General features: G+C 28.9%; 148 protein-coding genes across 148 annotated transcripts; 73 read left to right on the plus strand and 75 right to left on the minus strand.

Annotated features, from left to right (window-relative positions):
- Positions 1 to 21778: 21778 nt before the first annotated feature.
- GO595_009688 (uncharacterized protein) lies at positions 21779 to 23392 on the minus strand (the record flags this gene model as incomplete). The annotated part of the gene is made up of 1 exon (XM_067923402.1): positions 21779 to 23392. The coding sequence occupies one exon, from the start codon at positions 23390 to 23392 to the stop codon at positions 21779 to 21781; it is 1614 nt and encodes a 537-aa protein (XP_067769998.1).
- A 27-nt stretch (positions 23393 to 23419) lies between these two features.
- GO595_009689 (uncharacterized protein) lies at positions 23420 to 24967 on the minus strand (the record flags this gene model as incomplete). Its single annotated transcript, XM_067923403.1, has 1 exon — positions 23420 to 24967. The coding sequence occupies one exon, from the start codon at positions 24965 to 24967 to the stop codon at positions 23420 to 23422; it is 1548 nt and encodes a 515-aa protein (XP_067769999.1).
- Positions 24968 to 25163: 196 nt separating this feature from the next.
- GO595_009690 (uncharacterized protein) lies at positions 25164 to 25601 on the minus strand (the record flags this gene model as incomplete). Its single annotated transcript, XM_067923404.1, has 1 exon — positions 25164 to 25601. One exon carries the CDS (start codon positions 25599 to 25601, stop codon positions 25164 to 25166), a length of 438 nt encoding a protein of 145 aa, XP_067770000.1.
- A 10367-nt stretch (positions 25602 to 35968) lies between these two features.
- GO595_009691 (Methyltransferase FkbM family) lies at positions 35969 to 36955 on the minus strand (the record flags this gene model as incomplete). The annotated part of the gene is made up of 1 exon (XM_067923405.1): positions 35969 to 36955. The coding sequence occupies one exon, from the start codon at positions 36953 to 36955 to the stop codon at positions 35969 to 35971; it is 987 nt and encodes a 328-aa protein (XP_067770001.1).
- Positions 36956 to 41089: 4134 nt separating this feature from the next.
- Positions 41090 to 41446, plus strand: GO595_009692 (Thioredoxin family protein; the record flags this gene model as incomplete). The annotated part of the gene is made up of 1 exon (XM_067923406.1): positions 41090 to 41446. One exon carries the CDS (start codon positions 41090 to 41092, stop codon positions 41444 to 41446), a length of 357 nt encoding a protein of 118 aa, XP_067770002.1.
- Positions 41447 to 43205: 1759 nt separating this feature from the next.
- On the plus strand, positions 43206 to 44033 carry GO595_009693 (uncharacterized protein; the record flags this gene model as incomplete). Its single annotated transcript, XM_067923407.1, has 1 exon — positions 43206 to 44033. The coding sequence occupies one exon, from the start codon at positions 43206 to 43208 to the stop codon at positions 44031 to 44033; it is 828 nt and encodes a 275-aa protein (XP_067770003.1).
- Positions 44034 to 44868: 835 nt separating this feature from the next.
- GO595_009694 (exostosin family protein) lies at positions 44869 to 45564 on the minus strand (the record flags this gene model as incomplete). The annotated part of the gene is made up of 1 exon (XM_067923408.1): positions 44869 to 45564. The coding sequence occupies one exon, from the start codon at positions 45562 to 45564 to the stop codon at positions 44869 to 44871; it is 696 nt and encodes a 231-aa protein (XP_067770004.1).
- A 1189-nt stretch (positions 45565 to 46753) lies between these two features.
- GO595_009695 (NlpC/P60 family protein) lies at positions 46754 to 47314 on the minus strand (the record flags this gene model as incomplete). The annotated part of the gene is made up of 1 exon (XM_067923409.1): positions 46754 to 47314. One exon carries the CDS (start codon positions 47312 to 47314, stop codon positions 46754 to 46756), a length of 561 nt encoding a protein of 186 aa, XP_067770005.1.
- Positions 47315 to 47537: 223 nt separating this feature from the next.
- Positions 47538 to 48269, minus strand: GO595_009696 (box C/D snoRNA protein 1; the record flags this gene model as incomplete). The annotated part of the gene is made up of 1 exon (XM_067923410.1): positions 47538 to 48269. One exon carries the CDS (start codon positions 48267 to 48269, stop codon positions 47538 to 47540), a length of 732 nt encoding a protein of 243 aa, XP_067770006.1.
- A 2759-nt stretch (positions 48270 to 51028) lies between these two features.
- Positions 51029 to 52602, minus strand: GO595_009697 (CAMK family protein kinase; the record flags this gene model as incomplete). The annotated part of the gene is made up of 2 exons (XM_067923411.1): positions 51029 to 51928; positions 52024 to 52602. The coding sequence occupies 2 exons, from the start codon at positions 52600 to 52602 to the stop codon at positions 51029 to 51031; spliced, it is 1479 nt and encodes a 492-aa protein (XP_067770007.1).
- An 8027-nt stretch (positions 52603 to 60629) lies between these two features.
- Positions 60630 to 61103, plus strand: GO595_009698 (uncharacterized protein; the record flags this gene model as incomplete). The annotated part of the gene is made up of 1 exon (XM_067923413.1): positions 60630 to 61103. One exon carries the CDS (start codon positions 60630 to 60632, stop codon positions 61101 to 61103), a length of 474 nt encoding a protein of 157 aa, XP_067770008.1.
- A 376-nt stretch (positions 61104 to 61479) lies between these two features.
- On the plus strand, positions 61480 to 62004 carry GO595_009699 (N-alpha-acetyltransferase 20-like; the record flags this gene model as incomplete). The annotated part of the gene is made up of 1 exon (XM_067923414.1): positions 61480 to 62004. The coding sequence occupies one exon, from the start codon at positions 61480 to 61482 to the stop codon at positions 62002 to 62004; it is 525 nt and encodes a 174-aa protein (XP_067770009.1).
- A 214-nt stretch (positions 62005 to 62218) lies between these two features.
- Positions 62219 to 62890, minus strand: GO595_009700 (Myb-like DNA-binding domain containing protein; the record flags this gene model as incomplete). The annotated part of the gene is made up of 1 exon (XM_067923415.1): positions 62219 to 62890. One exon carries the CDS (start codon positions 62888 to 62890, stop codon positions 62219 to 62221), a length of 672 nt encoding a protein of 223 aa, XP_067770010.1.
- A 1190-nt stretch (positions 62891 to 64080) lies between these two features.
- Positions 64081 to 65418, plus strand: GO595_009701 (uncharacterized protein; the record flags this gene model as incomplete). Its single annotated transcript, XM_067923416.1, has 1 exon — positions 64081 to 65418. One exon carries the CDS (start codon positions 64081 to 64083, stop codon positions 65416 to 65418), a length of 1338 nt encoding a protein of 445 aa, XP_067770011.1.
- Positions 65419 to 67090: 1672 nt separating this feature from the next.
- GO595_009702 (phosphoinositide 3-kinase regulatory subunit 4-like) lies at positions 67091 to 69934 on the minus strand (the record flags this gene model as incomplete). Its single annotated transcript, XM_067923417.1, has 1 exon — positions 67091 to 69934. The coding sequence occupies one exon, from the start codon at positions 69932 to 69934 to the stop codon at positions 67091 to 67093; it is 2844 nt and encodes a 947-aa protein (XP_067770012.1).
- A 1031-nt stretch (positions 69935 to 70965) lies between these two features.
- Positions 70966 to 73584, minus strand: GO595_009703 (Coatomer subunit beta; the record flags this gene model as incomplete). Its single annotated transcript, XM_067923418.1, has 1 exon — positions 70966 to 73584. One exon carries the CDS (start codon positions 73582 to 73584, stop codon positions 70966 to 70968), a length of 2619 nt encoding a protein of 872 aa, XP_067770013.1.
- A 758-nt stretch (positions 73585 to 74342) lies between these two features.
- Positions 74343 to 74810, plus strand: GO595_009704 (uncharacterized protein; the record flags this gene model as incomplete). Its single annotated transcript, XM_067923419.1, has 1 exon — positions 74343 to 74810. One exon carries the CDS (start codon positions 74343 to 74345, stop codon positions 74808 to 74810), a length of 468 nt encoding a protein of 155 aa, XP_067770014.1.
- Positions 74811 to 75138: 328 nt separating this feature from the next.
- Positions 75139 to 75576, plus strand: GO595_009705 (uncharacterized protein; the record flags this gene model as incomplete). Its single annotated transcript, XM_067923420.1, has 1 exon — positions 75139 to 75576. The coding sequence occupies one exon, from the start codon at positions 75139 to 75141 to the stop codon at positions 75574 to 75576; it is 438 nt and encodes a 145-aa protein (XP_067770015.1).
- A 353-nt stretch (positions 75577 to 75929) lies between these two features.
- Positions 75930 to 76688, minus strand: GO595_009706 (26S proteasome non-ATPase regulatory subunit 8; the record flags this gene model as incomplete). The annotated part of the gene is made up of 1 exon (XM_067923421.1): positions 75930 to 76688. One exon carries the CDS (start codon positions 76686 to 76688, stop codon positions 75930 to 75932), a length of 759 nt encoding a protein of 252 aa, XP_067770016.1.
- Positions 76689 to 78191: 1503 nt separating this feature from the next.
- GO595_009707 (uncharacterized protein) lies at positions 78192 to 78848 on the plus strand (the record flags this gene model as incomplete). The annotated part of the gene is made up of 1 exon (XM_067923422.1): positions 78192 to 78848. The coding sequence occupies one exon, from the start codon at positions 78192 to 78194 to the stop codon at positions 78846 to 78848; it is 657 nt and encodes a 218-aa protein (XP_067770017.1).
- A 1680-nt stretch (positions 78849 to 80528) lies between these two features.
- Positions 80529 to 81551, plus strand: GO595_009708 (WD40 repeat-like protein; the record flags this gene model as incomplete). The annotated part of the gene is made up of 1 exon (XM_067923424.1): positions 80529 to 81551. One exon carries the CDS (start codon positions 80529 to 80531, stop codon positions 81549 to 81551), a length of 1023 nt encoding a protein of 340 aa, XP_067770018.1.
- Positions 81552 to 81861: 310 nt separating this feature from the next.
- On the plus strand, positions 81862 to 82824 carry GO595_009709 (cell cycle control protein; the record flags this gene model as incomplete). The annotated part of the gene is made up of 1 exon (XM_067923425.1): positions 81862 to 82824. The coding sequence occupies one exon, from the start codon at positions 81862 to 81864 to the stop codon at positions 82822 to 82824; it is 963 nt and encodes a 320-aa protein (XP_067770019.1).
- A 1613-nt stretch (positions 82825 to 84437) lies between these two features.
- Positions 84438 to 85638, minus strand: GO595_009710 (dnaK protein; the record flags this gene model as incomplete). Its single annotated transcript, XM_067923426.1, has 2 exons — positions 84438 to 84451; positions 84549 to 85638. 2 exons carry the CDS (start codon positions 85636 to 85638, stop codon positions 84438 to 84440), a joined length of 1104 nt encoding a protein of 367 aa, XP_067770020.1.
- A 5117-nt stretch (positions 85639 to 90755) lies between these two features.
- GO595_009711 (disulfide-isomerase ER-60) lies at positions 90756 to 92342 on the minus strand (the record flags this gene model as incomplete). Its single annotated transcript, XM_067923427.1, has 1 exon — positions 90756 to 92342. One exon carries the CDS (start codon positions 92340 to 92342, stop codon positions 90756 to 90758), a length of 1587 nt encoding a protein of 528 aa, XP_067770021.1.
- Positions 92343 to 95706: 3364 nt separating this feature from the next.
- On the minus strand, positions 95707 to 96078 carry GO595_009712 (uncharacterized protein; the record flags this gene model as incomplete). The annotated part of the gene is made up of 1 exon (XM_067923428.1): positions 95707 to 96078. One exon carries the CDS (start codon positions 96076 to 96078, stop codon positions 95707 to 95709), a length of 372 nt encoding a protein of 123 aa, XP_067770022.1.
- Positions 96079 to 96506: 428 nt separating this feature from the next.
- Positions 96507 to 96755, plus strand: GO595_009713 (60S ribosomal protein L37-B; the record flags this gene model as incomplete). The annotated part of the gene is made up of 1 exon (XM_067923429.1): positions 96507 to 96755. The coding sequence occupies one exon, from the start codon at positions 96507 to 96509 to the stop codon at positions 96753 to 96755; it is 249 nt and encodes an 82-aa protein (XP_067770023.1).
- Positions 96756 to 96997: 242 nt separating this feature from the next.
- On the minus strand, positions 96998 to 98089 carry GO595_009714 (transcriptional regulator, Sir2 family protein; the record flags this gene model as incomplete). Its single annotated transcript, XM_067923430.1, has 1 exon — positions 96998 to 98089. The coding sequence occupies one exon, from the start codon at positions 98087 to 98089 to the stop codon at positions 96998 to 97000; it is 1092 nt and encodes a 363-aa protein (XP_067770024.1).
- Positions 98090 to 98405: 316 nt separating this feature from the next.
- GO595_009715 (NLI interacting factor-like phosphatase family protein) lies at positions 98406 to 99116 on the minus strand (the record flags this gene model as incomplete). Its single annotated transcript, XM_067923431.1, has 1 exon — positions 98406 to 99116. The coding sequence occupies one exon, from the start codon at positions 99114 to 99116 to the stop codon at positions 98406 to 98408; it is 711 nt and encodes a 236-aa protein (XP_067770025.1).
- Positions 99117 to 100070: 954 nt separating this feature from the next.
- Positions 100071 to 100643, plus strand: GO595_009716 (GTP-binding protein SAR1b-like; the record flags this gene model as incomplete). Its single annotated transcript, XM_067923432.1, has 1 exon — positions 100071 to 100643. One exon carries the CDS (start codon positions 100071 to 100073, stop codon positions 100641 to 100643), a length of 573 nt encoding a protein of 190 aa, XP_067770026.1.
- Positions 100644 to 114820: 14177 nt separating this feature from the next.
- On the minus strand, positions 114821 to 115159 carry GO595_009717 (uncharacterized protein; the record flags this gene model as incomplete). The annotated part of the gene is made up of 1 exon (XM_067923433.1): positions 114821 to 115159. One exon carries the CDS (start codon positions 115157 to 115159, stop codon positions 114821 to 114823), a length of 339 nt encoding a protein of 112 aa, XP_067770027.1.
- A 2108-nt stretch (positions 115160 to 117267) lies between these two features.
- GO595_009718 (uncharacterized protein) lies at positions 117268 to 118737 on the plus strand (the record flags this gene model as incomplete). Its single annotated transcript, XM_067923435.1, has 1 exon — positions 117268 to 118737. The coding sequence occupies one exon, from the start codon at positions 117268 to 117270 to the stop codon at positions 118735 to 118737; it is 1470 nt and encodes a 489-aa protein (XP_067770028.1).
- Positions 118738 to 125396: 6659 nt separating this feature from the next.
- Positions 125397 to 125978, plus strand: GO595_009719 (myb-like DNA-binding domain containing protein; the record flags this gene model as incomplete). The annotated part of the gene is made up of 1 exon (XM_067923436.1): positions 125397 to 125978. One exon carries the CDS (start codon positions 125397 to 125399, stop codon positions 125976 to 125978), a length of 582 nt encoding a protein of 193 aa, XP_067770029.1.
- Positions 125979 to 127992: 2014 nt separating this feature from the next.
- On the plus strand, positions 127993 to 129009 carry GO595_009720 (CMGC family protein kinase; the record flags this gene model as incomplete). Its single annotated transcript, XM_067923437.1, has 1 exon — positions 127993 to 129009. The coding sequence occupies one exon, from the start codon at positions 127993 to 127995 to the stop codon at positions 129007 to 129009; it is 1017 nt and encodes a 338-aa protein (XP_067770030.1).
- An 841-nt stretch (positions 129010 to 129850) lies between these two features.
- GO595_009721 (aspartic peptidase) lies at positions 129851 to 130579 on the minus strand (the record flags this gene model as incomplete). The annotated part of the gene is made up of 1 exon (XM_067923438.1): positions 129851 to 130579. The coding sequence occupies one exon, from the start codon at positions 130577 to 130579 to the stop codon at positions 129851 to 129853; it is 729 nt and encodes a 242-aa protein (XP_067770031.1).
- Positions 130580 to 133076: 2497 nt separating this feature from the next.
- GO595_009722 (actin) lies at positions 133077 to 134207 on the minus strand (the record flags this gene model as incomplete). The annotated part of the gene is made up of 1 exon (XM_067923439.1): positions 133077 to 134207. The coding sequence occupies one exon, from the start codon at positions 134205 to 134207 to the stop codon at positions 133077 to 133079; it is 1131 nt and encodes a 376-aa protein (XP_067770032.1).
- A 525-nt stretch (positions 134208 to 134732) lies between these two features.
- Positions 134733 to 136085, plus strand: GO595_009723 (uncharacterized protein; the record flags this gene model as incomplete). Its single annotated transcript, XM_067923440.1, has 1 exon — positions 134733 to 136085. One exon carries the CDS (start codon positions 134733 to 134735, stop codon positions 136083 to 136085), a length of 1353 nt encoding a protein of 450 aa, XP_067770033.1.
- Positions 136086 to 136336: 251 nt separating this feature from the next.
- On the plus strand, positions 136337 to 137431 carry GO595_009724 (actin-related protein 2/3 complex, subunit 1; the record flags this gene model as incomplete). The annotated part of the gene is made up of 1 exon (XM_067923441.1): positions 136337 to 137431. One exon carries the CDS (start codon positions 136337 to 136339, stop codon positions 137429 to 137431), a length of 1095 nt encoding a protein of 364 aa, XP_067770034.1.
- Positions 137432 to 137567: 136 nt separating this feature from the next.
- Positions 137568 to 140948, plus strand: GO595_009725 (Adhesive plaque matrix protein; the record flags this gene model as incomplete). The annotated part of the gene is made up of 1 exon (XM_067923442.1): positions 137568 to 140948. The coding sequence occupies one exon, from the start codon at positions 137568 to 137570 to the stop codon at positions 140946 to 140948; it is 3381 nt and encodes a 1126-aa protein (XP_067770035.1).
- Positions 140949 to 141036: 88 nt separating this feature from the next.
- On the minus strand, positions 141037 to 142110 carry GO595_009726 (39 kDa initiator binding protein; the record flags this gene model as incomplete). The annotated part of the gene is made up of 1 exon (XM_067923443.1): positions 141037 to 142110. The coding sequence occupies one exon, from the start codon at positions 142108 to 142110 to the stop codon at positions 141037 to 141039; it is 1074 nt and encodes a 357-aa protein (XP_067770036.1).
- A 3115-nt stretch (positions 142111 to 145225) lies between these two features.
- Positions 145226 to 146203, minus strand: GO595_009727 (6-phosphofructokinase; the record flags this gene model as incomplete). The annotated part of the gene is made up of 1 exon (XM_067923444.1): positions 145226 to 146203. One exon carries the CDS (start codon positions 146201 to 146203, stop codon positions 145226 to 145228), a length of 978 nt encoding a protein of 325 aa, XP_067770037.1.
- A 779-nt stretch (positions 146204 to 146982) lies between these two features.
- Positions 146983 to 149793, plus strand: GO595_009728 (Kelch motif family protein; the record flags this gene model as incomplete). Its single annotated transcript, XM_067923446.1, has 1 exon — positions 146983 to 149793. The coding sequence occupies one exon, from the start codon at positions 146983 to 146985 to the stop codon at positions 149791 to 149793; it is 2811 nt and encodes a 936-aa protein (XP_067770038.1).
- Positions 149794 to 151277: 1484 nt separating this feature from the next.
- GO595_009729 (uncharacterized protein) lies at positions 151278 to 156050 on the plus strand (the record flags this gene model as incomplete). Its single annotated transcript, XM_067923447.1, has 1 exon — positions 151278 to 156050. The coding sequence occupies one exon, from the start codon at positions 151278 to 151280 to the stop codon at positions 156048 to 156050; it is 4773 nt and encodes a 1590-aa protein (XP_067770039.1).
- A 1069-nt stretch (positions 156051 to 157119) lies between these two features.
- Positions 157120 to 157746, plus strand: GO595_009730 (uncharacterized protein; the record flags this gene model as incomplete). Its single annotated transcript, XM_067923448.1, has 1 exon — positions 157120 to 157746. The coding sequence occupies one exon, from the start codon at positions 157120 to 157122 to the stop codon at positions 157744 to 157746; it is 627 nt and encodes a 208-aa protein (XP_067770040.1).
- Positions 157747 to 158075: 329 nt separating this feature from the next.
- GO595_009731 (uncharacterized protein) lies at positions 158076 to 158321 on the minus strand (the record flags this gene model as incomplete). Its single annotated transcript, XM_067923449.1, has 1 exon — positions 158076 to 158321. The coding sequence occupies one exon, from the start codon at positions 158319 to 158321 to the stop codon at positions 158076 to 158078; it is 246 nt and encodes an 81-aa protein (XP_067770041.1).
- Positions 158322 to 159493: 1172 nt separating this feature from the next.
- On the plus strand, positions 159494 to 160177 carry GO595_009732 (uncharacterized protein; the record flags this gene model as incomplete). Its single annotated transcript, XM_067923450.1, has 1 exon — positions 159494 to 160177. The coding sequence occupies one exon, from the start codon at positions 159494 to 159496 to the stop codon at positions 160175 to 160177; it is 684 nt and encodes a 227-aa protein (XP_067770042.1).
- A 5656-nt stretch (positions 160178 to 165833) lies between these two features.
- GO595_009733 (uncharacterized protein) lies at positions 165834 to 167561 on the plus strand (the record flags this gene model as incomplete). Its single annotated transcript, XM_067923451.1, has 1 exon — positions 165834 to 167561. One exon carries the CDS (start codon positions 165834 to 165836, stop codon positions 167559 to 167561), a length of 1728 nt encoding a protein of 575 aa, XP_067770043.1.
- Positions 167562 to 167745: 184 nt separating this feature from the next.
- On the plus strand, positions 167746 to 168963 carry GO595_009734 (Adaptor complexes medium subunit family protein; the record flags this gene model as incomplete). The annotated part of the gene is made up of 1 exon (XM_067923452.1): positions 167746 to 168963. One exon carries the CDS (start codon positions 167746 to 167748, stop codon positions 168961 to 168963), a length of 1218 nt encoding a protein of 405 aa, XP_067770044.1.
- Positions 168964 to 174378: 5415 nt separating this feature from the next.
- GO595_009735 (Sec23/Sec24 zinc finger family protein) lies at positions 174379 to 175983 on the plus strand (the record flags this gene model as incomplete). The annotated part of the gene is made up of 1 exon (XM_067923453.1): positions 174379 to 175983. The coding sequence occupies one exon, from the start codon at positions 174379 to 174381 to the stop codon at positions 175981 to 175983; it is 1605 nt and encodes a 534-aa protein (XP_067770045.1).
- A 1107-nt stretch (positions 175984 to 177090) lies between these two features.
- GO595_009736 (protein FAM32A-like) lies at positions 177091 to 177402 on the plus strand (the record flags this gene model as incomplete). The annotated part of the gene is made up of 1 exon (XM_067923454.1): positions 177091 to 177402. The coding sequence occupies one exon, from the start codon at positions 177091 to 177093 to the stop codon at positions 177400 to 177402; it is 312 nt and encodes a 103-aa protein (XP_067770046.1).
- A 2267-nt stretch (positions 177403 to 179669) lies between these two features.
- Positions 179670 to 180680, plus strand: GO595_009737 (Ser/Thr protein phosphatase; the record flags this gene model as incomplete). The annotated part of the gene is made up of 1 exon (XM_067923455.1): positions 179670 to 180680. One exon carries the CDS (start codon positions 179670 to 179672, stop codon positions 180678 to 180680), a length of 1011 nt encoding a protein of 336 aa, XP_067770047.1.
- A 5158-nt stretch (positions 180681 to 185838) lies between these two features.
- Positions 185839 to 186651, minus strand: GO595_009738 (metallophosphoesterase; the record flags this gene model as incomplete). Its single annotated transcript, XM_067923457.1, has 1 exon — positions 185839 to 186651. The coding sequence occupies one exon, from the start codon at positions 186649 to 186651 to the stop codon at positions 185839 to 185841; it is 813 nt and encodes a 270-aa protein (XP_067770048.1).
- Positions 186652 to 187660: 1009 nt separating this feature from the next.
- Positions 187661 to 190150, minus strand: GO595_009739 (Leucine Rich Repeat family protein; the record flags this gene model as incomplete). The annotated part of the gene is made up of 1 exon (XM_067923458.1): positions 187661 to 190150. The coding sequence occupies one exon, from the start codon at positions 190148 to 190150 to the stop codon at positions 187661 to 187663; it is 2490 nt and encodes an 829-aa protein (XP_067770049.1).
- A 285-nt stretch (positions 190151 to 190435) lies between these two features.
- GO595_009740 (small GTP-binding protein) lies at positions 190436 to 191014 on the plus strand (the record flags this gene model as incomplete). Its single annotated transcript, XM_067923459.1, has 1 exon — positions 190436 to 191014. One exon carries the CDS (start codon positions 190436 to 190438, stop codon positions 191012 to 191014), a length of 579 nt encoding a protein of 192 aa, XP_067770050.1.
- A 1071-nt stretch (positions 191015 to 192085) lies between these two features.
- On the minus strand, positions 192086 to 193546 carry GO595_009741 (adenosylhomocysteinase; the record flags this gene model as incomplete). Its single annotated transcript, XM_067923460.1, has 1 exon — positions 192086 to 193546. The coding sequence occupies one exon, from the start codon at positions 193544 to 193546 to the stop codon at positions 192086 to 192088; it is 1461 nt and encodes a 486-aa protein (XP_067770051.1).
- A 944-nt stretch (positions 193547 to 194490) lies between these two features.
- On the plus strand, positions 194491 to 195753 carry GO595_009742 (surfactant B protein; the record flags this gene model as incomplete). Its single annotated transcript, XM_067923461.1, has 1 exon — positions 194491 to 195753. One exon carries the CDS (start codon positions 194491 to 194493, stop codon positions 195751 to 195753), a length of 1263 nt encoding a protein of 420 aa, XP_067770052.1.
- A 1118-nt stretch (positions 195754 to 196871) lies between these two features.
- GO595_009743 (golgin subfamily A member 6-like protein 22) lies at positions 196872 to 200222 on the minus strand (the record flags this gene model as incomplete). Its single annotated transcript, XM_067923462.1, has 1 exon — positions 196872 to 200222. One exon carries the CDS (start codon positions 200220 to 200222, stop codon positions 196872 to 196874), a length of 3351 nt encoding a protein of 1116 aa, XP_067770053.1.
- A 1264-nt stretch (positions 200223 to 201486) lies between these two features.
- GO595_009744 (Bromodomain containing protein) lies at positions 201487 to 201966 on the plus strand (the record flags this gene model as incomplete). The annotated part of the gene is made up of 1 exon (XM_067923463.1): positions 201487 to 201966. One exon carries the CDS (start codon positions 201487 to 201489, stop codon positions 201964 to 201966), a length of 480 nt encoding a protein of 159 aa, XP_067770054.1.
- A 3600-nt stretch (positions 201967 to 205566) lies between these two features.
- On the minus strand, positions 205567 to 205980 carry GO595_009745 (uncharacterized protein; the record flags this gene model as incomplete). Its single annotated transcript, XM_067923464.1, has 1 exon — positions 205567 to 205980. The coding sequence occupies one exon, from the start codon at positions 205978 to 205980 to the stop codon at positions 205567 to 205569; it is 414 nt and encodes a 137-aa protein (XP_067770055.1).
- A 3830-nt stretch (positions 205981 to 209810) lies between these two features.
- Positions 209811 to 211301, minus strand: GO595_009746 (uncharacterized protein; the record flags this gene model as incomplete). Its single annotated transcript, XM_067923465.1, has 1 exon — positions 209811 to 211301. The coding sequence occupies one exon, from the start codon at positions 211299 to 211301 to the stop codon at positions 209811 to 209813; it is 1491 nt and encodes a 496-aa protein (XP_067770056.1).
- Positions 211302 to 211572: 271 nt separating this feature from the next.
- On the minus strand, positions 211573 to 212544 carry GO595_009747 (XYPPX repeat family protein; the record flags this gene model as incomplete). Its single annotated transcript, XM_067923466.1, has 1 exon — positions 211573 to 212544. The coding sequence occupies one exon, from the start codon at positions 212542 to 212544 to the stop codon at positions 211573 to 211575; it is 972 nt and encodes a 323-aa protein (XP_067770057.1).
- Positions 212545 to 218403: 5859 nt separating this feature from the next.
- Positions 218404 to 218673, plus strand: GO595_009748 (uncharacterized protein; the record flags this gene model as incomplete). The annotated part of the gene is made up of 1 exon (XM_067923468.1): positions 218404 to 218673. One exon carries the CDS (start codon positions 218404 to 218406, stop codon positions 218671 to 218673), a length of 270 nt encoding a protein of 89 aa, XP_067770058.1.
- Positions 218674 to 219106: 433 nt separating this feature from the next.
- Positions 219107 to 221137, minus strand: GO595_009749 (uncharacterized protein; the record flags this gene model as incomplete). Its single annotated transcript, XM_067923469.1, has 1 exon — positions 219107 to 221137. The coding sequence occupies one exon, from the start codon at positions 221135 to 221137 to the stop codon at positions 219107 to 219109; it is 2031 nt and encodes a 676-aa protein (XP_067770059.1).
- Positions 221138 to 221328: 191 nt separating this feature from the next.
- GO595_009750 (major facilitator superfamily transporter) lies at positions 221329 to 222606 on the minus strand (the record flags this gene model as incomplete). The annotated part of the gene is made up of 1 exon (XM_067923470.1): positions 221329 to 222606. One exon carries the CDS (start codon positions 222604 to 222606, stop codon positions 221329 to 221331), a length of 1278 nt encoding a protein of 425 aa, XP_067770060.1.
- A 535-nt stretch (positions 222607 to 223141) lies between these two features.
- GO595_009751 (major facilitator superfamily transporter) lies at positions 223142 to 224368 on the minus strand (the record flags this gene model as incomplete). The annotated part of the gene is made up of 1 exon (XM_067923471.1): positions 223142 to 224368. The coding sequence occupies one exon, from the start codon at positions 224366 to 224368 to the stop codon at positions 223142 to 223144; it is 1227 nt and encodes a 408-aa protein (XP_067770061.1).
- Positions 224369 to 224770: 402 nt separating this feature from the next.
- Positions 224771 to 225598, plus strand: GO595_009752 (syntaxin 16/TLG2-like protein; the record flags this gene model as incomplete). The annotated part of the gene is made up of 1 exon (XM_067923472.1): positions 224771 to 225598. One exon carries the CDS (start codon positions 224771 to 224773, stop codon positions 225596 to 225598), a length of 828 nt encoding a protein of 275 aa, XP_067770062.1.
- A 3968-nt stretch (positions 225599 to 229566) lies between these two features.
- Positions 229567 to 230916, plus strand: GO595_009753 (Fidgetin-like protein 1; the record flags this gene model as incomplete). The annotated part of the gene is made up of 1 exon (XM_067923473.1): positions 229567 to 230916. The coding sequence occupies one exon, from the start codon at positions 229567 to 229569 to the stop codon at positions 230914 to 230916; it is 1350 nt and encodes a 449-aa protein (XP_067770063.1).
- Positions 230917 to 233993: 3077 nt separating this feature from the next.
- On the plus strand, positions 233994 to 236903 carry GO595_009754 (Hsp70 family protein; the record flags this gene model as incomplete). The annotated part of the gene is made up of 1 exon (XM_067923474.1): positions 233994 to 236903. One exon carries the CDS (start codon positions 233994 to 233996, stop codon positions 236901 to 236903), a length of 2910 nt encoding a protein of 969 aa, XP_067770064.1.
- Positions 236904 to 237636: 733 nt separating this feature from the next.
- GO595_009755 (Insulin-like growth factor binding protein,N-terminal) lies at positions 237637 to 238992 on the plus strand (the record flags this gene model as incomplete). Its single annotated transcript, XM_067923475.1, has 1 exon — positions 237637 to 238992. One exon carries the CDS (start codon positions 237637 to 237639, stop codon positions 238990 to 238992), a length of 1356 nt encoding a protein of 451 aa, XP_067770065.1.
- A 1213-nt stretch (positions 238993 to 240205) lies between these two features.
- Positions 240206 to 240748, minus strand: GO595_009756 (ADP-ribosylation factor-like protein 8B; the record flags this gene model as incomplete). The annotated part of the gene is made up of 1 exon (XM_067923476.1): positions 240206 to 240748. The coding sequence occupies one exon, from the start codon at positions 240746 to 240748 to the stop codon at positions 240206 to 240208; it is 543 nt and encodes a 180-aa protein (XP_067770066.1).
- A 51-nt stretch (positions 240749 to 240799) lies between these two features.
- GO595_009757 (uncharacterized protein) lies at positions 240800 to 243499 on the plus strand (the record flags this gene model as incomplete). The annotated part of the gene is made up of 1 exon (XM_067923477.1): positions 240800 to 243499. One exon carries the CDS (start codon positions 240800 to 240802, stop codon positions 243497 to 243499), a length of 2700 nt encoding a protein of 899 aa, XP_067770067.1.
- Positions 243500 to 243822: 323 nt separating this feature from the next.
- GO595_009758 (ras small GTPase) lies at positions 243823 to 244233 on the minus strand (the record flags this gene model as incomplete). Its single annotated transcript, XM_067923479.1, has 1 exon — positions 243823 to 244233. One exon carries the CDS (start codon positions 244231 to 244233, stop codon positions 243823 to 243825), a length of 411 nt encoding a protein of 136 aa, XP_067770068.1.
- A 171-nt stretch (positions 244234 to 244404) lies between these two features.
- Positions 244405 to 245866, minus strand: GO595_009759 (haloacid dehalogenase-like hydrolase family protein; the record flags this gene model as incomplete). The annotated part of the gene is made up of 2 exons (XM_067923480.1): positions 244405 to 245261; positions 245584 to 245866. The coding sequence occupies 2 exons, from the start codon at positions 245864 to 245866 to the stop codon at positions 244405 to 244407; spliced, it is 1140 nt and encodes a 379-aa protein (XP_067770069.1).
- A 2743-nt stretch (positions 245867 to 248609) lies between these two features.
- On the plus strand, positions 248610 to 249035 carry GO595_009760 (uncharacterized protein; the record flags this gene model as incomplete). Its single annotated transcript, XM_067923481.1, has 1 exon — positions 248610 to 249035. One exon carries the CDS (start codon positions 248610 to 248612, stop codon positions 249033 to 249035), a length of 426 nt encoding a protein of 141 aa, XP_067770070.1.
- Positions 249036 to 250150: 1115 nt separating this feature from the next.
- GO595_009761 (Mak16 protein) lies at positions 250151 to 250843 on the plus strand (the record flags this gene model as incomplete). The annotated part of the gene is made up of 1 exon (XM_067923482.1): positions 250151 to 250843. The coding sequence occupies one exon, from the start codon at positions 250151 to 250153 to the stop codon at positions 250841 to 250843; it is 693 nt and encodes a 230-aa protein (XP_067770071.1).
- Positions 250844 to 253075: 2232 nt separating this feature from the next.
- GO595_009762 (Uncharacterized protein) lies at positions 253076 to 254761 on the plus strand (the record flags this gene model as incomplete). The annotated part of the gene is made up of 1 exon (XM_067923483.1): positions 253076 to 254761. One exon carries the CDS (start codon positions 253076 to 253078, stop codon positions 254759 to 254761), a length of 1686 nt encoding a protein of 561 aa, XP_067770072.1.
- A 479-nt stretch (positions 254762 to 255240) lies between these two features.
- GO595_009763 (proteasome assembly chaperone 2) lies at positions 255241 to 255936 on the minus strand (the record flags this gene model as incomplete). Its single annotated transcript, XM_067923484.1, has 1 exon — positions 255241 to 255936. One exon carries the CDS (start codon positions 255934 to 255936, stop codon positions 255241 to 255243), a length of 696 nt encoding a protein of 231 aa, XP_067770073.1.
- A 609-nt stretch (positions 255937 to 256545) lies between these two features.
- GO595_009764 (exosome complex component RRP46) lies at positions 256546 to 256950 on the plus strand (the record flags this gene model as incomplete). Its single annotated transcript, XM_067923485.1, has 1 exon — positions 256546 to 256950. The coding sequence occupies one exon, from the start codon at positions 256546 to 256548 to the stop codon at positions 256948 to 256950; it is 405 nt and encodes a 134-aa protein (XP_067770074.1).
- A 401-nt stretch (positions 256951 to 257351) lies between these two features.
- On the plus strand, positions 257352 to 257600 carry GO595_009765 (60S ribosomal protein L37-B; the record flags this gene model as incomplete). Its single annotated transcript, XM_067923486.1, has 1 exon — positions 257352 to 257600. One exon carries the CDS (start codon positions 257352 to 257354, stop codon positions 257598 to 257600), a length of 249 nt encoding a protein of 82 aa, XP_067770075.1.
- A 52-nt stretch (positions 257601 to 257652) lies between these two features.
- Positions 257653 to 260613, minus strand: GO595_009766 (uncharacterized protein; the record flags this gene model as incomplete). Its single annotated transcript, XM_067923487.1, has 1 exon — positions 257653 to 260613. The coding sequence occupies one exon, from the start codon at positions 260611 to 260613 to the stop codon at positions 257653 to 257655; it is 2961 nt and encodes a 986-aa protein (XP_067770076.1).
- A 3665-nt stretch (positions 260614 to 264278) lies between these two features.
- Positions 264279 to 264542, plus strand: GO595_009767 (uncharacterized protein; the record flags this gene model as incomplete). The annotated part of the gene is made up of 1 exon (XM_067923488.1): positions 264279 to 264542. One exon carries the CDS (start codon positions 264279 to 264281, stop codon positions 264540 to 264542), a length of 264 nt encoding a protein of 87 aa, XP_067770077.1.
- A 556-nt stretch (positions 264543 to 265098) lies between these two features.
- Positions 265099 to 266712, minus strand: GO595_009768 (putative Cytadherence high molecular weight protein; the record flags this gene model as incomplete). The annotated part of the gene is made up of 1 exon (XM_067923490.1): positions 265099 to 266712. The coding sequence occupies one exon, from the start codon at positions 266710 to 266712 to the stop codon at positions 265099 to 265101; it is 1614 nt and encodes a 537-aa protein (XP_067770078.1).
- Positions 266713 to 267793: 1081 nt separating this feature from the next.
- Positions 267794 to 268588, plus strand: GO595_009769 (putative 20S proteasome beta2 subunit; the record flags this gene model as incomplete). The annotated part of the gene is made up of 1 exon (XM_067923491.1): positions 267794 to 268588. One exon carries the CDS (start codon positions 267794 to 267796, stop codon positions 268586 to 268588), a length of 795 nt encoding a protein of 264 aa, XP_067770079.1.
- A 438-nt stretch (positions 268589 to 269026) lies between these two features.
- On the plus strand, positions 269027 to 270679 carry GO595_009770 (uncharacterized protein; the record flags this gene model as incomplete). The annotated part of the gene is made up of 1 exon (XM_067923492.1): positions 269027 to 270679. One exon carries the CDS (start codon positions 269027 to 269029, stop codon positions 270677 to 270679), a length of 1653 nt encoding a protein of 550 aa, XP_067770080.1.
- Positions 270680 to 271587: 908 nt separating this feature from the next.
- Positions 271588 to 272481, minus strand: GO595_009771 (UBX domain containing protein; the record flags this gene model as incomplete). The annotated part of the gene is made up of 1 exon (XM_067923493.1): positions 271588 to 272481. One exon carries the CDS (start codon positions 272479 to 272481, stop codon positions 271588 to 271590), a length of 894 nt encoding a protein of 297 aa, XP_067770081.1.
- A 1409-nt stretch (positions 272482 to 273890) lies between these two features.
- GO595_009772 (putative alpha-actinin) lies at positions 273891 to 275729 on the plus strand (the record flags this gene model as incomplete). Its single annotated transcript, XM_067923494.1, has 1 exon — positions 273891 to 275729. The coding sequence occupies one exon, from the start codon at positions 273891 to 273893 to the stop codon at positions 275727 to 275729; it is 1839 nt and encodes a 612-aa protein (XP_067770082.1).
- Positions 275730 to 276188: 459 nt separating this feature from the next.
- GO595_009773 (FAM172 family protein) lies at positions 276189 to 277040 on the minus strand (the record flags this gene model as incomplete). Its single annotated transcript, XM_067923495.1, has 1 exon — positions 276189 to 277040. One exon carries the CDS (start codon positions 277038 to 277040, stop codon positions 276189 to 276191), a length of 852 nt encoding a protein of 283 aa, XP_067770083.1.
- Positions 277041 to 281985: 4945 nt separating this feature from the next.
- GO595_009774 (EKC/KEOPS complex subunit TP53RK) lies at positions 281986 to 282648 on the minus strand (the record flags this gene model as incomplete). The annotated part of the gene is made up of 1 exon (XM_067923496.1): positions 281986 to 282648. One exon carries the CDS (start codon positions 282646 to 282648, stop codon positions 281986 to 281988), a length of 663 nt encoding a protein of 220 aa, XP_067770084.1.
- A 1169-nt stretch (positions 282649 to 283817) lies between these two features.
- On the plus strand, positions 283818 to 284966 carry GO595_009775 (Xaa-Pro aminopeptidase; the record flags this gene model as incomplete). The annotated part of the gene is made up of 1 exon (XM_067923497.1): positions 283818 to 284966. One exon carries the CDS (start codon positions 283818 to 283820, stop codon positions 284964 to 284966), a length of 1149 nt encoding a protein of 382 aa, XP_067770085.1.
- A 187-nt stretch (positions 284967 to 285153) lies between these two features.
- Positions 285154 to 285423, minus strand: GO595_009776 (uncharacterized protein; the record flags this gene model as incomplete). Its single annotated transcript, XM_067923498.1, has 1 exon — positions 285154 to 285423. One exon carries the CDS (start codon positions 285421 to 285423, stop codon positions 285154 to 285156), a length of 270 nt encoding a protein of 89 aa, XP_067770086.1.
- A 347-nt stretch (positions 285424 to 285770) lies between these two features.
- Positions 285771 to 287309, plus strand: GO595_009777 (protein disulfide isomerase; the record flags this gene model as incomplete). Its single annotated transcript, XM_067923499.1, has 1 exon — positions 285771 to 287309. The coding sequence occupies one exon, from the start codon at positions 285771 to 285773 to the stop codon at positions 287307 to 287309; it is 1539 nt and encodes a 512-aa protein (XP_067770087.1).
- A 5580-nt stretch (positions 287310 to 292889) lies between these two features.
- GO595_009778 (actin) lies at positions 292890 to 293663 on the minus strand (the record flags this gene model as incomplete). Its single annotated transcript, XM_067923501.1, has 1 exon — positions 292890 to 293663. One exon carries the CDS (start codon positions 293661 to 293663, stop codon positions 292890 to 292892), a length of 774 nt encoding a protein of 257 aa, XP_067770088.1.
- Positions 293664 to 293718: 55 nt separating this feature from the next.
- On the minus strand, positions 293719 to 294021 carry GO595_009779 (actin; the record flags this gene model as incomplete). Its single annotated transcript, XM_067923502.1, has 1 exon — positions 293719 to 294021. One exon carries the CDS (start codon positions 294019 to 294021, stop codon positions 293719 to 293721), a length of 303 nt encoding a protein of 100 aa, XP_067770089.1.
- An 853-nt stretch (positions 294022 to 294874) lies between these two features.
- GO595_009780 (GTP-binding protein ypt1) lies at positions 294875 to 295405 on the minus strand (the record flags this gene model as incomplete). Its single annotated transcript, XM_067923503.1, has 1 exon — positions 294875 to 295405. The coding sequence occupies one exon, from the start codon at positions 295403 to 295405 to the stop codon at positions 294875 to 294877; it is 531 nt and encodes a 176-aa protein (XP_067770090.1).
- Positions 295406 to 301926: 6521 nt separating this feature from the next.
- GO595_009781 (protein Mo25) lies at positions 301927 to 302916 on the plus strand (the record flags this gene model as incomplete). The annotated part of the gene is made up of 1 exon (XM_067923504.1): positions 301927 to 302916. One exon carries the CDS (start codon positions 301927 to 301929, stop codon positions 302914 to 302916), a length of 990 nt encoding a protein of 329 aa, XP_067770091.1.
- Positions 302917 to 307480: 4564 nt separating this feature from the next.
- Positions 307481 to 308482, minus strand: GO595_009782 (Thioredoxin family protein; the record flags this gene model as incomplete). Its single annotated transcript, XM_067923505.1, has 1 exon — positions 307481 to 308482. The coding sequence occupies one exon, from the start codon at positions 308480 to 308482 to the stop codon at positions 307481 to 307483; it is 1002 nt and encodes a 333-aa protein (XP_067770092.1).
- A 4076-nt stretch (positions 308483 to 312558) lies between these two features.
- GO595_009783 (WD40 repeat-containing protein) lies at positions 312559 to 313866 on the minus strand (the record flags this gene model as incomplete). Its single annotated transcript, XM_067923506.1, has 1 exon — positions 312559 to 313866. One exon carries the CDS (start codon positions 313864 to 313866, stop codon positions 312559 to 312561), a length of 1308 nt encoding a protein of 435 aa, XP_067770093.1.
- A 372-nt stretch (positions 313867 to 314238) lies between these two features.
- On the minus strand, positions 314239 to 315195 carry GO595_009784 (Cyclin, N-terminal domain containing protein; the record flags this gene model as incomplete). The annotated part of the gene is made up of 1 exon (XM_067923507.1): positions 314239 to 315195. One exon carries the CDS (start codon positions 315193 to 315195, stop codon positions 314239 to 314241), a length of 957 nt encoding a protein of 318 aa, XP_067770094.1.
- Positions 315196 to 316203: 1008 nt separating this feature from the next.
- GO595_009785 (uncharacterized protein) lies at positions 316204 to 316569 on the minus strand (the record flags this gene model as incomplete). Its single annotated transcript, XM_067923508.1, has 1 exon — positions 316204 to 316569. The coding sequence occupies one exon, from the start codon at positions 316567 to 316569 to the stop codon at positions 316204 to 316206; it is 366 nt and encodes a 121-aa protein (XP_067770095.1).
- A 2085-nt stretch (positions 316570 to 318654) lies between these two features.
- On the plus strand, positions 318655 to 319953 carry GO595_009786 (tubulin epsilon chain; the record flags this gene model as incomplete). The annotated part of the gene is made up of 1 exon (XM_067923509.1): positions 318655 to 319953. One exon carries the CDS (start codon positions 318655 to 318657, stop codon positions 319951 to 319953), a length of 1299 nt encoding a protein of 432 aa, XP_067770096.1.
- Positions 319954 to 319986: 33 nt separating this feature from the next.
- GO595_009787 (uncharacterized protein) lies at positions 319987 to 320586 on the minus strand (the record flags this gene model as incomplete). Its single annotated transcript, XM_067923510.1, has 1 exon — positions 319987 to 320586. One exon carries the CDS (start codon positions 320584 to 320586, stop codon positions 319987 to 319989), a length of 600 nt encoding a protein of 199 aa, XP_067770097.1.
- Positions 320587 to 320804: 218 nt separating this feature from the next.
- On the minus strand, positions 320805 to 323045 carry GO595_009788 (uncharacterized protein; the record flags this gene model as incomplete). The annotated part of the gene is made up of 1 exon (XM_067923513.1): positions 320805 to 323045. One exon carries the CDS (start codon positions 323043 to 323045, stop codon positions 320805 to 320807), a length of 2241 nt encoding a protein of 746 aa, XP_067770098.1.
- Positions 323046 to 326723: 3678 nt separating this feature from the next.
- Positions 326724 to 327986, plus strand: GO595_009789 (STE family protein kinase; the record flags this gene model as incomplete). Its single annotated transcript, XM_067923514.1, has 1 exon — positions 326724 to 327986. The coding sequence occupies one exon, from the start codon at positions 326724 to 326726 to the stop codon at positions 327984 to 327986; it is 1263 nt and encodes a 420-aa protein (XP_067770099.1).
- Positions 327987 to 330470: 2484 nt separating this feature from the next.
- GO595_009790 (40S ribosomal protein S30) lies at positions 330471 to 332012 on the plus strand (the record flags this gene model as incomplete). Its single annotated transcript, XM_067923515.1, has 2 exons — positions 330471 to 330655; positions 331694 to 332012. The coding sequence occupies 2 exons, from the start codon at positions 330471 to 330473 to the stop codon at positions 332010 to 332012; spliced, it is 504 nt and encodes a 167-aa protein (XP_067770100.1).
- A 700-nt stretch (positions 332013 to 332712) lies between these two features.
- GO595_009791 (XRN 5'-3' exonuclease N-terminus family protein) lies at positions 332713 to 335796 on the minus strand (the record flags this gene model as incomplete). The annotated part of the gene is made up of 1 exon (XM_067923516.1): positions 332713 to 335796. One exon carries the CDS (start codon positions 335794 to 335796, stop codon positions 332713 to 332715), a length of 3084 nt encoding a protein of 1027 aa, XP_067770101.1.
- A 167-nt stretch (positions 335797 to 335963) lies between these two features.
- Positions 335964 to 337268, minus strand: GO595_009792 (Adaptor complexes medium subunit family protein; the record flags this gene model as incomplete). Its single annotated transcript, XM_067923517.1, has 1 exon — positions 335964 to 337268. One exon carries the CDS (start codon positions 337266 to 337268, stop codon positions 335964 to 335966), a length of 1305 nt encoding a protein of 434 aa, XP_067770102.1.
- A 3936-nt stretch (positions 337269 to 341204) lies between these two features.
- GO595_009793 (uncharacterized protein) lies at positions 341205 to 342773 on the plus strand (the record flags this gene model as incomplete). Its single annotated transcript, XM_067923518.1, has 1 exon — positions 341205 to 342773. One exon carries the CDS (start codon positions 341205 to 341207, stop codon positions 342771 to 342773), a length of 1569 nt encoding a protein of 522 aa, XP_067770103.1.
- A 4439-nt stretch (positions 342774 to 347212) lies between these two features.
- Positions 347213 to 348043, minus strand: GO595_009794 (uncharacterized protein; the record flags this gene model as incomplete). The annotated part of the gene is made up of 1 exon (XM_067923519.1): positions 347213 to 348043. One exon carries the CDS (start codon positions 348041 to 348043, stop codon positions 347213 to 347215), a length of 831 nt encoding a protein of 276 aa, XP_067770104.1.
- A 13500-nt stretch (positions 348044 to 361543) lies between these two features.
- On the plus strand, positions 361544 to 363725 carry GO595_009795 (tetratricopeptide repeat protein; the record flags this gene model as incomplete). Its single annotated transcript, XM_067923520.1, has 2 exons — positions 361544 to 362614; positions 363723 to 363725. The coding sequence occupies 2 exons, from the start codon at positions 361544 to 361546 to the stop codon at positions 363723 to 363725; spliced, it is 1074 nt and encodes a 357-aa protein (XP_067770105.1).
- Positions 363726 to 364521: 796 nt separating this feature from the next.
- Positions 364522 to 366954, plus strand: GO595_009796 (uncharacterized protein; the record flags this gene model as incomplete). The annotated part of the gene is made up of 1 exon (XM_067923521.1): positions 364522 to 366954. The coding sequence occupies one exon, from the start codon at positions 364522 to 364524 to the stop codon at positions 366952 to 366954; it is 2433 nt and encodes an 810-aa protein (XP_067770106.1).
- Positions 366955 to 367243: 289 nt separating this feature from the next.
- GO595_009797 (ubiquitin-conjugating enzyme E2 G1) lies at positions 367244 to 367750 on the minus strand (the record flags this gene model as incomplete). The annotated part of the gene is made up of 1 exon (XM_067923522.1): positions 367244 to 367750. The coding sequence occupies one exon, from the start codon at positions 367748 to 367750 to the stop codon at positions 367244 to 367246; it is 507 nt and encodes a 168-aa protein (XP_067770107.1).
- Positions 367751 to 372883: 5133 nt separating this feature from the next.
- GO595_009798 (uncharacterized protein) lies at positions 372884 to 374011 on the plus strand (the record flags this gene model as incomplete). Its single annotated transcript, XM_067923524.1, has 1 exon — positions 372884 to 374011. One exon carries the CDS (start codon positions 372884 to 372886, stop codon positions 374009 to 374011), a length of 1128 nt encoding a protein of 375 aa, XP_067770108.1.
- A 287-nt stretch (positions 374012 to 374298) lies between these two features.
- GO595_009799 (uncharacterized protein) lies at positions 374299 to 375057 on the plus strand (the record flags this gene model as incomplete). Its single annotated transcript, XM_067923525.1, has 1 exon — positions 374299 to 375057. The coding sequence occupies one exon, from the start codon at positions 374299 to 374301 to the stop codon at positions 375055 to 375057; it is 759 nt and encodes a 252-aa protein (XP_067770109.1).
- Positions 375058 to 375097: 40 nt separating this feature from the next.
- Positions 375098 to 376492, minus strand: GO595_009800 (class II fumarate hydratase; the record flags this gene model as incomplete). The annotated part of the gene is made up of 1 exon (XM_067923526.1): positions 375098 to 376492. One exon carries the CDS (start codon positions 376490 to 376492, stop codon positions 375098 to 375100), a length of 1395 nt encoding a protein of 464 aa, XP_067770110.1.
- A 1689-nt stretch (positions 376493 to 378181) lies between these two features.
- Positions 378182 to 378646, minus strand: GO595_009801 (40S ribosomal protein S18; the record flags this gene model as incomplete). Its single annotated transcript, XM_067923527.1, has 1 exon — positions 378182 to 378646. The coding sequence occupies one exon, from the start codon at positions 378644 to 378646 to the stop codon at positions 378182 to 378184; it is 465 nt and encodes a 154-aa protein (XP_067770111.1).
- Positions 378647 to 381329: 2683 nt separating this feature from the next.
- On the minus strand, positions 381330 to 382577 carry GO595_009802 (heat shock protein 70-related protein; the record flags this gene model as incomplete). Its single annotated transcript, XM_067923528.1, has 1 exon — positions 381330 to 382577. One exon carries the CDS (start codon positions 382575 to 382577, stop codon positions 381330 to 381332), a length of 1248 nt encoding a protein of 415 aa, XP_067770112.1.
- Positions 382578 to 390691: 8114 nt separating this feature from the next.
- Positions 390692 to 391198, plus strand: GO595_009803 (ubiquitin-conjugating enzyme E2 G1; the record flags this gene model as incomplete). The annotated part of the gene is made up of 1 exon (XM_067923529.1): positions 390692 to 391198. One exon carries the CDS (start codon positions 390692 to 390694, stop codon positions 391196 to 391198), a length of 507 nt encoding a protein of 168 aa, XP_067770113.1.
- A 321-nt stretch (positions 391199 to 391519) lies between these two features.
- GO595_009804 (PQQ-binding-like beta-propeller repeat protein) lies at positions 391520 to 393028 on the plus strand (the record flags this gene model as incomplete). The annotated part of the gene is made up of 1 exon (XM_067923530.1): positions 391520 to 393028. The coding sequence occupies one exon, from the start codon at positions 391520 to 391522 to the stop codon at positions 393026 to 393028; it is 1509 nt and encodes a 502-aa protein (XP_067770114.1).
- A 12786-nt stretch (positions 393029 to 405814) lies between these two features.
- Positions 405815 to 406801, plus strand: GO595_009805 (putative ribose-phosphate pyrophosphokinase; the record flags this gene model as incomplete). Its single annotated transcript, XM_067923531.1, has 1 exon — positions 405815 to 406801. One exon carries the CDS (start codon positions 405815 to 405817, stop codon positions 406799 to 406801), a length of 987 nt encoding a protein of 328 aa, XP_067770115.1.
- A 2802-nt stretch (positions 406802 to 409603) lies between these two features.
- GO595_009806 (uncharacterized protein) lies at positions 409604 to 410206 on the minus strand (the record flags this gene model as incomplete). The annotated part of the gene is made up of 1 exon (XM_067923532.1): positions 409604 to 410206. One exon carries the CDS (start codon positions 410204 to 410206, stop codon positions 409604 to 409606), a length of 603 nt encoding a protein of 200 aa, XP_067770116.1.
- Positions 410207 to 425844: 15638 nt separating this feature from the next.
- On the plus strand, positions 425845 to 427116 carry GO595_009807 (uncharacterized protein; the record flags this gene model as incomplete). The annotated part of the gene is made up of 1 exon (XM_067923533.1): positions 425845 to 427116. The coding sequence occupies one exon, from the start codon at positions 425845 to 425847 to the stop codon at positions 427114 to 427116; it is 1272 nt and encodes a 423-aa protein (XP_067770117.1).
- An 81-nt stretch (positions 427117 to 427197) lies between these two features.
- On the minus strand, positions 427198 to 428349 carry GO595_009808 (WH1-domain-containing protein; the record flags this gene model as incomplete). The annotated part of the gene is made up of 1 exon (XM_067923535.1): positions 427198 to 428349. One exon carries the CDS (start codon positions 428347 to 428349, stop codon positions 427198 to 427200), a length of 1152 nt encoding a protein of 383 aa, XP_067770118.1.
- A 597-nt stretch (positions 428350 to 428946) lies between these two features.
- GO595_009809 (NAD(P)-dependent oxidoreductase) lies at positions 428947 to 430539 on the minus strand (the record flags this gene model as incomplete). The annotated part of the gene is made up of 1 exon (XM_067923536.1): positions 428947 to 430539. The coding sequence occupies one exon, from the start codon at positions 430537 to 430539 to the stop codon at positions 428947 to 428949; it is 1593 nt and encodes a 530-aa protein (XP_067770119.1).
- Positions 430540 to 438862: 8323 nt separating this feature from the next.
- On the plus strand, positions 438863 to 439279 carry GO595_009810 (histone H3.2; the record flags this gene model as incomplete). Its single annotated transcript, XM_067923537.1, has 1 exon — positions 438863 to 439279. The coding sequence occupies one exon, from the start codon at positions 438863 to 438865 to the stop codon at positions 439277 to 439279; it is 417 nt and encodes a 138-aa protein (XP_067770120.1).
- A 1264-nt stretch (positions 439280 to 440543) lies between these two features.
- GO595_009811 (uncharacterized protein) lies at positions 440544 to 442943 on the plus strand (the record flags this gene model as incomplete). Its single annotated transcript, XM_067923538.1, has 1 exon — positions 440544 to 442943. The coding sequence occupies one exon, from the start codon at positions 440544 to 440546 to the stop codon at positions 442941 to 442943; it is 2400 nt and encodes a 799-aa protein (XP_067770121.1).
- A 653-nt stretch (positions 442944 to 443596) lies between these two features.
- Positions 443597 to 444112, plus strand: GO595_009812 (tudor domain-containing protein 3; the record flags this gene model as incomplete). Its single annotated transcript, XM_067923539.1, has 1 exon — positions 443597 to 444112. One exon carries the CDS (start codon positions 443597 to 443599, stop codon positions 444110 to 444112), a length of 516 nt encoding a protein of 171 aa, XP_067770122.1.
- Positions 444113 to 444461: 349 nt separating this feature from the next.
- GO595_009813 (GHMP kinase) lies at positions 444462 to 445409 on the minus strand (the record flags this gene model as incomplete). The annotated part of the gene is made up of 1 exon (XM_067923540.1): positions 444462 to 445409. One exon carries the CDS (start codon positions 445407 to 445409, stop codon positions 444462 to 444464), a length of 948 nt encoding a protein of 315 aa, XP_067770123.1.
- A 2619-nt stretch (positions 445410 to 448028) lies between these two features.
- Positions 448029 to 448964, plus strand: GO595_009814 (mevalonate kinase; the record flags this gene model as incomplete). Its single annotated transcript, XM_067923541.1, has 1 exon — positions 448029 to 448964. One exon carries the CDS (start codon positions 448029 to 448031, stop codon positions 448962 to 448964), a length of 936 nt encoding a protein of 311 aa, XP_067770124.1.
- Positions 448965 to 450425: 1461 nt separating this feature from the next.
- On the plus strand, positions 450426 to 451604 carry GO595_009815 (Leucine Rich Repeat family protein; the record flags this gene model as incomplete). The annotated part of the gene is made up of 1 exon (XM_067923542.1): positions 450426 to 451604. The coding sequence occupies one exon, from the start codon at positions 450426 to 450428 to the stop codon at positions 451602 to 451604; it is 1179 nt and encodes a 392-aa protein (XP_067770125.1).
- Positions 451605 to 466268: 14664 nt separating this feature from the next.
- GO595_009816 (uncharacterized protein) lies at positions 466269 to 466556 on the plus strand (the record flags this gene model as incomplete). Its single annotated transcript, XM_067923543.1, has 1 exon — positions 466269 to 466556. One exon carries the CDS (start codon positions 466269 to 466271, stop codon positions 466554 to 466556), a length of 288 nt encoding a protein of 95 aa, XP_067770126.1.
- A 304-nt stretch (positions 466557 to 466860) lies between these two features.
- On the minus strand, positions 466861 to 467928 carry GO595_009817 (RNA ligase, Rnl2 family; the record flags this gene model as incomplete). The annotated part of the gene is made up of 1 exon (XM_067923544.1): positions 466861 to 467928. The coding sequence occupies one exon, from the start codon at positions 467926 to 467928 to the stop codon at positions 466861 to 466863; it is 1068 nt and encodes a 355-aa protein (XP_067770127.1).
- Positions 467929 to 468214: 286 nt separating this feature from the next.
- On the minus strand, positions 468215 to 480400 carry GO595_009818 (P-loop containing nucleoside triphosphate hydrolase protein; the record flags this gene model as incomplete). Its single annotated transcript, XM_067923546.1, has 2 exons — positions 468215 to 470265; positions 474163 to 480400. The coding sequence occupies 2 exons, from the start codon at positions 480398 to 480400 to the stop codon at positions 468215 to 468217; spliced, it is 8289 nt and encodes a 2762-aa protein (XP_067770128.1).
- A 1080-nt stretch (positions 480401 to 481480) lies between these two features.
- On the minus strand, positions 481481 to 481945 carry GO595_009819 (uncharacterized protein; the record flags this gene model as incomplete). The annotated part of the gene is made up of 1 exon (XM_067923547.1): positions 481481 to 481945. One exon carries the CDS (start codon positions 481943 to 481945, stop codon positions 481481 to 481483), a length of 465 nt encoding a protein of 154 aa, XP_067770129.1.
- An 8216-nt stretch (positions 481946 to 490161) lies between these two features.
- On the plus strand, positions 490162 to 490632 carry GO595_009820 (40S ribosomal protein S14; the record flags this gene model as incomplete). Its single annotated transcript, XM_067923548.1, has 1 exon — positions 490162 to 490632. The coding sequence occupies one exon, from the start codon at positions 490162 to 490164 to the stop codon at positions 490630 to 490632; it is 471 nt and encodes a 156-aa protein (XP_067770130.1).
- A 235-nt stretch (positions 490633 to 490867) lies between these two features.
- Positions 490868 to 491848, minus strand: GO595_009821 (Phosphofructokinase family protein; the record flags this gene model as incomplete). Its single annotated transcript, XM_067923549.1, has 1 exon — positions 490868 to 491848. One exon carries the CDS (start codon positions 491846 to 491848, stop codon positions 490868 to 490870), a length of 981 nt encoding a protein of 326 aa, XP_067770131.1.
- Positions 491849 to 497036: 5188 nt separating this feature from the next.
- On the minus strand, positions 497037 to 497612 carry GO595_009822 (ribosomal protein L13e; the record flags this gene model as incomplete). Its single annotated transcript, XM_067923550.1, has 1 exon — positions 497037 to 497612. The coding sequence occupies one exon, from the start codon at positions 497610 to 497612 to the stop codon at positions 497037 to 497039; it is 576 nt and encodes a 191-aa protein (XP_067770132.1).
- A 91-nt stretch (positions 497613 to 497703) lies between these two features.
- GO595_009823 (NAD(P)H-hydrate epimerase) lies at positions 497704 to 498354 on the plus strand (the record flags this gene model as incomplete). The annotated part of the gene is made up of 1 exon (XM_067923551.1): positions 497704 to 498354. One exon carries the CDS (start codon positions 497704 to 497706, stop codon positions 498352 to 498354), a length of 651 nt encoding a protein of 216 aa, XP_067770133.1.
- A 355-nt stretch (positions 498355 to 498709) lies between these two features.
- Positions 498710 to 499717, minus strand: GO595_009824 (Ser/Thr protein phosphatase; the record flags this gene model as incomplete). The annotated part of the gene is made up of 1 exon (XM_067923552.1): positions 498710 to 499717. One exon carries the CDS (start codon positions 499715 to 499717, stop codon positions 498710 to 498712), a length of 1008 nt encoding a protein of 335 aa, XP_067770134.1.
- A 493-nt stretch (positions 499718 to 500210) lies between these two features.
- On the plus strand, positions 500211 to 503771 carry GO595_009825 (intraflagellar transport protein; the record flags this gene model as incomplete). The annotated part of the gene is made up of 1 exon (XM_067923553.1): positions 500211 to 503771. The coding sequence occupies one exon, from the start codon at positions 500211 to 500213 to the stop codon at positions 503769 to 503771; it is 3561 nt and encodes a 1186-aa protein (XP_067770135.1).
- Positions 503772 to 504093: 322 nt separating this feature from the next.
- Positions 504094 to 505353, minus strand: GO595_009826 (surfactant B protein; the record flags this gene model as incomplete). The annotated part of the gene is made up of 1 exon (XM_067923554.1): positions 504094 to 505353. One exon carries the CDS (start codon positions 505351 to 505353, stop codon positions 504094 to 504096), a length of 1260 nt encoding a protein of 419 aa, XP_067770136.1.
- Positions 505354 to 505929: 576 nt separating this feature from the next.
- Positions 505930 to 506346, plus strand: GO595_009827 (ribosomal protein L23; the record flags this gene model as incomplete). Its single annotated transcript, XM_067923555.1, has 1 exon — positions 505930 to 506346. One exon carries the CDS (start codon positions 505930 to 505932, stop codon positions 506344 to 506346), a length of 417 nt encoding a protein of 138 aa, XP_067770137.1.
- Positions 506347 to 506373: 27 nt separating this feature from the next.
- GO595_009828 (EH domain-containing protein 3-like protein) lies at positions 506374 to 507600 on the minus strand (the record flags this gene model as incomplete). Its single annotated transcript, XM_067923557.1, has 1 exon — positions 506374 to 507600. The coding sequence occupies one exon, from the start codon at positions 507598 to 507600 to the stop codon at positions 506374 to 506376; it is 1227 nt and encodes a 408-aa protein (XP_067770138.1).
- A 600-nt stretch (positions 507601 to 508200) lies between these two features.
- Positions 508201 to 509196, minus strand: GO595_009829 (CAMK family protein kinase; the record flags this gene model as incomplete). Its single annotated transcript, XM_067923558.1, has 1 exon — positions 508201 to 509196. One exon carries the CDS (start codon positions 509194 to 509196, stop codon positions 508201 to 508203), a length of 996 nt encoding a protein of 331 aa, XP_067770139.1.
- An 896-nt stretch (positions 509197 to 510092) lies between these two features.
- On the minus strand, positions 510093 to 510872 carry GO595_009830 (CAF1 family ribonuclease containing protein; the record flags this gene model as incomplete). The annotated part of the gene is made up of 1 exon (XM_067923559.1): positions 510093 to 510872. The coding sequence occupies one exon, from the start codon at positions 510870 to 510872 to the stop codon at positions 510093 to 510095; it is 780 nt and encodes a 259-aa protein (XP_067770140.1).
- Positions 510873 to 510949: 77 nt separating this feature from the next.
- Positions 510950 to 511198, plus strand: GO595_009831 (centromere protein X-like; the record flags this gene model as incomplete). Its single annotated transcript, XM_067923560.1, has 1 exon — positions 510950 to 511198. The coding sequence occupies one exon, from the start codon at positions 510950 to 510952 to the stop codon at positions 511196 to 511198; it is 249 nt and encodes an 82-aa protein (XP_067770141.1).
- A 634-nt stretch (positions 511199 to 511832) lies between these two features.
- Positions 511833 to 513344, minus strand: GO595_009832 (uncharacterized protein; the record flags this gene model as incomplete). Its single annotated transcript, XM_067923561.1, has 1 exon — positions 511833 to 513344. One exon carries the CDS (start codon positions 513342 to 513344, stop codon positions 511833 to 511835), a length of 1512 nt encoding a protein of 503 aa, XP_067770142.1.
- A 5006-nt stretch (positions 513345 to 518350) lies between these two features.
- On the minus strand, positions 518351 to 521005 carry GO595_009833 (ATPase, AAA family protein; the record flags this gene model as incomplete). The annotated part of the gene is made up of 2 exons (XM_067923562.1): positions 518351 to 519786; positions 520234 to 521005. 2 exons carry the CDS (start codon positions 521003 to 521005, stop codon positions 518351 to 518353), a joined length of 2208 nt encoding a protein of 735 aa, XP_067770143.1.
- Positions 521006 to 521530: 525 nt separating this feature from the next.
- Positions 521531 to 522751, plus strand: GO595_009834 (uncharacterized protein; the record flags this gene model as incomplete). Its single annotated transcript, XM_067923563.1, has 1 exon — positions 521531 to 522751. One exon carries the CDS (start codon positions 521531 to 521533, stop codon positions 522749 to 522751), a length of 1221 nt encoding a protein of 406 aa, XP_067770144.1.
- Positions 522752 to 523007: 256 nt separating this feature from the next.
- Positions 523008 to 523895, plus strand: GO595_009835 (kinase, pfkB family protein; the record flags this gene model as incomplete). The annotated part of the gene is made up of 1 exon (XM_067923564.1): positions 523008 to 523895. One exon carries the CDS (start codon positions 523008 to 523010, stop codon positions 523893 to 523895), a length of 888 nt encoding a protein of 295 aa, XP_067770145.1.
- Between the last annotated feature and the right edge of the window lie 4528 nt (positions 523896 to 528423).

A 528423-nucleotide genomic window follows, 5' to 3' on the forward strand; every position in this document is an offset into this window, starting at 1 on the left:
TTGTGAGTTTTTAAGTGAGAAAAAAATAAACATAAAATTCGTGATAAGTTCGATAAAAATAACGAATAAATAAATGCTATCAACCTGACCTAACTTGACTTAACCTAACAATAGAATTCGAGATAGCATTTCATTTTGCGAATTAAATGAAATATTTTTTGATAGAAGAACTCCACGAATCAATATTTCTCTCTACTTCTTCGAGCCTTTTTTATTATTTCTTCGTATTCTCTGATATTATTTCTCGCTTGCTCCCATCGATCCAAAGTTATGCCGGAGTCTCTATGATCTTAACATGTTCTATTCTTTAGCTCTCTGTAGATTGTTGGTGGTATTGATTTTGCAACTTCAATAAATACTGGTTTTGCATTTTCAACTGTACCAGGTAATTGTTTTTCATTTAATACTTCGTGGACTTTGTCGTTGATGGAATCCATGATTTCTGCAACAGTAAAAGCATATTTAAAAGAGCAATACTCCGCCACAAAATGAACAAGCTTTATATGAATATACTTTTCGAGGAATTTTGGCGCCGTTTGACTCAAATGATATATATAATGATATATAATGACAAATTCCTGCCACCTTCACCGCTGTCCAGAAGCATTTTTGACTGATTTCCACCACATATTAGTAATTTAATTAAATCTCCATGTTTTCTCATTTGAAGGACACATTTGCGATGCATTCACATAACCATTTGAGTTGCAAACGTAATATTTTTATTTATTATGATAATTAAAACATCGTTACAAGTTTTTGTGGTGAACTCCTCAGCTGACATATTTATATAGTAAATAAAAAAATCGAATTTTATATAAATAATAAAGTTTCTTTTTCCTGAGGTTTGAGGCATTTTTGGCTTGTATCATAAGGTGGCAGGATCCTGTCATCTTCGCCACAAGCCTGTTTCTTAACATGTTTCGGGAATATTGAAATCTCATATTCTTCAATTTTGGATCCTTTAAATTTCTCAGATATCTCTTAACTTCTGCGGTGGTATATGGGAATAATAACTGCCGTTTTCATGTTTGCCAATCCAACAAGCAGCAGATTTGGAATATATTTATGTAAATACATGTTCAATGATTTTTGATATAGCGCAGAATCTACTTCATAATAATAGACGTTAACGAAATTCTTTATTATATTCATTTTGTTATTAAAATTTTCTAAAACACTTTTCGAGAATTGAGAATAAGTGAAATTTTCAACATAAAAATTTACAATATCAACAACAAATCCCGAAATTTCGTCTGCGTTATACGTGTATTTTAATACATAAGGCGCGAATTCATCGATATATATATCAACGTTATTTACAAATTTATGTTTCATAACTTTTGGTTTCAGTATTTAAAAACCAAAACATGAATTTAAGTGTGATTGACAATTTATCTGTTCCCGATAATTTGGCTCTCATTCTTGCTACATATGATTTTTTTATTAGCTTTTTTTTATTAGCTCTTATATTATGGTGTTTTCTTCTTTAAAGGTTGCCATTAGAATCAAGCAATCCAGCTGGCTATAGCTGTTATAACAAGTAACCTTAGAAAATTTATTTACTGTTTTATAACTCCAGCATTATTTGTTATATATATTAATATTCATAAATTTTAATAAATTTTGAATGATTTAAATTTGTTCTAGTATTTATAAATGATTTTAACATATTAATTACATTATCTGTAAATATATTACTTGCAATAAATGATTGTATCGAACAAGACTCACTGATAATCACATTATCGAAATCGAGTTATTTGACGATAGATATTCAACAATTATATTTGCACGACCATATTTATATCGATTATATTTTAAGCAGGCATTAGTTATAACTATGTAAATTTAATCAATAAAAAAAATGATATTTAATGAATTTATATCAATATTAATCAAGATTTAACAATGAATGGTAATATAGATATCAATACTATAAATAATATATCTACTGATAATCATAATCATAATATCAGTGATGAATATTTCGGATTTTCATTAAAATCGTTATGATGTTTTTTTTAAAGTTCCATCAGGTACACCTTTTATTGATTACATTCCTGTCAATTATTCACGATCATATAGACCTGGTGAAATGAATTATTTCGAAAAAAAATATTTTGAATGAAAATAAAGATATAAATGATTCGTTTTGTTGACATATTTAGTTGTCGATAAGTAATTGTTGATGATTGATCGTTGTTTGTAATTATTTCTTAATTATTTCGACTTTTGGTACTCTCCAATCAAATAAGATTATTTGAATACCATGATATGCCTTTCAAAGATCTTGAAAAATTTACATTCAAAATATTTTTGTGAGAAATTATTTTATGTCAAATTCGATTTCTATGTTTTACATTTTTCGACATTAAATTTTCTGATAATTTATAAAATGTCAATCAACATCGGGTACATCGCTTGAATAATTAAAACATAATTTTTCATCAAATCTGTTTATAACATACTTACCAGCGTAAATGTGATGCTGATGTTAAATTTACATTGATACATGTCATAACTTATTTCTTTAATGTATTTTCATCAATCAAAATAAAATTCAAAAAAGAGATTACACAATATAACTTTTTTGTCATTGATAAAATAAATAATACAAAAATTCAAAAAAAATCAATTTTTCTAATTTTCAAATTTTTTTATAGGCTTTCGAAATATTTTATTTTTGATTTCGGATTTCTCATTTATTAGCTTGAAAATAGTTACTCGTTATCATAGTTTTGCTTATGCCTATCATTAGTTGTATATTTTATTATTTTCGCCATACCAGAATCTAATTTTTTATGAAGAAATTTGAAAAAAATCATCAACAATTTTTTTTACTGTTATAAAATATTCGATGTACCCAGTATTTGAAAAACAATATAGTTTAATTTGAATAAGTTGTTATTTTCGTAAAAGAAATACGGATGCGCGCGAATTCGGAGCACCATGAAAATGATAGCAAATTTGCATATATATATATGAGCGATATGAAGGTGGTAGAATCATTTCATCTTTTTATATATCATTTCTTAAAACACCTCATAAATCAATATTTTTCTTCGCCTTCTACAACAGTAATATCATTTTTGTTAAGATTGTACATAAGTATGAAACGATTTCCAAATATGTTATATTAATAGGTGGTTTATCATATTATTAACATTATTACTTGTTTTTTTTCCATAGTCAATTCTCGTTGGTTATCCTCCAATGTCCAATCAACATCATGTCTTAGCAGAAATGTATTGGCTTCTTCTATTATCAAATTTGTTGTAAGATCTATTCGTGTTTTATCATATTTAGTCTACTTAGAATCAGTGAATTGATAATGTCTAATTTTTTTTGAAATATTTAGTTTTACAGTGCATTGTAATACATATTCAAATCGAGTGATAATCCCATATTTTTGGGATGAATTTACAATATCGCTTGTAGTTGAGGCCCATTGAATGGCTGATAACAATCTTATTATATCATTTGTTTGAGGGCTTAACCCATCAGTTTTACGTTTGTTTGGCATCACTTTTTTTGTCATAAAATACAAAAGTAAGTCAAGTCATTGCACTTGATCACTCGAATGGGATAAAATTATTGCAAGATCCACGTCAAATGCATTTGCCGGAAGATCTACGATCATTGATGTCAATTCTTCAGAATAGCTGTCAATATCTTCTGGTGACGCATCTAATCTTTTAATTTTCATTGGCTTCCCCCAAATTGGTTTCACCATTTGCGTATAATTGTTCCAAGTGTGTTAGAGGATATGATAATGTTGTATGTCATATAGCCATTCTGAAAGGATGTGGTTCTTATAATCCTCACACAACTTTTGCTTCACTGATTACATTTATTATGAATCTAGGATCTGTGGCCTTTCAATAAGATTTACTCCGCCTTGTGAGATTTCACGTAAAGGTCTTTCGATGTGACTAGCGATGGTTGTGAAAAATATTGGCGATCGCCTGTAAAGATTTGAAATTTATTATCAAGTTATCGATATTATATATCTGTTCCCTCATCTACAGGTTTTTCACCTCAATCTATATCAATTTCATTGTTTGAAGTTGTAAAACAAAGCTTCTTTATTTATATAAGTATCATTTTCATCATATAATGAAATATGTCAGTTCCTCATAATAAAGATTTACTTATACAAGCATCGGTTTTATGATTAGATATCTATGGAAAATCCTGGATAACTTGAAATTCGTTTATGAAGTAGAAAATAATAGGAGTTTGACGACCATTGACCCAGTTTATTCTATAGAAAAAATGAAGTGTGATATCAAATTTTTTTATGCATATAATGAAAAAATGGGGGGAATTTTGACACCTGTTGCAGATCTGATCATAGAAAATATCGATGGAATCAAAAGAATCCACTTGGACGGAAAATATCGCAAAATAAACAATTAGCATAAGATATTTTATTGTTATATATGTTAAAAATGAATGGAAAATTTTACATAATCAATGTTGAGTCTGTTGAATCTATTTAGTTCAGTTAGACAATTTTGTTGGTTTAAAAAATGATAAAATATAAGCTAATAATTTTATTTTGTCAGAAAACGATAAAATTAGTCAATATATGTTTATAATTTATTCTTATAATTTACTCTTATGGTGGTCAATATCTTTGATATTTTAGTCAGTAAATTCTAAATATTTGACGAGATATTTTTGTTGTAATTTTCTATTCAATTTTGAATAGCATTTTATACTATGATTTACATCGATAAATTTTGAAATGGGTTTTGGATGTGCTTTTATTAAAATATAATAAAATATTATACTTATGACAAATTGATTTCGAAATACGCCAATTTGATTTTTGAATTTGACAAATTGATTTTGAAAAACGACAAGATGAAATGAAAAAAGTATATTAATATGTTAAAAATCGTCTGGATATGTATAATTATATTTATTGAACAATTCTATTACTTGTTGTTTGCTTTTTTCGCATTATATTTATTAAATATAAAAAAACGAAAAAAAAAAAAATTAAAAATCATATTTTAGAAATCAATGTTCATTATAGTGATTACTTATATGTCATACCTTCAGTGTATTTTACAAACTTGAGTGATATTTTACGTTTATCTATTAACTTTATTACATCAGGGTAGCTATATTTTATGTTATAAGTTTAACCAATTCTATATCATTAGTATCACATAATAATTGTAATCATTATTTCCATTCAAATGGTGATCATTTACCAAATTTCCATTTTGAATTTTGTCATATAATTCAGGAAATTTGATTCTTAGAGAAGTGTCCATTGCATATTGACTAAATATAGAAATTTTTGAATTTAATAAATATAATCCTGAGGCTCAAAATCCGATTTGAATATTATCAATTGAAGCAGCTTCTGATAATGCAGACCACCAAATAAACTTAGCTCATATTGCAATAACTTTTTCTTATATATTGTCTTCAATGGTGAAGTTATAGCAACATCAAAAGGCTGTAATAAATGAGAAGTATGCCCAGGAAATACTGATATATCAATCCCAAACATCTCAAATAATCTTGCAACATTATAATTGGCCCTACTTTTATGTCCATCAACCAGCAATCAAATCCTCTGTTTTCTCAGTTCTGGTTTAAGCTGAAGTCTATAAATTCGAATTTCAGCTAAGAATGCATATGCCAGTAAGTGAATAGTTTTTTGTTGGTCCAACCTGTTGGTGATGTTGCAAAATGCCCAAGTTCTTTGACTTCTTCAAGTCCACTAAATGTTTTTTTATCCTTTAGGATAAACCATGGTTTCATAACATATCCACTTGCAGATACCTTTATACAAGCGATGATGTGTGGAAATACTGGAGATGATTTCGTAAGTGGGATTTTGCCTTGAGTTACCAATACCTCATATTTCTTTTTTGATGAACCCATAATTTTATCCATGTTAAAAATTGATGCAGGATCCCTCTTTAGTAGGTGAGAATGCTTGGAAAAAAAGTCTTCTATTGCAACTATATCACAAGCAATTCTTCTTAATGTTTCCAATTCAGCAGCAAATTCCACACTTAGATAATTTGCTTTAGCCATTTTTTGAAGCCAAGTTACATCATAATGTATTTCTCTCACTTTCGTTAATATTTTTTTGCTGTTGCATATTTCCAATTATTTTCTGGCTTTTTAAGCTCTCTCTTTTATGAGAGTTGTTGCTATTTTCATTGCCTCACATGTTGACGAACAATTTATATCATTTTCTCTTTTATGAACTATATCTATGAACTTCTTCATATTCAAATCACAGAGGATTGCCTCCCCACCTTCCATTGAGTTTTTGTCCCGATATTTTTCACAAGCTGTTCTCAAAAATATTCGTCCAACAACTTTATCACCACATAATTTATGCTTTTCTCTTATTTGTGCGAAGGTCTTTCCAGTAAGTTTTTGTATGTAAATCATTACCTGTTTCGTAGAAAGGATGGATTCGTTAGTCGATGCATTTATCAATTCTATCAAAAAATCAAATGTAGAGTATACAAAACATAACGTTTTAACTCAATTAACCGTATAATTAAATGTATCAATTCACATTTTCCTATCAATTATTGTATCGTTTCTATCGGCACCCTTTTATTCTACATAACTGTTCACATGATGATGAATTCTATGTGCTATCACGAAATCAGTATACGGCCATTCCGCTCTCTGTATTATATAAATTGATTTGAACTTTTTTTTCTCATAAATTTACGAATTATGACCCATATGGGTCTTATTTCATCTCTTATCCGACTTTTTAATTTTGCTAAATCTTTAAAATTTATTCTCATTCAAAATTCAAAGAACTTTTAAATTATTTAATGATCAATTTATAAATACACTCAATTAGCACACAATTTTCATTACAAATTTTCAATTTTTTGATGATTGGACTGATTTCTAACCAAAAGTTGATTTTCAACTCACTTCACATTCTATTCATATTACTTAAATATGAAACACTATTCGTCGAAGGAAAAGGACATTGATATTCTTATCAATACAATGCTATCAGGAGGTGATCCATACATTGTTGGAAAGGCATTTGGTATGTCGAAGAGAACGATTCAGCGCTACATGAAAACAATTTTATTGCTTGTGAAATTCAAAGAAAGGTGGTGCTTCCAACATAAAAATTAACGATGTAATTGAAGATTGGATGATTCAATTTGTTGAAGAAAACAGCTCAACCACCCTTCAAATCATCGAAGACAACATGTGCGCTGTTTTTCCGCAACAAGGTTTGAATAACATTTCTCTTATGACAATTCACAATCACCTTGATGCCAAATAGATTTCATACAAAAAGCAGCGCTACATTGCTCCAGATGCTAATTCCGATGAAACACTTTGTTTGAGGGCGGAATACGTCAATGAATTCAAGAACTTAAACGTGAATATACACCGAATTTATATCTATGAAACTAATGTCACAATAATGAACAGGAGGAATTATGGTAGATCAAAAGTTGGGACATGACAGTTCAGCCTTTTGTAATCAATGGCTGCAAAAAAGTAAATATAATTGCAGCAGTAAGTTGAAGCTTTAATTGGGTGTATCATGAAAGAACACTTGATATTTATCTGTTTGGAGTTTAAATGATAATATTATTTCAAAGGTACCGTTCCACTTACCAGGAATAGTTGACGCATATCGAAAATTATCAGGCTTATTCTTACCAATCGTATTAATTTAGATCATGATCTAAACCAAGGTTTTGTTATTACCGTTTCGTCTCGAGCAATTGAGACAAATATGTTTTTTTTTCTTTCATCAATTTTATAATATTCACGGCTAATTGGAAATCTTTTCTTTGTGATGCCATCATGACGAGATAATATATCACGTACAGATGAACCCACTTGAATAATTAAATCTTCAATACGTGTTTGTTTTTCAGGAGCTTCTATACGTTAAAATATATATTCTTTCTTTATTATCAAACATTTGTTTTGAAGAACAACCGATGGCTGAATGATTCGTATTATAAATATTCAGAAACTTTATTATTTAATCTGGAGTAATAAACGTATATTTTTCATCATGTTTCATGAACTGCCGAAGCTGATGTTTACATTAACGGTAAACAATAAACATATCTATTAATTGTGCCAATAAATACATGCCAATATCTAAAATTTTTATTTTTATACTTCATCGTATAAGTCATGAAACCAACAAATTGGTATAGATGTGAGTATTTTTGAATTTGGCAAAAAGATTCCTGGAATAATTGATACAGTAAAAAGCGTAAAAATGATATAACAGATAAAATAGATAAGATAGTTGATGCAGTTCTTTAGCAGTCCAGCCATACACCTCGGGAGACTCGAAGTTCGTATCTTCTAAATAAAATGATTTTTCAATTTTTCATTTTATTTCAAATGATTGAGACAGAAACAAAAATCGTTTTGAAAGGAACAGAAGATAAAGTCTTGCCATAGGCTCGAACCTCACGAAAATCTAACAATAAAAACATCAGATGTCGATATAACAAAAAATACTGTTAAAGATCTTATAATAGCTAACGCCAAAAATCATGTTGAAAATGAATTCTCTTACGTCAAATACTTCAATAACAGCAAAAAAATCAAAAACTACAACGGTAAGTCGAAAATTAATTAAAAACAACAACGACGGTGAAGAGTATTATTTATAAGATGACCAATTATTAATGAAGCATATAATTGAATCGAATTCACGATTAGATCAATTAACAGGTTAGCATAAAAAGCGTAAGAAGAAATACAGAAGTTCAAAGAATGATATTCTGAGGAAATTACAACAGTTGAGCAAACAAAGAATGAAAAACAATCAAAAGAAATTATTACGGAACATCAAGAACCAAAACATCACGAACAAGTTTATAATGTGCCGGTCCAACGCGGATGGATAGCAAAAGTTCAATACTTATGAATCAATATTTTTATTTCTAATTAAATGGCAAAAAAAGCAGTTAAAAGAATCATCGAAAATACAAAGAAATATGTCAAACGCGGATAAAGGCATCTATTTATTACTCAAGCTTCAACATTGAATTCTAACGCTTTGGTGAAAACAAATATTTATCCTCTACCGGTAAATTCCGATTCAGCTCGGTCACAACAAATGATTGCAAATTTACTAAATCCATTTCTTTTTGTTGCAATATCACAAACACCACAAAACGTAAATCTTGACGCAATACATAATATGGAAAATTTAAACGATGTTCGTCAACAAATCAATGATACGCGGAGATAAAAAACCAAGATGAATTAGCAAGAAAGAAAAATTTGAATGAACAAGAAAGAAATATGAAAAAAGCGACAAAAGCTGCTGAAGCAAAGTATAATGAAGAAAAGCAAAAACGTGTAATGGCAGGAAGAGAGAGATTGAACGTCAGCATAAATTCGCGAACAAAGCTAATCAAGAAACTGAACGTTATGCAAGAAGTTCCAATAACGCTACCGTTCCATTACATTCAAATCTACCTTTTAAAGAATATTAAATTGGTTATTTACCAATATCACGATATGGTTCAATAATTATTGACTCATTTTTGAGAGAATTCCCATACAAATGTGTCAGATAAAATTACGCTTTTTAAACTGTTTGAGATTTTTTGATTCAGCTTTGAGTAGTTCATTTGATGAACAGAAATCTAATCGTATCGATAACTTTTGATACGAAAAAAAAAATATGTAAATATTCATATCTCTATTTATAATTGATTAGAGAATAAAAATAGATATAAAAAAATGAAATTATTATATGTTATAATTATATGAATAAAATATATAAAATCCATGAAAAAATTAGAATATCATGACAGAATAATGATGTTATTGAAATTTTATCATAAAAAATATTTTCGGGCTAAATCGGTTCCGGCAGATTCAAAAAGTGAAATTTGATTCAAAAAAAAGAGTCATTTCTAAACGGTTATGAATGCCGTTTTCTATTTTGATGTAAAGAATAAAAAGCAAAGTTACAGCTCTTATTAATGAGTGTAATAAAATCAACAAAACAACTCAACCATTCAACGGGTATATTAGTATAACAGAATTTGTATCAAATGTATTAAGATAACTTAAATCACTTTATACTGCAGCTCAAACAAGTTGCTGTAACAGAAGATATGTATTCAAATGTCCATTTCATGGAAGAAGATTAGGAGGTATGATTAAAACCCATTGCTTTTCTTTCCTTGTATTTAGAATTACTTTCATGAACAATGTTCAATATTTTACATTTGATCAGCTCAATTCAGAATTTCATGAACATCATTCAATTTCTGACGATTTTTACGAAGCACACAGAAATATGCCAACTGAAAATATCATCAGGGAGGTTTGTCAACAACAAAAATTAGGTGTTCCTTCTGGAATTAGCAAAACAAATTATATTATAATAAGCTCGAATAATTTTCATAATCTCAGAGAAGATATTATTCAACAAGTAAAATTTGTGAATCTTGATATGTTACTTCAAAAACTACAAAATATTCAGAATTTTCATCTTATATTACATAAAAATGCTAATAATGAATTTTATTTATCAACAGCAATTCATTCAAAAGTAATTAACACAAATTATTGGAAAGATGTAATCAATATCGATGATACACAATGTACAAAAATTTATAATATTCCTCCAATTTCAATAGTTACGATTGATTCTGATGACCATTCTCAGATAGTTACATATGGTTTTTCATCATAAAACAGAAAATTCGTTTGAATTATTTATTAAGGATATAAAACAATTCACACAAAAAACAATTCGTTTAATTGTTATGGATAGATATATGGCCCAATTCAATGCAGCACATAATATTTTCCCTGAAGCAATTATTGGCTCCCACTAATGTAAATGACATATCTATATTCATGATAGATTTCAGATAAAATGGACAATTTATTTTGAATGTAGATACTTCATAAGTACTTCCTCCATATCTACAGCGGTATATCTGATATTTTCGTGATTGACCTGGAGTTAACGCAGAGATTGGGAGGAAATGTTGGCGGCAGATGTCATGGATATATCTAGTCAAACTATTGCAAAAATCGAATACCTTGTTACAGAAAGCAAGAGCTTGAACAAGTGCACTTGTGGTGTTTGATGTAGCATGTGGTAGTTCTTTGATCAATTGTTAAAATTTTCAAACGTCAAAATATGCATTTTGACAAAAAAATGAATTGACTAAGTTTGTATAAAGGGGGAAACCATTCCCCGAATACCATCAGTGGATAAACTCGAAAAAGCGGTTATTTATAATTTTACGAAAATAAAATTTAAAAATTCAATTTTGAAGTGTTTTTCACTCTTCTGCTTATCTTCCTTTAAGCGAATTATAAACATCATCAGATGTTATTATTTTGCTCGCCAAATAAAGACCGTTTGGTTGTTTTCCCGTCCGGGAAAGCAGCAGAAAAATGATTATTGATTTGATTTTGAGTATTGCAAACCGGTCTTATCAAATTTTTAGGTGCTACCCTTGTAATGTCATCCCAGTTGATTCCCATTTAATCCATATTAAAAATTGCATTTTTGGGGAATAAGAACGATATATCTTGTGTAAATATGTTATCAAAGTAAAATAAAATATTTGATGCACAAGATGCTTGTGCACGTGAAATATCCAATGAATCAGGCTTGACAAGCTATAATTCGTGTATTTTTAAAAATTTGTACGCCCAATCCACCTCGGGTTTAATTACTTCTATATTAACTTCGTTTTTGCCTTTTTGTGATTTTATAAGATCAACAAATGCATTGGCAAACTTAATTTGTTCAACTCTGAATGTATATGCTTTGTTTTGTATTTCTTCAACATTTGGTGCTTTGTTGTTGTCATTTCTCTTGATAATCCATTGTTTTAATTCTTCTTGATATCGTGGGTTCAAATAAAGTGTAGTTCCCGACTGTTTTTTATGTTTATTTGAACCCAAATCCGCTATTGTATCTAAACCGAGTGCGTACGATATTAAGACACCATAAAAATAATTTGTGGAAACGAAGAACTCTTTGGCAATTGGTCGTATGACACCTGGATTTTCCTCGGCTGCAGTTACCATTTGATAGTATTCTGACTTGTGTGACCTTACAGCAGCGGATAATTTTAGTATTCTGCTATCTCTTGATGATAACATTAAAAAAAATGAAGTGAAAAACAGTTTTCCAAAGTTTTAAATGAAATTTAATAAATTTGAAAATGACCCTCCTGTTTCGAATTCATCTAGTGTTTCGAGTTTATCCACTGACGGTATATCAATCATTGAAGATAAATTAGTAGATATTATACATAAATTAGATGATGATTTCATTAACAGAACATTCGGAGGAAGAGAAATTCAAGATATTAAATCGTCTATGAATGAAGAAGAAGAATTTAGAAATATTAAATCTAACTAGATTAAGAATACATTAGATTATGAAATTGCTATCAGAAGTGGTATTTTAAGTGAAAAATATAAAAAAAAGATCCAAAATTTATATAGAGAAGATCCTAGAAAATGTATTAATTGGCATATATTCGTAAAAATCCTACACCAGAATGTTCTTTAACTTTAAATCAATTTGAAAAATTTCTTAATAATGTATGAAACTCTAAAATTGATTTTCATTTACCTAATAACGATTCTATAAGGAATTTAGATAATTGTTTTGAAAAAGAAGATAAAGATTTATTCATTATCATGTTATTGAATAAAGATAGAATTACAGAAGTCATTAAATCTGAATCAAATTTAAGTACTCATTATATCGACGGTATTTATGTCTCATTTTGAGTATCAAATATTAATATTACATTTAAAATCATTAAATATATAGTTTCTTATATGATTTAGCTTAGTACACATTCAAAGAAATTATTAATTTCTCCACGACAACGAATTAATAGATTTCTATTCCCGAATGAAAAATAAGGTTATGATGCAAAACGCCCTCCATTTTGCGGTTTTTGAACGATAGGAAATTTAAAAGGAAAAAAAATGGCAATAAAAATATTCGACTTTTGATAAGGAGATCAAAAGTCATTTCAAAAAGTGAATAATGGCAAAATATTTTATTGGGGGGGTCTGATACACTTCGAAATCAATTTTCTAATGAAAATATTTTAAATTATTATTAGTTTACAAAGAAATTTCACCAATTATTGCTCTCCAGCATTTTTTAAATGTATTTCCTATATATCTTCGAAAGCATCATTCATGGATATATGATTTGAGATAATTTTTATTTTTAAATCCATTTTTTATGAGGTATCCTTTTATTAGATTTCGTGTACCTTCTATTTTTTGAGTATTTGCCTCAGTAATTGGATCTACAAAATTTTCTGAGTGATTTACTGTTTTGTGTACATAACCTAAATCACTAAGAGTATTATATGCCTACCATTCATCAGACCAAATTTCTGAATTAGGTCTAACTGTTGAACAAATAATTGGAATGAGAACTTCTTTCGATCTATTTTCGCAAATCTCAGCAACAACTCTCATTGTTTTACTGTCTATTTCGCCAAAAACCCAAATTGTTGTATTTAGCACCGAAAAAATGACTTTCATCAATTTCGACTATTCCATCACCAAGTAAATTCTGAGCTATATCTTTTCGATATTCTTTTTATGCAATAGATCGAAAAGTTTGAAACCATGTTATTACTGATCGTTCACATACACCTGTAATTTTAGATGTAGTTCTTATATCAAAACCTTCTACCCAACATGCTAAAATGTGAACAAACCACCTTAATGAAAGTTTTGATTGTGATACCCATGAATCTAATCTGATTGATTTTGAATTTCTGCATTTACTTGAGCAGCATCTATATGCAGCACCATCAGGGTAACTTGGTGAGAAATAAACTTTCATTAACGATTGACATTTCGAACATATTTGAATTTGGTGGATATCAGGAATGATTCCCTGCTCAGAGGCCCATTTGATAAAGCTTTTGTCATTTAATTTTAACACTTTCTTAATGGTTTCGAATTGCAATTGCATCAATAAAAAAATGATCGACTTTTTGACTACTTTACAAACAAAAAATATGAATAAATTTTTATCGATAACCGTTATAATAAATCTTATATATTTTATTTTATAACTTAAATATTATCGTTATGTCGAATATTTTGTCTGTCAAAATATATATATTAATATGTATCAAATGCGAGCACCGAAGGTGCGAGCGGTTTCGATCGTTATCCATTGAAAAACTTCGTTTTTCGATGGATAACGATCGAAACCGGCCGCCAGGATGATGGATGGGGTGCCCTAATGTGGCATTTCTATTTTTCCTCAAATTTCCTATCGTTCAAAACCGCAAAATGGAGGGCTTTTTGCATCAGAGCCATAAATAATATACAACATTATGAAAGCTCTATAGAATATTTGACAAATAAAATGAATAACATGGAAAATTCATATGGAAAAGAACTTTCAAGTAATTCAAAAAATTTTAGACAACATTGGTTGCCATTGGATATGGCTTTAAAAGGCATTCCTATAACTTATTTGAATACAGTAAGAGTTGAAGGTATTTTTTCAAAATTTAAATCAAATTACTTATTAAATAACATAATAAATTTAACAAAATCAATTAAAAAATTGAATGATTTTTTCAACCTATTATAAATTCGATCAATTTGTTCAAGAAAAAATGTAATAAATAATAAATTTGAAATCAGAATTGATAACAACAATTATAAAGTTGGACTATCATATAAAAAAGTAATAACAGATGGATATTTAAAAAACAGAATATATCCTCAAAATTATAATGACATTTGTTGTTGGTGTATTTGCAGAATACATAATCCTGAATATGCAATACCATGTAGGCATATTCTAAATAATAATTAAATATAATCTGAAGAAGTACCATTAAGATATATTAGAGAAGAATTAGAAAAAATAAAAGGAAACTTAGAAATCATTCAAACAAATGTTAAAAGTAATAATGATCATTAAAAAATCATACACATGAAATAATTAATAATGATTTAGCTATTAATGGTAGTCTTGTCGCAAATTCCATTAACGGATATTATATTTCAAACAGTATTGGAGGAGGTTCTAATTCAACAGTAAATATTCCATCAATCGCGACTATTAAATCAGATGGTGTAATGGAAGTTGGACAGTATATTGACTTTCATGATAATAATGATTTAAATAGTGATTATTCTTGGAGAATAAGAACTGCCGGCAATGTTATGTATTTCGGTAAACTTGATGATAATGATGGTGTTATTAGTTTCAATGGAATTGATGGTAATATAAATTGTATTTCTATTAATGATATACCTGTTAATAATTTTTCTTTAAATACACATACTCATAGTTATAATGATATTACTGATAAACCATCAACATTTACTCCATCATCTCATACTCATCAACCTGCTGATATTGTTCCTTATCAAAATTCTGTATTAAAAACAGGAAGATTTTTTAGATTTCGTTTTTCATAATAATTCAACAGAAGCACCAGGTATTTATACTTGGAGAATAGCATCATATGAAAATGAATTAGGATTTTTGGCATATATCAGATGATACATACAGAAAAAGCTATTATATCAAGTAGTGGTGGAGGTCAGATTAATAAAACTATTGTGCATAATGCGCCGATAGACGAAACATTAACATTAAATGATTTTGATATTGGCTCTCCTGTATTTATAACAGGTAACGTATATAAATTAAATAATAATAATTATACTTCAGTTACTGATTCTACTAATTGTATTCCTAGTGTTAAATCATCAGGAACTTATAAAGAATTTATCGGAATTTGTACAGCAAAACATAACTCTGGTGAAATTTTTCAAATAGGAGACACAATTAAACAAGACATATCGATTAATCAAGATACAATTGATTTTGCAACTCACGGAGATTATTATTTTATAGTTACTGATTCATCAAAATATAATATTGGCGATACAGTGCTTTATGATGAAACTATATTAGATGACGAAACACCATTAACGGCAAAAATAAATAATATGATTATTGGAAAAGTCACCGCTATTATATCTGATTCTCTGTTAGCTGTATTTCGGCAATAAATCGCGAATTCTTTTTAATGATTCATTCACATAAATTAACACTTCATTTATTTTTTTATGTTGTTCTGCAATAATATTTTTATTCTTTTTACTTCTTTTATCCTTCGGTTCGTTAATTTCTAAATATTGTTTACAAATTTCTAATGGTGATTTTTCTATTAAATCATTTTCTACAATAAATGTAGTCATTAAATGAATATATAATTCATTTAAATGAATTTTTGCAGTTTCTATTTCTTCGTTAATATTTTCATTTATTTTCTTTATATCAAAAAATCTTTCCATTTTATATAAAATAAAAAAATAAAAAAAATAAAAATTAACTTTAAAAAATTAATGCTAGTTTTTAAAAAATTTATTTTTTTAATTTCTATAAAAATGTTAATGAAAAATTCTTGTTCTGCTCTTGTTTCGGAAAATCAAACGTCTGCTTTATGCTTAACTAAATTAAATAATATAAAGATTGAAAATAAAATTAATGATTCAGTAAATGATTATTCAAATACTATTAAAGAATATAAAAATAAAATCTTAAATCATCAACTTCCCGTTGAAGTTAAATTAGAAAGAAATCAACAATATTTAGAACAAATTTTAGAATTTGCAAAATCAATTCCTGCTGTAAGCATTCCTGAATTAACACTTGATGTTTCAGTCAAAAGTTTTCCAAAAATTGAAATTGAAAAAAAGTGATTCAACAGAAATAAAAGCGTTAATTAGAAAAATTAACAGAAAAAACTCAAACCTTTTCTTGTAATCACTCAGCGCTCGAACGTAAAGCATTAACATATAATGCTGATGCCTTAAAATTACGTAAAAGGTCTGAATTAAAGATAATTGATGATTTTTATAAATTATTAGCTGAGTATTGCTGGCGAATAAAGAATAAAGATTCACGCGGAAAAGAATTTAATGAGTTTAATATTGAAATGTATGATGTTGATAAAGTTATTGAAGCTTCAATGAATTTTTCGGCTGAAGTTTATAATTTCAACGCTAAGTATCATTCACTGAAATGTGATAAATGTGAAAAATTGATGAAAGAATATGAATATTCATTAGAAGATATAGAAGATAGAAGAAAAGAAGCGGAAGAAAGATTACAAGATGAAATTAAAAGGATTCAAGAAGAAGTTGATGAAATAGAAGATAAAGAGAATATTAATGATTTTGTTAAAGAGTATTTTCCAAATAAAGAAAGAATTCCTGTTATGTCAATCGTTAAAATGTGGAAAGCAGTTAAAAAGCGTATGATTCGGAAAGATGAGATTAAAGGAATGCTTGAGGAAACAGGAAATTGGAAAATAACAAACGTTCATAATACACGAAAAATACGGTTACACTTTACCGAAAAATTTTGTTTATAGAAATACTTCAACTCCACTTGAAGTTTATGACGAACAATATCAAAATCATATAAGATTAAGTGTTAATCAGTTAAGATATAGAATATCAAGAGGAAGAGCAGAATACATCCCAGAGGAAATTAATAATTTAATGAATCTTCCATTAAGTGATAATGAATCGAAAAATAAAGATTCATTCGAACGTTTCAGTAAAAAGAAAGATGGATTTTTCAAAAATGAATCAGAAGATTTTAAACGTGAAGTATTTAATTTAACAAATAAATTGACAAAAAATTTAATGAAACAAAAAGATTTTACGTTTGAAAACAAATCAAGTATTGATACATTTCTTTCTGCCTTGATGTATGCGATTGAAACAGCAGGACCTAAAATTAATAAAGATATTAAAATGACTTTAATTGATGAAGACGGAAGAGAACAATATTTACATGCAAATAAAAATACCGTTGAATTTTTACGTGCTGGATTAAATAATGAAAGAGTGATTGGTGATACGAACGATGTTGTGTTTGAACATATGTTATTTATTAAAACCATTCATTTTGAATTTAAAGATTTCAAAAAAGGAAAGAGAATAAATCCAGGATTCTTTCCTTATATCAACACGTCAGATATTGATTTAAGAAAATTTGGAATATTTACAGACGTTAATGATTCTAATATAAATGAATCATGTTTAATTCAAGCATTTATTGCTTCAGAAGTATTGAAAGAAGATGAGTTAGAATTACTGAAGAGTTTTATTCAAACGCGAACTGTTCCAAGAAGTGAGTTAAAAAGAATTTCTGACTTATTAAAAATCAAAATTGAAGTCAAAATATTTTATTCAGAAACTAAAAAAATACATCAAGAAAGGTATTTGGCGAAAATTACAACAGAGAAATAAAACTAATAATTATTGAAGATCACTATATGCTAAATTCTAAAGTTAATGTATCGAAATGTTATATAAAGAATTATGATAAAATAAATGCTGATTCAAGATTTTAAAAATCATAACAGAAAAATGATGTTATTAAAATTTGATGATAAAAGATATTCGTTCTCTAAAAAATCTCTTGGCATAAGAAGCTTGGTTTATTTAATGATACAACATAAACTTTTAATTCCAATGAATCAACAAACAATAAATAAGCTTTCATGGAGTTATAGAAAATCAAACGAAAAAACATTTAATTCTTATAGAAAAATATTTGTTGCTGATAAAAAACCTTTATCGATTTATTCTAAAAAAGTTAAGTCGCAGACAAGTCTGCTCCAGCAGACGCCTCAAACAAAAAGTTTCTTTGGATACATTCCAGAAGAAAATGAAATCCCGGAGAGATTAAAAGAACTTCAAGAAGTTATTGATTCGTTGAAATTAAGAAAAAGAATTAATGTATCAAGATATTATAAATTTTCTGAATTAATGCAAAAGATAATGTTTGAGTTCGGATGTTTTGATAATGTATATTCATTTTTCTGGAGAGATTGCAGATAAAATAAGATCTGAAATTCATTTTCCAAAAATTATTTGGAATAAGATTTATTTAAAACAAAAACTTTATTATATTGATCAATGCGGTGCGTATATGTCAAGTGTTCAATCAATTCCTGCTGGATTACCTGACGTCAACGGAAAGTTTAAAGAAGAAAACACAAAGGTAAAAGAGTTAATAGAAAAATTATATGATGCAAGAATGAAAGCCAAATTATTGGGAAAAGATAAATTATCAACAACACTTAAATTTTTGATGAATAGCTGCTGGGGATTTTCGATTCAAAAACCAAAAATTATAAAACATAAATTTGTAAATAACGTTAATAAGTATATTGATGAATTCGCACCTTATGTATTAAAATACACTTATAATGCAGATAAAATTTCAGGATTTGTTAATACAGTCAATCCGTTTGTTGAAAATTTCACTTATCCACAATTTGCGAAAAGTGTTTTAGATAATTTTAATAACAAAATGGGTTTGATAAATAATCTTGTGAAAGTCTATTACTCCAAAGTTGATTCTGCGTTAATATCAGAAGAAGATTTTATGTTGTTGAATAATAAAGGATTTATTGGTAATGAACTCGGAAAATTCAAGATTGAACATGTTTTCACCGAGATATATTTTAAATCTCCCGAAAATTTTATTGGTAAGTGTGTCGATGGAAGTTATTATTACCATTGCACACCGAAGATTAAAGAATACTGTGAAAATTCAAGTGATCCGATAAAGAAATTAATGAGTATGAGCTAAAAATAAAATTTATGAAACTTTGTTTCCGAATCTTAAGATTCTTTTTGGTTGTGTTAAATCAACCAAATAATGCTTAGGAGCTTGCTAGCCCGAAAAAGTGCGAGCATAAGAAACAGGCTTGAACCTCAGAAAAAAAAACTTTATTATTTTTTTAAAATTTGATTTTTTATCTTCTATAAAAGAACATGGTTGAACAGTTAAAAATTTCTTGCAACGGTGAAAATTTCATTCGTGGAACTTATAATGGAATTGCGGTATTGATAAGAGAGAAAGATGGTTTTATTAACGCCACAGAAATGTGTAAACAATTTAACAAGAGGTTTAGAAAGATTTTTGAAAATCAATCGTGGCAGGCATATTATGAAGAGTTTAAAGCTGAATATTATGCTAGCCCGAAAAAGGGCGAGCAAGAAAAACAGCCTCTTTATCAATTAAACCGAGGATTTTCAGTAAAAGAAAATTATTTAAGAGGAACATATGTTGATCCTCGTTTAGTGAATTATATTTGCTTCTGGGCATCGCCAAGATATGCAATTTATGTTGGAAAGATAATGGATTCCATCAACGACAAAGTTCACGAAGTATTAAATGAAAAGCAATTAACGGATACTGTTGAAAATGCTAAATGTGTGTTTATTGAAGTTGCAAAATCAATAGCACCAACAATCGACAGAGAGTTAGAGAATAAAACATGTTGGGGATATAGAGACTCAGGCAAAACGTTGGACCAATGGGAGCAAGAAGATTTAGCGAGAGATATTAGAGAATACAAAGAAATCAAAAAAAGACTTGAAGAAGTAGAGAAAAAAGTTGATTCGTGGAGTTCATTTATCAAAAAATATCATCCTGAATTTGAAAAATGAATAGCTTTCTCGAATTTTTTTTGTTAGGTTAGGTTAGGTAGGTTTGTTAGGTAGCATTTATTTATAAGTTATTTTTCCTGAACTTTTCACAAATTTTGTGCTTATTTTTCTTTCGCTTAAGAATTCACAGACGTCAGAGTAATTATATTTCAAATTATAAGTGTTGCCGTCTTTCTTGACATATATTTTTGATACATAATCTAAAGTTGAGCTTTTACAACAACCCGCGTCGGTGTCTGCCTTCACTAACTCAACTTCTTGAGTATCACACAATAATTGCACAAGCTTTATAAGTTCATCTTCTTCAGCAATTACATATTTATTAACTATTAAAGGATTATTTTCTACAATATCCAAACATAATACTAATGCCTGAATCAACATATCTTTGTCGTGAATTATTTGCTCAAGATTAGTTAAAGTTTCATTAGCTGTTTCAATCGAACGTTCTTTGACATCAGGATTATTTTCTGTTGCATTAACATCAGGATAAACCGCGACTCGCTCATAAGGATTGGGAACTCCTTTAACTACAACATTAACGTTTTGACTTTGGCTTTGTTTCGGAGAATTTAAATTTGTTCCGACTCTTGCAAGAAATCCTCGATTGCAAGATAAAACACTACTTTTAGGAACTGACATTTTTTAAGTGATAAAAAATTATTTTTACTGTTATTAAATGGAAGAATCTCTGATTCCATTAAATATTTTCGATTACATCAAACATCTAAAACTTACAAAAAAGATAACAACAAAACAATTACCGTTTATAGAAAATATTTATTTCTACATTAATAATTGCGTAATATATAAATATGTCATTGCTGTACGTCCTGAAATGTTTAAAAGAGCCAAAAGGTTTGGTTTAGAATCATTATTTAATGTCTATTGTGGAATAAATGTTAAGATTTATGAACCAATACCAAATACTGCAAAAGGAAGATTCATACTTTTATGGAATCCCGGCAATTGCGAAATTACAGTTGCTGAAGGAGAGGATTTACCAAATAATTTTGGCGTTAAATGTTAAAAGAGTATCATTTATTTTTTGAGGGTTAAAAAAATAAAAAAATGAACCCTTTTTCTAACCCTTAACGAAACGGATAAAATGAGCATTTTTCGGATGATTTGACATGAATATTGCATGTTTGCTCGAGTTACTGAAAGGTTAACTTTTTTGTGATTTTTTAACCTTCAAAAATAAATGATACATTAAACAATCAAACTAAAAATCTTAGCGAGCCATTCCTGCTACAAGTTGCTCGATGCTTGCGTTGGTAATTTCAATTTGACTTCTACCGTCAGGTTTCATTGCTCTAACTTTCAATAATGCGTCTTCAAAGTATATTCCTGTTGGTGCGATATACGTTACATTTTTCATTGCAGTATTAGCTAATCTATCTCCGAATAATTCAATCTGAACTGTTCCAGTGGTTGATATTCCACCCATGAAGTCCTCACCTTCAGCGAACGGTAATCCTATGAAGAAATTAGAATTATCTTTACCATGCCAAGCTCTTGTTTGAGTATTAACGCCTGAAGCATTATATGTGTTCTTGTAATAATACGGTTGAACTGACGTTTTAATATCTTTTGCTAATGAACTCAAAAGACTTCCATTAAGATTTACAGCATCAAGTAACATATTAAGATTTCTTGGGTCATCAACGGTTTCATATGCTTCTCTCGGATAAATTTTACCGTCAATATTAAAACTATATCTTATTTGTGGATTCAAGAAGCATGTACGTGAATATTGACTTTGTCTGAATACAGTAAACATAGTATCACAATGTTTAAGTCCTATTGTTGCTGCAGTATTAAATGATGTTGGAGCACTTGTTGAATTACTTCCGAGTGGTTGTGTGAAATCTCTTACTTGACAAACGTGAATTGGAAATAGCATCGGAACTTGAATATATTTTGCAGCAAGAGCATTAAACACATCCATTTTCAAAAGATATGTTGCAAGCTTAATTTTAACATCTTTTGTTACTTGGCTATTGCAAACAAATTTTTGAGGTGCATCCATCGTTGCGTAAGTTGTTGAACCGCTTCCTGCTGTTGCTTTAATGTTGCTCTTTACCGATTCATTAACATTTCTAAATCCAAGGTCGCATAAATAATCTCCTTCAACTACAGCTTTTGCAGCAACTAATGATTCATGATCGCATACAGGAGCAATAACAATATTTTGATATGAAGGCATCAGTTCGATTGAAAGCTTGCCGCTCCAGTTAGGATAATATCGCATATTAAATAACATTAAGAAATAACTTATTGGAATTCTTAATGGAATCTTAACTATAACTTCTTTTGCTGAGGTAATAGCGCTAAAGTCACAGTAAACGCCAGGAACCATTGAATCATGAGCTCTGATTTTATCAATAGTTGCGAAACAATCATTACCGGCTTTAGCTTCATCAGATAATGAATTAGAAAGCATGAACCATTCATACCTTGCGTTATGAACGTCTTGAATTTTATCTGTGTTTGAATAAATTCTGTATTGGTCTATAGCATCGCATGAACATTTATAACCGACATAATATTCTTTAAACAAAAGATTTGATTGTGACGGAACGGTAATTGGTACTTCTTGTTCTAAAGTAATATATGAATTATCTAAACCAATAATCTTAAATCTATCCGTGAAAATGTCAACGTATGTTGTGTCTCCCTCGTTTATGTCTCCAACATTGCCGTAAGAAGTAGCTGTCGTGTATTCATAATTTCCCGGAATGATTTCAGAAGCTTTAACTGCTTCATCAACTTCATTATACCAATCTTGAAGGTTTCCAGTCATTGCATCAATAACATTTGGCTGTTGATTTTGTGGTGCAAACATTTTATAGTGATAAAAAAAATCAAAACATCAATTAGAATCTAAGTCTTCAATCGTTACTGTATTTGTTAACGGTAACAATCTTCTATTAGAAAAAGTTCTTAAATCATTATAAAATTGAAGTAGTAAATCAGGTGCTAATTGACTCTTATTTGTTCTAGTAAATCCAGCATATTTATGTTGATTTTCTGCTAAAAATTGATTAAATCTATCATCTCCAATTGAATTAATCAAAGCATCAATATTATATTCAAGTTGTATTCTTTGATTATTTTGATTTACAACTTGTTGTGCAATATCTGATTGTAATTGATTTGTTATTGCTAATTTTCTTGTCGGTGATAGATTACCGCTAAACATTTGTTGTTGTATTTCAATTTGTGCTTGACTTTCCATTGCTTTTTTTGTATACTCATTCGCTAACTCAACATCTTGAGCTCTTCTTTGATTTTGTAACGTTGCTATTTTCAAATTTGTATTTTTCTGTATTTGTGCTTTATGTTCCTCAGAATTTAAATATTCTAATTCAGCATCAAGAGCTATTTTATTTTCTTCGGTTGCTTGTAATTCCTCTCTTCTTTTAATTTCTTTTTCACGTTCCTTCGTTTGAACTTTTTTCTTAGCGTTCTTAACAATCGATTCTTTGTGCGTCTTGCTTATTTCTGGTTTTGGTCCAACGGCTGTTTGATATGCTCCTAATTCTTGAGCTTTAATTTCTTCATCAACTGTTTTTCGTTGTTGCTCAATTTCCGCTTCTTTCAATCTTTCAAATCTTGCTCTTGCTCTTAATCCAGGTCGTTGTTTTTCTTCTTCAGCAAGTTGTTGTTGATATAAACCATTAATGCTTTCCATGTATTGATTATCTAACGCCTGATATTGCTCCGGAGTTAATGCTGTTATTCTTTTAATTCTTTCTTGTTCAAATTTTATTTTAGCTTCATTTTGAGCTTTTAATAGTTCATTTTCATAACGTGCTCTTTCTAATTCATATTGTGTCTGTGCTCGCATTTCATTTGCATTCTTATAATCTTCTGATTTTAAAACTTTCTGTAAAGTTTCATTTTCATTCTTTACTTTTTTTTTTTTTTTTTGCAAGCTATTTTTAATTCGCATTTGTTCATTAGCTTCTATTTCATGTTGGCGTTCAATAGTAAGCATTTTTGCTTCAGCTAATTGAGCTTGAATTGTTGCGTTTTGATCTTTTAATAAATCAATGTCGCCTTTATACTGAGTTTTTTTAAGTTCTGCCAAAGCTCTTGCGTAACGTTCAGTTTCTTGTTGAGCTTTGTTTGCTAATTCATGCTGACGTTCAATCTCTCTTTCTGCCATTTCACGTTTTTGCTTTTCTTCGTTATACTTTGCCTCAGCAGCTTTTGTTGCTTTTTTCATATTTCTTTCTTGTTCATCCAAATTTTTCTTTCTTGCTAATTCATCTTGTTTCTCTCTTCGCGTATCATTAATTTGTTGTTGACGAACATCGTTTTGATTTCTCATATTATGTATTGCGTCAAGATTAATATTTTGTGGAGTTTGTGATAAAGCAACAGGAAGAAATGGATTTTGTAAATTTGCCATCATCTGTGACCTAGCAGAATTGGAATTTTGATTATTCGGTGAAGGAAGAATATTTGCTCTGACCGATGCGTTAGGGTTAGATATTGGAGCTTGAGTAATTAATCGATGCCTTAATCCGCGTTTGACATTTTTCTTTGTTTTTCTAATTCTTCGTTTGACTGCTTTCTTTGTCATTTCATTAAAAATAAAAAATATTGATTTATAAGTATTGAACTCTTGCTCTCCATCCGCGTTGTACCGGCACATTATAAACTTGTTCTTGACGTTCTGACGAAACTTGAGCTTCTGACGAAACTATATCTTCCTTTTGCTCCGAACCTTGTGAGTTTCGAGCATCTAGCGAGACTTGCTCGTCATTTAATGTTTGTTCGACCGAAGGAATTTCCTCAGCATCAATATAAATATCATCCCTCAAACGATGATACTTCTTCTTAAGCTTTTTATGCTTACCTGTTAATTTATCTAATCGTGAATTTAATTCAATTATATGCTCCATTAATAATTGATCGTTTGATAAATAAACTTTACCGTCGTTGTTGTTTTTAATTACTTTTTGACTAACCGTTGGAGTTTTTGATTTCTTTGCTGTAACTCTAGCGTTACCGTTCTTGAAAAAATTTGACGTCAAAAAATTCATTTTCAATTCCTTTTTTAGCATTAGCAATTATAATTTCTTTTTCTTCTTGTGTTAAATCTTTTACCGCTTTCTTTGTTATCTTAACATCCGAAGTTTTTTCTTCATTCACATTTTCGTTTTCATCATCCAAAACAATTTCTGTTTCGCTCCGAAGGAGCTCAGGCTCGTAGAGCCGTTCAGTCTCGTTCTCTGCCATTTATTAAATATAAAAAAAAAAAAAAAATCATTTAATGAATCACATTAATCCAGGAATCATTACTCTTGGTTGAGGTTTCATTACCGCAGGTTTCATTTGATATCTTTGTTGCTTACCTAAATTTTGTTCGTGTTCGATCCATTGTTTAAATTTATCGCCTGCTTGAATCCACGGTTGAGTTTTATCCGAAATCTTTTGACCTGTGTCTAAAACACGTTCGGCTACTTCTTTGCCTTTATCTACGGCTCGTTTAATTTTGTCTTTAATCTTACCGTCAGGAACTGCATCAACTATTTTATCTATTTTATCTGTTATATCTCCTTTACGCTTTCTTACTGTATCAATTATTCCTGGAATCTTTTTACCAAATTCAATTCCTCGACTGATTATTGGCGAGACCTTACCGTAAATTCTCTTTCCTTTATCAATAACATTGGCTGACAAGACGTCCCGCACCTTGAATACATTTCCCCAGTCCACCGAATATACGACCTAATCCCATTTAATATAATTAAAAAAACGTTTTAATAACTCTTAAATGAGTCTAAACGTTAACAAAGAAATTGACAAAACACATTTTAAAACTTAAAAAACGTTAAAAAACACGTGCAAAATAAATTTCCAAATGTTAGTGAAAAGAAAATTAAAAAAGTAATATCAAGGAGATTGAAGGATAAATTTATTAAAACAAAAGATATAAAACCTTATATGATAAAAATATTTTCAACTATTCCAAATTGTTGGTTTCATGATTTATATGATAATGGAAAAAATAAAAATCCTCGTTATTGGCACGTGTTTATTGGCACAAATAATAGATATGTTTATTGTCTGCCGTTAATGTCAAAATCAGCGTCTGCTGTTCATGAAACATTAAAACAATTCATTGTCAAATTCCATCCTGTAAAATTAACGTCAGATGAAGAACCAGCATTTATTGAAAAAAATAATTTAAAACTTCTTTCTAAAAATAAAGTTGCCGTTCATACAATATCAGATAAAAACCATTCGTCTTTAGGCATTATTGATAGATTCATGCGAACAATAAGAGATATGAATACTCCAACGGAAAAATCTAAACATCAATCACATGATGAAAAATACACATTTATTACTCCAAAAAAAAAAAAAAAGTTTCTGAATATTTATAATAATACTTACCATTCAGCCATCGGTTTGTTCTCCAAAAGAAATGTTTGATAATAAAGATTTAGAAAAAGAATATATATTTAAATGTTTAGAATCTTCTGAAAAACAAAAATGTATTAAGAATTTAATTCTTCCTGTTGGCTCTTTTGTACGCTATATATTACCGCGTCATAATGGCATAACTAAAAAAGATTTCAAATAAGTCGTGAATGTTATAAAATTGATGAACGGAAAGGAAATATGTACGTTTTAATTGCTCAAGACGGAACGGTAATTACTAAACCAAGATACAAACTAATACCGATTGGTAAGAATAAACCAAATAATATTAAATGGGCGTCAACTATTCCTGGTAAATGGGTTGGTTCTGTTGAGTCAATTTTATCATTTAATCCTAAAACAAATAAGTATAAAGTACTTTTTACCGTTCCTGGGCAACGTTCATATCAAGATGAAATTCCTGCTTCATTTCTCCGCGGTAATACTCCTCATAAACAGTCAGAAATTGAAAAAGAATTTTTTGAAAAGCAAAACTGATATTACAAAAATTAATATATTCATATCTTACAATAAAATGTGATTCGTTTATTATTTCTAACGGTTGACCTTTTATTAAAATGTTCTTTAACGACTTTCAACAATGAAAAGCTTCTTGTTGTTAAATTTGATCCAAAGTAATTATTATACATATCGCATAGTTCACCAATCTCTAATTCTCCGTCAGGAACTGAATTAAGAAATGAATCGAAACTTAATTCAATACTCTGAACTTTTGTTTTTACTTCTTGTTTCTCTTCTGTATTAATTCCTAATTTATCCATTAACGTTTGAATATAATCGGAAAATCTACTTTCTAATACTTCCGGTAAATCTCTAATTAAAATTTGATTTATATTACTTACGATTGACTGAGCATATACTTTTATTGCAGTTGAATTTTCAAATGTTATTGAACTTTTAGCTATTGAACCGATGGAGTTTTTCATGAAATTATAAATTGTCATAAAATGATCGCAAATGAATTTTTCAGATGATTTCTTTAAATACTGTTCAATTGTTAGATACTCTTCCGTTTCATTAAATTGTATTTTTGCGATCAGAAATTGTAATCTATTAATCAAAGTTTGATTGTGTTCGGTAAACGCTTTAATTACTTTTTGTGATGACTTAGTATCAAATACGTTTCTTATAGTTTTTTCATATTTATTTCGACTTATTTCATCAAAAGCATTTTTATACATATCGTAATACTCGTCCAACAATTCCGTATAATTCTTATTGACACATTCATGTACAAATTCATTAAGATTTCTTATAACATCTTTATTTGAATGAGAAATCGACAAAAACTCAATCAATCTTTTTCTTTCTTCTTCTTGCTCTCTCTGTAAACATTTTTCTTTCCATTCAACCAATGTAAATTTTTGTTCATGAACTAAGCGATCGTAAACGACAATTTGTTCTTGAAGTTCTTGTTCCATTTCTTTGTAAATGTGATTTTCGCGATAATATTTATTTATTAATCTATCTTCAATTATTTCCGGAAGGTTCTTTCTGCATGTTCTTCAAATTTTCAATATCTTCTAAATCATCTTTATCCAATTCATATTTTCCGATGATAGCTTCGTACTGTTTTAATTTCTTTTTCGATTTTATGGTCTAAAGTATCGTACTGTTCATCAAAATTTTCATTAACGTAAGTATCAATTGCTTCTTTATCAAAGAGTTTTAATTTCTCTTCACTGTGTTTAATGACGCTTTCGAAATGCTCTATGTTCCATAAAAGAGAATTATAATAATTTGATTGTGGTTTAAAAACTTCAATCGGACAATCATTCACCGAGCATTTCATTAAACTTTTGCCGTAATTGTAAACGTAATTTTCAAGAGTTGTTGTTGCAGTAAGTGAAACTAACTTATCACTCATTCTCCCGTAAACTTGCAAAATTCACGTCAAATCATCAAGTTAGAATTCAACCTCAAAAATATATAGACTTTTACGAAAAGGCTTTCTCGAATTTTTTTTTGTTAATTAGTTAGTTAGTTAGTTTGTCATTAAGCTCCAAACACTAAAATCCACATAGGATAAACGTCAAATTCTTACCGATATATCAACCGTCAACTTTTGCGTTAAATCCTTCAATAAATGCTCATTTTCTCCGTTTCGTAAAGGGTTAAAAAAATAGTTAGAAAAAGGGTTAAAAAAAAATCTTTGAAAATTAAAAGGTACTTTTTACATTCAAAATCTCAGTTAATAACAACTTTAAGCTCCAAACACTAAAATCTACATAGGATTAACAACAAAACACTAAAATCCACATAGGATTAACAACAACTCAGCCGGATTCATGCCTCACACATTTTAAATATAAATGTCATCATGAATTTAAATATATTTTATTACTTTCAATCAAAACCAACCGATTTATGATAATTCAATCGATTTTAGCCGTTCATCCTTTAGTTTATGTAGCGCGGCTTGAAGCGAGCGTATCACGCGAAGCTTCAATAGCGCTGTGTGTGTGTGTCAAGGATTCCTTCTACAGCAGGAACATCTCCAATAAATGCGCTACCTTTAATTGTATTTGATATCAATGTTAAAGCAGCCTCATCTACGAACATATGATATTCTAAATTGAATTTTTCCGAAATAATGCAATTTACGAAATTTTTTAATTTCGGATTTCGATCACATTTATCATGTACAGTAATATATGCATATTTATTAATATCAATTTTGGCAAACGAAATATATGGTAATCTTGAAAAAAAAATAATATAATTTTTCGAAAAATGATGCTTATTCGACGATTGAATATTAATTCAATATTCATACAGAAAATTCTGCGTCGAAAGCTGTTAATTTCAAACTCATTCATTTAAAAAGTGGACATTTTTATGAACCATTACAAACATTTTTGAGCGATAAGATTATTATTTTGTAAATTTCTCATTTTTGTATGCGTAATTATGAAATAATATATTTCATTTCGATAAAATGTTAGGCTATGCTGAACTATACCCCCTGAAAAAATACGTTATTTACGATAGAGTACGATAGACATTTTATGATAAAAATGATCGTTCGAAAAAATTTCGAACAAATGATTTTTGACAGGCGTTGTAAGATTTTGTAATCAATATAACCGTTTACATTAATATTACGACGACGTAAAATAATCAGAAAGTCAAATAGAGAACTATGTTTGGGGGCGTAAAGCTTCGTTTATAATTCGAGTTTAATGATCTACATATCTTATAGAATTCACCAAGGCATTGAAATAATTCATTCGAAATTTAACAGATTTTTCCAGATAAATGTATCAAATGATTAATTTTCATTCCCATCATGGATATCCCATGGAGTTTTTTATTCATATAACTATATGAATAAGTTAGAGGCTTAAAAATTTATTTTAATTCGTGGATTCTGAATGAAGATAAAATTATACAACCCCTGCCAAAAATCATTTCTCTGAAATTTTTTCGATCGATCATTTTTATCATAAAATGTCTATCGTACTCTATCGTAAATAACGTATTTTTTCAGGGGGTATAGTTCAGTCTACCCAAATGTTAGAATATTTTTTGAAACTTAAATATAATGAAATTTATAATTTTTAATAACAAAGAATTGAAATAATTATGAATTGATAATAATCTTTTGTTAAATCTTACCAAAAACACGGGAATGCAACATATTCATAATCCCATATGTACATGAATTTATATATTAGCATATCCTTAAAATCACCGAAAAACTAGTGTACGAAGTTATTATCAATATGTTAATTGATACGGTAAAAAATTGACGAACATTATTATTTCTCGATCATTTTTTATAATGATTACGATTAGTTAATCTTTATAATCATAGTTAAAAAAATATTTATGGATACACTATTTATTAATAAAAAAAATAGTTCAACATAAATACATTTTCATTTCAGATCTTAAAAGTTATCTTTGTGATTCTTAATCACTTATACATATTTAAATATATGTATATATCCATTTAAATTGAAAATTATCTGAGGATTTGAATGAGTGATTTCATCGAACCTTGATTCAAAAAATAATTGTAATTTGCAATTTTTATAATTGTAGCATAAATATAATATTTGAGAAAAAAGAGCTTTATAGACATTTATTATCATGTTAACATTATTACAAATGATTTAAGGAATTAAATAAGCTAATAAAATTTTAATTTTAGATACAAATGTTCATGATAATTCTTGTTTTTATGGACACAACCATACAATAAATGTTGAAATACCTCCTTCTCTTTATTACAATAAAATAACTTATTTCATAGAATATTATTACATGAAATTATAATTCCAAAATCAGCAATGTCAATTTCTCCGAAATATTATAATATTATAATATCGTATAATGTTCATATATGTTAAAACCATGCGATTTATCGTGTTGTATTACATTCGAATAATAGTAAGGAATTCTGAATATTCATTTTATTTACAATAAAAAGAGAACACTTAGTTTGAATAAACTTTATACAGTATTGAATCAAAAACTTCTTTAAATATATTCAAATAATAATGTTATTTCATTTGATCTATTATATCTTGTTGCTTTTTCACTCATGATTCTTCATGTTTACTTATGTTAATCCAAATTCATTTATGTTTGTATATACCTACTCATGTACATGATTTTTTGATATTAAAATGAATAGAACTCAATATTAACTGAATATAAATCAAAGAGATGTAATGCTAACAATTTACATCTGAAAAAATATCTTTTAATAGGTATCGTAGAGGCCGTTAATAAACTGTTGTTAAAGAAAAACTATTAACACATGTAATGTAATGTTATGTAAAAATAAACTGATATGCGAAGTGAATTTATAATGGAGATAATAATGTATTACTTGTATTACAACGAAACATCATGTATAAAAAAGTAACTATAATAAAGAAGTAATCATTATATAAAGTTAAAATATAATAAAGAAGCAACCATTAGAAAGAAGTTATCATAAAAAAGTCATCATAATGAATTATAACCAAATTTATTTTTGAGATTAGACATTTCACCAGGTCTAATTGCATGTAAATAACTGACAGGAATGTAATCAGTAATAGCTTCTCCGAAAGTAACTCTAAAAATAACTTTATAAAGATTTTTATTTTTATTATGATATAATATTTTTGTGATAACTCCAATTCATTTTTATGTGGGATAGTAGAAGCCCAACATAATGTTAACATTAATATTAATATTAATATTTACATAATGTTATATTTATAATTGTGATAGTAAAAAAACTGTATATATCAAAATTAATAATCTCGATTTAAAAAATGATGAGAATATGTATATATGTGTAATATTTATATTCGTTTTGTTGTAAATTATATATGTTCGATTGACAAAATGCTGAACAAAATATTTCGTTTTAGCAAATGCTTGTGCAACAATGCACAATGAAATGGTGCTACGAATCAGCACAAATGAAATTCCACAACAATTGTGCTGTGTGTAAATCTATTAATAAATAATCAATTTCAATTAATTTTTGAATCTCTCTTTAAATTCTAAATATAATATTTTAATATAAAATCATATAGCTATTTTTATCATGAATGTATTTATAAATTTTGTAAAAATATTGTTTATTGATGAAAATATTTTTGTTTTATTTTGAGGTTCCATCACTTTTTCTTGACAACGGTTATACCCGTTTATATCGTAATCTTTAAATAAATTGTAACATGACGTTTCAAAAACTTTTTAACGTTGACAAAACTATAGGTATTTTTCTAAAACATAAATATCCGAATATGGATAAGTTAAATATAAAATTCCATCAAAAAATATTGAAATTTTTGAATCATCCAATCAAGCATAATTAATTGGATATTCTATTAATTAACAATCAACAATTTATAGATTATCCAAAAAGAAACTTATCTATTTCTCAAAAAATGGGTTTTGGAGGAAATAAATAAAAAAAAAATCAAAATTGTTAACAAAGCATAATTATAAAATACAAAGTATATAGAAAGAAAGATTAGAGGGAACAGGAGCTTTGCTGAATCGGATAAGTTTTTATCTATCAAGGACAAAGCTGCAGGCGAAAAATTATTCTCTTAACGTACAGATTTTTGACCGTTTAAAATCAGACCTTCCTTTTATCTTTTTGTGTATTGTTTACCTGTTTAAATATGATAACATTCATTGCCATGAAGACTAGCAAAGAACTCATGTTTTTCAAATAAGATATCCCAAAATTTTTAAAATTCTTTAGCTTGGTAAATTTACCATATAATTATACAAAAAAAATGAATTTTACATTAAGTACAAACACATAGATTTAATATATATTTTTTTGTTCAATTTTTATCTTGGATTTCGTTTGATTAAAATACAAAATCGATTTTGTATCTTTGCAGAAAATAAAAAAAGAAAAGTAAACGGTTTTTTGAAAACTAATGATTTCTTCGATAAAGGATCTCCCACAGAAAAAAGTTTCGGAGCTCCATTTGTCAGCTTCAAATCCACCCATATATTTGTCAATAGAAAGTAATGAATATGACAAAAATATAAATACATTTATTTATAATATTGAAATTGGAATTCAAAATTCCCCAGATACTGTACAAATGCATACAATCAAAGCAAGATATTCAACGTTGTATCAATTAGATCAGCAACTTCAAGCAACTTACAAGGAAAAACAGATCATCAATCCATTTCCACCAAAAAATTATTTCAGAAGCAACTCAGAAGCGTTTGTTAAAAAGCGTCAAGAAGACTTGCAACATTACTTAGATGTTTTAACTCGAACTCCAGAAGTTATTAAAGAACAACATTTTAGAAACTTTTTTCAAATCAGTGATGCTGTTCAGTAACATTCTCACTTCAGCGGTTTTTAAGTTATTGTAGATATTTAATACTTAAATTTTGTAATAAATCGATTTTAAAATATTAATTTTTTGAAAATGTTTTGATTATATCTCATTCTTGTTACACGAATAAGCTTTTTGTTTATTATAATCCAAAAAAAAATTGTATATTATTCCTCAATCATTTCATATAACAATGTATTTTTTCATATCTTCAATATTGTCATTAAGCTTTTGTACAAAACTGTTTTGTTTCTTTTACCCTAAAACTCTATTGATATTTTAATTTCTTGGGCTTAATGATGAGAACATTTTTTATAATGCTTTTTTGATATTTATCACTTTTTTCGAACGTTAAAAGAACGTTAAGAACCGTTTAGGGTCATTTTTTTTTAAAAAAGGGTACAAACGGAAGACCATTATCTGGAATGACCAAAATGGAACTAAATTATGCCCTATCAGAGTATTCGTCAGAAACAGATTATCGAGCAATTTTATTTTAATTTTCTGAAGAAGATTTCGATAATTTATTGGTTAACCAGGCGATGAAAATCTATCGAATTACCAAAGATTTCGACACAATGGACATTACAATCATTTCATTAGCTAAATTATTTAATATTGACAGGGGTAAATTATATCGGAAGATAAATAAAAAAGTTCAAAATAAACCCGGTAACCCATTATATGTAACACAAGACCAAGAAGAAGGACTAGTTTTATATTTACAATTAAGATGTGAAGTCCACAAACCCATGACACCTAAAGATATAGATGATAATATTTCAAATAATTTCAACATCGATGATAGAAATTCATGGCACAATCATATTGTAAAACGACATAGTGATATGATTTGTATGACAACTGCATACCCACAGGAGAAAGGACGAATTTATCCAATCAAACAATATGGAGAAACTCACATCGATAATTTTAAAAAGTATGTATAAGGGGTTCCAACTGAATTGATTTTCAATATCGATGAGGTGGGATTCCGAAAGTGTTCAGATAAAGAAAATAAAATAGTAATTGCCCCGATTACCATCCTTAAGAATTCTCTGATTGAATATTTTGTTGAATGGACATAAAAACAAATTGGTATTATATTTGCAATATCTATGGCAGGTTACACATTGGCATCAATGTTTATCACCCACAGGAAAACAATTTGCAAAGAAATTCGTAGTACTGGCATAAGAAATGGGTAAAATCTTATTCTTGAATATCAACCAAAATCTTATGTCAATGGCAGTTCATTTTCTAAATACATTGATTAAGTCATACTGAAGTACGTTAAGGAAATCAGAAAAAATGAATTATATGAAAATGAGCCTGCAGTTATACTTCGTGACAATTGTACATCACACCTTGATGACAAGTTACTTCAAAAGCTCTCAGAAAATGATATTAGACTAATTACTATACCTCCGCATTCATCACACATCTTTCAACTGTTAAATGTTGTTACGTTCGGAGTCATTAAAAAAGAGATGCTGATTCGTTCAGCATTTGAAAACGCCGGTTTTCTTCATGATTTCCTTACAGATTTCGTGCGAGCATTGATCAGAGGAGAATTTTTGAAAGAAAAAATGGACAAGTATGGGTTCATTGATAATCCTGAATATGAAAGTTCAGGGGAATTTGGATTTGTCAATCGAGACAAATTTAATTATTTTTGCATTTTAACTATTTTAACTCGAATAATCAGATTTTATTGATAATTTTCATAATTTATAAAAAAAAAATACATTGTTATTTCATATGAAAATAGAAAATAAGAAAATAATTTAATAATTAAAGAGATAAAATCAAATTTTTTCGAAAAAAAACATTAATATATTCACAAAAAGTGATGTAGGTTTATTCAAATGTGTAGATTTATTCAAAAATCTATACAATAATTACATTATGTAAAACAATTTTACTTAAAATGTTGCAAGTGAAATTCATATTCACTTTTCTAATTATAGTGATGATAATGAGTACACATTATGAAAGTGATGATCTATATAAAATTAACATAATCCATATAATCCTATAAAATATTCGCCAAATGTGTTATCTTACTCATCAAATTGCATTGGCAGCGCACGTTATAATTAGTGATAATAAAAAATAATATAAATGTTTTTATTCAATAATTAATATTTAACCTCATCGAATGCATACTCCGCGAGTCCCCAATCGTCGCAGTCATAGTATGGTCCGCAAGCAATGCAATTTCCGATGCAGCAGTAGTCTTTTTTAACTTTTTTCTCTTTCGGGAATCTGTTTTGCTTTGCTTTGCCTTCGTGATTTTGGTGAAAGAACAATGGATGTACGAACATTCGCATGTATCCAGGAATCAATTTCATAATTCGTGCGATGAAAACAGAATCAGTTGCATAGTTTGCAGGTAATTCATTAAACCCTTGCATTGCATGCCACATATCTTTAGATAACATTTGGAAATCGCCTGGCGCACATGAACATTCTTTTTTATAATATTCATCACATGAATCAATGACTGCAAATCGATTCGTAAAGTCTGTACACCATTCACTTAATTCCATATTTTTTAGTCTCCAAGTTTCGGAAATAATTTTGATAAATTCATTCATAGTAATATTATTTCGTTCTAACATCGTATTATTCAAATTCCATCGATTACCTCGATAAATTACAGCAGTATTAAATTGGTGCCCTGCTATTAATTCGAAAAATTCAGTTGGGAATAAACAATCAGCATTTGTGGTTAAGATAATTTTCCCTTGTGATCTTCGAACACCAATGTTCTTTGCAACATATTCAAGAAATCCATATTTCGTTTGGTATCGTTCTTCTAAAGTTCGATGTGCGTTTGGCGGCACAACAATAAACCTTACTTTCCCTGTAAATGTTTTTGAGACGTTTATTACGTCCGATAGCAATGGGTTTTCAATTGGCGTAGCGTAATCAACAAATATAACTTCGACATCAGCTAATGGAACGGTTTTAATTCCATATTCAATAGCGTTAAGGAAGTTTTGTAATCGATTCTCAAAACCAATTCCATATTTATCATTACGTCCTGGAACTACAATTGAACAATAAAATTTCTTTTGTGGATTTTCTTTGATTTGAAAGTTTTTATATGAGTCTTCTAACATTGATATAATGTCGGTGTTTTTGTCACCAAAAACTTCTTCGTGATTATATTTTATTGTGCTTTTTTGGATTTTGTGTGGAAATGTTTGATAATTGATTTGACAATTTTTGATGTTTAACGAATTCAGTGTCACTTTTACGGCTGTCGGTACGTCAATTGTTGAAACGCCTCTTAATGAAAAATAGCCGGTGACATTATTCTCCAATTGTTTTAGTACAAATTCTGTTACATTTTGTGTCGTAATACTTTGATATATATTAAATGGCAAAAATTCGATATTTGTATAACTAACTTTTTTACATTCTCTTATTGCTCTAATGATTGGGTTTTCGAGATCTTTTATTGCTTTTGAATCAACTAAATATGGAATCTCAATTAATAATCCATTGTTATCGATAATTTCTTTGATTACTTCATCAAATATTGGCTGTGTTAAAACAAATACAAATTTTATCTTTTTTCGTTTTAAATATTTGATCAGTCCTGAAACATAACCAATCGTGTTTTCTCGGATATAATCTGACCCATCTGAGAATGTGTGTCGAATTAATGGTGGCTGATATGTTATTATAGCAGTTTTGATGTTAACTGTGTCTAACACTTTGTATGAATCTTCTGAAGAAAAATCAATTTCATTAATTCCATTAACTGATACATATGAAATATTTCTTTCTTTAAAAATTTCTTTAAGTGCATAACCAATCGTTGTCATTCCTCCAACAATTAATATGTGTTGTTTTGTTAATGTACTTTTATCAATATGTTTGTTAAATAAAAGTGAAAGTTCCTTGCTAAATTGAGTTCTGTCTATGCATTTCCCTTTGTTTTGAGAAATATTTCCACTAAATTTAAAGTATGGATTATTGGTATATTTTCCTGTTTGTGGGATTGTTATTGCTTTATATACATTTAAGGCGTCATTTGTTTCGTATGGATTTGTTTTATAGGTTGGAAATAGTTCAATCAAATTTGCACCATCATTTGATTTAAATAAGAAATAGTAAAGACTAAAAAGGATAAGTAAAAATGTTGTGAATAAAAAAGAAATATATGTATTTTTGTGACTTAATTTCAAATTCTTCATATTCTAAGTTCTATTTTTTTAAAAAAAAATGGTCAAACCAACAAAAAAATTTATATGACGATAACTTTTAAAAAGTCAGCATTTCAATTAAAAATGCCACCCCAGAATGCGCTGTAGAAATATTTTCCATTTTACTGTCGTCAAATAAGTTTATAAAAATTTTAAAATCATCAAGAGTATAGTTTGGGAAGAAACAAATTATATGATAAAAAAAAATGGTTCACAATATATTCTTAAGGAGTGTCGCTCGAAGGAAATTTGACAAAAAGTGACAAATAATTTGATGGAAAAAAAAAAGAATCGCGGGATTCAAAAATATTTTTTAAAATTCCCATATTTTTATCACCCCTATAAGATACACTCTTTAAAGCTACATACGCGGAATTGAAAAATAAAATTGATGAAATAAGACATAACATATGTTATGTGTTAGAAAATATAAACTATGATATGGATAACAGAGAATAAAAAGTATGATAATGATATCATTTTGGAAAAAATAAGAATATAACATACATCAAAAATAATTAAGATCGGACTAAGATACCTTGTCTTTTCAATTGAAATTAATTTCACTTCTAAATTATATATATATATATATATATATATATAAAATACATCAGAGATCTATTCCCTTCAAATTCTTCATCATTTGAAAATTTTCAATTCCAAAAAAAAAAATGTTTGATAAATTTTTCTTTTATTCATCAGTCATTTGTAATTCCACATAATCAATGTATTTTTTCACATCTTCTATGTTGTCATTAAGCCATTTATACAAAACTGTTTTGTTCCTTTTACCCAATCTACCAATTTCATTGACCTTTCCGATATGGTGTCCTATCATTTTTGCTATAATTAGAAGATCATTCTTTGTAAGTTTTATCAGATTCTTTTCATAAAGCAGTCGATAGATTTCAGACTGCTTAAAAACAAAATCATTAATCCTGTTTTTGATTTTTTCCTGTTCCGAGATTGCTTCAGTGAAATTCTGTTTTTGAAAGATATCAACATCATTTTTAATTTTGTTTAATTGTTTGATAACTTTTGGAAATTTTTTTTGATTTGTAAGTTGGATTATTCGTTGTTTCAAATCTTGCAACTCTTCTTCGAAATTATTTGGTAAGATTTGTTTGTTTTCTTGAGATGGAAACAATGGAAAAATTAAATCAAACGATTTTTTTTGATATTTTTTAAGACATCCTAATCATATATAATAATATATTTTATTATCCGAGTTCGCTGATAGTGTAGTGGTTATCATGTAGGATTGTCGTTCCTGTGATCCGGGTTCGATTCCCGGTCAGCGAGTTTTTTATTTTTGATGTTTTTTTTTTTTAAATCTAATAAATATTTACAAGTTGTGTTTACATACTTAATAAATTTAGTTTTGGATTTAACAACAATGTTTATTAATAATAAAATTAAATGCATTCATAAAGTTGTTGGGATAGGTTTGCAACATTTTCATCACTAGATGTAGTCAATTCCGAAATCATTTCTTTATCGATAAAATCTGAAATTTCAAATGACATATTCATCAGATTTAGAAAAGAAGAAATTATATTTGCAGAAAGTTGGTAATCGTCAACATTGAACAACTCTTGTAAAAAACCTATTGTCACCTCGTTTACAAGTGGTATAATTTGTTCTCTAGATCCTGAATGAAAAATTGTTGTAATCAAATATCCTGTTTCAACTTTAGTTTGGGTTGGAGAGTTCCCTATGATATAGTTTATTGCTCCATATACATCGTTATCAATAAGCAATTGTACATAGTCGGGTCCATTTGCAGCAAAATTCGAAGACGTTTGAATTGACGCATTTGCGGTTTCGTTATTGAAATCGAAATAAAATAAAACGTTTTGAACGGGAAGATATTCCAAAAGTCGAAATTTGTAATCTTCGTTCTCTGTGTTACAAGCAATCGAACAAATAGAAATTGCAACTTTCGCTGAGGTTTCATCTTTAGAAGCTACTTGGTTCATAATAAAATCGAAGATGAACGTTGAATAAAATAATTCAACAGATTGTGATGAACGACGTAACCAAAAATATATACACCACTCAAGGTTTAGTACCGTTGTTGCTGAGATTTCAGGTTTTGAAAGCCATCGAGGAAAAGCATTATTTATGAATTTAATGAATTCATCTTCGTTTACATTGCAAAATCGGAAGAAATTAATGAGTGTCTTACTTATGCAATTGTCTTTTTTCTCGTCTTCATTAAATCTATTAAGAATTTTAAGGATAAATTGGGGATAAAAAAATATAGGAGAATCAGTTGTTATGTTGTATATAAGTTTGAGGATACCGAGGAAAAGGGAATTTTTTTTAGCAGAAAGGATTTTAATGACTTTGTTCTGACATGCAATATTAGATTGAAACTCTAAAGCAATTTTGGAAGATACAAATGAAACCTCAATAAAAAAATTTAGGATTGATTCAAGAAGATCATCTGGTGTGTCTTCTCGACTAAAAATATCGAATAAAAATGAGTATGCTTGGTGTGAAAGAAATTGAAAAACTATCATTCTTTGAAGTTGGCGTTTTTCAAAGTGGCTTCTAATCGAGTCTAAACGATCAGGAATTAATGTTTGACTTCTTATTATCGAATAATGATTAACATCAGAACATAATTTTTTAAGCATATGTATCTCTTCATTTAGTTCTTGACCGTTATCAGAAAGATCATTAATTTCTGTTACTCTTGCTTCATCCAGAATGGTTTTTTTTAGATCCATTTTAAGACGACCGTTTATTCAGACACTTTTGTCAAAGAAGAAAATCATTTGATATTTTTTAATTGTTGGATTTCCTGTTTCTTTAATTTAATTATGAGCTTAACATCCAGAAATCAACAAATTTAAACTTTCGGAGTTTCATCAAAATTATTTAGAAATTGAGAAATTGTAATTTTGAAATATATTTCAACAATAAACAAAAAAAATGCGCATACGAATCACTGTATTTACTCCTAAAACAACAAAATTTCCACTAAATCGTTTCTTTTGAAATATCCTTTTTTTTTAGACATGTTATGTAAAATTAATGTCAACATCTGCTTCAAACATTCTATCATTTAAGGGAGACCGTGATGCTTTAATACAGCAAGTTGTTAGTGCTGGAGAACTTGTGGCTCTTGTTATTTATGCTCCATGGTGTCCATCATGTCGAAAATTATCTCAAGAGTTACCTTCTATTTCAAACGATTTTCCCAATGTTCTCTTTCTCAAAGCAAATATAGGCGAAGCTAAAGAGTTATGCTCTTCTTTTAATTTAACTGCAATTCCACATATTAAGTTCTTCACAATGAATGGTAATCAATTAACTGAACTTAAATCCATAACAGGTGCCAACTTTGCAAACATTAGAGCAATGCTTACAGAACTATGTCCTCCACAATAAAATATTTTTGTGATTTTTTTTACCATGTATCAAGTTACACTTATCCAAAGAAATTTTTGGCTTTTTTTAGTTTACACTGCAAACAAATATCGTAAATCATTTGAGTCAAGCAAAATTGGGAAATTAAAAAAAAGAAAATTTCCGTTTATTATATTTACTCATTTCTTTTTTTCTCTTCTCAGTATTATTCTCGTTGGAAATTAGAAAAAACAACAGAAGTTTTTAGATATTGTATTTTTGCTTAAATTCATCAACATTGAATGTCGGAAGTAAAACTTTGAAGAACTCAATGACACATTGCTTTGCGAGTTCTATGCTATTTGTTTTCCAGATTTTATAACAGATATATAAAATCAAGAGTAAGATAATAGATATGGTAATTGTAAATGATTTTGATGGCCTTATACTTTCTCGTGAAATATTCATTTGAAGAGGAGAAGATGATGAGTATGCCAACATTACAACTATTGCAATAAGAGCAATTGCCATTATTAATGGTATAAAAACTTTTTTGAGCATTGAAGGAGCTTGCGGAAGGTTAGCTCTAAAGTGAGCTGGATTTCTTAGATTTAGGTGCTCACTTTGTTGGATTGTTTTATGAACTTTTGTTGGTATTCCTGTAGCATACAAAACTATTTGTCCTTCCTTATCCAGAAGGAGTTCGCTTAGTTTTACGTGATCTTGTAATATTACTCCTCTTTGAACAACTCGTATTGATTCAATTCCAACCATGTGATTTATTTTAGCAATCATTTTTTTAACTTTAAGGATGTCACAAGTGAATGGAACATTCTCCATTTTGGAACGACTTCGGTCTGCCGCATAGATGACTGTTACTGTAACATTCATTTGATTTGTATTCATATCACATTTCTATGACCAAATTACGAGCAGATGAAAAAATTGAGTCCAGAGATCAATTTGTAAGTTTAAATTTATAATACATATACTGTATGGTATATGATCATACTTGCCATCCGTTCTTTATGAGCAAAAAATCATCAGCAATCAATGATATATCATTTGCACGATAAAAAATTTTTTTAGCATCATCAAAGTATGATGTAATTAAAATGTTTCTGCTTGAACTCAAAGCTTTGAGTTAAAAAAAATATTTCGTTTTGGTTTCATTTTTATGAAAAATTATCGTACGATAATAATTTTCAGAGGATTTATTTGTAAAACTTTATGAAAAAAATGCACTTTTTTATGTGCAAAAGATGATATAATTGAATCTAATTTGATCTTAATTTACGGTTTTTTCACACCAGTTAAATAACCCCTTTTGGAGACCGTTTATAGAATCTGGATGGATCCTACAGAAGCAGAAAAAAGAGTCAGGATTATTCTTTCCAAGGGACATCCATTCGTTGCTATTGCTAGTGCGTCATATGAGCTTTCGTCAGGGTTAAGGGTTCTCGATTCATGGAATTTTGATAATACAATAACAATAACAAATTTTGAAAATTATTTCCTAACAATTATTGGTAATATATATCGCAAAAGCGAGCAAAATTTTACTGAATTTCAATGTGAAAGAGTTGATTTCCAAAATCAAGGAATTTCTTCTATTTCAACATTATTTTCTATAGTAAGGAATCAGAAAAAAACATTTTATTCGCTTACCTTATTTCAAGACCTCAAAAACACTAAATTTTCACCTTATGTAAATTCATTATTATATCATCAACTTCATACTCTTGGGTTTTCTTATAAAAAATTACTTATTGAAGCTTCCCCTGATGCATCTTCCTTTCCAATGAGTCTCAGTAAAATATTTTCTGAGTGCAAAACAATTGTTAACTGCGATGTTAAACCAGGAAAATTAATCTTACCAAATTCAATTGATGAGATGTTTTATAACAAATGTTTAACATCTCATTTACAGACTCAAATGACCACCATTATTGAAACGCCTAATCTTGAAGCCTCATTATCACTATATTCATTTTTGTCACATTTTCTCCTCCCAGAGCAACAATCTCTTTCCGACCCAACACCACATCACACGGTCATTCCCGGACTGTTTCTTCAGTGTGTCACTCCACAGCCGCTTCCTCACCAAAAGCTTTTCCAGTTCAAAAGGCCTTGGACATGGGTAAACGTCTCCCAAAAGGAAGTTCACCAATATCCGAACATAGATACTCAAAAGCAAATTTTTAACGAATACACGACAAACGTTCTCTTTTCTGATGATAGTGAATCTCCAGAAGCAAAACAACTTATTGCAAAGCTTACACGATTGTATCAAAAATTTGAAGTCTTTCCAACACAATGGTCACGGAAAACAATCGATATGATTTCATCAAGGAGAAGTTTTGCAGAACGAATTTGCGAGGAAAGGATGCTCGAAATGGTTAACATGTCCATTCTTTTGGTGAATATGATTGATGAAACATTGGCTAATGGAAAGCTAAAATATCTTCAAACAAATCAAATTAATTCAATTATGAAATTACTCGAACTTAATGACAAGATGGAGCTGAGAATGGTTTGCGCAGTCGCAGAATTGTTCCAGAACGGTTCATACTCGAAGGTGTTTGCGGGAAGAAATCAGGCAATTAGACAAATGATGAACAGCATTTAATAATGTAAATATTCTTATTTTGATGTTTTTTATTGTTAAATATAATTATATATATAAATATAATAAATTAAAGTTATTGGAAAAATTTATAATAAAATTAAATAATATTTAAAAAAGGAAAAAAAATATCATCTAAGTTGTCATGGAATTGAGTTTGCTTTAATAAAACGTGGGATTCATCATTTTATTCCAAAAGTGTGAATAAAAATAGAAATATCTTGATAAATTATTTATAAATTTCAAAATGTAGTTTGTAAACGTTTAGCGAAAAACATGTTTTTCTGAATAAGTGTAAAGGATAGCCGATGCCCATTTGGAGTATCTAATAATGACCTGCTCACCTCATGTTTTTGATATTTATATATTATTAAAAATGTTTTGAAATTTTAATTTTTACACTCATTTTTTGATATAAAATTTATTTTATTTTCGATTTAGACATCATCTATATGTTGATCAATGTATTTTATACTATATATGATCATGCGTTTCTTTGAACTTATCTCAATAATTAATTTTCTCACTCCCAATATTTTTCTGTTATACTGTGTCTTTTTTATCATTTTATATCAATGAGTCTATTATATATATTTATATATAAATGGTGAAAATACTTTAGAATGAGTAAAAAATAATAATGCATTTTGGTGTTTTGTTTTGTTAAATAGTATTTTTTTACTTTAACATTATTTTTAAATAATTTGTTTGTTTGCGAAGAGTACTACTCTTCGTAGTAGCGTAGCAAACCACGCGAAGCGAATCTTGTTGATTGATCAAAAAGGAATAAAAATCCAAATTAAAAAATGTTTTATTGGTAAAGCAAACTTTATATATATTATCCCTTTAAAACTCTTCTCTCAGCGCACCTCAAATCTGTTCCATGGAATCCGTATTTCAAAAACTTCGCAATTTGTCCCATAGCTCCAGCGACAGTGAAATGTGTGCTTGACAAACTTCGAACTCGATTTCTCATTTCTGTTAATTCTGTGTAGTTCATTTTATCGATTTTCTTTAGGACTTTTGCCAAGTCACCTATCTTTGTCACAAACCCGAATTTTTCCCATTCAATGGAGTCATAATATGGAACCCATGGAATATCATTATACACATAAATTGGTATTAACCCCATTTGAAGTACTTCTGTAAGTCGATATGAGTTTCGTCCATTACCACGTGGACATAAAATTGCTTTGGAATTAGAATATATTTCGGTCCATTTTTTCTCGTTAGAAAACCCAGAGAAGTAACGGTCGCCTAACGTTTCCTTACAGATTTTATCCATTTCTTCTCGAATTTTATGTGTGCCAATTCGACCCATGAACACAGCAGTGTACTTCGGGTTTTCTTTTACTTGGATTGGCTCATAATCGCGAAGAAATAGATTCAATGGAACATTACCTACACCACCTGATGACAAAACAAAAACATTGTCTGGAACATCCATGTCAACACCAGCTTCCATACCTTCATCAGTACCACTAAGTGTTACATATAAAAAATCATCACTTATTAAATTCCATAAACCATTCATAAAATGATAATAATGCTCTCGCTGGTGATAAACAAAGTTGGTGAATTTAATAATAATTGGAACAAAAACTCCAAATTCCTCAATAGTTTTATTATGGAATTCATCATACCAATATTCTTCGATCTGTCGACCACAATATCCAACATAGCATGTGCCATGAACATTTGGGTAATTTTTTCGAATGTAATTTTGTATAATATCAAATTGTTCTTTCCTTGCATTGGTACCTGTTATATAATGAGATTTTGCTGGCTTTCCCATGCATTTAAGAATCTCTTCTAACTGTTTTCGGGATTCTCTTAATCGAAGGAAACTAATTGTCATAAATGTAGATCTCGTGTTTAATATGTATATGAAAAACCCAATAAAAACGAATGTAAAGATTATTGTAAACGTGTAAAAATGGTTTTGTTTGTTTAGAGCTCTTCGTAAACAAAGCGGAGAAAAACAAAGAACCATTTATTGTGGTTTCAACCAAATTGAAAAAGATAAAAAAATTCTGAGGCTCACTTTTTGAAAGAAAAGCTGATAGAAAAGTGCTGCTCATTTTTCCACAGGAACGCACTGCATGATATGGGATAGATCCCACAAAGAGAAAGCAGTAGAGCCTTTAATTGATTAATCAATTAAATGGTGCATCTCCGGCCTTGAATAATCGAGAATTCAAGCTTAAGCTCCTGATGAATTTATGAAAATTTCATTTTTCATTTTTTATCTAAATTTGTTTTCAAACCCACTTTTTTCAGGTTTAAACGAGTCCTATCCGAACCCAATCCATTTCAACCCAAATTTCGGTGATTCGATACAATCGATAATCTATTATATTTACTTATAGAAATGATTTCGATCTTGATCTTCGATGTTGTTTCAAATCTCTTGGGGATATAGTTATTATTTCTCTTTCCTAAAATGTGAAATTTTAAAAAATAATATTTTATTCTTCCTCTCGATTTTACTGTCATTTAATCTTCAACAATAAAAATGCAGCTAAACGTGATTATAAATTTGTTAAAAGATCATTCTGATTCAAATTTTTATATCAGCTAATCAGTAATTCAATGATCCAAATTTTATTCCATTAGATATACCTAAGAGAACATGTTTTTAATCTCACAGTTTTTTTTAAAAAGAACTAATAATTTTATTGCTGCGGTTTTCATATTAATTGGATCAAATGAAGTTTAATCACTTACCAGTAACGACGACCATATTGGAAGCTCATGTATTTGATGCTTGCGGACTTAACTTTATCACCTGAATGTGGTGCATGGATGCAGTTGCCTGAACCACTATAGATACCAACATGTGAAACTGGGTTGTAGAAGCAGCAAACATCTCCTGGTTTAAGATTTGCTTCTGAAACTTTTGTACCGCTTTGGGCTTGAGCACTTGATGTTCTTGGGATTGAGATACCAACTTGCTTATGGCACCATTGTGTGAAACCTGAGCAATCGAAGGTGTTTGGACCTGTAGCGCCTGAAACATAGTCGCATCCGATCTTTGATTTAGCATATGAAACAATTGTATCACCAACTGAGTTTGATTCTTTGATAACTTTAACATCTTTAGCTGCTATGTATGCATCTTTTCCACCATGCTTGAAAATGTAATGATCTTTATAACGACCTTTGATATCAAATTTGAATGGATACATTATGAAACCTCTTGGCTTTCCACCATATTTGTGGGAAATCATAGCCTTCTTTAAGACTTGAGCCTTAAGACAAAGAGAAAGAAGGAGTGTGAACATTATAAATTTATGAAATTGTACAATTAACCGTCTGTCATTTGACAAAAATGTCAGTTTGTCGTCAAAATGCCGTTTTGATCGGTCTTTCAACCACCAGAATACAACCACTTTTCTATATTTTATATTTAAATACAATACTTTACATGTTCGTTTCAAAAGTTTATATGATCATAGTCTCAAAAAAAGGGTTGGAGATTGTGTTTCAAATAAACATTTCTATACTTTATTTCGAATAAGTGGATGGTAAAATAACTTTCTTTTCTTCTTCTTTGACTGTTTTTTTAAGAGCATTCTGTATCATATCTAGCTTCAAAGCTTCTTTGATGGTGTCATAAGAAGGGAGTTCTGACTGAGGTTTTGGAGCTTCAACTTTCGGTTTTTCGATCTGATGAACATCCATTATAGTAACGATTTTCCATTCATCAAGAAATTGATTTGGAACAATGTCAAGCAAAGGATATTCAATTATTGTTTTTGCAAAAAATGATTCTTGAAGAGTAAAATCTGTTTCCAAGAGATAATGACCACCACCTACAGCACCTTCTGCTACAAGCAAAACCGCACAATTTGTGATGTCTAGGGATGCAACATAATCATTCTGTGATGTTTCAATAATACCTTTTAGAATATCTGATATTAAAGTATTTTCGCTAATGTTATTAATAAGCCTCTCATATTCTATTTTTTTATCAGAAGAGTGAAACCTCCACTTCAACGTCCATAAAATTTGTTTCTGAGATCCAACATAGCGTGTTTGATTTTCTTTAGATCTTGAAGACATTTCTGTCATAAATTGTATTGTAATGCCTCTTTCGACACAAGCTTTCCTTAGTGTCTTTTTCCATTTGTTTTTTTTATTTGGTTGTTCTATTGGATATATTGTTTTAATATCAGATGCTTTCATAACAACTTGATCAAGTAATTGACAATCTTTTGCGAGAGTAGTTGCGTTCATTTCCGAAAGTGGGATAAAACGTGTTTTTGGACGAACACCAGTACATCCAGTTTCTTCTTTGTGTCTTCTAACACAATTTATATTGCAAGTATGAATTCCACATGCAGGGCAAGTGTACTTAGCATCATTCTTCCCACAGACTTGGCAGAGCATTATCTGTGGTTGATTTCTTGGGGAAGAGAAGACGTTACCTCAAATTTAACGTCTTTCTTTTTTTCTCATCAAAAAAAACACGTTAAATAATTAAATTTCATCAAATTTTGTTCAACTGACATGGCCGCCACTATACACCTTCCATTTTCTGAATATAAAAAGGCAGAAATTGATATAATTACTCTTGTAATTGGTCTTTCATTATTTATTGCAATTTATTCATATATTATTCCAGATAAAAAACATAAAGGTGGTCGAACACTCAAAGCTGATGTGTTTCAAGGAAATGATACAATTCCAATACAAACTAATGTTTATAAAATAGTTCGAGTACATGCAGGATTTGGAAATCAATTATTTCAATATTCTTATGCATACGCACTTCACAAAGAAACAAACTATCCTGTATATATTGATATCGATTATTTTAAAGAATGTCAAAATAGCGATTGCTTTAATCTTAGTAATAAATATACAGGAAAATATCCTACACGAAAATTTGGTCTACGTTACTATAATATTTCATTAAAGCAACCAACCTCTGAGCAAATCCAAAATACAAATAAGATGGATGAATTTATAAATGTCATTGGACATAACATAACAGAGTTTAAAGTCCCAATTAATCAATATTTTTATGGGTACTATGAAAATCTTTCGTATTATGACTTTGAAAAACATCGAAATGCATTAATTAAAGAATTTACATTAAAAATTGACATGCCCGAAGTCCATAAGAAATATCTTAAAATGATCCAAGCCACGAACTCGATATCTATCCATATTCGGCGTACTGATCGTTCCGGAGAATTTGTGTATGCATCACTTCAATATTACATTGATGCGATAAATTATATGAAAAAAACTGTTAAAAATCCGAATTTTTTTGTGTTTACTGATGACTTAGAATTCTCGAAGAAGTTCCTACAAATGGAAGGAAACTTCACATTCATTGAGGGTACTTCGACTTTAAATCCAATTTTCGATTTCGAGTTAATGAAAAGTTGTAAACATAACATAATCGCAAATAGTACTTTCTCGTGGTGGGCGGCGTTCTTGAATGCTTTTAAGGATAAAATTGTAATAGCACCAAAATATTGGCGAAAAGGTGTTCTCAGTAGTTATTTGGTACCAAAGAATTATATAGTGTTCTAATGAGCGAATATATATATATTTAGCTATTAAATTTATAATTTGTTTTTGTATTATAATATTAATTAGTAAAGTATATACGTACAGTTTTATATTGTGATGAAGATTGATTGAGTGCATAATGCTAATGGAACAATTTATACTATGATAATTTTAGAAGTTTTTCTATTTCATCATTTCGAATTATTTTTGCAATTTCATTCATAGTATGCTCTTTAATTGATTGCCTATGGAGTTCCCAATTATTATACGGATATTTACTTTTGCAACTCAGATATTCAGTTTGCACGCTACTTTTTGGTTATTCTGTTTTTCTAACTGGCTTTGTTTTGAGGGTGATAACTTTTGCGCACATCACTTTTTATGATATTTAGTTTTGCATACTGTATAATTGCGATGAGCTGTAACATAACAAAATTTTGTGCACATGTTAATGTTATATCGCATCGATATAACGAAAATTTCAAAACATTTTTTAGTTACCATAAATTATTTAACTTTTTATTTATTTAACTAATTCCTCGTAATAAGAGTCTGATATGTTTGTGATAATCCTTCTGAATCTTTTCACGGCGATTATTATTATCACCACTATTATGGTGACAACTATTGGCACGCAAATAGCCAAAACATATATAATTATAACGATATTATCATCTTTTATAGGCGTACATTGGGGTAAATTTTGATAAGTCACGCTATAATTAGCGAATGTTTTGCCTTTGTAGATCTCAGTCACCATTATGTACTCTATTTTCGCATTAAATGCATCTATTTCGGGCTCAGTTTTACTGTTGTAGTATATAAATTTTAAATGGTTACAATCAGCGAAAGCGGAATCTTTAATTTGTTTAACAGAAGAAGGCAATGTAATACTTCTTAAATTTGAACAAGAAGAAAATGAATTATCACCAATTACTTATAATTTATCATTAAAATTAAATGTTTCGATAAATAATGCAAGTGTATAAAATACAGGTAATTATGTAGTTGCATCGGCGGAAATGAAGAAATCATTCATTTATGTAAACAAAATCATTCATCTTTTGAAGATGCATATGAAACTTCAAAAAGATTCCAATGAAATGATATCTTTAAATAACTTTATGATAATAAAATTGCTAAAATTAACAACTTAGATGAATTATTAATTTTCGATTTTAGTATTGATTTTTTCTTTGGTTAAAATCTTAAGAAACTCAGATCCATCATTTGACAGCTTTTTAAAAATTATGACCTCGAACTTTAAAAACTATTTGTGGATAAAAAAAATTCAAATGTTCTGAAATAAAATAAATAAAAAGAGATCAAAAACCTTTTAATGAATAAGTATACATAAATAAATTTACACAAAAGCGTTTTAAATCTCATGTGTGAATCTTAAAAGCATTATCAACATTGATGAACATTTCCAAATTTAAAATTCCATTTTACATCCGAAAACACATAAACATTTATTTATAAACACAAACATCTGCAAAATCATCGCATATCAAACCGCCGCAGTCTGTTTCCATCATCAAAAGTACAGCGTTAACCGATTTCACCAAATTCTGGAACTTCTCAAGAACGCCACTTACCATTTGTATGTACAACACAACAGAGTCATCAGATTCATATTCGACGATAAAGTTCACTCGCATTTGTAATACGTCATTTTTTGCGATTATGAATCTTTCATTGGGAAACAAAAATTTATAAGACTCCCCAACTAGGAACTGCTGTATTGTAAGCATCAAGTCAACACAACTAATTTTGATCCCCTGAATAGGATATTCAAAACTAGCTAATGTTTGTGTTGATTGTTCATTATTGAGCCATACGTGGGCATTTTCAAAAGATTCGCAAAGAGATGGAGTAGATGCAATATCAGGCGATAAGAAAAGAAGAGAATCTGGAGATTCAGCTAAATCATGAAATGCAATATCTTCAACACTATCAAGTACTTCTTCATCCCAAAGGGATTCCTGTTGTTGGCTAAGCATGAAAAAGAATACTTTGGCCATATTTGGTTGATCTGATTGAAGAAGTGATTTTAATTTCTCAAGATCAGAGAACCCAATTTGTTGAAGACAATCTAGCTTAGGTTTGTCTTCCTCAGTAGGTTTGATTGGGTTTGTTAACTGTGGTAGAGGAAGAGGTTTAGGAAGTACATACCCTTCGGGCACCCCAATCCGGAATGCGGGGTGCCCCTTTATCTGGTCAATTGTTAAACGTAGCTTTGGGTCAACTACAAGGATTTTCGATATTAAGTCTTGTACAAGAGGATTTGCCTCTGATGGAAAAGCATAGCTTCCTTTTTTAATTTCATGAGCTGTTTGTCTCACTGATTTCCCATTGAATGGAAGTTTACCCTATGAGTTAGATTGTAATAAAAGATTACCTATCAAGCTATATATGCTTGACTGGTAATATAAAAACATACGTAAATCATTGTATACAATATTACACCTGAACTCCAAACATCAGAAAGACGGCCGTCGTAGGGAACACCACGGACAACTTCTGGTGCTGCATAAAAGAGAGATCCACATGATGTTTTTACAATATTTGATGGACCCATCCAACAAGCAAATCCAAAGTCTGCAATCCATATGTTGTTTCCTACATCCAGAAGTAAGTTTTCTGGTTTTAAGTCTCGATGACAAATACAATGTTGATGTAAATACTCTAATCCGTATATAATTTGTCTAAAAATCCTCATTGCTTCTTCTAATGATAAGCTTTGATATATATCAAGAAGTGTTCCATTTTGTGCGTACCCTTCTACAATAAACAAATGATGTTCACTTTCAAGAATATCAAGAAGTGGCAAAATGTTAGGATGATGAAGAAGTCTCATTAGGGCGATCTCCCTGTATACTTTAGTAAGTATATTTGGGTGGCCGTTAAACTTTTCTTTTTTAATGATCTTAATTGCAACAGGTTGATTTGTAACTTTATGTCTTGCTAACTTGACCTTGCCAGAAGAACCTGATCCTAAATTCCTATCAAGGATGTAATCACCAATAGGCTGCTTCTTTTCCATTTGTGTTTTGGTCTGTCCATTCCAATTTTCTGAGAGTAAAAGAAATTTTTCTGAAGTTTAAAAGGACAGTCCTGAAAAATAAACTATTGAAAAGGAACGTTAAATCAGAAAATTGTCAAATATCTCACAAAAGTCTATTTTTTGAACAATTACTGTTCACATTGTTTGCCTTTGTGAACCGTTCTCGTTGTAATTTTACGTGAACTATTTATGGTTTTAAGAAGTATTTTCTTTTTTGGATATATCATGGATAAAAAAAAAATTAAGATATAAAAAAGTTTTATTTAAATTTTATTTCTATTCTATTTTGATAAAATGAACAATTTCTATTTTTATATATATTATTTTAATGTTTTTTTTGAAACACCAAATTTTTTAAATATACCTTTTTAGCCTTTATTTTATTTCTTTTGTATTCATGAAGTAACTGAGTAGCTTCATTATATCCATTATCAGAAGCCAATTTAAGTGCTGTTTTAAATGAATTTCATAAATTCCATATAAAATTATCAAATATAAAATAGATTAAATAAATCATAATATTAATGTATATACATCTTTCGATTTAATGTCAATACTTTCTTGCTTAAGAAGTAATTTAATAATTTGAATATTGCCTTTTCTAGCTGCCTTCATTAGTAATGTTTCAAATATATTTAATCAATTCCAAATATTAAGTTGCAACATAAAATTTTGTATATAAATTATATATAAATTAAATAAATATCTTTAGAATTGATATCAATTTCATTTTGTTCGAGAAGTATTTGAACAATTTCAAGATTTCCTTTGAAAAATGCTTTCACAAGCGCTGTTTGCAATTATTTAATTAAACTTTAAATACTTATTTGAAATAAAAAATCATAAAAATATACTTGATTTTATAAAAATAAATATCTTTAGCATTAACATCAATTCCTTCTTGTTCAAGAAGCAATTGAACTATATCTATATGATTATTTGAAGATGCAATCATTAGTGCTGTTTTAAATACTTTAAACAATTTCCAAATTTTTCTTCAAAACATTAAATTGTTAAAACAAAGTTTAAATAAAACAAATAAATATCTTGAGCATTAATATCAATACCATTTTGCTCAAGAAGTAATTTAACTATTTCTATATTACCATTTGAAGATGCGATCATTAATGCCGTTTTAATAAAGTAAAATATATTCCAATTATTTTATTAAAACTTCAAATTATTTTTACAAACATTAAAATAAATTATTAAACATCTTTAGCATTAAAATCAATTCCTTCTTGTTCAAGAAGTAATTTAACTATTTCAATAGAACCAATTTCAGATGCTATCATAAGAGCTGTTTGAAGTTGTATGAATAAAGTTCAATAATTATATCGAAACATGAATAATTTCAAAAAAACAATAAACAATAAAAAATTTACTTTTTTCTTTTTAGCATTTATATTAATTCCTTTTTGTTTAAGAAGTAATTTAACAATTTCAATTGAATCATTTTTACATGCAATCATAAGCACAGTATCAAATTATTTTAGTAAATTCCAATTATTATTACCAAATATCAAATTATCAAAAGATTAAAATATAAAAAATAAACAACTTTTTTTCGAGCATTAATATCAATTCCTTCCTGTTCTAGAAGTAATTTAACAACTTCAATATTTCCGTTTTTTGAAGCTTTCATAAGTGCTGTTTCAAATAATTTGAATAAATTCCAAATATTATATCATAACATTAAATTATTAAAACAAAAATGAAATAAAAAATATAAAAATCTTTAGCATTTATATCAATTTTCCCTTGTTCGAGAAGTAATTTAATAATATCAATATTACCATAATAAGTTGCTATCATAAAAGCAGTCCAAAACAATATTAAAAAACATTAAATATTCTTTTAAAACATTAAATAACACAAAAAAACATCAAATAAATAATGTTTTACATTTTTAATATTGATATCAATTCCTTCTTTAAGAAGCATTTTAACAATATTAATATGACCATTTCGAACAGCAATCATTAATGCTGTATCAAACACAATAAAAAAATTCCAAATATTATATTAAAATAGTAAAAACAATAAAATCAACTTTAAATTAAACATAAAAATATTTTTTGCTTTAATATCTTTTCTTCTTTGTTCGATAATATATTTTGTAATATTTACATGACCAATTTTAGCTGCAATCATTAATGCAGTATCAAATAATCGAATAAAATTCCAAATATTATATTGATAAATCATGAAATCAAAAAAATAAAATTTATATCAAAAAAATCAACACATTTAGTCTTTAAGTCAATCCATTTCTTCATTAAAGAATATTTAAAAAGTTCTTCGTTTCTAGAAATTATCACAGAGTTTAAAATATTTTTAGGAACATTATATTTTTGAGAAAAATATTTAACAAGAAAAATATTTCCAATTTCAATAGATTTTTTAAAACAGAATTTATCAATTTTCATTCCATTTTCTTCTAAAAACATAAAAATTTCATAATTATCATATAAAACACATTTCTTTCCTAATTCCTCCAAACTATTAATTTTACCAATTTTATTTTCATAAATATATTTAAAGATATCATTTCGATGAAATTCTATAGCTGTTTCATAAGCATCTTCAAATGTCGAATGATTTTGTTCACATAAATGAATAATTTCGGCATTTCCACCTGCAATTGCATATTTTCCTGTATGTAATATTAAAGAGCCATTTAATAATAAATATTTAAAACATTTAACAGCGGAAAAAAAAGCTGCATAATCAATTAATGTAACATCTTCTCCATTAATGAATGAATATCTTTCATATAGCGATTGTTCAATTTTCTGGTTAAAATCAAAATAATTTTGTGATGATATTTCATGAAGTTTTTCTATTTCATCATTTCGAATTATTTTTGAGATTTCATTCGGATTAATTCCTTCTTTAATTAATTGCTTATGAAGTTCCCAATCACTATTTGATAGCTCATAAAAATTTGCAAAAAATTGAGTTTCAAATGGATAATTATTATTTCTTAAATTATAAATTTCTTCTTTCGATTTATAATGACAAAAATACAAAGACTTAATATTCGTTATTGATTCTTGATCAATTAATTTATGTTCTATCATTTTTTCTAGAAGATAATATGACTCTTGTCTATCAAAATATAAAAGAAGTTCTTTAAAAATATCAATAACATTATAAACATTTAATTTTTCTTCTTTTATTTGAAGTGATTTTAAATAATCAAAGCATATTTTAACATTTTGAAGTTGCGAGGTAAAATAAGAATAAACTAAGCGACATATAACAAGGTTAAATGAATAAGGAAATTGTTTATAATAAAGATTTAATGTTGAATCAACTGAAGATTCAATATTATTTTCGCTTAGTCCAAACACAATATCCTCAATGCTTTGTAGTGCTTCTATGAAATCTTCATTGTTTAGGTTTTTTGTCTGACTGCTTCCCATCTTTAAGATTTAGGAAACAGTAAATTGATGACACTTTTTGTATAAACCATGGCTTGTCAGTATAAACCGAATGCTAAACAACAGACAAGCCTCAGTATATAATCATCTTCAATAATTAAATTCTGACCGTTGAAGGATGTTATCCATAAAAAAAACAATGATTTTCAAACATGTTTTTATTGATATCAATAAACTTTTTTTTTCATTAAGAACTGGAAGGTAAAAACATATAAAAATTAATTCCAAGCAGAACTTTTGTGGAATTTATGAAAATTTTCTTCGATGATTATAATTTTACAATTATTAAAATGGAAGTTATCTCTCTTGAAATAGATCCTAGGTATATGATAGTTGAGCATTGGTACGTGCTTTCTTCTTATATATGTTTCAAAAAAAAATATTTAGACAATTGGACAATTTTAAAAGCAAGAGTTTTGGAATCTTGAACTGATGGCATTCAAATTTTGAGCGGTTTAAATCAAAAATTTCTATTTTTGAAAAGAACTTTCATTCATTTGTACGACAATTCACCTTAGACAAAGTTTTATGCAATTCAGACCATGAACAAATCTCTCAAAGTTGAACTATATAACTTTATACAACAAAACCATGTCTTCTAGCTATCAAAAATTTGGGATTTGAGAAATTAATTCAATTTTAACCTTCTCTTGGAACACATGAAACATTCCAATTTTACTCTTTTCTCTTTTACACTAACTCTATTATTTATATTTGGCATATCATTGATACTTTTTATGGGACTTAGCATTCATTCCTCAAATTTTGAAAAAATAAATTATATTTATATTAATCAAACATTTTCAAACAGTAAAAATGGTAAAGACAGAAAGAAAATTGCATTTGTTACTTCCTTTTATTATTTTCCTGAATCAAAACGGCAGCGACATCCAACTGAATATTATAAAACAGGATTTTCAAGTCTTTTAGGCAATATCTCCAAAGAAATTGACTTCTACATGTATACCAATGATTTAGGTCTAAAAATACTTGAACTGAACACAACAAAAAATAATTTTTATATCAACCTTACATATAAAAGTCCTTATGACATTTGTAACATCAGTAAATATAAGGAAAAATACACACATATATCAAACAAATATCATATACCGTCTATTGTACTAAGTGAAAATCTTGGTGCAATATGGAACTCCAAAATCTGCTTACTTGAGGAAGTTAGTAAATTTCCAAATGAATATGAATACATATTTTGGATTGACACAGGAATAATTAAACAGACAAACTATACTCCATTTAAAATTCCATTTCCTCAAAGAGTTGAAAAGATATTTTCAAACCATTCGCAATTTTTGGTTGAGGCAAGACAAATCGCAGCATTTGAAACTGGTAAGAATTATGTGCCAATGCATGAACTAAATCCTGACTTTGGTAATTTGGTTGCATCTGGATTTTTTGGAGGTAAATCCGAATCAATTAAAAAGGCCAAAGAATTATTCTTCGAAGTACATGATATATATCTTCGAAAAGATCTGAATATTGTGAGAGAAGAAAATGTGTTTAATGCATTGCTTATGTATTATCCACAATACTTTATGGGATTTAGTATAAAGTCTAAAAATTGCTGTCAATGGGACTGCGGCCCGACATTTCTTTCGGATAATAATAACTGTGGATTTGATAATCAATTGATTTTCATTGAAATTAAAGAGAATAAATTTGTAATAAAAAGAGATAATTTAGAAGATTGGTTATAAATAAAGATAAATCGATTTTAATATATTTTTATATTTGAATTTTGTTTATAGTAAAAAATTGAATTTATCACATGAATGCTTCAAAATGGGCAAACTTCGTATAATGTTTCTGATAAAATCATAATTCCACGATCTAACAATATTCTGATTGGAATTTTCCAAATGAATTTTTACCAACTTCTAATTATCTTAATAACAGTAACAGTAAAATTTAAAAAATGTGATAAAACTACATTTAATCAAATAGGTACGATCTAATTAAAATGCTAATAACTCTTGCAATAGCACTGTTATGTAGTAATATTACTACACTATAGTTCGATAATAACATATTTTTAGTAGCAAATAATTAAATTATTCAAGTTGGAAATAATATTGAAATGGATATAAATTTTCTCATAAGAAATTTAAAGTTAAAAAATTTCTCATTTGGATGTGATACAGTGTTCATTTACATATGAAAAATTACTTCTGTGTAAAGACAGATCGGAATTTTACTATGAAGAATCAAATGGAAGTTCATATCTGTTATGATGACAAAAAATAAGATGATAATTTATTTATTTAACATGAATTCCAGAGTTAACTCATTGATTCCCACGTAAAGGGAAATTTTGATAAAAAATGTTTAAACATTTTAATAACATCATTCGAAAAAATTTATTTTATTGAACAACAAATTAAATATAATAGATACTACAAGCAAGAGTACAATCTTGCTATATTGTCAATTTCGTATTGCCTTTCCAAATCTTCTTTTTGTATACACTTTTCATTTCTGTACATATTTCTATAGAACGTAAACGGCTCAAACAACTTTTTCTGAGATTTACACTCGCTTTCTTTGGCTTTTTTGATGTTTTCAATCGACGAAATTTTAAATCCGAAAGCGATTTTACGTTCGATCTTTGGGAAATATCTTTTATTTCTCTTCAACACCTTCTTGTTCATCTTCTTAACTTTCCTTACTCTAATGAATAATTCCAATTCATCATTTTCATCGTCTAAAATTGGTTCATCGAAATTCGTGAAAATTCCAAATTTAGCGAACGAAAACAACATAAACTTGGAACAGTATAACAAAGAAAGACTTTGCATTTCTCGAATTTTATCTATATTAAATGGAATGTGGAATTCTTTGGCTGAAAGATATCGCAGTAACAAACTCTTCAGCTGAAGTAATTCGTCTTCAAAGTTAATAAATGTATCAAATATCATCCGTTCGTTGGAGAATATATCTTCCAAAAAATTATGCAAGATATCTGGGTTCAATTTGTTTATTATTTTCCGCTCTTCGTTGTTAGGAGTGTATGTGTTGATCGATGGAATGAAATAATCAATGATTGGTAATGAGGTTTTAGGTTTGATGATTAATATCTTAAGAAATTGTAATAGAATTGTTATGTTTAAGAAGCCAATTGGGATGTATTGAGTCATGTCCAATTGATTTAAAAGGTCATTTTCGATTTTAGGGATTTGTTGAATACGAAAAAAATGTTGAATATCCTTCTTAGTTACGTATCGTAATGAACTTGGTTTCTCAGTCATTGAAAACGGTATAAACTTGAGTAAAATCGTTGGATATTTTTGAGATAAAAAATAATAATTATTAGAAAAAAAATAATTAGTGTAATAGTTAAAAAAATAATAAGGGCTTTGGATTTCTATTGCAGCTTGCATAATCTCTTTCTGTATTCGTATATCGACATTTCGTGTGGCAATGAAATGTGATATGAAACGGAAGCTTTTTGGATCATTTAACATGTGAACGAGATAACAGTGATTAAACTTAAGTTCAATGTAGGACATAATTGCAGGAGAAAAGAAGTAATTGAGATTAGTTGAATAATTAATAATTTGATATGTATCAAAATTTAAAATGTTTGGATCTCGAAACAAATGATATATTAAACCACCACATTGGTCATCAATTAATAAAAGAAATGTTCGGGATTTGGAAATTATTATTAATGAGTCGGATTGAAAAACAGATATATCGTCAATGTTTTCTAATGATAAGGAATGAAGACTAATGGAAACACCTTCTTTTGATGGAAAGTTTAACAGTAGAACTTTTTTGGGTGTTAATGACATAATTATTGAATTTCCATTATTATTCACAAAAAAGTGAGTGGGCAAAAATTCATCATCAGGGCGAATTTGGATAGAATATGGTTCTTGGAATTTTTCGCATTGGAAGCTGTAAAGAAATATTTTTCTTTTATTCGTCATGACAGCTAAATAATTTCTTGCACTGTTAAATTCCCACCATAACACATCACTAATAATCCTAGACCCAAACAAAGTGTAAAGAGATACAGAATTATGAGCTATTTTAAGAAATCCAGTTTTTAATGCATTATCTTTCTCATAAATAAAATATTCTCTTTCATTAGTAGAGGAAGGTATGAACACAAATCTTGTTGAGTTTTGTAGCTCTAAAGGTTTCGAGTTAGGAAAAAGCGGAATAAAGTAAGTACAATTATCATCAAAAACAAACGCAAGAATTTTACCTTGTGCAACCATTGTAGTATTTGTTATCTTCCCGCTTTTTGGGAAAGTATAAATTTTTGTTTTTTTTGAGGAATTAGATACATATTTATAAATTTCTGTTGACTTCTGATTTTTTCGATAAACAAAAACATTTCCTTCGGTGGACATACCACAAAAGTATTGATTTTGTTTATCTCCGATATCATTGATTTTCTCTGTTTCTATCATTAACCCTTTTTTGATAACTTTAGAGACCGTTAAGGAGTAAAAAAGTAGAAAACTGGCAGAATAAACCATTGAAAATTGAATACTGAAAATTGTTGTTTTGAAAAGTTATAATTAGTAACAAATGTCCTCTTTTGCAGAGCGTCGTGCTCTTCTTGCACGTACATTCGGAAACCCAGGTCCTCCTCCACCTTCAAATAGTGGTGGACCTGCACCAAGGCCAGCAATGTTTATACCAGGAATGCCAATGCCTGGATCAGTTACAGCCGATGAAGATGAAAATGAAGATCCAACTCAAATGAGACGTCCACCACCAAAACCAGTGGCACCAACTTATACATTTCCAGAAGCTGTTGGGTCACCACCTGCACTCATTAAGAAAAAGAGAGAATATCCTTCTAAGGCTAGAACAGGTACAGAAGGATGCAGTGATTTTCATTCATTCATTGTAGAAAATGCTCCTCAAAGTTCATCGCCTAAACCAGCGAAAGCACCAAAGGCACCGAAAGCATCTAAAGATGATGGAGGCGGTGCTCCACCCCCACCTCCACCTCCACCACCTCCGCCACCTCCAACTCTACAAAAGTATCGCGAATGAGTTAATTATGAGTCATTCTTAAAAATGAATATTCTCATTTTTTTTACTGATTATTTTTATCAACTAACAACAATATAAATTAATGTATACACATATTGTAGTACTTTAAATACATGTTTTTTTTGACAATTTTTTGAAAAAATTTAGAATGAAATTTCCATTTATAACAAATTTTTTTGTTATTACAATAAAAAAATCATTTTATGATACAAAAATCCAATATTATATAAGGAAATGATTTAATATCTGATAAACACAAAGAAAACAATTTTTGTTTAATAAACAGATATTTTAACGTTCTATAAATTTGTTCAAAAATGAAAAGTGCGTTGACAAAATTATTTTCATTGAAAAATTCTGGCATTTATAAGCCAAGATGGTGAGCATCCAGCCCTGGTCTCTGAACGACATTTGGCACTATGGAAGAGTCAACATTGATGAATACACAGAAACATACAGCGTCCCATTTTACCTTTATTATAGCTTACAATGGCCAAAACTTGCATGGACAGCTAGAAACAACAGCAATGAAATCGTTGGTTACATTCTTGGCTCAGCAACAACAGACAAACCTGAAGCAAAAAGTGGACACGTCACTGCTGTTACTGTATGCGAAGATTATCGACGTCTTGGAATTGCATCAACACTCATGAATATGTTAGAAAAGACTTCTGATTCTTTTTACGAGGCTCAATTTGTTGATCTTTATGTTAGACCTACAAACACAATGGCACATCAAATGTATTATAAGTTAGGATACATTTTGTATAGGCGAATAATTAATTATTATGAAAGTATAAATGAGGATGGATTCGACATGAGAAAGTCACTTTCACGAGATAAAGAAAAGAAGTTCATGATTCCTTTGGATAGACCTATTTCCAAAGATGAATTAGATTAACATATAATTTTCTTTTTGGCTAAAATTTCTTCAAAACAAAAGGAAAACAATAAAAAGATACTCTTAAAACCTTTTATATTTTAGAGTTTAAATTAATGTAAATAGACTTTTTTTGTTTCTCATATGAAAAAGTTCTAAATTGTATTCAAAATAATCGAAAACTTCAATTTTATCCAAAAAACAAATAGACAAAAAACCTGAAAGCAAACTTTTATTAGAATGGGAAAATATCCCAATTTCCAAACTTCAGTTGACTGTCAAACAATCCTTCGTCTGGAAATGAAAAATCATTCAAATCAGGAGGCGACGTAACTGTAGATTGAACATCCGGAACAGGTAGAGTTTGAAGCGAAGGGGTAACATAAGGCAAGATTTCAACTTTTGGATAGTTATTATGATTTAAATCTTGTTTTTGAAGCTTCGAACTCGACTCAATCTCTTTAGACGCAACCTTATGCTCAACAGAATCGTTCTGCATCTTTGACTTCCTTCTGGAAATCAGCATCCAACGATTTCTGAGACTATTATCAGATCGATTATTAAAGAAACGTGCTATTTTATTCCATTTGGCACCGAGTTCATCGTGCTTTTGGCAAAGCAATCGGTCCTCTTCTGGTGTCCATGGATCTCTTCTGAGTTCTGGGTTCAAGTAATTCTTCCACCTTTCACGGCACTGACGTGGATTCCTGGAATCCATCAGCTTAGAGATAGTTATCCAGTCTTTAGGGCCAAATATAGAGACCAATTGAGATAATTTCTGATCTTCAGCTTCTGTGAACTTTACCTTAATGGAAGGAGTCCTTGGTACGCGTTGAGTGGCAAATGCGTTCGTTTCGTTGATGGCTGTTGGGAACATCATCGGGCTGAAACCATTCTCTACCATCATTTCAGCAAAAAGCCATCCCTTATCAAAATTTGAATGATTAGAAAAAGCTCTTTGAAATGGTGGATAAAGAAGGAAAAATAAAACACGATTATCTTGGTAAACAAATTGTATTACTTCATAGTATTAAAATTTTGATTTAACTATATCATATTTTAGAGAAGTTTCAAAATGTTAATTTATTTTATTTTATCAATTTCGATATAATTTTAATTTTAATATAATATTGGTTTATGACATTATATTATCGATGTAAAATCTAATCTTCATAAGAAATTTATATTATATTTGCTGTTTATCAAGATATTATTATTTTTAAATCAAAAAAGTAACAAAGAAAATTTCAGTTAGAAGTAACTTTTTGATAAATTATGACAATTGTCATACTCGCTTTTTGAAATAATGTTCAGCCACGTTTTTCAGAAGCCAGAAGTAAAGTTTTCTTGGGAATTAACTTTTTGAGCTGCTAAAACCTAATCGAAATAACAGTTTACAGTGCAGATCAATTGTGATTTGTTTTAAATTATAATGAACATGTCGTTTTTTCTATACATTTTGAAATTAGCTATTTTGTAGGAAACATTTTTCGGAAAATGTTATACTACTACAATTTTTAAAGTGGTTGCAGAAAGGTTTCCCAACGATAGAATCGAATGAATGAAAAATCATCGGATTTATATTCAAAAACTGAAGTGTTTGGGAAACCTTTCTGCAACCACTTTAATAAACTCATTAATCGAAGATATGAATATTTTAAATTCTGAAGTTTAATATATATATATATATATATATATATTTGATTTTTTAAATTAATTTTATAATCAATTTGTGATCCATAGATAAGAAATGATTTCGGGATTTCACATAAAATATTATCCAATCAAATAACGATTTCAATCATTATGCAACAAATTTTGGTCTTTAACCAAAAACATTTGATTCTTATTTTTTGAATATTGGGACCAACTTTACTTTTGAAAATCATTAATTTGCAAAATTATTACTTTTCACTGGTAAGCTAAAGAAATAGACTGATTAGTGAGACATTACACATGTGATGAAAATATGGAATTTATTTTAAAAATATATATAAAATATAAAGAAATGTTTCAAAAAATGACTTCAGTTTGATATCATTTGACAAATTTTTTTTATCACAATTTATATGACATAAAATCACCGCAACACATCAAATGTGGAGGCGGCTTTTTCATGCATTTATCGGAACACCTCGTAAATATGAATATTCACCAGTAAAGTCACCAAAAACACCAACAAATAGTTCTTTTGGCGAAGAAACAATTTATATAGATTATGGAAATCCATCTGATTTTCAGCCAAAGTCACGACTTCTTGGAGACAATACATTTAATCCTGCTGATGATGCATATGCATCAAATTCATCAGATGATTCTTCAAATGATTTTGAAAATGCCCCTGCTCCCAAAGCACATTTACTTTTTCATAAAAAAGAATCATCTAGTTCAGACAGTGAAGAATATAGACCAAGGAAAATCACATTTCCTGTTTTCCCAGATGATATTTCAAATTCTTCTTCAGATGAAAACATTCCACAACTTCCAGAGTACATCTCAAAGTTTGAGCCAGAGTACACCATCCCTACAATAAATTTCCCTGAAACGCCTGAAACACCAATTATCGAAACAAAAAGACCTTTTAAACCCAAAATCCATTTCCAACAACAGTATAATCCATTTCAAGTTGATACCGAGTTCAAACAATTTGAAGAATCAGATTTTGAAGATTCTTTTAATGACTCAAAAATAGGGAAAAGCGATGAAAACAATACCACAAAGCAAACATTTCCTTCCAATTCTCAAAGTCCCAAAGAAACAAGTTCTTTTATATCAAAAACTAATCCATTTGATATATCAGATTCTTCGTCAGATTCTGATCAGCCAACAAAACCTCAAGCCATCGACGACATTAAACTTAGTGAGCTCTCTCCCAACAAAAAGCAGACAAATTCTTTCGCATCTTCATCATCGGCATCAAGCTCCACATCAAGCGACGAAGAGCTGCTAAACTTTGTGAAAAAGAAACCGTTAATATCGTTTTCACCTCACATTTCGCAGCCAAAATTTGCGACATTTCAACCTATAAAAATTAATTCTACTGATGGAGAAATCGATGAAAAAAACCTAGTGACAGAATACGAAAATGAAAATGAAACTTTTGAAGACTTCCCAAAGCATCCAATTAAATCTAAACCGAAATCTCAACAATTACAGAAAGTAGAATTAAGTTTTGACGATTTTAATGACGAAGATGAAAGAAACCAATTTCGTTCCGCATTGTTAGCGAAAAGTATTAACATGGAAAATAGTTCAAATGAAAATGAAAAAAAAGTTGTTTTAAATCTGAGTAATGCAAAGCCTGTTCAGTCTTCGTTTGCCACAAGAAGTGACTTGCAGAAGTCTGAGTTGAATCTTGACGCGAAACCTGTGCGATCTTCGCTGATGCCGAGAAAGGATTCGAAGTTGAGCGAAAAAAGTCCGTTTAACTTCTGATTGTTATTAATAAATGTTTATATAATGTAAATATTTACAAATGTTTCAGTGAATGATTTAAACCTTATCAAAGCCATTTCCATTGCACATTGATGACGTGAATGTAAACGCTGTTAGACTTCTTATCAACAATTTTTGGTAATTTTTTAAAAATGTAGACATTGAAATGCAGGTTTCTTTATAGTAATTTACATGACATTGTTAATAAAGTTTGTCCAGTTTTCAGGATGCATTAATAAGGAATTTTGATTATTGTCGTGTTGATGTTTACATATACATTGTAACCAATATAACCAAAATTCAAAATCATACTTTATATAACCAAATCCATGTTTCTTCAATTGAATTTTATTCTTGAACCGAACATTCAGTTTCATTACATATAGGGGGTGCAAAAAGTTCTGACCCCTTTTTTTTGATGAATAAAAAAGATATTTATCACTTATTCATATTTATTTAAAGAAGTGGTCTTCGTGATTTTTAATCACCTATTTAGGTCTTTTTATCTTTGATACAAACATAGTTAGAGCTCTCCAAAAGTGGCAATTCCAAATGTGCAAATAATTTCATTTTTTAAATCATTTTATGTATTTTTCTCCATACTTTAATTTTCTTTAACCATTCCAAAGAATTGTACTATCTCAAATCTAATGACTGATAAATATAAGAATTTCTTTTAAGGCTTTTCTCTTTAGATTTTTGAATTATATATTTTTTTTAATATTAACGATACAGTTAAACCAAAATAGTTTTATCTTTTTCATATGAATCCATTTTTTTTAATAATTAGTATTTTCAAAAAATTATATATAATTTGATTCATTAAGTATTTTAGATTAAATTTGTATTTATTTTATGATCCGTATATCCATATCATTTCTGTGTAATTGATAAAATAATTATTTAAACATTATTTTTTACATTGAATTTTCTTATATTTCATCATTGATACTTTATTACCTAATTCTCTCTATATTTTTCTATACTCATAAAAAAAATTCTTTACTAATCTCTAATAAAAATTGTATTAAAAATATTTTAAAACTTTAATAAATTCATCGGAATATTCTTCCCTTTTCCATGTATCGTTTGTTGATAGCATCTGAAGATCTTCCTTCTTCGATATTTTTTTACGACAAAGTATTTATAAAAATTTTCTTTTCTTATATTATATGATACTCCTATTTCTTATTCAATATATTTTATGGATAATAATGACTATTCATTAAAATGCTTCCATGATTTTATTAATTATATTAAATTTATGCATTTTTCCACACAAAAAATCATTGTAAATTAGGCTATCTAAAAAAATTTCTATAATATTATTCAGAGACTATATTAAAGAAAAGAAGTTTTTGTTTTTCTCTAAACTAATTGATACCATATTCTTTGTAGAAAATTATATTTGATGACATTTTTGAGTTCCAACTCTTTCATTCCATTTAAAGATCAAAAAAGTGACTATTTTGAGTGGGGAAAAGATTCAAAAACTTTCATAAAACGCACACAGAGTTCATTCATTATTATTTGTTTTTCTTGATCAAGAGGATGTCGAGAAAGTGGACATGACTTTATGCACCCAAAAAGTTTTTGGTTTGTATTGATCACAAATCATTAACGATGTAAAATTTCGTACAAAAATATTTATTACTTTAACTCACACGCTCGTTCACTTCCCGTTGATCTGCCACACGTTCATTACTCCCAAGTCGTCTCCTGACACGAACACTCCGCCGCACTGCGCAGCGCACGTGACGTTTCCCGAATGCTGATGCAGCGACGGATACTTTGACCTTATGGAGGTATCATAGTTAAACGGATGTACGATTCTTTCCAAATTAGTTTTTTCCGAATCTAATATCATAGTGTTACCCAAATCGGAAAAGTGGAAACATGGCATCTTATCCAAAGGCGATAGATACGAAACACTTTTATCGTCTATAACAAGTGCGCCTCCTTTATATGACAAAACAAAATTTGAAGGCCCATCGTACGTCAAAACCGCTTTTGTTAACGGTTCCCGAATCATTTCAATGCGTTGGCGGTTTTGCACAAAAAGTGAACAACCGCTGTCAGAGTACGCTGGGATAACCATATCAACAGAAGGCGTTTCTAGAATCCAAAATGGCGTAAACATCCTTAGATCTACGAGTGAAACTAAGCCTTCTTTAAACCCAACTCCAGCTAAATAAGAATTGCCTGGCCACGTGCATATATCACTAATACCATTTGATTTAAACCTAAAAGATGCATTACTTCCCTTGTCACGTAAGTCATATAGTGATAGTAGACCACTTTTATGTGAACATAATAATACTGATTCATGGATTTGTCTTATTTGAGTTAATATCTCATTACGTGGCTGTTCAACAATCATTTTACGTCTTGTTTGAAATTCAAATGCTTCAATTGCTCCGTTATCAAATCCTAAAACAAAATGTGTTGCTGACAAAGGTTGTGCAGCTGTAATATTGTTACGTGTAATATGTGAACTTTGCTGAGACGGTTGTTGTAATTGTTGGTCAATTGGATTTAATAAATTAATCCATCTAATTCTATTATTTGCGCCCACAATAATACATTGTGTTCCATGTGCTGAACCAAAGATATGTTTTATAGGAACGACTTCATTACATCTAAAGCTTGTTAAGAATTTTGGATTTGGGTTTTCAATTGATTTTCGCGGGTAAATCGGTTTATTTGAGTTAGTAAACAAAAAGTTGCTTTTGAATACCTTTTTGTGTTGTTTCGGAGTTCTTTCTGAATTTTGTGGGGCGAATAGCAGTTGTTGTAAAAACGAGTCTTGAATTTCTTTCGGCGAATTGTCAATTAACTTTTTCATATAATACAAAAGTAAATTGTTGCCGATCATTTGGTTCTGAATTGTACCGAAGAAACCGTAAATGATGTCAATGCTGATCATTTTCTGCTTGATCATAGAGTCCAATAACGAAAATATGTTAATTAAAAGTTGATTTGAAGGATTGTAAGTAACCATATCATGTAAACAAAGAAGGATCTTTTCTTGGAAGAAATCAGAATACTTTTGACGTTGACTTCTTTTAGCATATTTATAGAATGTCGAAACTATCTTTAGTATTTCAATCTTAAATCTTTCATCAGGCAAATTGACATTTGATAATATAATGAAATAAAATGAAGACAAAATACTAAAGTCAGAATCTTTTGCTATTGACCGTAATGATCGTGATAACGATTGAAAGATCTCAAAGTTATTAATCGTCAAAATTTGTGAAAATGCATGAATGATATCTTTCCTTGATTTCGGGAAAAGTTTTTTGATTAATAAAACAAATGGTGGAATAAATTTGGCAAAGACAACTTTGTCTTGTCCTGTAAACTCAGACCATAATGAACTAAATTCTACTTCCAAATAATCATCGAAGAAGTTCGATAAGTCTTCGGGCACCTCATCGACGGTTTTAAGTACATCAATTATGCCAAAAAGTGCCGAGTGAAGTACTATCGGCGATTCAAATTGAGTGAAGTACATCAGCAATGGGATAACTCGTGTAAGCTTTAAACTATCAGTCATACGAGAAGATATCTCGGAAACAAAATTAAGGCCCATAATAATAGTATTAAAGTTTTTGGTTTGAAGTAAAATATCAGAGATTAAGACAAAGACAATGATAATCGTGTTGCTTTTGGCAAGTAATAATAATGCACGAAGCTCATTCATGATTGATTCTGAATTATCTTTAGATTGCTTACTTAAGAGCAAACGTGCAGCTTCATAAAAGCTATCAAAATGTTCAATGAGCTCATTATCAGTAATTCGTTTGGAAGGATCAATCTCGAGAAGTTTATACAAAAGTGACTTGACGGTTTCATCAGTGATTTTGGAAAGTGACGCTTCGATGTCATATTCCCCATTTTTGTAATTAATAAGATCATCAAGACTAAATAAATGCTTACCATTGAGGTAGAGATATGCAACAGAACAACCTAAGCTAAACATATCAGAAATTTTAAGATCAACTTTTGATTCATTATCTTCATCAATCCTTTCAGGTGCAAGACAACATCCAGTATCATTGGTGGTGAAAAAATGATAAAAGAAATGACGCATTTTTGGATCAATTTTGGTTGGCTTAAATGGTGCTGGATCTGTAATAAAAGTTTCTAAGTTACGATTAATAAAAATATTGTTAGGCTTTAGGTCTCCGTGGAAAAAGCTAGAGTTGTGGAATTGTTGGAGAATTTTTGCAAGTTGATAAAAAATGAACATTTTTTCCGAATCTTCAAGAGGAGGTTGTTGGAAGAAAGAAAAATCAACAAGGTTTCTTTCAAGCTTTTTTCGAATTAGAATGACATAATCTTCTTGAAGAAAAATTTGTGAATAATTTACAATACCTGGAACTGTATTCGATAGAGATCTAAAGAAACTGAGAGAAAATTTTGCTTCTTGAAGCTCCCTCAGTTGATGATATTTATACCCCTTTATTATGTATTCAACTGATGAACCTATTTTTTTCCCATCATATTTCATGAAAAATGTTCCACTGCCCTTGAATGGCTCGATGATGAATTTGTACTTTTTTAAGGGTGCAGAAATCCAATCTTCGTAAGAACTAACTGAAATAGAATTCCCCATTTTTAAAAAGTGTCATAATCATAACCGTCAATTGTATCTATATGAATAAACCGTTATTTCAATACAAAAAAACAAAAAAAAGTTTTACATTCGGTTCATATTGCTTAAAACACAACTAATGACTTACAAAAGCATTGTATTGTGTTGGCAAATAATGAATAGTTTTTGCGAACAAATAGTCAATAAAAAAAATTTTATTAAATTCGCAAAATAGAATATCCAATAATATGAAAGAACCAAAATTATTCGGTTTGTACACTTGAAAAGGCCCATGACACCTGTTCCTTTACATACGATTCTTCTTCTGGAGTTAGATCGTTTTCAATATTTAAAATTTCTCTCATCTGATGTTAGAACTTAAAAATACTTCTTCAACTGTTCTTGATTTTTCAATCATTTTGGTTGTCATCTGGATGATTGCATTAGTGAGATCATCAATTTCAAGGAAAAAAGAAGCTGTTAGCAATTTTCCAAAATCTCCACACTCTTCTAGAAAATCATTAATCCAATATTTTTTGGGTGGATTCATTTTCATTTTCATAAATTTAATTATCATTGACATTATTTCGGGTGTTATTTCTGGAAGCGAAACACTTGAAACTAAAAGGTGATCACCTGCAATACGTGAAAGAAATTTTGAGCATTTTATTTCTTCTGAGTTCACTTGAAAAATCACTTCTCCACAACATATGTCTATTAGAGACATTTCTTTTTCAATTGAATTTTAGGGCGCCCCATTCCAAATTGTCAATAAAATTTTTTTTCACATTTATAATCTCATTATAATCATTGCATTACCTAATAATACATAATTATGTGTCAAAACAAGGCCTTTTAGTGTGTTTTTGTGCATATTCAATTTTGATGATTTAAATGTTAATTAACATGTTATATGAAGAAAAATAAAAAATTATATTAATCAAATTTTATTCGATGTTTTGGATCAGTCGTGAATAAGAAATTGCCATATTTTGAGAATCGGTTCTTAATCTCAAAAATCCGTTAATTGCGTCATTACTTAGTTCTACATTTACATTTGCAAGTACTTCTTCTCCGAAGTATGACTTTGCGTATAGATTTGCTGTTAAGAATGGCAGATCATATTCAAGATCAGTAATTGGCTTAAGTTTTGCAACATTATAAATCTTCTCGATTAATGTCTTGAATGATTGTATTGTACTGTGAATTGGTACTTTCTTTTCCCATTCGAATTCTTCCCATTTCACTCTGAATTCAGATTGGTCGATCTTTATTGGCTCCATATAATCAGCCGTAGACACTGTCAGCACTGCTAATGGTAGTATTCTTTTCTCACTTACCATATAAGAGATTGTACCGAATACTCTTCCAGCTTCTGCTGATGTTACCTTAACGGACACCTTAACGTTCTCGGAGCACCCCGGACCCAACGATAGACCCGCCGGCCTATCGATCAGCTCTAACCGCCCAACGCAATTCAGTTCCACTTTTACATTTGAGAGGGTTACATTCGTTTGATTCAAAAGTCGGAAATCTAATGAAATGTCAAATTTGTTTGCAATTACTCGACATTCACAAAAGATTGGGTCGCTTGTGCCTGTCATTTGATATAATATTCCTTTCTTTTGTTCAATCTTCGTTATAGTTCGTGCAGGAGGATCAAACTTTTTGCCAAGAATTGAACTAAATCCGAGCGGTTGGTCGACGGTTGTGCGGTTTTCGACGGTTTCGAGTTTCGGTTTGATGACAATTGATGAGAACTGACTCGAAATGTATGAGTTAAAGGCTTCTTCAGAAGAGTTGACAAGGATTTTCTTGATGTAATCGTCGTTTCTATTTGATAAAGCCATTAAAGCGAAACTGATTCTTTCGATTTCACTTTCAACATTTGATCTCACAATGATCGATTTGATGAATGCTGTCGCTGATTCAGCATTAGCTTCGGGAATCCTGCAGCAAATACGTGCAAGTGATACACAAATCGCAGAAATAATGAAGGGTTCTTTGAGAATTAAATCTGTGATTTGTTCAACACTTTCAATGGGTTCATTATTGATTCGTTGTGCATAAGTTCCATCTTCCAAAACAACTGTTGTTGTATCAATGACTTCATCGTTTGTTTTATTGCTGGAAAATGTATCAATAATAATATCAACAGATTCTGGAGAGTCGGTATACAATGATATAAGGTAAAGAGCCATTCGAATTGACTGCTGGTTACGAATATTGCCAAGTAAGTTCTCAAGTTGGACAACAATTGCATTTCGCAATTCAGGTGCTGAATTAGCAGTTTCACGGATAATAACCATTGTATCGAAAGACAGTTGTGAATCAGAGTCGACCACGAATGAACTTATACCTTCATAAACTGTTTTAATTGCGGATGGATGTGAAGCAACAATAACTCTTAATGAAGACAATAGAAGTCTCATAAACTTAATTGCATCACTTTTCTCATTCTCGCTTTGTCTTAAAGAACTTGCATTTTGTATTTGACGGATTAATGAATTTGTGATTTCGATAACGTTCGCTGATGTTGTCAGTTTTTGAACGATAGACAGAATTTTGGCTCTGATCGGCTTCGCATTCAAAACGGAGAGGAAGTCAGAAACCATCGATTGGGCGACAGCTGTGTGCGTTGGTATCAGTTTTTCAATTTGGTCAGCAATGCTCAATTGAAGGGTGGTATTTGGAATTGTCGACATAATGTGACATAATGTGGAAATACCAGCTTTGGATGCAGTTTGGGTGGAGGTAAGCTGAAGGAGAGTAAGTGCAGATTCAAGTTGGACACCAGGTGATGGAGATTCAAGTAATTCGGTTAATGCAGGGAGATATGTGGACTTCTTCTGGTCACTACAAAGGCTTTTGATGAGAGCTGTGGCTGTTAGTTGCATTGGTTGAGGTAATGAAAGAAGTGAATGCGATACAATTTCATCAAGAAATTCAGTTGCAAGATTCCTGGATATATCACAAAGTACAAGGAAAGCAACGCGCTTACAGGCAAAGTCTTCTTCCGTGCGAAGTAATTCAGCAATATCCATTGGAGCATCTGGAGCAAGTTCTGGCCACTTCTGATGGATTCGACCAATGGCAACAACAGCATGACGCCTTACATAAGCTGATTTGTGGTGAAGCGATTGGCAAATTGTTGATGTTAATGGGCCTAACAATTCTGGTTCTTGGAATTTTGAAGCAAAACGAAGAGCTGCAGCTCGAAGATATTCGTTGGGATGTGTTAAATCTTTCATGAGGGCATCAGTAATTAAAATATATTCTTGTTTTAGTTTTCCGTTGTTATCTCTTGTTTCAACAGTTTCATAATACAAAAACATAAGTTTCTTAAGTGTATGATCTTGAGATGTAGAAACATTCATGATCACTGTCATAATAACAGAATCAGGTGGTTGATCTCCTGATGATTGAAATCTGATTAAATCACCTAAACCTTTTGCTTGAATTGCTGGATTATTTCTGTTTCTGATATTTTCTTCAATTTCATCCCATCTTGGTGCTGCATCTTTAGGTTGGGTAAAAAATGACGAATAAATTTCCTCTTTCGTCATAATGAAAAGTGACAAATAAATGCAACAGACCAAATAATTAACGGTTTTGTCAGCATCCACACTTTGAGTAAAAAGTTTTAAGAAATTAAATTATTATTTATTTAAGTAACAATAACAATATCATGTGAATGTTCTGGTTCATTGTTCATGTTCCTTTTGAAAAGAATTAAGTATTTCATTAAGTTGAAATCTAATTCATAATCAAGTGCAGGAATTAAAAAGAATAAAATAATTTGAATAAATTTAAGTATATTTCTTATTTTAGTTTTCTCTATTTTTTAAATAAATCTATTTTTATGCTAATAAACAAATTGTCATCATTTGGATTGAATAAAAATAATATAAGAGTCAAGAAATAAGTTATATACTTAACTACCTCAGAAAAAAATGATTTCAAAAAATTGAAAATCTGAATTTTTTCCTCACGTGATAAAAATAAAATTAAATTATAATATGAAATAAAAAACTGCTATTATTATATGTTGTATCAAATTTTCGTATTTTTTGTATTTTGCTTATAATATTGATGAAATAATTTTTTTCAATTATTCTTACTTTTTCTTCATGCATACATAACATCTCCTAAACTCAAAGAATATACCATAGATAACAATATGTCGTGCTGGATCGGAATATGTATCTTAAAATTAGTACCAAAATTTTCAATAATTTTTAGATTTTGACTGCACTATGAAAACCGTTATAATTCAATTAAAACGGTTATGACGATAGGTACAAACAGAATATTAAAAATTCAAATGTTAACAGTCGACCGTTCTCCCAGAGCTAATAGGCAAGTTTGGTGTAAGTACTGCAACACCTTTGTGCACAATGATATTAAAAGCATAAATCACCACAATTCACATATTACTCATATCGTAAATGTTAAAAAATACGAGCAAAAACAAAAGGCAGAACGAATACATGAACAACAAAAAAATGAGCTCATTGATGCAGAGCTTGATATCATAAGAGCCAAAGCACAACAACAATATTTTGTGCAAGATGTTGCGAAACAAAACTTAGATTCTGTTCGAAAAAGTCAAGAAGAAATTCAAGAAAACATAGACATAGCAAAATCTCTTTATGGTGAAGAAGTTTTCAAAGAACTTATGGAACCAAAAAAGAAGATCAACAAAGTCGATGCATATAATTCAATTATGAAATCCCTACCAACAAGAATACCAAAGAAGTTCAGAAGGCCAATAAATGAGTTTAAAGAGTAATGCAATTCCAATTGTAATTATCCTTCTTTTACTTTAAGCATCAATGACTCTAAAGCGAAAAAATAACTTCATGTGAGATATACACATCTTTTTTCTTACACATAAATACTAACGAAATACTGATTTTATCAATAAATTATATTTCTGTTTTTTGCATTAAATGGTAATATTCTTTTTTTAAAGGTATCATGTAGAACAAACTACAAATCATGAGCACATTATTTAAAAGTTCCAAAGATGCTCAGAACAAACTCATTCCGCGTTGGGGTGTCCCTTTTGAAATATTTCGGGTGCCCCAACGATTCAATTGACAACGTTCAAAAAGCAAATGTCTAAGGAGAACATGACATCTGCCCAATTCATGGACAGAGTTCGCCAACAGATGGCTGAAGTTAAGAGGTTGAAAGCTGAGTTTGATCAGCTCAATATTATTTATAAAGAGAAATCAAAAACACCAGAAGAATTAATTGAATTAAGAAAAGAAGTTGATAAACTTAAAAAAAAGCAAAAGAAATTAGACGCCCAAATTGCTGAGCTCCCACCAAAGTATAGGGTTCCTCCTGTTGAAATTGACTGTCATCAAAGACATCCAAATGAAAACCAAAGATTGTTCCCACCAAAGGATGAAGACGCAAAGAAACATGGTAGGGTTGCCTACGTTGGTCCTAAAGATTTCATTTGCCATCCTCCTCCTGATGAAATTCCTCAGAAGTGCAAGGGTCTTCCAGTTGTAATTGCAAGGCTTACGTGCGACTTTCAAGAGTAAAAATGTTTTCCCTACTTTCTTATTCCATTTAATAAACTTCGTCATTCATCAAAGTTAATAAAATCAATTATTGTCATGACAACGTAATTAAATAAGTGCTGAATAGGATACGATATAAAACAATTTTCATTTATTTTTATTGATAAAAAAGATCAACTTTCTCATGACAAATTATTTTTAACGATAGATACGATAACTGATATTTTGAAACCAAAACGATCGTTTTTCAATTCATAATCTCTACGATATATTCTTTATGAGCAATTTCTCATTCGAAATATCAAATTAAAAAATTTTTTATTCAGAACCCGAAATAACTTTGAAAGAGAAAAATCAGTAAAACATTTTTTAGTTTATGCAAGAGCTGAGATTTGAGCAGACAAATCCACAGACCGGGAGAGCATTTCTTCAGCAGATTTAGTCCTAGCTTCAATTTGCGGGTGGAATATAATTGTTTCTTGGTCTTCGTCAATTACCCAATTTCTCATTTGTACAAATTGAACACATTCTTCAAGTGAAGGAAACTCGAGCATATTTAAAAGTTCGGTCAACATTAAGCTTGGATATGCCCTTTCTATGGAATCTGCGTGGTTATTTCGGACGCGATCAAGCAAATCACCAGTGAACTGATGAAATAATTGTGAAGGTGGATGGCTTTCTAATGCAAATAATCGTGCAAATGAGTTGTCTATGATTGATTGATGAAGACATTTTGCATATTCAATATATTCATTTTCATGAATTAATGATTGTGCAATCTGTAATTCTATGTTAAATTCGACAAGTTTTTGATGAGTTAAGCAGTAAACTAAGTGAATAGAAATTAAAAGTGGCATTTTGTCTGAAATAGGTAAATTTGTTTCCCTAAAATAATAGCATGTTAATTGTGACATAGCTCGTTCAAAACCATCTGCGCATTTCATTTGTATATTTAAGAGAGCATCGTATTCAAGGACACTGCGATGAATAACTTTATATACATTTTCATTAATTTTTGGGAAAAGCTCTATTTTGAGTTCATCTATAAGAGATTCTGCAATTTGTGGGTCGAACTCCCCTTCAAAAATACTTTTTAATTTTTCGAATTTTGTGTCTATAGATAGCTCAGACATTACAAGTGGCGAGCTTGTCACTTTTTGTCAGCATGTAAACGGTCTGTGCCTTTACTCAGGAATTTATTTTGAATCAGAAATTATCTTAAATGAATGTAGATTAACTAATACAAATGAAAAGCTTTAAAGAAGTTTCTTAAAAAATCATTAATTTTTTGAGGTCATACATTTCTCATTAATTTTTTATGAAATTCTTAAATTAAGAATCCATATGATAGACTATTTATTTATATTATCCGCATTTTTATTTAGAGCTTTAATCATTTTTGCAAAGTTATGAAAATCACTTGTGCTCTTATGTTTATTCTTAAAGGAATCTTTTCTACAAATTTTCACAATAGTATGGTAATGTTTATTTGATTTGACAAAATGGGTAAATCATAAAGTTTGTAAATTTTGAAAAATGAGTATTTTAAGTTCCAATATTTGTTTAACTTTAAATTCTAGTCAATAGAAGAAGGTGATTATATTTTTATGAGACATTATATAAACACATAAACATTCCACATTTTTAAACTAAAATAAAATGATTATTTCTGAGAAGAAACGCATATAAATAAAACTTTTAATGGAAAATTCAAATTTGTTTAAACAAAATATTTTTATTTATTCGAATTGCTGAAACTAAATTTGTTCTCGAAATTTATATTCTTTTTAAAATGGATCATTTTCAATATTCTTCATTTGCAATTCGGATGAAAACATTGTTTCATTATCTTTTTTTCATCCACAACATTCGATTCGACATCAATTTGTAACTGTGTTATAAGTGTTAGAATATACAAATTTGTTAGAGTATACCGGTATATTCGATTTAGTCAATGTTTCTGTGCTCGAAAGATATAATGGAGTTGTTTCATGTGTAACATTAAATTGCTCAAATGTAGGGTCAGTGTATGATTCTGCTACCATAACAGTATGCGCCGGTGCTGCGAATGCTGTTTAGCTAATGATTAGACATGTTTATCTTTCATGAAATATTTTTGTAGAATAGATGATAATAAATAATGATGCCATAAATGGGACATCACGCTAAAAATATTTTTTTTTGTTTTATTGTGAAAAAGAATCAGCTTCCAAATGATATTTTATATATATATATTTGGAAATGTAAAAAATCCTCAAGAAAAAAAAGAAACCAATCCAAATAATCATTTAAGAAGTATTGATGCCCACATATCTAGAAATAAATTGAAAGATTTTCATTTTATGTTAAAGTTATAAACAAAAAATTCGGACAACAATTTCAACTCTTTGAGTTTGATTTCTGATAATTGTACTTATTAACATCTGTAAATACCTTGAAATTCAAATCGAAACATAACGTGTTAATACAACCGTTTATAAGGTTTTGAAAGGGGTTAAATTTTGATTAATTTATTGATCGTTTCGAACTCAAAATTGTTCTCCGATATTTTTTGTAAGATTTTATCAGGGCACCCCGCGCCCGAAATCATCGGTGCCTATCTCTGAAATAACTGCTTACAAAAACCAGTTTTTCCGATGCCAACATACATACTCGATTTTGTTGTCGAGTGTGCAAAATTCGTTTCGGTACCAAATTTCCCAATTCAGTATGCTTGGATGAAATTTAAGGCTGATGGAATTAATCAAACTATCAGTACAGCTCAAATTCGACCATCAAACTGTATGGAATTTAACAAAAGTGTGAGGTTCATTCTAAACCTTGATAGACTTAATGGTTATCACCTTGCAGCAAGCTTTAATATAATCCCATATAACCAAACAGAAAGTCAAGTATATGCTCTTGCGCAAGTTAGACTCAACGAGCTTCCCTTTGGGAATCCTCGTCGTCTTTCATTTCCACTCATGAGTAATCTTGATACATCTGTTGTTGCAATTCAAGTAACAATATTTGCAACGATATCAGAGCTTCAACCAATTCCTCAACCACAAGTTATACAAATACCAGCCGCACAATTCCAGCCTGTTTATCAAGAACCATTTGCTTATCCTCAATATATACCTGCATTTCAACAACAAATCCCTTGGCCAGGGAATTACCAGCCCCTTCAGCCACAACATTTTCCGCAACTGCAACATCAACAAAATCAAACAAATCCAGTCAATACATATCAAAATCATGCGCCTGCTCAACGCGCTATTACTCGGCGTTTTGGCAAATATCCAAAGAAATGAAAAGAAGTCGGACTTCTCTTTTATATTGTTTGTAATAAATATTTATATTTTCGGTTTTACTTTTTATGAATTCGGAAAATTTCCATTTCACAAAACCATTGAATGCTTCAAGCCAAATGCACTAAATTTCAAATGTAAGAAGAACAGTTATTTCATCTTAATGAAGAATGCAAAAGTATTATTTAAAGATTCATTTTGTGATAATAATATGAATTTTACTACTTCATGTTTATAGAACAAAAGCAGGGGAATGATCAACATTACAATGCATGGAATTTATGGAAAAGGAAATTTTTTCAAAAAGCTTATGAAAAAGGGGCTTCAGATGCGCTTTACAAAATAGGAGCATGCACACTTAGGGAATGGTGTCGAATGAGTCATAACATAATGCATGAAGTAAGAAAGCATTTACTGTTGAAGTCAATCTAAACTTGGCTTCTCTTTATTTCTTTGGTATAAATGAACTTCCAAGGATATTAATGTAAAAAGAAGCTGATTTTGGAAGTCCACAAGCCCATTTTTAAACTTGGTGTTTTTTATAATCGTGAATGTGACTGCAAAGTCAAAGGACATAAACATTTGGTCATTTTATAATTGCATCAAAGGATGGAAATGCTTCTGCTGTAATTCATATTGGTCATTTCTTTCTTACAGTAAACATTGGGTGTTGTTCAGAAAGACACTACTAAACCAAAATGGATGGCTTTAAAAGCTGCTAGAGCAGGTGACTTTAATAAATAATATAATTTTAGTGACTTTTATGAAGCTGCCGATGGTTGTCCGTACTCAAGATAATGTTTTTGGGAAGCAGGTCAAAAAGAACAAATACAAGCTTCAATGAAACCAAGAACGAATTATTCTATTACTAATAGCAGAAAGTGTGTGTTTTCCTGCTAAAACAAATTTAGATATTATTAACAAATCCTTTTCCTCAAATGACATTACATTGTAAACAAATTTTAAAATTGCAGAAAAATCAGGCGATATATCGAAATTTAGGTGATGTATTTGTTTAGTGTAAGTCAAAAATAGTTTCCATTCCTAATGTGAAGAGTCTGTCCGATAGGGGGGTTGACAGGCAATTGAATAGCAAACGATTGTTTTCTATTCAATTTTTGAATTGCTAGTAAATAAATTATAGGGAATAAATTTATAATAAAATTTAAGGTTTTGTTTAAATTCAAAAATTATACATTATAATCTGAAATTAAAAAAAAAAAATGATTTTCGAAAAAAACTTGTTAAATCAAAAATTTAGTCAATGAAACCAATATTAAATATTAGCTAACATCTCTTCATTTTAAAACCAAAAAATGGAAATCATTTCTCTATGAATAATAAGTTTTATTATAAAATTCATTTTCTAAAATCATGAAACACATCTAAAATAATCATTTCATAAAATATTTGGTAAAAATTATTTTGTTTAAATAATATTTTATTTGGTCATGTTACAAATGATTTAAACGGTCATAAGTTTTATCTATTTGGGGCACCCCTTTTGATTTAGTACAAAACTGCTATTTGATGACTAATGATCCTCAAACATTTCAGGCGTGCATTGATAAAATAGTTTCCCAATATAATCAGCTCGTTGCTGAGAACAAAGAACTCAAAAAACAGAACAAGAAATTACAAGCACAACTTAATTCCCTTCAAACAAAACCCTCATCACCACCAATGGGATCATTTCCCGATCTTACCAAGAACAAGAAGAAGGCGAAAATGAAGATTCAAGTCGAATGGACCACAATTCAATACGACTTTTCAGATTCAATTCTTTGCGTTCATCGTTCCAAAGATTTATTAGCCTTTGGTCTCACAGACAGTAGTGTTATATTATTTTCGCAACAATTAATGAGTAAAGTCGGAGTATTCCAAGGACATAAAGGTTGCATTAATGACATTATTACCGATCCTAAGACCGGCTTATTTGCAGCATGTTCTGGAGATGGAACTGTTAGCATATGGGACTTTGGTTATAATGATGCTCCATTCCATTCCCAACGGAAAGGTTCATTTAGCGAAAATATCACTTCTAACATTACCTTATCTTCACAATCTGGGCCTGTTTTATGTGGCGCGTGGCTTCCAGACAACTCACATCTCGTTACAGGCTCTGGTTCCAACATCAATTTTTGGGACATTGGACATTCACAAACGCCGACTCGAATCGAAGCACTTAACAGTAATGTGTTATGTATGGATTCATCCATAGATCCTAGTAATGTAGCTTTTGGGGCAGGTTTATATACTGGCGAAGTTGCATTCTATGATACACGCGTTGAACGAAGTGTATTTAGTGTATCACATTCGAAGGGGCAAATAGTTAGTTGCAAATTCGTACAAGGGAACATCCCACGAATGGTTAGCGCAGGAACAGATAAATCTTTACGTGATTGGGACTTAAGATTTACTGCTGATTCGAAAAGGTCTTATGACATTGATCATGTGCCAACAAAAATTGATGTAGCACAACAATATGTGGCAGTACCAACTGAAACTAGTAGAACAAGGTTCATAAACCTGGAAAGACAGTCCATAATCCCTTTGGCTTCGATGCCATTCTCGTACACAGTTTCAAGTTGCGCATTCATGAATGATGACGCATCAAAGTTGATGTGCGGTTCATGGGACGGAACGGCGGCTTACGCTCAAATCTCATTGAATGTTGGAGAACAGCCACAGAAAAATCGGTCGTAAATAAAACTCTTTTTTGAATTATTTACTTTTTTGACGTTTTTAATGAATTAGATTTGATATTAAAGTTTCTCTTTTTTCTTCATTAATTAATATCTAATTGTGTTTTCTTAGACATATATTGAGTAAAAATTGAGGTTTTCCTATTAGAATGTTGAAATTTTATATGTTGGATATTGGCATTCGTGAAATATCGAGAACGTTTAAATTCACCAATACAACGGTTCTATAAACCACACAAAAACTTACTTTATTCTGTTGAATTCAATTGAATCAGTTATCTCGCCAAGAAAAATTATTCGGCCTCTTGAATATGTCTTCAGATTCAGAAATAGAGGCTCAGAGTACACCAGTAATATACTCACCTTTGCCAAACAATAGATTTTGCCAACAATCGCTTCCGGGGATACGACCATTTTTAACACCATTTCGTGCAATTGTTCTTTATCTTATAGTTGGCATTATAACATTAGCCCTTGGAATATTTTTCTACATTAATCATAATGATAATCGCCCAGTTGAAGTCCGTTATGATAACCTTTGTCCATATACCACTCAAAATTGCACTGTTCCCATTAACATTCCAAAACGCTTATCAGGACACATTCAAATCAAGTACAAACTTACAAACTTTTATCAAAATCATCGTAGATTTGATATGTCTAAATCAGAAGAACAACTTGCAGGATCTTACGTTTCTTTCAGCAGCTTGTCCAACTGTGCTCCTTATCGGTCTATTGGAGATGTTGATAATCAATCATTATATTATCTTCCATGTGGATTATTCCCACTTACTGTCTTTAATGATACGTTTACATGGTTGTCCGATCCTTCTATGTTTAGTGAGTCTGGTATTGCCTTTTCTAGTGAAAAAGAAGATCTATACAAAAATATCAGCTCGGAGTATACCGCTGGAATCAGATGGCTCGATGAATCCCCACTATTTCCCGGGGGCTCAACAGATGAGCACTTCATTGTATGGATGAGAACAGGCGCATTACCAACAATTGTCAAACCTTATTCACATTGCAACGATTGTACAATTGAACCAGGCAATTACTCGATCGAAATAGACTCAAACTATCCGACTGAGCACTTCGGTGGTTATAAGTACATAATGGTTGTAGAAGAAAAAACTTTAAGATCTGATGAAAACTTGCTCGGATACGCATATATGGTATGTGGTGCAGTAACATTGGCATATGCAATTGTGTTGGGAATTGCTGAATTAGTAGCACCGAGACCTCTCGGAGAGAAGAAGAGGAAGAATTATTAAAGTTGGTGGGTAAAATGTGCGATTAATTTCAATTGAAAGTTTTCATATTTCTGTAGGCGCCGATTATTTTTTTGAGTTTTATACATAATTAACGGTTTCTGTGAAGAGATTCGGTACTTTTTTGTTAACCTTTCAAAAAAAAATACAGAAGACTTATTTATATATTTGATTGTATGGAGAATATTCAATCAATTGATCATATATAAATAATTAACTATTAAAGTCACCTGAAAAACCATATCCGGTAGAAAATCCTTAACTATCCTACTTTGTTGGATAAAAGGTGCCAAAATTCTCAAAGTATAAACTTATTTTTTAACTATATGAGTAATCTCAAGATCATAGTCAGTTTATTTATCATTTCATAAATTTTTTAAAAGATCACCAAGCTTAATCTCACTATGAAGTGGTGCTTTGCAAGTTTATTCTGGATATTTTTCTATGGATGGAATCTCTTTTTATCACAAATTTTGAATGAAAAAATATGATGCTTTATAGGGATTATTCGGTGAATGGAAAATAATTTGGAGAACTTTTTAAAAATTGGTTGGATATGTAAAACTTTAGTAAGTTGAATTTCGTATTGCATAACAAGAAAAAACATTTAAAGATTTCTAAAAAAAAAAATTTATTATCGAAATAATTTATAATTTATTCAAATAGTCTGAAAATAATTTTATATTTTTCCAGTGCATATCTTACCAATTTCCTTACATTATATAATCCTCTTAAGAACAAATTATTAATTTTCTTTGTTTTAATTTTATCCGCGAATATTTCTTTTTGCAATGTTTTAAATTTTGTTATTTCTTCTATTTCATTTTCGATGTCTTTAATTTCATTTTTTGCCGATTCTTTAAATTTATTTTTATTGAAATTTTCTTTTTTATTGATTAAAACATTTTTTTTCTTTTGAATGAATTCGAATATTTCCTTATCATTAATTTTTTTATTCACATTTTCTAAGTCATTAATTAATTTATCGAATTCATCCATTTTATTTCTTAATATTTGGGCGTTATTAAATTCGGCCGAAAAACTTAAAACTTTTGGAAGAATATTTTTTAATTCGTTCATATTCATTTCTTTATCCCGATCAATTAATTGATGCTTAATGATTTCGATCTCATTTTTAATTTGCTCATAATATTCATTACCGAAAATTTCCACAATTTCATTTTTCGGTGTTCCATTGTTATTCATTAATAAGAAATAAGCTGATTCCAAATCGTTTTGGATTTCGGAATCAATTTGATATGATGAATATGAATGTGACAAAATGTTAACAAAATTTGTACATTGTTTTTCATATTCATTAACTTTTTTAAATGTGATATTTTTACACAAATTATTTTTACATTTTTTAATATTCCTCAAATTAAAATATGAATCAATAGAAAAACTATACATAAAATCACTTACCTCTTCATCATTATCATCAAATATTTCATAATTATCTATTACATTATTTGTGAGATTCGTTTTGTAATCTTCACTTAACAAAATTTTGGCGGTTTTCGGCTTTTTCTGAAGTGTAAAGTTCCCAAATTCCTTTACAACGTTTCTCTTCCATAACAAATGTTTTTGGTCGAATTTGTCATCGAATACAATTTCTACCATATTAACTCTCCGGTAATTAGGCTTATATCTCAAAACAAATTTGTTATTAGTGCTCATATATAGCGCGCCAAGTGTTAAAACTTCGTCAAAATTTAATGAATGACCAATCTTGATTCCTTGAAACGCTTTCGAAAGAGATTCTTGTATCTTTGGAATACGTGCAGAACCACCAAGTAATTCTATCTGATTAATCGGTATTCTTCCTCTTGAACTTAATGCAATATTCGTCGTGTTCACAACAAAATCGATTATCATTTCTTCGAAGTCATTTCGTGTCACTGTTACTGAGTAATCTTTTCCATTTATATTTGGTATTTGTTGATGAGTTTCTTGAAGTAATGAAAGTTGTTGCTTTATCTTCTCTGAGGCTTGAAATAGTTTCATACGGTCGGACTCTGTAATGTTTTGAAGCTTAAGTTCGCGAATTAGATGTTTAACAAGTGAATTCGTCGCATATGATCCACCAATGGAAAGATCAAAACCATAGGATAACTGTGTGACTACAATACCGTTGGGAGTGTTGCTAAACTCCATTACATAGGATTTGACAGAGGTGGCCCCAACATCAATAAATAATATCGTTTGAGGTATATTTCGAAATAGATCTATTTTCTCATGAACATAAAAAGAAGCAATGGATTCGATGTCACTAATAAGTTTAGGAGAACGAAAACCAGCGCTTTTCAATAAATTTAATAATATGGTTGATTGGGTAACTGAATAAAAAGATGGATAAACAACAGTTACTTCTTGTGGGATGGTACCAAATACAAATTTGGAATAAAAATGAAGATAGGCAGAACTCATGTTGAGAAGGCCAAATGTAGAATTAGCTGAAAACGGAAAACCAAGATTTTGAATAAGGGAATTTGTTGCTGAATTCATTAAGCCAATAAGTGAAGGAAAAAATCCAGTGCCTGTCCATGAATTTTTGGTGATTAAGTTCATTGCATCTTCACCAATTTCACATTGAAAATGACTTAATATCTCTGAGTTTAGTAGCAATGAAGGGTTGTATGTTTTAGGTGTTCGAAATGCAAGAAATGTGGGTGTTAATCTCTTTGTTTGGAGATTAAATAAAATAGATGGATTTCCATCTTCTGATAAATTGCCACTCTTTGTGTAAAATGATCCAAAGTCTATAGCATATGAGTCATTTCGCACTGTGAGTGCCAAAGAAAGCAAAAATAACATTAAATTTTATTTGGCCAAATAAAAATTCTTCAAGGAATATACACTTAAAAAAATATCCTTTTTATGAATAGCTCAATCACACATATTAAAATGGCTTCTGATATTTACAAGATGGTTATTACAAGTTTTTATTAGAAATTTAATTAAAATCTTTAACATCCAAATTTAGATATGACTATAAAATTTTAAAAACGAGACGCTTTTTTAATAGCCGTACATGTACCAAAATGGAATGTTTGTTTAAAAATTGTCCAATTATTAAAATCATTTACCAATGGGTAAATCAATGGATGTTGACTTTTTGAATAAAAGCACGTTAATTTTACTGAAGAAAAACTCAAGATCACCATTGTCTCAGATGAAAAGAACAAAATAGGAAAAACCTTGATAAATCTTGAGTTTTTTTTGACAAAAATTATTCAGGGAATTCAAAAATTATAAAAATAAATTGAATATAAAATTTTATTTTTTTGAGTGAATTTATAATTTTTTTTAGCTCAATGTTCATGATTCCATAGGTTCTTTCGATCTACTTATTTTGTTGATACTTGTATCTGTTTTGATTATAAACGTTAATGTTTTTGTTTCGTTTATGATGTATCTCAATAAAGGTTGTAGACAATATCAAAACCCCTGTAGCACTTATTGCTAGCATATAATCCTTCATAATAAGATGGTTTTTAAAGATTGAAAATTCAGTGATTAATTATTTTTCTTCCTTATCTTCAGTTATTAGATCTAATATGTCTTCGGTTATGATAAGTTGAAACTTTAAGAATCACCTTTACTTCTTAATATGACATATTTTGTCAAAATGATTGTCCAAAATAATTATCTGTTTTTCCTAAATATTCACAGGTTCGATTTACACACTGTCAAGGGTCATCCCATTTTGTGCTAATAACCGCAAACCAGAAAATTTTCAGAAGGAAACGAAGTTAACTGTTCAAAAAGTGAACAGCAGCATAAAACGTTCTGCTAAAAACGATCGAAAAGTGCTGATTTGACTCAACCAGTTACAGTTGAAGTTAAAAAAAATATTCAAAAAGTTGAATTCTTCAATTCAAATTTGACTAGTCAAACTATAGAATAATTGAAGAAGCAAAAAGTACCCAACAAGTCGACAGCCCCATGAAGAACTTCCAGCAACTGTTAATTTCAATCGTTGTTAGTATAATTTTATCTTCTTCTATGTTTTGGAATCAAGAGAAAAAGACCTTAATTTTGAAATTTAATTCTCCTTCTTTGAATTACCAAGTTGATAGAAAAAACTATATGCAATTTACGAGCACTATGGCTTTAATAGAAAATTTTTCCATGAACTTTATACGGTATGATCAATTTACATTTAGGTTCCTTCGATTTTACATGTTGCAATTAAAAGTACAACAAAAAACCTCAACGTTACTCGAATGTTGTAAAAACAGATTTCTGATTAAATTAAATTTGTTTCATGATAACCAAAAAAAAGAAAAACAATTTGTTTTTCCAAATTTTGCTTTATTACTTTTAATTCTCTTTTCTATGATCATTTTTGTTTTACATGTTTTCAAAGAAAAGAATCGCAAAGTAAAAATCAAAAATATTATTGCTCCGACATTATTTACCTTATTTTTTTCTTGTGCATTTCAATATTATGATGGGCGTACTTTGATCATCAATGAACCCAATGATTTCAACGATGTTAATAAATATGAAACAATGATTGTTGTTATTAATCCTGGTATTAGTGAAATTCCAAATAATGCATTCGAAAAATGTTCTCGTTTAGATTCAGTAACAATTGGAAATACAGTTACAATCATTGGTGATTATGCATTTTCTGAATGTATAATGCTGCGTGAAATAGTAATCCCAAATTCAGTTACGATTATTGGAGATTATGCGTTTTATTATTGTAGAATGCTGCGTGAAATATCAATCCCAGATTCTGTTACAATGATTGGAGATTATGCATTTGCCAATATTTTCGAATTATATACAATCACAATCGGAAATTCAGTTACAACCATTAGTGATTTTGCATTTTCTAATTGCTATTATTTAAATTATGTTGAAATTCCTAATTCAGTTACAACAATTGGGAAACAAGTATTTTATCAATGTGATAATCTTCAATTTGTGAATGTCTCAAAAGATAATTTGAAATATTCTAATTATGATAATGATGGTGTTCTTTATAACAAAAATATATCAAATATTATATTTTATCCTCCTCGAAAATCAGATGAATCATTTGAAATTCCAAATTCAATCATAACTATTGAAGATTATGCATTTTCTAATTGACTATTTAAATTATGTTGAAATTCCGAATTCAGTTACAACAATTGGGAAACAAGTATTTTATCAATGTAATAATCTTCAATTTGTGAATGTTTCAAAAGATAATTTGAAATATTCTAATTATGATAATGATGGTGTTCTTTATAACAAAAATATATCAAATATTATATTTTATCCTCCTCGAAAATCAGATGAATCATTTGAAATTCCAAATTCGGTTCGAACTATTGAAGATTATTCATTTTATTATTGTACTAATTTAAATAATATTAATATTCCAAATTCAGTTATAACAATCGGAGATTATGCATTTTATTATTGCAATAATTTGAATAATATTAATATTCCAAATTCAGTTATAACAATTGGAGATTATGCATTTTATTATTGTTCTAAATTAATAACTGTTATTGTAGGCGAAAAAGTAGCAACAATTGGAAATTTTGCATTTTCTAATTGTAATAATTTAAATTATGTTGAAATTCCGAATTCAGTTACAACAATTGGGAAACAAGTATTTTATCAATGTAATAATCTTCAATTTGTGAATGTTTCAAAAGATAATTTGAAATATTCTAATTATGATAATGATGGTGTTCTTTATAACAAAAATATATCAAATATTATATTTTATCCTCCTCGAAAATCAGATGAATCATTTGAAATTCCAAATTCGGTTCGAACTATTGAAGATTATGCATTTTATAATTGCGATAATTTAAATAATATTTATATTCCAAATTCAATTACAACTATTGGGAAATATGTATTTTATTCTTGTAACAAATTAAACATTATTAATATTCCAAATTCAATTGTGACAATTGGAGATTATTCATTTTATTCATGCTCACTATGTTCAACATTTATTAGCAAGAACATTACAAAAATTGGGAAATCTGCTTTTCGTCAATGCACTGGTTTAACTAATGTAACTATTAAAAGCGCTTCTTTAAGTGTTGGTTCATCTGCTTTTTATTCTTGTTCCGACCTATTATATTTTGACGTGGATGTGAAAAATGAATTAATGATTGGCTCATCTGCTATACAAAGTTGCAGCAAACTAAGTTATATTTATTTTAATGTGAAAAATGAATTAATGATTGGTTCATTTGCTATACGAAGTTGCAGCAAACTAAATAATATTTACTTTAATATAGAAAACAAATTAACTGTTGGTTCATTTGCTATACAAAGTTGCAACAGCCTAAGTTATATTTACTTTAATGTTAAAAAGGAATTAATAATTGATTCATTTTCCATACAAGATTGTTCACAACTAAAATCTGTTTATTTTGATGTAGGACAAACACTCTCTATCCAATCATATGTTTTTTCTGATTGCGTAAATTTAACATGTATTTATTATTATGGAAAAACACCTCCAACAGTTGGACATTATGTTTTTGATAATACTAATGTAAATTCAGTTATGGTATATGAGGATTATCAAGGTGATAAATTCGGAACTTTAAGTGTAAGTAAAGGGATTACAGTTGACGAATGCATTCCAATGGCAACAAAATCATTCACAAGCACACCATCAAATACTTATACAGAATCAAACACATTTACAAAGTCAAATGTATTCTCAAGATCAAATACATTTTCTAAATCCAATGCATTCACAGAATCACACACATTTTCAGAATCAAACACGTTTTCTAAATCTAATGCATTCACAGAATCGCATACATTTTCAGAATCAAACACATTTTCAAATACATTTTCAGAATCACAGACATTTACTCATACGAATACTTTTTATGAAAATTCTTTAAATGAATCATTTTTGACATGTTCAATCACTATCACATTAACACATTCATTATCATTTACACAAACAATTTTAATATATAAATCAACGAATTTAAAGACATTTTCTGTTTCATTATTTGAATCATTTTTCACATATATTCAGACAGAATATATTTATTATGAATATACAGTTATTGCATATACACTTTATTATAGTTATTATTTTAATTCATTTACGATTATATATGCTAAAGAAATGATAAGTAATACAAAAAGTAATACAATAATCATAGCTGTGAGTGTTTCAATAGTAATAGTAATCATTATTATCTTTCTTATTATATTTATAATTCATTTTCGAAAACAAAAAGAACTAAATGAAACAGAAGCGAATAGTATTGAAGGAAATGAATATGAGAACACATTTGAAACAGGAATCACTGTTTCTAATATTGATGAGGATCCATTTGCAGCAGATTTCAAAGAAGAAAAATTCATTAATTCAATGTGAATAAATTATGTACTACTTTAAATAATTTTTTTTTTAAATAAAGTCAATCTGTTGAATAAAAATGTTTGTAATCGAACAAACATAGTCAATTCCAGTTCACTAATACTGTTATTTTTTCGCAGACGATATAGACTGCAATGAAAAACCTGTTGACCAACATTTTATTATAACCCATGTCTACACTGTAGCATTATTCATAGAGAACATATTTAGTAATATATATTTAAAAATTTTTTTGGATTTAATTTTGTAATTTTCGCAATATCCCTATTTTTCATTTACTTCACTAAGGAGAACGTTAACACAAAAAAATCTTTTTTCTAGATTTTCTTCACATATTTTAATTAATTTATATTTTTGGGACTGAACATATGTTAAAATTTCTATTTGCTAGCAAATTTTTTTAAAATTGTTGATTTTTTTCGAATTTTGTTGTCTACAGGTTTCTCATGGCAGTCTATGTATAATTTATCTCTAATTAAAACTCATTACAAAGAGTCAGTAGGCAGTGTTAAGTGTTTATTTAAGTGATTCTTTGGAAAAAAGAAAATTTTTGCTTTAATCAAAGCTCAGCCTTTTCTTCCTCTTCATCAATTTCCTTTGACTTTTCCTCGAGCAAAGGTGCCATTTCTTCCATGAATTTCAAGTTCTTCATTTGTTCATCAGGTGGTGCTTGATCTTGACTCATAAGTAATTGCATCATTTCCGCAGCCAAAGTTGCCTTATCCAAAGGAGGCTCTTCGAAAGGTAACTTATGAAGTCCATATCTATTAATCAATCTGATCAATGAACCTCTATCATTACCACCTCTCATTGGTTGATCGTTTGTCTTATTCTTAGCAGGGAATATTCTGACATGGGGCACCCCCATCATGTACGGAAACGGTTTTTTGGCAGAATTTTTGACAACATCAATGAAACCGAATTTGAGGTTCTGAACATTCGCCTTTTCACATTCACGTGCGAAGTCGAGGAACTTGGGGAAGAATTCCTTACAGTGTTCACAGTTTTCACGCTTGTAGATAACAACAACATCATTTTCAGGATCATCAACATATTCACCATATGTAAGACCAACAAGTTTCTGAACGTTGAAATCAGATTTGGGTGGAACATCTTCTGAAACATATGATGGTTGGATTTCTCCTGAGAGAACTTTTCCAATCATTAATGTTGCAGCTGATAACCATTTCTCGGTGAAGAATGGCTTTCCAATCAAGTCATGGAAGAACTCTGTTGTGTTATAGTGGATGTTTTGATCGAGATTAAAGAGAGCAATTCCTGGATGGATATCATCATATCCTTCATTAGTACAACGTTCGATCATACTTTTGACATTTTGACCAGCGAAGCCAACTGTTATGTTAGGGAAACGAGATCCCATTTCGAAGAGGAAATCTCTGTACTTAGATGAGATCTTTTGATCAATTAATGCTAAAACAAGCTTCTTAGGCTTCTGAAGATCTGACGCTTTGAGGATACGATACTTAGGGAATGTAGCGCGGAAGATATCTCTGAGTTTAGGTTCAATTGATACAATATTCATATCATCTTTTCTAAAGAAACCAAGAACTTTGTCATCAATGCCGAATGAGTGAATGAGTTCTGTTGTTACAGGTACAATATGAACTGGACCAAGTCTTCTGCCAGCTTCATTTCGAATGAATTCAGCATCTTGGATATTTTCTTTAGTTGTTAAAATTGTAAACAAATATGGACCCATCAAAGTATTGAGTTCCTTGAGAGACTTAGCTTCTGTGTGGTTATCATCGTTGATAATATAATCAAATAAATAAAGAAGTGCTGATTCTGTTGGTGGGTATATGTACGTAGCCATGTATATTCCATGGTAGTAATATGCTATGAAAGGAAGATGTGTTTTGTGCTTATCAGCAAACCTTTCAGCATATTGGCTTTCAAAGATGGCAAATTTTGCTTGACCTCCAAAAAGCATGGCCATGTCGTGAATGTGCTCGTGATAAACATTTGTTAATTTATCGCCTGCTTCAAGACCAAGAACAAATAGATGTGCTGTTCCATATGTATAATTATCAATTTCAGATTTTTTAATCACCTTCGTAATCGGTTTGGATGTGGAAGAGAATGGAACGTATATGGATGAGACTAATGTTGAGAAAAGGAGAAACATCCGAATGTCAAGACGACAAAACCGCCGTCAGAAACCAAACAAAGTTTTGTAACTTACTGAAAATATTTGTTCAAAGAATTGTGGGAAAAAAATGATGACAATTATTTGTTTTGAATCCTAGAAATTTTGAACGAAGACTGTAATCAATTTGAAACAAAGTAAAGCATTGAAAGAGTCATGTACACTTTTTCATTACCCATGATATAAGTTAAAAGTGACATAACCGGCGCTAAAAATTCAGCTTGATGTAAGCTATGAAGAAGATGAAATAAAAGTTAAAATTTTCTTGTTTTTTTTGCCAAACAGTAGAAACTATGTAAGGAAATGCATATATGAATCATCAATATCATTTAATTTTGATAAAAGTGCAATACATTAGAAATTTTGTTTTTATTTTTCAAATTTATACTTATTGCTAAATTCCCTATTCAAAAAAAAAATATACAAATTTAAATTGATTTTACTTTCTTAAAAGGTTCAATAAGTATAAATTTATTTTATTGACCATGTTTGTTCGACTTGGAAAACATTTACCCATTTTGATTGATGGGAAATAGCTTCAGTAAAAAGGAAACAGATTTAAAGGTTATACAATCATTTCCTTATTTAAAAGATTTAGAATATCTCGAAGAAATTATTTTTGGTTTAAGTGAGGATAACATTTCTGAATCCATCAATGAAGCCATTAACCTGATACAAAAAGATGATATATTATTATCTTATTCAAATCTAATTCTTAGTCGAATTATATATTCATCTATTCTTTCGCAAATGAAAGACTTTTACTTATATATTAATTTCATGAAACAAATTGAATTCAAAGCAAAAGAAATCGGCAAATGTAATTACGAATTGATCAATAGGTTTAAAGATTTTCTTCTTTGTATGAACACATTTGAATCATATTTTATTCTAGAAAGAATGATTGTAATGAATTTATTTTCATCAAAAATAGTTGAGAACAAAAACGCACTTTACTTTGTGCATTACTATCCAAATAAAATTACAAATTCCCCGTTATATGAAATTTTAAAAAAGAACTCTATCTACTATAAATATTACGATGAAAATTGTGAAGAACTTTCAAAGAATGATTTTGAACTTCATAAGAAATATGTTAAAGAAGGTGTTAATCCAAATGAAATTTCAAAAATAATTCGAAACGATGAAGTTGAAAAACTTCAAGAAATATCATCACAAAATGATTTTGATTTTAATCAAACAATTGAAATTTCATATTATGAAAGATATTCATTTATTAATCATAAAAATGTTACATTAATTGATTATGCAGCATTTTTTTCTTCAGTTAAATGTTTTAAATATTTACTTATGAATGGAGCAAATGTTTTTAATACAGGTAAATATGCAGTTGCAGGTGGAAATGAAGAAATCATTCATTTATGTGAACAAAATCATTCAACATTTGAAGGTGCATATGAAGCAGCAATAGAATTTCATCGAAATGATATCTTTTTATATCTTTATGAAAATAAAATTGAAGAAATTAAAAATTCTAATGAATTTATCAAAATATTTTTATCGAATAAATACATGAATTTTAAGATGTTTAACTTTTTAATTGAACAAAAAGCAATTAATGTTGAATCTAAAAGTATTTATTTATATGATTTCAGATATGTTTTAATGATTTGATATTTTTAAATAATATTTGAAAATTATTTAAATTATATGAAACATCACTTATATTGGCATCTAAAAATGGTCATATAGAAATAGTTAAAATGTTTCTTGAACAAGAAGGAATTAATGTTAATACTAAAGATGTTTATTTGTTTTATTTAAAAATTATTTTAATAATTTGATATTTCAAAATAATATTTGGAAATTATTTAAATTATTTAATACAGCACTTCTGTGGGCATCTTTAAATGGTCATACAGAAATAGTTTAATTACTTCTTAAACAAGAAAGAATTGATATTAATACTAAAGATGTTTATTTGTTTTATTTAAAAATTATTTTAATAATTTGATATTTCAAAATAATATTTGGAAATTGTTTAAATTATTTGATACAGCACTTATTAAAGCATCTAAACATGGTTATATAGAAATCGTTAAATTACTTCTTGAACAAGAAGGAATTGATATTAATGCTAAAAACATTTATTTATTTTGTTTATATTTTATTTTAATAATTTTGGATTCCAAAATAATATTTGAAAATTTTTTAAATTATTTAGAACAGCACTTTTGATTGCAACTTTAAATGGTCATACAGAAATCGTTAAATTACTTCTTGAACAAGAAGGAATTGATGTTAATACTAAAGATGTTTATTTGTTTTATTTAAAATTTATTTCAATAATTTTGGATTCCAAAATAATATTTGAAAATTTTTTAAATTATTTAGAACAGCACTTTTGATTGCAACTTTAAATGGTCATACAGAAATCGTTAAATTACTTCTTGAACAAGAAGGAATTGATGTTAATACTAAATATATTTATTTGTTTTATTTAAAATTTATTTGTTTTATTTGATACTTAATTTAATAATTTTGTATTTCAAAATAATATTTGGAAATTATTTAAATTATTTAGAACAGCACTTATGTATGCATCTGAAAATGGTCACACAGAAATAGTTAAATTACTTCTTGAACAAGAAGGAATTGATATTAATTCCAAAGATTTTTATATATTTTATTTAAAATTTATTTTAATAATTTAATATTTCAAAATAATATTTGGAAATTATTTAAATTATTTGAAACAGCACTTATTTATGCATCTGAAAATGATCATACAGAAATAGTTAAATTACTTCTTGAACACGAAAGAATTGATATTGATGCTAAAGATATTTATTTGTTTTGCTTAATATTTATTTGGATAATTTTCTATTTAAAATTAAAATATGGAAATTATTTGAATTTTTTAAAACAGCTCTTATGCTTGCATCTTTAAGATATCATTTAACTATAGTTAAATTACTTAGTGGGAAAACAGAAACTTAAAAAAGTCTAAAAAAATGATCTTTTTATTTTGTTGTCTATAGCTGATGTGCTATTCAACATAGAGTTTGAATATGTTTTATATGGTGTCATCATCAGGAAACTGCTAAAATGTCATTTTACATTAAATTTCCAAAACATTTTAATTAGTTTTAAAAACAAAAAAAAAAAATAATTACCTAAATTTTGCCACAGCTTTCTCATTAATTCCAGCATCGATAAAAAATATAACCTTTTTTAAATAAATTGTAAATTGCATAATTTTCTTCATTATTCGTTACATTAACATCGTAAGAATCAATGAGCAACTTAGCAATTTTAATATTAACTTTGGCTTCTGATGTGTCACTTTTAACTTATACCTTTGGGGGAGTGTAAAATAGTATTACCAGAACTTAAAAAAAAAGAAATATTGTTTAACTTCTTTAATATCTAATTCAAACGACCCTATGAGGTAGCCAGATATTTGTATTGGTATTTTAGCACCTTTTGTATAAAGTTCAATCTTATCGCCATCAGAAAAGTGTAAATCTGTAGTTAAAGATTCAAAAACACCAGCTGTAAATGGAAATAGAGCGGTTTCTTCTTCACCATTTACTTTTGCATAAAGAACAACTCTATCTGAAGAATCTTTATCAGTAACAGCTACAGCTGTTGTAAATACACATTCTGTTTCTAACGGAACCGTTACGTTATAGGTAATATCCGGATTAATTAATACGTTGCAAGAAGATGTGAAATCGTCAGGAACTTCCATTTGCAGCACTTGTGGCACTGACCATTTACGCATTCAATTAAATCAGAGTAAAGTTAAGAAATTGGGAATGTCAGATACCGCTTTTTATGTGGTTTATATATTGGATTTGTGAAGAAAATTTTTGTTTCAAAAATACATTCGCTTCAATTCAAGCACAAGAATCCTGCTCCATTTTTATTAAATAAGAAAGAACCTTTCGTATGCGAAAAAAAAGGATGGAAAAGGAGTCTTTGGAATAGACTCATTGATGAAAGTTTTTTCTTAATATTGTTCAACATATCACAACAATATTAAGCTTTTCAGGTTTCCAACATTCATGCACTCAAGAATCTCCAGAATTCCAATTTATTTGTTTTGCAAAACTTTAAAATAAGCACTTTTTTGGAAAGTGATGGATAAAAAAGTGACAACAGGCCGACCATTTCAAAATGGGTGCAGGAACACCTTCTTTTGGTAAACGCCATAATAAATCACATACAATTTGCCGTCGCTGCGGATCACGTTCTTATCATATTCAGAAGGGAAGATGTGCAAAGTGCGGATATCCAGAAGCTTCAATGCGTCATTATAACTGGGCAAAGAAAGCACATGCTAAGCGTACACAAGGAACAGGAAGAATGTCGCACCTTAAGAAATGCATGAAAAAGCTCCAAGCAATCTATGCTCCAAAGAAATAATTTTTTCACTTTGGTTCTTAAATAAATCAAAACATCTTTTGACTATTCTTTATTATCATTATTATAATAAATGGTATTAAAATTTTTTATGTCTGCAATCTTGTTTTATCTAAAATTTCTTATCATTTTGAAAAATTCTTTAAAGGTAAAGTGAATAATAACAATTACCAAATATAAAGACAATACTTTATATAATTTGAGAGTTTCATCAAAATTTTATAGAGAATTTTATGTTTAAATTTTTAAAAAATAAAATTATCTGAATCTGGAATGGAGGGAGTAACATTAAAAGTTGTTCTTGCGGTTTCGAAGAATCTTAAATGTTCTCCTTCCTTTGTTCTTAGCACAAATTTGTTTGGTCTTGTGAACACAAAATCATCCAATGTACCTCCGTCTGTTGTCTGCTTCCATCCAAGTGCATTTTCCAGCACTCCAACCACAGCGTCACAGTCACCTAGTAACTCTGCGTTGAATTGACAAGTAACTGGCTCTCTGTTGATTAAAATAGATGGAACTCTGTAGAAAACCTCAGGAAGGTAAGAAACAGGTGCAACTCTTAATGAAGTACCAACAACAATTAGCAAATCTGCGTTATGCGAATCAGACCGTATTTCTTCTTCTTTGATACTGACGGGCTGCTTGAAGAAGACAATACCTGGTTTGACTTGGCCGCCGCACTTTTTACATACGGGGACCGTTTGATTGTTGACACTTTCGCGTAAATCTTCAATGGTGTGAAGTTCACCGCATTGCAAGCACCTGGTTTCACGCCAACTACCATGCACACACCGAAGCTTTTCGTCTGGAATGCCGACTTCTAAAGTATCGACATTTTGGGAATAGAGGCGTAATAATTTTCCCCGTTTTTCGAGCTCAGCAAAAAAATATTGTGCTGCTGAATGCTCTGGGTTAGTAGAAGGAAATATGGTATGTGCAAATCGCCAGAATATTGAAGGATCATGACGAAAATAGTCTAAATCAAATACCTGATATGGATCACTTAAAACACCAGCTTTAGCAATAGTATCATAAAGTCCTCCAGGAGATCTGAAATCAGGTCCAACACTTGCGCCAGCTCCAATAATTACAACTATTTTTGATGAATTTGAGATAAGTTCGACTACTTTAGAAATGTTTGATATGTATTGCTTCTGTACAAAGGCAGGTGGATTTTTTTCATAATGGTTTGCGATTTGAACTAGAACTTTCCATAAATCATCTTCATTATCAACATCTGGGGCAACCTCAGCTGGATCAATTTCCAATGCTCTGAAAACAGCCAATGGGCTGTGCCCTTTTGTGAGAGCATCAACAATGAGCTTTTGGATGTCCATTGGGAAGCGGCTGGGCAGTTATAATTGAGGAGTTTACATGATAGAGACCGTTAATAAAGCAAATTATTTTTTTTTCCTTTTTCGAATGATTCTAAAAGAAAATTAGGTTTACTATTTTGCATATTTAACAATGAAAGGTATCAAAAGCACATATTTTTACAAAGTTATGTTTTAGGTGAATTTGAAATGATGATGTTAATAATCTTCATTCCAAAAAAAGCAATAAAATAAAAATAACAGAACTCAAGGTCAAATCAATGCTTAAAAAATTAGATGATAAACATATTTACAGAAAAAGAAACGCGTTTCTTATATATTAAGAAGATAATAATCCTGTTCTAACATTTTTTTTCGTTTTTTGGTTGAGCTCTTTGATGACTGTTCTGACGTCTTCTGCTTTCATACATTTATCAAGAATTGGAGGAAGCCAATCTATTAGAGCAGTGTCGCTTGGACAACCAAACCACTTAGGAATGCGAATAGTGTTCTTTGGATAATAATTCTTGGCTGAACTGTTATCATCAATCAAAATTAAATCTTGTTTTCTGCGGTTGAAAATACTTAAATCCTTTTTGACACCTGCTGACTGTAACTCGCAAGAATCTCTGAATAATCTGTGGTTCGCATCAACGAATGGGCAAATTTTATCAAGAATTGGATTTGCATATTCTTTTTCTCCGAATGTAAAAACAAAAATTTCAAAATTTTCTCTTAGCTTTGCGAGGAAGTTGTCAAGTCCTGGCCTTTTGAAAACATAAAAATCACCTAGTTTGAAAGATTGAACTTTTGGATGTGATTGATAATTACAGCAGTGAATTAGCGTTTCATCTAGGTCAAGCACGACTGTTTTCTTTCCTTCAACTATTGGAGGAGGTTGATAAAATTCGACATTTTCCAGTTTCAAATAATGAATAATATTTGAAAAAGACCATCGCTTCCTAGATCTCACTCTAACGACAGGCGGAGGTGTTCTAAGTGATTCGCTTATATTATCTCTTATTGTTGATTCAAATCCCCATGTGTACATTGCAAAAAATGCGCAGATTTTCAGGCCGATATTCAATTTTGAAAATTTTCAGAATCTTGTCAGAAATTTAGATTTATAAATGGATCAAAATTCAAAGAAGTAGAAAAATTGAATTTGTAGGTTTGGGTTACATAAAATCTGTACGAATGTAAACATGACAAATTTAAAAGGCGCCATCGCAGTTACCTATCGTCTAGTAAAAGACGATACTTTCTTACTAGTAAACTTTTTCTATCCGTTATATAACTTTTGAGTGCTTCAAAACGTTTCTTGGAGGGAAAACAAAAACGCTTTTATTGCCGCTGTTCAAGCCAAGAAAAAAATAAAAATAACGATTGGCTGGAATCTTGCCCAATAGGACTGATCGAGAAAGATAATAATGTCATATTGAATTTTAACATTTTCAAAATCGATTATGAATGAGTTGACTCAAATGAAATTTAATTCATAAAAAACTGCCAACAAAAATAATTATGGTATAAAAGAGGAGTTAAGTTTATCCATTCATTGTAAATTAATATAATAATATTTCATATTAACTTTTGGATAAGGCAAGTAAGCATGGAGTAGTGGTAAGTTATTCATTTATGTGAGGAAACTCCTCACAATGTTGATTAACCTTTGTAAAATATTTTAAAAACAAATTAATCACAAATATTATTCTTAACCATGATTCCAAATAACAACATTTCCAATTATAAAATATTTTTCATGTGTTTGATATCAATTGGTATGTATGATTTAAATTGGTTGCATAAAAATTTCCCAAAAACTTCAGTTTTTAAATATAAATCCGATAACTTTTCATTGGATTCTATCGTTCAGCATGCAGAACGTTTACCGATAGGTTGGGCAGCCCAAAAATAATTTACACTTTTGTATGTATCGTCTTGTTTGTGGTCGGATGATTTCAATTGATTTTACCAAAGGGTAAAATTTGGCCTCACTTCCAAAATGGGTTTGTGGGATTGGCTTATGAGCTTTTTTGAATGGCTTGGTCTTAAGAACAAGTCAGGAAAACTCCTCTTTTTAGGACTTGATGATGCTGGTAAAACTACTTTAATGCAAATGCTCAAAACAGGCAAATTTATGCAATATGACCAAACAAAAACTTATACTGTTGAAAATCTTACAATCGAAAAAATTAGCTTCTCTGCATACGATCTTGGAGGACACGAAATCGCACGTGAAAGCTGGGAACAATATTACATGGATGTTAGTGCCATAGTTTTCATTGTGGATGCAGCTAACCCTGCAAGGTTTGCTGAAGCAAAGGCTGAGTTCGATAAATTACTTTCAAATGAAACAATTCGAAATACACCAATTCTTGTTCTCGGAAATAAAATTGATAAGGATGGTGCTGTTTCTGATATTGAGCTAGCAAATGCTCTCGGAATCTATAACCAAACGCCAGAAAACGTTACATCTGTTCCTCCTGGTGTTAGGCCAATAAGACTATTCATGTGCTCAATCAAGCGCAAATCTGGATTTGCTCCAGGCTTCAAGTGGGTTGCTAAATTCATCTAAAACAACGATTTTTCTTTTTTTGTTTTGTTTTAGAATATTAATTTTTGTCAATTTCTAAAGGACTTAATATTAATATCAAATGGATTCGTTTTATTTGCTTTCATAACATAATTATATCATTAGTGTTCTAAAGTAGGCCTTTGTGTAATGTCGGGACAAGGTGAACTTGGAGGTTCTTGTCTATTTGGGTTTAAGTTTTGGTTGCCTTCATCCTTGTGCTTTTTCTTATTTGGGCTCAGATCGTCAGGCATTATACAGTGTGAAGTAACGAAATCTTGAATGTAGCCTACATTGAATTGTTTAAAATCTTTAAGTGTCCGGTTCTCAATTCAAACATTATTTTTTTAATAACCATTATAATTGCCAAAAAAAATATTTTCCAATTATTCTCACAAAAAAATGGGAAGTAAAGTTAAGAATTTAACTTAACGTTCGTTTTTGTTATTTTTTTATTGACTCTGGAGAGCGATCAGGAAAATATTTCATAAATTTATTGAGACCACCACCAAAGCCGCTGTTTAAATCTTTGAGTTTTTTTCTTCTTTTTTTGTCCAAGCACAATATTTTCCAGATTGATCCATTTCTTGTTTTCCTCGTATATTAGATTGAGAAGATAGATTCAACGTAATGTCTTTTGTGCTGCATATAGTATCATTATTATTTTGTTCTTTTCCAAAAATTACCCTAATTTATCATTCATGAAGGATTCAAAAAGTGGATCCTTCACATTGAAGCACACAAACCTTACAATTGAATATAAATATCCTTCATGAAGGAATTTAAATTTTCGTCATAAAAAGTGACAATATATTTCTTTCTCAACAAAAAACACATTATTTAAATCATTTATAATAAAAAATTCACCCTTTTTTCCCCCTTCATTATTAAATATAATTATAACTATGATTTGATTGAAATGATATCGAAGTTTTATTTATAATTCTTCTGCTGAGTTTTGAGAAAAAGTTGTTAGAATATGCATATGAAACATGTTTTCTTCTACCAACGATTATTTTTTATACAAAAAGTTTATAACCGTAGAATACTTGAATAATAAATTACGGTTTTCAAACCGTCGTGCAAAATACTATGTATTCTCGAAATTTAGCAGAAGATATCTTTAAATATTTCAAATTAATGAGATATATAATATTTCAAATTAATAAAATATGTAAATTCTTATATAAAATATTTAGAAGTAACACAGGGTGAGTTTATAGAGTCTTGATGATCTTGCGGCATGTAAATTTTCATAATATATGTACTTTTTCTCAAAATCAATAATATTTATCTTAGATAAAAATCTAATAGCATACATAGCAACATTATTGTGCATATTAATATGTATAAATCATCAAAAAATTATGAAATAATTTTTCGATCGAATTTCGAAATATTCAATTTATATAAATAGAAGTCATATGCTCAAATAATTCGAATCTAGGCAAATGATTTATACTATATCATTCTTTAATATTTTGAGTGTATATATAGGGTTTTCAAACCTTCAAGTACTTGAAAATATAATTACGAATTTACTGATAGGACATCTCCGAGAATCGGAACCACTCTTCTGCAGTCCATCTTCTCCCTTTCGGACTTCTATATACATTTTCAACAATTTTATTAAAATATGTATATATATATTCATCAAGATAAGGATATATCTTTGGTATGTTTTTACATAAGTTTGTTGTATTGGATCTTGTTCCAATATTTGTTCTTGTATGAATATTTTGATTAACTTGAATGTTTTGTATAATATAAACATTGTTATTAACTAATAAACTTGTTGAATGTATTTTTGCAATGTGGATTCTTTTGATCTGCTTTTTTCTTTTAGCTTATCTTTGTTTTTCCATTTATAACAAGTGACAATATATTTCTTTCTCAGTGTAAACACATTATTAAAATCGAGAATAAAAAAAATTGACCCTTTGTCCTTTTCATTTCCACCCATCGTTTATAGAGATCATCTTACAATCTTGATATTATAAATATATAATATATGAATAGTTGCATCTATGATTAATATAAATCTAAGAATAATATCATAATTAGCACAAGATAAATTTATTTTTTTATTCCAAAAAGTGACAAAAATCGACTTTTGCATGATTTATATCAAACGATAGCAGCAACGATAATTGAACATGTGAATTGATATCAATAACTTATGTTCGTATATAGCTATCATCCTACGATCTTGATATTATTGTTATATAATATATAAATACATAGTTGCATTAATGATTAATAAAAAGCTAAGAATAATATCTTAATCTATTAAGAAATTCAGAAATTATTTGGGAAATGATAAAATATTATTTATTTTATGTGATTATATAAAATCTTGATACTAAATTCTTTTCAAATCTATCGAAAACATTAATAAACTTAAAAAATTCAATTCAAAAAATCATATTGTACTCAGTAATATTTTCGATTTGTTTAAAAATCCCATTGAGGAATTTTTCGCTTATACTATTTTTAATATTAATTTTATCCAAATATATCAAATAAATTTTTTTTTCTTTTCATTATCAAAACGCCATTCACACAAACAGAGGTACTAAAACTCAAAATCCTGCAATATTTTTTCAACGATAATTTTATGTTAAGGATAACATTTAGAGGAGATTACAAAAATACCCTCTTTCCGAAATTTCGACTGTACAATCTTTCGAAATTCGATCTGATTTCGACCATACTTTTTATGGAATTTTGAATTATTTCCTATATAGTAATGTTGCATATTAGATGTGTTTATTTTCTAAACTATTATCCTTTATCATTTTCATTAAAAATTTTGAGAAAAAGTGAAAATATATGAAAAAATCAACTTAGTCGATAATAAATCGAGTGTAACTTTTTATATGAAGTGGCGGTGGTCTTTATTTATTTATGAATAAAAATATATGATTTGTTATTTAAAAAAATGTGATTTTTAAATAAAAATATTTTTTGCATGGATTTTTATGAATGATTGAAATTTTGATGAAGTGAAAGAAATAATGTGAAAAGATTTTTTCTTTATTTATTTTTTTATTTTTTTATTCGAATTTTTAAGTGTTAACTTAAATATTTAAATCTCTTAGATTAACTGATATCACTGCTATTGTTTCTTTAATGTTATCATAATATTTCTGGATTTATTCGAGCATATTTTGCTTTGTTTTTGTATCATATTTGGAAAATGGAATTTGATAGTATTCAGAACAATTTACGATGATATCCTTCAGAGTACTACATAATAACTTATTTCCATATAATTTCTTTAAATCAATTATTATTTCTTTATTAATCGAAGGATATTATTTTCTTATCTTTAATTTTTGAGAATCTTCGATAAAGCATATCTTATTTATTGATACTTTGGATTGTGTAAGATTTCTACCATTTAAACCTGTCTGAACAGACAAGGTAACTGCATTAATACTCAAGGAATTCATTATTTTTTTTGTACTAAAATAAAATGTATCAAATAATATTTGAAAAAATCCTTCCACGATTTTAGAATGATTACTAATAATGATATCAAAATTCTCTAAATTAACAATAGGTTTTTCTACTATGAATCCTGCTTCAATTAATAGTGAATAAGCAATTGTCCTTCCATCATATGGAAATAATGATTTATCGTATTCATTGTTTGAAATTGTAATTCCAAATGATGATGCTCTTTTATAAACCTTTAAAGGTTGTAATTCTTGGTCTGTTATGCTAGCTATTATTTGATCAATTGATATTCAATTTAATGCTGATCTTAGGGTTTTGAACATACCCATTTTTATTCTTAAACATCCAAATTGATGTTCAAGAGGATTTGACGTAAATCTATTTAAGCTTTTTTTGGCATTCATATCTTTTAAAAGTAATGTAACAAATGAATGAATTGTATTACAACAATGAATACATAATTTCTCATCAAAAAGTGTTAAAGCAACAATATTTTTCATTTTTCTTTGCTTAATTTTTGTGTCTAATTTTGTTTTCTTCATAAATTTATAATATATAAACATTAAAAAGAAAATGATTTCAAATAGCGAAATTCTTTCGCTTAAATTTATATTGTCATTAGACATTGCTTCTATAAACAAAGACCATGGTAAGAAATATAATAATGCTGAAAAATTATGTTTCTCATATAGCATTAAAGTATTGTTAATGGAAAATATAGAAATGGGAAGAATATCGTGCATTTTTGTGATTTTAGAGTTATTAATTAAAATCGGTAATAAATTTAAATTTTCCCGTATTTTGGAAATGTCAATGATTGGTGAATTTTGATTAAATCCAATAGTTAATGGTACGTCTTTAAGTAAACGATATCTTGCACGTTTGAGTATATGAAGGGGATCACTAATATATCGAAAAAAAACTCTTTTTGCAATTTCAACAATTGATATCGTGTAATGTTCAGCAACACATTCATATTGACCAAAGAACGAATTATGATAAGAATCATAGCAATTATCACCATCAAAGGCAAATCCGAGAACATATATTTTATGATTCTTTAATTTATTACGTAATGTTTCGAGTGTTTCACATTGAATATTTGTTGCTTTCCCCTGGGGTGAAGGAGAAAAATGAATTATTGAGCACGAATAATCTGGATTTATACAATGAATGTAATAAACAAAAGCATAATTTTCTATTTGATTCCAATTTATCATTAAAGAATTTATCCATTGTTGTGCATTTTCGCAGAAAAATTGATAAGGATTTCCAATATGCTGTAAAACTTCTTTTTTTAAACCAATAATTTCATTATCTTTTGTTATAGTCACATCGGGCGAAAATGCTATTGCGTCAATACTCAAAATACAATCCATTGGAGCTGAACGAAAAATATTAATTTGATCGTCTTTATAATCATTTATGATTCCATCTATTTGATTAATATCAATCAAAGACTTAAAACGTTCATTGATTAAATCTGCTAAATGATTATGTATTGATGTATAAGAAGGTAATGGAATAAAAATTCTAATATAACGTAAAGCTTGTGGCGAAATCGAATTAATATTGGATGCTAATTGATAAATTTTTTCATCATATCTTCTTGCATTTGGGTGAACTCCAAGGTTTCTCAATATTAAATTAATAATTTCATCATATTCTTCATTTTCTGAATTAATATCTTCATTTCTCTCTATGTTTGGCACAAATTTGACACTTTTCGCTTCATAAAGTCTTCTATTTATACGTGCTTGTCTTTCTGCCTTGATCCGCTTTTGTCTTTCTCTCGCTAATTGCAAGGCTTGTCTTGATTTTTCCATGATAAAAAATAAAAATGAACGAAAAATTTCCTCAGAATTTTAATGGCATTAAATGAAAAACAACTAGATGCATTCAAATCAGTAAAAATTTTGATTCAAAAAGCTTCCGGCGACGTTTTGTAAAGTATTCAATTTATTTTTTTGGGAAACACCCCAAAAAGAATTGCACATAAAAAAAAATTCAGCAGTCCAAATCCTTAGATAGGTCTGATTATAAATAAATAAATCCTAAACTTTATAGTTAGTAGGGTCCCATTAAAAAACTATTTAACGATTTTTTTTATCATTATAAAAATGAGAAAAAAGCACCCATTTTTTTAATCAAAAAAATTAAAAAATTATTTTTTTCATCAAAAATGTATATTATAAAAAACCATATATGTGGAAAGAAAGCAAATCGATCATAGATTATTTTACACATTTAAAATTTATGATTTATTTACTTTTGACATCATTTCTAAACTATTAATTCGGAAAATTGAAATTCAATTTCCTTCAAACAATACATTCGCGAAACAAAATAAAACATTTTTAATCAAAAAAATTTTTATTTAAAATCATCACATAACAAAAAAATTTGAAAAAAATCGATTTTCGAGCACTTTTTGATATTCAAAATATAAATATTCTAATAAATAATCAAAATTATCGAAATATATATATATAAATTAATATTCATGATGTATTTTTATTATAGCTAGAAAAAAAAGATCACCACCACTTCATATAATTTTTACTAAGATTTTAAAAAAAAGTGAGAAAAAAATGCAAAAAATTGAATGAAAAAAAATTATGCTTTTAATTTTATGAATTACCATTTATAAAATATAATTTACATCAAAAATAATAAAGATTGGTCACCAAAAATATATATTTGGAAAAAATCGATTTTGAAATTTCGATTTTGATCCGGATATTTTTTTCCCAATTTGAAAGCAGATTTTTATTCATGTGTTGATAGGGATCTAATAAAAATCAAAAAATTCACCAGGATATGTTTATTTCCTCAGTTTGAGGAACTCTACACAAACATCATAATATTATCATATTTTTTTTTATATTTTAACTATTTCTTTCTTATACAATTGATTAAATCCATAAAATAATGTTTATTTATAAACAAATTTAATACCATGGATACCATCCATGATACATATCGCACAAATTCTTTGGGTCAGTTGCAATATGAATTAATTTTTCGACTTGATTTTCCACCGTCAAACATTTTTCCTCGTTAAATTCATTTCCGTTCAGTTTATCCAATATTCTTTTTATATATTTTTTCGCAGTTTGATTTTCTTCTTCATCTTGATCATTATTATTTTTCCAATTTAATAAAGGGTCATAAATGAAAGCCGTTAAAATGCCGATAATTTGGTTTGCGTTTTTTTTCATCAATTTCATTGAATTTACGCAACAACTTTTGAATGTCCCCTCAATTTTGGATACTTCGAGAGCGTTAATTAATAATCTAGTCAATCTGAATGGCACTTTTTCGGGATATAAATTTCTATTTTCTGCGATTTCGAAACAATCTCCGAAGTCGATATGGACTAATCGCGCAGTTTTTGACTTCATCATTATGTTTGACATATGTCTATCACCTAACCCTATTACATATCCAACCATTGAAGTCAAAGCTAATGTCACTGCATAATTTGTTCTTCGATCGATCCAATTTTTCGAATCTGAAGAATTAATAAAAATAATATTTTTAATGTCATCACCTTTAGTAGCTTCACAACCTTTTAAGAACAATTTCTCTTTAATTTTATTTGGTAATTGGTCATAATTTTTAGATATTTTATTAATCGAAATATATTCCGCTTCGAAAGGAATTTGATTTTTTGTTCTAAATTCATGAATTAGATCAGATAAAGTATTACAATTTGGAACCCAACCAATTAATCCGACTTGTGGTGTAATTGGTATTACATTATATGTTGTAATATTTAATTTATCTTTTAATGGTAATATATTATTATTAATCATCGAGTTAACATAAGTAAATAATTGCATAATACGTTCATCTAATCGAGTATCTTCATTCGCCTTTAATAAGAAATGATATTTAATTCCATTGTTCCCTAACATTATAATATGTTTCGGACGTTGTTTCGATTCCATTATTAAAATCGTAGGATATATCGATTCAATTGTAATAGAATCATTAAGAAAATCATAAATTCCTGGAATTGGTATATTCGTGTTTTTTAATTTACTTAAAATTGGTGATACATCTTTAATATCGAATTTCTTAAATTCCTTTAAACATGGTTTAATTGAATAAAAGATTTTCGTATAAAAGTCCCATGCGGATTGTAATGATATTTCATTTTTAGTGTTTTGATAATGTGTTAATTGTTTAAACGCTTGATTTAATAAGAATCCATATTGATTGATAAATGATTGTTCATAATATGAAGTTGGCTGTTGAATAATTCGTTTGTTTAATGTGCATAAAATTTGATACATTTCATCATAATCTTTTCGAATTGCATAAGCACGTGATGCTTCATCTATTTGTGAAAAGACATATTCCCATAATATTAATACTATACGTTGTAACTCAATTGAGATGATTGATATGTTTTGGACTATTTCAGGTTGTAATTTTTGGAATTTATTAATAATTTGTTGTGATATTTTTTGTTTTAATGTGTTCTCTAATGATAATGGTACAAATAATTGATATATTATCGAATATAAATGTTTTGATCCAATTAATAATATTAATTCTTCAATCGATTTACGTAAATTTAAGTTATGAGATGCAGATCGTGATAATATTATAGGTAATACTTCAATCCATGAGAACAATGGAATCGAATTTAAATATTTGGAAAAGATTTTATAAATGTTTTCATGATCATAAAATAATATTTGAATAATTCGTTGTGAATATATTAAATTTTTTGGATTAATAATTAATCCATTAATATAACCTTTAAATGAATCAATTAAATAATTTTCGGATTTAGTACTTTCATATAAAGAGAAATTAATATTCGCCCAATTAACCCAAGTAACTTCATCATTTTTCACAATGTTTTCCATTAATTTTCGTGCTTTAATACTTTTGCCTATTTCAAATAACCAATTGGATAATAAAACTATATCATTTGTATTATTTTTTATAACATTTAATTCTTTTATAGCTTCTTCACGTAATCCTTTATTCCATTTAAGTTTACAATTTAAGACTTTATATTCATTACTATCATCATGTTGTTTACAATAGTTTATTAACATTTCCGATAATTCGATTCGTTTATTTTCTAATGCAGTGTTTATTAATGTTATAAATGAATCTTTTAATTCAGATACATTTAATACTAATGAATAAACACAAATATGATCATGTAAAATCGATGGTATTAAAGATAAATTAGAAAAATTAAATTTCCATTTATTTTTAATCTCATTTAAATTATTTTCGATTAATTTATTTTGTGTATTCTTTAATTTCTTTTGATATTTCATATATTGAATTACATCTTCTAAATCAGATATTAAACAAACATTTGAAAAATCTTGATAATAACGTTCATAATTACAACCTAAATTTGCGTTTAATTTCTTTGATGCGATTTCACGAATTTTTTTACCTAATTTTAATGCTTTTTTAAAGTTCTTTTCCATTACATATTTAACCATTATATAAAACAAATTATTTTCTTCATTTTCATTAAGGTTATTAACAATTTTATAAAATTCATTATGTTCAAATAAATGCCATGTTGCAGATACTAAAAAATATGTATTATTCTTTGCTTGATTTTTTAATTCATTAAAACGTGATAAAGCTTGTAAACATTTTAATCTTCCATTTAAATCATCTTTAACAACAGAATATTCTTTTAATGCATCTTCCCATAAACCTAAACTTTCATAAATTTGATCTTGTGATTTAATTTTAATACAACGTAAAATACCTCTAGCAGCTAAAGGTAAACTTAATTGTTGATTTAGATATATTAAATCTTGTGCATTCTTCTCATTAAATATCCCTTCATTAATCCGTAATGATTGTGCTAAGAATCCGACTTCTTTAGCTTTAAATGCAATAATATGTTCTGAGATAGGAAATGGTATCATTAATACTTCAAATAATTCTAAAACAGATAAAAAACATCGAATTATATATTGTGATGTATGAGAAGAATTAAAGATTAATCGGAATATTTCATTCCAAATAGTTTTATCTTCAACATTAATATACATTAAACTAAACGCAACTGGAAATAATGACGTTTTAATAATGGAATATTTATGTGCGATGTCTTTACAGACTGAAATAGCTCTGGAATCAGAATGAATTAATATATCTAATGAAAACTCATCCCACCATTGATCCCATTGCATTTCTTTCCATTCACTATTAGGTAACGTTGGTTTAAATTGTGTTTGTGATAATTTCGCAGTTGGTAAATTCCGCGTTGTAGATCGATGTCTTTGTTCATTTTCATTTAAATAAGCTAAAATGTTTTCCGGAATTATTGAGTTAGTTTTTATTTGATTTATTACAAATATAAATTCATTTTTATTATTTATATTAAATATTTTTTCGATTTTTGGTAAATACATTAAAAATTTCGATCCAATTAATATTGAAATAGTAAATAATACATTTAAAGCTTTATCATGTAATAACTTATTAATTTCGACAACAGTAATCATTGTACGAATTATTTGATATGAATATGATTCAGCATAACCATTTTTAATGATAGAATCAAACTTTGATATTAATTGATTACATATATCTGTTTGTAATACATAATTCTTTATACATTGTAAAAAAAATGGAAATATGATATAACCTGTTATTTGATTATATATATTTAATGTTACATATGAAGAAAATAATGAATCAATAATCGCAGCTGAATAACTATGATATTCCGAGATAAAAACATTTGTTAATTTTAAAATATAAGGTCTTAATGCTTCTGAAGTATAAATCTTTAACCATTCTGTAATACGTAATAATTGGATTTTATCTAATTTATTCCATTTATCACATATTAAATTTACAATTAATGGTACTAAAGGAGTAAATTTCTCACCAAAAATTCCAATTAATGTCGGAAAACTTGATAATAAAATAGATATAGTTGATTCATTATCATCTAATAAAAATTGTTTTAATCGTTTAATTAAAAATGCTTCAAGTGTATTACCTAATGAACGATTTCTTCTTAAGATAATTAATAACGCTTCTAAAGATGTCGAAAATAATGTCGATAATCGTTTATCTTGCATAATATCTAATAACGTAAATATAACTATACCATTTGATGCATAATATAATGCATCTTTAGGATTATTTGTTTTGGATAAATTTAAAAATGTCATTGATGTAAATTCATGATTTGTAATAACTGAAGTTTTATTATTCTTTTGTAATTGATTTGAGAAATTCTCTAAAATCGTTGGATTAAGTGCACCAATTTTCGTTAAGATATGTAATAACTTTTCTTGATTAAAATATGTTTTACCTAACTTAGGTATTGATTGAAGTTTTAATAATAAAAAATAATTTTCATGAAATATCGAATTAAAAAATTCCGGAATATTTAATGCTTTCGATATTAAATTTAATGTTATATTAATTCTTCGTGGTGAAGAATTTTGTGCTAAAGAATTATTAATGATTTGTACTAATCTTAAAATATCGATTGGCTCATTATTTAATTGTATTAACTTAGTTAATAATTCTAATGATACTATTGTCGGATGAGTATTTTCAGCATTTATTATATAATCAACTAAAAATGAAGAAAATAAAGAAAACAAATTTCGTAACTTTAAATTCTTCCGAAAACTTTCTGATTTAACAAATATATTAAAATAAACTAAATGTTCTTTCGATAATGTATTAATTGTTGTTGTCATTTCAACAACTTTCTCTTTAAGAAATTTAACAATGATTTCATAAACATTAGGTAAATCAATCATATTAGAAAAAGCTTCTTTCCGTATCTCGAAATTAGAATCATATAAAAGAGATGATAATACAGGTATTATATTCTCATCTTTAGGTTCGATTTTTAACTTCTTAAATATCGAGATCCGTAAGTCATCATTTAATTCACTACTAATGACAACTAAAAGTTTTAATAATATTTCATTCGATGGATAATTTTGTTGATATTCTAATACAAACTCAGAAACTGCTTGTCGAACATTGATATCAATCGAATTAAAATGTGTACAATATTGTAAGACTAAATTTGTCGATAATAAATTCTTGGAAATATTAAATTTTTTTAATGCAGTAAAAGCTAAGATTAAATTGGTCGAATCAATATTCGTTTGTGTAGATAAAATAATTTGATTTAAAAAAGGTAATAATTTACTATGAACTAAATTAACTCGATCTGGAAATATTTTTAAGTATTGCCATAGTCCTTCAACTGTACTTTTAGTTATAGACTTATTAAATATTAATGAGATATCATTTTCAAATTTACTAGGATTTCGTATGGTTAATAACGAGATATATGCATAAATAGAATTCTCTGAATCAATAGATTTGGATATAATATCATAACATTTGTTTGCATATTTTAATTCGGCGTCCGTTAACTTACGCTCAAGTGAAAAAATGACTTTTGCCAACGATAGAAAAGCGGCGGTTTTGACGGAGGACGTTTTTTTGATTAATGGAATATATATCTTTAAGATGCGTGAAAGTTGAAGTTGGCTATTCATCTGTATGAGAAAGGGCGTTATCTTGAGACCTGCAAGTTTAGCTTCTGTATCTTTACTTTTTAATAATGTTTCAGGTGCAATTTTCAAGGGAATGTTGGTTAATAATGATTTGTTAACATGTTGTATGATCTCAAGAGAATGAATTAGACTGTCATAAATGGAATATTGATATGTATTAAGCTCAGATATGATTTGTTGACAAAAATGAGAAATATTAAAATCGGGAAAATTGGATTGCTTTTCCATAATGATTTCAGTAGCTTCTAAAGCAGAGTCTGAAACATTTTGTATTGGGTTTTTTAATCCTGTTAAAATTAATGATTGAACTTGTGTATAATAATTACTTAATGACTGTGGAAAATATAACATAAGCATAGAAAGTAACTTAAATCCGGCAATAGAACTTTCTTCATTGTTGATTAAAATCCAATTAAATGATAATTCTCGTAAAGAATATAAAAGAGGTTGCATTGATTCTTTTAATGTTCTGTGTATGGATTTTAGGATAATAACAAGATTTTCACAGACTAATGGATCTGGATCTGGAGGAATCTTTGTAATTGAAGATACAATTCTGTTTGTAATTTTCATATTTTCATCAAGATTTAGATTAATTATTGCTACTAGAAAAGTTGTAAATTCTTTTGGACTTCTTTTGTTCAAAGAAATACTCTGAAAAAGCGTATTTATAAAAGAATCTTCATTTTTGTTGAGCTTTTCTTTTCTGTATTGGTTTGATACATATACTTGGAAAGAATGTATTGCATTTCGAAATAGGTTTGAATCGGGAATATTAATTTGTTGGATAACTTCATCAATATAAAATCCTAATGTACCAGAGTTTCCTCCACTGGGCGCATGTGTATATTTTGCCCTTGATGGAATTGAGGATTTTTCATGAAAAATCCCATGAAAACTCATTTGAAGCCACTTTTTCTTTAGGACTTCTAAAGATGAGAAAGGTGATACATAAAGTATTGAAAATAAAATGTGGATAACGGCTTACCAAAGAAATACTCGTATTTACTAAGTAAATTACTCATTAATCATCAATTATTGTATTTAAAATACCATACTTTCATTATTACGTAATATGTTTACGCTTGTCCTATTTTTTATACATAAAATTAATGCTGACGTTATTTTATAACAGGATGTCTTTCACTCGAGATATTGCGCTTTTATGTAATCAATTCAAAATGGTGCCGGCATAATTTAAAAGCACTTTTTTGTCATTTGACTTCATCTCATCTCAAATCAATCTGGTATTCTGTGAATAAGATTTTATCTGATAGAAATTCCTTTGAAATACATTCAAGAATTTGAATACCAAAACATGTGCATGGCTTTGTTGCGTCGGAGCTTCAATGAAAGAAAAGGAAAAAAATACAAATGAATGAGAAACTTTAAAAATAATTGAACAAATGTTCATTATTCGAATCATATGAAATAGCAATAAGATATCATTGAAATGATATCTTTAAATATATTTATGAAAATGAGATCATTAAACTTAATAATAATTTAGAAGAATATGGAAAGAAATGTGTTTTATATAATAATTATGAAATTTTGTCATATTTGCAACATGAAGGTTTGGAAATTAATGCTTCGATATATAGATGAAATCGTAAGAATCGGAAAGATATTCCTTCTTAAACATTTTCTTATAGAAAATCAAATTCTCAAAAATTATTTGTTTTTGTCTGCTGAATCAGGAAATGTCGATATTATTAAAAATATTTTTGTACAAGAAGGAATCGATATTATAAAAAAGATATTTATTTTTCATTCTTAAAACTTACTAAAATAATTTGATGTTTTTGAATAATATTTGGAATTTATTTATATAATATAATACACTATCTAGAATAGAACATTCAAAAGTGGTAGAAAAAAATCTTTTGATCGAAATGACAGTTACGTAACTGTAACTGATACAGAAAAAGGGTTTTAACATCGATATTTATTTGTTCGAAAATTTATGGAGAATAATGAATTTTTGTTGATATTTAATTATTATAATAATTTAATGGAATCCAAAATTCTTTTCAAATAAAAATTATCTAAATATTTACTCTAAGCAATAAAGTTATTTCTATAAAAATTATGAAAAAGCATACGAAGCGCTTTAAAATTAATAATTGTTTAACTAGAATAATAATTCGTTGTATATTATTTTTCTTGGCGCATTTTCTCATACATTTCTGGATACACTGTATCATCCATTCCTAATAATCTTTTGATAGCAAATGGAATTGGGTTTTTGTAAACATAAGCCCATACGAAAGCAACAATTCCAATAATAATTCCAATAACCAGAATATCATAAACGATTGATGATTTTCTTGTTTCGTATAATGGTTTTGTTCTTTCATATTGTTCATCAACTTTGCTTATTGTTTCATCAGTTTGTATTTCCATCTTATTAGCATGGTTCTCACTAATTACTGGTTTTTCTTCTTGTTGAGCTTTTGGCTCAGATTCTTCTTTGATTGGTGTGTTTGACTTCATTCCAAATTTTTTCATATCACATGTCGGTGTATTTTCATTATCATTACAAATTTGCCTGAAGCAAGAAATTCAAGTGAAAACACAAATCAATTTTTAAGCCAGAATTTTTAGAAAACATGTATTATGATCAATAATATAAATTGTTTTTCAATAACATTCTTGTATGTGATATTAACAAAAGCTTAGCTCCAAACGACTTATAACAAGTGCTTGCAGCTGTAGTGAGCTATTATTTAATATTTGGCAAAATATGTGATTCTACTAAAGATTCTTTCATATTGTGTTCAAACAATATTTATGAAGAATTTCACTGATTGCAGCCACTGAATCAAGATGAACTTCATATTAAAATTATTGAAAAATATTTTTTTTTCTTTTAAAACAAAATACAAAAAAGTTTTTAACAATAAAAAAAATACAAAGAAATGAAATAACTAGATGTCGTCATATGGTGCAAGATCATAAAGCTCAAAAAATTCAACAAATTTATCAAAACCTGAAATTCCAGGCAACTTAACCAAATTTGCAAAATATTTCTGTAGCTGACTAGACCTATCTTCTAAGAATGATGTCTCTTTGCTGTTTATGATTTTTTTTGGTGGAAAAGGAAGAAGATATGGAGATGAATTAAATTTCTCTCTTATTTGTGAATCAATAGAATTTAGTGCTGAATACCTTCTTCTAATTTTTTTGGTGTAAACTAATTGATTTTTTTCGACTCCAATTTCAATAGTATATATTACTGCATTTAACTTCGGATCTAATTCATAATCCTCTATTGATATATACATTGGTGGGAGTGTGTTTGATCCACGTAGCATAGTGCTTTTCTTTGTTGGTATTTTGGAAACAGGAATTCCTTCCATTCCAAAATTGTACACAAATTGGGGTGCCCCGTATTTTCAAAACAACCGCCGGAAATGTGAGGAGATGCATAAAATGTGTCCTTCCGCTAATAAGGAATTATTATATAGTAATTTTATCATAACGCTGAGAAACACTAAGTTATGGTAATGTACATTTTAAAAAATAAAATATTCTTTATATTATTTTAATACAGAATGTTGAATTCGAAATTGATAAAAAGAATAATCATGAAATAATTCCAAAATATAAATGTTGGTAATGCTGCCTAAGTCATTATATTGTGCATATGATAAAATCTTGGTTTTAAGATATTGATTATAAATCCATTAATAAATTCCTAAATCTTTACATATGCTGACAATACAGCTTGACATTTGTATCTGCATGTATTCTTATTGATATCTGAGAAATTTCATTGTTATTGGAATAATCGTTTTTTACTGCCTAAATAACCGTAAAAGGCACAAGGAATGACAGCAGACTTCAGGGAGAATTTTGATGCTTTTTGTCGAATGTTTAATGATGAAAAAAGCTTCATTCTTCCGTATCTTTCTGTTAACTCAAAAGCAGCTTCAGAAATGCAGGAGAATGGTAAACATTTAATAGAAAAATTATGGTTACTTTCTCGACTATATTATCTCACGCAATCAAAAAAATGTTTTACACTTGATCAATTGACTCTTCCTCTTCGTGAGTTTAAGCCATTAACGGTAGCAGCAGCACTCAGATTATTTAATCGCCCAAACTATAAAGATAGGTTTGCTTTATTGATCAACTTCCTTGTCAGTAATCCCGAAATATTTGCTCAAATTACTTATTTTTTAATGATTAAAACAGAGCCAATCAAAAGTATCAAAGATGAAAATACAGTGTATCAAATGACTCAAGAAGATATTCAATTCTTTAGCTTCTCTACCTTTCCATCTATGTTTCTTTATTTCCTTACAGATGATGATCAACTTCATGCAATTCAATACATCACATCTCTCTTCAAATTACACTTCTATATACACACATATAGATTTGGAAAGCCTCACGCATTTCTCAAGGACATAGTCTTCAGTTATTTTGTTTCTACAAATCCCGGAACATTTTTCTTAAATGCAATCAACCCTGTAATTTCAAGATTTTTTACTTATTCTGAAAGCCATACATTAAAATATGTTAAAAGAGATAATCATCTTGAGAGATATAAATATTGGGTTCAAGTATCTCAATTTTGTCAAACAATTATTCAAAGAATGATAAGTGCCATTCCACTACTTCCTATGGCAGCACGTCGTCTTGCCACAGCTCTTATTGAACTTGAACCTTCATACAATGATTTCAAATACATATTTATTATTGAAAGTTTCATTTGTAGGTATATATCATCTTACATAGATGCCCAAGATCCACTTCTTATAAAGGATGCCATGCTTTATCTTCTTTGTTGTTGCCCAATGGAGAATCCAACCAAAGCGCACATCAAAGACGTAATTGAATCGAATCCGATCGACTTCCAGCCGTTATTTGACGCTATCGTACTCAAGAAGACGGTTACAAACGGTCTCACAGATGCTCTCAATATCGCGGGCAGATTTACTTTAGTAACACCACGTGATCTCACATTACTTATACGTGGCGTACAACATTTTCAAGAATATGTTGAGCCTTCTTCTCAAAATGTGTTAGCTAATATGTTAAATGGAATTGAAGAGCCAAAAGATTCGTCTAATGATACTACGCCTTTTTACTTGCGAGTATTACCAAGTGATTCTTCACTTGAAAAGGTTCAACTTAAGTCCATGCAACCATATGAAGAAATTATTGATCTTGTAAATCTTATCGATTTAAGTAAATGTTCATACGATTCTCCAGAAGAACTTCGTCAAATCTTAATCCTTAACTGTTCCTTGTTTATTAAACCGCTTACACTTCATAAGATGTCAATTGAAGCCTTAACAAATTCATCACAAATTCTTCCAAACGCTGTCAACAATCGCAAGACATTATCAGTTCTTTCCGAGCGCCTTTCCACAGCCTTATTTGTTGTTAGTAATGAGACCAATTCATGTCAATTACAATTAAAAAATTTAATTGAAATCATCACCAAGCAAAAAATCATTCCTTCATTAATCGATGAGTATCCCTATGAGTTTATCTACAACTACGACGACATTTTCTCACCATTAGCATCATATACACGATTAATTGAAACCGCCGCCAAACGAATTGAGTCCCTAAATCTTATGGAAGAGAACCAAACAGTTCTCAAGAAAAGCTTTTTCATGGATTTTGTTGACCAAATTGATATTGCATTTTCATTCCAATCGAAAGTCAAAACAGATCGCATCCCGAAAGTACTGTCAGAGTTTTGTCAGAATTATTCCAAGTCAATAAACCAACTGAACCAACATCGGCAGGAAATAATCGGGAAAGCTGCGATCGAATTGCAATACGTCAAAAAAAGTCATCGAATTAGTTATAACTTAAAGACAACTTTAAGGGCGTTGAAGTCGCTGTCGATATTCGATGAGGAGATGATCGAAATAGTAATCGCAATTTCGGGAAATGACCAAATTTTCGCATTCGTTTATTTCCTGAATTCGTATTTGAAGGACAAAAGAATCAAAGACGTGCTGATGAACGAGCAGGAGCAGGAGATGATAGAGAGGCTGAGAAAGGCAACGCAGAAATTGCATGCGCTGGCGGTCGAGAAAAAGAAATGAAAATAAAAATCTGTTTTGGAAAATATTTTGTGTTATAATATGTTTTAATAATTTGAAACAGCACTTCATATAGCAGTTGGAAATAATAATATCGAAATAGTAAAATTACTTTTAGATAATGGAATTGATGTTAATGCAAAAAATATTCATTTGAATAATTTGGAATATGTTTTAATAAATTGGGACAGAGTTTCATATTGCAATACATAATAATATAGAAATAATAAATTACTTTTAGAAAATAATTGTTTGTAATCATATGGGACAAATTCCAAATGAATTCCTTTGAAACCAATTGGATAAAACAAAATATATTAATATGAAACATCGTATAAATAAACACATAACTGTATTTAATATAAAGAAGGCGAAAAGTCAAAAAGGAAACCCACAGATTTCGTAAATATTCTCTAGAAGGTGAGACACTTTACTAGCCCCCAATCAAAGCTTTGAATAATTCTCTGAGTTCCCTGAAGGTTTTTCGTTATAAGCTAAAATCTCGTTTTGCATTATATGCAATGTTTCTCATATATCTATTAGGTTGCAACCAAAGTACAATTAAATGAAAAATATTCATTGCTTCTACGATGCCTCAAAGAGAAAAAAGTAGAATGTTGTTCATTACAAAAGCTTGATATTTTGTTTCCCAGATACATCATTATTGATCTCTGATTCAAAGAAAATTTCACAAAACAATTGTTTAATCCAAAAAATAAAGTTATTCATGAAATAGAATTTAACGTTTTTCTTATCCTTTCTCTTTTTTTGTACATTTCAAGAAAACATCTTTGTAACAAAAAGTTATTATCAATCATGTTCAACAAAAAAATTGATAAGAGAATTATATATCCAATTCGTTTTTTTTTAATATTTATTATTCATTCATGCTAAAGTTTTAGTAGAGTTACTCTTATTTGTTTTCATTGTTTTTTTCTTAATGTGTATAACAAATTATTTAAATAAATTCCAAATTCTTTTATAAGATTTCAAGTTATTTATAAAAAAAAAAATTAAATATAATAAACAATCAGTTATAGCATTACAATCAATATCTGGTTTCTCAAGAAGTAAATTCATTACATCTATATTATTATATTTAGATGCTAAAATAAGCGCTGTTTTAAATATTACATTGAATTTCCATAGATTTATTTGAAATGGTATTTTATTAAAGTAAACTCCTAACAAAATAATACAATATCTTTTACATTAACATCTACCTTTTTTTTTTAAGAATTAGTTTAACAACTTCTCTATGCCCATTTTGAGATGCATACATAAGAGCAGTAAAAAATGAGATAAACAATTTTTAAAATTTGTTTTGAAATATTATAATAAAAATGAAGAAATATTTAAATGCAATATATAAATATCTTGAGCATTAATATCAATTTCTTCTTGTTCAAGAAGTAATTTTACTACTTCTGTAAAGCCTTTTTCAGCTGCTAGAATAAGTGCTGTTGCAAACATATTATTTAATTTCCAAAAAATATCTTCAAATATCAAAATATTTAAATAAATTTCATCCAAAATAAATAAATATCTTTGTAATTAATATCAATTCCTCCATGTTCAAGAAATAATTTTACTAATTCAGTATTGCCATTTAAAGATGCATGTACAAGTGGTGTACGCAATTAAATAAACAAATATTAAATAAGATTTAGAAATATAAAATCTTCAAAACATATAACAAATAAAATAAATAAATATCTTTAAAGCTTACATTAATTTCTTTTTGCTCAAGAAGTAATTTTACGACTTCCATGTGGTTGTATTTAGATGCCAAAATAAGTGGTGTATTAAATATTTAGAACAATTTATAAGTTTTGAATTGATTTTATGAAGTTGTTATTAAAATTTTAAATAGAGCAAGTAATCATTTTTAACATTAATATCAATACCTCCTTGTGCAAGAAGTAATTTAACTATTTCTGTATGACCATTATCAGATGCTAAAATAAGTGCTGTATTAAATAATTTAATATAATGCAAAGTATTATTTTGAATTATCAAGTAATAGAAAAAAATATTAAAAAAAAGTAAATCAAAATCTTGGGCATTAACATCAATTCCCTTTTGTTTAAGAAGTAATTTTACTGTTTCTGTATGAGCATTTTTAGAAGCCAAAATAAGCGCTAATTGAAATATTTTAAATAATTATCAAATATCATTTTAAAACAAAAAATTATTGAAACAAATTTTTAAATAAAAGAAATATTTATCTTTAGAGAAATCAAATTCTTTTTGATCAAGAATTGTTTCTACTATTTCAGCATGACCATTTTGAGATGCCAAGATAAGTGGTGTATAAAATAGTTTAGAAAATTTCCAAGTTTTATTTGAAAACTTTGATTTGTTGAAATTAACATCGAAAACATTTAATAAATATTTTTGATATTGACATCAATATTTTTTTGTTCCAAAAGAAACTTTATTATATCCAAATAACCTTTTTCAGCAGCATTTAAAAATATTTTTTTAAATATTTTTTGAAAATTCCAAATGTTTTGTTGGATTTTCCTATACTATAAACAAATTTTTAATCAATTTAATTAACAGTTTTACTATTATAATTTATATATATATTATTAATAAGGTAAATAAAAAGTTCTTTGTTTCCAGAAAATGTCGTGATATCCGAAAACTTTATTCTGATTGGATTTTTTGCAAGTAAATATTGCATCATAAACATGTTCCCCATTTCTATTGATTCAATGAAAATAGGTTTATCGATTTTCATTCCATTTTCTTGTAAAAATATAAAAATTTCATAATTATTATGTGAAACACATAATTTCCCTAAATTTTCTAAATTCTCAATTATTTTAATTTTATTTTCATAAAAATATTTAAAGATATCATTTCGATGAAATTCAATTGCTGTTTCATATGCACATTCAAATGCCGAATGATTTTGCTCACATAAATGAATGATTTCTTCATTTCCACCCGCAACCGCATATTTACCTGTATCTTCAATGTTTGCTCCATTCATAAGTAAATATTTAAAGCATTTAATTGATCCAAAAAACGCTGCATAATCAATTAATGTAACATTTTCTTTATTAATAAATGAACATCTTTCATAAAGTGATGGTTCAATTTTTTGATTAAAATTAAAATTTGTTTGTGTTGATATTTCTTGAAGTTTTTCTATTTCATCATTTCGAATTATTTTCGCAATATTATTTGGATTATGTCCTTCTTTAATTAATTTCTTATGAAGTTCCCAATCATTCTTTGATAATTCGTTTATGTTTGCAAAAAAGATATTTCCAAATGGAGCTTTATTTTTCAATGAATTTATGTTTTCCTTGGTGAGATAATGTGAAAAATAAAATGTTGTTTTGTTTTGTGTAATTTTCTTATTAATGTTTTGACAAATAATTGGATCAACCATTTCGTTTTCAATCATTACTTCAAAGAGATAATTTGATTCATTTGTATTTTTATATATAAGAAATTGAGTTAACATATTAAAAATATTTTGTTGTTGTTTCTGAATTTGCCTTTCTTTCTGTTCAAGATCTTTTAAAAAATCAAAGAATATCTTATCAAACCCTTTAGATATAAAATACGAATATGCTAATTTGCAGATGATTAAATTAAATGAATACGAGAATTCTTTAGTAAAGTAACCCATTAAAGTTTCAATTGAAACATCTCACCAATATTTTCGTTATTTAATTTAAAAATAATATGTTCAATAGACTTTAATATTTGTAGGTTTTCCAAATATTTAGTAATTTGGCTCTGGTTACCTCCCATAAAAAATGGAAAAATAGAGTGATCAAAATTTACCCATTTTTCCCTTTCAAAAAATTAGTGCTTTGCTTTACCAAAATTGAATAAAAATAAATTTAATACACCACTTTTTTTTTATTATTTGTACCTCAATTTTTATTGCCCTATTATAATAGGTGTGCTTTTGATGAGCGATTATTTTTTGCATTTGTTTTTCCCAAAAATGAAAAATTATTAATTTATTTGAAAAACTCTATCGGAGCGGTTATTACCGTGATCACAAAAAGTTGTTATCATATAAAAGTGGCTTTTGTTTGGAACGATAGAATACTGGGAATTTGTTTGGTTTATTATTTAAAAATAGCACTTTTGTGTTTCTGAAGGAATTGTGATATGAAAAATGATCGTAGCCGTATGGAAAGAAAATTTTGAAAATGGAAATATGGCACGATTGCCCCCGGTTGAAAGAGTCTAATTTAATTTTGTGAAAATTTTATTTCAGGTTTAATCTTGTTAAATTATTTATACAAAAAGACATTTTCATTTTAAGTTTTAGCGTCAAATAAAATTTTTAAGAGTTTATGTATGTAAATTATTCAATATTGTGATAGAATCTGACCAAGTTTTTGATAGGTTTTTCTTTCAAAAAACTTATCACTTCTTCTCTTGTAATTCCTTCTTAAATTTGAAACTTCGCATTATATTATTTTTTATTCATTTTTATTTCTTCTACAAAGGCGAGGATATAATAAATCTGGGAAATAATAATGTACAGTATCATCATTAATTCCAAAAATTTTTTGGCATCTTTCAATAGTCTGGTTAATTCCTCCATCAGCATGATGATGTAAGAAGATAATTTTATTAGCAGGACCATTAAATATACCGCAATGTCTCAAGTTGGTTGGATTTTTTTCTTTTGGACAAGGACTTAAGTCATGAAAGTCGCCTTTATATATTCTATCCAAGTCAGCTTTACCAAAAGAATGACCTAAAAAGTTAAACGACGTCGCATCGACAATCGTTAGATTTAATCCAAAGATAAAATCGTCATGACAGATATCTTCAGCACTTCTACACTTATATATAACGTCTTTATACATCGGAAGCATCAATTCAACAGCTTTCCTTGAATAAAGATAACCTGCACCACCTTGAAGATATCCAGGAGTATAATATTTCTTAATGCAACAACCTAAAATGATAGGTTGAGTAAGTGGATCATATTTGTTTTCTAATGATTGATAAAATGATTCCAAAAGTTTTATATTTATACCATTATCATCGGTGGCCCGATGAAGCCACCGATAATTTGTTTCGTAATAAAAATATGAAAGACCAAAATAGGTCTTTCGAAAAATATCAATACTTTTGAAGTCATACTCCCCATACGGTCTGACATTGGCTACAACTTTATCATAGAAATCGGGCGCTTTGAGGTGTAAAATGTCCTCTCTGTTTTCTTGTGTTGTCTTATTGAAATCTTTCCATTCAAGATATAAAGCTTTGTAACCAGGCATCTGATTTAAATCGTTGACAAAATAACGCGACATGCTTATAGGGTTTTTACTTTTTGGTACTGTAATAATGAGAAACATCATCTTATTTATGATTTTATTGTCATCTGTTGTTTTATTTGGAAGGCCACTTGGAATGTTGTTTGCTAAGACGTTGGTATTAAATCGAATTCCTTGAGATATTGTTTTGAGATTTAAAAAAGCAATCAGATATAAAATTGTAAATCCTACCAATAATACGACCTGAATACAGGAGTGATTTCCACTTTGGTTTTCTTTGACATTTTGTGACATCTATGTGGGGTTGGAAGCAATTTAGTTCTGCCTCGCAAAGGAATTAACGTTCAAATAACGGTCGCGTATGCGTTTCTGTGGCGAATTTACATCAAAATTGAAAAAATTTTATGTGTAAGCATCATAATTGTTGGAACGATTATAAAAGACTTTGATTGGAACTTCCAATCATTGGAAGTTCAAATTAAAGGTAATTTTTATTGAGCATTAATAAAATCGTTATCAGATATATTAGAATGATTTGTTTTCCTCCATAAAGAAAAAAATCAACAATACTTTACACCAAATTTATTGGGATAAATTTTTATTTTCAAGAGTAATCAAAAACAAACAAAAGGTTTTTTCAATATTCTCATAAAAGAAAAAAAGAAAACCTGATAATTAAAAAAGCCACCGGCGGGACTCGAACCCGCAACCCCAAGATTAAGAGTCTTATGCTCTAGCCGATTGAGCTACGATGGCAACATGATGAAATATGATTTATAATAAATTTGATGCAATAATTGTAAGTTAGTCATTTTAGATATGTTTATATTGGTAACAATAATTGAAAGTGTCTTATTTTCATTATGTACTTCTTAAATAAATATTACAATTCCAAGTAGTGTTTGTTGTATACAACAACATAAAACTTATAATGCTAACATAATGAAATAATTATCCAAATAAACCTAAGACTTTTATTTCTTTATTAAATATATTACGAAAAATTAATAATGAATTAAAAAAAATTTTGAAACTATGGTATAACTCAGAACAATCATCACCACTGCATTCAGTTGTTTATGTTTGGGAAGGGTTTGTTTGAGCAGTTTTAATCACTTTTTGATATGAACGAGATTTTGGACTTCAATTTTGATTTTTTCATTTAATACCAAGTATTAAATTTAATTATACATAAATTTATACCAAATGATTTATTATATTTATAACTACCCAAGCAATACACCAATAAATTTTCGATTATGAAAATATTTTGATTTTGATTTTTCAGAGCATTGAAAATTTGAGTGATTAATCACTTAAATAAGATTTTATTTAAATATTCTATATTCATGACGGTTAAATGATTAAAATTCACATCACAAAAATATTTGCGTGATGGAAAGAGATCCTAACCAAACTGAAAGTTGTGCCAACAATGTGCCACAACCAACGGGAACAATAGTCATGAGAAATAATTGGACACCTAATGAAACTAAGCGCTTAAAAGATGCAGTTCAAATCTTCGGAACAATCTGGGATAAGGTAGCACAATACGTCGGAAGTCGAACTCCAAAGCAATGTTATGAACATTGGGAACAAGTTTGTAAACCAGGCATAAATAATGGAGAATGGACGCCAGAAGAAGACAGAATTCTTTTTGAAATGTTTTTATATTATCCAAGACAATGGAAAAAAATTGCAACATTTCTTCCTGGCCGCACAAATCAAGCAGTTAGGAACAGGTACGATAAATCTACTTCATCTGCAAATCGAAGAATCAAGAATGCTATGGACCAAAATCATCCAAATACAGCTCCTGATATGCCAATATTTGTCATGCAGCCAACAATAAGACCCATAAATTTAACGTTTGATCATAATCAACCACAACTCAGTTATTTTGATGAAAATTTCCAAGAAAATGAAGAAGAATACAATTATAATCTTTTCGATCACAATAATGACGAAGATTGGTAATAATTTTGATATTATTGGTTCAAATGCCTAATAATTCAAACATTGGTCTATCTAAGTAAATCAAGACTTTTTATTTGGTATTTTCAGATTTCATCAAACTTCAAATCTTACAATATTTTTTCAACGATAATTTCATGTTAATAATGACATCGGTAGTAAATTACAAAAATGCTCTCGTCATCTAATTTTGATTGTTCAATTATTCCAAATTCGATACGATTTCGACCATATTTTTTCGGGGATTTTGAATGTTTTCCTATATAGCGATATTGTATGTTACATATGTTCATTATCTTGTATCTTTTTTATTAAAATTTTCGATAAAAAGTGGGATTACATCATGAAAAAACGACTTTTCCAATAATTCATTGTTTGAAAAAGTTATAAAAATGCCACAATAAAAACAATGTATACATTTGAAATTTCAGTGCACTATAAAAAGTTGCATTTGAATAATTTTATTTGTTCAAACGTTCTAAGACTCAGAATTATTTCAAATAGTTTGTTCATTATTTTGATGATATTATGATCGTGTTTGTTAATTTGTGATCTGTTTTTATCTGAGCCAAAGTTTGATCAGATATCGATAGCATTGCTTCTTAGAATATATATATTTTGAGTTGATATCTTTATCTACATTATCTGGATTTAATATATAAAAACAAATGATCGATTCATAATATTTTGATTTGAGGATATCGATATAAATCGTCGTGAGACATCTGTCGATATTGATTCTTTTTTATTTTTTTTATTATGAATATAGAGTAATTCTTGAATTTATTTGTTCGATAATATTAGAAAATAAGGTGAAGTTCACTATAGAACAACATAAATTCATATATTTTCATTATGTTTTAATAATGAATTAATGAAGATTAGCAATTTTAAACTCTTTTCTCACAATGCATCTTTAATGTAAGCCTTTAAGGGTTGCGACCAAGTACGATCAAAATCAACTTTTTCAATACTTTCGAAAAAACATGTTTTTGTATATCATATATCTCCATGTATATAATAAATTTTAAAATATCTTGTTGACCCAGAAAATAATATCACATGGACTTTAAGTTTATTATGTTGTTTCCGAAAAAAGGAAGAAAAAATAAATTAATACGAAATTAATCAATATAATATATAAATCAAATTATTGTAATTTTTTGATACAAGCATAATATGGTATTATGTTTTATAGTGCTAGAAATCAAATAAATTAAAACAAAATCAAGAAATTCACAAAACGAAATGAAAAAAATTAAGTAAGTTTGTTCAAAGTCAAAATATCCCGATGATATTGAATGGTTTATAATATCATATTAAAAGATTCTGACAAAATAAACACAAAAAAGTTGATAATTTTCGACTGAAAAAATCAATATTTTAAATATTGAAACATAAGAGAAAAAAAATGAATCTTATTAACCACTAAGGAAAAATTATAAAATATGAAACAATTTCCACATTAATTCATATATGATATTTAAACGTGATGACATTGATTTTCAAAGATATTTAATGTTGGTTAAATTTCATTGGATATTTTGAAGTATCAATAATATTTATTCAGTTTTTTCTGATTTTTTGATTATTTCGATACACATAAAAAAATGTATTTATATTTTAAAATTTTTATATTCATATTTATATATTAATTTGATACAATGTTCATTAGTTTTATATCTATATTATATAAAACTATTTATAGATGAATTTTTTTTATTAGACGATTTTAGTGATTATTGTGTGAAATTAATAAAATATCCACTCTTTTTTGCGCTGTATAATATAATGAAGAATTTCATATATACCATATAATAGTTCTTTATATGAGGATATGGGGAAATTTTTTCAATTTTTTTAAAGCACTATGTGTAATGAGATATACTCGATATAAAAAATTACCGCGCAATAAACTTCAGAAAATTGAGAACCCCTTAACGTACAGGAATTTTACGAATTTATAATAATTGTGTCGATCTGTTTAACGGTCATCTGGGCGCCCTTAAGAAGTAAAATGGAATCTTCTTCTGAAGACAGAAGTGATCTGGATTCAAGTGGTGTCTTAATTCATGAATCTGAATTTTATAAAGATGCCCTTGTTAAGCTAGGTCCAAAATGGACTGATCTCATTCATTTTTACCCAGAATTTGGAACACCAGATCAATATACAATCAGAAAAAAAGTTGGAAGAGGAAGATTCTCAACAGTATATCTTGCTCACAATGAAAAAGGAGAAAAAGTTGCCATTAAAGCACTTGTTCCAATTGACATTCGCAAATACATTAAAGAAATCAAAATCTTAAAAAACCTTTATGGTCATCCCAACATTGTCCGCCTTCTCGATCTAGTTCAAGATCCATGCACAAAGAGTTTTTCCTTTATCTTTGAATGGGTTGAAATTCAAAAATGGCGAGAAACCTATTATTTGTTTACTTTAGATGACATCCGCTATTACATGCGTCAACTCCTTGAAGGTTTAGAGTATGCGCATAGCCATGGAATTATTCATCGTGACATTAAGCCAGCCAATATTGGAATTGATCTTAAGCGCCGAACTCTCAAAATACTTGATTGGGGTCTTGCAGAGTTTTATGTTCCAGGCAAACGTATTAATCCTCATGCTGGAACTCGTGCATATTTATCACCGGAGCAAATGATCGGATATCCATATCTTGATTATGCCGTTGACATATGGGCTGCAGGTTTAGTCTTTTCTATTATGCTTTTTAATCGTATAATTATTGAGCCGAAGAAGAATGCGTATGAGCAGCTGATTAACATGGGCTGTTTTATTGGCGGGAAAAAAGTTGTGAGTTTAGTTGCGGACTTTGAGTTGCCAATCGATAAGAGGCTGTATAAGGCGCTGCTTAAAGTTGAGGGATGCGGCCTCCAAAGATATATAGACACGGCCGATCAGGAGAAATGCACGCCAGAGGCAATAGACTTGGTGTCGAAGATGCTGAAGGCAGACTTCAGATTTAGAATATCAGCTTCTGACGCATTGAAGCATCCGTTCTTTAATAAGAAATGATAAATGTTTGATATGAAGAAATGTAAAAATTAAATAAAAATTGAGATTAAGATCACTTTAATAAAGTAATTTAAATGGTTTGAACCATATAAATTGATATCGTCATTAAAATGTTTTATTTATACATAAGCTTTTGTCAAATAATTTATTGTATCCATAATAAATGAAGTAATACATCATTTAAGTTGTAGAAATGAAAATTTGAATTTGGGATTGTTAAATTTTTAAAGTTTACATCACAAAAAACATAAACAGAAAGAGAAATTGAAAATATTAGCTTAAATGAAGCAGTTAAAATTTAAGGAAGACAATGGAAGCAAAGTGTTACAATACTCACTTCCTCTCCAAATGATGTGAAAAGTTAAAACAAAAATTTTCTCACTTGTTGAATATATATTGTTAACAATAAGCCAAAACAAAATAATGACTTACTTCTAAATTATGTTCAAATAATAACAGAGTTAGAATTAATCAATAACATGTGTCTCATGTGGTTGAGATAGTAAAGAAAGCAAATGGTGGATAATGTTTAATTGGATTTTAGCCTTTTCCAGGAAAAGGATATGTACACCAGAAGTTTCTACAAAACTTATTAAAAGATGAATTGAAGAAACACTAAATTCAAAAAAATATATTTTAATTTGATTAATTTAATTTAATACTACTGATTCTTTAGTAATTAAACTCAAGCTCAAAAACATTAAAGAAAAGAATAAATTTTCTTTCCCTTTTTGCCATCAAAGCGATTAAAAATTATATCTTTAAAGTTTATTAAGTTAATAATCCAAAAACAAATTTTTTCCGTTTTAATTTTATTTCGTAAATATGCAAAACATCAAAATCAGCCATGATTCAAGAATGGAATTCTCTTCTCGCCCATAACCAAACAGTGGTTCTTTAAATCGATTACCGCCTGGTTCTTTGTCATCCAGTCCACTCCGAGGATGCAGTGATCGAGCGGACCTTCCATTACGGTGAACGGATTTGTCCATACCCAGTCATCTACCTGTACCTGAAGAGAGTGGATTCGACCTATTGTTGTTTGAGCACCAACTCCAATGCAAACGGATTGGAAACGGCGATCAATAAGATAATCAACATGACATTGTTGTGCAATGGTAAGAGGGAGAATAGAAACTTGTGCGCCAGTATCAATAAGGGCTCTAACAGGTTCATTGTTAATTTTACATGAAATGAATAATAATGAATATGATACAAAATGTTCTGGATTGTTTTGAATTGCATATTCATAATTGTCATGAATACGTTGTTGTTGAATTTGCTGCATAATACGCCGTTGTTCATCAGCATTAAACATTGATTCAAGAAATTGATCACTTGAATCAGGATTTTCAAGTGTTGCAGTAAAGTATAATATTTTTCCTAAATTGAGACTCGAAATTTGTGTTTCTGGTGGGATTATTTTGTCGTCAACAGTAATGGTGATTTTCTCCGGTGGATGATTTGTAACAGACGAAACCATGGCAATTAATAGTGAGATTGTGGCATCTTCTTCAATTTCTATTTCAAGTGGTTCTTCTTGTCCTTGAACTTTTACAAATAAAATCATTTATAAAAATAGCAAAAACCGTTCGGCCAACTATACGTGTGTAACGTATTGAAAAAACATTTTTTTAATGTTTTACATGTACGATACAACTTTTTGATAATAGAATTTGAACCAAAATTTTGAAATTGAATTACACTTTTTTGTATCACTTCCCAAAAAAGTTAACTTAAATCAAAACAATGGGAAACACTCTTGCCACACAAAATTAAATATAGATAAAGAGAATGTTTCCATAAAGTAAATGTAATAGTTGACAAATTTGATAAAATTAAAATAATGTCAATTAATAATATTGTAATTCAACTGTTATATTTTTGTTTATGATGCAAATAAAAGAAAATGTTTTTAGTTTTTTTTTAAAGAAATTGAAATGTTTGATAAAAACAAAAAAATTAAGAAGAATCAACAAAAGCAAGAACAAAGAATTCATTTTTTACACATTTCTTTTCATATTATGAAATTCAAGAAAAGCAATGATTTTTATGATAGCACCATTAAAAATTGTCATGAGACAAAAAATGAATCGGAAAATCAACTACTAAGAGGCACAATTAATAACAAAAGAAAAAGCCATTCAATATTTCATCAACTTGAAGTAAATATACCAAATTTTTACTATAACATCAAAAAAAAGCAATATTGGTATAAACACAATCTCATTAATAACCAACTTAAAAGATTACAATATAATAAAACATTTATTTTATTTATATCACATTTCAAAATATTTCATCAGTTTCATCTTCATTTTCATCACTCATAATCTCGTTTAACAAATAAGAAGCTTTCCTCATTATTTCACCATTAGTATTTGCACATATTTCGTGAAGGCTATTAATCAATTCATCTTTCTTTAATTTCTCAACAAACTCATCTCCAAGTGATTGCGAAAGCTCAATAAAAAGGCACAAAATCGGCTCAAGAAGTTCTGTGGAACCAGTTTCGCCATTTTCCAAAAAATCAAAAAATGTTAAAATTAATTCATCAGAAATCAATTGCAACTTATTCGAACAGTAGTCCAAAATGTTAATCAAAAACCAACAAGACTCATTTTTAACGTTAAATGTCGAATCATTAACTAAGTTGATAAGAGAGTCAACAAATCTTGCATCAGAACATTCTAAAATTACGTTTTCAAATGTAGATGATGCATTTACTAAAAAACGAGATGTTGCAAATTGAACATCAGGCGGTGAATTAAACAAAATATGATAACTTGAATGAAATACATCACACTTCATCATAAAGTTTTGATATTGTGACCCTGTATAATATGTAATATGTGTCAAAATCGTCATGATTTGAATAATAATTTCTTGATTTTGAATGTGAATCCACTTTTTGATAAAGTCACTGAAATATTTGAACGAGACAATTGAATGGACATTTTCTTCACAAAAAATGGATAATTCTGATATAACCGTAATCGCATATTCGGCGGTTTTTATGTCGTTTGATTCCAAAAAAAATGGTAAAATGTGATAGAGAGCTTTGTTAGAACGGAATTGATTCCCATACTTTAAGAAATGTGAAACTGTTAGAAGTACTTTTGGCGAAAATCCAACTATTTTACATGATTGAATCACTTCCGATCTTTGAGGAAGATCTCCTCCTTTTTGAATATAACCAAAAGCAGAATAAACAGGATCATATCGAACAAATTTTAATATCGTATGTGCTATGTACTTGAAATTAATATCAGGAGAAGGAGGAAATCGAAGCAAATTTAAAATAGTTCCATAAAAATTAGAAGCAAACAAAAAAACGCGTTGTTGAAATCCAGAATATATGATACGCCTAATGAACTTCATTGATACGTGAATCATTTTAGGGTCAGGGGATTGGAGATTGCGCAACAAAATAGGAATTATTCCTTTTGAAATTGTTAATATGGTAACATTTGCAACTGAAGTAGCAATTTTATATAGGTTGTAAAAGAGAAATGAATCGTTTGATTGATCTAAAATTAATAAAATTTGATCATATAAATCTGATTGAATAATGGCATAAAAAATTTGCGGATTGCATCGATTAAAAACATCTTGTAATACCATACATAGTTTTTGTCTATTCTCTAAGTTTTCTTGGATTGCTTGATAAATATCTTCGTTCAATTGAAAATTTTCGTTAATTTGGATATTAGCTTTCATTTGATTTATACCTAACTCTGCGTCGTCATGTTTTACTTCCTTTTGAAATCTGTTTTTCCGAAGTTCTGCAAGCCTTCCGGCTTTGAACTGCAACTTCATGCTCAGACAAATAGAACGTTAAGCAGCAATTTTTTGTAAATAAGTAATATTGCAAAAGCACAATTCAATAACATTTGCTGACTGCTCCTTAAGTCTATTCGTTTCATTTGAATTTTACTAAGATTTAATATGAAATGCAATATAACAAATTCTTTATTTAAATTAAATCGATTCTATTTGCATATAAAGATGATTGGAAATAGAAAAATTATAAAATAAAAAAAGTAAAATTAATGCTATCAAATTGTTTAGAAGCACTTGCGGTGGACAATTCCTGGACCAGCTTCGTTGTATTCGTCACGTGTGATAACCATTTGTGGGAATGTTGCAAGGGAGGCAAGGATGGAACCACCGATCCAAACTGCGTACTTACGTTCTGGTGGAGCGACGACTTTGATCTTCATTGTTGGTGGTGCGAGGCGAACCATTTCCTTCTCCATACGTTCTGGGAGACCTTCGAACATTGTGGTACCACCGGAAAGAACAATGTTAGCGTAGAGATCCTTACGGACATCGATATCGCATGCCATGATGGAGTTGAAGAGGGTTTGGTCAATACCTTCGAATTCGAAGCCATTGAAGTGTGGCTTGAAAAGAAGTTCTGGGCACCTGAAGCGCTCGTTGGCGATGGTGATGACGTTGCCATCTGGAAGTGTGTATGAGATGTCGCATTCGGATGTTGTGACGGCCTTGTTCATTTCTTCATCGAAATCAAGAGCAACATATGCGTGCTTCTCCTTAATATCACGAACAATTTCCTTTTCGGCGGATGTTGTGAAGGTGTAACCACGTTCGTTGAGGATCTTTTGGAGGTAGGCTGTGAGATCACGACCAGCAAGGTTGATACGCATGATGGCGTGTGGAAGGGAGTAACCTTCGTAGATTGGAACTGTGTGGGAAACACCATCACCTGCATCGAAAACAATACCGGTTGTACGACCTGAGGAGTAAAGGGAAAGAACGGCTTGGATACCAACATAGAATGCTGGAACGTTGAATGTTTCGAATTGGAGTTGGATCATCTTTTCACGGTTGGCCTTTGGGTTCATTGGGGCTTCTGTAAGAAGAACTGGATGTTCAGCTGGATCAACACGTAATTCGTTGTAGAATGTGTGGTGCCAGATCTTTTCCATATCGTCCCAGTTGGTAACGATACCGTGTTCAATTGGGTACTTAAGGATGAGGATACCTGCCTTAGCGCATGCTTCATCACCAACATATGTATCCTTGTTTTGACCACCAGCAATTGTTTGGACATACTTTGGACGACCAACAATTGATGGGAAAACTGAGCGTGGTGCTTCATCACCAGCGAAACCAGCCTTGCACATACCAGAACCATTATCGATAACTAATGTTTGGACTTCGTCTTCAGCCATTAGATGAAAGTGAAGTGAACTCGTTTACATTTGATATTTGTCTATATTTTAGCGGACAATGTGATGTGAACTATTGGGGTACCTGACATTATCAAATAAACCATTCATTTTTGAAATAAATTTCGATAAGAAAATTTTTTCAATGGGAAATATGAAGATTGTCAAAAATTGAAAGCAATAAATTTATGGGTTGTTAATATGTCAGTAATGCATAATGTTATTTAATTTAATTTGAAGGAATTAATTAAAAATGTATTTTTTATAACTGTAATCTTTAAAAATTTAATTAGATCTAAAATCACAATTATTAAAATATTTAAAGTTTTTCTCATTTAACAATCTTAACAATTTTTTTATATGTTGGTGATATTTCTATGATGTTTTTGATTAAGTCTTTTTCATCTCGAAGGCTTTGTGCTTGTTCTTTTCCAGACAATTGGCAAAGGGAGATTTTGTTGCAACTGAAATTGGTTCAAAAAGTGAATACTTTACTATCAAATTTTAGGTGGCCTGACTTCGTTTGACATGTTTTGTTTGGTTTACAACCCTCAAAGAAAATTAAAGATGTTGAGTTTCCTCCTCGTATTGGCCAACTCCTACCAAAATTGCACTCATTTCTACGAGGTAAAAAAATCAGCTCAAATATTTACAACAACACTTAAGAGAAATGAAAGAATTTGTCTTAATATTACAAGATCGAGAACAGCAATTCTCTTAAATACATTCGCTTATACTACAATGGAAACATTTACCAAATGTAATCAGTCGTATTGCCTTCAAGGAACCTTTTCAGTCGAAGATAATATTGGAGGCTTTTGGTTTGGCGATGAAGAAGGTATTTTTACTATACAAAGCAACCAAGAAGGATCTAATTTTGTTTCTTTTGGTGCTGCTGTTTTCCCATTTAACTGTGATGACATTTTATTATCCAATTCACTTCAAGATTCTTTATATATAACAGCTGAAAGTCAAAAAACATATTGTTATTTCAACAGCGCTCTTGGAGATAACAGATATGAATTCAATTTCAGCTTTGATCCCATTAATCCAATTCTTGTATTATATGGTGAATCAAAACCTGAACATATTTTTGCATCAACTCAACTCATCATACGTGAAAACAACAGTGCATTCATTATGCGTAAACTTTCGAATTTTTCAGAGATCCATGCATCTGATTTTGGATTAAAATTCAGTTCAGATCATAATTACAACAGTGTTTTCTTCAAAGACCTCATTCACTCCAAAGGTTTCCGTGTTATCTATGGTTACCAACCATCTCCAGAAGAATCAAATACCAAAAAATATATTCTCATCGCATTATCAGTTTTTGTTCCGGTCTCAGTTATTACAGTCCTAACTATTTTTTATTTCAAAAAGAATCGAAAAGTTCGGAACGAAATTTCATGGCCAGCAGATAAAGAAGATAATATGGATGAAGATAACAAAGTTGACTTAGACCCAGAAAATCCAAAAACGTACGCTGAAGTACCAACTGTTACACCTATTGGTGAAGGATTTCCTGAAAGTTCTTCTTGTCCATATCGAAAGAAAATTATTGATGTTGAATCTCCGACAGAATATCCTTCTGTGGGTATAACATTTGAAGACTCAGGTCCACAGATTCCGCATATGCCTGAAAACTGTTCTTCAAGTTTTCCAGATCCGGAAAATATACCAACAGTAAGTATCAAATACGAAACTTCGAGTGAAAAAGCATTCGAATCAGAGTCTAAAAGCGTTTCAGATTCCACATTCCCAGATTCAGAAGAATTCCCTACAGTGAAAATGTTATATGAAGATTCAAGTAGTCGGTTTGAATCAGTTTCTATATCAAAGAGTAATTCTGAGCCAAGTTTATCAAGTTCGGTTGATTGATTTCCTCGAAACCCTTCCAGTTCAGCCGCTAAAGATCATATTTAGATTAATCTTTTTTGGTGAACTTGGATCAAATTGTTTGTAATTCAATAAAAAAGACATTCCTAAAGTTTTTAATCTTGTAAATAGTTGGAAAGAAGATTTTTTACGTGTAATTTTTAGATCGAAGTTTTTGAGTAAAACATTCAAAAAGTTTTGGGGACAAACGATTGTTTGAAAAAGTAAAAATAACCGCACTAGACATTTGAGCGATGGCTTATTCGCTTGATTTCTGCGATGCTCCAATTTCTTGCCATGCATGGAACAAAGATGGAACTATGGTTGCTCTTTGTCCTAATACCTCGGATCTTTTGATTTATAAAGTTAATGGCAAGACAACAGAACTTCTTTATACTCTCAAAGAACACACTCAACTCATTAGCAGCTGTGATTGGAACCCAGTCGATGATTCAATTGTTACATGTTCTCATGATCGTAATGCTTATGTCTGGAAATTATCAGAAGATAAAAAAGAATGGAAGAAACAACTGGTTCTTCTCAAGTTAGATAGGGCTGCTACATTTGTCAGGTGGTCTCCAGATGGCACAAAGTTTGTTTGTGCAACAGGTTCCAAGAAATTACGTGTTTGCTCATATGATCCAAATCAAAATTGGTGGCAATCTTTTACCTATGATCACAAGCACCCAACATCACTAACAGTTGATTTCATGCCAGACAATCTTCATATTATTTGCTCATGTTCTGATCGTCATATGACATATTTCACAATCGATGATAAAGAAGCTAAAGACCATATGAAGAAATCAGGAAGCAAGAGCAAGAAGATTGATTTTGCTCTCCAAACTTACTCATGCCAAGGATGGTGCAATGCAACAGCAAGATCTCCAGATGGCGAATGGATTGCTTTCACTTCCCAAGACTCCTACATCAGATTTGTCAAAACCAGCGAGATAGAACAAGATGATGCCCCAGTTAGACAACATAACATCAATGGCCTTCCATTACTTTCACTTTGCTTCATAAGCAATACTGCCCTTATTGGTGGTGGATTTGATTGCGCACCTCGTCTCTTCGTTTTGGAAGGTGATGATTGGACTGATCTTGGATTAATTGATATTCCAGAAATTCGCGAAAAGGCATCAGGAGCTGCTTCAAGTGGATTTGCTTCAAAGGCTGCAGCATTTGGTGGAAAGGCTGTTACTAAGAGCGAAGGAATTCACAATAATATAATCCTTGGAATTCGTGTAACTAAAGATGCATTCTCAACATGCGCAAACGATGGCAAGCTTGGTATTTGGCCATTTAGCGCACTTAAGAATCATTTCAAGGGAAAGAAGCTCTTCTGAAATTGAGTAAAAATCATTTTCACTTTTTTGTAAAGTAACCGGGTGCCCCAAATATTGAGAATATAACTGTTAATTTTCTGGCATTTTTATTGGATGCAATTAGAAAATTTATCCCACACAGGCAAACAAAACAATAATGTCATCGGTAAAATTAAAATTAGTACTCAACACGAAGCAGATTTATATAATAAAATTAATTGGAACAGATTTGAATTCAAATGATAATTTAAAAGCTATCCCAAGATGTGAAGCATCTTCAAACAATAATTCTAATTGTCTGGTATCATTAAATAATAATTATAATCAATGGAAATATGTTTCTGCATGGGGATCATGTACAAACAATACATCGAATCAAGGGAAATCTGTTTCTTCATACAATATTAATAATCAATGGAAATCTGTTTCTGCATGGGGATCATGCGCAAACAATACATCGAATCAAGGGAAATCTGTTTCTTCATACAATATTAATAATCAATGGAAATCTGTTTCTGCATGGGGATCATGTACAAACAATACATCGAATCAAGGGAAATCTGTTTCTTCATACAATATTAATAATCAAGAGAAATCTGTTTCTTCATACAATATTAATAATCAAGGGAAATCTGTTTCTTCATACAATATTAATAATCAATGGAAATCTGTTTCTTCATACAATATTAATAATCAAGGGAAATCTGTTTCTTCATACAATATTAATAATCAATGGAAATCTGTTTTTTCATACAATATTAATAATCAAGGGAAATCTGTTTCTTCATACAATATTAATAATCAAGAGAAATCTGTTTTTTCATACAATATTAATAATCAAGGGAAATCTGTTTCTTCATACAATATTAATAATCAATGGAAATCTGTTTTTTCATACAATATTAATAATCAATGGAAATCTGTTTCTTCATACAATATTAATAATCAAGGGAAATCTGTTTCTTCATACAATATTAATAATCAATGGAAATCTGTTTCTGCATGGGGATCATGCGCAAACAATACATCGAATCAAGAGAAATCTGTTTCTTCATACAATATTAATAATCAATGGAAATCTGTTTCTTCATACAATATTAATAATCAATGGAAATCTGTTTCTGCATGGGGATCATGTACAAACAATACATCGAATCAAGAGAAATCTGTTTCTTCATACAATATTAATAATCAATGGAAATCTGTTTCTGCATGGGGATCATGCGCAAACAATACATCGAATCAAGGGAAATCTGTTTCTTCATACAATATTAATAATCAAGGGAAATCTGTTTCTTCATACAATATTAATAATCAATGGAAATCTGTTTCTTCATACAATATTAATAATCAAGGGAAATCTGTTTCTTCATACAATATTAATAATCAAGGGAAATCTGTTTCTTCATACAATATTAATAATCAAGAGAAATCTGTTTCTTCATACAATATTAATAATCAAGGGAAATCTGTTTCTGCATGGGGATCATGCGCAAACAATACATCGAATCAAGGGAAATCTGTTTCTTCAAACAATACATCGAATCAAGAGAAATCTGTTTCTTCATACAATATTAATAATCAATGGAAATCTGTTTCTTCATACAATATTAATAATCAATGGAAATCTGTTTCTGCATGGGGATCATGCGCAAACAATACATCGAATCAAGAGAAATCTGTTTCTTCATACAATATTAATAATCAATGGAAATCTGTTTCTGCATGGGGATCATGTACAAACAATACATCGAATCAAGAGAAATCTGTTTCTTCATACAATATTAATAATCAATGGAAATCTGTTTCTGCATGGGGATCATGCGCAAACAATACATCGAATCAAGAGAAATCTGTTTCTTCATACAATATTAATAATCAAGGGAAATCTGTTTCTTCATACAATATTAATAATCAAGGGAAATCTGTTTCTTCATACAATATTAATAATCAAGGGAAATCTGTTTCTGCATGGGGATCATGCGCAAACAATACATCGAATCAAGGGAAATCTGTTTCTTCATACAATATTAATAATCAATGGAAATCTGTTTCTGCATGGGGATCATGCGCAAACAATACATCGAATCAAGGGAAATCTGTTTCTTCATACAATATTAATAATCAAGAGAAATCTGTTTCTTCATACAATATTAATAATCAAGGGAAATCTGTTTCTTCATACAATATTAATAATCAATGGAAATCTGTTTCTTCATACAATATTAATAATCAATGGAAATCTGTTTCTTCATACAATATTAATAATCAAGGGAAATCTGTTTCTTCATACAATATTAATAATCAATGGAAATCTGTTTTTTCATACAATATTAATAATCAATGGAAATCTGTTTCTTCATACAATATTAATAATCAAGGGAAATCTGTTTCTTCATACAATATTAATAATCAATGGAAATCTGTTTCTGCATGGGGATCATGCGCAAACAATACATCGAATCAAGGGAAATCTGTTTCTTCATACAATATTAATAATCAATGGAAATCTGTTTCTTCATACAATATTAATAATCAAGGGAAATCTGTTTCTTCATACAATATTAATAATCAAGGGAAATCTGTTTCTGCATGGGGATCATGCGCAAACAATACATCGAATCAAGGGAAATCTGTTTCTTCAAACAATACATCGAATCAAGAGAAATCTGTTTCTTCATACAATATTAATAATCAATGGAAATCTGTTTCTTCATACAATATTAATAATCAATGGAAATCTGTTTCTGCATGGGGATCATGCGCAAACAATACATCGAATCAAGAGAAATCTGTTTCTTCATACAATATTAATAATCAAGGGAAATCTGTTTCTGCATGGGGATCATGCGCAAACAATACATCGAATCAAGGGAAATCTGTTTCTTCATACAATATTAATAATCAAGGGAAATCTGTTTCTGCATGGGGATCATGCGCAAACAATACATCGAATCAAGGGAAATCTGTTTCTTCAAACAATACATCGAATCAAGAGAAATCTGTTTCTTCATACAATATTAATAATCAAGGGAAATCTGTTTCTGCATGGGGATCATGCGCAAACAATACATCGAATCAAGAGAAATCTGTTTCTTCATACAATATTAATAATCAATGGAAATCTGTTTCTTCATACAATATTAATAATCAAGGGAAATCTGTTTCTTCATACAATATTAATAATCAAGGGAAATCTGTTTCTGCATGGGGATCATGCGCAAACAATACATCGAATCAAGGGAAATCTGTTTCTTCATACAATATTAATAATCAAGGGAAATCTGTTTCTGCATGGGGATCATGTACAAACAATACATCGAATCAAGGGAAATCTGTTTCTTCAAACAATACATCGAATCAAGGGAAATCTGCTTCTTCAAACAATACATCGAATCAAGGGAAATCTGTTTCTTCAAACAATATCTATAATCAATGGAAATCTGTTTCTTCATGGGGATCATGTACAAACAATACATCGAATCAAGGGAAATCTGCTTCTTCAAACAATATCTATAATCAATTGAATTCAATATAGAGAACCACTTCAATTAATAATAATTCATATGATACACACAACGCATTCCACACAATAATATAATTTTGCTATTCATAAAGGCACTTTATTACTCACTATACTTCTCGAACAGCTCTTCCCAAGATTCATACTCGACACCATCTGCGTCTACCAAATATTTTCCATTTGTATCCACGGACACTCTGTTGTATACATTTTTCTCTTTTCCTTCGCCCAAACTTAATGTGAAGCAGTTCATTTCCATATCCTCTATGTTAGTATTCGCAAGTTCGGACATGTCGTTGAACACAATGGAATTCATTATGTTTTGCGGACACTTCAAAAAGTGACCGATCTTTCGCATCGCTGTCGGAGCAGGTCCGAACATAGCCATAAACGCGCAGAATTGCATGAACTCTGTCTCAGGCTGGATCTCCGGGTCAAAGATAAACCTTATCGCATCGCGTGCATTTGATTCGGTTTGATTTGGCAAACGAAGTAGTTCCGAAACTTTCCGAATAAATTGAACTGTGTTCACTACAGCTTCGTTTGGACAAAGGCGCTTCCAAAAAATACTACAATCCTCCCAAAATTGATTTTCAACTGTTGACGATGTTTGCCCACCAAGCTTGAAATATGGATTTTCGGTCACATGAACCATTTTATAGTACTTCTCGTACTCAGACATGGTGTTGTTGAGGTTTTTTTTCAAAAATTTGCGAAATTTCTCGATTTCATGGAAGCCCATGGACCACGCGTTTTTCACTATTTCGCGACTGTCTATGATGGGGCGCTTTGAGCGTAATTTCCCGGATCGTTTTTTCTTTTTATTACTATCTGTATCTAAATCTTTGTCTGCGGTTTTATTTTCGTCATCAAGTTCTTCTTCGTGAGATGGGTTTTCGTTTTCCTCTTCTTCTTCTTTTTCTTTCATTGATTTTTCGAGCTCTTCCCTTTGTTTTAATTGTGCTTCATAAATTTGATTGTTTTTCTCTGTCCTTTCAAGAAGCCTTTCGGTACCTTTTACTTTTTTATCTACTTTATCAACATCTTCAAAATGAATTGCATAATATTTTTCATTACATTTTTTAATTTTTGCTTTCCATAAATCTGTTTTATTTCTATCGATGAAATAAATGTCATCTCCTCTTTGGAATTGATGGTCTGTTCTCTCGAAATCCATTTTGGTGAATACTAACTCCTCAAACGATAGACTATTTGAATACGATATTTGGATATAAATAATTCTGACACGATATTTCAATGAAATCAAAATTGCCTTATTTCTGGAAATGATTATTCATTGTGTTTGTCGGCTAGTAATGCTTTTTTATCCTGAATTCTGGAATCATTACTGTTTCGATAAACACTGTCAGTTCAAACCATGTTTTTTGTTGCTTTATATCATCAGAGTAATTGAAAATTTTTATGTCTTTTCTATGCTTTTTGATCGTATTTTCTTATTATAAACATTTTTATCTCCAAATCAAATAATAATATACTAAAATCATATCGTGCTATCAATTGGAATTATTATGTTGTTTATTATATTTCAAAATAAATTTTCATGATATTTTGATTTTAAAATGAATAGAACTCAATATCAACTGAATATAAATCAAAATTAACAAAAAATTTAAATATATTATATAATTATAAAAAATGTAATAGAGAGAGATTTCAACTTTTTAATTTGAACTGGAATTGGTTATCTATCAAAAAAAAATTAAAATAATTTAGTACTTAACAAAGACCATTGATAATTATAAATATTTTTTGGGTTTACAAATTAAAATTATAAATGTGTATTGATTTATTATGAACAAAACAAAATTTTTTCTGCGGTGACCGTTTACATATCATGGATTTAATCGTTTTTCATTCAATTTCTTCTCAATTAATCAGATTAAAGAATGCTTTACAGAAAAGTGTACGTGTCAGAAAGAACGCCACCAAAATTTTGGAGTTCTGAATAATAAAATTTTGTGCTAGTGGCATTCTTCCATAATTTTAAATGTACAACCAAAGTTACTACTATAATTATGATGGTCAATATATGTTAAATCCAATGCCAAATTATTCATTCCAAAATAATCAAAGTTATTATCAAGAATTTTCTCAAATTCAATCTTTTGAATAAACATAGTAAATAATATGGATGAAAACATATTCAATTAATAAAATTACAGAATTTTTTATCGAAAAACAAAAACAAAAACGAAGATTAAATAAACAAAGAAATAGAAATGCGCCAATAGTATATAAAATTAAAACAAATCGAAGAAATAACGTTTGAATACCTAATAAGAAAGTTTAAATAATTGTTAATAAAAAATTTTTAATATTTTTTTTTTAATCGAAATAAAAAAATTCCGCGTCTATATCCCGTTAGATATTTAGTAGCTCAAATGAAGCATGTGTTGATTTGCTATAAATTAACAATTAAGAGTTTAATTATGTTTTGTTATTTTACTGAATCCATAATTATGGCTGATTAAAACGCTTTCAAAAATTTATACGTTTAGGATTTTTTGGGAAAAGAAATTATGTCTGAAAACATATTCCAACAGGTGTTTGCATGTGCTAATCGTAGCGTTAATTACATTCAATGCAATGAAAATGAAAATCCAAATAATCAAATCTTAGAAAAAATCGTGAAAAAAAATGAAAGTAAAATTAATCAAAAATCTAAATCACAGGAAGAAATACCGATAAACCAAAATAAATCACTAAATGAAACAAAAGAATCTTCTACAGAAATTTTGCAGACTCAAAATATTGAAGATACACAAATAAAAGAAGAAAACACCATAAATGAAGAAGAACAACCCATTTTAGATGAACATGAAGAAGGCCAATCAGAAAGGGATATTCACACTTTATTGTTAACTCCAACCAAAGAACGTCAGGACATCAAATTCTCAACACTTAATCCACCATCACCTATACTCAAAGAAAACAAATTTTACACAACTGATTTACAATTAAATCAAATCAAAAAATCACCAATACATGGTTCAAAAGTTCCTATTAAAGTCAATTCTCCATTTTCTCTAAAAGGAGGAAATAAGAAATCCCCATATACGACAACAACAACTCGACGAAAGAAACCAATCTCGGAAAGAGATGAAGCTTTTCAATTCCTTGATGAATTAGAAGCGAGGTATAAAGAAGTAAACGAATTACTGAATGAAGCTAAAAAGGCGCTTGTAGCGGCAAACAAGAAAAATGAAAAATTACGAAAAAGGAAACTTGAGTTGCAGTTAATGATTGAAAGATTGAGCGCATCTTCTGCATTGTTAGATGAGAGACTTGAAACACAAGAAAATGAATTTAAAGATAAAGAAGCTGAAAGAGAAGAAGAATGGGAATTTAGAGTAAGCGAACTTACTACTGAATATGAAACAATTAAATCTGATCTCTACACACAAATCACCAAGTAATTTGTTGGTTTATTAATAAAAATTTGATGTTTTTATGTATGAAACATTTTTCTAATAAACAAACACTCAAGCCTTTTTATATAGATTACAAAGCATAATGCCAGGCTGGATAATTTCAGATGATAATGTCGATAAAGAACTTTTAATGCAAAGTATTTAACATTTCGAAAAAGATGTGAATAGATTATAAGACGTTGTTCGCTCATCATTCTCAGAATCCATGGATAAAATATTTACCGATTCGCATAACATTACGTTTGATTACTGGTAATTTAAAAGAAAGGAAAAGGAATGAAAACGAATCTTGAATAGGTGCAAATTTTAATATGCCTTAAGATTTCATTTAAATATATGGACATACTGAAAGAGATGGATTAATAAGTCAATTAAAAATGAAAGAAGTATATGAAAAAGAATTGGCAAGTGTCCGAATATAAAGTTTGTAATTTTTACTTTTCATAAATTAATTGTGAAAATATTTTTCTATAATTGTAAATGAATCATTGATTGAGAACCTTAATATTATATTCTCTCAGAATGATAGAGATTTGATTGTGATTTTGGAAAATTTCATGTATTATAAAAATGAAAAATTTGATCAATAACATAAATATTCATTTCTTAAATATTTTAGATAAATCATAATTGCTAAACACAATATTTACGTATTACCCAAAAAGACTTTTTAGTATTAAACAATGTCATTCGTTATTTTATAAAATTAATAATTTTTTCGGACGGAAATATCTATAAAAATAGTTTTTTCTTTATGAATACTATTTTCAGAGAATTATATGCAAAATAATAATGAGATGTAATTACAAAGCGTAAAATCAAAAATATTAATTATAAAATTTAGACGTCAAGTTCGTTATAAAGCTTGAGCAAATCCTTGCTGATTGGTTTCAGCTTTCCTACGAGTTGTTCCAGAGGCACCAATTGGATTTTTCCATCGACGACACCGACCATTTTTCCGGTTTCTCCGTTAAGTAATGCGTCAACAGCAGCAGATCCCATTAATGTTCCATACAATCTATCGCGGTAAGTTGGTGCGCCACCTCTTTGGGTGTATCCGAGAACAGTTGTCCTCACATCGAAGCCGGTTGTATCCTGGTGTTCTTGAAGGAACTTAACAAGTGCTTGTGTGCCTGGTTTCCATCCTTCTGCGACGACAACAATAGCATGAGGCTTGCCTTTAACGTAAGCATTTGTGATTGCATCGGCAATTTTCTCCATTGGTGGGGCTGGGATCTCGGGAACAAGACATACTTCGGCACCAGTGGCTGAAGCAGCCATCAATGCAAGGGCACCGCAATCTCTACCCATGACTTCGACAACAAATGCTCGTTGAATGGAAGATGCACAATCACGGATACGATCAATGGCTTCAATGATGATATTTAAGGCTGTGTCAACGCCAAGACAAACTTCAGTTCCATTAACATCATCATCAATTGATCCTGGAATTCCAATAACAGGGAAGCCATCTTTGTAAAGATTGTATGCACCGGTAAGAGAACCATTGCCACCACAAACTATAAGACCTTCAATGCCCATGCGATTCATATTACGGATGGCTTCACGTCGGACTTTTGGATCAGTCCATTCAGGTAAACGAGCTGTACCAAGCCATGTACCACCAAGACCAAGTGTACCAGAAACTGCTCTTGAATTAAGAGGGAACATTTGACCTTCAATAAGTCCACGATAACCACGACGAACACCATAAACGGTAAGACCTTTATGAGCACCTGTACGTGCAACAGAACGAATGAGAGCATTGAGACCAGCGTTATCACCGCCGCTTGTCAGTACGCCAATCGATTTCAGCATTTATAACTGACCAGCGACCAACTGAATTTTATAGAAAAAGTAAAGTGGTGATAACGAAAATTGAATTAAGTCGGTTTTCATATCGGCCAATTTTTTATGAATGTTTATGCTTTTTGATTTTATAAAATTCAGGACGAATTCCAACGCCTTCAAGAAAAAAACTACATAATTAATAAATAAAATCGAACTACTGAGATATATAATCAAAGAAGGATTATAAAATATGAGAATAGAAAAGATATCTTTTCAGCCATTATTTTGCATTAATGTTTAATGCAAAACTTATTATATTCTATATTTCTTATCCTTCTTATTTAAATATGTTTTTAGTTTATAAGTTTTGGCTGAAATTGAATAAATTTAAATTGCAATATTGCAAGAGAAGATTTAAAACTAAATGATCTACAAAATTTATATGATAATACTGTTAAAGTTTCGATTTCTTACAAATTATCAATAAATATATCTCAAATTATAGTTGGTAGACAAATAGATTGATACATTATCAGCAACGGTTATCTGACCCGCCATTTTCACATAATTGTACGTTAAATAAACGGTTAATCCGTCTGATCTGATTTGTTATTGCTTCATGCACACTAAATATTACATTTTTTTCGTTTACTGAATCTTTTTATCATCATTTTAAAATGTTTTTATAGTTTATTCTTTTTGTTTTTTATAATACTAAGGAGTTTGAGTTATTTATTGGATCGTTCGAACTTTATAACCCATGTGTAAAGTATTTAAATATATTTTGAAAAGAATAGTGTCAAAAAATGGGCGAAGCACAATTCGTCGCTTTCTACCGCCCATGTCAACCAGCTATCATCGAAGATGCTTCTTTTGTCAAAAAAAAGAGTGCGCAAATGATATCAGATAAATTAAACCTTTCTCAAACAGACGAATTTCTTTCAATCACCACTCCACTTAACCGGAAAATGTTAGAAAAAAACATAGTTGTGGTTGATAAGTATCCTCAACTTATCCTTAAGACTAAGCCAGGAAACTATTTAAAACCAGATTACTATTTTTCTATTCTTCCTAATTCTATGGCAAATCTTTCTTGTATATATGTTAAAGTCACAGAGAAAAGTGGTATTGAAATACCACCATTTGAAGTCACATTTAACAAAGAAGATTATACAGATAAAAAGTTTTCAGATTTTTCGAACTTTATTCTTGAACAATTTGATCTTGGCGTATCTGAGTATTCATTTGAAATTGGTTATCAACGTATGTCCCCAGATAGCACTGCTTTATCTGTAATTTCAAATTTAGATAAGTATCAATTAATTCTTGCATGTAAACTCAACGACGAAAGTGTTGCGAAAGTAAACCTACGGCATAACATCATTAATGAGCTTATAACCACAGAAGTCACATTTATTAAAGGACTTCAAGTTCTTATTGATTATTGGAAGCCAAATCTTCTTAAACTTAAAATGATTACCGAAGATGAAGCCAACTTTATTTTCCATGAATTCCCTGTTATCATTAACTTCCATTCTCAATTCCTTGAGAACTTACAAAGTCGAGGCTCATCATATTCGTCATTTTTGTCAGATGTTTTCATTGAATTTTCGTCATTTTTCAAGATTTCACTACTTTACATCACAAGTTATAGTTCTATCTTACAACTTATCTATGAAAAAGCAAAATCGAAAGATTTCAAGTCCAAACTTAAACAATTAGCGAACGATACAGAAGATCAAAATGAACTTGTTCAATATTTAATTACTCCAGTTCAACGTACACCACGTTATATGTTATTTTTGAAGCAATTAATTCATAACACGCCAAAGTCACATCCAGATTTTCCAATGCTAAAATTTGCCCTACAAAAGATTGAAGAAGTTGCAAAACAAATCGATCATTCCGCACAAGTTGCAGAGAACAATTCACAACTATTAGCAATCCAAAACAATTTATTAACACATTTCGATTTAGTAATACCATCACGAACAATTGTTATGACAGTTCCTATAAACTTTAAGAAGCCTAAAGCCGGCATTGGAATGTTTTATCTTTTTAATGACTTAGTAATGATTACAAGAGAAGAAAGAGGTGGACAACAATTGATTCATGACGAAAGTCCATTTACATTTTCATATAAACATAAAAAAGAGTCCGAGTTTTCATTCATCGGCTCTGACTTTAAACGCGGCTTCAATCGCTTCCAATTCTTTGAGTTTGAAATCCCGAATCAAAAGCAAAGAGAAGCATTGATTGAGAAGTTGACGTCTGTTAAAAATGATTTATATTCCAAACAAAAGAATAACATGTTTCAAAAGAAACGAATTGTCCCATATGGTGATATCCAACCATTATCAGGACATGACGCATCATTTATTGGGAATAGTTTATATATATTTGGAGGCATTAGTAATGGCGAATATTCCGATAACATTTATATCTATAAAGCATCGAATTCTTTTATGTCATTTATTCCAACGAATTTAGGTAAAAGAATCGATCATTCAGTCACATGTATTGACACAAATATTTATATTTTTGGCGGAATGAATAACGCCGAAATATTTAATGACATTTGGTGTTTCGATACCATTAAATTACAATTAAATAAGATCGAAATTCCTGAAAATAATAAATTACCAGAGCCGAGATATGCACATTCTGCAGTTTCGTTTTGTAATTGTATTTATATATTTGGAGGAATTAATAAGAAGAAGAAACTATTAAATGATTTATGGGAATTTAACACAATTAATTGTGAATGGAAATTAATAAATTTACCATCACAACCTACGAAACCAATCGCATATCATTCAATGAATGTTATTAATAATATAATGTATATCCATGGAGGCATTAATGAAAATAATGAACCGACAAATGATTTCTACATGTTAAACTTAATCGAAATGAAATGGATTCCACAAAACTCTGATTTCGGTACTGTTTTACCACGCGCAATGCATCGCTCTGTAACACTTGGGTCATTTATAATATACATTGGTGGCACTGATTCTAAAAAGATTGTACCACCTGCGATATTTGATACCAAACTCAAACGTTATCAAATTTCTACATGTACGTCCAAATGTAAGAACTTAATTAACTTCTCATTAAGTTGTTATGAGAAAACTCTTTATACATTTGGTGGTAATGATATATATTCCAAACAAACTTCATTGAAATTGTATAATTTGACAATTCCGCCGTTTTTGGATTCGATGCTTGAAGAAGAAAAAATACATAGGAAACCTTTCGCTAACCCGCGAATGGTTAAACGATTTAGAACAACAGAATTCTTAAATGGAAATAACATTAATAACTCGAATCAAGCTCTGAATAAGGTTAAAAGAGGAAGTCTCTCGACAAAGAAAAGGAAGTTGGTGACAGTAACAAGAGACCATAAAAGAAGCGGAAGCATGTGCGAGTCAAGCGGATTGAAGCAATGCGAAATGTCATCGAGCGAAAAGCAAGAAAGCGACTCAGGCCATATAAAGAAGAGAAGAAGAAGAAAACATTCTCAAATTCTACCGCAGCCAAAAATGGATATTTTGATACAAGCACAAAATGTAAATGAGTTAAATCAAGAGCAAAACGATTCAAATCATATGTAAAAGTACTTTCGATAGGAATTTTTTTTAATATATATTCATTAAATTTGTTATGAAAATTTAATAATAAATCTTTGAATAAAAATTAAAGTAAATTTGATGATTGAACTTAAATTAATGACTTTGCATAATATACATCATTATAACTCAAATCATTATTTGGAAAAATACCAGACATTTCGCATTGAAAATACTGATGAATATCGAGATTTCTATCTTTCATCATTGGATGCAGGTATTGTAACGGTAGCGAAGAATTTTGCTGTCGATATCAGAAGCCTACCCAATATCTTTCATAATAAATTCTTATTTAATCAAATATTTATTAACCTGTTTAAATTATCTTCAAAGATTTTGTATAAATCAATTTTATCCTTTTTCTTCATGAAATTTCATAAGGAATGAATCATTGATAATATTCGACAAAATTGAATTGATTAAAATTTCTTCAGCGAAACTTTTAAGTATATTGTTCTTAAAATCATTCATTATTCAGTTACTTTGAATATTTCTTTCTAATTCTGATTATATAGATTTTTAAAAATTAAAAAGATAAAATTGCGATAAAAAAGCACTATATATCAAATTACTGACTAAAAGATTAAATAAATAAGAAAAATTTTTTATCAAAAAAAATTCATTGCAGATTGAGAAGATAATTTAACATTATCTTCTGTTAATTCAAAAATAATTTTTTCTAGTGACTGGAATGGAGCTTAATTCTTTTTAGTGTTGCTTGGATTTTTCGGGTTTGATGTTTGATTTCTTTTTTACTAATTTTTGAAATCTATTTTTGATCAAGTTCATTGAAAGGTTTCCATTAAGTTGGGGTTTCATGATGAAAAATTACAAAAAGATTTCGTTAATATTAATGCACTCAAAAAGTTTTGACGACCGTTATTATGCGCCGCACACCAAACGATAAATGTGAAGTGAAGTCGATTGAAACTGTAAGGTTTTGAAGGGCGGGTGGTTCTTTTGTGAATGGAGAAAAGATAATTAACCGTTAATCGTTTTCAAATATGTAAAAAACAATAAAATATTTTTTTTTGCGAAACTAGTAAATAATAAAATATTTTAATTTTACAAATATCTAAAATATCAGATATGATAAAAATAATTCAAATATTAAAGTTTTTATAATCAAAATTAAACGATTTTTAAGCATTTCTTTTTTTCAATGCGTAACTTCCCAGAAAATGTTTCAGCGTCGTTAAATGAAATTTTTTAAGGAATATTTATGATCAATAATATATAAGTTTTAGATAATTATTATTTCTGTTAAATTTGATATTTTAGATTAGTACTAATGTTATACAATTTAAACGCTAACTCGAATAAATATTTATTTGACAGTGGGAGATGATTTCACTTTTTGACAGATTTTCATTAAAGGGTAAAAAGGGTAATATTTTAAACAAATGAAACGAGAATTAACACTGCTGTCTCTCTCGAATCAATGGGGAATTACGGCCCTATTTGTCTTTATGAAAGAATCCAAAGTAAGTTATTCAACGTTTAATTCATCTTTGGAAGCTCAACTACAGTATGTTAATGATCCCAATTTTTCCAAATTTTTTTCAAAGTTATCACCTGGTTATGAGAACATTACTCTTTCTGACATTGCTCACTATCGAAGTACAATTGAAAATCTCATTCTTGATTTGTTAGATGATACTTCGTTGATTCATGTTTTAAATTCAACAACGAAAGCTCTTAAGTCTGCTATAATCCTTGGCGCCAGGATTCTTGATCCCAACAAGGAAATAGTTCACCCACGTTCACCCACAAAATCAGGACTTTCAATTCCAGCCAGTTTTTATTCCACATTAAATGTTCTTTTATCATTTATTCAAAAGCTCTTTGAGAAGGTCCCACGACAGTCCATACCAAATCTTTCAACTGACATTTTTGATCTAATGCTTGATATCCTTATGAAGCGTAAACAAACGAATGGTGTTGAAGGTGCGATCCTTAGCATCCTATCATCGATTCCACAATATTCCACCCAACTCTGGACCAACATCATTCAAATTTCACGAATGAAAGATGATAAGAAAATCAAGAGCAAACTCACGAGTCTTACCGAAGGCATCAAAGTTATTCGTCATTATCCTGATGAAAACGATTCCACCTCCACAGAATCCAATCTATTAGAAATATCGAATAATATCAATATTCTCAAAGGTAAATGGTCGATACCAATTATTCTTCCAATCATTTCCTCGTCACTTGTTTTCTTTTATTCCAAGTGTAAACAAGTTAGTTCGTCAGATTCATTATCATCATTCATACAAGCGCAATTCCAATTTACACAACAAAACACCACATTAGAGACATTGTTGTCATTTGTTAACCTATTTCCCTTTTCTAATGAGACCGATTTCAATACATATTTACCTAAACTCATTCAGATGTTAAACAAGAATTATTCCAGTTTATCCGCTACATCATATTTCCAAGTCATTACGCAACTTATTGAAGGTTGTATTGTCCGACCTCATGGCTGTAGTAATTTATTTAATTTATTAATTTCACATTGGTTTAATCAAAACAAACAAATCTCAATTAACTCACCTTATAAAGAAGATAGTTTGTTATTAATTAATGTATTTTCATCATTATTTAAAGTTGCTCCAAAAGAAACAGAGGAATTTTTCTTGAAATTATTAAACTCAAATATTACAACACAAACATTAAACTTTTTATACTCAGTTATTCATGTAATATCAGTCAGTGAACAACAACAAGTTACAAAAATAGCACCAGCAATGGTACCATCAATTAAGAACATTATTAATAAAGATGAACCACCTAATGAAGAGTTACAACTAGTTATTCCATTATTATCATTATTATGGCAAAATGTACCAGACTTCCATAGTGATATTACTAATTTAATGATTCGATGTTCGAAAACTAAAGATATAACAATCTTAGGTAACACTGCATCATTCTTCATAGAGATAATGGAACATTATCCAATTGGTTCAATGCCATCCAAATTATTAGTTACATTTTCAGGACAATTTTTACGTCGTGTCGATGAATGTGTTTCTGAACCAATATTAGCAAAGAACTTTAAGTTATATTCTTCTTATGTGAAAGCATTTATTGATTATGCAGAGAAAGGGAAAGAAGTTGTTGATGAAATGTTATGGAATCAATTTTTATCATTATGTGAAAGTCGATTATTAGTATATGCATTATTCCCAGATATTAATGTAACAAATATAGTTCGACAAACTTGGAAACATTTAAGTAAAGATACTGTTGTCTATAAAGATAAAAATCCTCCATTAGCTACAGTAATTCCAGATATTACACAAAATCCAATATATCAATTATCAAAACATACTAATTTCCATGGGTTTGAAACACGATATTTATCATTAGCTACATATTTTGCTAAGCCTAATGGTAAAATACCAAAAGAATTCCATAATGCTATAGCTAAATTATTATTTGCATTATATAAAACAAAATATTATGAAAATAATGAACCTTTAAATCAACAAGTAGTTACTATACTTGTCGATACATTACAACGATTTTCTCAACAAGAAATCTTTAATTTAGTTTGTTTGTCTGATAATAATTCTTGGTATTATATCATAGATAAAATTAGTAATAATACACAAATTACTTTACCTACAAAACTTAAATATGTTTGGTCACTTTCATCACATATTAAGTTTTGTAAAACTGTTTTAGAATCAGAACAAATTCGTAAGAACTTATGTATAATATTTGAAGCTTTTATCCAATCTCCATTACCGAAGAATGAAAGTGAACAATCAATTGAAGTTATAGGCGCAGAATTTTGTGCTACATTTGTCCGAACTATATCAAATCAATTTAAAGATGAACAAATATTTAATGATTTTAATAACTTAATCATTAAAATCATTTCAAGATTAAATCCGGATTCAATTACATTACCCGATATACCACATGTATTTGCATTATTAGAATTAATTCATGCATTATTAGATACAAAACCTATTGATAATAATACTGTCGAAAATGTATTAGATTGGACATTATATATAGCATTAAAAACTAAAGGTTCAACAATATTACAATTACAATGTCATGATGTAGTATTATCATTAGTTAAAAATAACTCAAATTCATTACCATTAATTATGCAATGTTGTTTTAGAGCTTCTTCTTTAACTACTGCACATGTCGCTTCTGCTATTATTAGTTCTAAAGTTTCAAGTACTGATTTAGCTATATTATCATTAGGTTTAAGTAGTAGACCTTCAATGATATGTAGAGCTATTTCAGCCGAAATTGCAAATACTTCATCAAATGCAAAGTTTTCACCACTTGCTTGTATTGATCCATTATTTGAAGAGAAAATTGTTGAATTTTATGCTTCTTCATTTACACCAGAAAATGTCCGTAAATTAATGTTACAAATTCCTTCATTATTAACAACTGGTGAAAGTGATCCATCATCAGTTCAACATTTCTTACTATTACAAAATCGATTAACTAAAATCACTAAAGTTAAAACAGTATTAACATTATTACATTTAACAGCTATTACTGAATTTAGTGATTTAACACCTATTAAACCTTTAATACCAATTTGGGATCAAGTCTTTGAAAGTCCACCAGATAAATTAGAGAATATATTAGAAATGATATTAAATGAAGTCAAATCTATTACTGATGCTAAAATGCTTACAGCTTGTTGTATATCATTTTCAAGAGCATTCTTTAAATATCCTAAACAAACAGCTACATTTATAATCGAACATTTACGTGTAACTACAGATCCTAATTTATCATTTGATAATTTTAAGCCGACAACAATTGAATTAGTAATATCAGCAGTGTTAAGTTTCATCTTCGATTTAGAAACTGATCGACAACGTTTTGTTGTTTGTTTCTTAGATCATATTCGATTTATATTAGTATGGGCCATTTTCTTACGATTTAATCCATTATATGAACATCATCATTTACCACCATTAGTTACATCTATTATGCATGCAGCTGTACCTGATTCAAGTTTACCATTATTTGTATTAGCACCAAGTGAATGTGTAGCACGTGCAGTTTATTTACCATTTAGACATACAACAGAATTAACATCAGCACAAATCGCTTCATTATTAGATGTATTAAAATCATTTTCTAAATTAACAGCAGAATTATTCTTAGATACAGTTGCAGCTAAAGCAAGTTCATTAGCAAAGTATTCACCTGATTTTTGGATATTGTTTTCGAATTTCTTCCAACCTATACATAGTACGACATTCTTAAATTCATTTATAGCTAATGCACAAAATGTGGACTTAGAAAATATATCAATGATGTTGCCTATATTAACTGGTATGGTGAAACAAAACGCAGATCCTTCACATATAGCTGGTTTCATTGCTGTCATTATATTTATAATATCATCAACTAATGATATGAACTTCCTTAAAGTGATTAACAAACATTTGCCAAAGTTTATCGATACTGTCACTGAAAGTGAAGACGCAGAAATTATATCATCGACTTTGTTGACTATCATTGATGAACATGGAGGTGAAGAATCAATTGTCGAAGGTATAATATACTTATTACAATTACCTGAGAAGATTAACTCAAGCGATATGAATAATGTATTGATATATCTATATGAAATATCAAAGTTATTATCGATTTCAAACGCAATTTATTCTTATACTTCATTGATCTTGTTCATCTTCGATTCATTTAGATGGTTGGAAAGTAATGGAACTGAGTTCATGACGTCATTAGCATTCTTAAGCTTAAATCCTCCAAATTCATATGAAGAACTTTCAGATATAATTGTCGATAAATGGGTTCCAAAAATTGTATCTTTCTCGATCAAATGTATAGCGAATTTCGTTGGGAAAACTTCAATTATTACTTTCTCATTTAAGAAGAATATCATTAAAATGATAATGAGGGTGACAAATCAATGGAAGAACATGGAAATAATGCCCGACGCTGAAAAGTTAAGGAAGTTGATTTTGATGTTGTTGATCGGCTCCGATAGCGAGAACTTAACGGATTTGGCAAAGATGTTTTCTGAGCTGATCGAAACGATAGGTGACTCAGGTGAAATTTCACTGGTGGAATCAATACAGCCGTTAAGAGTGGCTAAAACTGATAATAACCAGATCAAAAGAGCTATCGCACAAGAAGCAACACCAGTGTTCGTCCCACATGAAATCAAACACCCACTGTCTGAGGTTTGCCAGTACATTCAAAATAACATTCTCAATTAAAAATTTATTCTCGTGAAAACTGTTTTTTGAAGTTGAGATTTACTTACAAAAAGTGGCACTTGTAATTCAATATTTTAATTGCATCACAATATCTGTTCTCAGAAACATATTTTGCATATGAAAATTATGTTTACAAATTTTTAAATTTAACAATTAGAAGGGAAATGGTTATTTTTTTGAACAATGAAGTTAAAGCTTCATTCAGGCGGTTGGGACACTTTTGAATGCTTTTGAGTTCAATTTGAAAAAGTTCGGCCCAAAGGGTTTTGAACTGAGCTTTATAACAACGATAACTTTTTCAAATAAAAATAACAATTAATCACAGAAAATATTTTCTGAGGGTTTTAATTTTAAAATTTGATTATTTAGATAAGCAATATTTAAAAATTGTTTGATTTTATATATTTATAATTGATCTCAATGTTTATTTATATTTTAATATTAATTTAAATAGATAACTAATAAATCATAAGATATTATTATATTTTTTAAGAATTAATTTATTTTTGGTGCTCTCAAACTTCAATACAAAAGCTATTTAACCGTTGTTATAAAATGTGACTCAACGGTTTTTCGTTGGACAAATAAAAAAACTTCTTCAATCGTATTTTGCTTTATTTTTGAGTATTTGAAGACAACAGGTTTAGTTTTCATATACTGGCTTGATGCATGGTAGGAAGTTTTTCACTTCTTCACAATGGATTGTGAACCATTTGTACATGAGTACCTTACTTCTTTTGAAATTACGTGGTAGAGGTAATTGAAACCTTTTAGAGATTAAGAGTGCTAAAGAAATCATTCGGTTAACTGTTACTTGTTTGTTAAAGTATTCATTGATTATGTTATATCCAATACTTCCTTTCGCAACATAATCGCCAACAAGAGCTTCAGTGACTCCACCTTCTCCAAGATTTTTTCGGCTCACATAATTTGGCTTGAGTTCCATGTTCCAATTATTTTTTGGTTTTTGATTGACAGAAAAAACTAATTGAAAGGAAACGGTAACCGTTCAAATAAGCGTTTCAATGTTTTACAAAATTTTATCCTCAAACAACGTTTATTCAGCTCTATGAAATATATCCTCAATATTAAGGTTGTGGCTCTAAATGTTGATACAAATTTTGTTACCTACCAAAGGAAGGCAAGAAAGGATTCTGGATGGCTTGTTGTTAAGGTTGATGGAGGAAAATCTGCTGTCTCAACTCCACTTGTTTCAATTCAGCAAAGAATGAGTTTTAACTTCCAAACTTCAATCCCTTATGAATCAAATGATAACATGCAATCTTACGTATACTTCACTTTATGCGTCTTTGGAAAATCACAAAGAGAAAATATTCCAATTGCAAAGTGTCGTTCTAGAATTGGGAGATTACCATTAAATGGTGCTGTCCAATTTGACCTTCCACTCATAAGCGGTAATCAACAAGTTGCAGTAATCAATTTATCTGGCGTTCTCCAGTCTGTTGGAGCAGCAAATCCTCAAGTGCCACCACCAATGCAAGTACAACCACCTCCATATCAATATGCTCAACCAAATGCACCTCCTCCATATGGTGCACCACAATTACCACCTAATCCTAAACAACAACCAGCGCCACCACAAAACAAACCATCACAGGGTTATATCCCTTCACAACCACAATATGCACCAACGAATGATTATACTAATCCATCCAATAATCCATACTTTTACTAAATAAAAAATGCAAAGTTGAAAGATTTTTGTTTGCCAAAAATATGAAATAACCTTTTAGCATAATCATATTTTACAATTTCAAACATTCTTCTAATACGACGCTTATCTCTCCCAAGACTCAAACCTTTTAAATGTATCATTGGGCAAGCATTAATTACAAAATTATCATAGCAATCATGGAGGAAATAGTTATACAAAGGTTCAAAAAAATGATTTTATGAACAAGAATATAAGTGATTTGATTTTGGATCCATTTATGAAGGATCTTAAATGTGTGATGAATGAATGAGTAAAAAAAATAAATAATAATGTTTATAGAATATGAAGAATCACTTTGATTTGGTATCTTTCTTGTTTTTCTTTGTATTAATAGCACTCACCTTCTTTGCTACTTTCTTTGTAAAGTATGGGAGTAGAACATCTTCTTCAGTATCTCGAGGATCTGGAATAACATCCACAAGAAGTGATGGAAGTGGAACTGTCTTCTTGTCATCCTCTTCATCTTCAGTTTGTTCGGTATTAGCTTCTTCTCCTTCCTGCTCTTTGTCAGATGAATCGTAGCTCGAATCGCTCATTTACTGTTGAATAGTATTCAAAAAGTCTGTTGTTTTTGAATTGAACCCGTTTACATCATCAAAACGGTTAGGGAAAAGTGCATATGGTTAATGATAATGTTCAAAACTCTTTTTGGTATGTGCGTCTTTGTGGTTTTGTAGCATTGAGCCCATATTTAGTAATACATTTAAATAGTAACATAGGTGCATAATGCGATTTTTTATTAAATTTATATTTATTCAATTGAATGATAATTATTTTCAGAAATTTAGATTACTGTAGTAATTAATATAAATTGTCAACAATATATTGTGTTTTCGACATAAGGGTAGCCCAATATAATTATTTTTATAAAGAAATCGGCTTCGAGATACCCTCAAAAATCATCATAATTTGAATAATGTTTGTTCTTCCAAGCTCTTCGTTGAATAAAAAATAACGAGAGAAAAATATATCTAATCAAGAAAATTTAAATGAATGGGAAATACTTTCATTAATTAAAAAATTAGTATTTGGTTTGAACAATATATACATTTTACCACACGCAAAATTAATCAAACAATTGAAGCATCACTTTATGAAAGATATTCATTTGATAATTATCATCGAAGTAATATTTTTAAATATATATTGAAGAGAAATTTGTGAAAATCAATGATTTGGAAAAATTATAAAACTAGTTTAATAATTTAGTATATTAAGATAATATTTGGAAATTATTTAAATTATTTTGAACGGCAACACATATGAAATAGTTAAATTACTTCTTACACAATATAATGATTAATTCGATTAATTTTTATTTTTTCATGAAGTTTGTTTTAAAAATTTGATCAAATTTGTAAGCAACATTTAAAAATCATTTAAATCATTAAAATTTTTGATTACGATTACTTATAAAAATGGAAACAAAACTCCACATATTTCTAGATCGATAACATATATATTTTATAATAAAATATATATTATTTATTTTTATTTAATTTTTGTAATATTTGATAATAAAATACAATATTAAATCCTAAATAAATTTAGTTATATTAATATGTTTTAAGTATTTAAAGGAGGATTTCCATTTTTGTAAAATGAAGGGAAAATATGTCAAATTACTAGTAGTAGTAACCGCAAATATTGTTTCTGGGCTAAAAACGGTTATTTGAACAATAGGTGTCAAATTTGCCAGGCCAATTATATGAACTTTAAAAAATTGTTTAGAGCTCCTAAGTGCTATTTAACAGTACCATTAATAGTTCCTCTTGCATTGCTTATATGCGTTCCCATTGGTTACTATAATGACCAATATGATTTTGAATATTATCCTCCTATTCCATCTTCTGTCATAATTTATACACCACAAAATATCATTTTTGGTATTTCTGTTGCTGTTGCATGTGTTTTCATGGCCATTGGATTATATAAAATGTTCAGATATCTCAATTCAAATCATCGTGTAGGTCTCCAATCCACACTAGCAAAGGTACTTGTTTATGTTTTTACAATTTGTGGAGCTGCTGCAATTATTTGCTTAGCAATAACAAGCTTTTTCTCACTTGGTGATGGATTATGGGTTCATTTAGGATTCCATCTTGCTTTCTTCACAACATTTATGATCCAACTCGGCGTTTCTGATTATTTACTCAATCGCCTTAAACACAAAACACCAACGTCTGCATACATATTAGATGGTGTTATTTGCGCCTTTTATATTTTCTACTTTGCTGTCGGCTACGCTCTCTTCTTCCGTCCACCAACTTCCTTCTTCTCCTTAATATCAATTTCTGGATACGTACTTTTCGCTCTTGTGTTCATTAAGAACTTCATCAATGGAACACAAATTTTGGAGCACGCACTCATTCCAGCAGGAAAGCGAAACTAAACACACACACACACAATTTTTTTTATAATTTATGTTATGTGATTGAAAATTTGCATAATTATATTACAAAAAACATTTATTTGAATTCTTGAATATTTTAAGAAAATATATACTTTATTGAATTTTTAAAGAAAAGTAAATAACTACATAGCTATGAAGTTTTTTTTTCACTATAAATAATTTATAAACAAATGCTTAGAGTATGTTATATATATATGATATAAATTATTAGTCATTTTTAAACATATTTAACAATAAGAAATTGGTTGTGCATTGTTTAACTAAACCCAAACTAAAAATTTTTATAATTTTACAGGTTGAAAAGTTAAAAAGATTTCGTTATTGTCCCAATATTTAATATCATTTTTCAAATTAGATGATGTGAAATTGGAAGAAATTTTTTTTGATATTTCTTTGATGGCATTGCTTTTTGGATCAAATTCAAGTTGCGTTTGCTCTTCAATTTCATTTCTAGTTTCTATTGTTGAAAATATTGATGATATAGTATACTTGAATTCAGGTTTTTCTATTGGCGGTGCTGTTGGTGGAATTGCACCGCATTTCCCACTTGTTTCAACATATTCAGCAACCATATTTGCTATTGGATGCACAGTTAAATCTATTGTAGCTAATGAACTTAGATCTAATAATGATAAAATCGGATTTCTAAATCCCGAATTTATAAATTGTGAAGCATCAGATCCATCTCCAGCATTCTCATTCATATTAAATGAATTCTCTGGTGAAACATTAACAGCAAACTCACCAATCATTGACAAGTAAAGCCCACACCTTTGTGTGGTCGAAGAAAAAAATCTTTTCTTCGAAAATCTATCTTTTAATCTTTTGATTTCATTGATTTCTTTATTATATTCCATAAATTTTGAAGGATATCCAAATGATATTATTTTTGAATTACTTAAAACTGTATCATAAAAATTTAACTCCTTCTCATTATTTTGAAATGAAAGTTCATTAATTCCTAATTCACTTAAATAAGGAGCTCTTTCAATAATCTGATATATTGTTTTTATGTCATCATCATAAATTGTATTTTGTCCAATATTAAGTGAATAAAGACCTGGAATTTCTGTATATTTTATGCTTGGTTTTATCCCACAAACGTCTAAGCCCCAAAGATTTCTTCCTTTCTTAAAAAATTTTACAATTTTATTAATACAATATTGTGATAATGCAGGAGAAAAACAATTTGATAAATTGAGATAATTTAATGTATTTAAATTTTTGTTTGATATTAGTGGCGATTGTGTTTCTAAAAATTTTAAAAACAATTTTATAGCAGATTCATCAAATGTGTTATTACTGAAATTAATTTCAGTAAGCGCTGGATAAAGTGAATCAAATTTAAATTGAGAAAATACTTCATCCCAATTTGTATTAATTTGAGCTCTTTCAACAGATAATATCAAAGGATATTTTCGAGGATTTGAACAAAGGATTGATATAAAAGAAACAAATGATTCTGGACTCCATTCACAATAACCAACATCAATAAATAAAAGAGTAGGAGGAAGAATCATTGTATCTTTTACTATAATTGTATTACCTGTATTATTTCTCATACATAATTTTTGGATTATTGTTTCACATCTTGATATACCTAAAAGAGCATCACAAACATCAATATAACACCATTCAACTTGAAAGTTTTCAAGCTTTTTGCAAAAAGCAACACAAATTAAAGCAAAATCAAGAAAAGAAGAATCTGAACACATACATCTTACAAATCCTAATGACGTGATTGCATTACAAAAATATGATTTCATAATACATTGAGAAATTATTTCTATTCCAGATGTTTCAAAAGTAATATCCCAAAAAATCAATGTCGAAATTTGAAGACTTCCATTTTGAATTGCCATAAAAAATTCTACAATAAACTTATTTGAACAATTATTAATCTTAATAGTTGTAAGGGTAGAAGACATTTTCTTTAAAATTATTCCTTTTAATTTTGCATGCGTATAATTCTTTAGTTCTAAAGATACTAAGTTTTTAGAAGATAAAATAACATTCAAAAAATTATCAAGATGAATTTCATCAAATTTATCAAGAATTAATGATTTTAAGTTTGATTCAACAGATAAAGACATTGCAACTTCTTTTGACGTTTTACTTTTCCAAATGTTTGGTAAATTAATTTCTTTTTCACCCATATAATGACCTAATACATTGATCACTTTCTTTTCTGGTCGTTTTGAACTAACAAGACAAAATGCAATATAACGGTATAAAAGTAAAAAAGGTGGTCTTGAATTGGGTATTTTTATCAACTCAAAGAAAGGTGATTTTTCAATGTTTCTTGAAATTTTAATTTGATTTGTAAAAACATTCCAAAATAATTTCTTAATTTGTTGACAAATTGTTACATAAAGTAATTTTGAATCAGGAACAGTAAACAAGTAATTTTTTGATTTGAAACTAATTTTAAATTCATTTCCATTAATCTCTATAGCTTCTAATAAAAACAAAGAATGGCAATGATGAATTTTAAACTCATTACTTTTTTCAAAAATATAAAATCCACATTCAGTAATCATTATATAATAAATCTTCTTTTTCTTTTCATCATTTTCTTCAATACCTGAAACATGAACACAATATTGCGATGTTTCCTTATCAGAATAACATAATTTTAATAAGTTATTGATAGTATCACTTCTAATTTGTTGATTTATCATAAAAATAAAATGTAAATGAGTTTTTCATTTATGGTTTTATAAAATGAAGTTTTTTTTTAAATCATAATATTTTTACAATTATATAGAAAGAATCAATCCTATATAATAGTTGTAATAATAATATATGTCAAGCAAAGCTTAAACCATAGAAGAAGTTTATTTTTATTTTCTTTTGGCTGAATTATCAATAAACCGTTTTACATGCAAACAATTTTCAATGCACACAAAAAGCTTGTGAAATTCAAATGAAACCGTTCACATAGGCACCAAAAATTACAGATGTTTGAATTTACTGTTGTTTTTCATGCAGAGGATAATATATGGAACTCAATAAAAAATTCACTGATTAAAAACACCCCAAAACAAGCAAGTTTCACAATTAATGATTATGCCCAAATCGTAGATATAAATCCAAAATTAATTCATGCTTCAGTTCCACCAGACATTTCTAAAATAGTATATGCACCTACGGTAATAATTGTATGTTTCACATGTGATTATAAATCAGATTATACGAACAAAAAAAGCGCTGAATTAAAAACATTTTTTAAACAATATTCTAAACCATATATCCAAAGTTTTCCACTTTTAGTCAATGATGCTAGTCACGAAAAAGGATTTTTTAACACTACTTCAAGTATTTTTTCACTTGTACAAGAAGAATTTCCTTTAGCTCAAACCTTTCAAATTGAAAAGACAGGTCGTGTTTCAAAGTCAGAAGCGAATAAGTTGTGGACCTCTATTATTTCTGGTACACAATTTGCTCTTGAAACCAGAGTTAATTTATTAAATAATTTATTCAAACGACCACTATCAATTTCTACCATTTACCATTACTTACGTTTAAGCGTACTTTACAGTAGCGCTGCCTTTTATGAGCTTCAAGAGATGAATATCCAAAAAGCATTAGCATTAATTGAATCCAATTCAGACGCGTTATTTAAAACTTTTATTCATCACAAAGATATGGAGACCAAAATCGATGTCTTTGATAACAAAATTCTTCAAGAGAAACGAACAGATATATTCAAAGTTCAAAATCCCTCAGAATTTGAAGTTCGAAGTCATTTTATCTCACAACAAATTTATTGTTTTTTATCATCCAAAAGGCCTGAATTTGCGATTGAAATTGGATTTAATTTTTATCATTTTCTTGAAAACAAAATAACCGAAAAGGACATGTTATATAAAATCTGGATTACTCAGTATTTACATGATTTATGTAATATCTCATTTCAATATGAATCCAAGAACATAATTTCAGTTAAAATAATTGAAACATATCAAAAGCTCATTCAAGAATTAATAGGAAATGATTCCGATGAAATAAAACATTATTCACAATTTGATATTATCGAAATTATTACAAATGAAAATAAATTTATTGAAGAGAACAATAAAATGAATTTTGAGATATTTCATATCTATAAATATTTAAATCTAATCAACAAAGCGTTTTTAATGTTTTTCAAGTTAAGTAAAATTGATCAAAAGACTATAAACATTACGAAGTTATTAAACAATCGAAAAGGTATCATTAGTAGTGACATAACACCAGTTTTACCAACGCAAATAATTAACAGCTTAACAATAAATGAAAGGTTACCAATAATATGTGAAATGTTAACATCGAACAACAAAGAAAAAACAGAAATTGCGTCGAATCTTTTATCAAAGATATTATTAACGAAACAAAAGAATTCATTCACATGTGTAATTGATTTACCAATACATTTCACGTTATATGATAAAGAAACATTTCGATCACATGCGAAATCAACTATAAAACTTAAATGTATTACATCATTTCCAAATGTGATCAAATTTTCCAAATTAACATTTTCATTTGTTAATAAAAACTCTAAAACATCTCTTTTCAACGTTCTAGAGAAAGAGATTTCTAATAACTCTATCATAACATTAACAGGAATGCCTCATAAAGTCGGTCCTTATTGGGGCGCATATTTCCGTTTTCATATAGGAAAATCTATTATCCAATGTATATTATCTAATAGAAAGCCTATAATTTTTAATGTGATGAGATCTCCTCCGAAATTTGATTTCCATTTAGAAACTCCAAAATGTTTTTTACCGAATAAAGAACAATTAATTATTGTTCATTTTAATGTAACGCGTGATATGGATTCATTAAAGTTTAATATTAATGATAATGATATTAATATAATTTATGATAAAATTTCCGTTTCGCCCGAAAATTATAAAAATAAAAACGTGTTAGAATTTAATGATATTAAAAAAGGTTCTTATTTAATGAAGATTCCTTTAATACCGATAAAATCATTCGAAATGAGAATAATTGGTTCCGCTTCTTCGCAAAACATTGATAATATGAAAGTTACTTTAAAGCATAAAATTCAAGTTCTCGACTTTTTACAATTAAATATATTATATAGAGAGAAAACTAATGTGATACAATTTAAAGCAAACTCTTTGATATCAAATTGCGACTTCGATATTTTGGAAATTATTTTCTTCGATAAAGATTTCAACGAAATAAACGCAAAAAGTTTCGGAATGCCAATACATTTGGAAACATTCGAAAACTCTGTTTTGTTCGTTTTGGAAAAGAAACCAGAGAAAATGAAATTGGTGTGCAAACAAAGCGAAATTCCGTTGTGTTTGTTATATGAAAAGAATTGGCTGATAGATGAAAATGCGTTGTTGGAAAGCGTTGGTAAAATTAAGCCAATGACGCCAATAACAATTCTGACAAAAATGGCGCCGCAATTAAATAGCGAAAATATAGAAAGTGTTACTATTGAATAAAATTATTACTATCACTCATGTTTTTACTGTAATTTAAAGTTGTTCTTAAATATTTTGTTTTGTTTCTAATGAAACGTTTCATTTCAACAATTTTCTCCACAAATAAATCAGCGGTTGATTCTTTCAACTTTTTGTGAATCAAAAAGTGGAAAGACACTTTTTAAATAATGGTTTTGTTGGTCCCATTGCTTATTTTGGGAATAGAATTAAACTATAATAATACAACTCAGGAAATGTTATCAATAACAAACGATGAAGAAAATATTACAGTTAATAAGGAAAATTCAACAGATACAAATTTTTATGAAAATAGCCAAAACTTAAATAATAATAGCACATTTACAGAAAATACTTTAAACGATACAGATAATTTATTAAATTCATCAGAAGAAAATTCTGATTTAGCAAATAGAACAATTTTGCAGCAAGATGAAAATATAACAATTATCAACGAAACGTCTTCATTCAGTGAAATCACAGTAAGTTCAAGTTCGTTAAATGAAACACAAACACAAAACATACATATTGAAAATGATAATCAAACACAAACAGAGAGTACAAAAGAGGCTGTCGAATCAATAAACGAACAAAATCACACAGATTTACAAGAGAATGAAACACTAAATGAACAACAAACTACTGAAAACATAACCATCATTGACAATTACACACAAAATACAGAAGCAGAAAACATTACCCAAATCAATGAACATTCTGATGTTAACGTTACACAAATAGAGAGCATAGAAAGCAATCAAACAGAACATAATGACACTTCAGTAATGACTGAACAAAACAATACAACTTTAAATATAGAAAACCAAACAATAATTAATGCAAACACAACTTTGGACGAACAGAATGAAACACTCACTGACATCAATGGAAATGCAACACAAAACACAGAAAATGAAACAATCATTGATTTAAATGTCAATGCAACTTCGCTACAAGCAATCGCTGATGCACACAATTACACAGAAAGCGAAACAGTTAAATCAAATAATGAAACAAATTTAGTTACAAAAAGCGAAACAACCACAACACAAAGCGCAGAAAACGAAACCATAGACATCCAAAGCAATACTACTGTTAGCGCAGCAGAAAGTATAACAACGTCCAACGCTTCTGACGCATCTTCAGAACCAATAAATATTCAAACTCCAGACAACAACAAAGAGCACACAATAACAATTAAATCACATAACACGCCACGAGAAAACAGGCGCATTGCACCAAACATTACGCGCAAACAATGTCCACCGCATATGGAACTTGACACTAACAACAAATGCAAATGTGTTTCTGATTATCTTTATGATGGCAACATATGTTTTAAGTGCGCGCCGCCATGTCATCCGCGTGCGACATGCGTATCACCAGGTAAATGTGTCTGCAAAGAAGGCTATGCAGGCGACGGCATCAGAAGCTGCAGCTCTACAACGCCAAAGATATCGAAGATATCGCCTAATTCAGCATCAGCAAATGGTGGCACTATAATAAATATTGTACTCGATGATGAAATACCTATGGAAGTGCATGCTGCATATTGTCGATTCGGCGCTACAATTGTTAGCGCATTTTCCGTTGGAGGAAAAGAAGCGAAATGCAGAGCGCCAACACACATTCCAGAAAAAGTTATATTTGCATTTTCATATGATCACGTAAAATGGTCAAAAGATGAAATAGAATTCACATTCATCGAAAAGAATTCTTCGTTTGAATTTCCTTTCGATCGAAAATTTGTTTTTGTTATTGTCGTTTGTGTTATTTTGGGTGTTATATATATTTTGTTCTTAAGGAAAAAAGATAAAAACGATGATTTATTACCACTGTTACAAAATAATGATGAAATGGTTCCATTCATACAAAAGAAAAGAGAACATCTCGATTAGAGATTTGTGTTTACAGAAAAAATCGGAATAAAAATCATAAAATTTTGTCAATAACGATAATAATATTGTGCGAATTTTGATCGGAAAACTTTCAAAATATGAATTGAATTTTATAAAGGAAATAAATCATACAAAATTTAATAGATATCGTGTCTATCGTTTTAATAACAATTCAATTTGCCAGATGCTTTCGGCTGTTTTCATTTTAAATAAGGATGCAACAATTTTAATAGAAAAACAATATAGAGAAAAAGTCGAGAGATCAGTAATAGATGAAGCTTGTTTAGCAATTAGAGATCAATCTCAAACTCCTCCTGGCATTATTCCAAATGGTGAATTAACCATAATAACTCACCATGAAAATGAAATTTGGGTTGTGGGAGTTTGCGAAGGTGATGAATTTGCACTATTTTCAATCAGTCTTCTTCAACATATAGGAAAGCTTCTTGCAACATTATTAAAAGAAGGAGCTACAGAAAACTCAATCAAATCAGAATATCCTTCCGTATATCAGATCCTTGATTATGCAATCGATTATGGTTTTCCTTTTTTGGATGAAAGCAATACTATTTTTACATTACTTACTCGTCCGCCAACAGATTATACTAAAGGAAATAGGCTTCAACTAGATTTAGTGAGACCTTGGAGAAGCGTAGGTATTCAAAGATCACAAAATGAAATTTTAATTGATATAATTGAAAAAATTGATGTATCTGTATCAGACCAAGGGAGGACAGAGTTTTGTTACATTCGTGGGTCTGTTGAATGTTATTCTCTTTTGTCAGAAAATCCTTTTTGCAAAATCATTCTCCTCCCTTCTGTTCATATAGAAGACGTCACATTTCATCGGTGTGCCCAGGTTGAATCAAATGAAGCTAAAGTAATTCCATTTGTACCGCCTGATGGACCATTTACCTTAATGAAATACAAAATTAACAACCCTCAAACAAACGTCCCCCTCTGGGTCACCCCAAGATTTGTGTGGGGAAAAGGAGTTGTCACTTTTGAAATCATTGTGAAAGTTGACGGTTCTATTCAAAAGAACCTTGAAAAAGTGGAAATCAGATTTGGGCTCCCAGAAGGAGTTTTATCACCAGCTCTTTCTGTGCCAGTTGGAAGAGCAGTGTTCGAAGGATCAACCAGAGAAGTAATATGGGTAATTGGACAGATGAATAGCCAAAATCCTCCTCTGATTTTCAAAGGAAGTGCATCATTAGAACAAGGATTTGAACCTCGAGGAAGACTTCCTGTTATTAGAGCTTCGTTTGTGACAATTGGTTTTGTTGCTTCTGGATTCAAAATTGATCGATTGGAAATTGAAAATGTAAATTATAAGTCATTTAAAGGTGTGAAGTATGTAACAGAAGCCGGTGATTATGAATTTAGAACAGGACTTAATTAAACATTTTAGTGGGAAATTACCAAAAACATCAAAAATAATTTTGAATTCTATGAATTAATTTTTAGTTTCTTTTAAATTTCGAAGTTTCAAATAAACTTTGTAAATGAGGCCACTAATAATTTTATACATATGATTATTTTGTATCTGTATTTTAATAACAAATCATTAGTTTAGGTTTCATGTTAAATGTTTGTTACTCTCGTTATATCAAATTTTTAACATCTTTAGTGGAGTTTGCTTTCAACAAATTTTATATAAAACGAATAAACATCTTTAACAATAATATCAATTCCTTTTTGCTCAAGAAGTAAATTAACAATTTCTGTATGGCCATTTTGAGATGCACAAATAAGTGCTGTTTCAAACAATTTGAAAAAAATTCAAATTTTATATTGAAATATTAAATTATTAAAATAAATTATACCCTTAGCATTAATATCAATTTCTTTTTGCTCAAGAAGTAATTTAACAATTTCTGTATGGCCATTTTGAGATGCTAAAATTAGTGCTGTTTCAAATAATTTAAATAATTTCCAAATATTATATCAAAACATTAAATTGATTAATGAAATATTAAATGCAGTAAATAAATATCTTTAGCGTTGATATCAATGCCTTTTTGTTCTAGAAGTAATTTAACAATTTCAGTATAACCATTTTTAGATGCTAAAATTAGTGCTGTTTCATATAATTTAAATAATTTCCATATATTATTTTGAAATAAAAAGTTATTAAAGAAAACTATAATTAAAACAAAAAAGCATTCTGTGAAATAGTATCAATTCCTTTAAAGTTAAGAAGTAGTTTAACAATTTCAATATGATTATAAGACGATGCGAAAATAAGTGCTGTATATAATAGTTTAAATAATTTCCATATATTATATTGAATTATCAAATTATCAAAATAAGTTCTAAATAATCTAGATAAATATCTTTAGTATTAATATCAATTCCTTCTTGTTCAAGAAGAAATTTCACTATTCTTATGTGATTTTTTTTAGATGCTAAAATAAGTGGTGTACAAAATACTTTGAATCATTTCCAAATATTATTTTACAATTTCGAATTATTAGGATAAATTTCAAACAAAACAAATAAATATTTTTAGCGTTAACATCAATTCCTTTTTGGACAATAAGTAATTTTGCTATATCTATTTCATCATAAAATGATGCTATATAAAGAGCTTCTTCAAATATGCAAATTTTCTACAAATTATATTGAAACTCCATATAAAAAAAATAATTTTTTTTAACATTTAATTGATGTCCTTCATACATAAGGAATAATTTTATTATTTCGACATTATTTAAAAAATACTTCAAAGCATACTGAAAAGCTGTTAAAAATATATTTAATTAACTCCAAATATTATTTTGGATTACAAAATTTTACTAAAAAATAATATCTTTAGCATTAATATCAATTCCTTTTTGTTCAAGAAGTAATTTAACTATTTCTTTATGACCATTTAAAGATGCAAGCATAAGTGCTGTTTGAAATAATTTAAATAATTTCCAAATATTATTTCTAAATATAAAATTATAAAAATAAATTACAAGTAAAACAAACAAATATCTTTAGCATTAATATCTATATCTTTTTGTGAAAGAAGTAATTTCACTAATTGAATAATGCCTCTTTTTGATGCAAATATTAACATTATATTAATTATTTATAATAAATTTTAAATGTTACTTTGAAATATTAAATCAATGAAATAAACTAAATAAAATAAAATGTAATATTTCTACAATATACATCATCAATATTTTCTCCAAAAAGAAATTTTACTGTATCCTTGTAATCATTACCAACAAGAGAAATTTTAAAAATAATAAATAATTATAAATAATTATTTTGAATCATTATATTATTGATATAAATATCAATTAAAAGGGTAAAACAATTTCATCATTCCTAAAATAAATTAATTGTTTTTCAAGAAGTAATTTAACTATTTCAGTGTAACCTCTTTCAAATGCTGTCCAAATTGCTATTCCAAATAAAATAAATGAATAATAAATATTATTTTGAAATCCAAAATTATTAGAAAAAATATCAAATAAAACATATTAATGGCTTCAGCATTTTCATCTATTCCTCCTTTTTCAAGAAGTAATTTTACTATTTCAATATGACCATTTTTAGTTGCAATTATAAGCGCTGTATCAAATAATAAGAATAATTTTCAAATATTTTATCAAAATATTAAATTATTTAATTGGATTTCATATGAAAAATTTGAATATCTCGGGCATTAACATTAATTCCTTTTTGTTCTAAAAGTAATTTTACTATATCTGTGTAACCATTTTTCGTTGCAAATATAAGAGGTAAATTAAAAATATTAAAGAATTTCCAAATACTCTATTTAAATATTAAATTAATGAAGCAAGTTTCATAAAATATTAAAAAATATCTACAGCATTTATGTCAATGTATTTTATTTCAAGAATTATTTTAAATATATCAACAATTCCTTTGTTATATCCATAATCAAGTTCTGTAATAAATAAATTAAACAATTTTCAAATATTTTTTTTAAACCCAAAAATATTAAAATAAAGATTAAGTTAAATATATAAATCTTTTTGTTATTGATTTTATTTTTTTTGAATTCTAGTATCATTTTTGCTATTTCCATTTGATTATTTTCATATGCATTAATCAGTGGTGTCCAAAATAATTTAGATAATTTCCAAAAATACTTTCAAAACATCAAATTCTTCAAACAAAATTTATACAATTAATATTTACTGTTTTATAATTTGTATCAATATCTTTGTGTTCAAGAAGTAATTTGACGATTTCAGTGCTACTATTGATAGATGCTAAAATAAGTGATGTATAAAATATTTTGTTTTAATACCAAAAGCAAATTTCAATCACGCGAATCGTGTATATTAATATCAGTTCTTTTATAATTAAGAAGTAATTTAACTATTTTAACATTATTCTTTTTAACTGCAATCATCAATGCTGTATAAAACATACCATAAAAATTCCTAATATTATCATCAAATTTTAAAATTTTTAATTAAAAATTATGATCAAAAAAGGAAAATTTGTAGCATTTACATTGATTCGTTTTTGTCTAAGAAGCAATTTAACAATTTCATTATACCTATTTTGTGATGCATCCATAAGAGCTGTCCAAAATAATTTGAATAAATTCCAAATGTTATCAATAATTACCAAATACCACAATTTTAACATTAAGTTTAAAAAAGAAAAATTTGCAGCATTCATATTGGTTCTTTTTTGTCGAAGAAGTAATTTCACAATTTCAATGTGATTATTTTTAGCTGCCATTAAAAATGCAGTATAAAATAAATTAAATAAATTCCAAATAAATATTTAAAATTTTATAAGATAAAAACAAATTTTCTTATTTACAATGAAATATTTTTATGATTTATTTTTATATCTTTTTGTTCAAGAAGTATTTTAACTATATCAATATGACCTTCACTACATGCAACAATTAATGGTGTATAAAATTATTTATTTAAAATTTATTTTACATCAGAAAACACCAAATCAATGAAATATTTTTTGAAAAATATTATTAATCATATTTAATGTTTATATCAATTTCATTTGTCTCAAGTAGTAATTTAACAATTTCAATATTACCTGATCTTGCTGCTGATATTAAAATCTCTTTTGGCATTTGATTTCCTAATGAAAAATGTTTGAAAAGAAATAAATTACCATTTTCTACTGCTTCGATAATCAATTCTTTAATATTTAAACATTTTCCTTCTAAAAAAGTTAAAACTTCAAAATTATTATATAAAATACATTTCTTTCCTAATTCAGTTAAATTTACATCTTTGGTATTCATGTTATTAAAAAAATAATAAAAAATTTCATTTCTATGAAATTCAATTGCTATTTCTATTGCATCATTAAAGTTTGAATGATTTTGTTCACAATAATGAACAATTTCAAGATTTCCACCAGCAACAGCATAAATTCCTGTGTTTTTTAAATCAACATTATTTAATATTAAAAATTTAAAACATTTTATTGATCCAAAGAATGCGGCATAATCAACAAGTGAAACTTTTTCTTTATTAATGAAAGAATATCTTTCATATAGCGATGGTTCTATAAACTGATTAAAATCAAAGTTTTGTTGTGATGAAATTTCTTGAAGTTTTTCAATATCATCATTTCGAATCGCTTTAACAATATTTGACGGATTATATCCTTCTTGTATAAATTGCTTATGAAGTTTCCATTTATCTTTTTTTAGTTCTTCAATATTTTCATAAAATTGTTGATAAAATGGAATGGTACTCTTTATATCTTCGAACGAATTTATTTCTGCTTTTGTTTTGTAATGAATGAAATATAAAGTTTTAATATCCTTTAATATGTTAGGATTAATTAAATTATGTTCAATAAGCTTTCCTAGAAGATAATTAGATTCTTGAGTATTTAAATGAATTAATAATTTAGCAAAGATATCAATAATGGAATATTTTGTTGATAATGTTTTAAGAAATTTCAAATATATATCAAAATTCTTCATATTATAAATAAAAGATGAATATATCATTCGACTTAAAATTAAAATGGAAGAATACGGATATTTAGAATCAATTATTTTTTTTGTTAATTCAATTGATTCAGAAATATTTTTTTCATTTACATTAGAAATGGTATATTGTATATTTTTTAGATATCGAATATATTTAGTTTCCCTTGTTCCATTTGATCCTTTCATTAAGCCAAGTCAATAGAGAATCTTCAAACCAAACAATTTTGGGGTAAAAACCGTCATTTTTGAGAGCAAAATTTCGCCTTTCAAAAGTCTGATATGAAATGAAATAGTGTGTAAAAAAATGCTTATCAACAATAATATGCAATTTGCATTGGAAATTGATTTAAATGCAATTTTTTTGTATAATATTGAAAGTTATTTTAATGTGTTTGTTTATTCTGAATACTAAAAAATTGTATTCAAATATTAATTTCAATAAATAATGAGTTTTTTCTCAAATTTAATAACAAAATCTGCAAGTTTAAAAGAAACACAATATAAATCAAATATTTTCGATTATAAGCGGAAAAGCAGTATCAAAATATGTTTCCAAAAATTTATTTATGATAAATTAATAGTAACGTTTGAAAAAGTAAATGAAGAGCTTCACTAGTCTAACGGTTAGAACAGTAGCTTTACACGCTATTGATCCAGGTTCGACTCCTGGGTGAAGCAAAATTTTTTTTTGTTTATTTTTTCATCACATGTTTGTTAGATAATTTCATGTTAAATTAACCATTTTCTTAGCAAATTAAGCTTAAAGATCATTTAAACATTTCTTTATTTTTTGATAAAAACAACAAACAACTCAATAACTTGAAAGAGAATGAAATTTTTCACATAACATTTCTCAAGCAAATGGAAGTTACACTTCCATTGTTTCCTAAAACAGATGATTTATGCAAAAGGATTAAATTACCAATACTATCTACAGTATCACCTGTGACATCTTTTGGTGTTCAAAAAATTAATTGTAAAAATGATGATCTTTCTTTTTGCCATGTTTGTCATGCATTTCTTTCATCCAATTGCAAGCATGATAATGAAAAATGGGAATGTTCAATATGCGGGAATAAGAATAAATTCATTAATTCAAGTGTATCACAAGAACAAATCAAAAATCAAAATTATGAAATCATATTAAAGTCACAAAACGATGGAGGAATTATTTTTGGTATTTATCTTTCACTAGGTTTTTCACAACAAGACTTTGTCCGTGCCAAACTTTCATGCATTTCCATTCTTAGACATCTTCCAGAATCTAGTCGAGTCATCATTTTCCTTGGAACTGATCAGTGTCCATATGTACTTCTTGTTCCTCCTAAAGATCAAAGTGAGCTTGATGAAAACTTCGTTAAAAGTGATACATCCCATTTTCCACATATCCACATTGAAACATCCAAAGTTGCCTCAATTGCTCGGTTTGCTAGCATTGAAACTATGATTGGTATTGATTTATCAAATCTTTTTTTCACAAATAAAACAATTTCTGCAGCAGAAAGAACGATAGAGAAATTGACACTTTTAAGTAACAAAATGGAGTGCCCCAGTACGATAGAAATTGTTGGCACTCTTTCACGAGTTCTTTCTGGAACTCCGCTTCATTTTATTTCTATAGTTGATCAAATTAATCAAAGTCCTTCATTCGTTGATATGATTCATTCATTTCCAGTTCGACTTGATTTTCTTGTAGCTCATTACACAAAAACAATTCATCAATTATACCCAAACCATCAAGGTACAATCCAAGTTATCTCAATGGAGAACCCCATTGAGCAATCATCACAGCTTCTTCTTCAAAAGACCACCTTCCAAGTCATGACTAAAGTTCGCTCAAGCCGATCAGCGGTTGAATGGCATAAACCATTGAAACATGCAACGATAGAAGGCTCAATTATATTTTCACCTGTTTGTATTTGTTCTGAGCAGCCATTTACACTTGAAATTCGTACACTTCCAAATCAAGATTTTTATAATTTTCAAATTGTTACCAAATATGTAATTTGTGAAGATACAAAAACAAATTTTTATCTTCGTGTTATGAATTATTCTTTTGCTAGTTCCACAAATTTTGATGATATTGTTCAAAGAATTAATTGGAATTGTGTTTTATGGCATTGGTCTAAAAGTATTTTGACTAAAGTTCATAACGAAGCAATTAATTCGATAAATAAAATGTCAGAAGTAATGCAAAGTGTTTATAAAAGCGAAACACTTCTAAATGCTATTTCATTGTTTCCTGACTTATGGATCACAAGCAATGATATAATGAAACGATTCATTGGAACTGAACTTTTGTTGTATTCGAAGCCATCTGAAATTGGATTTATAAAAGAAGAAGAAAGCAAAAGATATGTAAGAACGCCAAACGGAACACTTGAGAATAATGAGAAAAAAGATGTGGAAGAAGAGATGCCATTGCTCCCAATATATGTTCCAATTCGTACGTGTGATGGTAAATAGAATTGTTGTGTTATAAAATATTTGTTATAATTATTTTTTATTTAAATTAAATATTTTAATTTTTGTGGAATATAATATAATTTTTATAGTTATATTAAATTTATCGTTCAAAATTCTTTTTCTATATATTTTAAAATCAAAACTATTTTATCTAAAGATAAATTTAGATTGTAATATGGTAACAAGTTTATTCTAATGTTGTAAGCAGAAAAACTTGCAAAAAGATCTAGACAATACATCAGTTAACGAAAGTATTAAATGGTTAAGATATATTATTAATCATATTTTTCAATAAAAAAAAAAAATACATAAATTCAAATTTTAAATGCTCTATAACACATACATATTTGACTAAAAACATCGAATTATAAACATTTACTAAAAGTATTTACAAATAAAAAATATTTGATTGATTATTTTTGAAATTTTGATTTAACATTGAACGATGGTAAAGGAGAGGTCACCATCTCATTCAAAGAAAGAGGGCGATTTTGCTTGAAGAGCTGTGGCTCTCCAAAATAAGAATTTTCAATCTGCTTTCTCATGTTTGATATGATTTCTTTTGAGTCTTGAATTTTGATTTTAAGTTCATCGATGTTCCCAACTACATCATAATCGAAGTAAGGTATTTGAGTCTTTAATAATGACTGTGAATTTTCGATTTTATTTTTGGCTGCCAGAATTCGTTGGTCTACTGCTTCGATTTCTTTCTTGATTTCATTTCTTTTTTTATTCTGTTCCTTTGTAAGTGAATAAATTCTTTGGTTATATTCTTCTTGATGTCGTATTATTGTATCCATACACTTACTTTCCCATTGAGTTGGCGACATTGAAGGCAGTGAATCTTGCTCTGAAAGAGTTACTTGACCAACTAAATAATGTCTTTGTAACTTTTGAAGTTGCATTTTTTGTTTTGCAATAGTAAGAGTAGCACCAATACATAAAGTATTAAGAGACGCACCAGTCATGGCTGTATTCCATTGTACAATTTCTTTGTTATTATCGTAAGTGTTCATTTTTTATTTTAAACGTTTATAAAAAACGTTAATTTTTTTATGCGAAAAAATTGACGAACACTGTGAAAATTATTGCTTCGATATGTCTGGGATGGCTTTTACCCCTGGGCCACTTAGGCTAAAAGGCAGAAAGAAAAAATCAGCAGCTTCTAGGGCTACTCCAAAAAAACCTCAAAAGAACAATGATTCCAAAGATCAAGAATTGGAAACAAAACAAGAAGAAAACCCTGATGATGTTTTGAACACGCTCACCGATGCAGAAATTCGTTTCATGGAAATAAATAATCAGTGTAGAAAAAGAACAATCGAAAAGAATGCATCTCTTTCTTATAAAGAACAGATCGAAAAATATAATGAACACTTACTCAAAGCTCCAATGCACTTTGATCTTGAAGGTGATTAATTTTTTCCTTTTCCTTTCTTTTTGCTAAAAAATTAGATCTCGATATCATTGTTTATAATGCCCAAAATATCCATAATCAATAAAGAATAATTCGAACTATATGTTAAGATCATCTATATTGTGCATACTATTTTAATTCAAAATCAGAAAAATTAAAATATTTTATATCGTATTTTATTTGTTTGTAAGTAAATAATTTTATTTTATCAATTGTTTTTATATAAGTTAATAGTTGCCATAATGATTAGTAGACTTAGAAAGAGATATTACATCTCAAGACCTAAAAATGTGACTCGAGACATTTATATTGATCACGATTTAAATTGGGTTTTTGGAGAATCATTTGATCCTAAGAAAATTTTTATTAAGCTTAATGTTATAGGTAAAGGATGTCTTGGAACAGTTAACAAAGTTATTCATTTACCCTCTATGAAACAACTTGCAGGAAAGTTTATTCACCCAGCTTTAATAAATGAAGACATGCTCAAAGAAATTAAACATGAAGTCCAAATCATGAAAGAAATCGATTCGCCATATACAGTTCATTATTATGGTTGTGTTCCTTATGATAATACATTAATGATTTTAATGGAGTATTGTAGTTGTGGATCAATACGTGATATACTTGATAAACGTCAAATAGTTTTAAGTGAAGACATAATTTCAATTATAATGAATGAAGTATTAAATGGTTTGCAAGTTTTACATAATGAATACCATATTATTCATTGTGATATAAAGGCATCAAATATTTTATTAACATCTACAGGTGAAATTAAGATTGCTGATTATGGAGTATCAAGAAAGCATGGATCAGTATCATTATCACATGGATTTGGAATAATTAGTACACCATATTGGATGGCACCAGAAGTAATATCTAAAGCTTCATATGATTATAAATCTGATGTATGGAGTATAGGAATGACAGCAATTGAGCTAGCAGAAGGCGCCCCTCCATATTCAGAATATATTCAAACAAAAGCTATTTTGGAAATCGTTACAAATGGTTTTCAGGGCTTTCGATATCCAAAGATGCATTCAGAAGATTTTTGTGATTTTGTAAATAAATGTCTACAAAAGAACCCAAAAGATAGATGGGAAATAAGTAAGTTACTTGAACATTCATTTATTCAACGAGCTAGAAGATTAGCAAAAGAAAAAATTCTTAAAACATTGGGAAATACATTTCGAAACTCTTTTTCATTTAATACTGGAATCAAAACTGTTCCTGAATATCACAAAGGAGATTTATCTGCACAAATGATGAGCAGTGAAAGTTATTCCCAATCTTCACCAATTTACCTTGGATCTGATATTCAACTATCAAATAGTGGCTTTAATTCTTCTTCATTTCAAAATAATATTCTTCAAAATACTCAAGGTATTGATAAAAAATTAGGTGAATCAATTGATAAAATAATAAATGAAATTGATACATTTAATGAAACAGTTTCACGATTAGCAAGTTTATTCTCTGAATATATTCGTTCTCATTCATCTAATTCATTAAATAGCTTTGAGTTACAAAAGAAAAATATTGAATCATTAGAAAACATGATTGAAGAATTAATATCATCAAATGTTCTCACCAATTTGTTGAAATTCAAGAAAATAAATCAATTTCCAAATAAAAATTATCCTTGCTTTAAATATCATTCATTAAATGTTGATAAGAAAAAAGATTTTCTTTCATCTCATAAAATAAGGGAATATCCTAATTCAGTCAATCTTAAGATTGTTCAAAGAAAAGCTCCAAATATCATTAGACAAACATTAAGAGCAAATCATAAACAAAAAGAGAGAAATTTTGATTTAACATATATTTCTAAAATTTCCCAAACAGATAACATTTCAAATATATCAGATGAAATATTTGTTATTGGTTCAAGGATAATGAGCATGAAAATTCCATTTGTACAATTGAGAGCGATTACAAACCAAAATATTTCACCACATGCTATTTATGAACATAGGGATTGCTTGAACATTAAAAAACAAAAGGTAAAACATCAATCAAATGAAAAACATGATTTTTATGATAAGAAAATGGTAACTCATTCCTCCATTTTTCTTGTTTTTCTTGTTTATTTCTTTTTTGGATTTGAAGGATTTCTTTTCTTAATATGCTGTTCATTTGAAACAAATGTATTAATAAAATTTCAAAAAAGAAAAAACAAGAAGATTTAATAACCGTCATAACCGCTTTCACTAGTCACTTTTCAAATAGCTTAAAGTCACTTTTCAAATAGCTTAAAAAAGATTTTATGTGGAGAAAGCAAATTTGTGGTCTATGGAAACCACAAATGATATCCCTCTTATACCCTGATGGAGAAGCTGTTGAGGAACCAGATTCTCTTGATAAAGTCATTGAAAATCTTCTCAATTCTGTTCTTCCAACACCTCAAGAACTTCAATCCATAATTAGTAAAGCAACAGAAATATTCCGAGAGGAACCAAACATTCTTGAGATCAAACCTCCCATAGTTATTTGTGGAGATGTACATGGGCAATTTGATGACATGCTTCAAATTTTTCAAATTTCTGGAACTCCTCCGTATACACAATTTCTTTTTCTTGGTGATTATGTTGATAGAGGCACCAAAAGCATCGAAATTATGATTCTTCTATGCATCTTCAAAATAAAATATCCGAACAAATTCTTTATGATACGTGGGAATCACGAAAGCATGAACATTTCCCAAGTGTACGGGTTTTATCAAGAAGTTCTCACCAAGTACAGATCGGATTCACTTTATCAATCGTTTAAACCACTTTTTGAATCCATGCCGATAGCAGCGGTTATAAACGGCGAATATTTTTGTGTGCATGGCGGTATTAGTGAAAACGCAATGACTCTATCAGAAATCTCGAACATTAATCGATTTACAGAAATACCTAGCACTGGTGCACTCTGTGAATTAGTATGGAATGATCCAGCAAAAGATAATTCTGGATTTACTGAATCTGGAGGACGTAATGTTGGCGCACTCTTTGGAATGAAGTCTACTGATTTATTCTTTTCAAAGAACAATGGAATAAATCTTATAATTCGAGCACATCAATTGAAGAAACAAGGATTCGAATACTGTCAAAACAATAAAGTTTTAACATTGTTTAGTGCTCCGAACTATGAATCGATGTCAGGAAATGATGGCGCAATACTTTGCGTAGACGAAAAAATGACAAGAAACATAATTAGGTTCAAGAAACTGCCGCCAAACGAGAAAATATGGGAGCGATTGAGTAGTGTCGTATACAATCGAATTGGGGAGTAATGTGTTTATTTGTTGTAGTAAAGTTTATTTTTCATAATTAAATTAAACCTATAAAAATGTAATGCTAATTCATATTTTATAGTTATTTTTAAATGTGCATTTTTGAAATTGCATAAAGCTTCATGAAATTTTCACCCAGGCGGTTGGGACACTTTTGAATGCTTTTGAGTTCAATTTGAAAAAGTTTGTTCAAAGGGTATTGAACTGAGCTTTTGGTACTATATGTTAAACTCGACTAGCGATTTCCGCCCATCGTATATAGCGATCATCCTACAATCTTGATATTATGGATATATAATATATATACATAGTTGTATCTATGATTAATATAAATCTAAGAATTATATTATGATTAGCACGAGATAAATTTATTCTTTTATTCCAAAAAGTGACAGAAATCGACTTTTGCATGGTTTATATCGAATGATAAGGGCAACGATAAGTGACGATAGGAGCGAATTTGAATGACGGTAAATATTATCAAAATTTTACCCTTTATTCGAAAAGATACGTTGTTTGTTTGTTTCTTGTATATAAATAAAGTTGTTACTAATTATTGGAATGTTTTTGTATAGTTTACTTTATTATTATTAGGGTGCTCCAATGTTAATAGTTTTTTACTTCTAGAAACTTCCATTATAAACATACCTTGATGTAATATATTGAAAAAACTATTTGTTTTTTCATGGTATTAGTTTTTCATCAATAAAATCAAATAAATATTAAGTTGATTGATTTGTGTCAGTCGCGATAAAACTGACAAACGAACGTTTAAATGTCAAATCTTACACAAAATTCCAAAGTACAGAAACGTTTCGTCTAAAAAAAATGTTGGTGCTTTTATTTCTTCAAAAAAGCTTCCAACTTGATGTTACAATATTCATGGATCAGACAAAAAAACAAATTTCAGGCGAAAACCTAACCAACATAATTGCAGACTTTTCAGGAATTACTTCAATTGAAATTTCAAATGGTTATCTTTCAAATTATGACATAATAAATTGCAACAGATCTCTTACTAATGTTGTTACATACAAAGCAACCAACGTTCAATTTGAAAATAAAAAAATTCCTTCATACTCATTTACTGCAATGAAGAAACTTAAGGAAATATCTATTCAAGGAGACCTTGAGGTTGTTGGCCAGAGTTCATTTGCTAGGCTTTGGTTACTCGAAAAAGTTTATTTTTCTAATGTTGTAACAATTGAAACAGCTACCTTTTTATTATGCACTTCACTGACAACATTTGAGGCACCTACTCTAAAAAGCTTTGGTCAAGGAAGTTTTCGTCAATGTCAATCATTAATTAAAGTTTCATTTCCAGATGTTGAATCCATTCCAATTTCTGCTTTTTTCAATTGTGTCAAATTAAATTATGCATATTTACCCAAGGCAATAAATATTAGTGAAGAATCTTTTTGTTATTGTATTTCATTAGCTGACATTACATTGCATCCTGACATTTCTACACTTCCATCGTCTTTATTCCAATATTGCTCAAGTTTAACTTGCTTAAGTTTCCCGAAAGCAATAAATATAAATTCATTTGTTTTTTGTGGTTGTACCTCATTAGTTAACATTACGTTACATCCTGATATTTCGATTCTTCCACAAAGTTTATTCCAAGATTGCTCAAGTTTAACATGCTTAAGTTTCCCGAATGTTAAAAATTTAAGTATAGAGGTTTTTTATGGTTGTACATCATTAGTTAACATTACGTTACATCCTGATATCGATGAAATATCACAAAATGCATTTAGGGATTGTCTTAGTTTAGCTAATGTAAGTTTTACAAACGTCAAATTTCTTAATGATTATGCTTTTTATCGATGCAATTCATTTACAATTATTAGTCTGCCAAATGTTCAAGTCTTGATGAAATCTGTATTTTATTTCTGTACGAATTTAATGGAAATATATTTACCAAAAGCTACAAACTTTGGCGATCTTGTATTTCACAATTGTCATAATTTAGCTATTATTCATTATGGAGAAATAAAATCTATTGGAATAGGATGCTTTCAAAATTGTTATTTATTAACAAATGTTTCAGACATTACCAAAAATTTAGTAACAATTAATGAATCTTTATTTTCTAGGTGTATAAATATTCAATCATTTGAATCAAATGTCGCTGAATCTATTGGCTTGCGAACATTTTATGAATGTGTCCGATTAGAAACATTAACTTTACCCAACTTAATACAAATTGGTAATGAATCCTTTGCATATTGCATTAAACTTAAAGAATTTATGGGTAGTAATATAGATAAAATTCCCAGGGAAGCATTTACATATTGTACTTCATTAAGAAGTTGTAATTTTATAATAGCTACATTTTGTGGTACAAAAGCATTTTATCATTGTACTTCATTAACGGATACAACATTTTTATCAAACCTTCAAATAATTAATGAGAGTGCATTTGAAGATTGTTGGTCATTATACATTGCAGGCTTTATAAATGTGTATTATATAGGTGATTATGCGTTTAAGAATTGCGTTAAATTAACAGTTTTCTTTTCTTATAATATAACTAGGTTCGGTAAATCCATATTTGAAAATTGTACCACTTTGCAAAGTATCTCTATGCGTGGATTAAAAAAGATTAATTCAGAAGATACATTACCATTATATGAGAACCAACAACTAATTTACATCGATTTCCCAGATCTGATAGAAATACCATCAAATTTCTTAAGTAATTGTCATTCTTTAACTGATGTAACCTTACCAGCAATTGAAAGAATTGGAGATAATTTTTGTTTTAATTCATCTTCTTTGTTTGAAATGACTTTACCTTCATTAGTATCAATCGGTAATGATTGTTTTAAGAATTGTATAAACTTAAGATATCTAAATGTTCCTAAGTTAAAATACATTGGCGATAGTTTCATGCAAGGTTGTATTAATTTTAGGCCAACAAATTTCTCGACATTATTATCAATTGGTAAAAATCCTTTTATTGACAGTAAAGAAAGGTTTTTAAGTACATTTAATTTCAATAGTTTACAATATGCATATGATTGTTTTACTTATAATATTAATTTCATTGGGGATATTGAAGAATTTCAAATTTCTACACCTAAACTTTTGAAACTTGGTAATAATCCATTTCCTAAGGGAAATATTGGTGGTAAATTTGTTCATAATACAGTTACTAATTTAAGTAATAATACATTTTCTAATTTCGATCAATTAAATGAAGTTGAGATGACAAATTTAACTTATTGTGAAGATAATACATTTGCAAATTGTACTAATTTAACAATCGTTAAATTACCATCATTAAAAGAATGTGGTGATTCTACATTTGAAAATTGTTCTTCATTAAAAAGTGTTAAATTGAATTCATTATTAAAATGTAAAGCAAAAACATTTTATAATTGTTATAAAATAGTAGAAATTTTAATGCCAAATGTTATAGATATTGGCCCTTTATCATTTGCTAATTGTTTTGATTTATATGAAATTGATTTCCCATGTGTTGAAAGAATTGATGCTCGTGCATTTGTAAATTGTTCTCATTTAGTAAGTGTTTCAGTTCCTCAATTAAATTTTGCAGGTGAATTCATGTTTTCTGGATGTACTTTACTTCAACATTTAAATTTCCAATATTTGGAAGATACAAGTAATGGAATGTTTCAATATTGTTGCTCTTTGAATGAAATTCTATCATCTTCTTCATATGTTAATGATTATTTCTTACAAGGTTGTACTCGTTTATCAACGGCTCAATTTAATAGTGCTATTTATATTGGAAAATATGCATTTGATGGTTGTGTTTTACTTAGAAATATCTCATTAGCAGCTGTCGAAACAATTAATGAACATGCTTTTTCTGGATGCATTAATATATATAGTGTACATTTCCCTGTATTAAGTTATGTATATGATGGAGCTTTCCAAAATTGTATTAGCTTGATTAATATTTCTTTCCCTAATACAACATTAATATCAGAAAAAGGATTTTATAATTGTTCTTCTTTAAGTTCAGTTTATTTACCAAATGTAACATCAATTGGTGAAAAAGCTTTTTATAAATGTTCTTCTTTAAGATCAATTTCTTTGCCACATTTATACTCAATGTCTAATGAAGCTTTCTCCGAATGTACTTCACTTGAAATTGCCGATTTTCAAAACCTGACAGATATCGATGGTGATAAACATTTCTCAAATTGCTATAATCTAAAATCAGTTTTGTTCCCAATACTTCAACGTATAATGTCAACTGCATCGAACATATTTGCAAACTGTAGTAATATCACTAAGTTGTCATTACCAAGTGAACCTCCAAAAGAATTTTGTGATGACTTCATTCTACGTGCAAATGTAAAAACAGTAAATGATTCAGGAAATGTTTACGCATCAGAAATTACTGTGTGCTTGCCTTACAAGGAGAATTACGAGAACTATCAAAAAAATAATACTTACACTAATTTCTGGAAACATTTACAAGTGCGTGCGCCAGATATGAGCGAAACATTCAAGAGAATATGTCCTGAAACAAAACAAAATGATAATAAAATTAGTAATGCCGAAATTGCAGCATGTTCCGTGGGCGCAGTTGCATTAGTAATTGTTTTGGTCGCTCTTGTTGTAATGCTTGTGATGAGAACAAAAACAAAACAAACTATAAAAAGAGAAGAAACAATGGTACACGAACTATCAGAAGCGGTTTTAGATGATTTCGGGTGACGGTTAATTTGGATGTTGTATTCTATAAATCATTTTAATAGTTTTCTTTTATTAAATCCTTAATCAAAATCGCTTCCTTAAAACTTTTTAAACATAATTTTTGGAATTTTGAATTTGTTGTACAGGTTCAGAAAATTGAAATAAAAGTGCACTTTTGGTACGATTAAAAAGCACATAAAAAGTCCCATTTTCACGGTTATTTCGGTGAAAAACTCATGAGTTTGTTCTTCAAAATGAACTATATAAACTTATCAATTTTTATTTCTGATATTTAAAAGTGCTTGATCGGATGTACGTTTATCTTTATCATACTGTTTTTCTGAGTTTATTTGGCCGAAGTCTACTTTTTCTTTGCTGTTTTGTAAAAAACCGATAAATGATTTTCTGAAATTCAAATATCTGACGGCGGTTAAATTTGATGCATCCGCTTATCTTTTCTTTATTACAAGATTTTGTATTTTTATTCAGGAACAATGTGTAAAATCGATACTTCTGGTCTTGTATTGAATCTTACAAGTGGCTTTGGTAACGGTGAAATCCCAATTCCTTTTGTTACATATAACAACATGTCTTTGACTTTATATAATCCAACAGGAAACATTTTGCCCATTGATGGAAGTAACACAGGCCCTAATCCAAAAGGCACAGTACACTGTCCTCCATGCGTATGTCCACTAAGTTGTAAATGAAATCCTTTATCAAATGAAACAAGTGCTACATCTGGTTGATGTGATAGAAGAATTCTAAGGCCTTTATTAGTTGTATCGATTGGTGGAAGTTTGTGAAGATTTGTGTCAGCCATGCTAATGTTTTTTGAGGGGTCAATGCCAGATATAATGAGATCTCCAATTGTTATTGTTTCTTGTCGAAGAAGATGCACACCTGATCGTAAAAGCGCTTGGATGACTAAGTCTTTTGCGTGGAGATCAGTGTTACCTAAAACAGCATATATTCCATTTCGAGATTTAATTTGCGATAATATACGTGAAATGGAATTTGTTCCTTTAAGTGATATATTGTAAGTGCGGAAGCGTGAAATAAGATCACCAGTAATGAAGACAATATCGGGATTTAATTTGTTGATATTTTCAACCACTTTCATCATGGATTTCTCAGTGACATATGGATATGGCCACTGTAAGTGAACATCACCTATATGTACAGCAGTAAATGGAGAAAATGTTGCATTTGGAATTCGAATTTCATTATATGAATAAGTAAGAAGAAATGGCTCTATCATAGCATAGATAAGGAGTACAATGAAAATAGCCATAGAATATTTAAAAAAACTGGTACTAAAAAAAGATTTTCCATAAGATTTGAGAGCAAAAAATAAAAATATTACACATGAGCAAAAAAATACTGTTACGACCATAGATAAGTTTTTTTGTCGACTTGCTTCTTGAATCTCTGTTGTAGGTATCAGGACTTTCCAGTTTACTTTGGACATTACTTTGTGATTTTAAACGTTCGCCGAGACGTGGATGTGAATTACCAAAGTACAAAAAGACAGAAACTTAACATATATTTTATTTTTCTAATGTGGATTTATATTCCAAAAGTTTCAAAGTTTTTTATTTTGTATTTATAAACAAGATATGAAAACTTTTGTCTGTATTCCAAATTCGAAAACTTATGCATTACGCATGATTCATCTTACAATTCTTAAATTTAAGCATTAACAAATTGTTTAAGGATTTCCCAAAATTGATATTGAATTTTTTTTGATTTCAAATGATTTTAATTTGGAAACGGATTAATTTCTTCCTGAAATCCTTATGGAAATCCACTTACAAATATAACAATTCTCTCTCCAATTATGTCAATTAGTGATTTTTGTAGTTGAACATAGTTCAACATTAGTTATATATAACTCTTGGCAATAAAGTTTGATCTGTACTTAATACAGTTAAAAAGTGTTTTATGGCTGCTCATCATTAACAAGTCTTTTGAAACCACTTCTTATATTTGAAGATTCTGCATTTAAATATTGCACAAGGAAGAAGAAACAACAGAAACATCGCAATCAGGATTGGAAATGATGCAAAAGGATTCGATAAGGGCGAAGGCATATCTAGCGCTGTCGAATGAAATTGGTGCTGTTGAAGCGGAATAACAAATGATGTGTGAAAAAAGAATCATATTATATTAGAAATAAAGTGCGTTCAAAGAATATTTCAACATTTACTTGCATAAATAAAAAAAAATCGCCTTTTTATTTAATAAATCAAAATTTATTAAGTAATCGGACAGATTTCAAACAACACAACAACACATTGAACTCACCTTCTTCTTCTTCTATTTGTTGGCGGTGGGGAGAAGAACAATTCTTCTGTTTGTTCCTCCTTATAATCTGGCACTTCCTCCACAGTATTTATATATTTGAAAGCGTTCATTCCTTCTTTCGGCTCGAACATCACTGTTATCACTGTAATATTATCCTGACTTCCATTTGCGTATGCCAAATTCTTCAAAGTTATTGCAGCGTCTGCGGCTGATTTTGCCTTTCTCATTACGTCACCAGCGACTTCATTTGAAATCACATCCCATAACCCGTCGCAAGCAATGATAACTCCGACGTCTTCATCACTTATATCATAATAATCGATTTCAGGCTCAACAAATAGTTCTCCTTCCTTACACCAAAAGTCACCTAAAGCACGTGAGACAGCAAGTTTCCGACTAATTCGTCCATCGGAAGATAAATAGAAGCCTTCGTTTTGAAGTCTTTCCATTTCGGATAACACCGAAGTTTTATGATCTTCAGTAATTTGTTCGATAGAATTCTTTAGCACTCGAACAACGCGACTATCGCCAATTCCAGTTACATAACATTTATCATCTTTAATGATTACTCCTGCGCATGTAGTACCATCCATTACTTGATTTTCGAAGATATAATTATTCGCTTCATTTAATACATTCGATATTGATGCTACAATGTCTTCGGAATGATCAATTAAACTAATTAATGACATTACACGTTCAGATGCTAATTCAGATGCATTTGGTCCTGCATGCCCATCAAATACCATAAAAATCGATGTGTCATTCGAATATGTTATTGTATATGAATCTTCCATAGTTTGTCGATTACCTAATGTTGAACCAATTCCAACTCCGAATCTTTCTTTAGTATATACTTCGACTATATGAGATTTTTTAGGCTTATCGATTTGAGTTATTTCATTGCCAAATAATTCGATTGAAGCTGATATCATATCAGGGCATATGAATTCGTCGATTTTAAGTTCATTACTTCCAATCGAAAAAAACTTTAATAATGGGAAATATTCAATATCGGGTAATGCCGAAAGTTTATTATATTGTAATGATAAATTACATAACGAAGGAATTGCTATATCAGGGAATGTTTGAATATTATTAAATGATAAATCTAATGTTTGAAGTTTGGGCGATAATTCACTAATTGTGATCTCATTAATTCGATTATGTGATAATGATAAATAACGTAACTCTTTAAAGTGTTCAACAATTTTAGGGAATTCATGTATGTGATTGTTCGATAAGTCTAATGTCTTTAAATGAAATAAAGCGCCTAATGAATCGGGTAATGTCGTGATAATGTTATCACAGACAATTAATGTACGTAACGTCGCAAATGATAACGTAGGATTTGGTATATGTTTGAGTTTGTTGGATGATAAATATAAATCAGTTAATCGTCGACAATAGACCATCGATCGTGGTAAGTCACTAAGCTCATTAAAGCTGGCATTTAACGTAGTGAGGAATGTGGAGTTGTCAAACGAATTTGGTAATTCTTTAAGATGATTAAACGATACATTGAAATCACGAATTTGATTGAATTTAAACTCAGGTAAGACTGTTATTTGGTTATGAGAGATGTTGAAGTATTCTAAAGTGCGTGAAACAAGTAACGTTGGCGGAATTTCTGTTAACAAATTATCTGACAAATTGATACGTGTGATAGAATGAGGTGATGGGAAAGAATTGGGTAAGGATTTGATACAGTTATGTGAAAGATTGATCAAAGACATCGCTTTGACAGTTGAAAAAAAGTTGTCAGAAAATGAATCAATTCGATTATATGAAAGATCTAAAGAAGAAAGTCCACTAGGTATAGAGCCCTCAATTTTCCCTTCAAGTTGACATTTGGACATGGATAGCGATTTTAAGGTTAAAATATTGGTTCCTTTGATTTCTTTAAGACGAGTTTGATTTAAATTTAATATTTGCACTTGGAAATTGGGATCAGCGTTAAAGGTAGTTAATGGGTTAAAGCCAAGGTTTATAAGCCTAATTACTCTTTCTGTGGCAGGGAAATTAATCTCTTTAAATTTGTTGCCAAAAAGAACAAGCTCCTTAAGCTCGGGCATTTCATAGATCCAGTTGGGTAATGTTGATAATTCGTTTCCATCAAGTGAAAATAAAAGTAATGAACTTGAAAATTTTGGCTTATGTTGTGGTAACTCCTTTATCCAACAATGACTAATTCTTAATGTTTGTAAAGAAGGAAGTTCGAATTCCCACAAATAATCAATTGGAATGTTAAGGTTATTGGAAAGATCAAGAACTTGAATAGTACTATTCAATTGAAACTGTGTTGGGTTTAGTCTTCCAGAAAGATCAAGGATCAAAGGATCAGGTGTTGGAAGAGGATTATCTACTGTATGTCGAAACAAACTTACAGATTTTCTTGCATTTAATTTTTGATCAGCAGCTGTTTTTCTAGGCCCCTTGCCTGGTACAGAGACTCTAGTTTTTGCATTTGGAATCCTCAAAGACATTGAGACTTGAGGCAATGTAATTTTGGATGGTTTACCGAGATTTCAATGGATAAGACGTTAAATAATCTTTGTTCGTTTTTCTTTCAATTCGTTCTGAATTTATAAGTTCGTTTTTTCTTTCAAAGCAATAACGATCATAAAAATATTTTTTACCGCCAAATCAACACAAAAATAAATGGACACTTTTGATAAACGACAAAAACCGCCTTGATTAACAATATATCAAACAGACCTTCTTAAAAACATTTTGAGAAATTATTTGGTCGGAATATTGATATTCAAATAATGTCTAGTACAAAATATCGAGTAGTTCTAATTGGGAATTCATTTGTTGGAAAAACAGCTCTAGCCAATCGCCATACAAAGAAAGAGAAACCTGTAAATTATAGTGAAACAGTTGGTTCTGCTTTTGTGGAATATACTGAGAAAATTGATAACGAACAAGTGTCAATTCAACTATGGGATACTGCAGGACAAGATAAATATCGGTCTCTTTGTCCAGTTTACTTCCGTAATGTTAACGCAGCAATATTAGTTTATGATGTTACAGACCAAGCTTCATTTGACGCACTTCAATATTGGATGAATTTTTTCCATGAGACAGCAGGTGCAGAGGTACCTGTTTTTATTGTTGGAAATAAGATTGATCTTGAAGATGATATTGTTGTTGATGTTCCTATGGGACAAAAATTTGCTCAGGAACACGGATGCCTTTTCTTTTCTACATCTGCTGAAACTGGGCTCAATGTTGAGTTCTTATTCCAAAAAGTCGCAGAAACAGTGTATCATAATACTGATCAATCTGTTCAAAAGAAAAATGTTATTCAAGAAACTGAACCAGGTAGCTCTAGTGGTTGCTGTTAACATTTTTTTTCTTCTAATTCTTTTAAATAGATTTCAAATTATATATAAAGCGCATTCTCCAGAAAGATCTCATAAAGAAATAAAATATAGTTTATATTAATTCAAATAACTTTTCTGGATCTAAAGGAGAAAACCATCTTTCCTAATAAAAACACTCTTTAAAATGTTTTCAACGTTAACCGTTCGTAATCGCCAGAATTTTATCGGCAATTTCCACTTTTTAAAAGCAAAACTTTTCTTTTCTCCATTTTATGTATTCATAAAGGATGGATTGCAATTTCCCTTAAAATTCTCTTATTCTGATAATTTAATCATTTTTCGAATATCTTTTTTTATTTTTCGAAAATTAACCTATATTATCTCTTCGGATAGAATTAATTTTGAAGAGGAAAATTCTTCTTAAACAAGAATTGAGAATACTGAAAATATTTTTATAGATGTTTTTGAGCTTTAAATATTGGCTTAAAACTGATCATGTTTGCACTTGCTCTTATTTTTTTAAATCTAAACAAAACATAATTGCAAAATTGTTTTTCAAATGTTTTTATGTTTTATTTCCTTGTTTTTTCTCTAATATACATATCACTCCTTGGAAAAAGACACTGGAAACCTTGAAAATGTTTATTTGATACTTGATCAAGAAGGTTTTAATAATTTAAATGGCTTACAAATTCCATAAATTATTATATCAAAGCCATGATAAAAGATAGTCAGTATTTCATAACCTCATTATGCAAAAGCGTTCGAGTACGCCTTCTAGAATAGATAATTACTGTGTTCATTGCATCGTTGCAACAAAAAACTAATCCCGCTCCAACTGCATTCCAAGGACAACTTTTCGAAAAGCACAGAAATTTTGCATTTTTAAATATTTTATAACTGTTTTAGGCGATAATACGTATTTTAATTTCATTCCTTCTTTAATCAAATATGAAACGTTATCGAAATTCAAGAATTAATTATAAACAATTTTCAATATATTTATAGAAACACAACAATACTTTAAAGTAGATTCAATATGAAACTAATGACGAATAACCTAAAAATAAATTAGGGATATAGCCTATTTATTTAGTAGCGGTAGGCGTCACTCTTGTATGGCCCATTGATTGGTACATTGATATAGTCGGCTTGTTTCTGAGTGAGTGTTGTCAAATGGACGTCCAATGCGCCGAGGTGTAACCTTGCGACTTCTTCGTCGAGTTCCTTTGAAAGTGTATAAACCTTCTTTCCGAGTTCGTCCTTCTTTTGTGTCAGTTCGAGTTGTGCGAGTGTTTGGTTTGTGAATGACATTGACATAACGAATGATGGATGTCCGGTAGCGCAGCCGAGGTTCAAAAGGCGTCCTTCGGCAAGCATAAGGATGGAATGGCCGTCGGGGAAAGTCCACATGTCATACTGTGGCTTAATGTTTGTACGGACTATGCCTGGATACTTGGCAAGGTTTGTGGTGTCGATTTCATTATCGAAGTGACCAATGTTACCAACAATTGCCTTATCCTTCATCTTAGCCATATGATCAACTGTAATAACATCACAGTTACCTGTTGTTGTTACGAAAATATCAACTTGATCAACAACTTCTTCGACACGACGAACTTGATATCCTTCCATGGCAGCTTGAAGTGCGCAAATTGGATCGATTTCGGATATAATAACACGTGCGCCTTGGCCACGTAATGATTGGGCACATCCTTTGCCAACATCGCCATAGCCGCAAACCATGGCGGTTTTGCCACCGATCATAACGTCTGTCGCGCGGTTAATGCCATCAAGCAATGAGTGGCGGCAGCCGTAGAGGTTGTCGAACTTGGACTTGGTGACAGAGTCATTGACGTTGATGGCTGGGAAGAGGAGCTTGCCTTCTTTTTCGAGTTGGTAAAGACGGTGGACACCAGTTGTTGTTTCTTCAGATGCACCACGGCATTCTTCAAGAACCTTGTGCCAATGCCTGTTATCTTTGGCCATAACTGAACGAAGAACACGAAGAACTTCGACAAATTCAGCAGAGTCGGTTGTGGAATCATCTGGAACGGCTCCAGCTTCTTCATATTCATAACCCTTGTGGATAAGAAGAGTGGCATCACCGCCATCATCAACAATTTGATGTGGGCCTTTGCCATCTGGCCATGTTAAAGCACGATTTGTGCATTCCCAATATTCGGCAAGAGATTCGCCTTTCCATGCAAAAACTGAAACACCAGCTGGCTTTTCAATGGTTCCGTTTGGACCAACAACAACTGCAGCTGCAGCAGTATCTTGTGTTGAGAAGATGTTGCATGAAGCCCAACGAACATCAGCTCCAAGGATAACGAGGGTTTCGATTAAGACAGCTGTTTGAACTGTCATGTGAAGGGAACCGGAGATACGAACACCTTTAAGTGGCTTATCCTTGCCATAACGTTCACGGAGAACCATAAGTCCTGGCATTTCCTTTTCAGCAAGGTTTAATTCCTTGCGTCCTAATTCGTTGAGCTTGATATCTTGAATGCGATATTCAAATGGTGAATCAGCGGGCGATTTGCAGGCCATTATTCAAAGTGGTCCTTCAATATCAAAAAGTGGAAAATTTCATTTGAAAGGATATTTGGTTGCCACCCGACAAAAACCGTGATTATTGATTATAACCGTTATATGTTTGCGTGGTTATTTGGTCAATGAAATGGTCGTGTGAAATGACTTAACGGTCGGAAATATTCGGGATATTCAAAATGAAAAAAGGAAATCATTAAATATATTTTTAATTTATTAACATTGTTATATTTAATTGGTCGTATTTTACTGAATCAACCTTAGTTAGCTTTTGTATTTATCTTTTTTTTTTTAATTTAGCTTCGAAATGGATACATTTTATTTATTTGATTTTTGATTGCTAATAGCAATTTACTATGACCATAACGCAGTCCTTATATGAGCAATTAATTTTTTCAAAAAGCCATACAAAATAGAATTCTAATTAAATTAGTTTTTCAAAAGAAAGATACTTTTTCCATTATTGTTATATAACAAACATATTGACACTAATGGACACCTATAAATTCATAAAATTATGATATAATGATAAACTATCTGATCTAGAAGAGGGTGACATTTTTACGTTAACAAATAATTAACATATGAGAATAACTTTATAATATTGATATTAGGGAATATGTTATATAAAAAAATAAAATAAAAAAAAAACAATTGAAATTCTTTGGGTATGTATTCCAATATTTTCCGTTAAAAAAAAGATATAAAGTTATATTTCAACATAAATAGTTTTTCGTGAATTAAAAAACTACTAAATTTGGGATCCCAAATTATGGGATGATCAGCAGAAGGATGTTACAGTCAAATAAAGTTTAAATTTCAAAAATTTCCTGACAGTTTGCCAAAAATTCAATGTGTTATTTCAAACCTTGTAATTTGTTGTAATGAGTCAAATGACATGCATTGAACGAATTGACTGACAGCTTGACTTCATTATCATTATAATGTTTGCTCTTCTCTTGATCAATACATTATCTTACATCGACGCAGTCGAAATTCCAGAAGGTCTTTCTAACGCTGATGCATGCTCAATCTGCAAGACAGTTGTTGGTGGAATTGCCGGATTCATCGGTGCTTCACCAGTTCAATCAGTCATCAAACAATTAGCTCTTGGTCTTTGCGGCAAATTCTCTGGCTCAGGCAACACACTTTGCAAGAACATTGTTAACAAGCTCCCAACAATTTTATCATACCTTTCCAAGGGTCTCTCAAAGGCTAACGTTTGCAGCAGAATCAATGTTTGCAAGTCCAATGACGAAGAAGAAGACGACGAAATCGAATACATCGAAATCCCAGAAGGTCTTGAAAACGGAATTGCCTGCTCCATCTGCAAGCACCTTGTTAACGCAGTTGCCAAGGTTCTTTCCAGCTCATCCGTCCAATCCAAGGCTACAGAAGCCGCACAAAAGCTTTGCCAAAAATTACCAAAGATCGGTCGTAACTTCTGCGACAAACTTGTCTCCAAGTATCTCAGCAAGATCATGACATGGCTCGGTCAAAAGGTTGGTGCTTCCACAATCTGCAACAAACTCAAGTCATGCAGCGGCAACGATGTTGACAGCGATGATGCATATCTCGAACTTTACCTCGAAATGGACGATGATGACTATGTTACCGAAATCGAACTTCCATTAGGTCTTTCCAACGCCGACAACTGCGCCATCTGCAAGAAGGCTGTTGGCTTCGTCTCAGCTGCCATGGGTAACAGCATTGTTCAAGCCGTCGTTAAGGCTGCTGCTACAGCTGCATGCGGTTTAATCAGCGGTGGTGTTGGTGCTGCTCTCTGCAAGACAATCGTCAAGGTTTCCGTCGGCCCAATCATGAGCTGGCTCAGCCAAAAGCTTTCACAATCCAAGATCTGCTCCAAGCTCGGCTACTGCAAGGGTAACGACATCGAAGAACTCGACTTCGAAGTTGAAGAAGAAGACGATGACGAAATCATCTTCATCCCAATCCCAGAAGGTCTCGACAACGGTGTTGCATGCGATGTTTGCAAGACAGTCGTTGGCGGCATCGTCACAATCTTAAAGGACACATCCATCACATCCCAAGTTGCCGCCCAAGCTGCCAAGCTCTGCAACAAGGTCCCAGCTGCTGCACAAGGCATCTGCTCAACAATCGTCAACAACTACCTTCCAAAGGTTATCAGCTGGCTCGCAAGCGGTCTCTCCAAGCTTAACGTTTGCGGCAAGTTAAACCTTTGCTAAGTGAATAAAAGGGTTCTCTTTTTCTGAAATCAATTTTCTTATATCAATGGTATTTATGTGAAATAAGTAAATTCGTAACAGGTCATATTAATTGTGTAAATGGTAAATTACATCATACTAATGGTATTCCAACATTTATATGTAATCTTTTAAGTCTTGCTGAAATGTACTATCATCTTCAAGAGGAAATAAAATAATTGTTAAATTCCTTATTGAACAAAAAAAAATTGAGGCAAATGAAAAAAAAATTTATTTTTCTTGTTTAATATTTGTATACATTTATTAACAAATACATTAACTAAATCAAATACATATACACAGTCAAATACGTTCACTAAATCAAATACATATACAGACTCACTTCAAAGTGATTTAACTTTAACTTTTTATTATGCATTAACTATTTCATTATCATTTACGCAATCATTTGCATTTTTTATATATGATTTCGTAATTCTTTTGTAATCAATGGATGCTACAAAATGCGCATGCAAAAAAGATATAAAAAGATCGGATTCTGATAATACTTTTATATCACCATCTCTGCTCTCATTATTTATTATTATGGTTTACAGATCATTTACCGAAAGGAACCTCACGGGCATACGTTACAAACTGTTTTAATAATTGTGTACAATCCTCGAACCAAGGTTAATAATGTTACCAAATCAATGTTTTAAATTCATTTGATGGTTGTCCAGAGCATAATTAAAGCAACGCCTGGACTAAGTTGAATAATATGTTTTGTTAATAACCGTGATTCATACTTCGCTAATCTAATTAAAGCAGCAGAGGATTGAACTATGAAATATATGGGGAAAAGAATATGCAACTTTGTGGTACTCATCAAGCTAATATTCATGATTATTAAAATGCTGAAGACTGATGAATTTACACGTTTTGCTCTATACACTTCACATCATTAAAGCGCACGTTGCAAAAAGATGTGAAATTTCCTTCTTCTGAAGCTGATAATGGCATAAGAATAATGAAAACAGATCATTTGCCACTTCGTAAATCGAAAACGAATCATAAATAATTCCATTTATTTACAATGACAACGTCAGTGGAATTTTGCATGTTAAAAACAAGAGCACTTTTGTGTGAATAATTTGTGTTTAGTTTTGGAAAATTATTTGAAGGTTTGGCGGCACTGTCTTCTTATCGAACACTATGACGTCTTTCTTCTGGAACTCTGGCTGCTCACCCATCCACTGCAGTGCCGAGTTCAAGCATTCCTGGATTGGCCCCTCGTGCACCTCTACGTTTGACACGTACAAATATATGTTGTTATCACTTGTATCGATAACAGAAGCGCCTTCGTCTGGTAATATGTCCAAAGTTGGCTTCTTTACGTGTACTTCTTCTATACCTTTACCCACTTCGAAGTTAAATATATGTAACATTGTTGCGAAGAATTGTAATTCGAAGAAGAATTGATCACCGGCCTTTTCTGCGTCTTGCATCATTATGATATTACCACCAATTGCATGTATCATATCTTTAAATTCCTCTGATTCTAATGATCTATCGACTCTATATACAGTTGGGTTATTCGCTTTCTCGACAATCAAATTAAGTAATTTCTCACCTAACGGTACTAAGTTATTAGGTGCTTTAGGTCCGATGAATAAATATATAGTATTATCTCTATTATGTGTACGGTCATATATGAAGACACCGCCAGTAGACAAATTGGAAGATTTAGGTGGTACGTAATATGCTATTGGCCGATTCTTACCACGTACATCGATTAATCGATCAGTATATACAAAGTTAACTGCTCGTAAATTAGATGTAACTGCTAAAGCACGTGTGATCTTACGTACATTTAAGTTCCATTCATGTTTCTCTTTAACTTCTTTGGAAGCATTTTCTTCAATCTCACTCTCCTTATATTCATTAAAGACAAAGCCACGTGCTGCTAAGATTTTGTCTTCTTCTTCTTCCTTACGTTTACGTTCTTCTTCTTCACGTCGAAGACGTTCGGCTTCATTACGTAATCGCTCTTCTTCTTCTTTAAGTTTGGCTTCTTTGTTACGGAGCATTTCATCAGCTTCTTTACGACGACGTTCATCTTCTTCATCTTTACGTTTACGTTCTTCTGCTTCTTCTTCATTACGTAAGCGATCTTCTTCTGCTTTACGTAATCGTTCTTCTTCTTCGTGCTTAAGACGTTCGCCTTCTTTAAGTAGGCGCTCTTCTTCATTCTTAAGACGCTCGCCTTCTTTTTGTAAATGTTCTTCATGCTCACGCTTCATACGTTCAAGTTCTTCATTACGGAGGCGATCATCTTCTTCTGCTTTACGTTTGATTTCTTCTTCGGATTTAAGTAAATCACCATGAGCTGCACGAAGACGATCTTCTTCTGCTCGAAGTCGAGCTTCAAGTTCTTTAAGTCGTTCGGCTTCTTTCTTGAGACGTTCTTCTTCTTCTTTATTCTTTTCTTCATCTTCCTTGTTCTTCTTCTTCTTTTCCTTATTCTTCTTCTTATTTTCTTTGTTCTTTTCGTCTTCTTCTTTAAGTTTATCTTCAAGTTCTTTAAGTCTTTCTGCTTCTTTCTTAAGGCGTTCTTCTTCTTCTTTGTTCTTTTGTTCGTCTTCTTCTTTCTTCTTTTGAAGTTCTTCTTCGTCCTTCTTCTTTTGTTCCTCGACTTGACCGCGAAGGAGTTCAAGTTCGCTTCTAAACTTAGCTTCGTCGTCTTTGATTCTCTCTTCTTCTTGCTTAAGGCGATCTTGTTCTTGCTGAAGGTCATTTCTGAATTTCATTTCATAATCTTTAAGACGTTCTTCTTCATCTTTGTTCTTTTGCTCATCTTCCTTAAGTTTATCTTCAAGTTCTTTAAGTCTTTCTGCTTCTTTCTTAAGACGTTCTTCTTCTTCTTTATTCTTTTCTTCATCTTCTTTGTTCTTCTTCTTCTTTTCCTTGTTCTTTTCCTTCTTTTCTTTGTTCTTTTTGTCTTCTTCCTTCAATTTATCTTCTAGCTCTTTAAGTCGTTCTGCTTCTTGTTTAAGACGTTCTTCTTCTTCTTTGTTCTTCCTTTCATCCTCATCATTCTTTTCTTTGTTCTTTTCATCATCTTCTTTAAGTTTATCTTCAAGTTCTTTGAGTCTTTCGGCTTCTTCTTTATTCTTTTCTTCTTGTTCTTTAAGTTTACCTTCGAGTTCCTTAAGTCTTTCTGCTTCTTTCTTAAGGCGTTCTTCTTCTTCTTTGTTCTTTTGTTCGTCTTCCTCTTGTTTCTTTTGCCTTTCTTCTTCTCCTTTATTCTTTTGTTCCTCGACTTGACCACGAAGGAGTTCGAGTTCGCTTCTAAACTTAGCTTCTTCATCTTTGATTCTCTCTTCTTCTTGCTTAAGGCGATCTTGTTCTTGCTGAAGGTCATTTCTGAATTTCATTTCATAATCTTTAAGACGTTCTTTTTCATCTTTGTTCTTTTGCTCATCTTCCTTAAGTTTATCTTCAAGTTCTTTAAGTCTTTCTGCTTCTTTCTTATTCTTTTCATCATCTTCTTTAAGTTTATCTTCAAGTTCTTTTAGTCGTTCTTCTTCTTCCTTATTCTTTTCATCATGTTCTTTGTTCTTTTCATCATCTTCTTTAAGTTTATCTTCAAGTTCTTTAAGTCGTTCTGCTTCTTGTTTAAGACGTTCTTCTTCTTCTTTGTTCTTCCTTTCATCCTCATCATTCTTTTCTTTGTTCTTTTCATCATCTTCTTTAAGTTTATCTTCTAGTTCTTTAAGTCTTTCTTCTTCTTTCTTAAGGCGTTCCTCTTCTTCTTTGTTCTTCTCATCCTTTTCTTTGAGCTTATCTTCAAGTTCTTTAAGTCGTTCTGCTTCCTGCTTAAGACGGTCTTCTTCGTCTTTGTTCTTTTGGTCGTCATCGTCTTTCTTCTTTTGGCGTTCTTCTTCGTCTTTCTTTTGCTTCTCTTCAAGTTCACCACGAAGGAGTTCAAGTTCGCTTCTTAACTTAGCTTCATCGTCTTTGAGTTTTTGTTCTTCTTCTTTAAGACGTTCCTCCTCTTTTTTATTCTTTTCGCCTTCTTCCTTGAGTTTGGTTTCGAGTTCTTTGAGGCGTTCAGCTTCTTGTTTAAGGCGTTCTTCTTCATCTTTGTTCTTTTGTTCATCTTCTTCTTGTTTCTTTTGGCGTTCTTCTTCATCTTTCTTATTCTTTTCTTCGAGCTCCAGACGAAGTTGTTCAAGTTCTTTTTTGAGTTTATCTTCATCATCTTTGATTCTTTGTTCTTCTTCTTTTAATCTTTCCTTTTCCTGTTCAATCCATTCCTTCTCTTTTTCTCTTTTCTCTTTTTCTTCATCATCAGAAGAGGAGGAAATAGATTCCTCATTTTCAGAAAGTTCAATACCTCTTTCAACAACCTCCTCTTCCTCTTCTTCTTCCTTGTGTTTCTTCTCATCTTCAAGAAGTAAGTAGAGAATTACAGCGAGGATGATGCCATAGAGCAGTATCTCCTGCATTCTTTTTTAGGTCAAAAAACCGGTTTCAATTTTTGAGAAATATCGATTGAATTTTTTACAACAAAGAAACGTTCAAATGATTTTTTTAGAAAACTTTCTGCTTTTTGAATGTTTCCTTATTAAAAGCAAATTTGACGGCCTATCGTCAGCGCTTACCTTGACAAATTTTCATCAGCGGTTAACTGTTAAATGAATTCTTCAATCTGCTGATTCACTTGAGACATAATGTGCATTCTGTGCAATAACATGGTTAATCAATTAGATGATATCATGTAGTCAACATTATCTTGGTTCTTCCAGGAGAAGTAATATGAATAAATCAAAAATTTTATTTCGCTTTCATAATAACTTTTCAATGGGACGCATAGAATTCTTTTGAATACAGTAAAAAGATTGAAAAGCTATAAGACCTTATCAGCTTTTTTAACCACTCAAAAAGTTTATATTTATTTGAATTCGATTTAAACGTCATTTTAGAGCACCCTTGAAAGATAACCGTATAACCAATTATAACATAGTGAATGGAAACAAATCTTAACCAACCAGGAATTTATGATATCGAAAATGGACCATCAGTTTTTGTGCTCTTCAAAGAAATGCTTCTTAGTGTTAATTATACTGATCCACCTATTATTATTCTTTTTTTATTTATGATTGTTTGGATTTTCATACTTTTAAAGTTTAGAAATAAAACGCTGGTTTCTACAATTTTGTTTGCCATTACAAGCCTTTTTATCTGCATTACTCCGCAATTGAATTCATTTTTAAGCGATCATTGGAATCAATTGTACTTCTCAGTCAAATACTTTGATCCAACCTGCTTGTTCATATTTGCTTTTTGGGCACTTCCATTGATGGTTGGCGCATGCATTTTTTTATTACTTTTAGGATTAGATGTTATCAAACTTTTCTGTAATGAATCGTTAACATCAATGATCAGAAAGTACAGGAAAAAAGTTGGCAGCAAAAAAAAAGAGAAATGAAGTGAGAATGATTTAATACGATTTTTGAAGATTAAATCCATTTGACAGTTTATAATGCTCAAGGTCACTGAGTACCTCCACTTATTTGTATTTGTTTTCTTGATTACTAAACAATTAAAATAATACATTAAATTTCTTTTCAAGCTCGCTGACTTATGCTTAGGGAGGATGATTACTGTCCTTTACATGTTAGTATAGTATGGCAACGTATAAAAAAAAAAAAAACTTTTTTGCGTCTTCAATTTGAAACGGCCGTTACCGTTAAAACCGCCATAAACCAAATGTCCAAACTCTCAAAATTCCAGCACGCCAAATGCTTAGAAATTACTGAAAAGCTTATAAACTGGCCTATCTGTTCTCCTTTTATCGAGATGGTTGACCCTGAGCGTGATGGAGCTCCAGACTATTTTGAATTTATTAAAAAGCCAATGGCTTTAAATGAAGTTAAGAGAAAGATTATAGCCAACGAGTACGAAACAATTACAGAATGGGAAGATGATGTAAACCTCATTTGGTCCAATGCTATAACATATAACGGAGAAGACACTTTGTTTACACATATGGCAAAGGAAGCATCGCTCTGGTTTTCAAACAAAATGAAGAGATTTCCTTCCACTCAAGAAGAAGATTGGACTGGAAAAATCCAAAGAACAACAAAGAAGTTACTCGATGTTTTGTCTCACCCACCAACAGATCTCGATCCAAGTGGTAAGTTATCTGCAGAAGGAGAAGGGCGTGCAAATGGAAAGGATAAAGAGTAAGCCAAGTAAAAATTTCTAATAACATATTTTTCAAAATTGAATTCAGTATCCTAGATATCTCTAAATAATGTTCTTAATACATTACAAAAACATATAATTTTTAAATTATATAATTTTAACTTAGGAGAAAATAAAGTTCAGTCGATGCATTAAAAAAATCATTGTCAACCCTGAGAAAATTGATGATTTTAGGCTTTAATTATTCCTGAAGTGGTTAAAACCTTTCCATCTGATTGCATTTAGTATTTATTTTAAATGAGATATTTTAATATACCAATGCTTAAACTTGGAAAGAACTGTTCTTTCGAGAAACAAAATTAATGAATTAAAAAATTAAAACTTTTGAAAAATGACCATATTCATTCACATTTTTTTAATATAGATTTGCTATCTTTTTTAATTATTAAAAGCTTATTTTTAGCAGAAGATTTTCATTCAGTCTCACGTTTTTCTTGAATTAATTTGACAATTTTCGCGATCATCTCTGGCATTTAGAGAGGTTGCATGAAAAATGATCGGCGTCATTTAAATATGGCAACAGACTTAGTCAAAATGGTCGGCTTATAAGACTGGAAATTGTTTGGTTTATTCTTTAAAAAGTAGCACTTTTGTGTTTTGAATGATATGAAAAATGATATCATTTTTTTGCCATATGGCAAGAGATTATGAAAATGCAATATGTCACGATTGCACCCTGTTAAAAGAATTTAAATAAAACAAATAAATATCACATTTAGCATTAATATTAATTTCTTTCTGTTAAAGAAGTAATTTCACAATTTCTATATTTCCAATTTCGAATCCAGTCATGAGTGATGTATAAAACGATATAAATAATTTCCAAATGTTGTTTTTAAATAGCAAGTTCTTCAAACATATGTACAACAACGTAAAAAGAAATGAAATTCAAATTGTATGCATATACGGCCAAACAAAGCCTTGTCAATTCAAACATAATGGACCATTTATATATTCAATTGGATTTTTTGAATACTTCAAAAAATTAAAAACAATTTTTCAAAAAAAAATTTTTTTTATTTCCCTAAAATATTCAAACATAATCATATACATAACATGGTGTTTAAATAAATTTATCTACAAGAATGAAAAGAATTGCATTTGATCATTTTAGCTTAAAACACAATCATTGGTTTTCGAAAATATTTTGAATAAATTTCAAATTATTAATATAAATTTTAAACAAACTAAATAAAATTTGTTAGTATTACTATTGTTTTGAAATTCAGAAGCAAATTGGCAATTGTAGTATTTCCTTTATTATTCGCATACATTACTGCTGTCATAAATAGAATAAATAATTTCCAAATATTATTTTGAGATAGAAAATGATTAAAATAAATTTTAAATAAAACAAATAAATATTTTTAGCATTAATATCAATTCCTTCTTGTTCAAGAAGTAATTTAACTATTTCTGTATGACCTTTATCAGATGCTAAAATAAGTGCTGTATTAAATAATTTAAATAATTTCCAAATATTATTTTGAAATATAAAATTATTAAAATAAAAACCAAATGAAATAAATATATATCTTTAGCATTAATATCAATTCCTTCTTGTTCGAGAAGTAATTTAACGATTTCTGTATAATTTTTGGAAGAAGCTAAAATAAGTGCTGTGTCAAATAATTTAAATAATTTAAATATTATTTTGAGATATAAAATTATTAAAATAAATTTTAAATAAAACAAATATATATCTTTAGCATTAATATCAATTCCTTTTCTTTCAAGAAGTAATTTTACTATTTCTGTATAATTTTTGGAAGAAGCTAAAATAAGTGCTGTCCAAAATAATTTAAATAATTTCCAAATATTATTTTGAAATATCAAATTATTAAAATAAATTCTAAATAAAACAAATAAATATCTTTAGCATTAACATCAATTCCTTTTTGTTTAAGCAAAAATCGAACAGTTTCAACTTGATTTCCAGAACATGCATAATAAAGAGGTGTATAACACTTATAAAAGAAACGCCTTAAAAATATTTAAAACATTAAAAAATTATTTTGGATTTGAAATATTTTTTAAAAACATTTTTGATATTAACACTCATTCTTTTTTCTCTAATAAAAAATTTAACAATATTAATGTAACCTTTAGAACATGCGATTTGAAAAGCTGTTTGAAATAATATTATGGAAATCTCAATTTAAATTTAAAACATAAAATTCAAAAGTTTAAACTTTAAATAGAAAAAATAAAAATCTTCGAAATTAATATCAATACCATTTTGTTCAGATATATATTTAACAAGATCAATGTTTCCTGAAGAAGTTGATTCAATTAGGAGATTATTTGGAATATAATTATTTTTATTGATGAAATATTTGACAAAGAAAAGATTTCCAAGTTTTGCAACCTCTAAAATGTTTTCCCTATCGATTTTTATACCACTTTCTTCCAAAAATGAAAAAACTTCATAATTAAAAGATGTAATACATAACATTACAGCTTCTTCTGGTTTAGTAAAATTAAGAATTTTATTCTCATAAAGATATTTAAAGATATCATTTTGATGAAACATAATTGCTGTTTCATATGCACCTTCAAACGATGAATGATTTTGTTCACATAAATGAATAATTTCTTCATTTCCACCTGCAATTGCATATTTACCTGTATTTGATAAATTTGCACCATTCATAAGTAAATATTTAAAACATTTAACTGCAGAAAAAAATGCTGCATAATCAATTAACGTAACATTTTCTTGATTAATAAAATCACATCTTTCATAAAGCGATGGTTCAATTGTTTGATTAAAATCAAATTTTGTTTGTGATGATATTTCTTGAAGCTTTTCTATATCATCATTTCGAATTATTTTCGCAATTTCATTTGGATTATGTCCTTCTTCAATTAGTTTTTTATGAAGTTCCCAATTATTCTTTGAAAGTTCACTCAAGTTTTCATTAAAGAATTTCTGAAATTGTTCTTCTTCTTTCAATACATGGAAATCTTTTTCTGAAAGATAACGAATAAACAAAAATGTTGACTTAGCTTTTGCAATTTCTTTACTAATAATATTTTGTTCAATTAATTTTTCTAGAAAATAGTAAGATTCATTAATCAAATTCATAAACCATTCAAATATTCATGGATAACGATTGTTACATCCTATTCAGTGAAATGAATAAAGACGCATTATAAAAAGGCAAGGAAATCGAAAAATTAGTTTTGATCATTGAAAATGCATATCGGACAAAAGAAAAATATGAAGTAATAATGAATTGGAGTACAAAAATTGGGAAATAAGTGGGATTTGTTTGCACAACATATCTCAAATAAAAGGAAAGACGAGTGGAAATCAAGATGTCTGACATATCTAAAAAATTGGAATTTTTAGAAAGAGAATTCAATATTTAATTTTTTTTTTTTCACAAGTCTTGTAATGAGTAAAGTATTGAAAAACACGCATAACTGCTACGATAAGGTATTTTTTGAACTTTTTTCGTCTATCTGATTGAACTTTTGAACATTAATTAATCAAATCTAAAAATCAGATGTTTTCCAAAAAAATTTAATTAACAAAAATATTTCAAATACTTATCAATACTTTCTATGGTTTACAAATTATACGAAACGGAACATTGTCTGCATGAAGTCCATGAAGTCTCCGATCACAGCTGAAGTCGGCAGATCCACCCAAGCGCTTGACAACAACATATCGATCAACTTCTCGATCCATTCTTGTGACAACTTCAAAGTCAAATCTCCTTTTTCGAATCCTACGTCGATATCACCGAACTCGTCTCTATAGAACACGTTCAACTTTGTTTTTATGTTTTTCATTATTATTGCTGGCATTGTTGCGTCATTCCCATTTAAATCCATTATCAACAAAAATGTGTTATTAAAATATTCCCTTAGATAATCCATTACGTATTGATATTTCCCATTTTTCGACATACTTAATATGTTACCAGTCAACAGACATATGACCAAATCTTCTTCGCTATTTAAGTCGACGTTATAAGGAGGCAACATGAAGTATAATGGGTTATCAGGTAATTTAGTTAAAGAGAATTGTTTCAATTGTGTTAATGTTAATTCTTTTCCTAAATATCGTTTGCTTAGTTCAATGTCACTAAGTATTTCATCCCATTCATAAAAGTTTTCATTATTTGATACTAAATCATTAAATACAAAATGATGTAATATCGAAACGCGTCGAAGGAATTCATATAAATATTCATTATCAGTATCATTTGCGATTCTTTGTATTTCTTTCATGTTAACATTAATATCATATTCTGTTTGTTGGAGACAAAACTTTAAATATTGTTGAAATGGATCATTCTTTGATATTTCATAATCAATAACTTTCATCCCATGATATATTATATAAAAAAGACTTGGAAACAATATTTTATATTTGTTCTCATCTAAACAATTAGGATTAATTCGATATCGATTTTCTAATAATATAATTTCGGATGATAATGATATAACTGCTTCTTCGAAATTATCATGAAATATTTCTTTGATGAAATCTTTTATATATATTATCATATGTTGAATTTGTTCATTGTTCTTATCATATGTAAATGGGATTTTAGGTAATAAACTATTACGATTACATCGATCAATTGGACATCGTTTAGTTCGTGAGACAAAACAATTCTTATGCATTGTATGTGTACATATACAAAATGATTTAGAAATATAGATAAATGTATCTTTATGATTTTGTGATTGAACTATCGATGGTAATAATGAATCATAATAAAATAATGGATAATATAATGGCTGATCTGAATTTTCATGACAGACTATACATTCATCTTCTTCTTGTTCAATTTCATTATTATTTTTATCATTTTCATTGCCATTATACATTGTGATCTTCTCTTTAAATGATTTCATGATTTGTTCTTTAAGATGATTAGCTTTAGCTTTGTTTTTAATGTTTTCTTCTTTTTGTGGTGCTACATAATTAATTGGCATACGTGTTAATGTATATATACCAAGTTGAAATTCTTCCATTAATTCGAAGATTGATTTAGGCGTTGAATTCTCATATGAAATTCTTTGATAAAAGAATTGATAAAATTCGAAATTTTGTAATTTCTCAGAAAGTTCTTCAATAGAATTCGCAACAATTATTTCATCACTTTGATATAGTTCATATGTATTGATTAATAATGAAGTTTGTAATATTAGATTTAATATATAATTCATATGTGTTGTATGACATTTTAATTTTTTATATATAAATTCATTAATACAATAATATTCAATTGAGTATATCATCGAACAAAATAAAACACTTTTCAAATCCAAATTATAAAATTCTTTTGTAAATTTCGGAAATGGTATTAATACATTTGGCTTCTTCGAATATGTATTAGAAATAGCTTCGTTTAACTTATTACAATCTTCCCATGGCATTATTACATGCCATTCAGAATCATCTGATAAACGAAATGATACACCATTCGCATTAGTAACACGTGTAGAATAACTCATTAAATCATCAGCAAAGTTATTTTTATTAGATTTATTTGTTGCCCATGTCGGGAAATCTTTTAATGTAATTTGTTTCGATTTCATTAATGTCATACAACATAATCTTCGCATTGTATTATAATCATTAATTATACAACATCGATCAAAGATTAAACAACATAAATCATTAAGAAATGTTAATAAAATCGAATTTTGATCTTTTTCATTTTCTTCAATAATATCATATGTAGATAACATTACTTTTATAAATAAGTTTTTATCATTAATTAAGCCTAACATTGCTTGAACCATTGAAAATAATGGTATAAATGTATCGACTTTATTTCGATAATATTTTACTGATAAACAAATTGTTAAAAAAGAACTTTCATTTCGTGCAAAATAATTATAAGTAGAAAGTGATGAAATAGCTATTAATCGTAATGGCATTGTAATATATTTGATTAAAAGTTGATCATATTCAATGTCATTAGTTACAAATTGTTGGAAAAACTCTTTTAAGTTCTTCTTATGTTTAATTGTTTCCCATGATAATGCATGTAAAGGTAAAAACAATGAAAGTGATGTAGTCGGAGATAACACTGATTGAAATGGATTAATCGAATTAAATGCATCGGAATTAATTAATATTTTAAATGGTTCTTCACAGATTATATTCGTTTTTGATATAACTCTAATACTTCGCATTAATTGGAAATTAATTCGATGTAATCCAATTATATAATTCTCTAAATCATCACGTTTATTACCCATTTCTCGATATTGTAAGAAATGGAAATCAATTGTTTCGTTTAAAAACATCGAAAAATTAATAATAAATTCTTCAAAATCTTTAAATTGTTTTCCTGCTTTAATTAAGACAATTAAATATGATAAAAATACATTCGCTTTTGAATATGAAAGTATTTTTACATTTTTCCATGCGCCATAGAAATCAAAGATAGTTTTTAAGCATTCAATAATACATGGACTCCATTTAAAGCCTTGATTAATTAAATCTAATACATGTTCTTTATGAAATGCATGAAAAAGTGGTTGAATGACTTTCTTCATGGAAGATAATGGTGGCCTCTTTGGATTAGCACCAGGAAGTGATGCAAGCCTTATAAGAAATAATAAAAATTTATGAACATTTGGTATAACATTATTAGAAAAATAGATTTTGAAGACAGTATCATTTGTGATGTGACCAATGAACGATAGAAATAGGGTAACGTTCTCCGCCGATAGGGAAAAACAATGTAAAAACATTTCGGATAAATCATAATGTTGTAATGTTAATGTACAACAACGTCGTAAAGAGTCACCTGTGGATAATATTGTGATAAGCCATTGAACAACTAATGGAAAACCTTCTTTGTTATGAACCGCTAAAAATTCAAATTCTTCAAAAAAAACTGAAAATATACACTGACAAAGTAATATTGCGTTGGGTTCGAGTTCTTTTTCGATGTCAAGTGAATCACCTTGATGATCCTTACAAAAACCTTCTTTATGCCATAAATCAAAATCCCCACAATCACAATTGCCACTAAGTGAACGAGATATCCGAACGTGATGTCCTTTGTGATTGCTTTTAATAAAACAGTCTAAGCAAATACAACTATTCGTTTTGATACCACATTCATCACAATGAATTGCATAAGATCTTTTTGTCCATGAGTTTTGGCATGCGGATTTTTTAAAATTTAAAGCACAAAAATCATCCATTGAACCAACATTAAAAACATCAAATAATTTTTGTTCGGAATATGTGATAAACTTCCTTGTGTCGAGTAGAAAAATATGTCGTAAACTTTCTCGTAAAGGATCTTCTAAAAAATTTTGATATCGAGGTTGGTCCATTTTACAAAAAAATTGTAGACTTGGATTTTTAAACGGTCGCACATTTTCTCATTTCGAAAACTTTAGTTCTTTGATATACCAGATAAATTTGAGGTTCATTAACAAAGCGATATTAAATTTCTAATGGCTAAGTGGTTTGTTCACTGTTTCAATGTTAAAAAAATAAGTAAATCAAATTAATGATACAAAATCCAAGCAAGAAATCAAAAAAAAAGTATAATTAAAGAAGAACCAAGTATCTTTGAGTATTATATTTACATTCATATATCAAATATTACAAAAAAAAATAGTTAAAAAGCTATAAAAAAATTCTTTCCGATACGGGGAGTCGAACCCCGCTCCCGTGGATGAAAACCACATATCCTAACCGATGAACGATATCGGAAGACATTTATCATTTTAGAATTTAATATATAATTATATTTCATCAATGAAATTGTTTTTAGAAAATCCAATTGTTGAAAAATAATAATATTGAAACAAAAGGTTTTTTTATTTTGGCTCTATTTATTTATTGGGATAATATTTAAGTATTTCTTCAGAATTTCAGATTCTGGAAACTCGATTATTCCTGCTTGAAGAAGAGATTCTTTGTTTGGATGATCGCATAGCACTGCTAATGCGACAGACCTTTCTACAATCGAACGATTCTTTGGATACATCTTTAGAGCGTTCATTACTGTTGGGAGTACAGGACGAGTATTTTTAATTGTTTGCAGCATTCCATTTACTGAACATTCATATAAGAAAGAAATAATATTTTGGGCGACAATTTGATTGTTTGTATGAACTTGAAGTAATGCTGATGCAACATTAATAATGTTTTGTTCTTCAATTTTAGCTTTAACTTTTTCAGCACACATTGACAAAACCGCAAAACCGTTGGAAACGATAGAACCGTCTTTTGAGGCACCCTTAATTTTAGGCCAAACAGCATCAAATATTGCTGTGTATTTCTCATCTGGTGGTTCTACAACACTGAGCATGTTGGCTAAAAGTATAAATGAAGATACAATAATCATATTTTCTTTTGTAGTTTGAAGATATTCAAGTGCCCAATCAATTGCACCTTGATTATAGCTTTGTTTAGCAACATCTTCCATCTGAACAAGCTTAGATAAAAGCATGAAGCCGGATTCATTCTTCTTTTCAAATAGATTGTCAAGAACACCTTCTGAAACAATTTGTGTCATTTGAGGAACAGTATTTCCAAGATGGAAAAGAAGGAAGTAAACTGCTTCAAACTCATCGTCTGTTATCGGAAGTTGCATTGCTGCACAAACAGGTGGAATAAAATCAGAACGTGCAAGATATGGAATAAGTTCAGCTGGAGAAAGTCTTAAAAATCGTAGTGCATCACCTATAACGTTTGCGTTGTTCTTCCAGTGCTCCATTGCTATTCTAATAATCATGAAACCATTAAATACATCTCCAATACCTTTTTCTGCGCATATTCTGGCAGCTGAAATGCATCCAACAACTATCATTTCGTTGTCCATATGTAATTGCATTGCTCCAAATAAAACTCTTGATGCACCAGTATCATTAATTTTCTTAATAAGATCATCACTGAGTTCATTTTCAGTTAGATAAGTCATAAGGGCTGTGAGGCTAGCCATGAGATTCATTTCACTGATAATATGTAGTACGATCATGCCGAATGGTTTTAACTGGGCATCTGTTTGTTCAAAATTCTCAGGTATTCCAACTACCTTAAGAACGCGTTTCATTGCAGCTTGTCCTTCATCGCTTATTTTCAATGCGTTTGATAATGAATATTCTTGAAGTGCGTCAAGTAATTGGGTTTTAGCTTCAAGAACTTGACCTTTACGAAGGTAAGCCAATGAAAGTACTTGAATTAATGGATCTTTGTTTAATACATCTTCCTTTACAACTTTACTTTCGTCGTCTGGTCTTTTTTCTTTGTACAAAGTAATAACAGCATTAGCGTCTGATAGTGCGTCATCTTTTTTATCCAAGAATAGATTACACATTGATCTATTCAATAAGCATGTAGATTTTAGTACAACTTTTTCATCCGTATCTGTTTCTATCTTATCTATTACTTTATTAAAATGTTCAATAGCCTTTTGCCAATGTTTCTTGTTCATACATTGGATCCCATAATCCTTCAGCTTGATGAAATCGTCCATTTCAAGCAAAGAGTTTATGGCCATTTACTTAAATTCAAAATTTGAATTGAAGACGTTCAAAAATTTTCAAAAGAAAAAAGTGACTGTTTATTGATGAAACCGCTATAGGCATTTAATAAGAGTATGGATTTGTTGGTGCATTTTGATTGATGCCAAGATAGCCGCCGGTTGGTGGAACTGGTTGTGTGTTTGCAGGATAGTTATTAACTGGTGGTAAATATTGATTTTGAGGAACTTGATATCCACCTTGTGGAGGTGGAGCTTGTTTAGGAGGTGGTTGGTAATATGTTGGTGGGATTGATGGATTAGGATTTGTTGAATATGGAATTACAGGTTTGGGTGGTTGCTTCTCAATTTCAGATGGTTGTGGATAATGTGGATATGCTTGTTGAATTGGTGGAGTTGTTGGTGGATAAGCCTTTGGTTGTTGTGGTGGATATCCTTGTTGTGGTGGATATCCTTGTTGTGGTGGATATCCTTGTTGTGGTGGATATCCTTGTTGTGGAGGATAACCTTGTTGTTGAGGTGGATAGCCTTGAGCTGGTGGATATTCAGTTGGTGGAGCTGGGTAGAAGCATTGTTGTGGTCCTGAAGTATTTTCTGTTGGTTGTGGTTGTATAGGTGCTTGTGGTTGAACAGCTTGTCCTGGTGTAGTTCCTGCCTTAGCTAATGTTACTGGTGAAGGTGGTGCCCTGAATGGATGTGCAGATGTTGAAGCAAGATGGATACGTAAATGAATACGAACCAATCCATACTTAGAGCTCTTGCACTTTAAGTCAAACCATTGTTCAAGAACAGTATTAGCAACAAACAAGTTAATTGGCAATTGAAGGGTACCAACTGTGTCATCGCTACCCATAATGTTTTCTAGTTTTAAGGTGAGCAAGAACATTTGTGTTTTTGGATTTGTTACCATTAAGGTAAAAGTTTGGTTCCATCTTGGTTGTGTATCATTAGGGATAATGTTTGTTCTTCTTTGAAGGCTGTTTCCTATGACCTGTAAATAACAGTATGTTGATGGAAGGCCCTTCTTCTTGATGTTCGTAAGCCCTTCAGCTTCGATTACACATACGTGGAGATTCATTCTAAAAATGATAAGATGACTTTTCTGAGGAAAACGATAGTTTTATCGGAACTTTTTTTATTCAAAGTAATCGTAAAAATCTGAATTTGAATGGGGTTACGGTGATATAAACCGTTGCATTTACTCGGTTTGACCAAATTACAATTGAAAAAAATGTTGTGATACTGGTGATCAATTGGAGAAGAAATCAGATTTCCTATAACTTTGATTACTTAAAATATTACAATAAATTTAATGACATATTTATTTCTAAAAAATCATAATAAATTTTTATTTCTAACAAAAGAAAAATTTGGTTAAAAGTTAGCGGTCATTGAACAATAGAACTCTCAAATTTGAATGAAACCGAGAAAATTTTCTTTCTGACGTTGATAACTTTTCAATTAAAAAAAATCTGACATTTGATAATAACTTATTATTTGCACATAAAATTTCGTTAAACAAAAGTAAAAAAAATACAAAAGTTTAATAATATGATTAAAACAATTTCCTATGCAAAATCCGACACGCACCAAAAATGAGCGAAACCATTTTCATCTCCTGTCATAAAAATTTCATTTATATGATTTGCGCATTTTATAGGATAAATATGTTTATGTAATGATTCGATATTTAAATTTATCTCATCGTTGTCATTATCATCATTATTAATCATTAAATTCTTTTTTAATTCTCCGTCGAAAAGTAATAAACTATTTTGGAAATCCATACAATCGACATAAACGACATTTAAATCGTTTATAATTACACCATTACCATCATAAGGCAACACGAACGAATTTTTCATATTAAAAACAAATTCAGGATGATTCGCCTCAGTATCATAACATATGACATTATCCGGAGTAGCGACAATGAAATTACATTGATTTCTATTCACAAGTGCTAAACTTAACACAGATGGAGTATATATATTCGAAATAGGTAACATTATTCGCGTATCGAATATTGTCACAAGTCCCTCATTAAATCCGACTCCTAATAAAACGTTATTCCTCCATGTACAAAAAGAAGAAGTTGAAAAAAGATTATTACCAAATGTTATAGTGTTTTGTATATTATAATCTCTCTTATCAAAGATAATCATTTTCCCTTTTTTCGATATTCCATATAATATATTCGGATCAGTTGAAATAATATTTGTTACTGGTGACTCGAAATTTATATTCGTTTCTGTTCTTTGTTTAGTGTTTAAATCTATTAATGAAAGTTTTCCTATTTCATTAGCAATTGCAATTGAATTTGTATTACGAATTTGTGTAATTGCTGAAACGCCATTTTCTTCTTCAATAAATAAATATGAGCGTTTGTTTCGTGGCGCTAAATAAACATTTCCTTTAGTGTCTGACATTATTCCGAATAAATTTTCTTCATAAATCGGACTCATTATTGAAATTGGATAATCTGAAATTTTATAACTTGAGATAAAACGTGGAGAAATTGTTATGCCGATATGTGTCATTAATGATTCAGTTTCAAATTTCTTTTTTTCAATTGATTTTATTATGTTCTTATGATATTGTTGTGGCTCTAATAAATCATGAATAAATAAACTTAAGTTTTCATATTCGAAAAAATTAGGAAGTAATCGAAATATTTTTGTTGTATAATATTTGAAGTTTGGTGAATTTATTGTTTCTTTAAATTCTAATATTAAGAAATATAATTCGGGTGTTAATGTTTTAGGAAATAAATTTTGTTCTAAAAGCCATAAAATATTTGATAAATATGAAATTATATTTTTTTCTATTTTTTCTTCTTTTATTAATGTTAAAATTATTGTTGGAATATCTTTATAAAGTTGTCTTAATAAATGTTTTTCATTCGAATTTTCATAATATATTCGATAAATTCGGAATATTCCTATTTTAAGTTTAACATTATTTTCGGATGTTAAACATGAAAACATTAACTTATGGAAATATATAAATGATTCATAATTTAATTTATCAATAATCAAATACATAGAATGAATAAATCCTTTAATAACAATAACTTCTGTTTCATTCTTAATGAAATTTAACATTTCAAATGCATATTGTATTATATCTGATTGAAGTTTATACATACTAATTGTCATTAAAGGACAAACATTTGCTGTTGTTGTTCGAAATCCAATTGATTGATTATTTACTGCTTTACATATAATTGGTATTACATATTTTTGGAATATAATTTGAAATCCATCAGGAATATTTTTTAAAGAACAAATTATTTTATAAATACATGTTAATGAATTGGATTTAACAATGTCAGAAGGTGTTTTAAGTAATGAACAAAAATGTGGTAAAACTCTATTTAGTTTAAAAATATCATTTAATGGTAATGAATAATCGTAAATAAAATTCATAAAATAAACGGTTTCTTGTACCTTTGAAGAATTCGAAAGATAACGCAAAAATATCCCTAAAAACAAAAGTCTTGATTCAGTTGGGAGATTTTCAAATAGTAATTCAAACGATGGTATTAATGATATAATATGTTTTAATTCTACTTCACCAGAAAAAAATTGTGACGATTGTTCTGATAATTGTGAGAAAGAAGGTGGGAAATATTCATGATATTTCTTGAAAACTGTGATTCTTTCATCAGGATCTAATGACAATAAAGATTTTATAAACGGTCGTATTTCGGTTGGAACTTTTTCAAGCTTTTCAGTGATGTCAATTTGCGACTTACGATATTGAATTAATTGGGAAAATGTAAAAAGATGGGATTCTGTGAAAAGATAGTAAAGAACAAGACCGGTAGAAAAAAGATCCATAGGGAATGTGCCTAACCCAAAGATAGCACTTTCAATTTGTTTGTTGGAATCAATGATTTGATCAGGGGAAAGATAACAATACCCTTCAGAGGCAGTTGTGAAGTAGTGATGAAATAATTGTGGTTTGTCTTCTTTAATGTGAGATGGCTTAAATGGAGATAAATCACTGATTTTAACTTCTAAATCTAATGAAACAAATACATTGTGTGGGTTTATAGATCCATGAATGAGATTGATCTCATGGAGTGAATTAACTGCTGATATGATTTTGAAAGAAATCCATAATTTTTCGATTGATTCAAGTGGTGGATATTCTTCAATTCTTTGAGAAAGTGTAAATTCGTACTTTGGCCGGATTAGGAAAGCGCAATTATCGACTACATGAATTGCATTATATACTCCAATATTATCAATCTTATTCATTGAATCTTTTAATATGTTAAAATAAATTTCGCAGCTCCCTATTAAACTCATTTGTTTTAGTGGTGCATTTGACTGAAATGCTTTTACAATAACTGGGTTTCTTTTTTTATCAATACAATCAAGGTTAAGAGCAAATGTTCCTGATTCATTAAATTTTTTGACTGTAATTCCAAAGTAGTGGAGATAATCAGAATACCAATTTCCCATAGAAGGAATTACTACTTCATTTCCCATTTTTTAAGTTCGTTTAGGGCGCCCAAATGTTTTGAATCCATAAAACGGTTATTCGTTTTAGTAAAATTTTTGGAATTAAAAGAAATTTGAAGCATTTCCTTTTTTATTAAAACCCAAAATCATCTTTCACCATGATGACGAATGCGATTTTTGTAGGTATAAATGAGTGAGTATATAAAAGATCGAAACAGATATAATTAAAACTAATGTAATTCCACTTAACAACAATAGATAAAAAATCCCTGGTGGCATTTTATATTTTGGGGAAGATGGTTCAAATGTTGTTTCTTTATATGTTTTTTCGAAGTTTATTTTATTTTCGCTTTGTTCTTTCCAATCAAATACTTTTTTGGGTTCATCAGGTTTATTTTTAGCAAAAAATTCTTCCAAAGTTATATGTTTTGTTTCACTTATTATTGTCTTTGTTCCAATAGATGCAAATGCTGCAACATGTACATAAGAAAAATGATAATATTTATCAACTGGAATAGTTCCATGAGAAATTTTAGCATCTGCTTGTTTTACTGATGTAATATTTGTGTTATCATAAATATCATTTATATATAGATATTTAATTTTCAATGTAGAATAATCAAATTTAGTCATATCTGATAAATATTGCTTCTTACCACTGGGTGTAAATCCAATAATTTTATAATAATATTCTTTTCTCTTTATACTTAATTTTAATGTTTTGGTATATAAATCTTTTATTACTGTAGGTTTATTAAGTTTTAATGCGTATTGAAATGAATTATCATAAGTATATTGAAGTGACGTTTTTTGATATAAATAACATAAAACGTTAACAAGAGTTTTCCTTTCGTTTTCTGTTATTAAATGTTTACTATGACCAATTTGAATCATTGCTGTATTTTTAAATGTTGTTAAATAATATCTTGGATCTACGTATGTATATTCTGATAATAATGAATTTGGAATTTCATATTTAAAGCTTTCTGCTTGTAATAATGGTGTAAAATACCCAGAATTTTCTAAATAATATTTGTCATCATATAAATTCATCCATACATCACCAAATGCTGCATTGTTATTTGTATGTGTTAATGCAATTGGAAATTGTGAATCTTCTATTTTATATGGATAATTCGTTACTAATCCTCTTTTTGAGATTTTAACTTTTGAAGCATAATATTTAAATTCATTCAAGATGCTTCCAATACAGAGTTGGTATGGTTGACATTTCTTAATAAACGGATTGACTGCAGTTAATATTCCAAATTGATCAGCAAGATTACCAAATCCTTCAGTATAGCCATAAATATATCCAACTACATCATGTGTGAATAAAATACCATAGCCTAAATTAAGGTAATTAGTTACTTTTTCTACCACACGATATTTCGGAAAGTTTTTACCAAATTTATCCCAAGAACCAAAAACGATTACATCATACTTTTTCATTTCGTCCAAATTTAAAAAATTAAAATCAAGAAATGAAATAGGTGTTACATGAATAAATTGTTGATTATTAACAGGATTCTTACCAGATGCATTAAATGAATATGTTTTGTTTTCGAATTCAAAACTACCACCTTCCATCCATACTTTTAAAGAAGCTGATAAATGCATCTCACCAGAATTAGTATGATCGTCATACATGAAAGTAACCTTAGGAATTACATAATTTTCATCACCATCAGGATAAACATTTAAAACTTTTATTTTTTTAGTTGTTCTAAAATCAAAAGAACTAATAGGGTTCCAATCAAAACCACCATTATCTGATCGATATGCCACATATGTTAAGTTTTGAGATGTATCACTAAAAGACCATTTTAATAAAACATCTTGTTGATTTAAGGAAATATCGAGTTTAATCTTTTCTTCCGATTTAATAAAACCAATCAAGATAAGAAACATTTGGTGGAATATAAATTAGTGTTTTAGAAAACTTTATCTTATTTCATTAAAAGCTTTCATTTTCACTTCGTTTTTTTTGTTTTAAAAGGTAATTGTTAAAAACTATTTTATTTTTGAACTGAATTAAACAGGCATCTTGTTACAAGTAATAAAAAAATTAAAGATACGTTTTGCGTAGAAAAACTATGTTCTCATAAACTTAATGAAAATAAAAAATAATATATTTGTCACTCAAATTGATTAAACTTAAACACATTAAAGTTTAAGACAAAACGCAATTTTTTCCAATTTCAACAATAAATTAAAAAATGTAATTTTAACATCAATTTATTGGAGTCCTTATTGTGATATTTTTTGTTGTTGTTTAAAAAGTATTTCATGAAATAGCTTCCTTAAAATATAGGTAGAAAAATATTAAAAGAAGGAGAATAAGAATTTTGGATAAATAAGTCAAATCTTTACACTCATTGTTTCTTAAATTAACCTAAAAAAATTTTGAAGGTTTTGTTCTTTTTTAATGCTTCAGCTAAAATTTCACATAACATTTCAGCCAGATGAAAGCGAGCGATCCACAAACCCAAAGCCATCTCACAGCTCAAGAAGCAATAAAAAATTCACAACAATGGGCTAACGCAGTTAGAAGAGACGCAATTGCAGCTACTCTTCTAGATCCAAATTTAATGTGCTTTCATTCAGTCGCTACAGATGAACCAGAATCTGTCGTTCGTTCGAAACTTATGGAACAAATGGCCAGTGGATATAAACCTAGCCCAATTAGGGAACTACAAAGTTTTCTCCCAACTTTAATTACAAATGTGAAATAAAAATTAAATTGTTTTCGTTATATTCATCTTAAAATTTGTTCCTCATCAAAACATCAATATTATTAATGCAATCATCCTGATATAAGCGTACATTTGTTTCAAGGCATTGCCATTATTTGTTCCTTATTAATCCTTATATTTTTAAAAAATGATGATCAAATAACATGTTTACGAGTTAGAATTTTTTATCATTATGAGCACCTTCCAAAACTCAAGTAACTTGATTCAAGAATTAGACAATTATTAAGGCTTATTAATTCCATGACTAAATCATTTCAAAATTTTGTATTTTTTCTTCATCTAATTTTATATAAAAGAAAAAAATGTACATATGTAACAAGGTGAAATAGCTTTAATCAACAGTTTACTAAGTTCAACGATAGATAATTCTGAGTATTTCGTATCAAAAAGCATTCAAACATGTATCGTTTTGTCACTCTTTTGTTTCTTTTGTCTCCTTATTTTCTTCATCTTTTTCTTCTTCTTCGCTTTCATCTATTGCATATCCATTATCCTGTGCATCTTTTTGCACCAAATATTTCACTTCTTCCTTGAAGCTAGCAGCGTTATAAATTTCTTGCTCGAACAATTCCTTCATGAAGTAGTCGCCCCACTTTTGCCACTGAATTCCCGTTTCGAAATCGCATGAAACTCTTTCGAATTTTGTTTTCTTTGGAAATATTTCATCAACATCGACACCGTCGATTACTTCACCGAATTCATCACTTCCAACTTTAGAATATTTCTTAAATTTTGATATTACAGTTTTATTAAATTTCAAAATTAGATTTAATTCATTTGAATTTTCTTCTTTTTCTTCCAATAATTTCTTGAAATATTTTGTTTCCTTAACAATAACAATTAGAAATCCATTTTCTTTGTTACATTCATTTTGTATCATTTTTACAAAACCTTTTAATAACATATCAATGCAATAACTATTGTTATCTTTAACACATTGTTTAAATAACTGAATGACTTTTGTTGCTGTCGAAACTAAATATTTATAAACAAACTCAGAAACAATATAAAACAAAAACGCAAATTTCGTTAATATATATTTCGATGTTGGTACTAAATTTAATAAAAACTCAAATAAGACATCAGCATAAGAACCATTGTGCGGCTTAAAGTTACAACTAAATCCATCTAAACATGGATTGTTTAATTCTTTTGCGGCGCCTTCATTCATTAAAATATTAATTAATGAAGATATGATGATGTTATGTATATACGTAACACCTGTTTTCTCATGTGAATATTGTGATGAATCTAAAAGTTGATGAATAAAATCATTCGACTTATTCTCTTTTGATAAAAATTCACCAAACGTCGGATGATAATAACTTAACATAAAGAAAAATGTTATCAGTTCTGATGCATATGGATATAATGGACCAAAAGTTGGCTTTATCGGATTATTCGTATCATAAAATGCAATTAAAATTTTTTCGGAATCCATATTTGATATAGAACTTTGAAATACACAATTCTCAAAGAGACGGATAGATAAAATAATACAATTTCGTAATGGTTTGGAAAGTTGTTCATTGCGTCGTTCAAGAAATGTAAGTGAATTGTACCTCGACGATAACTGACAAACGGATTCAATGAACTTTTTGTGCGGAAAGTCAAAAAATGGAATTGAAAGAGTTTTGATCGTTATCGTTGAAGGAAGAAAGAAATTTGGTGATGCGAAGAAAAGAAGAGCATGAACAATGTCAAAGCGAGCTTGGCTGAAAAGACTATTGCCAAATGATGACTGAGTCCAAATTTCTTGGTCAGCTTCAATTGTGAGACCTTTCTTAAATAAAAGTTGTGAAATTGTTCGAATGTATGAAGTAATGATTTTGCCATTACACTGGGAAGCTACAAAGTTAATAGCATTTAGCTTATCTTGATCAATGTTTGATTGTTCATTTTGAGGATTATGTTGTTCTACTTGGGGTGAAGCTTGTTGAGGAGATTGAAGAGCAGGTTTCGAATTTTCATTTTGATTTGAATCTTCATTACTTGGTTTAGAATTTTCTTCATGCTTTGTTGCTTCATATGCTATTTTTTTCATTTCATTTTTTATTACTATGTATTGATCACCAAGGCCGTTTTCAATATATTTTAATAATGAAGTCAGAAAACTATTATAAATAAGAACCTCAGTACAACATCTAAATATATTCAAGTTTAAATGAAGTTGGTTAACGATATCTATAGGAAATTCTGTTTTTGATTCAGCGGCATTCAACATTGTTAAGTGTTGATAACTATAAGTCATAAGGTTGATTAAATTTTGGGGATATTTTAATGCTACTTCATTCAATAAACGAGGATAAGGTAAAACAAATTCTGATTGATTTGTTGTTGATGCAAGAATACTTGTCCACAAAGGATCATTGATGTCATAACTTTTCATAGAAAGCCTTGCGAGAAGTGTCATGTATTGATCTTTAGATTCGGACACTCCCATTTTATGAGATGAAAAAAATTGAGTTTATTATGATCGACATCAAACTTTTTGAAAGTTGTCAAATTGTACAAATTGAAAATTAACAAACGGATTTTTTTATATAAAAAAGATTTTTTTGTTTAATAAAAAAAATTATCCAAATTTAAACAGAAAGAATGAATTTGTTTACAAAAACATATATAAAAAATACATTAATCACTTTGAGATTCAATTTTCAAATCATCAAAATGTTCATAGATATTTTCTTCATATTTAAAATCATCATTTTCATCAGCACCAACAACATTTTCCTCATTCATTGTTGGCTTTATATTCTTAACTCCATAAAATCCTCCTTGAACAAGAATAAGAGCGAACAGACAAAATGTTACAGATGTTCCGAATTGAGAAGATAAAATGGAATACGCAAAAATAGTCAAAAACGAAAAAATCCAGTTCAAAGACGAAAGCAATGAAAGTCCCGTTTGGCGAACATTGCTTGGGAACAGCTCAGGCACAACAAGCCATGTTATAGGGCCTAATCCAAAACAGAAAAAGAACAAAAACGCAAAAGCAGCAAAAATTTCTATATATGCACTAAGATGAAGAAATTCGCAAAGAGCTAAAAGAAAAACAGAAGTAGCAGAGCCAAATAAAGATAGGGCCCACGCTTTAACTCGGCCAATCTTATCTATGAGAAAGATACAAATAATGCATGAAAAGCATTGTGCTGATGCAGCAATTGTGGAACCTGATTTACTTGTGATAATAGATCCTAGATTGGTAAGAACAGCATTAATGCCACTGAACTGTTGGAAAAACATAAGTAAAATACCTATTATAAGATTTTTGCGATATTTGACATCGAATAATGAATTGCTAATATTATTTGATACAAGTTCTTGATCGTCTTGCAAGGAAGAATAACTAACATCTGGGATTTTGAGCGAGAAAATAAGAAGAAGATCTGTAATAACCATGGAAAATATTGCAAGTGGTTTCCATTTAAGATACATTCCAACAAAGTTCGCTAAAAAGATTCCAATGGTTATACCTAGCTGGTGCATAGAACCATAAATATTGCGAAATTCATCTGGAGTGATATCAGATATATAACCAGGAAATACTGCTGATATTCCACCAAGTGCAATGCCTAATAAACCACGGTGAAGTATAACAATTCCTGGATAATCAGCTGCTGTGATAATGAGAATAAGCCAGGAAAGAATACAAAGAACTGATATTGCTTGAACAATTCTTCGTTTTCCTCGTTTAGCGAAAATACCCGTATAAAGTGGTCCTAAAACTGCTGTGAGTGATGATATTGAGTTGAAAAAATTAACTTCAAATGGTTTCATATGAAAGTAAAGTATAATATCTTTTAATGTTGGCGATGGATAAGCAATCCCAATCCCAAGAGAAATAGATCCAAGTGTAAGAATTAAAACAGGAATAAATGCTCTTGACAAAATCGCAGCCTTCAGTGACATTTCTTTCGTTTAGAATTTTGAATTAACTCACAAAAAACGGATCAAATTTCTTGCAAAATATACAATGCTTATTTGGTCAAAGCGAAAATGATCCTATTTTTAATCACATGAATGGAACGCTTAACTAATGCAAAAATTAATGTTACCATGAAACTCTCAAAATTAGAATGTAATTTTTTGTTTTCAGCAAAAAAAATTAAATTATTGATATAGTAAAATTAATTGCTAGTGAGCTCAAATCCACTAATGATTGCTAAAGTAATTTTGTATTCCTTTTCACATTATATTACAAAAATACTAAAAATTATAACAATATTTCTTGCAATATGATTAAAATCTTTTCCCTAAAAAAGAGGAAATATTTTAAAAACCATTATTGGGAAATTGGGAAATACACAAAAAATAGAATTTCTGTTTTTTTTTTTAAATTTTTATACTTCAGAAAAAAGTCAATATTCATTCATTACAAGAAGATAGAAATGCGTGTAAAAAAAAATAAAATCAAAAATAAACTATTTTTAGTTTAGATCATTCATTAAACTGAATTCAGCCGATCATCGTTATAATTTTTAGCGTCTTCACCCATTTCTTTTCCTTTTGTTTCTGGCATGAAGAAAAATCCGTATATTGCTGCGCAAGTACAAAAACAGCCAAAAAGAAAGAAACTCCAGCTCGGAGTCAACTTTTCCGTGATGAAAGGCCAAACAAAGACAGTGGCTGATGAAATCAACCAATTTAATCCTGTCATTATTGAAACAGCAAGTGTTCTTACTGAATCAGGGAACAATTCAGGAACAATCATCCAAGGAACAGGACCAAATGCAATACCGAAGAAGAACACGTCGGTGAACAAAGAAACCAAAGATAAGAATGGATTAATTTTCCATAATTCTTGTGCCCATATTAAGAACAAGGCAAGCATTTGTCCTGCAGATGAAACTATCCATGATGGTCTCCTTCCAAGCTTATGAATTACGAAGGACGCAATCAATGTTGCAATAACTTGTGCAATTCCTGTAATGAGAGAACAAACAGCTGGTGATATCTGAATGTTTGCATCTTTAAATATTTTTTCTAAGTTGGTTAAAATTGGATTGATACCAGAAAACTGTTGAAAGACAATTAAAAGAAAAGAAGAAAATAATGGCGGAAAGAATTTCTTTTGTAACAAACTTTCTTTTTCTACATCAGTTTCTTCTTGATTTGCTGGACTTTCTGGAACAAACCAAATTAAAATACATAAAAGTAATGGTGATATCATACACACAAATGCTAATGTTCTCCATATACAAAAAATACCTAAGAAATAAACCCATACAATTCCTAATGTAATCATAAGTTGATGAATTACACCATATGAACCACGATATTTAGAAGGTGCTGTTTCAACAATATACATAGAACAAACACCCGAAAATCCACCAGTACAAATACCCATGAGAGACCTTGCAAGAAAAGCAAGCCAATAATAATTAAGTTTCGTAACTCCAAGCAATATCCATGAAATAAATGATACAACAGAAATTGTAAATGTCATCTTCTTTCTTCCTAAAAGTGGAATAAGAAAATTATTGATTGGACCACCAAGAATACCAAATAAAGGATGCAATGTATTAAAGATATTTGCTTGTGTTGGGTTAAGGTTCAATTCTTTTTGTAATGGTTCACCAGCTGGAGAATAATATGCAATACCAAGACCACATATAGAGGAACCAATACCAATTATTAATACATATAATAGATGTCTACTAAAGAAGCTCATTATAAATATGTTTTTGTCTAATCCAAAACTTTACAAAGGAGAGGATTTTGATACAAATAAAAAAATTCAATTTAATAAATTTTATTTGAATGAAAAAGCATGAGTTTTTTGATTACGAATTCTTTGGAAAATGTATTTGATAACATTTAACGAACAAAAAAATTATTAGAAACATAATAAATGAGACAATATTTGTGAATTTTCAATTTTTCATTTGGAAAATTATTAAATACTATTGAGATTAAGTTTTTTTATTTAATATAAATCAAATAATATAAATAGATTTCAAAACATGTCCAATTTGAGAGAAATCTTTCTGTGAATTCAGCGTTCAGAATCCTGTCACTTTTAATTACAAATTTCGTCACTTTCTTAAATCTTAAGGAGCCGTTTATTCAAGAAATGTATGAAACAAAGACTGCAGGCTTCAAAAGAAATAAGACAAATATGTTCAATGAAATTCGTGGACCAAGAAAATCTGTACCACCTTCAGGTGTACAAGATGCTAATTCAAATAATCTTGTAATTGCATTATCAGATAATATGAATATTAAATTATCAATTCTTGAAAGAAAAATCACAGAACTTGATGACACATATACTCGTAGGATGCAACCAACTTTTGATAATGCCGAACTTGAGTTTTGTGATCATCAAATACGCCAAATTTCAAAAGAAATCAGTCAAAAAATTCAAAATCTTTATAATGAAACTAAGCGCCCTATTAAGACTGATGATCCTGATGTTGCTCAACTTCTTCTTAATCTTCAACAATGTCATCGAATACGTTTATCTTATCAAGTACAAAGATTCCGAAACATTCAAGCAACAAAAAGACCCGAAATACAAATGAAAGAGGAAACTAACGATCCTATTTCAGAAATGTATGCTGATTTTAATGTTCAATCTAATGATCAAGAACATGCATCTCTTTTACAAAGAAATGCAGAGCAACAACAACAGAACGAAGAGATATCGCAACTTATCTCTATGATGAACGAATTAAATGCACTATTTCGCGATACATCATTACTCATTTTTGAACAAGGAACAGTTTTGGATCGAATTGACACTAAAATAGAAATGTCTATTCAAAGTGTAAACCATGGGAATGAAGAGCTTGAAATTGCTAATCAGTATCAATCATCGAAATGTTTTTATGTTTACATTTTTGTGCTAGTTGTATTAATTGGAATTTGTTTGTTGATTATGATTTTTAGGAAAAGTTAAAAAAATTGTGTTCAAACTATCATAAAATCATTAAATGATCATATGTTGAATAAAAATAAAAATTATATAATAATTTGCTCTTAACGAAATTAAATTTACTGTAAAGACATTTTTATGCCGGCTTTAATGAATAAATATTTTACACAAAATTTTCTTTTAATGTTTTATTATTTAAATTTTATTATATTTTATGTAAATTTTATACATAAAATTTGTTATTTTCTTTTTACGTTGTGAACTTTGGTTCTGTTTGAAGGAATTCAGCATTGTGTCCTGTCTTAAGGGTTCCTTGTTTTCAGTTGTTTGGATGCGTATTACAACAAGTGGTTCAGTGTCTGCGTTCTTGTAACTAAGGATGGCTCCAGTGCAACACAGAAAAACAGATCCTTCTTCAATTGGAAAGACTGTGCCATTGACTTGGTATTCAACTTTACAATTGATAACAATGTGAACTTCTTCATTTTCTTTATGAGAATGATAGAAAGGTGCTTGTTTAGTTGGCAGATATCATATGATCCATATGAATTTACAGATCCTGTTAAATGAAGAGCATTTGTGGTGAAAACTTTTCCTTCGACTTTTTTGCCAAAAGCTTCTAATGCGTAGTTACTAATTTCTGATGCTTTACCAACATTGATAGCGGTGTAATTAGATCCTTCAGAGATTGTTTAAGATGGAGACATAAAAATAAAGCGAACTAAATTGTTCTGTAGTTCAATTAATTGAAAAGATTTTTCTTTTACTACTATTCATAACCTTCATTAATATTTAGAAATGATGTTTTATTATCATTATCATTTTTTTTAAGAAGAAAAGCATAAATATTAAAAACAAAAAAGATAAAATATTACAATATTTATTCAGCAAACATTATTTTGAAGTAAATAACTTTTCGAAAGAAATTTCAAAACGATTTTTTCTATTGTAAAAACACGAGAGATCGTCATTTAACCATGTTTTTCACCAAGTACTGATGACATATAGTAGTTTTTAAAACAATTAAAAATATGAAACATTTTTACAAACATTTTGTTTTCCAAAATTATCGAAATATATGCCTAGAATGCTTTGCCTGATTTGGAAAATTTCCCTGTAAGGCTTAGCAACATCAGTATGTCTACAGGAGCAATCAGATTTCCGCCAAAATTAATTGAATTTTTACCAGCTAAAATATTTTCAAATTTAACATTATCAAAAATCACAATTGTTTCTGTTGCACTACTCGCTTTTCTTTTAAGCATTTCCAATGAAACCGGACTTATGAGTTTCAAAACCTTGAAATAAAAAGCAATTCTGTTATTTTCCAAAATCGGGACGATTTCGTATCGTTCATTTTTTGAATCGAAAAATAAACGGTACACATTGAAAAATCCTTTGATGAAGTTTGATGCGCTGAAGAATTGGAGGAAAATGTCCAATGAATAAGAAATTCCGATTTCGTTAGTAAAGCTCATTTCGAATTTTGGTACAACAGTACATTCTCGTATGAAATCTTTTGGTGTGACTAATTCTGGTATTTTTTCAAATGCTGAAAGAATGTGAAAATTTGTAAATCTGTATGAAAGATCTGACTTGGGTGAATCTCTGGATCTTAAACCATTTCTGTTTGTTGCAGGAAAATTTGGTGGTGATTCACATATCAAAATTGAAACAATGATTCCTTTAATACGGATATCTTTTGGAATCTCATAGATTATAGCACGCTTGTGATACTCTGTTTCAGAACAACACATCGTTTCGAATATATTTGTAGTTGTACACATAATTCGATGTGAAGAATCTTTACACTTTGGATCTAGAAAAAATATTCCTGAATGCATAACGGCAGCTGCTAAATCACTTTCTAATGTGTAATGAACATTTCCATAAAAGTTACGATCTACAATTGGAGGATGTCGAAATGAGAAAAAATGATTATCAATAAAAAATGTAAAAACATTTCCAATAGATGGGCTTAATTCTCTTATATCGAAGTAAGGGAAATACTCAATAATTTTTGATTGTATAATAGGCTCACATAATAATATTGGCTCCTTATTTTTTGGAATTTTCGGCGGCCTAATCATTTTGAAATGTTATGTGAAATTCATAATGAAGCACTTTTTATGTAAAGTTGAAATTTACTTGTTATTATAATTTTATACTAAGTTCGAAGATTTAAAAATATTTTTCTAGAAGTATTTAAAAACCTCTAAAATTATTTTTATTTGAAAATATCACTCATCGTAAAAATCAATCAAATATAAACAGAAAAAGAGAAACAACATTTATTATCTTTAACTTTTTTGAAAGAATAGTACAGAAGCATTTTTTTGGTGTACATCTTGTTCCGAAATTTCATTACATTTTTCATTACTAAATTCGATCCATTTTCCTATATCATTATCCAACACAGCTGCATTAAAACACTTATTTTCATCCATATAAATCACACCAAACAATTGATATATACCGACGCCAATTGAAGAAAATGACGACAAATCAATTTCATCCGGGAAAGAAACTTTTTTCGTGATAACATTTTCGTTACCGAAATTTCTTTCCAAATGTATTATAAGAACTTCCGCCGCATTTTCGACAGTTTCAACTTGAAATGGACAACAAGAGATTCCACAGCTTGGACACTTAAATCGTAATGATTGATCGGGTTGTACACTTGCAGCTGAATGCGCTATACAATCAGAAAGAAGTGTTTCTTCATTATCTATTTCCGGAATTTTTAATGTTAAAACAAAAAAATGTTTTTTCGAACTAAAAAAATTATTACAAATGCTGCACTCGATGATCACATGCAAAGTACCGCAAAATATGGAGCTAATGGGCGAATCATTTTCATTGTTATTAGTGTCGTCGGAGAGGCTTTCAATGATGGAATTTATGTATGGAAATGGATCTGTGGTCTTGCGAAAAATTAATGGATATTTGTTGGAAAGTATTTGCTTAAAGGTGTCAACAGAGATAAGAGCAGTGTCATCCGAAAGGAGATCTTGTGAAAGGGCAATAAATTGTTTGATTAGAATTGGATTTGTAATTATGTGATTATTATGATTTTCGGATTTGATAAAATCAGAAAGTGGTGGAATACGAACAAGAACTTGAAGTGAAGAATTGAGAGCGGTGTCATTGCTTTTGATTCCACGATAATTTTTGGTCATTTTCGGTGGATTAATTGGATTCAATTCAGTGGGTTGAGATTCATTAACATGAAGAGAAAATGTGGTAGAATAAAGATGCGTTGCTTCTTCAATGGTAAGTGATTTATCTATTACTTTGGAATTATCTGTGGATGTAAAATTTGAAATAGAATTGTTAACTTTGATTGCGGAACAAAAGTAGTTCAAGACAGAAGCAACAGACCATTTGGGATCAACAACTTTTTTGTAAACATGGTCATTGTAATTAATTAAAAGGGTAATGGGTGATTTTATGAAAGTAGGTTTACCTGTTTCAGCTGACCTAGTAAAAGGTCTTACAATTTTTGGACCACCTTTGAAAATCTCTGATAATTGGTCATATAATTCAACAGATATTCCTGAAAAATCATGACCTGCTCTTTTGTTTGGATCAAACTTCCTATTGTTACAAAGAAGATGGTTTGGGATTTTACCGGGCATTTCTGCTTCATCTGATTTAATCCATGAAATCAATTTCTTTAACCAATTAATTTCAACAAGAGCCAAATACTGAGCTTTATTAGTTGCTTCTGGGAGAACAAAATCTCTTTTTCTTTTTTTTAGTTCTGCTTTTAATTCCTGAATGTTTTCTTTTTTCATTTTTGAATCGTTAATCACCTTTTTTACAATAGAAGATATCGGTTTATCAGAAAATTGAAATGTTTACGGCATTTTTGAATAGTGCGATAGAAAAAACCAAAGCTTCTTGTTTTTCTGGCAAGTTAAGTTTTCATGTAAACAACAGAAATTTTTGGTGAACTTCACCAGCGCAATTGATATCCCTCTCCATTTCTAATGAAAAATTTATGTACGGCAATACAGAAGGGAGAGAAAGGAGATAAAGTTGATGCAATTGCTGAGTGCTTATTAGGAATTGCAACTTTATCAGAAAATGACAAAGTATCTCCGTTAATTTTTACTTCAATTATCGATTCCTTTGGTTCTTGTTGTAAAAATATTCGAGAAATGGAGAACTGTGATTTTCGTGAAGTACCACCTCTTCCTTCATTAGCTGAACAAGTCAAACATGAAAGCATACATCAATATGCGATTGCACCAAAAGCTTTACCCAAAGAAGAAAAAATACCAGACAGCAGGCTATCATCTGGCGCTAACAGATTTGTATCCAAAAACATTGAAAGGACAGCAGCTCCATCATTTCAAACAGCTGCCTCAGCAATGGGTATTGTTTCCAAAAAGAAAGACAACGAAAACAAACAAAATGAAGCCCAACCACCCGAAGAAGATGAAAGACTTCGTGGTGTTGACAAACGGCTTATTGAAATTATTGAACAAGAAATTCTCATATCCACGCCCAATGTTAAATGGGATGACGTTGCTGGGCTTGAAGAAGCCAAATCTGCAGTCAATGAAGCCATTATACTTCCAATGCATCATCCACAATACTTCACAGGATTACGAAAGCCACCACGAGGCGTCCTCTTTTTTGGCCCTCCTGGCACAGGCAAGACCATGATAGCGAAGGCTTTAGCCACCGAAGCCGGCTGCACATTTTTCAACATTAGTGCCTCATCTCTCACATCTAAATGGATAGGCGAAGGCGAGAAGCTCACTCGTGCCTTATTTTGCGTTGCTCGAGTCAAAGCTCCTTCGATCATATTTATTGATGAAATTGATTCGCTCTTAACGAAACGCACGGACACTGATTTTGAAGCCTCCCGACGTGTTAAGACGGAATTTCTTCTTCAATTTGAAGGAGTTTCATCCGGCTCAGAACGCATTTTGGTTTTGGGCGCCACGAATCGTCCACAGGACTTAGACGATGCAGCGCGGCGGCGCTTCACTAAGCGGATTTACATACCATTACCCGACGAGGACACGCGGAAAGCGCTGATACACCTTCTGTTGAAGCAGGCGCCGAACACGATCACTGATGACGAAGTCGCAAAGATCATCGAAATCACTGACGGGTACTCGTGCGCAGACATATCGACGCTGTGCCACGAGGCGGCGATGATACCGTTCAGAGGGCTGAAGTTCAACCAGATAAAGTCAGAAAGCGACGTGCCGCCAATGACGTTCGACGACATCGTGAAGGCGGCAAAGTCAATACACCCGTCGGTGTCGGCGGACTCGATAAGGCAATACGTGGAGTGGAACAAGGAGTTCGGCTACACGGCATAGAATGTTCTGTAATAAATGTTATGTAATTAACTGTTTTAGGAGCAGTGCAATTAATTAATTAAATTCATGCGGCAAATTCAAATTGATATATTTGTTGAATAATAATAAAAAAACATTTTTGATAATGTGAAGTGCTTCTAATGAATTTGAATGATATAAAATCGCTTGTGGCTCAATCACCAGTCAATTTCTCTATCGGTGAGACATGCGAAGCGTTTGTACACAAATGTTCGTGTTTTGTGCTGATGGAATTAGCAAAAAAAATTTTTTTATATGCACGTGAAACAATGTTGAGCTCTGTCATTGCAAAAAGTTCTTCTTTTAGGTGAAGATTATATCAAACAATAATTACATGTATAAAGTATGTTTAATTAGATCTCAATAATTATGTTATCATTGTAGTAATCGAAATTATAAAAAACAATTTGAATGTTTAAAATAAGTTTTATTAAATATATATTTACATAACATTTAAAACTTAAGCGCACATGAAATACTGGTGATAAAGTGGGTTATTTTTCATCATTTTTATTAACAATTGTATCTTTTTGTGGTTTTTCATCAGTTTCATTTTCATTTTTATCATTAATTTCATTTTCCTTTTCGTTCTTCTTCACGTTGCTAATGTATCCGTCGCTTGTCATATACAATTTCGGGAATTCCTGGAAAACATTCACGACCACATTTGCGTTCATTATTCCATTTTCGCATGTAATCAATGACATTCTGCAATCGCTTTTGTCTCCGCAAATGTCGATCATAAACGAATCGCTTTCCAATTTACCGAAGTTATGTTGATGGCCACAGACAATGATATCATTTTCGCATTGTTTCCATTCAGTACATTGCTCTATATAGCGATTGACATCGTAATATTTGTTACGAAATCCAGCGCGCGCATGACGAAAGAGAACTGAACCTTTTTTTATTTTATATAAAATCGATCCGAAACATGACAAAAAGTAATCATAAAGAAGTTGTAATTGGGAATATGTAAAACGCTTTTGATATTTACCTTTGCCAAATACATATTCGTTGTCAATGACATGAAATTCGCCAGTAGAAATATCATGAAGACAATCAACTTCCGAATTCCCAGCTATAAAATAGACCCTTCGAGTGGATACTTGTTGAAACGAGGTGGAGCCAAAGAAAATACTGCAAAATGAATCCTGTGGTGAAGTGAGTGGATGATGAACGAAAAATTCTTGCAATGATTCAAGTGTATGAAGACTGTCTTGAAAGGACTTGGAGGAATAGGAAATGTCATCAAAAAGATCTCCAAGGAAGATAAAAGGAATATGAGGATTGCTATCAATAAGTGATTTAATATATTGAATTTTATGATGTTGTCCTTCAATATCCCCAATGGCTATACAAATAACATTGTTTGGAAGAGGATTATGAAAGAAATTTTGAAGAAAATGCTTATCCGTTTTATTTTGATTTTTATTAAATTGTTTATTGTCTTCCTTATTTAGTGGATTGAGCTGTTCTTTATTACTATGGAAATTTGATTTTTTTGTTATTGAATTATTATCTTCGATAATTTTTTTCATCTGAAAAAGATATTTGTCAATTGAACGAATGTAATTATCAAATGTGCTTTCTGTGCGGATTTTTGATTTTTTGTGCTTCGGATAAAATCCATAATAAGATTCCATTTGATGATTCGAACTTAACGTTCGCCAAGGATTGGTGGACGTTAATTTAAAATACGTTAATCCCTTTTCAATTTCCATAATGTTTTTAAAATCTTCTCGTTCCCAGTAAAATCTTCAATCATTCTGATTTATTCTCTATGTCTGTTTCGGTTATTTCATTTCCACTCAGTAAATTAAATAATTTTAAGTGATCATAAAGTTTTATTAAATGTTCTATAGAAGGAGCAAGCGTTTTACACTTCCATTTCTTGGCATTGATATTAATAATTTTGGAATCAATTAATCAGTTTTAGCACAGAAAATAAGAAAAATCATTTTTTATATTTATATTTGGATATTTTCTTATTTATACGAATTTTACTTATTGACCATGCAATCGCTATTTATAGATAAACGAAAATTAAATAAATACAACACATTTATTTTTTTATATGTAATTACATTCACTGAAAACTGTTCCAAATGATGCTTATACCTTACTATTTATAAATATAAACAATAATAACATAATTTTATACGATTCTCTCTTTAAATTTAAAAACACAATGTTGTCATATTTCTTGCAAGGGACGAATTTCTGATGTGGATACCTAACCAAAAAGAAAAAAATTGTATCTGAAAAATGGTTTTAATATAGATTACATTGTTTATTTTTTAATAGTTAAACAATTTTGTATTTATTCAATAAATTTTTCTTCAAGATTTTAAAATCTTCTGCAAATGTATCTTCTTCGACTCTTCTCAGAAATTCCTGTTACAAATACATTCGTGGTTTCCTTTTCCTTTTGTTTCTATTTTCATTTTCTTCCGAATTTTCATTGCCATTAATCTCTTTCACTTATTTCAAATTCGAATTAGTAAAACAATTAGAAATGTTATGATAATAATAAATAGTTATTGCATTATTATCATCAATTTGAGATTCATTTACATTATTTAATATTAATAATTATTAATAACTCATTAAGATCATATATACGGTAAATCTTCTGATTCACTGTTTGTAAACTTATGTATTCTCGTAATACCGATGAAAAAACAAAAAGTCAAGTGGTTTAGCAGATAATTATTTTTGTAACGCTGGAAAGAATTCTAAGCTTTATTAATACAAAATAATTTAAAACTGTAAATAACCAACAAAAAAATGTCAGTTCACCAATTCTAAAGAAACTCAACTTCTCTGATATTTATTTAAATAAACAATCATAAATATATTTAAAAAAAATCTTTATATCTAAATATTCTAAATATTTTTTATAAAAAAATCTTTTGCTCTTTGTCCAGAAGACATTTTGAATGTTTTTTTGGCTGAACACAAACATTTGTCAATTAATTTTTGAACGGTTTACTCTCGGTTTGATTCAATTTGACAGAAAAGCGATTATGTTCCAACCGCTGATATAACTTTCATAGATGTCCGACATTAATGCCTTACTAGCTCAGCTTCAGGCAAGCACATCTCGCTCATCGTATCAACAACCACAAAATGGTGTTGCCGTACAACCACAACAAAGTTCTTTACCTCAACAAGCTCCTCAACCTGCTCCAGCTGCAACTAATCCTTTACAACAACTTTTAATGAATACACAAGGAGGAGCAGCACAACAAAGCGGTGGTACCTTTTTCCTTCCACCACCAACTGCACCACCTCCACCACCATCAATTGGTCCAGGATCATTTGTTGAGCCACCACCACCTTCAGCAAGTCTTTTACCAGGAACATTCTTGCCACCACCAACTTCTGCCCCACCTCCACCACCACCAAGTCAATCATCGCCATTAGCAGGATTGCTGAATACTCAGCAATCTGCTCCACCTCCTCAAGCTCAATCAACATCACCATTAGCAGGCTTACTTAATACACAACAAACAGCTCCTCCACCACCTCAACCACAACCACAAAGTGCATCTCCATTAGCAAGTTTACTCAACAAACAACAAACAGCACCTCCTCCACCTCAGCCACAACAACAGAGTGCATCTCCATTAGCTGGCTTACTTAATTCTCAACAATCAGCACCTCCACCACAACCACAAACAACATCACCATTATCCAATTTACTGTCAACGCCATCACCAACAATAGCAGCACCACCACAACCACAGTCGACCATGAAAACCAAAGATTTATCACGCACCAATATTTCATTCCAAGAATTTTCAAAGAAGGCCGACTTTACCTCTGCTGGCACAGTCAAGTTCAATCCAGCCACCGATGGCACCATTCAAAGTGTTCTTAATAAGTCACCAGCATATTCACTTATTGAAATTCCAGAAGGTGAATATAACGAAGAATTAACAATTCTTAAGCCATTCTATGTTCGTGGTAATGGCAAAGTCAAAATCTTAGGTAAAGGTGCTGGCGATGTCATTGCAATTAATGGCGATTATGTTGTCTTAGAAAACCTTCACATCAAACAAATCGACACACGCGAGGGCGGAGGCATTAGTATCCAAGGTGGCTATGGCAAAGTTATCAACTGTGAAGTTGAAAGTGAAGTACTCTCAACGATAGCAGTTAATGGCAAAGCTAATGTCGAAATTATCAATAGCAAATTATCCGGTTCATTTAATCCATGTTTACATTGTTCAGATGAATGTATTGTTTATTGTGAACATACCAAATTTAAGAAATCCAAGACTTATGGTGTTTATACATGTAACAACACCACATTATATTTAGATAATTGTAAAGTTTCAAAGAATGCAGAAGGTGCATATATCATAGATCATTCTAACTTATATGCAAAGAAGAGTGAGTTTAAGAAGAATGAAAATAGTGGCATTGGAATCTTAACAGATGGAAAAGCATTAGTCCAAGATTGTGATGTTCATGATCATAAAGGTAGCGCAGGTATTTTTGGTGCAAATGGATCCGCATTTCATATTGACAAATGTAATTTCACTAACAATGACATTGCAGCAGTTAAAGTTTCTGAAGGATCAATATTACGTTCTACAAACAATGTTTATAAGGATTCTGAACAAAATTGTATTGTCTTAGTTAATGATAATGGATTTGCATATTGTGAAAATGATTCATTCTCTGGTAAATGTATTGCAGCACTTGTAGCATTTGAAAATGGTAGTGTTGAAGCTAAAGGTATATCAATACGAGATGTTGATGGCGCAGGTTTATTATGTTATGACTCAGGAAATCTTAAAGTTAGTGATTCAATGATAGATAAGACAACAGGTGTTGCAATGCAAATACGTAATCAATCACATATCGAATTTGAAAATGTATCCATAACTAATACACAAAAAGTTGGCGCGTTAATTGTTAGTGAAGTTTCAGGTTATATTAAGAATTGTAAGTTTATGTATGTTAATGGAGCAGGAGCTGAGATTGCAGAGATCACTGATTTACTTATCGAGGATTGTGAATTTAATAATAACACTACAGGTGGATTAGCTATTCATGACAAGAATAGTTTCACGATAATGAATTGTAAGTTCTGTAATAATGTCATTGGATGTGATATCTCTGGAGAAAATGATTCTGTTAAATTTGACAAATGTGAATTTAATAACAACACACAAATTGGTATTCATACCTCCGCGAATTCATCTCCAAACTTTAGTGATTGTGTAGTATCAGGTAATGGACAAATTGGGTTAGCGAGTACTACATCTAAAGTTCATTTACAAGGCTGTGACTTCAACGCTAATCAAATGGCCGGCTTAAGCTTTTCAGATTCATGTAAAGCTGTATTAGAGAATTGTGTCATTCATGACAACAAAAACTTTGGGTTACAAGTCCACACGAGTAATACACATGTTAAATTAATCGATTGTAAGATCTTGAACCATATTAACACTTCATCATTAATCTGTTTGAATGATGCTGTAGTTCGTTGTATTAATTGTAAGTTCGAATCGTCATTACATCCTCATTGTGAAATTAGAGAAGGAGGAAAAGTTTCAATGAAGAAATGTGACTTAAGTAACACATCAAAAGGTATCGGAATACAAGTGCATGATGACGGAGTATTTAAGATTAATGAAACTGTTATTCATAATGAACAAAAGTTCGGAATAATGATAGGTGGTAAAGGGAAAGTGAAGGCAAAGAAGTCAAAGATTTTGGACTGCGGTTCTTCTGGTGTATATTCGCAGCCAGGATCTTTCGCACAGTTCGAAGAGTGCGAATTCATTAATAATGGACAAACTGCTTTCCAGGTGCTCGGTGAAGTTGTGCTAAAGGACTGTAAAATAGCTGACCACTCAGCTTATGGAGTGACAATAGCGGATAGCGGATCACTAAAGGAAGAAAATACACAGTTCGGTAATAATGGACAAGCAAATATCCATCACCAATAAACAAAACTAATTGAATCTTTGGATAATCAAAAAATGTTAATGTGCGCGATGGGAAATAATTCGAATTTATGTGTTTGGTGAAAAAGAAATATTCGAATTTATGTGTTTGGTGATAAAGAAATATTCGAATTTATGTGTTTGGTGATAAAGAAATATTCGAATTTATGTGTTTGGTGAGAAAGAAATATTCGAATTTATGTGTTTGGTGATAAAGAAATATTCGAATTTATGTGTTTGGTGATAAAGAAATATTCGAATTTATGTGTTTGGTGATAAAGAAATATTCGAATTTATGTGTTTGATGAAAAAGAAATATTCGAATTTATGTGTTTGGTGAGAAAGAAATATTCGAATTTATGTGTTTGGTGATAAAGAAATATTCGAATTTATGTGTTTGGTATTTAATGAAAAATAATTCAAAGAATTTCTGAATTAATTGTAGAACGAATGGAAACATGCTGTGAATTGTATTATCGATTTTTTAATAATAAATTTGTTATTAAATGTAATGTTTGTTAAGGTCTTTATATCACATGGGAATAAATTTGTTTGGTTTAAATGAAATGTTCATTTTTGGGATTTTCTCTTGCACCATTCAATGAAAATTAATCGTTGAGCCAAAGACATTTTCAATTGTATTTGATTGTAAAATCACTTTTTCTATATATGTGATTAAATAGTTTATGTGATTGTAAATCATATAAATTATTGAAAACGAATGTCAGCCTGCCAAATGCTCGTTTTTGCCTTTTTCCTCTGTTCTGTTGTTTCACAGAAAACGAATGATCCTAATTATTGCGAAGACTGTGACCCATGCAAGTATGGAGAATATTGGCCACAAGGAACAACACATCACTGTGTAAAATGCCCAAAGGGTACATACAATAATATTCGAGAAGCCCGCCAATGCACACAATGCCCATCAGGTTACTATGCCGATAAAGAAGGAACAAAGAATTGCAAGCCATGTCCCGTCGGTTATTATTCTAATGTTGATGAACCTTCAACTCTCGAAACCTGCAAGAAATGTCCAGAGGGAACTGTCGCTTCTACTGAAGGTTCATCTCAATGCGTTCCAATTGAGACATGTAAAGCTGGATATTATATCGATGAAATCACCTCCAAATGCAAGCGATGTCCCGCAGGAACATACTCTGAGGTACCTGGCCTCTCCAAGTCCTCTTGTATAAAATGTCCACCAGGAACATTCAGTGATATCGATGGAGCCAAATATTGTCTTCGTTGCACAGATGGTCGTTACAGCAGTGAGGAAGGTGCCACGTTTTGTGATAAATGCCCAGATGGCACATTTTCCAACAATACATATCCAGAGTCTTTAATCAATTGCAATGAATGTCCACCAGGAACAGAGAGTTTCTATGACGAAGCCTCACCATATTGCAAGACATGTGAAGCCGGCTATTATTCTGAGGATGGATATCGATGCATTGAATGTCCAAAAGGATATGCGTCAGAAGAAGGGTCCTCCAAATGCACACGTTGTCCCGCAGGTTACTACAGCAAGAAAGGATCATCCAAATGCCGACGATGTCCCGATGGAACATATGCCGAATATTCCGGATCTGGCGAATGTCAAGAATGTCCCTCTGGATACTTCTCGAACAGCACATATCCCGACTCGTATGAGAAATGCTTTGCATGTCCACCAGGTTCACGAGGCGGGTACCCACGATATGAATGTCATCGTTGTTCCGAAGGATTTTATAATCCATTATATGGACAAATACAATGTAACCAATGTCCGCCAGGTACATACAGTGATCATTTAGGTGGCACAGAATGTAAGAAATGTCCGAAAGGAACATCTGCACAATTTAGTTCAAGTCCATCATGCGGTAAATGCCCCAAAGGTTCATACGCTGACGAAGAAGGATCACAGTATTGCAAGGCATGTATGCCTGGAACTTATGGCGATGTGATCGGAGCAACTTCCCAGGAAGCTGCTTGTAAGAATTGCCCTTGTGGCTTGTATAACCCTAAGAGTGGCTCTGACAAATGCTATGAATGTCCTGCAGGTTATTTCCCTGATAAATATCAAATTAAATGTGTAAAAGTTGAAGATGAATAAAGTAATGATAATTTAACGGTCTCTTATCGTTGTGAAATATGATGTGAAATGACAACGATGTGATGAAAAAACAAATTATTGAATTGATGAATATACATTAAGGGATGTTTTAATCGAAAATAAAATAAATTTTCAATAAAAAATGAGTGTAAAAATTATAATTTTAAAAGATAAAAGAAAAAGAGGTACTCAAATCTTGCAATATTTTTACAACGATAATTTTATGTTAATAATGGCATCGGTAAAATATTACAAAAATACCCTAGTTATGAAATTTTGACTATTCAATCTTTCCAAATTCGATATGATTTCGACCATACTTTTTTCGGGAAATTTGGGATATTTCCTATATAGACATTGATTTTTTTATTCAAAAAAGAGGTCCAAGTGAAGTGAAAAACTGACACTCTGAACAAAAAATTTAATTTTCTCAGCATCTGTTGCATGAAATTCTAAATAAATATAAACACAAGAATATACATTGTAAGTTAATATTAAATATTATGTGTCATAAAAATATATCAATTTTTTGAAAAAAATGATTATTTATATTCCTTTATTGTATTAAGATTTTTTCGCATTAACAATGAAGGAAATAATATGAATTATCAATTTTCAATAACAAAAATGGAATTAATTTTCGAGACATTGCTAAAATAAAGTAATTCAAAAAAATATTACAAAAATTATTTGGTATATATCACAAGATTAAATTTTTCTTGAAACTCAAGAATTAATATATCTATTATATATTTAGTTTAATATATGAGAAAGAAGCGAAATCTAACGCAGAATTTTGAGAGATTTATGTTTTTATATAATAGATCAAGAAAAAAATTCAAAGAAAATCAATGGTTTATTTGATCTCTCAGCCAGGACGAACGTTATGTTTACACAGCCAAAACCCTCTTGAGACAACAGAAAAAAGGGTAAATTTTGCTTTGTAAAGCAGTGAAATCTCAATTTTTTGATGTCAAAAATCGAAAAACAATAATATCTTTTTTTTGTGCGTTAAAATTTTGGAAAACAGAATTTTATATGCTTAACAGACGCTATTAATAATTAAAAAAGAATCCTAACGCTAGATAGGTCAGTTGGACTACCTCTGTTCTTCAAAAAAATAATTTAAACAATGAGACGAAGAAAATTATTCAAATAATTGAATAAACACCTAAAACATCATATCATACCATTTATTCATTCATTCATTTGTTTATAAATTGTCAACCATCCAACTTATAATTGGATCAACATTAGTCCGTTTTTTAGCTGAAGCACAAAAAAGTTGAACTTGACGACTTTCAACTTCTTGAAGTCGAAGGCGTGAAATAATTTCATGTGATTTCATAGATTCTGGTAAATCTTCTTTGTTGGCTATAACAAGAATAGGAATATCAATGATTTCTTGATCATTAAGAAGTGATTCAAGTTGAACTTCACTTCGTTCAACTGCTTCTTGATCTGCAGAATCTAAAACATAAAGAATAACATCTGACGTCTTACAATATAAACTCCACAAATATTGATAAGATTGATCTCCTCCAATATCATAAACTACAAGATCAACATTACCAATACTAGTAGTAGATGAACGTGCTCCAATAGTAGGTGTAATTGGTGCTTCTGTATCTTCTTTAGAAATGGCTCGAACTAACGTAGATTTCCCTGCATTTGGAAGTCCAACAATAGTAACTGTTAATTCTTTAGAAAAGAAAAGGCTTAAAAGCCAACGCCAAAATCTTTTAAAAATGTTCATGTGTACAATGACAGGGCACCCCAACGTATTATTGTAATTGGTCAAGTCAAAATGGATTCGATTCCTCCTATTCCTTTTCTTCTGGAGCGTATCGCATTTCCTGATAAATATGGAAGAGAAGATTTTCAACGTGCCCATCAAGCGTTAAACGATTATTTGCAGAATAATAGAGTCGATGCGATTATGAATTTTTGTGCAATACTTGAAAATATGGAAGGAAAAATCGAATTAAGACGACAAGCAGTAATACAAATTGCTTCTTTATTAAATCCTCGAACGCCTGAAATCAGAGATAAGATCCTTCAAAATTTATGGAGCGTTGGTGATTTTTCTGTCCGCCTCAAAGATTTAATACACAGATCAGTTACTGAAAGTGACTTAGTTATTCGAAATTTTTCATGTCAAATTTTTGCATTTATTTTTGGAATTGAAAGTGGACAATGGATGGAACCATTAAAAGAAATTTCTGGTTTACTTTTGGGTGAACTCAACAACGAAAATCTTCTAATTGCCTTTTTTACGATCTATAAAGAGATTCTCAACTTATCTAATTTCTCACAAGAGCTCAAAAAGGTAGAACTTGTCGGAATATATCGTAATTTTTTTGCATCTGCTTTGAAAATCCTTAGCATTCCATATAATAGCCAAACTTGTCTCACATTCCCAGTTCGCGAGGCAGCAGCAGAAGCTGTCCTTTATACTATACAACGCCTGAGCGAGTTAATTGAAGATGGAGTTGAAACAAAGATTCCATTAATTCTTCAAAACATTGAGAATTCATTTCGAGATGCAACACCAAAACTCTTTCAATTACTTCATGTTATTATGCTTTATCTTATTAAGAAATTCTATCCTTTATCTCCTCATTTTATGCCGACTATAGCTACTTATGTAATGAATGGATTTAATGTTTATGATCCCAAACTTAGAAGTATACCCATATATTTTTGGCAAGAACTTGCACAATTTGAAAATGCATATCGAAAAAAGCCGACTTTCAAATGCGAAATGTTACATTTATCACGAACAGCTGTTCAAGGATATTTCGAAAACTTCTTTAACATTATGATTAATATTGATCCAAATGATGTCGAGATTGAATCCACACTTGATCCCTTACCACATATGTTTGCTGCATCTTCTTTACAAGCCATATATAAAGTCGAGCCAGATATTGTATTTAATCTATGTACTAATCGAGCAAAGGAATTAATTAATAATGGAAAAGTTTGGGTACATTTTCATACAGCATTATTACTTGTATATTCGATATTAGAACGTCCGACAAATCCTAATGCATTTATACCATTTTTAGCAAGTGTACTTGATAATTTTGTTGCATGTTGTTCACCACAAAACCCCCCACATTTAAGAGAAACAGCATTATTTGTTATGTCATTAGTATTAAAATATTATCCAGATTTAGTTACTAATGCATCTGATCCACACCATGCAATTAAGGTCATATTAGACATTATACAACCACCACCACAAGAACTAATAATCATAGAACGATATTCCACGATATTATATTATTTATCAGCTGTATATACTGTCAAGAATTCATTTGAATCAATCATACCACAATATTTTGAACAAATTTATAATATGTTCCAATGTATGTTAGATTTTGTTCTCAAATCAGAAAGTAGTGATGAAAGTAGTAAAATTAGTGCTATCACATCAATTACAGAAGGAGTTTGTAATTTAATTTCGAATATGAAATCTGAGAACATTCCAATGTTATCAGTCTTATATGGACAAACATGTCAAACTTTAGCGACATCAGCAAATGGTTTTATGTCTGGAGGTATTTTATATTCTTATCAAGCAGGACTTTGTTCGATAATCACCACATTCATATTAAAAATTAAAACAGCTGTTACACCAGATCAATTCCAAGCTACTGTCCAATTACTATTTGGTTTATTACAAAAACAATATTATCTTCTCTATGAAGAAGGATTAATGACATTATCATCATTAGTTAAATGTTTCCCACCTGCACTTAATGAACAACAAATTATTCAATGTTTAGGGTTCATTCAAAAAGGTTTAGGCTCACGAAATGAAGGAGTTATTAATGCAAGTGTTATATTGTTAAGAGAATTATTTGAAAAATATAATCGTAATATGTTAATGATGAACATTTTTGATGATGCATTTACATCATTACGCAATTTAGTTATGAATAACCCTTCTAAAAAAGATATTCATCCATTCGTTATACAAACAATTGCGACAATGTTCGAAGTTTTACGTGATGTACCTGAAGCTGCTGGTATTCTCCAACAACATCATCGCAATTTAGAACAATTCTTATCAACAATTCGTATGAAAGTAACTACGTTAAACTTTGAACATGAATCGGATATAGAATATGCAAATCAATTGTATATATCAATCGCTAATTGTTATAGAGCTTATGCAAAGAACTTTTATGCAATGCTTTTTGAAGGTGATGGCTCTCCTGAGCAATTACAAGAAGAAAGAACACAACTATTGGAATTGGATAATTTGGCTCAAAACATATTACAAATTGGTAGGGATAATATCGAGGACGATTTAATTTTGGCTTTTATGAAGACGGCAAGACAATTTGGTGAACATTGCTCAAGGAGAAATAACGTGATATTAAATAGAAGAAAAATTCATGACGTAATAAGTATTGGAATTAAAAGAACTCAGAGTAAATATCCAAAGTTACACCAAGAGGCAAAGGAAACTGCAGCATTCCTTAAATCAAAATAAAAATTAATTGACTATTGTAGTTTTGATGTAAAACACTGAAATTTGTTCAACTTTGACAAAGTTTTGAGTTTTGTTGTTGGCGGACGTTAATGTGGATAATTAATTCGAAATGAATATAAAATTAACTTTAATTTAAAAAGAGTTATCTTACTTCTCGAAAAGGAGTTGATAACAATGATAAAGATATTGAGTTTTTATGTGAAATTGAATTTAAAGAATGATTGGTGATTCAATCAAATAATTTAAACAGAAAATTGTAAAGGAATACAAATACCGAATATTTAAAGTATCATATCATACCATTTATTCATTCATTCATTTGTTTATAAATTGTCAACCATCCAACTTATAATTGGATCAACATTAGTCCGTTTTTTAGCTGAAGCACAAAAAAGTTGAACTTGACGACTTTCAACTTCTTGAAGTCGAAGGCGTGAAATAATTTCATGTGATTTCATAGATTCTGGTAAATCTTCTTTGTTGGCTATACTCCACAAATATTGATAAGATTGATCTCCTCCAATATCATAAACTACAAGATCAACATTACCAATACTCGTAGTAGATGAACGTGCTCCAATAGTAGGTGTAATTGGTGCTTCTGTATCTTCTTTAGAAATGGCTCGAACTAACGTAGATTTCCCTGCATTTGGAAGTCCAACAATTGTAACTGTTAATTCTTTAGAAAAGAAAAGGCTTAAAAGCCAACGCCAAAATCTTTTAAAAATGTTCATGTTTCCTTTTACTTAGTTCCAATGTCAAATCAAGTAAAAAATAAACAATTCAATTTCCCAGAAAACACAAAAGTGACAAAAGATGGCATTTGGTCTCTTTCGATTTGAAATCCATTTTAGACAATGAATTTCGATCAACTTCTTAAAAAAAATATTCATTTAAAAAAACATTTATTTGTATTTCCTCCATTGATGTAATATGCGACTTAATCTTCCAACATGAATATTTTCTTGTAAGACCCCATTTGTGTTATTTTTTTCAGGGCAATATTCAGGTACTGTTAGTTTTCCATTAATTACCAGATGTGCTGAATATTGGGGAAAAAGGATTGGATCGTTGAGAAGATCGATTAATGGAGTGCCTTCCTTAGAGTGAAGTCTGCGAATTTCTTTGTTCTTCGGAAGAAGCCTTTCAAAAGCTTCATCGTCGAAAACCATCTGATCTGAATTTTGATCAGGAAGTGTCTGTGTGAAGTAAATTCGCCGCTTCGGAGCTGGCTGTGTTTGTTCCTGTTCTGGGTCTTCTTTAGATTCTTCAGATTTAATATTAGTTTTTTTCTCATTTTGTTCTTCTGTGTGTTCTTTGATTGAGGTTTCTTGTTGTGAGTGCTGGCGTTGAGGTTGTAATTGTGTTTGTTGGTTTTCTTCAGTTTTAATTTCAAAATGATCAGGATAACGAGCAAGTTTAGATTCCTCAATTTGAACTGTTGTTGGCAATCCATTAAATTGGATTAGTACTTGATTGTTTGAAATTGTTTCAATAACGACAGCATCATAAAACATTGTGGACCATTCTTTTTCTTCATCATCATACCAAAGAGCTAAAACCTTCTCTCCTGGGTTATATTTACCTAATGTTGATGGTGATTGAGTAACATGATCCTTGGATACTGTATATTTTTTATTTTCTTGTGATTCATCGTATTCATCACATACAACAAATTCTCCAGTTGGAAGAATTGATTCAATGCGTGTTAATATCCAAGCGTTTCCATCTTGATATGGAACATATGCAGCACAGAGTTGCCCTGGTTCAAGATTCAACGTAAATAAAGAGAATATTACCCTTTAACCGTCGTTTTTACCCCTTTGAAACATGAAATTCTAAAACAAATTTTTTCCAATTATATCAAGATATAATGTGCTTAAAAGATTGAGCTAGCTCATCTGCAAATGATTTTAGAGATGGCATTTTTTTCAAAAATAGATATATAAAAGATACATTTTAGTATAATGAGTTTTATTGGTTTCTATCAACAAAAAACAATAGGATTCAATCATTTGTAATAATTTTCATAATCCTTTTATCTTCAAGAGAATCAAAAACATATGTGTGACTTGGAAATCCACGCATATGTACACCTGTCCGAACAACGATTGCTTCAAATCCAAGCTCTATTGCTGATTTAGCGTCGTCTATTGTATCCCCTATGTGAACCATCTTCGAAAATTGTTTGATATTTTTTTCTTTCAAAGCTTTTTCGAGGGAAGATTCTATCGCAGACTTCTTACCAGTGAATGAAAATCCACAAATTTTGCTATCGAAGTATTTGGATAGTCCAACTCTTCGAAGTTTTTCCCATGCAACCAATTCATTATTTCCGGTTGAAATTCCTAATGTAATATTTTCCATGGAAGAAAGCTCTCTAAGTAATTTTTCTGCCCCTGGTAGTTGTTTTAGTTCACTTTTGACCTCAAAAAAGCATTTTTCGAAATTTTTTGAAAAAACATCAAAAAATTCTTTTGATGGTTCAATTCCATGAGATTTTACAATTTCGTCAACTGTGTCTTTTTTCACAAATTTGTTTGTGTTATTTTTAATTTGATTTATTGATGTTTCGCCAATTGTACGTTTCATTGCTTGAATAAAGAGACTTGGGTTTGGACCTGATTTTGCGTATTTTAGGAGTGTTCCATCTACATCAAATGAAACAAAAGTTTGTTTTTTCATGAAAGTTTGTTGTCACTTTTATATTTTCTTCGAAATTCTTTTTTCTTCATTTCTCATTTATATAAATTGCATATAAAAAAATTATAGTAAATAATTGTTCGTAGAATTTAAGAGGGCACAAAAAATCTGGTTTTTGTTTTAATCACAATATTTTTTAGTTAAAAAATTTGATATCCATCCTTAAGATGTTGACCGTTTACAATTTCAAACAGTTATGGAGGACGTTTATTTTTATTTTTGACGTTTATAAATGATCATGAAACTTTTTTATTCATTTTCTTCTAAATGAAAAGAAATAATGAATTATATACATTAAAATCTCTTCAAAACACTATTTCGAGCATGATCAAAAACAGTGTTATGCATGGTGATCAAAAAATAATATGTCTTTTCCATATTCTTTTAAGATTACTCTTTGCAAGTTTGTGCATTACTCTTTTGTTTCTAAAATGAAAGACTTTGATTTTTTTTTTAGTTTCTGAAAGCTGTTGAAATTAAGGAATTAAAAAAATGTGAATGCAAATTTTTGATGTTTTTTCTTGGTTCTCTTAAAACTAAAGAATCAGATTATCTTCTTGAAAAGCTCTATAAACAAAATATCATTAGCTCTGAGTTGCTTAAGCAAAAAGAATCATTGTACTTTGTCCATTTTAAATCTTTAGACTGAATAAAAAATTAGGGAGGTAATAATATATTTCGTTTTAATGATAAATATCAATTTCTTTAGGATGTTTTTATGATCCAAACAAAAAATACTGTTAAAGAACTTTCAAAAAATGATTGGGTGCTTCATAAGAACTTAATTATTGAAGGAATTATTCCAAATGATTTTGCAAAAATAATTCAAAATGATGAAATAGTAAAACTTCACGAAATTTCATCACTCGAAGATTTTGATTTTATCCATTTTATTCATTCTCCACTTTATGAGAGATGTGATTTTATTAACCCATATCATGTTAAACTTATTAAATATGCTGCATTTTTTGGATCAATTAAATGTTTTGAATATTTACTTGTTAATGGTTCGGATATAAAAAATATAGGCAAATATGCAATTGCAAGTTCATTTATGTAAACAAAATTATTCATCATTTTTAGGTGATCTTGAGGCTGAGATTGAATTTCATTGGAATGATATTTTTTGTTATTATCTTTGATAGTAAAATAATAAAAATTTATGGTTTAGAAGAATTAAGAAAAAAATGTGCTCTATATATAATTATGAAATTTTATTATTCTTGATTGAAGAAGGCACGAAAATATATGATAATATAATTAAATTAGCAGAATTTTTTTTTTTGAATTAAAATCTTGATGATCATCAATTTGTTGTCTTCTTTGAAATCTGGTGTAAATGGATCATCATCAATGTTCCCAATATTCATTACTGCTCCATTTGTATCTTATGTTTTAGCAATATATGTTTCTTCTTTATATACATATTCATTAGTTTTTTGTTTTTGTTTTGATTAAAAACAATTACAATAATGGTCTAAAATTTGGAAAAAATACTAATGCAAAATGAATTAGTAATAATTTTATTAGCATTGTATTTCATCAACAAAATGAAGAATATTTATTTGCAAAATTTACCCATCTTTGATATATCAAAGTCTTATTGGGAATGAAAATTATTATTCAGATGAATATATTAATGTCATTTTATAGTGTACTGTTCAAGCACATTTGTTATCCAAAATGAAATGGAAATAAAACAATTGAAATATCAAATTTATTTCAAGTATAAGATCATGACAGTTTTATTAATGTATTTTTATAATTTATATAAAAGTATTGGAAATTTGATTTTGGGGTTATATATAGGAATTTTATGATGACACGAAATGAATCAAATTTTTAACACTTTTGATAATAGTCATTTTATTACATTACAATATGTATTGTTATTAATATACCGAATATCTGGTTTTAATGTTCCAATTGTTTTGTAATTTTTATCTATTACTTTTGTATTTCTGTTAAATACTATGTTATTATTTTTATAATTATTCTCTGTATTACAAATTCATGAATAAAAAATGATGAATTTCTCAATTTTTCAGTAAAAAAAATAAACAAAATTTGGTCCATCAAATTCTTTCACTAACACAAACATCAACTCAATAAAATTCATTTTTATTTAATAAATAAATAATCATCCCCATTTACTTCTCCAACGTAAACACAATAAAAAACTGATGGAGACTACTTTTGATCGTTTTTAACAGAAATACCATTCAAAAAGTTGAATTTGGTGTTACGTTATTTTGCTGTAAATAATTCAAACATTCTTAAAGAATAGAAAATTTCTGAGACGTTTCTCTCTTTATATAACGTCAAGTTCAAACCGACGGTTGTTGGCTGGCAAACTTTGTTGAACCAGTTTTTCTGATAAACCTCAGGTTCATTTCACTACTTATATATGCAGCCTTCGCGTATTAAAACAGGCCGTCCGAAGTTTCACATTCGTGCTCGGTATATCAAGTATGACAATGAGATATATGAACTTGATCCTAAAGGAAAGTTAATCAAAACTGACCAAATTCAACCTCAGCATATTTGTTCTAATCCGCCAAACAATGATATTAAACAAAACCTTCCAGTATCTGATACTTTAGAAGAACAACCCAAACTTAATCCAGAAGTATTTATTGAAAATAATTTTTCTTATTATAATGAATTCTATCAGAAACCTTCAGAAGAATTTAACTACTATAATTCTTTTGGACTTAATCCGTCAGAAATAATTATTGACACTTCTAATGATTGTAATTATGAATTAGACCCATTTTTTGATCCGCTAAATGATATCGATTATTCACACTTAACATTTGGTGAAGACCTCTAATTTTATTCAATTATCTTATGATAATTTTTATTTAACCACTTAATTATGTGGTGTATTTTTTAACCCATTAATGTATGGGGAAAAATAACTAAAATAATTTAAAAATTATACCCATTAATATATGGGAAAAAAATAAAATATACCCTTTGGTATAAAGGTGTATGAAAGTATTCAAGTCCATAACATGGACTTAATATAAAAATATAAACATCAGCAAAACATTCAATCTTTGAGTAAAAACTGATTTACTTAAATCTAATATTTTTTTTATAAAGAAATGAGAACCAGGAAGATAATAACATCAGTTTTCTTAAAGAAGATAATAATTTACATTTCATTCTGTTATCAAGAAATTATGAATTTCCTGTGAACAAATTATTTTTAATTAAGCGAAAGAAAATCTTTGATCACCAATTCATCAAACAATGAATTTATTATATATAAATTTTCCAATTTCATTATTATAATTTGGTATATCAAACATTTTATTCACAAAATGAAACTAATGATATTATATATTTAATATCTAAAGATAATTCATAGTAAAGTAGAAGAAACCAACTTTTGATGAATTTTAATGTTTATATAAAAATATATTTAAACTAGACTGGCCCAAAATGACCGATTTAAATTCTTTTAATATGATATACTTCATGTTAAAATGTAATACCAAATGAAATTAAAAAAAAATGCTTACAACGAAGAAGTAATTTAAAAACATGAACTACAGTTGTAAATAATAGAAACGATACCCCAAAATGGTCTTATTATAGAAACACTTTTTTTAAATCTTTCATAATGCAATAATTTAAAGTAATTACATCTGTTCCATGCACATTTTTTGATATCAGCAAAAGAAATATTTTTCCGGAGATTTTTGTCTCATCCTTTATGTACGTCGTTTCCTATAACTTACCACAATAACATAAATATACTAAAAATATATTATAGTTAATACATAAGACAGATTTTATATTATGTGATTTTTATTTTGGCTTATCGCTTCGACCAAAGGAACATAAAAGAACTGAAATTCCAAATTTCGACGATCATAATGAATACAAAACGGAGTAAATTATTCAAAAAATTGAAAGACCATATTTTGGTCGTGCAAAATGACTGGAAGCTGTGGAACTGCAGATGTTTTAATTTGGAATTTAATTAAAGACAATAATTGTAGGTATAGTGCTAAAACAGAGTTTCAAATATTTTGTAGAAACCCTGAAAACGTTACTGGTTTATGTGACAGAAAATCATGCCCATTAGCAAACTCACAATATGCAACAACACGTCTAGAAGGTGGTAAAATTTACCTTACAATTAAAACACCTGAAAGAGTTCATATGCCAAACAGAACATGGCAAAAAATTGAACTTCCTGAAGATAAACTTAAGGCATTTGACATAATCAATGACCACCTCCAGTATTGGGATAAGTGGTTGATTGAAAAGGTACAACAGAGATATATTCGTATTGTTGAAACTCTCGAGAGAATGCGTGAAATGAGAAAAGCTCCAAAAGTTAAAGCACTGCCAATCAAAAAACGTGTTGAAAAGCGTAATGCATCTCGTGAAAAGAGGGCTTTAAGCGTTGCTCATATTGAATACAGAGTGAAAGAAGAATTATTACAAAGACTTCGTGAAGGTGTCTATGGTGAGATTTACAACCTCGAAGAAGATGCATTCAATGAAGCTCTTGATGAGTACGAGGAACCTCCTGTTGAATTTGTTGATGAGTCTGACTTCGACATCGAAGAATACGATGATGAAGAAGACGAAAAAGAAGATGCTCAATTAGAAATGGCATAGGTTGCATATTTGAATATAAAAAATTAAAGATTAATGTAAGCTCCAATTTGTTCCATTTTGCATTTTTTTATATTGTAAACTATTCAATGCAAAGAACGTTTATTTTTGCAATGAGCGAAGATAAAACTGAAATAGCTCTCGATATACTTCGTCATGTTCCTCCAAATGAAACTCGTACAAATCTACTAAATATTATTTCTTTGTCACCACAACTTGCTGATACATTATTATCAACCGTTGATACTCCATTTTCAGTTGAATATGATCCAATTGCTAAAAAACAATTTATCAAATGCGAATATAATCGAGATTTTGATTCTTATAGATCACCATATACAAATAAATATTTCCCAGAATTATCAGATGGTTATATTCCAAATCAAAGGCTTCTAGAAATTGAATCTCGTTCAAACCATGGTTTCCAAAAATACAAAGAAATGTATTATGGGAAAGATAGCGTTTTATCTGTTTATTGTTGGGAAAATGAATCAAATGAAATTTGCATAGGAATATTTATACACAAAGGATTAGAAGGTGAACTTGATGATTATTCTGAAGTTAATGGATTTATTGACAATTCCGATATAATTACAATTCGAAATTTCAGTGATGGATTATTCATTTATTCAACTAATTCTTCTTCAATTCTTTCACTTGAAGTTGAAATCGATAGGGAATCCGAACCATTTAATATATCAGGAACATTTTCTGATCATTACGAAGAAAGAAAATATGCGCAAGATGACATATCACATCTTGTAAATATTGGGGAAATCCTCGAAAGAAGATCTCCAGTGTACTATGAGAGAATAAGAGATGTATGTAAAACAAAAATGAAATCAATTCTTCAGAGAACAAAAACAAAAAAAGATCCGTATTTGTAAAATAATTTTAAAAATGATTTTAGAAATAAACAATGTCATAAGTTCCACTTTATTTTCAAGTATTTAAATTGTTGAATTAATGTTTTATATTCATTATGCCATAGTTCTACTAAAACATATTTTAAAAATCCAAATTTTTATATATGATCATGTCATAAAGTTTTCTTTCATAATGCGTCAACAAAACCGAATTTATGTCCAATGAAGATGAAACTTGGAAAGAATAATATTATCTTGATGCATCAAGGTGACAAATGTAAAGAATTAGATAATTTATCAGTAGCAATAATGCTTGCTGAGAATGGTGTATGTAAATCTTAAAATAGAATACATATTGTTTTTGATTCAAGCTTGGCAGCGTTGATCTACATAAGCGTCAAGCATAAACACCCTCAGCATAATTCGGGTATTCTTCCCTCAGTACGTAGAAAATATGGTAGCTAAAGATCACATTTTGTTTGATGTTGTACTGAATAAATTCTCCAGCTGTAATATCACATTTGCTTCAAGAACTTTAATATGAATCTTGTTAAGAAGTTATGTGCTAAGTCGTCTATAAAGATTACAGTCTTCATTTGAAAAGAATGTAATATGTTGTTCATTGGTTTATAAACACAAGCGTGTACTATCTTCTTATTAATGATTATTTTCAGACATTTCTTAATATAAGAAATTTCTTCAGCAAATGAGCATCTTAAACAATTTTATTGGTATATTCATGTAAGCCATATGGTAAAAAAATAAAGAAAAAAAGTTTATTAATGTAAAACATTGTATAACTTACAGTATCATAAGTTAATAATATTTATTACGTTTGTTTATATATAACCTACAAAAAAATTCCTCTGGGAAAGTCACTAAGTAAATTGATTCTTGATTTCTTTTTAAGATATGTCTAAAAATCTAAAATGTTTAAAAAATAGTCACAGTGACTAGCCGATAGTAAAATTGACTTGTAATTGTACATCGAGCGATTGTTTTCTATTCAATTTTTGAATTGATAGAAGCTTCTATTGTTGAGCTGACGTTAGCAGAACTGTAATGCACAAGTGATTATTAAATTCAAATTATAATCAAACAATAAGATTCGTTGTTTAACAGATTGGGTCTGGTTAAAATCAAGAAATTTTTTAAAAAAAATCATTTTCAAAATGGAGATGTTTTAATAATGCAATTCAATGTGAACTTGGCCGAAAAATTTGAATGATCACCGATTTTTCTTTTACGGTGCCGATGTGTGGCTTGAAATGAATGGACGATAGATTTTTCAAAATATGACTAAGAAAAAATTGTAAAGAGAATTGAATTTTACCCAAACGTTTGGGTAAATATCACCTCATTATCAAAGATGCCGAAAGATTCAGCAATGGGCATTGATTTAATCAATGAAGACCCACAAGCTAAGAACAAACAGAGAAAAACTCGAATTCTTATTGCTTGTATTTTAATTGCTATTGTTTTAATTATTATAATCGCTGTTGTTCTTGTATTTGTTCTTAAGGATAAACAAGAACTATCTGCCAAAGTTGAAACTCTTGAATTTACTTTACCCACCAATGGTGGTATTGAGTCTGCAACTTATCTATATTCAGGAAGAATACTTGTACATTATCACATAAATGGTACTTCTGAAAATTACCTTGCTGTAATGGATGACGATGGAAAGAACTGGCAAGAAATATGGCATGGCTCAGGAATTCATTATAAAGCAAATGGATTTAGAATTATGCCTTTTACAGACAACAAACGTATTTTACTTGGTGATTACATTCTTGAATGTAGTCCTAGCATTGATAATTGTACGAAATCTGAAGCAATCCTTGTTGTATATCCTGAATTAATTGTTAACGATCCTCGAGTTTTTCTTGTATGGTCTGAGTGTATTATTTCTCAAGATGGTAATTACATTGCATGGTCAACTCTTGGTACACCATTCGGATCAATTAATTTCCTTGGCAAAATAACTCGTGGAGAAAATAACTACACATTCTCTAACGTCAAAATCATTAGCAACTCCGAGTTCTTCAAAGTAGAGGGAGAACAACTAGTTCCAATTGTAATCCGTGGAGGCGAAATTAAACAATTTTGCAAAGGTGGAACCGGCGTAACGGTCGCCGGATCAACAAACACTGGAATTGCGAAGTCAATATTCCAAGATCTCGCTTCTGAGCGTGTTACGCCATTATCCCATGAGATTGGCTATGATGAAACCACCATTTTGTCACCTGATGAAAATCTTGGAATTACAATGAGCACACGAAATTCACCTAACACCAACTTTGCAATCCTTGGATTAGTTCCAGTTCCTAATGACGTCATTGTTACATCCACCATGAATCGATATGTATATACATTTGCGATCACAAATGTTCGCAATGGTAAACATCGCGGAAATGTTGGACCAGTGTTAACAAAAATCATGCACTCCATTGAAGATGAAAACTATCATGGCATAGCACTTCATGATCCATCTAATAATTGGACATTTTGTTCACCAATTTCATGGCATCCAAGTAGTACTAAAGCGCTTTGGCTTGAAATTGGTAATTGTGGCGAAACTAAAGGAATTCGACGAATCCGTAAAGCACAAATTATTGGTCATACAGCACAAGAACCAGTTGCAACAAAGCCAACACCAGAGAACATATCATATGCACTCGATTTACAAGAGTTCACTAACATGTCAAATATGACATTTTCAGGAAAAGTCATCGGAAAGAACAGCGGAAGTATTTACATACAAAGAAACGCAACATATGCATATGCCAATTATGATAATTATAGCGATGATGGAAATGTGTTTTATAATGGCGAAATGTACTTCACGCAAACAAGTGATTATGGAGGAAAACTAGTGTCAAAAGTTAATGGAACGAAGACTGATGGCTCGACTGAAAGCGTAATGGACTTCAGGCTGACGTTCTCTTCCGGAAGCGACTTACTGTTTGATGCAGATGTGGACGGCAAGCCGAAAAGTTATGGATACGCGACATATAAAGACAGAACAATTAACGTGGATACATATAAGGATTAAATAAAATTTATAATCTTTTCACCTTTATGTTAATTGTCCATTTGTGAAGTATCTGGTTTAATATAATTCTAATTAGAATAATTATTAATGGAAAAACGACACAAATGTCCATATGGATTCAACATCATAAATACATATAGTTAAACTAAAAAATATTAGAATTAAATGAATACTTATGTTTGTCTCTTTGAATGTATCACTTATTCATTCAATTTAGCAAAAATTTAATATTTTAGTCAGTTTCATTTAAATATTTGTACATAAATAAAATATTAAAGATTTTTTTGAAGTGTTATCAAATAGCACAATTTTTTTTATTTCTTAATGGTCTTACCCATCCACAGTTAAGATTTTTTAAATCCTAATTAACTTCAGTAAACCATTAAATTTAAATTTTTTGTACAAAAATAAACTAAAATTAATACGAAGCAAAAATACACAATTTTATACTTAAGTCCCAAAGTATAATAAAAATTGCTTTACTCAGAACCAAACAACTTTGCATATGACGGAGGGAGCTTCAGTTCTTCAGCGCCGCAGACAGCTTTAGCGATTTGAAGCGCACATCCGACAATATCTTCGTCACGGAAGAAAATGAAAACAGCTGTAAGCGGAACGTTTGACGCCCTTTTCAAGCACTCAAAGAGTTCGCCGCGAACTGCATTCGAAAGCGCTTCTTGTGTTTCATCGTAATCTTCAAGTTGCTTAATGTTTAGTTTTGTAGCAAGAGGCCCAATTGCACGAACTGGATTTGGCCAGTCTTTGATTTGTGCATCAACACAAAAAATAGATGGGACAGATCGAAGAAATAGAATATCTTTGATATTAGTAAGTTTCGAAAAATCAATTAATTCTTTTGAATAATTCAAAATCTTACGCTTCTGGCCTGGAAGAAGAGAAGCAACACGGAGAAGAATTGCTTTGCCAAGACTTGGAAGTGAACATTCATAAACATCAATGGTTGACGCAATATGATTACTATTAGCATCAAATGGATCGGGTGACGCAACAAAGTCAAGGTTATCTGATAAAATTCGCCCAACAAATTTACCAAAAGTAAAACAAAGAATATCAATTGCAATCTGATCACAATTTGAATTGCTGCATGAAGGTACAATAAGAGTATGATCTGAAAAGTCGGAAGGTTTCGAAGACTCAGTTGGAATCCATTTCATTTTGTAAATTGGTTGGAGAAAAGTTCAGAAATGACCGTTAATTTTGAAATGGCATTTTTATTTCAATTTAAATATTTTTGCTTTCTGAGATTTTAATTTGACACGAACAAAATAGGAAATTTCCTTTTAAAGACCCAATAAAACAAACACATAAATAAATTTTTTTATTTTTTTAAAACCAAGTAGTATCCCTCAGTGCTTTAATATATTAATGTGTATAAAAATGATTATATTGATGATTATCAGATTTTGAAAAAAAGTCTAAACACAACTTTTTAATATACACTGGTTGAAAGTTTGCAAACACTCATAAAGGATCAGCAATGTGAATTTGAAATGTTTTAATCCATTAATGAACAAGCAAAGCAATAAACGTCTTTCGTTATTGTGAAGGTTTGTTTGATATCAATGAGTCGTTCCGATCGAAGACTTCCCCAAGAAGCCAGAGAAATATTTTTTCAGAATGGAATTTGCCTAAGCTCACAGGGATCGTCTCGCTTAAAATTTGGGAATACAGAAGTTATAGCAAATATTGTTGGTCCAAAAGAATGTAGATATCATGAAATTGAAACCAGAAAAGCAAAAATTCATGTTAAGACATTTCCAGAAATGCATGAAATTAATGACATAATCACAACTTCAGTTGAAAATTCGCTTGATTGTGCTGCATATCCAGATTCTAACATTGAAATCAGTATCACTGTTGTTTGTGACAATGGGTCTCTTGCATGCTGTGCAATTAATGCTACAATTTTAGCTCTTTTTGATGCAGGTTTAAAATTAAAGCAAAGAGTATCATCTTCATGTTTTGCAATCAAGGATGATGCAATCCTTATTGACCCCTTAAAGCGTGAGGAAGAAATTTCAGATGGTGTTGTCACATTTGCATATTCACATCATGATCACAATGTTTTTTCGACATACTTCCAAGGTTCAATTAAGCCATCTTTGATGATAGCTGCTCTCTCTAATGCTACTTGTAATCAAGAAATGTTCGAAAAATATTTTCAATAAAAATAAATTACCATACAATCATCCATTTCTCAAGTTCATTTTAAAAGAGATATTATAATTTTTCTGTTTATCATGACAAAATAAGAAAAAAAAAAATTAATTTTAAATTGCATAAAAATTAGACCAACCTCCGGATGAAAAGCATCAAAAAATATATTCGGTTTGTACATTTTTTCTAAGAAAATACATTTAAATCATACATATATAGATACCAATAACAAATACCAAATTAATTTTTTTGCTTGAATTTAAACAATACACATGATGTTAATCAAGGAATAAGAAAATATGTGAATATACAGAAATGCTTTATTCCCATAAATTATTTTATTGTTTCAGTAGAAATCTGATCTATATGCCGACCGTTTATTTATTAACGGTTTGGCCTTACCTTTTTAGACATGGGTGCAGGAACTCCATCATTCGGTAAACGACATAACAAGAGTCACACAATCTGCCGTCGCTGCGGATCACGTTCATACCACATTCAAAAGGGAAGGTGCGCAAAATGTGGTTATCCAGAGGCCTCAATGCGTCATTATAACTGGGCCAAGAAAGCTCATGCCAAGCGCACACAAGGAACCGGTCGCATGTCACATCTCAAGAAATGCATGAAGAAACTTCAAGCAATTTATGCACCAAAGAAATAAATCGATAATTCTTATTAATTCTTTATTTATAATTACATTCTAATAACACCTATTACGACAATCTTATTTGCAGTCTGTTCATTTCCAAGTTTGTCAAATTTGATTGGACTACATTTGCAAATTCTTGATTGTTTAAAGCTCCGATCAAAAACTGTTTAACATTTAAAACTGTTTGATCTTGTAAACAAAGTTTTCTCCATTTTCTTTGCTTATAAGAGAATAACTTTGCGAATATTAAAGTGAGTTGAGTTTGGAATCCTTCGACGTTAAATTGTGGAATTCCATTAAAGAAAATCAACGACGAAATAATATTATCACTTTCAGCCTTTGATAAACATTGTGGAATTAGATTTAAAGCCGAAGGGAAAAATCGACCGAAACCTTCCAAATTTCCACTTATTCTTAAAACAGAGAACAATAATGAAACAATACTTGAAATTGTTTCCCAATAATATTGTTGACCTTCGAATTGTATAGCGAATACTGATTCGAAAAGTTTTGCCAAAATTTCTTGTTGATCATTTGGTATTGTACCATTCGTTTCTATTAGACAACGTACTCCAGCTATCGGATATGGAGGATTATTCATATCGCATAGTTGTAATGTTTCGAAGAAATTACGTTGTATAGTTTTTATAAATATTGAACCAATTGCTTGATTTGCTACTGCGTAATATTCAACAATTACTCCAATACATTCGATAATTCGATTTATGTTCTTTTCTTGCATTACAGCTTGGAAATAGTTCCAAAATTGTTCGAAAGGAAATATGTTTGGAAGATATTGTGCAACAGCTGCAAAGAATCCGAAGATTTCATTTGTTAATTCAAGTTCAATGTTTTGCTCGATTTGACAATTTAATTCCATTTCAAGTCCTTGGAAACTTGTTTCAAATACTTGTTTAATAACTTCTTGTGGAATCGGGATTCCATATTTAATAAGTTTCGAAAACCCTCGAAAAGCTAATGATACAATTGATTCATTTTGATCATCGAATTTCTCTAACATTTTTACGAGTAATGCATTATGTACTTGTCCTACAACTTTCGATATAGCAATTGATGTCTTTAATGCGGATTCTTGAACTTGAATATTCTTTGAATCATAAAGATTGATTGATGCTGTATGTAATACTTGGATATATGGGGAAATTAAATTTTGTTGATAACGCACAAGTTCTTTAATTAAATCTAATGACGTTTGTTTACATTCAAGAAAAGAATCAGCAATTGGATTGTTTTCGCCAAGTGTAGTAATATCAAATTGAAGAATTTTAACAATGGAATTAAATAAAAGATTTGGATCAACAGTAAACATATCTGTAGATGAAAGGTTTCTTAATGATATCATACAACTTGTAAATAAAGATGTGTCTTCCATTTGAAGACATTGATGTATAGTTTCGAAAAATGTACCACGTAAATTTGATGTTTCATTTGGCGCATATTTTATTAAATATGAAATAGCTTCAATTCCACTTGCTTTAATTAATGGTTGTTCATTAGGATTACATGAAATCGCATTTATAAGTATTGGTAATGCTGGTTGAATAAAAATTGGAATACTTTCACCAGCTGAAACAGAAATAGCTGAAAATCCAGTAACGATTAAATATTGTAAAGGAAGTGAAACTCTTTGAGAAAGAGCTATGAATGCTTGTATTATTTGTTCAATATATTTATCATCTATTTCGATTAAATAAAATAATTCAATGATGACTGATAAAACTGAACTAATTAATGGCTCATGATCACATTGAAGTGAAATAAAGACTGCATTAAAGAATTTGTCAAACACTTCTAAAAATGAAGTAGAATTGCGACTGATTAATTGATAAAGAATAGCAAATCCGGCTTCTTTAATACAATGGTCATTATTTCCAATACAATCAATTGCAAAATCAAAAAAATCAAAAAAGTTTTGTGATACTAAATCAGGAATATGTTCAATAAAACTAGTAATTGCTGTAGCTGCTGCAATTATTGCACCATTTGAATCAGTTTTCACATTGTTCCAAAATACAGAATAAAAATCATTATCAGGAACACATTGGCAAATATATTCGATAGGACGAATTGTAAACATTACATCGTTCTCTTGGTCAAAGCAGTCGCCCGTTATGGATTGAGAAGCCAAAAGTAATGAAATCGCAACGACTTCGGAAAGAACACTCGAAATTGCTTGAGGATATCTTTCAATGATGTTACAAATAAGCTCAGATAAAAGAATTTTGTTGTTCATGGAAATGGCTTGATCTAAGATAATACCAAAAATTTCCTTAAATAAGATTGTAGGATCTTCAATAAATTGATCTGTCTTAAGGATAATTTTGGAAATCTCACTGACAAGATCAGTGGAATAAGGTTGGTTGGATTTCATTGCTTGATATAATGCATTAACCATTTCATGATAAAGAGTATTTACTATTTGTGGTAATGTGGAAATGGATGAAAGAAGTTCACTTACCATTCGAGCTCCGGATTGTATGATAGGCATTGATGTAGATTTTAAGGCTAATTGTCCTTGCGTGCATAGAAATTCAAAAATTGGTGCAACAATTTCTAATGGTAGATAGGGGATTATGGAAGGGATAATAGTAAAGAATAATTCGTACTTTGATTCTGTTGGATCAATTGTTAAAGATTTGATAAACTCAATTAATTCTCCCCACCTATCACAACAAGATCGAAACACAGGATCAAGTGCATTAATAATAAGATGTCTAACTGTGTATTCTTGTTCGTTTGATAATAAAATAATGAATTGATTAAGAAATTGTTGAAAATGCTCTGATTGTAAAATAATTTCCCAGCAATTTATAAGTGTATATTTTAATCCAATGGCAGCTGCATTCCGAATTGATGGATGCGTTGATGGAACCAATAAAGAAATTAATAGAACAACAGTTTCTGGGTTTTGATAAATTACAACTAGTTCTTGCGCAGCAGCATTAACAATATTTTGATCTGGAATTAATGTTTGTTCATATAAAGTTTTTAGATGTTCTACCATTAGATCTTAAAATCTTGGTCGAGCATAATAAACGGTCATTTAATAAACGGTTTCACTTATACTTTTAACGTACAAAATATATGCAAGAAAATGATATTGATTTACAAAGAATTTGTGATGAATACCAAAAAGATAATGAAAAATTACACTTAAGAGTAAAAGAACTCGAAAAACAAATTTCAACAGGAACTAATGAAATCAAAATTCAAAACAGAAATCTAAGACAAAGAATTTCAGAATTAGAGGGAAGTCAGAAATCTTTAGAAGATTATCAACGTTTACAGGAAGAATATGTTAGTTATGTCAATAAGGCTAAACAAAATGAAAAAGAATTATTAGAACAAATTGATTTTCTTCAAAACGAAAATGAAATACTAAAAAATAGAAATCACAATGCTCTTTTATGGGATAATAACGAAAGAAGAAATGCATCAATTAACTCTGTATTAAGATCTCTATGTTTTGCCTATAAACAAGGGAAAGGCGTTGAAGAAGCATTTAACAATTTTGCTGCTATCATTGCACCTGAAATTCTTGTTAAACATGATGTTCAATCTAAACCAACAAATATATCCCAAAATAATGAAATTGAAGAATTAAAAAAAGAATTAAAAGAATTAAAGTCCAAAGTTAATACACACCGAAAATCAAATATTCCAACATCAAGACTTGGAATTCCATCAACACAACCAAAAATAAGAGAACTTGAACAACAAATATCACAACAACAAACAAAAATTACAGAAATTCAAAAAGAAAACACAAACTTAAGAAATCGATCTAAAGAAAGAAGTACCAAAATTAAAGAATTAAAAGAGCAGCTTGTTAAATCCCAAGATACAATATCAGAAGAAAGAAGAAAACATCAAATTGAAATAGCCAACATAACAATTGAAAGAGATGAATTATCATTAAAAGTGAAATCTTTGCAAGAAACAAACACAGAAAACGAAAACATTAAAAGCGAATATGAAAAGATTAAAGCAAAAGCTGAAAAATTAGAAAAAGAAAATAAAGAACTTAAAAAACCTAAAAAAACTGGAATCGACGCATTTGATGATGTCTTAAATGCAATATCAATGATGGAAGTAGATATACAACAAAGAAAATTGGCTCTTAACAGAATGGCAATGGAATTACAAGATAAATTTGAAGAAGAAAAAAGATTAATGGAAAATCAGCATAAAATCGAAATTGAAGATAAGAATCAAAAGTTAAAAAGGCTTAAAAAAGAATTTGAAGCAATTCTTTCTGATTTAGAAAGAAGTAAAAAGAATAAGCGAAAATAATCTTAATAAAATATTTGTATTGTTTTATAAATATTTACAAAATTATAATTAAATATACTTGAATAGTTGAAATTAATATCTTGTTATTGATAATGATTCGTATCTTTACTTTTAATATTTCATTATAAGAAGATCATTTGTGTATATTTTTTTTCCTCAAATACTTAAATTTGATTCATATATCCAATAAATTTATGTATATGTAAATGTGATTTTTTAATTAAATAGATATCATCTCATATGTTAATTTTAAATATATATAAAAGCAAAATTTTGAGACTGACTAAAAATTTATTTTTGAAGTTAATGTAATTAACATGTACATACAATGTTATATATAATTTCACAGTTCATTCCAAGTAAATATATTTTAAGTTATTAACATGTTTATTAAATAATTTTGGATACTTTTTAAAAAAATTGCACATGAGTTTTCATTTTTTTTGGAAATCTCAATTTTTTTTTTTTGGATTTGCCAATATAGTGAGAATTGCAGAATATATAACATTCATCAGTTTAACCTTTTCTAATACTGAGCATTCTATAGAATCTATTTTACTTCTATGAAAAAAATTTTAGCTGCCATTTTTAAGCTTGGCATATCTTGTTGAATGAAAGTGTAATTTAAAAAAAAATATTTTTGGCTTAGAGAATCAGCTGATTAATTTTTTCAATTTTTCATAAGAAATCATTTTTTATGGACACTATTTTGTTTCTTTAATATAATACATACTGTAATCATATGTTCTGAATATAGACTCTATTAACCCATTTTAAATAAAGATAAATTCGTCTGAAAAAAATAAAAACGTTAAGTCACTTCACATTAACTGCCTCTTTTGCAACAAATACTTCCAAATCATCATTCTAAAACAAAGGAAGTTCCGCCTGCTTTAACCATTAATCCAAAATGGAAGCCTCTGAAAAATGACCTTATTTCTCATATTTATTTTTTAATGACTCGATTTGAATTCGAAGCACTTCATCAATTATTTCTAAGCAATAGTTCCATAAATTTTTCTCTATCTACATATTCATTTCCGTATTTTTTCTTTCTAATTTCATAGATCTCAATTATTAGGAAAACCATTTTCCAATTTTTGCAATTCTCCTTTATCTCCACTTTTACTTCCATTAGACAACATTACTCTTTTACATGTAGCCTCTATTCTTGGCTCACTTGAACTTTTTTATTTCATTCAATCCGAACTTCACATATCAATTGACTGTTTATCAGCCGATTCATATACACCCCTTCATTATGCGTGTATAACAGGTTCGATTGAAATTGTTTCTTATATTCTTTCAAATAATCCCGAACTTTCAAATTCTGTTTCCAACAATAACATAACATTCACGCCGTTATATTTAGCAACCAAATCAAAATCAGCCGAAATTGTTCGGATTCTTTTGGAAAATGGCGCAACAACTTCCAATGATGTTAATTTCGAGAAAACGCCAATTTACCAAACGATTTTACTTAACGACTTCGAAAGTTTCGAACTATTAATAAATTTTTATCCGAAATATAAAAACGAAATGTTGAAAGTGGCAATCATTAATAATAACATAAAAACACTGAAATATTTACTCGAAATGAACAAACCGACAAAAAACGAAAATGATTTACTATACTATGCGTGTTTCTTGTCGAATGTGGAAGCTGTTAGAGTGTTATGTAATTATAACTGTTTGGACGAAAACGAATTCGATGAACTTTTTCCTGTTCATTTGATGTGCCTGTCGAAAAATTTGGAAATCGCAAAATTGATTTTGAAAAAAAATATCGACGTTAATAAAGTAGATAAAAATGGTTTCACTGGACCTCACTATATGATTAACGCAGGTTCTGATGTGTTTATAGGGATAATGATGTTGTTATTGTCAAATGGATTTGATGTAAATAATATTAATGCCGTTTCAGTCCTGAGCGAATGTTGTTTGTGTTACCCATGTGATTCGAAAAAGATCATTTGGTTGGTAAATAATGGGTTTTCGACAGATGAAAAATTGAAAATTAATAATGATGAAATGACCATTCTTCAGTTCTTGGAAAAATCCAACCCTGAAGTATATACAAAAATTGTACATGAAAATGACAGTAAGCATGATATTTTGGAAACAAACTTTGAATGATCTTTAGTTAAAACTTGTATTGTATATTAAATCAAACTGTGACCAAAAAAATTACTTTGTGTTTATTCTGAGTTCACAATCAGTAATGAGCTGTATATTCTGAAAGCAAAAATCGAATTCGATGATTTGAAACAGGCTCAGTCAAACGTGAAAAATAAATTAAACGTCTGTAACACTCTCAGAAAAATTGTGATAAAAGTGTATAAACCGCCTTTACGTTTAGAATTTTCATTTTTATAAATGTCAACACCACAAAAGGGAGCTTCAGCAGCACAAACACCTATCAAGACACCAGTTACTCCCAAATATCCTAAAAAGGAACAGAGTTCCCCAATCAAAAAATATCTTCCATTGGCCATTATCTTAGTCATAGCAATTCTTGGCGCTCTTATTCTCAAAAAGAAGACTGACGATAAGAAGTTCTTGATAATTTATGCAGCAGTAGCTTTGGTTATCTTTGTTTTGGCATCATTCAAACTTTTAAAGAAACAAAAGACAGATTAAATGATAATATATCTTATTTTCTTTTCTTTTTGATAATTGTGATTAAGTGTTTTCTGTAAAATTAAAATATTAATGAATTGATTAAATCAATTAATTTCATATTCTTTATTGCACCAACATGCTTTATTAAACCTAATGACTATTTCAAAGTAAGACAGCTTCATTTTGTAAATGACTCTATCATTTGAAAAAATTTAATCAAATAATCTACAAAATTCACATATGATCCTAATATACCACAATAACCTCATGATTGCAATCTGTCTTTGTGGGCACGTCAAAAAACTATGATAGAAATCTCATTTACATGCAATATCTTTTCTGATAAATTTTTGCTTTTTCATGTCATAATGCAAAAACAAGATTTCCTTATCATAAGTTAATCCATGTTGAATCCAAAAAAGAAGTTTTGTCATAACAAATGTTAATCAATTTTTTCAATTTTTATTGAATCGATTAATTTTTCTTTTCTAAATGGTTTTAAACAAAACATTATAAACGAATAAAAGAAAAGTTTTACTAAATGCAAATTCTATAATTTTCTGTCATTTTTCACTCATGCAATTTCAAGATGAGAGAACTCAAATGCGTCATCTCCGAGTATCTCACGCGTATACTCTGGATTCTCCTCTTCGTTAACTGTGGAACAATATATGTACACGCCGAATGCAATGCCGAGTGAAACAAACACGATAGCAATGAACGCAAACACACCCGAGTGGTCGTGGCGCGCGGCAGAGGAAGAAGCTTCGGAACGTGGACTTTCGCTTGGTTCTGATGAGCTTTGACTTGTGAGCTCTGACTGAGCGCTTTGACTTTCTGACTGAGGACTTTCGTTTGTTGACTCTGATACTGAACTTTGGTGTGTTGATTCTGACTGAGGACTTTCGTTTGTTGATTCAGCAATTGAACTTTGGTGTGTTGATTCTGACTGAGGACTTTCGTTTGTTGACTCTGATACTGAACTTTGGTGTATTGATTCTGACTGAGGACTTTCATTTGTCGTTTCTGCAACTGAACTTTGGTGTGTTGATTCTGACTGAGAACTTTCGTTTGTTGACTCTGATACTGAACTTTGGTGTGTTGATTCTGATTGAGGACTTTCGTTTGTTGACTCTGATACTGAACTTTGGTGTGTTGATTCTGATTGAGGACTTTCGTTTGTTGATTCAGCAATTGAACTTTGGTGTGTTGATTCTGACTGAGGACTTTCGTTTGTTGACTCTGATACTGAACTTTGGTGTATTGATTCTGACTGAGGACTTTCATTTGTCGTTTCTGCAACTGAACTTTGGTGTGTTGATTCTGATTGAGGACTTTCGTTTGTTGACTCTGATACTGAACTTTGGTGTATTGATTCTGACTGAGGACTTTCATTTGTCGTTTCTGCAACTGAACTTTGGTGTGTTGATTCTGACTGAGGACTTTCGTTTGTTGACTCTGATACTGAACTTTGGTGTATTGATTCTGACTGAGGACTTTCATTTGTCGTTTCTGCAACTGAACTTTGGTGTGTTGATTCTGACTGAGGACTTTCGTTTGTTGATTCAGCAATTGAACTTTGGTGTGTTGATTCTGATTGAGGACTTTCGTTTGTTGACTCTGATACTGAACTTTGGTGTATTGATTCTGACTGAGGACTTTCATTTGTCGTTTCTGCAACTGAACTTTGGTGTGTTGATTCTGACTGAGGACTTTCGTTTGTTGATTCAGCAATTGAACTTTGGTGTGTTGATTCTGACTGAGGACTTTGGTGTGTTGATTCAGCAATTGAACTTTGGTGTGTTGATTCTGACTGAGGACTTTGGTGTGTTGATTCTGATTGAGGACTTTCGTTTGTTGACTCTGATACTGAACTTTGGTGTATTGATTCTGACTGAGGACTTTCATTTGTCGTTTCTGCAACTGAACTTTGATGTGTTGGTTCTGGCTGAGGACTTTCATTTGTTGATTCAGCAATTGAACTTTGGTGTGTTGATTCTGATTGAGTGTTTTGGATTTCTGATTCTGATTGAGGACTTTCGTTTGTTGATTCAGCAACTGAACTTTGGTGTGTTGATTCTGACTGAGGGCTTTCATTTGTTGACTCTGAAACTGAAATTTGACTTGTTGATTTTGATTGTGAACTATGGTTATTTGATTGAGAATTTTGATTTGTTGGTTTAGACATACTTTTATCAACCATTCTCATTTGTGTGGTAATTAATTTAGCGGTAGTATCAATAAATACTGTTGAGTGAAATTTATCATTTATTGTAAATTTTTGAGAGGGGACATCATCCACGTTATGATCAAAAAAATGTTTTTGTTTTTTGGTGAATATATTTTGCTTTTGGTTCTGTGTTAATATAAAGAAGAAGAAAAACATCGTAATTCACAAATTTTAGGGCACCCCATCATCATATCACTTTTGAAAATGGATTAATGATAATATGTTTTTAGTCAAATACATAATTTCAATCACGCCATTAGAAAAAAAAGAAAATGTACTGTCTAAAAAAAATATGAAGAAAAAAATGACAATGTTTATGCTTTTCCAAAAAGTCTACTAAAGAGTCCAACTTCAAGTTTAGTTGTGAGCATTGTTTGCAGTTCTGGTTGAATTTCTATTTTTTCTATTTTTTGTTCTTCATCTGATTCAAATGATTTCATCATATAAACAGAATCTTCTCTCCTATCTCCTTTTACAGCGTAAAAATTAGGGTATATTTTTTGACCAAAGAATCCGTTTTTCATTAGAAATTGAAATCCTTTTTGATTTGATTTTTGAACATCGCACATAACTCTGATACAAGAAAAATGTTTCTTTAAAATTGTAAATGTAACATTAAGTAGTGCTTTGCCAAATCCACGATGTTGATATTTTTGTGCAATTCCAAATATATAAATATAACCATCTCTTGTTCCTGACATTCTACTAGCCCAAGCACAACCAGCAATAGAAACGCCAATAATCTTTTCATTATCTTTTTTCTTTGAAACAAGAACTAATGATAAGAAGTTTGGTCTTGCAAGTTGCTGATATATCGCTGAAGAGTAAGATATATTAGTAATAGAACTATATAATTTTTCAATTTCTTTAGTTTCATCTGGTCTTAATAAACGAACAGAAAATTCTTCTTCGCTCATTTCCTTTTTTTTATATCACATTTCATGGTCGTATTACTCATGAAGCCGTTTATTTCTTTTTTGACCATCTTTGTCCGAACAATTTTCGAGGAGGTTTTGGAGGTTATTTATAAACCACAAAAATGAGCAAAGAGTTAGGGTTTGATTTTAGCTTATATTCCAGAAATACGAAGTTACTCTCCAAGACAGGCGAAATACCACATCTTAAAACAGGTACTACAATTGCCGCTATAACTTATAATGGTGGCGTTGTTTTAGGCGCTGATACACGTGCTACAGCTGGTCCTGTTGTTGCCGTAAAAGACGAATTCAAAATTCACTATATTTCTGATAATATTTGGTGTTGTGGTGCTGGAACTGCAGCTGATACTCAACAAATTACTGATTTAATTTCTTCAAAGCTTAGATTATTCCAAATGAACACTGGAATGCAACCACAAGTTGCTCAAGCAGCAAACTTATTGTCTAGCCGCTTATTTAAATATGGTGGATATATCCAAGCTGCCCTAATTCTTGGTGGATATGACTACAAAGGACCCTCAGTATATACAATTTATCCAGATGGTGCTTGCTCCAAGGCTCCATTTACAACAATGGGAAGTGGAAGTTATGCAGCTGTATCTGTTCTTGAAAACGGCTGGAGACCAAACATGACCGAAGACGAAGCCAAGGAATTGGTTGCAAATGCTATTTTGGCTGGTATTACAAACGATCTTGGAAGTGGTTCAAATGTTAATTTATGTGTAATCAATGAAAAAGGATCTCAGTACATCAGCGGCTACAAGGTAACCAACCAAAGACAATTCAGAATGGCTCAACCAATTATTGCTTGTGAAATCGAAGTAATGAAGGAATCTGTTCGTCCAATTTCAGTTCCAGAAGTTCACTTGGAAATTCTTGATGGAGTTGCTGAGTAATGAATAAACAAAGCACTTTTAAAACTCAGTTTTTTTTTTTTTTATGATTGACAAAATACAAATTACTCATTAAATATTCTATAAACTCATCTCATTCTTTGACTTAAAACTTAAAATGGCTAAGCGAGTTTAGAATTTAAAATAAGATTTGATTTCAATGTGAGAAATAATGAAATATACGGAGGGTTTGGGGACGAAAACGGAATGATCCGAATCGAACTATGTTCTCCTATTTGTCTGATGGTTTCAGAATACGGAGCAACCATGCTCCGACCCTGTGTCCAACAATTTGAAATTGAGAAGCTTTGTTCGGTCCGACTTGGAAATGTTATGCGAAATCAAAAATTTTTGTTCAATACTTTACAAAGTTTATTTTCAGTGGTTTATGACGTGCTGTATTGAATAGGTTCGTCAGGTTCTTGCTTCATTTGGTCGAGTATGAGCAATATCCATTTTGATTCACCAATCACAGGAATTTCGTCGTTTTCAAACCATTTTGTTGCAGGAACAGAAGAAGGAATTTATTACATTATGAATTCTAATAATTGTCAAATTGAAATGCAATTTTCATTACCTTCACTTACAGGAATTCCATCTCCACCAATGTGGTCAAGTGATGGTGATTTCATTTGGTGTTTTTTAGATAATACAACATATTTCTTTAAACCAGTTCCAACAGCAAAAATTGAATCATTCACATTACCAGCACCAATTGTAAGATTGTTTCCACATACAGATGGAATTTCAGCTGTTGCTCTTTTAGCGAATAATACAATTTGCCAAATCAAACCAACAACAGAACAGAGTCTTTCATTCTATGGTCCTTTTTCTGATGAAGAAAGGGTTATTTCAATTGTCAGATATGATCGCAAATTAGCTGTTATTATTGAAAGCGAAAATCCACAAATTCAATTCATTGATACAACAACTCTTGAAATGACAAATACAATTTATCTTGAAAAGCGTACGTCCAATATGTTTTTTGCTGTATCAAGTAGCTTTGGTATTGTTGTTTTTTGGGCTGATGGCCATTGGGAGAAATTCCTTGATTCACTTTCTTCAGTTGGTACATGTGCATCTGCAATTGATATCAGCATTAATGGCTCGCATCTTTGCACATCATCACCAGATGGTATCCATATTTACGATCTTAAGTTTGATGCCGAGCTCCAACATCTTAACGTTCACTCAAACGGTTCCATCCTATTTAACAACACAATTGCTTCTTTCTATGAGAATGAAGTCCGTGTTACTCCATGGAAAGGATTAAAAGTTACCACATCACGTGCATTAATTGGATCTGCCACACCTACAACATGTGAAGAAGTTAACATCGAACTTGAATATGATCCAACACTTGCACAGCCTACTACAAATGAAGTTACACAAAGTGAGCCACGATTTTCTTATAAATCCATCGCTAATGTTATTAATAGTATTATGGAAAATAAATTTGTTCCACAACATATTATTGATCAAGCAATTGAACAATTAAAAGATCCGATTTATGATGACATTCGATCATTAGCAATGTTTCATTTATCACCATCTATACCAATTGAAGAGATTGCAAAAGCTATAAACGAAAAGCGATTATCCGATGCATTAATTCTGATGAAGAAGATACAAATTTCAACTCCTGAAGAAGTTTCGGGATTTATTCGATTAATGATGAGTATATTAGAAGAAAACGAAATAATTTTAGCGCATTTCATAATGAAACCAATTGATCCAACAATATTACGTAATTCATTAAAGTTACTTAATTCTGATGAAGTTGATATGTTATTACATTTCTTAGCAAAGTTAATGTCATCACGAAGAAGATGGAAAGATTTGAACGCTTCTTTAGCTGCAATTGATTCCATTACAAAATGGTCATCAATTCTGATAACAGAACATTTAGTTAACTTAAAACTAAATAATAAAACAGAAGGATTACAAAACTTGCAAATGGAAATGAAAGAAGAAGCAGAAAGAATTGAAGCCGCTGGTAATTGTTGGTCAATATTCGAAACACTCACAGAGAAAAAACATAATTTCCCGCCATCGTTTTTGTATCTTGTTGAAAAACTACAAATTCCTGAATAAAGAATAATAAATGTATCTATGAAAATGAATTGTAAATAAGTTTTTTTGTTATTGTTAAATTGTGAAAAACAAAAATCGTTTTAACAGAGAAAATGTTGTTTCACGAACTTAAGAAATAATCTAAATACAAAAGAAGTTGTAATAAATATTGGAATAATAAAGGTAAACTTTTGTTTACTCATTAATAGGCTTTGGCCCCACAGAAATCGCAGCGATTAATTCATGCTTGCTCTTGCATTTGTTCTTGCATGGCGTGTCTCACCACAAACTGGACATTTCATTCCTAAATCCATTGACTTCTTGCAATTCTTGCATGCCAAAACGCACGATGTGTTGCTCCTGAAGAACCGCATACAGCGCATTTTGATTTACACCCAACGCAAACTGAAATAGACATTTTGTTTGTGATGTGAAATCGAAAATGCCACATGTGACAAAAAATTGCTCCCCTAGGCACTTTTTATTTTTATTTTTATTTTTTTTGGTGACGATATGATTTTTTGAGTGAAGTGTTGAACACCGGTGTTGCTTGATTTTTTTTTATTAAATACAATTCGAACCATTAAATACTTATACCACTAATTAAAACAAAAATGCATGCCTAGGTTAATTAGCCAATAAAAATATTGTTAACATAAAAATGTTAAATCAATAAATTAAATTGTATTTTATAAAAATAAGGATATCCGAAAAAAGTTAAGTCAAAAAAGAATGTTTGATTTTCGGATCAATCTCAATTAAAACTTAAGCAAAAATTCTCATTCAAATTTTAAATAATTAAATTTATTTTATAATATTTCCAAATGAATAATATTTACTTATACAAACATTATATTGATACTTGTACATATGTAAAATCTATTGACTTGTTAAAAACAATAAAAACACAATAAAATCAAAAGTCACATTTAATAACGTGGCATTCCCATTCTTAGCGCATTAATAATATCTGAAGCTAATTGTGGGTTTGGCTTATATTGCCAAAACTGTTCTTCTTCATCATCTGCATCCGACGCCCATGGATTTACAAACGAAAACACAAGTTTTACATATTTCCATATGCGACAATGGAAGTTACATCTTCGTTCAGTTGTTGCATTTGGAATCTGATCTTCAATGAGAGGTGTTTCTAAGTTGTTTTCATATGAATGAGGGAGCTCTGCGATGTCAGCAATCACTTGGAGAACGGCTGATGGCGTTAGCGCTGATTCTTCAAGAGATTGATTATCATTATCTGGTAAAGGTAAATGCGTGGAAGTGATTATAACCTGAGCGTTTGGACCGAACTGAGAACGGATCCATTGTTTAAGAGTGCCAATTGTGTCTGTATTTTTGAAGATTCGAGATTTGGTGGAATTTTGTCCTTGGATAAGAATCCGTGTAGAATCTGAGCTGCTTGGAGGAGGCTGAGGATTGTTATTGGTCTGAGGTTTGGGTTTCGGCTTTTTAATTGGTCTGAAGTCTTCATCATCTATAACAATATTTGGTTGTGGAATATTAAGGTCTATTGTTGAAAAAAATGAAGAAAGTATTTCTGGTGTTGGGTAGTCAGTCCAAACATGTGCAATAGCTGGATTATTTGGTGCAAAATAGACAAGTGAAGGAATTGATTTAATATTAAAAATCAGCTGAAACTGATTAAGTTCGTTTTCGTTGTGGTCCTTTGAAAGACGAAGAACAACAAAATTATATTGTAATGTAGATAAAACAGATTCATTTTTCCAAAATTGATCATGTTCTGCAGAACTGTTTTCCAATGACACTAAAAGAGATACATTTGGGTGCACTCCTTTGTAGTTCATTGCGGTATTTAAATCATTTTGAAATAGCACCATTTTCCTCTTTTTTAACGCTTTTGACCAGATTTTATTTTATATAAACTATTCAAATAATGTAGAAAAAATTGATTTTCATTTTGATTCATTCCAAGCGAGAAAAAAAATTCAACATATAATGGTTTTGATCATTTATCTAAATCTTCAAAATTTAATTGCTAATGATAATCTATCCGAACTTTATTTCACTTTCAATTTATTAACACAATTAAAAATATGAATTCTTTACTAAAATCTTTTTTATTTATTTATTATAAAATCAATAAATTGTTTAAACTTGATATCATTAATCGTAATTCTTGTTGATAAAAAGGTTAATAATTTTTACCAAATTCTTAATCAAAAATAATTTAGGTATTTCAAACTTAGTAAATGTGAAAACCCAATCAAGAGATATGCGTACTTACTAAAATTCAATATACAAAAATGGTATATTAAAATTAAAAAAAAAAGTAAATATTTGTATATGGAAATATATAAAGATAAAGTGCTACTTAATTATTGTTAATAATTCCAATTATAATTTAGCTAAATATGGTTAAAATGATCATGTTTCACTATTCAGTGGGGATAACACTTACAACATAATGTAATCTATATTTAACTTTCATTTAACAGAGGTCATTGCTGAAAAAAGATGGTTTTCTATCTAATCAATGTTTCCCATTGTTAGAAAGCTAAATATTATTTTTAAGAAATTATAATTTCTTTTTAGTAATTTATTCAATTATTTAATTTTAGATTTTTTCTTTCTGAAATTGATGGCATTCTAGCGATTTTTTTAATTACACATGTAACAATTTACAACAAAATTTATTTTTATTTAACTATGAATTTTTTAGTGTTTAATTTTTAGTTGAGGGGATGATATATTAACGTGCTCCGCTCTCCCAGAAGATGATCGCAAACGAACACTTTTGAACAGAAATATTGCTTCTCTAGTAAACTTTTTGATATAAATACAACGAATTTGAAAGTATAAAAATTTTTGGTGCAATGTTTTGAGACGATCAAAATCCATGCCAAGAAAATTCATATTTAAGAATCAGAGTTCTAATTTTATAATAAAAATTAATATGCATGCTTTTTATAAACATTTACACCATTATGTTCGAAATCAATATGTCACTAAATAAAATAATTTGAATCATTTTCTTATTTCCTGAAATATTACACAACATTTATTGATAGGCACAAGCCAATAAATCCAAACACATATTTTTCCACATAAAAAAGAGACTATACTACTGTTGAACGCCTGTTTTTAGAGATCATTTTTGTTTTCCATTTGAAAAAGTTTATCGTTTTTGATGTGACGGTTACTCAGAAACACAGGACAATTAACATTGGACAAAAATGTCATCTCACTTCTTATCATGACTATTCTTGATAAAGGATGGGAAAGAACCCAAATCAAAGTTTTCTCACGTTGGTGCGCAAAACACCTTGCCACTAAGGGAATCAAGTTCGAAAGCGTTCTTGACGAATTCGCTGATGGTGTCAAGCTTATCCAACTTCTCGAAATCATTGGCAAGGAACCAATCACTGGCAAATGGCACCAAGAATGCAAGAACAGGTACCACATGATCGAAAATGTTGGTATGGCCATTGATTACATCACCAACAAGAAGGGTATCAAGCTCGTTAACATCAGCCCAGATGATATCGTTGACAAGAACACAAAGCTTACATTAGGTCTTACATGGTCTTGCATCAACAAGTTCGCCATCGAAGATATCTCTGTTGAAGAAGCTACTGCACGTGCAGCCCTTCTTATCTGGTGCCAAAAGAACACACAAGGTTATGAAGGTGTTAACGTTACAAACTTCACAACATCATGGTCATCAGGTCTTGCCTTCTGTGCATTAATCAATCGTTTCCGTCCAAACCTTTTAGATTACAATGCACTCGACAAATCCGATCACACAAACAATTGCGCAACAGCTTTCAAGGCATGCGAAGAAATCGGACTTACAGTCTACCTCGATCCAGAAGATCTTGTTGACATCACACCAGATGAAAAGTCTGTTGTTACACAAGTTGCCGAATTCTTCCACTTCTTTGCCTCAGAATCAAAGGTTGAACAACAAGCCGAAAAGCTTAAGAATGTTATTGCCATCCAAAAGGAAATCAGCGCTCTTAAGGACGAATACGTTGCAAAGGCCAACGAATTCATCGCTGCTGTTGATTCAACAAAGGCCCAAGTTACATCAGAAGAATATGGTTGTACAGTCCCAGAAGTTAAGGACAAGCTTATCGAAGTTATTAACTATTCCCGTGGTGTCCGCCCAGGACTTGTCGACCAAAAGGCAGAAGCACTTCGTGTTTGGTCACAACTCCTTACCAAGTGCAACTCTAACAATCGTCCAGCACCATCATATCCAGAAGGTCTTGAAGCAGAAACACTCAACGACAAGCTCGTCGACATGGATAACACAGCTGCACAATATGTCAAGTCAATCCGTGATGAACTCCGTAAGGTTCAACAAGCACTCCTTGATGCATATGATGCAAAATGCAAGGAATTCTCAGAATGGACACAAAAGGTTATGGAAGAATCATCCAACCTTCAAGGCGAACTTGAAGAGAAGCGTGCAAGACTCGTTGAAATCAACAACGAAATCGAAGAAAAGAAGCAAACAGTTTCAGAACTTAATGAGCCATATGCTGAACTCGAGAAATATGACCTTCAACTCGATGCAGAACAAACACCAGACTCAGTCGAATCAATGTTCACAACACTTTCTTCACACGTTGCTAACATACTTGCTTCAATCGACGCCGCCATCGCTGCTGCTAAGGGTCTCGAAATCACAGAAGAACAACTCGCTGAATTCCGTGAAACATTCCAAACATTCGATAAGGATAACTCTGGTACACTTCAATACTACGAATTGAACGCTTGCTTAACAGCTCTCGGTGAAACTGCTACTGATGATGAATGCAAAGAAATCATCAACAAGTACACTGGAGGTGCTGAAACACTTGACTTCGATAACTATGTCAAGTTCATGCTCGAACGCTTCTCTAAGGCTGAAAACAAGGACACAACAATTGAAGCATTCCGCGCTATCGCACAAAATAACCCAGTCGTTACTGAGGCACAACTTCAACGCTTCTTCAGTGATGAGGAAGTTGAATACCTTAAGTCACAACTCCAAGAAGTCGATGGAGGTTATGACTTTGCTTCATGGGTCGAAAGCATTTACGCTTAAACAATTTTCCATTGACACTATTTTATTTTTCAATTTAATTTTGTTTCAATTTAAATATAAAATGTATACAATTTTGTTTAACGTTAATTCACGTTATCTTTTTCTTTTTATTGACAACTGGAGCGAACAGGAAAATATTTTATCAATTTATTTATCTTCGCCAAAGTCATGACTTTTTCCTTATTTGTATATGGGTAACGTTTTCTTTTAAATTGATCCACGTATTGTCTTCTTCGTCTTTGAGATTGAGAAGATGGTAATATTATATGTGCTTCATATGAATGATATCATAATTTTTGCCAAAGTCAACTGTTTTATTGAAAGTTCTATCGTTTGTTCGAAGGTTTCACATTTTGTTTAGATTTAATTCCAAACGAAATGCTTCACACGAGAGTTATAAAGCAAAGCGAACTGAAACTTTTCATATTAAATAATCAGCAAAAAAATCATTAAATTTGTTTACCACCAATCAGATTTAACTTCTTCCTTTCCAACGAAATCATCTTTGTTGACTGGTCCAGCAGCTTCTTTCTGATCAAATAATTCCCATATGTAAGGGAATGCTTTCCATGTTGTTAATGGGTGATCATTTGTAGCAGCTGATCTATGCATTGTCGATGGACCACTTCCTAATTCTTGATTTATCTCTTTGTCAGATCTGATCCAATTGATTCCGATTTCATGACACCACTTGTTAACTTTGAATCCACTTGCTTTTGCATATCCTTCGCAGCCATCAGTCATTGCGATCGCGCGTACGTGGTCGATGCACCATTCTGGGTTTTGTGAGATTATATCAGTCGTACTTGCCCCACCCATAGAATGGCATATTATGTATACATTTTCTGGATTGCCTGGGATGATGAGTTCTTCGAATACTTTGTTACAATGGTTAAATCTTGATCTTGCATAATTTGGATTTAAAATGATGGCTTCCATACCACGTTTTTGTCCTTCTTTAAGTGCTTCAAGAACTGAACCTGCGGCAAGACCATGGTATGCGCAAACGCCTACAGACCATAACCCAGCCATAATTCTTCCTGCACCACAAATTAAAACAAGAAGTTTTTGTGGGGAATTAAGAGCATCTTTTGTCCTGTAGATTGGAACCTCATGAAACATTTCCATAACTAAACCCATTTCAAGCATTTTGTTATGAACATAATCATGGATCCAATCACAAAAATGATTGTCATTCTTAAAACCTTTTTGAGGACCTTTTCCTTCGTCATCAACAAACATGCCCTCTTCATTAAAATGTAATGTTTTGCCTGTTCCAGGGTCTTTCCAGCTTTCGGAAACTTGCTTCATTAAAATTTTGAAGTAAAATTGGTCATGTTCAAATAACCGCTGGCAACTTCTTCTCGAATGAATTCGTCAAACTTTATTTTGTAAGTAATTGGATTGAGGTGATATCTCTGACAGCCTTTTCCTTTTATATTCATAATGTTTTTAATGTGACAATCTATAAGATGAACTTCATTCATTAAAATATTTCATGCCTTCATTCGCAACTGAGTTTTTCGAAAAATAAGCTTTTATTTTATGAGTAACATGAGGAAGTGCTTTGTGTTTTTATGTGTTTGAATATTCATACTTTCATCAAAAATTAAAAAATAGAAAAACTAACTCTGATTATTAATGTTCAGAATTAAATCGTGCGTTTAACCGGAACCGACTTAAATGGACACATTCATACAAGACTAATATATTAAAAATACAGCTGTATAAATGTTGATATTATAATTCTACAAAATTTTTTGTTAATTTCTATCAGATTAAATTTTTAAAAACGAGTCTAAGTCCTATTGAACTTCTGGTATTTTTTTTTTAAAATGGATGCCAATAAATATAAGCTAAGATTATATTGCTCCACTTGATAATGAAATTATTTATAAGTGAGGAAACAACATCAAATGGATACATGTTCTCTCCATGTAGAAGAAAAACATTTAGGACCAGGAACCAAAACAACGTTAGAAATGAGTCAAATATCATTAAATTTCTGAAGAAATAAAGAAAGATATGTTAGAGGCTGTGGTTGATAAGTGAAAAACAAGATGAACTTCAAGAACAAAAGAACAAAAAACACAAAAATCCATTTGTTTTCTCAAACATTAAGGTTCCCATAACGCATCAAAGAGTTTATTTATCCTTTAAAAGATATGGCATATTTCCTTTGTAGATGGCTCTTTTGGTAGATGTGGCATTTTTATTTCATCTTTTAGATAGTATTTTGCTATAACATCTTTCAGAATTTGATCAACACCTTCACCTGTTTTTGCGGATACTTCCAAAAATATAGCTCCAAATTTATTTGCTAATGCTCTCGCTTCTTCTTTTGGGACCTCTCTTTGTTCATTTAAGTCACACTTATTTCCACAAATGATACATTGAAATTGAATATGATCAATATCTTTGATCTCTTTTAAATCATAACATAATTTGTCAATCATATCAAATGAAAAATGATTATCAATTGCATAAAGAAGAACGAAACAATCAGTTTTTTTTATAATACTCCAATATTCTTTATAATCCCAACAACTACAAGTGTCTGTAATATTAAACCTATATTTTTGATGATAAAAATCTATGTTTTTTACGAAAACATCATGAATGGTAGGTTCATATTCATCAATATACTTACCTAAAACAATACGTTTTACCACTGCAGTTTTGCCAACGACATCTTTACTCATGAAAGTGAGATTGATTACTGTAGGAGGAGTTTCCATTTAACCAAGTTAAATGACATTTTTTCTGTTCTAACGGTTTCTGTTTTTCAGAGCATTTATCGGCCGGCCAAGGAATTGAATACTTATCGTATTTTTGTAACGATGGGTTGTGGGATGGGATTTTATAATCGCAGGAAGAGCGCCTTCCATGTGCGAACCCATCTAAATTGCACATAAGGTACTCACCATCCTGGAACAAAAAAATATTTTTATTTAAATCGCATACTCTGAAAAAAGGTATTTCATATAATAATATGAGCATTAATAACATTCATTCTTGTTTAATAAGCATTTTCACTATTTTATTACGTACTATTTCAGGTGCAAGCATAAGCGCTGTTTTAAATAATTTGAATAATTCCCACATATTATTTTAAAATATCAAATGTTTGATATAAATTTTGGTTAAAATAAATAAATATTTTTAGCGTTAATATCAATTCCTTTATGTTCAAGAAGTGATTCAATTATTTCTGTATGACCATTTTTAGATGCTTTCATAAATGCTGTTTCAAATATTTTATATCAATTCCGATTATAATGTTGGTACATGAAATTATTAAAACAAATTTCAAATTATTCATTTATATGTCTTTAGCATTAACATCAATTCCTTCTTGTTCAAGAAGCAGTTTAACTATTTCTGTATGATCATATTCAGATGCTTTCATAAGTGCTGTTTGGAATAGTTTAAATAATTTCCAAATATTATTTTGGATTTTTATTTTAATAAATTAATTATTCCATTGAATAAAAAAACATTTTTCACATTGAGATCAATTCCTTTTTTCTCAAGAAGTAGGTTAACGCTTTCTATCTGATCATTTAAGATTGCAGAAATAAGTGCTGTATCGAATAATTTATGTGAATTCCAAAAATTATATTGAAATATCGAAACATTAAAATAAACATTAAATAAGCTAAAATCAATATTTTGACAATTGACATCAATTCTTTCATGTTCCAGAAGTAAAACGATAATTTCTATGTAACCATTTTTAGATACATAAATTAGTGCTGTATCAAATTATTTAAGTGATTTCCAAATATCTTTTTGAAACATGGAATCACTAAAATGAATATTAAATAAAATATGTAAATATCTTTAGCATTAATATCAATTCCTTTTTGTTTTAGCAACATTTTAACTATTTTTGGGTAAATATTAAAAGATGCTATTATAAGAGCTGTTTTAAATAATTTGAATAATTCCCACATATTATTTTAAAATATCAAATGTTTGATATAAATTTTGGTTAAAATAAATAAATATTTTTAGCGTTAATATCAATTCCTTTATGTTCAAGAAACAATTTAACTATTTTTTTATCACTACTATAAGTTGCATACATTAATGCTGTTTTAAATAATTTTAATGGATTCCAAATATAATTTTAAAATTTCAAATTATTAAATTAATCACAATATAAATAATATAAAAATCTTTAGTATCAACATTAATTCCTTTATAATCAAGAAGCAATTTTGTGGTTTCAAAACAACCACATTTAGCTGCTGCCATTAATGCAGTCAAAAATCACTCAAAAAAATTCCAATGTTTCTAAACAAATTTTGAAAAATTTAAATGGATTTTATATTTTTGAAAGAAAAGCTAGTGGAATTAACATTAATTCTTTTCTTCTCAAGAAGCATTTTAACAATTTCTTTATGCCCATTATAAGAAGCATTCATAAGTGCTGTCCAAAACAATGATAATAAACACCAAATTATATATATATAAGTTCCAAATAATAAAAAGGAATATTCAATAAATTATACGAATGTTTGTAGAATTGATATTAATACTTTTGTATTCAAGAAGTAATTTAACAACTTCAATATGACCATTTTTTGCTGCTAATAAAAATGCTGAATATAATTGATTAAATATATTCCAAATATATATTTAAAATTGCAAATAATAAAAACAAATTTTATTTTCAAAAATAAAATATTTTTTTCACTTATTTTAATGCCTTTCTGAGTAAGAAGTAATTTAATGATATCTAAATATCCTTCATTACATGAAATAATAAAAGGCGTATCAAACCAATGTTATAAATTTTAACATATTTTTTAAAGCATTAAATCATAGAAAAAAATTTTATTAAAGAAAAATATACATTTCTAATATTAACATTAAATCTTTTTTGTTCAAGAAGTAACTTAACTATTTCAATATTACCTGATTTTATAGACGATATTAAAACATCATTTGGAATTTGATTTCCTTTAGAAACATACAAAAAAAGAAAAACATTTCCATTTTCTGCTGCTTCATTAATCAATTCATTTAATTTTAATCCTTTTCCTTCCAAAAAAGAAAGGATTTCATAGTTATTATATAATATACATTTCCTTCCTAATTCAATTAACTCTTTATCCTTAATTTTTTTCTTTTCATAAAAATAATAAAAAATATCATTCCTATGAAATTCAATTGCTATTTCATACACATTCTCAAATTCTGATTGGTTTTGTTCGCACAAATGAATGATTTCAAGATTCCCACTTGCAATTGCATATTTACCTGAATGATAAACATTTGCACCATTCATAAGCAAATATTTAAAACATTTAACTGAAGAAAAAAATGCTGCATAATCAATTAATGAAACATTTTCATCATTAATAAGTGAATATCTTTCATAAAGTGATGGCGTGATTATTTGATTAAAATCAAAATCATTTTGAGATGATATTTCTTGAAGTTTTTCTATATCATCATTTCGAATAATTTGTGCAATTTCATTTGGGTTAACTCCTTCTTTAACTAATTTCTTATGAAGCTCCCAATCATTCATTGAAATTTCATCATAATTATCATAAAATTCATTTATAAATATTCCTGTAATATTATTAATAAAAAAAGTATAATAATTTTCAAAAACGCTAAATTCATCATTTGTTTTATACTGTACAAAATAAAAGGATTTTATATTCCTTACAACATCAGGACTGATAAAATTTTGTTCAATTAATTTTGCTAAAATATAATATGATTCTTGGGAGTTTAAATAAACAAGAAAATTTGAAAAAATATCAATTATCTTATTAGAAAATTTGGTGGAAAATATGCGAATAAATTGAATATATACATCAATGTCTTTTCTTTGGGAAATAAAAGACGAAAATACAATTTGGCTTAAGGTTAACATAAAAGAATTAGGAAAATTTGTGTCAATTAATTCTTTTGTTGACTCAAATAATTCAAATATATTTTCTACATTTATTTTCCAAATTATGGATTGTATGTTTTTGAGATATTGGATATATTTTTTTTCCACTATTATCAAAGAAGAAATTAAAAATGTTGTTAATCTTTACAAAAAAGTGACTGATTTCAAGCGCAAATCAGAACAAAAGCTAAAAAGTCCAAAGAAGCAAATTTATTCTATGCATGGATCTAAAACTTAGGGAAGCTCTTTGTTCAGAGGAGAGAATTAGAAAATTAGTTTAGGAGAAATCTGATTTAAAGCCATGAAATAAACAATAATCAGCATTTACTTTTTGATTTTTCATCCAACCATTGAGCGTTTCCTTCCTCTTGAACGAACTTTCTTTAATCTTTTCATTACCATTTGTGATTTTCCTGTCGATTGACAATATGCATCTAGTATTATGTCTACGAGGTGCTGCTTTCCAGGATGTGACGATGTGAAAGCCCTTTCGAGAACATAAAGATCAACTGCCATATCTTCGAACATAGTGGAAATAAAGGAAAGGCCAAAGTCAATAACACGAACCCTACCATCATGAAGCATAAAATTAGATGTGGTTAAGTCAGAATGGATTATATTATTTTCATGTAATTTGGCAATAATTTGACCCATTTCTACCATCGCTTGGATTACATTAGGGTCTTCTTCTGTATCTGTTGCATGATCAAAAAGGAGTTGTTTGACTGTTCCGCCATTAAGTTCTTCAAGTACAAGAGTTGTTGTAGCTCTATCAACATATAAGATTGGTGCAACTGGAATACCAAGTCTCATACATTTAAGGTTGGTTCTGGCTTCATTTTGAATACGTTCTGATCTTAATCTTTCATCAAGTTCTTTTACACGCCATAGTTTTGGCTCTGCAACTTTGGCAACACAGTCCTTACCAAATAGCGTCATTTTCCAGATTGAGGCCTCGGCACCTCTCTTGATTTGTATCCATCCTTCCTTGTTTTCGAGCATTCGATCTATTAACGGCCTCTTTGAACTTTTTGGATCGGCACTTTTTCCTTTTTGGACCTTATGTGGAACTTGGAGGGGTTCGGCCGCAAAAAATAACTAATAACCATCTTTGTGAGTTTGTTGAAAATAGCAAAAAAAATTTTTTTGTAAAAGTACAGGAAGTATTTTACAATCGGACGCGATCCTTAAAATTTTGAAATAAGTATCAAATAAAACAAATAAATATCTTTAACATTATAATGATTATAATCATTAATAAATGATCTTCTTTTATTAAGTGATGGTTCAATTGTTTGAATAAGATCAAAATTTTTATGCGTTGATTTTTCTTGAAGTTTTTCTATTTCAACATTTCGAATTATTTTTGCAATCTCAGATGGATTAACTCATTCTTTAATTAATTGCCTTTGAAAGTTCTTCAAATTATTAACATTAGAAATTGAATTTATGAAGTCATTATTTAAATCTCAAAAAATTTCTCTCAAAGGCATTTAAAAAATTTCAAATTAAAAAAAGGATTATCTTTTAATAATCATTGATTGTTTGCTCATTGATTAAAACCAGATGTTTAATTTTGAGTCAAACATAAAACATGTGTTTCAAAAAAAATTAAAAATGGTGATAATCGATGATCAAAATTAAAATCTATATTTTGTTTCATCTGTTGAACCACACATGATATTACCGGTACAGGCCAAAAATGAACAACGACAAGTGGTTCATTGTGAAAAGATCTTAATCTTAATCTTTGTTAAAGTTGATTAAGTATAAGATTCTTGGAGTTGCTTTAGAAGTCGTCCATTATTTGGCTCTCCTTCCATAACACATTTCTTCAGAATTCTCACTGCTTTAATTTTTTCTTGATTTTTTGAAATTGTTGCTAACATGCTATTTATATCATCAAGCGAATATTTGTAGTGGGTCATTGCTCTAATAATTGAAATTCTTTCTTGATCAGAATTTGCTGTTTTTAAACGACTAACAAGTGTTTCAAAATCATCTGGAGAAATTCTTAAAGGAGCATTTGCAGTTGGTGGGTAAATATCGCTTCTTGATATTGTGGGAATTTCATCATATTTATCTCCTGATGAACAGCAATTCCCCATTTTTTTTGTTTTTTTTGGGGGTTTTATGTAAACTATTCAAACTTGAATATAACTGTAAACAAAATGAAGAAAGAATTAGTGGCAAGGAGAAATAAGTTATATGAACTACTCCCAAAAGGTTCAATGGCACTAATTTTTGGACGTGAAGTTCTTCATTTAATTCCATCAATCCCAATTCCTTTTGATCAACATTCAGATTATTTTTACTTGACTGGGCAAAAACGTCCAGGTGGAGCGCTTGCAATTTATAACGAAGGTGGCAAAGCTAAGTCAGCTTTATTCTTATCAAAAGAAAATTCCGAAACGATGTTTTATGGTCCAACATTATCACTTGAAGAAGTAAAGTCTACTTCAGGTGTTGACAGCATATTTTTTTCAGATGAATTAAGCAGCTGGGCTTCCAAACACAATCTTAATCATGAAAATGTTTATTGTTCTTATCCTAAATCAGATCGCCTTTTTCACATCGGCTCAATGTTTAAATCCCTATCACCGTACGTAGATTCTCTTCGAGTCATTAAGTCAAAGTATGAAATTAATTTAATGAAAAAAGCGTCTCAAATAACTATTGATTCATTTCCTCATGTTATTCAAACCATAAAGCCAGGTGATACTGAGAAAATGGTTGTTGCTCGTTTTGAGAACGCAGTAATTGAAAGAGGAGCTTCAGGAACAGCATATCCGACTTTAGCTCTTTTTGGGAAGAACGCCACTTATCTCCATTCTATTAACAGCAATGATACAATCACAGAAGGTCAATCATTATTACTCGATGGTGGTGCTGAAGTTGATCATTACGCATCAGATTTCACAAGAACCGTTTGTATCGGGAAAGTTAGTGAAATTCACTCCGATACAATCAAATGTGTTGAATCAGTGAAAAATGACTTAGTGAAAATTGTAAAAAATGGAGAAGTAGAAACACTAAACCAACTAAAGGAGATAGCTAAAGGGAAATTGTTATCTGGACTTAATGAAATCGGTTTGAAAATGGATATGAATTCTCTTTCATATTACTTTTTGCATCATACATCGCATTGGGTTGGATTAGATGTACATGATGCAAGATCAATAAACTTTGATCGGAAGCTGGAAAAGGGAATGGCGTTCTCCGTTGAGCCAGGCTTATACTTTAATCCTCGTTTCGCTGATTGTCCTAAAGAACTACGAAATGTTGGAATACGGTTTGAAGACACAGTTATACTTGAATAATTGTAAATAGTTTTAATGTACATCTTTTTAAGTATTTGAATGATTTAACATAAATTAAATCTTGATTTGAAAGAATATTCAAAATGTGAAATTTGTTATCTGCTTTTAAAAAAAATCATTGATTGTATAACTTAATGTTCGTGCATTTTTTTAAATCTTCAACATACTTAATGGTGGTAAGCATCCATTAAGGTGGTAAGCATGCCGGTGGCAATCTCAAGTTACAAAAATTCATGGCCTCACCAGCCGCAGGAATTTCATACCCAGACCAACTTTGTATACAAAACAAAATGCCATCCTTGTTAATGAAAAGGGCGTCTCTGCAAAGCTTGGTGATGAGGGAGGTTTCTCGCCATGTCTTGAAACACCAGAAGAAGCTATCACATTCATCGAACGCGCTATCAAGACCACCGGTGGCTAGGAAAGGATATCCGCATTGGTCTTGGTGCTGCTGCATCCGAATTCTATGATGAAAAGACCTAACTTTATTCCAGGTTACACTCGGAAGCAAGGTTCAACTCATCGGTGATGACCTTTACACAACAAATTCAAAGGCAACCCGTAAGGTTATTGAAGGAAAGTGGTGCAACACTTTATTACTTAAGGTTAACCAAATCGTTTTACAATCTCCGAAGCTATGGAAGTTGCAACTCATCCTTGACGCAGGCTTAAACATTATGATTTCACATAGATCAGGTGAAACATACAACTCAAGTTAGAGGAGTCTTCAAATTGCCAATTACGCACAACCTGTGGATGTAGAATGGGGTACCCCGTGTAAAACGGTAATTTTACCCTTTAGATATGTTTGGTGCATTTGTGGTTTGTGCACTATCTATATACGTTCCATTTAAAAAAACACGATTTTCACCATTACCTTATAAGTCACCAATAGGAAAGTATATTAAAGAGCATTCAAATGTTGTTGTTTTAATTCCAAAACCATCATATGAATTAGCAAAAGAATTTTTAGCGGCTCAACCACTCTTCCCAGAAGCAAGTTTTTACACTGCAGTTGATGAAATAATGGAAGAATACCTAAATCAGAAAATTGAAACTCCATGTCTCGCATTTTTCAAAGATGGTGAACTTATTGGTATGTCAGACCCAGTTTCTAATGAGATGTCTATGCTTTACACAATTGATTTATTCTTAAAAGGAAAACGTCCAATTTTGAATGAGCAATTTGAATTTGTAGCTGCTCTTGGAGGAGCTCCAATCACCATAGGCAGTAGGGCAAACCTCACGGACCATCTTGTTCATCTTGCTAAGGATATTGGACATGAAATCGGATCGATCAATGTCATTAACTTAAGTGATTCTCTTGCTGAAAGTATTGACCTCAAGCCCAACAATTGCATCATTTATCGTAAAACAGACAAAACGCTCAAATCCTTCAATTGCACAATGGAAGGATTAAAGCAATTCTCATATCCATATGTCTCCAGAGTCGACAAGTCAGTTCTTATGCGCAACGACAAGACGTCAGTTATTTTAATCACCCCATCATTTAATCAACATCAATATGATTTTCTATATGAATTCGGCAAAAAGTATCCCGATTTCTCGTTCATCTACGTCAGAAGTTCGGACAGAGACATCATCAAGGAATTCACCAGCGATTATTATGACACAACTTCTTATTACTTAGAAATTTTGAATTACAAAAACGGTTACCGATACGATTATTCAGAAATTCTTGACAAGGAATTAATTCGCAATGATTTCAATGACACATTACTTAATGAAAGTCTCACACAAATTCTAAACAAGATCCGTAATTCAGAGCTGAAGAAAACTTATCGAAGTGAACGATTTTCATCTTATCAAAATTTCAATCGACCAATTAAAAAAGTGGTCGGATTAACTTACCATGACTTCATTGATGATACTGAGAAGGACACTGTATTATTCTTTGTTAGTTTATCAACAAAATCAAAGGAATACTTTTCAAAGGTTTACAAAACCGCCGACAATTTGAAATCGGAAAACAAAACAGAACACATTAAATTCGGCATGATTATCCCCGAATTAAATTTTGTTGAAGGTGGATTTCCTTCATTACCAAAATTACCATTTGCATATTTGTATCCTGCAAATAGTAGTGCGGTTATCCCTGTGTTAGGGGATTCTAGCGAAGATGTCCTTTTGAGTTTGGAGGTGTACGGAACATATCAACATGAACTCGGCGCAACTTTGCCTTCGGATGAGGAATTCCATGAAATTGAAGAAGAAACAAAGAAATTCATTCCGAAAATGAAACCTGAAGAAGCAAAAACAATGAACGAAGTTCTCGAAAACTTAAGGAAAATGATCACATCAAAGACAAATGATGAGCTTTAGGATTTTTTATTTAATAAATAAATTTTCTATACGATTAAATTTGTGATAATTCGAATCTTATGAAGTAGCGCAACTTCCGTCTGAAAATTTAACGAAATCAGATTTTTGCTTAAGTCAAAATAAATTTCATGGAAAGAAGAAATGATGAATCATCAATATCAACATTTAATTTTGAGTAAAACCCAAAGCCACAAACAGATTAATTGTGGTTCATCATGAAGAATTTCAAAAAAATAATACGATAAATTTCGCTTAACGTCATATGATGTGAAATATCGGCTTTTTGTGGGGTATTACATTGAAATCGGCTTTGATAGGAACGGTTTATTTGAAAATAATTTGACAACATTTCTCCGTGTAAATAATTCAAATACAGCGGTTACAACCTTCTTGAATCATGTAACATGATTATTTTTCAATATTTTATCTTAATACTACTTAAAACATGCGCAAACTGTCGTATCTTAGATATGAATCATTCGATTTCGCTATGTTTTGATCATTATGAAGAAAATGAATTAATTTATGAATATCCCTCCCCAGAATTTTGTGTATATGTATATTTTAATGCTTCAAAGGTTCAATTCTCTCTTGTCGATTTACACATAAATTCTTATGATCTCTCTTTAACACAAAAAAATTTTTCCATCATAAATCGAAAAAAGATATGTTGTTCATTATTTCATTTTTTAAATCCCACTTATTTTGTGTTGTATAAAAGAGAATTGAATCTATTTAATATTTCATTTAAAATTTTATTTTACTTTTTTGTATCTATATTATTTATCACGAAAACGAATTCTTTTTCATCAAATTTATTCAATGAAATAATAATAGGATCAGGAAAATGAAAAATAAATTCCTTCCTTTAATATTTATTATGTTTTGTATACCTTCAAGAGAAACATTTTCTGATGATACACTTACAATTACTAATTCTAATGAATTTGATGAAATATCGCAATACTCTACAGCTGTTATTATAGATGAAAATGTTGATACAATTCCATCAAGTACTTTTTCGGAATGGAGTTCTTTGCTTTCAGCTATCATTGGTGATTCTGTTACGACAATTGAATCTTATGCATTTTCATCTTGTTATAATTTAGAATCAATTGTTATTGGAAAAAGTGTTCAAATATTTGGAGATCGTTCATTTCAAAATAGTAATTTCTTGCAGAACATAACATTTCCTGATTCAGTAATTTCATTTGGTGAATGTGTTATTATACTATGTGAGAAAATTAAGTTTTTTAAGATATCTGAGAATAATCCATATTTTTGTAATTTGAATGATGATGGAGTTCTTTATGATAAAACTATTCAAACCATCTACTTTTATCCAGCATGTAAAGAAAGTATAACATATGAAATTCCATCAACAGTTACTGCTACTAGAGAATCTTCATTTTATTCTTCTGGTAATTTAGAAGAAATTATTAATTGTAAAAATATTATAGATTTTGGTAATTTTACATTTTGTCTTTGTACTAATCTAAAAGCATTTACAATTTCCAATAAAATATCAATTATTTCATATGGATTATTTTCATATTGTATTTCTTTGTCTACTGTTTGCATTGGAGAAAATGTAAAAATAATTAATGATTACGCATTTAATTGGTGCAATGAACTTAAATGTGTTTACTTTTATGGGGAAACAGAACCTACAATTAGTGATATTGCTTTTTATATAGTTACAGATAAAATTGAAATTATGGTGTTAAAAACATATCTAAGTAACGCATTTAAAATATTTAGTATTACCTTTGGAACTGTATCAGGATGTTCTACAGCATATACGAATTCAAATACATTTTCTAAATCGAACATTTTTACAAAATCAAATACATTTCCTGAATCAAATTCTTTTACTAATTCTAATACATTCTCTAAATCAAATTCTTTTACTAATTCTAATACATTCTCTAAATCAAATACTTTTACAAAATCTAATACATTCTCTAAATCAAATACTTTTACAAAATCTAATACATTCTCTAAATCAAATACTTTTACAAATTCTAATACATTTTCTAAATCAAATGCTTTGATTAATTCAAATACGTTTATGAAATCATTTCCATTTACTTCATCCAATGCATTTACAAAATCGAATTCATTTGTATTAGAGAATTCATATGAATTTAGACAACATTTTCATATTCATTAACTTTTCTGTATCATTTACTTTTCATTTATTTCCAATACATATATAGTTTCAATAAGGTGTTATCTTCTTCTTTTACTTATTTATTTACTGGATTTTTATGTTATCATTATACAGTTATTCAGTATTCAACATATTTTTTGTTTTATTCGGATTATTTCACATTTTTTATGATAATAATGAAAATCAAACAAATATGGTTATCATTATTGTTTGTGTTATAATTGTTGCGATTGTATTTATAATAATTCTTATAATTTTTATTGTTCGTTTTCGTAACAATGTTAATTTTTTATTCATATATATTCATTGTTTGATTACAAATGAATCAAAATTATTTTTACTTTTAGTAAAATGCCAAATCTCCATTTAATATTTAAGGTTAAAGACATCATCACAAAAAATATATGATGAAATTTATTAATCGCGCACATTAGATAAAATATACAAAATTTAATTTTTTAAATACATAATATTTATATAATACAAATTTTTATATAATTTATGTCTGATTTACAATTTTTTCTTTTTCTAGTATTAAATTAACAATATCTTCGTAACCAAATTTGCTTGCCCACATTAAAGCTGTACGAATAACTTTTATAATATTCCAAATTATATTTTCAAACATCAGAAACATAAAAATAACATTAAATAATTTAAATATATTCCTCTTATATTTGTATCAATTCCTTTTTGTTCAAGAAGTAATTCTACCACTTGAGTGTTACCTATTGAACAAGCATATATTAAAGCTGTCCAAAAACAATTCAACAAATACCAAAAATTAAATTTAAGCAGTTAATCAACGAAAAGAACATTAAGAATCATTTTAAAACATTAAATCTCATTAAAAAACATCAGTTGCATTAATATCAATACCTTTTTGACTTAAAAGTAATTTTATAATTGGAATATTTTCTTTTGTACATGCATACATTAAAGCTGTTTTAAATAATATAAAAATACACCAAATATAATTTTGAAACATAAAAAAATATAATGAAACATTAAATAAATATAAATAAATATCTTTAACATTAACACTAACTTTTCGTTCAATTAAAAGTTGAACAATTTCAAGTTGATCATTTGAACATGCCCACATTAGTGCCATTGAAAATTTGTTGAAAAAATTCCAAATTTTGGTTATATACACCAAAAATCATTTGTAAATATTAATTTAATTAAATAAATATTTTTTGTACTGAGGTCTATTCCTTTCTTTTCGAGTAGTAATTTTATCATATCAGGATTTGAGTTATTACATGCATACATTAATGCTGTCCAAAGAAAATGAAATAAATATTAAATGTATTTTGTTAACATTAAATATTTTGAATAAACAAAAAATTATATTAAAAAATGTTTTTCAAATTAACATCTATACCTTTTTTAAGAACTAACATTTTTACAATTTCAATATGGTTATATCGACATGCAAGCATTATACTTGTCCAAAATAGTAAAAATAAACACCGAAAATTAATATTTAACATTATTTCAGTAAAATAAACTTTAATTGAAATAAAAAAATGTTTTTTAAGTTAACATCAATTCCTTTTTGATCAAGAAGTAATCGAACAATATCATTTGCTCCTGAGATGCATGACAACATAAGCGGTGTTGTGAATTAATTAGTAAAACACCATTTATACATTTGAAATTTCTTATTTTAATGATAAACTTTATAATTAACAAAAAAATATTCTTCAAATTAATATCAGTTTTCTTATGTTGAAGAAGTAATTTGATTGTCTCAATATTCCCTTTTGAAGAAGCAATAATAAGTGCTGTTTCATCAGATATATTTAAATTCCAAATATTGTATTGAAATTTCAAATATATAAAACAAAAATTTAATCAAACCAGAAAACATCTTTAGCATTGACATCTATTCCTTTTAATTCTAGCAATAATTTCACAATTTCAGTATCATTTTTTTCAGATGCCATCATAAGTGCAGTTCTAAAAAAACAATATAAAATCCATATATGATTAATTAACATGAAATTAAAGAAATAAAATTTATATTCATTAAAAAAACATTTTTAACATTTATATCAATTCCTTCTTGTTCAAGAATATATTTAAAAAGTTCAATGTTTCCTGATTCAGCAGAAGAAACGAGAATATTATCAGGTAATTTATTTTCCTCAAGAAAACATAATGTAAGGAATATATTACCATTTCTTGCTGCTTCATTAATTAAGGAATCATTGATTTTCATTCCTTCTTTTTCCAGAAATGAAAAAAGTTCATAGTTATTATATTTAATACATTTTTTCCCAAGTTTTATCTTATCTTTGATTTCGATAATGTTATTTTCATACAAATAATGAAAGATATCATTCCGATGAAATTCAATTGCTATCTCATAAGCATCTTCAAATGATGAATGATTTTGTTCGCATAAATGAATAATTTCAGAATTTCCACCTGCAATTGCATATTTACCTGCATTTGCTATATTGGAATTATTTAATAATAAATATTTAAAACATTTGATTGACCCAAAAAATGCTGCATAATCAATTAATGAAACATTTTCTTTATTTACATATGTGCATTTTTCGTAATGTGATGGCTCAATTATTTGGTTAAAATTGAAATTTGTTTCTGTTGAAATTTCTTGAAGTTTTTCTATTTCATCATTTCGAATTGCTTTAGCGACAATAGACTGATTAACTCCTTCATGCGTTTGTTTTTTATTTAGTTCTGATTCATCTTTTGAAGATTTTTGAGTGTTTTTACTTTTATTGGTTTGATCAGATAAATTTTGATGAGAAAAAGAATTATCATTTTTCTTTTCGATTTCATCTATCATATTCTGTTCTAGCATTTTTTCAAGCAGAAACTTTGATTCTTGTGATTGCAATCGGAGAAGATACCAATAAAATATATTTATAATTTTTTTCTTTTCTTTTTCTTTTTCATTAATTCCTATTAAATATAAAAAACATCTACTTTCATTATTTACAAAAGAAACAAAGGAAGAATAAACTAATTGGGATACAATAAGATTATATGAAAATGAAAAACGGACATCATATAAATTTAATGTTGATTGAATTGCTGCTCCGATATTTTCATCACTTAAAGAAAATATAATATTTTCAAGTTGCTCCATGAATTGATATGATGTTTTTTTATAGCATTCCCTATTTGATTTTTTCTGCATACTTTTATTTTTTGAATTCGTCAAGAAAACGTTAAATTCGGGGTGGCCAAACGATATGATAAATTTAGTATAAAGAAGATTTTTTAAATATTTGAATATATAGTGCATTATTTTGCATAATATTAAGTTTTCATGATTTTGTTTGATAAAATAATTAAAAAAAATTGAGATTCTGTTTCATTAAATCACACGGTATCGAGTATTCAAACAAAAAATAAGGTGCGATTGTTTAGAAGCACTTGCGGTGGACAATTCCTGGACCAGCTTCGTTGTATTCGTCACGTGTGATAACCATTTGTGGGAATGTAGCGAGTGATGCGAGGATGGAGCCACCGATCCAAACTGCGTACTTACGTTCTGGTGGGGCGACGACTTTGATCTTCATTGTTGGTGGTGCGAGGCGGACCATTTCCTTCTCCATACGTTCTGGGAGACCTTCGAACATTGTGGTACCACCAGAAAGAACAATGTTAGCGTAGAGATCCTTACGGACATCGATATCGCATGCCATGATGGAGTTGAAGAGGGTTTGGTCAATACCTTCGAATTCGAAGCCATTGAAGTGTGGCTTGAAAAGAAGTTCTGGGCACCTGAAGCGCTCGTTGGCGATGGTGATGACGTTGCCATCTGGAAGTGTGTATGAGATGTCGCATTCGGATGTTGTGGCGGCCTTGTTCATTTCTTCGTCGAAATCAAGAGCAACATATGCGTGCTTCTCCTTGATATCACGAACAATTTCCTTTTCGGCGGATGTTGTGAAGGTGTAACCACGTTCGTTAAGGATCTTTTGGAGGTAGGCTGTGAGATCACGACCGGCGAGGTTGATACGCATGATGGCGTGTGGAAGGGAGTAGCCTTCGTAGATTGGAACTGTGTGGGAAACACCATCACCTGCATCGAAAACGATACCGGTTGTACGACCTGATGAGTAAAGGGAAAGAACGGCTTGGATACCAACATAGAATGCTGGAACGTTGAATGTTTCGAATTGGAGTTGGATCATCTTTTCACGGTTGGCCTTTGGGTTCATTGGGGCTTCTGTAAGAAGAACTGGATGTTCAGCTGGGATCAACACGTAATTCGTTGTAGAATGTGTGGTGCCAGATCTTTTCCATATCGTCCCAGTTGGTAACGATACCGTGTTCAATTGGGTACTTGAGGATAAGGATACCTGCCTTAGCGCATGCTTCATCACCAACATATGTATCCTTGTTTTGTCCTCCTGCGATTGTTTGGACATACTTTGGACGACCAACTATGGATGGGAAAACTGAGCGTGGTGCTTCATCACCAGCGAAACCAGCCTTGCACATACCAGAACCATTATCAATAACTAATGTTTGAACTTCGTCTTCAGCCATGATAAATAAAAAATGAAGTGAAAATTAGATGATATGAATTCCTTTGAATTAAAGGACATTATCACGTGATGGTAATTATATTGTGTCTAAACCGAATTCTTCAGAAATTGAATTGAAATTTTGGACAATTTGATGTGACCTTGTGAAGTCTTTCGTTTTTTTTAAATTTTGTCATAATATAATAATTCATTATGTAGGAAAATTTATACCCTTAGACATGAATATAGTTGTAATTTTCAGCGTAATGTTGTTGACTTCAAATATTAATTTTCATCATTTCATGACAATCATAACAAATAATAAATTTAAGAATAATGTAAGCAAGCAGCTGCAGTTTTGATGCAAAAAATTCTATTTTTACAGTAAGCATTGAATTTAATTTTTATCATTTTTCGACAATATAGAAAAAATTGTAAATTAATTAAACTAAGTAAACTTATTTATGTCAGGTATTACACTTAAATATTCCTAAAAAAATGTTTTCAAAACGTTAAAGAATGAAATAAATTGCTCAATAAATCTTTTTCATGCTATACAAATTGAAACTTATGCATGGCCATTATTTTTGGTCTTAAATGGATTTTACTTTTTTATAAATAATGTTTTCACAAAAGTCAATGGATCGAACCAAAGAATGTTAAAATTATGAATTGCAAGCATGCAAGATAGTTTCAGTGAATCTGTAGTCATATTCTTCTGATGTGTTCGTAAATTTTTCAACAAATTGAATCATAATACAATAATTTTTTTTTTTACACAACCAGTTTTATTCTAAAAATATTTAACTCAAAAATGTCGTCTTCACATATACAATTAAATAAAATTTGATTTTTTGTCCTTATTTGCATCAAATTTAGCAACCACAGAAGCGATATCTGCATATTGACTTACCTTCACCAAGTTCTTTCTTTTTATCAGGGTTAATTTCCCTAAACAAGTCATTTCTATCATCAATTGCAATGCATAAATTATTAAACATTTCTCTTACATTAAATGAAGTTTTTGCCGATGTTTCAATAAATGGCACGCCAAGTGTTTCTGCGAAATCTTTTCCTTCTTGTTCAGACACCTCTCTTTTATCACCGATATCTACTTTATTCCCAACGATTACTTTGCATATTTTTAAGCTTCCTATTTTTTCAACTTCATCAACCCATTTTTTTGTGTGTTCGAAACTTTCACGATTAGTAATATCGTATACGACTGCAACTCCATGTGCACCATGATAATAATTAGAAGTAATCGAATGAAACCTTTCTTGTCCAGCAGTGTCCCATATTTGAAGTTTCACTTGTTTTCCATTTACTGTTGCCGATCTAATTTTAAAGTCAACGCCAATGGTCGAAATATAACTTTCAGAAAACGTGCCATCTGAAAATTGCATAAGAAGACAACTCTTACCAACTGATGAATCACCTATAATAAGAATTTCTGGAGTTATTATATAAGGAAACTATATAAAATATCAAAGTCATTCATCATTTTGTTTTATGTTGGACATTTTTCCATAAAATTTAACCTTATTATGATTGAAATAAACTTTTTACTTTAGATAAAAAATTGTTTTAAGCAAATCATTTCTAAATAATTGATTAAACAAATGTTATATTACATATATTAAATAGAAAATATATAAAATTATTTTACCATATACAAACAAGATTAAATTATGTTCAATAAAATTATTCCTTTGATTTCTCGTTAAATTGCAATGCTAACTCAATATCACATATAACTAAAATTGCTGTATATATTAACAAAGTTTTGCCCATTTTAAAATATCTACAACTATAATGTCAACTTATTGCAAAAAATATCATATAGGGTGTTCAAAAAGTCATGACCCCCCCTCCTATCTCAATGAATAAACAATTTTAGATATTCTTGTTTATTTATGTGATATAGTATTCTCCATTGTTTTCTATTATCCACTTCAATCTTTTGATCCATTCCAAGAACACGCTTTGAAGCTATTCAAAATTGACGTGTTCCCATGCCGTTAAAATTTGAGTTTTTAATTGATGTTTCGATTTTATCTCTTTATCTTCCAAATATTTTTTTAAATAACCAAATAACCAAAAGTCGCATGGGCTGATGTCAGGAGAATAAGGTGGGTGCGGAATGGATTTAAGCTTTATTTGATTTAATTTTTGTTGAACTAAATTTCCTTTGTGAACTTTACAATTGTCCATATGAATCATCATTTGATCTAAGTCCAATTGATCCTCATCCTCATTTGTATTTTTAATTATTTCTTCAATAATATTATCGATGAAATAGCGTTGATTATATTTTTTTTTTTTTTTTAGAAAATCAATGCATAATAGGGAATTTCCATTGAAGAACATTGTCAGCATGATTTTTTCACTGTCAATTTTCTTTTGGGTACGGGTTGGCACTTCATCTCGTGATGCTGCATACATATAAGAACTTTGATAATTAACATAAAACCATTCCTCCTCCCCAGTCATTATATTAATGAAATTTTTTCTTTTCCGCTTTTTTTCTAATATTTTTTAAAATTGATTTTGACATATCGACTCTTTCCAATTTTTGTTCTTCCGTCAAATCATGGGGGGACCCATTTCCTAGTGAAGCGCCTCAGCCCCATGTCCTCATAAAGAACTTTTAATACAGTATTTGGAGTCACTGATAATTGCTTTGGGATTAAGCGGGCTGAAATAAATGGTTGCTTTTGAAGAATTTTTTGAAATTGGATGAACAAGATCAGATGGGGGTCTCCCCTGTACGTTCCTCATCAAGGCATGAAAAGTCACCATTTTTTGAATTTTCTACACCACCTTTTGACTGTACTTATATGAACTGTATTATTTCCCAAGACAGTGAACATTTCTCTGTATATGGCTTTTGTATCTTTTTTCCTGAGAGGAAGAGAAATTTAATAATGAATCTTTGTTCGACGGCATCCATGAAAAAAAGTGACGGTTCTTCTCAAATTTTTTGCGTCACCAAAATTTAAATTAAATTTTTCTCGATATGCAATTAATCAAAAATCACATATTTCACATATATAAGATCTTCATTAACTATATTTTAATATTATATGAATATTTTATTTATAAACTAATCACAGCCCATAATAGGAGGGGGGGTCAGGACTTTTTGAACACCCTATATAATTAAAACGACATCATTGTAAATTTTTTTGATATTTTTTTTTCTATACACAGATATAACTAAAATTTCTGTATATATTAACAATGTTTTGCCCATTTAAAATATCTGCAATCATAATATCAACTTAAAGTGAAAAGCAAATAATTAAAACAACATCTTTCAGTATATTTTATTTATATCACAACCTTTGAATTTTTTTCAGTAATTTTTCGCTTTGTTCCACTATCGGGTCGCTAAGTGTCAATCCATGACTCATTAAATATCTCAATTCCTTAGATTGCAACTGGATATTATATTTACTGTTAGTTGCATCTATTAGCGCGTCAACCATTTTATATATTTCGGATATATTTTCTTCATCGTACGCCTCCGAATACCAAATTTTTTTAATGAACACGATGAAGCATCTTATGAACTCATTATCATCTCTTTTTATTATATCATTTGCCATGAACAATGAAGTAAATCCAACAGCAATTGCGCTGAACAAATTCTTTACCTCATCAGTTCTATTATCCATAGTATATATTTTAGTTAATTCCATTAACTTATTCAAGTAACGAATTTTTAATTCTTCAGGGATAACATTATAATGTTTTCGTAATATTAACCCAATCGATCGTACAACATTTGCATAATAATCTCTTTTGTTGTCGACGTTTGGATCTTCCAATAAGTTATACAGTTGTTCAAGTGGTTGATTAAGAATATCAAAATTAATTGGCGCATTAATTTGAAAGAAAAAGTCACCAATAGCTATAGCTGATAATCCCATAATTAATGGGTTACCACAATGAATTGTCATTTTAAATGCGTCGAATATTTCTTCTCGAAAGTCAAAAAAATCTTGATCAGAATAGAACATACGTGAAAGATTTTGAAGTGCGTTTTCGATTAATTCGAATTTTTGGTTACGTATTATATTAACAAATAACTCATATAACCTTGGTAATATATAATGTATTCCTTTTTTTAATTTTAATATTATGTCTCCAAGTAATTTCATTATTCCTATTTCTTTTAATGTCACATATGATATAGTAAAAGGATTTTGTAATATTTCATATAATTGTTGTAAATTAAGTTCAAGTAATTGCTTAAGTTTTACTTCTGTGATATGTATTCCATTTTTATTGATTAAATGTGTTAAAATATCATATGGTTTATCAACTATTTCACTTTGTTGAATTAGTTCACTATTGTTCATCATTTCAAATAGTTTTATATAGTTATCATAATTGCCTTCGTTAATTTCATTAGTAAAACTTTCGATAATTGTAATTAATAAATCAATGATTTCGATCGTAACGATAATGTTTCGTGACATGTTTTCAGCAATGGTCGCAAATATTTGCGGTAAAATATTCGGATTAGAAATAATGATTGGATGTGATGATGAGATTCGTTTTAATGTATAAAATGCTATTTGACTAATGCGTGGATTAGCATTTGAACATTTTATTAATATGTATGAAGAAATAGATTGCGTAATGAAATCATTTAATTCGTTATTAGAAATTGGATAACATAAAGCTGATATCCCATAAAGTGCAGAGATTTCGCCAGAAATTGGTATATCCTTTTGATTCATTACAAAATTAACAACGCATCGGAAAGTAAGTTCTGGATTGGCACGAAATAGATCACATATTACTTCATAAGCATAATAATAGACGGAATTTTCAAAATCTTTATCGTCGATAACACTTTCACTATTAGCAACAAGAGTATCCAACAATGGATTGATAAGACCTTTGGTTGCTTCAAACATAAAGTTATTAGGATAAACTTGTTGTTCATTGTCGGATTGACCGTTAACATTGTTGCACTTTTTTTTTAAGTCAAACTCAAAAAGTGCAAAGCGATGCCAAAAGTTGATGGAAACATATTTATAGATACTGCTAAAGCCTTTCATTACAGTTTCAAATACGTACTGCATGAACATACTGGCATGGCTATAAAATTCACAAAGAAATTGATACATTATAAAATGAAAGATTCGATATAATTCAAGATTTGCCCTGGGAAAACAAATGTTAAGGGAATGAAGAACTTGCATTACCCTGTCATTGGAATCAAAAACTTTTGGCATACATTTAATGAATGAAAGAAGACATTGACCACAAACAACATAATTTTCTATATGAAGATCTGGAGCTTCAAGATTTCTTAGTAAAAAAGGCATAAGGACTTGGGTGATTTTTGGATCCCATCTATCAACAACAAATTTTAGCTTCATGTCAAAAATTTCGGTAAAAACCTTAATTACACCGGTCCATGACTTTATGTAAGCATTCGTGCTTAAGCATCTGAGTAAAATTGGAAATAAATTAAAATTCTCCTCTAATTTAAATACTAAAGCAATAACAAAGGCAGACATATTTTTGACTGCAGGCCATGGAGCAGAAAGATGAAGGATAGTCGAATTCTCGATTCTGCATCTAATTGATTCCATATCACTTGAATTCCAATTTTGTTGAATGACTTTAAATGGTAAATTTGGTTGTTCTGAAATTGCACGACGAATCAAAATGAGTGCTTGCATGTAAATTCTTTCGTTTCCTTGTGGAAATTCTAGAGCACTTGCACATAGATCCATTAAAACTATTATTTTGGTAGTGAACAATTTATGAAGAACTTCAAATGAATTTTTCCTTTCTTCTTCATTTTCACTATTTATTTGCATCAAAAACACTAAGAAATCTTCAAATGAAGGAATATACTCCTCCATTTCTGGTTTGGAAAATTATGACCTTTTACTGGCACTTTTATCAAATACACCAATCCTAAAAGGAAAAATATTTACTTATCACCACTCTCATCAGCTGAGAGTTCATTAATGAATCGCTGTTTAGTGATGTTGAAATTCATACAAGTATTTTTTTGAAAATTATTAATAGATGTTTTTTTAAAATGTTTAAAAAGATTCAAACTTTTGATTGAAGACATTACTTCAAATTAAAGCAATTGAACTTGTTATTTATTACATAAGATTATTTATTCCAAAATAATGCATTAAAAATTTCATATTAAAACTAGATGAATAATTTTCATGATATCACATTAAAAAATATCTTACAAAAACTTGCGATAAATAGCAGGAGAAGTAGAAAGAAAAAGTGATAAATCTAACATATGTTATTACAAAAAGCCCAAAATTCATAACAAGGCTATAAGTTTTTACATTCTTAGAAACAAGATTGTAACTTATCAAAACATACTAAGAATTTACAAAGATGATCACAAAAAGATATTTTCAACAAATTATTTTTTAAAGTGATTTTTAAAGTAGTACAACCACTTGTAATCACTGGCTACTGATGTTTCTTCTAACTTTGATTGGTAAAATCAAATTCAAGCTGATCCCAATCAAATTCAAGCTGATCCCAATCAAATTCATCTGACCCAAAGTATGAAAATGGGAACAGATCTGTTTCTTTGCTTACTTGTTGCATCATTTTTTCTTTGGTAACGTTATCTTGTTGTTGTATAAATTCAGAATTATTTCTGATGTCTGTTTGCTGTACAATTTCTTCCTCTGCAACATTGTGTACTTGCTGCAGAAAATTACTTCGAATATTGTTGCCTATTTGTTCAAGTCTCTGTAAGTCATTAGAATTGGCGTTGATCTTTTGATTCACTAGAGGAATCGTTACAACCATCCCATTCGGCGCCGTAACTGTTATTGATTTAATTTTTCTCGAGCCCGAACTCTTTTGTCTCATTACGAAAATGAAGTGATGGAGTGTTCAGCACTCAGAACCAAAATCTTTGTGACACTTTCAATTCAATTTATAGTAAACTATTAAAAAATTCAATGCAAGCGCGTTTGTTGTAAGGCCTTACACTCATCACTTCACCTTGTTAAATTTAGGAAAGAATCATTAAAAAAATTATTTATCAATAAAAGCCAATAGCTAAAAAAAATATAGGATGCTTTAGCATCCAATTTAAGAGAAATTGGTAATAAATAGTGCGAATTTTTATGAACAAAATTATTAAAAAATAAATATATATAAAACATGCAACACAGACAAAAAAAAATCCTAAAAGTATTAAAGGAATTGATTTGTTGATTAAAATATTATTAAATTAAATTTATAAATTTTATTGATAATCAACAGATCTGTTCATTAATTTAAAAGGAAAACTGACACCACAAAAATTATTTCATATTTTGATATAAATTTAAAAATTCAGTATACTAATTTATTTTTTTTTCCTAATTAATTTTTTTTTTTAATGAAAAGATATATATTCATACACTAGATAAATCAAAAAAAATGTCTCCGGGCAGGATCGAACTGCCGTCAAGAGCGTGTTAAACTCCTATTCTAACCATTAGACTACGGAGACTTCTGATATTTATGTTCAAAAACATCACTTATATTTATAATAAAACAGAATGAAGTAATCAGATGATATTTTATTCATATCATTTTTTCAATTCGAATTTATAATCCAATTATATTTTAATTTATCTCACAATAATGCGTTATAATGTTAAGCAGGATGAATTTTACATAAATATTTCAAAATATTATTCTGTAATTCATTAAAAAAATATTCCAATCCGTCAAAAATAAATATTACTCTATATAGTTGTCTATTGTATTTCAACAGGTAGAGATAAAGAACTGATAATTTGTTATATTCAACCGCTTATTATATGACGCTTTTTATATACACCGTTTTGAAAACCATTTTTGAATATACAATTGAAATTTAAGGCGGTTATTTTTTTGAGTCAAAAAAGTGACCATATAAATGAGCTCTTCCTCAAACGCGAAACCTCTGAAGGTTGTTAACAAAACAGTAATAGCATTAACTGCTTATCCACAATTCTTAGGTGACCCAACAAATTTAGAAGAATTACAAAAAAAGATAAATCGTTATTTTGCCCAAATGGTAGAAATCTTATTTAAAAAGAAGGATGGCGATGAAAGTGATTCAACTGCGTTCCAATTAGCAAACGAAATCGGACATTCGAATTTAATAATGCTTGGATTAGATAATTTATTAAATTTATCTTCTGAACAAAGAAAGCAATTTGCAATTATCTTTACGGGATCCATTGCACAGCAATCTCAAAGTGAACATCCAGTTGCTACTTGGATTCAAAATAACCCAACAGTTATAGATAAAATCCTTTCTTTTTATGACCATCCAGAACTTGCTGTTTGCACCGGAGAAATGCTTAGGCAATGTGCTCGATATGAAGGCCCTGCAAAAGAGCTCTTAACCGACCAAAGGCTTGATAAATTATTCACATATTTCTTTGCTCCTAATTTCGATGTTTCAGCAGATTCATTTGCAACGTTTCGAGAGTTGCTTCTTAACGCACCACAAGCCGAAGAATTTTTAAAGGCGAACAATGAATCAATAATCAAACGTCTTCACAGCACATTGATTGAAGAGAATTATGCTATGTGCCGCCAAACTTTGAAGCTGATAGGAGAGATCATAATTACTTATCAAAGCTTCCAAGAAACGTATTTGGCAGATCCGCGAAATTTGATGGTCATCATGGACTTGATGGCGTCTTCGTACCATAACATATCGATGGAAGCCTTCCACGTGTTCAAATTGTTTGTTGTTAATGAGCATAAGCCGGAGTCGATTGTGAAGATTCTCCGTGCAAATGCAGAAAAATTGATTCCTTACATCAACGACTTGCTCGGAGAGGTTGAGGACGAAGATTTGAAGATAGAAAAGGATTATTTATTGATGCAGCTTGGAATGCTTATTCCTAAATAAACATACACACACCAAATTAAAATGAAACTCGAAATAAAAAACTAAAAAAGAAATATTTTTATGTTAAAAGTTTTGATTTTTTGTTGTTTTAAAATTTTTGAAAAATTATTGAGTCACTTTAAATAAACTTTTCAAATTGCATTTCATTGATCATAATCAAAAAAATGAAAATGAAATTATAGGAATAGAAACTTTTACATATATTTTAAAGAATGAATTTGTAATAAGACTTAAGGTTATGTTTCAAAAACTATAATTTTTTATAATATGAAATTAAAAAATTTTCCAAAAAATTAGGATCTAGTCAATACCAATTGTAAAAATCATTGAAAATTGGTAAAATGAATATAAATGCATATGGATTTGCCTAAAACACTTAAAATGTCCGTAAAAATTGGAACCAAAGAAAGTAAAAATCAATCCTTTTGATCTTCCATTAATTGAATAGATAATAGGTTGGATGATGTGTTCATGATTATCGAATATTTGATCTGATTTTCATTCAGGACATTAGCTTAGAGTTTCTCTTTCCATACAATGCGGATTATTTATTTGCAATAAGTTCTAAAGACCAGATAAATCATAGAAGATGTCGTGTTCTTGTGAAACTATTACATTCATTGACATAAAAAAAAATATCTGAATTTGATAACAAATAATGATATATATATTATCTTTAATCAAAAATTTAAAATTTTTTGTCTTATAATAGATGTAGATTTCTATATTCCATTTTAATCTGTTCGTGGGATAATTTATCTATTTTCCATTCATTATCAGTCGAACAGAAAAAACTCTGTTATATATTAAAGGCATAGTGACTGTCTATTATGAACTCACCTTTGATAAAAGTTAGTTCATTCTTTATTAAATATGCCAAGCAGATAAAATCATATCAAAAAGTTGAATTTGAATGGATATTGCCCAATTTTTAAATGGTCAGTGAGGGGTTTTTTTGAGGGGGTTATTCCTTTGTGTCAAACATCCCCCAACAAACATTTGTTTAATTGAAATTTTCAATGAAGTGAATCGTTTTTACATGCAGCCTTTCTTCTTCATTTTTCATTATGCAAAGCAATCTTAATCCGACACCAGCAACAAACGAGATTGAGAATGAAGCTGAATATGTTACAAATCAATCTATGCATTTGCAAATCCCTAACTCACTCATGCAAATAATTATTGATCTTAACCAAGAAAACCTCAAGTTATCGATTGAAAATACAATGAAATTATATGACACACAGAATCCTTAAATCCTGATAATTAAATCAACACTTATGAAATCATTGGAAAGTCGTCATAATGAAATCCTTAAGTTACTTCTTGAACAAGAAAATCTAACAAATAATTTTGATAAGATATATTTATAATGTTTAAAGTATAATTTCAACATTTCGAATTTCTTTATTATATTTGAAATTTATTTATACGATTTCAAGAATCACTTATTAATGAATTGAAAAGATGTAATCAACAAATGCTCGATTTACTTGAGAAAAAAGGAATTAACATAAACTTACAAAATCATAAAATTTGATTATATAATTTAATGTTTATATAAATCATTTGAAACATCATTAATGAAAGCATCTAAAAAAGGTTATTTGGAAACAGTAAAATTACTTCTTGCACAAGAAGGAATTGATATAAATCAAACAAATGTTTATAAGTTATATTTAGAGTTAATTTTAATGATATAAAATTTCAATGTTAAATTTGGAATTTGTTTCTATTATTTGAATCAGCACTTATTATGGCAATCAAAAAGAATGAAATAGAAATTGCAAAATTATTACTTGAACAAGAAAGAATTAATGTTAATGGAGTAAGTGTTTATTTGTTATATGTAGAATTTGTTTTAATTACATAAAGTTTTTGAATTATTTTTGGAATTTATTTTAGAAATATGATACAGCACTTATTTTAGCATTAAGAAATGGTTACGAAGAAATCGCTAAGTTAATTCTTCAGAATAAAAATGTTGATGTTAATGTGAGAGGTGATGTTTTTTAGGTATTTTTCGTGTTTCTAAAAAATGTTTGATGTTTATTATAAATGTTTTTCACACCATTACTTTTTGCTGCTCGTTATGGTTATACTGATGTAGTTAAGTTACTTCTTGAACATGGAGAACTTAATATTAATGTAACAAATGATATTTATATGTAATATTTTATGTTTGTTATAATGATTTAATATTTGTTTGAAAGATTTGGAGTTTTTTTGTTAGTTTTGATACAGCTCTTTCTGTGGCTATTAAATGTTGTAATAATGATATCGCGAAAATGTTACTTGAACGAAATGGAATTGATGTTAACAACAAAGATAAAATCGATTTTGTTGATTTCAAATATCAAAATAATATTTGGAATTCATTTCGTTGATTTTATACAGCTTTAATGTCTGCAGCGTATAATGGAAGTGTAGAAATTACTAAATTACTTTTAGAAAAAGAAAGAATTGATGTTAATGCTAAAAATATTTATTTGTTTTACTTAATATTAGTTTTGTCAATATAATGTTATTAAAAAATATTTAAAATTTATTCATTTTATTTCAAACAGCATTAATTTATGCAGCACAATTCGGCCGTACAGAAATAGTTAAATTATTACTTGAACACGAAGGAATTGATATTAACATTAAAAATGTTTATTTGTTATATTTAGAATTTGTTTTTATCAAATGAAAATTCAAAATTTAATTTGGAAATTATTTAATGTATTTAAGACAGCACTTATTTTAGCATTGAAAAATGATAAACCGGATATAGTTAAGTTACTTCTTGAACAAGATAATGTTGATATTAATATCAAAGATAATATCTATTTGAATAATATAGAAATTGTTTATAATATTTGGTGTTTCTTTATGTGATTTTTAACAATTTTAATGATTGTAGCATTAAATGGTCATACTGATCTTGTTAAATTACTTCTTGACCAAAATAATGTTGATATTAATGCAAGAGATAATATATAACTTCATTATTTGAAGTTTAACTCAAATATTTGGTGTTCATTTATTATATATAAAACAGCATTAATGCATGCAGCTTCAAAGAGTCATATCGATATCATTAAATTAATACTTGAAAAAGAAGGAATCGAAATCAATACAAGTGATGTTCATTTATATGACTTTTCGAAGTTTTTCCGAATTATTTAAAACTGTTTTTACATTATGTTTATTAAATGGACAAGCAGAAATCATTGACTTATTCATCAAACAAAAAGGTATTAATAGCTTAAGTGTAAATATTTATTTAAATGTTCTGAAGTTTTATTATAATACTTCGAAATACAGCATTTGTATTAGCGGTATTAAATTGTTATGTTGTTATAGTTAAAATACTTATTACACAAGAAGGAATTGATGTTAATGTTAAAACTATTTATTCGATTGATTTAATATATCAAAATATCATTTGGAATTTATTATATTCATTTAAAACACCTTTAATGATTGTGTCTGAATTAGGTTACAGCGAAATCGCTAATTTACTTCTTGAACAAAATGGTATCGATATTAATGCAAGAGATACTAATGTTAATATATATGATTTACTGTTTCATATTAATATTTGGAATTTATTTTGTTAATTCGATACTGCTTTATTAAAGGCTTCTCGTAATTGTCATAATGATATTGTGAAATTGTTACTCGAACAAAAGGAAATTGATGTCAACATTAAAGATAACAATGAGAAAACAATTCTTAATGAAACTGGTTTAATGAACAAGAAAGAAATTATTGATTTGATCGCAAGAAGAAAACAAAATAGTGAAATGATGATGAATTCCGGTAATCGCAGAGACATTTTCATACCTGGACATTGCACATTCGAGCAAACTGGTTACACAATGGTAAACCACAATAGATATTATAGGTGCAGAACTTGCATGAATAACTCAGGAATTAATTTCTGTTTTTGCGAGGAATGCGCTAAGGTATGTCACAAGGGCCACGACGTAACGCAGTCAGGTAGTGGTCCGGCATTTTGTGACTGCGGCGCTGGGCATTTCCTTTTCCCTTGCATGTTAATGCATAGACATAACGAAGAGAAAGAGAAAAAGGATGAAACCGAAAAAGCGTAGAAAAAATATTAATATATTTTAGCATTACAATAAATATTCTAAAAAACGCTTTAATTTAAACTGATTTATATTTTTTTATTGATCAGTTACGTAGCAAAGTGTCACAGCGTTTGGCAATAACAGGTGTGTGTTGCTTTATATTTGTGTTTCATTTTGTTTTAGATTAATATGTTATTTTACAAAACCATTGGTTATACTAAAACTAATACAAAACTTTATCGGAAAGTGTCTTTATGATTTAGGAATTTTCCAAAGCAATGCAAAGTTAATCTATTTGATATACATTTTATCTGATTTTTTTTATAACATTTGATTTAGCCAAAATTTGTTCGAAAAGATTTTAATGTCACGGATTTTATTCATTGATATCTCAAATTTTTCCTCATTACTTCACAGATAAATGGATTCATTATTTTGTTGTAAAAACTCAATATAAAAAAATTATTTACAAAACAATTTACAAATCAAAGTTCTTCATTATGCAATTCCTCAGCCTTTATCCACTTTGCACCGCCGTCAACCACTCTATCCAATGCCGCACTTAGCTCGTCAATGTCCTCCACTATGACAAATCCCTTTTTTCTTGGGTTCCATATGTAATACATATTTTCTTTCATTTGCTTAAACGGAAGGTTTCCTTCTCCATAAAAGAATTTCATTTGCTGCCGCTTGCACAGTGTTCGTATTTGTCGATATTCGTTGCATATGTCATTTCCAGTGTGCAATACGCAGAAATCACGACCATGACATTGGGCAGCAAACTCATCCATCCGATAAAAGCCTTCGTCATCAAATGTGTCGTTTATCTCTAAAGTTCCGTTCAAGAATTTTGAAATTGAATCTGATAATTCTTCTTCAGTAAAACTTCCACGATAACGAATTTGATTGGTACTGTTGAAGAAAACAATCGTTGGAAGTTTGGCTATCGAAAATTCTCGATGAATATGGAATTCGTTACATATCCCAAATCGGACATATTGATCTTTGAACTTTATGGAAAGTGTAGCCCATAGAACAGAAACTTTGATTTGCTCAGTGAAAAGAACAACTGATGGAATAGATTCTTCAAGCCATTTCCGATCAAAGGTTCTTACAAAATTTGGAATTTTTTCACTGATAAATGACACAATATGGCTTGCTTTTTGCTTCCCTCTGTATTCTTCGGCGCCTCCAGAGTAATATATTTTAATGCAAGGAACATAATTTATCGATAATTTCCGTTGTAAAAATGGTTCTTTTGTAATATTTACAATGCCAAATTTAACAACTCCATGGATTATTTCTGACGCTTTATAAAACTCTTTATGTGCTTTGATGCAACTTTCATGGTTCATTCCAATAAAAAGAATAACCCACGTTGTTAATTCATCTTTCTTAATAACATTATCCCGAAACCCAGGTGAATCTAAATATACAACGTTTGTATCATTAATCGAACAAACAAGCGAAAATAACAACGAAATCATTAAAAATTTTATTTGGTCAGGTTTTAACGTTCGAACGTTTAACGATACTTTGACCGAATAACCATTTAAAAAATCATTGATAAACCAATCAAAATCTTTTTGAACACACAAAGATTTTGGGTTTGAGTCTGGGAAATTTAGCTCCGTTAGACAAACGCTTTCCATTCAATTTTCTTATATCAAAATTGTTTATTTATTGATAAAGTATTCAAAAAGCAATTTATGACATGTTAGGAATTCGTTGTGAACAATCATTCTATGAAAAAGCTTCTTTATATTAATAATTGAATACCAATTTAATTTTCAATTGATTCATAAAAAAAACCTTTGCGGCAGTGCCTCAATCCAAATTTTCTTCGATGCTAGTCTGTATTCTGTTAATGACTATTCATGTTCAAATACCATCTCAAATCCAAAAAATGTCACAAAATTTAATAATGTTTGGAAAATTATTTTTACAACATTTTCAAAATTTGTTGATTCTTAAAAATTTTTCAAATATCAAATTTAATGGTTTTATGAAGATCGTGTACGTTAAAAATAATCATTTTTCATTCCTTTCTAATTTTTATATTTCTTTTATTCAAAATTTTAAGAATTATCAAGTCTTTAAATTTTTATTCAATTTGTCATCAATATTAACATATTATAAGACATCATTATTATTAAATAAAATAAGTTTAACAAAAGTTTTACTAAAAATTTCTTTGATTCATGAATTTTTACGAATTTTTTATCAAAATATTATTAATATTTATTTCTATTATCATTTTATAATTTTATTATCTTTATTTATTACTGCCGTTATTATGATTAAATATTTAAAAACATTTAATAATAAATATAAAAAAGAGAAAATTAAATATCAAATCATTCCAATATTATTTATAATTTTTTTTATTCGATCGAAAGAAATATTTAATGAAACGAATAAAACTCTTATTATAACTAATTCAAGTGAATATGAATCAAGAGGTGAATATAAAGAAGAAACAGAACATATTATTATTCAATATAATATTGAAAATATGGAAGCAAATGAATTTTCAAAATGGACTTCTTTATACTCAGCTGAATTTTATAATATAAATACGATTGGAAATAATTCATTTCAATCATGTTCTAAATTAAAAACAGTTATCATTGGGAACAATGTTATAACAATTGGAGATTTTGCATTTTGTTTATGTTCTCAATTGAACACAGTTGTTATTGGAAACAATGTTATGACAATTGGAGATTCTGCATTTAATGGGTGTAGTACATTAATGAATATTACAATACCAAATTCAGTAACAACAATTGGACCACGTGTTTTTTCTGAATGTACATCACTTAACAATATTCACGTTTTAGAAGGGAATGAATATTTTAAAGATAAAAAAGGTATTCTTTATAATAAAGGAATTACTACGATCATTTGTTATCCATTAGGAAAACAAAATGAAACATTTTACATTCCAAAATCGATTAAAACTATTGGAAGTTATTCATTTTATAAATGTTCATTAATGAATATTACAATAACAAATTTTGTTACATCAATTGAAACCAGTGCATTTGAATTTAGTTCTAAATTATATACAATTATAATTGGAGAAAATGTAACATTTATTGGTGATTATGCATTTGGTGGTTGCACAAATCTCAAATGTATTTATTTTTTGGGTTATGAGTCACCAGACAACATCGCTGAGAATATTTTCTATGAATCATCAACAACAATTGTTATGACATCTGATTTATATAAAGGAGATACGTTTGGATCATATAATGTAATCAAAGGTACACCAATTGATGGATGTAATCCGTATCACTGGCCAACGCACACATTTACAAATTCAGAATCATTTTCGCAAAGTAATACATATTCGAAGTCAAATACATTCACTAAATCGAATACATTTACACGAAGTAATACAATTTCTAAATCAAATTCATTCTCGCTATCAAATGCACTCACACAAGGTACTGTATATTCATATTCTTTAACAAATTATATATCTATTACCCAGACATTACTCGTCAACAACACATTTTTGTCTCACACAATATTTGTTACTGTGACCAATTCCACATACACTTACTATTACACCCAATCTATTTATTACGAATACACAATATGTTTTTATACCACATATTATTACGACTTTACTTATTTCGTTCTGACAGATATTCAGTCTTCTGAAAAAAACGAAGCGCTTTCATCGAAAGTCATCGTTGGCATTGTCTGCGGTGCAGTGGCATTTGTTCTTATCCTCATTGGACTTGTTATCTTCATAATACGAAACAACAAAAGTGAAATTTCACCCACAAAATCGCAAATACGTTCGCAGTCATCAGAATGTATAAAAGTTGAACAAGTTAACACTGAATTTAACACATTAATTGCTAATGAAGAAGACGACCAATGGATATAAATGATATCTTCGAGACGATTTTGTGGAACTTATTTTATATTTAAAAAAGGAATTTTACCAGTTCAATTAGAATACGATTTTACAATAAATTATACTGGTGTTGGTATTTGTTTTCTATGTTTTGTGTATACAAATGATAATTTAATTTGTATAAAATAATTCAAAAGTTTTTTTGAGGATTTGTTTTAGGATTGATTTTGGATTTGTTGGTAATATATTTTAAATTATTGCATTTTGTGTTCATAGAGATTAGAAATGTAATGTTAAGCTTCAATGATAAATATCTCAGAACGAGTAAGATGTTAGATCATTTTAAAAAGTTTATAACAAAAATTTATAAACATTGAAATTACTCCTTGAATAAGTATAAATTGATATTAATGCAAAAAATTTTTATTTATTATAATTAATATTTATTTTGATAATTTGAAAAAAATTAAATTACTTCTCGAACAAAAAAAAATTGGTATTAACACTAAAAAAATATTTGTTTTATTGAAAAAATTATTACAAATATCAAAATAATATTTTACATTTTTACATTGACTTTTTTTATTTTATTTTGAGAAGATGCCAACTTATCAAATATCTTTTTATTCTAAAAATATGATAAATAATATTACTTCCTTAAAGGCCAACAGATAAATTAAAATAGTCAGGAATAATTATCTAAAAATAAGAAGGTAGTTTATAACAAGTTAATGAATTCTTCAATCTTTTGATACTTCAAATTTGTATTGTAAATATCCTTCATGTATATACATGTATATTGCATGTGTTATTTAGCAAAAGCACCACCTTAACATTTTCTTTTTGCATTTATTTTTCTAATAACTCTTACAGTTTTATATTATTAATCTAATAAAATAATGTATTTATAATAACATTTATAAGAATACTTGTAAATTGATCTTTACCTTGTTTTCCCTCATAAAAAATATTTCAAATATTAAGTTTAATCAAATAAACAATTTATGTTAATTAATAGCACATTCCCATGGGAACTTACGTGTAAGTTCGTTTCATCAAAAGTTTACAGATAAAAATTTACGTTCTTCATCTTTTGGCAAGCTTGCCATATATCGAAGAATTGAAAGCCAACACTCTTCACTCAATGCTCCAATTATCTTGTTTGTAAGGTCCCATCCTGGACGACGAATTTCTAAAGGATTTCCTTTCCATATGATTACAACGGCTGGTGTTGGAATAACACCAAAGCTAGCAGCAAATTTTGGGTTTTTGGCAGCATCTATGATGAATAATTTCCCGACTGTGTCTGAACTATAGTTTATGCGAAATTTGTTAAATAACATCGCTGTAAAAAAAGAAGGTGTTATTTCTGTATGATAAAAACATATTGCAATAAAAGCATCTGTAGAACTAGTTTTTGATATTTCGATTGCTTCATTTACTTTTTTCACGTCATCACTTTCTATTTCCATTAAGTTGGAATTGGGACGCCCCGAAATGACCGTTTAATTCTTTTTCCTATTTGCAAAATTAACACTTTGAAACTTGCAATGAAAAACTTTTTTCATTATTCATATCTTTATTCAAATAACATCATTTGAGGAAGGTACAACTTGTATCTTACTTACTAAAAAAACATAAAATAATTTGGAAAATAAAACTTTATTTTTTATCACAAATCAATTTTTAACACGGGACTTCAACAGGTATATCACTACCCATTAGTTCATCAAAAGGTTTTAATCCCGGAATATCATTTGAAACCACATTTGCAGAAACAGCGGTTTCTTCAACTCTTTCTTCATTTGAAGATTTTGTCACGTCATCACCACATCTGTTTCTCACCCAAAACTTTACAATTCCTTCCTGCCCAGACGAGGCTAATATATGTCCGAGTGGATGGAACCTTAATTGGTTAATAGAATGCTGGTGTGCTTTGGGGAGGGAGTACAACGGTCGCTCATTGCCAACACACCACCAGTGAAGTTCACCAGTGAAACCGCCGCTTGCGAACAAATGCTCGTGAATCGGATGCCATTCGACAGTGAATGCTTCTTTCTCGTGACCTTGGAATACCATCCATTCATTCATAATGCGAATATCAACAAGACGAATTTTGGAATCTCGACCACATGAAAGTACCCAATTTCCATTGCGATTCCAGCTAACTTTGGTGACAACGTTCTTATGGAGTGCGATGGATGTGAGACAAACAGGATTATCGGCTCGTGGATCCATAAGATAAATATGTCCATCTTTTCCTCCACTGGCAATGAGGGATCGAGATGGATGCCAATCAACTGTACGAACACTACAACCATTGTCATTTAATGTACATTCCATTTTGCATGTTGCAAGATCCCAAATTTTAATTGTTGTATCATCAGAACAAGATGCAAATTTGCGATCACCGGGTGCAAAGGAAAGTTGTCGGACTTTGTCTTCATGAAGTTTCCATTGTTCAATGACATCGTAATTTGTTTGCCATACTTTGAGAAGATTGCTTTCATCAACTGTTAGCATGTAATCGCCACTACGAGACCAAACTAAATCAAATATGGCACATTCTGGTTCATGACGTTGCATCATAATTTCGAAATTAAAACCTAGACCATTCCAAAGAGTAACCATTCCATTTGCATAACCTGCAACAAGACGTTTGCCATCGGGTTGCCAAGCCATTGCATTGATGCTAGACCTCTTCTTATTTGTTGATGCACGAATAAATTTTGATGTTATTGAAGTACTGAGACTTTTATATGCAAACGGAGGATATAAATTCCGAAGTTGATCTGGTATGTTTTGCGGGTATTGATCATATGATTGATATGGCCGATCTTGGCGGAAAAGAGTAAACGCTTGTTGATGATCAATCCATCGACGTGTAATTACCTTTCTTTGACGCCTACCATCATATACTTGTTCTTGCTTTGGGTAATTTTCAGAATTACCGAGCATTAAGTTGTCTTCATCATCATTTCCGTAGGTCTGCATTTTGGTCACTTTTCTGACACTTTTTATTTTTTGGACTTTTGACACTTTTCAAATAAACAATCGAACGTTAACTCATTTTAGTGGTTGACTTCTTTGGAAATCATGTAAAAAGTATAAGAAAAATTCTCTTTGAATGATAAAATCGTACCACACTATTTCCTTCTGGGTATAATGAACATAATATTTTTATCCAAGATAAATATCATATTTTGCACATTATCAAACACTAAAATATGATCAATAAGCCCAAAAAATTACAAATTAGTAAACCAAAAATTCATTTTAAAATATCATCGAAAGACAAATCAATTTCTCAGATCAATATTTAAGATTCGTTTAGATCAGTCCAAATAATATTTAGTTTCAAATTTGTTAGTTCAACTTTGAGACATCGACGTCAGCAACGTTTAAGAACAAATCTGATCCGTATTTCCTTCTCATGAATCTAGTTTCCTCTCTATCCTTTTGAGAGAGCATCTCTTTCACTACTTTAATGTGTGGCATTAAATCTTCTTCAGTGTACATAGTATATTGTCTCAATTCAGTTGTCCATTTTTCTTCTCCACATAATAATCTGCATGCCATCACTGCGACAGATGCCATCAAAGAAGCCTTAGAACCAAAGAAATGTTCCGAGCTTTGGCATATTTCCAAAATATACCGTGCAAGGAGAATGGATTTCTTTGTTTGACCACTAATTCTCATGAATTGCGTAAGGAAGAAAAGTGGTGTCGGGAAGGTTGTGTCGAAAACAATGGAGTTAATTACATAGTTTTCGGCTTCAAAGAGTTCGTTTCGTGTAAATTCATGTCGGCTCAATTCAATAAGATCATCAGATTGAGCTGGTTGAACATCTTCAATCTTGGAGGCTATGAATAAACAAGCGCATCCATAAAGAATGAGTTTGCGTCGTGGAATATGTGCTGTGGTTATAAATCTATCTAATATACCTAAGAATCTGTAAAAACCATTGGTTGTAAGACATAACTTAAAATGAAAGCGACACATGGCATCAACAAGAAGATTTCGATCTTTCATGGTTATTTCTTTCTGATTGAAGGTAAGTGGTATTGCAGAAATTTCATTTTGACGCATGGTACGATATATGATATGTTCGAATTCAACAACGTCCTGTGGATCTTCAATGGAACCAATTGGGATTTCGGTGTGTTTAAATGGCTCTCTCGGAATCACACGTGTTATCTGTGAAACTTTTTGGACTGGTTGACGTGCAACTGTATGATTTGCTAATTGCCCTAAGGGCGTCCTCCTGCTAAGCTTGGCATCAGTTAATCCATTGGTTCTGCGTGCGACAGAGATCTTGCTCATATGTAAAATAAACCTAAACGTACGAATATGGTCTCAGAAAATTTTAAACGTAAATATTTCCGTACGTTAAGGTGTCAGAAATTGATTTCATTAAACCTGAATTTTTCTGATTAATAAAAAGAATTTTAAAGAAAATAATATAAAAAAGTTTATATTATATCGTAGCTATTCTATAAATAAAAAAATCTCGAAAATTGAGCTGATTAATAAATCAATTAAAAAAAATTATCAGGTTCAAATGACTTGAATATTATAATTTAAAAAATGCATGGCTAATGTTGTTTCCATATTTCAGTGATAATTAATGTAATATTCTAAGGAATTTTTTTTTGGTCGGGAACATTGCCGTTTAATAATTATTGGAAGAGGCAAATGGAAAATATTGTTCAAAAAATCAATTTTCTAGGAGATTCAGCAATAAACGAAATAGACCGCATCTTCCATTCAAACAAGTCTTGGCTATACAGAGAACTGCAAATTCATCAATATAAAATTGAAAATCCATTCATACCACCACCAGAAATTGATGACCCACCGATTATGCCTAATATACCAGCAGACCATGATGATCAAAATTATAGCAATGGTCCAAAATATATCAAAAATTTTAAATTTCGTTTTGATTTACAACCAGAAAATCCAAAATACGAAGAACGGCCTCTTTTTACACTTACATGTAGTCATGAAAATCCAAGAGATTCATATGAAATGAGTGATTGGGAAGATGAAGAACCAATGAAGTCTTTTGATTTAGACTTAAACTCGGAATTTTTTAATGGAAAACCAGTGCCAAAATGGGCATGCGGACAGCAACTAGCAAGGGCTGTTAATAGGCAAGATACTTCAGACGGTGACAAAATTTTCTGGAATCTTCCAAAAAGATGTAATCTAATTGAAGTTTTCAATACTACTGTTTTTAAGTATTATTGTCAGAAGAAATCTAGAAGTTAAAAATTGTAAGTAAAATATTAGTATATCAAACATTTATTCAAAAAAAATAATACAATATTATCCATGCGTATTTTGGTCTTGAGCGTAGAGTGCTTTAAGAGCCTTGAGCTTTTCTTCTTCCATTTTCATGTATGACTTTGCAACTTGATTTTGCTGATAAGCCTGTGAATTTTGAATGATCTGTTGTTGATTTTTTGGCGGAGCTGTAATGGCATCATTTTCAATTACATCATTGATTACTTTTATTTCAAATTGAGCTTCATCTATTTGTTGACTTAAACTTTGATTTCTAAATGCTTTGAGAGTAGAATAATTTATTGGTGTATCAAATGCTTGTCTTATAAGTCTAGCTTCAGAAATCCTTTGCTGTTCACAATAATTACGAATGATTTGAGAAAATTCAGGAGAAGTTATATCGAACATCTACATTTTGATTGACTAGGTTTGTTCGAAATCGCGGACGTTTTTTTCAATGCAATATCTTGTTTAAACCGCCTGAAAAAATGTCCATGTGAAGTGACAATTTTGCTTTGCTCAAAAAATGGAAAATCAGAGACTCAAAGATGCTATTAGCAGGATATCCACGATCGTAAGAATGAACATCCAGACTTCAACTTTCGTGATTGATAGACTAAAAAGCTTGAATCAATGTTTAAGAAATCCCCCATCTGAATCAAATTTTACAAGAAATGCATTCGATGGCGGAATTGAACAGGCAAGAAATCAAAATGAAATAGAACGGAAAAGAGTAGATGAAAGACTTCGAGGTTTTTCTGTAAAAACCAGTGAAGGATGGAAAACAATTTGTGATTTTTATGGTCCAAGTCTTAACCAAGCTGAGCTCTTGAGCTTGGCTGAGGTTATAGCATTACAGTTAAATTTAAAAGTAGACAGAGAGGCAAAAAGAAGAAAAGAGGTTTTAATTAAATGGTTTGATGAAAACATAGAAACAATTAAACCAATACTTCCTCTGGTAAAGCTAGAGGATAGTGAAGGGAGACCTGTAACCGGAAATCTTGCATTAGCACATGTTTGAAATAAATTATTATTGAAATGAATATATTCAAATTTTTGCAAAATGAAATGAAAACGAAAATCGTACACAACAAAACAAGTTTATATAATTGGAGATATAATTAAAGAGGTTTGTATTTGTTTTCGTGGCAGCCGATTAAAACATAAAGACAAATGATCAAACATGACCCATTTCAAGTCTGTATTATTTCTTTTGTGTTCTTCTGATTGTTGATGCTCTCTTCCATTTACAAATCTTTTATTGCAAATTTCACAATATCCTCCGTTTGTAAGTTGTTGTTCTCCTTCTCGTGGGAGGGCCTCCAGTACGCTCATGTAAAAGTCAGTTTCTGTTGAGTTTTGATTTTTGTTGGTAAAAAATGGTGATATTAATTGATCATAAGGAATTGATGCTAATATAAGTTGTGGCATATGAGAAATATCTTTATAGTTTGGACGCAACCTTCCAAAAGCATCGCAAATTACTAGCCTCCCCTTGAAATCAGAAAAATTAATATTTTCCAAAAGAAAAGGTACTTGTTTTACCAAAATAATTTTAATATTCTTATTTGAATTCTTGAGTGAATCTATTTCTTCTTTTTTATAATCTGTTAAAATATAATCTGCATTATCTGCAACTTTTACACCTGAGTTTTGGAGTGATTTGATTAAAATCTGTGTTATCAATTTAGATTTAACCAAAACTTTAATAGTAATTCCTCTAAGAAGCTCAATTGTTAAAATTTGTGAATTTCTATTTGGCAATAATGATTCCATTTTTTGCTTTAATATTAAAGCGTCTCTTTGTGCAGTATAAAGCCTTTTCGAAATTGAACGATTTGACATTTGTCGATTTCGAAAAGGCAAAGACATCTTAATTTTAAACAGACACAACCGGCAGAAAAAAATCAATTCAAATTTTTTTGGCAGTTTTAAGGAAGAAACGAACAATTGGCAAAAATGGAAAGTTGCCGCGAATTAATTGACTCTTGGGAAAATGGATGGATGGTGTCATTAACTGAACCATATAAAGACGAAAAAGATCAAACATGGGTAAATGTTAAGTTTTCAAAGCCAACAAAAACAAAACCAATTCCAGCACATTATATATCTGTTAGATTTAAAATAGAAGATGATAAACCTGTTACATATCTAATAGAATGTGATCGCACTGAGAAGAAAATTTCAATACCAATTACAGATAGTACTTTACAGATGCATTTACGAATCAAGGCTAAATGTGGATCACGAGCAAAAGACATAGGCCTTCTTGAATGATGAAAAATCACTTGTTTAAAGCAAAATATGATTTCAAATAAACATGTATTTAGATTGTTATAGTCATGAACAGCTTTACTTTTTGTTTACATTAGCGCAATTTTTTTGTAAAAGCTGACACCAAGTTGAGGGAATACAAATGCCGTATTTGTAATAACATTTTTTTATGCTGATATTACTGTCACTTTTTATTGTTTTTTATATTTAAACGTTTTTATGTCTGAAATCATCTTTCTCCAAATTGGACAAGCAGGCAATCAAATTGGCTGGAAGTTTTGGGAGAAAGCACTTCAAGAACATGTAAATTATCACAAGCAATCACCATATGATCTTTCTTATCAATCCTTTTTTGAAGTTGGGGATGGCGGCTCATTTTCAACTTTAAACAAAGTCCGTGCTCGTGCTGTTTTAATTGATACTGAACTTAATGTTACTAAAAAACTTCAAGAATCAAAAATAGGTCGAATATTTCAAGGCTGTAATATTTCTTTTGATGCCACTAGCTCAGCTAATAGTTGGTCTTTTGGTTATCATGGCCATGGTGTTGATCTTGGTCCTATAGTTTTTGAGAAAATCCGACGTCTTGCTGAAAATACAGATCATTTAGATTCATTTTTCATGCTTCATTCTCTAGGAGGTGGCACAGGCTCTGGCTTTGGCTCATATATTCTTGAGAATCTTGCTGATGAATATCCAAAACAATGGAAAATGGCCACTGTAGTTACTCCATCTACATCATCTGATGTTGTTATTTCACCATATAACTGTGTAATGTCATGTTCACATCTTTGTCAATATGCTGATTGTGTTTTTCCAATTGATAATTCCGCATTACAAAATTATGTATATGGTTATGAACAACAGACGCAAGGTGCATATGATCAAATGAACACTGTTGTTGCCAATTTTCTTCTCGATCTTACAGCCGGCTCACGATTTTCTGGCAAAATGAATGTTGATCTTCGTGAAATCGAAACGAACATGATTCCATTTCCTAATCATAAGTTTCTTGTATCCGGAATATCACCTATCATTCCTAAGAATGCACCACGAAGTGTTAGTGGGTTCTTTACGGAAGCAATGAGTTCTAAGGCGTCATTATGTGATGTTGATCCACATTCAGGAACATATTTATCTAATGCATTACTTATTCGAGGCGATGTAACATTGAACTCAATAAGACAAAGCATCGATAAAATGTCATCCGGAATGCATTTTCCGCCATGGAATAGCGATGGATGGAAAATTGGTATTTGTAATAATCCGCCGCTTTATTCGAAGTTATCTGTGCTCTGCTTAACAAATACTTCGGCTATACATAATATGTTTGATACAATGGTCGAAAGGTTTAATAAATTATTTAGAGCGAAAGCGTATCTAAAACATTATACAGATTATGGAGCGGAAGAAGATGACCTCGTAAATGCTAAGGAAATGTTACAATTTGTGTCTGCAGAATATTGCGATATGGCGCAAGAACAAATGATACCAAAAAGACCAAATATTATTGTGTGATTTTGTAAAATAATAATAAAATATTCGAAATATTTATTTGAGATTGTTATAAATATGTTTCTCTATCATGGGTGCCCATTCAGTATATGGGTTTTCGTCGAGTTTAAGAGTTCCAATTAACTCAAATAGATTGATTTTCTTTGGTTTTCGATGGTACTTTTCTTCAAATTCAGCAGAAAGTCTTTTGAAAGTTATTTGGCTGAACATTTCGACGAAATTGTCCTCCATGGCATCAAACATTGCATTCATAAAATCAATTTCTTCATCAAGTTGGTAAGATTCTTGAAGAAGTTGTGCATATTCACTTTTCCTTTGTATTTCACCAAGGCTGTACCTTTCTTCATGGTCAAAATTGAGTGAACGAACGAGTTCATTTTCATTTTCCAAAATATCATCAATATTTTCTTTCCATACCATTTCATCATTTTGATTTTTTTCAATCCGCTTTTTAACTTCTTCGAATTCTAAGTCTGTTGAGTCACTTATTGGACTATTATCAAGTAAATTTTCTGTAAGTAATGAATTTCTTGCTTTCCGAGAAAGTGAAGGACTTGCACGGAATGGAGTATGATTTCGACGTTTTCCTTCGGGCTGTATATTTGGCGATAAATTTTCTTTTGGGGAATAATACATTTTTTAATTTTTTTGTACGTTTACCATTTTTATAAACGTACATAAACGGTATTCTAAAACCTTTGGGAAATTGGTTCAAATATATAATATATATTTTATTAAAAAATTTTTGAGATTTCTATTTCCTCTTAATGATACACATTATTTTATTTGAAGTTTATATTATTTTTAAATATTTAAATCAGAAATAAAAACCTTATAACACGAATTATTATAAGTTAATTCTCTTTATTCATATTTATAATATTTTTCAACATTGAAGCTGCGGCTCTTGAACCAGTTTTTTCTATGACATCGCCCAATTTCTCGAACATTTCGCATGGTATTTTCCTCTCAGTTGCTTTTAATGTTTTCAGTGCCCAACTCATTGCAGCTTCTGCCTTTTTCTTTCCTGATGCCGATGTTTGGTATTCGACGTTTACCAATGTAAACACAGCGTTTTCTATATCATTAACATCAATTTCATCATATTTCACGCATTCTGCCATCCACAATCTCAAGTTTTTCATTGCGGATTGTTTTGTTATATATTTTGGTACAATTTCCAAAATATATTTCATTACACTATTTGCAAGATTAAATGATTGTTTAATTTTCATTAATATAATATATGTACCGCCAATTGCGTTATTTTCATCCGAAACAATTTTATCAATTTGTTGTATGATAACTTCAATAATTTGTTCTTCATTTAATAATGAAAACAAACTTTCGATAATTTTAATTTGTGATTCGTTTTTAATTTCGCCTTTAAACTCATTCATAACAATTGGTATAACTTCATATGAATCTTCTTGCGTTAATGGAAATGTAAACATATCATCAGAAGTTGGAATTTCGTTAATTTTTTGGATGTAATACGGAATTACATATTTACATAAATCTTCTCGCTTAATTGCGATTTGTAATAACTCGGGAATATCCGAAATTATATTGACAGAAGAAGAAGAAAGAGCAAAAATTCCGCATTTTAATAGTTCGATTCCAATGTTTTTATAATGCGGATATGAACTTTTAATAAGTTTCGATACAAATTCGATAAAAGATGTTTTATTCGGTTTAATAACATCAAAGTTTTCGTTGATTCCAATGATATTATTTATGGAATTAATCATCGAAATTACTTCATTAGAAATTTGTGAAATTTCTTTTCGTGAATTTGTTTCTTTGATTATTGGCATCTCGATACCTAATGATTCTGTTAGAAGTGGTTTACCATCATTAGTAGTTCGACGCATAATATTATTAATAAATTCCGAAAGTTTAATTCGATCTTTTTCATTAGAAACTTTCGAAGTAGCCTTTTGAAGTATTTCCTTAATAATACCAAAATTGTTGATACGTTCGCGATGGATTTGTGCCGAAAGTAATTTATATGCAACATTAAATGATAATTCTTTGGTTTCATTAATGATTTCTAATGTTTGTTCATCATTAAAAAGTGTAAAACAGTTTCGAATGTAATTAAATAAAAATTTATGTAAATGATCGCGTGGATATGTAAGAATAATATTTAACACTTTATGCATTAGTGGATCTGAATTATTTATCATGGCAGTAAGTTTGCGTTTGATGGATTGAACAAGCCAAGCGTTGTGTGGTATGGAAATTGAAGAGTTAAATAATTTGCGATTTTTAAGAAATGTTATAAATTCGTTGGAATCAAGATATGGAATTGAAGACGCAATAAGAGCTGACATAATAGGATGATTGAATTGATCCTCCATATATAGAGACGATGATAAACTTATTAAATCAGATGAGTGATTTTCAGAAAGTAAACAGAGAAGAGGATGTATTGAAACGGAATTTGTGACTGTTTCACTTAATATTGGTTGGAATTTTTCAAAGGATTTTGGAGATAGATTGATCTGAAATTCTTTATTAAGTTTGATTTTTGGATAATGACGCGACAGAACTAACCAAAGGTATAATCTGTCTGCTGATGATGGTGCATCTTCTTTTTGGTTTTTGAAAATATTAAGGACTTGCTTATAATCAGTTGGAAAGAATTGCAATACTATGTCAATGGCGGTTTGGTAGCAAAGAGTACGAAAACATTTATTATTTTCTCCAATTGATAAAATTTCATTTATAAATTCAATTGCTAATTGGGTATCATCTTTTAATAAACCTGACTTAGATATACACAAAAGACACAATGCGTAAGTGAGACGACGGACACGTTTTACAACATGATGTCCAACTTGTGGAAGACAATTTTGAAAACGTTCTCGAAGTTCAGATGCATCTAATTCATTCACATGTTGTTCAATTATTGAAGACATTAAGGTGAGATATTTTCCTCGAAATTCTGGTTTGTCATCAGATATTTGGATTGCAATTAATTCGAGAATTTGTAAAAGATTATCATGGTCTTTTGTTAATTCTATAATTTTTTCAAAGCAAACATTTATATTTTCCTTTCGAATAAGAGTTTGTAGATTTTCGGCTTCCATTTAAATTTTGGTCGAGCAAAACAAAAATTTAATAGCGCCTCAGGTTCGATTCCCCACACACCTTATTTTTTACGGATAAAAAGTGCCACAGTTTCCACAAATGTAATAAAAGGAAAAAATTACTCAAAGTCTAAGTTCTGCATAAACGGACATATATGTTATAAATTAAGGAAAGTTTATAATAAATAAAAATTGCACCAAAATGCAATCAAGCAATTCTTTCATGTTAAAACTTTAATTAACAATTGAATAGAAAAAAATTGGAAATAAGAGGAATTGTACATACCCCCGAAAAATAATACAGTAAATTGATATGATAGCGATCGCAATTTAAATTCGAATACAAGCTGTTGTGCTATCTAAAAATATGTTAGAATAAAAATTAAAATCACTTAATATTTGGAATAAATAGTATTTTTATGAAAAATGTTGAGTCTAAACTATTTTGGTATAACCAAACATGCTCTTGTAAAATTTGACGTTTTTTCATTTCCTTCATTTCTTTTTATAAGTAATCCCAAAATAAACAGAGCAGATTTTGAAGCTGCAATAGAAAACGCTGTGTCGAATGATTTAAATATATTCCAAATAATATTTTGAAATATTATAATAATAAAATCAACACAAGATACAGTGAAACAACTGCCACAATATTTGAATCAATTCCTTTTTGATCAAGAAGTAACTCCACAATTTCTTTGTTACCAATTGAAACTGCTTTCATAAGTGCTGTTTTAAATGTTTAAAATAATTCCCAAATAATTTTTTGTAACATGAAATATGTTAATGTTAACATTAAACGAAACAAATAAACATTTGTCTTATTAATATCTTTATAATTTTTCAAAAGAATTAATTTAACAAAATCAGTAGTACCTTTTTTGACTGCTATCATAAGTAATGTATTAAAATATTTGGAGAAACTCCAAATTTTATTTTGAGATTTTAAATTATTATAAAATACTTTAAATAATACAAAAAAATATCTGTAGAATTAATATCAATTCCTTTATGATCAAGAAGTACTTTAAATATATTTAAATTTTTCTGTTCAATTGCTATAGTTATGGCTGATTTAAATAATTTAGATAATTAGCAAATTTTATTTTGAAATTTTATATAGGTTAAATAAATAACAAATAAAACAATAAAAATATTTTTAATATTAACATCAATTCCATTTTTCTCAAGAAGTAACTTAACTATATTAAGACAACCTCTTTCAACTGCTAAAATAAGTGCTGTTGAAAATAATTTGATTGATTTCCATATAAAACTAAAAAATATTAAACAAATAAACAAATTTTATATATAACAAAAAAATATTTTTAACATTAACATCAATTCCTTCGACTTGAAGAAGTAATTTTATTATTTTTACATAACTTCCATTAATTGCATGCATAAGTGCTGTATAATATAATTTGAAGAATTTCCAAATATATTTATGAAATATCAAAATGTTATATTTAAATTTAATAAAAATTAATTAACATCTCTTGCATTTACGTTTATATCGGTTTCTTTTCGTTCAAGAAGTAATTTAACCATTTCTTCACGAGATTTTCTACATGCTTCTATAAGAACTGTTCTAAAAAGATGAAATAAATTCTAAATATTATTCTAAAACATTAAATAGTTTAAACAAACTTCAAAAAAATTAATATAATACCGGTTATATTTAAATCAATTTTGTTGTGATTCAGAAGTAAATTAAAAATTTCTGGATAATTATGTTGGATTGCAAAAAATAATGGAGTTTTAAAGCATTTAAAAAAACATTATACAAATTGATGAAATCATAAATAATTGAGATTAATATGTTTTTTATTAACATCTATATCTTTATGATTTAAAAGTAATTTAGTAATTTCAATATTGTTATTCAATGTTGCAAAAATAAGTGCTGCTTTAATATATTAAAATAAACACCAAGTAGAAATATAAAATATTAAATTATCTAAAAAAATCTTACCTCTAGTATTTACATTAATATCAGGTAAATTCAATAAAATTTTCACGATTTCTATATTACCAACTTCAGTTGCATAAACAAGTGAAACATCAAATAATAAAAAATAACATCAAAATATATATTAAAACATTAAAAACATATAAATAAATATCAAAATAAATGAAGAAAAACTTTTAGCATTAACAAGGATTCCATCTTGTTTAAGAATATAATTAATAATTTCTATATTTTCTGATTGTGTAGCATCAGCTAAGATATTTTTTGGAACATGATATTTCTCAAAAAAGTATTTAGTCAGGAATAAATTCCCTACTTTTGCAGCTTTATTAATAACATAAGCAGTAACTTTCATTCCTTCTTTTTCTAAAAATGAAAGAATTTCATAGTTATTACTTTTAATACAAAGTTTACCTAAAAAATTTAATATTTTATCATTTAAAGAAAATTTTAATCGATTTAATATCTTATGAACTTTTATTGGAACAAATTCATCACTAATTTTATTAAACATATTTTCATATAGATAATGAAATATATCATTTTTATGGAATTTAATTGCTGTTTTAAATGCACCACTAAATGAAATATCCTTTTGTTCACAAAGTTTAATTATTTCTAAATTTCCACCTGCAACTGCATATTTACTTGTATTATAAAGATTACAATTATTTAACATTAAATATTTAAAACATTTTATTGAGACAAAAAAAGCTGCATAATCAATTAATGATATACCTTCTTTGTTAATAAAAGAAAATTTTTCATATAGTGATGGTTTAATCTTTTGATCAAAATCAAAGTTTTCTTGTGATGATATTTCTTGTAATTTTCCAATATCATCATTACGAATTACTTTTGTTATTTCTAACAGATTACCTCCTTCATTTATATATTTTAAATGTAGTTCCCAATTATTTTCAGAAAGTTTCTCAATGTTATATAAAAAGTCACTACAAAATGGATCGCCATAATACATTTTACTCCCAATTTTTTTAGTTTTGTAATGTGCAAAATATTTAGAAGTAAAATTTTCAGTTACACTTGAATCAACCATATGTTGTTTTATCATCTTTTCTAATAAATAAAATGATTCTTGTTTTTTCTTTTTACATATAAATTCACAAAATAAATCAATGATATTATTTTTGGGATTAATTTCTTTTTCTTTGTTATTTAATAATTGTAAATAATTTAGATATATATCTGCTTCTTGTTTTCGTGAAGAAAATAATGAAAAAATTAATAAACATATAATGTTATTAAAAGATGAAGGATAATTTTTATCAAATAAAAGAATGGTTTTTTCAATTGAAGATTCTATATTTTCTTTATTTATATTTAACAATATATTCTCAAGCATATACAGCATTTGCATATTGCTTGATTTTTCCATAGAACTTTTAATCAAATATAATAAAAAAGTCCAACAAAAAAGTGATAACTCATTCTCATTAGGGGCACCCTAATTCCTAAAGACAATTATTTTAAGAGACATACTCAATTTATTTTATGAATTTCATCTTTAAAATATTAACGATCCTTTTAAACTTTACTAATAATTTTTTTGTTTAAACTTATTCATCATAGCGAATTTTTATGCTTCAATCAAAGTGAGGCAAATTCTTATCAACCATCGGTTTATTTTAACATCATAAACCGTTTTGTTTTTCTATAAGCGGAGACCGTTTATGACATTTTCTCTGATGACCGAGGAAGAATTACACATTTCAGGGCCAACTGAGGTTAAACATCTCGTTCATATTGGAAGAGACCTCAACTGGACTTTTGATGAATCAGTTAATCCAACAGATGTTTTCCAAAAAGAAAAAGTTATTGGTGAAGGTGGTTTTGGAACAGTATGCACTCTTAAACATATCCCATCAGGCACAATTCTTGCCGCAAAGATGATTAATCCAAAACTTCTTAATAGGTCATCACTTGATTCACTTAAACAAGAAATTGACCTTATGAGACAAATTTCAACACCATATACAGTTAAGTACTTTGGTTCATTCATTTTCGAGAAGTCATTAACCATTTTAATGGAGTATTGTGATGCAGGCAGTCTTCGAGATATTATCGATAAAAAGAAAAAGCCATTAACAGAACCCCAAATTTCAGTTGTCCTCCATGATTCACTCATGGCTCTTATGTTCTTACACGAAAAATACCACATTGTTCATCGAGATATCAAAGCCGGTAATATTTTACTTACTTCTAAAGGTGAAGTTCGTATTGCTGACTTTGGTGTTTCCAGACAATTTGATATTGAAAAGACCTTCCAAACATGTTCAATTGTTGGTACTCCATATTGGATGGCCCCCGAAGTTATCAACGGAATGAAATATTCATACCCCGCCGATGTGTGGAGCATTGGCGCTACTGCTATTGAGCTTATTGAAGGCGCTCCACCATATTGTGAATTTCCTGCAATGCGAGCAATGGTCGAAATTGCAACAAAAGGTTTCCCAGGCTTCCGCCAAGGTCATAAAATATCTAAAGAGTTCCAAGACTTCATCCGCCAATGCATGATTATTGATCCACAAGCTCGAGCAAAAATTCCCGAGCTGCTTCAGCACCCGTTTATTTTAAAGGCCGATAAGTACGATAGAGAGGCCGTTTTCGAGTCACTTTTCAAGACTGAGGGCACCCCAGAGGCCGATACATCCAATGTATCAACCGATAACTTAAAGAACGATACAACTAAAGGGTATCAATCATTTGTTATAACATTACAACCAGGAATGACAGTAGGTGACTTATATCAAAAAGAAGTTGAAGCACCTGATGTAATCGATGAGCCAATTAAGAAACAAAAATTCGAAAGTATGGTCAATGTGGAAGCAATTAAAAATATGGTTAATGTTGAAAATATTAAACATATTGTTCAAGACGACCCTAAGCAAGGACTGATGGTATTGGGTGTGATTCTGTTACTGGTTGTGATGATAGTTCATTTCATTTAATAAAATCGACTTTTAATGAATATATGCTCTAAAAAAACATATTATTGTTGAAATTAATGTAATCGCATATTGTAAAAAATGCATCTTAAATAAAAATTCTCAATGTGCACATGAAAATGATTCCTTTATTTGTTAGGTTATCATTGTATATAACCATATGAAGGATTCAACAAAGCTATTTTTGCTTAATTAAAATGTTTTTTTTCCAAGAGATTTCAAATCTTTGTCTTTGGTTTTTTCAGATCGTTAATAAACGTTCTCGTTAACACTTTTTTCTCAAAAATGGAGAAAGAAGAATCCATCCAAAAAATATCAGACAATCTAACAATTGTAATTAATTATTACCAAAAAAATACAGCACTAATTCCCAATGGCGTCCAAATTTTAGGAATGCTACAAGAACTGAGAAAAGCATTGAATCCAATTAGTTTTGAACTTTCTTTATTTGTAATACAATGGAATAAAATTATGTCTACAGTTCAAAGCTGTGTGGTAACTCATCCAAAAATTTTGCAAAACAAACCTCTTCCTACTAATTCTTTAGAACAAATTAGAATTTTTCTCAAAGATTTCTTAAGATGTGCACCAAATTCCATTCCTACACAAAGAAAAATGAATGCGAGTGCTGAAAAATTAATGTCATTAATTGATTCCATTGAAATTAAAATTCAGCAAAAATCATATGAAATAGCAAAAAAGAAATTACAATCTCTTAAAACAAGAATATCACTTCAATCTGATGATCTTTTTAAACTTTCACAAATGGAACGACAACAAAAAACAAACAAAATTACTTCAATCACACGTAACATTGAAAGTATACTTCGAGGACTTCCTAGCAGCTATCAAAGTCCCATCAAAGTTACAATTCCTGATGTAGTTGTTAACTTTGATATATTTCTTAAAAGAATTCAAAAAAAGTTTAGCATGTCAAATTACAATGATGCAAAAAGCCAACCACCATCTCCACGTAGTGTTCATGAGTTATTTCTTGGCAGTATTCCTAAAATGCCCATCGTTAACAGCCCAAAGTCATCATTTATTTCACATAACAAGTCAAAGGAGCACCCCAAAACCGTTAATAAATCAGTACTTCCAACAGATTCACCAAAAAGTAAAACTACATCTCTATCAAAGGTCGATATGACCACTCCAAAAAAAGTTAGACAAATTAAAAAGGCAGGAACCACAAAGCTTACAACATCTAAAACATCTGAAAATAATCAAATTCTTTCTGAAATTGAATTGCGTTTACAAAGATTGCATCAATTATTTGAAGATGTTAGCTCCATATCATTGTTTTTAGATGAGTTACATAACTTAAAAAAGAACAACAAAGAACATTTGACCAAATTTTATAATGATATGAAAAAGGATATCGAAAACATAAATTTCATCGAACTGATAAACAAAAGTTCGAACGACTTAAGCACGCCAATATCTTCAAGTTATTTATTGCAACACGAAATTAAACTTCTTAAAAGTTTCGAACAAAAAATGTTTTCAAATGAAGAAAACAAAAAAGAAAAAACTTCAGCTATCGAGGAAAACAAGAAATTAAGAAAACAATTAACAAAATTACGTAAAGAATTTCTTGGAATTGGCGAAGTGAATGATTCCATTGACGAACTGAAGAATTGCAACAAAAAAATCGAAAAATTGTTCGAATTAAGAAATAAATTTTGTGAAAATTCTTCACAAAATTTTGACCTTGATGGAGTTAATTATACACAAAAAATTGTAAGTGATGAAATAGAGTTTTTACTGAAGAGAAAGTTGGAGATCATCGAAAAAATGAAAAATGAGAAAAAGTAAACTGTTTGTATCGTACTTTTATTTGAATGCATTTTACCGGTTATGTGTCGTTAATGTTCAATTTTGAACAATTGTACGTTAATTTTATATGAAGAAAAAAATTCTTAATTTGCTTATCCTTATGCAGATTTGATTAATTTTAATGCAAAAAAATAATTTTTATGATTCAACTATCAGAAAATATTGTTATTGTTTTAGAACAAAGAAGGAAATATTTACTAAAATTGTTAGAAACACGTGAAGAAAATAACATTTACATATTTTGGCTTAAGTACTCATTCATTGCAGCTTCGAAAATATTTTCTGTATTATTACACCAAGTTGAAAAATCGTTTAAAGCCCCATCTAAAATATCTATGATATTTTCTCCTTCTTTTGCTTGTATTCTAAGACGCATTTTGCTTTCGGCTGGGTGTGGAACAGAATATGAGCAAAAATCAACACTTTCATTTGGAATCAAGGTTTGACGAATTGCATTTCCCATTGTGTGTGTTTCACTGGTGAAAAAGAATGATCCACTTGATGGATCATTTTCATTATCAAAAGTAATTGTGCAAGTACTTGGCTCTACCATATTAAAGAAAACGTTTACTGACACTTTTTTGTTTATGAGTAAGAAATGTGATTTGAAATATATGAAAACCGTTTAAATGTTTGGCCTTTTTAAAAATGGGAAAGGTTCACGGTTCTCTCGCTCAAGCAGGTAAGGTTCGTTCTAACACACCAAAGGTTCCAAAGATGGAAAAGCCAAAGCCACTTCGCGGTCGTGCAGCAACTCGCAAACATTATAATAAGTATTTCCTTTCAGCTAACCCAGATGCTAAGCGTAAGGTTGGTCCAAACTCACAAAGCCAGTAAATAAATTAAAACTTTAATGGGAAATTCTTTTTTAATCTTTTATGGAATCTTTATGAATTTGTATTACAAATTACAAAACAACTATGTGCTAATGTCTTCCAAAAATCATCCAGATTTCTGGTTAAATAAAAGTTGAATCAAGTTTCGGATTTTTTTCGAAATTTGGTCAAACCGTTTAAAAATTTGTAAAGGATTGAAACAAAAACTGCTGACCAAATGTTGTTAAGGAAATACTACGAAATTTACACCATACTTACAATATCAATAATGATGTTTTCGGCATCTAAATTATGGATCTCTACAAAATCTTTTTATGACATGTTCATTTCATTTTTTGAAGATAATTTTCATCATTTGATTTTCAGTAATTTTCTTTTTTGGATATTACTTTCGATATCCTTGTGCCTACTTAAGTTCTCTGTCGGAGATGTCTCAAGTTTAGCAATCAAGGTTGCATCTGAAAGAGTATCCAACATTTTATTCTATTTCTTTTACCTAATTGATGGTAACAATTATCTAGCGGAACATCTTTTTGCTTTCTATTTTCTTTTTATTCATATGATAATACAGAAAAAAGTTGAAGATTTATATTCATCAATTTCTCTTCCTTCACCTAAGCAACACATACGAATTATGTATGGACAACTAACCATGTCCCTTCTTTCTATTTATTTCTTTTTCAAGTACAATTCTACGTTTTTCCATATGCATTATTCAACTATTTTTGTTGAAACACTTCAAGGGATTTTTTCTCATTTTATTGTACTTTACGACCGTGAGAATGTTGGTAACTCACAAAGTTCTTATCGACTAATATTTGTATCACAAATTATATCAGAATCTACCAATTGTATACTTCGAGTTATTTTCCTTGCCCTTGAAGCTAGAAGAGCCATTTCATTAGGGCTTGGCTCTTTCACATTTTTTGTTCTTTCCAAAAACATTTTGGACAACGTTAACAAATTGAGAGAGTCATTCAAAAAGTTCAACGATTGGAAGAGGATGCAATCGTTGTTTAACGACTATCTTCCTAGTGCAAATTCTGCTGATATTGAGCATGATAACACATGCATTATTTGTAGGCTTGAAATGACTGAAAATGACTCTAAAAAGTTACCTTGCGGACATTGCTTACATACTGATTGTCTCGAAAGATGGACAATGCAACAAATGAAATGTCCAATATGTAGATATGATCTCGATGAAATGTTAAAGGAAGCAGAACGCAAAAAGAATGAAGAAGAAAAAAGAGAAATAATTGTTGATAATAACGAACAAGAGGAAAATGTAAATGTTAATAACGAACAGACATTTACTTATGACGAGCTAAACGATGATGACAACGGAGAATGATTTGCTGGAATGTTTTTAAAGTCGGAATTTTGTAAATAGAATTATATTAAGTTTTTTATATTTTTTGAAATCAAACATAAATTGTAAAATTCATATAATCCAAATATTTTAAATATGCCATTCACTTGTTTATAACATATGAAAGTCATCATCGCGTGAAATCACCTTACGCTGTCTGATTAAAGATAATTTTTGTAACAAATAAATTTATTTTTTAATATGAAATTTGATATCAGATGAAAAAACTGAATAAAAAAGTTGGTAGTGCTGATAAAGCAAATTGTTTTTTTAATGAAACAATAAAAATATTTCTCATTCATCACAATTGATAATAAACAATATCAATAAAAATTTACCTCATATTTAGTGAAATGATTTGTACATTTTTTGTTGTTTGAAATAAAAAAATTAATAACAATAACTTCTTATTCAGCAAAGCACGCAAGAGTCAATGCAAATGCATCTTCTTTAAAATTTTATTAATCAATGAAAATATTCCATAATTACACGTCAAGTGAAAAATTCATAATTTAAAACATTAAAATCAAGATAAAATCATCAGCAATTATGATGAACTTTCAAAGAATGAAAACCAAAACATTTTAAATATTAAACAATGATAAATCACATAAAAAATTATTTTTAAATTGTTTTAATATATACAAATAACGTAATTTGTACCATAAAAAAACAACGCATACTAATTCAGCATCATCAGTTCGCCGGCCATCATCACCATTCCCCTCATCGTTTGTATTGTTCCTTCCAAATTCGTTCCGCACTCCAACATATCATCGAACAGCACTTCGACCCTTTCATCCTTACAGATCCCGACCACGACGCCCTTCGAGCCAAACGGAACTGATCCAGAAGAAGCGATTGCTATGACTCTGCTTCCGATTGGAGGTATTGTCACTGTTCTGTTTTCGTTCGATTGTTTCCCAGGCCATAACATTTTACTTTCGTTTACATCATTTAGTTCAATTTCTTTTATGATTTTCGGTGAGTTAATAATTGTCTTTTCGATGTTTAATAAAGTCGAATATGAAAAATGTTTTTCTTTGACAGAACATAATATACTTTTTGATGCAGGTGCATTATCATTTAGAAATTGCTTCAAGTCATTAAGTTTGGCAAGTTGATACGTTTTACTGGTCGTACCAAATATTTCTCCAAGTTTAAATGAAACTCCTTTAAGATTCTGAGGTTTCGACTTTTCCTCAGGTTTACACAAAAGTTCCTTCAATTTGCCACTTAACTTAAAGTATTGTTTAAGAAGCTCGATGATTGATTTATGATAATAAAATGTGTTATCTTCGAACTTACAATATCCTTTGATAACATTTTTCTTATTACGTGTATAAAGTTGGATTGCGATATTTACATGTTCATCAGATATATAAATTGATGTAAATATAGAACGTAATGCATGGAATGGTATTGATAACAATTTCGTTATGATGTCATCACTAACCCATTCTTTCGAATCATTAGTTATAATATTTCTAATTTTAATTGGTAAAACTTTGTTGATTTTAACATCATATGTATTCTCATTATTAACTTTGGTAATTATACCTTTAGATCCATCATTAGTACCACCCAAAATTATTATTTCTGTTCCAACTTTCGGCTTCAAATTTTCTGAATTCGTATCTTCCGTAAACCTCTGAATTGCATTTGTTTGGTTTACTTCTAACGTTAATTGAAATGGAATGAAAACTGACCTCGATGAATAAGTAAACAAAGATTCGTCGTTAGTTGATGAATGATACACCAAAACCTCGAGTAATACATTAACTTCATTAATATCCAAAGCATATTTTGTCAGGAATTGTTTTTGTAGTTCTTCGAAATTTGGCAAAAATTTATGTTTTTCTTTTCCTTCGATTAGAATTTGATTTCCTTTGTTATCGATTACGCCAATTATTAAGCCCAACTTCAAATAAGGCCAATCGAATAATATCTTTTGATTTAATAGTGTCTGAAGATCTGTTGGCGGTTTCCTATTTATTAATGGTTTTATTACAATCGAATCGCGTTTAGAAGGAAACTCGAAACAGATAACAGGAACAACTTCGGTACGCGTTTCGAACTTTATGTTATTTAATGTTGGTACACATGGCGGCGTTTGTTTAGTGTATATTATTGGCTGAATGATTTTCGATATGACATCAATTTCTTTTGGCTCTGTTTCATCATGAAAGAACTCTAATGCTTTCATGAATTTGTTTCGCTCTAATTCTTCTGGTGATAATGCGTCATAAAGTTTATTATATTCTTCTTCAACTTCATCTTCGTTAATTTCAGGTAATAATACAACGGCTTGATATTCATATTTCTTACCATTATAATCTAAATCAAAATCTTTCGGATAATAACATGAGATTTTGGAGGGCGGAAACATTAATGATTGAAGTGGACTCGGTAATAATGATGCAAAATGTGGTGGAATGATTAAAAGCTCTTGAAGAAATGGTGAAAGTGGTTGACCGATTTCAAAATGTGGCTCAAATGAATCAATGTATGGTATAATCATAGGTAATGGTGGTGTATAAAGATATGGATATTTCCATCGCCATGACGGGCACCCCGAATTATAATATTGAAGAACCCAATAAAATGCTTCGAGCGTTTTATATGACATGTCGCCGATCAAACTTTTGATGTCATTTTTTCGTTTGGGATATTTAGAAAGAAGATACTTCTCATTGGTTTGTGAAAATAATGAATGACGTTCAGCTTCATTTAACTTGGTGGCTTTATGTGCTTCAATAAAACAATCTTCCAGATGTTGGGATACAGCTATGATCAGATTTTTAAGAAAACTCTTATTAAAGGTTCCTTCAACAACTAAATGCTCAGTCGGTGATTCTTCTTTAAGCTTTTTATAACAATCAGCAATAATATTAAATCCACCTTTCTGAATTTCAATGCTATGAAACTCAGGAATGAAATCATTACCAATAAGAAAAGAAAGAGCAACAAAATCGTCAATTGTCTTTTCAAGTTCTTCTCCAGTGACTTTGAAATCAATTGATAAATAATCACGAATCATTGAAATATGAAGTAAGTCAAAGTATTCAAGGCCATATTTCATCTTTGCCGATTTCATCTGATATTTTTCTGTTTCTTTTTGAACAAAAGGTGCATCTGATTCTCGAATAAGACTAAAATTAGGTTCATGTGATTGAAGTCCTAAGAAGATAAGATCTGCATCTGTTGAGTATAAGACGTGCGTTTGATCTGGTTTCCAATCAGGTTGAGATCTTCTCATTCTAATAAAATCAAGAATCTTATGTTCACCTTCACCTGGAACAAAACAACTGCTATAAATAACCTTTGGGCGCATCCACGCACTATCTGTTCTTGTCTTTGTTTTGATGAAATCAACAAGAGCAAGATGTATTTGATACATAAATTCTGTACCTGGTGTGAAATTTGGTGATTTAAATGAGTGGCCTGTATACTTTTTAGTTGCAAGATATCTTCTATGTCTTTGTTGTGTTGCTTTTGCAATTGGAGCAGGTCCATCTACAGCAATAAATAAAGTATCAGTTGGCCTTGTTATTTGAACAAGCATGTCTAAATATCTAAGCACTTCTCCAATAAATTCTTTAGACATTGTATCATCAATTTGATGCGAAGCTTCTAAACTTTTATAGAATATACCATTCATATCAATATATGAATTATTAAATCTAGGACGCGATGGATCAGACATTTTCCTAAATACTAATGGGTATCTTTGAACAAGCCATCGATAAAAACCTGGAACGCCCATATGTGAAGTGAGGGAGCAACGATTCAGAAGTTTCCGGCGGTTTATCACAAAATGCATTTTGAATTGAAATCCCGACAAAATGAAAGCAAAACGATAGAAAACCATCAAATCAAAGAGAACGTTAACTCAGCAACAAAAAAAAATTTTTTTTTCATGCAGTTGATATTTTAGACCATACGAACCTCATACTTACCTGCTTTGGTTGTGTATCTTAACCATTTTTGTGGTGTGTAGCCAGATCTTTCTACAACTGTTAAATACCTTAATGCTAAACCTGAAGCAGAAAACATCGCAAGGTTAAAGTTGGCAGAAATTGGCAATTGAATCTTTGTCGCAGGAGATGACTTAGAAGTAGCAGCAAGACAAGATACAATAATACTTATATCTGCTTGTGTTCCACCAGGGAAGTTAGTGATCTTCCAAGCAACAGCATTCTGACTAGAAACATATTTACCGCGTCCTGTTGTTGATGAGATTTTGACATTTGATGTATTATCTGGTAATGGAATTGAAAGTATGAGTGGTGTTGCGCTAAGTTTCATATCATATGTTGCACGGACATTGACACGGATTTCAATCTTGTTTCCTGGAAGGTCATGAATCATAGGAGTTATTGTGAATGGAATTCCGATGTTTTCAGTCTTACGATATCTCATAAGTTCGAACTCTCCGTCAGGTGGAGTGAAGGAAATTGCTCGATCATTAGCAAAGTTGGTAAGTTTGACACATTGATGAAATACCATATCATCAACTTCGATTGTGTTACCAACTCTGTTTGTTTCTTGGCCACGTCTTCCTTCTGATTCAATTGTTACTTTGTCATTAAATCCTATCTTACATTCTGGCATACCGGATAAGTATACGCGCATAACAATGTTGCCATTAACTGAAGCATCAAGAATCTTTCCAGATGGAGAAACAAGGACAGATACTTTTTCGATGATATCGACGAAAACTTCGTTATGCTTATATTTGATATTTTGTGCACGCCATGAAATGGCACCCGTGGTCATGATTGTGACCTGGCTATCAAGTTTAGATGAGGCTTTGCTAGCTGGGGATCGTTGTGTGAGAAGTCTAAGGGCTTCTGGATCAGTACTTTGTGGATATCCGGAGTCAACCATTTCATCAAGAAGCTCAATAATTTCAGGAGAATGTTTCTTGCATAAGCCGATATCCAAAGGTTCTTTTATGCCAAGAACAGATTGGAAAATTGATGGGAGTTTTGAAAGAAATTCGAAAATAACGCCTGCATTAGCATTCTTTCTTGTGGCACCAACGTAGTAAATTTCGTTTTCTAAATAATGAAGAAATGAAGTTCCGTCAACAAGAATTGCTGGTGATGTAATTTCTTTTGCTGCAATGACTCCAATGCGGTAATTATCGAATGCTGTCACATCAAAGTCCTTCCTGTACACACGCATTGCAATAACTTCTCCTGTGCGACTGACAACTGCAACAGCGCTCAACATATTAAAACTGCTTTTTTTGAATCAAATGATAGCTCTCAAATTTACCCTTGATTTACCCTTAAAAAAGCCAGATTTGTAGTAAAAAGAAACGTTACTTTAGTCAAAGTCAGGATGATAAAGGAGGTTTTACTGTGAATTTTAGAGGTTTAATTTATCTTTTCTATGTGTTCATTTAAAAAACTATAAAAATAAAATGCCGATAATTGACATGTAACACATTTCTTCTGTAATATATTTAATTAATATAAGGATATATAAAACGGAAAAGTTTGTCTAGTTCATTCATTTTTTTTATAAAATTTGAAAAAAGAAATATATTCAAGTTTGATTTAAATTTCAAATTGAAACTCATTATAATAAAATTTAATATTACTGAACTAACTTACCTTTGGTTAAACAATTTTTTGGATGTTTTTGTTTGAGACTTTTAAAGCTGAAATATTTCAAAATAATCTCTAAAAAAAGCAATTGACGATAGAGCAAAATTAAATTTTTTCTTTACTTATTTATGCCTGGATATTTGCATTAAATGCAAAGATTTTCATTCCTAATCTGGTTACTTGCTTTGTATTTTTCTTGGTGACTCGGAAATTTAAGTAAACCGATTATAATCAAAAAAGTGGCTTCCGGTGGCATAAAGATTTTAAATCAGATTATATCACTATTTATTTTTCATGGTGTTATTCTATCAATCACTTGCTGTCATATTCATGATAAATATGTCTTAAATATCAATTTCTTTTTATTTGTGCTCAAGAAATAATTGAATTATTTCCTCATGACCATTTTTAGATGCGAATGTAAATGCTGTGTCAAATAATTTAAATAATTTCCAAATATTATTTTGAAAAATAAATTTTATATAAAACAAATAAATATTTTTAGCATTAATATCAATTCCTTCATGTTCAAGAAGTAATTTAACTATTTCTGTGTAACCTTTTTCAGATGCTATCATAAGTGCTGTTTTATATTATTCAAATCATTTCCAAATAATATTTTGAAATTTCAAATTATTAAAATAAATATTAAATAAAACAAATAAAAATTTTTAATATTAACATCAATTCCTTTCTGCTTGAGAAGTAATTTGACTATTTTTGCATTATTATTTTCAGTTGCAAGAAATAATGGTGCAAGGATATAATGACGATGTGGTCTTCTATATGTTAAAATTAGATTAAATCATACAATTTTTTAAATAAAATTCAATAGCATTTATATAAATTCCTTCTTTGAGTAATATTTTTATAACTTTTATATGACCATAAAATATTGCAATCATAAGAGGTGAAAAAAACATGAAAAATAATCATGAAAAATAAAATATGAATATCAAAAAATAAAAATTATCTTTGAAAAGATTATATAGAAATTAAGTGCAATTTCAATTTTATGCCTAAGAAGGAATTTAATCATTTTAATATGACCATATTTTGATGCTAAATAAAGTCCATTAGCAAATAATATATATTTTAAACACGAAAAATTAAAAATTTATATTAAATTCATTCTAGAAATATTTTTCTCACCTATTTTACTATACTTTTTTTTAAGAAGCAATTTTGCAATTTCAACGGAACCTTGTTTACAAGCAATTAAAAATGGCGTATTAAATAATAATATTAAATTCCATTTAAAAAATTGAAAAATTAATTATTTAAAACAAATCTTAAATATAATAAAAAATATATATTTATCTCCATTATAAAACCCATTTAGATCAATAACATATTGAACAATTTCAATATTTCTTGATTTTATAGCTGAAACTAAAATTTCTTTTGGCAATTCATTTTTTTCAAGTAAATGCTTTAAAAGATATAAATTACCACTTTCTATTACTTCAATGATTAATTCATCTTCAACATTTAAACCTTTTTCTTCTAAAAACAGAAAAATTTCATAATTATTATATAAAATACAATTCTTTGCTAAATCTTCTAAATTTATATATTTAATAATATCAATTTCATAAAGATAATAAAATATATCATTTCGATGGAATTCAATTGCAACTTCATATGCACCTTCAAATGATGAATGATTATGTTCGCATAAATGAATTATCTCTAAATTTCCGCCTGCAACTGCATATTTACCTGTTAAAATTATATAAGCTCCATTCATAAGTAAATATTTAAAACACTTAATTGATCCAAAGAATGCTGCATAATCAATTAATCTAACATTATATTGATTAACAAATGAACATCTTTCATAAAGTGATGGTTCGATTGTCTGATTAAAATTAAAATTTGTTTGCGATGATATTTCTAAAAGATTTCCTATTTCATCATTTCGAATTATTTTTGATATTTCATCTGAGTTAATTCCTTCTTTAATTAATCGTTTGTGAAGTTCCCAATCATTTTTTGAAAGTTTTTTAATATTGTCTTTAAATGTTTCAACAAATGGAATATTCTGGTTATGCATTAGCCTATCAATATCAACATTCGTTTTATAATGTGCGAAATAAAGGGACTTTTTAGTTTGAACAAGATCAATGTCAGCAAGATTTAAATTAATCATCATTTCAATTAAATATTTAGATTCTTGAGAATCTAAATGAAGAAGATATTGAATAAAAATATCATTAAAATGATCATTTATATTTTGGATTTCATTCAGAAATTGAAAATATAAATCAATGTTATTTATATGTGATATTATCACTGAAAAAATTGTTTGAGCTAAAATTATATAAAAAGAATTTGGGAAATTTGAATCATATAATGCTTTGACTATTTCAATCGATTCATCAATATTTTCTTCTTTTAACTCCCTAATTGTTTTTTGTATATTGCTTAAAAATTGGAAACACATTTATAAATGTTTAAAGTAATTTTTCGTATTCTGAGGTTTATTACAGCTGTAATTTTTAACAAAGCAAGTCAAAATAATTTGTGCTGGGGAGAGAAAGGTGGCATTTTTTACCACCCAAAACGAGGAAACGAAAACAAATCGATTTTTCGAAACTTGCTCTTGGAATAGATCTTGGCACAACATTTACATGTGGTGCTGTTTATATCCAAGGAGAAATTGATTATCTTTTGAACTTTATTGGCAAAGAGTAAATACCATCCATCGTTAGATTTGATGGTGATAATATAATTGTTGGCGAAGAGGCAGCCAATGGGATTTCTGAAGATGCAGCCAATACTATTTATGATTCCAAACGTATGCTAGGCCGTAGTTTTGAAGAGATAAAAAAAGATATTCCAAAGTGGCCTTTCAAAGTAGTCAAAGATAAAACAGGTTTACCATTGATTCAAGTTCAAGTTAATGATGAAATCAAACAATTATATCCTGAACAAATCTCATCCAAGATTTTAGACGTATTCAGGAAATTTCGGAAGGTCAGATTGAGTTCAAGATAAAAGATGCTGTTGTTACAGTTCCAGCATATTTTAATGATGGCTAACGACAAGCCACCAAAGATGCTGCAACTATTGCAGGTCTAAATGTTTTACGTATTATTAATGAACCAACAGCCGCAGCTATGCATATGGTTATAAGAAGAGATTTAGTGAAAGACGTTATATCTTAATATATGATCTTGGAGGTGGTACATTCGATGTTTCATTACTTGAAGTAGAAGGTGGGAAATTCAAAGTTCTTGTCACAGCCTGTAATACTCATTTAGGTGGACAAGATTTTGATAATCGACTTGTTGATTATTTTTCGAAGAAAATCATAAAATTCTATGGAATTGATCCACGAAATTCACCTCGCACATTAAGTACATTAAAAAACAAATGTGAGGTAGTAAAAACAACATTATCATCTAAAATTACAGCTACATTAAATACCTCCGGATTATTTCCAGGGCATGGAATTCTTAAAGAAATCAAGCGAACAAAATTTGTGGAGATATGTCGAGATCTTTTTGATTCGACATTTGATAGAGTTAATAAAGTTTTAATTGATGCTCAAATGCCAAAATCGCAAGTTACTGATGTTGTACTTATTGGTGGTTCTTCATCGATTAAATATATTCAAGAAAAACTTGAAGAAATGTTTCCTGGAAAAATCCGGAAAAACATTGACCCAAGAACAGCAGTAGCAACTGGCGCAGCGATCCAAGCTGCTATTATTAAAGGGGAACAAAGTTTAAAAGATATTTCTGTTGATGATGTTATACCTCTTACACTTGTAGTAAATGTGAATGGTAAATTTAGTGAAATTCTTAAAAAAAATACAAAAATCCCAACAGAAAATAAGAAGCAGTATGAGCCGCAAAATGATTATGACCAAGAAGTTAGAATCGAAGTTTATGAAGGTGAAAGTGAGAATTTAAATGAGAATCATTACCTCGGAGATATTATTTTACCAGTAGCACTCGCGAAAAAAGACGAAAAGAGATTCATTGACGTAAAGTTTTCGATCAATGAAAACGGAATATTATATGTATCTGCGTTAGACATAAGATCAGGTTGTATGAGAAGTATTAAAATTAACAATAACTCTGGAAGATTGTCCGAAAATGAAAGAGAAAGGTTACGAAAAATTGAAATAGAATATCAACAAAAAAAGGAAATGGATAAACAAAGACTCAAAGCAATGGATGAATTTAATGGGTTTTGTAATGAATGTTTAATTGAATTAAGGAATAAGAATTTATCAAATAATAAAAAAGATAAAATTAAAATGAAAATTAGTGAAATGAAAGATTGGATTAAAAACAATCAAAATAAGGAACCATACGAATATGTAAATAAAAAGAAACATTTAGAAAATGAAATAAAACGTTTGGAAGAAGAAAAAGAAGAAGAATACGGATCAGATGATGAAGATGCTATCAATGAGGAGGAAGAAAGAAGAAGACAACAAGAAAATGAAGAAAGAACAAGACAACAAGAGGAAGAAAGAACAAGACAACAAGAGGAAGAAAGAACAAGACAACAAGAAAATGAAGAAAGAACAAGACAACAAGAAAATGAAGAAAGAACAAGACAACAAGAAAATGAAGAAAGAACAAGACAACAAGAAAAAGAAGAAAGAACAAGACAACAAGAGGAAGAAAGAACAAGACAACAAGAGGAAGAAAGAACAAGACAACAAGAAAATGAAGAAAGAAGAAGACAACAAGAAAATGAAGAAAGAACAAGACAACAAGAAAATGAAGAAAGAACAAGACAACAAGAAAATGAAGAAAGAACAAGACAACAAGAGGAAGAAAGAACAAGACAACAAGAGGAAGAAAGAACAAGACAACAAGAAAATGAAGAAAGAAGAAGACAACAAGAAAATGAAGAAAGAACAAGACAACAAGAAAATGAAGAAAGAACAAGACAACAAGAGGAAGAAAGAACAAGACAACAAGAGGAAGAAAGAACAAGACAACAAGAGGAAGAAAGAACAAGACAACAAGAAAATGAAGAAAGAACAAGACAACAAGAAAATGAAGAAAGAACAAGACAACAAGAGGAAGAAAAAAAGGGAGAAAAAATAAACCCAAATGTGATTCCTCCTGAACCGAATGTGTCATGTTCAATTTCATAATGATTCATTGCTCAAAATAAATGCATGTCTTCTAGCATTATTTTGTTGCTATTTTTACAAAAATTAATTTTTTCGAAATATAAAATAATTTTAATTCACTTTATGAGCGATTTTTTAAAAAAAAGTGATGAATATACTTCATTTAGTCGTACAATCTGAATACGGACCATGGAGATTTTCATTATAAACATTTTCTTCTTTCAGCATTAACAGATACTTATTGTTTTAGGTGCTTTTCTTTCGATTGTTTTCTGTAAACATTTGCTATTCGAGTTGATTTTAATTATTATTAAAACATGCTTCATTTCCATTTCTTATTGAAAATGAAGATTTGATGTATATAGAAGAAGACTCTGAATTATAATTTTTCACGAAGTAAATTTACTATTTCTGTGTAACCTTCTTGTCGTGCAATTTGAATTGCAGTCAAATATTATTAATGTATATTCTAAAATATTAAAACATATTCCAAATTATTCAAATGAATATATTTTGCATTAACATCAATTCCTTCTTTATCTAAAAGTAATTTTACGATTTCGATATTATTATTTTTAACTGCTATATGAAGTGCTGTTTCAAATTATTATAACATATTCTAAATTATCAAAATATATATTAAATTATTAAAACATATATAAAATTATTAAAACATATATAAAATTATTAAAACATATATAAAATTATTAAAACATATTCCAAATTATTCAAATGAATATTTTTTGCATTAACATCAATTCCTTCTTTATCTAAAAGTAATTTTACGATTTCGATATTATTATTTTTAACTGCTATATGAAGTGCTGTTTCAAATTATTAAAACATATATAAAATTATTAAAACATATTCCAAATTATTAAAACATATCCAAAATTATTCAAATGAATATTTTTTGCATTAACATCAATTCCTTCTTTATATAAAAGTAATTTTACTATTTCTATATTATTATTTCTAACTGCTATATGAAGTGCTGTTTCAAATTATTAAAACATGTTCCAAATTATTAAAACATATCCAAAATTATTCAAATGAATATTTTTTGCATTAACATCAATTCCTTCTTTATCTAAAAGTAATTTTACGATTTCGATATTATTATTTTTAACTGCTATATGAAGTGCTGTTTCAAATTATTAAAACATGTTCCAAATTATTAAAACATATTTCAAATTATTAAAACATATTCTAAATTATTCAAATAAATAGTTTCTGCATTAACATCAATTCCTTCTTTATCTAAAAGTAATTTTACGATTTCGATATTATTATTTCTAACTGCTATATGAAGTGCTGTTTCAAATTATTAAAACATATTCTAAATTATCAAAATATATATTAAATTATTAAAACATATTTTAAATTATTAAAATATATTCCAAATTATTAAAACATATAAAAAATTATTCAAACAAATATTTTCTGCATTTACATCAATTCCTTTATCTAAAAGTAATTTTACTATTTCGATATTATTATTTCTAACTGCTATATGAAGTGCTGTTTCAAATTATTATAACATATTTCAAATTATTAAAACATATTCTAAATTATTCAAATAAATAGTTTTTGCATTAACATCAATTCCTTTATCTAAAAGTAATTTTACTATTTCTATATTATTATTTCTAACTGCTATATGAAGTGCTGTTTCAAATTATTAAAACATATTATAAATTATTCAAATGAATAGTTTTTGTATTAACATCTATTCCTTTTTGTTCCACAACATATTTCACAAGTTCAACATTTCCTGATTCTGAAGCAAAATGCAAAATGTTTTTTGGTATTTGATTATTTTGAAGGAAATATTTAACGAGATATAAATTTCCATTCATTGCTGTTTCATTTATATTATCAACATTAAAATTCATTCCTTTTTCTTCCAAAAATGTTAAAATTTCATAATTATCTTTTTTAATACAAAGACTTAACAAATCATTTGTTTTATCTTCATCCATTTTCGGCATTGATTGTATTTTTTCTAATTTATTTTCATAAATATAATAAAAAATATCATTTTGATGAAATTCAATTGCTGTTTCATATGCACCTTCAAATGATGAATGATATTGTTCACATAAATGAATGATTTCTTCATTTCTACCTGCAACTGCATATTTACCTGTGTTTTCTACTTTTGCATTATTCACAAGTAAATATTTAAAACATTTAACTGATCCAAAGAATGCGGCATAATCAATTAATGTAACATTTTCTTGATTAATAAATGAACACCTTTCATAAAGTGATGGTTCGATTGTTTGGTTAAAATCAAAATTTGTTTGCGATGATATTTCTTGAAGGTTTTCTATGTCATCATATCGAATTACTTTTGCTATTTCGTTCGGATTAACTCCTTCTTTAACATACTTCTTATGAAGTTCCCAATTGTTCTTTGAAAGTTTTTTGTAATTATCCAAAAAGTATTTTTCTATTTGATCATTTCTATCATACTCAAATTCTGAATGATTTTTGTTTTGGTTTTCTTCTTCTGTTTTATAATGAGCAAAATATTTTGAATGAATATTTTTGGTAATACTTTTATCAACCAAATTTTGTTCAATTAATTTCTCGATTAAATAATATGATTCTTGTGTGTTAATTTTGGATATACGTTTGATAAAAATTGACATTAATTTAACTATATTTTGATTAATTTCTTCTTCTTTCGTTTGAAGTGTTTTTAAAAAATTTATGGAAATATCAAATGCTTGTTTTTGTGATGAAAATGCATTAAAAACGATGTTACTTATAATAGTATTAAATGTACAAGGATAGTTTGAATCGAATAATTCCAATACTTTTTTAGAGGACGCCTTGAAGTTTTCTTCTGTTAAACTGAATATATTTTTCTCAAGCTCAATTAGGAATTTCAAGCAGGATGAACAAGGCTCAGTCATATCAATGTAAACGCCTAAGGGTGTCCCAAAACCCGAAATTGAGAGTATTGAAAATCTTGGGATTCAAAAAGTCGATAACTATGAGATACTGTCACTTTTCAAAATTGAGAAGTTGAATATTTTTTATTAATGATCTTTGAGCTTTCACTTACGCATTATCGAACAAAACTGGTTGAGGTGAGCTTCGTATTGTTACTAAAAACAAGACATAATAGCTTAAATTTCCTGTAAAGATTGAACAAATATAATTTTTTCGATAGTTGAATTTTTATGTTTTTGATCAACATATTATATATAACTCTTCCACAATGGATTAATGCTGCTGATATATCAGAAAGTTGAACAAAATAAATTTCTTTTTGATTACATTTGATGATTAAAAATGCATTTTTTAAAACCACCAAACCGTTGTCAGATCGATTTGAATGGAGATATTCTCAAATTTTCTGAGTGCCCAGAATATTTGTATAAATTACAAAAAGTGTAAAAAGTATTTATCACTTTTTTGTAAAAAAGTGACCAGTCTCATAAGTTATTAACGATTTCTTCTCGCACAAAGGAATTTTCCTAATGATTTTATCCAAGATATCTTTTCGAGCTTCCATATCTGCATTTGGATTTGTATCTTCTTATCAAGTCGACCCGGTCTTAGCATCGCCTCATGAGGATTACGAAAACTCGTCCTCGATCTTCAACGCCATCCATTTCTGTCAACAATTGAATTACAACTCGAGAAGCAGCTTTTAATCGCCGGAAACTTCGGTTCTTTCTCTCGAAAGCGAACACTATCATTAACAGCATTGGACGAAGTCAATTATGTCATCGATCGCGCAGCAGTTAATTAATGTAATAACGACACCGATTGAAGTTAAGTCATTTTATATACCGAATAACGATGAAATTATTATTGTGTTGTATGTGTTGTCGTATAAAGTAAAGGGAATGTTTAGGAAGTGGAGACGAAGTTGCCAATGACAATGATATGTGTTATGCGTGTTGACTTTGATGATGCCTAAGAATGCCGAGAAGAAACAAATTTTGGAATTTATGAAACTGAAAATGAAACAAATCCGAATGGAAATTAACCATTTTTATCAATAAATTTGTTTGTAGTTATTATGTATTTGTTTTAGTTATATTACAAATGTAATTAAATTTGTTTGTAGTTATTTGTTTTTGTTATTAAAAAATGTTTTTAAATTTGTTTGAGTTATTTAATCGTCAATAATTTTTACACATTATATTAATATATAACAAATATATATTAAATAATTAGAAAAAACGATGACACGATGGCCGAGTGGTTAAGGCGTGGGATTAGAGTCCCCATGGGCTTGTCCCGCATCAGTTCGAATCTGGTTCGTGTCGTTTTTTATTTTTTGAAAATATCCAAATTTTTTTTGACAATATTAAAAAAATTAAAAAATTGATTTTTAAAATGTTATTCGTATTTAGTATAACACCAAATCCGACATTCCATGTTCTTTAAAAACACTGTAATTATCAAAAATCAAATTTGTTAACATATCTAAAGATTTATTTTAGTCCATCGAGTACAGAGCGTATTGATGGTCTCGCCAGGCCAAGCTGGTCAAAGAGAGAATAATTTACTGTATAATCTACTTTCAATGGCATCGTGACTAATCCTCCTTTATAATCAAGCTTGTTAAGAAAGTTATTATCTGTGTTTGGCTGTTCTTCAATTTCTTCCTCTTCTTCTTCGATTTCATCTTCGTAATCTTCAAGTTTTTCATCCAAATTTCTTCGGGGTGGAAACATTGTTGGCTTGCTGTCGAAGAACGCATAGTCTTCGTAATCGTCTGGTCGTGAAGGGCGTGTCATTTCCAAGAAACGTTGTGAATTCTTCTGAATTTCTTCTGTTGAGAATGAATCTTCAGGGGCGCCAATATAATGAAGGTACATACAATCTGCTTTGGTACACTTTTGACCGCACAGGAAAGATGAACAATACTTTGATGTACCAAATGAAGCTTTAATTTGATGTCCGTCAATAACAAAGGATTCCAGTGCATACAAACATTCCCATGCATCCTCTACATTGACAAACGTAATATAAGCTGAAACTGTTGGTTTTTGATAGCTATTATTATGAAGTGTTTGATTCACAACAATTTTTTTGATCGGACCATATTGACCAAAATACTCATATCTATTAAGCGTTTCTTCTTGCGCAATTGAAACTGGAATACCAATTACGTATATAAGATCTCTTTGGATAACTCTGAATTTGGAAAGTCCAGCCCTTTCTGGCAGTGGATTTACTCTACCACGAACGGATCCACCTTTTCCCATTGATCCTGTTTTTGATGATAAATCAGAATGTCCTTTTCCGAATGATCTACTCATAATTATAAAGATTATAACCGTTAGTATGTAAATCATAGAATACTAAATTTCAATGCCAATAAAAGCAGAGAAGAAAAAAGTCAATAAATTTAATAATATTTCACAAATTATCAGACAATACATACAAAATCATACTAAATAAGAACAGTTATAAAGAAATATTTTTTAAAAAAACAAAGAAATAACATAGATATTATTAGTTTTAATCATATTCATCACGAATGATATCTGGCCGGCCATTTAACACATAAATCAATGATTTACATAACGGGGCACCCAAACAAAAAGTTTGAAAATTTAAAGCAAATCGTTTTTATTATTTTTACTTTCTTTGAATACACTTGTTTCTGCCTCTATATCTTTTTCGCCAGCTTTTGCTCTGTATATATTTTCGAAGTCTGCCTTTTTTGAACATTTTACTTTAATTTCTCTACAAGTTGAGAAAAATATGATATCAAGTAAGTTTGTGAACGGGAGGATCGTGAAGATCCAAAAGATGACTTTCATGAAAGGTTTTGTCATAATTCTTACAATTGATGGAATTTGATTTCCGACAATTAAAGGTTGTGCGTCAACGTTAACATATCTTTGACTTGATATTCCGGAATTTTTGGCTTTTATTGAGTAATATTCATTTTTCATGTCTTCGCTCCAAATTGGTAAAATCTCAAAACTTACACATAATGGAGAATTCCTTGGGATGACAACAGTCTTTTCTGTTTCTTCCCAGGACTTATATTCGATGTACTTATAAAGGCTTGTTGGTCCATTGTAAATTCTTTGATTGATTTGAAATATTGGTGGAGATGTTCGAACTTCAGCAATTTTTTCCGTGAGTTCGGACAGTGAATAAAACTTAGCACCGATAAAATGATAGTATGGAAGCCACCCGGAAAGATCGACTGAAAGTGTTGTAACAAGATTAAATATTAAACATAAAACATAAGCTACTCCAAACATATATATCAATAATTCGTATGTGCCTTTAGTTGTATGGAAATGTTTTACGAGGCAATATATTGAACTAATCACAACAGCAAGTGAAACTGGTCCAATAATAGAAACAAAGGTTTGGAAAATAAAATAACATTTGGATTGGGTTTTAAGTACCCTAAGTTTTTTAACACAAACATATATGTAAGTAATTATGAAAGGAATTAAAAATACTGCAACTGTTAATGAATAAACAAAAGCGACGTCTTTCTCTTCAGTATCAAATATAGTCGTGTTGGTTTCAGAAGATACAAGTTCCAAAAAAATTAAACCAAACATATTTGTTGGCGCAGTGATTGATCAAGCAGGTAACAAAAGGAGAATAACGTTTTGAAAAAATTTGTAACTTTTGAATCGCTCATATTCAAAAGTTTTATCCGGATTCAACCTGCCCCAGGGGGTGCCCTTGCAGAGTGAAGTGAAGAATGATTTTGTAACTATTTAAAAATTGAATTAAATTAAGTATAATTTTTTTTTAAAAAGTAATCTTATATGATATTACCATCTTGAATGATCTTATACAATTAAAAATGATGAAGATAAAAAATTTACAGATTAAAAATGGGTGAAATATGCATATGTTGATATAAAGACATTTGGGAATGATTTTGCAAAATTTATCATATTCGAAAATTTATAGAGCGTAAGCTTTACTTATTCTTGAAATTTGGGGCAGAAGCGTTTTAGATATCTAATTTTTGATGACAAAAAATATATTTCACTAATTCAGCTATTGATATGATTAAGAAAGTTATTTATAATGAATACCCTGGTGTCGCTCCAATTCGCCTTATTCAAATTTTTGCCACTGGGATTTGAAAATAAAACCGTTTTCAGTCAGACACAAGGAATTTAATTTCCATGATGCCCATGATATACAAAAGCTTTGGTCAATGCAAATGAAATACTTCATGCTCTAGTTCTCTCTACATGAATCTTATCTCTTTATCTTATAATTTTGATTATCAATTTAAAATTTCTCTACATATAATTAAATTAAAGTAAAAAAGTAGCATCATTTAAAATACTCATTACAAGTAAGGTACAAAAAGATGTCGAAACATACTAATTTAATTATTCGTATAAATAAATATTTTGATTATTTCGAAATTTCTTTACCGAATAATAAACTCAAAAGCATTAAGTTAATAGGTTATTAGGATTACTGATTTAAGCGTTAGCAATACATTACAATTTTTAATATAAAAAATTAAATATATAAACAAAAATTTTTAAATATGTTTATTGTTATTGAGTCATATATTTAGCTCTATTCAGGTCTAAACATCTGACGTTTTATGTAATTAAAAAAATTAATGAAATAATTATATATTCATAAATTTCCCATGATTCAGTAATTGTGTTCTCACTTATATGTTCCCAAGCGGCTAGTAAATATTGAACTGCTGTTTCTTTGTTGAATTTAGTATTGAACTCATTTTGATATGATTTTTTGAAAAGTCTATCTGCTGTTGCCTCTGAGCTCCCAAACACCAATCGATTTAATGACTGTAACTCATCTGTTAAGCCTGCAGGGATGAATAATAATTCAATATTCAAATTGTCAGCACACTCATGGATCTTTCGAGTTTGATGAGCCTTAAATTGATCAACAATCAAATATATCTTTTCGTCGTCATTAAAATTGTTTCGAAGAAACTCTGAATATTGCTCAGATGTTGATTCTGTTGTCCAACCATTGCTTGATCTAGATGTGGAATTGTGATATGAGATATCTTGTAAATTTTTTTCACTTCGCTCAGTGGTACCTATAGCAATAATGAAAAGAGTAAGCTTTGTTCCATCAGCCTTTATACTTGCCATTACACTAATACTTTGTTCGGAGTTAGCATTGACATTAGCTTTAACATTGTCTGATCCTGTTTCAGACCAAATCAAAATTCCTCCTGGAAAACTTTTCCAACATGTTTCATCGGAATTAATAACTTTAGATCTATCAACTGTTGATAAAAGCTTCTGAATTTTTTGATTGAATTCATTTTTTTCTTCATCAGATATTGTTGGTCTTTTTTTCGCGTGAGGTTTCCTCGATGAAATTCTATTTCGTTTCTTGAAGTCATTATTGATAAATCCTATGCTAATTAAAAAATCTTCTTTGATCATTTCTTCAATAGTATATTTTTCGAGATAAGCTTGGTATGCAATGTCAATAAAATTTTCGTCATTAAAATATAAACCTTGAGATATGAAATTAGCAACGATATAATTTTTAATTGCAGTTTCTTATTCATTGGTGAATATCCGATGACTGATGCCATGGTTGTCGTCTCATGGTCTTTATTTGTTGTTTAACTCCATTTTCTTTCTCCAATATTTTAACGTTGATTCTGGAATTTCTGTTTTTTGAGATAATTTGTAAATTGATTCTGAACCACTTAGAATTTTGTCAATAACTATTTGTATTTTCTTTCTGACGTCTCGACGCGTGTAATCATTGTGTGGTTTCCCACTGAATACAGGTCTAACTTAAATTTTTCAGATGTCGGTTCAATGCCGTTTATTAATTATTTTGACTAGCATTTAAAATTTGAATACGGCGAATTGGAGCGACACCAGGGTATTCCAAGAGAACAGGTCCTATTCTAATTTTCTTATAGATTTTAAATATTTTATTTATAATTAAATAACATATGATGTATTTTATTACATATATCTTTTTTTATCCAATAACAAACTATAAATATAGATATTTATATTTATATTTTCGTGTATTGATAATGATCGGTTCGATTAGGTTTCAGTTTTTGGATCAAATAAACTATTCAAAAATGAATACATGTAGTAACTGGGACCCAAAGCAATTCACGCTAGATTGGAAGATCATAAAAACCGAACCAATTTATATGGAACCTTCTGTATTTATCTGATCAGATTTGACAAACTTTGTTTCAAAAGCAAACCTCGAATTAGGATCCAAACAATATGATGATTGTGTTAAAAATTTCTGAATAAAAGAATTTATTTTTGGAAAAAAAAGTTATCAATATCATTAAAATCTTTTATAAGGCCTTATAATATCAACAATTTATAAATGGCTTAGAGAAAATTAGATTTTTTCTAAATTTGATTTTTATAGAAATATTCAAAATTTACCTTCTATAATGAACTTTTGGAAGGATTTATATAATTTTGATACAATTTTATGTTCATTATCAGTAGATGCAATGAAAGTTGATGAGGATTTGGTTATCGATCATAATGGAAATGTTTATGGAACTATAAAAAAAAATGCGAATTAAAAACCCTTCAAGTTATTATCAGAACCAAATAAAATATTTTCCTTTTTATCATAAATATCTGACAAAAAATGACTTAATTTCAAATTTATTTATTGTAATTGTTTGTTTTTTGTCTACTATTCATGCTTTTCCTGTTTTTGTTTATGAATCGAATAAAGGAACAGCAGATGATAATCTTATAAAAATTATAGATAATATTATAAATATGCTCAATGCATATTTGATAAAAACAGGTTACATTGGATCTGATGCAGACCAAAATTATAGAGAAAAAATAAAAAAAACATTTTTAAGCTTAGCAAGAAATATTACAAATAAAAATATAATTATAACTGATATTGATAGAAATCAGCCAATGTGGACAAATGATTCTGCACACTTATTAAAACGTGCTCACTCAAGGCTGGTTTCCAAAAAAGTTCTATACGCTTCAAAATGTGATCAGTTTGAAAACTCTAAACATAAAATATCAACTCGAAAATCACAAGAAATTAATAATGATCTTCTATCAAGTTGGTTTAGACTTAATACATTAGATGGAATGGATGATTTCTATCCATATTATATTTTCTGTGGAAAAACATTATGTAATGCATTTCAATCTGATCATAGACCTTTAATTTTATTATTAGTACCACTAACATGCATAAACAATGTATTAAGAAATAAATATTCATCGAAAAGAAAAATTAATATTATGCTATTTAGGTTATTTTATTTTGCTTTTTTATTATGGATGGTTAAAGGTACAATGCGATAATACAGATAAAGAAAAGAAGAAGGAAAATTATTTGTCAATATTTACAATGGACTTTTGCATTGATTGTTGTAATTATTTAAGTTCTGTAATACATTCTTTCCAATTAATTGAAAACGTGTTTTGTTTGTCAAGGATAGATTCCATCCTATCTGAACATAATTTTTCACAATTAAGATACTATGGTGGTAAAGATCAAACAATTGTATCAATTGAAAGATCTATCAATAAATTATTAATTTTTAGAAAAATTGGAGGGATTGAACCCAAAATAAAAAAAAGATTATTTGATGCTAGTAATATTGAAAGTGGTAAAATAATGCTTGAAAATGAGCTGATTTTCAAAGTAAGAATATTCGCAATTAAAATATTAGCAAGAACTGAGGGAAAATTCCCAAAAAAAGGACCTTATTATGAAATACAATGTGAAAATGTTGATTATGAGATATTTGATACTTGGGAAAATGAATTAATTAATTTTCTTTGTGTGAATTTCCTTATAAGATAAAATTAGTGCAAACAGATGGTCAATGCATTTATCTAGGTATAAAATCATCCAAAAAGTAGGAAGAAATATTGTAGCGAGATACGTAACATCATTAATAAGTACCGATTTCCACGAATATCAGAAGATGAAATCGAGGAAATATGTGATAATGATGTTGAGATTATATAGTAAACACCATCCAAATAAACTACTTATTATTGAGAAGAATTAATGTATAAAAATGAGAATTAATTAATGATTTCAATTTATATTTAGTTTAATAAAGCATAAATTATATTACTCATAATGGATAAATTATTAAATAATTATAATGTACATATAAATATATAGCATATATATTATATATTGATAAAGATATTTTCATTTTATGTCGAGTTTATAAATGATAAATTGAATACTAGGTGAAGTGATCTTTCAACGTATAATTATAGTGAAAAAGTCAACCCTGTCTCAGAAATCAGAAAAAAATTTCCTGATTGGCTACAGGTCTCATTTTTTTAGATATCAAATAAATAAACATATTTATAGAAATGCCATAAAAAAACTAATTTTCTAGAAAACAGAATTTTGATATCTACTATCATTATCGAAATAATTCCAAAATAATTTTCCGACTTTCCAATTTTAACTAGAAAGTCAATAATTCTCTTATAAATATTTGATTATTTTTAATATGCAAAATGATATATAATGGAATATATAAAACACCTAAAATTATGTGCGTAAACCAATTTTATATGAAGATATATTTATTTTATTTCTAAATGTCAAATCTTTAAATAAAAGTTTTTGTCTTATAAAGATATAAGAATATTATATACTGTTATTATTAATTTTTGCTATATATTTTTTAAGGATTAATATAATGAAAACAACGAGATGATTATATTCTATTTGGTGTCGAACGACCGTTTAGAGAATAGGACCCGTTATATTTCAAGGGAAATGATCATTCTATTCGAGAGCGTCAAACCCGATGATTTGTATAGTTTATTTTGGAACGATAATGATCAATTTCCATAAATGGTACAACAAGATCAAGACTATGAAAACTTATTACTCTATCTTAAGGAAATTATTTTCAGCTTGGACCTTGATAACGTTAATGATGTAGTTACAAAAATCATGAGAATTTTTGATGATGAACATCCATATTCTTTCTGTTATTATATTACACACTTAATATATAGGTCTTATTTCATTCAAATGAAAAATATATATACTTATTTTCAATTCCTAAAAGTATTTAATAAACAGGAAAAAATCATTCAAACGAATATAAACATATTAAAAATCTTAATAAAATATCTTTCTAAAAGTGATGAAATTGAAGCAAAGTTTTTTTTTATGATGATGATTAAAGAAAATATCATTGATGAGGCATTTTTAGCAGGGGAAAATAATAAAACTCAACAGGATTTCTTAAAAGAATTGCTTAAATCTGAGGGTGAAATGTCAGATGATGATTTAGATCATATATTGGAATTATATTGTGAAGGGCATAATCCAATTGAAATTGCAAAAATAATTCGAAATGATGAAATAGATGAACTTCAAGAAATTACATCGCAAACAAATTTTGATTTTGATCAAACAATTGAACCATCACTTTATGAAAGATGTTCATTTGTTAATCACGAAAATGTTTCATTAGTTGATTATGCCGCATTTTTTGGATCAGTTAAATGTTTTAGATATTTACTTGTGAATGGATCAAATATAGATAACACAGGTAAATATGCAGTTGCAGGTGGAAACTTAGAAATCATTCATTTATGTGAACAATATCATTCATCATTTGAAGATGCTTATAAAACAGCAATTCAATTTCATCGAAATGATATTTTTAAATATATGAAGCAAAATTCCCAATCCCCTCTAACAACAGAAATGTTGAATGAACTTGGAGAGGAATGCATTAAATATGAAAATTATGAGATTTTTTTTGTTTTAGTAGAAGAAAATATGTTAATTAATAATGATATGGTAAATATCGCTGCAGAAAATGGTGATTTATATCTTATCCAATATTTTATCAGAAGATGTGCGATTGGAGAAAATACATTAATTTTTGCGATGTTTTCAGACAATATGGAAGTAGTAAAAGAAATTCTTCAAAAAAATACCATATCAATCGATGTTAATGTTAGAAGTCTTTATTTGTTTTATTTGATATTTATTTTAATAATTTGAAATTTGAAAATAATTTTTGGAAATTAATTATATTATTTAAAACAACACTTATGCTTGCATCTGAAGAAGGTTATACGGAAATAGTTACATTACTTCTTGAAAAAGAAGAAATTGATATTAATGCAAAAGATATATGTTTTATATGTTTAAATTTTATTTTAATGATATAATGTTATTAAATGATATTTGAAAATTATTTGAAATATTTAATTCAGCACTTATTTTTGCAGCTTTGCATGAAAATTTAGATATAGTAAAATTACTTATCAATCATAAAAATACTAATGTTAACATAAAAGATATTTATTTGTTTTATTTAAAATTTGATATAATTTTCTAATATTTCATAATAATATTAGGAAAAAAATTTAAGTATTTAAAACTGCACTTATAATTGCATGTAAGAAAAATAATGTAAAAATGGTACAACTACTTCTTGAAAATAATAAAATTAAAGTTAATGAAAAAGATACTCATATATTTTATTTAAAATTTGTTTTGATAATATCATATTTTGTAAAGATATTTGGGGATTGTTTAAAATGTTTAAAACTGCTCTAATATGTGCATCTAAAAAAGGTTATTTTGAAATCATCAAATTACTTTTAAAAAATAATGAAATTGATCTATGTATAAAAGATATTTCATTCAATAATTTAAAATTTGTATATATATCTTGATGTTTCTAAATAGAACATGGAAATTATTATTATTATTATTACCAGCATTTAATTATGCATGTTTTAATGGTAATGTTGAAATAATTAGAAAACTTCTTGAAAATAAAAACATTGATATTAATGTTAAAGGCATTTTTTTATTCATTATTCTGTTTATTTTAATAATTTGATATTTCAAAATAATATTTGGAAATTATTTTAATCATTTTATACTCCACTTATAATGGCATCTTCTGAAGGTAATACAGAAATAGTTAAATTACTTATTGAACAAAAAGGTATTGACGTTAATGCATCAGGTTATGTTAATATTACTGATTTTATGTTTTAAAAAAATATATGATAATTATATTAATTATTTTGTACAGCTCTTATAAAAGCATCCACTGGTGATTCAAAAATAGTTGAAATGCTTCTCAGTCATGAAGGAATTGATGTTAATGCTCAAGAGATTTATTAATTTTAATTCAAGCTTATTTTGATTATTTGATATTTCTAAATGATATTTGGAAATTATTCAAATTTTTTAAAACAGCACTTATGAATGCAACACAAGGTGATTATATAGAAAATGTTAAGTTACTACTTAAACATAAAGATATTAATGTTAATATTCGAGATGTGTCTTTGTAAGTATTCAAATTTGTTTTAATGATTTTGGATTCGAATATAAGATTTGGAAATCATTTAAATTATTTTATACGGCTCTTGTAATCGCAGCTGAAGATAATCACATAGAAATAACTAAATTACTTCTTGAGCAAAAAGGAATTGATATCAATATCAGAACTGTTGATATAATTTAAATAAAATTTGTTTAACTAAAAGGATATTTCAAAATTAATATTGGAAATTATTTATGTTTTTTTCAACACCACTTATGAAAGCACTTCTAAAAGGTAGTGATGAATCTGTATTATTGTTTTTTGAATATGGAAAATTTGATGCTATTGAGAAAAATCTTTATATGTTTTGTTTTGTTTTTGTTTTAATAATTTGATATTTTAATTTTTTTAGAATTTATTGAAAATATATGAAATAGCTCTTATTTTTGCAGCAAAACAGAATAACATTGATATTATGAAACTTATTGTAAAGAATAAAGATATTGATATAAATTGTAAAGATCTTTATTTTTTATATTTAATGAGATCTCAAAATAATACTTGGAAATCATTTAAGGTATTTAAAACAGCTCTTATATGTGCTGCTGAAATTGGTAATACAGAAATAGTGAAATTTCTTCTTGAACAAAATGGAACAAATATTAATGCTAAAGATGTTTATATTATTGTTTTTATGTTTATTCAAATAATTTAATATTACTAATAAACATTTGGAATTTATATAAATTATATAAAACAGCATTAATGTTAGCTTCAGCAAATTTCCATCCAGAAATTGTAAGCTTACTTATGAAAAAAGAAGGAATTGATATCAATGCTCAAGATGTTAATAAATTATATTTAATATATTCAAAAAATATTTTTAGTTTCAAAATCATTATTGGGAATTATTAAAATTATTTGAAACTGCATTAATGGCTTCAATTAATAATGGTAAAGTGGATATTGTTAAAAAACTTCTTGATTTCAAAGAAATTGATACCAATGCTAAAAATGGTTCACAATTTTATTTAATTTTTATATTATAAATTTATTATTTCAACATAATAATTGGAATTTAATTCTTTTTCTTATGACAGCTTTTATGTTAGCAGTAGCAAATCATAAAAATGAAGTTATTAATGAATTTATCAAGCAAAAAAGAATGGATATCAATGATAAAAAAAGAATTCATTAACTTTTTTTGAATTTTATTAAGATTATTCATAGTTTTATCATGATATTTTTTACTAAAATTGAAACTATTTTAATGCAAAAAAGTGAATCTGAAATTATCCAATTAATTCATAACGAAAAAGATATTATACACAATTTCATAAATATATATTATAATAATTTCAAGTCTTTTAAAAATTTTCAAAATTTTAATAATATATTTGGAATTTATTTACTTTATATAGAACTTTTCTTATGATTATAACTGAAAAAGGTTATACCGAAGCTGTTAAATTACTTCTTGAGCAAGATCAACTTAATATTAATATTAATGATAAAGATTTAAATTTATTTAGTTTTATGTTTCTTGTGATAATTATATGTTTTAAAATAGTATTTGGAATTTATTAATATATATTAAAACAGTTCTTATGATTGCATCTGATAAAGGTTATAGCGAAACAGTTAAATTACTTCTTGCTAATGACCAAATTAATATTAATGATAAAGATGTAAATTTATTTTTATTCATATTTATTATAATAATTATGTGTTTATAAATAATATATGGGAATTATTTAAATTGTTTCGAACAGCTTTAATGATTGCAGCTCAAAGTGGTCATACATCAATTATTGAATTACTTCTTGATCGAAAAGAAATCAATATAAATGAAGAAAATTTTTATTTTCTTTAATTAATGTATATTTCAAATATTTGTTTATTAAAAATTAAATTTGGCATTTATATAAATCAATTGAAACAGCGTTGATTATTGCAACCAAATATAATTATACAGAAATTGTTGAAATCCTTCTTAATCGGAAAGAAATCAATGTCAATTCAAAAGATATTTATTTAAATATTATAGAATTCCTTTAAATAAATTCAAGCTTATTTAAAATATATAGAATTTATTCAAATCAATTAGAACAGCTCTTATTTCTGCAATTTATAAAGGTTATACTGAAATAGCCCTATTATTACTTAAACAAGAAACTATTGATGTTAATGTTAAATGTGTTTATATTTATTATTTAATTTTTGTTTTAGCAATTTTCTATTTCAATATAATATTTGAGAATTCATCAACTTTTTTGAAACAGCACTTATGTATGCATCAAATAAAAATAATATAGAAGTAGTAGAAATGATCTTGAAAAATCCTATGATTGAAGTCAATGCTAAAAATACTTAATTAATTTATTTAAAATATATTTTACTAATTTTGGATTACAAAATAATATTTGGAAATTATTTAAATTGTTTAATACAGCACTTCATATGGTATCTAAAGAAGGTTATATAGAAATAGTTAGATTACTTCTTGAACATAAAGGAATTGATATTAATGATAGTACTTATTTAAATATTTTGGAATTTGTTTTTTAAAACATAATATTTCGAAATAAATTTCGGTGTTTTTTAGACCATTTGTCAACACCTCTTATGATTGCATCTTTTTATGGTCACACAAACATTGTTAAATTACTTCTTGAACAAGAAGGAATTGAAATCAATTCCAATAATAGTTATATTATTTTAATATTATATGGTATTTATTCCAATTATTTGATACAGCACTTATTTCAGCAATCAAATATGAACATTTTCAAATAGCTAAATTACTTATTTCACATGAAAAAATTGATATCAATATTAGAAATATTTATTCCTTTATAATAAAATTTATCTTAATGTTATAATATATCTAAATAATATTTGGTGTTTTTTTATATTATTTGATACAGCACTATTTTTAGCAATCGAACATAAACATTTTCAAACAGCTAAATTGCTTATTTCACATGAAAAAATTGATATCAATATTAGAAATATTTATTCCTTTATAATAAAATTTATCTTAATGTTATAATATATCTAAATAATATTTGGTGTTTTTTTATATTATTTGATACAGCGTTATTTTTAGCTTTGATAAACCATGAATTTGAAATGGTTGATTTACTTCTTAAGAAAGAAGAAAGAATTATCAATGATAAGAATATTTTTTTGCTTTTGATAAATTTTGTTTATATAACATAAAATTATAATAATAAATTTGGAAGTCATTCAAAATATGTAAAACATTACTTATGATTGCAGCTCGAAGGAACTATGAAGATTTATTAAAATATCTTTTATCATTCAAAGGAATTGATATTAATTCTAAAAGTATTTCTGAGTTTTATTTAATATTTACATATATTATTTCATGTTATAAAAAAATATTTGGAATTTTTACAAATTATTTGTAACAGCACTTATGTATGCATCTGAAAGAGGAAATATAAATATTGTAAAAATACTTCTTGAACAAGAAGGAATTGATATTAATGCTGAAGACATCTGATTATTTTGTTTGAAATTTATTTTAATAATTTGATATTTTAAAATAATATTTGGTAATTATTTATATTATTTAAAACAGCACTGATTTATTCAGTATGTCATGGTCATTATTATATTACCAAATTACTTTTAAATCAAAATGGAATTCATGTAAAAGCTAAAGGAGTTTATTTAATTTATAGTATATTTATTTTAAAATTTTTTCATTTGAATATAATATTTGGAAATTATTTTTATTATATGAATTAATATACTTTTTTGCAGCTAAAGAAGGTTATGTTCATGCTATTGAAGAACTCATTAATCAAGAAGATTTTAATATCAATGCTCGTGATGAAATTTTATTTAATTTTTCTATCTTTCAATTTAAAATTTGGATTTTATTTAAATAATTTAGAACTGCACTTATGTATGCATGTAAAAATGGACATATAAAAATAGTAGAATTACTTTTGAAACAAAAAGGATTTCAAGTAAATGTAAAAGATATTAAATTGTTTTATTTTATATTTGTTTTGATTATTTGAAGTTTTAATATAATATTTGGAAATTATTCAAATTATTTAAAACAGCACTTATATGGGCTCAATATACAAAAGTAAATGGAATTATTAAATTACTTTGTGAAAATAAGAAAGTTAACAAAGAAATTGCTGATATCTTATTCACAGTTTTAATGTATGCTTTGACTTCTTAGTTTTTACATATCTTATTTGGAATTATTATGAATCATTTAATAGTGCTGTTTATTATTCATATGTGTTAAATAATATAGAAGGTCAAGAATTATTACTATATTAAATAAAGGAATTAAATTAATGAATTATTGAAATACCTAATGTGATGAGAATGATAATATTAATAGAAATATTAATAAAAAATGCCTAAATGAAAAAAATAATTTAGAAATATTTTATAAAAAGGAAACGTTTAACACGACGGTTTTTGGTTTTGATTATAAACGTATCCAAATTAAATGGAATTTTTCTTATTTCTTGAAGATGATCCTACAGATTGTTGCTTATTTCGAATAACGCCAACAGAACCTGAGCCAACGTTTCAAAATGTAATTGAGAAATTTTTAGAATTATATCAAAAGAATCATGAAATCAGCATTGAAGCTAATAAATATTCCTTATTCTATGACGACCTCACTTACCCACTTCTTAATCATAAAATTAACAAAGTTGAAGATTTATCTAAATCAGTTTTTTCATTAAAAAGTAATCATTTTGATCTTATTCTTTCTACAACTGAACCCGACACATTTTATTACGAGGAAGAAGATGCGTATGAAGAAAACAATTCCACACTTCAAGAATTTGATGAAATCATATCTCAAGGTAAAACAGCTCTTGCCAACCTTGATGTTTCAGCTGTTAATCGCTGTATACTTAATGCCAAAACCCTTATACCCAATTCACCCATTCCATGGCATTTACAAATTCGATTATTATTAAAGCTCCACCAATATAAATTAGCTATTGATGCTGCCACTACTGCCTGTCACGTGTATCCCTCTGATTCTGAGTGTTTACGTCTTTTAGCCAAATCTCATCAAGTTGCAGGTTTACATCAAGAAGCAATTGAGTATTATAACCGTCTGATATTGCTATCGTCGCGCACGTTATTTGATTATGATAAAATTAATTGCAGTATTGCTAAATCTCTTTTAGCTATTGGCGCATATGACCAAGCGTTAACATTAATCCAACCTATTGCGAGTTCTAATCCACGTAATTTAAAAGTTACGATTGTGTTAGGAGAAATTCTTGCTAAACAAGGAAAACTTTCTGAAGCGTTACATTTAGTTTTACGTAATTTTTCTGTTGAACCTGACCATAAACGCACACGAAGATTCATTAGTGAACATGTTGTTAATGACTTACAAATCCAAATATTACAATCAGAACTTGGCGATGGTGTCATTGATTCGAATATATTATTTTATGTTGGCGATATGTTAAATGAATTCGGCTCTAAATATGCCGCATTTCATTTTTTAAAATTAGCTTTTTTGATATCTCCTAACTCGCCTGCTATAGCAGTAGGTTGTTTTAAGTCCGCAATTGAGAACTGTATAACGAGAAATGAGATTTTTGAGTTATTTGATGTTTTTTTATCATCTATAGATAAACGAGAAGATGAGTTAAAGAACTTAACTAAAAACTTAGACTTGAAAAACATTAAAAATGATTTTGAGCTTGAGAATGTTAATGAAAATGATAATGTGAAGAAATTCGAAATAATTAAACAAGGTGAAATTGATTGTCAATATAAATTTGAGCAATATGATACTATTTGGATATTTATTTTACTTGAGAGTTATTTGTTTAATCATTATTATATTACTGCATCGAATATCATAGTGAATAATATAAATGAGATCATTAAACAATATAAATTTAATAAAACAATTCTAGCAAAAGAAATTCAATATCATTATTTAATAAGTTCATTAATACCTTCGATAAGTTATCCATTTAAAAAGGAAATAATAAATAGTAAAAATTTGATTTATTTAATTGGCGATGAAAATTATACATTTCTTTCTTATAGAAACGTAACTATAAATAATGAAAATTATTTTATTTATCCGAAAATTTTGGATAAGTTAACATTTAATGAATTAATTAATAATAATTATAATAAATGTTTTATGAAAATTATTAATGAAATCCCTGAAAACTCATTAATAATTATAGCGTTTAGTAATTATAATAATAATATCGAAAATAATTTTAATAATTTGTTAAACGATTTTGTGTTTTTACTAAAAAATATTTGGAATGAAAAACATTTTAATGTTTGGATCGCACCAGTGTTATATATACGTAATAAAGTTTGCTATAACACAAAGTTCCAATTTAAATATGCGAAAAGAATTTGGGAATTAAATAATGAAATCCCTCAAATTAGATACATAGAATTGTTAAAGAAATTGCAGCCCAACGATGCTGGAAGAATTGCAAACGATTGGACGTTGGAAGGGTATTATTTGACGCCCGATGTGTTACATATTGTACAAGAAAGTTTAAATGATAAAGAAAATCATTTGGAAGAATATAAAGCAAAGAAAAAGTAAGAAAAATAATTAAAATTTTTTTTTGTGGTGGATTATTAATAAATATATAAATTTTAAATGATTTTATTAGTGATGAATTAAAAATCGTTTTTGTTGACGTTTTTGTAAAATGAAATCAGTATAAAGTTTAAAACGGTTTCTCATAAGAGGCAAAGCATAACAAAGGGTTTTTGATTTGTAGGAATTTTCATTATATCATTGAGCATGTTCTAACAGTAATTTATACTTTAATACCTATATATTTAATATATTTACATGTTGGTCATTTTCTTTTCCAAAAATTTGGTGTGAATTTCTGTTCTTCCCATTTAGAAAAATTATAATTAGTTGTGCCAAATCCTCTTTTTGTTCGATTAAATAATTTAGATTTGTACTTGTTCAAAGATGAATGTGTCAACAAAGTAATACTTGCATGTGTGTTCATATTGTGTTATACCTTTTTTTCATGAAAATAATGAATATATAATTCATGTTTAAATTTCATCATCTGATTTTTATTTCCATGGAAAGATAATGCTTAAAAAAAGGATGGCTATATAACTATCACTTAAGATAAATGAAGTAAAACACATTCCAGTAAGTGTGTAAAATCATGTGAATCAAAAAATTTTATTTGATTCTTTGTTGTTAAATATTATTGGAAGAAAATAATTTTCTTTTCTATGTAAATATTATTAATAATAAATTTCACATTGATGAAAACATACTCATTTATTAATCAATTCTTGTGCAAATAAGCACACAGCATATAGATTTAAAGGAGAACATTTATCCTGAGTTAATTCAGTGTTTAATTTATTCTAAACAAGAAAATTTCTTTTTTCTTTCATACAAAGTATATAACGTCTTTTTGTTGGTCGTGCTAAAATATGGAATTAAAAAAGAGATTCCTACAAATCAATGAATTTTGCAATCCAACCACTGGCGAGAAGCCAGAACTGAATCCAATTGATGTCTGGAATTTCATGTTTGAACAAGCAAAATCACACATTAATTGTTTTAGTTTTCTTTTTGAGCTATTTTATGAATATAGCAAAGAAGTTGAAGCTTTTCGTCAGGTGCCACAAGATATCATTGACCAAATTAAAAGCCTCAAAAACAGTAATGAATCTCTTGAAAGTAAGATGAAAATTTGTGAACCTCTCATAGCAATTTCAACCTTTCTTCCAATTGAACCGCTTTTAATAGTTTTTGATATTGCAGTTGAAATTGTTCAAGAATATTTTTCTAAAAACGGTGACTTTCCATATGAGTTTATATCAACTTATGACAACTTAGATGTCAATTATCTTGAAGAGGAAACATTCAGGGAACTTCTCTCTCATATACAAGAATTAGCGACTACTGAAAAAAGTTCATCAGCAATTGTAATATTCTCAACATTTGCCCATGATCTTATTGATATTGAACCTAAAGCCTTAAACTTTATTATTACCACCTTTATGAATGGTATTGAGTCTGACCGTAGCTTACAAATTTCCTCATGCTACATTATGGAATACATTTCACCTCACTTTTCACATGAACCCGAAAGTTCACCTGATGCATTATCACTTCTTTCATCTCTTAAGCCACTTCTTATATCCAATGATCCTGTTATCCAATATCGTTCACATAAATGTGTTCGCGAGCTCATCAAAAGCAAAGTTTTTCTTCGTTTTGACATATTAAAGGAAATTGTTTCTCAATTTCCAAATTATTCTCCAGCAGGACATCGATATTTCTTTAAACTTTTAAAGACATATATTGTAGATGCTCGAGATAATGATGATGAATGTGATAGTTCATCATGTGATTCAGAATGCGATTCACATTTAAGTATGGAAATTATTCAATATTTTTATGACATTGCAATTTCTGGAAGTAAAACTTCTGGAGATGATCTCTTAGCATCTCGTTATATTGATCTTTTAGCAGATCTTTCTATTCTCGAACCCGAATATTTTGAAGATTTATATAAAGAAACACTTGAAATCACAAAACGAATTGTAAATGATTCATCATATGAATCATTTCGTTTTCTTACACCGTTTTTAATAGCTATTTATTCTAATTATCAAGAAGAAAGTTTTATCGATTTGTTACCAAAACTTTCTGAAGGATTTTTAGATGAAACTAAAATCGCAAATAAAAAACATCGAATTCTTTTATCTATTGATATCGCACAACTTATTGGTGACTTAAAATATGAACCATTAGTTCCATCAATAACAAATTTCATTATTCAAAATCTAGAATCTGAATGTTTATATGATTCATTACGTACTTGTGGAACTATTATTGGAATGTATAATTTATTAACATTAGAAAATGCGATCAAAATCTTTGAGAAACTTCCTGTAAATAAACTAACTAAAACAGATGCATTTGATATGGTTATTCATGTGATGATTAAACTTGCAAAGAAATTCGATGTTTCCGATGTTGCACAATCATTTGTTACTTCATTCATTAATGGAACATTACCAATATTTGAAGGTTATCTTCCATATAAACAACTTCCACAAATTGACAGTGCGTTTGATTTTATCGAAGTATATGTTAAACGATTTCCATTAAAATCAAATCAAATTATTACGACGTTTATTGAATGGGTTAAAGATGGACCCGAACTTGCACTTCATCAAATTTTAAGCATATTAACTATTGGTATTAATAATAAAATTATTAATTTGAATCAATGTATCGAATTATCTAAACTTGTCCTTAATCAAGTCGAAAAACTTGATAAAAATGATTCTCCTGAATTAATTTCTTCTGCTGATTTCTTTTCTTCGATATATAAAACGTTTCCAAAAGTTTTGGACCCAATTTCAAACTTCACGAAACCATTTGAAAATATTATTAATTCGATTAATTTACCAAATTTCGAAAACGACGATTTCGAAGAAGAAGAAAAAGAAAATATTGAAGGAAATACTGATTGTACTTCTTCAATAATCAAATTCCTTCTGAATGTATATACAACAGATAAAAATTATGAAATTAATGAAAAAACAATTTTACATTTCTTCGATTTTGTGCCATTTCCTAAAGATGAAGGAATTGAAGAAGTGTTTTCATTAATAAACGAAGTGATTTTACAAGATGAAAGATTCGATTGCATAAAGGAATTTGTTGCAATATTATACGCACAGTTATTAATTGAAGAAGATGACGAATTGGAACTTGATGAAAAGACAATGGATGAAATGAAGGATGTTTTAAAGAACTTACTAAAGGGAAACTTACAATTAAAGACGCAGGTGGCATCGAATTTTAGGGGTGCAAAGGCAAGAATGTTTAGGAATTTGATAAAGTGAAATTTCATGAATAAATGATTTCGTTGTTCAACAATTGTTATAATTATAAATACAAAATAAATGTTAATTTTGAGTTGAAATGTAATTGAAGACCTTTACAAAATACAAATCGGTCATCACAAAGTTCAAAGAAAAAAAATATTTAAAATAAATTATTAAAAAAAAAACTCAAAAATAAAATTAAAGCGAGCAACAAAGCTCAAATTTTTAGGTTATTACGTTTGATAATGGGATTTTTTGGAAACAACGATGCTCAAAGGGAAAAGCAAAAAGAGCAGCGGTGTTTAGTTCAGCAGTAATTAATGGCTTCAGAGGCCATACGACGAACTTTGCGGATATACTGTTGTTTGTTGAACATGAAGTCACGATTAGCTTCAACGTTCAATGGTGATTCTGGATTTGGATCAGTAAGCATAGAAATAACAGAAATAACAATTGAATCAACAGTATGAATCGGAAGCCAGCGTTCTGAACTCTTTTCATACTCATTAGGGTCATCACCTGGGTCATGAAGAATACTAATACAAACTTTACCTGTTTTAGCGTCAATGTTTGGATGCCACATTGGACAAAGGAATCGCATCTTGGGTGGCTTTAATGGGAAGTCATCTGGAAATTCAAGTTCTGCTGGAAGAATAGAACCTTCATAAGGTGAACTTGAAGGGCCGATAATAGTAACACGCCACTTAAAAAGATCATCATTAATAAGACCAGCACTAAAGTATTGACATGGGTTTTCTTTGATGTCATGATACATCTTAGAAAGAATTCTTGCTGCTGCGTTTCTGTTCGCCATCAGAATGGTTATGGGCTTGCTCTTTCTAAAAAGTGGAAATATTTTTTCAAATTTTGTATGAAGTGATAAACATGTAAAAAAAAAAAAAAAACAACACAAATTGGTCGGAAAGAAACTTTATAAAATGTGGACGACGCATTTAATGTTAATTATTATTCAGTTATCACCAAATTATTAGAAATGATGGAAAATATAATAAATAGTTTCGCCGTTGTAAATGAAAATCCAATAATTATAATCGATGAAGAAATGGATCTTAAATAAAAAGATAATGAGTATGATGTTTTTACGTAGAAAAGATTCAAGATATATACTGAGAGTAAAATTTATAAATTGATTCCAAAAAATGGAAAACACAATTGAGAAAGATAGAATAAAACCAAACAGCAAATCCGTTCCTTCGCAGCTAACAACTTAAGGTTGGCGTTTCTGGCACCCTCTCATGTCACCAAAGTTTAAACTCGATGAATTAATAAGATATTAAATTTGTCTTAATACCATTTTGTAATAATAAAAATATTCATATTAATGTCTTTCGTCAAATTTTTCTTTACTTAAAAAACTTTTTATATATTTAATATTTTTAAGGATCCTTCTGCAAAAATATTTTTATTTTTTCAAAGATTATGTAGATACTTTTGGATTAAATTAATTAAGTTAATGATTGTTTAACTTTTTCATAGATAAATGTTCTGAAAATCAAATAAAGCTTACAAAAAATAAGATGGCAGAATCTAATTATCCATCCTGATTAACATTATATTTATTATATGACATAGAATACACCTAATGACATGAACAAAATTTTATAAATTTATTTTTATAAGAATGCTTTCAAATATAATATCAATATAACTTTAAATATTCATCATATTTTAATAAACCCTTCTGTAAAAAGTTTCAAATTATTAATCTATAATAAGATTATCCTATCAAAATCAGACAAATTTATTCTGTTGCTGTAATTTTCTTCATTCGCTGAAATAAAAATATAATCTGAGATTTCAAAAATTGAATGAAAAAAAGTAACAAATCCTCTGACAATGTGGCTATTAGGACGTAGGTTCAAAAATTAATTTTTCTAAATTTGCCTATGTTAGTTAAGAAACAAGTTCTATCTAATTCGAAATTTTTAATTTTTTCAAGATTTCGAAATTATTGTTAAAATATAACGAAATTTAGATACAAGCTTCATCATATTAAAAAAATTTAATAAATATATTATAAATGAAATTACCTGATTTTTAATGAAAAATTTTATTCCTTCTGAAAATGCAAAAATAAGCGGCTTTTCCTTGCTTCGATTGGTTTTGTTTGAACAGCAAATCCGTTCCTTCGCAACTAACAACTTAAACTATAACTTTAAAAAGTTTAATCCAAATATATCGATCTCATTTGGTTGCTCAATCAGTTGTTCATATACGTATATTGTGATTTTTATTAAATATTCACTAAATTCGAATTTAGCTTGTGCGACATTAAAGTATGCACTTGTCCAGAATCGACCAATGATGTTCATGCTATGTAAAATTAATGCACGGATGAAAATGTTTTTTGTCCCATTTTTAATAAACCTTAACACCCAATTTTCCCAAAAAAATAAAGCAATTGACTAGTTTACGGATAAAAAAATTGTGAGGTACGATTATACTCAACTGTAAAAGTAAATGTTTGAGCCGTATCGTTTGATTTATGCTGCGAATATCTCTAGGATTTGCACAAAAATTAGAACTGAATAATGAAACATGATTCTTTTCACTTACAATAATATTAAATGTAAAATTTAAAAAGATTTGAGAAAATATTTCAAATATCTTGAAATTAATTTGATATTTATTTTATATTGGAACATAAACTATGTAACAACAATACAATGGTAAATGTAATGCATTCATTTCGGATTCATATAAAAGTATAAATTATTGCAATATTTAATCTCTTTTATTTTTTTTTCTACATGAATGAAAATGAAACACCATGCAAAAAATTCTTATGTTTGTTTGATTTCACAAAAAAATTAAAAAAAATCTATCTCAAAATTATTATCGCATTAACCTTGGTTTCATTTTTTCTGCGATTTATCAATATAATTTCTTATGGAACAGAATATCACAGAGGTAGTTGTTAATCAAAAAATCTATTAAATTATTATCAAAAAATTCTTCTTTATTTTGGTAAATTTTATTATCAAAACATGCTTCATTTCCAAAAAAAAAATTTTTTTATTGAAAATGAAGATTTGATGTTTGTAGAAGAAGACGCTGAATTATAATTTTTTAAGAAGTAAATTTACTATTTCTGTATAACCTTTTTGCTGTGAAATTTGTATTGCAGTCAAATATTGTTAAAATATATTCCAAATTATTAAAATATATATTAAATTATTAAAACATATTCTAAATTATTCAAATGAATATTTTTTTCATTAACATCAATTCCCTCTTTATCTAAAAGTGATTTTACTATTTCTATATTATTATTTCTAACTGCTATATGAAGTGCTGTTTCAAATTATTAAAACATATTTCAAATTATTAAAACATATTTCAAAATATTAAAAACATATTCTAAATTATTCAAATGAATATTTTTTTCATTAACATCAATTCCTTTATCTAAAAGTAATTTTATTATTTCTATATTATTATTTCTAACTGCTGTATGAAGTGCTGTTTCAAATTATTAAAACATATATAAAATTATTAAAACATATTCTAAATTATCAAAATGAATATTTTTTTGCATTAACATCAATTCCTTCTTTATCTAAAAGTAATTTTATTATTTCTATATTATTATTTCTAACTGCTATATGAAGTGCTGTTTCAAATTATGAAAAACATATATAAAATTATTAAAACATATATAAAATTGTTAAAACATATTTTAAATTATCAAAATGAATATTTTTTGCATTAACATCAATTCCTTTATCTAAAAGTAATTTTACTATTTCTATATTATTATTTTTAACTGCTATATGAAGTGCTGTTTCAAATTATTAAAACATATTTCAAATTATTAAAACATATTACAAATTATTAAAACATATATAAAATTATTAAAAACATATTTCAAATTATTTAAAACATATTCCAAATTATTAAAACATATTTCAAATTATTCAAATGAATATATTTTGCATTAACATCAATTCCTTTATCTAAAAGTGATTTTACTATTTCTATATTATTATTTCTAACTGCTATATGAAGTGATGTTTCAAATTATTAAAACATATTCCAAATTATTAAAATATATATTAAATTATTAAAACATATCCAAAATTATTCATATAAATATATTTTGAATTAACATCAATTCCTTCTTTATATAAAAGTAATTTTACTATTTCTATATTATTATTTCTAACTGCTATATGAAGTGCTGTTTCAAATTATGAAAACATATATAAAATTATTAAAACATATCCAAAATTATTAAAACATATTTTAAATTATCAAAATGAATATTTTTTGCATTAACATCAATTCCTTCTTTATCTGAAAGTAATTTTACTATTTCGATATTATTATTTCTAACTGCTATATGAAGTGCTGTTGCAAATTATTAAAACATGTTCCAAATTATTAAAACATATTACAAATTATTAAAACATATATAAAATTATTAAAACATATCCAAAATTATTCATATAAATATATTTTGAATTAACATCAATTCCTTCTTTATCTAAAAGAAATTTTACTATTTCTATATTATTATTTCTAACTGCTATATGAAGTGCTGTTTCAAATTATTAAAACATATTATAAATTATTCAAATGAATAGTTTTTGTATTAACATCTATTCCTTTTTGTTCCACAACATATTTCACAAGTTCAATATTTCCTGATTCTGAAGCAAATAACAAAATGTTTTTTGGAATTTGATTATTTTGAAGGAAATATTTAACGAGATATAAATTTCCATTCATTGCTGTTTCATTTATATTATCTGCATTAATATTAATTCCTTTATCTACCAAAAATGTTAAAATTTCATAATTATCATATAAAATACATTTTCTACCGAATTTTTCAAATGTTTTAATTTCAGCCATTTTATTTTCATAAATATAATAAAAAATATCATTTTGATGAAATTCAATTGCTGTTTCATATGCACCTTCAAATGATGAATGATATTGTTCACATAAATGAATGATTTCTTCATTTCCACCTGCAACTGCATATTTACCTGTGTTTTCTACTTTTGCTTCATTCATAAGTAAATATTTAAAACATTTAATTGATCAAAAAAATGCGGCATAATCAATTAATGTAACATTTTCTTGATTAATAAATGAACATCTTTCATAAAGTGATGGTTCGATTGTTTGGTTAAAATCAAAATTTGTTTGCGATGATATTTCTTGAAGGTTTTCTATTTCATCATTTCGAATTATTTTCGCAATTTCATTCGGATTATTTCCTTCTTTAATTAATTGCTTATGAAGTTCCCAATCATTCTTTGAAAGTTTTTTGTAATTATCCAAAAAGTATTTTTCTATTGGATCATTTCTATTATACTCAAATTCTGAATGATTTTTGTTTTAGTTTTGTTCTCCTTTTTTATAATGAGCAAAATATTTTGAATGAATATTTTTGGTAATACTTTTATCAACCAAATTTTGTTCAATTAATTTCTCGATTAAATAATATGATTCTTGTGTGCTGAATGTAGATATACGTTTGATAAAAATTGACATTAATTTCACTATATTTTGATTAATTTCTTCTTCTTTCGTTTGAAAAAAAAAAAAAAAATTTATGGAAATATCAAATGCTTGTTTTTGTGATGAAAATGCATTATAAACGATGTTACTTATAATAGTATTAAATGTACAAGGATAGTTTGAATCGAATAATTCCAATACTTTTTTAGAGGACGCCTTGAAGTTTTCTTCTGTTAAACTGAATATATTTTTCTCAAGCTCAATTAGGAATTTCAAGCAGGATGAACCAGGCTCAGTCATATCAATGTAAATGTTCCCGCTTGAATAAACCGATCGGTTGAAAATTTTCACAACTTTTTCAAATATTTATTACAATAACGATAAATTTTTTTCAAACCTATGCAATTTTGACTTGACACTTTTCCGCCACTTTGTTCAGAATTTCAAGTTTCAAATGGGAGCTGATTTCTTCGAAGATACATATAGCATCTTTTTCCTTATCGGAATATTAATGCTTCCAAATGTACTTCTTCAGTGCATTCAACAATGGCGTGGAAGGAACCCTGCTCCATATTGGGCTTTTTTTTTTAGCATTCTTATGAACGTTGGGTATGGGATTGCTATCTATTCCCCTGAAATTGGTATTCCAATTGCAGCATTTGGCTTATTTTTTGTTCTTATTCCATTCGATCTTTGTTGCAGAACGAATTCATTTCAATCGCCACATCGTACCACAGAAGATATATTCTCAAAGAAGCTCAACAGAACAGAATTTTGTTCGAAGGTGTCTCAGAGTAGAGCCTATTCTCCCTCAATAACTGTTCATTCAGAAGCTTATCACATCCGTCACTACACTACGACAACTGTTGATAGTAAAGGGCGTGTTCACGTTCACCACCACACCCAAAAAGTTGTTACTTTCAGAAATGCCAGAGAACTTAAATACACATCATGGGAAGAAGAAGGAAATTCCATTCGTATTACCAACAACACCACAATGTTTCATGCCATTATTATTCCTAGCTATAAACTTGATGATGATACCAAAGAATCGTTAGGAAATCTCCGTGAATACATGCGCTACGAAGCTTTACAACACGATGTCCATGCTAGTGTCTCCACGTCATTTTCAATTGATGGCTTAGAACGTAGTTTTTGTGGATCAGCCACCCAAGATAGTGTACCAATTATGAACTTTTACCAATCATGGTATGGCCGTACGCTATGGGTCTTTTTCGCTCTTTTGGGCTACCAGTCCGCTTACGAATCGTTTTATTCAGCTTCGGGCGAAAGATTACAGTTAACGGTCGTCAAACGTATTTCGATGACAGATAAATTGAGGTGCCACTATAAGGAACTGGACCAAACAGCTGCAGAGACGACGTTTAGGGCTGCTGATGGTGTGCAAACATTCCAACAACCTTTGTTCGTACCAATGGCACAACCATTCCAACAAATTGAGAATCCATATGTGATGGCAGGATATGCACCAGAGAACCCATACCAAGAACAACTAACACCAGAGCTACAAAAATTTGCCCAAGAACAAAATATTCAAACAAATGATTATTATCAGAATTGATCTACCTCTTTTGAATAAACAAGTCTAATCGAATTTGACTTTTTTTTAAGATGTAACTAAACATTAATTTTTAGAGAAGAATATAATAATTTGTAATGAAAAATTTCAATTACTTTTGATTTAATCTTTTTTTGACTATTTTATGTCTTTTAGATTAATGCCATTATTTGTTGTGTTATATATTATTATTTTTAATTTCTTATACTGATACAACAGAAATATTTAAAGATGTCACTTTCACATAAACAATTTAATTCGGATAATTGAATTTTTCTAGAAAAGGAAAAATGAGGAGCGAGTCTCTCCAAGAAGCCCTCAGAAGGCAAAGAAGTTCGTTATCATCTTCTGGAGTACTTGATCTTTCTGGAGTTCCAATCCAAAGTTTAGAATCTCTTGGATGTCAGAAAACTTTAAGTGAGCTTCGATTAAATCATTCTTCAATTGATTCATTTCATTCACTTCCACCACAACCCAACCTAAAAACAATTATAGCCGACAGTTCAAAAATAGAGTCACTTGCAGGACTTGAAAATCAGCCGCGTCTTTCCAAAATCTCTTTTCTCAAAACGCCAATTTCCAAAACAGAAAACTTCAGAATCTCTGCGTTACTTGTCATTGGTCCAAGGCTTTCATCAATTAATGGTAAACCAGTCAGTAAAAGCGAACGACAAATGGCTGAATCATATCCACCAATAGCTAAACATCTTGTTATTTCCGGGTGGGTTACTCAATATCCCCCTCCGTCAGCTTTAGATTTCCATTACTTAGCAGAACATTTTGACATATCAGCCGATGATGATCAATTTATCTCAACATTAGCACCAATAGCGGTTGAAACCACCACCACTAAGCCAACAGAATCGCCACAATCATTTGCTGAAGAGTTGGCTTCGATTCTACGACCAATTGGATTTCCAATCAGATGCGGCAAGGAAATGCCAAACGACATCATCGACGCCGTCAGCCAAATCTGCGACGTTGTTACGAAAGTCGAAGATCATTACAACGAAAGTCGTTCGCATCGGGTCAAATCTGTATTACAATAAACAAAAAATAAATTCAAATTAACTTTTAAAAGTGATCACTTCAAGTGTTTCCAATCATCTTGGATGGAACGACCCATTCGTCGAATTGTTCGTTTGTCAAACCGCCGAATGTTGTTGCAGATTCTCTCAATGACAAATTGTTCTTTTCGGCGTGGATTGCAATCTTAGATGCCTTGTCATAGCCAATGTGTGGCGCTAATGCTGTTGCAAGCATCAGTGACCTTTCCATTAACTTGGCAATATTCTCTTTGTTAGCCTGGATACCTTGCACGCAATGTAGTCTAAATGATACACAGCTATCAGTGAGCAAACGAACGGATTGCATGAACGCATCGATGATAACTGGCTTGTAGACATTTAATTCGAAATTACCAGATGCGCCGGCAAATGAAATAGTGGTGTCGTTGCCGAATACACGTGTGGCGGCCATTGTTACGGCTTCGCATTGCGTGGGATTAACTTTGCCAGGCATGATTGAGCTTCCGGGCTCATTGGCTGGTAATGTGATTTCACCTAAGCCTGAGCGTGGGCCAGAGGCAAGCCAACGGATATCGTTCGCGATCTTGAATAAGGCGGCGGCTAATGTCTTCATCGCGGAATGAACACCGATGATGGCTTCGTGACCTGCAAGTGCTGCAAACTTGTTGGGGGCGGAACGGAATGGGATTTCGGTGTGCTTGGCAAGCTCATCGGCCATTCTCGTGGCAAATTCTGGATGTGCATTAAGACCTGTACCAACAGCTGTGCCACCAATGGCTAAGTCATAGATGCCGTTGAGTGAGTGCTTGATCATTTCCATGGAAATGTTGAGTTGTTCTGTATAGCCGGAAAATTCTTGGCCAAGTGTCATTGGTGTGGCATCTTGAAGATGTGTACGGCCGATCTTGATGATGTCCTTGAACTCAATTGACTTGGCTTTGAAGGCATCACGAAGATCAAGAATTGCTGGAAGAAGTTTGTTTTCAAGGGCAATGGCAGCTGCAATGTGCATGGCTGTTGGGAAGGTATCGTTGGATGATTGTCCTTTGTTGACATCATCGTTTGGATGAACTAATCTATTTGGTCCAATTTCGCCACCAAGACGTTCTGAAGCAATGTTAGCAATAACTTCGTTGACATTCATGTTTGTTTGGGTTCCGGAACCTGTTTGCCAAACACTAAGTGGGAATTCTTTATCGTGTAAACCATTGAGAATTTCATCAGCTGCTGTTACGATGGCATTGCATTTATCACCATCAAGTCTTCCAAGCTTGTTGTTAACGATGGCAGCAGCACGCTTAACTCTGGCGAGAGCATAAATGATTTCGAGTGGCATCTTTTCGGTAGAAATCTTGAAGTTTTGGAATGACCTTTGTGTTTGCGCTCCCCAAAGATGTTTGCTTGGAACATTGATTGGGCCGAAGCTATCATACTCAACTCTGAATTCGGAATCCATAAAAGCAAGTGAACTGTTTTGTCAATTTTCCATTGTTCAATCAATTTACAAAAACGTGAATATCTCATTGTAATAATTATGAAACTATATTATTTTGGAATAATTATTTTAAATAATAAATAGTATATAAAAATAATTTATAATATATTAGAAAATTTAGCTTGAATTCGAGAAAAATGTGGTTTCTATTTTGCGGTTTACCGACCAAACATTCTGAAAATGAGGTGATTTTGTGCCTGGTAATTGAATACAGCTCAAATAATTAACTGAATAAAAACGGTTTTGTTAAACGATTTATACAAATTAATGCCGAACATATAAATGAATGAGTTTTAAGATAGTAAGTTCATCAAATAATTATATCATTCAGAAAAAACGAAAATGGCTATTGATATCATCAGAAATTGATTTTATAAAGAAAATATTCAAAGGTTTGTTGATTGCATATAAACTGTAAAGTATTCTAAAAAGAAAATTTCATGTCGTTTACGTTATTATAGCTAGGAAAATAAATAATATTGTTTCATTTTTAATCACATGATTTTCAAGATCTTGAACATATTGATTCAGCATTTTATGCATACTTCTTTCAAGTAACTATATAAGTGAAGTACACAACGTATTCGGCGAATTCCATATATTATTTAGAAATAAAAAAAAAATAAACATTTTTGACCTTTATGTTGGTAATTAAGTCATAAAGTTTGTAGTGCACCATTTCTGTCCATCACTGATAACACATTGACTCTTTAGAATTTTTTTTTTGATTTTTTATCATATATATAAAATAAATTCATACATGAATATTTATATTAAAATAAATTTTGTTTAACTTGAAGTTTGTTAAAAATTTGAAAATTGATTTAAAATTTTTTACACAAGAAATTGAACTTTTCTTACACTTTTCCATGTCAATGTTATAGATAAATATAGTATAATAAAAACATAAGATTCCAAGAAACTTATTTTTAGTAGCATGATTTGATTTTAATGAATATTCATAGTATTATTTAAAAGTGTCATTGAATCCATGTGTGTTTTTCAATAGTTTACGTAAATATCACATGAGGTGAAATGTTGCTTTGATTAGTTTATTCAACGGTTTCTAATTCAAATTATTGGTATAGGCATAAATTTATTCACTTTTATGTTTTTCTCTCATTATTGTCAAAAAATATTTGTATTGATTTATTGAAGGAAATACACATGCTTTTTGGATATTAGATGATGGCATTGAATATACTTGTTTATTAGATAGTATTATCATTTGCACAGTGTAATATGCATATTATTATAATTATTATAATTATTATTCAAATTATTATACATAAATAGATGTTAATAAAATTCAAATTAATGATAAGAATACAATAACAATTATTATTGTTTGTGTTGTTATTAAATTTTTTTATCATCAAAACACGTCTAATAGTTTTATTTAATTATAATCGAAATAAAGTAACAGAGATTAATGATAATGAAAATTCAATAGGGAATGAAAAAGAAACAAAGAATTTCTATGAGAAGCATCAAAGAAGATCCATTTGCAGAAGATTTTAAAGATATATTGCTGAATGTAAATAAAAAGATCAAATCGTAAAGTGGAAAGAAAGGTTTTGCGCCGCTATTTAATTTAATATGTATTATTGCAAAAGTAAAGGATTTGGATAATGTTCAATATAAAGAAGTTTACTTCTTACGTTCAACACCAACTGCAACACCACGGCGACCAGTTGATTTTGTGCATTGACCACGAACTTTGAGACCAAGGCTGTGGCGGATACCACGCTTCATTCTCATCTTCTTCATGCGTTCTATTTCATTACGATGATTAGAAGAAAGATCAGTTGAAGCCCATTGAAGGTTCTTGCCTGATGCGCGGTCATTTCTACGGTTGAGCATCCAAACTGGAATTCCGTTTTCAACTGGGTTTTGGATAATTGCAACAATGCGCTCTTCCTCTTGTGACGTGAGTGTACCGGCGCGCTTGAGTGGATCAAGACCAGCACGGCGAGCGACTGCATGGGCAAATCTGCGGCCAAGACCAGCTATAGCTGTAAGGGCTAAATAAAGTGGCTTACGTCCGTCGACGTTTGTTGATAACATACGTACCATGTCGCGAAATGCTGATGGATCTGTTACTTCGAGAGGCATTTTTCCAAAGGTCGGCCAAACCGCTAGATGAACGAAAAGTGACAGTGCACTTTGTACTGATAATTCAATTTAGGTCGAAACAGTTTCAGCGGTTATTTATTTATAAAAATTTCTGATAGGTTTGTCTTCATTCAAATTTTAAAGGACTAAAATGTCATCAAAATGGCGTCAAACCGTTCTTCTAAGAAGAAATTAATCAAAACACTCCTAAAATAGTTCAAATATTCTGTAATTATATAAATAATATTGATACACAAGAATCATATTATTTGATTGGTAAAATGATTGAACGAAATTTAATTGATTCAAATATTACTAAAAACATTTCTACAAAATATTTTGCACATTATAAAATAGAAAGTGAAAACAGAGTAAAATATCATGATGATCCTTTTGAAGTTACTTTTAGAAAATGCCACGAAGAAAATATTGCCCATGAAGAACTATTAAAGGATAATATAGAACTTCATAAACAATATATTAAAGAAGGAGTTAATCGGAAAGAAATTGCACAAATAATTCGGAATGATGAAATCGAAAAACTTCAAGAAATATCATCACAAAACGATTTCAATTTTAACCAGAAAATTGAACCATCACTTTATGAAAGATGTTCATTTATTAATGATTATAATGTTTCATTAATTGATTATGCAGCATTTTTTTCTTCTATTAAATGTTTTAAATATTTACTTATGAATGGTGCTAATGTAGAAAACACAGGTAAATATGCTGTAGCAGGTGGGAATGAAGAAATCATTCATTTATGTGAACAAAATTCTTCATTTTTTGAAGATGCATATGAAACAGCAATTATGTTCCATAAAAATAATATTTTTAAATACATTTATGAGAATAAAATTAAAGGAAATCAAGATCAATATTCATCTAGCTATGATTCATATGCTGTTGATTAAGATGATTCTGAAGACTCTTTCTTCGAAAATACTGATAGTTTAGAAGATTTGGGAGTGAAATGCATTTTATACCATAATTATGAAATTTTATTATTTTTACAAAGAGAAGGAATGCGTATTAATAATGCAATAGTTAATAAAACCGTAGAAATTGGAAATATATATCTTTTCAAACATTTTCTCAAAGACATTCAAATTCCAAATGATATTTTATCTTTCTCTGCAGTTTCAGGAAATGTTGAACTAATTAAATTTATTTTGGGACAAAAAGGAATTAATGTAAATACAGGAGATATCTCTTTGCTTTATTTAAGATTTATTTTAGTAATTTAATATTTCAAAATAATATTTGGAAATTATTTAAAATATTTAATACAGCACTAATGAACGCATCTGAAAATGGTAAATTAGAAATAGTTAAATTACTTCTTGAACAAGAAGGAATTGATATTAATGCTAAAAATATTTATTTGTTTTATTTAAGAATCATTTTAATAATTTATTGTTTCTAAATAATATTTGGAAATTATTTAAAATATTTAAAACAGCACTTATATTAGCATCTCCAAAAGGTCATACAGAAATAGTTAAATTACTTCTAGAACAAAAAGGAATTGATATTAATGCTAAAAATATTTATTTTAATAATTTCAAATTTCAAAATAATATTTGGAAATTATTTAAATTGTTTAATAGAGCACTCATTTGGGCATCTTATAATGGTCATACAGAAATAGTTAAATTACTTCTTGAACAAAAAGGAATTGATATTAATGCTAAAGATATTTGTTTGTTTTATTTGATATTACAAAATAATATTTGGAAATTATTTAAATTATTTAAAACAGCACTTATTAGAGCATCTGATAAAGGTTATGCAAAAATAGTTCAATTACTTCTTGAACAAGAAGGAATTGATATTAATACTAAAGATATAATATCCCATTAGTTGTTGCTGAATCTCCAATTTTAAGTTTGTGTAATATTGTTGTTTTTCCCGCATTAGACCATCGAAGTACACTGTAAAAGTATTTTTGTTTCTTATAACTCTTGTTCAAAACAAAAAAATCTGGTTTTCGGTTATAAGAGTGCCCTGTAAGATTTGATTACTTTTGTTAGGATTTTTGGGTCAAGTAAACTCGTTAAAAAGTCACGAATAAAGCATTGATTTATTGTGTTTTCTTTTATAAATTTAGAGCTAGGTATGTTGTATTAATGGCTTAATGCTTTGGAATGAGACTCCTAACAAGAACTTCCAGCAAACCACAAATTTTGGAGGTGTATGATTGACAAAAAAAAATTGATATTTTGATAAAGTATTTTTTGATCTGAAAATAAAGTGTCTTTACCATGTACTCTCATTCCTTGTTTCAAGGCTATGTAAATATGATACAATCAGTGCAATGCATCATGTGCAGCGACCCCCTTGTTTCGTTTAAGTGATTTTTGAATTGATATTTGGTCTTACGAATTTTTGTATAATAAACTTTTTAAATACATATTTGGCCTCCGATACTACGTTAACATTCTCCCGTTTTTTGATAGATCTCATATAATATTTTCTATATTCAACCAATGGTATTCAAATAGTTTACTATATGTAAAATATACAAAACGTGGACATTTGATGTGAAAAAAGTACCACCAGTTACTTTGCTCAAAAAGTGCATCTCATGAAAATCAATTAAAAAAATATTTTTTTCCTTTTTTTTTATGATCCTTTTGGACCAAATTACTTAGAAAACTTGTCCGAATATAAAATCCATCTATGATTTTCCTATATTGACACCAATTAAATGTTTCACATGGTTCGTTGGCTCTTTGATACATGGTACATCATCATCTTCATCATCACAATTTTGTTTAGAGAGATCTTTTGCTCGCATTGCTGCACCAAAAACAATTGCTTTTTCAGGATCTATACCGTTCGAAATAACTTTTCCATTGAAGATTTTTCCTAATATTTCACTTACCTTTGGAATCTTCGAAGTGCCGCCAGCTAGAAGAACGACATCAACATTTTCTGGCTTGATGTTTGCTTCTATAAGAGCATCATTTACAGGCTCCAATATTTTATCAAAAAGCGATGAGTTCATCTCTTCGAATTCTCTCCTTCGTATTTTCTGATTCAAATCCTTATTATTGAATATTTGAGCTTGAAGTAGTAGGGCTTCTTTACTATTTGATAGGTCCTTTTTAGCTTTTTCGCAAACGGATTTTAACAAGAACATTGAACGATGATTTTGATGAAGATCTATTTTAAATCTATCTTCGAAAATTTTTGCAATGTATTCAGATAGATTGATATCAAAATCTTCACCTCCAATATCCTTACGTGCTGAAGATAAAATTTCGAGATCACCGTCTTTAATTTTTAAAAGAGAAGCTTTAAGATAATTTCCACCAAAGTCAAAGACAAGTGCAATTTTTCCTGTATTATATTTTTCTTTAATTTTGTATGCAATTGCTACAGCAATTGGATCATACACAAAATTCACGACATTAAACCCTGCTTTTTCTGCTGCTCTTCTGATTATTTCTATTCTACGATTATCATAACGCCAATCTGCTGGTACAGCGATCACAACATTTTTGATATTTATGCTGAGATAACTATCAACCATTTCTTTTAAGTGTTTTAGGATAAGGGAAGTAATATCTTCTGGTGAGAAATGCTGAATATCATTTTGGTCATTAACCTCGATTAAAGGTTCGCCATTCTGAGAACTGATCACTTCGAATGGCCATTTCTTCATTCTTTCTTGAAAGACAGGATCATCAAACTTATGTCCAAGCATAAATTTGGAATCATAAATGGCGTTTTCTGGATTATTTTGTGATATGTCTTTTGCTGTTTCTCCTACGACTATTTCATTATTCGTAAAAGAGACATATGAAGGAATCGCATACCCATTACAGTTTCCGTGTAATATTTCAGGTGCATAACCTTTATATATTGCAACAGAAGAGTGTGTGCCACCAAAATCAATTCCAACAAAATAGTTGGTTTCCATAATTTCCAATTTTTCTTTTTGAAAATTCAAAAAATGCCAAACTTTGAACAGTATTCAAATAACCGATTTTTACTTTTATTCAAATAAACGGGCGAAAGAAAACATGTCACAAAAATAAAAATGACGATTAAAGTTTAGTGAATTTTGTGTGCGCGCAACGGTTATTTTTGCTTTTCATTTTGGTCATACTTTGAGCAAACGGTCTCTCATTCAATGCGCTCAAAACTTGAAAAAGAACTTTCAAGTAGAGATGGGATGTGTAAACGATATGTTTTATGTAAATATGTTGTTATTGCTTCACCTGCAAAATGGATATCCATATATGCATTTAAACTACAGAGAAAAGTTCGAAATGTGTTTATCTTTTTGAATTTTCGATAAAATTTAAATATCTATTAATTAAAAAATGATATTCTTACAAAATAAATACATAAGCTTATACTATATATACTTAAATTATTTTTATATATTAAATCTATTTTTTTTTCCTGAAATTATTGAGTTGATGCCCAATAATTATTCTGAGATAAAGGTTTTGTGTATACGTATCGTCATTGAAATCATTGTTTTTGCATTTTTTTAAAAAATTGCCTCGAGGATTCGATTAATAGTAAAATCAAATGGATAAAATACAAACTCGAATGAATCCATTAGGGGGCCAATAAAAATCTATCACTGAATTTTGTGAAATTTGATTTTTTTTCTATGAAATATTAATTCACAGGCTCCATTCGAACAAGCTTCCTTGATTAAAATAATCAACAGATGAAAAAATAAAGAAAATTCTTTTATAAAAAATAGCAAATTGATTGAGTCCATTTTTTAATATTTTTTTTTAATTCATATATTTAAAAGTAAAAATGTCTAATTTTTTTTTTTATTTTGTTTAATTGTGGTTTTGGGTTTTTAATTCTCTTTTGAGAATTGCTATTTCGCTGTTTCATTATTTCTGATTCAAAATTAAAATAAATTATTCAAACACAATATTATAAACCACATTAAAATAAAAACTAAAATATCAAAAAACGCAGAGATGGTTTTTGATTTATATGAATTATACATGGTATGTAAAGAGGTACTAAAACTCAAAATCCTGCAATATTTTTTCGACGATAATTTTAGGTTAAGGATAACATTGATAGGAGATTACAAAAATACCCTCGTTTCTAAATTTCGACTGTACAATCTTTCGAAATTCGATCTGATTTCGACCATACTTATCTGGAATTTTGGATTATTTCCTATATAGTAATGTTGCATATTAGATGTGTTTGTTTTCTAAACTATTATCCTTTATCATTTTTATTAAAAATTTTGAGAAAAAGTGAAAATATATGAAAAAAGCAACTTAGTCAATAATAAATCGAATGCAACTTTTTATATGAAGTGGCGGTGGTCTTTATTTATTTATAAATAAAAATATATGATTTGTTATTTAAAAAAATGTGATTGTTTAATAAAAATATTTTATGCATAAATTGTTATGAATGATTGAAATTTTGGGGAAGTGAAAAAAATAATGTGAAGTAATTTTTTCTTCGTTCATTTTTATATTTTTTCATTTGAATTTTTGGGTGTCTACTTAATTATTGAAATCTCTTAAGTTACTGATATCACTGATATTGTTTCTTTAATGTTATCATAATATTTCTGGATCCGTTCGAGCATATTTTGCTTTGTTTTTGTATCACTTTTGGAAAATGGAATTTGATAATATTCAGAATAATATCCCTCAGAGTCCTAAATAATAACTTATTTCCAAATAATTTCTTTGAATCAATTATTGCTTCTTCATTAATTGAGGGATATTTTTTGACGTAAATATATTTGAGCTTTTTTTGGCATTCATATTTTTTAAAAGTAATGTAACAAATGAATGAATTGTATTACAACAATGAATATATAATTTCTCATCATAAAGTGTTAGAGCAACAATATTTTTCATTTTTCTTTGTTTTATTCCTGTGTCTAATTTTGTTTTCTTCAAAAATTCATAATATATAAACATTAAGAAGAAAATGATTTCAAATAGTAAAATTCTTTCGCTGAAATTTATATTGCAATTAAACATTGCTTCTACAAATTAAGATCATAATTTCAATTGAATAAGAAACAACTAAGTTGAATGCATTCAAATAAGTAAAATTTTGTTTCAAAAAGCTTTCGGTGACGTTTTGTAAAGTATACAATTTATCTTTATGGGAAACACCCCAAAAAGAATTCACATAAAAAAAAATTCAGCAGTTCAAATCCTTAGACAGGTATGATTATAAATAAATCCTAAACTTTATAGTTAGTCGGGTCTTATTAAAAAACTATTGCACAATTTTTTTTTTATCATCAAAAAAATGAGAAAAAGCACCCATTTTTCTATTAAAAAAATTAAAAATTTATTTTTTTTAATCAAAAAACTATATTACAAAAAAACCATATATGTGAAAAGGAAGCAAATTGATCATAGATTATTTTACACATTTAAAATTTATGATTTATTTACTTTTGAAATCATTTCTGAATTATTAATTCAAAAAATTGAAATTTAATTCAAGCAATATATTCGTGAAACAAAATGAAACATCTTTAATTAAAAAAATTTTTATTTAAAATCATCACACAAGAAAAAAATCGGAAAAACTGATTTTTGAGCACTTTTTGATATTTAAAATATAAATATTTTGATAAATAATTAAAATTATCGATATATATATGTATATATAATTTGATATTCATTATGTATTAATATTATAGCTAGAAAAAAAAGACCACCGTCACTTCATAGAATTTTTTACTAAGATTTTTGAAAAAAGTGAGAAAAATATGCAAAAAATTGAATGAAAAAAAAATTATGCTTTTAATTTTATGAATTACCATTTATAAAATATAATTTACATCAAAAATAATCAAGATTGGTCACCAAAAATATATATTTGGAAAAAATCGATATCGAAATTTCGATTATCCGGATATTTTTTTCCCCAATTTGAAAGCAGATTTTTATTCATGTGTTGATAAGGATCTAATAAAAACAAAAAATTCACCAGGATATGTTTATTTCCTCAGTTTGAGTACCTCTGTATGTATATTATAGATTTAAATTTTCTAAGGGATCAATGGGGATATTTTTTTTGTCACCTGTTCTCTATTTTTCTGTTCTTATCGTTTGGAGCACCCTTCCCATTTTGTTCAATTTCCAATGATGAACAATGTGACTAATATCATAAACACAGGAAATAAAAATTTAAATTATTTATCAATCTGCTTGAAATTTCTAATTGAGCTTGAGAAAAATATATTCAGTTTAACAGAAGAAAACTTCAAGGCGTCCTCTAAAAAAGTATTGGAATTATTCGATTCAAACTATCCTTGTACATTTAATACTATTATAAGTAACATCGTTTATAATGCATTTTCATCACAAAAACAAGCATTTGATATTTCCATAAATTTTTTAAAAACACTTCAAACGAAAGAAGAAGAAATTAATCAAAATATAGTGAAATTAATGTCAATTTTTATCAAACGTATATCTACATTCAGCACACAAGAATCATATTATTTAATCGAGAAATTAATTGAACAAAATTTGGTTGATAAAAGTATTACCAAAAATATTCATTCAAAATATTTTGCTCATTATAAAACAGAAGAAGAAAACCAAAACAAAAATCATTCAGAATTTGAGTATAATAGAAATGATCCAATAGAAAAATACTTTTTGGATAATTACAAAAAACTTTCAAAGAATGATTGGGAACTTCATAAGCAATTAATTAAAGAAGGAAATAATCCGAATGAAATTGCGAAAATAATTCGAAATGATGAAATAGAAAACCTTCAAGAAATATCATCGCAAACAAATTTTGATTTTAATCAGATAATTGAACCATCACTTTATGAAAGGTGTTCATTTATTAATCAAGAAAATGTTACATTAATTGATTATGCAGCATTCTTTGGATCAGTTAAATGTTTTAAATATTTACTTGTGAATAATGCTAAAGTAGAAAACACAGGTAAATATGCAGTTGCAGGTGGAAATGAAGAAATCATTCATTTATGTGAACAATATCATTCATCATTTGAAGGTGCATATGAAACAGCAATTGAATTTCATCAAAATGATATTTTTTATTATATTTATGAAAATAAATTAGAAAAAATACAATCAATGCCGAAAATGGATGAAGATAAAACAAATTATTTGTTGAGTCTTTGTGTTAAAAAAGATAATTATGAAATTTTAACATTTTTGGTAGAAAAAGGAATGAATTTTAATGTTGATAATATAAATGAAACAGCAATGAATGGAAATTTATATCTCGTTAAATATTTCCTTCAAAATAATCAAATTCCAAAAAACATTTTGTTATTTGCTTCAAAATCAGGAAATGTTGAACTTGTGAAATATGTTTTGGAACAAAAAGGAATTGATGTTAATGCAAAAACTATTCATTTGAATAATTTGGAATATGTTTTAATAATTTTGGATATGTTTTAATAATTTTATATATGTTTTAATAATTTTATATATGTTTTAATAATTTGAAACAGCACTTCATATAGCAGTTAAAAATAATAATATCGAAATAGTAAAATTACTTTTAGATAAAGAAGGAATTGATGTTAATGCAAAAAATATTCATTTTGATAATTTAAAATATGTTTTAATAATTTTGGATATGTTTTAATAATTTTATATATGTTTTCATAATTTGAAACAGCACTTCATATAGCAGTTAGAAATAATAATATAGAAATAGTAAAATTACTTTTATATAAAGAAGGAATTGATGTTAATTCAAAATATATTTATATGAATAATTTTGGATATGTTTTAATAATTTAATATATATTTTAATAATTTGGAATATGTTTTAATAATTTGAAACATCACTTCATATAGCAGTTAAAAATAATAATATAGAAATAGTAAAATCACTTTTAGATAAAGGAATTGATGTTAATGCAAAATATATTCATTTGAATAATTTGAAATATGTTTTAATAATTTGGAATATGTTTTAATAATTTGAAATATGTTTTAATAATTTTATATATGTTTTAATAATTTGTAATATGTTTTAATAATTTGAAATATGTTTTAATAATTTGAAACAGCACTTCATATAGCAGTTAAAAATAATAATATAGAAATAGTAAAATTACTTTTAGATAAAGGAATTGATGTTAATGCAAAAAATATTCATTTTGATAATTTAAAATATGTTTTAACAATTTTATATATGTTTTAATAATTTTATATATGTTTTCATAATTTGAAACAGCACTTCATATAGCAGTTAGAAATAATAATATAGAAATAATAAAATTACTTTTAGATAAAGAAGGAATTGATGTTAATGCAAAAAATATTCATTTTGATAATTTAGAATATGTTTTAATAATTTTATATATGTTTTAATAATTTGAAACAGCACTTCATACAGCAGTTAGAAATAATAATATAGAAATAATAAAATTACTTTTAGATAAAGGAATTGATGTTAATGAAAAAAATATTCATTTGAATAATTTAGAATATGTTTTAATATTTTGAAATATGTTTTAATAATTTGAAATATGTTTTAATAATTTGAAACAGCACTTCATATAGCAGTTAGAAATAATAATATAGAAATAGTAAAATCACTTTTAGATAAAGAGGGAATTGATGTTAATGAAAAAAAATATTCATTTGAATAATTTAGAATATGTTTTAATAATTTAATATATATTTTAATAATTTGGAATATATTTTAACAATATTTGACTGCAATACAAATTTCACAGCAAAAAGGTTATACAGAAATAGTAAATTTACTTCTTAAAAAATTATAATTCAGCGTCTTCTTCTACAAACATCAAATCTTCATTTTCAATAAAAAATGGAAATGAAGCATGTTTTGATAATAAAATTTACCAAAATAAAGAAGAATTTTTTGATAATAATTTAATAGATTTTTTGATTAACAACTACCTCTGTGATATTCTGTTCCATAAGAAATTATATTGATAAATCGCAGAAAAAATGAAACCAAGGTTAATGCGATAATAATTTTGAGATAGATTTTTTTTAATTTTTTTGTGAAATCAAACAAACATAAGAATTTTTTGCATGGTGTTTCATTTTCATTCATGTAGAAAAAAAAAAAATAAAAGAAATTAAATATTGCAATAATTTATACTTTTATATGAATCCGAAATGAATGCATTACATTTACCATTGTGTTGTTGTTACATAGTTTATGTTCCAATATAAAATAAATATCAAATTAATTTCAAGATATTTGAAATATTTTCTCAAATCTTTTTAAATTTTACATTTAATATTATTGTAAGTGAAAAGAATCATGTTTCATTATTCAGTTCTAATTTTTGTGCAAATCCTAGAGACATCCGCAGCATAAATCAAACGATACGGCTCAAACATTTACTTTTACAGTTGAGTATAATCGTACCTCACAATTTTTTTATCCGTAAACTAGTCAATTGCTTTATTTTTTTGGGAAAATTGGGTGTTAAGGTTTATTAAAAATGGGACAAAAAACATTTTCATCCGTGCATTAATTTTACATAGCATGAACATCATTGGTCGATTCTGGACAAGTGCATACTTTAATGTCGCACAAGCTAAATTCGAATTTAGTGAATATTTAATAAAAATCACAATATACGTATATGAACAACTGATTGAGCAACCAAATGAGATCGATATATTTGGATTAAACTTTTTAAAGTTATAGTTTAAGTTGTTAGTTGCGAAGGAACGGATTTGCTGTTCAAACAAAACCAATCGAAGCAAGGAAAAGCCGCTTGTTTTTGCATTTTCAGAAGGAATAAAATTTTTCATTAAAAAATCAGGTAATTTCATTTATAATATATTTATTAAATTTTTTTAATATGATGAAGCTTGTATCTAAATTTCGTTATATTTTAACAATAATTTCGAAATCTTGAAAAAATTAAAAATTTCGAATTAGATAGAACTTGTTTCTTAACTAACATAGGCAAATTTAGAAAAATTAATTTTTGAACCTACGTCCTAATAGCCACATTGTCAGAGGATTTGTTACTTTTTCATTCAATTTTTGAAATCTCAGATTATATTTTTATTTCAGCGAATGAAGAAAATTACAGCAACAGAATAAATTTGTCTGATTTTGATAGGATAATCTTACTATAGATTAATAATTTGAAACTTTTTACAGAAGGGTTTATTAAAATATGATGAATATTTAAAGTTATATTGATATTATATTTGAAAGCATTCTTATAAAAATAAATTTATAAAATTTTGTTCATGTCATTAGGTGTATTCTATGTCATATAATAAATATAATGTTAATCAGGATGGATAATTAGATTCTGCCATCTTATTTTTTGTAAGCTTTATTTGATTTTCAGAACATTTATCTATGAAAAAGTTAAACAATCATCATTTAAGAAGATTTATGTCAATATATTAAGTTAATCCAAAAGTATCTACATAATCTTTGAAAAAATAAAAATATTTTTGCAGAAGGATCCTTAAAAATATTAAATATATAAAAAGTTTTTTAAGTAAAGAAAAATTTGACGAAAGACATTAATATGAATATTTTTATTATTACAAAATGGTATTAAGACAAATTTAATATCTTATTAATTCATCGAGTTTAAACTTTGGTGACATGAGAGGGTGCCAGAAACGCCAACCTTAAGTTGTTAGCTGCGAAGGAACGGATTTGCTGTTTGGTTTTATTCTATCTTTCTCAATTGTGTTTTCCATTTTTTGGAATCAATTTATAAATTTTACTCTCAGTATATATCTTGAATCTTTTCTACGTAAAAACATCATACTCATTATCTTTTTATTTAAGATCCATTTCTTCATCGATTATAATTATTGGATTTTCATTTACAACGGCGAAACTATTTATTATATTTTCCATCATTTCTAATAATTTGGTGATAACTGAATAATAATTAACATTAAATGCGTCGTCCACATTTTATAAAGTTTCTTTCCGACCAATTTGTGTTGTTTTTTTGAATTGTTTACATGTTTATCACTTCATACAAAATTTGAAAAAATATTTCCACTTTTTAGAAAGAGCAAGCCCATAACCATTCTGATGGCGAACAGAAACGCAGCAGCAAGAATTCTTTCTAAGATGTATCATGACATCAAAGAAAACCCATGTCAATACTTTAGTGCTGGTCTTATTAATGATGATCTTTTTAAGTGGCGTGTTACTATTATCGGCCCTTCAAGTTCACCTTATGAAGGTTCTATTCTTCCAGCAGAACTTGAATTTCCAGATGACTTCCCATTAAAGCCACCCAAGATGCGATTCCTTTGTCCAATGTGGCATCCAAACATTGACGCTAAAACAGGTAAAGTTTGTATTAGTATTCTTCATGACCCAGGTGATGACCCTAATGAGTATGAAAAGAGTTCAGAACGCTGGCTTCCGATTCATACTGTTGATTCAATTGTTATTTCTGTTATTTCTATGCTTACTGATCCAAATCCAGAATCACCATTGAACGTTGAAGCTAATCGTGACTTCATGTTCAACAAACAACAGTATATCCGCAAAGTTCGTCGTATGGCCTCTGAAGCCATTAATTACTGCTGAACTAAACACCGCTGCTCTTTTTTGTTTGTTCTTTCAACGTAATAAATATTTATATTGAATTTAATTTTATGGATGAATTTCCGACTTTTTGTGGATTACATAAATGTTAAATTGTCTCCTCTTTATTTCACCATGAATGACATCATTCATACTTAGTAAACATATCTTGTTGGCTTGGATCCAAAACGAGATAGGAATACCTAATTCAAGAAAATCTAAAATTATTATGGAAATAATCTCACGTTTATAATTTTTTATAAAGACGTTAAATCACTTCACGAACAACGAACGTTTATTATTGTTCGTTTAAAAATTTACTCGATGCTCATTTCAGGTGATTCAACAATTAATATATGGGAACCACCATCTTATACATTAACACATTCTATAGGGGTTCCCCTCAAACAAATTAATGATGTTAAATTTACAAATGATGGTAAATCTATTTTAATTGGCGGAAATTCATCAAATTTATTTATTTCAAATTTATACAAGGACGAGCTTAAATTTGTTAAAACTAAAGGTTCCGATGTAACATCTGTTAATTGTAGTTCAGATGGATCAATGTTTGCATGCGGAAATAAAATAGGAACAATTTCTGTTTACTCAATGGAATCACATGAAGAAATTTCTGGGCACAGTGCTCATAAATTTCCAATTTCGTCTGTTATATTTTCACCTGATTGTCAATCAATTCTTGGAGGAGATTTAAAAGGAAAAATTAGTATTGCATCTTTTGGCAAACCAACGTTACTTCCAAAATGGACCTCAAGATATGGAGCTATTCATCATTTATCAGTTTCACTTAATTCTAACATAATGGGAATTGCATGTGGTGAAACTGTTCGTTTGTATGACTTCAAAGCTCAATGTCCATCGAATCCAATCAGAGTAGGGAAAACAAACAAAATATGCTTTTCTCCTACATCTTCAAAGTTGATGATTATTGGAACTGAATCAGGAGATATCAAATTTATAGACACGACAACAATGAAAACCATAAGTGAGCTTAATTATAAGTATCCAATTACAGCTTTAGACATGAAGTATGATGGTATTATTCTTGCTGTTGGAACTAAATCACCAGAACTTTTCGCGTTTGATTGCAGGAACATGGAGAAAATATTCACTGTTCATCCCAAATCGTTTGTCAGAGCAGCTGTCTTCCAGCCCCATGAAATCGATGATGTTCCATTTTTTAAGAAGAACTCAATTGAAAGAGACGATACGGACGATACTCTATCGTTCGATCGACTTGAAAAAGAAGTTTTCGCGAACTTAGAAGAAGAATCTCCTGAACAAAATATAATATCCAAACCTGCTTCTCCACAAACATCACCTTCAAAGTCTAAAAATATTTATGTTCGCAGTGTTTTTTCTGAAAATGAAAAAATCATCAAAAATGATCAAATTGAAATATTCCAACAAAAAGAAGAAACAAAAATCACAAAAAATGAGTCTTCTGATATAAAAGAAGCAAGTAAAAATAAAATAATTAAAAGAAAAGAACCAGAAAATGAATATTCAGCAATTTCTAATAGCAAAATAGAAAAAACATCAAAAGATGAAAACATACAAAAAATAAACAGAAACGAAGAATACACAGAAAAAGAAGATTCTTCACTTGAAGAGCCTGATTTATCCAAACTTTCACCACAAAACAGAGAATTGTTTTCTTTAATTATGAATCATATTGATATGCAGATCGAGAATACAAAAGAAGAATTTCATAGTCATTTAAATTCAATTCATTTGGATATGATTTGTAGAATTAGAGAGTTAAACGATAAAATTGATAAGCTAAAAAATGGAGATCTAAGTAAAAAATAATATTTGTTTTTAATATGATCATTTTCAAAATGAATCATTGTGTAAAATTGTAATGAAACGAATAATCAAAATTTTGATTTGTTTTCGAAAATTATTTTTGTTTATAAAGAAAATAAAAGAGATATTTTTGTTTGTTTATTTACAAACAACTCAAATAAATTATTTATATCAATTTTGGTATAAAAATTGTTCCCATGTTATTTTGAGATTTTTTCATATGTGAAGCTTCAAATAATTTATATAATTTTCATATAATAAAATAAAACATCTTTACTGTTGCTGTCAATTCCCCCTTTTTCACGAAGCAACTCAGCAATTTCGTCATGTCCATGTTCAACTGCACATGTAAGTGCTGTTTTAAATATTTTATATAATTTCCAAATGTAATTTTGAAAATTCATATTATTAAAACATATCATAAATAAGATATAAACATATCTTTGGCATTAATATCAATTCCCTTTTGATCAATAAGTAATTTAACTATTTCTATATATCCAAAAGAAGATGCAAATATGAGCGGTGTTTTAAATATTTCTAAAAATTTCCAAATATCATTTTATAATATCATAACATAAAATAAATGAACATATCTAGTATTAATATCAATTCTATTTTGTTCAAGAAGTAATTTAACAATTTCTGTGTAACCTCGTATAGATGCATTTATAAGCGGTGTGTTAAATAAATTAAATAATTTCCAAATATTATATTTTAAAGCCAAATTATTATAATAAATATATAATAAAAGAAATAAATATAAGCTTTAACATTGATGTTAATTTCTTTTTGATCAATGAGTAATTTAACTATTTCTGTATATCCTTGCTTTGATGCATAAAGAAGTGCTGTTTCAAATATTTTATATAATTACCAAATATTATTTTGAAATTCTAAATTATTAAAACAAATATTAAATAAAACAAATAAATATCTTTAGCATTAACATCAATTCCTTCTTGTTTAAGTAGGAATTTAACAATTTCTGTATAACCATTTATAGATGAAAATATAAGTGCTGTTACAAATAATTTAGTTAATTTCCAAATATTGATTTAAAATATCCAATCATTAAGATAAACATCGAATAAAATAAATAAATGTTTTTACAATTAACATTAATTCCTTTTTCCTCAATAAAATATTTAACGAGTTCATCATTTTCTGATCCTAAAGCTAAAAACAAAATATTTTTCGGAGTTTGGATTTTTTGGAGAAATCGTTTTATTAGATATAAATTTCCAACTTTTGCTGCTTCATTAATAATTGCATCATTAATTTCAATTCCTTCTTCCTTATTTAAAAATGAAAAAATTTCAAAATTTGTTTTGGAGATACAAAAGCGTGCCAAATTATTAAAATCTTTTTTATTTTCATCCAATTTTTCTAATTTATTTTCATGGATATATTTAAAGATATCATTTTGATGAAATTCAATTGCTATTTTATATCCATTTTCAAATGTTACATGATTTTGTTGGCATAAATGAACAATTTCAAGATTTCCACCTGCAATTGCATATTTGCCTGTATTTACGATATTAGATTTATTTAAAAGTAAAAATTTAAAGCATTTAATTGATCCAAAAAATGCTGCATAATCAATTAATGAAACATTTTCTTGATTAACAAATGAACATCTTTCATAAAGTGATGGTTCAATAGTTTGATTGAAATCAAAATTTGGTTGTGATGATATTTCTTGAAGTTTTTCGATTTCATCATTTCGAATTATTTTTGCAATTTCATTTGGATTATGTCCTTCTTTAATATATTTCTTATGAAGTTCCCAATTGTTCTTTGAAAGTTCTTTGTAATCATTAAAAAAAGATAAATCCAATGGGCTGTTTACTATTTGATCTTTTCTATTTTCTAATTCTGTTCGATAATGTGAAAAATATTTTGAGTTGATATTTGATATTATATTTGAATTAATTAAATTTCGTTCAATCATTTTATCAATTAAATAATATGATTCTTGTGTATTCATTTTTGTCATATGGTTTCCGAATATTTTAACAATATTCGAATTATTTTTATTAATTTCTTCTTCTTTTTGTTGAATCACTTCCAAGTAATCTAAATATAAATCATCCGAATTTTTTCTTGAGCAAAATGCTGAATAAACTAAATAACATATTATTAAATTATATGTATATGGGAAATTTGAATCGAACAAATCTAAAATTTGTTCAATCGAAGAATCAAAATTTTCTTGAGTTAATTTAAATATGGTTTGTTCAAGTTTTATACCTGTTTCAATGCAGGTTGGATGATCATTATTTTCGATTATTGTTGACATCCAATTCTTTCACTTTAAAAAATTCAAACTTCAAACATTAAACGGCCTCCGCAATAATCAGAAAATTCAAACGAAAAATTTTGTTCACTTTAAAACAAAATTAAAAACAAAATAAAACAAATATATAAAATTTATTCAATTCAATTCGCGTCTTCTATTTTCAAGAAAATTTCTCGAATAATTTTTTTAATTTCTGTATTCGGGTGCAAAATCAAATCGGCGAAATATTGGCACAAAAACAACACGTGACAATAATTTCCTTCTTTTCTCTCACCGAAAGCTTTCGGATATGTTTTAATATCTCTTAAAAACGTCAGTTCTTTAGCTAACTCATCATCAGTTAAAGATTCCGACAATTTCTTACCGACAGATTTGACGATTTCTTTCGTGCAAATCATTGCGGAGTTTTCGTCGAATTTATCTGAAGTTGGATCCAAATAAATTCTCCAAAGTTCAGTTTCAGTTTCATAAGAATTTTTAAATTTCTCAACAAATATTAATTTTTGTTGATCATTTAAATGTGGAAACAATTTCAAAACTTTTTTTCCAGCTTTTAATGTTAAATTTGGTTTAACTTCAGTTAATTCGATTAATAAATCGAAAACATTTTCAATTTCAGAGTTTAATATATCGAAATCATTATCCAAGAAGAAAATTAATAAATTTTCCGCTTCGTTTATATTAAATAATTTATTACTTAATATAAATAACTTGGAATATAATTCGGAATTAACTTTGTTACATATCTCTGTAAGTCTATCAATAGCAACTTCGATTAAACGAACATTTTTCGATTTAATTACAAGTGAAACTATAAACGAATAAATATCAAATGTTAATTCATTAGATAATGGTAACAATTGTAATAATGCGTCAAGTGTTTTATGTGTTGTTGGTGGTAAAAAGTTATCACATTTAATTTCTAATATTAATTTACCAATTATATGAATCCATTTATCTAATATATCTTTATTAATAATTGGCTTTTGGATTGGTAAAACTACTAATATTAATCTCCCAAAAGTACTAAATAATACTGAACGAGGATTTTCATTTTCTAATAAATAATCTGAAAGATCTTCGAGTGATTTGAATAGTTTATCGTAAAAGTGGTCCTTGAGTTCAAAACATTGAAATAATTCTTCATAAAATAAAAACGAATTAACTTTTATCTCACGTATTTTACAAGAGCGTATAAAAACAGAATGTAACTCAATTAATTTAGACCATAAATCATTAGTAAACTCTTTATAATTCGAAAAATAATTCCATAAAGTACAACCACAATGAGAAATTTCATTAAAAGTTAATTGTAATATTAAATCATTTGGTGTTTCATAAAGTTTATCGAATATTTTAAAAAAGAATTCTTTACCTAAGTATTCAACGATATCATTTGGTAACGAAGAAATATTACTCATAATCAACGCAAAAAATGTTTTTATACTACAAGTTGAGACGTCAACTCTTTGGTCGATAAATGAATTCAAGAAACAATTAAAAATTAATAACCAAAGATCCGACGTTTTAATAATTGTCACAATATTCCAAATTAATTCGAAAGAAGATAATGAAATATTTGTTTCTACATTTTGTTTTGAGAATTCGAAAACTAATTTAATACATTCACATTGTATTGATTTATCCAAAGTGAACAAAAGGTTATTACAAATGTTTTGGAAACAAGAAAATGATTGATTCATATTTTCGATATCATCATTAAAGTTAATTGGAGATAATATTTTACATATTGAATCCCAACCATTCACAAAATCGGTACTGTTTTGGATCAATAATAATCGAATTGTCTCAAGTAAAGTGTTTCGTGATTCTTTAAATTGGATAATTAATTCGTTAATGATCGAACATATTAATTCTTCGTTCTCTTTACAAAAGCCTTTAATAGCAAAATGATTAAATGAATTTAATGCAATGTCAAAATCATAATCAAATATTTTATAATATTTCTCTTTGATCGACCCCCAAATATCATTAAATCGTTCTTTATTAGAGATTAATAAATCAGATAATAATGTTAATGACCAACTTAATGTGGACTTATCACCATCTTGTGATGAGATTAATGCAATGGACATCTCAATGATGTTTTCAGTAGATGTGTTCGAAACAAATTCAAATGAAGTTGGAGTCCATTGGAATTCAGCTAACGATGAAAAGATTCGATACCAAAAACCAATGAATTGCTCTGGTGATGATTGTATAGCATATGATATTGTATCATATGATAATCGTTTGATTTCTTCTTGTTCTGATAATAAAGTGGTACAAAAGGCACTAATCGATGCACCACGAACTTCATCAATTTTAAGTTCATATGATAAATTAATTAATAAATGTAAGTTTTGTAAAAGAACATAACAACTATTTATATGAACTGTACACATTGAGGTGGAAATAATTGATAATATATCAGACCAAATAGAATTAACTAATATTTTGATGTTAGGACAGCTTATGGAATTATAACATTCACGTATAAAACACACAGATATTTCGATGGGGGCTGAATAAAGTAAATCAAAACTTTTTTCATCTGGGATTTTAGGTTTTAACGATAGAGTGATGTTGTTTTTCTTTGAATGCTTATCGTTTATTTTTCTGAGGATTTGAATAAGGCTCTCAAAAAGTCGTGAGTCGGAATCACAATTCTTGAAAAATCTGTAAATAAAGGAACTCCTTTTTAGAAGTAAAGTCCGAAAGAAAAGAAGTGAGTCTAAATTTGATTCCCCTTTGATTGTTTTAAGTTGGGATAAAAAATAAGAAAAATGCGATTTACAATTATCTGGAATCGTTTCAAGAAAAGTATCCATACATAAAATGGAAAAGGAAATGGGTGAACTATAATTACGTGATGCAGATAAAGAGTCTGATATAAGTTGCATAAAATTATCTGATTCTTTGAAAAATGATGGAAATTGTTGAATAATATTTTCCATAATCCCAAATGCATGATATGGCTTAATGTCATGGTTGTTAATCCACAAAGGTGGGTTATTATTACACATTCTTGAGATATCTCTGAGAATTAAATATGTGATTTTATAAAAACTGTTCTTAAATTCAAGAGGCTTGGCACCATTTTGAACAATGCACTTGTCTGTATCATTCGTTTGTGTTGGAGATTCAAGTGTAAATTTGATAAAAGAAGATATTATTTGACTAATAGCAGCAAGTGAAGCTGTTTGTAATGATTCAACAGGAGAAGGAATTAGAGAGAAAGTTAATGAAAGAATACACTTTAAAGTTGGGAAATCAAAAAATTTATCCCCTACATAAGTTGATGCAAATTGGATTATTATAATACCAGAATCGTAGTCAACATATGGGGATAATGATTCAAAAGTTTTGATGATCTCTTGAAGTGAATCCCCAGTAAAAACTTCGCTTCTTAGACATAAACACATTGCTGAAATAAGAGGCATCAAGTGCCTAGATGCCTTTTTGTTTTTAGAAACTTTTGCAAATGCTTTTACTACTGGACAATTTTTTTCTTCAATAGGTAAACAAATGCTATCATTTGATAAATATGCAACGGCCTTTGATGAAGGATTCTTTATTTTATCTTGGATAGTAAAACCTGTGAATCGTTTGAACTCATTTTTTAATTTATCGAGGTACTTGAATTGCATTTTAAAACAGCTTTTTCTTAGGTATACATTATACAAAAAGATAGAACCCACACAAAGTTACTTTTTCACCTCAAAAATTGCACTTTTCATATAATTATATCAAAAAGTCATTCTCAAAAACAAAAATCCTTAAAAATCAAAAGCTCTTGTTTAACATTTTAAAATGTGTTTTGTTATTTTTCAAAGCAAAGTTCAGCCCAAAACATCTTGGGTCAACTTACGCACAGGAAAACCTTCAAAATTACTTGATTGTAGTCAACGTATTTTATTGATTTTTCAAATAAACTATTAAATTGTATTCAATCCCCATACATAAAGACGGCGGTTGTCAGAAAAAAAATTGAATACATACATTTTGTCAGGGGTAAAATTTTAAGAAATTAACATTAAATTCGTCACATAAAAATGCAATGCTTAAGATTTCTCAAACGTAATCTCACAATTTCCATATAAATTTTTAGACACATGACTAATTGCAGTATATTTGAGTTGAAAAAATTCAAAAATAACGATGAAATCCGAATTTTAATAAACGAATTGTAAATAAAAGATTTAAATATTTTTAACGTTAATATCAATTCCTTTTTGATCAAGAAGTAATTTATAGATATCACCGTTTTTAGATAAATTAAGTGCAGTTTCAAATAATTTAAATTAAATCCAAATATTATAGTTTAATGCTAAATTAATAAATCAAAGGTTAAATAAAACAAATAAATATTTTTAACATTAACATCAATTCCTTTTTGTTCAAGAAGTAATTTAACTATTTCTGTATGACCATATTTAGATGCTAAAATAAGTGCTGTATTAAATAATTCATATAATTTCCAAATATTATTTTGAAATATAAAATTATTGAAATAAATTTTAAATAATACAAATAAATATCTTTAGCATTAATATCAATTCCTTTTTGTTCAAGAAGTAATTGAACTATTTCTGTATGACCTTTTTTAGATGCCCAAATAAGTGCTGTTTCAGATAATTTAAATAAATTCCATATATTATTTCAAAATATAAAATTATTTAAATAAATATTAAATAAAATATATAAACATTTTTTGCATTAATATCAATTCCTTTTTGTTCAAGAAGTAATTTAACTATTTCTAATTTACCATTTTCAGTTGCTTTCATTAGTGTTGTATTAAATATTTTAAATAATTTCCAATTATTATTTTGAAATATTAAATTAAAGTAATTAAAGCATGAAATTATTGGAATTAATATAAAATAAAACGAATTATTATCTTTAGCATTGATATCAATTCCTTCTTGCTCAAGGAGTAACTTAACTATATTTATATGACAAGATTCAACAGCAAACATTAATGCAGTTTCAAATAATTTGAATAATTTCCAGATATAACATTGAAACATCATATCTGCTAAATGAATTACAAATTGATGTAGTAAATTACTACATCATTTATACCAATTCCTTTTTGTTCAAGAAGTAATTTAACTATTTCAGTATGTCCATTTTTAGATGCAAACATAAGTGCTGTTTCAAATAATTTAAATAATTTCCAAATATTATTTTGAAATAATAAATTATTAAAATAAATATCAAATAAAATAAATAAATATTCCAATTATTGAAATTAATACCTTTTTGTTCCAGAAGTAATTTAACAATTTCAGTATGCCCATTAAAAGATGAAAACATAAGTGAAGAATTAAATAATCCAAATAATTTGAAAATATTGTTTTAAAATTTTATATTGATGTAAAAATACATGATGTAAATAAAATGAATATCTACAGCATTAATATTAATTCCTTTTTGTCAAGAAGGAATTTTACTATTTCTTTTTGGCCATCTTCAGATGCATTCATAAGTGCTGTTTTAAAAGAAATAAACAATTAAAAAATATAACATTGAAAATTTATATTATTAGAATAAACCCAAAATAAAACAAATAGATATCTTCAGCATTGATATCAATTCCATTTTGTTTAATTATATATTCAACAAGTTCGATATTACCAGATTTTGCAGAATAAGACAAAATATCATTTGGAATTTGGCTATTTTGGAGAAAATATTCCACAAGATATAAATTTCCATTTTCTGCTGCTGCATCAATATGTTCATTTTTAATTTCCAATCCTTTTTCTATCAAGAACAACAAAATTTCATAATTATTATAAAAAATACATATAACTCCTAAATAATTTAAATTTTTAATTTTAAGCATTTTATTTTCATAAAGATATTTAAAGATGTCATTTCGATGAAACATGACTGCTGCTTTGTCTGCATCTTCAAATGATGAATGATTTTGTTCACATAAATGTATTATTTCATTATTTCCACCTGCTACTGCATATTTACCTGTTTTTTCAATGTTTGCACCCTCAATTAACAAATATTTAAAACATTTAACTGAAGAAAAATATGCTGCATAATCAATTAATGTAACTTTGTTATCATTAACCAATGAACATCTTTCATAAAGTGATGGTTCAATTTTCTGGTTAAAATCAAATTTATTTTGTGATGCTATTTCTTGAAGTTTTTCGATTTCATCATTTCGAATTACTTTTGCAATTTCATTATGATTATATCCTTCTTTAACATAATTCTTGTGAAGTTCCCAATCATTTTTTGAAAGTTCTTTATATCTTTTATAAAAGTATTTAGAAAATATATCCGTAAATTCAATATTACTTAAACATGATCTCGGGACTTGATCATCATAATAAATTCCTTGGACTTTATTTTTATAATGTGCAAAATATTTCGTGCTGATATTTGCTATTATATTTGAATCAACTAAATTTTGTTCAATCATTTTTTCAAGAAGATAATATGCTTCCTGTGATTTAATTATTGATATTTGTCTTGCAAAAATTTTTATAATTTTTCGTCTACCCCTTCTTCTCCATCTTGAATTAAATTTAAAAAATTGAGATATATATCAGATGTTTTATTTTGTGAGTAAAATGCTAAATAAGTTAAATTGCTTATAACAGCATTATACATGTATGGTAAATTTTTATCAAATAAATTTAATATTTGTTGAACTGACAAATAAAGATTTTCCTCGTTTAAGTCAAAAACAATTTGCTTAAGTTGCATAAGCTTCTGCATGAACCCCAAATACTTTTCTTGGAAAGATTGTGATTTTTGAAACGGTCTTTTTGATATGATATTGAAAACATACCGATCAATTCGAATGCCGATTAAATTGAACTGAAACTTTGATTTTTGATTTTTCTCAAATTCGACTCAGTATGCTACCAGCGTATGTGATTTATACAGTATAGCATATAATGCACTTGCTTTCTTATGGTTATTTCTCAATTTTAACAAAATATTTTTCAAAAATTTTAAAATTTAATTAAAAATTTTTAAATTAACTATATATATATTTTTTTATTTATATTTATATTTGATTAATGAATTTTTCTTCTTTAAAATCATCTGCAAAAGGATCTTCTTCAATATTTGAATTTGTGATTACAGATACAAATGAGTTTTGAGTATCATTTTGATTTTCCTCAAAACTAATTACATTTTCTTCATTTATTCTCTTTTTTCGACCTCTGATTAAAAAAATAGAAAGTAAAGCAACAATGATTACAACAACAATTACAACACAAACAACTACAATAATTATTATTTTATTATCATCTGAAGATTCATTTGAAGATATATCAGCTAAATTATATACGAAATAATTGGAATAAAAACTAAAGTAATCTGAGTATACAATAACTGTATATTCATAATGAATAAAATCTGTGAAAATATATTTCTCTTCTGAATCAATAATTGTAAGTGAAATAGTGTTTATAATTGTAGAATAATAAAATGACATCGTTTGGACTAATGTTATTGAAAAGGTTAATGATAAAGTGTTAGTTAAAGATATACTGTTCCAATGTGATTTATCATATGTTAATGACTCGATATTTTTTGTTTCAGTAAATAATACTGGCTTTGTAAAAGTATGTACGCTTGATGACAAATATGAATTAGATACAGAAACTATGTTTGATTTAGCAAAAGTATTGGATTCAGTCAAAGTGTTTGATCTCGTAAAAGTACTTAATTTAGATAAAATATCTGACATAGCAAAAGTATTTGATTTTGTAAGTGTATTAGATTTAGTAAATGTATTTGATTTAGTAAATGTATTGGATTTAGTAAGTGTATTGGATTCAGTAAAAGTATTTGATTTCGTAAGTGTATTTGACTTTGTGAATGTATTGCTTTGGCTAAATGTATTTGACTTTGTGTATGTATTGCTTTGGCTAAATGTATTTGACTTTGTGAATGTATTGCTTTGACTAAATGTATTTGACTTTGTGAATGTATTGCTTTGACTAAATGTATTTGACTTTGTGAATGTATTGCTTTGGCTAAATGTATTTGTACGTAAGTACACCAACACAGAGTTGCATTCAGTAGGAATTTGCCCAGCTGTAATTTGTTTGTCTCCAAATAATCCACCTTTAAATTCTTCACTTACCATAACATAATCAGCAGGAACACCACTAAATGCACTACTTTCAATATCTGGAGGTAATTCTCCTTTAAAATATATACATTTAAGAGAGGAGCATGAATTAAATGAATCGGTACCAATTTTACTAACACTTTTTCCAATGATAATTGTTTGTAACCTGGAACAATAATAAAATGCTGTTTGCTCAATCGAAACGACTGTATCTGGAATAGTATATCCAATTAATGAGCTTCCTGCTGGGTAACTAATGATTTTTGTAAATTTTATATCATATAGAGTTCCATCATTATTGTAATTCGAAAAATACGAATTTTCTGTAGAAACTTTGATAGATTGAAGTTGTGTACACCCTATAAATGGATTTGATGATATTGTTTTAACAGAACTTGGAATATTAACACTTTTAAGACTGCAACTATGGAATACTAAATTTCCAAATGTTGTTAAACCTTCATTGAAAGTTACAGTGCTCAGAAACATACAAAGACTAAATGCAGCATCTCCTATATTCCTTAAAGAATTTGGAAATGTGATACTTCTTAATGAAGTACATCCTGAAAAAGCATATTCAGATATTGTTTCTAAATCATCACCAAATTGCACATCTGTTAATTGAGGACATGAATTAAATGCACTTGCTGAAATTCGAATGACTGAACTTCCGATTTGAACAGTTGTCAAATAAGGCCATTGAGCAAATGCATTTTGAATTATTTCTTCAACACTTGATATTATAACTTTCTTCGTGCTAGACATATAATCATTATTAAATTCATCTAATTTTGTTATTGTAAGTGTACCAGAACTGTAAGTTTGTAATGCATTTACAAAAAATAAAATGATTATTAAAGAAATAAAATGTTTATTTTTGTTAAAAACATTAAAAGAAGATATAAAGTGATTTCTTATTGTAAAAAAGAATAATACAATTAATGATATAACTATGTTTGAAGATAATATATCAATCATTGTATGAAAACTATTGAATATTCCTCTTGAAGATGTAAAAATTAATTTCGGATTAATTAAGGTATAACGCAAAAACTTGGGATACGCAATTGAACTTATACTAAGCAAATCAGCTGGTTGGCAATATAAGTCTGAATTTATGAAATTTGATGTAATGTTTGGATTAATTTTTATTTTACATGTATTACACAAACCAAGAGAACGAAGGCATTGGAACAAACAAAGTTTTCTATTTAAAACATGGGTTTGTCTGGATTGTAGAAATGATATCACGTGGTATTTTTGCTTGTGGCTTGTATTGTTATATACATGTAATGGCTTGCATATTTTAACACTAATCAAAAATAGTGCTTGAAGAACAGTAATACTTAACATTGATTTGTGACCGGATTGGTCGTATCTAATTTGAACACAAATAATTTCGATTTTCTATATTCGCCTCAAAATTTACACAGAACCTCCGATTTTGTGAACATGCGCCCTCAAAAAGTGCTTTTTTTCTTTCACAAATGTTTGTAGCGAATTGACTTTTCGATCGTATGTGCAAAACGTCAGAAAAAAACGGTCCCCGAAAAAGCGTAATGAGCCTTGGTGTTGTAAAAGTAACGTCAAGAATTCATTTTCAAAAAATACCAGAAGAAATGATTCAAGAATTTCCGTCATCCCCACCAGAAGATACGACTGAATATCAAACCTGTCCAATTTGTGGATTGAATGTTCCAAAGGATAGTTTTCAAGAGCATATTACTCAGTGCTGTTCAGATGATGACTCAGATTTCGATATTTAACCATCTCATCATATCGAATTTTTGTTATAAATCTCCATTGAATAATTTGTTAATCAAAATAATGAATGAATTCGTGATTATGAGTTTGCTAAACTCGTGTAAAATTTTACCTCTCCTTAAACATATAACTGCGGAACGAGTTCATGTGTGTGGATCTACACTTATTTGATCAATCATTTTAGTGACCCCCAAGAAGCTTCAATTAAAGGTTTGATTTTTAAATTAAGGGTGTAACTTTGGTCAGCATTTTTTTAAATCATGATCTTTTAAAATTTTAATTTGGTAAATTAAATCAATCTTATTTTAAACGAATTAACTAGATAAGCTTAGATAATTAATCATATAAAAAATAATGTAAATAACTATTTTTATCACATATTTATTTAATTCATTTTAATAAAGTGCTTCTCCAAGACGAAACTTAAAAAGTTAAGTTGATTGTTTCATAAAATATTATTTTTGCATTTCGCTTATGATTTTTATTTCTTTTCCAGATAAATTTGAAAGCAAAAAATGATAAAAAGTGACAAGAAACATTTTATTGCTTACAAAAAGTGGATGGTGACCAATCATTCAAAAGATTTCTGTCATTGAGCATGAACGATATCTTATTCCTCTCCACGCCTAAATCGGAATATTTCCAAAACTTGATCTACGACCACCTTATAAAGAAGAATTTCCAAGTCAGTAAGCTTGCAATCAAAAGATCTTCATTTCCAGATGGTGAACAATACTATCGATTAGATGTTCAATCCAACTTCCAACTTCTCGGAAAGACAGCTATCTATGTATGCGCTCTCATTAATGATGCTGATATTCTTGAAGTTGTACGTGTTGGCTCTACATTAGCACAATATGGCGTTCGTAGGAGAATTTTTGTCATTCCATTCCTTGCTTATTCCACCATGGAACGTGCTGTTATGCCTGGCGAAGTTGTTACAGCCAAATGCACCATTCAAATGCTTAGTTCAATTGGATCCATGGGTAATGGCAATGTTTTTCTTTTATTCGATCTTCACACAGCTGGTCTTCTTCATTATTTTGAAGGTTCATGTATTCGACTTGAAGTCTATGGGCAAAAATGTCTTCAAAAATCACTTCCACAATTAGGGTTTGATCCTAAAACGTATATGTTTGCTTCAGCTGATCTCGGTAGGACTGCTTGGGTTAATGCCTTCGCACGCGACAACGGAACCGGAGTCGCATTCATCAGAAAAGTGCGCACTCACAAAGACGGGAAAGTGTCAACAAGCGTTTGTGAAATCATCGGGAACGTTAAGGGCTATCACCTGATAATTTACGACGATATGACAAGAACAGGCGGAACACTAATACACGCAGCCGAAGCATATTTGGCAAATGGCGCACTTACTGTTGATGTAATGGTTTCGCATTTAGCACTTATTGGTGAAAAAGAAATTAATGATTTGATTAACTCTCCAATTAGGAAAATTATTGCAACAAATTCACACCCACAAACACAACATCCGTTGATAAAGAGCTCGGATAAGTTTATTATCATCGACGCATCATTAGAATTCGAAATATTTTTGGAAGAAATACTTCCAAACGCGAAGAATTAAATATAAATTTTTTTTTAATTTTTTTGTACTAATGTTTTTCATGATTTAGAGAACAAACACTCTGTTGGGAGTTAAATGATTGATATTATCCTTGGAAATCTTAATAATCTTCACTAAATCCATTGCGAACCGAATGTTTTAATATCAAGAAATTTTAATAATTCTAATATAGTTAGTGCAAACTCATGGTTTAAATTTTAATCATTTACAAGTATTCAGCTGAATCTTTTAATGTGAATAAATCGATTTTATTAGTGATCGAATATTATCGCATTTGACTTTATTTGAATCACAATTGATATAATACAAACAGTTTATTAATAACAAGATATCGCTTTTCTTCTTGATAGATACACGTCGACCAATTTTTGTTGCGACAAAGTGAGCGATTGCTTAAAGTTTTTCATTTCTTTTCCGCACACAAAAAACAGTTCCACGAAACACAACAAAACAGATTTCCTCAAATCACAGTTTTGGCTATCGAACAAAGGGAACATTTGCTGAGTTATCACTGGTATTATCTTTGCGATTTCCTTTGTTGATGCTTTCGATATTATTTCTGTTTGAAAGACGACTGCGTTTTTAGCAATTAAAACATTTTTATTATTTATATGCGTTTGTAAGTTCAATAGTAAATCTTTTGTATCCACTGAGTAAAGTATCATTTCAACGATATTTTTTATGTTTTTACGATGTGAATCACAGTTTATATGATAAAGTAAACCAGACAACAAATGATTATAATCATTTGCACCGAATTTATGTATCAACGATTGAATAAAGTAAAGTAATGTTTCGATTTGTTCAGTTTTTGTTATTTTATTATTAATTTCTTGATATAATTGTGGACGAAATGATTTGAATTCCGTTTCAGACATTTCTTTTATCATTGCTTTAATATTATTTATCCATTCATCAATACAATGTAATTGCATTTGAGGAATATTAATATTTGTACTTATTATAACATCGGAATTTATGTTTAAACTTTCAATTAATCTCGAAAATATTTTATGTTCATCTTCATTAAGTGAATTACTAAATGAGAAAATTGATTCTTTATTAACATCGGAAATCTTTTCGATAATTTCCAATGCGATTTTCTTCATTTTTTGTTTCCCAATTAAATAATGTTGGAAAGCTAAATGAAGAACATTCAAACAAATCGATTCATCATTTAAATCAATTTTTTCATTGTTTATTAATTTCAAACAAAAAGAAATAAGTGAATTTGATGGATTTATTCCAATGATATTTGATATTAATTTATTATTATCAAATACATTTGGAAGTTCATCCAAAATGATTTGCGAATTAGAGACAACTCGCGGCGTTCCTTTCTCAATCGAAAGAAATAACACATCTAAAAGTGTTTCTAAATGTGTTTCAAATGTCTTCGGATAAAATGGTATTAAATCATTTATGAGCATTAATGATGATACAGAAACATTTGGATTTAAACAACATTCCATTAAATCAATTATAATCGATTCGATGTTTGCATAAAGTTGTTTCACTTTGCCATTATCAATATAATTTCGGACGTTTTGGATGAATTGTTTCTCATGTCCATATATTAATTGAAGATTTTCAACTTTCGTTGTGTCAATAGTTTTTAGTTTTGTTCTACGAATTGGAATTTGCGTTTTATTATTCACATTTTTAATTACTTCTGTTTTTTTGGTTTCATTAGTTCCTTTTGCTTCTGATGTGATTCCACACTCTTCAGCTGTAAGTTTTGTGATATTTAATGTTTGTGATTGATCAATTGCAATTCGAATTCGAACATCCAATTTGCTGAAAAACTCTTTAACCCTTTTTTTTGAGATGCACTTCATGCCTTTTGCTGCAATTCGTGCAATTTCGCGACATTCGGGTGATGATGAAGTGATGGATTGCTGAAGGCACATCAAAAGACGTGCCCATTTTGTCCCAATAATTTCTGTTGGCCATCGATATATAATTATTGCTATTGCTTCCGTGGCAACAAGTTTAGGTTTAGGACCTCGCATTCCAAATAAATCTAGAATTGACGATAAAATTTTAGATGTAGCACAATTCATTACAATTTCATGAATTGCATACCTGCAACTATCAGCTATTATTTTCGTACCGCAGGATAAATGAACTGATAAAGGAGAAATGTAATTTCCAAATTGATCAAAGGAATATTTTAATTCTTGTGCTAGCTTGGAAATAAGAAGGCAAGCAGATTTTACAAGAGTACTTCTAAGATTTACAACTGCAGCTGAAAGTCCAAAATAAAGTTTTTTGATTCCGTTGACAAATTCATCATACTCTAATGCACCACCATTTATCAAACCAAACACTCGATTAATTGCATTTACTTGTTCATTCCATTCGTTATCTTTCGAAATTTTATTTGATAATTTATTTATTTCTAACTCGGCTTCTTTCCCTGATTTAATTTCAATAGATGGAATATTTTCCCCTGGGTTTTGAAATTCATAGAACAATTCATTGTCGTATTCCATCATATGAAAATTTTGTAATAATAAACGTTCTCATAAAAGTGCCAATAACAATTTCTCCGAACTTAACAAAGGAAACTCTCTTTGTTGCAACGATTTATTTATTTTTTTTGACTTAACACCTCCTGTACTGAATAAACATATCATTCCATTAAGCATTTTTAGCTTACTATTCAAAAATTAAAATTAATTCGATTGAATGATTCAATCACTAAAAAAAATTAAATCTATTCAATAATACATTCAGTTAAATTTATTTTTCACAATTAAAAATGCATTAGACAACTTAAAAAACACTAAAAAATTCCCATTAGCAGCATTCCTTTTTCTCGTCGTTTAGCTCTAGTTTCTGCGGCTGTGGTTTTTCTTCATTTACCAACGTGCACGTGTGCTTTGATCTCACGACCATTGAAGCTATTTCCATAAACGCTTTTTCTATGTTAATGTTATCTTTAGCTGATGTTTCTATGTATGGAATTTGATAATTTGCAGCTTCCTCTTTTGCCTCTTCTTCCGAAATGAGGCGTTCCAAATCGCATTTATTCCCAACAAGGATAACGTTGCAAAAATTTTCGCAGTTATTCCGAATGGAATTCATCCAATATCCGACTTGTTCAAATGAATCCCGACTACTTAGATCGAAAACAAGAAGAATTCCGTCAGCATTTCGATAGTAGCAACTTGTAATGGATCTGAATTTTTCTTGTCCAGATGTGTCCCATATTTGAAGTTTTATTTTTTCTCCTTCAATATCAACATATTTAACGTAGAATTCAACTCCAATTGTCGGTCCAGTTCCTAAAAATTCTTTTCCAAAAAAACTCCTGACGATGCAAGTTTTCCCAGAGAAATGTGCCCCAATCATAATGATTTTTGCAGTGAAAGAATAATCTTTGGATATAATTTCTGTCATTCCAAAAAAAATGAAAAATGAAGTATTTCAGAAAATTTTCTGAAATGGTCAGAAATTACAGGCGGTTAACGAGGTGGTCAGAAATAAACTTGTTAAATTTATTTGCATGGTGAAAATAGCCAAAAAATGGAAAACTTTAGCAACACAGAAACAGTATTGAAAAGCGTTTGGTTTTGAATTAAAAATAATCGTCTACAGCACAATTTTAAATGGTTTACTTGATATTGAAATTATCCTATAAAATCTCGTTTCTGGTTCTTTGTTTTCTTCTCTTAAACTAATCCAGATGGTGAATATGAGTTGAGTGGAATGAAAGAATAAATTTGGCCATCAATTATTGTGCAATTGAATAATAATATATTTTTTTGAATATCGCATAAAAAATTGTTGTAATGATATACCACTTTACATAAAGCTTTACCCATAGGAGTAATTGTTCCTTTTTTCGATAGAAGGCATATTTTAAGAGTTAGAGTGAATGAGCCCCGCCTTTCTGGTATTCAAATTTTGATAGCTTTCAGTTGAGTCATGGTTGTTTTTATGTTTACTTTGTCTTTCTGCATTTCTCCGATCTTTTTTGTTATTGAAATTATAAAAAATGTAATTTAAGGAATAAAAATATCCGTTGAATTTAGAATTAAACTAAAAGATGTTTTTGATGTTTCGATTTTTGTATTTTATTTCAAACAAGAACATAAGAACAACAAAGTATTTGAATGGTTTGCTCGTATGGATTGAAAGGGCCCTATTCAAAACTGATTGATGAATCACATTTCAATTCGAAAACCATTCAAACAGATGCAAACGTATACTCACATCACAAATGACCATGACTTCCCTCGCTCAATGTGACGATATGATCCTACCAATTCCAGACTTAAACTTCCAATACACAGACGAATGTGAGGCTTTTGGTCATGAAACAAAAGATTTAGAAGACTTAGAATTTCCAAGTCTATCACCAAAATCATTCCATGATATGATAGTCACAGGTGAAGATATCGTGCAGCCAGTAGATTCAAGGTACAATTATGAATTTAATGGTGGCCATATAATAAATGCTGCAAATATTTGCAAAAAGATGGATATTGTCGATTTTTTTAAATACCACTTAAAGAGCCATAGGGTTTTGGTGTTTTATTGCGAGTCAACTTTGGATAACAGAGCTTTAACAATAATGCGCGCATTCAGAAATTTTGACCGAAAAATCAATGCAGGCCATTACCCACAGTTACACTTCCCTAAAATGTATCTCTTGGAGGGAGGGTATAAAAGTTTTTATACTAATTTTCCAGAATTTTGCGTAAATGGCTTTATTCCAATGCGTGACCAAAAATTCAGGAAAAATGGAGAGATTAAGAGGTGTCATTCACTCCATCGTAGTGATTTCAATTTAAACACATTTGATGATTTAAATTTAGAATCATTGTGTCAAATAGTCATTAAAGATATTTGATACTCTGAAGCCATAGGAGAGCTTCTACTATGCGAAAAAAAATGTTTAAAATAAATTTTCATACTTTCAAAAATTTTTACAAAACTAAAAAGAGATAAATCAGCGAAAAACTAAATTGAATGCAATTCAATAATAATTCGGTTTGATTCAAATACAGGCTTTTGTTCAACGCAATATATATTCAATTTTACAATTGTAGTTCAGCCAGGATTTCGTTTAAAAAGTTGTGTTTTCCAAGCTCTCAAAGTTGTTGTAAAAAAACATCGTTTCTGGATATCCTCTTTTTTGCAGTTCAAAAGTCTTATTGCAGCAAATGCCAAAGTGCATCGAGGTTTGAAAGCAATAGAATGTGCATAACATGACCTTATATAAAAAGAAACATCATCTAATAAATACCAAATATAAATTATTCCGAAATTCTATATATTCACAATCAGGACACTTATTATCTTAAAAGTTACTGTTACCTTTAATAATGACAAATTATCACAAATATATTTGAATAGTAATATTATTAACAAATATGTTAATATGGATGTTTATCGATTCACATGGTCATATGGTGTTAGGTGTTTATGCTTTTTTCAATAAAATATGATGACATGCTTCTAACTAAGATGAAGTTGCATTTTTTTCTTGGATTTTTTAGGGTGCCCTTTAAAAATGCTTCTTTTTACAACACTCTGCTTAATATATCCAAACTACACTTGTAACCACAAAACAGTGTTTGAGAATAACTTGGTTACAGTAAATCAAACTTCACAATCAATTCTTAATTTTTACAATCTTACTGGCGATCCATCAAACTTTCGACTGTTAAAATCGAAACAAAATGTACTTTCTTTTGTCACACCATGGAATCCCCAAGGCTATGATCTTGCACTTAAATTTGGTAATAAATTTAACATTATTGTTCCAATTTGGTTCAGAATTGTAAATGATCAAGGAAAATTCAAACTAGAAGGCACTGATGCTATTAATCAAGAATGGCTTCATGAAATGCGGAAACAACACCCAAAAGTTAATATTGTTCCCAGAATAATTTTCGAAAATACATCACCAAGACAATTTATTGATTCACTCAATCCAATTACAAAGTTAATTCAAACTGAATACCGTTCGTTAAATCAAAAATATCATTTCGATGGAATCTTTTTTGAAATTCCACAGTATATAAGTAATTCACAATCCATGAAATATATACCGAAATTTATTAAATCTGTTCGAAAAGTCTCATCCAAACTTAAAATTTTACTTGATATTCCATCAAAAGAGAAAGTTAATTATCATCCGTCATTTTCTTATACCCTCAAAGACATTATTAATTCTGTTGATTTTGCATTTGTTTCAGCTTATGAGTTACCATGTTATGCTATTTCTCCTATTTCTGCATATAGGAACATTTATAATTGGATATTTAATGAAATTTCATCGAAATTTGTCAATAAAATAATAATTGGAATTCCATTTTTCGGATTTAATTATAGCCCAACTAAACGCGAATATATATTTGGCGATGATTTAATTCGTATTTTAAGTAATAACAAAGTTTTAATAAAATATAATAATCAAGATGAAGAACATATAATGTTTTACCATAGCGAAAACGAATCAAAATCTCTTTACTATCCAACACTATACTTCTTAGAAAAGAGATTTGAAGTTGTTGCTAAATACGGATTTGCGGGCGTTGGATTCTGGGAAATGGCACAAGGATTACCATACTTTTTTGATTTGTTATAAATAAAACAAATTATAATAAACATTTTTTATAAATAAAAAAAATATTTAATATTTATTTTTACCGCAACAAACAAATATAAACAATAGTTTTATGTGTTATTTCGCCAAACGATTTCATTTAACTTTGATTTGTCATTTTTAATATTATGAAGCATTTGAACAAGTCTTTTATTTGTTGTATTCTCATCGACATTCAAAAATTCGATAATAGCTTTTTTAAGCAAATGTGGATTGTTTTCATTTGGACTTTTAATGTTTTGTGATTTAATTTCATTAAATTCATCTGAATTTTCAATTAAAGAGATTGCAACATCATTAACCATTTCATAATATGCATCTTGCGTTGATTGAGAAAGTGATTTTTTCTTTTTGGTAGTTTCTGTTTTAGGTTTTGATTCTTTTGCTTCTTTGAGTTCTTGAACTTGTTTCATTAAGAATGTAATAAGTGTTTGTTGTCTTGAAAGTTTTTCTTCCATTAAAGAATTTGAAGATTTCTTTTTTATTCTTTTTATTTCTGTTGTAAAAATTCTTTTTATAAGTAAAGCTGTTTCATTTTGATCTTTGTGTAAAAGCAACATAAGTTTTGACGCTTGAACTGAAACAGGATAACTTTGATATTGTTCTGCTTCATTTTCAATTGTTGATAAATTTCTTGGAAAGACAGAACAAATATATCCTTTACGAAAAGATAATGATAAAATTTCTTTAATTCTTGAATGTGTATTTTGATTGATTGTAGCTGAACTTTTAGGAAAAAATTTACCAATTTCAGAAACAATTCGAATTTCATTAGATGTTACATCAGACCCATTAATCATTTTAAGATTAGATCCAATTGTTATTAATGAAAATAATCTAAACATTGGAAGTTCTGATATTGGAGTATTTATTGCAGAAAAAAATTGAATATTTTGTTCTCTTGGAAATGATTTAAAAGATAGAATAGGATTGTTATCAATATTAAGAGAAATTAAATTTTCATTTGGAATAAAACCATCAAAATCTGTAATCAAATTTGAGCTTAATTGTAAATCAGTTGTACCATTTGGAATTTCTATTTGCTTAAATGATTTAATGAATTTATTTTGCAAATTTAGTGTAATTAAATTGTTGTTATCTTTCTTCATTGTTCTTTTTAGTAAACGTACTATTTGGGGTGACCCATTTTCTTGGCAAGCAGTTCCATAATTGGGGCACCCCAAACTACCAAAATTTTTGAGGTCAAATGAATCTAATTATACAGTTCCAAGATGATCCAATAACAAATATTTACTATCTCCACTTGAAAAACCAGAACACCTCATCTTCGAATTCCGATATTGAATACAGTGAATTATATTCAACAATACCAAAAATAGAAAAAATGCAACTTGTTAACCTATACAAGCTCTTAAAATCAAAGGAAACTATACCTAATGCATTAGAACAATCCAATTTGAAATTTTTTGTTAATTATGATTTCACAAATCTCAAAAATTCAAATGAAAAGCATGAACCTTCATTATATTTAAATATAGTTATTCTTTATCAAGCTGTGTGGTATACATTTTTTTCAGATGATTATTCTGAAAATGAAATAATCAATCTTGTTGATACGTTTGAATATGTTTATCAACTTCCAGATACTCGATTGACCTCCACTTTTATATTTGAAAAGCTAACAGATAAAGTTATTCAAGAAAAGAAGATTCAAATTAATTCAAATATATTTATGTCATTAATTTATTATGTTAAAATTGACTCTAATCTTTCCACAGCCACATACTTCAACTTAGTAAAAGTTTGTTCTAATGGGCTTATTTCCAAAGAACTAATTTTTGAATATTTTGATTTCTTATTTACTTTTCGCAAAGATTCAGTAAATTTAATATTATCAGCAAATTTCACCGAAGCAATTTCCAGTTACTTTTTACTTAGTGAACCACAAGCTTTAAAATTATTGTCAACGTTATCAGTTATTAAAGGTGAAAAAGATCCACCTGAAGATGCATATACTGTATTTGTTACTGAAATCTTGAAACAAATTGATGCAAACAACAATAACTTTCCAGCATTAAATGTTCATGATTCACATGAAATCTTAGGTGAAAACACATCAAAAATGAACGTTTGTGCCGAAATAACCGCCGATCAATTGAATTCATTTCCAAACGGTCTCTTATCGTTACCCAAAGCGATACAAAATTTGAGACCTTTATCCGAAAAGTTCGGCAAATTTCAAGTTAACATTCTATCCAATTTTTTAAAGAGTTCTTCATATTTTTGTAAGAATGTCTTTATGTATAATTTTTCAAAATATTTAGATGCACAAGAAGAACGAACTTTATTATTTGCGATGACATTATTTTTATATTTAATTGATTGTGATTCTGAACAAAAAGTATCACAAACAGATTTTCAATTAATATTAAAGAAGAAAATATTTTTAGCTAATGAAAATATATTTATTCCGAATAGTTTAAGTGAATCCACAAATCAATTTCGAAATGATTTTTTAACAGTTATTATAAACAAAAGAGAGAAAAGTTTATTAATTAACTTATTTGAATATGTTAAAACATCTCCTTTATTATTTGCGGAGATATTATCACGTTTAATCATAATATATCCTAAAATCATTAATATATTTGATCATACCACTTTAAAATCTATATGTGAATTAGCGATACAATTACAACGAATTAACTTAAATGAGAAAACATATGAAATATCACTTGCACGAAGTTCTGTATTTCATTTTATCTTTGGTTTTAATAATAGTAATATCATTGAAACGAATACGATATTACCATTGTTATTTAATATGGTATATGAAGAATCATTATCGAAAATTATAATAACATTTTTTGAGAAATTTTATTCCGAACATATAAAAGATCGAAATTATTCGACATTCATTGAACGTATAATGTTTTTTTTAGATAAACCTAAAGCACATTTAAGGATATCTTATGAAATATCTGAAATGGTTATTAACATTATCGAATCGAATATTAATTCGATAAATATTTTTCAATCTGTTTATCCTTATATATATAATTTATTTCATGAAGACCCAACTAAAAAGTCATTAAATATCATTTTAACATTAATAAAATTATGTTCAATTGTAATTCCAAATTATTTACCAAACATTGATATTATTAATGAATTAATACAATATATAAAAGAAAATGAATTAAATTCTAAAATGTATGTTCATATTATTAATTTAATTACGAACTTTAGTTTGAATTCATGCGAATTTAATGAAAATGATTATAAATATTATTTCATATTACGACCTCAATATATATATTTAATATTTGGAATTTTTGGTGAAAGTATTTACATAAACCACTTTTTGAATAATTTATACCAAAACTGCCTATTGTCAGATAATAACTTTATACAATGTCAAAATATAAATTTCGATATCTTTTTATTAAAAATATTAAATGAGAAAAAAGAGAAAATGAATTTTATTTATAATGGAATTGATTATCATTTAAACATTAGTTATGATATACAAGAAAAAGTTATAATTAAATTAATACATTTTATTACAAACTTAAAAACTTCATTTTCATTTTTATATCAATTGATTTCATATTGTAAAACTAATGATTCATTTATGATTGATTTATTTGATTCATTAATAGCAAATGCGAAAAAGAATTCGATTTGTTTTACATCATATCCTTCAACAATACAATTAAAAGGATTAACATCGAATATCTTTAATGATAATTCATTTTCGATATCATTTTGGATTCGAATTGATTATGATTTAATCTTTAATAAGAATGTAAAACTTAATATTTTAAAGATATTTAATGAAGAACATAATAATTCATTAATAATTAATATCGAAAACAATTATTTACAACTTAAATATCAACATCAAAGTTTAATTACATATGTAAATTTATATGAATTAAATATATTACAAACATTTCAATCAAGAAAAGAGAAAAATGAAACATTCGAACGTTGGCATTTTATAGTTATTAATTTCATTAAAAATAATTCTAATAATTCATGTTTCATTAAAACGATTTATGATAATTCTAAAGAAACATGTTCTGAGATATGTAATATTATATTTGATGTAAATAATTCGACGAATTTAAATTGTATTTTAGGTACAAATGATTATTTAAATAATGATAACAATGATTATTACTTTGGTTATATTAATGACATTAAATTTTATCAACGAATTCTTAATGAAAAAGAAATCAAAGATATGTATTACTTAAAGAAATATAATGAAACAATTAAATTAAAATATGAATTCTCAGAACAACAAAAGTTAATACAAAAGAATTTAATTTTAAATTACTTTAAGAACAAGAAATTATTATTATATTATATTGATTCGATTAATTCGAATACTAAATATTTATATATATTAAAATATATATTAAATAATAAGAAAACTCAAATTATGTTCTATCAAAACATTTCACGTTTTAAACAAAAGATTAATAGTATTGAGATTAATAGTGATTTATATTTTACTTTATATGAGATCTTTGACTTTATTAATAATAATGACTTAAAATCATATTTTTTTTATAACTTTATTATGAATTTGGATTTATGGAAGAAATGTAATGATGATAAAAACTTTAGTTCAATATTAAATCATTGGAATTCAATTGTGTTATTTTCATATAAGGAAATGTTTAATAATTGTGAAACTATTTTAAGTAAATTATTAGAAAAGTTTGATCCGAAATTTGAAAATTTGTTTTATTCGATTATAAATAGAATTTGTTTGATTCATATTGATGAGAATAATTTGTTATTAATCTTAAAGAATTGTGAGAAACAAAATGTGAATCATAACTTTTATTTAAAGGTATTAAGTTCTATTTCGCCATTTTTAAACAATGATTTTAAGGAAATTACATTAAAGACAATATATAAATTAATAAATACTAATTTATCGATATTAACTTTATCAACATTTCATGAATTAACGAAAGGTAATTTCCATTCCGAATTATTTAATTTGTTATTCATGTTAAATCCGAACGAAGATTTCTCGAATATATTTGATGAGTTATTATTAAATTTATTAGATTATCCAAACTTTTATTCATTATGTTGTTATTTAGCATTATTTTTAATGCCTTTTTACGCCGAGAAATTGTCCGCTTATATCATAATATTACAAGATGGAATCGACTTAAATGGTTATTGGTATTTGTGGCCTTTAATATTTGCGTTCCATACTACAAAAGAATTAAAGAAAAGTATTTATGATTTCTTATCATTATTTTCTATTAAATCTTCAAACCCAATTAAAACAATACAAATAATATCGTTTTTAATTGAATACATTTCGGTTTATTTGGAAAATTCAAATCAATATGAATTAGATATTTATTTGGATTCGTTATTATGTAACATTCAAATTATCAAAAACGATAGTATCGTCACTGAAATTTTGAATATAGCGGTTATGACACACTTTTATCACTTAACATTTCAGACTCATAACGAACTTTTATTATATGAATTTAAAAATTCTGTTTTTTCTACAGAGTTTACCCCTATGATACATAGCTCTAAAATGAGAAAAGTTTTAAATATTGAGGATTTGTCAAATTATATATTGGAAGATAAGAAATTGAATTATTTATATGGTATTAAATTAATACCGAATCAACCATATAATTGTAATCGCTTAAAAATCGCAAAGAAAATTATCAAAATTAAAAAGATTAAAAATTATATTTATGAAGATTTAATCGAACGATTTATAAACCCAATTGGATATTCAATGATTGACATATTTGAGAAAATACAAAGGATTCGTGAGGAATATGGTAATTATGTTCTTCAAGCTATTGCCGTCTTACAAGAAATGAAAGAAGAATTAAACACTTCGAAAACGTTTTACAAAAATTTAATTGAAAACCACAGCATTTCACATAACATTTCATCCAAAAACGGTCAACTCCCCTCAAAAAGTTTGACATCAATTAACAACAATATCATCAATACAAACAAAAAAGAAAAAGACAAAAAACCAAAAGCTCCAACGAATTGGAACAACAATTATCAATATTTAATGGAAATCAACAAATATTTTGGGAAGACGATTAATAATAAAGATAATTATCCAATCTTTCCAATGGTCATTTCATACAAATATGACAAATTTATAATCAATGACAACATCGAAATCATTAAACATAACAAAATTAACTCACCAATCACAATATTAGATAAAGAACAAAGTTTAGAAGCATTATTCTCAACATCGAATGTCTTAACTCCGGAATTCTTTGATTCTCCCGAAACATTTAAGTCGATGACATTACCGAAATGGTGTAAGACCGAATATGAATTTGTTTATATGATGCGGAAAGCGTTAGAATCCGAAAACATAACGAAATCATTATCGAAATGGATCGAAAACATGTTTAGCAAACAAAACAATTATAAAAAGATCGAAAAGATTCAGCCAATGATTAAGAATGATATTATTATTAATACACATGAACAATTATTACAAGAACAAAAACTTTTGTTTGGATTTTGTGTCTCGAATTTAATATGTAATGTAACTATTAATGGGAAAATAATATTTTATCAGATACAAATATTAAATAATAATTTCGATATCATTAAAATTAAAGAATATTCAATTAAAAACATTTTAAACAAAACATTTTATCAGGTTAAATTCGAATTGTTTTGTTACGATTATAAAAAACAAATTTTATCAATTTATAATATTAATAATTATAACGAATATCAAATTTTTTTACATTCATTTCTATTCCAACATATTGATAAATATATATATTATTATGATAATTTATCAATATATAAAATAAAAGATCAAAATAAAAATAAATGTATATATTCATCACAAGATGAAATTAATTGTTATACTATTAACGACAAATTAAAACTTTTCGCTTGTTGTTGTAAAAATGGTATAATAAAAATTATGAAATATCCGAACTTCCAAATGATACAAAAGTTAAATTTGGATGTGATCGGAGATAAAATATTAATAACAAATGGTTGGGGTTTCATTATTATATGTGCAAAAAATATGATTTTCGTGTTCAGTAAGTTGGGAAACTTAATCAAAAAAGTAGAATCAGAAACAGGTTTCTTGTTTTGCGAGGCTTTCACAGACGAAAAAGGTTTCGATTACGTGTTCTTCATTGATAATATGCATCGGCTCGGCTTCTTTGAAGTGTTCTTCCCAGAAGAAATAATTCACTTTTATGGAGCACAAAATATGGTGTCAATATCATACTCATTAGAGAACCAATGCTTCATGTTCCTGTCTGAAGACGCGGTGATTAATGTGATACCATTAAAGATATCAAAAACTTTGGTACAAAAAATTTGAACTGTTTGCAAACTTATCCGAATTTAATAAAACGATTTATATCTTTCTTTTGTTGTTTTAAAGAAATTTTCATTAAAAAAATTATTTCCACATCAAAGGTTTTGATGGGAAATTCAACGTTTTTATCAGAAAAAGTGTTATCGTTGTATAGAAAGTTGTATCGTATAAATTTATACTTTCGTTTTCCAAAAAAAGAATTAAAAATGTATCTACACAAACATTTATTCATCATTTTGACCCGACTCATTTCCATGAGGATATTCAACAAAGTCTTGGAACATTATCGATTCCCTTTGACTAAATTGATTCAACTCATATATGTTAGGTGGCTCTGTATTCATACTCTGTGAGAATGGTACTTCATCAACTATTATCTCTTGACATAATTCTCTGATAAAATCAGGATTATTTGGTATCGGAGAATATAATATTTCTGAATTATTCTGTGAACCCATTGGTGAATCACCTGTTTTAGCTGGGAAAAAGTTGTTAATGTTTTTTATGGTATTATCTGTTTGATTCATCTTTTTAGCTAGTTTGGGTGTTAACGGTCGTTTTGTTTTGGAATTTTGACTAAGTTTGTTCTGTTTCATCGGCAGCAACGATATATTGAAAAAGTTGTCTATCGTTTTGCTATCGTTTTGATGAGATTTTGGAGATTGTGAAAGTGATTGTATAATTCTTGAAGTACTGGTTCTTGGTGAATGATCTTGTTGTAATAAAGAACTATTACGTTGGGCTGATTGAGAAAGTGTAAGACTTTGTGAATTCTTTGAATTTTTGGAAGTAATAACGAGTTCTTTCCGCTTTTTCATTTGCTCTTCTGTCTGTCTTGTTTGAGGTTGTGATGATTTACTCTCTTGACTTGATGAAGAAAGAAAATCAAATGAATCATCATAATGAGATTTATCTGTAGATATTGAATAATTTGTAATCGACGGTTGCCTTGGGTCTTCTTTTGGGATTTTCTTCTGTTTGCGAAGCTCTTTTTCACTTTTTGATGATATTATTTGTAAAGTCGCATTAACTGTAGGTTGTTTAATTTTCCAATTTGTTTGATTGGTTTTGCTTTTGCTGTTTCTTTTTAATGAATCTAAAGATTCCTTTTGTATTTGAAAATTTTTATAATCAAGATAATTTGATGATGTTACAAGTAATTCTAACCAATTTGGTTTTACTTGTGGGGCAAGGCATTTACATGGTATATATGTATTAGTAATAATAAAATCTATAATATCATCTAAATGATTTGAAACAGTGCCTGCACACCTCATTGTAATTTTTTTAGTTCTTTTTTCATCTTTGATATCACCAATATAAATTTTCTTTGTGTATAAGAATAAATTATATAATTCTACCTCAATTGGAAATATTTGGATTGAAATTTTTTTATCAACAATGGATTTAAGTGCTATAGGTGTGATTTTTAAGCATTTTTTTGAATGAAAAATTCCCATTCTTGATTTTTTTGCTACTATTAGTGATAAATTCGTCTCGTCAAAATCTTCTGTAAAATTGGTAATCCCTAGCTTTTCTAAATACAATTTGAATATACTGCGCTTTTCGATGTTAAAATCGCCATCAATATACGCAGACATTCTTTTAAAATGTAACGAAATTCTCTTTGGCATTTCTATTTTGAAAGAAAATATGATGACATTAGTTCCCATTGTGATTTTAGAAAAACTATCAATACCAAAATCTCTTATGGCTTAATAATAATGTCTAAACATGGTCAAATGTATTAAAAATGCATGAGAAAATATTTTCAGAAAGTCAAAAAAATTGAAAAACTAATTTGCAAATTTCAAATGATCTCTTTTAAAATTTAAATTTTAACATACTTACACCAAGAAAATTTGGATTCATTGGTTTTTAGACATTTAATTTTGTTTTTGTCTTTGATGAATAATTGTTGAGTGAGATTTTTTTTTTAACTTTGTTTTCCCCATTTTTTTTAACTTTTTGAATATTCAGGATGAACGAGTCTGAGCTTGAATTGTTTTTAAGCTCAGCAACTTCAAATAATCCTGAATTACTTAACCAATCATATGAAATCCTTAATAATATCATAGCAAACAAGCCATTTGAATTTATTTTCTTATTATTAAATTACATTTTCAAATCCAAGAAAAACATTGAAATCTCATTAATTATGATATCCAATGTATATAAATCCGTAAACATTGATGTTAGCACTGAGGATCATTCTTCAATTCAAACTTTATTATTCAATTTGTTTTCATTTTTTGAAAATTCACCTAATATATTAAGACATGTTTCAAAAGTCATTTCTGATTCTTTTGCCTTTTATTCCCGATTTAAAATGTGGGATTCTTTACCAGAAAAATTACTTCAATTATTTATCTCAAACAATATTAATCTCATTAATTCTTCGATTAGTTGTTTCATTCTGTGTATAGCTAACATAAATATGGAACCATATAGTGATTTTTTAAAGACTTTTTTTGCCAATGTCATTTCACAATTCAATGAACAATATCTTCCAATTATATCAAATGTATTACAACTATTATATTTTGTATGTATCAAATGCATTAAATATCAAAATCTTGAAAATTACCAATCATTTCGAGAATTTTATAATTTCATACCACCGATTATGATAATCTCCCAAACAAATTTAGACATTTCATCACAGATACAATTAGATTTTTCTGTAAATTTTGAGCATACCATGATAGAAAACACATGGAAAACTTATGTTGAAGCATTATCAACTATAATCCTTAATAAAAACATGACAACTTCTGCACGGAACTCAGCGCTTTCGAGTTTGATGCTAATTGCCCATTTCTTTAAATGTCAAATTGTTGAAATGAAACAATTTCAATATTTCTTTGAGTTATTTTATAATTTAATTGGTGATTTAGAAGATTCAATTGATGCACTTTCTTCTTTATCTAATGATTTTGGTGGGAATCCTGAATTCTGTTCATTATGTGTTGAATGCTTAACACAAAAATATTCGGAAAATCCACAAATTTTTTTCATGTTATTTGAAAATATTTTTGATGGAATTTCGATACACATAATTTCAATAGTTTACAAAATGTTTTTTGAACCATATTATTTACCAAATCTTATAAATCCTGATTCTAACATTCGATATTCTGCATTTCATTCATTAGGAATAATATTAAAACAAATTGATGATACTGAAATCGAATTTAATACTGAACCATTTATACAAATCATTTTAAATGTTTTACCTAATGAAACAATTCCCGAAATTGTTACACAAGAATTAATACTTGTTAAACAAATTTGTCATAATCATTTATTTGTTAACGAAAAGTTTATGATATCTGTTGAATTATTCGAAGCATTAATAATGTTATTGTTAAGCATCATTGAAAAATTAAATTATTTCCAAATAATAAAAGTAATTTCGATATTCGAATGGATTGTTATTAAATATCCAGAAAACACAAATTTTCCAGTTACATTTAATAAGTTTCTTGAATATTATAACTTATTTATTACTGATAAAATTGATGAAAATTTATATTTTAAGTGTATTACATCATTATATTCATTTATTCGAATTATTCCAATGAATAAATTTGTTGAACTCGGTTATTTAATATTACAAAGTATTTGTAATTCGAAAATGGAAGGATTTACTGAAAAACAAATTGTTCGAATTGCAATTTTAATAAATGCATTTCCAAATAATTTGTTTCAAACAACATATAAAGAATTTGTTCCAATGATTTTCGAATTATTTATTAGTTTTGCTTCACATTTCGATATAAATGTAATTAATTATTCAACTGATTTTTCTGATATACAAGACACTTATTTTTGTTATTCACCTGAAGAATTAAAATATTCATTTGTTACAAAATCACAAATAAGTTTAATAATTCATTCAACAAATGTATTGACACGTTTTTGTAAGCTATTCAATAAGGAAATAATTGAAAATTATTATCCAAAATTAATTGAATTATCAATAATCCAATTAAAAATGAAAATTACAAGTAAACATTTAGGATCTTTATTTGATTTATTAAATATTTTAATATGTAATGCAAATGATCAAAACATTTTATATATATTCTTTTTGGAAGTATTTTCTCGATGTTTAGATTTAATTAATGAAAATAGTATTTTAATACAACAAGGTTTAATTACGTGTAGATTTATTATAGAAATAATTGGAATTAAAAATTGTGGAAATGAAGATTTTGTTATAAATGTTTTTACTTTTATTCATGCTATCAAAAAAATTAATTTTTATCATTTCCAAGAACAAATTGAAGAAAAAGAGAAATGTAATGATTTAAATGATAACACAATTAATTATATTAATGTTGATATCTATTTAGCATTATTATTTAAATCATTGTTTAAATATTATTCACAAATTGTTTTACCATTGTTTTTACAAGAATATTATCCATTAGATAAACATATAAACGATAATATAAAAAATGGTTTATATTTAACTTTAGCAGAATTAATTAAAATTGTCCCAAATGTCGATGTTAATTTTATTAATCAAGTAATTTTATTATTATTAAATAATGTTAATGATAAATATACAAATATTATTATTAATGTCGAATCAATTGGTATAATATTTGGTTCAAATAATAATAAAAATTTCATCGATAAATCTTTGATTAATAATAATATAATTCCTTGGTTATTCAAAATTTATCAAACTTATAATTCATGTGATATTCATGTGGCTATATTAATTACATTGTTTGAAATCTTTATGAATTTTAATGACGTGTTAAACATCGAAGTTATTTTTAATTATATTAAATCAATACAAAATAAATTCAATATTAATTGGTATAATATAGAATATGCTTGTGAAGCTTTAACTTATTTCTTCGGTAATTTTGGTAAACTTATACCTAATGAATTAAAGGAATACTTTTGTAACGTTGCAAATAATATCATTTCTTTCGCAACAATGAATCAAAAAGTTATAATTCAAGAAGCAATTAATAATTTAAAAGGTTTATAAATAGGTGAAAGTTAATATAAACGTCTTCTTGATATGACCGTTTATTCTCGTTTTTTCATCAAGAAATGACAAACCAAAATAATGTCCCAGAAAATAAAAATGAGGATCACTCAGCTCATATACAAACTTTGGAGCGTCTGCAAATAGTTCTTGATGAAAATAATGCTATTCGTTCAAAATTTAATGCCCTCTTAACACAAGTTGCTCCTTTTATTGATGATTTCAATTCTACTGATGAACATCCCTCTAATGAAGAGGATCAACCTCATGAAGATCGTGTTCTTACACAAGAAGAAATTGAATGGTATCAAAAAAAATTACAAGAAACTCTTTCAGATTACAAAACAGAAATACAAGAAGCAAGTTATTTAAATTCCCAAATTGCAAAAAAGCATGTAGAACTTAATAAATTAAAGATAAGTTATCGGATAGACCAAGATGACAAACTAACACAACATAATAATGCCTTTTCTAAAGTCATACAAAACCTAAGGAATAATACATCCAAAATCCAAGAAAGTTGGATCAATGAAAAAAAGCGTCTTTCTAATGCTAATGATTTTCTTAAATCTCTTTATGATACATCAGTGTCAGATACAAAAGAAATGGAAGAGCAAAGCCAATTAAATCTTAAGAGCATCCAAGAACTAACATCTTCCATTGATTCAGCTAAAGAAGCCATTCAAGACATCAAAGAACGTTTAAACCGCATCAAACCGCGTGTGAATGAATATGAAATCATTAACATTAAACATCAGCGGAGTGAAGAACGACTTGTCCAACTTAGTGATGAACTTGAAACGATTAAAAATAAGATACAAACAGAATCTCTTGCTGCAAATGTTCGTAGCCAAATCGATAATGGAAATGATCAAATCACAGCTTTAAATGGTGAAATCGATGAAATTTTAAACAAAATTAGTAAAGGAAAAGAAGCTATTGAGAAAACAAAGGAGAGAATCAATGATTACAAAAATGAAACAAAAGAAGTTATCGAAGAAACAAAAAAATTACAAAAAATAGAAAAACAAATTATTGAAGAAAAAGAAATCATAAAAAAATATTTAGAGAAATATCGAAATGAAGAAGATACTGCTGGTGGAAGTAATAAATTACTTACGTCCAAACTAAATAATGGAATTGGTGATGGAAGTGATGATTATTGTGCATCAAAAATTCGGAAACAAATGGTTTTCCTGAAAAAAGATTTAGAAAAAATGAAGAAAAGTCAAAGTAATAATAAAGAAGAAGCATTCCTTGACTTACATTCGCCAACAATAATGCCAACGAGGAAAAGAGTTCCATTAATTCCTGGAAAAAGAAAATCTTTAATTTGATGTTGAATAAACTATAGAATTTTTTTTTTGATGCGATACATCAAAGTTAATTAAAAATGATATAATACCAATGGAGATTGTTTACTCTCCGCCTTGTGCGGCTCTTCTGCGGGCAAGACGTGCTTGGAGTTCGGACAACATGTCGCCGCCACCGCCTCCCATTGGAGGAGGTCCGCCCATTGGTTGGCCACCGCCCATACCAGGACCGCCGCCACCCATTCCTGGGCCACCACCGCCCATTCCGGGTCCGCCACCGCCCATTCCTCCTGGGCCGCCTGCTGTTGGAAGTGGTCTTTCAGGTGGTGGATCAACATGACGAAGTTTGGGCATATTGTTTGGTGATAAGTTTGAGGTAGTAACCTTCGAATTCTTGAAGAGATTTTGTGCTGGTTTTGAACTTGATGGAGGTGGTGGAGGTGGCGGAGGTGGTGGGGGAGGAGGAGGTGGTGGTGGAGGAGGAGGAGCACCAGACTTGGATTCCTTTGGTGGTTTTGGTTCCTTAGGTGGCTTGGGTTCTTTAGGTGGCTTAGGAGCCTTAGCTTTACTACCACCAGAACTCATTGATGATGCTTGGCTTCCGTGGCCACTTGTACCAAGTTTGCTGCTTGTGAGTTGAATGTATGCTTCAACAACATCTTTCTCAACAGCTGGATCGGATAATTGATCCTTTGTAAGACCCTTTGATTGAAGGATTTGTTCAAGTTCTGGTGAATCTTTAAGGTCACCTGCCAAGAATTTGGATGAATTTGCATTTTGTTTGACACCACTAACATGTTCGAAGTTGTCGGGTTCTGTGATGATGAATTGTTCGTCATCATTCTTATGGCCAATCTTCCACCAGCTCTTCTTTGGTTTAGGTGAACATGTTTTGATTTGACCAGCGAAGTCACTTGCTTCATCTGAGCTTGCAAAACCGAATGCAATAACACATGAATCTGAGAAGAAATAGTGGAAATTCTTTTCAGGAGTCTGATAGCTCTGATAGAAATTGACATATAATTCATGTTGGAAGCATAAGCTTTGGCTTGTAAGGTCGTAGCAATTGATGTAGACAAGCTTTGTACCTTTCTTATTTGCTAGTTGAAGATAACCTTCACATTTATTTGTCCAAGAACCTGGGTCAGGGAGAGCAACGTAGACACGTGCAACAGTCATATAGATGTTGACGTACTCAGGATTGTTCGACGCGATCTTGTTCTTGATTTCGCTTGAAACCAGAGCACGAGGGGACATTTGGATTTTGGGTTAACCGTCAAAACCACTCAATTTTGAATAAAAGTAACGTCAAAAAGTCGTGATAAAAAAAACACATTCAAATCATCGTAAATTTGAATACAGTTGAAGGGGTTAGCTGTATGCTGAATTTTGGTTGACTGAAACAACTTCGACGAAAGTTTAAGTTATTATGTGCAAATGCATGTGCTTCTTTCGATTGGGTTGTATGTGTATCCAATCATCTTTTGGTTTAGTAAAATATTTTTAAGAAAATGATGTGAAAGAGATATACATACGAAAATCATTTTATATTGATATATTATATTTACAGAAATATGTAATTAATTCTTTTTATTTCATTAATGTGCCAAGACAGAATATCTGGGTGACCTTGAAAAAAATGTGTGTAAGATCAAAAATTACTGAAATTGTATTATTGCTGTTCAACACACTTGCGAACAAAGACAAAAGTAAACGAATATAATTATAACATTTCCCTTTAATCAATCAGTGGGAAAAATATTTGCAAAGTTCTTCTATTGTCAAAAACATACCAAATGTTAGATTAGGGATAGAAAGTTTTTATTTAGATTGTAATCCGCAACGATTTTTCATTTAATTCCAGTTTAAAATTATGAACATTAATGTGAAAGAAATGATGAAGAACATTATTACTAAAGGTAACCAATCATTTGATGATCTCTTCAATTTATATTCGTCATAGTCCTTATAAATTGATTCATCAAAAACATTACTTTCGTTCTTATTATGGAATGGCCTCCACACTTGTGCAAAGAAAGGATTCACTTTCTCAATTTCATCATAGTTCCAAGGAATTGGATCGCATTTCGGGCACCAATGACCGCCTTTTAATACTGTGTTAGGTGTCATTTCGAATGTGTGTCCAAATGCGCATTTCCATTTTAGAGGTTTATACAAATTTCCTTTTTCCATTTCATCAGATAAACATTCGCCACCTCTAAAATGAGCCGCTTTTTTCATATCTTCTAAACTTAATTCGGAAATTGGTTTTGTTTCATCATACCCATGATCCAAATAAGTGATTTGTTTGGATGGTGGCGAAAGATTTGTTAGTTCCCATGTTTTTGGTACTTTTTGCCATTCTTCATATGATCCAAAGTATGCTTTAATTCTTGTTTCATCTTTTTCTTTAAGCCATGAAAGTGTACCAAATCTTTTATCATAAGCAATTGCTTTCATAAACATTTTTCCAATTGCATTTGCAGCTAAGTATGTGTATTTAAAGAACCATGGTAAATTCCTTTTCATATTCTTGAAATATTCTTTGATTGGAATGTTATGACGGAAATGAAGAATATTGTCAAGTTCATCACTATCTGAAAACCATTGACCATGGAAATTACGTGTGATAAACCAATTAGGCTCGAACAATTTTTGTGGTGCATTATGCCCCATTCCAATTGCATGAAGAATTTTTTCTTCAAAATCATAGTTTGTTAATCTATATTCTTCCCCTGATCCGATGTTATAGAACTTTCTCCAAAACGTTTCTGGAACATCATCATTAAGAACATTACACATAAGCGTGGCACTATCTTCAATTGTTGCCCATTCTAAAACGCCTCTAAGAACAACATGAAATACAATTGGGCCAATGTTATGAAGAAGACCTGGATGAAGAATTCCTGATTGTCTTAATGATACCCAATGCTTAAGTCCAGATTCTGAAAATACACGTTCTGCTTGTACTTTAGAAATTGCATAATGATCATAAATGGAAATGTTAATGGGATCACCACATCGTCCCCAATGTATTGGATCATTACGATCACCTGTTTCGGCAACTGTACCAATGTATATAACTTTGATGTCATCTGAATTGGGTTGTGATTTAACTGCTTTAACAATGTTTTCGGCTGCTTTGACATTAACTTCAAATGTTTTCTTTGGATAGTAATCAGCTGTTGGTGATACAAGACCTCCAATATGAAGAACATAATCACAACCTTCAACACATTCCAAGACGCTTTTGTAGTCTCGAAGGTCTCCCCAAACAATTGATACTCTTGGGTCATTTTTGTAAGGTAAAAATAATCTTCGTGTTTTTTGATCATCAAGAAGTAATAAAACAATGTTCAAATCTTTCCTTCTTCGATATATCTCGATGAATGATGCATGTCCCATGACTCCTGATGCACCAGTAATGAAAACTTTTTTGGCTGACATGAATAATAATGATTCTTTACGGTTATCCATTCAATTATACCTTCTCACCGAATGTTACTCCGGTGCGAATCATTGACTGCCGATGATGTAAATCATTCAAATAACCGTTTATTCTCTAATTTGAATTATTTTTTTCAATACCCTACAGGTTTTTGAAATAAAGTTACCACAATTTCTGGACGGTTATCATCGAGATTTCAATGATTAATTCTCACCGATCATTTCATTATTGAATTATATATCGGTTATTATTTTGATACAGTTGGGGCACCCCAAAGGTCAGATGATTTTCCTAAATCGAAAAAACAGGAATTAACAACAAATTTAGATGTTTATTATCCGGTTGTCTTCCTCAAAATCATTTGCAAATGGGTCTTCGTTAATACTATTTAAATTATAATCTTGGAAATCAGTGCTAATTTGTTTTCCATAATCTTCGTTTGATTCGCACTTGGTGTCACTTATTTTTACATTTGTTTTATATTTACGAATTACATAAACAAAAATCGATATAAGAATAATTACTACTACTACAACACAAACAACAATTATTATTGTTATTATTGTTAAAGAATTGTCTTCGATTGGTATTTCTTGATATTGAAAATTAGTGTAAAAATCTGAATAATATTCAAAATAAGATTTATACATAACTATTGTATATTCATAATAAATAATTTGTGTTGTAGCATAAGTTTGAATCGAATTAATTATTGTAAATGTTCGTGTATTTGTAATAAACGAATTATTAATAGAAATTGACGCCACAAATGACAAAGATAATGTTAATAAATATGAATGTGAATATGTTGTTATTAAATTATATATTTCTGGAAATGTATTTGACTTAGTGAATGTATTTGATTTTGTAAATGTATTTGACTCAGTGAATACATTTGATTTGGTAAAAGTATTTGACTTTGTGAATGTATTTGACTTTGTGAATGTATTTGATTTTGTAAATGTATTTGATTTTGTAAATGTATTTGATTTGGTAAATGTGTTTGATTCGGTGAATGATTTTGTCGCAAATGATGGTATTTTATATGTTTTTATTTCCATTGCATTATCGTATATATCAATTATTGCAACATGAAAATACATTTCGCTTACGATATGTTCCGTTTTTAATTCGACGTAATTATTCGTCGTTTCATATAGTGATTCTGCTTCATCGCATTCCATTTTATTATCAATTACGTATTTATATTTTTGAATCCCAGTAACTTCAACATTTACTTGATTTGATTCAGATATTGTGTTTCCTTCGTATGCTACAACTTTATAATAATATTCAGTTACATCATCATTATTAATGTCAAATGAAAGTATATAATTATTTGGATCAACTGCAAAATTTGTAATCTGTGGTATCGTATTGGGTTGTGAATAATATAAATCCTCAAAATAATTTTCTGTTATCCTTTGTTTTAAATATAAAATCGTATTTGCAAGAAGTTTTCGTTCTATTTCTTCTGATTCACCATTTGAATGACCTGTTTGTATCATAGCTGTATTACCATATGTTGTAAGATAAAAATTATTTATACCAGATGCAACAGATGGAATTTCAAACCATATATCACCTAATGCTTCTTGATTTGTCGTATGCGTTTGTTTTGTTGAGTATTCTTCTCCTAACTCAACATCTAATTCCCATGGATGTTGAAGAAGTAATCCTTTTTTAGCTTGCGATATAGAATATGTATAAAATTCAGCATTTGTATTGCCATCAAAATAAACTGTTTCTTTAATGCCTAACATATCTCTAATCACATTTAAACCTATAGGAGTGTAACTATACCCATTACTTTGAACGGACAACAAAAAAGATCACATCATAAAAAAAAGAAATCAAGTTCATATTGAATTCTAATCTTAAGGTATAGCTCACATTCAATGTTTGATCGCCATTTACTTGTGCGAAGGTGGTTCCCTCGAGTGATTTGAGAAAAATGCTTTGCAACATGAGGCTGAGCAATTGAGAATTATAGGGGTCTATAAGACTTAGTCTTTTGGAGTAGGCCCATAGATATTATTGTGATTTTTGAAAAAAAAAAATTATCTAAGATCGTTGGTGGTACTTCAAAATACTATTAACAATATTCATTAAATTTATTAAATGTTTTGATAAGTTTTGCACCTTCAGTTCAATGGCGTTCCCTTTGATTAACAGATTTTTGATGAGGCTCTCTCTGGTTGTACTATTCATGCTAATCGTCTCACAATTATGGAACGTGATGTTCAACTTGCACAACGAATTCGAGGAGAACGTAATTAATGTTAATATTCATATTAATATGAATATTAATATTAATTTTTATAAACATTTTTATTTGTTTAAACTTTAAAATTCTATTTATAAATATTTTCATATCAAAAAATTAAGTGTTTGCATTAACGAAAAAATTTCAACAAATTAAATAAATTTAGTATTATAAATATATAAAAACAAATTTGAAAAGCATATAATGAGAATAATATAAAGAATCATTCTTATTTGTATAAATATAAATTATTATAAGATTCAACATATGTTAATATATGAAAAAAATAATTGACTGATTTTTTATTAAAAGATTGTGCATTTTTTCGTGTATTCAGATATCAAACTAGCAGTTTCATAATGTGAATTCTTTGATGCAAGTGATAACGCTGTGTCAAATATTTAAAATAAATTCCAAATAATAATTTGAAATATTAAATAATTCATATAAATTTTAAGCCATAAAAATAAATATTTCTGGTACTCGTTTTGATTTTCTCTTGTCCAAGAAGCACTTCAACAATTTTCGAATAACCTTTACTTGAAGCTATCATAAGTGCTGTATAAAATAATTAGAACAAATTCCTAATATTATTATGAAATTTCAAAATATCAAAATAAATATTAAGTAAAACGAGTAAATATTTTGGGCATTAATATTAATACCTCCATGTTCAAGAAGTAATTTAACTATTTCTGTATGGCCTTTATTAGAAATTATCATAAGTGCATTGTCAAATAATTTAAACAAATTCCGAATATTAATATGAAATATTATATTATTAAAATAAATTTTAAATAAAATAAATAAACATCTTTAGCATTAATATCAATTTCTTCATGTTGAAGAAGTAATTGAACGACTTCTATTGAACAATTGTCGCATGCATATATAAGTGATGTAATAAATAATTTAAATAATTTTCAAATGTTATTTTGAAATTTCATATTAATAAATATAACATTAAATAATATTTATAAATATTTTTAGCATTAACATCAACTCCCCTTTGGCTAAGAAGTAACCTAACAATTCCTATAAAATTTTTTCGAACTGCTAATATAAGTGCTGTCCATAATAATACAATTAAATTCCAATTTGTAAATTGGAACACCGAATTATTAAATAAAGCACGAGAAATTATAATTAAATATTTTTACTATTGATATTACCTGCTCCGTGTTCAAGAAGTAATCTGACTACTTCGGTATGACCATTACATGAAGCCCAAATAATTGCTGTATCAAATAATTAAAATGATTTCCAAATAATATACTGAAATATAAAATCATTATATCAAATTATAAAAAATTTAATTAAATATTACCTGGATTTACAATGATATCTTTTTGTGCAAGAAGTGCTCTAACTATTTCAGTGTGACCATTTTCTGATGCTTTTATAAGTGCTGTATCAAATAATTCAAATCAATATCAAATATTTTTTTGATGTATCAAATTATTATTATAAATTTTGATACAAATAATTAAACATTTTTAGCATTATAATCAATTCCTTGTTTCTCAAGAAGCAGTTTAGCAATTTCTGTACAACCTTTTGAAGCTGCTAATATAAGCGGTGTATTAAATATTTAAAATATATATCAAATATTATATTGAAACAATAAATTATTAAAATAAATCTTGAAACAAATATATAAATGTTTTTATTATTTATATCGATTCCTTCTTGTGCAAGAAGTATTCTTACTACTTCTAACTTATCATTTAAAGTTGCATAAGTAAGTGCTGAATTAAATAATTTTAATGTTTTCCAAATATTATTTTGATATATCAAATTTTTAAAATAAACAATAAATTAACCAAAAAAATATTTTGAGCATTGATATCAACCCCTCCATATCCAATAAGTAATTTAACTATTTCTACGTTACCTTTTTCAGATGCAAATATCAATGCTGTATCAAATAGTTTAAATAAATACCAAATATTATATTAAAACATCAGATTATTTTATTAAATTTTATATAAAATAAATAAATATTTCTAACATTGATATCGATTCCCTTTTGTTCAAGAAGTATTTCAACGATTTCAATAAAATTCTTATCAGATGCTAATATAAGTGCTGTCCAAAACAATTTAATTAAACTCCATATATTATTATAAAATATTAAAACTTTAAACGAAATATTATATTAAATATATAAATACTTCTTATATTAATCTGAATATCAGGATGTTCAAGAAGTAATTTAACAACTTCAGTGTGTCCATTAGATGATGCCCAAATCAATGGTGTATCAATAAATAAAAATAATTTCCAAATATTATTTTGAAATAAAAAATTATATTATCGAATTTTATATTAAATAAAAAGATATTTTGAGCATTTACATCGATATATTTGTTTGCAAGAAACAATTTAACTAATTCAATTTTATTATTTTTAGCTGCGTTTATAAGTGCTGTAAAAAATAATTTTATAAAATTCCAAATATTATTGCAAAATATTAAATTCTTATTATAAACAGAAAAATAAATTAACAAATATCTTCAGCATTTACTTGGAGATCTTCTCTTTGAAGAAGTAATTTTACCACATCTATATGATTATATGATAATGCTAATATAAGTGCTGAATTAAATAAATAAAATAATTTCTAAATATTATTTTAAAACTTTAAATTCTTAAATTAAATTTCAAATAAAATATATAAATATTTTGAACATTTATATCAATTCCTTCTTGTTCAAGAAGTAATTTAACTATTTCAGTATGACCATTACATGATGCCCAAGTCAATGCTGTATCAAATAATTAAAATAATTATCAAATAATATTTTAAAATAAAAAATTGTTTCAATAAATTTTAAATCATCTGAAAAAATATTTCTCATATTAATATCAATTCCTTTTTGTTCGAGAAGTGTTTTAACTACTTCTAATTTGCCATTTCTTGCTGCATCCATAAGTGGTGTATTAATGAATTTAAATAATCTCCAAACGTTATTTAAAAACGTTAATACATTACAATAAATAATGAATAAAATGATTAAACTTCTTGAGTATTAATATTGTTTAGAGTTTGTTCGAAAAATAATTTCATAACATTAATATGACTGCCTTGGCATGCTAAAGCAAATGCTGAGTAAAATATTTTAATTAAATTCCATATATTATAATGAAACTTTAAATTAATATATTAAATTTCATATAATATAATGAAATACTTTTGATATTGATATCAGTTCCATAATGCTCAAGAAGTAATTTAACAACTTCATAATGACCATTACAAGCAGCCCAAATCAATGCTGTATCAAATTTTTAAAATAATTTCCAAATATTATTTTGAAATAAAAAATTTAAATAATAAATTTTATATTAAATTTAAAAATATTTTGAATATTTACGTCGATGTTTTCTTGTGAAAGAAGTATTTCAGTTATTTCAACAAATCCATTTTTTGCTGATTCCAGAAGTGCTGTATTTCCAAATATTATTTATAAATATTAAATTTTTAGAACAAATATTAAATAAAATTATAAAATAGTTTTAGCATTAATATCAATATATTTTTGACTGAGAAGTAATTTTATTGTTCCAATATGCTTTTTTTGACATGCTAATATAAGTGGTGTGAAAAATAATTTCATTAAATACCAAATATTAATATGAAATATTACATTATTCAAAGAAATATTCTATAAGATATATAAACATTTCGAATATTGATATTAATTCCTTCTTGCGAAATAAGGACTTCAACTATTTCAGTATGACCATTACATGATGCCCAAGTCAATGCTGAATCAAATAACCAAAATAATTTCCAAATAATACTTTGAAATAAAAAATTATTATAACAAATTTTAAATCATTTTAAAAAATATTTTGACTATTTATTTTGATACCTTTCTTATTAAGAAGTGCTTCAACAATTTCCTTGAAACCTTTTTCAGCTGCAAATATAAGTGCTGTATCAAAAAATGAATATAAATTTGAAATATTTTTATGATATATCAAATTATCAGATGAAATATTTTAAAAAATATTTAAATATTAGTATTATTGAAATCAATTTCATTTTGTTCGATAAGTAATTTAGCTATTTTAGTAAAACCTTTTTGAGCTGCAAACGTAAGTGCTGTATTAAAAAATTTGAATGAATTCCAAATATTATTTTGATACGAAAAATCAATTAAATACACATTAAATAATACAAAAAAATATTTCTTGCATTGATATCTATTCCTCTTTTTCTAACGAGTGATTTTGCAATTTCATAATAACCTTTTTGAGCTGCAACAATAAGTGCAGTAAAAAATTAAAATTTTAAATTCCGAATATTATTATGAAATACTTAATCTTTAAATGAAACTTTTAATAATTTATATAAACACTTCTAAGGTTGAGATTAGTTCCTTTATGTTCAACAAGTAAATTAACAACTCCAAGATGACCTCTAGATGCAGCCCAATGAAGTGCTGTATCAAATAATAAAAATAATTACCAAATATTATTTTAGAACATAAAATTATATTGATAAATTTGATATTTAACAAAAAAATATTTTGAATATTTACATTAATACCATTTTGTCGAAGAAGCATTTGAACTATTTCTGTTTGTCCATTATAGGAAGCCCATATAAGTGCTGTATAAAATCATTTGTATATATTCCAAATATTATTTTATAATATTAAATCAAACAAACTAACAGAATCTGTAATATTTATATTTACATTACCTTGTTTTAAGACATAATCGACATATTCGATATTTCCTGATTCCGCTGCAAAGATTATTAAATTTGATGGAAGTGGCTTATTAAAATGTTTAATAAGGAACAAATTCCCTACTCTTGATGTTTGACATAATACAGTCTCATTAACATTCATACCATTTTCCATTAAGAATGCTAAAATTTCATAGTTATGATACACAATACATTTCTTTCCTAATTCTTCGAGATTTCTAAATGTACAAATTTTATTTTCATAGAGATAATAAAAGATATCATTCCGATGGAATTCAATCGCTGCTTCATATCCTTCATCAAATTTTGAATGGTGTTGTTCACATAAATGAATGATTTCATAGTTTCCACCTGCAACTGCATATTTGCCTGTTTTTTCGGGTTTGCAACAATTCAGGAGTAAATATTTAAAACATTCAATTGCTCCAAAGAATGCAGCAAAATCAATTAATGGTAAATCTTCTTGATCAATGAATGAACATTTTTCATAAACTGATCGTTGAATTATTTGATTAAAATCAAAATTTGATTGTGATGAAATTTCTTGAAATTTTGTTATATCGTCATTTCGAATGATTTTTGAGACTTCATTTGGATTAACAGCTTCTTTGATATATCTATTATGAAGTTCCCAATCATTTGCTGAAAGATCATCATAATTATCAATGATTTCTTTTATAAATGGATTTTTGTCATCTACAAAATATTCTTTTGAAATAAATTGCGCAAAATATGGATTATTTGTATCTTGAAGAACTTTTATATCAATTAAATCTTCTTCGAGAAGAATACCAAGTAAATAATTTGATTCTTGCCTATTTTTACGAAGAAGATAATTTATAAAAACGACCATTATTTTGAATTTAAATTGATTATATTCTTGAAACTGTTCAATTTCTTTAATAAAATTTAAATATATACTAATGTCTTTATTTAAAACTATATATGCTGAAGAAATTATTTGTGCAATAATTAAAGAAATGGTGTTTGAATTGGTGTCGTTAAGAATTTCGATTATTAAACTTACTGATGATGTAAAGTTTTCTTTATTTAGATTAAAAACTGTCTGTGAAATTGATTTAAGAATTTCCCAATTACTTCTATAAATTCCGTTTTGATTGCTCATCATTTTTTCGGCTGTAAATTTTCCTTTTGTCTACGGGTAGAATTTATGGTCTGACGGTTTCATTGAATTATCTGATCGTTTATTGTGATTTGTCAGTAATAGAAATTTAATGACGTTTTATTCCAATAAATATTGATTGATATTTTTGACTTTTTCTATTTATTAATTCCAAAAAAAAGCCGGGGAAATGTTTTGTTCATTTTTAGAATGGCACGTACAAAACAAACAGCTCGTAAATCGACAGGTGGTAAAACTCCACGTAAATCACTCGGTGCTAAAGCAGCTCGTAAATCAACACCAGTTGTTGATTCACAAGGAGCTAAAAAACAACATCGTTTTAGACCAGGTACAGTTGCACTTCGAGAAATTCGGAAATATCAAAAGAGTACAGATCTTTTAATTCGAAAACTTCCATTTCAACGTCTTGTTCGAGAAATTGCGTCAGGTTTCAGAGGAGATCTTCGTTTTCAATCATCTGCTATTGCAGCACTTCAAGAAGCATCAGAAGCTTATCTTGTTGGACTTTTTGAAGATACGAATCTTTGTGCTATTCATGCTAATCGTGTTACAATTATGGAACGTGATGTTCAACTTGCACAACGAATTCGAGGAGAACGTAATTAATATTAATATTCATATTAATATGAATATTCATATTAATTTTTATAAATATTTTTATTTGTTTAAACTTTAAAATTCTATTTATAAATATTTTCATATCAAAAAATAAAATATTTGCATTAACGAAAAAACGTTAATTGAATACTTATCGTCTTTTTATAACGACAGTTTGTGTTTTTGTCATAATCCGTAATTAAATCAAACTTTTCTCAAAAGCTATTAGCCCGAAAACCTGTTATATATATACTTATCATATTATATTTCATTTTATATCTAAACTTAATGATGACACTTAGTAACATTTTTATTTAAATATATTTCGATAATTTTTAATGAATTGAAGAAATTTTTATATTATGATTTTTTTCTCATTTTTTATATTTAATATTTATAATAATAATTTTGGGTTGGTATTTTATTTGAATTTTATTTTATTAGAACAGCACTTATGTATGCATAAAATATAGAAATTGCTAAATTACTTCGTGAACAAAAAGGATTTGATATTAACGCTAAAGGTAATATTTGAATGTTTTGTTTAATATTTCAAAAAAATATACATCACTTGTATGGATTCGTCAATATGAGAACAAATCTCATTATCATCAAAGGGATCGTTTTAAGGGTATTTTTATTTGATGATATTGGTGGATTTATTCTTTTTAAAGAATTTGTACGTTATTTTTATTGATGGAATATATTCCTGCTACTGTTTTATTTCCCAATATTTTTCTTCATCCTTGGCTTATCAAATATTTGTTTAGGATTTAAATTTTTGCAATGTTTTACGTGTTTAAACAGAATATTTGCCCAATTTATAAAAAGCAAACTCAGGGTTTGGTGACACATCATTTCTTTAAATTCAATGATAAATAAATATAGTTTTTTCATGAAAGATTTTTTTTGTAAAATTAATTTAGGTTAAATTTTTGTTGTGTGATTTTTTTTTCTAAACGCATCATCTACACACCCCATAAACTGTAGGTGCTCCAATTTTTTGAATGAATTCAATTTGGTTGTGAGATAATAAAGTTAGTAAAATAATAAAATATTCAATGGGAAAACCGTTATTGCCAAGATTAATCTGTTTGCAATGGCAAACGTAATACACACACCAGTCCCAAAAACACTATCATTATTGAACTCGATCACAGTAAAACCACCAGATGAGAGCTTGCCTAATTACAACCAAATTGAAAAACTTTTCGATGAATTTGAAGATACACTAAAAAATCAGGAAGACGAACCAACTAATGCATTTTATAACATGTGGCTTTCAGGTAAGATTAACTTCAAAGAAAATGAGTCACTTCTCAACAAGTATTTTCAGAAGTCAATAATTGCACTAGTTGCCGAACTTCAAGCTGGAAAAGACATTTCACTTACACGCTTAGCGAATTATCTAGCATATTTTATATATACACCACCATTTAAATTCGAAGAAAAAATTTGGGTTTTTCTTATCAAAATGCTTCCACTTCTCAGCAACTACACCAGTCCAGCCAAAAATGATCTTCATGAACTTTCTTATTATGCATTTTTAAGTTCAGGAATTCAAGATCCAGTCTCACTCAAATTAATTCTTAAACTTCCAATTGATCATTGTTGGGAAGATTTTGTTGGTCACCTTCTTAGTTTTGGTTTATTTCTAAGGTCTGTTTCCAACAAACTCTTTGAAACCGGAATTTGGACCAAGAATAATCCTTTTAACAAAAGGCATGCCGATCTTTTATTAAGTTGTATTCTTAAGCGAGATCTCACCCAAGACATTCGAAGCCATTGTTTTTTTGGACTTTGTCGAGTACTTCTTCATTCATATATTGGGATTTTTGATTTTCGAATATCTGTTGATTCATTACTTTCATCGTTTGGTAGTTCCATATTTCCACTTGATCATATTCTTCCTGAACGTTATATTGAGATATTTGATTTATTTGGCGTTGGGTCACTTGAAACCAATTCGAAATGGCTAAAAATATTTTCTGGTTCGATTCGAAAAGAACTTCATAAGAATCGCCCTGCTTCTACCACTAATATCATACGTTATATCTCACGAATCATTTATTCACGTCCCACATTTTCATTATCATTTGCAGGCGATTGTATCACAGCTGTACATGAAACGAATGACATTGATTTCACTTCGAAAGACATTGCATTGTTATGTTGTAGTTTAGCCGAAGTTATGAACAACACATCAGTTGAAGTTGAAGGGAAAAAAGAGTTTTTCAAGATGATATACTCACAAATGATAAAGAATTGCACCGATTTATATACAAAACTTTTTATTACATTAATCACGAAAATTGGTTCACTTAATCCGATAATGTTAGACTTAATACTTAGTGAGTTTTCTCCCGAAACAATTCTCTTGACTGGATTTTCATCACATTTTTATCAAAGCGTTACAACTGATTCAATGTTATCTTCTTTGATTGATAAGATACCAAACGAATTAAAGAATTATTTGACACTTGCAATTGTCGAAGTCTTAGGCAACAATGAAATGATACGAAAGGATTCATATATAATGATAAAGATTAATGAATTCGCACAAAAGTTAGAAAGAGATTCCATATATAAGAAGTTATTGTTAAATATGATATCGGTGCCGAATCAATATCAAATGAATATCAATGAAATTAAAGATATTTTAAATGGGCAAAAAGATTTTTATCAATTAAACTCGTCAATAATTTCAAGTAATTTCATCGATAATGATAACGCTGTTTTTGTATTTCGAAATCTTTTTACTATTTCAGTATTTAAATTATCACCAATTACTAATAATAATAATAATGAAAACATTGAAAGTTCTGATGATAACAACAAAGAAGATGTTAAGCCTCCTTTTGCTGCAAGTAAAAATAATCCTTTTTATCAATATAAATATAATCAAAATAACTTAAGGAAAAAAGATACATTTTATTTATTGGCTTCGTTAGGTTTATTCTCAGAAGCTAATGAACATAATATTTACCCATTGGATGAAAAGGCAACTAAAAAAGTTAAGGAATTTGAACTGAATATAGGTAAGAAACAATTCGATATCATATTAACAAGAGTAAAATCAAAATCTAAAAATTTGTTTGACGCTAAAAAGCCGTCGAACAGTTTTAACAAGTTTACGAAAAAGCTGGGAAACTTTTTAATCACTGCAAAAACTAAAAATGGAATTGTCCCAATTTATAATGTACCGTTTTATGATACTGCTCTGTTTAGATTCGTATACTTTAGTAAGTATCATTTCGATAAGAAAAATGTTGACGATTTCATGAATGACAAAAAAAATTCTTTTGCACTAATTATATTTAATGATTCAAAGTCTGAACTAAGACGAGATAATGAAGAATATAAGAAATTTAAAGTTGTTATTGAGGTATCACTTGTTATTGGTGATCTTTATTCAATAAGTGTTTTAAGATTTGATAACGAAGTTAAAGTTCCATTCATTGGTGAAAAGCCACGTTTGATATCAAGCGAAAACTTGGCAAATGAAATTGCATTTGTGTTATATGTTTACGTGTCTTCAAACATTGAAACATTGTATTTTAATGATTTGGAGAATTTTATCCAATCAAATAAATTGTTCACAGCAGAACCAAAAGTTGATGGAATTGATTTGTTGGCAAAAGTCGTAGGTGGAAAACATACCAATGAAGAATAGTAAAGCGATTTTATTAATAAACTTATTTTAACTCAATGAATTTTTAATTTATTTTTATTGTTATCCAAAAAAAGAAATTTTGTTGTCTCCAAAAAAAATTGTGTTTTATGTTTGTTTATAAAGTAAAATATACTTTTGTTATTCACTGAGCATATTTTTAAAACTGAAATAAAATATTTTTTCTTGAAATCAAGATAAGTAATTACTTGATTAAGAAACAAAAAAGATATTTTTGTTAGATTCAACATTTCCAACTCTGCTTGAGATTCATGTTGTAAATGATTTGCTCAAAAATCTTTATTTTTACATTTATTTTTGCTTTAAGTTTTGAGTTATTGGTCGGGGAAGTAAAAATTGGCGGTAGAAGACGTTTATATACTTTTTCACTTTTGAATGTCTCTTGATGACTTTTTCTGGTATTATTTGGTCGGTTAAAATTGGATTAGATTTTTCTGGTTTATCCAGAAATGTTCCAAAATATTTACGACTTTCTTCTAAACAAAGGTGCTCTTCCTAAAGAAGAATGGGTTAATAAAATAATTCAGGAACAGAATCCAAACGTGGATACAGTTTTTAATTTTTTTTTAAATTCAGATATAAGTGAAACATCAAAACCAAGGCCAGAATTATCAAATCTAAGGAGACCACGGTTTATGCTTGACAAATCAATTTTAATCCAAGTTGATGAAATCACTGATATTTCATTAAATATTGAAGAAAGAAAAACGTTTACAACAAGCAAAAATGGTACTCTTAAAATTTTACTAAATGATGGTCAAATAAAATTTATTGGTATATCTAAAGAACCAATATCAAAAATAAATCCTGCATCAGCACCAGGTATTAAAATTTCTCTTGAACCTCCTATTGAGGTACGCTATGGCGTTCTTTTTCTCTCAGATCGACAGATAACTGTTTATGGCGGCGAATCGCCAAAAATGATTGAACAGAGACAACGCATTTTGGATCCAAAATATGCTCAAAGAGCAAATGCACAGCGCCAGCTAGTACAAGAACAGCCTAAAGCACCACCTAATCCACTGCCTGCGCCACAGAGAACGCCTCCATCAACACCTAAAAAGGAATCAGATTCTCCAGGGTTTATATCGGATTCTGAGATTGATCTATCAACGAGCTCTAGCTCAGATGTTGAATTAATAGAGAAGTAAATGTGTATAAGTCATTGATTTTTGAGGAAGAAAATTTATAACCTTTGTTTATTATAATTATTTTTCATGAATAAATATACTTACAATTTGATATCTGCATTACTGTAATCCATGGACAAACGATAGACAAATTAAATGATGGGAAACGGTTTTTCGCAGAAAAAACTATCGTCAATTTGAAATTCCTTTTACAATTGTAAAATGAAAAGTCATAGAAGAAGAACATTTACCCAATTAAATGTGAATAATTCGTAAGCGTAGACTACTGGCTACTCGTATGCATTGATTGGTAGACTTAAAAATGGTTTTTCAATGAAAAATTAGCAGGTGATACAATATGTCAATTTTATTAACACACTACTCGGTTTGGGTGAATGTTTGCTTTCCAAACTGTTGCACCACATTTCCTTATTGCTTCCATTACCTTATCCATGTTACCTGGGCACAAAGCGATCATGCAGCCGCCTCCACCTGCGCCAATTTGCTTTGCTCCAAGTGCGCCAGCGCTTATTGCCGCATCGCACATCGCATCCAGCTTCGATGTCGTGGCGCCCATTGCCCTCTCCAAGCCTTGGTGGATGGACATTCGCGCGCCTAATTCCGCTAAGTCATTCCTCATGAGTGCCTTATATCCATTCATTACGTTTTCGTGAATCATATTAAAGCATGCATGAAAATGAGGATCGTTTTGGTTAAGAAGTTCCATCGTCTTGTTAAGCACATGTTGAGCTTGACGTGGCTCATTGCTGTTTCCTATGACAAGAGGAATTTCTTTGATTGGAATTTTGGTTACTTTGGTCTCATTTCCTGTTTCGATAAATGTAACGCCTCCATATCCAATACTGTATTGATCCATGCGGCCACACATAATTCCAAAGTCAAAATGTTCAACTTGATATGCAAATTCGGATATGCTTCGGGGATTCATTCCTAAATTGAACATCTTGTTGAGTCCTGAGAGAAATCCTATGGAACATGCTGCAGAAGATGATAGGCCAGAACCAATAGGAAGATCTCCTTTGACTGTGCATTCAAAAGGAGCAATCTTATCTTTAAGACGCCATGCAATTTGTGAAAAGAATTTGAAAAATTCATCCTTTTTATCATTGCTATAAAAGTCTCGTTGGAAATAAAGATTATTTTGAGGAAAATTAAATTTGATAAGTGAATCATTTCTTGGTGTGAATTCAAAGTGAAAGAATTTAGTAATAGCTGCAGCTATGACAGGCCTGTTCAAAAGATCGGATTTATCGCCAAGAAGGCAAACGCGTCCTGGTGCAAACGATTTTGTTTTCATCCGATTCAATGCATCGAACCACAACGATAGACAACTTTTTGTATTGAATACACTTTTTGATAAACAACCATAGAATGACACTTTTACTATAACCTGTTTAATAATTTTCACCATTTATTAAAATCAAAACTTTATAAAATACTCCTTACTAAATTTTTATTTAATTCTACATAAAAGATACTGCAAATAATTTGATTATTTTTGCCTAAATATTACTGAAAAATTCGTTTTCATGAAAATCTTTTGCAAATGGATCTTCTTCAATATTAGATAGATTTGAAAAGCTATTGATAGAACAGTTATTATTGTCTATATTCTCTTCTTTAACACTGTCATCAATGCTTTGCTTTTTATTGTGACAACAAATTAAAAAGACTATAAGCATTGAAATGATTAAAATTATTTCAATACAAACGCAAATAATAACAATCGAATTTAGATTATTGTTATCATTATTGCCATCCATTTCATTCTTATTAATAATTGAATAAAATCTTGTATAATACGAAATATATGATGAATAGCCAATAATTGAATATTCATAATAAATATAAATGGTTCCAATATAAGAATATAATGAACCAAATATTGAAACAGTAATACTATTTGTAAAATTGAAACAATTGTTTGGGTAATGGATTGAACTAAAATTAATGAATTCGTATATGTTAAATCAGATTTCATTGAATATATAGAAGAATTAGTACTAAAACATCCTATTGAAGAAACACTATTTCCAATGACAATATTTTGTATAGTAACGTCTGATTGGTGTGAAAATGTCTGAAATGAAGTGAAAATCTGTCACTCTGACATCTATCGGCCCTTCTCAAAATTGAATGAAGGCTAAACGTACGAGCAATTTTAAGCCAGTTTTCTGGGTGAAAAAATGTAGTTATCAATGAATAAACAATATCCATTCAATACATAATTTTTTTTCCTTTATGAATGTATCATAAAAACTCAAAAATCATCAAATTTTAAGAATAATTTCGATTTTGAAAATCTGTGTAAAACTCGAGTTTTTTGATATAATTCGATTGAAACATATGAGCGCATTTATAAGCATACAAAATTTTGTGGAAATTATATATATAAGCATACATATTGAAAAGCATAAGAGCTGATTAATGTTACTAAATCTGAAATAATGATATTTATTAATGAGAAACAGTAGAAAAACGCATAATTTCCAATTATTGTAACTGAATTTTGTATTTCATATATTTCATTTGAAATCCCATTTGGATATATACAGAAATTTCTGTATAATCTTTGTTATAAACAATTCCATTTTTTCCAGAATAATAAATATTTTCAGAAGACACATCAATAAATTGAAGATTTGAACATTCATAGAATGCCCTTGCTGAAATTGAAGAAACCGATTTTGGAATTAATATATATTCTAATGAAATACATTTTCGGAAAGCAGCTAAATTCACTGTTTCCACATTTTCTCCAATTATAACATTATCTAAATTAGAGCAGAAAAAAAATGCATAATCTTTAATTGTTGTAACTGAATCCGGAATTGTTATCTTTTTTAAAGAAGAACAATTATAAAATGAATAATAATAAACTTCTGTTACTAGATTTTAAATTGTATATGTTTCATTAGGAATTGCTGCTGGATAACAAATAATTGATGAAAAATCTTTGCTGTAAATAATTCCATTATTTTCAGTATAATTAGCATTCTCATCAGAAACATAAATAAGACTAAGGCTTGTGCATCCAATAAAAAAACCATAATCAATCAATACCACAGATTTTGGTATTAGAGGAAATTTGTTTGTTAATATTGTTGAGAAAAGGATTTTTGTTGGTTGGTGACAAATATGCAATAATGATATTAAATAAAGAAAAATAATGTATTGTATGATTTCCTTTTGAAATCTTATAAAAACTTGAAAAAGAACTATTGGAAATATCTAAATCCAAATTGTTTCAAACAAATTTATATGACTTTTGTTCAGTCTAGTATCATAATAAATGTTGGCCATATTCCCTAACCTTCGATCAGATATCAAATTCACCAAACTTGAGTTAAATGAGCAGTCTTGCGACTGATGTAGGATATGTTTGCATAATATAATAAACAGAGAACTTGTATACATAAGGTCAATGGGGGAAGACAATGGTTATGGGCAAAATTATTCAATTTTCAGGATGTTTGCACACTTTTTCGAATATTCGAAAAAAATCATTCATCGTTAAATCATCTGAAAAGCGAAATGTAAACTTCGTAATTGCAAACAACCCCACACTCAATTATCGAATGCAAAAAAATTCCTCTTGTCATTTTAAAGGGGTTTTTTTGATTTAACATATTTCTTGTTTCATGAAAATACCAATAGTAAAAGCGCATTCCGTAATACTGTTACAATCCCTTTTTTATTAATTTGGCAGAAAGTACCGAAGAAAATGTGAAATTCTAAATATAAATATATTATATTTTAAATAAAGAATTGTTATATGCATTTAGTACATAAGTATATATGTTAAAAATCATAAATGTAGCATGAGTTATTAAAAATTATGAATAGACATACATTCTTCAACCAAAGAAACATTTTCTAATTGTTCACTTTTTGTGTAATCTAAAGAATCCTTTTAATGCTCTTCAAATACTCTTCACCAGGCAAAATAATTCTTTTTGGAGAACATGCTGTTGTCTATGGCTATGCAGCAATTGCAACAGCTGTTTCCAAAAGAATGAATATGAAATGTGAAGTAATCAAATCAACAAGATCTGAAATCAATATTTTTGATGAAGGCGAATTGTTTTCTTTTAACCCTTTTCACGAAACGCCAGCAAGTTCTAATGCAAGGGAAAAAATGCTTCGATATGCCTTTAAGAATGGTTTTCCCAAAAATCATACTTTAAACATCACAATTGATGGTGAATTTCCTACTGGAACAGGTTTGGGTAGTTCAGCTGCATTTTGCTCTTTGATAGCTGCTGCTTCTAATCGAGTTTCAAATCAAAGTGTTTCTAAAGAATCTTTATTTGAAAAAACAAAAATTTTAGAAAATTTTTTCCATCACAATGCGTCTGGCCTCGACCCAGCTACTGTTATTTATGGTGGCGCAATTTTTATGGAAAATAGGAAATTTTCACATCTTTCAATTAACAAAGTTCCATTGTTAATTATCGATACTCAAATTCCGAGGTCAACCTCAGAAGCTGTTAAACATGTTGCATCGCTTCTTTCAGATAAACAATCGATATACAAACCAATGATGGAATCTTTAGGAAACATATCGAAACAATATTATTTGGAAAAACCAGAAAAAAAGAATGAATTCATCTACAAATATTTCCCAATTGCTCAAAACCTTCTTGAAAATTTCGATCTAAGTTGTCCAAAGATAGATGAAATTGTCCAAATATGTAAGAAAAATAATTTGGTTTGCAAGATAAGTGGAGCTGGAATGGGTGGTGTTGTGATGGTCACAGGAAACAATGTTGAGAAAAAGACAAACTTATTTAAATCATACAATGTTATTTCAGCAGAAATAGGATTAGAAGGAATAAGAGAAGAAAAATAAAAAAATTCTTTCATAATATTACCATTTGTTAGTGAGAAGAGAATGAAAAAAATGCCATGACAGATAACTTTTTGAATATTCAAAAAATTACTAAAATTACTAAAAAATTGACAGCGGGTTAAAAATTATGCAAATTTGTACACCAATTTTGATTATACTCATGTAAGATCTGAGATTAAAATATTAAGATACAAGTTATTCTTTAGCGTGCTTTTATTTCATATACCCTCTCATTTCAATCGTAAACAATCAATTTTTTTTTTTTTTTTTTCCTTATTTCAGACCAATTAAAATCATTAAATACTTCATAAAATGATGTTAACCAATTTTTTATTATTTATTATTTGAAATTACTTGATCAAAATTTCAGCTTGTTATTGATTTTTGACACTTTTCTATACGCAGTTTTCAAATAAATATCTTCCACAAAAAGTTCCTCGATTTATGAAAACAGAGCAGCCTTCAAGGGAAAAGCTTAAGAGTATTCATCCAATTATTCAAATACCTGAAGTTCAGGTTGTATTCGTTGATCAAATTCAAACTCAAGAAACAAGTGAAGAAAAAGAAACTCATTTTATATTAATAACTTCCGTTGGAATCTTTTTCGTAGTCAAAAGAAACTTTCCTGCTGATATGCTCTGTTCTAAATACTTTTCATATAAGGAACTTCTTTCTATTTCGGTTGAAGAAAATAATTTAGTTTTATTTGAAACAGAATCAAGCAAAATTGAATTTTCTCACCCTAACCCAGCATACATAGTAAAGGCAGCTTCACAAATTTGCAGTACTCTTTTTTCTGACATTCCATTAAAAACATCTTCTGAATTTCAACAGGTCGTTGCCAACACAAGCTTTGCTTACGAATCAAAGTCCACCCTAGTAGATAGATTTTTATCACTTAGTTTGCATGAAATCACAGATGATTTAATTTATCAATTATCTGATTTTTATAATAAAACGATAAATTCCAAAGGAAACATTTATGTTACTCCTGATGTACTTAACTGGCCGATTATTAATTTTCTTGATACATCTGTATGCATGGAACATTCACCTATCACACTCAACATAGTTCGTACAAGCATTTCCACATTTATTCGCATATTTCAGAATGCTCTATCTAATTCTAACTGCATCCAAAAATTTGGCTTTATTTGTGACACTTTTTTCTCTTTACCTAAAAATGTCACTTTTTTCAATGAGAACAACACTTTTACAACTGAACTTCTTTTTAAGAAATGTGATTTATTACATTCCGACTTCAAAATCTTTACTCACAGTCTTTCTCAATATAAAGGTCATATTAAGAAGCTCTCAATAAGTTTTTGTAGTATTAATGAAGCTAATTTAAAACATCTTTTTAGCTTACTATTTGAGACTCCATGCTTTACTTACCTCGAAGAGTTATCTCTTGACAACATCAAAGGCATAGAGTTACTTCAAGTATTATTAAATCAGTTAATGGGAAGCGACAATATTTTACGTAACAAAACACTTCATAAACTTTCAATCGATTCATGCGATGTCGAAGTCAGTTCTATTCTTCCAGTCATCACACTTTTCCCAAATGGTCTTCATAAGTTATCAATAACAAATTGCAATTTTCTTACCCCAATTACGGCTCCTGTTATCAAGACCTTCCAAGAGATCTCATTCATTGACCTCAGTGGCTGCTCAGTTACTACTGAATCATTATTATCATTTTTCACAATTATATCCCAAAGTGAAGCGCAGCCCAAAAAACTCGTTCTAAACAACTTACGTATTCGATCCAACAGCTTCACCAGTTTCTATGAGCAAATTCTTTTGATCAAAATTCGTCGACTTGAATCTTTCTCATGGTCATCCAATTCTATTAACGACGAAAATTATTTCCAATTCTTTGACTTTTTAAAGAACCAAATTAATATTTCCGACTTATGTTTATCAGATAGCATTACATCGAGCAACAAATATTTAATCAACAAATTACAAAACACATTAAACAATTTGAAACTCGAACGTTTCGTAATGCGATCAAACGACGAATTTTACTTTAAGCAGGATGAACTTATTCCTATATTAAATCAATTTAAGGAGCAAAAACTTCTTAAAGGAATTGATTTAATTGGCCAACGACTTGGAAACGAAGGAGTTAAAGCATTGGACGAGATATTAAGCGAGTGTAACATCATTGCGATATCGTTTGATAACACCGGAAGTGATTACGAAACATTAAAAGAGTTATTAAATAAAATAATCGAAAATAAAAACGTCGAATTCGCACATTGGCCAAAAGAAGACATGAAACGAGTGATCAGATTTGCGCCCGAAAGAAGTAACGAAGTGCAAATGCTGAAAGAGAAGTTCTTGAAGAAGTTCGGCAACAACAAATTCGTAGCTGAGGAATTCGATGGCGATGCGGAAAAGGATTCGATCGAAGAGCTGACAAGTATTAACACATTGAGGAACACTTGTAATCGAATAGAGAACAGTAACGAGAACGCTGAAGGAGAGCAAAGTCTCGAGGAGATACTGGTGAAGTCTGTTGCACTGAGGAATGAAAACCTGATTGAGGAGATAATGGAGTGCGTGGGAACGGAGTTCGACGCAGTGGAAACTGATCCAATAGTAATAACATTTAGAAAACTTAACGAATAAATTAAATTTGAGGATAAAATGTTTTTGTTTTTGAGGAAAATAATATTAAAGTTAAATCTTTTATTATGTTGTTTAAACAAAATGAAAAATGTTTGCAAAGTCTCGAGGAGATACTGGTGAAGTCTGTTGCACTGAGGAATGAAAATCTGATTGAGGAGATAATGGAGTGCGTGGGAACAGAGTTCGACGCAGTGGAAACTGATCCAATAGTAACAGAAATCTAAACGAATAAATAAATCTCGAGGAAAATTATATTAAAGTTAAATCTCATTTTGTTTAAAAACATAATGAAAAAGGTTTGAAAAGTTATATCATTAGATGAAATAAATCCAAGTTCACTAAATATTGTTTAAATTAAGAAAATATTATCGAATTAATGTTTATTGTCTTAATCTGGAGATCAAAAATATTACAAAGAATCCAAAAATCAGTATATTAATAGCCAACATAAGTTCATTACACTTCGAGTAATAGATTTTCTCTTCTTCGTCATCAGAGAGATCGAGTGATATATCTCTTGAAATGACTTCGACATCTTCATCATTACTTTTATCTTTCTTCTGTAACAGTTCTCTAAGATAGTTTTGCATTTCATCAAAGAAATCGACAAATTCTTTTTTAGTTTTCACTTGTTTAATGTCATCTAAATTCATCAAATCGTTATCCATATCATAAACGCATTGTACAAATGGAATAATTTGATCAACTGAATCTGCGTTTTTTGCGATTGTTAATTGTTTTTGTTTTTCATATTCGTTAATTTCTTTTTCGAAAGCATTTTCATTTTCTCTTAAATTCTTTAGTTTATTCATCATTTCGTTAATATAATAAATAAATTTATCGATAGGATTATCCAAAAGTAATTTTTGTAATTCGATAATTGCAATTTCTGAACTTTTTGTAAGTGCATTAATGTGATTTTCATATTGAACAAATAATGGAATTGATACAATATTATTTAAATAATCTTTTGATATACAAATTGCTTCTTTAACTTTATGTAATGTTTCTAATGCATTTTTAATTGCTTCGATATCAAATGGATTTTCAAATAATTTTTCACGAATTGAAACCATTTTGATATATGAATTTGTTGAAATATTATTCGCTTCTTCAAGTGATTTTTGTTTTTCATATGAATTAACAAAGTTGCTTGCATTTGCAAATATTCCAGTATCGATTTGTGCTTGAATAAATGCACCAATATGTGGATATAAATGAATATCTTCTTTTGGATGTTTTTCGCGTAAAATTGAATTTAATTCTTTTTGGATTTCATTAATTTTAGTAAATGTTTTATCATTTGTAAGTTTTGGTAATAATCCGAAAAGCTTTAAGTATAAGTGTTGATGAGATCGAACATTTTCATAATTTATTGGATATTTATTAAAATCATTACTTGATTTATTAATTTCATTAGAAATATTTCGAAGTTCTTTTATTGAATCATTTTCATTAAGTTTTTGTTGATCAATTAATTTAACCAAATCATTTATATCTTCATTTACTTTATTTGCTTTATCTGGTATAATATTTAAAGCAGAAATTGCGGAAATAGATAAATTCAAATAATTTATTATGTTTTTAATTTTTGCGTAATTTTCATCATCAATTTCATTTATATCATGTGATTCAATTGATTCATTTATTAATAATTCAACTTTTTGTATTTCAAACATTGTGCGTGTATAAAGTTCACTTGTTGAAGTATCTCTTGTAATTATTGAATATCTTTCAGATAACAAATTTTTAACATTATTAATATCTTCACAAATTTGTTTAATTTTTTCATTTGTTGTTAATTTTTCAAAAATACTTTGTAATTCACCTAATGAAGTAACAGAAGCAATAAATGCATTTTTATCACCACGATATAATAAATGTTTCATTTCATAATCAATTGCTTTAAGAATTAAATCAATTGTATATTTAATATAATCAACAAGTGGTATATAAATTTCATTATAATTATTATCGTTATATTCATCATTAATATGTTTCGTTAATGATAATGTTCTATAAAGTCCTTTTAACATTTGTGGTAATAACTTAGGATTACCTGATTGAGAAAACAATAATGCATAAGTTGTCAATATTTCGGATGTATCTAAAAGTGCTTCAATTGATTTTGTTGGATCTTTTTTAGATTGGAAGTCAATATTTATTAAACTACAACCTAATGCTTCAAGTCCTTCAGAGATATCAATTAAACTTTTAACAATCGTTTCAACATAATATTGTGTTGCAATAATTTTAGTTTGATTTCTTTGAAGGAATTCTTTATCTTTACCTAATAATTGTCGAATTGGTTCAACTTGTTTAATTGGTGGATTAAACATATCAGAAAACATATCTTTGTATAAAAACATATCAGTTTCATTATCACTATTTAATGTCTTTGATTTTTGAATAATTTTTTGTACTAATTCTTTTGTTTTTATAATTTTAACTTTTTCTTCATCTGTTAAATTCATTTCTTCAATTCGATCAAGTAATTTTTGTGAGAAATTACTTTTATAAATAAATTCATCGAATTTAATTGCATCGAAATTATCTCTTAAATATAATAAATTAACTTCGAAGATATCAAGAAATCTATTAGCTCTTGTATATAAAAGTCCTTCTTTAGAATTACGCCATAAATAATCATCATTAATAGTATTTAATGTCGAACCATAAATTTGTACTGGTGCTTTAGATTTAAGAATTTCTTCATCATCAATTGAAGGGATATTATATATACATTCATCTTCTTTAGTAAAATCAATTTCTTCAAAATCTGAATAATGAAGTTTATCAATATCATCGAAATCATATGATATATTTATATCATAATCTTTGAATTGTATTATTGTACTATCATAATTTAATCCAATTAATCTTTCAATGATCATTTCAGGTGTTATTAAATAATTAATTAATGATAAATATTCAAGCATTTGTTTTACATAAGAAATTACTTCATTAGGATAATCAACTTCAAGTCTAATTTTAACAATATTTTTATTTTCATCATAATATTCAAAGAAGACATTATTTGCTTCAGAATAATATGATATAATATCTTGATAACCAAATTTGGTATATTCTGTTTTAGTTAATGAATCACCAATAAAAATATCAAATGGTCCTAAATATAAATTAGTAGTTCGATCTGATCTTAAATTTTCTTGTGATAAATTCGTGAATTTACATTTATGTAACTCACGACCATAACCATTTAATTTAACAACAGTTGCAATATAATGTGCTTGTGCTCTTTTATTATTCATTGGTATTATAGAACAACATTTTTTCATGAACTTTTGTGTTAATTCTGGTGTTGATTTAATATTTTTAGGTAAAAGTGGTGTTAAATCATCAAATAATGACTTTGGAAATGAAACAGAATCATTTGCATATAATTGATATACTGCAAGTTCTAATGCTACATTTTCAGGTACATCAAACATTCCAGAATAAATCATTAATTTACAATCTTCATAAATTGACTTTAATGAATTATAATCATCGAATATTAAATTTGGAAATATATAAAACCTTCGTTTAAATAATAATTGTTGATAAAATTGAGTTTGATCAATTAAATCATTTTCTAATGACATTGGTGCTTTATGTTCTCCATATAAAGGATATAAAGTAATACCTTCATGAAACATTAAACCAAAATGTTTTGAAATTGATTTAACATTTGTTAATGTTTTTTCTTTAAGATTAAGTGAAATTTCACGTACTTTATTTACTTGATTAATTACTTTAACTTTAGGATAATATGAAATTAAATATAATTTTCCTCCTTCAGTTGGATTAATTTGTTCTATTAAAGATTTCTTATTTATCCATGTTAAATTCAATTTTAGATCACGATAAAGTAAAGATAAATATTTATCAATTTGGAATGCAAATAAAGGTGAAAGATTTTTAATTACTGTTGAAGCTGTGCTTTGAAGATTAAACTCATGTGAACATGGGTTTGGATGTTTAAATATTCGAGAAATATCAAGTGTAATTGTATCTTTAGACTTTTTCTCAGTTATTTCTTGTTTTTGTAATGTTTCACGTTCTTTAATTAAAGGCATTATAACATTTAAATATGAATTAATTAAATTATATATATTTCCAGAATATTTAGAAATGATTAATAAATCAACAATTTTTCCTTCTTTAACATGAGGCGTTTGTATTAATATATGATCATTCATTAACTTAAATCTATGAATATATGAAAAACCAAATTTCGTAAGTTCTTTATTTGTTATTTTAGAAATAAAACGTAAACCTCTTGGCCCAATTGAAAGTATTATTTCTCTTTTTTGTGAATCCTTTGGTTGAACTAAAATTGCATCAAATTTTTCACATCCAAAATCTATGATAGATTGTGCATTAACAATATTATTAATCATTGCTAAATTAGTTGATAATGAATTACTTGATTTTAATAATGTTAAAACAGTTCTAAAGTTTTCTTTTGGAACATAATCTTTAGGTAATAAATATGTTATATCTTTTGGTAAATCTCCATTTTTAACTTCTAATTGTGATAAATTATTAGCATATAATGAACTATGAACATGTTCAAATGCTTGTTTATCAGTAAGAGTAAGTCCTCCATTCATAACCTTTTCATAAAAATCATGGAATATTTGCTCAATATATGGCCCATTTAAATCAAGTTTTGTAATATTATAAAAACGACGTCTAAATACTAATGTTTCAAATTTATAAATTTGTTCTCCAATACTATATTCTAAATCAAGTGGAATTAATTTATTTTGTTCAGTTTTAACAAATAAAGTATAGCCAATATAAACATCTACATAAAGTAGATCAGCAATTTCAGCAATTAAATCTTTTACTTTCTTTGTTATATCTAAAATAATATTTCGTTGGAATGAATTTGGTGAAATTACTTGAAATATAATATATTTCTCAAATAAATGTAAATGCATATTTTGATATGGATGCATTAAACCAATCATTTTTGTTGGTTCTAACCAACGCTTATAATCTGATGTATATTCTAATAATATTGCATTATCACATTCATTATTACAATTTAATTTATTTGTTATCATTTTAATTATATCATCACCTTTATCATATTTAGATAATATAACTTTTGTTCGATTTCCATCATATCTATGTTCAGCAAATAATTCAATTCTAGATGAACTATCGAAATCTTTCATATTTTTATTTTCGGTACGAATTAAAGTTTCATCTGCTAAAGAAATATAAGTTTTATAGAAATCAACAAAGAGTTTACTTTGTGAACATTCTAAATCAATATAACATGACTTTTTAATTTCAGGATTATCTGATATATAACGAATTGAAACTCTTTGATATATTGTAGAAACATTAATAAAATGATCGTGAGGTATAATATTAAGGAATTTACCATTAGTACTTTGGATAAATGTTTCATTTGGTCCTATAAATATATTAACAGGTTGAACTGATTGATCATTGTTCATTAATGTTGCTTCATATTTTTCACAACCAAAAGTAATTAATGAACGACTTATAGCTATATATCTATGCATTGCTTGATCTTGTGATTTAATTTTACTTGATTTTAATAATTTTTTAATTTTAGAAAGTTTTGTAAAACCTAAATTGATACCATTTGGTACTAAATTTTGTATATCAACTGATATTTCATTATTTTTTAATATATTTTCATCTGTTATAATTAATGAACATATAATTAATTCAATAAGATCATTTTTAGGAATTTCAATAATGCCTGTTTTAAGATGTTGAAAAATATCAAAATATGTAGTAGACAAAGCTCTTTCATTTTCGAAATCTTCTTTAGTTATAATAAAGAATCTTCGTTTAAATAATAAATCATTAAATGTTTGAATTTGTTCTGGAAGTGTTTTAGCATGTCTAAATGGAATACAATTATTATCTATTTCATGAAATATAGAATAACCATAATAATTTGTAATATAAAACTTCTTTGCTATTATTGGAACTAAATATTTAATTGCTGATTCAATTGGTAATCTAAGTGATAAAGATTTTTTACATTCTAAACAATAATTATTCATTTTAATAATTGGATTTGCTTCTAATAAAAAGAAGATTGATTGACGAATCAATTTAAGCGATTCAATTTTTTGATCATTTTTTAAGAATTTAAATCGTTCGCCAAATTGTGCAAGAATAGCATATTCTTTATCTGGACTTAAATGAATAGCAGGTAATAATAGTTGAAGTAATTCTTGTTTCGTTAAATGTACTTCAAACCAAAGAATAGTTAAATTCTTAGTAACTCTTAAATCTGTACTTAATTTAACATCTATCATCGGATCACGTCTTTTACCTGTATCATCAACCCATGTACCATTTAATCGTTGAATTATTGCTTCTCTTTTTTGATTTTCTAATCTTTGATGTTCAACAATTAATTTTTTAAGTAATGTAATATTATCGATTAAAAATTGAATTAATATTTGTAATTCTTTTGATCTAATTTGATATGTGGAATTTTTCTTATCATTTCGAATTGACAAAATGATTTTTTCGGAATTATATGAATAACTAATTATATTACTATATCCTGTATTAAATATTTCTTTATTTGGATTTTCTATAAGTACAACACCAAATGGACAAATTAAAAACTTTCCTTCTATAAATTGTGACTTCCTTTTGAACTTAGATTGAACTATTTCTTTATAAATAATATCAAATGTTTCTGCTCCAAATCTTGGAAGTTTCCTTGCGATTCTCATATATTTACGTAATGCTGATTCTTCATCAATTTTCGGATATTTTAATGCATATTCATTAAATTGTGTTTGCAAAGTAGGAGTTATTTGTTGGTTCTTTGGAAATATTTGATCATATTTAACATTTGATAATATTTGTTTAAATTCTACTTCTTTATTAGATGTTTCCCCATATAATGAAAGTGTTGCAAGTTCAAACATTTGTTCTTTTGTTAAATCAGTTTCTTCATTTAATATGTAATTTTTAACATCATAATATGTTTGTCTAACTATTTGTTGATTCATTAAATTCGCTTGTGTTAAAATAAAGAAACGTCGTTTAAATAATACATCATGAAATTCATTTGTTTGTTCTGGAAGTGATTTATTTAAATCCATTGGGATGTTTTTATCATTGTTTGATATAAAGAATGTATAACCTTCGACTTCAGTAACTCGGATTTTTTGAAATGTTTGTTTCACTAAAACTAAAACATTTTTTGTTATATCAAACATAATTCCTTTAACTGATGAATCTGATAAATGAATTCTAATTAATTGAAGTTTTGGAATTACATAAATTATCATTCCATTATCGATTTGTTGTTCTTCAAGTTTTTCTTCATTTTGTATCCATTTTCTTCTTTCATTTGATTCTTTTGAAGGCTGAAGTAAAATACAATATTCGATGTCTGCTTTTAATCCAAGATTACTAATTGCTGTTTGAATTAATTGTTCACCTGTAAGTGAAGCTTTATATGAAAACTTATTTGGTTCATTATTATCAAATGATTCTGATGTATATAATTCAATTAATTTTTCATCTTCAGTTGTAGAAACTGATGATTCTTCAATCCATAGTTGGTTTTGCATTCTTTTAATTTCATTAATATCAATTAATAAATCATCTGCGTCATTTGTACGAATTGTATAAACTTTGATCTTATTTTCTTTATTTTGATAATTAATTTTAACTTTGTTCTTATTTCCAATTATATCAATCATTTTAGTATATAAAATTTCTTTCATTTTTTCTTTCTTATTTAATTTTTTAATAATTATTTGTTTTTTCTTTAGAATTACTTGTATTAATTTATTTGTATCTTTTTTCTTCTTACAATCATTATAAACAATATCATCAAATCCAGAAACATTTGTTACAATTCCAACATATCTTTTCATTGCATTAATATGACTTAAACTTTTATTAGTATTTAAAAACTCTTTAATTCCATCATTAATATCATTTGTAATATTTATATATGATGGTATAAAATGTGTAAAATCTTCCGGTAAATTTTCAGTAAGTTTTTCAGCAATAAGTGAAAGTCCAGCTAAAGTTATAATTTCGTTTTGATTTAATGGAATTTTTGTATTTAAATAATGGTTTTTAGAATCAGTATACATTATAAACATTGAATGAATGCCTGAAAAATCAGATTTACAAAATATAAAGTAACGACGAACTAAAAAGAGTTCTTTGATTTGGTGAAGTTGCATTGGTAATGGTAAATTTGGATTTAACATTTTTTTGCTTTCATCATTTACACATAATGAATAACCTACAGAAAATGGTAATTTAGCATGTAAACATATATCGTGGATTAATTCTGAAACTGTTTTCTCGATGTTTAAAATGAAAACGCGTTTTTGAAAATGATTTGAAAATATTTTGATTGCAATTTCGCTACGGAAAATTCGCAACTTCATTTGGTCATATGGATTATATTCTTCTAAATAATGCCCTGGTTCAAGCCAGCGCTTATATGTATCAGAAAAACAAAGAAGAAGTGAATACTTCCCATCAGGAACAATTGATAAAAATTTAAGAGCCGTAAACAAAACGTCGTTATATGAATAGTTCATAAGATATGAACATTCTGGATTTGCATTTTCGGAAAATCCATTATATGTTAAAATTGTAATGATTGAATCAGTATCTGAACTAGAATCTTGAAGATAAAAATTGTCAACAAGATCTGAAGCACTAACACCGCCATATTCTACAGCTGAGTTAGCAATACTTAGTTGCGGGATTTTTGGTAAATATTGTGAATTATCCTCAGGTAAAAATAAATCTGGGAATTCTTGAAGAGCAGAATCTGTTATTTGCAATGAATCAGATGTTGGCTGGGAATCAGATTCTTGTGGAGATCCTTCTTTTTCGTTGTTTGATGCAATAAATATTTTCATACCTGTACGAATTCCTTGTTCCTTCAGAGTTTTAGATGGCTTAATGTTGTGTACATTTCCATCTTGATCAACATATTTCATTACATTTGAAATTTCAATAGGCTGTTTCAAGTTAAAGCTTGCAAAAGTAAGCAACTCCGCGCCTGTTAACCAGTTCTTATATTTATATTTTTGTGGATTTGGATCATTAACTGAAGCAGCAGTTGGTAACTCCAAGAAATCATCCATTTTTTTGAAATTCAATATGCTTTGAAAAATTGCTTTGAAATCAAAATATATGACGGTTTTGGCAGGTGAACGATATTTAATTTTTTCTGGGAGGGTGTTCATGTATTCTAATATAGTTATTTAGATAAAAGTTGTGAAATCTGATCAATATTGTTTTGTTGATTTTTGCGTCCCCAATAAGGAGCTAAGTATTATTGTGAATCCAATAATTTTAAATTACCGACATTAAATTTCGACCGTTTATTCTGTCAGGTGTTGTGACAGAAAATCTACGAGTTTTTGAAAGTAATTGAATGTATCGGTATTTGTTGCGTGTTTTCAAAAAGTTGTTGAAAGCAGATAAAACAAGAAAAATACGAAAATTATCTGAAGAACAATTTTCCAGTTTTGATTATGGGAAACTTTTTAGTATATGCATATACGATTTCCTAGAAAATATCACACTTTCATATATCAGATCTGTTTTGCAAAATAGAAATTGAATAAATTTTCTTTTTTTACAAAAATTTAAGGATTCATATAATTCAGTAGTTTTATTTTCATTGATATTTTTACGATTACTTATTGAAGTGAAGTTTAAATCTAGTTTTTATTTTGACGTAATGTTAAATCCTTCAGTAGATTCAGTATAGGAATATTTATTTGTATTTAATCATGTGATTACCGGATCATTAAATTAATTAAAATTATAATGAAGGGAATTAAGAATGAAAATTAAAGTAATGATTCAGACAATGAATATAGCATATAAATCAAACAAACCCAGATTTTATTAAAACTTAAAATTATACTTTTTCGATTATACCAAGATGAAAATAAAGTGAATGTTTACAAAAAGTGTTAATTATTGTATCGTATTTCTGAACTTTATAAAGTATCCGTTTAATTTATTTTCTGACCAGATATCATGAGCATTACAAACCAAATCAAACACGATACATTATCATACTTGCTCCCGAGTGATATCAGAAAAACCATTAGCCAATCACAAGAAACATGGAAAAAAGTTCTTTTTGAAAATTTAGAACCTGCTTTTTTATCAGGTGATTTTGAAAGAATTGCATTTTGGGCAGATTCCATGGTTTCGTTCATTACGTCAGATATTTTTACTTTAACAACCGAAGAAGTTGAAAAATTCGTAAAAATATATTTTAATTTTATCACTACATCACCATATTATTCACTAGCGGCAGTTATTATACCAACATTTATTGTTCTTGTTGGTTCAAGTGACAAACTTAATGTAAGTTTTGATTGGCGACAAGTTTATAATTGCATTTTTAGGTTTATTTTAACGAAATCAAAAAGAAAAGCAAAGCTTGCTCCAACTGCCAATTTACAATTCTTTTTATTTGCTTCAGCTTGTTCCAAATATTTTAAAGAAGATTCCACAGAAGAAATTCTTAACGAATGGTCACATTTATTACATCCTGGGTCACCTCTTTTTTCTTCTGCATGTGTTTTATTATGTTATTTCTTACCTGTTAATGTTGGCAAGCATACATTATGGTTTGATGATATGATTTCTCGATTTTCATATTTTAATCATAACACTGTTAATGCAGCATTTCTTCATCTTTTCCATCGTCTTAGCAAAGAGGATTATCCTGATTTTGATTGGTCGCCACATGTTCCATTTATTTTTCATAAGCTTGCAAAATTCCTTAATTTGCCGACACATCCCACTGATGATGAAAGGTCACTTAATGATTCACCTGATGATTTAACCATTGATTCCTTATTATTATTTGGTGAAAATGACGAAATTTTATTAACCGAAATTCCGACCACTTTTTCAACGATCATAGTGAATTTGATGTCCACAAAATCGAAAGATATTATCCGTGAGCATTTAGCCAAATTATTATTATTAATTGCGCCATTATTATCACCCGTACCACAAAATGCTAGTGATGACACAATTGATTTATCATCAATTTTTATGGGATGTTTAATTACATCATATGCATATCGAGTTAAAACAGATAAAAAAGGCAAAAGTAAACTAAAATCATTAACGCAAGATGATCATCAATGGTTTATCTCATCTGTATTACCTGTATATATATTAGGATTATATCATACTGATGCTAATTGTGATGATTTAAATTATCTTGTACAATTATCACCAACATTAACAATACCATTAATCTTTGATGCTATGGAAAGGCTTATTGATTATCATCATTTAAAGACAACAGCAATTCGAACAATCGAATCAATAATATCAGCAATTATTGTATCTAATGAAATGTCTGATCAATTTAAACTTATAATTGTTTCATTTGTTGATGATATCTCTACTAATAATATTGAGAAATCATTATATGTCTTTCGTTTATATAATACATTTATTTGGGCGAATTCGATTGATGAAACACTTAGTGAATGGGCAGTATCAGTGATTCAACAATGTATAAATTATAGTATATCTGCAATTGGTGATGACTTTAATGAATCTTTATCATCAATGGAAAGAATGTTATCAGGTTTTATTAAGGCAACTGATAGTTCAACATTTAAAATGCTTTCACAAACATTAGAAAATCGAATTGATGAAGTTCCTATTGAAAACTTACATTATTTAATGGATGGATTATGTCCTATAACTTATGGTAAATGGTGTATGGAAGAATTAACAGAAAGAAACATAGTCATTACAACATGTTTAGTACGATCTTCATTTGAATTTGACAATATATATAAATCGAAAATTTTTGACTTTGTCGAAAAAGCAATATTAAATGATAATAAGAAATTTAAGAAGAAATCATGTACATTATTAAAATGGTGTTTAAGGTCATATATATTATGTTATCCACGAATGCCTAAAAAACAAGGAATTTCTATAATTGATGAAAATAGTATTGAATGGCATATACCTAATGAAGAATCGATAACAAATGCATTAGAACTTGTTAACAGAATTATACCAATTATGAAGAACATATATCAAAATAATATTAATAATCATAAACAAATGATTAAAGCTATATCAATAGCATTATCATTATTAAAAGGTATTATTGGAGGTTCATCACCATATGACTTTGAAATAGAAGAATCGAAATATGAAACGTTAAAATTATTTTCATATTCATTTAAATCGATTTCTAATAAAGTCGAAGAAATCATTGATTGGTTAATTGATATATTAAATAATAATGAAATACATCATTTAATTATATCGAAAATAATTCGATGTTTCTCGATAGCTATGATACCTTATGATCCAATAGCATTTCAAGATGATGAATTAGAAAATAATTATCAAGAAGAAACGAAAGATTCGAAATTAAGTTTAATGTATTCATCATCACTTAAAGCTATGTTTCCAGATGATCATTATTGGTTATCATTAAAATTATATTCATCATGGTTACATGCAGCACCATTTCCATGTTGTTCATTAACAATGAAGATATTAAATTATATAATTAAATATGCAACTTCACCATTTCCATCGATTAAAGAAGAATTTATAAATTTATTAAATAATGCATCTAAATTATATAAAGAACAAATCACAAAGTTATTTGATAAATTCCAAAATGATTTAATGAATTGTTTTGATTTACCTTTAGATAGTATATCTACAATAGCTTCATCATTAAATATATTATGTGCGATAATTAATATTGAAGAAAATATCTCAAAAATTGTCGATATTGCATTAATATTATTACGAGATTTACCTAGTGATGTACCTGGTGATTCATTACGTAAATTAAGACAAACAATTATAACTGTTTTAGATTCTAAAGAATATTTCCATTCGAAAATTTATAATAAGGATATATGTAATGAACGAAAAAGATTAATTTATGGAGCAATCGAAAAATCGAAACAATATTTAGAATCAACAGAAACTCAAAGTTATGCAGTAGCTTTAATTTGTTCTGTTGTAGAAGGTGAGCCAGTAATAATTGATTCGAAAGTATTCGACTTTTTAATTAATTGTTTAGAATCGGATATTTCATCAGTACGTGAAATTGTTACACAAGTTTTAACTACTTTAATCGAACAATTAATACCACGTGAAAAATTAGAACAAAAAGAAAATGTTAATATGATTAAGCAATTTGAAAATAATGAAATTAAAGATGAAGAAGAAATTGAATTATCGAAAATTGCATTAAAACGTATTAAAACTTATAATTTTTCATATAATTTACCAAATGTTAATTCAGATAATTATGATACAATACAATTTTATGATAATACATTTCATTTATATAAATCGAATAAATCAATTATAATGAAAAAAGAAGAATCCGAAAACGAAGAATTTTTAAAGAAATATTTTAATAATGAAAATATTCAAGAACATATTTTAGCAAATAAACTTTTATATGAAAAATTAAATGAAAACTTATTAAAGAAGTTTATAAATTTATGTGTTAATGATCAAGAACATAATAAAGAATCATTTCAATTCGATCGATTTTATTTCTGGAGTACAATTTTCAGGTTTTTTGGTTCAACATTTTCTAACAAAATGTTAAATGTTATTCAATTAATGAACACAACTGAACCAGCGCAATTATTTATATTAGCCGAAGTAATAATTGGTATAATATCAGCATCAATATATTATAAATATAATGAAATCTTAGAGATACAGCCATTATTATTTAATATATTACAACGAGAATTATGTAATTCGACATCAGATACTTCATTTCCATGGTATTTAATCATCAAAAATGCATTTACATTTAAAGATAAACGACGATTTTTCTGGTTATTTAACTTCATTAAAAACCTTAAACCAGATTCATCAACTAAATCAATACGACAATTATCAGAGATGGCACAAATATTATATTTCTTTACACCAAATATTAATGAGTTTAATAATATATTTCCATCATATATTAATATATTATTTGAAACTAAATCTATAGGATTAGACTTACAACGTTCAGCAGTGATACAACTTATCGAAAGTTTATTTAAGTTATTTATTAACAATGAATTTTATGAACAGAAGACGAAATTATTTTATGAATATATAATACCTACAGATGATTCATTTATATCTCGTTGGATATTAGAAGAATTTAAGACATTAACATTTTCATCAATTAGTTCTATTCCTTATTGTATTGACAATCTTGAAGACTTAATTAAAATATCAGAAAACAAAGATGAAAATGAAGAACAAATAGCAATTGAAGCACTTACGCAATTATTTTGTACTGATATGATCACAAATATATCGGAATTACCAATAACTAAAGATAATTCACGTAAAATAATTCTTCGAGTTATCGAACAATTAAATCCTTCAAATAAATGTTGGCAAACTCAAAGTTTAATTTTAGGTTTAATAATATATTTCATTCAACATTCATTCTTCTTATTAGATGATAATATAATCGATGATTTAGTTTGGAATTATATAAATCCTTCATTAATACATCCAAACCCAATTGTACAAGACGCAGCGTCAACACTTCTTTCATTGATATTTAGAACTTTCGGAAGTATTCGTATAAAAATTACTGTATATTGCGAAATGTTCCAAAAAATGTTAATCGATGATGACCCAATACAAAGAGCTGCCGGCGCAAAAGGTTTGTTCGCAATAATATCGTCGACGTTGATATTCGACGATGTGCCCGATTACATATCAAGCGCGTTCACGGCGCTCGCGAATGCTGCAGAAACAGACTCAATCGTAAGCGAGTGTATTAACCAGTTCTTTAGCGACTTCTGGAACTTGCACGAAGAGAACTTCACAGAAAACGCTGCAATATCATTGTCGCCGTTTAAGGAGTCACTGAGACCGAGTTATATAACATGATAAAGTAAATGTTTTGTTAAAGAATTTTTTTATAATGAAAAATACTTTTGAAATGTTTAACGTTTTATTTTTTATTTATTTATTTGTACATTTTTTGTTCATTTGCAGTGAGAAACTGTCTGCTTTGATAAGAATACATTTTCAATCTATATAAAAAAGTATATTTACCAAGTTCAATGAATATATATGATATAATAACATTGTATTTCACTCACAATGGTATTTTTCCAAGAAATTCTTCTTACGGTGTCAATATAATTTACATTAAAGAATGTGTTTTTGTTATATGCATAAAAGAGTGAATTTAGTTATCTTTTACTGTTACATAGTTCTTAAATCGAAAGCCAAGCCATTTGGTGACTTCTTTCATAAATTTTTCATCAACTTTTGCTTGATCATATTCTTCTTTTTTCAAGTTTTCTACTTCTTCGCCATAATCTTTCATGAAATCTTCATTCACATCTTCAATAAAGTCATTTCTTACCATTACGAAATCTCTTCTTGAAACCTGTCCAATCTTTGAAATCACAGAGCAAATTCTTGATTCTGTTAAATATTCCATTTTATGTTGCAATATTTCTTCTTCTTTTTCTGATAGATCTGATTTTACTTCTTTTTTCTTCGGACAAAGATGTCTTGGATCCATTTTTTCTGCAAAAATTTCATTTTTATTCTTTAATATTATTCTTGCACTATTTTTCATAATTGGATGAACAGGTTTAATTACAATTCCTTCAATTATATTGTTTTGAATTGGTGGGAGTCCATAATATTCAACACCAATTGGATCTGGTATATTATTTGGTACTTGCATGCATTCATCAAATGTTCCAATTTTTACAACATAATGGGATGTCATTTTAACTTTATCACATACTTCTGTGACAACATCATCATCAATGTATTGAAATTGTCCATCTTTTTCAACCATGATATCAAAACAATAAAAATGAATTCCTGGCGCATATTGAATCCTCTTTTGTATTGGTGTGACAATTTCTTGAGGAACATCTGGATGAAGATAAATACCTCCAAATAATTCTCCACAAATTATAATTGTGGAATTGTCTGAAGAAATTCCTTTTTCTATAAGAAGATGTCTGATTTCAATAGATTTTTGATCAAGAGATTCTGATTTGATAGCACTTTTATAATCATAAAATTTGTCATTGTCTGTTAAAAACCCTTTACGGCGACTATATTTTATAGATTCATTTGGATATACATAAATTGAAAACTGAGCTCCATCCACCTTAATGCTTGCTGTCCATTTGATAGAAGGGTCTGCGTAACCTCCGAAGCGAATAGTATCAATAATTTTTTTTCTAGAAGCAATTTCGATATTGGAATATTTTTGGAATACTTCAGACATCAAATAAAGTGAAGTGGCAATATTCGCTATCAAAATTATATCGGCTTCTTCTCAATTTTTTGAATGGAATTCTGAAGCACTTTAAACACTTTTTAGCCATTGTTTATAAACTGATGTTCAAAAATGGGGACTACTTTTGATCGTTTTTAACAGAAATACCATTCAAAAAGTTGGATTTGGTGTTACCATTTTTGAACATCAGTTCACATTTAATATTCTTCAAAAACAATTACAGTATAACATTTGAAATTACAAAAATTCAAATTATATTAAAATATTTTATACTTTATTGATTATTGGCCAAGTCGAACCATTGCCTTAACGCGTCTGCCAAATGTATTGGCAATGTGTTCGGGTTATTTATCAGCACGTAGAATGGGAATGGGAAGTCGTCCAAGTACTGCGTGACGACCGGCTTTCCATTTACCATTGCGAGCGATCTCATGTCGAGTATCGAACTTCTTTCTTCCTTATTTTGTATATCGATGATCACGAACACAATCAAAATGTTCTGCAGCTGCGCCTGTATCACCAAATCTTTCACACTTTCCTTATTCGAGAACAGTCCGTCACTGATTATGAACACTATTTGCATTGCGTTGTTTTTCTTTTTGTCGTTCAAATAGTCGATCAATGCCCTCAGTAACTCGTCGACTTTTGTTTTCTCTTCGTCGAATTTAAATGCGTCCATCATAAGTGAACCTGTTTCATCATTCCATTGTTCGCCGAATTGATGTACAATTTCGATGACATCTCCGAACTTTATAACACTAAGTTCTCCAATGCCTAATAATGTTAATGATTGGATAATCAAACACACGGATTGTAATGCTAATTCTCCAACTCCGTCTTGCATACTTAAACTATTATCAATGCATAACATAATTTGATAGTTACGTTGATCAGGTTGAATCCTTCGCATCCATATTTTATCTTTACGGAACCCACTTGCAATAAATGGTATAATCTTTCGCATGTTTAAGCGTTTACCAGTTCGGAAGTCGCCGCGCATTTTTGTCGATACTGTACTTTCTAATATTAATCGAAGTTGTTCACATAAATCAGCAGAACTTTCACGTGTATTATTAACAACGTTTTGCCATCTAATTCTTCCTTCTTCAGTAATATTTGTTCTTGGTAAAACATTAAATTCATTATGATAAATATTACCATTATTAATTTGATTATTAGGTAATGATTCGAATTTAATATGCGTAAATCCTTCTGTATCACGTTCTACTGTCATATATTCATCTGCTTCAATGTTTGTTGTGTTTTCTTCATTTAATTCTTTGTCTTCATTTTCATTATCTTTCTCTTCATAATTTTCTTGGACTTCTTTCTCTGGATCATGTTCTTCTGCTTCATCAGCTGGTAATATAATACCTTCATTCGTATCATTATCGATTTGACCTCCTTCGCCTCCTTCTTTAAGTTTCTTATTCTTATTAAGTAATTTCCGTTCAACAATTTGTAATTCTTTTTCGATATCTTTCAACTTATCATTTTCATTTTCTTCTTTTTTATCTTCTTCTTCTTCATTATTTTCATTTTCATCACTTCCACTTCCTTCAGTACCTTCTCCTGGAGCTTCGCCTTTACCTTCTCCTTCCATTTCCATATCTTCACATTCATCTTCTTCATTTTCAATGTTATGTTTATCTGGTGCAGTTTTGCCTAAGAATTCATCTTTCTCATCTTCAATATCCGGTGGTAATTCTTCAATAACTTCATCACTAATTTCTTCTTCTTCATTACCTTCCGAATTATTTTCTATCATTCGATCATCATCAATATCCATTTTAATTTCTTCTGGATTTTCATTCCATTGTGCAGCATCACTTTCGAATTGATCTTCTTCAACTTCTTCTAATTCCATTTCACTTTCATTCGGTTTCTTCTTATTATCTTCATCATCAATATCAGAATTACCATTTGATTCTTCATCACCATTTAATTTTTCTTCTTTATTTTGAGTGTCAAGTTCTCCTTCTTTATCAGCTTCTTTACTATCATCTTTAGTTTCACGTGATTCCATAGCTTCATCAGTATTAGCATCACCCATTTCATCATCCATTTGTTCTTCTTCTTCTTGTGCATTTATATCCGCACCACCTTCAAACTCAGGCTCTACTTCAAATCCTCCTTCTTCATTAACATCTTCTTCTGTTTGTTGATCTTTATTAGTATTAACATTATCACCAATTAATTGATCTTCATCTTCAATTTCATTAGTAATATCTTCATCACCTTTACCTTCGCCTAAACCAATTCCATCAGTACCTTCACATTGTTGTGGTTCATCATTATTTTCTTCATCATTATTATTACCATAACCTTCTGTTAATGCTACCGAAAAAATATGTAACGTCGCTACACTAAATCTTAATAATGATAAATGTTCATTAAGTTTCTTTTGTGATGTTTTGCTTTGTTGTTTAATTGGTTCTGGAATATTTGTTAATATTTCAATTGACTTTTGTATAAAGACAAATATACTATAATGAATATAATTCTCTTTTAATAATAATGTTAAATCTTTAAGTTGTTGAATGATATCAGCAATAGGTAAATCTTGAAGTTGATTTAATGAATTAAGTTTATTAATTGCTTCTGTTATATTTTTATCATTTTCAAAGTTCTTAAATGAGTTTAATATATATAATATTTGATTATATATAAATTTATAATCATTTTTATATATAAATGGTTCAATAAATAGTTCAGTACGTTTTTCGATTATATAAATAATTAAATTCTCTGTTAATCCTAATATATCACGTGATTCAGTAATTAAATCTTGATGTGGTGTAGCCCATAAACTTCGAATACGATTTAATAATATTAATAATTCACCATATAAATAATTATGTCGTTCAAAATCTTTACCATATAATGAAGGATTACCATATAATATTAAAACAGATTCTAAATCTTTACGTTTTTGATTTTCGCCTGATGATATTTCTAATACATTATTAGCATATCTTCTAGCTTCATAAACTCTATCACTTAAAGGTTTTTCATTATTTAATAGTTCGTCACATTTCTCATCAAGTTCTGATTTTCCACGATAAGGAATTTCTGTTTCTTGTGATATTGTAATTGAAAATTGATCAATTAATTGTTTAAATTGATATGAAATTATAGATATGTTTTCTTGACAATATTTATTTAATTGTCGTTTAACAGTATCAATTTTTAAGAAATGTTTTTTATCGGAATTTATATCCCAATTTTGTAAATCAATAAATTCTTTCATTTTCTTTTCAAGTGGTTTAATTTGAGTTGAAATATAATTTTCTATAACAGGTAAAAATCGTTTAAATTTAGCAATTAAATTCATTAATAAAGAAAATATCATTTTACCTACAGGTAATCTTAATGAATATAAAGCAAATGCTTCAATTAATTTAATATTTGAAGCTAATAAACCTATTGATGACTTTTCTAAGAAATCTCGAACAGAATCAAAGAATTGTGGAATAGTTTCTATAGTACATTCACTTAATTCAGCTAATAATAAATAAAAACTTCGTCCAATATTTTCTTGTAATACTTTTCGTCGTGTTTCAAAGATTTGTTTCCATGAATTTAATCTTAATTTTAAGAATTTATTAGCTAATGTAACCATTGGGAATAATATTTCACCGAAATCTCGTTCTTTATTTTGCCAATTTCTAATTAAATTCATTAAAATTTCTAATTCTTCAAGAAAATCATTTAATGGTGTATCGATTTCTTTTGATAATATTATATCTGCTGATTTAGTAATTCTACGTAATAAATCATGTCCTGGATATTTAGGCCAAAGGTTATTAACAATTTGTAATATTTTAGTAATAATTCGTAATAATTCTTCAATATCTTCTGTTGAAGATTTTTGATATATATTAATTTTTTCTTTTTTGTTTTCATTATTATGTTTCGATAATATATATAATAAAATTGGTAAATATGATATATCTTCTTCAATTGAAGGCTTTTCGATTTTAAGTTTTTCGATTTGTTTATAATACATCTTTAATAATTTATCTGTTTGTATTAAATCAGGTGTAAGTATTGATTCTATAAAACATGAAGCTAATACATTTAATTCATCTTTCTTTTGTTTAGTAAATAATTCTTCGATTTGTTGTGCTGCTTTTTCTTCTTCTGATTGAGTTTGGAATCCAGTGTTTAATTTAGGAAGTTCAAATTCTAATGGCGGATGAATAATATTTGTTCTACCTATTAATGTAAATGTTAAAGGCCAATAAGGAGTATTAGTTTCTAATATTTGTGGTATTAATATTTCACCAGTAAAAGGTAATGAAAAAATTGTCGAATTTTCTGGTTCATTAAATAAAATCGAAAATGATAATTGACGTAATGTAGTAATTAATGGTATAGTAATATCTCTATAAAGTGGGAATTCAAATATTAATGAATTACTACTTTCATCATAACTTTTAGCATAATCTTTATCATTAATTATTTCAATTCTTTTAATAATTGATTTAAGTTTAATAAATTGTTGTAATGATGTAGAACCTCTAAACTTAGATTTAATGATTGATTTATTATATATATTATTAATCAAATTAATTTGTTGATTATATTGTTCATTTAATAATGTTTCATTATTACCAATTCTTGAGAACATAATTTCATTTGTAATTTCTTTTTCATTTTGTAATTGTGTTAAAATTTCTTTTGAAAATTCACTGATATTCATATGATAATATGAATCATCCATTTCTGTTAATAAAGAAATTTTTGACCATTTTTCTACTGAAAAATTATATAAAGTTTCATTAAAGGTAGTTGGATCAACATTTGTAATTGATAATTTATTTGCTTCAATATTTATAAAATTAGATAACATTGTTAATATTATATTATGATCAAGTATTGGTATTGATTTTAATAAATGATACATATCATTCTTTAATCGATTTGAATGTGTTGATTCTATTAAAGTTTCACGACGTTTTATTATAGTTTGTAAAGTTGAAAATGATATATCAACTAATACTTCTTTATTAATTTGATTAATTAATTCAAATAAAACAAATGAAAGATCAATAAAATTATTTGTAGTATTATAAGAATTAACAAAAGATATTAAATCTAATGGTACATTATAATATTGTAATAAATTAATTGGTTCATTATTTTGTATTGATTTTAATATATTAAATATTAATGACTTAATAGATAATTCTTGTAATATTTCAGATGGATAAGGAGTAGCTAAATTAATAATTTTATATTCTTCAATAATATCAAAATCATTATTTTCAATTTGATCAATAAATGAAATAGAATTTATTTCTTCAATTGGTACTTCTTTAAGTTTATTAAATATTTGTTCAATATCTTTAACTATAATATCTTGTGAATTAATTATTGTTGTTAACATTGTTATAATTGATGAAGATTGTGATATAAATGATGTTATAGATCGTTCATATAAATCTTTCCAATATTGATTAATTTCATTCCATAAATTAAATGTATATTCTGACTTGAAAGAAAATGGTTCACCTAAAGCTTTACGATATTTTTTAGCTTCAATTGAATTCTCAGGACAAATTATTGAAGTAATTGGTGTAATATCTAATGTTAAATTTGATTTCTTTAATAATGAATTTAAGAATTTAAATAATGGGAAACTATTAATATTATGATTATTAAATGAATTTATAGCATATAATATAACTAATGTATAAAAATCTATTGAATTAGTTTGTATTCCAAGTTTAATTTGTTCAATTAATTCATTATAAAAATTAGGTATTAAAGTTGACATATTTAATTCTATATCAATATCTTGAACTTCTTGTATAAATTTAGGCTCTAAATTTAATGTTAATATTAAATAATGTGTTAAAAATGAATTAGTTTTAATAGGTTTAGGCCAAGTTAAAGGATCTATAGGTAAATCTTCATTAAATTGTAATATATCAGAATCTTGGAACATATGAATTATTTTATAAACTTCATTCCAATTTTCGGAAAATATAATTCTACTTTCAAAATCATTTGATCTACTTTGAGATATAAAGAATTTAATTGCAGCAGGATTAATACCTTTTTGTATTATATATTGAGCATCATATAATATATTTAATAAAATAGTATTACTTAAAGGTATAAATTTATAACTTGAAGTTATTGTTTTATGTTGTTTTAAGTTTAACATTGATGAATTAGAACGAGTTAATTTATTTTGATTTGTAGTTAATTCACATGTAACAATATTAAAGTTGACTGAATCTAAACCTAATTGTATAACTTTTGTCGATTTCTTAAATTGTGAAAATGATATCATATTCCATGAAGATAATTGCATTAATTCTTGATGTTCACATTTCTTAATTAATTCATAAAATTCTTCTCCATAATCATCTCCTAAAGAACAACATTCTTCTATTAATAATGGATCATTTTGTCGTTCTTGATAATTCGATAAATATATTTCGATTGATCGATTTCTCATAGCTCGAGAAATTTCTCCATAATGTGGATCAACAGTCATAAAAAGTCGAAAGTTTTCATGAGGATAAATTGTTTCAATAGTATCATTAACTATACCTCTTTCATTTAATGTTAAATAACCTCCTGGCTCACATAAAGGATTTAATCGATCTAATACTGCTGGTGGACATAAATTAGCATTATCTATAATGATCCACCAACCATTTCTCATAGCTTGAAGTAAAAGTCCATCAACCCATTCAAATCGTCCTGGATCATTTTTCCTTTTAATTAATTCATTAGCTTCTTTAATAATTTGTTCATCAAATATTGTTGCATTTGTGATAATAAAATTATATAATTCTTCTGGTGTAGTAATCGATTCTAATATTGATAATGAAATAGAATCATTTAATTTGATTTTAGAGCGTAATTGTTCAAAACATCGATGATTATCCATTTGTTCAAATCCACCTAATAATTCAGTTGTATCTACTGATGAATTCATAGAGAATTCAACTAATTTACGTCCAATAATATGTGCTGCTAATCTAGTGATTGAAGATTTGGATGTAGCTGTAGATCCAACTATTAAACCAGGCCATTTCATTATAGAACAAGTTAAAATTGCTTCAATCGATGGTAAAATCGTTGGATGAATTATTAAATTAGTTGGTAAATATAAACCATTTCTTTCAATAATTAAATCACCAATACGTATTAAATTAGGAGATATATTAAAAGGTGTAAAATTAGGATCAAATTTACCAAATATTTCATAAGCAATATTTAATACTTTATTACGTTCAATTGAAGTTCTAATTCTATATATGAATAATAAAGTTAAAGCTTTTTGTGGAGTAATATTATTATTAATTAATTCACAAAATCTAAATACATCTCTTAAATTAAATTCGAAATCAAGATTTAACTCATTAATTTTTGTCATAAATTTAATCATTAATTGACGTAATTCTAAATTAATATTTTCATAACAATTTGATATAATAAATTCGAAATCATTCGAAGTTAATTCTTCTACATAAACACGTATAAAACGATTTAAAAATGATCTTGGTAAAGATTTTCGACCATGACCTTCATTAGCAGGATTTTGACATCCGAATATTCTAAATTGTGGATGACATTTAAATTCACATCCTAATTCAGGTATAAATAAAGAAGCTCTATGATCTAAACAACTATTTAAACCTTCCAAAACTGATTGTGAAGCCAAATTTAATTCATCAAGAATTACCCAATCACCATTCTTTAATGCTGTTAAAAACGCTCCATCTCTCCAAGCAAATTTACCTGATTCTTCATCTTCAACAGGTAATTCACTACCAACTAAATCAAGCATTTCTGTATGTTCACTTAAATTAATACGTACTACATTAAACCCTAATATTTCACCTAATGAAGTAATTAATGAAGTCTTCCCTACACCTGGTGGACCTTCTATTAAAACAGGTAAATTCATTTGCATTGCTCTACCTACACGTAAAAGATTTTGTGATGTAGTAGGTGCATTAAATATAAACTTAGATGTTTTATTAGGATCAAATAATGGACCTTTAGGTAACTTAAAACTACCAATAAACATTTCATCATTTTCATAAAATACATTATGAGGGAATTCTGTGATTTCTATTTGTAATTGATCTGATATGAAATTAATACATTCTTTTCTTAAATTAGGTGAAATACAATCAATAAATACCATAAATGCTCCATGAATATATGATTCATTAAATGAAAATCCTTCACTAACTCTTAAATCGACAAATTTAATCCATTGAAGTATATCTCTAAGTGAGATATTCTTTAATGACTTATTTAAATTTGTATAAAATCGTACAAACTTTAAAAACAAAATTACATTTTCTTTTGTTTCTTCTTGTGTTGAATTAGAAGAAAGTATTTCAAGTAAATCTTCATCACTATCTATTGAAGGTACCCAAATTTCAGTAAATCTATTTCTTAATGAAGGTGATAATTCACGTTTCCCATAATCACCACCAGGATTCATCGTAGCAACGAAAAAGAAATTTTCATGTGCATGAACTATTTCATATTCAGGTTTTTCAGCTATAGCTAAAGTTCTTCCAGTTTCTAAAACAGAATTTAATCTTTCTAAAGCAGAATCTTGAGCTAAAGAAATTTCATCCATTAAAAATATATCACCATTTTTCATTGCTTCAACTAATGACCCATCTTTCCATTCAAATAATTTCCCATCTTCATTTCGTGAAGGTCTCATAGCACCTATGAAATCAGAAGTTTCAGTATGTTGATGACAATTTAAAATCCTTAAATTTCGATTAAGTAATTTTGATATTACTTGTATAGAAGTAGTTTTACCTGTACCTGTTTCACCGATTAATAATGCAGGTTCTTTATTCTCTACACATTTCATTAATAATCCAACTGATCGAATCATTCCTGTAGTCCATACTACATCTATATCATCAATATCTGGCTTTTGGAAATTAAAATTAATATCAATCTTACAATTCTTTGTAATTGTGTTTTGAATTATATCTCGTTCTTCTTTAGTTCGAAGTCTTTCACCTAATAAAGCAAATCCTTCATTAGCTACTAATTGCCAAGTATCTGGTCCACGCATAGCCCATCTTAAAAGATCACGTACAGTTAAAAATGAATGTTTCCCAGCAAATATTTGTGAGAATTGTCGAACTCTTCGTAAATCTAATAATATTTGTACCATAGCTTTAGCAAATGGTGGCGCTGTATTACATCGTTCAATTAAAATATTTGTTAATTCTAATGGTGGAATTTCATCAATATGAATTTCTACAAATCGTCCTCTAAAAGCTCGAGAAAGTTGTTTTCGACCTCCATAAGCACCAGGAGGATTTTGTGTAGCAAAGAGCATAAAAGAAGGTGCAGGATTTATAAGTGTTTGAGTTTCCGCTACATATAATTGATTATTTTGATCTAAAAGTCGATTTAATGCTTCAAGAACATCAGAAGGTGCTAAATTGAGTTCATCTAATACTACCCATGAACCATTTCTAATAGCTCTAACTAAAGCTCCATCAATAAATTCGAATTTTCCTGTTTCTGATGTAGAATACCCTCCAATATATTCAGACATATCTGTATGTTCATGATTATTAATACGGACAAATTCATGACCTGTAATATCTGCTAAATATTCGATGATTGAAGTTTTACCACTTGATGTAGGACCTTGTAATAAGATTGGAGAAGTTCTTAAGAAAACTGCTTGTGCTAAAAGTTTTAAATGATGTTTAGCTGTAGGTGTTAATATAAAATCATTTCTTTGTTTAATTGGTAAAGGACCTTTCTTTAAATAAAATCCTTCAACTTCTATTAAATCTTGGAATTCTTGTTTTTTAATTTCTTTATCGATAGGTTGTATCATTGAATTTAATACTGATAATAAGCGTTCAGATGATTCAGGTGATAATGGTGAAGCAAATGACATTGATAAAGCATCATAACATGCACGATAAGGGCCGAATAAAGGTTCTGCTTTGTTCATATATAAAATTGCTCTAGTTAAAGCTCGTAATGAATATAATACTCGTTGACCTCCTCCATCTACTAAAACACTTTTGGACATTTCTCTAGCTTTAGTATAAAAATCATAAATAATTTGATGGAATTGTAAATTAACTTTTCTTTGTTCTAAGATTAATTTAATATCATTTTCACTACTTGTTTCATCAGTAAATATCGAAATGAATTTATGTTTTAATGTTTCTGGTAAATTAACTTTACCAACATCAGTAGCAGGATTCATACAACAAAATAATCGGAAGTTTGGATGTTTCTTAATTATTTCTCCATTAGGTAATGTTAAATATCCATCAATAATTGGTGCTAAAGCTAATAATGTTTCTGGTGGTGCTAAATTTACTTCATCTAATAATATCCATTTACCTTCTTTATAAGCTGTAGTTAAAGGTCCTTCGACAAAACCAAAAGCAAAATCTCGAACTAAGAAATCATTACGACTTAAAAATCCTAACGCAGAAGTTTGTAATGATTTCCATTCATTTTTAATATCTTCATTAAGATTTTTCTTTTGTAAACCATTTTGTGATGCTTTAACTACACCTTTAAGAAATTGTTCCCATAATTTTTGGCCGAATTTTTGATCAATTAAATTTAAATATTGTGCATTCTTTTCTTGTGAAAAAGATTTCTTAAAAAGAATTTGGAACTTATCATATATTGGTTGTAATAATGTAATTAAATCTACTGGTTTAAATCCACCAAGGATATCAAGTGTATCACTTTGATGATGCATATTAATAACAGTTAATTCCGCTCCAATTGAAGATGCTATAAATTGGACTAACGTAGTTTTACCTGTACCTGTTTCACCAATGATTAATACTGGTTCTGACATATCAATAGCTCTTGCAACACTTTCCATATGATGTAATGATGTAAATGTCGGAGCAAAATCAGTGACTGGTTTAGGGTCATTTAAAAATGGTAATGTAATTGACCCAATTTGAAATGGATTTAATATAAGTTTAGGTTTATCATATAATAAATATGCTTCTGCTTCAACTCGTGATAAATCCCAAATTTCGGCAATTTTAATTGCATATTCTAATCGCTTTTCAATGTCACTTAAATGTGATGTATATGTATCAACAATTGTTTTATACATAGCTAAATATGTTTCATTTGTTACCGATTTATTTGGTGATAATCCAAATTGTTCTAAGCGATGACAACTCCTAAATAATTCATGATATGTTAATCCACAAACTTTCCATGATGAAATTATTTTATCTAAAATTACTTGAACAGTTGGATGTTTCTTTAAAATAGCTTCAATTAATTTATCATCTTCAAGAAAATCAACTTTAATCTTTGACCATAATGAAGATTCAAGTTGTTGAAAACTTGTAGCAAATATTCGCATATTATATCCTGCTTTAATAGTTTCTGATCTTCCTGGAATAAAAAGTTTTTTCTCACTTAATAAAGGTGAAATAATAGCCATAACTTCGGATGAGGCTTCTTCAATTTGTTCTAAAATAATCCACTTCTCATTAGTACGAATAGCTGATGTAAGTGGCCCATCCATCCATCGAAATTCACCGGGAACTTCACCGCATATATATCCGCCTAAAAGTGACTTCGCATCCACTGCTGACCCAAGATGAAGTGAAGTTACTTCAACGCCTGCTAATGATGCTAATTGTTGGATTAGTGTGGTCTTACCACTGCCCGCTGGACCTGTAACAAGGACTGGTTTATTAGTAAGCATTGCTAAAGCTAAATATTTGGCATGTGGTGATGTGGTAGTAATTTGTGAATGTTGATTAGATGAAAGAGATCGTAAAAACGGTACGCCTTCAATGGATGTAGCAAATTGGGTTTCATATGAAAATGGGCCAAAATCTACAAATTCAATTTTATGTGAAATAAATTGGGATTCTGTGAAAAAAAGTTGAGCTTGAAGATCACTTTGACATTTGGATGATATTAATGATGTTGCCTCTTTTTCTGTTAAGTTTTGAACGATTGATATTAATGAGGTTAAATAATAAGAAGAATCTTCTGGAAGCTGTTCATCAAGAAGACCTATAAAGAATGATGCTTTTAGCTCTAGTGAATCGCCAATTGCTGAACGAATTCGGAAAAGTGATCTTAAATATTCGAACTCTCTGACATGTGGTGAAGCGTGTGCTGGTTTATATGAAAAGAAAAAATGAACTAATGGCTCAATTGATGGAAAATTATAAATCAAATTTGAAAATAAAATAACAACTGGTAAATCATTAGAATTTTGATCTGATACGCAATCAAGACAAATTTCTGAAACAAGGTGCAATATTATTGGTGAAAAATATTTTGTAATTTCTTCCCAATAATTTTCATTTAATATTTTACTTTTAATGAATTGAAAAATTTGATCTTCGTCATTTCCTGCTAATAAGCCATCAAATACACCAGGAAATGTTTCACATAAACAGCGTACGCGATTTTCCCACATTATGAATGACCAATGTTTCCTAAACGGTCGTTATTCATTCAATAAAAATCTTGAACGACCAATAGCAAACATTTCACCTAAATATTTTTTTGGCTAACTATTTCAGATTATCAATGTTTGGAATAGGCAATGCTTAGTTGTTAGGATAAAAAATTGTTTTTTTCTAATATTGATAAAAAAATGAATTGCAATCCAAGAAATAATTTCAAATTAATTTAATAATTTTATTCAATATTTTAAGTGAACAATAAATTCATTATTCTTCATTTATATGTATTTTTAGGTTCATTTGTTTTTTTGTTAAGATTTACGACCTCTTGAAGAAAGATCATTTAGCATCTGGTTAGTATAACTATCACGAAATTATTCAGGTGCAAATTTTTTTTTCATCTTCATATCTAGGAAAAAAATGGCGGTAAAAATTAATTAAACGAAAATCGAAAAACACGGCACTTTTAGAATAAATCATATAAATTTATCAAAACACAAGATGCATATTTTAAATCTGTTTTTTTGGTGAAATTACGAAAGGAATCTTTGATTACTCTTGAATATGAAATTAACTATTAGTTTTCTAACTATATTCAAAAAAAATAAAATATAAATATATTGTATAAAAAAGGAAAATATCATTTTCAGAACGAATGTTGATACAAAAAGTGGATTTTTTTTTCCTTAAATCTACTTTTTTGAAGAATTCACCAATGCACTTTTTGCGAAATATAATATCATCACATTATTAACTTTAATTATGCAAGAAATCATAAAAAACCATAAGCCGTTTTTGAGAAAAATTCCATATGAAGATTTACGACCTCTCTATAAACATTATATTGTTTGGTAAACTTATCTTTAAAAGCAATTATTATCTTATCAAGACATGATTGTTATAGGTTAATAAAAAAAAGTGAAATTTCTCCTTATTGATGACTGAAATTTCCATCTTGTTGAAACTGGAATTTACTCAATTTATTTGAGAAAAATTATTGTGTCTTGGCTTTTTGTGCTTAAATTCGAAAAGTAGTAAAACAACGTTTTTAATTTTTATTTTTGTTAGAGTTGGAAGTTTCCACCTGTTTTCTATTTCCTTGGAGGTCTTTGTAAACGATTCGGGCAATATGGAGGACCTGGTGGACAATGCCATCCTGGTGGGGGTGGACCTGGAGGATGGCAACGTCCACAACAATTTGGAGGTGGACCTGGAGGATGACAACGTCCACAACATTTTGGAGGAGGTGGACCTGGAGGATGACAACGTCCACAACAATTTGGAGGAGGTGCACCTGGAGGATGACAACGTCCACAACATTTTGGAGGAGGACTTGGTGGTGAACAAGATTCCGAAGATGGCCTTGAAAGTGGTGATGAAGTTGGTCTTGAAAGTGGTGATGATGGTGGACTTGAAAGTGGTGATGATGGTGGTTGAGTTAATTGTTGGTTGTTTTTATTATTATAAGGCTGAATTCCTGTAGTAGCTCTATTGTGAATTCCATTATTATATGGTTGTATTCCAGTAGAATTATTTAAGGAAAGCTTATTGGTCATTTATAGTAATGAAGTCATTCACCCTTGTTCGAATTCAAAAGCGTCAACATTGTTTTTTTCAATGTGATTTGCAGAAAAACCGTCTATTTGATTGAATTCCTTGGCATATTTTTATTGGCATTTTTTTGGTTTATCGGAAAGTAATAATGTTTACAAACAAATGTAATGGAAAACTTATTATAAAAAATTATTGTAGTGAAATTAAAAGTGTTACATCTAGAATTTCATATTGTTGAAATCCATACTAGGGAACAAATTACACATATGAGAAAATTAATTTCTATAAAGTTAATTTTAGAGATATCTTGATTTCAATGGATTTTAAAATATAAGCAATTTCGAAAAATGAATTTCATGGTTTTATGTTTGATTTTGAGAAACAGCCTTCAGATAGAGTCCACTTTTTATAACATTATTCAAAAAGTGATATCGCACGATTAGACAAGAACAACTAACGTTTTTGCTCAACGAAACAACTACAATAAAAGCAGATAATGAATACCCTGAGCCTCTTTCTATATTCTTAGAACCACTTTCTAAACTAAAAAAATTAATATTTAGTTTGATTGAAGAAACTCTTGAATCAACGGTACAGCAAACAATGAAATTATTTGATTTAAATTTTCCTGATTCATTTAATGTTATAATAATCAATTTTGTTTATTATGCATTTTCAATAAGAAGGAATGGATTTGATATTTATTTAAATTATTTAAAAGAAATTCAATCGAAAGAAGAAGAAATCAATTAAAATATTGTAAAAATAACTACAATTTATGTTAAATATTTATTAAAAAATCAATCACAAGAATCATATTATATAATACCTTAATATTTTAATATATGTTTAAATATTTTGAAACAGCTCTTCATATGCTGTCAAACAGATAAAATATAGAAATAGTAAAATTGCTTTTAGAAAATGGAATTGATGTTAATGCGTTAACGCAAAATGAATTCATTGGATATGTATTTTTAGGTTCATTTGTAATTCCATTTTCCGCTTCACATGAGGTACCCGTATATATGACACTTTTTTAAAGAAGCCGGTAAATGTTAAAAACAACAGATGAAACAAAACTTAAAAGCCAAACAAGAAGAATTATGGAAATTATTACTTGAACTTAATCAATATGTTGGTGAAACCGAAATTGAACTTGATTCATCTTTACAAAATGTTGTTGATAAAAATTCAGCACCTGATTGGTTCAATAGTGGTTTTGTATTCACACCGTTAGTTCTTGCATACGATCATGAAATTCATGAAATAGAAGATGATATTACTGAAAAACAAGAAGAACTTTCTGAATTATATAAACAATATTGCCAACAAAAATCGAAATTCTCAAATTCAACCAATCAAGAAATCTCAAAGTTAAATGATAGCATCAAATCTCTTGAGAAAGAAATTAACGAACAAAAAATTAATACCAATTACTCAACTGAAAATATCTCATCCAAAGATCCAAACATCAAATTGATTTCTGAAAAGCTTGCAAAACTGGAAGAAACGCACAGTCGACTTCTAGAGGAAATTGAATCCATCGTTATGACAACCAAAGAATATCTTGAAGAAATCGAAGTTTCCTCAAATCAATATGTTGTTTTTTGTGAAAACCTTAAAGCTAACTCAGAAATCCTCGAAAAATACAGATCCGCTGCCAAGCAATTCAGAAAACTATTTGATGAAGCGAGTTCTTCATCTTCTTTTTTAAACGACCGTTACTCGGATTTGAATGATTCGGTTTCAAAGCTTTACAACAAAAGGAACTCCCATCAAAACGAAATCAATGAATTACAAGAACAACTAAAAACCCAACAATTTTTCACCAAAAAACTTGACAAGTTGAACATAGAAATTACTCAAAGCACAGCACATCAAGAAGAATTAATAAATCAATTAATCGATGCATTAACTCAAACAAAAGTTTCAGAAAGTAATGGCCAAAAATATGCAATTGAAGTGTCTTCTTTAAAGAATGAACTTACACAAATTGATAAAACACTTAAACAATATAAATTATATTTTTCTCAAATGATAACTGAATATGAATCACAAGCAAAAGAACATTTTACGTCAATTGAAAACGAATATAAAAAACAAATAATTGAACTCGAAACAGAACAATCGAAACTTCGATTTGATATCAATGCAAAACATAACCAAATTGAAATGACACAACAACAAATAACAGATATCGAATCAATTGTTAATGTACCAAATTTCACAGTAACAAATTCCGCAAAATATTTTGATGAATATCGAAAAGCTGCAGAAGAACTTTTCACAAAGAAAAATGAAATACTTTTAAACATATCAAAAACAAATGAAAACATAGAAAATTTAGTATTAAAATCAAAGTCTCCAAATATTTCGAATTATAAACTAGAAATTCAAAAACTAAGTCATCAAATTTCATCAGAAGTATCAAACCTTAAAGAAATACAACTAAACAATCAAAGTATTGAAGAAAACAACAAAAAATTAAAAGATCAAATTGAACGATACAATCAAATTCAACAAATTTCAATGAACCAAATTCTGAACGAAAAAGATTCAAAAATTTACGAATTAACACAGAATATTGAGAACTTTACACGCGAAAGTGACTCAAAAATTAATGAAATTCAAAATGAAATTATTCAATTCCAAAATATTACAAATAATAATATGACTAAAACAAAACTAAGCAAAACAAAATTTGATATTTCTCTTAAAGAACAAAATGAAAATATCAAACAAAAGCAAAAAGAATTTAAACATATTCAAACAATTTATTTATCAAATAAAGATGAAATTGAAAAAGGCGAAGCAATTCTTCAACAAGCAAATAATCAAATTAAAATGTTGAGAGTTCATGTCAATGAAATAAAACTAAAAGAACAAAAGTTAATAAAAAATTATGAACAAATTAATAAGCAAAAGATAAAATTAATTGGAGAAGTTGAACAAAAACAAATAAAGCTAATGTCTGTTGAAAGTCAACTCGAAGTAGAGAAAAAAAGATTTCTTCAAGGAAAATATTAAATGCATATGTTTAATAAATTGTATTTATATTTATTTTTTATTAAGATAAACTTCAAAATGCATAAAATATGTGTCTTTCTGTTTTTGGGTTAATTTTGATGAACTGAAACTGATTAAGAAATTCCTTTGTAAAGTGTATTTAAAGAATGCTTTGAACATTATTTTTGTGTGTGGGGTAATATCATCGGGGTGGGACCCCGACTTCAGAAATTTTGTAATCACTTTTTCTTACATATATGAAGCAATGCTATTGAATATAAAATAAAGTCTTTAATGATATTTATGAAAACAAATTAGAAAAAAATATAATCAAATGGTATTAAAATCAATGATTTAGCATCTGTTTGTCTAGGTAAAGATCATGAAATTTTATTACTTTTTGATTAAAGAAGGAATTGATGTTAATGATGATATTATTATATTGTTGAATATTCTCTTCAAAACAAACAAGTTCCAAGACATATTATGTTTTTTGCATCAGAAATAGAAAATATTGAACTTGTGAAATATATTTTAGATAAAGGAATTGATATTAATACAAATAGAATTTAATTTAATAATTTGGAATTTATTTTAATGAGAATGGATAAACTTTACTTGAATTCATTATTCTCAAAACCGAAAAATATTTTATAAATTAAAGATACAATGTAATTGATTTCGCACATAAAGAACTCCTTATATTTTGTTTATTTTATATAAAATCATAAATATTCAAACAAGAAATAGCTGAATTGCCAATGTTTTAAAAAAGGATTAATTTTATGATGATGGAAACATCTTAGATAAATGAACGGCACACCAAATTAAAGCATAAATTCCGTTCTATAACATATATTCATTATGTTATTTAAAAGTGTGTTTATAATGTATTAAGGCTGTTTCTTTGATTGTCGTCTTAAAAAATCGATAGAAATATTTCAAAATTGGTTTGAAAAACGACAATAAAACAACAGGTTTTTAAAAGTTTAACCGTGAGATTTTAAACTTTTGAGATAGCCGATGTATAATTGGTGAAGGTCTATAGATATATTACAAGCTGAAAAATGAGGATCTTTCTTTTATTCAGCATTTCGATCATGATGAAACGATTTATAACCGATACAAAGCTTATTACACCTTATATCATTCAAAAAGAAATATTACAAATACAAACCCACGAAAACAAGAAAGCTATGACTTACAAATGTGATGGGGATGTATCAATTAATGAAATTATGAACAAAAAATTTCAAAGATTTCATAATAATTATAAAGTTTTGATAAACAAATTATTTTTAAATTTGATACCATATAATGAATCTACAATAGTTGTACATCAGAATTTTAATAACAAACGAAAAATTCCAAGAGCATATTTTTCAAACATTTTGGAAAAATACTTTGAAATTGATATATTTGTCAAAAATGGTATATTTGATAAAACATATAACAAATCTTATGAATATGTATATCCTATAAAACGTGAATTTTCACATTTTTTGATGATGCGAAACTACAACGAAGAAGGACCAAACATTTTGAATGTTTTACATCATTTAACCATCATTTTTTCAATTACATTTCCGGTTATTTATATCAAATTTTATCAGAAAAACACAATTTCAGTTCAGAAAATATTAACGACCAAATATACATTGAAAGTAAAAGATAAGAAAAAAACTGAAAATATTTTTGTTTATATTTTTGTTTTTGTTATATTCTTTATGAATTCTTATCAAATATATAATGAAAATACTTCAACACTTACAATCATAAATTCAAATGAATTTTATGAAATTTCTCAATATAAAAATATAACAAAATTTATAATTATCAGTGAAAATATTTATTCAATTCCAAGTAATTCATTTTCAGAATGGGCTTCAGTTGTTTCAGTTGATTTTGGTAACTCGGTATCAAATATTGGAGGTTATGTGCTTATGTCATGTTTTAATTTAGAAACGATTATAATTGGAGAAAATGTTACAACAATTGGTGATGGAGCATTTTCAATGTGTTCATCAATCAAAAACATTACAATTCCAAATTCAGTTACAACAATTGGAAGTTATGGATTTTCATTATGTTCTAATTTAATGATATTAACACTTGGATATGGAATAAGAAAAATTGGAAGATCAGGATTTGGGAATTGTTATAATCTTGAATGCATTTATTATTATGGATATTCAGAACCAGAAATTAGTGAAAATGCATTTTATAATGTATCAACAAGTGTTATCACATATCCAACATATGTAGGAAGTAAATTTGGACATTTAGATGTTGCCAAAGAAAACACGGAAGGAATATGCGAAACACTTCCAACACATTCATTTAGTCAATCGAATACATTTACAGCATCACTTCAAAGTGATATTTCATTTTCATTATCATTTTCATATACATTAACAATTACATTATCAATTACACATTCATTAACTATTTATGAAACAAAAACGAAAACATTTTCATTATATATCAATAATTCGACATTTTCATATATTGAAACAGAATTTATTTATTACAATTACACGATTGTTATTTATTCGACTTATTATAATTATTATTCCAATTTCTTTACAATGTTTTATACTTCCAATGAAAATTCACCAAATGGAATTACGACAAATGCTTTGATTGGAATTATTTGCGGATCATTTGCATTTGTTTTGATCATTGTTGGAATTGTTATATTTTTAGTGAAAAGTAATAATAAGAAAGAAAAATCGAATTCAAAGTTACAATTCAAGGACACGACAACGTCAAGTACAAAGCAAATCGAAGAAGTAAATAGTTTAGTTGAAGATATTGTGAAAGAAGATGAAGACAATTGGCTATGAATAAAATGTGTAATAATGAAAATTTTTTGATTTAATTTTTATAAAAAATTATGTGTTGTCATATAAAATAAAATGAAATCATATTAACGATAATATCATTTTGACTTTAAAATGTTAATTATATGAAGCAGCACTTCATGTGGCTATTAAGGAATTAGTAAAATTACTGTCAGAAAAAGAAGGGATTAATGTTAAAAAATAATCATTTTAATAATGTGGTATTTATTCTAATAATATTATTAAATATGAGACTGAACTTTATATAGCAGTAGCAAATAATATTGAAACTGTAAAATTACTTAAAGAAAAAGAGGGATTTGATATTAACACACAATATATTTATGATAAAAATTTGATATATATTTTAATAATTTTTGATATGTTTTAATGATTTGATATTCATTTTAATGATTTGGAATATGTTTTAATAATATAAAACAGCAGTAAAAGGTGATTATCTAATTTAAGGAAATTAAAAATTTTTTTTAAAAAAGACTTTAAACATCAAAAAATAAATATTTGTTTTTAATTTAATATAAATAAACTTATTTTTTAAATGAAAAATTATGATGAAATTTCAATAAGAAATTTTGAAAAATATATATTAACATTGAATCATTTTTGATCGTCGATTCAACGATAAAGGTGTGAAAAAATTTAAACGTACATCAACTATGGTGTATGGTGTTCTTCTTAGGGTTCAAAGCTCAATTAAGAATCAAAATGCACCAAACTGTATTTTACTTTTATCAGAAAAAACTACCATAGGTAGAAAGGGTCAGATTCGTCTTGATACATCAAAAACAAAAGAAATCTCAAAAATTCATTCAATCATCTACCATAAAATAATGAATTCTATGGAAATTTTTATCATTGAGGACAACAATTCGCTTAATGGAACTTTTGTTAATGGGAGAAAAATTCATCGTGTTCAAGTTTGTCATGGAGATGAAATTGTCTTTGGCGGAGGTTCAAATTTTAAAGTTGGTGATGTTGTTTTTTCAACTCAATCTTCTGAATGTCGTTATAAATTTTATGTTGTTCAACCACCAGTTCATTTTTGTCCAAACATTAAAATAAATGCATCACTTATGAGTTCTGGGATTGAAGAGCTATGTCCAATTTGTTATTGTCCTCTTATATCTTTTGAAAAATTGCCATGTAACCATCAATTTTGTCAAGATTGTCTTCACAAATGGGCAAAATCATGTATTAAATCTCTTCGTCCTTGTGTGTGTCCTTTGTGTAGATCACCATTTTCTTATTCTGAGCTCTCACCAGAGGAAGGTATAATCAAATCAAATTCGATAGAAGTATATTCAATTGAAAGTTTTCTTGAAACAATTGGAGTAAGAAGCTGCAAAATTGTAAAAGCTGTGAACATATTCAAATTATGGGATGAAAAACACAACAAATGGTTTTGGAAAATATATGAAAAGGTGAAGAACAATGAATTAAGAAGATATATATTTTTACACCTGACAAAAGCAAATGTTTATCATGTCATGAAAGCTGATGTTAATTCCTTAGAAAACGCTATATCGAATCTCAATGGAATACCAAAAACATCAAAAGACGAAATGATAACAGAAGTAATGACAAGAATATTCTATCTCCTAAGTCCTGAAAAGAAAAGACTTTATAACCCGAAAAAATGTTTGTAATTAATTAAATATAATAAAACATGTTTCACTTTCTTAATATGAAAATTAATTATTCTCATTTAATCTTTAAACAGTTTAAGCTTAAATACTTATTTTAATCATGTTTTTATTAAAATTTTCAAGCAAAATACATATTCTTTAATAAAAAATTTTTGGCTTCTTTCATCTGATTGTTTGAACTTCTGGTTTTTAAAAGAAAAAACTTAGAAAACCAACTTGTTATTTGTTTCAAAAAGGTTGATCTAAGAAAAGTTTGATGATTCATCAGATGTAATATTACTAGTATCACACTGTTGGAGATGCACAATAACCCTAGGCTTTATGTCTAACGTTTTAGTGTTTGTGAAGATAAAAGATTTTTTCCCCTTTTGTTTTTTAATAGATTTATTTTGATCTTTTGTGTTTTTCGTTTTTACCACTCCACTGCTATTGGGCTTTGGTTTTTTCTTTAAAATTTTCTCTTCTTCAATAAAAGATTTTTGTCTTTGAATAATAATATCTGGAATTTGTTTTTCTTCACTTTGTTTTTTCCCACTACTAATTTTATGTTTTTGTACCGGTTTTAATGGTTTGCGATAATTCCAATAAGAATCTCTGTATTCTGTTGTATAAAAATTGCTCATTATGATTCAAACGGTTTCTATAGATGGGGTACCCCACTCTATACGGAGGTTTTTTCGGTTTGGCCGGCCTTTACCAATGTCGAAACCTGCTGTTGAAGCAAAGCAACAAACAACAAAGAAAACAAAGGAAGAAGCTTATGTTGGTCCAACCAAGGCACAAAACGAGATTGCCCTTGGCGTTGCTCACATTTATGCAACAAAAAATGATACTTTCATCCACGTTACAGATCTCTCAGGTGCCGAAACACTTGTCAAGGTAACAGGTGGTATGGTTGTTAAAGCTCAACGTGATCAATCTACACCATATGCTGCTATGCTTGCTGCTCAAATGGTAGCTGCACGTCTCAAGACAATGGGTATTGATGGACTTCACATTAAATTCTCTGGTAAGGGTGGTTCATCACGTCGTCTCCCAGCCCAAGGTGCTCAAAGCGCTCTTCGTGCATTAGCTCGTGCTGGACTCAAGATTGGCCGTATCGAAGATGTTACTCCACTCCCACACGATTCTACACGCCGCAAGGGTGGTCGTCGTGGACGTAGGCTTTAAATCATTAAAATTTCAATATTCAAATATCAATATTTACTTATGTTGACTTTTCATTATTTTAGAGAAATGATACGATACCTATGCATTAAAAGTTTTTAAAAATCAATTTCTCCTGATTCCAAATCAAATGAAAATCTCTATTAAATTCCGTTTGTAAATCCAAAAGCATAAAAAGCGCTTTGGCTCTAAAGCTTGTGTACTTCTTATTTCAGTTTAAATCAATCACATTTTTTACTTAATACGAATTTGTCATCTTAAATGCATTTAACAATTCCGTTATATCCTTCTTTGAGTTTGCTAACATTGAAAAGGGTACCAAGCCTATCTTTCCATTATTCCATGATACCATGGATTCGTTTTCTCCATTGATAAGTGCATGTACTGCTTTATTACCCATTTCTGTACCAAGAATTCTGTCGAATGCCGATGGAGATCCTCCTCTCTGTACGTATCCTAGGATTGTTTCTCTTATTGCAACATCATTTTCTCCATAGTGATCACTCAGATAATTATTTAGAGCCTTGATACCCGGTTTCCATCCGGACGATATGATACAAAGGCATTGTGTTTTACCAAGTTTCGTTGTCTTATCAATGACATCTGCAATTTTCTTTAATTCGTTTTCATCTGATATTGAGTCTTCTGGCGTGAGACAGACCTCACAACCAGACACAATAGCAGACCTTAGTGCAAGAGAACCTGTGTGACTTCCTTCTACCTCGATTAGGAAACTTCGATTTTTTGATGAGTCACAACTTCGAATATGGTCGATGCATGCCATAATGTTATTCACTGCTGAGTCAACGCCTAGTGAAATTTCTGTACATGGAATGCTGTCTTGAAGATCTGATGGAATTCCAATAACATGAATTCCATTATCAATCAATTTCTGTACTTTTTGGAAAGACTCTTGGCCACCAATGACAACAATGCCATCAATAGATCTTTTGTTTAAGTTTGCCAATATTTGATGAAAATTTTTATCAATTTCATCTTTTGGATTTGTAGATCCAAGAAGGCAACCTGACTTTCCAATAATACCACTTACAGATCTGCTTGTGATTGGATGAATACGATCTTCAAGAAGACCACGAAATCCCCATTCAACACCGTATATTTTTATTCCTTGGCCAATAGCACTTCTAACAACTGATCTGATAGCTCCATTTATTCCACAATTGTCATTTCCACTTGAAAGAACAGCAATGCTTTTCATTCAGAATAGAAATGACCAGTCATCTCACAAAAAGTAAATTTTATACATTCAAAATTTTGCCAACGGCTTTGAAAAAAAATTTTGGGTACAACTTTTTACATCACTCTTTACCTTTTGATCTGTTATCAACCAAAATAAAACATTAAAATGACCTTATACTTCAAAAATTTCCACTTTTTGTCTATTAAGTCAAAAGTGTTAAGAAATTCTTTTACTGATTCATAAACAAAGTATGATTAAATTTCATCATCTTAAAAGTAAAAAAATATTATTTCCTTTTTATGCATTTGATAAATTAGTATGATTTACGCAGCGTTTCTTGTAAATAATAAAACCTGCGATAAGTAAAATTATTACTAAAATTACTACACATACTATTATTATAACAAAATTATTCGTTTTTTTAGTTTCTTCTAAAACAAATGTTTTGTCTTCCATTTGCTTTCCCCTTAGAATATATGGTATATTGTTAAAATCGAATAAATTTTTGCTTTTTGGTGATGTTGTAATATTTAATTTCAATTTAGAATCACTCCAACTATTTGGACTAAATTGAATAAAAGATAATGGAAGAGCTAAAGAATCAAGATAATCTTCTAAATGTAAATATAAAACAAAATCATCAGGGTTTAAATAATTTGAGGAAATACTCGTCATTGGGTCATCAAAATGCATTTCTATTGATGATTCTTCTTTGCAATTATTAACTAAGGTCAATTGTGGGCTATTATGACTGAAATATGGATTTATTATGATTCCAATATTATCTTTATATTTTATAGAATACGAATCGACTTCAAAATGTTCTTCATCAATTTTAATTTCTTGTACAAGATGAAAATTAATTTGCTTTTTAACAGCTTGTATCTTTTTCTCATATCCTGGGTAAACAATTGCACGATTTGCTATAACGTTACCACTTTCAAATGATTTAATGATAATTGTATCTGCTTTAAAATCCCCATCAAAAATAACATGCGCTTCAAAACCAATAACTGGAATTTTCTTTGATACATCTCCTCCTTTTACATATAATTTTTTGACATTTTCTGTTGTAGCAATAGCAAGCATTGGACATGAAATAAATGAAAGATCTAATTTATAATTATCTTGAGTAATTATAATTGTTGCTGATTCGACATTCTTTAATTCATTAGAAAGTGTACTAATATCTTCAAATTCCTTACAAAAAATCGAATTTTTTAAATTTTCAATGATTTCATAAGCTTTTTCACAATTCGAATCTTTTCTTTTTTGGGTACATTTATTAAAATATATTTGAGCAGGTATATGTAATGTTGCCAAGCAAAGTACTTTATTACCGTAATATATTGTTTTATGCCTTGGTTGAAGGCAGAAAATTGATGAGATAAGAAGAACAATCATCAACCAAAAACAAAATGATGAACTAAATTTTTAAAACATGACTAAAAAAATATCATAAAAACAAAATCACAAAAACATTGAATCGAAGTATAATAAATTTTTCGTTTATTAGAAAATTCTATTAAAAAAAAAAGTTAAAACTTCAACATACACTATAGAAATTCATCCTTTTTTTTTCACAAATCAAATTTTTTAACTAAAAAAAATTTAAAATTTCGGGTTCATCCAAAATTGACTGTTTTTAGAATTAGCTTCATCCATATGGATTTCACCGATAGTAATAATTTCATTAACACCATTTAAAACATTAAGTAAAAGTTTTGAATGATGGAAAATGATTTGTGAAATTGTATTAAACGGTCTATCTTTCAGGAAGCTTTTTGGCAAACAATTAAAAGTTTTTTGTTTCCTTTGTAATAAATCGATACAAACGAGATCATTACAACCACTAACACTAAATGCACAAATTTGGGCTTTATCATGAACTTTAAATGTAACAATTTTTGTTTCTTTATGGTACACAAGTGACGAAGTTTCTTTATTATTGCCTACCTTCTCATATAAATAAATACCATTTTCATAACATACCACAAATGATAGTTTCCCATCAGAACAATTAAATATTTTAAAATCAAATGGATTATTTTTAACTTCGTTAATATCAAATTTATGTAGAATAGTTCTATCACCTTTTCTAAAATCGAATGTTTCAAGTTGACTTCTTGAGCACACACAAATAATATCCGAAGTTACATATGAAGAAGAAATTATTTCACCAAAATCAATTTGTGTTTCTAATTTTTCTTGCATGTCTAAATCATATATAGTTAAATGAGTCGAATTCTTTTCATATAATAACATTGTTTTGCCGATTGAATCGGCTTCAATTATTAAGTTTTCATTATTAGTTACATTTAAATTAAAAGCAGCGCGAATAATGAAACCTTCATATGAATATATAATACATTGATTTTTTTCATTTAATGTTATTATTAATGGATATGAATAATTATCAATGTAATAAATACGTTTTATGATACAATTAGAGATGTTTTTACAATCTATATAATTATTTCCCCAACTTTTTATATTAATATTTCCTTTTTTATCACAAAAACCAAAATTATCATTAGGCAACAGTACAAAATTTGATGTAATTTCATACGAATGAGTATATATAGAGATAATGCCTAATGAATTTTCTGGAAATTGGATCTTTTTTGGTTTTCTTTTTATGCAATTATCATTAACTTTATGTATAACATAACGTGACATTTGTTTTTCAGGTGATTTTAATATTTCATAAATTGGTGATAATATTAATGACATGTAATCTTGAATTAACTCTGTTGAAAATGGTGTAACATTTCTTATTTCTATAGCTTTTTTTGATATAAATGGATATGGATCATTGCATAACTTATCATATGTTTTTTTGATCTCATTTCCTAAACCTGTTTTAATATTTTCGTTTCCTAATTCTGTTTCTTTATTTTCATTTCCTAATTCTGTTTCTTTATTTTCATTTCCTAATTCTGTTTCTTTATTTTCATTTCCTAATTCTGTTTCTTTATTTTCATTTCCTAATTCTGTTTTATTATTTTCATTTCCTAATTCTGTTTCTTTATTTTCATTTCCTAATTCTGTTTTGTTTTCATTTCCGAATTCTGTTTTATTGTTTTCATTTCCTAACTCTGTTTTATTATTTTCGTTTCCTAATTCTGTTTCTTTATTTTCATTTCCTAATTCTGCAATATGTTTAGAATAATAATATGAAATAGCGGATAATATTTGGTAACGTATCATATAATTTGCTTCATCAATTTTTGATATTATGTATTTAAGAATAATAAATTGTATTTCAGTATCAGAAAAATTAACTAAAAATTGTGTTAAACAATATATAATTGCAACTCTTAATTCAATATTTTTTTCTTTATATAATTCCGAAAGTTTCGTATATAAATCATTTATTATATTTTCATCATTTATTGATGTAGCTAATATCGAAATCAATAAAATTAACCAAATTTTAGTATTTATATTTTGTTTTTCGTCCAAAACATTTAATATATTGAACCAATTTAATTTTAAAGTTTTAAATATATTTAAATAGTTTATTGATTTATACAATAAAACCACTACAAATATAATTGGTATTGGTGATATTTGTTGTTTATGATCATCATTAAATGATCGCAATATTAAATCATCAAAAAATTTCATCGGTACAAAAATTTTTAAATTCGAAAGTGAATCTTGATAACAAAAAAATTTAATTAAACAAAATAATAATGAATTAATATGTATACATTCCGATGTTCTTTTTTGTAATAACATAAATAACATTTGTGGAATTGGAAAACTTAATGAAGCAACTAATGTATCATTTGAACGATCGATATATATTGCTAATGCATCACATATCTCTTTAATTGGTGGTGATTTTAATGATAACATTGATGATATATATGAAATATGTGGAAAAAAATTGTTTTTTTGTTGAGTTGATGTAATTTCTAATTTTGTTTTAAAAGAAGTTAAAATGTCTTGAAGAAATTGTGAAAAAGAAATAACTGGATTTTTCGGTTGTTGAACTCGAAATAATTCTGCGTCAAGTCTTAAATCAAATGTTTTCCATAAATTATGTGTAGTAATTGATTGAAGAATATTTTTTGGTATTTCTGGATAACAAATTGGGGTGACCCCAAAAGACGATAGAATTCTGTACGCTAAGAAAAAGTTGGACGTGATGCGTGCGATGTTTCTGTCCTTATAAAAAAATTGGAAAAAAAGATCTTTATCCATAACTTCATATGCAATGGCTTCAACTGTATTCTTTAATAGGATTTGTATGTCTGCAAAAATTTCATCAAACGGAATTTCTTCAGAAGTATCAATATCTTCAACATAAAGTGGTGTAAGAAATGTTAATGGGCCATTTTTAAAACTTACGTAACGGCGAGAATGCCATAGTAAGGCCATTCGACCTGGTGAAATTAAACAACTTGTAAAAATATCATTTGGTAAATATGATGTACGTGGCATTACTTCATTTGGAGAACAAGAAAAAAAAGCAAAGGTATCAACATTCAATAGATCTTTAAAATCAGAATAAAATTTACCTGATTTATCAAAATCCAAAATAAAAGATGAACACTTTTGCAAATCACGATCTCTTAGAACGTAACGCAGTGATTTTTTTTCATTTTGATTGATTTCCCCACAGGTAAAATAATAAAATTGAATACGCTGATTTGGGTGTATTACTTTGGATTTTGGAATCGCTTTTTCCCAACCTGGTTTTGGGTTAAAAAGCATATGTGGTCTATTCACTTTAGGAAATGTTAATTTGAAGATTGAGGATATCTTATCATGAATTAAAGAAGGTTCATCAAATGAATCTTCTAAGTTATTCCAAAAGCAAACAGAGTTATGCAATTGATCCTGAGTTTCATTGAAAACAGATATTGGAATAGAAATAATAAAAAAACAATTAACTGTTATTGTGGGTTCTGGAAATTTTATTTGTTGTCTGTCTTTTACTTCTTCATTTTGGTGTCTATCAAACCAATTATCGAAAAGAGGTTCATTTGCTAACAAGGGTTTACCAGATTGATTTCGATTCATTTTAAAATCCATTTTCTCGTTAACAGGAAATGTTATGTGAAATTGTGAATAATGAAAAAAATGAAACAAATTTTTCCTTTTAACTCAGATTAAAAATGATACTTACAAAAAAAATGAATTTTATGTTGACGTGATCCATTCAAAAAAATTCAATCACCAATTGTTTAATGATTTACTTCTTGTGTTTAGCAGCCTCTTTAGCCTTGATTGATGCTCTCCATGCTTTATGGGCTTGTTGCTTAGCCTTGAAGAGTTCTGTCTTCTTTTCTTCTTCTTTGATTACGCGCCATGTAACCTTCTGATCAACCTTTGGAAGAGCGAAAAGAGAAGGAATAGATTCACCAGCTGGAAGCTTTTCAGTCTTTGTGTGTACACGAACCATCTTGGCCTTATAAGCCTTAAGACGTTCAATGTTGGCTTGCTTGATTTCGTCCTTTGTATGAACACGGAACTTATCCATGGCAATACCCATGAATCTGGCACGTGATGGTTCAAATCCGGCAGCTTTAACTTCCTCAACTGTGAATCCACGGCCAAGCCTTACCTTGCGGTTGTAACGAACTGTTGGGCAATGAACGAGTGGGCGAAGTGGACCTTCGACTGGGCGTGGTGCGATTTTCTTTGCACGAATTGCTCTTGCGATTTGACGCCTCTTCTTACGAGCTGGGTCATCGAAATAGAATTTAATGCGGCGGAACCAGTCCTTACGAAGGTGATCATTTGGAACGCGATTATTTTTGCAAACCATTCTTGAGAGAAAAAGGAAGGACCAAACCGTTTAAACCGTTTAATGGGGCATCCCAATTTTGTTCTAAATGTCTTTTGTTACTGTAGCTGAAATGGTTAAAGCTGAACAACGTGCAATAAAGCAATTACTAATTCCTAGTAAAGTACTTATGCTAAATGCTGGGAAAAGTGTGGCTGAATTTATTTTGGATAATTATTCGAAATCAAAAAAAATTGGTATTGCTGTTGGATATGGAAATAATGGTGGCGATGGATTTGTTTCTGCATTATATTTGAATAAGTATGAAAAAGATGTTAAAATAGTTTCTTTGGGAAATAAACTAACATTTTCACCAGATGCTAACTTATATTTATCTAAATGTCAAGAGGAAAATATAAACATTACATTTCCAAGTGGCAAGGAAATACAACAAAATACATATTTTAAGGATTGTGACCTAATTGTTGATGCATTACTTGGAACGGGATTCCAAGGTGAAATGAGGAAGCCAATAGCCTCATTAATCAAAAGTATTCCACATGATGTACCAATAGTTTCTGTCGATATTCCATCAGGTTTAAATGGTACAACAGGAAAAGCAGACAAAAATTGCATCGTTGCAAATCAAACAATTACATTTGCTCGGCCAAAAATCGGAATGAAAAATAATGAAAAATACACAGGAAAATTAATTGTTACTGAGATTGGTATTCCGCCAATTTGTTTTGATGACAATGAATGGAACAAACTTACAAATAATTAAATTAAATTTTTCGCATTATTACAACTAAAATTCGGAATTTGTGAACTTTAATTAAGAATTTGAGTTGATTTAGTGACTTGTGATATGAAAAGATAAAATGCTTCAACAAAAAAATCTTTAGGCGCGTTTATATTTCGTGAAATTCAAAATTTAAAATAGAAATATCTCTAAAACTGTATAAGAGATTTAATTTGATAATTTATTGCAATAATTTTTAAAATCAAAACTGCAAAATTTAGATAACATTTTACTCAATGAAATTTCTATTGATTAAAAAATAAAAGAATTTTAAATAGTTTAATATTTATTTTTTGTTTTTTTGCTTTTATTTTTTATCATCTATTTTAAAAAGATTTTATATCTGTAATGGAATTGCATTATTATCGTAAAGCAATTCAGGAATCTCAACCATCTTGTTCATTTGGCTAATGTCATATATAATCCATTCTGGAATTATAATTCGACGTTTCTTCATGTCACTTTTTGTCAGCGGTTTGAAACGATACGTTTTGGTTGTGAGGTCGCCGAAAAATGCAATTGTTGCACCAAAATTACCAATTCCACAGTAATCGGTATTGCTAAAGACGGTTATACAACGCTTTAGCGGCGTATCATAGCCATCAATGCATGATTCATGTGATCGAATCATTAGATCAAGATTGTTGTTATCAAGAAATAGATCAAGTTTCTCTTGGTTGAAGAAATATCCTGAGCCTCTGTCGCTTTTTTGGAATCCATTTGAACAGATTAATGGATCACTCCATACTAAATCGTTTGCAATGTCATTGTTTGCTGATATGCTAGGCTTGGGGATTGTAAGGATTTCATTGACGTCGGTAAGGTGTGGAGATATTCCGCCATGAACGCAAAAACATTTGTCATTGATTATTGCAGCGAATGGTAAATGCATAAAAGATTTGATTATCTTTCTATAAATATAAGGAGTTGTTTTTCTAAGGCATTCTTGCTTAAAACCATAAAATGAAGATATTGTTTCGCATTCATGATTTCCACGTATCATATAAATGTTCTGTGGGAAAAGAATCTTAAGGCAATATAATAAGATAATAACTTCGAGGGAATTTTGTCCTCGATCAACATAATCACCCAAAAATAGGTAATTTGTTTGGGAAGGGTAACCATGTTGTCCTAATATACGAAGGAGATCATCGACGTTACCGTGTATATCTCCAACCACCATAAAGTCGCCTTTGATATTTAATAAAGACGGCTCAGATGCGAAAATATTTTTTGCCTCTTTAACTATCAATTCTAGTTGCTCTTCTGTTGACACGATCTGTGTATTTTTCATTCTCGCAACAAGAATTGAAAAGATTGTCGAGTAAAGAGTGTGTTGGCGCATCTTCCGTTTTGAAATATTTCAATTGTTTTCTATGAAAATTTCAAATTTAAATGTCACTTTCGAAGGGCCAAATTTTTGTGTGTAAACACTTCAATTATTTTTATCACATATTCAAATAAAGATTTTGTGAATTTTGGTCCAAAGCTTGATGCCCTTGTCTCATCGGGGAAACCTTAATTTTTGTAAACTTTCCCACATAAAAATGATAAGTTTTGTTTTTAACAAATCTATGTATTAGAATGTTTAGTGTCTTTCTATTTTATTTAAATGTTTTAGACTTCGAAATGATTCCAAAAAAAGAAAAAAAAGTTTTCAAAAAACCTTTTCTTTTCGAAAGCATGTAATTAACAAAAATGTTAAAATGAGTATTTTAAATCAAGAAGTCTTTAAAACTCGAAAAACACAATCCAAAATTTTTTTATGCGTGAACTTGTTTGTCAAGATAATTTGGGGTGCCCTGAATGATCCGTTATCTTTGAAGAACGTTTGTTCAATGCAAATCAAAGAACATTGGAAAGTTGTTCACACAATTCATGAACAAAACATTCCAGTTTATGCAGTTGCAATTAAACCTGAAGAAAAGCAACTTCTTGCATCTGATGGAGCTCGACTTAATATATATGATCTTACAAATGGAACATTAATTGCAAATCCAAAGAGACATAGAAATGTAATCTATGCTATTGCATGCTCAACTCATGATCCATACTTTGCTACTGCAGGCACAGATGATACAGTTATAATTTGGAATTCAAAAGAAAATAAAGGAATTGTCAAATTTACAATAACTGGATCAGCATCTTCCCTATCATTTAGTCCTACAGCTCCCAAACTTCTTGCTTGTGCAGGGACTGAAATTTCTCTTTGGCATCCACAAATCAAACAAGTTGTTCCAATATCTACATCATCCAAAATTTTATGTTCTGCTTGGTCACCAGATGGGAAAACATATGCCATTGGACATATTAATGGTACAATCTCAGTTCGAAATGTTGAAAATTCACAAGAAATTTATACATATCATTTACAAGTTCCAGTATTTGCATGTGCATGGTCAAATGAATTACTTCTTGCTGGCGATTGGGATAACAAACTTACAGTACATAAACCACGTGAATCACAGTTAGTATGTACACAAAATATATCTGCCCAACCATCAACAATGATTAATTTCCAATCAAACTTATTGGTAACTGATATAGCTGGGAAAGTTACTTTGTATAATGATGATGGACAATTATTATCTGAAGTTCTTGATACAAAAGAATGGATTTGGTCAGCATCAGTTAGTAGTTCTGATGGATATTTAGCATTAGGCCTTGATAATGGAACTTTAGCAGTTTATTCTCTTGGTATGAAACCAGTTTATTCATTATTTAATTCTTCATTTGCAATTCGAACAGAACTTACTAAAATTCAACTTAGAATTCTTGAAACAGATCTTGTTGAAGATGTCGAATTTATTAAACCTGTTCAAGGTGTAGCAGTTACAGATCATCAAGTTGCAGTTCGCTTTTCAGACGAAGTTTCAGCATATGAATTCGACGATATAAACGGGCACCTCGAATTGACTAAGATCGGGCGGTTTGACACAAATTTCAATTGTACAAAATTCTTTGTGTTTTCTGGCACTTTTCTGTTTGTCTTTGAAAAAAGCATCAAAATCTTCACACAAGCCGGCGCATTCCAGCGTGAATTTAACTTCAGCTCAACGATAAACGACGCTGCTATCTGTTCCACAGTCTTAGGGATGGAAGGGATTGTCGCCGGTTTTGAAGATGGACAAATTGTCCAATTATTCGTCAACCATCGATTCCCACACGTCATAGTCCGACACGACAAACCGATCCGGTCAATAGGTATATCTCGTATGAAGACCAAAATTTATGTGATCGATTCTGAACATCGATGTTGTGTCTACGACGCTATTAGCTCAGCCTTACTATACATAGAAGAAAACGTAAACGAAGCAGCATGGAATGATTTATGTGATGACTTAATCGCATTTAGTGATGGCGAACGAATCAATGTCAAACCTTATGACCTACAACGCGTTACCACCAAATTTAAAGGCCATTTAATACGCTTTTCAGGGTTAACATGTTATACGATCAACAACTCGACATTATCGGAAATCGATATATCATTATCAACAGTTGTTAAATCATTATCACGAAATGGGGACTTTGTACGCGCATATGAATTAGCCACATTCGGATCAACAGAAGAATCATGGAATGAATTAGCTAACGCAGCATTACGTTCACGATTTATATCGATTGCGATTAAATCTGCTTCGCATTCACGTAATTATAAGTTATTACAATTCATTGATAATATGTCACAACTTTTAACCGATACCAAATTTACACAAGATCATTTAAACGCTGAAATTGATGCGTATACAAATAACTTTGATTCTGCAGCACGTATTTGGATGCATTTAGGCGAGAACGAAAGAGCAGTACAAATGTATTTCGATTTACGACAATTTGATAAATTAAAACAATTTTTGTCTGGCGAAAGAATGAAAAAGTTTGCATTAACACAAGCAGAATCATTCCAATCTATGGGTGATTTAGAGTTAGCAGCCGAACTTTATATAATTGGTGGCGAGTCATTAAAAGCTGTTAAATTATTAAATGAAGCAAAATTAATTGAACCATTGATAAAGATATCGAAGAAAATCGAGCCAACTGAAACAGAAGCATTACAATATGCAGCGGATGCGCTAATGAAACATGACTTAGTTAAAGAAGCAACTGATTTATTAGCTCAACTTGATGATGTTAGTTCATTAGCTAAAGTTCGAGTATATACAAAAGATTGGGATGAAGCTTTATCATTAGCTAAAATGCATCCATCACTTTTGCCAGAAGTATTTCTACCTTTTGCTCGACATTTGTTTGAAAACGAACAATACTTCGAATCTCTCGTAAGCTTTTTTATAGCAGGTCGAGTGGATGAAGCATTGAAATATCTGAAGATTTTGCTATCAAACGCCATCAAAATGAACCGCTACGATAACGTGGCATTCTTTTTGTATGGAAGGAGTTTGGGATTGGCATCAATCTCTGAGTCACCTGAAGAAGGTGAGCTAATTGTAGAAAGCGGAATGCAACTTGCGAAGGCTTACAGCGCTTTCGGTAGGTTGAAAGAAGATTTAAATTCTCCATTTACTATTAATGAAAGAGGATCTTCTTTTTATTTAAGTAGATTCGTGGTGGCTTACATTAATAGTATTAGGAAAGGAGAATTTAAAGATAAATATTTACATTCGTTGAGTGATGAATTAATTTCCGGAATTTCATACTCAGAAGCTTTGTTTTCTTTGCTGAATGAAAGCGAAAACATGGGTGAATACAGGTTAATGAAGTGGTGCGCTGAACAATTGGCTCTTTATGTCGTACCACCTGCTGTCCAAGAGGCTGTTGACTTTGCGATTTTGAGAACTTCCGGTTTGAATGACGATGAAGAGACTGAATTTTGTGAACGATGCGGTAGCCGTTTATTTTCATCGTCTGATGGACCGTTATTATGGTGCAGTGAATGTAAGTGCCCTATCGTTTTTAGCAGTTATTCATTCAAAGTAATTCAATTGGTGCCGGTCAAAATTAACGGTCTCGAGGAAAGTGAAATTGAAACGATACTAAAAAGTGACCCGCCAATTGATGGAACAAATGTAGATGTGGGTGATATAATTGACCCTTCAAGAGCTGTGGATGGAGAAGAATGTCCAGTAGTAGGAGCTGACAATTTAAAGAAAATTGAGCCCAGTTCGATAATTACATGCAAGTGGAAAAGCAATGCAAAGGTTAAAAATTCGTATATCTTGAACCCATTGTTGGAGTCGGTACACAGATGTAGAGGCTGTAACTCGATCTTCAATGATGAAGATTTCGAATTGACATTTTTGGAGAATGGATGCTGTCCAATCTGCAAGACGCCACTGGACTACGAAACTGAAGGAGAGTTCTCAGATACCATTGACTCATATTCGGACTTGTTGAAGCAGTTACGAAGTTTTGCTGATTCCGTACCGATCGATTTCTAAATGTAATAATGATAAATTTATGAAATATATTAAACGAGAATATAACTTTTATATAAATGTTTCAGACATTTTGGAAAATTTACCACATTTTGGCTTTAAAGAGATTTGCAAATGCTCAAAACATGAATTTTCAGGAAGGGTGGAGCATCGATAGCAATTATTCCTACTTCAGTAATCAAAGCACATGGCTGCCAGCAATAACTCAGTGGAAGTGGCTAAAGCCGGCACATACACAAGTAAAAGAATTAAATTTCTGATAATTGCAATCAGAAATATCCAATACTTAAAACCAGAATTAAGTCAAGACGAGAATTTTTATTGCTTAGCAAAGGCTTAACTTACCGCAAACGTTAAGCTTTGAGAGTCCGTCAGCGAGCCAGCTGATAACATTTGGAAGGTACTTGTTAACGATTGATGAGCAGATACCTTGTCCAGCAGCTGGTACCTTGTTGCAAAGCTTAGCTGCTTGTGCGGCGACTTGTGATGTGATGGATGTGTCCTTTAAGATTGTGACGATGCCGCCAACGACTGTCTTGCAGACGTCACATGCAACACCGTTGTCGAGTCCTTCTGGGATTGGGATAACAATGATTTCGTCATCGTCTTCTTCTTCAATGTCGAAGTCGAGTTCGATGTCGTTACCCTTGCAGTAGCCGAGCTTGGAGCAGATCTTGGATTGTGAAAGCTTCTGGCTGAGCCAGCTCATGATTGGGCCGACGGAAACCTTGACGATTGTCTTGCAGAGAGCAGCGCCAACACCACCGCTGATTAAACCGCATGCAGCTGTAGCGGCAGCCTTAACGACGGCTTGGACAATACTGTTACCCATAGCAGCTGAGACGAAACCAACAGCCTTCTTGCAGATGGCGCAGTTGTCAGCGTTGGAAAGGCCAATTGGAAGTTCGATTTCGGTAACATAGTCATCATCGTCCATTTCGAGGTAAAGTTCGAGATATGCATCATCATTTTCATCATCATTGGATGAGCAGATGTTGAGCTTAACACAGACTTCGGAGGTGCTGAGACCAGAGATGAGGTAATCGACAAGCTTTGGAATGTACTTAGAAACAAGTGAGTTGCAGAAGTCACGACCAATCTTTGGTAATTTGGCACAGAGCTTTTGGGCTTGTTCAAGAACTTTGGATTCAACTTGTGTTTCAGTGAGGATTTGAGCAACTGTTGAAGCAAGGTGCTTGCAGATGGAGCAACCGATTCCGTTTTCAAGACCTTCTGGGATTTCGATGTATTCGATTTCATCATTATTGGACTTGCAAAGACCGATCTTGTCGCAAATGGAAGCTTTAGAAATACCACTTACAATAAAGGAGATAACATCTGGAAGATAATCACTGACGATTTTCTTGCAAAGGTTTTGAGCGAAGGTGCTAGAGAATTTTTGGCAAAGTTCGATTGCTAATTGAGCAATTGCTGTTTGAACCTTAGCATTGTCCATGATATCGGTTATTCCTGTAATAACATTCTTGCAAATTGAGCATGCATCAGCATTTGAAAGGCCTTCTGGGATTTGAATTGGTTCAAGTTCCGAGTAACTTAATGTGCTAATCAAGAGAAGAGCAAACATATATATGACTTATGATCTAACGTTGTCATTTGACAAAGAATTGACAAGCCAATGCTGTCATTTGACATTTGTGGGTTATCATGAACTTTTTGTGATTGAAACCCGGCAATTGCCACAGAAATTTTGTAAACAAAAATTGAAAGTATATTTGGTTGTCAACTGTAGTGTTGCACTAAATTTTGCAATCGTTAAACGTTCAATAAAAAAGGAAAACTAAATTCTCGAAAGAAAAACAATAGACAGAAGCTGTTTTCTGTTAACTTAATATGCCTTTTACATCTAGATAAAATCCATACATAAAAACATGATTCAAATGTAATTAACCATACCATATCAAAAACCCAATTCATTTTATGTATGTGAAATACAGGTAACTTCTCATGTTTTTACGCGTTCATAATGAAATTTTGCAATAACGATATTATAATATTTTGTGAACTGTCTCCAAAAAGCACGACACAACGATACATTCCTTTTGAAAAAGTTCTATCGTGTTTTACAAGAAAGCTCGAAAGATTTTAATGTTAATTATTTAACAATGGCTGTCAATTTGCGTACGGTTTTGGCCCCTCTTTCATGTCAGGCAAAGCCGAAGCAGCAGCAAAAGCAGCCGAACAAGGCCAAAAAAAGCAAATCAAGAAGACAAGGAATTTCAAGAAGTTCCAAAAGCCAAAGGCTTCTATTCCAGCAAAGAAGCCACAATATGAACATAAAGCAGTTCAACCAGTATCATTGAAGCGCAATGATTACAAGATCATCAAAGGTCCAGTTACATCAGATAAAGCATCACGCAAGCTTGAAGATGAAAACACAATGACCTTCTATGTTGATATCCGTGCCAAGAAGCCAGAAATTGCCGCTGCCATCAATCGTCTTTATCATGTCAAGCCAGTTAGCGTCAAGACACTCATCACACCCAAGTTCCTCAAGAAGGCATATGTTCGTCTTCCAGAAGAAGTTGAAGCAATGAATCTTGCAAACGAAATGGCATAAACAGTCTTATCATTTATTTAACTTTATCTAATCATTTTTAATTTCCCTATAGAACTGTTCCAACCTTATCTTTGTCTTCTTAGAGACTTTATCTCGAAAGTCTTCGATTTTCTTCATTTCGGTTGCCGACGGTTTTAACGCAAACGATACGATCCAAACCGTAACCGCTACAATTAGAACCAAGTACAGTTGGGAAGAAAACTTGATACGACGCGAATTAAAAGCTGTAAAGAAATATCCAATTGCAATTCCGGTTAAAACAGAAGAGAAAATGAAGAACTTCTTCCTTTTCCTCATTACTATTATAGCAACTTCTGTGGCACGAGTAATGGCATTTAAGTCATTGGAAAGCTGGGAAAGATTGGATTGAACTGTATTATCAACTGCTTTTTCGATGATCTCGCAAATATAATCAAGTGAGTTCGAGGTTTCATTTGAATCTTCCAAATCATCGTCATCACCAATACCATCTTCGTTGCTTTTCATCTTTTTGAGATCTTTTTGCGGGAGGTGAAATGGACGAACATCAATTGTAACTTTGGAAACTTTGTTTGTGAGTGTTTGGGCTATTGATGCAACGATCCTGTTCCGTTCGTTTGAGTCTATTGAGTCTGATTTAGAAAGGAAGAAATGAATTTTATTCCGACATTCGATATGCGATTTTTCTACAAAATCAAGAAGAGGCTCTGAAAAGGCTTGGCCAATTGGGTCATTAAACACAAAAATGAGATTGGCATGACGTGAAAGATTCAACAAGATTTGTTCACTATCATAAGCAAGCCGAGATTTGTCTGGAATAAGACCAGGTGTGTCAATAAAAGTAACAAGAGATGATCTTTCTTTCACAGGAAGTCGTTTTTCTGTTTGGAGATTTTCAACAAAATTTGGAATATCTTTGTATGCTTCAAGAAAATCAAAAACTTTTATAGTAGTATTTCCATCAAGTGTTTGCCTTTTTCTCCCTGTTGTGATAAATGTGATTTTGCTGGTTTCAATTGCTGCTGAAACTTTCTGAATATTATCACCAAAAAACCAGTTGACAAAGCTTGACTTCCCAGTGGAATGTCCCCCAACAATTAACACAATGACTTTCTTTTCAGGTTGAAAAATTTTTCTTTTTAAAATCTTTGAAATTGAAGGTAATGAAGAAATTTCTAAAAGCCCATATTTTTCATGAGTATAGATGGAAGCAACTTCTTCTAGAACACTTTCTCTCTTTGAGAGAGTTAATGTTCCGATTGTTTCATCATCCATCAAAGGTTTGACATATATATTTTTATTCAAAGAAAAATGACAAAAAAAAGAAAAAAAATGGAAATGAAAGCAAATCAAAACGAAGCAAAAGCAATTCTAAAGTGGAACAGTGCAATGTACAACAAGAAGAAAAGAAGAGTTCAACTTTCAAAATTTTTTTACAAATGGAAATTTCTCATAATCAATTCACAAAAAACCAAAAATGAAAAAATAATATATAAAAACACAGAAGCAAAAACAACAACCACATCTATCATGTTTAAAAAAGAATTTAATTTGACCAAAGAAATTCAACATCTTCAAAATGAATTTTTGAAGCTTCAAAAAGAGCAAACCGAACTAGAATACGAGACAAATAAAACAAAGCAACTTTTAGCAAAACAACAAAAATTATCACATTTTCAAACATTCAATCAGAATCTCTATTAAAACTGTTTATAAACATTAACCATACTGTTGTTATTTGTTAAAAATAAAAAAATAGTATAATTTGATAAAATGGTAAAAAATATTTAATACAAATAACAATTACAAAACCGAAATAGTTTTTGTGTTAAAAATAATTTGTTACTTGGATCGTCCTGACACAAATCTTTTTGTTTAAGCCCTTGATGAGAAAGTTAACAATCTTTCATTGCGTCCAACTCTCGAAGTCTTTCTGAACCGAATTATCTGTTCATCATTTTGACTTTCTGAATCTGATATTGGCTGTTTGTAGTGTTGCTTCCATATTGGTACATCGCCATTACTTCTTCTCCTTCCAATTCGACTTCCATAAACAAAGCTTAAGCGAGTTGGAACCTTTGGAACTGGATTTAGGAACATACTGTTCGAGATTTCATCGAGGGACTTTCTTTTATTTGGATCAATCTGTAACATGCTTGTTAACAATTGGCAAAAAAGAAGGTCTGTGTCGAAGGGAAGATGAAGAGGTGTTCTCTTAGGGCCCTTCATTGTGATGGAATCGTCCCATGGAAGTTTGTTGAAATATAATTGATATAATGTAACACCAAGAGCCCAAACATCTGCCTTTAATGGGTCATAGGCTTGATTTCCGTAGATTTCTGGAGCTGCGTATGATGGTGATCCCCATGAATTATTCACTAATCGATGATTGGGTGATAAAATTGAACAAAGTCCAAAATCTCCAATTTTGACTTTATCATATTTGCCGAGGAATATGTTGGCTGGCTTGATGTCTCGATGGGCAATCATGCGTTTATGACAATAATTTAATCCATCAACTATATTTCTCATGTATTTCCTGATGGTTGGAAGGTCTAATTTTCCTGTGTTTTTGAGCAAGTCATCGAGACTACCTTCTTCGCAAAGTTCAAGGATTTGGAAATAATATTCACCTTCTTGAAAATAGTCATAAACGCGTATAATGTTTGGGTGATCAAGTTTTATCAAAGCTTGGAGCTCCTGTAATTGTGGTTGATCACATGAAAGATCGTTATCAACTTCTGTCATTTTTGCGCAAAAATATCGTTGATATTTTATAGAATACACTTGGAAAGCAGTTGAGTTGGAGCCCTGTCCAATGATCTTTTGGAATTCATATCCGTGTAGTACAAATGGGAATGGTTCTTCCATCCAGTTTGAAAATTGCGCACAAAAAACGGGTAAGGTTTCTGTAGCGCAATTCAATAATTCAATACCACACAAAAGCTTTCGTTTTTCTGTTCGAAAACTGTTTTTCTCTTTCTTGCAAACGGTTTTTGGTGCTCTCAAAAGTCGACAACAACGCGCTTCTGCCTATCAAAAGCATTTTTAGGTTGTGCAGGTGATCGTGGCACTTTCAATAATTTGACTGGAACTTGGGTTGTGAGCTCTGTTTGAAAATGAAAAAAAGGGTTTTTTCACCAAGAAAAAGACTGGAACTCATCAAGTACTTTATAAAATATGAAAAAAATAAACAAATAATGTCATTCTTTCGAGTAATAAGAAAAGGCCTGAAGAATACTTGATTGAACCAAATGAATTTTTCTTATAAGAAATCATATTTTTCGAACTTTACGCTTTACACAATTTCTTAAAAGATTGTAGTCCATTACATTTAATAAATGGTACAAATAAATTAACAAATTATTGAATTTTATGATTCAAATAAGTACAATGGAAAATATCATTATCATGATATGTAACTCAATTCTGTTTTTTAACAAAAGTTAGAAAAGGTGATTTTTATTTATCTGGGTTTGTGTCGGAATCAGATAAACCAATTTGTTTGTGGATGTATTTTGTTTCTTTTTATGGACTCTATATTAAATTTAGACTCGTTTTGATCTTAGTAAAAAAAATGGAGTTTTCCATTCATTAAGGAATAGCTCATTCCTTGAGATTTTCGGGCTTAAGAAAAAGTTGCAATTAGGGGGTTTTCTTATCAAAAGTGCAAATTCTTATGACTTTTTCATGTAATTTTGATCGGAGTAAAATTCAAAAAATTTCTTATTATTCAAAAACATTTATAACATTACAAATATTTGTACTCAGGATGAAAATCCAAACAACTTGTTCCTAAACATTTCACTTGTATACTTCCCATGGTTTTTAAATTCCATATATTTATAGAACGCTAACAATGTAACGAATGAGTCTGATCCCGCCTGATGCTGAGTGCCAAATCGTTTTACTCCTAATTCATTTGCTGTTTCTTGAAGTCCGCTTGACTTTGATTCATATTTGGATACAACATATTTTAAATCATAAAAATTTGGAAAATATTTCGAAACTTGTACCATAAATTCTTCTTCGGAAAATGGAAGCGGAGAACCTGAAAGCATCTTAAGAAGATACCCAAAGTCATAGCTGCCATGAAAGCAAACCCATACAACTTTGGGATTAAGGATAAGTCCGCTAGCGAACAGAAGAGCAGCAAAATCAATAGATTCAATTCCTTCTTGTTCAAAACGAGTAAAATCAATCTCTGCTTGTTTAAGAAGATTAATGGCTTGTGGTGAGTATAAGCTTTCTGTGAGTTTGAATTTGAAATTAAATTGCCATGTACAACATGGCTTACAAAGTTCACCATTTGTATCGCCAAGCGTAATACCGATCTGAATTATATGTGTTAAGTTAATGTTAGTACTCATTACTTGATAACGTTGTTCTTTTGGTTGAAATGATTGAGGAGATTTTGCTAAAAAACCAGGAAATTCAGTATCCATTCCAACAAAAGTATATTTTTCGGCAAGTTTTGATATTAGTGTTAGTTCTTCATCAAGATTATAAGCCCAGACTTCTCTGATTTGTATCGGGCTTTCTTCCATTTAGCACTTTCGAATAAACTACTTAATTCCGAAATGTGAAATGCTCAATGAAAAGTGAATAAGTTTATTCACTTCTTATGGCTGACGAAACACCAAGGTTCAGGACACAAACAGTTAAGGCACTATTAGACATATCATTACAGGAAGCAAATAATGGGGAAAAGGTTCGAATTTCTCCGACAACAGCAGAATTGGTTGCAGAATATTTAAGATGCGTCGTTGTTGAAGCAACAGAAAGAGCAGCCAATGTCTCTGGAGATTCAAGGGTTGTTGATGAATCACACCTCGAAAAAATATTACCACAACTTTTACTTGATATTGCATAAAATCATTAATTTTTTTAATTACAAAATCTGTGCAAAATAAACAATAGGAAATAACACATGTTTTTTGTTGAAATTGTTTTCATTATGATTCTTATCACTATGTATTGCATAAAATCATTTCAATTGCATAACTTGGCTACTATTAGCGATACCAATAGGTTTATGATTAATAGTTGAATGGTATTTTGTTACAATACCATCTTCCATAAGGCTTTCAATGATTATACATTAATGATTGACGTATTATTTGTTGGTGTTAATAATAACTTATTATAATTTATTGAAAACAAAGTCAAATACATTATGATAGATCTAACCAATACTCGTAAATTATTTCTTGAATAAAAGAATTGCCTTTTTAAAATGTATTTGGTTGTGAATAGATATCTGAGTATTCATTCCTTTTAATACAATTGAATAATTCAAGATTTCATTTATACTTCCTTGTAAAAAAAAAATTGCTTTAATTTTAAAATTCTTATTCAGACATTTTAATAAATATAAGTTACGAACATAAATTTTTGTTGCAGTAAATGGTTGTGAAATATTCTCCAGGCTTATTATACTTTTGATAATAAAGATTACAATAGAGCTAAAAACATTTTTAATATTATCCTTACATATTAACAATTTATTAATTTTTCTTTTCAAACAAATTTTTCTGTATTTTCATAAGTTCGTCTTCATTTTCTTCGATGATTCTCAACAGTTCCATATTCTGTTCTTCAATTTTCTTTTTTCTTATATCTCTCAATTCTTTCATTGTCCTCTTGCAACTGTTCATTACTTTATTTGTATTCACATTATTAATCTTTATTCCATATTTTTCATACATTTCCAATTCCTCAATTTCCAATCTTTGTTCTTCACTTTCGAGCTCATTAATCTGCTTCTCAAGTTCATCTCTTTTTTTCTCCAATTGTTGCTCTTCAATAATACATTGCATTGCTTCGATTTTATCATTTTTTAGTAATTGTTTTGACTTTTCTTCTTCATCTTCGATTTGATTTATCTCATTATTTATATGTTCCAAGTCAATATTTAATTTTTCCATTCGTTCCTTAAATCTTTTGTTGATTTTATGCATTTTCTGAAGTTTTTTCCTTTCTTTTTCTTCTTTAATATGTTCATCATCATCTTTCATTAGATTTTTTCTTGTTTCAGCATTAAATTCTTCAAGCATTAAAAGGTCATTTCGGGCATTTTCAACTTTAACATGTAAAGGATTATCTGTAATGAAGTTTGGTTTTGCTTCATATTCATTATATTTTTGTTTTTCTTCATTCAATTCAGCTGTTTGTTTGATGATTTGTGAATTTAATTCGATTACGTGTTGCTCTATATCATGCGATTCATGTCGAATACGTTCGAGTTCATCGCGCGCTGATTGAAGCTCTGCGCTTTCACGTGTTACATCATTAGAGTTTTTATATTCCTCAGTTTCTAAATCAATATTGTATTCAGTATGATTAACTATATTCGAATTTATAGGAATTAAATTATTCTTTTGGGAATTTTGAAGGAATTTAAGTTTTTCTTCGAGACTTTTTATTGCTTTGGTAGTGAACTTGATCTGTTCCTCTTCTTCAGCAATTTCTTTTCTTTTAGTTTCCTCTATTTTTTGTAATTCATGGAGAGTAGAAAGCTTGAACTTGTAATCTGATTTTAAAGATCCCAACCGAGTTGTTTGATTTCCTTGTTCAGCAAAGGATTTTATTTCAGTGCCTTGAGGTTCTTTTCTATCAATTTCTATGAGTTTTTGAGTAACTCGTTTTTCGATTTGTAGAGCACGATCTTGAAGTTCAGACATTTCTTCTTCATGTTTTTGGAGAATTTGATTTTGATCAGTTAGTTCACGCTGTTTTGAAGCGGCAGTAGTACGAAGTTTTTTTAAAAGTTTAACTTTCTTTTTGATTTCTTGTTGTGCTTCTTTCTTATTTTCTTCAAACTTTTTTTGTGCTTCAATCAAGTCATTTTCAATTGATTTAAGTTGTTTTTCTCTGATTGATAATTCTGAATGTTTATAATCATGATTTTCTTCATTTTGTAATTTTGCACTTTCTGATTTATTTTCAATTCCTGAATGAAGTGATGAAATAAATTCCTCTAAAAGCTTTCCTGAACCTGATGAATAAGAACTTTCCATCAGATTAGATCCCTAAAACAACAAAGATAATTTTAAACGTGCACCAGACCAAGCGCTAACAAAATAAGGCATAACATGATTGAGGAGATCATAGGTATTAACACTAAAACTTTCACACAAGAATCAGAATTCTATGTTAAATACAAAAACCTTTCGTATAAACATTGTCAATGGATTTCACAAATACAATTAAAATTGTTACCAAATTTTACAAATCTTTTCAGAAAATTTACCAAGTATAGACAACCTTTTTGTGCTGTTAGTTTTGTCAAAGATTTATATAAACCATATGAAGTTTCATTTGATGAAGGTTATATCACTCCTCAGAAAGTTATAGCACTTAAGCATGTGGGAAAGGAAGAGCAGTATTTAATAAAATGGGTTTCTTTAGATTATGAATATTGCACATGGGAAATAGAATGTCCTATACAACTTATAATTGACTACAGAAAACTTATTCAACAACAAAATCCAATAAACATTGAAAGTCCTCTTATAAGAAATCCTGAAGATTTTACTCCAGTTTCACAATCTCCAATCTTTAAAGATAAACATACATTGACTGGATATGAAATTGATGGGTTGAACTGGCTTTACAACAATTGGCTGAATGATAATAACTGTATTTTAGCTGATGAAAGTGGTCTTGGTAAAACAATTCAAGCACTTTCTTTTTTAGTTTTACTTAGTCAAAAACATAGAATCAAAGGTCCTTTTATAGTTGTATCACAAATATCCAAAGTTCCAAGCTGGATTCAAGAAATTAATCGATGGACAAATTTTCGTTATCTTGCATACATTGGAAATGATGAGACTCGGAAAATTCTCAGAAAATATTGTTTCTATTATCCTGATGATGATAACAAATTGATATTTGATATTATTGTTGTTCCATATGAAATACTTATCAACGATTTCAACTTATTTGAGGACATTGAATTTATCTATTTAATTATAGATGAAGCACATAAAATCAAAGATTTTAACTCGAAGATATATCATTTTTGTAGTGAAATTTATGCAAAAAATAAATTATTACTCACTGGAAATCCAATTCAAAATGATTCATTAGAAGTTTATTCATTGTTTCATTTTATTGACTCAGATAATTTTCCTGATTATGAAGAATTTAAAAAGAATTTTACTGACTTATCTTCAATAAATAAAATCAACGAAAGTTCATACATTTTAAGGAGAGAAAAAGCAAATGTTGAATGTCCATTTGCACTTAATGAGGAAACAATCATTGAAACCGAAATTACTGAATTACAAAGAGAAACATATAAATTAATTCTCACTGAAAATAAAAATATTTTAAATCAAGCGCAAATACAAAAAAATGATTTAAATAACATTTTATTACAGCTTAATAAAGTTTGTTGTCATCCATATTTAATTAGTGGAGTCCAAACAACTATTGAAGATCAATTTAGAAAGAATAAAAAATATTCATCAGATTATATATTATCAAACAAAGAAGTTATGGAACTTCTTGTATTGTCATCGGGCAAAACTATTTTAATTCATAAACTATTACCAAAATTATATGATTCTCATCATAAAGTATTAATTTTTTCACAAATGACACAAGTTCTTGATATTCTTGAAAGTTATTTAACATATACAAATTACAAATATATAAGATTAGATTATAAACACTTAACAAGTAAACAACAAAATCCAAATGTTTTTGTATATTTACTTAATACAAATGCATTGGAATTAGGTTTAAATTTAAGTGATTTCGACACTATTATATTTTATGATGATGATTTGAACTTACAATATAATTTCCAAACACAAACACAAAAAGAAGTTAAAATATATCGATTAATTACAAGAGCAACACATGAAACAGAAATATATTTAATGGAATTCAAGAAATTTTTTGATAATAATGAAACTAATTTCAATGAAAATGAAGTTGAAATGGCTATAAGAAAAGGCGCTTTTTATGTATTTACTGAAGAAAGTGATGAAGCTTCTAAATTTATGAATGAAAAAATTGAAACTATTTTAATTTATAGGACACTTATTATTAATCGTAATGTTATTAACAACAGAACTTCTTTGCTTTCAAATAAAGATAATAACTTAAATATTAAAGGTGATTTTAAGTCACCGAATTTTTGGGAAAATATTTTAAATGATAAAAATATAATTTTTAATGATGAAAATCAACAATTTCATAGTGATAAAGAAATTAGTAATATAACAAATGATTTACAATTAATATATCAACATATGATTAATATGAGTTACCATTACATCGAAAGACATGTAAGCCCAAATTTGTTAAGTTTAGCACAATTTTTAATTGCACATATTTATCGGAAAATGACATATCAATCACAAAAACGATTTTCATCATATATCAAAAGAACTATTGTTAATCCTGAAAGATATATCAATAGTTATTCTGTATCTATTTTACGAAATCCTTTTTTTCTATGTAATCCTATTGGTGAAAAACAATTTGAACGATTTGAAAAAATCGAAAAATTATATGTTGCTGCAGTTTATCTTACGAATGAAACACTTCCAGATACATTTCAATTTGCGCCATCAATGCCAATGGATATAATTCCATGGGATCCAATTGATGACATTATGTTAATATCATTTTTGAGTGAAAAAGCATATGAGATACATAAAGATATAATTAATAGTCGAGTACCATATGTAAATGAGATAAGTAATTATGCTGATCAAATATTTAAAAGAATAACTTTAATTGTAAATGAATTAAGCCTAATTATTCCTGAGGATTATTCTGTTAAAAATAAGGTCATAAAACCAATAAATGTATTTAAATTAAAAAACACTTCGATTTATAATCAAAATATTCTTACTAAAAGTGATCAAATGAAATTACTTCGTGTTTTAGCTTTATATGGAATTCCTTCTGTTGATCCAATCGAGAAAATTAGAATGATATCTCATCTTGAACATATTAATCTTACTGAAATATCTTCTTTTGTTTATTCGGTTGTTGAATCAGACGATTATCTAAAGAGTATTGTAAAGATTCAAAATCCAAAAGGAACTACTTATGATTTGAATTGGGTTCCATGGAAGTCTCTACATAATATTAAAAATTTTGTCGGATTTTTTTGCTTTATAAGAATAAAATATGATTTGTTTAAAAATAATATAAATCAACTTAAATTTGATAAATGGGAGGAAGCACCTTCTTGGTGGAATACTAAATGCGATATTTATTTGTTTGAAAATTCATGTAAATACGGATTTTTAACATTCGCTTCTATGGCATCAATAACTACAAATTCAAATATTAAAATTAATCAGCAGAAACAAATTATAAATAAGTGGAAGAAAAGGGAATTAGACACATTACGCCCTTATTGTTGTAAATTGTTTACTCACTTGAGTTTCTTGTTTCCATTCAAAACAAGAGAAAAGAGATTAAAAGCAATTGTAGATCAAATGAATAATCAATAAATAAAGCAAATTGTTTGATTTACTCAATGTTTTCTCTCATTAATAACTTTTTATAAAGTGATATTTGGATAATTATATTAAAACAAAAGCAAAAATTAGGAAAGTAACCTCAACGAAATCTATTTTATTCTATTCTTTATGCTTTTCCACTTGCAACAATCAATAGAGCTCTCCATAGATCCTCTCACGAAAGATCCGTCTTGATGAATTAGAAGTCGAACTTTATCAAAATCTATTCCTTGAAGTTCTGATTGCTTCACATATTTCAACGCCTCTTGAGAACCAAGTTCGACAAATCCATGCGATGGGAAATTGCCTTGTTGATGAAACAATGAGCCATCAATTGTTTTGATACCAAGAAGTCGCGCAAATACAAGTTTTGTGACTTTTATGATCCTTTCAGTGAACCATTCTATTCCTATAATATCAGAATAAAACGGATCATCGTCAACAATTTTGAGCGCGTTATATAATTTGTAAAAAAACCTACTGTTTGTACTATTTTTACGTTGGAAAAAGTCATGAACTAAATCACCAAACGTTATTTCCTCATCTTTCCAATAATTATATGGAATGAAACCAAGCTTGAATGGATTGACCTTTATATTTGGATCTGTGCAAAGTGAATTAAAGCCGGTATTTTCTGCAATATTAAATTTTGGAATTGGAAGAGTTTTCTTACACAATCTTCTTGGAATATTCTCATTATGGAGTTGGTTGAATATTTCTGATATACCAAGAGTTGTTGAAATTTGAAAAGGGACGAATGGATATTTTTGATGATATAAGTCTTTTTGGAATTCATTGTTCTTATCTGGAGAAATGATACCACTACTGGTATTTTTGATCTTTTTTGTTTTTAGAGATGAATTCTCTATTTCTGGATTGATTGAAAAAATAAAATCAAAATTTTCATTTTCAAAGGAGAAAATATCTTGTGGATTTAAGGTGGGAACAGGAACCTTGGTTTGATCAATCCTTTCTTCATCCCATACAAAATCATCATTCTCAAAGCTGAAACACATTCCGAAGCAATGTTGTAAAATGAATTTCGATTCAATAATTTTTTTGTAATGACTTTTGAAAGGATTTCAATGGTCTATGGTTTGACGTCAAAAGGTCCGTACACAATCCTTTCTGCCAATTGTGAAGAATGAACATCGGCTCTAAATACCAATAAAATTTTCAATGGAACTCACAGAAAAATCGATTATTTTCAATAGATTTTATTGAATTGGTATCAAAACTCCACTTTTTGTCAAGATTACAACAGTGAGCGTCATTTCTTTCAAAAAGTTTCTTCTTGCCACACTGTTCTTAAATTGTTCATAAATTGGGTTATTTTCATTGAAATATCATATTTATTTATATCATTTGATAAAGCCATTTAAGAATTCACTCAAATCATCAGTTTAAAATGGGAAATATCAAATGCTATTTAACAATATATTTATTAAGATTCACAAAGAATATTCATATAAATATCAAAACAATCTCAAAAGAGTATACATTTTTAAAAAACAGATTAATTCCTAACTTTAAATTTAGAAGAAAGAATTTGAGTCAATCTCATCCATCACTTCGAACGAATGCTTTCGTAGCAAGTTAAATAATTGCTTCGACACTTCGTCGCCAGAATATTTCTTATTTTCATCGAACGTTTCATTCATTCCGTCGAAAACTGCATTCATAAGCATCTTCACATAGTCCTTTGCTTTAGCTTTAACTTTATCAGAGTTTTCGACTGCTGACTTCTCCAAAAGTCTTAATTCGAACTCTGAGTCTTTAAGTTCCGCATCAATTTGTGTCTTTTTACGCGTTACAGTATCCAAAAATTGTTTCGCTTTATCTTGTTGTTGCTTCGCAACATTGTTTCCGGATTGTTTTGCTTTCTGTTCTTGTAATTGCTTGTGTAGTGAATCAAGCTCAGCTTGTTGCTTCTGAAGACGAGCTGAATAATTCGTTATCTCTTTGATGACTTCATTGGAGTTAACGGTTCTGTTAACGTTCACTTTATTGAAAATTGAATCTATCGTTTGCTCAAGAGAGGAAATGCGTCGAGAGAGATCTTGGTTAGATTGAGATGCGGAAGCAGATGTAGAAGAGGATGTAGCAGGAGTTGGTGTTGGCTTTGGTGTCTCAATTGTTACATGTGGTGGCTCTGGATCTTTAGGCTTTTCATTATTAGCTGGTTTGTTGGGAACAGCCATGGCTGATGGAAGAGCGCCAACCTTTTTAAGTTTATCAATTTTTTCTTGTTTATTGTCGTTTTCAATGATTGGCTTTGGATCTTCAACTGGTGGTTTGACTGGTTTGGCGGATTTAGGTGAATCACCAGAACTGCTGCGATTATATTTTACATGCACTAAAGTAATATGAAAAACAATTGGACCATCTGGATTTGGAAGGAGTTTATCTGAATCGTATAATTGTTCAGGAACATATATGATACGAGTTGAACCATGGGTCATGCCGCAGATTCCGTTTGATAATGAATTTCCGAGGTTTTGTGGTGTTATATATGATGAAAATGATTCTCGATTTATAGAAAGTTTGTCTATATAAGGAAAATCAGAAAATGAAAAACCATAACAATTCATTTCAACTTTGTCATTTATCTGAATTTTCTCATCTTCATTATTTAACTTAACATCAAAAGTTGAAATGCTGTTTTGGTTTTTAAATGATAATAAAAAACCCAACACAGCCTCTGCTTTTATTCTTTCCTTTTCATTTATGAATTCGAGTTTCCATTGTTTATTTTGATTCGTTATATTCCAATTATTATTTTCATCTAAACTAAATGAAAAACTGGGCTTAATAAGGAAAGACACGAGTGCCGGGCCGCCTGAGTTTTGCAAAGTAAAGCTTATGCCATTTGATGTTGGCATAAAACTCAGCATGTAAGGTCCGAGAGGTTGATTAGCTCCTGTAATCTTTATTAACTGTGAAACGCGAACACGAAATTGTATCAAAGGTGCTGTCCTGTTATTGAAAATTTGCTTGAAAAAAGAATCATCGCTCAAAATCGACATCTATTTGACACTTTTTTCATCGAATACATTATTCAAATACGGTAACAAGCAAAAAGTGGAATTGCATCATCGTTTGAAGTAGAGAATCATTTCAATTCGAAATGTTTTTAAACTCTAATGCATTTTACTTATAGTATATTTTCTTTCATTTAGCTTAAAATAAATTTTTTATAATGAGATTATCATTTTTGAAAAATGCCATGGCATAAATAATAAACTTTCTTTCCATCGATAATAATTCTCTTTAATCCAATAGCTTAAATTTCTTAAGTTTAATCAAATATTTCATTTATTAATAATATTTATTCTTTATCAAAATAAATTATTTTTTTCGCTATACTTAAACCTCTCCATAATTGGTAAGTTTCCTGTTCTTGCTCTTGTAAAGATACTATTTTGTATTTCGTTCCTAACATCATCGAAGCAGACCATTTCTTTGCCATTCATCAAAGCAGTTATAGCTGCCTTTTGGCACACGCCTGTGATATCCGATGCCGTGAATCCGTCGGTCATGTCAGCCAGCATTTCCAAGTTATCCTCCACATTATTCTCATGTTTTATTTCTTTCATTGCAATTCCGAACACACTTTTCCTGTCCTCTTTCGATGGATATGATATCTCAATTATTTCCTCAAATCTTCCGGGCTGTAACAGCGCCGGGTCAACTGCCTCAAGAGCATTCGTTGCGGCGAGACAAAACACTGCTCCATGCTTAGCATTTAAGTCAAGTTGTGCAATTAAATGTACGACAAGTCGATTGGAATCGGCTCTTCTCTCATTCCTGCGACCAAAAAGCGCTTGTATCTCATCAATGAATACAATGGATGGCGAGTCAGCACGCGCGCATTCGAATACACGCGTAAGTCGCTTCTCACTTTCGCCGACTTCACAGCGAAGAAGATCTGGAATAGCAATCGAATAAAATCGACAATGACATGAGTTGGCAGCAGCCTTAGCAAGTAGGGTTTTACCTGTGCCTGGTGGCCCATAGAGAATGGCGCCGCTTGGAGATGTTAAACCCCAATTTGATACTTTTTCGGAATTGGTAACACACCATGATGTCATCATAAGAACAAGTTCTTTGGCGCGGGTTGCACCACCAATGTCTTCAAAAGTGATTTTGGGAATGAGATTCGTATTTTCTTTGGTTGGTGGTTGAATCATTTCTAATGTGTGTTGGAAATAACGTAGTAAAAAGGGATGAACATTGGAAGAAGAACGACATGCTGCAATTAACCTTGGTTTTTTGGAAATTAATCGATATAAAAAATTATAATCAACATCTATAGATGGAAAAAGAGTTTCAATAGCATCAATGAAAAGAAGTTTATCTTCACGAATGTGACGTTCAATAATTGAAGCAGGTGAAATTCGTGGATTTCCATATAACTCATTTGCTGAAAGATAAACATAATCGAAATTTTGTTCATAAGTTCTTATTTCTTGAAGGACTGATAAAATCGTTTCTGTTTTCCCGCATAATGCTGGTCCTGTTATCAAAATTCTTATCTTTTTTTGTTTTAATAGTGTTTTTAAGTATAATTTAATATTTTCATTGCTCATGTGTAAGACATGTGAAATGAAACATTATCAAGAAATGACCAATGCGAAAAAACGTTTATTCCGTAATTTCCAACTTTTTCAAATAAACGCTGTACAGCGTCAAGGATGTGAGTTCACTTTTTTGTTATGCAGCCACAGGGAATTCCGGACGAAGTCATGAATTGCATCAAGAAAATGGAACAAGAACTCGCACTTTGGAACGCAGATAAAGAAGAAAGAAAACGTGGCATAGAAAAATATTACAAAGAATTAGAAATTTATCAAAAGAATTGTAATATAGATGAAGAAGCACTCAACTTCCTTATACAAAAATCTTTCAGCATAGGTAGATATTCTGGTTTCAATGGGCTTTTTGCTCATTCTATTTCCATTATAATCAAAACCCCAGAAGCAAGGAACGCACTTATTTCTTTTTGCATGAAAGAAGGAAATGATGTTCCTTACTATAGTGCCTACGATATTGCTGCCTTTATCCGTAATATAGAAGATTTACCAATTGGTATGAAAGTTTCTGATTTCTTTGAACAATTTTCTGGAAAGAAAGTTTCTAAAGAATTCATGCCTTTAATTGACCAATTGAGTGATATCATTGAACCCATTTATCCAGATTTAATATCTCAAATCAATGTAGAAAGGACTAAAGCAGCAAAAATTGTTGAATCATCTATCCGAAATGCTTACATCCCAATCGTTGAACACGTGGATTCAACAGATCCTCGTGTTTCTAAATTTGGAGGGAAAATGCCTTTTTTAGCTACAAAACAAGACCACATATGCAAAAAGTGCCAAAACAATTTCTCTCCTATTTTCTCATTATATATAAAGAATCTTCCTGACGATATCCAAGCACTGTTTCCTGAGGAAGATCGTGACTCTGTTCTTGTAGGATATGGATGTTTGTATTGCAATGAATTATATGAAGATTGCTTTGCATGTTTATATCACAAAGAAGAAATTGACCAAATAACTTATGGTGAAGTTGATCATAAATATGTTTTAAACGAAAGTAGAGTTGTTACTGGTTGGGAAAAAGTTGAAATGTATCCACTTAGTTCAGATAGCATAAATTTGGATTATGAATTAGACAAAGTAGATAAGTACTTCATTGGTAAAATCTTAAACACAAAGTATACCAAAGAATTAGAAAAAAAGATGAAAACATATTTGGGTGGTTATCCGATATTTTGCAGAGGGGACTATCAACCAGAGAACACAATACTACTGATGGAACTGATGCAGTCAGAGGCATCAACAGCTGATTGGGGAGAATTAGTGAACCTTGGAACTGGACAAGTCTGGATGACAACCGGTGAAAATTATGGTGAGTTTTATATAACATTAAACTAAGTATTTTCTTTAGGGTTTTTACATTTTGTCAAAAACTAATTTTCTGCAAATAATAACTAATGTAAAATTGTGCGTCTTTAGATTAAACTAATGCACAAACCGAATGCTTTTGATGCATAAAATCTCTGCCATATGTTCATTGGTAATACCAATCGAACACAAGGAATTTTGAGACTTGGCAAAATGATGCGAGACGTTAAGTCATTTCACTTTGAATATAAAAAAACGATGAAGAAGGCCGTTAAGACACATTGGGATGACAACTGTATTCGCTGGTATTTGCAGTATCGACCTATATTCTAAATGCGATCGACTTCCAAACCTTGGTGAAACATTAAAAGGAAATGAACTAAATAGAGGTTATGGAGGAAAAGCTTCTAATGCATGTGCACAATATGCTTTTCTTGCAGGAGAATCCCATAAACCATCGCTTTTAACATGCGTTGGTAACGATTCTGATGGGAAAGAAATTCTCTTTTATTTCAATAAAATCAATATCAATAATGAAATGGTTCAAACATTAGACAATGTACCAACAGGATTAGCAATCTGCTTTGTCCTTGACAAGGGTGAGTCTGCTATTGTTATTCACCCATGCAATCCAACTAAAGAAATGATAATCCAAAATTCCGAAAAGCTCAGCAAAAGCAAATATCTGGTTACAAACTTTGAAATGCCTGTTGAAGTTACTGCTGAAGCTCTTAAGATTGCGCATGAAGGTGGATCCACAACAATTTTAAATGCAGCACCAATTCCAGCAAATTTAGACAAAAACATCTTCAAAAATGTTACAATTGCCATTGTCAACAAGGTCGAGCTTGAAGCATTGGGTAACGTCGATGAGTTATTTGGGTATGGAGTTCAACTCGTTGTTGTCACACTTGGAAGTGATGGTGCTGATTTATACCAAAAAGACAAAGAGAAAATCCACGTAGCAAGTCCAAAGGTCAACGCAATTGATACCACTGGCGCTGGTGACTCATTTCTTGGATCATTTTCATATTGCATTTCAATGGGAATGGGATATGAAGAAGCTGCAAAATTCGCATGCATTTGTGCTTCAATTTCTGTTCAAGGCATTGGAACACAACAATCATATGCACATGCTGATCACCCACAGCTTAAACCAATCCTTCCTAAGTAAAGTCTAAGTTTAACTGAAAATTTGCATGAAAAATTTTGAAATGAATTTAATTTTAATCCTTTTGTCTTTTTTATGCTGAAAAACAATTTAGAGAAATTCTTTTTGTTAACAAATTTATGATTTTGAAGTAATTTTTTTTTTTAAGATTTAATGTATTTTGGACTCAAGCCAAACCATCATAACATTCAGAATTAAATTATTAGTATTGTTAATTAGTATTTTTAATATATAAGGCAATATATAATTGTGGAATCTTTCTTGAATAATGAGATAAGGATTTCAAATTTCATCACAATATTGCTTAACATATCGAAATTATATTGATAATTGTTCTTCCTTTATTAGAATTAAAAGAACACTTGTATTATGTTAATAGAATTCATTTTCATCCTTAATATAGAAAGTATCGGTTTTTAAATCTATAGAGGTCCAATACAAGATTTACATCAAGCTATTTCTAGGTATTTTTTTTTATCTAAATCCCAAGTTAACTTATATTTATAAATTTTAACATACGGAACACTATATCAAAAAAAATTCATTATAATTTTTATAACAATACCTGCAGTAAAAGGAAAATAAGTTTGCTAACAATCAGAACTCTTTTCGAAATATATATTTTTAATCGAAATTGTCTAAAAAAAACTTCATTTGTGTAAAAAACCAATAAAATCTCAAAATTCATTGATTGTGATAAAGATAAGCATTGCAACAAATTATATTAATGCAACATTTCATGAGATAAAAATTACGTACAGAGTGTATTTAAGGTTTATTTCTAGCAATGTAAAATTACCTCCTATCGTTAGACATTAATTTCAAGTTTTAATAGCATTTCATAATGGCATAAATATCTTAAGGCAAAAAAACAAATCTCATGAAATAAAGATGAAAGCATATATATAAATTAACCATCAGTCAGCTTTGCTTCAATACTTATTTGAGTCATGTTCACATTTTATTTTTTATTATCCAATAAGTTCCACAAATGAATATTCCCACATAGTGTCAAGTTAGGAACTTGCTTTTGACATATGATATGAAATATCTTTGATATTTACATTATGTCAATTGAATACTTTATTTGAAAAAGTAGTGGCATAAATAAATTTGAAAAAAATGTCAAAATTTTGGAAATAAATGCCACAATTTGGCAGAACCATTTGTCCAATTAGATGGCTAAAAGAAGTGTTGAAGCACTAGAAGCAGTCAGGAGAAGAGATATTGGTGAGTTACAAATTAATCAGGTTAACCCAGAAGCTCAAAGATGGATTGCAACTATTAACAATTATTCTGATGATCAGTATAACAGTGTCAAGATATTTATAACAATGTGGTGCAGATATGGAATAGTAGGAAAGGAAATTGCACCAACTACTCAAACTCCACACCTTCAATGTTATTTCCATTTAAAAAAGAGAATGAGAAAACAATCAATATACGCTAAATTAGGTTTTAATAATTTTTATCTAGAAGTTGCAAAGGGTACAGAGGATTCTAATATTCGTTATTGTAGAAAGGAAAATAATTATTTTGAAGATGGTAAATTACCTGCAACAGTTGAAAAAAGATTAGGAGAAGATGATTTTTATGGGCAAATGATGAAAGATATAAAGGAATTGTCAATTGAAGAATTAGATGCTAAATATCCTAAACAAATGATTCTTCATCGAAATCAAATTCTATCAGTTAGAAGAGATTCAATGTTAAGAAATGTTGCAACTAGAGGAACTTATAACGGAGATTTACAAATAAAAAATTTATGGATTTTTGGTAAAGCAGGAATTGGAAAATCTAAATGGGTCCACCAAGTTTCACCACTAGAAATATACCCTAAGGCATTTAATAAGTGGTGGGACGGTTATATATTGAATGATCATAAAATTGTCTGTATAGATGACTTCCCTTGGAAAGGGGATGCATTAACTCAGCATATAAAAATTTGGGCAGACAGATATCCATTTTTGGGTGAAATAAAAGGAGGATCTATGGTAATTTATCCTGGTACATTTAGACTAATTATAACTAGTAATCACAGTATTGATGAATGCTTCCAAAATGCTTCGGATGAAGATATTCAAGCTCTAAAACGTAGATTTAAAGAAGTGCAAATATTGGCAACTGACGATTTATTCCTACAGTCTAACGTAACTTTTGAAATGATCCAGTAATCAATTCATTTGACTCAATAAAGAGCCTCCTAAAATTATTTTTTAGGTACCAGTCACTTTTTGAGTTGGCGACCGTTATGAGCAATTTTTTTTGGTGACGGTTGACGATCAAAATGAATTGAATATAGAAAATAAAGTATTCAATTCAGGTTATTGGGCGACCGTTATGAGCAATTTCTTGTAATTTTTGCTAGGTAATATAATCTTGCTCAGGTACCACTAACGTCCTCCGCAAGATGAAGGCCTAGCAAAAATTATTTTTATTTTTAAACGTCCTCAAATAACGGTCTTTTGAAAAATAAAATTAAACCTAACCCCCACCCCTAGTACACTTTATACTGATCACCTGTCTACGCCCTTTTATAAAAAAAGTGCTCCGCGGAGTCGGGCTTCGGCAGGTTTGTGATAAATGCACTCATTCGCCATTAGGGCTCTCTTTGGGGGAGGGGGGGATTAATTTTATAAAATAAAGAAAAATTAAAAAAGAAAATTTAATAGCCCATTGAGCGAACAAACTTTGTTATTATCACTCATGTGCATAGTCAAAAAGAAAAAAAGTTATATCGAAAAAACCGATAGAAAAGAAATGTTTTTACAACTGACTAAACATCAAATTAAAAAAATTAATTGAAAAAATGTCAAAAACACATCAAAAAAAGCAAATTTAACTACGTACGATAAAAATTGAATAAAATTACAAATGTAAAAATAAATTCAAAAAAATAAAATATGTCAGTTATCTTTAAAAATAAAAAAGATATGTCAAATAACTAGGTGAAAATAACTGTCAAACCATCGATTGTAAGAGCTTAGATTGTTTACTGATTCCATTCCTTGAATACTTTACTAGAGAGAAATAAGTTATATAAAAAATCAAACAGTCTTAATTAAATTACTATTGGCAATTAAGAGAATGAAAAAGTGACAGAAAGGACATATCATGTGAAAAACATCATATTTACTAATATCAATTGAATGGTTTACAAGAAAAGTGACAATATAATCATCATTGAAAAAATTGGATAAAGATAATACTACAAGTACTGGAAATGGAATTATAACATTGAATGGAACACATCCCTTAACTTTTGCCACAAAGAGAATATAATTATAAATTAATATTTAAAGTCGAATGACCAAAGAAGAAAAATAGTGTCATTTATTAGATGGAATACAAAATTACAGAAGTATTGATGGTAATGGTGTAGAAGTATTTAAAGAAAACGTATCAGTCAAAGGAATAAAACCTGGAACATCTGAAATGGAAATAGAAAATATTGGTATATTAACCTTAATAGTAGATCAATTTCATAGACATCTTTTAGTACTAGTACCACCAGGATAATTAACAATGGTATCTTGAATAGAATAATCAGAATCCTGCCATTGTTCTTAAGAACTTCATAAGCACGATCTAAATCATATTTAGTAGAGGAGGATTAATGAGTGGTACCAAATTACGTTGGAAGACACGTCCCTTATTGCGTGAATAAGGGGATTCACTAATAGGTTCTATACGATGTGGATCAAACATAAAAATAACAGTGGGAAAATTTTTATTAATAAGTAATAGCATAATTTAATTGAACAAGTAAAAACTTATAGGTTATTTCAGTACCAGGAATAGATACTAATATAAATTTAAATTTATATAAATCGAAAAATTAATTTTTACACAACGAAAATATTTTCAATCAATTTGTAATCCATTCTTCTTCATCCATCGAATGATAACTTCTGCGCCAGCGTGAGGAGCACTATCAACTGCTTTACGTGATCACGTGATCATTCCCGACCTTTACTTTTCACTGGGGGATTTCCGGGGTCTTCGACCCCCGGAGGTGCCCTTCGGACCCCTCCGAAGGTCTCAGACCCCTTCAATCCTTCGAGTGTGCTCGCTCCGCTCGCAACAAAAATCAAAATGATTTTTGTGAGCCATACAATTCGATAGAAAATTTGAATGAGCATTCAATTTTGAGAGAACGCGAAACTTTTTCATAGGGACGATAGCACTTTTTATGCCACTTTTCGCATAAACCTATCAAAAACCTCGTATAGCCAGCACAAATTGTCCCCCATTATGTTTGGCCGGACATTTATTTCATTCAATTTATCTTTGGTTAGAGGTTTGTAGTCAAAAAGCGACGGTTATATTGTTTGGTCGCATGGCAAACTTTATTTTTATAAATGCTTAAACCTGTGACTAAAACGTATTTTTGTACTTCACAAAAAGAAAACCGTTTTCCGCCTGAATACCACACACACACAGCGCTATGTGAGCTTCGTGCTACGCACTCGCTCCCACTCGCGCTACATAAACTAAAGGATGAACGGTGTAAACGCGATTGAATTATCAT

The sequence above is a fragment of the Histomonas meleagridis genome (genome assembly GCF_020186115.1).
Source record: "Histomonas meleagridis strain 2922-C6/04-10x chromosome Unknown contig_95, whole genome shotgun sequence".
Classification (NCBI taxonomy): Eukaryota; Parabasalia; order Tritrichomonadida; family Dientamoebidae; genus Histomonas; species Histomonas meleagridis.